At 44.1% G+C, this 575,400-nt stretch overlaps 6 protein-coding genes and 1 long non-coding RNA gene across 27 annotated transcripts in view; 6 read left to right on the top strand and 1 right to left on the bottom strand.

Moving 5' to 3' along the window:
* The window catches only part of LOC146431915 (uncharacterized), a 9,904-nt gene extending 3,087 nt beyond the window's left edge, over positions 1-6,817 (top strand). The window contains exons 9-17 of the mRNA XM_085073101.1: positions 2,343-2,414; positions 2,617-2,688; positions 2,776-2,877; positions 3,327-3,434; positions 4,097-4,168; positions 4,800-4,871; positions 5,190-5,294; positions 5,939-6,104; positions 6,635-6,817. Of these exons, the coding sequence (XP_084929227.1) occupies positions 2,343-2,414; positions 2,617-2,688; positions 2,776-2,877; positions 3,327-3,434; positions 4,097-4,168; positions 4,800-4,871; positions 5,190-5,294; positions 5,939-6,104; positions 6,635-6,725 (860 nt within the window). The 3' untranslated portion in view covers positions 6,726-6,817. The remainder of the gene's footprint in view (positions 1-2,342; positions 2,415-2,616; positions 2,689-2,775; positions 2,878-3,326; positions 3,435-4,096; positions 4,169-4,799; positions 4,872-5,189; positions 5,295-5,938; positions 6,105-6,634) is intronic.
* Positions 6,818-13,649: 6,832 nt separating this feature from the next.
* LOC146431914 (uncharacterized) lies at positions 13,650-15,192 on the top strand. The gene is made up of 4 exons (XR_014854803.1): positions 13,650-13,721; positions 13,809-13,910; positions 14,362-14,436; positions 15,081-15,192. It is a non-coding gene; the product is annotated as an uncharacterized LOC146431914 (long non-coding RNA).
* Positions 15,193-37,512: 22,320 nt separating this feature from the next.
* On the bottom strand, positions 37,513-66,714 carry HDAC11 (histone deacetylase 11). The gene is made up of 10 exons (XM_085073100.1): positions 66,587-66,714; positions 65,046-65,194; positions 61,927-62,027; positions 55,421-55,537; positions 50,888-50,930; positions 49,322-49,398; positions 47,996-48,058; positions 46,014-46,110; positions 42,652-42,830; positions 37,513-39,400 (listed from the first exon to the last, which is right to left on the bottom strand). Coding segments are annotated over exons 1-10 (1,071 nt in total). The 5' UTR covers positions 66,589-66,714; the 3' UTR covers positions 37,513-39,157.
* Positions 66,715-99,631: 32,917 nt separating this feature from the next.
* Positions 99,632-162,237, top strand: NUP210 (nucleoporin 210). Of its 2 annotated transcripts, none has more exons than XM_085073098.1 (40): positions 99,632-99,860; positions 109,097-109,233; positions 110,031-110,162; positions 112,957-113,053; positions 115,612-115,762; positions 117,409-117,541; positions 118,288-118,446; positions 118,915-118,983; positions 119,267-119,373; positions 120,356-120,496; positions 121,685-121,822; positions 125,394-125,549; positions 128,495-128,693; positions 130,307-130,452; positions 132,053-132,274; positions 133,397-133,570; positions 135,482-135,674; positions 135,945-136,051; positions 138,260-138,364; positions 138,495-138,596; positions 141,307-141,435; positions 142,086-142,213; positions 142,761-142,896; positions 143,203-143,265; positions 144,206-144,385; positions 145,724-145,804; positions 146,494-146,625; positions 146,829-146,987; positions 147,482-147,573; positions 149,132-149,306; positions 152,696-152,871; positions 154,123-154,340; positions 154,864-154,997; positions 155,711-155,834; positions 156,764-156,910; positions 158,323-158,573; positions 159,178-159,397; positions 160,116-160,211; positions 160,336-160,419; positions 160,874-162,237. In XM_085073098.1, exons 1-40 carry the CDS (start codon positions 99,709-99,711, stop codon positions 160,972-160,974), a joined length of 5,646 nt encoding a protein of 1,881 aa, XP_084929224.1. In that variant the 5' UTR covers positions 99,632-99,708; the 3' UTR covers positions 160,975-162,237. The 2 variants fall into 2 exon arrangements, with proteins under 2 accessions (XP_084929224.1, XP_084929225.1); XM_085073099.1 differs by lacking the exon at positions 99,632-99,860 and adding an exon at positions 106,940-107,089.
* Positions 162,238-219,532: 57,295 nt separating this feature from the next.
* On the top strand, positions 219,533-541,598 carry IQSEC1 (IQ motif and Sec7 domain ArfGEF 1). Of its 19 annotated transcripts, XM_085073103.1 has the most exons (18): positions 219,533-219,642; positions 220,461-220,788; positions 289,821-289,850; positions 371,262-371,348; positions 394,174-394,218; positions 494,618-494,897; positions 498,007-499,271; positions 512,851-513,012; positions 515,983-516,105; positions 516,841-517,007; positions 519,293-519,432; positions 520,952-520,981; positions 522,268-522,393; positions 524,036-524,135; positions 527,307-527,480; positions 528,419-528,595; positions 535,561-535,610; positions 536,944-541,598. In XM_085073103.1, the coding sequence occupies exons 2-18, from the start codon at positions 220,523-220,525 to the stop codon at positions 537,454-537,456; spliced, it is 3,735 nt and encodes a 1,244-aa protein (XP_084929229.1). In that variant the 5' UTR covers positions 219,533-219,642; positions 220,461-220,522; the 3' UTR covers positions 537,457-541,598. The 19 variants fall into 19 exon arrangements, with proteins under 19 accessions (XP_084929229.1, XP_084929228.1, XP_084929247.1 ...); XM_085073102.1 differs by lacking the exon at positions 219,533-219,642 and having other exon boundaries at positions 220,317-220,788; XM_085073121.1 differs by lacking the exons at positions 219,533-219,642; positions 394,174-394,218 and adding an exon at positions 362,839-362,928 and having other exon boundaries at positions 220,317-220,788.
* A 7,713-nt stretch (positions 541,599-549,311) lies between these two features.
* ACAD9 (acyl-CoA dehydrogenase family member 9) lies at positions 549,312-569,068 on the top strand. The gene is made up of 18 exons (XM_085073097.1): positions 549,312-549,483; positions 551,132-551,225; positions 553,248-553,349; positions 555,832-555,938; positions 556,665-556,765; positions 558,458-558,536; positions 559,143-559,317; positions 559,926-559,999; positions 561,752-561,827; positions 562,522-562,592; positions 562,929-563,048; positions 563,732-563,860; positions 565,150-565,229; positions 565,723-565,849; positions 566,552-566,629; positions 567,397-567,525; positions 568,263-568,335; positions 568,785-569,068. The coding sequence occupies exons 1-18, from the start codon at positions 549,331-549,333 to the stop codon at positions 568,883-568,885; spliced, it is 1,869 nt and encodes a 622-aa protein (XP_084929223.1). The 5' UTR covers positions 549,312-549,330; the 3' UTR covers positions 568,886-569,068.
* A 2,457-nt stretch (positions 569,069-571,525) lies between these two features.
* Positions 571,526-575,400, top strand: part of LOC146431909 (uncharacterized) — a 4,301-nt gene continuing 426 nt past the window's right edge. For both annotated transcript variants that reach the window (XM_085073124.1, XM_085073123.1), the window contains exons 1-8: positions 571,526-571,712; positions 572,072-572,143; positions 572,752-572,850; positions 573,292-573,399; positions 574,029-574,100; positions 574,181-574,252; positions 574,340-574,438; positions 574,883-574,990. In XM_085073124.1, coding sequence (XP_084929250.1) covers positions 571,616-571,712; positions 572,072-572,143; positions 572,752-572,850; positions 573,292-573,399; positions 574,029-574,100; positions 574,181-574,252; positions 574,340-574,438; positions 574,883-574,990 — 727 coding nt within the window. In that variant the 5' untranslated portion in view covers positions 571,526-571,615. The remainder of the gene's footprint in view (positions 571,713-572,071; positions 572,144-572,751; positions 572,851-573,291; positions 573,400-574,028; positions 574,101-574,180; positions 574,253-574,339; positions 574,439-574,882; positions 574,991-575,400) is intronic.

The following is a 575,400-nucleotide window of genomic DNA, read 5'->3' as shown; positions in this document are numbered from 1 at the left end:
AGCCCGGAGCAGACAGGCACAGCACAGATGAGTTATCCTGAGAGGGCTCAGGGGACTCGGCTACTGAGCAGTCCTGCTGGGGTCCCTCTGTGGGAGACTCATCCTGAAACCTGGGAGTGACTGCAAGGGGTGCCCATGGTGGGGAAAAAGCAGAGTGGGACAGCAGGGCTCCAGGGTGTCCTGGGGGGCTCTGACTCCATCCCCTTGGGCTGTGGGAGCTGTCCCAGAGGATGCAGGGAGGGATAGTTGTGCCACTGCCAGCTGCACTTTGCCCATGGTCTATAGAGAGCATTTTCTCTGTGTGTGGGAGAAACAACTGAGGGCACCTGGACTGGTCCAGTTTCCTCTCCAGGGATGTTGCTCAGGGTCTGCAAAGAAGGTGGACCGTGGACAGGAGCCATCCCAGAGCTCCCCAGGCCCTTCTGAACCTTTGGTCATGCCCATTGACATCTGGCTCCCACAGCCTTACCAAAACCCCATTGCAGTGCCCAGTGCCCTAAGGCAGAGGGGGATCCCAGCACGCCGTGGAAATGGTTCTGCTCTGTGCTCCTTTCTAGACTGGGATCCTGACATGGATTTGGTGGAAGACCTGGTGAATGACGATTTGAAGTTCCTGGAGTTTGCTTGAGGCAACTTCCCAATGTCACTTTTTACTGACAGAATGATCTGTGTCAGTGTCTCAGTCATGTGCCACTTTGCATAAGGTCATGTCAGGGTTGAAGGATTATGGAAATCTTGGCCTTTGTCCTGGTTTGAAACACAGGTGTCCTCCAAGGAAGGTGGGAACCACACTCAGAGAATATGACACCCCCTTCCCTCTGAATTGTTGTAACGTTGAAATCAAGGAGCTTTCAGACAAAGGTTTGGGAAAAGGAATACAGTTCTTTACTAGTATTTATAACAAGGCAAACGAGCAGCAACAACGGTAGCAAAACCAAGCAAACCAGAAAGGCAGAACAGGCTGCTCTGGACTGTCAGCCGCCCTCGTCCTTGCTGCAGTTACGGTCGCAGCCGGCAGGGGCGCTGTTGGCTCCGGCCGGGCAGGGCAGTGCAATGATTATCCCGCGGCTGCAGGGGGCGCTGTGGCGCGAGGCCCGTCGCGTCTCTCGCTCCCGCGGTAATGGCGGGCGGGCTGGATGGCGGGACGGGGCGCAGCAGGGAGCTCCGAGCAGCAAGCTGGAGCGGCAGGGCTGGCTCACCTTGGCTAGCAAGCAAGAGATAGCAGGAACAACGCAGCTGTGGCAGGAGCCGCGGTGTGTCCCGGCAGGCACAGGGTGTTGGGCTACAATGAAGCAAAGAAACCGGAGCAGTAGCAGCAAAAGTGCGATGAGCGAGCAGGGAATCGCTCCCCTGGGACGCTCACCGGTGGTCGCTGCTCCCTGGGTCCGCACCGTGCAGAGGGGGCAGCGCCCCGGTGGGACGCAGGGTGTTCCGGGTACCGGCGCCGCACGCACTGACTCTCGGCTGCGAAGCAGCAGAGAAGCAGGGAAACCAAACCAGTGAGCTCTAGTCATGGTGCCACAGGGAAAAGGGGAATAAAACGGGCAAAAACCAAGCAGCAATTATATCTCTCGTCAGAGGGATCGCAGCGCGTGGCTCCCGGGGCCAAATCCTCTACCAGAAGAGAAAACAAATGCACCTTGCCCCATGCAATTCTCGCAGAAAATACCAGGCTGGCTCCCACTTTTCTCGACATTGCCTGGGGAAAAAGGGAGAAAGCGATAGTAGCAACCATCCCAGACACCAAACAAAGGGAAAAAGAAAAGAAAGATGGGATGGGGATGGGGATGGGGATGGGACAGAAAAACGATTCCCAAGACTATTGTCAATTTTCTATTCACAAGCCCTGAGTGATCCCTCAGGATCGCTGTCAGTGGGAGGAAGGAGCATTTAGCTATCAATCTTCTTCCCAAGTCAAATGCCAGTTGCTCCTTCCATGTGCTCTGTGTAGGCACAGGGAAGAGCAGAGAGGGAAGGTTCTGGGCCCAGGGATGTGCCCCGGGGCTCTGTGCCTTGCAAGGCTCCTTTGATGGCCCCAGGGAGCCTGAGGTGTTCCTACTGCTGCTGCCAAGCCCTGGCTCTGGCTGGGGCTGAGTTTAGAGCGGCTGGCAGCTCCCAGGAGTCCTTTGTGCCCTGCCTGCCCTGCAAGGGGCTCCTTCCATCCCAGTGTGGGGCCACTGCAGGCACGTGGTGCCTCTGCTCCTGAGCTCCTGAGTGGAAGGCAGAGGTGAGGGAGTGCCAAGGAGGGATCCCATTGCTGAGTTGCACTCGCTGCCACTCCAGCCTGATGATGAATCTTGACCAGTGTCATGGGAGCTGTTCTGTCATGCCTTTCTTTGCAGCTGAGCCTGTTGGTGAAGGTGATCCAGCTGCCCAAGTCACGTCCAGGACTGAGCCTCTGGGAGATGGTGAGGGTACGTCAAGGCCTTTCCCCCTGGGAGAGCTGCCAGCTCAGAGCCCAAAGTTGGCCAGTGGGGCATCGCTGCAGGTGCCCAGGACAGAGCCCTGCATGTGTGTGCCCTCGCCCTGTGGGATCCCCTCACTGCTCCTGTGGCTCAGTGCTGCCCATGCACATCAGCAGAGCTGACAGAAGCTTCTCTGGCTGTTGAGTTACAGGTGTGTCTGCAGGGAGGACTTTTCCAGCTCCTGGGCTGGATGCTGCGCGCAAGCCTGGCTCCCGTCGCAGGGGTGAGTAGTGTGTCCCTGCTGAGCCCACGGGCTGAGCACTGCTTTGGTGTGATCCATTCCTGTGAAATGGAACTGCTTTGCTCTAAGGTCCTCCAACAGGAATGAACAAAGCTGCAGGACACAAGAAAACCCAGGAGCCATTGAAAATCATGAGGAAATTGCTGAAGGAAATGCTGCAGGGAGGACAAGGTGGGTCTATTTCCCTCAGCCTTCTCCTCAGACTCAGCAGCCAGGGCCTTTTCCTGCACATCTGGACACTCTGTGCCCAGCACAGCAGGAAGTGATCCATTGCAATCTTGCAGTCCTACTGCTGCTTACACGCCCTGCAGGGCTGTTTCCCAGCCTGGCGTGGCTGCAGCTTCTCCCCAGCCTCTGAAGGAAGGCATTTGGCATCAGCTGACAGGGTGTCCAAACCGCAACATGGTCCCTGCAGACCATGAGATCCCCTGCAATTTTCCAGCGTCCTGGTAGATGAGGAAGGGTGGCTGTTTGGAGGAGGAAGGGCCCAAGCCCAGCTCCTAGTGCCTGGGCTTTCTCTTGATTCTTTGCCTGTCACTGAAGTTCTGCTTCCAGAAGAGGCCACCTCCCTGATAGGGAATGGCTACCTCTAATCCAGCTATCCCTCTTCCTTTCTCCAGAGGTGGATGGAGAGGCTGTGCTGAAGGCGGCGTTTCCCGGAGGAAGCAGTGGCTCATTGGCAGCCTCTGCTGAAGGAAGGGAGGCAATGCCAGGCACAGCCACAGGAGGTAATTGCTGTGCCTCTGGGCCTGAGCCCTGCTGAGGCTTGAGCTGCCATCTCTGCTGCTTGGCAGCGCAGGCACAGCCCGGAGCAGACAGGCACAGCACAGATGGATTATCCCGAGAGGGCTCAGGGGACTCAGCTACTGAGCAGTCCTGCTGGGGTCCCTCTGTGGGAGACTCATCCTGAAACCTGGGAGTGAGTGCAAGGGGTGCCCATGGTGGGGAAAAGGCTGAAGGGGACAGCAAGGCTCCAGTGTGGGTCCTGACTTCATCCCCTTGGACTCTAGGGGTTGTCAAGGGAGAGAGAGGCAGGCAGGGAGGGAAGAAGGGAGGCAGGGAGAGAGGCAGGGAAGGATAATTGTGGCACTGCCAGCTGCTGTTTGCACCAGGGCTTCACTGGGGGTTTCCTCAATGGATGTGAGAAACCACTAAGCATCCTGAGGTGGACCAGTTTCCTCTCCAGGGATGTTGCAGAGGGGCTGCAAAGAGGGTGGACAAAGAACAGGAGCCATCGCAGAGCTCCCCAAGCCCCTCTGCAGCTTTGGCCACGTCCATTGACATCTGGCTCCCACAGCCTTCCCCAACCCCCTTGCAGTGCCCAGTGCCCTAAGGCAGAAGGGGATCCCAGTACACCATGGAAACAGTTCTGATCTGTGCTCCTTTCTAGATTGGGATCGTGACATGGATTATCTGGAAGCCCTGCTGGATGATGCCTTGAAGATCTTGGAGCATGCTGGAGGTAAGTTCTCAATGTCCCTTTTATTGAGAGAATAATCCATGTCCATGTATCAAGAGTTCACTCATGTGCCACTTCGCTTAAGGTTGTCTCAGGGTTGATGGATTCTGGATATCTTGCTCTGCTCCCTTCTCGAGCCCTGAGTGATCCCACAGGATCGCTGTCAGTGGGAGGAAGGAGCATTTAGCTGTCAGTCTTCTTCCCATGCCAAATGCCAGTTGCTCCTTCCGCGTGCTCTGTGCAGGCACAGAGGAGAGCAGAGAGGGAAGGTTCTGGGCCCAGGGATGTGCCCCGGGGCTCTGTGCCTTGCATGGCTCCTTTGATGGCCCCAGGGAGCCTGAGGGGTTCCTGCTGCTGCTGCCAAGCCCTGGCTCTGGCTGGGGCGGAGTTTGGAGCTGCTGGCAGCTCCCAGGAGTCCTTTGTGCCCTGCCTGACCTGCAAGGGGCTCCTTCCATCCCAGTGTGGGGCCACTGCAGGCACGTGGTGCCTCTGCCTGTGCTCCTGAGTGGAAGGCAGAGGTGAGGGAGTGCCAAGGAGGGATCCCATTGCTGAGTTGCATTTACTGCCACTCCAGCCTGATGGGGAATCTTGAAAAGCTTCACAGGAGCTCTTTTGTCATGCCTTTTTTTTGCAGATGAGCCTGTTGGTGTAGATGAAGAAGTTTCCCAAGCCCTGTCCATGACTGAGCCTCTGAGAGGTAGTGAGGGTAGGTCAAGGCCTTTCCCCCTGGGAGAGCTGCCAGCTCAGAGCCCGAAGTTGGCCAGTGGGGCATCGCTGCAGGTGCCAGGACAGAGCCCTGCACATGTTTAGAGGATTCCACAGCCTCACCTGTGGAAAGTGCTCCAAGTTTCTGCTCAGGACTTTCAGATGTTTGGATGAGGGAGGGCTGTGGCCCAGCCCCAAAAGCCCTGACCATTTCCTGAGCTTTATCCCTGTTTGTGACAAGCATTACCTTCCTGAAGTTGCCAATACCCAAATGGGGATTACTTCCATCTAATTCAGCCTTCCCTCTTCCTTTCTCAAGTGATGGACCAAAGGGCTGTGCAGAAGTTCTTTTCCAGAGGAAGAAGTGGTTCATTGGCAGCCTCTGCTACAGGAAGGGAGGTGATGCCTGGCACGAGCACTGAAGGTAATTGCTTTGCCAGGCTAAGGCGGGCTCAGTCCTTGGTGGCGCTGTGTTGCAGCAGCTCTTCCCCCAAGGCCTGCCTTTGGACATCTGGAAGCCGCCAAAGCTGGAGATGCATTGGCTTTGAGGCCTCTGGAGCACATTCTGCAGCCCATGGGAAACGGGACTTGTGCACCAACATCCCTCCTGCTGCAGCTGCCTCCCCGAGCTGCTCTGAGTGCCAAGATGTCCAAGGCACTGGAGCTGCCCTGAGCAGGATCGCTAGGGCGAGGTCATGGCCACAGCAATTGCAGGTTCCAACAGTGGGCAGGGGCTGCCCTGTGTCTGGAGAGAACCTGACTCTGTCCCCTTGGGCTGTGGGAGCTGTCCCAGCAGGGCAGGGAGGGTCGGGGCTGGCAGCAGCCACTGCAGGGATGGCTTTGGCTCGTGTCCCTTGAAGGAGCGACTGCCCAAGCAGCTGTGCTCCCCGCAGGCTCTCCTCCCGGCCTTGTGGGCTTTGTTGGGTGCCACAGCCTGTGCCAAGGGGCGGCAAGGTGCCTGCAGGGCGCAGCACTGGGGGAAACAGAGAGCGTCCTGGCCGTAGCCAAGGCGCTGCCAGCTCAGCAGCAGTGCGCAGCTCGGGCTCACGATCCACGTTGCTCCCGCAGATGCAGCTCGGAACACAACACGTGTTCCCAATCCTCAAAAGGTCATCAGAAGAGGTTACTGTAGGGGAACACGTTGTTTGATTTCAGTAATAGCAGGCCTGCTTGCTCTGGAGCTTGTCTTCGTGTTCTGCTTTGTTGGACTCTGGTATCACTGGAAGAGAAAACAGTGAGTGTTTCACCTTTCCCTGAAACAGCTTCTTTCAAAAGTCTATTGTAGAGAGGAAGCATTCCCAGTGGGGTTGCTGTGGAGTTATGGCGAGTATACGCTTCTCCAAGTAACACTCTGGAGAGTTCTGCTGCTGTCCCGTGCTTTATTTGGCCTCTTCATTGCTGGGCCTTGCCCTGGGGAGCCTGCTTGAGCTGAAGCCAGTGCTGTCTCCAGCTGAGGCTGCCTGGCCAAGAGCAGCCCCAGGAGCACTGGGCAGAGGCAAAGCAAGGTGGGGAAGGGAAAGAGTGGAGGAGGATGTGATTGCCCTTGAAAGGCAGATGTGCTCTGGGGTCACTGCTGGCTAGGGACCCTGCCCGGAGCCATCCCCTGCTCGCTGGGGCCTTGAGGGGCAGCTGTCCATCTGGGCCAAGGTGTGCCAGCAGCTCCAGACATGCTGGGGAGCCTTGCAGACTCTGGGCCCTGCTGTGCAGGAGGCTCCCTGTGTCCCAGGTACAGCTGGGGGCCTCAGCCACATCCTCCCTCTACAGGCACCTCCTTGAAGAAAAGCTGAAAGCTGGTGGCTGGTCCAGAGATGTCTACAGCAAGAAGAACTGCAGCACCAGCTATGAGGAGCTCTGAGTCTGACCAGCATTCATTTGCACCTGTGAGCTCTGTGATGCTTTAAGGCTACAAGCCCAGCCCTCCATCCAGAGCTGAAGATGAAACCATCAGGAAAGCTTTTGGAAGCTTTCCTGATGGAAACCATTTGGATGCTTTCAACCAAACCTTGACTGAGAGCTTCAAAAACCAGCTCTTAAGTTGTAATAAATAGATGCAGCTTTCACACCAGTGTCCAGGTGGTACTGCCAGCAAAGCCCACACAGCACCAGCACTGCCTGAGCTCCATGTCTGGGAGCAGCCGTGGATGCCCATGGTGTGGGTGGGCAGGAGCCAGGCATGGGGCTGCTGGGACCAGCAGTGGGGCCCCGAGGGGCTGGGGGAGCCCATGCTGAGGGTGCCTGGGCTCAGGCACATTTCTTTTGGTGGCATCATCTGGGCCTGGACCTCCTCCAATGACATGCCCAGGAAATGAAGGAAGCCACCAAGAACATCTCCAAGGACAGAGCCTGACAAGCAATGTCAGGAGGCAAAACAAAGGTCGTCCCTAATTAACACACCCTTGGATGGGACCTAATTGAGGGGCCATGGGGCTGATGAGCAGTGCCAGGAGGCACAACAATCTAGCTGCAACCCCATGCTTGATTTCCAGATCAAAACACTCCACATCGCTGGACTGGGCTTCCCAGTAAAGCAAGTGGGGACTTTGGAGTCCCCCATATGGTGCACGGGGGGCTGGGGACCCTTATCAGACACATGGGGTTATTTTGGGTTCCTTCTGAGGTATGGAGGGCACTGAGGTCCCCCATAGGTCATGCAAGGGATTTGGAATCCTGTGTGAGTCATGCAGGAGGTTTGAGATCTCCCTGAAGCCTGCAGGGGACTGGGAACCCCTGGAAGGCATGCGGGGGGCAGAGATCGCTCTGAGGCATGTGTGGGGGGCTGGATTTGCCACTGAGGCATACAAGGTGCTTGAGGCTCTTCCTCAAGGCATGCAGGGGCTGACGTCTCAGCTGAGGCACATGAAGGGGTTTTGGGCTCTTGTCTCAGGTGTGCAGGGCCTGGCAGCCCCCATAAGTCATGAGAGTAGTTTGGAGTCATTTGTGAGGTGTACAGGGGCTTTGGGATCTCTCCCGCGGTGTGCAGGGTGCTGGGGTCTCTCGTGATGGGGCTTTGGGGGTCTCCTCTCACATGTGGAGGGGGCTGTGCACTCCCGTAAGCGTGCGGGTGCTTTGGCTCCCTCCTGATGCGCGCAGCGGGCCTGCAGTCTGTTCTGAGGCACGCAGGGCCCCGGGGTCCCTCAGGGGCCTGTCCGGCCCGGGGCTGACGCGGCCCAGGGGCACCCGCCGAGCGGTGAAGCCCGGCGGCGAAGGGCCGAGGCGGCGACGCCCGGCCAGGCTCCTGCTGCAGGGGCACGGCACAGCCGGTGCCGAGCGCCGGGCAAGCGCCACCCCGAGCTCAGGGGCCACGGCCCCCGCCGCTGCCCCCGAGCACAGCCGGCAGCGGGGTGCACATCCCCGCGTCCAGACGGGCGGAACCGGGCACCGCGCCGTGCCTGGCGTGGCGACAGAGCCGCTCCCGGAGGAGCCGTGGGGAGCCCCGGGCACAGCCCTGGCACCGCCCCCGGACTCTCCTGGGCCTGTGGCCATCCCAGGCGGGAGGGTTTAATTGGCCTCTTAATTGCTGGGCCTTGCCCTGGGGAGCTCTCTCCTGCTGGAGCCAGTGCTCGCTCCCACTGAGGCTGCCTGGCCAAGAGCAGCTCCAGGAGCACTGGGCAGAGGCAAAGCAAGGTGGGGAGGAGAAAGAGTGGAGGATGTGATTGCCCTTAAAAGGCAGACATGCTCTGTGACCCACTCCTGGCCAGGGACCCTGCCCGGAGCCATCCCCTGCTCGCTGGGGCCTTGAGGGGCAGCTGTCCACCTGGGCCAAGGTGTGCCAGCAGCTCCAGCCGTGCTGGGGAGCCTTGCCAGCTCTGGGCCCTGCTGTGCAGGAGGCTCCCTGTGTCCCAGGTGCAGTGGGGGCCTCAGCCACATCCTTTCCACAGGTGCCACTCTGCAACTTTAACACAACCTGAGTAACACCTCACTCAGGGAGAATTGGAGCTGTCATCATGCATCTCCCTGTACGTGTCTGTTGGTGCTGCCCACCAGTGTGTCCAGAGGTGATTCTTCGGATGCCATGACCACCCAGACCAACACCAAAGGCTCTGCTCACGGACCCAGAGTGAAGGCGTGCCTCTCCTGCCAGGGCAGGGCTTGAGCCCAGCAACATCTTCGGGCTTCAGCTCTGGTGTCTGGCTGACACCAGCAGCACTGGCTGAGCCGGGCATGGGGCTTCTGAATTCCAGCAGCCAGCAGCTCCAATACTTTTTTTATTTTATAAGATTTCAAAATACTTTTTGTAGGAAGAAAACCCATATATTTCTTCTATTTTCCCCCAATAGTTATATAGTTTTCAAAGTAGTTTTACGATTCTAGAAAACCTAGAACATTTTTACAGTTCTGTAATAAATAATAAATCTGCATTTAATTGTTAATCTTTACTCTAGGAAGAACTAAGATACCCTAAGCCATCCAGCCTGCTGGATAGGCTCTTTTCCCACTGGAGATTTGTACCAAGTCACAATCAGATAACTGAAAACCTTTCCCGAGGTATTTTCAAGTTTTTCAGAGAATCTCACCTCTTTGACTTCAGAGGAAAACTTAGAGCTCAGCAGGCAGTCGCAAGCTCTTGAAATCATGATCTTTGTTTGCTTCTGGAAGAACTCGCTCTGTTCTAGAGCAGGGGCTTGCTCTCAGCTTCCTGCAGCCCTGCTCCATCCCAAGCCTGCCCTGACCCTCCTCCTCCAGCTGATGCAGTCCCATGGAACTGCTGGAAAACACAATAGCTCTGCAAGAGTAGCTCAGCAGCACTGGAGAAGCAGCAGCCCTGTTGGGGTCCCTCAGTGGCACATGCGCCCTGAAACCTGGGAGGGGCTGCAGAGGGTGTCCAATGCTGGGGCAAACGCAGAGGAGGAGAGCAGGGCTGCAGTGTGTCCTGCGAGAGCCTGACTCTGTCCCCTTGGGCTGTGGGAGCTGTCCCAGCAGGGCAGGGAGGGTCGGGGCTGGCAGCAGCCGCTGCAGGGATGGCTTTGGCTCGTGTCCCTCGAAGGAGCGACTGCCCAAGCAGCTGTGCTCCCCGCAGGCTCTCCTCCCGGCCTTGTGGGCTTTGTTGGGTGCCACAGCCTGTGCCAAGGGGCGGCAAGGTGCCTGCAGGGCGCAGCACTGGGGGAAACAGAGAGCGTCCTGGCCGTAGCCAAGGCGCTGCCAGCTCAGCAGCAGTGCGCAGCTCGGGCTCACGATCCACGTTGCTCCCGCAGATGTTATCAGTGATACAGGAGCACATGTCCAGAATCCACCGAGCATCCCAAGGATTCTCTGCCCCCTGGATGGGCTCAAGCAGTGCATGATAGGTACCGTAGTGACAACAGTTCACTGTGCCACTTGCCAGGGCTTGTCTCCACAGGCACATCACTCCCCATTCACAAGGCCAGCCAAACACCTCAGTCTGGGAGAACTGGACCTGTCATCTCACATCTCTGTGCCCATGCCTATTGTCCCTGCCATAGCTTCATTACCAGCTTGTTCCTGTGTAGATGCTGCCACCACCCAAACAAGACCCTGTGCCCCTGAGGGTAGCAGCCCCGCTCTCTGGCAAGGGCTGAAGGTGGCCTCCCTCTGCCAGGGCAGGGGTTGGCCCAGCTCTTAGGTTCCAATAAAGAGATGCAGCTGTCACACCAGTGTCCGGGTGGTACTGCCAGCAAAGCCCACACAGCACCAGCACTGCCTGAGCTCCATGTCCGGGAGCAGCCGTGGATGCCCATGGTGTGGGTGGGCAGGAGCCAGGCACGGGGCTGCTGGGACCAGCAGCAGGGCTCCGAGGGGCTGGGGGAGCCCATGCTGGGGGTGCCTGGGCTAAGACAAATTGGAGGATTGGACAATCACCAAGCATATGAAGATGTACAAGGCGAAGTGCCTGATTCTGCACCTGGGATGGAGCAACCCTGGATGTACAAACAAGCTGGGGAAAGAGGTGCTGTAGAGCAGCACTCTGCAAAGGGATCTAAGAATCCTGGTGCATGGAAAGTTGGATATGAGTCAGCACTGCCGTGGCAGCCAGGGGTGATCTTCTGTGTCCTGGGGAATACCAGGCCCAGCATGGCCGGTTGGCCAGGGAGGGCATTGTCCTGCTCTGATCTGAACTGAACCCTTAAATATTGTTTGTAGTTTTGCTCACTACAATGTGGGACTGCAAAATGTTTGCTACCAAGTCCAGCAGCTGCAGAAGTCTTTTGTTACCAGCTAATGTGAGACATTAAGAGAGATAAGCTGAATAGACCCTGGTAGGGTCTGAGACTGATTGCAAGACCAAGACTGTTTTCCCTATGCGTAAGTGATTAGCAAGAGAAGTTAAGCAGAGATGACGACGATAATCTCGTACATTAAGAAAGTAAAATATGTAACCCTGGAAACTAAGTTCTTGTAATGGCTAAATTAAGTTTGTAACAGTAGAAAAACATGATGTTTTCTGTTCAACAAATGGGACTTTGTATGAACCAGGCTGAGATCCCAATACAATTGCTGACACTACAATATAAGAAAGTGTCCAAAGGAGGGCAGTGAAGATGGTGAAGGGGCTGAGGGGAAGCTGTGTGAGGTGCAGCAGAGGGCACTTCGTCTCTTCTGCCAGGAGAAGGGAAGACTGAGGGGAGACCTCATAGGGGTTTATAGCTTCCTCGTGACGGGGAGAGGAGAGGCAGGAACTGCTCTCTTTCTGTGGCCACCAGTGATAGGGAATGGCCTGAAGTTGTGTCAGGGGAGGCTTAGGTTGGATATTAGAAAAAGATTCTTTATCCAGAGGGTGGTTGGGCACTGAAACAGGCACCCCAGGGCAGCAGCAAGGCTGAGAGAGCTGAAGATGTATTTGGACAATACTCTCAAGCACATGGCGTGACACTTGTGGATGGTCCTGTGCAGCCCAGGAGTTGGACTTGATGATCCTTGTGGGTCCCTTGCAACTCAGCATATTCTGTGATTCTTTGTGTTACAACAGAATATCTGGGCATGGAGCTCCTCAAAGGCGATATCCAGGAAAAGAGGGAAGCCATCAGGAGCATCTCCAGGGACACAGCCTGACAAGCAATGTCAGCAGGCAAAACAAAGGTCTTTGCTAAGCAATGGCCCTTTGATGAAGCAAAAGATTTACAATCAAGGCAGTTCATTAGTACAGATGGGGTTGCACTTTGGGGCTACAAGTAAGGCCATGAGGTCACAGCAGGGCTCTGAGGTCACAGCAGGGCCATGAGGTCACAGAGGTAACAGAGCCCTGTGGTTGCACAGCACCACAAGGACCGACCAGTCAGTCCTTGACCACAACTGTTGCAGCAGCAGCGGCAGCAGCGGTGCTGACATTGATACAGCGGTGTCAGGACAGTGGTGGCAGCAAGAGCTGTGGGACTGGCTGAGGGCAAGGCACCATGGCCCTTGCTCTGCGCCTTGTCCTCCTGCTCCTCCTGGCAGTGGCCCTGCATGCCAGGGCTGCCCAGGCTGCTCTGGTGGGAGCGTGGAGAGCAGGTGAGCCAGTGCCCTAGCTCCCCCTTTCCTGGGACAGAGGCCTCTTGCCCCTGTACAGTATTGGGAATGCTTCTCCCCATGGCCTTAGAGGGGCTTTCCATGGTGGGAGTAAGAGAGCTCCCAGGGTCCCTGGGCTGGTCCAGTTTCCTCTCCATAGATGTTGCACAGGGCTTGCAAAGAGGGTGGACAGGAGCCAGCAGCTAGCCAAGGCATCCTCCAGCCCCTCTGCAGCTTTGGCCATGTCCATTGACCTCTGGCTCCCCCAGCCTTACCCAACCCCTTTGCAGTGCCCAGTGCCCTAAGGCAGAAAGGGATCCAAGCACACCATGCAAATGGCACTGATCTCCGCTCTCTTCTAGGTTGGGATGGCAACTTGGATAATTTGGAAATGCTGTTACAAGACGACTGGATGTTCTTGGAGTTTGCTGGAGGCAAGTTCTCAATGTCCCTTTCCTGACAGAGTAATCAGTGTCAATGTATCAAGAGCTAACTCATGTGACATTTCCATTAAGATGATCCCAAGGTTGAAGGCTTCTGAAAATCTTGCTCTGTTCCCTTCTCGAGCCCTGAGTGATCCCCCAGGACTGCTGTCAGTGGAAGGAAGGAGGATTTAGCTGTCAGTCTTCTTCCCGTGTCAAATGCCAGTTGCTCCTTCCATGTGCTCTGTGCAGGCACAGAGGAGAGCAGAGAGGGAAGGTTCTGGGCCCAGGGATGTGCCCCGGGGCTCTGTGCCTTGCGCGGCTCCTTTGATGGCCCCAGGGAGCCTGAGGTGTTCCTGCTGCTGCTGCCAAGCCCTGGCTCTGGCTGGGGCTGAGTTCAGAGCTGCTGGCAGCTCCCAGGAGTCCTTTGTGCCCTGCCTGCCCTGCAAGGGGCTCCTTCCATCCCAGTGTGGGGCCACTGCAGGCACGTGGTGCCTCTGCCTGAGCTCCTGAGTGGAAGGCAGAGGTGAGGGAGTGCCAAGGAGGGATCCCATTGCTGAGTTGCACTCGCTGCCACTCCAGCCTGATGATGAATCTTGACCAGTGTCATGGGAGCTGTTCTGTCCTGCCTTTCTTTGCAGCTGAGCCTGTTGGTGAAGGTGATCCAGCTGCCCAAGCCACGTCCAGGACTGAGCCTCTGGGAGATGGTGAGGGTACGTCAAGGCCTTTCCCCCTGGGAGAGCTGCCAGCTCAGAGCCCAAAGTTGGCCAGTGGGGCATCGCTGCAGGTGCCAGGACAGAGCCCTGCACGTGTGTGCCCTTGCCCTGCGGGATCCCCTCACTGCTCCTGTGGCTCAGTGCTGCCCATGCACATCAGCAGAGCTGACAGAAGCTTCTCTGGCTGTTGAGTTACACGTGTGTCTGCAGGGAGGACTCTTCAAGCTCCTGGGCTGGATGCTGTGCACAAACCTGGCTCCCGTCGCAGGGGTGAGTAGTGTGTCCCTGCTGAGCCCACGGGCTGCGCACTGCTTTGGTGTGATCCATTCCTGTGACATGGAACTGCTTTGCCCTAAGGTCCTCCAACAGGAATGAACAAAGCTGCAGGACACAAGAAAACCCAGGAGCCATTGAAAATCATGAGGAAATTGCTGAAGGAAATGCTGCAGGGAGGACAAGGTGGGTCTATTTCCCTCAGCCTTCTCCTCAGACTCAGCAGCCAGGGCCTTTTCCTGCACATCTGGACACTCTGTGCCCAGCACAGCAGGAAGTGATCCATTGCAATCTTGCAGTCCTACTGCTGCTTACACGCCCTGCAGGGCTGTTTCCCAGCCTGGCGTGGCTGCAGCTTCTCCCCAGCCTCTGAAGGAAGGCATTTGGCACCAGCTGACAGGGTGTCCAAACTGCAACATGGGCCCTGCAGACCCTGAGATCCCCTGCAATTTCCCGGTCTCTGGGAATATCAGGAGGGGTGGCTGCTTGGAGAAGAGAGAGCTCCAGCCCAGCCCCAGGAGCCTGGTCGTTTCCCTGATCTTTATCCATGTCATTGACAAGTATTGCCTCCTGAAGTGGTAACCTCCCCGATAGGCAATTGTCCATCTGATCCAGCTGTGCCTCTTCCTTTCTCAAGGGATGGACAGAGAGGCTCTGTGGAAGGCAGCATTTCTCAAAGGAAGGGAGGCAATGCCAGGCATGGGCTCAAGAGGTAATTGCTTTGCTGGGCTCAGCTGGGCTTAGCCCTTGGTGGGGCTGTGTGGCAGCAGCTCTTCCCCCAGGGCCTGCCCATGCACATCTGGAAGCAGCCAAAGCTGGAGATGCCTTGGCTTTGAGGCCTCTGGAGCACATTCCGCAGCCCGTGGGAAACGAGACTTGTGCACCAACGTCCCTCCTGCTGCAGCTGCCTCCTCGAGCTGCCCTGAGTGCCCAGAGGCCCAAGGCACAGGAGCAGCCCTGAGCAGGATCCCTAGGGCGAGCCCAGGGCCAGAGCAGTCGCTGGTTCCCACACTGGGCAGGGTCAGCCCTGTGTCCTGCGAGGGCCTGACTCTGTTCCCTTGGGCTGTGGGAGCTGTCCCAGCAGGGCAGGGAGGGTCGGGGCTGGCAGCAGCCGCTGCAGGGATGGCTTTGGCTCGTGTCCCTCGAAGGAGCGACTGCCCAAGCAGCTGTGCTCCCTGCAGGCTCTCCTCCCGGCCTTGTGGGCTTTGTTGGGTGCCACAGCCTGTGCCAAGGGGCGGCAAGGTGCCTGCAGGGCGCAGCACTGGGGGAAACAGAGAGCGTCCTGGCCGTAGCCAAGGCGCTGCCAGCTCAGCAGCAGTGCGCAGCTCAGGCTCACGATCCCCGTTGCTCCCGCAGATGCAGCTGGCAACACAACACGTGTTCCCAATGAAGAAACAGGCAGCAGAAGAGACGTCTGTCAGGGAGCACGTTGTTTCCTAGTATTAACACCAGGCCTGATTTGTTTGGTGCTTCTCATAATTTTGTGGTGTGTTGGATGCTGCTATCACCGGAACTGAAAATAGTGAGTGTTTCATTCGTCTTTCCCTTAAACAGCTTCTTTCCAAAGTCTCTTGTAGGCAGGAAACATTCCCAGTAAGGCTGCTGTGGACTTGTGGCGAGTCAGTAGTTGTCTAAATAATTCTGCTGAGGGTTCTGCTGCTGTCCAGTGCTTTACTTGGCCTCTTCATTGCTGGGGCTTGCCCTGGGGAGCCTGCTCGGGCTGAAGCCAGTGCTGTCTCCAGCTGAGGCTGCCTGGCCAAGAGCAGCCCCAGGAGCACTGGGCAGAGGCAAAGCAAGGTGGAGAGGAGAAAGAGTGGGGGACGAGAATGCCCTTGAAAGGCAGACGTGCTCTGTGACCCACTCCTGGCCAGGGACCCTGCCCGGAGCCATCCCCTGATCGCTGGGGCCTTGAGGGGCAGCTGTCCACCTTGGGCCAAGGTGTGCCAGCAGCTCCAGCCATGCTGGGGAGCCTTGCCAGATCTGGGCCCTGCTGTACAGGAGGCTCTCTGTGTCCCAGATGCAGTGGGGGCCTCAGCCACATCCTTTTCACAGGTGCCACTCTGCAACTTTAACACAACCTGAGTAACACCTCACTCAGGGAGAACTGGATCTCTCATCGTGCACCTCCCTGTACATGTCCGTTGTCCTGCCCACCGCTGTATCACCTGCTTATTGCTGTGCTGCCACCACCCAGGACAAGACCAAAGGCCCTGCTCTCAGGCCAGGACTGAAGGAGTGCCTCTCCTGCCAGGGCAGGGATTGAGCCCAGCAACACCTTCGGGCTTCAGCTCTGGTGTCTCGGTGGTACCAGCAGCACTGGCTGAGCTCCCAGTTGTGGCACATCCAGGTGTGGGCAGGCAGCAGCCGGGCTTGGGGCTTCTGAATCCCAGCAGCTAGGAGCTCCAATCTGGTTTTTCTTATTACAAGATTTAGAAAACATTTTTTGTAGAAAGAAAACCCATAAATTTGTTCCCTTTTCCCACAATAGTTGTATAGTTTTTAAAGTAGTTTTAGCATTTTAGACAATGAGAACAATTTTGCAGTTCTAGAATAAATAATAAATCTGCATTTAATTGTAATCTTTTCTCTAGGAATAACTAAGGCACCCTAAAACACACAGCCTGCTGGAGAGGCTCTTTTCCTACTGGAGATTTGCATCTAGTTTATATCACAGTCCAGTCATAAGCAGACGCATGATGGTTGGTGCCACCTATGATCCCAGAGTGCAATAAGAAAGTAAAGCAAAAGAACTCAACAAGTCAAGGGAGTTAAATTTCAATCCAGACAGGAACTTTATTTATTGTAACCCATAAAGTGGCTTCTGAGAAAGAGAGAAGGAGAAAGAGAATAAAGGAAAAGATAGGGAGAAAGGGAAGAAAATGGGGTTTTTGGTACCATCACAGGTCCACAAACATCTGGCGTCTCTGGGGGTCCCGGTCCAGAAGGCGTTCCTCTGTCTCTGTCTACGACTGACGTGATCTCACGGTGGGGAAGATCTTCGGAGTTCAGCAGTTCCACAGCTGTCTTTTATGCTAGTCAATACACCTGGTCCCTCCTTGCCACCCGCCTTTGCTCCCCCTTAATTCTTGTGGAGATATGCCAAACTCCACCTGGCAGGCCACACATGCCAAGAGAGGAGTGTCCAAGGCGTGGTCAGCTTTGGAGGCAGGGCCAATCTTCTTGTGCATGCGCTTCTCCTAGCGCCTGTAGTCAACTTGGGGTCTTTGAGGCTTTGCACATGCTTTGTTGAGGTATGGCTCTGTGGTAAGTCCCATCATTTTTGCTTCATTGATCTTTCACAAAGGTGGGTGGCAGGGAGACAGGAGCAAAGCCTTCATTCCCTACCAGCTTTGCCAGGCATAGAGCCTTCATTCCCTACCAGCTTTGGCAGGCACAAAGCCGTCATTCCATACCAGCTTTGGCAGGCACAAAGCACTCTTTGCGTACCAGCTTAAGTCCTGCACCTGTGGTTTCTGATGAGAAATGTTGAGAACGAACTCAATTCTTTGACTGACCTGTGCCCTAGTCACAACAAAATAGCCAAAAATCTTCTCCCAGATATTCTCCAGCTTTTCTGAGGATCTTAACACTTAGACAAACTTAGAGGCAAACTTAAAGCACAGCGAGCAGTGGGAAGCTCTTGAAATCACAATCTTTGTTTGCTTCTGGAAGAACTCACTCTGTTCTAGAGCAGGGGCTTGCTCTCAGCTTCCTGCAGCCCTGCTCCATCCCAAGCCTGTCCTGAGCCCCCTCCTTCAGCTGATGCAGTCCCATGGAACTGCTAGAAAACACAATAGCTCTGCAACAGCAGCTCAGCAGCACTGGAGAATGTTTATGTCTGTATTTACATTAGGCTGTTTTCTTCTCTAAACACAAGTTTAGCTTTTGAATGGTGTTTCACCTGCCTGAAGGATTGATGCTTCATTTCATAAGGAGGCTAAACTGCAATTGGCTTTAAAATATTTCTACGCCAGCATAAGGCTTGGAAAAGCATTTAATGGAGCCATTTAGAACTAAAAATGACCCATACCCAATCTGTGTATGAAAAGAAGCTTGTTGAAATGCTGGAGTCCACTAGAGCGTCCCTCTAGGACATATCTTGCTCCCTCCCATCTCTCCGTGCATGACTGCCGGACAGCACTGCTTGACAATTCTTTTCTCCAGAAGCTGAACTGAGCCATTTTATTTGGGGGAGGACAAAAGAAGTCACTGTTTTGTGTTATCATCATCATCATCATCACAATGAGCTGCAAATTAGTTAAATTACATCAAGAACTCAGACTGTGGAGTTATTTCTCAGATTGCAACACTGGCTTTATTATCCTTTCAAACCGCAGAAGTGCTTCAATCTTTAAAATAATTTTGTTGCAGATGTAACTTCGGAGTCAACCACAGCAAAAACTAAAAATATGTGCCTGGAACATTTTCCCTGGTTTGCAAACACTGACAGTGTTGCAGTAATTACTGGAGACTTAAGTCAGGATAGGTGCCCACTGCCCTTACAGCCACTGCCCCTTCACAGCATTCTGCTCCCAGAGAGCAGCCTAAGCCCTGAGCTCAGTGCTGCTGTTTTAGAAACACAAATCCAGGGAATGTAATCTGGCATGAAAGGGGAAACAGAGGGCAGCTTTTTGGTACTCCATCCATCTGCCTTAAAATCCTTAGGTAGTACTTTTGATTTAAAACTCCACGAAGTTTAGGTATTTTTCATCTTGGATGTAAAAGAAGAAAATTCGATGTGATACGTTGGATAGGAAAGGGAAAAGCAATAATGTTGTCCCTACAAAGAGCAAACAAAATGCTTTTGCTGATGAACTTGGGATGTGAAGGGTTGCAGGGTTCAGATTTCCTCTCAGAGTTTCATGTCATGGATTCAGACAGAGTCAAACTATTTCTTTAATAAAAACCAAACCCTGGCCCTCAGATAAAAACCTGGTTTCAGTTGTGACTGAGGTAAATGCAGACATGGAACAGAAAACAGTGTTGTAGTTGGACTCAGCTGTATGGCCAAATCACCTGAAAGCAAAGCCCTCACAGTTATTGTAGGCACTTGAAAACGTGTCTGTTAACTTTGAAATGAATAATGAAAAATGTCTCTTTTCCTAAAAGGACAGTTATATTGGTGAGTAATAAAGAGCAGATGTCAAAAAGGATTTCAAAGACTTGTAAAAAAAAAACCTGAGGAAAACTTCACTGCTCTCACTAACTTTGCCAGAGCTGTTCCAGCCCCCCTTGCAAACATGACATACATGTGTTGTCAGTTTGCTTTAATTTAGGAGCATGGTCCCTGGAAGCTCCAGAATGTCCTGAACAGTGAATCTCTTCCCAGCAGCGGGGAATTTCCTGGAGTGCAACTGGCAGCAAAGGGCCAGTTCTTCTGAGGGGGAATGGCAGGCCAGATGTGAAGAGAAACTCCCTTATCCCAAAGAATAAAGTGTGAGGCACAGCCAAGGCCAGGGGACAGCACTGGACATGCGTGGGCTGCCCCAGCTCTGCTCATCCTCATCCTCATCCTGCAAGGACACTCGGGGCCAGGACAGGAGCCAGCACACTCCCACAGAGAGCCAAGGGCAGGATGCTCAGCAGATGTGGCACAGCAGCCTTGCTTGGTCTTCAAGGAGTGTCCAGTTTACAGTGCTGAGCACCAGCTCATTTCTTAAAGCGTTTAAACCACAACACTGAGTTCAAGTTTCATGTACAGTTTTATTAGAGGACAGAATTGCGGCCAACTGTTTATCTGGTGTCTGGCCTAAGTGCTGATAAAGACTTGGCTGAAGTTTATATAATCTGCCATTAATAAATGCAATTTATGACAGTCTCAAGCAAAGACAGGACCACTGCTGGCTCTGTTAATGGTGTGCTCAGCAGATGCCAGGGATTTGGTCTGAACAGAGACAAGACTTAATTAACTTCTTGTCCCTAAATGCCTGGGATCTAGGTCAGGCCCAAGACAAAAGATAATGTAAATCTAAAAGCTCCATGTCAGAACTGCCAGACTTTGCTGATAGGAGCTCAGTCACTTTAATACAACCCAGTACTGCACTTTACAATCCTAGCGACCCATCTAAAGCAAACCCTGGCCCAGCTGATAAGCCCTGAACGTGACAAGATGTGTGTATTAGCTTCCCTCTACTCACCAGAAGTAGCTCTGAAGTTCAGCAGGACAGAGCACAGCTCATAAACACCTTCTCAGGATTGGAGGCAGCAAGATCAGACACAGACAAAACCTCGTACACCGAGTAGTCCAGCACCTTGCTCTGCTCCTCCCTCACTCTTGTCCTTGTGCTTCCCCTTTGCCCAAAGCCCAGCTCAGGGCCAGCCCCAGCTCCAGATGGGGGGTGGTTGGTGCTGAGCACCCTCCTGCAAACTCTGGAAGGACAACCAACATCTGCCAGCTACAAAAAATAAATATACACAAATAACTTGGGTTTCTATTCATGACGCCTGATCTTAACAGAATTAATTCAAGGAAATCAGTTTATTTGGCAAATTCTGTCATACTTAAGCCCAGCATAATATAAAGATGAGGCCCTGGCACAGGGTGTCCACAGAAGCTGTGGCTGCCCCTGGATCCCTGCAAGTGTCCAAGGCCAGGCTGGACAGGGCTTGGAGCAACCTGGGATAGTGGAAGGTGTCCCTTCCTCTGCCCATGGCAGGGGGTGGAAATGGATGAGCTTTAAGGTCCCTCCAAACCAAACCAAACCAAACCGTTTTGGTATTCTGTTATTCTATAATGCATTGCCTATAATAGATTTTAAATTTACACTTACAATTAATGGAATGTATACAAACCTGATCCTTATGGAAGCTCTGCATATTTGAAGGAACCTATATTTAAATGTACATACACCTTATAGTTCCAATTCATCCTTTGAAAAATTCCATGGCCCTATCTGAAAGCCAAGGGACATTTCTTTCCAAGATTTGTGATGAATGAGATCCAGACCCAGGACTGTTTCATAAAGTATAATCCATGCCAAAATCCTCATCCAAAGAAAAATTCCAAGAACAACTATGAGGATTCTAAATATCAAAGACCTAGTTCTGCTTTATTTAAAGCAAAAGAGAAGTTTATAAATGCATGGATGAATCACTTGAAAAGTATATGTCAAAAGATATTAAAAGGCAGGCATGTAAAATAATTTCTAAAATATTACTAAATAAGTGATTTTTGGATTATCTTTTCAGTGTCTAATATAATGTCACTGTGATTTAGTGCTAAAGGATCCCAATGCATTTACTCATTTTAACATGGAATGTAATAATCAGATTTTAAATCCTCTAGATAATCTGACTCCACAACAGTGTGGAATTCAAAGGAAGCTATGCAAACAACATCAAACACTGCAGCATTCCACTGAAAAACATCTCAAAACTCATCTGGACTCTTTTCTCTCTCTATCCGCACCTTGTTTGTACTTCTTCAATATTCCCAACCAGACAGAACAAAAATTCTTGGCATGAAAGGTTATGCCACTGTTAAAATTTGGCTCCAGGTTGGAAGCTGTCCAGAACAAATCTCTGATAGCTCCTGCCAAGAGAGCCAGCTCACAAGACCCCGAAGACCCCCCTTGACTGGGCTCCTGAACATGGGGATTCCTCAGGCACTGAGGTGTGACTGAGACAACCCTTGGTGGCATCCCAAGCAGAACAGCCCAACTCGTGTACTTCTATGCTTAAAAAAAATCCACAATTGAACTTTGATGCACCTATAACTGTTTTTGTTAAACTGAGGAGCAGAGATCTTGATGAAAACACAGCAAACTGGAACAGGTTGCCCAGGGGGTTGTGCACTCCACATCCCTAAAAGTGCTCAAGGCCAGGTTGGATGGAGCTTGGAGCAACCTGGGCCAGTGGAAGTGGCTGGGAACAGGATGACCTTTGAGGTCTCTTTCAGCTCAAAATATTCTGGGATTCTGGGATTCTGTGAAACCTTACAGGGCTGAGCCAGTGACTCTGTGACAGTGCCTGTTTAAACAACAGAGATGTGTGATGAGAGTTACATGAACCACAGTGCTCATACATCAGATTGTTATCTTTATAACTGTAGTTTTGTTATCTTTATAACTGTAGTTATAGTTTATAACTGTAGTGAATACATTTATAATAAATATTGTTTGTAAACAACACAGTTACTAAATTTGCTTTCTAAGTTTCTGTCACACAAGGCACAGGTGGTTTTCATTCCCAGGCTGCACCTATTGGTTTTCTGGAGGGGCAGCCCTTGGTAACACACAGGAGATATAAGCCAGGACCACGGAGAAGAGAGAGGATCCAAACAATTCCTTGACTCAGAGGAACCAAGAACACATTGGGTTACACAGGACAGAGCACACCATAAAGAACTGAAACTGCTTTGACAGGGAGCAGAATGAGGAAGAGCCTGGTGAAGCCTCAGCCAGCCCTCCCAGGGTCGTCCCTTGTCCCATCTCTCCACTCCAGGGTGGCACATGAGCACTTTGCAGCTCAGTCACTGAACTGAGTCCATCTGGGCAACTCCCCCACTTACTTTTGTGGGGTGATTTTATTTTCTTCTAATTTTGTGAGCATATGCCAATCCTATTGAACATACACAGTTATGGCTGTTTTATCACAGATTTAACTCAAGTTTGCTGCATTCAAGTTGACTCCCCTTGCATTAGCTGAACTTCATGAGACAGAGGCAGCACTAAATATTATTCAAACTGCACAGAGATTGCATTAGCAGCTGGGGAGCTGTGCTAGCTCAGGCTGTGAGCAACATGCCCAGAGAGAGGAGCCAGCCCAAGTTCCAAGACACCAAGAACTGTTTGTGTGTGCAGACAGGCCCGAGAGATACAGCTGGAGGTGAAGCTGCAGTGAATGCAGGCCTCAGCAAAAATCACCTATTGGCTGGCTTGACAGAGAAGAGTTTGCTGCAGTGCTGGAGTAAGTTTGAAAGACAAACACAAATGTTCACCTAACAAAATAAACACAAACAAATTTACCTTTATAATTTATAATTGCGTCTGTAATTGATTTGGGCCTCCAGCTATATTAAACTGATCAAGCTTTCTAGATTTCCATCCACAAACAGCTATCAGTTACTCATTCTTGACTCACTCTTACTTGTTACATTCTCGTTACTCACTCTTTTCCAAGTGGCATTGTGTTCTGAACTCCTCCTGTTTTTACCAGAGGCCTAAGAGCTACAAATCTCAGGCATCTGTCAGTCAAAACTATGTTTCCCATCTGGCTGTCTTTCAGTCGAAATCAAGCTCCAGGAGACCTTTGCACTAACACAGGTATCAAAACACCAGAAAACCTGTTCAGTGCCTAAGAGAGGAAATCACCACAATTACAGCAACAGAAATTAATAAAGCTGTCATGCACTTGTCAGTATAATAGTGCTTGCTGGCAGCATTCAGCATGGGAAGCTGTGTGGATATTTTCTGACTAAAGCACAGAAGTGTTTCCTAGGAGTGAAAAATGTGCCAGTTTAACTTTCCAGGTACAAACCATGCCAGTGGTAGTGACAGGGGTTCAGACTTTTGGACTGACATCCATCTGCCTCAGACAGTTCTATTTTCACTCTTTTAAGTTCCACAAGGTTCTTTACATCTGCATTATTAATAAAACAGTATCAGATCTTCCACATAGGAATACCAGGGATATTTGGAATAGGATGTATTTATGGGGAGCAGCTGAACACTGTGGTCAGCTGACAGCAGCAGCAAATTCCACCCATTTGCCATGAAGCACCTCTATATTCTCCTGTTTGGGTCTGATTGTAGTGAAAAGAAAACAATCCTTTTACGGACTGCCTGCTTCTGAAACAAAGACAGCAAAAGAATGGCACCTTCTGGCTTCTCTTCCCAGGGCAATCCAAGCTCTGCCACTGATGCCCTCCCTGCACTCGAGTCTGGAGCACTGCTCTCATTCTGCCACAGCCAGAGCACAGGAGCACCGTGGGCTGGTACAGCATGAGATCATCACACCAGCTCTGCCATCACCAGCCTGTACTTCTGGGAGAATGCCACACGGGGAGAAAGGCACATGCCTTTCACACTGCCCTCGGCCAGCTGCACACTGCATCCCCACAGATGCTCACAGGACAGGTATGGATCCTCCTTCCTGGAATGCCCTTGTCAGGGTGCTCCAGAGCAAGGGCAAAGCCTAATAAGCCTGAAGAACACTGGAAAAGAAACATGACCATGACCAATTGTTCAGAGATCACAGAATATTCTGGGCTGGAAGGGACCCACAGGGATCACCCAGTGCAGCTCCTGGCCCTACACAGACACCCCAATAATCCCACCCTGTGCATCTCTGAGAGCATTGTTCATATACTCCTGGAGCTCTGGCAGCCTTGGGACCATGAACATTCCCTGGGGCGTCTGTTCAGTGTCTGACCACCCTCGAGGGGAAGAATATTTTCCTGGTATCAAACCTAACCCTCCCTGGCACAGCTCCAGCCATTCCCTGGGTCCTGTCCCTGGTGACAGGGGAGCAGAGATTGGAGATGAAGCCCCTGGTGAGATCTCACAATTCTCAATCTTCCCTTCTCCAGCTGAACAAATCAAGTGCGCTCAGCTGCTCCTTGTGTGGTTTCCCATCCAGACCCTCCACCCAGCAATGCTCAGCTCTGAATTTTGCAGGGTCTTCCAGCGTTGCTCTGCTGCCCTTGAGCACTGAGCAAAGACCTCAGGCGTTCTCTTTCATCTGGGGAAGGGCAGCTCAGCTGCCTTTGGGCACCAATTCAGCTCAAAGCAGAACCTGAGCATATGGCAGCACTGTCATAGTGACAGTGCAAAATAAAAAATCCATCTTTCTAAGTTAGGCAACCCCTGTCATTTGCATTTCACACTTGCAGTGTTTCATTTCCCTAGTAATAATGAGGCAATGTCCTCTGGTGGTTCAAGCCCTGGGCATGGATTGAGGAGCCCCCCAGGCTCTGTAGGTACCTCCTACACAGCCCTTGGCCACTCAGGGCATGTGTGCTCCTGAAAGCCTCCGAGGTGCTTAACATGCACTAAATAAGCCCAATGTGCCCACATATTTATAGAAATTTGGGTCCCAGCCAACATGTTCTGATGCCCCACGTGCAAGGTTAGGACCTTTTCTTTCTTTAAGAAGCCACAAGGACACAGAGATACCTCCCAGTGTCACCACAGCACCGCTGCCAGGACACAATAGGCATGGACAAGTCTTCACCACATGGAGAAGCTGCTGGGAGGTCCATAATGTGAAATGTTCTAACTCGGATTCCCAAATTTCTCTCGAAATAAAAGAACATCAAGCCACTCACTGTGAAGACTGCTGAAACCAGCTCAAATCATGCACATCTAGAATAAGTGAGGTCTAGGGGATCCAGTACATCATTGAGTCATGAATACTGAGTACACTGAGACTCCATGGAACATTAGTGGCATTTTCTACTACAAAATTACTGTATTGTCAATGTCTTTGGGCTGGTAAACAAAGGAAAAGTTTTTGGTTCCACATGCAAATCACACTGTTCTTTCAGCTGAAAATGATTCATCAGACAATTTATTTGACTATCTCTGAACAACTTAACCAAAAGTGCCAAAGCCGAGAAAGGTCTGAGACTTCAGCTGTGCTGTCAGCCAGTTTCAGACCAGAGCACAGGTGCACTGCAGATCTTACCTTGGATAAAGTGAAGCTTTCTGTATTTTCCCCAGAAAAGTTATAGCCCATAATAAGACCAGCTCAACACAGTTCTTCCAAAGGTTTGTTGTACTGAAGTGAGGCTTTACTGAAGTGAGCCATTATCACTGAGTCCCAATCAGCATAGTCACAACAACACTACTAGCTCAGGGATTTTTAAAATCTCCTGTCCACAGTGTTTTGATTTATGCCAAGTACACTTTTGGAAGAGCAGCTCATTTCTGCTTTAGCTCAGATTTAAGTGACTGGATCCTGGACATATTACCCCAGATTAAGTTGGTTAAAAAGACTGCAATTAATAGAGTTAGACTAGATAAATACTCAGTGTAACTAAATTAATCTCACCCAAAGCATGTAACACACAGTAAAACAAGACCCTGTAACACAAATGCTGTCTGAAACCAGAATGGATGGAAGTTGTTTTAATCAGACCTCTCTACTAAGAGAATATCGTTCAGCACATGCAACAAAAACTCTCAGCTCATTGCAAAGTTGGTGGCTTTCCAAGCAGTAAGGATTGTGATACATGGAGACATGTTACTAGGAAACTTGATGAAATGCTAGAGTTGAGAGAAAATTTTTTGACCTAGTGGGAGTCCTGGAATTTCTCAGAGCTTTGCATATTTCAAGCTGCATTTCAGCCAAAAGCAGCAGGCCAGCCTTCAACATTAAATGGTTCTCCAGAGCACTTACAGCCTCCACAATGGAGACAGAAAACCTAATCACATTTTAATTGAGCCAAATCAGACTTCCAAATTCAACACACATTCAAGAGATATTTACTCCAATTATAATATAAACCCACCAGGCCATTCTGCATAAGCAAGGAGCTCAGCAGAGACAGATTGGAGGTTTAAATGTGACCATGCACACAGATGACAACACATCATCTCACAGCATTCCCATGAAGAGGCTCATTGGCATTACCTTCTCTTCAGGGCACTGCATTTCCCACTCCAAGGTTAGGCAACCCACCAAATCAGCTGGGATTCCCATTAGCTGCTTATAAACACTGGTCATCTTTCCCATTGCCATGGTTTTTCCCTCTTTCCTGCAGGCAGAGTCTGAATAAGGATGGTGGTGAGGTTGCCACAGGGCCAGAGAAGAGATTTCCTGGAAACAAGCCTGGCCACACAATTATGTTACATAATGAGGTGGACCAAGAAAGGGCTCATGAAAGGATTTACACAGTAGCTCAACACTTGTTAAACTGAGCACTTGTGGGTTGTTCATTGCAGAGCACTTAATCTGTTGTAAATGCAATAACATTTAAAATAACTTCATTTTAATACCACATCTCTTACATTATTTTACCTGTTCAATAGACCTGCACTGTCTGTGTTACAAGGTGATGCTAATCCAGGACTCCACATTTCTGACAGGATCATCCCATAAACTTCTGCCTGCTCCTGCCATAGCCCACAGAAAGACATTTCTGATTCTCACCACACAGATCACCCCACAGAGCTGAGGAACAAGGAACACTTTGGTGGGAATGGGGTTTAAGTAGGTCACTGGAAATTGTACATCTGCATCAACGTGATGTAACTGAGTCTCCCTGATTCAAAATCAAACTGGACTGAACCATCCCTTGCACAAACCAGGAGGAAACCTGTCTGAAACCAGTCCTGTTGACTCCTGGCAGAGTCCTCATCAGCAGGACTTTCCTGTGGGCTCCAAGACCCAGCTGTTTGATGCAGATGGTGATCCTGAGCAGAGCCCCAGGACTGCTCCAGAAGCTCTGACACTAAGCAGCTCACTGGCCACAAATTCCCTTTGTATCCCACTCAACACTTTTAACACCCCAAGCAGCACCCAAAGATCTTTTTTGCTTCAGGCTTAAGAGACATAAAGGCAGCAGTGATTGTTACTGCTTTAGATGTATGTATTCCAAATCCTGACTGCACCCATGGATGATTCTGCACTATTTTCCTTGACCTAGCAAAGGCTCTTCCCAGTTATATCCATGTTTAGTGCTACACTAAACTCAGGGAACTCAGGATACATTTTATGGTAACAGAAGAACCAAAATGGTCTTCTCCTGCCACATTTCTGTACGAGGTGAGGTTGGAAAGATGTATTACATGCTGAACCTCAAACACTTCAAGGCCAGGTTGGACAGGGCTTGGAACAACCTGGGATAGTGGAAGGTGTCCCTGCCCATGGGAGGGGGTGGGACTGGGTGGACTTTGAGGTCTTTCCAGCCCATTCTGGGATTCTGCGATTTCCAAAATCATATAGTGTCAAACAGCTCAAAAGCAGAAACACTGATGATATTGCCCCTCAATTCTCTCTGTTGCTCAAAGGAAAAAGTGGAGGTTTGTCCAAGACTGTGTCATATTTACAATTGGTCTGACAGAGCAATGACCACAAACACAATTCAGATTCTGATAATTTTTTTATAAATTTGATAAACTTCTCTGTCTCTTATTCTAAGCCTGTTTTAAAAGCCTTTTAAAAAGAGAAAATATGCAATCCTTCACTCAGTGACTAATGGGACCATGTCCCATACACAGCAAGTGGTTTTAAGACACCCAACTTTGCCCTCAGCTGCCTTGACAAAGGGTAAGAAGGAATTTATTTCCCTGATCATCATATGACTACGTTTAAAGGAAATTTATCATTTGGTTCAAGCAGAGCATTGCTATTTCCTCTATGGAAATGGAAACACTAAATCATAAATTTTTCTCACATACCATAATTTGAAAGGTCTGCATTCTTTCAAGTCTCAGGCTCAAATGTTCCCACAACTAAAGCTGAATATGAATGTATTCAACTCTTAAAGCACTCCCACCTCCAGCAACCCAAAAGACACCCCAGTTCTACAGACAGCCTTGTTCATCCAGTATAAATAACTTGGGCTGTTCACTGGAGATTTATTATCTTAATATGCTCATTTCATTGTTGGCCTTGGCAGAGATGTCCAGGTTTAGAATGAAAGATACCAAAAATTGACAAATCTTAAATCCCAGTGATGCAGAATTCTATTAGGTAACACATGGAAAAGATAATTAGCTGACAACTCAACCATCATATGCTTCATTAGAAACCTTATTTCTGTCAGACACATTCTCTCCCAGATTTTATCTTCAGGACAATGAAGGCTATTGTTTGCCTTGAACTGGCAAAAAGTAAGGCAAGCTAAGGAAACCCCAAAGAAGGATCAAGTCTATGTTCTCTAAATTCAGTGCTTTGCTTACATGTTTGGGACTTCCAGCTGTAAATTTGCCTGGGAATGCTGGGTCCTGGTTATTTTGTGGCAAAAAACCCTGAAAGTTTCCTCACCAGCCTGTCTTTGCAGTTAATCCAACCCTTGGCAGCAGGAGAAACTTGTTAAAGCATCACCATGCAGTGCAGAATAAATAGATGTACACATACAGATACCAACAGCAATGGGAGTTTCCTCTTTAACTTCCACACAGTGAAACCCAGAGTTTCACTACCTCTGCTTATGTTTATAAAGAAACACTAAGAGAGACTTGTGCATCTTAGTCATCTGCTGCACAGCTCTGCACTTCATGAGAAAATACTCAAAGCAAATGTAAACAGATGGCTTCTAACACTAAAATGGTTTGGTGAAATGTGTATTTTTTTTATATAGGTCAAATCAATTTTCCTCTGGGAAAAAAAAAAAAATCTAGGATTTGCAGCCTCCCTCTCCCTCCATGAGTTATTTATTGGTAGTTCAAACCCTCTCCAGCTGTCAGACTCCAACTCCTCAGCCCCTGCCATGTCTCTCTCTTCTGTATAATTTTTATGATAGTCTACATGACCAGCCATATTTACAGTCCATTTATAAACAGCTCATGATTAATAATGGCATCTTTTGAAAGCATTGAGCACTGATTTATTCATCTAACAGAGATTATTGCAACAGAGGAACCCAATTAAGGCACAGAATTCCATATAACTAGAAAGATACAGGAACTGTCAAAGATAAAATCCACACACAGTATTCTTTTTTTTGTGTATTAAGGCACCAAAAATGACCTGACTCCTGATTCTGACACAGCCTTTGCATCCTCCCCTCTTCCACTGAGGAGCAGCTTGAAAAGCATCCTTCCAGAGTGTGAAGGATAAGCAAACCACTTCCAGAGAAGCAGGGGAAGGATCATTATGAAAGCAGCACATTTTTTTCAGATCTCCAATTTTATTCTCAATGGAATTCTTCCAAATAGTCAAAGGAAGAACTGAGCCAGCCCTGTGATTTGCAAAAATCTTTTCCACCTCCTTTTCAGGAAATCAACTGCAAAACAGCCAAGAAAGAAAACAGATGAACACCACCAGAGCCCTAAATATTGGATACATCAAGAGCCCAGTTTGGTAAACTACAGCTGCTGCCAGCAATGGAAGGGAAATATTAAAAGCAAACAAAGCATTAAACGTTTTGAAGCATTTGAACAATCAGCTTCAAGTTCAGAACCACAGAATCCCCTGAGCTGAAAGAGACCCACAAGGATCATCCAGTCCAGCTCCTGGCCCTGCACAGACACCCCAACAGTCCCACCATGAATTCCAGAACTACCAATTTCATCATACCCACAGCTCATTTGTTGAGCTGTTTGGTTTCTTTTCTGCCAAGCAACTTGGACAATAGCTCAGTGATGAAAGCTAAATTAAACCTGTCTAAACACTGCTAAACACTGCCCAAAACACAATAAATCAGGCCCAACTTCATTAGTGCTGACCTTGACAACCCTTTATAAGTTTATACTATCCACATCCAAGCTCAAATATTCCTTGTCCTTAGCTGGGAAAGGACTTGTATGAGAACTAAAGCTTACAAATTGAATTTATTAACAATAAATATGATCTCGCACCTCCTCCTCAATTTTTAACCTTTTTAAAAAATAAAATTGACCTTAATAACAAATTGTTCTGATAACAGTGCACCATATGTAGTTATTTGGTTTAGAATACAGGAGGTGGAGCCTAAGTAAGGCCTGGTTATCCCTCTGGACAAATAAAAGGATGGTTTTACCTGCACCCTCAAAAGGTTTCTCTTAAACTTCCTCACACTACTTGTTTAAGAGTATGAAAGGGAGACAGCTTGTGTAGTTCTCTAGTTGTGAACAACACAAAACCAGCCAGGCTACAACATATGAATGTCTGAAATTCATGGCAGCACTGGGCAAAAATCAGCCTTCCAGTTTTCAAGAGGAGGAGTTTATAAAACCAGGTAGCAACTGGAGCAAATGCCATTTATTGCATTCTTCATTTGGTGACTCAGCCTGATTTCTCAGGCTGTGGAGCCATTACAGCAAGAGCCTCAGGTGTTTAAAAATAAGATGCAATTACTTCAGCCATACTGGGAAGACTAGCTCTCTATTACAGCCTGTTAACTTTCAAACATCCACATTTACTTTTCCGAGGTCAAAATCAGGTAAAAAAGGTAATTTAAACCTTTTAAATTCTGAGGATTGTTCTCAGGGATGGGCAGCCAGCTCTGAAAGCCCCTCTGCAGCTCCTCAGGCTCTGCCATCCCCCAGGAATCCCTTAATCCAGCAGCTTGGAGCAGGGCAGGCTCCACACCCACACCCAGCTCTCTCCATCCCAGCCCTGCTTTGCCCTTGCTGCTGGACTGGGCAGACAGAAAGAACAGCACTTGGCACACGTGAAAGCAGCAGCAGGGAAATGAGAAGGCTGACAAGGATTATGTGCCTCCTCAAACCAAGGATTTGTATAAAATCAGGCTACCCAGCCTTTCTTTGGGCAAATCCAACATCTTAGTTGCTAGTTCACACAGGTCACTACTTCTTAAAGTGCTGTTACTGCTCCAGCAGAAATAACCATCGTTTGCATTGAAGTGAACTCAATCATCAATTTGCACTAACTCAGGAGATTACAGTGTGAAAGTAACTACAACACACCAGCTACTCAGGCAGTTGCAGCAGCAACACCATGGCCTGGCCTGAGAGGGAACATCTAGAAATACTGCATAAAACCAGATTTTTTGGTCTGAGAGATGAGGACTGCAGGAGGCAGCTTTAAGGCTGCTGTTCCATTCTGACTCCTTTTTATGGTATTAGAGAGCTCAAATTCCGTGGGTGGCACAACATGAGCACAAATGGATGCAGGACAAACAGATCTGTATGAAAGAGCTGGGGTTTGTGACTTGTTCACAAAGACTCTGCATGCCCAGTGGGGAATCTTTATTTAGACAGCTCCCTCTGCCAAGGATAACTCTTTTCTGAACTAGTTTTTGTAGTTAAACAGAGTAGAAATAGAGTTCACATGAAACCACTGAATACTATATTTAGTAACTTCCTGGATTTTCATGACAATACAGAGAAATTTGTCCCCAGCAGCAGCTAGAACTGCCAAAGCATCAGGAGTTACATGGAGTTGTTCACAAACACAGTAAGATAGATTTTCAAATTAATTTATCAGCATCTGGTCTTGTATTTAATCACAACAAACAGTGTGAAACCCTGATGGACCAGGGAACCTCCTGAGCTCTATCACTCACTAGGTTTGATTCAATATCCTGCTCCCCAGAGAGTAAATGAACACAGGCCAGAGAAAATACAAACCCTCCTGCCTTTTAGTGCAGCCACTGCACATTGTACTGATTTTTCTACCATAATACAGTTTTTACTGGGCTATTTTGTAAAATTTGTGCTTAATTAAGGATTGCATCTACTCTACAGATCAGTGAAAGCGCCAAGTCTGGAACACATAGGTGTTTCCCACTTGCAAATAGCATTAAAAGCAGAACTCTTCACTGGGGTCTCTCAAAGCATCCCAACACTGTCAAGAGTAAATACAAGAACTCACAAGGTAAGTTGGCTTCGGATCCATTGGTTGGCTTCTCTATTAATTATTTGAGCTAGAGGAAGGAGTTACTTCACTGCAATTTGATGTGTTTAGATGTCAGTACACATAGGAAAGAACTGGAGGGAATACCCTATGAAGAAAATCTGGGGTGATCTTCCCTCCAAAAAATCAAAACACATCTGTTTTTCTACAGCTTCCACTCCAAAACTGCACCTTTGTGCCATCAGGAAAAAAAACCCAAAAAAATGCATCATTTGCATACAGGAAAGAATGTAAGAATGAAGTTGATCTCCTTCTCAGACTCCTTTCTTTTTACAAAGTCTCGTCTATTTTATAATCTAAAATAATTCTTTGATTTTTGGTTCTCACTGGTTGCCAACTCTAGTGTTACACCAAGCTCTACCCTGGCTTTCCAGTCCCATCACAGGATATTTCATTGAGCTGAGAGTGTATCTCATTTCTGTTTGTAGAATTTTATTCTCTGATCTTACCATGCTCTCAGTAGCTTAAAGTGCATTATTAAATTGCATGCCTAAATAAAAATCCTTCAAGCAAAGTTCCTGTGATGCATTTAACCCTGCAAATATAAAGATGCCTAGAAGTATGGGTGTTTATTTATTTTTATTAAAACAAGGCTACTTTGCAAAACAGTGGCCAAGATGAAGAAAATTAACGTCAGAATTCATTTTGGAGATAGCATACCATGCAGCTGAAAGAATCCATCCAGAAAAAAGCTGATTTCATCAATATTTCTGTTTGCAACTTCCAGTAGCCTCAGCACTTCCTCCAGCTGTATTTTAGAGAATTGTTATAAACTCAGTTGGGATGACAATAACCAGTGTATGGTGAAATCTCTCATGGCTGCCTGACCACAGAGATGAGGTGTTGCTGAGCTCAGAGCTGCATTCCTGGTGTTCAGAGGTGCTCCCACCCAGCCTTCCCTGGGCAGGGCAGCTGGAGATGCAGCCTGTGCTCAAGCTCTGCTGGATGTCACAGCTCTGGCCAGTGCTTATGATGCCATTTTTAAAACTCTCCTCTGCTTTTAAAGAGCACTTGAATCATAAAGTGTTCAAATAATTACATTTCAACTGTTCTGGAAGAGCTTACGAAATAGGAAGTAGAATCTCTAGATGCACTTGCCTGCTTCAGGACTTCACCCTCTTCCTGATATCCACAGAGCACCAAGCAAGGCTGCTGCCCATCCTGACAGGCCATGACAGATCCTGACAGGTCTCTGCTGAGACAAACAGTGGGATCATGGAACTGGGAATGATCCCAGGAGCTGCACCACAGCACCTGCAGCTCTGCTCTTGCCCCTCTGCTTTCCATTTATCTGCACTTCAATGGTCACCACAGGATGTAGTCTTGGCAAAGACTAACTCACCTCACTTACAGTAATACTACAAGACAATTATAGCATCTTGAAATTAAGAACAATCAGACACATCAGCTTTTGGACAACTCAGACAAAAAAATCCTCACATCTACTTCTGATACTTGTCAGCTTGTTTTATTCACAAAGGAATCAAACTAAAATCTGTTTCCATTCTTGAACAAGCTATTAGGAATTACTGCTGCCAAGGCAGCAATGAAATCAAACAGCTCTTTCTGCCCCACGACCCCACTGAGCAGCTTATCCTTAACTCAAACAACTGGGAACAGGATTTGCTGTGTTCACCTGTCCTCACTGCCACCCTCAGTTCTGAAACCTCCAGTGCTAAACAAGATCCAAGCTGTCAAAAAGCAGGATGTCCTAGGTGACACTTGGCTGCCACAGGAGATCAGCAAAGGCTGGAAGAGCTGGGAGCTGGCAGACAATCCATGAAGCAGCACAGGGATGTGCTGACACCACCCTGCTATGGGGGAAGATTCCACCTGATCCATCCAAAAAGCAGAGAGGCTCTTCCTTGCAGCTTCCATGGGAGGCAGAGCAGGCTGCAGCTTTTTGTTTAGGCAATCTGTAGTTTCCTTGTCTCAAACCTGTTACACATCTAAGTAGATTTTATGTCTGCTTTGCCCTGTTCTGTATCTGTGGCAAATACAAGGGCAAAAATAAATAGTCACAGACCAAGTGACAAGGTTTTGGCTAATAGGATTAGGTAAAATCTAAGTGTCAAAAGTGAAAAGGAAGGGACATCTCTTTGCTCATACAAAGCACTGCAATCTGTTGTAACTCTACTAAGGACTACATTTAAGAGGCTATAAAGACAAAATACATTCTTTTAGGTCAGTCTTTAATACATTTTTTTCTTTTCTTTTTTTTTTTTTTTACACAAATCAAACATGCCTTTCCAGAACAAAGATAATCAGTTCCAGTCAAGCTCAAAGGATATCTACTCTTAACTGCAAAATAAGACAAGAGTTTGGAACTTATTAGTGATATATATATATAACTAGAGCCTTATTCCTGACAGCAAAGAGTTTATTATCTGTACTGTTACTTTTGAAGGAAGAAGTGATTTATGGAAGTGTGCCATGTCTCCACAGACTACAGCACTGGCAAAATACAATACTGCAGGACTGGTGATACAAGATCTGCCTGGCAGCCTTTCTGTGATTTTTGTACTTGGTTCAGCTCCAACCAGAAGTTCCACCTCAGGTGAGCTGTTAAGAGGGAGGCTGTAGCTGCTCAGGCTGCTCAGCCAGAACCACAGTCCCACCACAACCATGTCCTGTGCCTAAGCAATCAAAAGGGCATTTCTGTATTGCCACAAACTCTGAGTTTAGTTTCAGGAGGTCAGTACCATATGCAGGCCACAGCATTACTGCACATTCCAAATGCTGCAGGGAACTAGGGCAGGAATTACTTGCTTTGCCCTAAGGATCATTTACAGGTCAGTACCATACTTGCATTAAGTCAGGCCCTGAGCAAATCCTGTTCTCACTGCCATGGTAAGGCCAGGAAAGAATCCAGCCTAGAACAGTAATTAGTCCTTCATACAGCCTACCAAAACATCATCTCTTTTCAGAAGGAATTAATTCTATTCCTCTTCAGTAACAAGTGATTGGCTATAGCAAAATGTTCTGCTTAGGGGTAAGAAAAAGAAGTTAGATTTCCTACCCAGTGTTAGTCTAAGAGATTGCCAGAAGTCTCAGGATCAAGCCAAGGCTGAAAACCTGACAATCCCACGAGTTTATGATGTCCAAGCTTTCCTTAGGGTGGCTGGGGAATACACAACCTGTGCTAAGTGCAAGTTCATGACACAGCATTGCTTTGGGTCACACCCTTGGTCACCCAGAGAAGCTGTGGCTGCCCCTGGATCCCTGTAAACGTCCAAGGCCAGGTTGGATGGCACTTGGAACAACCTGGGGTAGTGAGAATTGTCCCTGCCCATGGCAGATTGTGGAACTCAATGGGCTTTGAGGTTCCTCCAACTCAAACCATTCTGAGATTCTGAGATTTCTGCTGACTCTGCTTTCTGGAGTCAACCTGGAGTACGGGGAAGATAATCTTCCACTGGGCAAAGACAGCAAATAAAACTTCTTCTTCACCAAGGGACTGCTATTTTCTTGGAAGGCTGTTTTCAATTATTCCAAAACACAGCACACAGCACCAAAGTCCTGGAGCCCACAGCGCCAAGAACTCAGCAAGCTCCTGGCAGCCGTATGAGCAAAGTCTTAGTCCAGGATTACTAACTCCTTAACTTCTGGGTTTGTCAGAGAATGTTCTCCCCAGAGAGCCTGTAGGACGACTGTACATCACCATCTGTAAAGCACAGGAAATTCCTACATGTCCCTGCACAGAGCACAAGAACCCATGTGCAGCCAGCACTTGGGAGAATCATGTCTGGTGTGTGCAAGAGGCACAACCAGCACTGAACTTTGGGGCAGGACCAGAAGGCACCAGGGAATGACTTCAGGGTCACCCAAGCTGTGACAAGCAGAAGGTAGGGAACCCGAGAGCAGAGACATTCATTATTCACCAGATTCAAGCCCTGCCTGCTCCCACACAATAGGCTGTCTACCAATTAATTTTGTACCTCTCGTCTTTTAAAATCACAGCTGTCTGACTCCAGTATTTCTCACATTCTTGTAGTCATGATACAAATCTGGGGCTTGACAGTGTATGGTGTTAAAAAGCAACTCAAGCCAAAGAAACAGGTCATACCTGCAGTGGGAACAAGATGGGTATCACCATCTAAAGCTGAAGTTAGTCAATACAGAACTCTGCCCACAACACCCAGGGGCTTTAGTGCCAAGTTCTGTGCTGAGTGTTGACTGGCAGACAGGCAAGGGGGGGCTGGAGCTCAACATGCCAACTGTGAAATCAAACAGATGAAAACACCCAACTCCTCAGTTTGGTTTGTAAATAAATTTCACAAAAGGGATGCCAAGCAAGATATGCGTGTTTGTACGTTAAATATAAATTATTGAAAATCCTCACTGTTTCTTTCTCAAATAATTTGAGTCAAAACTGGTGTCTTATTATCAAAGACAAGACCTACCAGATGTCTCTTCAAGGCAGTTTTGGTGGTAAGTTAGGGCATCAGTTCTGAAACACTCCTTCCTGTTGCAGGAGGATTTAATCATTACAACTGCAATTTAAAAATAAAACCCAGAAGCTGCATGTTTTTGTGGCTCCATGGCATTCTCCTAGCAGCCTCACACAGGCGCTGGCATTCCACACAAGTTTTTGTCAAAGCTTCACATTTTGATGGTGGTAGGTCACAGGAAGGTTCCCATAATGAAATTTTCAGCAAATTTTGCCTAATGAGACAGTCTGTTAATTACGACACCATATCTGTGGTCTAAATTCAACTTCCAAGGAGTTTCACCACCTCTTTTTGAACAACAGCACACATTTACCTTGGACTAGTCTCTTAACATGTAGAAACCAATCTTTTGGTTTTAGCAACAATGTCAAATATTACCCTAATGAAAATTTTTGAAAAATTTGAAGTAGTGGTGTGTTTTCCAGTTGTAACTTTACAATGAACACTGAAGTGCAGTCAGTGTGTCTGTTGCTTCTCAGAAATTTCACAGGTGAGCCTGAGAGGCAGCAGGCTGTGCTGCAAACATTCAGCTCTCTGAAAAGACATTGATTTATAAAAGGCCTCTAAAACTACTGCAGCCTTATCAGAAGCTTAGTTACCAGTTTAACACCCATAACACAAAAACACTTAGACAAGGACTTACAACATAGGTAATTAAATAGAACTTGGAATGAGAAAGTGACTTTAACCCCTTATAATGACATCTTAAGAAGCTGTTGACGAACCTTGTACTACTCACCCCTGAGACTCACTGTAGTTTCAGCCACATTTTAAATATGACAAATACATCATCTTGTCTTTTCAAGAAACTGTTCCAGTCAAACTTTTTGACAGCCAAGATCCATGTGAAGTGACAAGAAAAGTCAGTCAGCATTGTTCAACATCATTTTAATCTCCACTGAGGGAAAATTATAGAACCATGTTAACACAAACAACAAATGTTTGGGAAAAGACCATATGGTGCTGTGATGGGGGTTTAGTTCATAGAAATGTAATCTAGAATTTTATAAAAATTATATGAAAGAATAACAACATCTTTCATTAACGTCAGACAGTATAGAAAAAATAAATCTCAACATTAGTCGTACTCTGATGGTCCTTCTAGTAAGAAATTTAAAAGTGCTCTTTAATCCCAGTGTAGCAACTCAAGCTTAGTGCAATAGGTCAGATCTGGTTTAAAGCAGGTATTTACAGCAATTGTGCAATTCCTACAAATGACAAACCAAATGATCTAAACATGAGCACTAAATGAGGTAAGTATTATAATTAGAATTAAACATTCATTAAATAGCTTACACAACAACTCTACCACAAGGAAAATGCTGGTACTCCCTCACAGGAAGGCTCCAACCTAAACACGACATAAAACTTGTAGTACAAATCAGTGAATACTTGAAAGTTATAAAAGCTCTTGCAAAATATACAGTTTAGTACATTTACAATCCACTGCTACAAACAGTACCTAATGCAAAATATACCAACTTGAACAAAGCCAAACTTTACAGGTAAAGTAACCGAATACACTATTTTGTTCCCAAATCCTCCTAGAAGTTCCATATAAATTCAGCACATTACCTTAATGCTGAAATGTCACCATATTCCTAGATGAACAATAATAATGATGGAATTGCTTACCAACTATGACTGCACTAAAAGTACCATTACTCTGTGAGCAAATGAAAAACATAGCACTAGTTGGGTAAAAAGAATTTAAATGTACTCTTCACTGTTTTGTACATGACAAGCTGGCAATAATAAGATAGCCTATATTTCTATGTAGATTTTTCTGCAAGGCTACTCAGAACTCTAAGATCAGCTTTCATTTGACTGCAGTTTCTTTATCTGTAAGTTACAATGCATAGGAACTATTACCTGTCACATGCAGAGCTAATTTCAAACACCAGACTGGTAATGGGGAGCCCTTATGGCTCATTTGCATATAGAACCAAAGGTGGTTCATATTGTATTTCACAAGGTGTTTATGAGTAAGATTTAAGTCACTATCAACAACAGGAATAAACTATGACTTTACAAACTTTCCTTCTAACTGTCCATGGCTTCAAAGCCATAAACTAACTGCCCTGGCTTTTACAGTATTGCACTTCCCTTTAGTGTTAAATTGACATTAAGTTGAAGTCTGCACAGAACTTGTTTTATATCAGTATTTCAATTTAAAAAGCAATAAATAAAATGCAGTATTTAAAAAACCCCACAAAACAGTAGCTTTAGTCCGTATTTCTCCCACCTCAGACCACGCCGCACAATCTGAAACAGGTCTGGGACAGTCTTTGGATACCAACTGCATAGTTCTTTCAACAAAACAGACCCCCCCATACCTATCAGAGAAGCAAATAAAGCTTTCTACAGCAATATTAGACACAAAGACAGTACCCTTGAGTGCATATTTCAATTAGCTTTAAAGGATGTGTTGCCTTAGCTTGAGATAAATTCAGGATTCAGACACAGTTGCTCTGTGACTGTTTATCTCTGCGTTACCTCACTAACATTCCGTGTCAGTCATTGCAGGGACAAGTTGCTGAAGTCTTTAGCAGAGTCTCTGATCATCTGATCCACACTGGAGCTCCCAACAGCACAGGCTGCTCGCTCCTTGTCCAGGAGCCCCAGGCTGTGCAGGTTGAGGATGGAGTCGGCGATGATCCGCGCTGTCCTCTTCTGGTAGCCCCCAGATGTCACCATCAGGATGGGGATCCTGCGGCTCCGGGCAGCCTTGAACACCACTTCATCTCTCTTCACAATGCCCTGCAAGGCCACCACAGGGACACAGAAGAAAATAAGGGATATCAACATGATACTTCAGTTCTAACCTGTGGTTTATGGATTTCTAGTAAGGCTTAAACACTTATCAAGCATCCAATTCATTTTACAGCAGCAATTAAAAATTCATTTAGAAGTCCTGTTAGCTGGTTTACATGCATAATCATTTAAAAAAACCAATCACACCCCCCAGCCCATGCCAAAACCTCAGCAAATCAAATATCCTTGACTTGTTTTAAAAAAAAGTCTTTGGTAAAAATTCCTACAAGAATTCCTACTCAAAGGCCATAATGATTGCATACTTTGCAAGTGTTTCCTCACCTGTTTCCCAGGTGAGGAATTGAGACTAGGAACGATTGCCTGAATTCAAAGTGCTTTAGTTTGTGCTCAACTTGCACAGCACCCTCTGACAAAAGCTTAGTAACTTGATCAAGAATTCACATACAGAAGAACTCAAAATTCAAATCAAATCTTACACATTCACAGTCACTGGCTGAATTTTAAGTCCCAGTTTCTTTAGTAAGAGCCTGTACTTAATGCTAGAAGAATCTGTGGCTGAATGGGGGAGTTGCAGAATGTAAGCAATGTTAAATCCATTTAAAAATGAATTCTAAGTAATTTCTTACTAAGAGAAGGGTATGGAACTGAAAAATAAGGATTGCTGACCAAGAGGTGCTGTACTGTCACTGAACCCAGACAACAGCAGAGCGTGAGTCTTCTGCATTTCAAATCAGCACATGTGGGGGAAAAACAACTTCAGAAATGAGTGAGAACAGAATTAAAATCTACTTTTGTAAAAGCAGAGAGATCCAGACATACATAACTCATTACAACTCCTCCAAAAAAAAAAAAAAACAAACCCAAAGCAAAAAAAACAAAATAGCAACCCAATTGACAGGAGCTTACAATGGACAGCTCAAAACTAAAATAACTGTAAAGCTGGAGAAAGAAAAGGCATCACAGAGCAATCAAATACAAAAAATTAAGAAAGCAGCAGCAGAAGTGTTTCAAAATGAACATGCACTGCTCAGGCTGGTTAAAGGAAGAGTGTAAGTACATCAAGAAATAACACCATGCCATTAATTAAACCACAAACAGATGGTAAAGAGAAAGGATAAAATACAAATGTAGCAGAAAAAAAGTATCTTGTAAAACCATACAAGAGTATTGTTCATTGCAGTTTGACACAGCCCTGTGAAAGAACTAGGAATAACAAATGAACAGTAAGACAAAGGAAACTGAAGAATTCTATTAGAAACAGATCCTTAAAGGAAGCAACAGAATTACAGAATGAGCTGTAAGGCCCAGGGGACCCTTCAGTGGATGCATCACTATTATCCCACACAGGAACTGGAAGCAACCACTGCTCACAGGAGCCTCACTGCTCCAGCAGCTCCAGCGGGAGCCTGGAGGAACTGAGGGGAAAACATGGGCTTACTCCCACATTCCTGTGGAAAACAACAGCCTGGCACAGCTCCCACCTCCAAACAATGGGAAGAGGGACTCTGCTGATGCACCACAGGTTCTTCTACAGCCTCCAGCACCAGGAAAGCATCACTTACAGCACTCTGAGGAGCTTAATTCTGAGCAGAACCAACACTGTAGCAGGAGCTTAAAATACAGCAGCTTCAGGTCTAGGACTGAAGACTGGACCGAGGAACTTTGAAGAGCTGGACCATCCAGTCATGATGCCTTTGCAGCACTGGGATTTCAAGCCTTCACACCTACACACCAGAGACAAGAACTCTTCTCTCAGTGCAGATACCAAAGGCATGAGCTGCAGAAACCTCTTCTCCCTCCAGCTACGCAGAGAAATGGCACCCTCTGCCTTTCACCTCTCCTTGTGGCCAGGAAAGCTCCACCTTTCTTCCCCCATCCTTACATTGTCTGTCTCCACAGCACACAGCCAGCTACAGCAACTCATTTTTCTGGGCAGTTAACACTTCTTGTTCTCCAAGTGCAGAAATTCGGATTGTTTTAAAGGCAAATCTCGAAGTATCCTCCACCTATTACGAAGCTGACACTTCCCCTGGTGGCCACTGCTCTCCAGAGGGCTCTGCTTCACCAAACCACACCTTGCACTTCAGGCCATCTCCTCTCCAAAGCCCCAGCCAAGCAAGTCCAAGCCCTTCAGCTCTTCCTTCATATAAGAGAACTAAAGAGAATGAAAACTGAACAGATCAGGTGGTGACTTGATGAGAGTGGAATCAGAGCTCACAATTCAAGAAAGCACTTTTCTAAAGAAAAGTTTCCTTTGAACCCTAAAGCGACCAAAATGTGAAATTGGTGAGAGACATCACACAAGAACTGTCAGAGAAGGAATCACTAAAACCCATTAATGAAGTAAGAGGGCTGTAAATTTTTTATTTTAAGAAAAGCAGACTGTTTACACCTGAAAGGTGAAGCCTTCTATGAAGCTTTACAGAATAAACCAAAATTTGAGTCTGGTACCAAACTAGGGAGAGAAAGCAAATGATATCTGCGACGAAAAGGATCAAAAAAAGGAAAATACCTGTTAATTTGCTAAGAATACATAGCCAGGATGCACAAAACTGTTAGAACCACAAGGGTAGGTTAAAACAGCTGGGAGTGCTACAGAGGAAATTAAGTGTAAGATACACACGGGGGGCAGGTGACAAAAGAAATACATTGCAAAATGGGTCATGTGAGGGGAAAAAAAGAAACAAAGAAAGAACAAACCAAGCAGGGAAAATACAAGTCAGGTGAAGTGTAAAAATATAATAACCTCTCTGGTTACTGGGTGTCGCTGTTGAGCAGCTAGCAGAGTAAAGAAGTCAGTTCTCAGTGGCAAGAAGGAAAGACCTTTATTGTTTTGATTTCATCATATATATAGAGTTTTCAAAAGTCACCCAGATTGGTCAGTCAGAAACCTCCCCCTAGGCCTGACTGGCCAGGCCTGCACCGTCCAAATCTTGGGACACTGTTTTTAATAACATCCAAACTTTATCTTTATTTATAAAACACAAAAAGAATTCTCATGGGAAAAGCCTGTGCTAACCACAACTGGGTGCTGGAAATCAGTGTATTTTAGAGAGAAGATGAATGATACTGAAACAGGCACCAGGAAGAAACAAGAGAAGGGAGGGTAAAGGAGCAAGGGAGATGGATCTCTGTGTGTCACAGGCAAATGCTGAGGCTGAGGGCAGTGTAGCCTCTCCCTCCAGCCCCAGCCTGCACAAGGACCCCAGGCCTGCCTGCTGCTCCATCATACCAACCTGGGGGGAAATGGCCAATCCTCCCAAGGGATCCCCATCCAGAATGTCAGTGCCGGCATTATAAACAATGATGTCAGGCTTGAATTCATTCAAGGCTCCTTCCACGTGAGTGTGGACCTTCTGCAGGTACTCTGTGTCCTCTGTGCCCCACTCCAATTCCACTTTGCGTTTTATGGCACCTGAGGGAAAACAAACCAAGCGCTGCTCGATAAACAAAGCATTGCTTTGAAAGAAAATGCACAATTTAGGTAAGCAAGCAAAAAAATTACATTTCTGGAAGCTCTCTCAATACATTGCATTTTCACAGAACCTTGAATTAAAGAAAATTATTCAGCTACTTGTTTTCCCAGCAAATGTAAAGCACAATGACCTTGAAAAAATTCCATTGACGAGAGAAAATTAGATGCAGGGCAAAAAAAAAAATCTGAGATGCAAATGGAATATGTTATTGAAAAACAGCTGATCTACAAGTCCAGTTACCCATCAGCAGAGAAATAATAAAGAAAATTATTAACTTAAAAGTAACCTAAATAAAGCATAAGGCAAAGAAAACACTGAACTGCTATTGCAGAGGAAACAGCTGGGGGAAAAAACAAGATAAATATCACTGAGAAATTATGAAGATGTTTTATTTTTATCACAACACTCAAAACTTCACAGCAAGGGATCATGAATTTATGTGAACTGCTTTATGAATGTAGAACAAGATTCAGCTTTGCCCCAAGCATTTTCAATTTAATGTTCTTACCCTGTAATCCTAACAGAAGAGCAAATATCAATTCTTAATTTAAATCAAATTATTTCTAATGCTTCTAATAAAGCAATAGAAAAAGAAAATGAAGGCTGAGAAGGTAAAGGAAAGAAACCCAAGGTTATGCAGCTGAGTTTTGGGTGCTTTTATGGAGGGATGTGTGACTCTCCATCTGAATTAATCAAATCCATGTCAGAGCTGTTCCAAGGTATGACTTCTGCCGCACCACACCCTCTGCCTCGAATTAAATGATGTGGAGTCTTACATCTTAAACACATATTCAGCCCTCACCAAGTGTGCAAGAATGCATTCACACAGAATGACACTTAATTACTCCTGTGATTGCTGCCTTTTGTTCTGCTTTCTGTCCTTGTTCAGCATCAGTGAAGCTTTTCTTTTTCATCCTGTTATTTGATATTGCATCAACATTAGTTTCAAAGGTTTTTCGTTATGGTATTTTCCTAAATTCTTTTCCTATTGTTACAGGAATGTTCCTGTAAGTCTGCACAGCTGTGCTGAACAGCACTGAAGCCTCCTCAGGGTAAGGAATCTGCTGAATGGATGGAGCTCTAGAGGAGGGAATACATGGGGACAGACAAATATCGTTGTGATGAAATATGAAGAAGTTGAGAGATTGTTAATAGGCTCCTGTGCCTTCACAGGCCTGTTGCCCTCACCACAAACAAGGAACTGCAGGGATCAGCCCTCACCCAGACCTGGGAGCACTGAGGGACAGAGGGATGGGGCTGTAGAGTGGAATGAACATAGCCTTTGCATGTGCTCGTGGCCTGTGGTCCATCTCCTGCTAATTCGTGAAGGCACTTCCACAGCTCTGTAAAATGCCACTCACACCAAGAGTGAGGCTTTCTAAGGCCTGAACTCAGAGTTTCAGCTGTCAGCTTTTGCTGCTCTCCCTTCACTGAACTAGTCCTATTTCTCATCCATCCTTTCTCCCCCTAAGCTTGTGTAATTCCACACTGCCTCCCCCTAGGGACTCAATATGCTTTTGGCTTAGCATTGGCAAGGTGAGTTGCTCCCTTTTTCCCCTTCCCTAATGAAATGCATGGGGCAAATAATGTGCAGTAGAAGTTCCTGCAATAAAACACAGAAAAAATGGGCAGGAAGTCCAGGAAGACAGTGATCAGTAGGAGTTTACCCTAAGAATTCAAACTCTCATGTTCAAGCCTCTACTCCTCTTCAGAGAGATTCCCTCTGTGATCCCATCTCTGCCTGGTCACCTAGCAGGAAGGGTTTAAAGGATTTAGCCACAAAAATCCTGTTTAGGCATTCTTATGCAAACTGCAAGGAACTGCATATTCACATAGCTCTGGCCCAGCCTTGTGCACCTCATCCTCCATCTGCAGAGAGGGAATGCTGGTATTCAGTGTGGTACTGCAGCTCAGCGGCTCAGATTTGCTAACGACTGGCTCTGGTTTGGCCTTAATCCATCTGCTCAAATATTGCCATGTGATATATGAATAAAGGGATGCTTTTCTTGGGGGAAAAACTCCACATTTGCTTCCTATTTCTCTGCTTTCAGACATGGTGTGCTTTAAATGGTCACTTTTTAGTTTAATACCCTGAAATATTACAAATCTCAAAATCTTTAGTCAAAAGACAGCAATGCAATGCACTGCACCTAATTCTTGTCAAGAATCCAAATGAAGTAGGTTTTTCAGAATGACAGCATCACTGAAGGAATCCAGCAGCAGAACAACTCCCCCAGCAACCCCTGACTCAGTGAACAAATTAAGTCTGTAATAAATGACAGTGTAACAGAATCAAACATCAAATAAACTTGTGGCTTTTGCATTCCAATTTGACCATTATTAAAGCCCACTAATTAATTGTGGCAGGTCAAAAGACACAATAAACACGTCACAGCAGGGATAAACAAACCACAACCCAACCAAATCAAGCACCAGCTCTTAACGTGGGTATGACAGCAAAGGGGCAAGTCCCCATCCCTGCAGCGATTTAACAGAGATGTGGGCACTTGGGGACACAGGTCAGTGGTGGAAGTGCTGGAGGAATGGTTGGACTCAACCTCAGAGGGCTTTTCCAACCTTAAATTCTATGGTTCTGTTCCAGGACTTCCTTTGTTTCCCACCTCGTGTCACATTTAGATGCAGCTTGTTTCCTCCATGCTTATCAAATGAGTTCTACTGGCAAGGCAACACCTGAATATAACTTAACTTTCAAAAGAACATGAAACCTTTTTACACAGTATCAGGTAATCCTCAGTGAGTTCTCTCATAAATGTAATGTAAGGGAAAGATGAAGTTTTAACAACTCTTTTCATATAGAAGGATTATTTAATTCACTGCTCCAAGTGTGTTACAAGCTTTGGAATGGACTGCTAACAGCATCCACTGAACACCTACCCACACCCTGCACTCCAGAAAGTCAGTCCAGAAGTGAGGGAAGTCCAGAAGAAGTGAGTGTTATAGCATTAACACTATTGTGATATATCACCATGATCAGTGAAAATGATGTGAAATAGAAAAAAAAAAAAAAAAAGGAAGCAAGAAACTTCGTAGTAAATAAAGAAATTGTGTAACAACAAAGTAGGTCTTGTACATTTGGGAAGATGAATTTCAGTTATACTCACGTTTAGCAAAACCATCCCCTGGATAAATATATCTATTGTATGCATCCATAATATAAACCCGAGGATCATCCATAAAGTCCCTCTCATGGCCATTTCCCTGAAGGAAATTTACAGTTAGCTATTCCTAGCATGCCAACACACAATTAAAAACACTACAAATTCTAGAGTAATTAACACTATGAAAGGTCTAATACTCAGAACTCCTGCGCCATTCTCGTATTTATAGCCTTGGAGGTTATTTTGAGGTGTGGAGTTTTGGGGGGTTTGACAGTATCAGTCTGAAGACTGCAGGTATAACCACAAACCAAATCCTTGTATCTCTATAAAGGTAATTAGCATAGATCTCATTACACATGTAAGTAAATAAGCAAAAATCACAAGCTAATTGTCCTCTGCAGCACCACAAAAGCAACTGTGACCACCAAACAGATCCATCATCTTCCCACTGTGCGAAAAAAAATCACTTTCAACTGCTGCAGGGATACTGAGTATTCTTATATGAGAATTAATGAATAAATAAAGCAGACTACAGCTCTTCTGGTAACTCAAGCCTTGGTGAGATAAGTAATCCCTGGAAAAATTACAAACACTAAAGACCCAACAGTTTAACACCAGAAATTCCCTACAAAAAATTGTACTGCGTGTAAAGAGGGATGCTCAAGAGAAAATTCAGATTTGAAATAGTTCCCCCTCCTCGTTTCTGAATTTAAATACTGTTCTTTTGGCTCTCACTTAGATATTTTCTTCACTAATATAAAAATCATTCCTCCTCAGCAATCACTAAGATAATTCTGTTTAAATCAGTGTATCATACAGGACCACAGGCCCATCCCCAGAATTTCATTTAAACCACAGATATAAACATTTCCATAGATATATCTGCTATAATTCAGTTTTTATGCTAAAAATGGCAACTCTATTTATTTGTTCAGTATCTTTGGTCCACACATAACCAGTTCATGCACGCAAGCCTAGGAATATGAAACCTCTGGGGGAACCATTTCCTTATGAAAGGTGAAATTCACCACTGCACTAAGAATTGGAACAGTCACGAGATGAGAATATCTGCATCCTTAAACAGGATCTGCTGAGCTACTTCACACACCACTCATCCCCCAAAGAAAGGAAACAAGAGGTGATTTAATGTGCACACTGAGACTACCAGCATATCTGAAAACCAAAATACATTCCAAGAATTTTTCAAAAATGAAACAAACCATCCCCATATAGCACAAAACAAATCCACTCCTTGACAGAGAGACTGGACAGAACAAAAACCGACTTTCTATTGCATAATCTATGCCCTTCTATCATGGTAATTTTAGGACAGAGATAAAGAAATTAAAGAAGATTAAAAACTTGCAGCCATTAGTTCCATGGCACTGAGGAAGCCTATGTAAAAATGGTTTCTTTACACATAATAAATTACCTGAAATGCCTCAGGTTGGACATCACTTTGGTGCATTAACTGCTTTTCTAAAAATACCATCTTCGTCCTTTCAGGACTGATTTTGCAAATCCCACCAAAGCTGAGATTTGATCTCAGTACCAACAGAAAATCACTTCACCAGGTGAAGAGGGATGTATCCTTCACTTCATTAGCCTGAAGCCAGGCTTAAAATTAAACCACTGAAGGTCAAACTGCTCCTCTGCAGAGGCTGCTGCAGTGACCAGGCGTTCTGAACTAGCTGGAATTGTGTCTGGAGAGATCCTTGGTTCTCATCCCTGGAGACCGGGAGTGCAACGCAGCAATGTTTTTACATGCAGCCACATGATGGAGCTGCAACTCAGGTTAACTTTACTGCTGGCTTAAGAGCCTTTTGAACCATAAAATAACTGAAGAATCAACTCTGCACAGTTTTCATCATCCCTGATTAACTTTGTATTCTGTGAGTTTATACTCGTATTAGAAAAAGCATATTATCACACACTCATATTTCAAGCAAAACAACTGCAGCACTGAATACGTGTAAACTACTCACCTGATGGGCATCCAGATCAATAATTGTGGCTCTAGACACTCCTTGTACTCTCTCAAATAAGAACTGGATATATAAGCAAGGAAAAACATGGAGAAATTTATGAAGTCAAGTGACAGACTGAACTGGAGGCTTGAAGATTGCACAGTACATGTAATTCAGATTACATTCAGTAATCTGAATGTGGGGCACATCTATTTGTTTCAGTCACCAAATAAACAGACATAATTCTCATCCATTTAATTACACATCTCATTATCTGACATAAAAAGATAATTTTTGTTAAAATAAAAACTCTATAAATTTCCACCAGATAAAACTGAGAGGCCAGGCCCACCCAGGGATCACAGAGCTGATGGTGGCACTGGTGCTGCCAGAGGCTGGAGTGGAACCAATGACAGCATCCAGCTGCAAAAGCCTAAAATTCATGGTTTAGGAAAAGCTGCTGTAAGAACTGCATGCTTTAGAGCCACTTTTAGTGACAATTTCTTATTCTGTCTAGGAAGAAAAAAATTTTTTTTACTTGTTTGAGTCTCAACTTTGCTAAATTACTATCTTTAATATAGGCCTGGTTAAACAAACCCAAAGATTTTGTACAACCTGTCACCCACTATAATTTCTCAATCTGTATTTTAATGGTAGATGAAAAACAAGCACTGTGGATTAGTTTTCTGCAAATTACCATGTACAGAAATTAGGATGTTATGTCACATGGTGTGCTGCAATCATTAGAGCTCTTTAATGTTTGATTATTACTGATACTTTGGTAAATTTGTATACTAGAATATTTATATAGTTCATTTGATAGAAATAAGCCTTAATTGCAGAAGACTCCTACTTCAGCCATTCAAAGCTAAATACCAAATGTATTCATTTCCATTTGGTGACTATTTTGGAGTCACTCACGTTTTTATTCATGAATCTGAACCAGTCTGAGCTCTGTATGGTGCAGCTTGATTGAGAGAGTGATTTTTGTCTCTGCATTTGTCTTGACTGTAACCACTGAAACTCATAGGGACTGTCCAGGTTCACCTGCAGGGCCAGGAGAATTATCACTGAGGATATTAAAAGTCCATCTGGTTTGATTTGAAGTGGTTTTTGCAAGACAACATTATCAATGCAATTATAGTGGTGCATATTTACATTGATAATTCTGACCCCTGCAGCTCTTCCCTTCCACTTTTCAACTCTGCATATTCCTACTCCTACCCATCTGGAGATGGCTTAGTTTTCTCCTAATAGGATGTAAATTAGTTCTTAGAAATTTACGTGGATTTCTCCTCCATTAGAACAAACAGCAGGAAAGAGTGGTTTAAGGGTAGTTCTTACCTTGATAGCCAGTGTGATGTCAGCATATGCACAAAATCCTCCCCCTTTGTCACTGGAGCAGTGATGAAAACCACCTCCTGAAAAGGAAAATGGTGAAGAGGTGAAAAGTCAGATACTAAAAACATTGATGGGTTTTGCAAAGACAGATCATTTTATGGCAGCCACAAGTAACATTATTATAAGGACCTGGAAAGTTATTTTCTCTGCTGAGCATCAAAAAAATATACTAAAAAACAGAAATCAAACCAAACCAACCAACAAAAAAACCAAAACCAAACAAACAAACCACAAAACCCAAGAAAACAAACAAAACAAAAAAACCAAAACAAGCCAACAAAAAAACCCACCAAAAAAAAAAAAAACCCAACCAAAAAAACCCCAGCCAACCCCCCACACCCCAACAAAAACGACACAAACAAAACAACCAAACCAAAGCAAAACCAAACAACTCCCACCCTCCAACAACACATAAAAACCCAAACCCGAAAATCAACAAAAATCCCCTAAGGATTATGGTGCCATTATCTGCACATGCCTTTGACTTCTCAAAGGCACATGCAAACACTCAGACCAAAAGAAACTTTAAGAGCTCCTCTTGAAAACAGAAATGCACACATTCTTTAAATGACAAAAACGTCTGAAAGCTCCCCTTCCCTAAACATATTTTTAAAGTAATAAATCAGAACCTTTTTACTGAGAAATCCACTAGAAATATCTAAACAAGAAACCTAACAAGTTCATTCTATGTGTCACAATATGACAGGCTTTGGGGTTTGCTTTTAATGCCTATTCAGTTTTAATAATGGATATTCACTTTGTAGGACACAGGTGCAAGAAATAACGGAAAAATCCCAGAAGTGATGAGCTCTATGAAAACAACAGGCTAAGGCTGAAATGACACAAAATCTTGCTTAAATGGTTTACTGGCTCTGCACTGCCATTTGCTATGGGCAGAGGAACACATTTATGTTCACTACATCCTTCATCACTTGGTCATTCAAGTCTTTTTCAGGAAAAACTGCACAGCCAAAAGCAGACACTGCTTGGTCCAGCTCTGCTCTCCCACAGACCAACCCATCCCCTGAGCTGCTATAACATGTGCATTAGCTGAGGGTAAGAACTATGAACACTATTCTATAATCTGAGAGCAAATATTTTATTGAAACACTTACTCCAAACATTTTTCCTCATTCTTCCAATATTTCAATGCACTTTCCCTTATAAGTGATTCATAAATTTCAGTTAACTTTTGCTTCTTTCTAGAAGGATTTTATTATAAAAAAGCAACACTGAATGAGAAAACAAATTTGTTTCGTACTTTGTCCACATAATTTGTCCATTTTTTTATACTTTATATTTTTATACTTTAGAGTATAAATAGTACATATTTTTATATATATATAAATACTATATATTTTTATACTTTAAAGTAGATTTTAGTTAAACACCACCATCACTTACTTATCACATACCCATAATTATCACATACCCATAGTGTAAATGAAAATCAGATGCTTTTACCCACACTGTTGAAGGTATCACTGAATGCCCTAAGTTTGTACTTACCCACGTTGATGGCCCAGCCCCTATCCACGGCAAGTTTTCCTGCCTTAAAAAAAAAATTACAGTTGGAATTCCACAAGTGAATGAGGCAACACTTAACAATGTCTTCTTCCACCCCGAATCACTCCTAGCATTCTGACCTGCCTGTGGAATTTTGGGTCTTCTGCCACTGGGGGGTCATTCTGAACCAGATCCCTGAGTACAACCCTTGCAAAACCACCCTCAGCATAAGGAGTTGAAAGAATATTTGCCATGTCATCTGAATTTCCTTCTCTGGCAACTAAAAAAATGGAAAGTGCAGTGCTGGGAAGAATAAAAAATGAGGAAGAGGTTTCTGTCTCTCCTGTTAATGTACAAATAGGAGGAAGATAAACTCAAAATCCTGGAAACACAGACATAAAAAACATAGTTCCAGCTGGGGATGAGGCCAGACAAGTGCTCCAGTATGAAGTGTCCTGGGACTTCTATTATTTTTTAAAAGACAGAACATGAAGGGTATAGAATATTATAAAGCTTTTCCCCTCCAGTACAGGAAAACTGTGCCTTTATCTCTCCTTTGAATTCAAATGACGTTCAGGGAAGGGAAAGGATTGACAGAGAAGAGATACACAAGGCTTAAATGATGGAATTTTAACTGAAAAACTGATTATTTTGGCCAGGACGATCCAAACAAGTGTTTAAGTGCAGCATTCCTTGACTGCTTTTTTAAATGGTATGAAGATATTCCTAGTTACAAGTAAAAAAAAAAAAAAACAAAACAAAAAAACAAAGCCCAAAAAACCCCAAAACATGTAAAAATAGATTCTTTTTTGTCCATAGGGATGGAAAGAATTTACAAAATGAAGTTTGGATAGTTATGAAGTCTTTATAACCAGTATTTACATTTGAACAGTTTTAATTTAGTATTAGGACAACTATAGGGACAGTAAACATGATCCTGCTATGATCATGCTAACTTACACAAATTAGATGTTGGGGAAAGATTGCAGTTTCTGAACTATAAAACCCATTAAGTCCCAGGGAGAACACATTATCTGCGATTTATCACACTTCCTAGGGATTCTTCACCACAATCCAATCTTCCCATATTGCTAAAACATCATCAGAAAGTAGAGAAACTCAACAGGAATTTTTGTAATAAACTGGCCCATCAGGAATAGCAGAAGATTGCACTTCTGACTTATACTGTACAAATTTTATTGTCTGATGAATCAAAATTGCTTTTAAAGTACATACTTATTTCCCCATAATGAAAAAAAAGGGTCAAAATAACAGCATATGGCATAAAGATGAATCCCAAAGTGCCCAGGAGTGGCACCCATGTTTCAGGAGCCATGAGACAAAACAGACAATTAGTGGCTGCCTCTTCTACCTGACCACATTTCTAACTGGTGAACACACAACTGTGAGTTAAAGGTCACACAAGCACAATGAAAAACACCACAAAACCATATAAAAGTATTGCCTAGCTGGAACCAAGCTGAAAGATTTCACACACACTGAGCTCCTGTCAAGAAATATCCAAGGTAGAGCATCAGGAAGCTCTAAACTCTTCCCAAGTACCTCTTTCTTAGACCATTCCCTTCATTCCTATGACAATCCCACAGAGTGACAGTGTGGCTGTAATGAGAGGAAACTCTGCAGGTCCCTGCTCAGCAGGACTTGCTCTGAGTGACAACCAAATATTCTTAAGCACCTTGAACTGTATGAAATTCTCTTCCTCCCTCCACTTCCCCATCTCTGCTTTTGCCAGTTCACACCCACTAAAGGAAACAGCACTTTTGTTATCTCATCTATCATCATAATCCAGCACATCTAAAGACTTATCCAGAAGCCAGCATGTTTTTTCAGAACTCATATCCTTAAACTGTCCTTGAAAAAAGTTGGTTTAACATTTTAGTACTTTTTCTGGTCCTGACATGCTTAGGCAGACTTTCAGGATTCACCAAAAGCATCAGGCATTGCTACACTGTACAAACACCTTCACATATTTCCTTACCTCAGTATTCTTTGACTTTAAATAACATCCAAGTAGACAGAGCAACACAAGAGAATTGAAGCAGAATTAGGAAATGGGATTTAAGAGGTGAGAAGAGCAATAGCTGGAGAAACAGAGCTCCCCGTGAGCAAGACAGATACAACTTGAATTTTTTTTAAAAAAGTCATTCCTGCGCACAAGCCTGGATTAAAACCAGACTCATCAACCTGCAGAAAGGTACCTAAACAGGGTAAATGTCACAGGGCTCGCTATGGTCCTAATGATTTAGGAAGAAATCACTGGCCATTTTTATTTAACAGCTCAGAGCAACAAGCAGCAATTAACTCACTTCCCACAGACCATTCCAGCACAAGGAGGTGACTCTGACCTTTCTCTCTCCTATCTCCATGTTCAAAAACTTACAGGAAACCTTCCTTTGCTGCTTCTCTGCTGTGATTGCAACTCTCCTCCAACCACGAACAAGAGTTTCCCTAAGAAACGTGTGTTTACATCTGTACATTTTTCAATTACTCTGAGTACTCCACAGCATCATGAGCAGCTGCATGATGGACACACCTCATTCCCCATTATTAATAACAAAAAGCACCAGTCTGCAACACAACTCATGCATGATCATCTACTCCACATCCTTGGAGAGCTCCAGAGTGTTAAATATCTATGACCAGTGTTTTAGACATTACAAAGGGAGTCAGGATGACTGCTCAGAGCAATTGAATCACACAATTAGAAGATGCTTCTCAACCCTGACAGCAGGTATTAAAGTCCAGTTGCAACTTGTCCAGTCCATACTATTCCTTTCTCTGCTACCTTTTGGTAACAACAACTGGCAGAGTTACACACTTGAAATCCAGCAGGTGGACGGGACAGGGGTTTAACAGCAGAGTTCTAACCCACTGAAAGAAACAGCCACTTTTCCCAGTAAAGAGTCAGGCATTGAGTAGAGCTATAATTAAAAACATACCTTTAACAACAGCAACAGAATATTTCGTTTTGCCTTAAAACCTGGTAACAACTGGCTCGATACTTTCATTTCACATAGCAGAACCCAAGAGGCTGAAAGTTAATAGTGCCCAGATCCACTTGTACACACAAATGACAATCTAATGTCAACCCCCACAAAACCAAACAAAACGTGGAGAACTGCTTCACAAACCTTTGGGCTCACTCATCATTCTGCTAGGTCAGACTCACACACAGATCCAAGCTGTTTTCTTGTTTCTGTACTGCACTGCCTTTTATGCACTAGCCAGAGAAGACCTTTTTATATTATTTATGTCTTTAATGAAATCTTGATTCATTCCCAAAGGGAAGCATTTAAAAATTAGAAACCTTGCTTTCAGTTTAGATTACTAAGTACCTGCATTTCTGTTGACAGAAACAGAACCTACCTGTTAATCTATTTCCAAAAGTCCATTAATGGCTTCCCAGCCTCACTCACCCTTGATATTTAGGAGTTGCAAAAAATCCTATTCCTGTATCTGGCACGGCAGCACTGTTGAAGGCTTGCCAAGCCCAGGACAGTGGGGCAATAAGTGGCTTCAAACAGGCAGAGAAAAAGCAATACAGGCTGCAATCCTTTCCACTTGCACCCACTGTCACAGCCACCTTCAGGAAGAGGTGCTGAAAGGTAAAGACCTATTTGTGCCATAGTAGTAATAATTTCAGATTATTTGTCTTCCACTTATGTAACTGTTTCAGCCCAGTGAGACAGGACTGGTCCCATCTCCTCCCAGCATTAAGCTGGAGTTTCTGAACTCCACTAAGACAAGGACTGATAAAAACAGGGCACAAAAGATCCCACTAGGTCCCAGTTTAAAATTGCAAGGGCATCTTTTCCTCCAATACCTGCTTTAAATAACTTGGTTTTGGCTCCAATTATTCACTGTTTCCTTTCCTCCAACCTCCTCAACATCTCTAATGTGAATTCCCAGGAAAAACTAAATGTCTGACGACCCTGACACAGCTCTTCTGAGCAGAGCCCTCCTTTCACTCAATAGAACCCAATGAAAGAGTCTAAATCTCACTTGAGCTCAGCGGGGCTGTTTCTGCAGTATTTACAATAGAAAAAGTAGATAAACTAAAGTCATTAAAAAAGAGCAAGAGGATGCATTTTAAAATTTAGGCACTTACCTATTCCCAAGAACAAGCAAACCATCCATCTCTGCCCTTACAGTTTCAAGGTCATTTGGCAAATACATGCTTTTAAAAAGCTTCTAGATTATTGATTTTGAAACCTTCCATTCCTAGAACTTGCCTGTACTTGAATGTCATTTAAAAGTATCTCAGTTTCTCTGTTTGCCCAAGTGCTGCCACATCTCTCCCTGCTTGCCCAGGCTCCCCCTCACTGTCTCTTCTGCAAATTACAGACCACGAACCCAGTGATGTCCTTTCCTTGCAGGTGCCAACAACAGCAAACTGTGCTCATGTTCAGGACTCACTTCCCTCTACAGGCCTCAACAATCTGAGTTACATAAACAGTACAACTCCCAGGTTTGCAGCGTTTGATCAACAAATAAGTCAAAAGTGGATCACCTTACCATTATTGTTCCTCCTGTCTGGGTTCGTAGAGGTTTCAGAACTTTTCTCTGAACAACAAAATTGGGAAGAAAGGCAACTGGTGGAATTTCTGTGATTGTAGCCACAACAAATGACCACTGCAACGGGGAAAAAGAGAGTTCCAATTAATGTAGTCTGGTTTAATGACGACACTTAGCTCTCTCATTAGTTATCTACTAAAAAAGGTGCTCTTAGGTCCTTAGTGAGATTTTTAGTATTTTTCAGATAAAGTGACCATACCAGCTCTTATTAGTGACCTCCAAATAGGTTCATCCTCAAGTTTTTAACTATAAGAATCATCACTTTCCAGATTTTAGTATCAAACAGTATTAAATCAGCAATTCTTCAAAAGATAGGATTTCAGAAAATCTCATATCCCTCAGATTGGGAGGAAGAATTGTAAAATGTCCTTCAGCTACACTTGATACATTGCTCAAACCTAAAATATCTATTCCTCTGTGGAATCAAAAGGATGTAACAAGGAGAAAGCAAACACAAACAAACAGACAACTGAACTAAGAAGTTCAAATACTTAAGTGAACACACAGTGCAAACCTTAGCATAGAGAACTGATTTAAATGTATTTAGCATATTAAACACTTCTGGAAAATGTTTCAGGGAAACATTTTGTTCAAAAGTCTTCAAGGTTAGAACACAAAAATATCTGCAATATGTAAATGCTTCTTTTGAAAACACATTGATTACTTCAAAGAACTTCCACTAACACTGCTACCAGTGATAACACTGCAAAATATATTTCAAAGCATAAGTCACAAGCAAGAATATACCTGTTCAACCAGCACTGAAACATTGAGGGACCAAGAATTATGACTTGCCACCCTGTACTAAGACTCTGAACAGATCTTATTTTCTGCAACATTAGGAATTTTAACTGGACTGAGGACATTGGCTGCCCCGTTACTGAGCTGCTCATAGCTGGCAGGATGTACAAGTGGGCAATTTGAACCAAATACAATCACAACCCCATCTTAAGGTTCTTTGATGACTTCCCAGTTATCAATAATTCAATTACCAATTACTACTGGGTGGGGTGAAGGGGTGGTATCATTCATGAAGCACCTAAGTCCTAACTATATTTTGCCAACACTTCATTTTAAGCTCTACTTTTATATTTGCAATACATTATTTTTTTATCATATTATCAGCTGTCCATCACAAGGTGCTTTAATTATTTTTTAGTACAGTCAATCTTGATAAAGTCCCTTCACAAGACATTTTAGCTTTTGAACAAGCACATTATTAAAAACTACATTCAATCCTGTTGTTCTAAAAGGGAATTGAAAAGGTCACATCTGGATAAAAACATAAATCTCATCTCAAATGTGAATTATGATCACACACGAAGTTTTAACGAAGTTTAAAATTAAATTAATGTCAACAGGGAGAAGTGAAAGCAATAATGACTCAAACCAACAATTATGTAGCTGCAGGTTTTTAAGTGCAGGTAAAAAATTCAGGTGTGGTAGGAGTAAGGAGCAAGCAAGACTTGATGGTCACACCTGGGCGATTCCATTCCCTCTCACTGCTCCACATTTGGGCCTGTACTGGTGTAATTCCCAGTATTTGGGGGAAGTCACTGACTGTGAGGAAAGTTTTGGGGTTCAAGTAGGCAGCTCCATATGAAGGAAAATGCTTCTCCAAAACCACCACTTAATAACTGAGAAATGTGTGGAATGTTTTATGCTTTTTTCTTCAGCATGCTAGTTTTGTTTTCCAGCATTTCCCATAATAAACTCCCAGACTAGCTATGTATAGACTGAAAAAAGAAAGCAAAAGGAACTGGTTTTATACAATTGTATACTTTTCCATGTTGCAAAAAATAAAGTAATTCATTTGAACAGGTGGGGACTACGGTAATCATGTTTTCCAGGCTGCCAGCTGCCTTCCCCAACACCAGTCTTCACACACATCACTGTCCTTTCATAGAGAACAAATTCCTCAAATATATTTTTAATTACTATTTTTCAGATTCATGTATCATGACTGCACATGTCAGAGATATGCAATACTTTTTCTATACTAATACTCTTTTTTTTATACTCAGCTACTCTTTCTATGTTTCCTCTCTCTCAGCCATCATCAAATTTCTTCCCTGGAAGTGTCCAAGGCCAGGCTGGACAGGGCTTGTAGCAAGCTGGTCTAGGGCAAAGTGTTCCTGGCCATGGCAGGGGAGGAATGAGATGGGCTTTAAGGTCCCTTCCAACTCAAACCAGGTGAGGATTCTATGAAGTTACTGATTCTTCAGTAAACTTTTGTAGAGCTGCAATTATGTGACTTAGAACTTAAAACTTGGTCTGGATTTTGGGAAGAGCAATAACCATAAATAAACACTATAAATAAATACTATGTCTTCACTTAGTCTTCCTAGTTATCAACTCCATTTAACTCTTTACTTTTATTGCTACTACTGTAAGACTTTTAAAATTATTTATCTTTCTATATTTTTAATAAATAATTCAATGTATGAATTTAAGTTCCTATTTTTAAAAAAATTCACTCCTCATTTTCTTAAAAGGAGAAAAGTAGTCAGATTAACCCTTACCCAGGTGTATTTTCCTTTAATAAATGCCACCTACCATATTAACTATTGGGCAGTGTCATTAAATGTAGCTAAATTTGACCAAGATGCTACATCCAAAAAAAAAAGGGGGGGGGTGTAATTAAAAAAAAAATCCTAAAACAACCACAGCTTTTAAGAGTTTTTCATTTTCTTTGCTTAAGCAGAAACTCTTTAATAGAAGATACATTTAATGAGAATATTCTTGTAAGACTTTACTTATAAGGTATTATTACTGTTAACTTTAATTCCTTAACTATAACACTCTTATAAGGTTAAACGTCTTCAAATTATTAGTCTTCAAGGACTGAAAGTTAAACAGGAAAACTAATATGAGGAAGATGTAGATAAATCTGAAGTAATTTCTTTTATGCTGGTATCTCCTGGATTAATACAAATAGATCACCAATGATCAAACCCAACCTCTGATGTACTGCGTTTCATCTTATGCATTCATCCCATTCCAGCATTTTAAAATAGCCAACAATAGACTATTTTTTTAAATGCAATTTTGTCCTTTAATATCTAAATTTAAACTGTGTTTAAATCTTTGCTAAGTTCCTGGAGCTAGTCCCAGCTTCAAGGGAAAATTCACAGATCCAACAGCAAGCAGCTCACGTGATTTATATTTAGAAGCTTGCCTGGGACAAAGCTATCTGCATCCATCTTCAAAAGATAAAGAAAGTATGTTTTCAGCTTGAATTAATGCAAGATAAAATCATAAAGGACAATGCAAAGCTTGCAGTTTTCACAAAGTTTGCAGCCAAGATATGAAGGCACAGTTAGCACCTGGAATCAGGGACTGCTCTGGCAGAAGTGATGACAAGCAAGTGATGCATGCAAGGAAACCAACCAAACAACAGCTTTGGTGCACCAGTCTCCCAACCAATGAGCTGGAAACATTAAAAGGAAGAAAACAAATTGCTGTTACCAAATGCTCCTTGTCCTTAGGAGCTTTGCCAGCTGCTTTAGCTGCACAAAAGGCCCCACAGTGGTATAACACTGAAACCTGTCAGACCTTGCTGCCCAGGACTGGCATTCTTGTTTGGCATTTTCTCCACACATACTTAAACACTATCTACTTTAAAAGTAAGAGTTTTGTATATTCTTACAGACCCTTACCTGACACATTTTTACATGAAAGGGATCAAATTAATTTATCTACTCTCACAACCTTCTTAAATTAACCCTTTACAGCGAAACAGCACTTGCCTTTATAAACTGGTCACCCATGAAGTTTGAAAAATTGAGCAAGGAAGAAGCACAATGGAGGGGGCAAACAGAGACAACAGAAGACAGCACAGGAACTGCATGAACTGAGGAACTGGACGTGGAATTGTCAGCACCTCTGAATGTATCCATTTAATCCAACCCCAACCCACATGTTTGCAGCTGCTGAGCCCCTAAGGCAGCACACACAGCATTCTGTGCTGGTTTATCTGAACACCTGATCCAGCCACAGGTACCACAGGCTGAGCTGGTGACTCCATGAGCCTGTTCTTTCTCCCTTCATTGCTGAGAGTCCTCCTCACTGCCCCTGCTAGGCCCACTGCAAGATGCAGGTACCTGTGGCAGATAAACCCACACATCCTGGGCACACCAACACCTGAGCAGCAGCCAACTCCCACCACAATCACATCCATCTCCTCCTCAATAGGGACGAACATTTACATTTCTAATAGTGATTAACTTCTTATTTTTAAACCCAGATCATTTGCAAATATATAAACCAGACTGAAATTCCTAAGTTCAACGGGTGGCCCAGCTGACTCGGCTCACTTTCAGAAAAGCCCATCTTGTACCCCAGTGGTGCACAAGCTTTATCCTCAGCATTTGCATTTCAGTGTTTGCTGACATATGTTACCATATAACTTCTCATCAATAAAAAGGGAAAGATTTATACAGTCTGAAACTGGCTCTAACCTCATTGCCTACCTCCTTCCAAAAGTTTAGAATGCTGACATGCAGGAAATTCATTATTTTACGTAACATCAGAAAAAGGCAGCAAGTGGAAAAGTACTGCAAGCAAACTACCAACAGTCCAGTCATCACCTTAGAGAGCTAAATTCTTCAAAGGAGTAACTGAGGGGAATCACCTCAATTCAAAAGGCCAAACTTCATTGTAAGGCCTGAGCAGGGAAACAGGGAGTCCTTTCCTGCCAACACAGAACTGATTTCCAGTAGCAGATGTATTTTGTGTACAGCTTTTGTTTTCCTTCATCCAACACTCAGCTGGGCTCTTCAGCTGCTGCTAGGATACCAAACAGCACTTACTCTTGCAAGGGTAGGGAATTTCCTACCAAATTCATACTCAGATTTTAAATGAACACTCAAGTGATCCATTATCTTAGGAGACCTGGGCATTGTGAGATAGGCAAGCAACTTTGTAGTCTTCAGAGGTGACCTAATATAGAACTATACCATTTATAGGCATTTGTCTGGATTTAAATGAAAAATAGCAGAACAGACTTTGGATAAGGCAATAAACAGTTTTCATGTGTCTAGGACATTATTTTTCTTTTGCAACTAAGCACTTTTATCTTTGCTGCTTGGCAAGAATCTGCTGGCATAACCAATATAACATTCTCCAGTTTCTACACTTGCAGGAAATACTCTCTCAAGAAAAGGGGGAAAGGAGATAATCAGTTAATCCCACCTGAACGCACACAACAGTGCTGGTCTTGATCAACAAGACACAAGTTATACAGACAATTCTCTGTGAAGCCATCCCATAGGTACTAAAAATATTATTATGGCGTTCCAAACTGAGCTATGCACATTAAACCCTGAATCAAAGAAGTGATTCAGTAAAAAGAGGTGGGTGGTTCTATGGAATTAAAAGTTCAATATCAAGAATAGCTGCAATAATATCAAATCTAATGATGCATGAAATTGCATGTAACTTCATAGCACAGAATGAAGAAGCGTAAGAAAATTCAGAAAGCAGTAAGAGTGAAAAAGTTCACACAAATAACAGAACATTTATACAGAAAAATAAAATATTCCAGAAATAGCAATCCAAGGACTCTTTCACTGTGGAAGGGCATAGGTGACTCAAAATAACGTCTTCTGAATTATGAAGATTTCTTTTCTTTTACAAATCCCTTCTCTGCCCTCCAAGCTGAGTTGCAAAGTAAAAGCAATGTCACCTGCACTTATCTACTATCCAATTCCACCCACAGATGACTGGATATATTCAGAACCAGAGATCTCACATGTTTATGTTTTAGAGTTACACTGAAGTTTAACAAACGGATGTTTCGTTTAGAAATATCCAAGGAATGCTCTTCATCCTCCCTGCAGTCCTGTATGAGCTGGCTCTGGAAACCTTCACACACAAGTAACATGCTCAGTTATGCCCTTATGCTGCTCTTTCTAGTCTCTCCATATTTCACTGATACAGGCCGTGTCTAAGTATGAAGTCTCCCCCCACTACACTGTGTCAAGATTACATTACCCCAGACCCCGTAAAGCAATCCCTGCATTAGAAAACATCCAATAAAGTACCCCATGTTAGTGGTTTCTATTGTATTTTCAATTTCAGAACTGTATTCTACTAGAGCACAACAAAACTTACACTGCTCGACATTAAAACCCTAGCACTAACAAGAATATTACTGACATCTCAGACATTCCAATTTTCCTTATGATTAACTTCCCTGAAAAATCATTTCAGGTCACCTATTTAACATGGTAAACCCTCTTTCCCCTCCAGCCCTCTGTAGTGTGAATCACCTACTGATTTCTATGGTTTTCTTTCAGTATGCTCAATAACAATGGTATCAGTATTATCAACATACACCATTCTATATTTGTAAAGCTAATTTATAGCAACTCTACAGGATATCCATTGCCTTCGACACTCCCTCTGGACAGTTTGCTGGAAAAACACATGAATGGGTACAGCACCTTTAATTTGTTAAGGTAGCGCCTTGTGTGAACAACCAAGAGATCTTCATCAGTTGCCTCCCGTGCCTGCACAATCAAGTCATCTGCAATTAGTTTTTCTTCTGCAACAGGAGAGAAATAACAATTGGCATTGTACACCACTGCTGAACTCCCCATGTTCCCCCTGCCAAACACACTGCTCTGACCTTGGTGTGATAACTTCCTGTCATGTTTATTGCTCAAACAGCTTTGGGTTGCTCAGTGTTTGCAAGTTTTCCAAGTACACCCCCTCTGTCACAGGTAAGCTATTCAGGCAGGGTGTATATGAGACATATTGTGTATAGGAAGTTTTCAGAGTGTGCTAAGATCATGGTAAGTTGTTGTTTAAACTGAAAGGACAGACAAGTAATGACAGAGAATGAACACACTGGAATCACACAGCTCCTCATAGTTTAGGGCTTAGTACAGTGGGGAAATCTTGGCGTTTGTACCATCAAATATTCATTGTTACTTTATCATGCTTTAAGAAATCCCAAAGTTTGTACTAGTATTTAGCCCCCTAAATCACAGAAGAATAAAATAATAAATCAAAATTCAAAACAAAGTAATGACTTAGATGTTCATGGAAGCAAACAAGCTTAATTAGGATATTTCTGCCACCCCCTACCTCAAATTAATTTCAAGAAAAAACAATGAGCAGCTATTAATTCTTTCCCTCAGAGACCAAGAGATTATTTAAAAACTTAAGTTTTGTAAGAGCAAGTTACTTCAAGACTTCAGTATGAGTGCATATGATCATTACAAACAATTATGAGGAATCCTGCTGATCTTCCCAGGCAAATTTTGATATTTAATTGCTGCACAGCTGCAGCCTTCTAAGCCTGTATATCTCTTCTTTAATTTTATACTTGGTGGATAAAGAAAACAGCTCAGAAATGTGAGAGATTTTGCTCTGAAGTGTTTTACAAGAACAGCACCTGCAGCAACATTTGTTTTGCCAACCCTTGGTTTCTCCTGACTGAGGCTTGAGGAACATTTCATTCATGCACTGGTGTCAAATAGAGCCAAATTGCTGCCAGCTTCCTTCTCCAGGAGGAAGGTGTGCCGGAAAGTTGTTCACTGCTCATTTGCCCAGAGATAAGGCACAGGGGAGGTCAGCTGTTGCCAGGAATTGCTACAGAGCCAGAGCAAACCAAGCGCTCTGGGAATCCTGGGGCTTCTTCCTCCTTTCAAAGCAAGGACAAGAAAACAATTGGGAAAACTAATTTTCTGTGAAAACCTGAGACACTTCAGAGTAGACATGTCACACAGAAAAGAGCTGGAGGAAAAGACTTTACACAGAAGAAACAGAGAGGCAAAGGTTCTGATTAATTAAGCAAACCGTCATAGAACCCAAGACTAAACCATTTAAGATTGTTAGAGGAAAAAACCGTAACTCAGTTACTAAGCTGTAAGAGTGTTAGAATTATTTGACCTCAGTTAGAAGAACACAAGTCAGCCTGCAGAAGGGCAGTCCTGAACTGCGAAGGATCATCAGTTGGAGTCGTCAGGACCACATAAAGGGAAGAGGCCTGGCCTTGGGACAGCCAACAGCCTTTGTCTTGGCAAGAGAAAAAGCCTTTTTTTGTTTTATACCCTAGATGACCAAGCTCATCCTTTAAATGAAGAGATGCCAAGATTTCACAGGCCCAGCTCCTGCCCTTGGTTCTTACATTTGTATTTCCTTAATGCATTTCTACCTTTATCCTCCAATTGGTTTAAACAGCAATAATGAGAAGCCTCATAAAACACACTGCCTGTACCAGAGGGGCCTCAAAGCTCTTTCCAAACATCATCAGAGGAATAGGATAAGGTTGCTAAAGAATGGACTAAAGTGCTAAAGCTGCACTTCTCTCTCAGCCTGAGAAGCCGTGTGCGCAGTCCAAGTTGCGTAAGTTACACCTGCAGCAAACCATCATTAACACCTGCAGTTTCACCAGCCACAGGAATGCCCCAGTTCCTGCCACACCAGGTGTAAAGTCAGGGAAGCACAAGGCTGTGGGAAGCCACCCACTGCAATTCAGGTCTGGTGAGCCCAGCTGTTTGTAAGCTTGCAGCTGACACAGGAAGGATTTTCCTTTCGTTGATATAAAACTGAATTCTGTGTTTTGTTTTAGAGCCAGGCTTGATCCTCAACAGTAAGGACAGACTGGAACTGCAAACAGTAGCTGACCTCAAGAGGGAACCTTACAGAAATATTGTTCTCATATATTCATGTAGACTGAAAGAAAGAGCTTTGAATCCTTACAAACCTGTTGAGTATCTAAACACTCCATGCTAAGCTACATCCACAAGGCTCCAGCATTCTGCACTTAACTCAGGCTGGGCTGAAAGGCAAGATCCTGGTGCTCACCTGAGAGGTGGATGCAATTCTCATATATCCCACATGAACTTTTTTTGTGAAGGCCAAGCAATGGAATTCTGCCCCCTTCAAGAGCAGAAGGCATACTCATGTCTTCATTCCAATTGTAAAGGCAAGGACTATTTTAAGAGGGTCTAAGATACAGCTATGCTCCCATTTCTCTTTCCTCCTTTCCACTCCCACGCTCGCAAAGCTTTGGGTCAGGCTGAAATGAACCAAACTAGCTACTCTGACTAGTATTATTCATGCCTCTAGGGAGAGCAAATAATTTCATGAGCTTCAATTTTCAATCACATTTTAAAAGTTTCTCTCTGTACAGACACCACGACTGAGCTTGAACTAAAACTGTGGGTTTATTCAACGGAGGAGGCTTGAAAATATATTTTCAAAGCACTGTAAAACAAACCTTTGTATTAAAAAGCCATGCTGTAGGATGTTTGCTCTCATGTTACAAATCCATCTTTTGAACACTTCATTGACAAGATCTTCAACACTGACATGCAACCCACCTCAGAAATCCTACAATCAATTCAACTTGCTAAGACTTAAAGCTGCAAAGATATAAAAATATTGAAGCACTTTAAATATAATTAAAGAACACAACTTAAATCTACACAATGACCAATGAAGAAATACAGTCACTATTATATTAATTGTTAACATAAGTCTGCACTAACCACATAAATTGTTTTATGTTTTGTGCAAATGTTGGTCTAAGAGGCATCTTCTGTTATTTTACCTTTCAAGAAATTGATGACTTTCCCCCACTTCCCCGCATCAAAGGGATGCAGTTTCTCAAGTCCCATGAAGGTGATGTTGTAGTCTGGGGAATACACAATGGGCCAACATCCCGACGGAGGGTCGTCGTACAGCTCCGTCCTGTGAGGCCTTGGTGAGCAAACACACACCAGTCACCACTTCAGCAACCACTTACCAGGGACAATGTTTTACACTGAAGGCCAAAATTACAGGTTAGTCCTTACTAATACCATCTTTCTAATTCTTGGAGATGGTATTTCCAACAGAAAAATGGAAACATTTGGTTCTCTCCCCTTGTCTTTCCAAGTGCTCCAATCAGCACCTCTACTTTCAAAGGTGCATTCAGTTTGCAGGCAACATAATCTTCAATGCCTGCACTACTGGACGCCTATTTTGAAGTCTGTATCAAAACACAAACCACGATGCTTCTAACAACACAAGTTTGGAAAGATTTCTAGGATCTTTCCTAGAAAGCAACAAACACTTTTGTGCCCAGCTGAGCAAACTAATGAGGCTCAGGTTTTTATTTGCATAGCATAGAACCACAGGACATGCTCTTAACTCCAGATGTCACACCTGCAACCTTTATCCGATACTTTCCTTCGACCATCCTCCAAACTGTGTTTTCCCAACACCAGGGGAGACAGCACAGGCAGCTCACAGCCCTGCCTCACAAGCCATTCACAAACCCGGCAATGGTGTGCTGTGTTTACAAACACCAACACCAATTGTTTGTGGAAACGTGTGCACATGTGGGTCAGCAGGCCAAGCCAAGGCTGAGAGGGGATTCTGAGCTCACACTCAGCCTGTTCCACCTGCATGGTCCCCTCTGTGCCTCAAACTCCACAGCAGTGAGTCATGTCCAGACCTCCCTTGCTCCCTGAAATTTAAAGTTTGCAAAAGGCTTTGCAACATACTGTGCAAAACACAAGCATCTTTTGTCAGCTGAACAATACAAACAGAAAGCCCCTTATTTCCAGCCTAAACATGCCCAAAAACACCCTTTAAAAACCTAGTTAGAAGCAAACCAAACGGAACACGAGGACAATGAAGGTTTTTCAGCAGAGCCCGCAGCCCGGCGCCCACAGCCACCCACAGAGCGAGCCAGGGCTCCCCGGCCCTTCCCTCCGCCCTGCCCGCAGCACACGGCGCGGTGCGGGGAAGGTGCTGTGACAGCCCCTGCCCTGACAGCGGGGCAAGGGCCTCGGCCCTGCGGGCACTGCCAGACAGGCGCGTTTCCCCAGGGCCCGGGGTGCTCCCGGCACGACATCGCGTTCCCAGCGGGACACCCCGCGCCCAGCGGGGCTCCTCCCGCCGGGGTGGGGCTGGGCCGGGCCGGGCCGGCGGTGTCAGGCCGGGCCCGCGGGGCACTGCGGCAGCCCCAGCCCGGCCCTGCGGCTCCGCGGGCCCCGAGGCCGGGGAGGGCGGCCCGGGCCCTCCCGCCGCCCGCAGAGCCGCCGCCTGTGCCCGGTCCGCTCCCCCTGCCCCGCTGGCAGCCCCCGAGCCCGTGCCCGTACTCACATCCCCGCCTCCAGCGCCGCGCAGCGAAGGCCGGCCCCGGCTCCGCCCGGCACGGGGCGGGTGCACGGCGGGCCCGGGCGGGGCTGAGAGCGAGACCCAAGTGTGCTAACACCGGCTTATGCACGGCAACGCACAGCATCTTCGCCTTGGACGGCGAAGTACAGCCTCGAATAAAGCAGGCGCTTGTAACGGGAACTGAGAAGTCGCAGGGCAAGCCGCTGGTCTGATGCTGGCGGAGTTAGGAAAACTCAGCGTCAAGGGCTTCAAGGTGACTCCACATGAACGGTATCTTTGGATAGGAAAATATGATCCTCGTTATAAAATAAAATGAACAATTGATAGGTCCTAGTAGGTCAGCGGCAAAGTGAGGAAAGCAGAGGTGAAGTAGTCACCTAACAGCAGCAGAACTCTTGCTGATTTTGACAGGTCAGTATTCACCCCAGGGACAGCATCACTAAATTCAGACACACGAAAAATAAGCTAGTCAGAAGTCAAAAGCCGATTTCTTAGCATAATTAACTAATTCTGCTTGAATATATACAAAAAGCATTTCTTACACAGTTGTACAGCTAAATCAATAATATCATGAAAAATGGTCCATCAATAGCAGCAGTATCCATCAACCCCGGGATAATGCCCAGAAGCACTCTTTTCTCTGGAGGAGTAATGTGTCTTTATGAGAGTCCCTGATAAATGTCTTTCTTCTTAAAATATGCTGGCTTTGGCTTGGCATTCAGTTTTGATGGATGCCTGGGCTTCACCTTGGTATTTATTTAGCAGCAGGAGACTGTTATGCCATGAAAACATTCTATCCCTTTGACATTATCTTTTAATTAACATTTCTTTTGTTCTGGCCCTTTGTGTGCTCACCTCAGGATTCTTTCAGCATATCTACCTTTTCTTCCTTGTTCCTGACTGCTTAGTACTTGGGACTTAATTAGAGTTTGAATGTTTGGTTAACAAGCTACAAACATAACATGTTCTTATTTAATTTTCATTTATATTAAATTAAAAATCAACTGCCAGACTAGTTTCCATGTTTCCTGGGTGTCATAAATTGTTTTTCATATGCACTTTCCCATTAACAGGCCCTGGCACAGGGTGCCCAGAGAAGCTGTGGCTGCCCCTGGATGCCTGGAAGTGTCCAAGGCCAAGTTGGACAGGGCTTGGAGCAGCCTGGAATAGTGGAAGGTACCCCTGCTCATGGCAGGGCTGGAATGGGATGAGCTTTAAGGTCCCTCCCAATCCAAACCATTCTGGCATTCTGTGATTCTGTGATTAATCATTTCCACCTGAAGTATGACACCCACACTGCTCCAAGAGGAGAGTTTACTTCGTCATTCCTTTTTTCACAACCAAGAATCAAATGAAAATACCTACTCCTCTGTTCTGTATGGTTGTGACATTCGTGGCTTTCATTTTCCTCCTCTGACACTACCAGCTGGATTCTCATCTGCTGGCTGATTCCCAACAGGCTCCCTAATAATCCCTTTTCCTTTTTGCATCAGTGGCAGAGACATGCTCCATTGGAAGCTCTCTGAGGAAGTGCTCCTATGGAATCATAGAATCATGAGGGTTGGAAAACACCTCTGAGATCATCAAAAGAACACAGAACAAACAGAAACTAGTTACAGACCATGCAGAACCCAGCCATCTCTACATTTCTTAGAATCCTTCAAAATTAGGCCCCAAATACACCATAAAAGTGAGAATAGATGAACTACAGCCTAACTCATGCAGTGTACTGATGTTATTGCTAAACTGATGGCTCTGTTTTCCCAAAACAAAGGAAATGTTTTCTGCTTGGACCAATGTGCTTCTGTGGAGACAAATGCAACTTGCATGGTTTTGACAATACTGCGACTAAGGCTGGGTGCTGTGCTAAGGGAATTTATTAATTGCTGCACACCTGAAAGCACAGGCATAGCATTGTTCTAATAAATACCCAGCAACTATTAACTCTCAAGGTCTGGCCTGTTTAATGTGCTCTTTATCATCCAGGAGATCATTCATCTCATGTTGACAATCATGAAAAGGAATGCCTGCCTTCCAGAGAAATGGTTTCTTATAATGGGACTCCAGTTCAAAATTGATTCTGATAATGGCCCTGTCCTTCCCAAGAACTTTTTTCAGGCTGTTTATGTGATTGATCTCCTTAAAGTTCAGGGATCCACTTGTGCAGATCCAGGTGAAGATGGCTCCCAGAGCCTGAATTGCTGGCAAAACCAACTTTCAGCCAATATTAAACTGACTCCTGTCTCCTATGAAAGGGACTGGCCAGTCAGGACTGCCAGGAATTGCGCCAGTCAAGTACTTGTTCAAGTAATTTCTTCTTTAGTAGAATGGGGGAATTCAGCAAAACTCCTTCCTCAGCTTCTCAGCCTCTCTTACAATAGAAAATGACTTCTTAGTTTCATAGAGTCATATAATTACGGAATTGTTAAGGATGGAAAAGACCTCTGAGATCATCAAGACAAATCATTGATCCAGCACCACCACCATGCTCACCAGGAAATCGTGTTTTCAAGTGCCACATCCACATCTGTTTTGGAACACTTCCAGGGATGGGGACTCCACTACTGCCCTGAGCAGCCCATTCCAATGTTTGCCAACTCTTTCCATGAAGAAATTCTTCTTAATATCTATCCTAAACTTCCCGTTGCACAACTTAAGGCCGTTTCCTCTAATCCTGTCCTTTGTTCCCTGAGAGCAGAACCTGACCCCACCCCGCTCCTCACTGGCTGCCCCCTCCTGTCAAGGAGTTGTGCAGAGCCAGAATGTCCCTCCTGAGCCTCCTTTTCTCCAGGCTGAGCCCCACCAGCTCCCTCAGCTGCTCCTGGTGCTCCAGACCCTTCCCCAGCTCTGTTCCCTTCCCTGGACATGCTCCAGGTCTTCAAGGTCTTTCTTGTCCTGAGGGCCCACTGCAAGAAATTCTGTAGTTCTGTGATGAAATTACTTAAACATGATGAATGGTGAAACAGGATAAGGGATTTTCCCTATCAAGAAACAGTGAAATTATGGACAAAAGTCAGTGGTAGCAAATTCATGACACAAAGAAAGTTGGGACTGTGGATCACTGATATAACCTCTGGGTTACCTGCCTACAGCTGAAGTAGTGTGATGCCAAATTAAGAGTTGATGCAGCGTACAGTATTACTTTAACTTCCTTGAAAATTTCCACTTAGTGCCTGGAGCTGGAATACTGCAGGAGTTGGGATAACCCCAGTAGATCTGATCAGGCCTGAAAAGTGCAGCTCTCCTCCTCCACTGCACAGAGGCAGCTCAGCTACCTCCAAAGTCTCACTCCTCTCTTGTCACGACAGCCTGTCCTCTGTAGAGGAAAAAAGCAGTGTGTGAATCAACTCATTTTGTTTCGGCTGTGAGATGCCACATACACATCATTAAAAGGCAAAGCATCTTCAAGACTGACATAAAAGCCATGTCACAAATAGTTTGCCTTCAAACCTCTTTGGGTTGAAGCTTTTGAAACAGGTACATCAAGAAATCTGTCAATAAAATCAGGTATGAAACCCTTGTAAAGGAACATATAGAAAAGAGATTTTTTTTTTTTATTTACATTGGGACTTGCTTTTCCTATTAAAAAATTGAATAGTAACTCATTACATGAATTTCTACAGTAATATAATTGGTGTTTTTCAAACAGGAAATAATATTGTGAGAGCCTGTACTACTTTAATCTGTTTGATCCTGGGGGCTTTGATCTACCATGGGGTGACATGACTGAGATCAGGCATTTCCTTTGGTGATATGTTGAAAATGTGAAATTACTGATTCCTGTAATCCAGCAGAGTAGAAAAAGGTCTGTGCTTTTTATAGCTCTGAAACTGATACAGCTTTCTTCCCTTGCTCGGAGCCACTGGAAATGTAAGGCCTGAATATTCCTTAAAGATAAGATTATTTTCCTTACAGTGTTATCTTCACTCTAATTAGCGTAAGGCACTCTCGCTCTCAGAACTGCACCTCACTGAAATCCTCACTTTTTAACAACTTGGCATGTTAAATGATCCACACACCACTGCTCTGTACCTTTGGTGTCATGCAATTCTCAAAATGAGAGATGTAGGCTATTGCAACAGAATTCAGATGATACAAACCCCAGCTAGGGTTTCTCCAAAACAGTCTTTAAATATCCATTTCAGATTCACTGGAGGGACTCGGCTCAGTGCCTTGAGCTGATGGCCAGTGGAGGAAGCCATGAGGCTTGATTCACTCTCATACACTGTAAGCATCTGCAAGTCAGTACCAAACTGGAGAAAATTGTGTTTAATACAATGAGGTGCTTTCTGATGGAAAAAAGTTTTCAAACAAGTGATTCATTTGCAGGTCCCTTCAGAGGTACAGTCTGCTATTCTCTTGTTGAACACGAGCACCGGGGCGGGGGGAACACAAGTTAATTACTAACACATTCTCTGCTACATCAGATTAATCTGCAAATTAATTTGTAGCCATTCTCCCAGAGCATACTTATAAATGTAGGTATGGTATGTAATGTTTGCAATGTTATTGCAAATTACAGACACAGCCTGAAGTCTAGTACTGTTATCTATCCAAACAAACAGGAATGTGCGTAACACGCACAGTTTTCAGTCCTAAGAACAACCAGATACACAGAAACTATTTTTACCTAATAATCAGCATGGTCAGCTGAGAACATTTAATTGATATCTGACCTGTTCTGATTTTTAAGTGCTTTGATAATCTGAGTGATATTTAATCTGTTCATAATATGCAACTGGTGAAGTACAACGCACATTTCTGCCCCACCTTTTCCAAGTACATTCAAAAGAAACATGTTCAGACACCTGGTACTCAGGTGGTGGGAAAAGTGTAATAAACACTGGCAGAATGGTTAAAAGCACAGTATTGTACTACTTAGACCACCAGGAAAAGGTTAAATCTCAGATTTTAGGATATTTTTTGTTTCTGATGGCCTCCTGCACCTTCCCCATTACCAAAGTAACAATTGCTACATGGGTATTGAAAGTTAAATCTAAGTGGGGCTGGGGAAGGAAATGCAGTTTTACGTTCTGAAGATATCACAGAATCCCAGACTGGTTTGGTTTGGAAGGGACCTTAAAGATTATCTCATTCCAACCCCCTGCCATGGACAGGGATGTCACTCACTAGATCAGGTTGGTCAGGTCCTCATCCACCCTGGTGTTGGCAACTTACTACCAAGAGCATGGACTTTCTGCTGCTAGAAGCACAGTCATCATTTGCGATGACTTGGAACACTTCTGCTGTACCAAGAGAAGCCCAGGGTTCAGGAAATGAGGTGTGGCTCGTGGGAAAAATCATCATGACTCAAGACATTTCCAAATCTATTATTGCTTTTCATTATCTTCTTATCTCTGTGCTAGTTTTAGATTCATAAATTGCAGTGTAACAATGCCTCCAGAGATATCCTGGAGGAACTTCAATCTCAGTGTTCACCTGAGCACAACAGAAAAACAAGGGAACCACAGCAATGTGAACCGTTACTAAAGAACCTGGATTTATTCCAAGCTTTGGAGGTTTTCTAAGCTCAGAACTATTCAGAAACTCCTTCAGAGTCACAGGCCTTCAGCTGAAATTCCTCACTGGCGCCTGCGAGGTGTTCACAGGTTTAGATAGGGATGTCTTCTGATAACCAGATGGGACATTTTATTTGTTCTCAACTATCACGGCACAATTTCGATGCTAATTATCAGATAATTGGCATTCAAACTGTATTAGGCAATACGAATAAATATGACTGTTTTGTTTGTTTTAGCAAATAGGCAGCTGGTACAATCCAGTGCCTTATGTCTGACATCCCTAAACCAATATTTCCTTTACTGAATGGCAGTAATATGATGATGATAAGACACCATAGTAAAATGGAGTTGAATGAGGCCACACAGCTTCCCAGATAATAATCCTACACTGCATTGAGCCAAACTGTGGACATGGAAGGGAAGAATTGAACTACTACATGAAGCATTTCAAAAGAAAAGCTCTACACCTGGGGGATGTTAGGGATATTCAGTGTTTATTTTTAAAGACTGAAGAACACTCCTCAAGTCATGGTGATCAAATTCCCTAAGAAACTTCCCAATGGTATTTTTAAATCCATTTTTTGGTCACTTTAAACAACATTTAAAAAAATGTGACTTTATTACTATTGATCCAGAACTGGATGTACTACTCACAGAAATTAGAGGGAAGAGACAAGATTCTGCCACAGTGCTTGCTCTGCTTTGTGCCCAGGAAACTCTTCAGGAAGCCAGGGATCTGTGAAGTGAAGGTAAACCCCAGCAGCAAGAAAAGAAAGTGCCAGAGAAGAGCCTGCATTGGCTCTGAGTAGCTACAGCAGGACTCTGGGGTGTTCTGGTGCATGGCCAGAAGAGCCATCAGAATCCACCCACAATCTGGTTGTGACACATATTGCTGCATCACACTCCCACATGTGATTTGTGTTTATTTTCCTGAGAACAAGATAACATTTCTTAGTTGTAGTGCAATAAAAATTCCTACTGGTGAAGAACCATGATATATATAGATATATGAATATATTTATGTATAAAAATAGTATAGGTGATATGGAGCAAAGATACACACAGTGCACCATTATGCAGTCAAGAAATAGTTGTTTTTTAGAAAGTCTGACAGCCAGAGATCCTTCATAAATTTCAAAGAAAGATGACCCCTTCTGTTTTCCTCACCATCTTCCATATGACTAATAAATGCAAACAAAACAAAAGAAAAACACGTTTTTCAAGTATTTCAGGAAAACTCCTCTTAATGTGCAAGGAGCAGCTTATTTGTCGGTTTTTTTCCACGGCAGTTTTTTTGACAAAGAGGTTCTGATCACACAGCACCAGTACTAAAACCCTTTCTCAGGCTAATAGGCTGCTCATCAGCTGAAGGATGCCAACGACCAGCAATTAGCACCCTACAACTTCACCTTCTCACTTAGGAACCCTGATTACACCAATTCTTGTGTTAGTGCTGCATGAAGGATAATTTATACCATCGTGATTCGGGGTGTGAGGTGATTTAAAGCAGCAGCAAGGAGCAGAGACTTTTCTTCTCTCAGTGCCAGAAAAATCACCAAAATAACAGGTAAAAGCAATTCATCTCTCTGCCTGCTCACCTGCCGAGTGTCCCAGGCTTCCATTTCTGCTTTCCACTCAGCCTTTCATTCTAATCAGGAAAACTCAAGAGAGTATTTGTTGCTCTCTCCAGTTTAATAATTATTTTCTATTATGAAGGGATTAATGTCAAAGTTAAGTTCTGTTGTGACAGTGTGGTCTTTTCTACTGTGCCATTTAGAATTATTCACCTCTATAAAATCCACACTGTAATGCCCCAGCCTGCTCCATGGCTTTAGGAGAAGGTTGATGGATTCACTCTCTCCTGATGGTTAGGGGAATAGGTGCAGGTCCATGGACCTTATTTTCCACCTGGCTTTAAACCACAACTGTGATACATCCAGGGAAGGGGTAATTATTAACAAAAATAAAAATATATGAAACATTAATAAAAATAGAGGGAATGCCCAAAATATAAAAATGCACTGAAAATTATGAAAGCAAATTCAGATGCTTTGCATTTCAAAAGATGGAAAGTGCCTTTTTGTGTGGCAGTGTCTGTCATACAGTATACCTGGTTAGGTTTTATAGTGCCAGAGAGGCAAAACCAGATGGTCACTTAAATACCTTGCAGTCACTAACTGAAAGAGTTTATGGGGGTTTATTGTCTGTGGGTAAAAGTCATACATTTCTCTGGGACATGAACCAGGTCAGAGAGTGGCACTGTAGCAACTCTGCATAAGCACTCAGAGACATCACCTGTAACTGTCAGTGTAGATGGAAATGAGAGTTTCTACAGATGTGTTTTGAAGTTCAGTGAGGAAGGGAACTGTTTTTCTTGCTTTCTGAGGCACCATTTGACCAAGAGTTTCTTCATCAAACTCATGACCCAGTTCAGGTTCTTTCAGTGTCAGTGTCTTCTGTCACTGGCTAAACTTGAGGCGCATCTTGACTTATCATTGTTCTTGAACAGCATCCAGTACTGTGAGTTCATGTGCTTTCTCTGATGTCTCTTTAAGTGATGGGACAAGTGCTCCACTGTGATGCCATCATTGATTTCATTCCTGGCATCCAAATGGTATCCACTGATAAGGACAGCAGAACAGAACAGCATTTCACTCTGAAAAGGACAGTAGAACAGAACAGCATAGACCTGGAGAAATAGATAAAGGTGTAACTTAGGCAAACAGAAGTCATGCAAAACAAAGCAGGATGCCAGCTCAGCTCTGCAAGGCTGACCAAGCAGAAGTTATGCAAAACAATGACAGTGTGCCTTCTCAAAAGGGGGGTAAAGGAACAGCCACATAAAAGTGACGTTGAAGACAGACCCCAAAGAACCATATAAAAACTTCCAAGAAGGGGCGTGACTGTGTAAAATAAAGTAATACATATGCATCAAATAAGCAAGGAGAGCTAATGAATATGTAATCATTGTGTGTGATAAAAACTCTTTACTTAATGTTTGGGGCACTCAATTAGAGGAGGAATCCTCCGAGTGACCACTGCTGCACTAAACAATGCCTGCTTTCTAATACTCAATCTGTGTTAGAAAGTTTCTATCTGGTTGGTTTCGGTATCATCACAATGAGTGAGCTCTATCTGGAGGATTTACAACTGCAGCTCAAAATTCAGGCATTGTGTTCTGAAGAGATTTACCAATAGGAGCTAAACTTGTATTATAAGTTCTAACTGTCTGATATGTGCTCTAGCTTTATTTGTGACACAGTTGATTGTTTGAAGCCAAATGGAGTCACGCTGCTAGTTTGGGGAAGGCCATAGATCAGTCCATTATTTTGGGGCAGGCCATGGGTCAGGTACAATCCGACCTCTAAATGCATGTCCCAAGTAAACTGTTTGGGTGTATTTTAAGGCAGACCTCTGATCTCTGTGCAGTAGTAGCAGAAATCCTGCTGACATAACCCCACAACCCCATGGGTCCTCCACACAGGAGGAGGTTGTGAGCATGGAGCCATTGGGGCAGGACGAATGCTGTCAAGGCATGAGGCGAGAATGGGGTGAATTTTAGGGTCCTTCCAACCCAAACCTTTTGTGATTCTCTGCTACTAAATCAGAATTCGAAACAAGTTTACCTTCTGTACCAGCTTTTTGGAAATTCAGGCTCTACTGAAGAAGCATCCTTTAATCTGGAGAAGGCTTCTCTCATCTTCATTCTCTTTGCAATGGAGGCTTCTTTCCTTTGTGTGCTGACAGCCTCCAGTATGTCCGTTTTACCCAGAACAACAGATACTGCCATTACAGCAATGTCTCTCTCTGCTCATTAAAGTAAGCCCCAGGCCTGCTGTGAGTCTCTGTGTGCCTCTTCTGAGGCAGAACTGCGGAAGGACAATCTCTGCCCATCTCATGCTTTTTGGTCAAGTGGCTCAGATTTCTCTCCTGGTTCCTGTTACCTGATCACAGTTACCAGAAGGATGCTCACCTGTGGAAGCAGACATAGAGTGCTGAGGAAAATGGGATTAGTTAGAACTTCACATTCTGTTTATGTTTTCCCTGTGAGCTGATGTAGGGGTTAGTGATTCCAGCTCATTGATCTCAGGTGAATGAACTGCTTTGATGACTCAAAATAAGACATTGAAAATGCTTGTGTTGGGTGTTTGTAGAGCAAGTGCTAAATGAGAAGGAATCAGAACTGACTTTTGACAAGTTGGGGGTTGACTGTTCTCTGATGTGATGATGCATCCTTGCAGCATACACAGCAGCCAAACCATTTTCTTCATAAGAGACTACATCTCTTGATCAGTCAATTTGAAATTTAATTTTCTCTGCTTGGTGTTTGGTTTGCATGCTGGCCCTACGTAAGCAGGCTGGTTTCTCTCTTTCCAGATGCCAGTTTATGTCATGGGCATCACCAGCAGTCAGACTCCTTTCTCCTTTGGCAGTGCTGTGCCGGGGTTAACGTTCCACTGGTCTGTCACCAAGAGGGACACTCTGGATGTCAGGACAAGGCACAGCGAGGTGAAGTGTCTGTGTGTGTAGTGCATGTGTGTGCAGCTCGGGAAAAAGAAAAGGCCACATCAGGGCAATGCAGAGAATATTGTTGCCTGCACTGCCTCAGAATCCAGGATCAGTTGTCAGCAGTGGGTGTGGTATTTCCTCTGTGCCAATGTCCAGGCTTTCCAGGAGTCAAACTTTGCTCTCTTTTTTCTCCTGTCCAAGGCTGGTTTTCAGCTTCCTGCAAACTACAATTTTGCAGTGGATGTTTATGGCAGAGCAAAGGGAAGAACAGGCCTGAAAGTTGTAGTGAAGGTCCTTGACCTTGCAGCCAACCAGTTCTACAACATGGCAAGAGAACTGTCTGATGAAATCCACATTCAGGCAAGATGATGTTCTTCACTGTTCATGTTTAAATAACTATTTCAGAGCTGGATTGAAGTCTGTATTTGAAGTCAGGAATTTGTAATGGAGGAGTAGCTCCAGATTTGGTTTATCTTTAAACCCTTGCGCTTGTTTGTGTAATGTTCCACATTTTGGCTCATTTAGTTCATGGGGGCAGGGGGCCTTGGGGATGTAAGTTTTTCTGAGCATGATTCTGGCAAATGTAAAGGTAATTTTAAAAAAAAATCATTAAAATTAGACTGGGGGGGAGGGGCGATTTGCATTTAACGCTGAATTCTCTCCTGTTCACTTACTGCTTGTTCTTGAGTGTTTGCTCCCCTGAGGGGGAGAAGGGCTGCCGGGAATGTGTTTGTTCCAAGATCCAGGACTTCTGTGAGTTGAAATGTCTTTCTGAGTTTCTCAGAATGAAACAGTGCCAGCTCAGACCCAAAGCTCAGTCCCTTCCCATCCAGCAGGATTTGGTGTGTGCCAGCAACAGCAGGTCCATCTCATCATGCTGGTACATGGGGGAAAGGTTTTCGTTTTAAAAAATGAAGGAAACCGCGCAGTGAGTGGTGAAATCACTGAGCCCATGCCCTGGGCTCTCCTCGCAGCCCTGGTTTGCTGTCCCTGAGCACCCAGCCCCGAGGGCTCCGCGGCAGAGCCCGTGTTCCTGAAGTGCCCGTGTTGGACACTGCGGGATCTGCTCAGGGCAGAGGCTGCCCCTTGGCAGTTGCAATACTTGGCCAGAGAATGCACTCGCAGGAAGCTTTTCCCTAAGGAGCTGGAAGCAAAGCCTGGCACTGAGGTGCTGTCTCGGCCCAGCCGCTTCGGTGCACAGCGCGGGAGCTCGGGGGCGCTGAGCTCTGCCCTCGGAGCTGCGCTGCTTGGCCTCGGCTCTGGGAACCGCTGCCGTTTCTAACAACGTCCAGGCTTTATCTTTGTTGTGCTTCTGGACAAGTGTGTTTTCTGTCCCAGAACAGTATGTATGTTGTAAATCTCCTGTGTTGCGGGAATTGCCCTCAGAGCGGCTGAGGGGAGGCAGCCGCCATGCCGGGGAGAGAAGCTCGGCCGGGCAGAGCAGTGTGGGCTGTACGGAACCTTCCCCACCTCCTCCTAACGTCTCATTTCTCTTTAAAATGCTCTTGTACAGGACAGGAAAACCCAAAAAGTCTTACCGTGTAATTTCGGGGTTTTTTTCAGCTATCATACTTGAAGTGTGGCAGACGGGAATGAGGAGTCATTTAAAAGGCTCAGCTGTGATCAGCAATTTGTGTCCGTGAGGGTTAAGGATGAAAATGAAACTTAATCTTTAAAACAACATACTTGAAATCCTGGGCAAGTTGTGTAATCTGTGTGGACAGAGGCGATTGATCCCTGAGGGGGCAGGAGATGTCACCTCACAAACTGGCTGCAGACAGTCGGGGACTGGGAAGGAGGAAAACGTTTAATAACAACGTTATTACACTGAATCATACTAAATATTGTTATCTTGAAATGTAATAGAAAAAATAAAACCATAGAAACTGAGTACTCGCTAGAATTGCAGAGTGCTATTGCTATTGTTGAAATGTCTCTCTCAGCTCATTAAAGTGAGCCCCAGGCCTGCTGTGTCTCTCAGGCAGAACTATGGAAGGACAATCTCTGCCCATCTCATGCTTTTTAGTCAAGTGGCTCAGATTTCTCTCCTGGTTCCTGTACTAATCACAGTTACCAGGAGGATGCTCACCTGTGGCAGAGGACAGAGTTCAGAGGAAAATGGGATCAGCTGGAACTGCACATTCCCTTTATGTTTTCCCTGTGAGCTGATGCAGAGGGCAATGGGGAAAGGGATGTCTTCCCTGAGCTCCAGGAGCAGTTTTGTTGCCAGAGGCTGCAGAAGAGCAGCGAGTGCATGTGAGTCTCCACACAGAGTGGCTGCTGCTGAGGCCACACAGGCCATGGACAGTGCCTGTGTGGGGACAGGGACACGGAGCCTGTCTGCTGTGCCAGGCTGTCCTCTGCAGCCAGAAAATCCCTGCCTGCCAGCAGCTGATCAACAGCCATGTTCCAAGGAAGCATTCCATTAGACTGGCAATGTTAATATCGGTCTTCTACTCCAAATTGCTCCCTAATACAACATCCCAAAATCAGCCTCATCTTTCTTTTGCCATCTCCCCGCTTAAAAAGCAAGGCATATGATGAATGAAACCTTGCACACACCTTTTCAGGGAAGAGCTCTTTCTGATAAGCAGCCAGGACTATGGAGTGGTCCTTCAGGGGAAGGTTTTCCTGGCAGCATGTTAGCTGACTTTCATACTTTATATGAAGGATTAAAGTTTTACAGGTGTCAATCCAGCCTCCTGGCTAATCCCTGCATTTACTTGCAGATAAAGGTATTCTTATCTTCCCTATTTGGTTGTTGATTTTGGCTTTCATGAGGACATATCAGTCATTCATGAACATCCTCTGATGATTCCCCAGTACAGGGCTCCCCAGGAAGCTTGGGGAATTTCCCATTCCAGCTTCCCCAGTTAAGGATACAGCTGGAGGACACGAGGTGCAGTCAGAGTGTGTTGCTGTAGCTCTTGTCTGAGGCAGAGGTTTTCCTGAAAGAAAGCGGCCAGGTAATATCCACTGAAATTGTCTTTAATTCTGTAGGCAGAGCCAGGGTGTACAGGTCAGCTTTGGCAATTTCCTAGCCAGTTCTGTTAATGTAAATAGATTTTTGTCAATGCAGCTGCATCTGACTCCTCTTGAGGGGTCAACTGCTCTGTATTTCTGTGGAATAAGCTATTTCTGACACCTGGCCTGGAAGATGGATATGTGCTGTGCTGTCCCAAGGACTTTGTTTCAGGTAATTTTGTATATAATATAAAATAATATATAATAAAATTCATGGCATCCAAATTGTGTCCACAAGGAGAGAACTGTATCTTGAAGATTCACCACTGGAGCTTAAGATCCAGGCTTTGTATTCTGGAGATAAGAGATTTACTTATAGAGATAAGAGGTAAGGAGATTAAATATATATTGTAAATTCTAATTATCTAATATGTGTATTGCCTTTATTTGAAATGCAGTTGATTGTTTGAAGCCAAATGGAGTCACTCTGCCAGTTTTGGGAAGGCCATGGGTCAGCCACAGTCCCACCTCTAAATGCATGTCCCAAGTAAACTGTTTGGTTGTATTTTAAGGCAGACCTTTGATCTCTGTGCAGTAGTAGCAGAAATCCTGCTGACACAGCCCAACAACCCCATGGGTCCTCCACACAGCTGGACGCTGCAAGCATTGAGCCATTGGGGCAGGATGAATGGCCCCAAGACAGCGGTGAAATGAGGGGAACTTCAAGGTCCCTTCCATCCTAAATTTGTGGTTCCCTGTTAGAGGGAAATAGAATTCTAAATCAGAATTCGAAACAAGTTTACCTTCTGTACCAGATTTTTGGAAATTCAGGCTCTACTGAAGAAGCATCCTTTAATCTGGAGAAGGCTTCTCTCATCTTCATTCTCTTTGCAATGGAGGCTTCTTTCCTTTGTGTGCTGACAGCCTCCAGTATGTCCGTTTTACCCAGAACAACAGATACTGCCATTACAGCAATGTCTCTCTCTGCTCATTAAAGTAAGCCCCAGGCCTGCTGTGAGTCTCTGTGTGCCTCTTCTGAGGCAGAACTGCGGAAGGACAATCTCTGCCCATCTCATGCTTTTTGGTCAAGTGGCTCAGATTTCTCTCCTGGTTCCTGTTACCTGATCACAGTTACCAGAAGGATGCTCACCTGTGGAAGCAGACATAGAGTGCTGAGGAAAATGGGATTAGTTAGAACTTCACATTCTGTTTATGTTTTCCCTGTGAGCTGATGTAGGGGTTAGTGATTCCAGCTCATTGATCTCAGGTGAATGAATTGCTTTGGTGATTCAAAATAAGACAGTGAAAATGCTTGTGTTGGGTGTTTGTAGAGCAAGTGCTAAATGAGAAGGAATCAGAACTGACTTTTGACAAGTTGGGGGTTGTTGCTGTGGCCTTGGTGCAGTTGAGCTCCCCTAACTCTGGGTGCAGTGGTGATGGCCCGAACGAGTCTTGGGAGTGAGGCTGCTCTTCGGTTGCGGTGACTCAGAAGAGCACTCCCAGTGGGCATTGGGGCAAGAGTTATTAATATGTGCCAGTGTGTTAAGCTATTGGCCCGGCTCCTCTCCCCTACCCTCTTCCCTATAATGTTTTCTTCTAGAAGTTTCCCTGTGGAGGTTTTACCTCCAAATTGCCAGCTAGAGGGCCGGCCATGGGGGCAGGGACAGCCTGTGCTGTCTCACTCATGGTGACAGTGAGATCAGCCCATGAGCCCCTGCGGCAATGTATGCGCCAGCTAAGAGGATCATTGGCCCAGACGCCTCCCCCGCCCCTTTCCCATATATAGCTTGGTTTCCAGATTGTTCCTCTTTGTTCTCCCCCTTGAGTTGTACCCCATTGGTTGGTTTGGATTATGTATCCTCCCCTCCCCTGTAATGATTGGTTGATACCCCTGTCTCTCTTCCCTATGGCTTTCCCGGTTGGCCTGCGTGCCAAACCACTCCCTCTCTCCTCCCCCTTAAAACCCTATGCCATGAGGTGCTCAACGGCCATCTTGTCCTGCTGCTTGGGGCCATTTTGTCCTGCTCACCGGGACATCTTGCTGCCTGACACCAACTGCCGCTGACAGCTTGCAGCCTCTGGAGCTCCAGACCCCGTGCCCGTCCCTGCTTCTCCGCCCCGTCTCTCCTTCCCCGGGCCTTCCCTGCTGAGCCTTTCAATAAACCACTGGAGAACCGCAGACTGCTTGCTGTGCGTCCTTCTGCCGCCGCGCCTTCCCAGCCTAACCGTCTGTGTTTCCTACTACAACATTTCCCCTTTGTTCCCCTAATGGAATTGTATGTCATTGGTTCCTTCGAATTTTGTACCCTCCCCTCCTGTGTCCCCATTGAACCTAGCCACCGCCACTCCAAAAACCTGCGTACCCCATTGGTCTTCCTGAGTTTTCTCCTCCCCTTTTCCCTTGCCTTAAAAACTACTGCACAACGCAGAACTGTGCTTTTCCGAGCACCTCCCAAACTGTTCCAGACCTCCCTGCCCGACCTCCAATAAACCCTTTCATGACCCCACTCGGATTTGCCTACCTTTCTTGCTGCCGCCTTCGATCTCCAGACTGTGTTGCTCCCGCAGGAGCACAGCTTTCCCCTGCTTCCCTTCCGCTGCCCCGGAGGGCGAGCTGCTGCTGCCCAAGTGAGCCATGAGGACTGGTCACCCCAATCCTGAACTGAGACCTTGGGGTCAGGGACCCCGTCAGGGGGTTGACTCTTCTCTGTGATCCATCTTTTCACCATACGTAGCAGCCAAACCATTTTCTTCATAAGAGACAACATCTCTTGATCAGTCAATTTGAAGTTTAATTTTCTCTGCTTGGTGTTTGGTTTGCATGCTGGCCCTACATAAGCAGGCTGGTTTCTCTCTTTCCAGATGCCAGTTTATGTCATGGGCATCACCAGCAGTCAGACTCCTTTCTCCTTTGGCAGTGCTGTGCCGGGGTTAACGTTCCACTGGTCTGTCACCAAGAGGGACACTCTGGATGTCAGGACAAGGCACAGCGAGGTGAAGTGTCTGTGTGTGTGTAGTGCATGTGTGTGCAGCTCGGGAAAAGGAAAAGGCCACATCAGGGCAATGCAGAGAATATTGTTGCCTGCACTGCCTCAGAATCCAGGATCAGTTGTCAGCAGTGGGTGTGGTATTTCCTCTGTGCCAATGTCCAGGCTTTCCAGGAGTCAAACTTCGCTCTCTTTCTTCTCCTGTCCAAGGCTGGTTTTCAGCTTCCTGCAAACTACAACTTTGCAGTGGATGTTTATGGCAGAGTAAAGGGAAGAACAGGCCTGAAAGTTGTAGTGAAGGTCCTTGACCCTGCAGCCAACCAGTTCTACAACATGGCAAGAGAACTGTCTGATGAAATCCACATTCAGGCAAGATGATGTTCTTCACTGTTCATGTTTAAATAACTATTTCAGAGCTGGATTGAAGTCTGTATTTGAAGTCAGGAATTTGTAATGGAGGAGTAGCTCCAGATTTGGTTTATCTTTAAACCCTTGCGCTTGTTTGTGTAATGTTCCACATTTTGGCTCATTCAGTTCATGGGGGCAGGGGGCCTTGGGGATGTAAGTTTTTCTGAGCATGATTCTGGCAAATGTAAAGGTAATTTTCAAAAAAAATTCATTGCAATTTGGGGGATTGCATTTAACGCTGAATTCTCTCCTGTTCACTTACTGCTTGTTCTTGAGTGTTTGCTCCCCTGAGGGGGAGAAGGGCTGCCGGGAATGTGTTTGTTCCAAGATCCAGGACTTCTGTGAGTTGAAATGTCTTTCTGAGTTTCTCAGAATGAAACAGTGCCAGCTCAGACCCAAAGCTCAGTCCCTTCCCATCCAGCAGGATTTGGTGTGTGCCAGCAACAGCAGGTCCATCTCATCATGCTGGTACATGGGGGAAAGGTTTTCGTTTTAAAAAATGAAGGAAACTGCGCAGTGAGTGGTGAAATCACTGAGCCCATGCCCTGGGCTCTCCTCGCAGCCCTGGTTTGCTGTCCCTGAGCACCCAGCCCAGAGGGCTCCGCAGCAGAGCCCGTGTTCCTGAAGTGCCCGTGTTGGACACTGCGGGATCTGCTCAGGGCAGAGGCTGCCCCTTGGCAGTTGCAATACTTGGCCAGAGAATGCACTCGCAGGAAGCTTTTCCCTAAGGAGCTGGAAGCAAAGCCTGGCACTGAGGTGCTGTCTCGGCCCAGCCGCTCCTGTGCACAGCGCGGGAGCTCGGGGGCGCTGAGCTCTGCCCTCAGAGCTGCGCTGCTTGGCCTCGGCTCTGGGAACAGTCACCGCTGCCGTTTCTAACAACGTCCAGGCTTTATCTTTGTTGTGCTTCTGGACAAGTGTGTTTTCTGTCATAGCAAAATTCGTATGTTGCAAAACAACAGTCTTTGGGCAAGCTCTCTGTGACCAGAAGCCTGAAACAGAATTCTTCCCTGTGACTGAATTTGAACGTATTTTTCTGTAGGGTCAATGGCTAAATTTGAGGTGCATCTTGTCTTGTTGCTTTTCTTGTTGAGCATGTGCAAGTGTTGTGATTTCATGTGTTCTTTCCGTTGTCTGTTCAAGTGACTGTACATCACTCTGACGCTGTATTTCATAAAATTTGTGGCATACAAATTGTGTCTGCAATGAGAGAGCTCTGTCTTGAGGATTCACCACTGGACCACAAAATTCTGGCCTTGTCTTCATAAGATAAGAGGTTTACGAATCAGAGATGAAATATATATTGATAGTTCTGATTATCTGATTTGGGCACTGGCTTTATTTGCAGCACGGTTGATTGTTTGAAGCCTAGCGGATTCGGTTTTTCAGTTTGGGGCAGGCCATGGGGTCACTCTGCCATTTTGGGGCAAGCCCTTAGATCACTTTGCCAGTTTGGAGTAGACGATGCAGTCCATTTTGGGGCAGACCACATGGTCACTCTTATTTTCGGGCACACAATGGGTCACTCCACTGTTTTCAGGGAGGCTATGGGTCTGTCTGCCATTTTAGCATAGGCCGTGTTGTCACCCATTGTGGGGCAGGTCATGGGTTGGTTGCCACCTTTTCACTGTAGAGAGGAGTCTAAGGCTCAAGCGGTTGAGGTGTGGAGCAGTGGCAATCCCACAGACACAGAGCTCACCCTGTCCTGCCCCACCACTTCCCACCCGGTTGTTTCGGGGCAGTCAGTCATTCCTCCGGCCTCCTACACATACATCCTTGGGTTATATGGCTACTGTGAGAGAGACAAAATCTCCCTTTTGGAGCTTGGCATAGCCCCAAGAGTTTGCAACTTCACATCTATGTAAAAATTGTTCTGGCAGAGTACGGTGAACCAAAATATGCGGTCTCATTTACTTTTTTTGGACTCTGCCATTTGAGAGTACTATCAACCTTGTCTCTGAAACTGAGCATAATTAGGACCAAAGCTTTTCATCAAATTGCTTACTAATAGTATTTTGTTTAGGGGGTGCCTGAGGTTGGCACTCTGTGGTTGCCATTTCACAGCTGCTCATATGTAAGATTAATGAAAGTTAAATTTAAATGGATGCATGTCAGACATCCTTGAGTGTGCCCTAAACCAGGGCACCTTGAATGAGCACTTGTGAACTGTGCATCTCTGGCTCTGTTATGGTTAAACCATCCTCTCTTTTGTACAGTCATTGTGTTTATTGTGATTTCTTCTGTAAATTGTGATTCCAATTTATAATCATGGTGTTTTTTTCCTCCACTGTTTAAAAGGGGTGGCTTGAATGGTCTTACTTTCCCTGCTCAGTTTTAAAACCGGCACAGGATCCATTGTCCACCAGTGCATTTGGTAGTATTAACATTATTACTCCTAGAACTATGACTACTACAACTTTTCTGGCTCACAGAAATGTTGAGATCTGTTCATTAGTGGGGGGTCTTGGATGGGTAGATGTGACAGAAAAAGAAGTTAATTATTCTTCAACAGACCATGGTTTGAATTACATACAGTAGATAATGTTTCAGGGCACAGTCTTGAATAATGAGGAGAAAATAATCTCTATGTTTTCTAACAGTCTGTCTTCTGGCAAGCTTTTATTGGTTTTTTTGAATATTTGCATGACTGAACAGTGGCATTTAGTCAAAAAGAAGACAACCTATCTAGTGTTTTGGTTTGTTGTTTTTTTTTCTTCTGAATGGATTTATAAGGAGATAAAATCCAGTATTTCCCCCTCTACAGTGCCAAATTAACCCAAATTGGAAGCCACCTTCACATAATCCCATATAAACACTTGCACTATGCTTCATTCATTTAAATTACCAAGACAACTAAGCCTTTGGGGAGGCACCTTCCTCACAATTTCAAATGTGTTTCAGCTGAAGGCCAGAGGCACGAAATCAGTCATCACAGATTACTTTTATTCCACTGTAAATGCTCCATTCATTTGGTGTGATGCCAGTGTCCTCCAGAGAGTTCCATAAAACCTCTGCATGCTTTGGACTCGAGGTGAACTAACAGATACCTGAAGTTATAGATCGTTAGAAACAAACTCCCTAGCAAATATCTCCAGAAATGGAGGATTCTGAGTTACCCTGTCTGGGTTTGAAAGTAGCTGCAGGTAACATTTACAGAGATTGATGCTGTCCCCTGGCAGTGCAATATGCTTTGGGTTTCACTGTCCTTCCTCTTTCCCTCTTCCTGGAGTGCTTGGACAGGGCTGACTGCCTGCCAGTGATGCAGTCAAGGATAGGGACTCTTTGGCCCTGGCAGCACACATGCTAATTTGACCTCTCCAGAGTGTGTTCCTCCTTCCTGGTGCCTGAGTAGTTTACCCTCTTGGTTAATTATTAGACAATTACATTTGCCTCCTCTTTCCATAAACTAGGACACAAGCTATAGGAGGGATAAAGGGAAGAAGGAAAAGGGATGAAGGGCAGTTGCATATAAACACACAACTTTGGGAACCTCAGGTATATAAGCTTTTGGTTTATTAATCAAAAAGTAAAGCCTTACACTTTACAAAAAGCTACATTTCAGCAGTTTGCAGAAGTATATCTGTTTATTTCAACTGGATTGGGTTTGCACGGCCTGGTTTTGCTAGTGAGGGGCTTCAGGGGTGGCTTTTGTGAGAAGCTGCCAGAAGCTTCCACCATGTGCAGCAGAGCCAATCACTGGTGGTTCCAAAGATGGACGTGCTTCTGGCAGAGCCTGGCCCAGTTAAAAATGGTGGTAACACCTGCAGGATAACAGATTTACGAAGTAAGAAAATGAAGGTTATTGCACAGTTGTAATTGTGGCCAGAGAAGAGCAGGGTGAGAACATGTGAGAGGAGGGGGAGGGGAGGTGCTCTAGGGACTGGAGCTGAGATTCCTCTGCAGTCTGTGGTGAAGCCCATGGTGAGGCAGCTGTGCCCCTGCAGCCCATGGAGATCCACCCACAGCCCCTGGAGGAGCCCCATGGTGAAGCACGCAGGTGCCTGAGAGGAGGCTGTGACCCCATGGGGGACCCGTGGAGAGAGATGCCCTGTTCCCAGGCTGAAGCAACCTGTCCTTGAAGGACTGACCCCATGGAAAAGTGACCCAGACTGCAGCAGTTTGGGGAGGAGTGTTGCCCGTGGGATGGACTCATGTTGCAGCAGGTTTCAGGGAGCTGTTGCTTGTGAGATGGACACATGTTGGAGAAGTCCTGGAGAACCAGAGAGACCCCAGGGTGCAGCAAGGGGTCTCCTGTCCCTGAGCAGTGGGAGAAGCCACGGGGGATGAACTGACCATGGCCTCCATTCTGTGTCTCCTCGTGCCGCTGGGGTAGGAGGTGGAGCTGGCAAGGAGGGAGGTGTGGGGGGAAGGTCTGTAAGGAGTTATTTTGCTTCTCATTATCCTGCTCTGATCTTGTTAGCAATAACGTCATTTCATATCATTAGTGCCTGTGACAGTATTTGGTGAGGGATCTCTCCTGGTCCTTATCTCAGCCCATGAACCCTTCATTGTATTTTCTCTGCCCTGTCTGGCTGTGGAGGGGAGTGAGAGAGTGGCTTTGGTGGGTGCCTGGAGTCAGCCAGGGTCACTTACTACAACTACTGAGCCAAGTCCACAATACCCACTTGTAATGCTATAAATGTGATTAGCATTGTTCATTCATTATTGATGTAGGCTGCTGTGCTGGGGATCCCCTCTGGTATCAGGCAAAAACAACACAGATGAAGAGTAAATGATAAACCGCAGCAAGATACAAGCACATGATGTATGCAAGTACATAACTGGATACAATCAATAACTAGATATAAATTCAGGCCGCCACTTGAACAAGTCCTGTCTAGCAGGGCAGGTAAGCTCTGCATTGGAAATAATGTGCTGTCCCATTGTCTCCAATGTGTTAAAAGATAGACTTTCAAAAAACAAACAAACCACTTTTCACTTAAGTAGAAAAAACATTTAAAAGAATCTATATTCTGCTTGTTGATACATTACAGTCTCCTCTGACAGAAAAGTAGATTTATCTGCTCAAAAGCTACTTTGCTCAGCCTTCTAAGGCATTCAAATTTTTCTTTAACTTTGGTCTCTACCCACAGCAACCCAGTGCCAGTGGAAGGCAGTGAGGAGTCTATGGCAGGATTCAGGACAGTATTTCTAAAATACCAATACTTTACTGTTTAAAATGCAAGCTGAGGCAAGCTGATGTGCACTGCAGGCAATGCATCCACTTCAGATACACTCATCTTACAAATCTGGATCAATTTACAGTAAAAGAGGGCGTGCAGTGTCCAAGGATAAGGACATGCATAAATGTGCTGATGGGCAGAGCACCTGTAATTAATTAAAAAGATGCATTTTAAAGATAATTGGGAAAGTTAAAATTTTTGGATACTTACAGCCGGTTTTTGCACTGAAGGAGTATCTTATGCTTTACCAAATTGTTTTTTTTAATTAAAATACATCCTTTACAAGAAGATGTAGGCTTAAAAAAAGAGCATACTTAAATGACTGAGATACTGCTTAACATTTGAATTATGAAGCAGATACTGTTTCTTGCAAGTATTGTTCTGAAAACACACACAGTCCTGCAGTATAACTCATCTGTTTTGTTCCTTGCATGAAGAAAATTAGGAATAAGCTGGAAGGAAAAACCCTTTATGAAGCTTTCAGCATAAATTTTTTTAGTGGAATAGAATTACAGTCCCTAAAGCTATGTAGGTGCAACATCAGATCTGAAAGACAACTCCAGGAAGGTCTGAGTTACAGAATGGGTTCTGAACTCAGAAAAAACTAGTACATCTTCTTGCAAAGCTATAGAATGGATAGTGTAGGGTGGGAGATTTTTTCTTGGTTTGTTTACTTGTTTGTTTGTTCAATTTGGGATTTAAATTTAAAAAACAGGGCTATTCATTATTTATGCAGAAAAATCTCATTTGTCTGCTGCTTTTCACCAAGTGCTTTCCAATTTAGAAAGGGTCATTTGATTGTAATTAAACCAAATGTTAGTCAATAATTCAGTGCCTTTTTTCTTCATCCATCCTATTCATTAGTTAGAGCCAAAAGGCCCCAACTTTCAAATAACAACAAATCTTTAGTCAATAATTAGTAATAATTAAAGACTCAAAGGAACAAAGAAGATTCTGTTTGTGAAATGAGAACTAATAAGGAAAAAATTAATTTCTCATCAACTTAAATATTTCTAAAAATGTAAGCTTTCATACAGTGTACTCCTGGGGATCTCTTTGTAATTTCATTTGATAAACACAGAGCTAAAATTGGCATCCTTGTAATTAATTTACACTATTACATAAAAATATGAGGAGAATAATTCACAGAGAGAAACTGCATGCTGCAGAGTTGCTTTAAAGCTTTTTTCCTCTTTCTATGAATTATGTCAGATACCTAGTTACATAAATCAGAATGGCATTTTGGGAGCTCTTACAGTCTGAAGTGCTTAAAGGATTTACAGATTTTACGTAGAACTCAGTGACTTTTAAGTTAGCCAATATGGGACTATATGGAGATTCTTCTGTTTTTATTCCTGTGTTTCACACAACTCTCCACAAACCTCTAACATGAAAAAAAGTAAGAAAAAAATAGACATTCTAAAGTAAAATTAAACTATAATAAGCAAAAAAAATTTACAAATTTCATGAAAACCTATTGACAAACACTGTTCTGTGGTTTTGGGTCTGGGTTACTACCAGAACTGTAAAGGACTGTTTGGCAATTCTACTGGAGGAAAAGTTAAAATTGCAATTTTCTGCTGGAGTTGAGTTCATCTGACAAGAATCTTTAGTCTTTTGGGATTCCTGTGCTTCCAGTTTAACTGACCCTGTCTCCAGCCACAGCATGTGTGATGTGAATGAGCTTCCGAGTGGATCCTCCTGTCCTTTATCCCCTCCCAGATAGCTCTATGGAGAGAACTCATCTGAGGTGGTGAGAACTTACTCAAAAGGACCTAAAACCAACGAGAAAGGCAAATGGGGGAGAAAGGAGAATATAAATATGTTCCCAGGATTCCAAGAGGAAACATTTTTCAATAACATAAAACTTGTTATGGCCAAGATGTCGGCTAGTGAGGAGAAATAAAATGGCAGCTGGGTGTTGATGTGCTCAGGGAGCTCATAAGTGAATAAAAGCAGACTGATGACATCTTGCAGGGAGCAGCTCTTCTCTGGTGAGTGGACAGAACAGTCACCCCAATACCACTGAATGCACTGAGCTCAAGAATGGAAAAACCAAGGGAGGCAAACAACCTTCACAGGTTCCACACAAGCCAGCATGAGTTCTAACAATGGGCTTCCAGACTCCTGCCTCAGCAACAAAATACACTTGACAATTGATCTAGGAATTGTTGGAGACATGGCCCTCTCCTAAGATAGATCTCAGGTGAAATGGAATGACCCTGGCTTATTGTAAAGTTCAAAGTAAAACAGGAATGGATGTTTTCCTTGTATTTTGGGTCTTTTCTAGGCTATTTCTTTTTGTATTCCACCACCTTATTTGGCTTTTGAGAGCTGCTGGGCATTGAGAAGAGTCTATAATTGTGCTGGGTGTTCTTTTTCCCTTAGCAGTTAGTGAGAAGTTAGAACAGGGCCCTGAGTACAAGCAGTTCAGATTTGCCATTCTCCCATGTTCTCCCCTGCATTTGTCAATGTCTGAGTTTCATCAGCCATTATGCTGCCAATTTGTCTAGTTCTGTTCCCATGAAGTTCATCACAGCCTTTTCTTAGGAAGATAAATAATTTTGTCATCTGCAAATCCTGCTGACCTAATTTTTCTGTTCTACACCTCATTTCTGCCTTTCTGGATAATTAATGAGTGTATTAAATGCTAACTACAGTCCAGATCCTTGGGACATACTAATATTAACCCCCTACTGAATTGAAAACTGACAGCCTAATGAATTAAACTCTTTGCATGAGAACAACAGTGTTGACAGTGAAAATCAGGATGACTTGTGATTTACTCCTAAGCTGAAGAAATAAACGAACCAAAACCCAACACAAAACTTCACAAGTACAAGTACCTGCAATTTCCACTGAATTTAATTATGGGTCTTGTGAAAAAAAAAACAGGCTACACGAGGAAAAACCAAATCCAATTAAAAAAAGGAAACACTACGTCTGTATTCCTGTTTCCTTTGCTGTTTATGGAATCATTGAACTATCAGACAGTACCTGAAGCATTTTCCCCCTTAGGAAATGCCTGAAAGTGCCTTGGCTATAATATCCTTGGAACATCAAAGCCTGCTTAGGTATTTGATTCAGAGGGGACAAGGGAAAGAATTTATAGCTAATCAAGCCTTAAGTAAAAGATCAACAAAATGAACCAAACTGATGACTACTATAGCTATAATCATGTTGGCAGGACATGCTGCCTTGTGAAAGTCATTTAGATTTTTCTAGACACCAGAAAATTTTCCACATTTCTCTGACACTTTGGTATAGTATTTGTAGTGAACATTTCTGAAAGCAAAAAATATATTTGGAACAAACATCACCAAGCCACATAAAAAGGGGCAGTTTCTTAAGGGTTCTGCCAATGTTATAAAAATTAATATATTAAAACTTACATGTGTTACAAACATCAGCAGAATGTCTAAAGTTATTCCTCAGCATCTAAAAAGTGTGTAATTTATACAGCAGGTGTAAATACTCTAATTAGTGTCTTTCAAGTACAAATCTTGTTGTTTGAACTTTGTACCAAAGAAGAGGTAGAAAAATACAAAAAATGCTAATGAATATTCACATGCTCTCAATATGAACCTCTTTCATGCATGAACGTTTTGAGAGATCAAATTTTCTTAGCACATATCTTCACAGACTGAACAGGTGTAATAATGCATTTAATGAATAATTTATTAAACTAAACCTGTATTGCTGAGATAATAGACCTTTCCATAGGAAACCATAAAAATCATTGGGAAAGGTGCCTTGTCTAAAGTTTTCAATAGGTTATATCAAAGCAGATTCTGTTACTCAGGTTAGAAGAGTTCGCAAAATGCCTGAAAGCAGATAGAGGTTTCGAATGAGCAAATTCTGATAAAGTTGTTTATCAAACGGAGCATTCCATGTTTTAAGTCCCATTGGATGCTGTCTGTGACATTGGTTACACACATGTAATCATCTGAATCACCAACTGTAGAAACTAAGACCTCCAAGATAAATTAGGAGTCTAAAGCTAAGTGAACGCCATTGTAACAGAACTGGTCTGTGCTTGCAGGGTTTTTCACTCAGTGGGACAGGGAGGTTCCCTGTGCTCACAGCTGTACAGGACATTTCAGCACGTTCAGGACATTCATGGGCCCAGCCAGCGCCCTGTGTGAGCACAGGCCTGGGCAGCCTCCACGTGTCCCCCAAAGCACACTTCCAGATGGGACACTGGCACCTGGGAAACCAAAACATGGGAGACTGGCAAAGTGATTGCTATGTTACACAGGGATATTACATGTTAAGAATGGAATTTCTAGCATAATCTCAGGTTTCTTTCATGGATTTTGGCTGCATGTCTGCAAAATGGGGATAATGGGCAGTGTTGCAACCACAGTCATTAAATCCTCCTGGAGAACATTGGGCCTGTGGTAACGCAGCAGTGGAAGGTGCAGGGCAGGAAGGGCAAAAGGGAATGCAGGGTGTTCATGAGGATGAGTCAGAGTCAACACAGAAACAACAAGCAAACCAAGGAAGGAGATGTGTGTATGCAGAGATGGCCACAGGCAGCAACATCCACACCTTGGTTTCCCAAGCCGTGGAGTTCAGCTTGCTGCGTCAGACTTTGCTACCCGTACACAGTTTTACTCAGACAAGCTGTGTCTTTGTTGCTGGGACCCTGAGTTGCCAAGATTCCAAAGTTATTTTTAAAAACCAAGAGACCTTAAAAATCTTTGTCCTTTGCCTCACTATCTGCAATGAATTTCTCACAGTGACTTTGTATTTAACATTTTCATTTGTTACAAATCTGCAGTTGCAAATTCACATCAAAGACAACTTTTCTGCTTCATAAATTAATATAATCTTTCAGTATTGAATATTCCATTCCCCATGGTAACTTGATTGGTAGGTGGCCAAAAGTGACCCTGAAAGGAATTTAGGAGACACAACAGAAATCAAGTCACTTGAGTGCAATGTGTTCGTGATCTGTTATATTCTGTGGTGTACTGCAGCACCTCCTGCATGTCCACTAACATTCTACTGCAGGGAGTGATACCTCCTTTGAAGGACTCACTGTGCACATAATAGAATTTGTGTTGGTTTCCTCAAGGTTGACAGGAGAGGTTGAATATTTTGTACTTATGTATACATTAGAATAAAAAAAAATATTTTGAATGAAGACATGTATTTTACAGTTGAAAGGCACACTTTCTAGTGCCAGTGTAGGTGGAGAAGTCTGAGAACCTTACTGTGTAGGTACAGAACCCTCTGGATCACTGCCAATGCTGACAGAAATGAGATCATAAGACTTCTACATTAAGAGAATGGGAAAAATAGAAAAGATGATGGGATTTTATACATTGTCCCATGTTGGTGTTTAATGCATAAAAAATAGCAAACCAATTCAGAAGAGTGTTAATGTTTCAAACAAGACTCAATTATTGTGCTTGACTGCCCACTTAAGATTTGTGAGGTGTACATAGCATAATTTGCAACCAAGTAACCTTGGAAAAACCAAATTCACTTTTGTTAGTACTATTAACTAAGTCATTAAACATATTCACATGCCTAGTCATAAATTATATTCATTATTTTCAAGATTTAAGACTACTGTGTTCTCCTAAATTTCCCTGATGTATTTAAAGCAGAAACAAAGGTTGGGATTTTTGTTTGTTGCTTGTCTCATCTTATGAATTCTCCTCACTCCTGCATTCATTGAGTTGTTGGGTGAATAGCTCATTAATGTGATTTCTATCTGTGTCTAAAGGCACAGGGCAGAAGCACTGTTATGTAACAGCTTGAAAAGACACCTATAAATAACCTCCTTTAATAACCATAAATTTACATTAGAAAGGTAGATAAACTCTGAAGTGAAAACCGTTTATTTTTATCTGATGCTGCTATTTCATAATCTCAATGTTATCATCCTGAATAATTTAGTGAGGTCTTGGGGTTTTATACTATCTGGGAAAGTCTTGCATATCGAATGGATTTATCCGATAGGAACAGGGATCTAAAGAGCTGCGTTTCTCGCTGGGGACTCAGTTGTACCTGGTGCACATTGGAAAACTCCCAGCAGCATCCCTGGCAGATGACACTATGCAAAGAAACACAGGTTTGGCTCTTATTTTACTCATTTTCTAAACACAAGTGCTTTTGTCTCAGTAATCTGAAGGAACTCAATCTCGATCAATTTAAAATATTTCTTCCTTGATACCATTAATTGCCTGCCTTAATTTTGGACATTTTCTGAATTTATGCCTTCCTTTGGCCTAACACCTTGGAAGGAAAATCCTGGCAGGCATAACCAAAATGTTCAGTTTTATAGTTGCTGTCAATCCATCACTACCCCTGTAGAAAGGAGTAGTAAAGCTAGGAGGATGTTCTCATAAAACCTTCAACAGGTATATGAAGATACAGAAAGTCCAATACGGAAAATTGAATGTGATTACTGGTGCGAAAGTGATACAGAAATAACTGAAAAATGACTGTTTATGTACTCTGTTAAGTCTCCAATACCTATTGTGAAGTGCTGCAGTGTAATGCCTCCTCTTACAGTTCCATTTCTGTAGGTAGCAGGAGCAGCTGACCCAGAGGCAGAACCTCTCCTGCCTGCTCCTGGTGGCAGGATCGTTGGACTGCCCTTGGAGCAGCCTGGGATAGTGAGAAGTGTCCCTGCCCATGGCAGGGGTGGGATGGGATGGGATGGGATGGGATGGGATGGGATGGGATGGGATGAGATGGGATAGGATGGACTTTAAGGTTCCTCCCAACACAAACCATTCTGGGATTCTCTGAGCCTTTTGCTGGCACTAAGGGACACCAGTTGTAATATTGTTCCTCTGATGTTTTTTAGGTACCTTTTCGTACACTGAACTACTTTAACTGCTTCTTTGACTGATGTTCCTTTGGTGGGGATACTGTACCAGGCTCTGCAGCTATGGGGGTGGCACCAGAAAGCAAATTAAGCAGGAAAAAAGTCCAGCAATGACAGCCATTGAGCTGGTCAGTCAGGAAATACATGTAAAGTACTTTGAGCTCAGCAATGGGTGAGACAGACATGAGGGGAGCAGCAGCCTGACAGGGAGGAAGGAAGCTGACCACCTTTCCCAGTGACTTTTGCAGCATACTGTTTTGCTCTGCAGTGCAAACACAGACAGCATCAGTCAAAAAAAGAGGCCCATCACTGTTATTCTCCTCTAAAGTTACTATTCCCAGACCACCTTCTTTGTCAAGTCTATTGACCTGCCCTTTTCATCTCCTCCTCAGCATGGTGTAGGCAACTCCCCATTCTCTTCCCAGCCAGAGCTTCATCCCTACAGGAACAGGCTTTTCATTAAATGTATAACTAGTGCTTGTCAGTCATTCTTCAGCCTTTAAATCAATTATTATTTTATTTGAGAGGTTCAAGAGTGTGATAATGGAGAATATTTTTCATCAATCTACTGTGCAAGCCCTGATTCTTTTAGCTTAATGAAACTGTACTTACAGGTAAATTGTACATAATGTATTCAGCTGCTGAAGCTTCACAGAGCTGGCCCTGTACTGTTAACACACAAGTACAGAGATACCTGCCAGGGTTATGATTGGAGGTGGTTTGAGTCAGCCTCACCCAGTACACTTTAAAATAGCCCTCCACACTTCATTGCCTTAGCATTTTGCTGAAGTTTCATCTTCTAAATTGCATTTATTCAGAGGTGGTTTTTTGTTTGTTGGGTTTTTTTGGGTGGTGGTGGTGCTCTTTTGTTTTGCAGATGAGTGTTTTAAAATATTTTAAATTACTCAGAAATTTAAAAATAGGAAATGCCTGAAAACGAAGCCAGGTGTTTCTTGTTCAGATGGTCCTTCATCACTGTGCCATTCAAATATTTCCTTTTCTTGAACGAGGATTTAAAAGTATTTCATCACCAACAGATCACCTCATAATATACTAATACAGGTTTTTTCTAGCTTTATGAAAAATATATTTCCCCCAGAAATTGATAGATTTTAAAGGTTTGATCTGAGTTATGTCTCTTTAGTTCCTTGGCAGTGTTTTCAGATCTTCAGACCAACCAAGTGAGTTTGCAAAATCTTTCAGTAATTCTCCCCCTTTTATTTTTATATTTCAGTAGCAATTATCAGCACCTGGTGTTTTTTTATTTACTGCCTGTATTTTGGTTGCCTCTTACATCTCTTGAAATTCTTCCACAAAAGGCTCAGCTTCTTAGGGAGCAACCATTTATTGTTTGCCTATCTCCCTCTTTAAGCAGCTCATTAAAGCACTCCCTCTATGGCGCTGTAATTGCATTCTTTGTGACCAAGACATTTGCATTTGTGCTCTTTATCAGACTTACCACGGTGTACACTGATAATGTCAGTAAAATCATCTCATATTGCTGGTCTGTCTAGTCTATCCTGTTCCTATTCTCCACACCAGGTAACCCTGAGTGTAGGTGTTTGCACTGTGCTGTAGTGTGAGGAGGGATGTGCTGACCCCATATGGATCTCATCACAACAGTGTGGAAAAGGAAAGCACAGCAGTGCAGCAATGATGCTAAGCCAGCCCATGATGTTTGTTAGTGACTCCTACCCCTGATGTTTGGGACTCCTCACAGAGCACACACTGCACTGTCTGCCTCCCAGCTCACCCTCCTCTGTCCAAAATAGATGCTAACACAGTGCTGTGATGCATGACTTCCAATTTAAATGGGCAGAAAATTCACTTTGTAATTTTACCAAATAATGGAAACTGCAGATTTGCTCATCAATGTCTCCTGCCTTATTCTGCCCTTAAAACTGCTCAGGATGCTCTGAAAGATGAGTTAGATGTTTACTTGCAGTACTTTACTGACATGTTTCATCAAAAAGCTTTAAGGTCCTAACTGCACTTTGAAAATAACTCAAGTCTAAGAAGTATTTGTTACTGGAAAATTATTGTTCTCACATTGAAAACTCATCACCACACACTGATGATGAGAGAAAGGAAGTAAGTTCAGAGATTGCACACCCTGCTTTTAAAGCTAGGAAGTACTGGGATACAGACATTTCCTCACTTCATTCACAACACAGGATGCAAGGTACTCACTATCTACCTCTTATCTACTCAGTTGTAGTTGTACTAACTGTAAACACATCGTACTGTTTAGTCACGGGCTATTTTATCACATTCCTCCCTAATATCCCAGTCTTTACTGAACTTATGTTCCTAACATGCCTATGAGGAAAGGTTCCAGCTTGACTGAGAGAAAAAATAAAGAAAATAAACAACCCTCAGTATTTTGGAGAGCAATTTAATGTGCAAGGGCTTGATTTGCCAGTACTTCTAACAGCACACATCCTTCTAGGCTCAACTCCCACTGGCTTAAATTGCAGCTGCAAAGTTCAGCTCTTCTCTGAATCAGACCCCCCAATTTCAGGATGTGCAATCAGAAAATGAGTAACACACAGACAGAAGCTGCAGAGAGAAGTGAACTGTCCAGCAGCACACATTCCTCTGGGATAGAAAGTGGGACAGGATTGCTGAGGTACTGATAAATAAGACACTAGCTGAATAAATAGTGCAAAATGTGCTCCTAGGTAAAGAAAAAGTCCTGTATAAGTTTACTTGCTTAGAATAGATGAGAACTGGTTAACTTCTGTAATATCACCTAAATTAGATCTGGATGAATTCTTAGGAGGTATCCATGGACAGTAGCTGCTCTTCTGGCCAGGATTTAACTGCCTTTATTCCAAGATGCCAGTCCCTTCCTGAAATCCATTCTCCTGATGCATATATGTACCATCCCTCTGTGGTAGGTAAGGACAGGCAGAGCCTCCACACAATAACTTCATTCACTAAATAATGTCTATATTAATTCCAGGTGTGTGCAGTTTGCCAGGAATGGTATAAAGATCCTACCATTAAAACATCTGTTGACATGATACATATGAACAAGAACAAATTAATATTGCCCTACCAGCCTGACTTTGGACTTTAAAAGTGTAATGGTCTTTTGAGAATAGTTGCAGGTGTATTCAAAGTTTCTAAAAAACAAATTGTTAAATCCATAGAAATGTCATCCTACAAAATCATGTTTATCTCTACATAAATCAACAGTTTTAAATCTTCAGCAAATACATCTCTAACAAACTGAACTGTAAAGTACATCTGTACTGCATAGTACCATCCACTACAAAGTCCAATCAACTACCAGAAGGTGAAATACACATTTTGCAACAAGATTTCAAAATAGAAGGTTAAAAATGGAGAGTTGTGATTCACAAAATTCCATTCCAGGCTCTGAACACAGTTAAACTACCATGGATCTACCAGTGATGGTTAAAACTTCCCTACTTTTTAAACTTCTTCCTAATTTTCCTACTTTTCTTGTTCCACCACACTTTTGAGCAATACACAGGAAAAGGTCAAGCCTACATCAGTCAAGAAGTGTGGCTCCTTAATGTGCTCTTTGGAGGAGTTCCAAGTGCCTCAGACCAAGGTTGCTTCTGCAGAGTTCATGTACCACCAAAATTCTCATCTCAACATCTTCACCTTTTTATGAACTTTGGTCTGACTACTAATTTTTTTTTCTCTAGGACACAAAGAGGACAGGAAAATAAGCCTTACTTGATATGGAAAATTGTTGTTTTTATAACCAAGAATCAAGGGCCACAAAGATGATCAGAGGGCTGGGGCACCTCTCATACAACAAAAGGCTGGGACAATTGGGATTGTTCAGCCTGGAGAAGAGAAGCTTTGGGGTGACCTAATTCTGGCCTTCCAGTACCTCAAGGGGCTAACAAAAAGGATGGAGAGAGACTATCTACAAGGGCCTGGGGTGACAGGACAAGGAGGGATAGCTTCATCTGAAAGAGAGGTGTTTGAGATTAGATATAAAGAAGAAATTCTTCTCGGTGAGGGTGGTAAGGGCCTGGCACAGGGTGCCCATAGCAGCTGTGGCTGTGCCATCCCTGGCAGTGTCCAAGGCCAAGCTGGGCAGGGCTTGGAGCAACTGGGCACAGAGGAAGGTGTCCCTGCCCATGGCAGGGGGTGGGAGCTGGGTGATTTAAGGCCCCTTCCAACCCAAGCCACTGGGAGATGCTATGGTACCAAATGAACTGTTGCTTAGCTTAGTTGTTAGCACCAGTGTACCCAGGGAACATGAGTCCAGGTGGGCCCAGGTGGCCCGGAAGGCCAATGGCACCTGGCTTGTTCCAGCACTGGGGTGACAGCAGGACCAGGGCAGTGACCGTCCCTGTGCTGGGCTCTGGTGAAGCCACACTTCGAATCCTGTGTTCAGTTATGGTCCCCTCACAACAAGACAGACATTGAGGTGCTGGAGTCTGTCCCGGGAAAGGTCCGGAGCACAAGTCTTGTGACATGCTGGGGTTACGGCCCGGGGAAAAGGAGGTTTTTCTGAAAACCGCCACCTCGCTGTAGGCGCCAGCGGCGTTCCCCTGCGGGAGGGCGGTGCGGCCCCGGGGGGCGGGGGGCGGGGGGAGGCGCTGCCCCGCCGTGCCGTGCCGCCCTGCCCCGCCGTGCCCGCCGCCCTGGGCGCGCAGCTCCCGCCGCACTTTCGCGCCCCGCAGTCCCGCCCGCGCGCAGCATGGCTCCCCCCGCTCCCCGGGCGCTGCCTCTCCTCCTCCTCCTGCACCTCGCCGCCTCCTCCAAGCTCAACACCCCCAAGGTGCTGCTCCCCTTCACCCGCGGCACCCGCGTCAACTTCACGCTCGAGGCCAGCGAGGGTTGCTACCGATGGTGAGTGCAGGTGCCGCCGCCCTTTGTCCGCTGCTCCCCCCCCGCCGGCACCTGCGGCGGCTCCTCGGCCCGCGGCGGGGCCTGAGGGCTCCAGAGGCAGCCGGGCCCTCCCTCGCCGCTTGCACCTCGCTGCGGGTGGGTTTGGGAGGCCCAGCAGTGCGGGAGCAGACATGGAGATAATCCCTGAGGGGAAAGGTTGTTATTTTGTGCAGTGGGGGTTAAACCCGCTGGAGAGGGGCAGTGTCTGCAGGCCGGGCCCTGAAGGGAAGGTCCCTGCTTGTGAAGGCAGCTTCCCGCCATGGCTCCGTGCCCGACATGTGCCTGGCACTCCGTGTGCACCCACCCACACACCCCACTCGTGGCCACCTGCTTCTCCCACTACCCTGTCTACTCCCACCTGCTTCTCTCTGAACCCCACACACACATCCCCCCTGCTTTTCCACCGACCGTGCCCACTGTGCCTGCACACACACCTCCTGTGCCCACCCTGCTGCCCCACACACAGCCACAGCCCCACATAGGTGGGGACAGCACCCAGAACTCGTGCTTGTGCTGCTGGTGGGGAAATGCCCCTTCTCTTGCTGTAGTCAGTAACGAAGGTCCTGACAGCTTTGAGCTCACAGTATGGACATAAAGGAGTCCTCGGTAGGTCGGGAGCCCCTCACTGATGCTGTAAGTGTAGGTAACAGCACCCTTAGTACATCACCTGGGCACAGTGAAGTGGAGTTTTACGAGTGAAAGCTTTCCCGGTTTTGTCAGTGTTGGGCACGTGGGATGTGCTCCAGGCACTTCTGGCCGGGAGCCCCTTCCTGCCTCGCACAGGGGGAGCACCGGGTAGTGCTGAGCACGGGGGGGAAGGCAAACCCCACAGCGTGTGCAAATTTAGAAAGCTCACGGTAGTCTTCATGTTAAACAAATGTTGCCAACTCCTTGTGCTTTCGGAAGCACTCCAGAATGGTAACTTAATCAGTAATAAGCAGGAGGTACCCACCTGAAAAAAGCGGCAGTCGAGATATGTTTAGGATGATAGTTCCGTGTGTGCCAGATGGATGTGTGTAGCAGTTTTCGGTTGTTGCTGTGTGTCTGGCAGTTACTGAAATACATCTTACAGGGCTATATTTTCATTCCCTGTCAGTTTATTTGCTTGGTGGTTGTACGTTTCTCATCTCTGAGCTGGGTACAAACCCTTCATCTGTGACAATTTACATATTTGAGGGTGCTTATGCAGAAGAGCAGTAACTAATTCTATCCAAAAGTTGACTAAACAAAGGTTACTAGATAAGCTGCTTGTGGTCATGTAATTCAATTTTTAATGGACCATTTTAGTGAAAATCTCAAAAGTGTGGGTTTTTTCTCTTTCCTTACTCTAACCTTAGAAGGCTACTGAGTCTTTCAAAGGATTTGGTTTGTGGGGTAAAGTACATTGTATAAGCTAAAACCCAAAACTCAGCACTAGTAAAATCTGGAAGTGTAGACTCTGTCCTGTTCTGCCAGTGTGCTGTTCAGTGATGCTGGGCTGGCTGCAGCCATTTGTGCATGTGCCAGGTGCTATCCAGCTGGCAGAGGTATGGAGATCTTTGCTAATCTCACTGAAATCTGCAGATGAAAAGATGTGAGATTGCACTCTAGAGAAATGCCAGATTTGATCCATATTCATATCTCTAATGGAGGTGATTTTTGTGCACTTCAGAGCATGTTCTTTTGGTGCCGTTTGCCAGCAATGACTCATCTCCCTCATGCAGACAGGCTTCAACATCCTTTTTCATCCTCTCCCTCTGCCCTTCAGAGATGAAGTTTGGTTCAGAATTAAGGAAACTATACCTAATTCACCTTCTGTGTGTGGTGATTTTCTGTGGCAGGATTGTTAACGGGTATTTATTCACTTCTGCTTTGCAAGGCTTGGCAGGATGTGGGTGTAAAACTCACTGTGTGCTTAGCAAGCCCTCGGGAGGAAGCAGGAGCTGTGTGTACTGAGCAGAAGCAGCAGTTGCATCTGAGGCTCTCTCTTTCTACATCCCCGCAGGCCTTGAACTGTGGGGCATTAGAAAAAAGGGTACCTGGAGGAGCAGCTCCACAGCCACTTGCTGACATGTCCTCTACATTCCCATTAGAGATGTCTGAAGGAGCTACTATTGGAGAGGGGCTGTTGAAGGGAACAAATTAGGAAGTACCAAATGCAGTGACTTGAGAAGGAGTGACTCTTACATTTGCAAAATGATGGATGTGTGTGCATGCATGAAAGCAGGGATTTGAATGAAAGGGGTCAGATTCAGGCCCTCTTTGTCTGGAGAGGGGACTGAGGGTGTGCAATATGGGAGATGGTGAGGTTAGAGGTAGCCTATGAGAGCTCTTCTGGTTGTGCAGCAGCATCTGATACCAAATGACACCTTTTGAAGGCCTGTATTACTCATCTCAAACATTCAGAATTCATACAGAAGTGTCCAATTTCCTGAAAAATCAGTCTAGGATGTTGTGACCTTACTTCTTCCAGTTTCCCTTTGAGCCTTCAAGTTTACCTCTGAAATTGGGAGATTTTCAAAGTGATTGTAGTGGTGTCTGAGAATTCCAGTGATTCAGAGGGAAAAGGTCAAGTTCTGTTGTCATCCCATCAGATTGGGAGCAGTGATAAAATTATAAGCATTGCTCTAAAGTATTTTCTGATTTTCAAGATGCTTGTGCCTTCTGGAGTTTGGGTTGCCTTTATGTTAAAATTATTTTTTGGGAAAAGCTTTGTTTTCAAAGCATACGGTGTTTTCATCTGTAAATACTGTACAGTATCTTCAGGGATAAAACACAGTCTGTGCAGATATATTTAGCATTTGTATTACATTTGTATTTATCTCTTAATTACCTTAATCCAGAAATTACACCTGAAAGAATGAAAGCATTCAAGAAGCAGAATTCTCTCCTTGGAACCTGCCTTACCATAATAACATTTTGAGGGGGAGGAAGGGAACACACACACAAAAGACCCATTTTCCCCTGAGGTACACAGTATGGCTGGGTATTTACAGCAGAAATTATCTGCAGTGTACAAATATGTTTACATACTTTATTTCATACAGTGTAGAATAGAGATACACGGTAAGAGCTGGTGGAAATTAAGAGGAGTTTATTGCCACCTTAAATAGAAGTTTGTGTGTGCTACTGAAGCCCTCGCTGAGGAGGTTGTATCAAGGTAATTTCCATGGGAGAGGAGCTGGTGGTAGAGGGAGAGATCCAGTGGCTGAGTGGTGTTGGAGCTATGGGATGCACAGGTACTTCCAGAGAGCCCAAATCCACTGTGCAGTGCTGCTGTCGTTGTATTTGGCTGCCAAAGCTCATTTTCTAGCTCCTTATCTTGTCATGCTTTCGTTGTAATTTGATCTTACTGCTCCACGGGATATATGTGGTGGCTTATGTGTTTTTAAAAACATGTATCTGTAGTGTCATTCATTGAGATCTGTTGCTTTGTTTTAAGACCAACAGTCTCACCTCTAGTAGTATGGGAGTTGGGTTGTTTCCTGTTTCACCATAGGTCTGAAAAGTCCTGTCTGACTCTCACTGAAAGTATCTCTTTCGTGTGAGATACTGTTTACTTCCATATGATGAAATGACATCTTAAATAATGTTTGTTATTCCCTTCTTTGGTTCTCACCTGCTCTGCATTTCCCTCTTGTAAGGCATTGCAGTCAGCAGCAGGATGCCCTCCCTCTCCCTGACCTAGCGTGGCTGTGTTTTCCCAGCAGGCCTTCAAGCTTTTCAAGTGTCAGGACGAGCTTAGAATTGGTTGAGATATCCTTGCTGGTAAAATGAGAGGGGCTGTGCTGCTGTGGCTCAGGTGTGTGTTACCTGAGTGTGTTGGCTCAGAACCAGAGCAGGAGGTGTGAGTCTGCAGCAGAAATGTGCTGCTGGAGCCCAGGAAGCACAAAATATAATGCTGTCTCTTAGCTGATGTGTCAACATCAGTGCAGGTCTACTGTTGAAAAAACTTTCCCTCTATCTGAGCATCACTTACCTGGAAAGGCAGACAGAAGTAATAGTGACTTGTTGATTTTGGGCAGCTTCCCATTGCTGCCTGTTCCCATGAAATAAATGTTTTAAGACTTTTGCACTTTTTGAGTGCAGATCTTACCTTAGTAATTGAAGCCTTATGGGTTGTCTACATGTGAGAGGTTTTAAGGGGGGTTAATTTCAAATAATGCAAAATACGACATTTGTGTTTGACAGTAAACTGCAATTTTCTAGTTTTATTTTCTTATCTGCAATCAGGCTAAACTAATTTTAGAATAACTTGTGTAGACCAACTGTTATTTATTGCATTTTCTTAGTTGGAAGTTGCCTATCACTGGTGTGCATGCTGTTTTCCTTCATACATGCAGAAATGGGGTGAAAAGAAGCACTTGGGGTAAAATGATTCTGGGCACTGGTTGCTTTGACAAAATGTCCAAGTTACAGTTGGGCATCTATGCTGAATTTTGGGAACAATCAGCACTGGCTTAACTCTGCTTCCTTTGAAGTTAAATGAGCAAGCCAGATGATCACCAGTGTAAAATCCTTGGGAGCAAAGCCCCCATCCTTGTCTCACTCTGTGGTGTGTCATGTTTCCATTTGCTTTTAAAGCAGAGCTGGATGGAGGAATTTCTTTCTTGCTTTTTGTTTTTCCAATACAGTAAGAAACATCCTAAGAGAAGACTGAGTGAAGAACAGAGACATAATCTGCCACTGGGTTGTTAAAAATCCTTAAGTGTTGAGGGAATCTCTGCCAGGCTCCCTCTCTGCATTTTCTTTGGAATGGGTTCAGTTCCCATATCCTTGATTCTCTGGGAATCTATTTTTTATCATACCACAGTTACCCAAATGCCCTTTTGGCTCTCTTGTGTCTGTTCATTTTTGTTTTAGTCCCAAGAGTGACTGTATTAGGTCCCTGGTGTATTGGTCTGTCCAGTATTCCCAAACTCTTGTAACTTTTACTACCCAGTTTCTCTCTGACTACGTATCTGCTCAAATACCTGATAAAATTCTAAAGAATCAGATCGACTGACAGTCATGGTGAAGCTCCATAAAGGTGGATTTTTGCTGACTCAGTCAGCTGAGTTTAGTTTGAAGAGCTGGCAGAGCAGTATAAAACACTGGAGCAGTAAGAATCAACAGAGAATGCCTAGGGTGAGAAACAGTAATCGGTGCCTGATATTTGAACCAGCTGATAAATTAGGTATAATCTTGTGAGGTATTGACATGTGGTATTACAGAACAGTTGATTAAAGAATGCAGGCCTGGGTTTGGGTAATCTGTAGATACAATCTTGGCACATGGCTCAGTGTCTGGGGCCGTGGAGGGGGGATGGAAATCACGACTGAAACAGAAATCAGCAAAAGAACTGGCAGCCTCTTGGCAAGTGCCATTCCTTCCTCAGCAAGTAGGATTTTATTCTGAGGGAAAAAAGCTTTGGGGACTTCTGTGAGCTTTTTTCCTCTCACTCCTCACTTGTCTTTCTAGTGCTTCCTCCCTGCCTTGCTGTTTCTTATAGGCGCTGGCATGAGAACCAGAGCTAGTGCCAGAAATGCTTCCCATTGCTGGCTTCTCAGGATCTAATTTTGCCCTCTGACAAGCCTGGCTCTCAATGTCACACTCTGACACGCTGCTGAAGAGCTGCTGTAATTGGCAGAGGATATAAATTGCAGTTTTTGTCATTTAAAGCTGAAGTTTCTTTTCTTGCCCATCTAGGACCCAGCAATGATCCCAGAGTTGTGCCTCAGTAATTCCCAGCCTGGTTGATTAATGCCTTTGCCTCTCTGTGCTTGCTCCTGAGCCCAGGTAGCTCTAAACAGGATGTGCTCTTGATATTGCTGAATGACAGAGGGGTCGTCAAATATGTGATTTGTTCTGCTGTAAGAAGCACTAGTCATGCAGATTGTTTTTAAGTATAGGAAACCAAGCCTCAGAAAGCCCACTTGAATAAAATTTGTATTAAAAAGAGACATTCAGCTGATCCTCTACCTCTTAAACTACTACTAGAAACCAAATAGTGTCTAATCTCAGGTTCTCTACTGCAGTGACAACTAAGAGTTAAGTGGCTTTCAGCTGTAAAAGCTTGAAAGTTCCTTTAAAATTGTGGAGTGTATGTAAGTTTACAGTTAAAATTTAATTTTTGTTGATCTTTGTTCTTCCCGTCTTCTAGTCTGAAAAGTATCCTGTAATTAGATTCAGTTTTACAACATTGCTATTAGTGCAAACTGCAGTGGTTTTGTATTACATTTCATAGCCAGATATTAAAAGAACAAATACAAACCACAGTGAAACCCCTGTTGTGTTGTAAACACAATCAATTCCAGACTGCAAGAATGCAAAACCCTCAAATTAATAACAAAAAAAAATCTAATGGCAGAGAATATTAAGCAGTGTAAAGACCTAAATAAAAGTCTATTTCATAACTATAATACTTACTTTAAAATACCTGTATACAGACTAAGTCAAATCGACATGGTCAGCTTCAAAAGCCAACCAGCCAAGTATGGGAAAAGCCTTACTGGTTGTGAATGCTAATGTTGTTTAAAGAAACTTGCTAAGTGTTGGAAAACTGTTTCATGGTTGCCTGAGAACAGCAGAACAACAGGAAAATAACTAATTACTCACTTTTAATCTCTGTAGAGTGAGGTTAAGTGTGCTACTAATACAGAAAATATTAGTACAGAAAGTATTAATACAGAAAATATTCTTTTAGAAACAGTATAAACCGGCCTATAAAAAATATGCACATATTTGTGTACACTGTTTAGGTATATAGAATAGATAAACAATTTTCAGGTTTAAGCATCTAATTGGTGTTTAAATTGCCCTTCGCATACTGCTGTGGGCTGTTTTTTCCTTGATCAGATAAAACACTTTGAAATTCTGGGTCAGCAGTTGGTACTGTTGTTTCAAAATCCTCTAAAACTACTCCTTATGTAAGCAAAATACTGTTGGGAGCTTAAGGTTAGAAACGGGTTTGCAGTTTTATTGCAGTGGCTACAAGCAGAGGTCCATGCTCACCTGGGCTGCAGCTGTTAACTCTCAGATAACTGAATGTGGTGTGATGTGTTATTTTTTGAATAGATACCATTTTAGTTAAGGAGAAATTTAGTTTTTCACCGGTGTGGATTTGTTGGTTGTGGAAGTAAGAGGGATTCAGGCATGTGTGACACTGCTGTTTGTTTGGAGCTTCCATCCCACTCCTTGCTGGGTTCGTGGATTTTTCCCATACATCACAGGTAGGTATTTTGTACATCGTCCAGAGAAAAGGTCTAAACCAATCCAGCTTCCCCATCTTTACTAGGAGGGGATCCAGTGCCCGGTGTAGATTGCATTTACCATATAGTGCAGTGTTTTCATCAGAGCCTGCTCTAATCATCCGGAGAAGCAATTCCCGAGCAGCTTTGTCCCCCGCCAGTGCTTGCTGTCATTGTTTTAATCCTTCAAAGGGCCCTTGTGAGCGAGCTGTGACCCCGGCTCCCCGAGCACACAGCGGCGGCTATTTCGGGCGCTGATTCCCGAGCGGCTCCCGGTGCTGGCTCTGAGCAGCAGGCCGGGCTGCCCCTGCCTCTCACCGTGCCCAGCTGCGGGCTGTGTGAGCCCGGCTGGGGAGGAGCAGCAGGGAGCCACCCACTCCTCCAGCACGGCCCGGCCACAGGGCTGACGGTCCGCAGCGGTTAGCAGGGGCCGCTGGAATATTTCACCGGCTCTGCATTTAGTCATCGGATGTATATTGCTGCTATCTCAAATTTAATTTCAAGAGGTTTGGTTTTATAATAATAACTCTTCCAACTTTTTGGTTTTGTTGTTTTATCTTGACGTTTTTGGCACAGGGGAAGGGGGAGCTGGGCTCCACTCTGTAATGCCCTGGCCCAGTCCATGGGTTTAGGGGGAAGGCTCTTGGATTCACTCTGGGCACTGAGCAGGAGAAGCAACAAAATTCTCAGGGGGGTCGATTTAAACTTTTACTTGCAAACTTCAGAACATTAAGGTAGAATAAGGTACTTGGCAAACTTTAAAACAACACCCAAAGTAAGGCACTTAACAAACTTTAATTTATCCAGACACCACAAGGCACTTAACAAGGCACTGACTGGAATTTTTTAGTGTGGCTTACAACGTATTTCGAGAACAAAAACTTAAGAAAGAGAAAGGTATGTAGTCACCCCCGCTGCGATGCAGCGTGGTCTCAGCTCCGTGTCAGCCCCGGGCAGCAGGCGGCCCCTGACCACACGTGTCGCTGTCTTTTTCCCTGCTCGTCTGTGCTTTACTGTGTCCCGGGCTCACGCCTGTTGCACGGCGCCGTTTCGGGGCTCCCAGCCCGCCATGGGTCACTCGGATATTTCGGGTCACCCCCACCGTGCCAGTGTGGAGCAGAGGCTGAGCAAGGCTCAGGGGGTTGGGGGGTGGAGCAGTGACTGTCCCACCTACACAGAGCTCTCCCTGTTCCCGTCCCGCCCCCCCATCCCACCTCCCCATCCCACCTGGCTGTTCTGAGCCAGTCAGTCGTTCCGGCAGTGTCGTGCCCACATCCCTGGTGAGCTTCCCACCAGCCCATATCTGGAGAACGTGTGTGCAGAGAAGCCATGCGAGTCAGAGCAGGAAGTAACAGACTCATAAATTTTAGGTCAAAATTCCATATAGGCTTACATTGCACCAAACTTGATAATACAACATTGCATATTTTACACAGTGTTACATGCTTCAGCTAACCAGATTAAATAGTTTTTGTCCTTAAATTTCTTGGTTAAAAAATGTCTCTTCGTGTTGTTCAGAGATGCTGGCACAGCAAGTGTACCTAATTGTGATGGTCTGCCATCAGGGAAAGGTTCCAGTTTTTTCAAAATTGTGTATCAAACTTGTTTTGAAAATGCAATTACAAGTGGTGAATGGAACTTTAGGTAAAAGTGTTTCACCTTTATTTCAGTATTCTGTATGTGTTTTCACTTGTTCCACACCTCAGAGCTAATCAACAGTCAGGCCAAAGGCTTTGCAGGTCTGCTGGGTACAGGACTAGAGTGACTGAATTACCTTCAGCAGTGACCTTGCCATGGTGAGAATACTGTGGTTGTCTGGCCTGGGCTTTCCCCTTCCTCAGTCCACACTCATCTTGGCTGGAGTCCTCGAGGAGCTGCTGCCATCCAGCTCTTCCCAGCTCCTGACCACACTGTGTGTCCCGAGTGAGTTGTTTGGGTGTGTTTTAAGGCAGAGCTTTGACTGTGTGCTGACACAACCCAACCCCGCAGGTCATCCACGCGGCCGGAGGTGGCGAGCATCGAGCCGCTGGGGCAGGACGGCTGCCGCTGCTCGCAGAGGGCTCTGGTCCAGGCGCGCTCCTCGCAGCCCACGCGCCTCACCACCATCATCTCTGCGGAGGATACGTGTAAGTTTGGGCTTGGCTGAGCAAACCTCTGCTTCTGATGGGCATCCTGGTGTCCCCTGGAAACAAAGCAGAGATGTAGGAGTGCACAGACAATTTCCGTTGCTATGCACAGTCATTTTAGACTTTCCGTGGGCGTGGGTTTTAACTTCTGTTTACCTCAGATAAGTGTTAATGATTTTAATCATACATCCAGGAAAAAAGGTAATTCTTAAAAAAAACCCAACCCAAAAGTCCACAAATAGAGGGCGTGACTGAAATATAAAAAAGTATTTACTAAAAAATTACTAATGCAAATTCAGATGTTTTGCATTTGAGAAAGCTGGAAGTTGCCTTTGTGTTTGTCATACAATATACCTGGTTAGGTTTTATAGTGCCAGAGAGGCAAAACCAGATGGTCAATTAAATACCTTGCAGTTACTAACAGAAGGAGTTTATGGGGGTTTATTGTCTGTGGGTAAAAGTCATACATTTCTCTGGGACATGAACCAGGTCAGAGAGTGGCACTGTAGCAACTCTGCATAAGCACTCAGAGACAACGCCTGTAACTGTCAGTGTAGATGGAAATGAGAGTTTCTACAGATGTGTTCTGAAGTTCAGTGAGGAAGGGAACGGTATTTCTTGCTTTCTGAGGCACCATTTGACCCGGAGTTTCTTCATCGAGGTCATGACCAAGTTTCAGTTCCTTCAGTGTCTTCTGTCACTGGCTAAATTTGAGGTGCATCATGGTTGCTGCTTTTGATGAGCACATCGAGTGTTGTGATTTCTTGTGTTGTGCTCTATTCTGATGTCTTTTCAAGTGACTGGACAAGTGCTCCGCTGTGATGCCATCGTTGATTTAATTCATGGCATTCAAGTTGTGTCCACAACGAGGGAGCTCTATCTAGAGGATTCACCACTGGAGCTCAAAATTCATGCTTTGGATTCAGAAGGTAAGAGATTTGTTCATAAGAGCTTAAATCTATATTGAAAGTTCTAACTGTCTGATATATGCACTGGTTTTATTTGTGACACCAAGAAACCAAGTGGAGAATTTTAAAGGCGTTCTCTGGATTATACATTGTGAAGTTGTCTGTTTTTTGTTTTTTTTCTTTTCTTTTGAGCTGAGGTAATCTAAAGAATTTTGGAAAAGGACATTTTTTTGTGAGATCAGTCAGGTATCACCAACAGCAAGTTCAGAGGCGATGTTGGAGATCAATCACCTATCTGTTAATTGCTAGACAAACATTCACTTTTGAGTGGCACCATTTAGGCTCTTAAGAGTCAGTGCCTTTGGACTGAATGCATCATTAATTAATAGGAGCAGAAAACTTCAGCTTTTTGTACTGTCTGTAGCATCAGAAAAAGAACCATGATCTCGTAAGTATTCCATGCTTTTGACAGCCAAGTTTTGTGCACACATAACACACCAAGAAAGAAATTTTTAAGACAACTACTGAAAGGAAATAATGTGTCAAGCAGCTATAAAAGGTTAATTGTTTAGGGTACTCACTAAGCCCATCCTACCTGTGTTTGTAAACCATGAATGCCAGGTGAAGTATGGTGATATGTTAATAATGAAAAGTAAATTTGTTTTTGTACTATGTGTGATGCTGGATTCTTGGCTTGGTGTTTGTGCAGACTCAAGGGTGCTGCTTGGGCAGTTTGCCTTGGAAGCCACCCAGGCCAGAGTGAACAGGAGCAGTGCTTCAAAACTCACAAAGAGAGTTTCATTGGTGTGAATTAAATCAGGTGCTGGTTAGAGGCTCTAATTTTCCTAATCTAGGTTTAGGGGCCCATGAGACATTCAAGAACTTTGAAAATCTGTTCCTTTTGACCCAAATAGCCATGGGATCCATCCTTGGGAGACTTTTGGACACATTGGACTCTCCGTGGACTTTCTTGGCACACTTTTAATAGCAGTGGCAAGTTTATTGAAGGACATCATTGTTCAGGAAAAATGAGAAACTTGAATGAGGCACTTTTGAATGCCTTTTTTGATATTTGGAAGGTGAAAAAATCAATGTAATTATCCAGCTCAGTGAATATTGGCAGAAAATGTGCTTAGATTTGCTGCAAAGTTGCACCAAGAACAGGTGTCAAGGCTGTGCTGCAGCCTGTGTGAGAGGGAGAGTGGGTGCTGTGGATGAGCCTTGTGTGTCTGTGGTGCAGGGACACAGCTTGTCCCCTGCTTTGTAAAGGTATTAATTGGGCCCTAGGGGTGTACCAAGGAGCATTTGTTTAGGGCTCATGACAATTACTGCATCTTGTGTTGCACATTATTGCAACCGGAATGGGTCAGACCATTCATTAATATTGATGATTCTACTCCTGTGTGTTTTGATACATCTTCAAGAATAGTTGCTTTCCTTATTTTTTATGTATATGTACACACATATATTCCAATTATTTTTTCTTAAGCTGTATTTTTTTATCAGTTACATTACCACAGATTCATTTTGTACATGTTTTTAATAATCCACTCCAAACACAAACTTGATCCTCAAATGCTACTTCTCAAAGATTACTAATGCAAGAGATAAACATGATCATGGAGCACTTTGGCCAAATTATGTACAGAATGTAGAAGGGGAGAAAAACCATATTGTTTTCTTTTATCTGCTGAACTTTTGCTCAGGTTATTTTATTATGACTTAACTAGACGTGAGTTAAATGAAAGATTTAAAAATGTGCATTTGCATTTCTTTGGCTAAGAGTCTAAAGGTAAAACATTCATCATTAAAGAAAGACTGCAAAGCATGTTAAATCATTGGGTCTCAATTTTAATTACTATGCCTTGTATGTTTGGAGTTTTGTGTGTGTATTCCTATCTGGGATTTGGAACTACCTGCAGCAAGCTGTATAGCGATGGGAGAAATAACATAGCCTGTGCATTATGTTGACTTGCTTAAAATATTTTTGTGGCTTAAAAATGTCATCACCTTTAAGCATAAGAATTCAATAATAGTTTTGCATTGATTCTTTATTAATACAGGTTTAAATGTCCAAGCAAGTAACACAAGTTAAAATATACCTTAAGATACTGGGATTTCTGTTTCATATTTGTTTGTGCCAGTGGACACTGAAATTCAGAGCAAGACTCATCTTAAAGATTGAAAGATCCTTCAGATTAGCAGCTCATTACACCTTAATGAAATTGTGGCAAATCTTTGTTTTCAGCCGGTTTATTCCTTTCTGTTCCTTTTTAAAATTTACACTTTTTCCTGTTCTGGTGTTTCAGAGTTTATAGAAATTAAGTGCTCAGTCTGAGTCATTTGAGTAAAGATTTACCACTGTTATGGACAAATCATGGTTGCACTCAAACCCAAAATGATGTGTATGTAAAGTGCAGTTCATTGTTGCTGTGAGCTCAAGTCATACAAATGGGATCTCAGATCTGCATTGTTTCAAAATGAAAGGCTGTTTGGCAGCATTTTTCATGTCTTGCTCATATCCAAGAAATAGTAAAGGTGTTTGTAATCAAAAAGGAAGGGAGATGGTGGGGGCTGACAAATGGAAGAGAGGTGGGGACAGCTGCTCCCATCTCATGGGCTCTGTGGAGAACACTGTGGAATGAAAAGAAGATAGAAAAGCAAGCTAGGTGGTGGTTTTTGACTAAATACCAATTGTTCTTCTTGTAGGGATAAGAAAGAGAAACTTCTTAGAGAAATAAGTGATGGTTTATGTTCCAGGAAGACACTATGCTTGTTCTCTGTTTTTGTTTTAAGCTGGTTATTTGATTTGCAGGAAACACTTTCAGCACCTTGGCAGGGTTGGTGTTTGACTGGACAGTAGTGAAGGACCCAGAGGCCGATGGCTTCTCAGACTCCCACAACGCGCTGCGGTAAAGTCATTTCATTGGGTCTCTAAAGTGTCATGTCTGTTCAGTTGGATTATTTCCCCACATCTAGGCAGCTCACTGAACTGATGCCTAAACTAATAATGCTTAAGGGTTAGTTGTTTCAGATTGGGTTTTTTTAAGTGTCTACCTACTCGACAGCCTGGGCACTTTCATCTCAATTTAATTTAATTGATAGTGTTAATGACCAGCTCTGGTAGTTCTAATGCAATAATTGGAAATAAATAGATGCAGTTGTTGATCTTGCAGAAACATCTCATGCAAAAGGAAGGTTTATCGATAAGATTGGTATCTCAGGATTTCAGCAGAGTTTTATTTTTAGCTTTTTTTGTAAGGAAAAAAAGAGTCCCATTTCAGAAAGAAGCTTTCTGAACTTGAAGAATGTCAGGTGTCAGTGGACACTTAGTTCTGGGGTAGAAATAGTTTTGAAGGTAACTAACCTTCAAATTGGCATGGGCCAAGTGCCTGCCTGTGAGCCAGATACAGCTTGCAGGGCTGGGTGAAATAATTGAATTAAAGATATTCAATATATTGTCTTTCAGACAGAGCAGTGAGTGTTTAAGCACTTGCTTAAAAATTAGGTTCTGGGTTCATAATCTGTATTGACTCACAGACTTAAGTTAACTGGAATTTAGAAGTGCTGTGTTTTGTGGAAAATTCTATCCAAAGATCTTGGAAGTGCTTTTCAACTCACCCATGATAGTGTTTTTCAAAAGCATTTCTGGATAATAAGGAAATATTTTCTTCATTAATGGAGGTGGGGTTCATGCCCAAAAGTCAGAAAGCTTGCTTGTGGCAGGGATAAAATTCAGACTCTTACGATTATTTCTTTTAAAGTTTATTTTCCTTCCTATATTTGACACCAGACCATCTTTGGCCTGTGTTTTGATGATATTGTTTTTTCAATTATTATTTATTAGGCATGTGCCTAATAAAAATGTAGTTTTACAGTGGTGACTTCATTGTTCTGACCCCCTGTGGCTTCAGACAGAAATTTGAGTTTCCACCCTTACCAAGCTAACCAGAATTGAAGGCTGCTTATCAGTGGCTTAATGGGATATTTTTCAATTTGGACTCCAAGAGTTCTATCTTTGCACTGTCACCATTTGGTCTCAGCACACCAGGATCCTGTTATTTAGCAGCAATATGTTAGTATTAACTGTGTTTTATGCCGTGGTGAATTTTGACTTTGCTCACCATGAATGTTGGTAGAAAAAATGTGTCCCTGATATAAAGGAATTTGACCAGTCTGCAAACATAGAAAACATGTTTTTTTCTCACAAAACAGTTTACAGACACTTGTTGAGTACAACTTCAGCCAAAAATTCCCTTACATGAAATAGATTCAAACTCATGCAGCAGAGGCTTACGTTTTGTCCAGAAAACAGGTTCTGTAGGTAAATTGAGAGGCATAAAATAATCTAGGAAATGATACCTGCCTGTGAAGGATTTGGCTTTGTTCATATGATGATTCCCTATGGGGAAACCAGTTCTCCTACAGAGCAGAAAGGTTAACAGGCAACTTCCACCCTCAAACCTAGATTCCAAATACACTGCAAATAGGGTGGGGGGGGGCAAACAAGACTTCACTACTGCATAAACTCAAATTCTAATGTTGTGGCCTTTGAGAAGAAAGCCCCCAGCATTAGGTGGGGAAAGCCTGTTGAGCCCATTATACACCTGAAGCTGCAGGTATGAGCGAGAGCCAGAATGAATGGCTTAGTGGGATGGCTATGAAATTCCTAGTCCATATGGAGCGAGCTTTTTCTTTCAGTATTACTATTTGCTGATGTGATTTTTACCAAACTAATATTGATATATGCTCTACTGTTAGCCCAACTATGATAACATAAAAATATTCTAATGGTGGTACAGCTTTGCAAAATAAATTATAAATTGTCATAAATATGTGAATATCCATAGCTGTTCTCCATATGGCTTTACTGATTCGCTGTGAAAGTGCACATAAAGCCAAGCAGACGGTGTGCATACAGAAGGTGGCACCCAGTTAACACATGTCCCTCTTTCCACTTCCTGTCAATTACCCATTCATGACCAATTCCTTCCCTCTATTGTCACTTCTTATTGAAATGTATAACATTTACTACAAGTGTTGTGCTTGTAGATTATTTTCATAGTCATTAAATGCATCCTGGCTTTTTAAGAGAGGGGTCAAAGTTGCATTCTGGGTTTGTTGGGCTGTTGCTTTCATAAACATAAGCTTGGGGTCTGGCACATCAGTTGTTCTACAATATAGAGAATTTTTGCAGTCTCACTTCCTGTACAAACTGGAGGGGTCATTGTAGACAACATGTGCAGTCTTCTGATAGCTCACAAGGAGGCTTCAAACAAACTTTATCTGTCACAGAAATTAGCTGCAGATACCTCAGAGAATGAGTAAAATTTGGATATCTGGGCCCAAGCAAACATCTTAAATTGGCTTAAAAATGGAAGTGGCTGGGAATAGATGCTGGTGGTGTTTCTCTGTGGGTTTGCAAAGGTTGGTTAACAATTTTCTGTGCACTTCTTGATTCACCTTTCAGTATACTCAAGTTCTTAGAATCCACTTACATCCCACCTTCCTATATATTGGAGATGGAAAAAGTTGCCAAGCAAGGAGATACCATTCTGGTGTCTGGAATGAAAACAGGGAGTTCTAAATTAAAAGCAAGACTACAGGAAAGCATCTATAAGGTAAGAAACTTTAATTCATCCCTTTTTTTTTTTTTAAATATTTAATCTTATAGCCTGGTGTTTCAGGAATGCTGCGTGTTTGCATTGTGGATGTTGGTGCTGCACCTCTGTCGTACTGGGTTGACTCTGTAGCTCACATCACAAGAAATGACACCCTGGGAAGGCTGGAGTTTGGTGCAGTGATCCAGGCCAGGACAGAGCATGGGCCAGAGATAATTTCTAAACCTGTGACAGAAGGTGGCAGAGGAATGCACTCCCAGTGCTTTTGTACAATTTAAGTTTTCCTGTTATTCATACTGTACATGCAACTAGAATCATTGCATTGGCCCTTTAGACCTTTTAAAAAAGGAACCAACAAGAGCAGTTCTTTTTTCTCAATAAATAAATATCTAGAACAAGGTTTTCTCTGTTAGAAATATTTTTATTTCCTATTGTGCTTGAAATGAGTGTCATATGAATACTTCCTTAGATTCAGTTCTACCTCATGAGGTTCTAGCTTCCAGGGAAGAGCTTTGAGGTTTGAATGTCAGAGCTACCAGAGTGTTCAGGTTCAATGCTGGGTGGTCTTCCCAGCTGCTGTGGAGATCTGGAATGGTTCTGTCTTTGTAACTTGGCCTCACTGAGATTTACGTTTCATTCTGCAAACAGAGTTGCTTTTTCTCTTAATAGCTTTTACAAACACCTGTGTTTATTATATTTTATTTATCAGCTTGCTACTGCACCTTAAAAAAGGCCCTCTATAAAATGGGGGTTTTCTGAAGTTCATCTCATGTCTTCAGTCTGGTTTTGCAGATTTGTGTTGCTATATTTTGTATTGTGTGTTTCTGCTTAAAGCAGAATGGCCTTTGGTTATCTGAACCTTAGTGTTAGAAAGTGTTCTACTAAAATATTAGCTTCACGTATGGAGCACTGATAAGGTGCCACAGGTAGTGGTGGATATTAAGAATTGTGATTTTGTTACAAAATCTAGTTTAGTTCTGTTTAATTGTACTGAATACATGTACATACTCTATATCAGTCTGACTTTTTCTTTTTTGAATGCTTGTAGCTAGGTTAGTTTTCTGGTTTAATGTTTATATTTCTCAGTTAGTTTTGAGTGGATACTGTGAGAGAAATTGAAATAATATTGTTCTGTTTGCAATTTTTTCTGGTTAGTAGTTCCTTTCAATCTTTCACTGCTGCCAGGCTGCACATTTTCAGTGAACATCCCTCAAACAATTGTGAGAGAATTCATACAATTACCTGTTGTATTCCTGATTTAATAGACCAGTGAGCTGGATGCAGATTCCTCAGTGAAGTTAAAATGGAGATGCTGTCTGGAGGTGCCATGTTTTACAGTGGGTGGGGAAGATGGATTTCTGAATGTCTGAATGATCATTGAGCATCTGTCTTAAGTTTTTCTGTGTTCTCAAAAATGATCTTCATACAGATATGATATTTTCTTCTTTATGGAAAAATCTCTTTATCTTTCACTGTCCCTTACATTGCCCTGTTGTGACAAAATTCAAGAGGAAAATAAATAGCCAATAGCAGCAAGTAATGTTTTTCACTTCTAGATTCTAAGTTCCTGCTGCATGGTCTGTTTCAAACTAATGAGCTGCTTTAAATGTGGTTACTTTTCCTTTTTTTTCCTGCTCCATCAATAGGATGTGCACCCTGCAGAAGTCAGATTGCTTATTTTGGAAAACATCCTTTTAGATCCTGTATATGACATCTATCTTCTGGTAGGAACATCAATTCAGTACAGAGTTCAGAAACAGAGGCAAGGGAAGATCACAGGTTTGTTCTGTTCTCTCTTACTTTTATTTTTTAATGCTTCGTGTGAATTTTTAACTGCTGAGAAATTTTTAATTGTGTTTAAACTACTTCATTAATATTTAATACTGTTTTCCTTAGGCATACAATGATACAGCTGTTTAGTTCTTTCAGTCAAAAAAAATTGTGACTGTTAAGAATATACTCTTGCAGATTTGTCAAGGATGTAAAGACAAGGGTAACTTAAAATTGGAGCTAACACTGTCATTTTAGATGTTCACAGTCACTAAGGAACTGACTGACTTTCTTACTTAAATTTAGATTTGTAACTTTTCTAACAGAAAATGTTTTATTGGCAAATGGATTTGCTCCATGAAGTGAAGCCTTTATGAATGTGGGTTAGCTGGCTTTATGCCCATTTAAAAGTGCAGTACCTTGAGTTTTCTCTCCTCTCTCCTTTTTTCGGTTTTTTCCCTTTTGTCTTTTATTCTTCTTTTGAAGCTGGAAATCAGTTGGATATGAGGTCTAAATAGTGAGATGATATTAGCTGGGAATTGCAGTTTCAAAGATATTAAAGTTTGCTAAGGAGCTGATTTTGTGTGTGTGTGTGTTGATATGATGACAGAAATGCTGTTTTTACAAGACATTAAAAATACTGATTTAATATGTGCATTAGGCATCAATAAAAAATAATCAGCCATAATTAGCAGCAGCCAAACACTGCCACACCTGCTTTTATTGTTTAATCCATTGCCTTGTTTTACCTGCAGAAATCACGATGCCATCAGATCAGTACGAGCTGCAGCTCCAGAACAACATCCTTCATCCCAAGGGAGATTCTTCCCGGCCAGTTGCCAAGCTGGACCAGGCAACATCCACTGTAACTGCATTGCAGCAGGGGCAAACCAACCTCGTCCTGGTGCACAAGAGTATCCTTCCTGGGCAATGCTTTTCCAGCCACGACTTGGTGGCAGGAGACAAGCTTTCCACCCTTTGCAACCCAAAAAGATAAAGTTATCCTCATTTGTACCAAGAATTTGGAAATCAGGAGCACTGGTGGAGCCATGGAAAAGCAGCACTGCTGTGAATTGAGTCTCAGCAGAGCTGTTTGATGCCTTGAAAGGTTTTAACAAATTAGGTTGGCAGAAGATCACTTAAATCATGTCTGTTCCCCTCAGTCACTGTAGAAATGTGATGGGGCTTTCTTTAATTTTAATATTTCAATCATTATATCCTCTATTGAAATCTTTTCAAAGTGCTCACTGTCTTGCAGTGAAATGGGGGTAATGTTTATTTGCAGTGCACTATTAGCTTTAAAATAGCCAAGGAGTCCTAGGAAAATGCTGATCTTGACTTGACTTTTACTAAACTTTTCTGTTCCTTTACTGAGACCTCAGGTATCCGCATGCAGGGGGTGTCCAGGCTGCCCAACAGCACTGTTTATGTGGTACAACCTGCATATTTGGGTTGGTATCGATTGCTTAATGCAATTTCTTGCCTTGTTTCTGTGATTTTCATGGTGTATAGCCACGCTTCCTTTTCTTGTGTTAGTTTTCACAGAAAAGTAATTTTATTCATAAAAGGAGCTCAATGTGAAATTGGTTCTATGTATTTTCTTTTATCTCTGTAGTCAGCAGTTTAAAATAATGAATGTTCATCTGCAGAGTGTGGGCACCAGAAGCAAAATGCTTTTCTCCATTACATAAAGAGGCTGTTGGTTTGTGTTGTTCAATATTTCCTGTTTTGCAGGATTTACAGTTCATCCAGGTGACAGATGGGTCCTGGAAACGGGCAGGCTTTATGAAATTACAATTGACGTGTATGATAAATCAAGCAATAAAGTGTATTTATCTGATGTAAGTTGAAATGTTTATATACTTTTCAGTGACTGTCTCCTAAATCCTGAGTTGCTTTGAAATTATTTGAGTGGTGTCTTATTTACATTGAGACAGGACAGTGAAAAGCATGTTGTTTCTTGCCTTTTCCTTATTTCCATTTGTTCTGTTGTTGTTACTTTTTGAAAATGAAGCACTCTGGGTGATTCATTGGAAATTATTGGAGTCTTAAGTGCTGTGGGAAGAAACAGAAGGAGTTTGATGGGGCTTGGAGCAACCTTAAATCATCCACTCCGACCCCCTGCCATGCCCAGGGACTCCTCCCACTGTCCCAGGTTGCACCAAGCCCTGTCCAGCCTGGCCTTGGACACTGCCAGGGATCCAGGGGAAGCCGCAGCTTCTCTGGGCAACCTGTGCCAGGGCCTCACCACCCTCACAGGGGAGAACTTTGTCCTAAGTTCTATATACTAGGTACCAAATGTACACAGTTCTTAAAAAACCATAAAGAAAACTAAATAGTTCATGTGCAAGAAAAATTTTATTAAACTATTGCTTTTCAGAATATCGCAGATATGGGAATGTTAATTTATTTGCTCACACTTGCTTTTTGGGGTACAGATCTCAGTTTGAGGTAGAGCTCAGCAGTGTGCCGTTTTTAAACACGCATTTATGTGTTCTTTTGTGTTTAAGAAGGACAAAATTAAGAAATTAGTGGTATAAATATTTAGTGGTATGAATATTGGTACTTTCATGTTAAGTTACATGTTGCTGATAATTTAAAAAAGAAAACTTTCTGTGGAGTTAATGCTGTGTCTAAAGGTAAAGTCTTACTGAAAGACAAACTTTTCATAGGGAAAATTCTAATCAGTTTCAGCAATGTTTCTTGTAACTATGTTATTAAATAATGGTTTACTCATTGATTTGTTGTTGTATGCTTATGGCTTTCTGTCCAGTATTGATGTCAGTTACCTGGGGCAATTTCTATTTCATATTCTGGTTTTAGAACATCAGAATTACTACAGAGCTGTCCAAAGAATACTTTGAGGTGCTGCAGTCATCTCTGAATGGATCCTATCACTATGTGAAGGCAGTAAAGGCGGGTCTGACCACGATTGATGCTGCACTGACATCAGTAGTTGATCAGGTGTGTCTTTGTGAAAACTCTTCTTCACTGGTAGGCCTGAAAGTAATTGAGCTGTGCAGTAGTGACTTCATAGCAAAAGGAAGCCTAAGAATTACGTGGGTCTGAGCTGTCTTTGTTTGAACAGATAAAGAACCAAGTTCTAAAATCCTTTCTTCATGAAAACTGTCAATTGAGTCAACAGAGGATTTGCTTAAATAAAGACTGTGGGATTTTGCTCCCGAGCATGTGGCAAACTCCTGTTAAGGCAGTGGTGCACAGCACTGATTTCTTTTCTCGTGGCAGATCCTTGTGCTGGGCAAGGGGCCTCTCACAGGCTGAGGGAATTTTACACTTTATTGTGGTAGGATCATCACTCTCATACCCTGGCCTTGTTCTGCAGTCAGTTACATTGGGGAAGTTTGCTATCAATTGGTAAGTGACTTTAAACGCTGGAATGACAATCTGCCAAATGTATCAGCCTGCACATCTCTCCAAATTAATAATCATTAACTTTCTGCTGGTTGGGCAGGTTGCTGAATGTGTGGCTAACTAGGGCACGTGGTGTGGAAGTGAGTTGCTTTTGCTTGAAACTTCAACACTTCAACCCATTTGCTGTGAAATCATTTTAGTGATTCCTTGAGTAAGATTTAGCAGATCCTTGAATTTAATAAGCCATGGTCATTCTCTGTGTCAGAGAAATTCTCTTCAATGGAATGGGATCCACTGAGAGCTGTTTTCTTTCAGAACTACAGTGACAGTGTGTTGTGCCAGAGGGTTATGGCAGTACAGTGACAGCAGATCTGTAAAGGCCAGTGTTTGGGGGGGTTGAGGAATGGGTTTTTCAGGCTGAATTTTGTTCTCATCTGCTGCAGAGTGGGATGAGCAAAGAGTAAATGCAGGTGTCAGCTCTCCAGATTGGTTCTCCAGATGAGGTCTCAAAAAAGGGGTAGTGAAAGAGTGTATTTCTTCTCGCAGTTAGCCTTTTAAATTAATATGGGCTCCTATATCTCCATAGCTATAGCACTCATTTAAGACTGTAGCACACCTTGCTGCCAGGATCTGGTTGCTCACAAGTAACTGTTCACAAGTGATCCTAAATAGTTTTCCCTCCTGAGATGTTTTCAAGGACTTTTCTGTACAAAAGGACTAAGATTAACTCTGGGAAGCTCTGTGGTGCTATTTTTAACACTGTGCTCTTGCATTTTGCAGGATGGAGGTGTTCATACCTTACCAGTTCCAGTGCGAAATCAGCAGGATGTGGAGATCTACGTTCCCATAGTCCTTTTACCCAGCATTTTGATGTTTCCTTGGCAGCCAAAAGCAGGAGTCTACCAGGACACCATCCAGGTATGCCAGAGAAGTATCCAGCTGCAGGGAGTATTGCTCAGGCAGGCACAGTGAGGCCTGAAAACACTGAGTTAGGGTTGACTTTGGATACTTCAGACAAGGTGGCATCCAAAACGTAATTTGGAGGAACTTTCTAGGATGTTAATTACAGGAATTATTATGTAGTTTAAAAAAAAGCACCAAGAAACGAAAACCATAAAAACCCCAATGACTTTTACCTCCTGTCTTTCCTTCCCTTCTTCTCCCCCTCATGCATGCACCATGCACCTATGGCTGGAGTGGTTTGGAATTCCCAGAAGCATCCTATATACAAAGTTCCACAGCAATCATTAGAGGCTGCTCTTTGCTGGCAGGGATTGGAAGTGTGAATGGGAGTGTGAAGTGACTGCAGAAAGGTCGTGACAAGATTAATTAGCAGCGCTCTGTCAGCCTTGGACATCAGTATTCTTCACTGGCCACACGCCTCCTGCTTCTAATACACAGCTCCAGTGAGGCAAAGGCCACAGCTCATTTACAGAGGGGATGTTCTCCATGTTTCTTAGGTGTGTCTTTGCTCCCAAGCGGTCAGTTATTCCATGTGCTTCATGAAGCAAATGGTTTGCCTTCCAGTATCCAGTATGTCCAGTCTAACTAAGGAAAAGAAGGTTGTGCTTTCCCAGCCCAGACTCTTACCCCAGGCCAGTGATACCCAGGCCCTGCATTCAGGTGTTGGATGCAAAGCTCCTGCCTCTCCCTTTAAGCATAATGTAGTGCTCAGTTTTGGACCTGCCTTAAGTAAACCATATCCAGAGGCAGCAGGACACTTGGTGCCAGGCTCTTCTCCCAGGTAAAGGGGGACTGGATAGAGGAAATGGCCTCACATTTAGATTAGATATTGGAAAAAATTTCTTCACTGAAAGGGTTGTCAAGCACTGGCACAGGCTGCCCAAGGCAGTGGTGGAGTCACCATCCCTGGAAGTGCTCAAGAAACATGGGCATGTGGCACTTGAGGAGGTGGATTAGTGGTGAACTTGTTGATCTCAGAGGTCTTTTTCAGCCTTACTGATTCAGTGATTCCATGAAGAGAATCAACCTCATAGGGATTAGGCTGCATTCTACAGTGTAAATCTAAAGACAACTCCATTGACTTAAGCACTGCATCTCTACTTGTCTGTTCTGTGGGATTAGTTTGGTTTACTTCATGCTGTTCCTGACCACGCCAGCAGAGTGTGGTAAAAATTTCTTAGTACAAATCTGCATTTTCAGTACTTCATCATAATTCTGCTGGAGTTTTCCCAGTAAGGGAGAGTAAATGCGGTTTTGTTTCCTACCTCTTTCACAGTTCTATTCTTACCTCACCTTACCTTGCATATATAATGAAGTATCTCACTAGAGAACATTCCTCATGATACTGCGATAATTGTGTCAGTATTCTTACTTTACTGGGAGTTTTTCAATAAAAACATAGAAGCCTTTTTCTACCAACATTTAAATTTTGCTGAAACCAAGACCTTTTTTCCAGTTTCTCCATTCCACCCTACCAGTGGTTGTTGTCAGCAGCACACACAGAGCTCAGCTGTTGTTCCTGCCTGTACATCAGTGTTTGCCTCCCACTCCAGAGCTTCAGTCAGCCTGTTTCAAATGGGTGAATGGACTTTTTCTGAAAATGAGTTGAAAGGGATTTTTGGATCTAGCCAAATTCTGTTTATAGCTAAAGTAACTCCCTCCAGATGGTATCAGAATGCCTGGCAGGTTTTACTTTGTCAGCTGTCTGGTTTGTTGGGGGTTGCTTTGTTCATATTTGTGCTAATGAGATAGTTTCTGTTGCCTTCCTTCAGTCCATGCACAGGATGGGTGCAGTGCCGGCTGTGGGAAGTTGAGCACGTGGAGGTTTCTGTTTTCTGGGGAGGGCATCACTGTCACAGGGAGCAGAGTGGGGACCTCCCCTGATCAGGCTGCAGGGGAAGCTGGTTCACCCTTCTCTCCTCAGAGCAGACTGACTGCTAGAGAGAGGAAATGTAGAGAGGTGTCTGGGGTTTATGGCAAGGAGATGTGACTTCATACAATTATTAAGAGTTGGCTATTTCTGTTTTATGTTTCCTGCTCATCTCCATGTTTTAACTAAAATACCTTTACAAATATGCTGAACTCTTGCATTCCTTTAGCTTTTCTCAGCACATCACATGCATCTCCTGTCACACACCACTACCTATTTATTCATTTGTCTGTGTCCTTCTGTAATCAGGTTGTGCACGTGCCCAAAGGAAGGAAGAAGGGAAATGACCCTCCTCTTTATTTTTTTTATTCTCTTTTACTGGTAAAAGTTACTAGCTAAGCTCTTGCATAATTTAGATTTGTTTGTTTTCCACACAGTCCTTCTAGACAAGATCTATCACTTTGTTAATTTTTAATTATGAAACAGGTTAAAGGAAAGGCTGAGGAAGCTAAAGAAATGAAAACAATATATGTATAAAAATTGCTCTGGTGTTCATCCTTGTTTTACTCTGAACTTTTGACATTTATTTTGGAGTGTGAAAATCATCTCATTTTTTAACTCACTTTAAAAATCTCAGTAAACCTTCCTGCACAGCATTTGTCCCAACAGGCACTTCCTAGAGCTCACAGTACTGATGTTTAGAACCTATACATTTGCAGCATTGTTCTGGTTCTCCAGTGGCTGGGATTGCACGTCCTGGAGGGCTATACTGTGCTGGCAAATGTTCATGGCCCTTCACTTCATGCAGTAGGAGCCTGCAGGAGGTGCTGCCCTGGTCTGGGGCCGTGCTTGTGCAGGGGGTGTGATGATTTGTCTCTGATGTGGGCCGTAATATCGAGTAACTGGTTCCTAACTCTGCAGAAAAATTCTACTCCTTTAGGGAATGATCAGCTTGACTGATCTGTTGCTGGAGCAGCAAGTTTGTTGAGTGGCTCCAGGTAGACCTCCTGATTTTCAGTTTAAAAATAAAGAAGTAATGCTAAGAAGAAAGGGACTTTCCCCCCCGCCACTTCCTTTTTCCGTCTTCTTTCTTCCCCTCTTGCTTCTTTGCCTCCCTGCATCCCACCTCCTTTTCTCTCCCCTTTAAATCCCTTAACAATTCCTATTGGGACAAGCTGGTAGGTGCAGAGTGCCAGCTCTGAGACCCCAGAGCAGCACTCTGGCTGTGAACAGCAGAGAATCAGTGGGAGATTCAGGAACATGTTTATGCCCATGCCAGACCTCCTGTGTGCTGGTCTGGGCAGTGCTGTGCTGGCTGGGAGCACAGGCAGTCACTGGCAGCTGGAGTATCCCATCAGTCCCTGCAGCTGGAGGAGAGATTGGGGTTGGCAGCACTGGTGAGCACAGAGGAGATGTGCATGAAGGAAGCTGAAAATAAAATGAATGAAGGGCAATCTTCTCACCTCTCTCTTATTTCACCTTGCTTATTGAAAATTCTGAGGTGTTACTTTATTTGTATTTTCCATTCTCAGTGCATTCCTGGTTATCATGCAAGATATTCAAAGGCACGATCCAAAGGCAAGATATCCAAAGCTAAGAAATGTGAGAACCATACACTTGATTAAATGTTTGAAAGATTTTCCCTCTGTATTCCAGGCTCAGGGTGGAAGTGGCAACTTCAGCTGGTCCTCTTCTAACCAGGCAGTAGCTACAGTGACAGTCAAAGGAGTGATAACAACTGGAAGTGACACTGGGGTTAGTGTTATTCAGGCAACTGATGTTCGGAATCCATTGCATTATGGAGAAATGAAGGTAAGAGATTTATTTTTCACTGATGTTTTTTTAATATGGCCTTTGAAAACAGTGAAGGAGCTGAGAATGCCATGGGTATTCCCCTTCCAAAATGTTCCCAGGAGGTTTCCCTGCCTGCCCCTTGGCAGATTAAATGATTAATTTCAGTTTGCGCTTTAGGGAATCAAACTCTGTGTAGTGCATTAACTTCACTCCCATTTTTGCCCCTTCTTTGGCAAGTCTTTTTCCTTGCTGGAAGTTCTAGGAAGGAAGGTGATTGACTCCTGGCCTGGCCATCTAAGCAGACAAGTCAAACTAAAAATTCATTCTGCAGGGTGAGAGGTGGGTGTTCTCCCTTGAAATAAAAGGGTGACAGTTGTTATCAGGATGTGCAAGGAAACTTCAGTCTGGTGGAGTAACTGAAGTGAGCACAGTGCCACAAACTGAATCCAGATACCTAAGCTGGCCAAGAAAAAACATGTTCGGAAAATTAGGAGAAAATGGCAATGAGAAAAACAGCTCCCGAGGGGGATTTTGTGGTCTCCCTGCACACCATCCCCTGTTTTAGGCCATGATGATAAGTGTGTGGAGTGAAGCAAATCCAGGATCAGCACATGTAATGGCTGCACAGGGAGGGGTGTGCTGAGGAACGTGAAAAAGCTGCTCTGGTTAGCACTGACAATCCACATGTTAAATATTCTTCTCCAGAATGTTACTGATTTGGAGATGTTATTCTGTCCTTTGGACACAAATAAATTACATTAATGAAACTGTCAGTGCATGCTCTCTCTATCAGGCTGTTAAGATCAGTTAGATCTGTACTGTGATAGAATAGAAACTACAAGGAAACTCTACTGTGGGGTGTGTATTGGTTACTGTGAAGTAGCACCACTCTGCTGCCTTCACAAATGGAGGCATTTTAATTTCTGCTTGAACTCTGTGCCCTTTGCAAAGAGCTACACATTGGAGTGGAAAGCTGATGGAGCAAAGGAAACCTGCTCCTGCCCTCAGAGAAACTGAGTGTGCTGCGCACGTGTGAGTACAGGGCTGCAGGGGCTCTGTGTGTGTGACTGCATGGCCAGAAACAAAATGGGTTTGTTACTGAGGCTGGCAGGCAACCTCCAGCTGCCCAAGGCTTCTCAGAGGAGGTGAGGAGTGTGGAAGTGGGTTTAGGAAGCACATCTGGCAAGCCCTAGGGCAGTGCACCTTCCTTGGGTACTTAGCAGCTGGTGAGGAGCAGGCTGGGTCCATCACACATCCGTACGTCAGCCATATGGAGCACCTCCAGTTGGAAGTATTCCACGTGCAGGACTGCTGGGACTGTACTGCACTCCTCTTGAACCAAAGTCCCTTTGGACAGAGGGGTTAAAAACATGTTTGGCCAACACTGCCAAGTCTCTCCTATAATGGAGATGGAGCTGTGGAAACAGATTTTTCCAATTTTATTTTTCTTCCTTTCTTTTTTTTCAGTGTTTTTAGTCTGTGCATTTTGAGAAATATTTCTGACCAAATTTCACTTGTAACAGCTGCCTCTACTAGTGCTGGGTTTTAAGGGAAAAGTTAGCTTGGGGTTTTGCTCAGATTATTTATGTGAATTTTACAAAATGAATTTCAGAGGTACTAAACTTTATGCTTAAAATAACTACCGAAATTCTTAAAATAGTGACACAAATTAAAATCTGTTCAGAATTTAGCTTAACCCACTTGCTCTGAAATAATTCTCTGAATAACCCAGGATGCTGCTTTTTAGCAGTGCAACAGTTACCAGCAGGAGACACAGGAATGATGATTTTTTTCAGATAAAACTTCTTATCCTCAAACATAAGTTAAAGCCTGAAGACAGAAAAAAACCTTCTGTCCATGTGAGCTTTCAGAGCAGTGTATTGCACAATCTCAATAGGTTATTTTTGAACGCTTTTGTTCTTATGTTAGGAACTGCTTTCTTTGTGGAATAGCTCTTCAGAGTTCTGTTTACTGACCTCAGTGAACAAGTTTTTAGTAGTTTTAGGAGCAGTTAATCCACACAGATTACGGTTTTAACTCTGTACCATATGGTTTGGTATCTTGACGCCACTTGCAGAAGATTAAGTAGTTAAGATACTGCAAATAAAGGCTTTGATTATAGTGATTGTTATGAAATCTGTGGTCTGTGGTGGATTCTTTAATGGAAAAAAAAAGTCAGAATAAGAAACAATACTGTTAGGGCTTGTGTAGCAACATACCAACTATAGAATCACAGAATGGTTTGGGTTGGAAGGGACTTTAAAAGCTCATCCAGTCCTATCCCCTGCCATGGCAGAGGCTTCTTCCACTGTCCCAGGCTGCTCCAAACCCTGTTGAACCTGGCCTTGGACACTGCCAGGGATCCAAGGGCAGCCAAAGCTTCTATGGCGCCCTGTTCCAGGGCCTCACCACCCTCTGTAATAGCATGGAAGATTTATTTCTGCCAGTCTTATTTGTGAAAGTAATCACATAAAGATTACTTGTTGAAGCAGAAGGTTGTTAGATTAGGCAGTAAATACTTCTTCACTTCTAGATTTCTACAAACTTACTGTGTGAAAATGTTGAGCCCTGGCCACCTATAAAAGGTTTTGCCCACAGAAATGCAAGAAAGAAGGTAAAAAAGCCATTGAGGAAATATTTGGGTCATTAGTTCCTTTAATTTCTATATCCCTGCTGCTGTGAGTAATGGATGCTGGGGAGCCTTGCTAACCTTGCTGACTGTGGAAGGTCTAGCTCAAATATTTACCCTGTGAAGGTCAAGGTTGGGTGCTAAATCTGTCCCAGCTGGTGATGTTATCTCCTGGAGACACCACACAACTTAGTCTGCACTTTGAAGTCTACAAAGCAGAAGAGAGAATTACAGGAGTAGCAATAAAAGGAAGGCTCACCAAGCTGCTGTGGTGTTGGCTGGCCTAGGAAAACAGCACTGAGATACATCTGTCCTTGTTCCTTCCCTCCTTCAGGTGTATGTAAGTGAACCCAGTGGGATGCAGTTCACACCCTGCCAGGTGGAGACACACGTTGGGCAGATCCTGGAGCTGCCGCTGAGCATCACTGGCCTCACAGGCGTGGAGAGGGGCGAGCTGATCCCGCTGAGCGACTGCTCACACCTGGAGCTCCTGGTGGAAGTGGAGAACCCCGGCGTGTTCAGCCCACTTGAAGGTGCTCCGACCCCCTGCCTGGTTTGAAAGTGAAATGAAGATGTTACCAAGTCACACCTCTCTCTTAAGTCACTGTTTCTTTCATTCCTCTGCACAGTATCCCCACAGAAGTGCCTAATTTCAGAGGGGTGGGGATCAGAGTAGTTCTAATGTGAGAATATATTTACTTTTTTTATGCAGAACTTCCTTTTGATATTTTTGATGTTTTGGGTGACTCTGAAAGCATTTGGCAGTCATTTTATTGCATAATGTGTAGTCTCCCTTCTGTCTTTCTACTGTTTCAGTATTTTTTACCTGCTTTTGTAACAAAGCTGGTGGGCTTTCTCGTGAGAGGGGTCCACATATGTTATGTTTTGAGGTAGCATCAGAAGACTCACAAGAACATTGATTAATCGCAGCTTTGCTCAGTGTCCATCAGTACTTTCAGTTTTGTACTGACACTGCTCATGGTTTGCTCACAAGGGATGAAAACAATGAGCTGCTTAACTTTGCTGAAGCTCTGTCATTGTTAAGCTTATTTCCTAAGAAATGCCTCTTGTCAGGTATGTGTATTATTTTGAAAGATTGACATTCATGTTGCTGGGCCAGCTGTACACTGAGCACTGTGCCTGTTCTTGTGACTACTGGATTCAGGATGTTATTCAGGTTGACCACTATTTTTTTCCAGGTGACTCTTGTATGGAAGCTCTTTCCTGTGCTGCTGAACTGGCAAAACCAGTATGCAGAGTAGCATCTCTCTGTCTGAGAGGCAGCTGGTTTACATGTCACTGTGTTGTGTGCTGCTATACTGTTAATTTCAACAAAATTAAAAATAGACCCTTCTCAAACTTAGTGTCCTCCAAATAAGCAGAGAGTTTTCATGAAAATACCTTACCTTGAGCCAGAGAAACGGTGTATTGCTGGCAGTTCAGGAGGCTCTGTGCAGGAAAGTTTGTCTAAGCAGTGTGACTTTTTCTGTACTTAATTACAAGCCAGTTTCATCTTGGAACAGCAAGGTGAAAGTGTTCAGTAAGAGACAGAAGCTGTATTAGTTTCTACCAGAGTAAAGAGTCATGTCCTGACTAGGACAGTGTGAAACTAAGGACTTTGAAAGACCTAGACACTTGGGCAAGTATTAAGTTTGATATAAAAGACAGTAGTGAACATTTTTACCGATTTCATTGGAGAGCACATCTCTACTTATTTCTGGTGGAGATGTTTGTATTGAGAAAAATCATCATAGAACCATCAAACCCAGAATTCCAGAATGGTTTGGGTTGGAAGGATCTTAAAACCCATCCAGTTCCACCCCCTGCCACGGGCAGGGGGACGCCTTCCACCATCCCAGGCTGCTCCAAGCCCTGTCCAGCCTGGCCTTGGACACTTGCAGGGATCCAGGGGCAGCCACAGCTTCTCTGGCAGCCTGTGCTTCACCTCCCCACCCTTACACCCAAGAATTCTTTCCCAGTATCCCATCTAAACCTTCTCTCAGTTTGAAGCCATTCCCCCTTGTCTTGTCCTTTCATGCTCCATCTTTCTTGCAGACTCCCTTCAAAAAGCCATGTTGAATTTTATCAACATGCCTGGGCATTTTTCTCTGAATAAATTTTTGTGTGTTTTTAATTTATCTGACAGGAAGACTTAAGCCAGCTGCTGATTTTTGTAGTGGAGTGAGAGTGAAGGCTGATGCTCAGGGATACACCAGGCTGGTTGTTGTGTACACCCATGGGCATGTGCGGCTCAGCGCCAGCATCACCATCGCCGCTTACCTCCCGCTGAAAGTGAGTCTGTTTCCTCTGCTTCTGGAGCAATCCACCACTTAAACACATTTATGTGACAGATAGCAGGTTTTGGAAGGAATGGGTTTAAAAAACTGAGGTGGGTGGGTTTATGTTTCATTGTTGGCTGGTTCAGTGAAGAGAATAAGGAAGAAGCTGAGTACAGGGTCAATACATGGAAATACAGAAGAGGCTGCTTTGTTTCCTCATCTGCAGAGGCCGAGCACTGACTCTGCAGAGCTGAAGTCTGGATGTTTGACCATAGCTTTCCTTCCAAATCTGGAAAACATGTTAATGCAAATCCTACAAATATGTGACTATAATGACTGTATGTTTTAAATACGCTTTTCTTTCAGATATCTTCAAATAATTGTGATCAACTATTTAGAATGCTGAGACAACCTAAGCAGAGTGTGTAAACTGGTGTTCTGTTACCAAGAGAGAGCATAGTCCCTCTCATTAGGAATTTTTCATGTCTATGGTCTCATTCACATTTGATTGCAAAGCCCCTGGAGGTGTTGTAAAGCTGCTTTTCATGTATAAAGTTAAATGATTCTGGGATATCTAAGAGCCAGGTCATGGTGACAAGGAGGGTGGTTAAAAAAATATCTGTGCTAAGATATCTCAGTGAAGAACTTAACTTTCTTTGAAGTGTGGAACAGTGATTTCTACACTCTTTTCCATCCTGTCTGAAGAATGAAATATTTATGATGCCCAGAAGGGAAAAGCAGCATTTTTCTGACAGACATATATTGGAAAAAAATTACAGCATTAAAATGTGGGAGAAAGGTAAACAGTCCGAGGGCAAGCAGACACTTTGGACTAAATCTCATCATTTTCTAATGGGTTTTTAACTTTGTATTAGAAATACAACCAGGGAGTAAATGGAAGGAAAGAAGACGTGATGCCAACATCTGTGTTCTCTCTCTTCCTACCAAAACACACCTGTGGAAAGAATTGAGCTGTCTTTTATGTTGACTGCTCTTCTTCCTTGCTATACACCCAAGTAATATGTTGAGAAATGCAAGCTACAAATGGCTTTTGTGTACTAAATGTCAGGTTAATTGCTGTGGTGATGAACTGCATGGGCTGTTTCAGGGGCACACATCAGTGCAGAATTTGTTAGAGAGGTTTGAAGTAAAAGTTGTGTAGGAGAAAAATTACATACACAGAACAGTTCTGGAGAGAGCGGAGAGAGCACTGTCAAGTGAAAGTACAATTTGACATTCTTTCATTCATTTAAAATACTTTCTTTGAAAGTGTAGCAGAATACTATCTCTCTGTGCTCAGAAGAATATATTAAGGGTCTCCCTTTTGCTGTAATTCTTCATGAAAGAGATGTGATTAGAATGCAGCTAAAACTTTTCTGTGGATCCATGGCTTCTTTTGAATGTAATCCAGCTGGACAGAATCCTTCTGGGTTTTGGTGCAGCTCTGTTCTTCACTAAGTGTGCTGACAAACCACTGCGTGGGAGAAATCACAGCCTCATCCAAGGAACCAATACAGCTGTTCCATTAAGGAGGAAGTTTATTTTGCAAAACACAACCAAGCTATGTGTAAATAGAATTATTAGTTGGTAATTAATTATTTAATTAATTGCAGGCTGTCGACCCACCGTTAGTCGCTTTAGTGACTCTGGGTTCCTCTAAGGATATGTTGTTTGAAGGAGGACCCAGGCCATGGGTCCAGGAACCTTCCAAGTTCTTCAGGAACGTCGCTGCTGAGGATGCAGAAAGCATTGTCCTGTCCTTACTTGAACCTCCCACACCTCGAAATAACAACCAGCACTGGGTTAGGGTGCTGTGCAGGAGCCTGGGAGAGCAGGTAAGTGCCAGAAGGGATCTGTGTTGCACTCCATCAGGCACTGAGAACTGGCTTCAGACAGATTTATGGTGCCATATACCTGCTATAGAGCAAGATGCTTTTATAATAAGCCAGTAAAGAACTTGGGTAAGTACCTTGTTTATGCACTGTGATTCAGGTTTTAGAGTGAGCATTTCACAACATTATGTTAAAAAGTGGTTTATGATGGGTTTATTGCAGTATAAACCCAAGTCATGGAAACCTTATGTTGTGGGATGCATTGAACATCCTGATCAGTGCAGGTTCAGTTTGCATGGACAGGATCAGAGCAGTTACTGCAGCAGGCTGACTCCTGTGTCTGACCTGCTCCTCCTAACCACGTTACCTTCCAGTGTAATTCTGTTTATTCTAACAAATGGCAGCCACAGGAATTGACTGCTTTATTCACCCTCCCCTCAGTCCATGAAGCTTTTACCTTTGATTTCATGTTTTCCTCCTGCAATTCTGCAAGGCCTGAGCATTTTGGTGGGGCTGTCAAGTTCCACTGATTCCCTCTGTTGCCAAGGGGAGCTGTTCCTGTAAGTGTAGGTTCAAAAGCATCAGGCCTTGTTGTTGATGTCCAGGGCTGTGCATGGCTGGCTGTCCCCAGCACATCACACCTGCATGGCTCTGCCCAGCAGCAGTGCAGGAAGGGACGAGGCAGATAACCAGAGCTGCTTCAGCCTTCTCTGGCTTTATATCCACTTTGTTTTGCTGAAGGCTAAAAGAGGAATGTAAAATAGAAGATGAGATGTTTTTAAACACACTGAAGTGACTATAAATGTTGCCTTTGGGCTGTTCTGTTCTCACTCTGCAAGAACACCTGCTGTTTCCTTTTTCAGTTACAAGTGATTTGTTGTTTGAATCAAGTTTGATAGTAATGAACATGAACACCTAGGAAGAGTTCCTAGCAATAGTACTTTCATAGTGATAAAGAACTGTTCTTGAAATATGTTCCCCCTTTTACATCTTCCTGTGTCTTAATAGTGCTGTAAATCCCCAAGAATTGTAATCTTGCTTTTCATTCTGATATCGCAGTGTAACTGAGACCTGTGGAAATACAACATGCCTGAACTCAACTCTTTCCTCATTTGCTGTTTTCAGGTTATTACCTTAACAGTTGGGAACAGCCCCACAGTCACCAACCCTTTCCCGGTGGTTGAACCTGCTGTGGTGAAGTTCATCTGTGCTGTCCCTTCCCGAATGACTTTGATTCCTGTTTATGGCAGCCCTCAGCTTGATCTCTCCTGTCCTTTGCTCCAACAGAACAAGCAAGTGGTAAGCCTGGGAAGTGACAGGAAAAGAAAGTGTTCTTACAGCTGAAAAATCAGTGTTTGGAGCTGCAGGAGGAGCAGGAACTGGAGCTGTGGCCACAGTGGTGTCCTTGGGAGCTCCTGCACAGAGCAGGCTGTGGTTGGTCCTGCAGAATGTGGTCAGGGGAGGGGATTCTGCTCCTCTGTTCTGCCCTGGTAAGAGCCCAGCTTGGAGCACAGCATCCAGCTCTGATGGATGTGCTCTTCCCAGCTCAAGGAAGATGTGGAACTGTTGGAGTAAGTCCAGAGGGAGGGACACAAAAGTGATCTGAGGGATGGACTCCTCATCTCTGGAGCCAGGTTGGGAGAGCTGAGGGTACAGGAGAAGAGAAGGGTACAGGGAGACCTCAGAACCCCTTCCAGTGCCTAAAGGGGCTCCAGGAGAGCTGGAGAGGGACTTTGGACAAGGACCCAGAGTGACAGGACAGTGGGGAATGGCTTCTCAGTGCCAGAGGGCGGGGATGGATGGGATATTGCGAAGAAATTCCTCCCTGTGAGGGTGGGGAGGCCCTGGTACAGGTTGCCAGAGAAGCTGTGGCTGCTCTGTCCCTGGATGTGTGGAAGGCCAGGTTGGATGGGGCTTGGAGCACCCTGGGATAGTGGAAGGTGTCTCTGCCTATGGCAGAGAATGGGATGAGATGAGCTTTGAGGTCCCTTCCCTCTCAAGCCAGTGACCATTCAAACAGGTTTATAAGGAGACCTACCGAAAATAGGAATACACCTAAATGTGTCTGGACTGTGGCTTCTCAGATAAGTGTCACACTAAGGAAGTCATTCTGACTTGTGAGATAAAATTATTTAAAAAAAGAGGGATGAGAAATTTCAAGCAGCTGTTTCTGAAGAATATGCTCTGCACCACTTCATTCTTACCTAACTATTCTCTTGAGTACAAAGAGAAATATTTTACCATCCATGTATTACTGTATGAGTGTGCATTTGTGTGTGTTTTACCAGTAAGGGCACAAACTGTGGCTCACATACACTAAGTACTGGTCAGTGACAACAGAGGTGTCCAGCTGTGCACCCCTGAGTTACAGTAAATGCACAATGTATATATGTAGATTATCAAGCATAAAGAACTTCGTTATTCTGTTTTTATTCCATATTTCTTCTCTATATTAATGAGTGTTGTCACATGTTAGCTGCTGAGTATGCCACATTTTGTCATGTTAATATTCCCAGGCAAATGTAAAAGTCATCCTCCTTCCCTAAAACTGCAGTGCCTGTTGAGTTGATGAATCATTGAAAAGGGTTTCTATGTAATAACAAGAGGAGAAGGAGATCTTTGTGTATTGTTAGCTACTTCACCCGCTTTCCTGGCTCCATTATGAGTCAGTTAAGCCTGCCTTGGTGCACTGCTGTTGCTAATGCACTTCACAAGAACAACACCAGAATTTTGAGCTCCTGACAAACAGCAGTGTTTGTCATTATTTGTTTGAATTCTAAAAGCAATTTTGTTGAGCTGTGGTTCAATTTTGTTGTTGTTGGTTTGGGTTGTTTTTTTTTTTTTGTTCGTTTGTTTTAAGATAATTCACTAGCAAAAATACCCCCCATCCTCCAGGAAAACCCTCTTAGAATTGACAGATTCACAGAATGTTCTGAGTTGGAAGTGCCCCACAAGGATCATCGAGTCCAGCACTAAATGGCCCATTGAACCCACATGGTGTTTTTTATCAGCACCAAGCTCTGACCATCTGAGATAATGTCAGGGTTGTTGGAGTACCGCTTGATGATTTTCACTGATGCCTCATTTTAATGAACATTCCTCATGTAATGATACTGTAACAAATCTCATGGAACTCAGTATACATTTTCTTCTAATGATAAAAAAAATCCTCTTGTGTCTGTTCAGTTTAGAATAGTCCTTCTTTTTCAGGTTCCTGTTTCCAATTACCGTAATCCAGTACTGGATCTGGCTGTTTATGACCCGCAAGGCAGGAAATTTGATAACTTCAGCTCTCTGAGTGTGATGTGGGAATCGACAAAAAATGCCATCGCTCGTATTGAGCCAGATCTGCCAATGGAGATGACTCTGAAGGAAGAGGGGAATGGTCAGAAGAAAATGCATGGTATGAGTTGGTTTAAATGAGCGTTTCATTGTTTGAAGGTCAGGGTTAAATCTGTTTGGTAATGTCGGAGCTTCATTAAAGAAATTACTGTAATCTGCAGTCACACTTCAGCTTTTATGTGCATTTTTTAGTGTATGCTATTAAGGAGGATGGAGGAGAAAAAAGGAACCAAGTGCAATGTCTAGAACCTGTCTGGAGAGAGAAAGTTCTTGTTTGATGAGAATGATAGGAGAGGAACTAAGTGTATTTTTCATCTTTGTTGCATTCTAGGCTTACAAACTGTTGTAGTTGATCGTGAGTTTGGAACTGCTGCCATCTCTGCCACTGCCACTGGATACCAGCAGTCCCACCTGAAAGCAGCCAGAGCCAAATTACCGGTAACAGCACTCGGGGGTGTGGTGCCATCTCCCTGTGATCAATGCCCAGTGTTCCCGGGATGGATTTATTCCCTCCATGCATAGTATTGTAAAATAAGGCAGCTCCATGGTGGAGTCTGGAGACAGGTTCATACAGCAGTGGTTTTATACTGGTTTGTGGCTTCTCCTGCTTTCCTCTGCACTAGGTGCTGCTATCCATATCAAATATATCCAAGTCCTTGGATGTTTTTTAGCTGTGTAGGCATTGCAGAGAAGTGTTTCAGTTGGTTTTGTTTCAGTTTAGGGTTTTTTAATGACTTGGTGAATCTCTGCTGCTTGTCCTTCACCAAGGCAGCCATGTGCTTCGTGCAGCTGTCACTTGGGAAAGCAAATGGATTAATGCCACTGTGAAGCTGGGTGGGAAAGTTCTGCATGAGCAAAGCAAAAGCTGACTGATTCCTCATATGGACCATATGTTAGTCTTGGCTCTGACTAATGCTCTCATTTTTTTTTCCTGAGAGACTTCTGTTTTACAAAGCCAGCCATAAGTCGAGGCTCTCATTTTACAAATCATTAGTCACTCTCTGAAATATTTAGTTGGTCGATACTCAGCATAGGGAAGAAAAATGGCAAAAGGTAGTGATGATGAGCAAAGAGGGCAGGTGTAAACAGATGGCAGTTTTCCTGTTTATATCACTATTTAAAACTGAATATAAGGTCAGATTTCAGCCTTTGGAATAACCTGGCATATGCAGTAACTGACTCTTAAAATATCCTGCTTCCTAAGTGGAATTTGTGTTTAACTTTGTTAAGGAAGATTTAAGTGGGCTTGGACTGTATGCAGTACCTTGGAAACAGAGTTCAGGCAAAGAAAGAAATACGCAGTGAGAGGTTACACTATTTAACTCAAGGCAGGTACCAGATGGGCACCAGTAATGTGAAATACCCTGTGGGCCAGGTGCCTCTCAGCATGGCCCAGGTTTGGCATCTGCTTAGTAAATTCTTTGAGATGATCTGTTTTGCCACTTGCTTCTTGACTTCTCCATGAGGTTTCCACTCTTCTCCTGTTGGGAAGCATGGTGTAGATGCATTTTCCCTGGAGAGTTTGACTACAGTTTAGTCAGAATTACAGAAGAGACACAGTTACTTTTGAGATGTTTAGTTGTATTTCTTCTTTTTTCCTCTTAAAAAAATGAGTTGTAATATGGACACTTGACATTCTCCAATCATTTTGTAATTCACTGTGCTCTGCTTTGTTAGACCCATATTCAGTATTCTTTCTTACCTTTAGAAATAGTTCAAAAAGTGAATGCTCTAAACTTTGCCTTGAGTTCAGAAAAGTTTGTTGTATTTGAGAGTGGGGTACATATATGTAAAATGGCACTGGAGCTCTCTTAAGTTCTATTCTCTGTGTTTAAGTTTGGGAGGACTCTTTGGAAGTTGTAGATGCCAGTTCTGCTACACTTTGTAGATTCATGTTGTTTCTTTAAATGAGGGAACTAGGCTGCTTTCTTCAAGTAGCAATGGCCTGCTTTATTCTGCTTTCAGACCTGCCTATTCTCCTTTCTTGCAGCCAGAAACACAAACAAAAATCTAGTAGATGGGATATTAAGATGTCTTGATCATTGTTCCATGTTTAAGTGGAACACCCTGTTATGTCATTAAGGAAAGATGACATCCTTTCTACATCAAGGAAATAATTCTACTAATTAGGTGAAATGGGTACAGAATAGTAACTTCCTCTAAAAACCTTTTTCCTTTTCTCATCTAATGTTGTTATGAGGCAGTGATTAAACCTGCATGTGGTCCAGTGTTCGTGTACTTACATTTAAAGAAGAATTTCTCTTGGTGGCCTGCCAAGAAAAATCACGAAAAGATGAGTTAGAGGTAGAAGAAAACTTTGTGTTTGCCTTATCATTCTGTGTGAATTTAGGTCGTGTCTCAGAGCTAATAACCTGGCTGTGCTTGTCAAACACGATTCACTGTTCCTGCAGTGCCTGCCTAGGCCCTTATCCTTTGGCATGGCCAGGGGTGCAGAACAGACCATGTCTTGAGGGTGTACTTCCCTGTGCAGTGCTCACTGACTGAGCCATCTGTATCTTGTGGCCATCTGGTAACCTCAGCTTCTGCTCTGGATTTTTGGCCACCTGCTTTAAACATCCTCCCTGCACACACAGGAGACTTGCAGATTTCTGCCTCTGCTGTAACTGCTCAAATTGTTCCTTGCAGTATGAAGCTGTGCTCCCAGGGCCTGTCACCATTGAGCTGATGCTCGTGGAAGATGTGAAAGTGAGCCCTGCTGGGGTCTCCCTTTACAATCACCCTGGCGTGCAGGTAAGGTGTTCCTTTGCTCTGCTCTTTAACTGCAGGGAGGAAAACATCACACATCATAGAAGATGTGTAAGGAGACCAGTTTTACTAGAAAGATACAATCTTAATTTTGGATGCTTTTCTGGTTTTGCAGGCAGAGCTTCTCATCCAACAAGGTTCTGGATATTTTTTTATTAATACCAGTGTGCCAAATATTGTAAGAGTGACACATGAGGACACTCAAGGCATTGCTTTGGTGAGTGCAGTATTTTGTGATTTTATGCCATTTTGGTGACCTGGTTATTGTTCTGCAGCTTCAGCACTCCTGCTCATTTTCCAGCACATGTGGATAGAGAGGCAGTAGCTGCATTTTGGATGTGTTTCCTGTCACAGTCATGCTTCAGGCAGGGGATCTTTGCACTGGCACTTTCAGGTATGGTTTCAGGTACAGGAAATTGTTTCATTACAGTTGTGATGCACACATGTTCTCTGTACAAGATAAAAGCCAGTACCAAGTACTTCACCCATTATATCTTTGCAGGAAAATGTTCTTGATTTCACAAATACAAAATGTAAAAAAAAGTGACAGAATTATTCAGAAGTGTTACATGTAAGATTAATTGGTTTTCAAAGTAATATTGGAATATTTGCTGTGGGCCAGTACTTTTGAAAGCTTCGAAGTTCTTCTATCCTGTAGTGCTGTTTCAGGGTATTTTTAATTCACAGTATTGCATCCTGATTTTTGTGAATGAATATCTATTAAAGAGTTTATTTCTGATCTCCATATTAAGTTTCTAATGCAGTTTTCCACTAGAAGATGCAAGTAAAGTGCAGGTGGGCTTGACTTCATCAGGCCCGGGGTATGAAATGCATTCTGCAGTGAACAACAATAAAACTGTATGTTTGCATTGCTGCTTTCAGTAGGCAAGAATTGGAAATCAAACAAGTTGCTTTGAGGAGTAGTTTTTATAAATTTATAATTTACAGATTTGTCTTATGAGAAGTCATGCCAATAAAGTTGTGAAATTATGATAATTAAGGCGGAAATTAGAATATCAAAAAAATTTGTGAAACATTTTGATTGTCTCTAGCTGTTGCAAGTGTGAGGTGGGAATATTTTTTCCATCTAGGCACAGAGGTGAAGAAATAGAAGAAGAGATGAGGGGTTTTTTTGCATATGGTACACTGTTTAAACTCTTAATAGTTTTTAGTCAGGTCTCCCTGGTGGGTTTAACGGATGTACACGAGATAACTTCAGTGCTCTCGTCTGAAATTCAGGAGTGGAGCAGAGACAGTGAGATAGGCTTTGTGAAGTGTAGAAAGAAATTTAACTGCCTGTCAGATTAAAGGAGAGAAAAGTCCACCTTTAACACATTTTAAAGAAATGCAACCCCACACACATGAATTTGGCAGGTTTGTTAGCCCCATGTGCTGTGTTTGGGTTAAATCCCAGTACCACCCCTGGATTTTTCCATGGAAGCAGCAGAATGGCCTGGGAAATGAGCAGGCTCTGTCAGGCTGCTGCCATGGCAGGTACCAGTGCAGCCAAGTTGACAGAGGATGCGTTGGCAGTAAACTCTTCTGAGAAACTAAATTCAACTTATCTGGAGCAGTGATTCCCAGGCTCTTCACTGGGGCTGCCACGGATCAGTTCTGTACCTCTCCCTCTGGTTTTGACACAGCAGCTTTTCTGGGCATGGGCAGTAGCAGGGGAGGAGTGAAGAATGTTCACCAGTGCAGTAACCCTGGATACTGGGAGCCGCTGGACACCTAATTGGAGAGGAGAACAGCAGCGGTAGAGTTTTAAAAGTTGCAGTAGCCTTGCTTGCCCTCCCTCTCCTCGTTTCCTTTTTCTGGTTTTCCAGCCCAGCTGAGCTCCATTCCAGCTCCCTCCTCTGGCCACATCCCCTGCACTGCTGCCCAGCCCTTGTATTAGCCACCCTCTCTGGGAACTGCTGCTGTTCTGCAAGCTGACCTTTATTAAAACTTCACATTGCTTTCTATTTTGAGGCACAAGTAAGAGTGGTGCCCTCAAAGAACAAAATGTCAGCTCTTCCCACTGCTCTGCCTGCTGACTCCCTTAGTGCTGCCGAGCAGTGCTGAGAGTTCATTGAGTTCCTTTGCACTGGGGGGCCTGGCCATCTCCCCTTGTTCAGAGCAGCCTGGTGAGTGCACAGAACAGGACACCCAACTTCAGTGCTGTCCCTGGCCAAAGGGAAGAGAGCAGCTGGGATTGTCCCCGAGGTCTGTGGCAAGGTCAGGCATTTGCAGGAGAACTGCAGAACTGGTGTGAGGAAGGTGTGGGTGCATGGCCTTGGGAAAGGGGACTTTGGAACGGGTGCTTAGTTCTGAGGGCTTGTGTTTGTGAGCAGAGGTCTCTTTCTTCATTGTTTTATTCTCTTTATCTGGTAAGCAGTTGTAACATTATTTTTCTTAAAAGTTAATGGAATAATAGTTGTATTAAAGAAATACCTGATTTGTCAATCGTCCTCTTACTTGCCAGGATCTACCACTAGGTTTCGGCTGCTCAGATGAAAAGCAGTAATAGTAGAGTAGGAATCTTGCAGGAAACAATACCAATGCTTTATAGGCATAATCTTTGTCCTTGATTATTTTTTTCCTTATCACTTTGTTTTTCACTCTACTAAGAAAAGTTTTGTTACTCTAAATGATTTGTGTGTTTTTTTCTCCTGATGGCAGGAGAATAACAGGATGCCAGACTGTTCCAGATGAAGAGCTGTTAATTCACTTGGTGCCTGGGGTCTGTTTGTATTAGCTCAGTAGCATGACACTTCTTACATACGTTTTACAGCTTGGTTTTTGTTTTGGTGGAAGAATTCTCTGTGTCTAAGCTTGGAGATTTCTGCATCCAACTGCTTCTGTGCTGGAAGTGATACAGATTTTATCCTGGGAACAACAGACAATGAAAATAAATGCTATAATGCAGTTTTCTTTTGGCATTGCAGGTGCAGCCTCTGCTTCCAGGATCAGTGACTGTAATGATTCATGACTTGTGTCTGGCTTTCCCTGCCCCAGCTGAAGCTGAAATTTATGTATCTGATATCCAGGAACTGTATGTGCGAGTTGTTGACAAGGTCAGTGCCTTTGATGCAGCATTAGGAGATGATCCAACCTGCCCTGACTCCCTGTGCTGATCCTGAATGCTGAGATGAGACAAGATACTACAATAGAGAAAACACTGATCTCCCTGTGTCTCTGTTTCTGCCTCCCAAATGTATCCCTTTGGGTTATAAGTGTCTCAGAGTATCAGGTATCTGTTCATGTTCTGCGTGGCAGCAGCCTCAACTTTTTGCACTTACACAGCAATGTTAATCCATAATTTATAGGGACACTCTCATTTACATTTCCTCCTGTTAAAGTGCATGTGAGCAATTCTTTTAGGAGTAGGTTTTGCCCCAAGGTCATTTTCCGTATGTCAGGTTTTAAAACTGAACAAAAAAAGTCCAGCTCATTCCACTTGCCAGCTTAGGTGCACCTTAAAATAAGTGTTGATATTTCTGGATGTTTTAATTATGCCCTTGCCAGCTGAAGGACCTGAATTCATTCATTTCATTTGACACTAACTCTATCTGGCAGGGATTAGTCTTTAAAATCAGTGCTAATCTAACCATGGGGCTCTATCTCCACTACCCTACTACAAGTGTAATACAAAATCAAATGAAAACGTTTATGCTAATAAATAAGAGTGGTTTGAATGCAAAATGACTGGATGTGTGTGTTTCAGGTGGAGATTGGAAAAACAGTTAAGGCTTATGTCAGAGTTCTGGATGACTCAAAAAAACCTTTTCTGGCAAAATACTTTCCTGTCATGGATCTCAGTCTAAGAGCAGCATCTCAGATAGTCTCACTTGTGTAAGTTAATGATTTTTTAAATTAATCTGTGAATAAGCAAAAAATTAATAAAGGTATTAGGTTGGAGACATGGTAATATAAAATGACTGAAGTTTTATTTCTTTAATATTTGTGAAGTCTTAATTATCTGTTAAAAGGTAAAAAATTATTATTTATGAGGGAAATTGCCTGAACTAACAGCCTGAATGTTTCTGGCTGATGAATGAGACTGCGTTTCTACAGTGCAATGTTTGATGAAGCTTTGCGCATCTTGGAAGCAGTGACTTGGCAAATAATGTCAGGTGAAGAGTTCTGTGTGAAGGTGTATCTGATGTTGTCAAACTCATTGTCAGTCACTTGTTTCATTTTAATTTCAGGTATTTAATATTACCATCAAATACAAGTTGCAAAGAGCTATGATGTGTAATGTGATGGTTCCCTTAACTTTGCCTCAGACATAGTCACTTAGCCTTGTGATAAAACTGCAGTGCACCAAATAAGTCCTTTGCATTTGTTATTTGTAATTTACTCAGTGAATGTCTCTATTTAATGTATGTCTTTGCTGCAGCCCCCTGAGGGAGGCTCTGGATGACCACACTGCTGTTTTCCTGGTGCGTGGGATGGCCAATGGGCAGACGAGTCTTACGGCAACTGTGGCTGACAGAAGAGGACAGAGAATCAACTCTGCTCCACAGCAGATTGAAGTAAATAATTTCAGATAAAATATATGCATAAGCAAAGCCTGTGCTACAGTGGAACAGCAATATATAAATGATAGTTACAGTATAGTAATCAATTTGCCAGAAAATTCATTCTGTCTGGAAGTTGACCTACTGCCAGTCTGTTTCAGATTTCAGCGTTGTTTAACTGCAGATGATGAGTTAAATTTCTGTGCGCTCAATTTACTGTAATTAAGCAACTGAAGACTCGGTTTTACACTTGTACTGTTTTGTGACATAATTTAGCTCATTGAAGGATCCTGAACACAGGTGTTCATATTTCTGTTTTAGGTGTTTCCCCCATTTAGACTATTGCCAAGGAAAGTGACCTTAATTATTGGAGCCATTATTCAGGTGAGGCATCTTCTTACATATTTTCTTTATTTTGTAACTTCTATTGTAAAATGAGTATTCATAACTGGATTTTCAGCAGTAGATCCTCAACTTGACATTTAGCTGCATTCACACAGAATGGACTGATAGGATTGATGGAGAGGAACTTAGGGCAATGGCCTGGAGTGACAGGACAGGAAAAGGGGAATGACTTTAAACCTGACACAGGGCGTAGGGTTAGATGGGATATTGGGAAGAAATTGTTCCCTGGCAGGCTGGTGAGGCCCTGGCACAGGGTGCCCAGAGAAGCTGTGGCTGCCCCTGGATCCCTGGCAGTGCCCAAGGCCAGGCTGGACGGGGCTTGGAGCAACCTGGGACGCTGGAAGGTATCCCTGCCCATGGCAGGGGGTGAAACTGGATGGATTTTGAGGTCCTTCCAACCCAGCCCATTCTGTGTGTTTATGATGAATACTCCTCCGAGCAAGAATAGTGTCACTCTTGAGCCAGCTTCTGTTTTGCTGTATTGCTGGATCAAAGGATTTGTGGTTGTTTTTGTCAATGGAGTGTCAGCTTTGCTGGTGTTAGAGACCAGCACAGCATGAATAAATCTGTCAGCTCCGTGAAGTTAGGCATAGTGGGCTGGTTGTGCAAACAAACACAGAGCAGAGCTCTGCACCAGGATGGTGAGGTAAAGTTTTCTGAAATTTTCTGGAATGGAGATAGCATCACCTTATGACACTCTGTGGGGCACAGAGTCCACTTCTGTGCACAGCTCACACATTTCCCAGGCTGACATCCTGCAAGGACCAGTGTGCAGGAGGAATAATCCTGGAGCTGCCCTGGGAAGGTGCAGGTGGAACTGAAGTCACTGTGGTGCTGAGCTGGGGGGGTGTGCCCTGTAATGTAAACCAGAAGAACTATCTGAAGGGTTAATTAATTGTTGTGTGTGCTATTCTGACAGATCACCGCTGAAGGAGGCCCCCAGCCTCTGTCCAACATCATCTTCTCCATCGACAACGAGCGCATTGCATCAGTGAACACCTCTGGGCTGGTCAGAGGAGTGGCCATTGGCAACGGGGTGGTGACAGGAGTGCTGCAGGCTGTTGATGCTGAGACAGAGAAACTCGTGGTGGTGTCTCAGGTAATGTTTATGGTACTGTTGGGGGCGGAAAGGAGCTCTCTGACTCATGGCTTTGGCTCTGGAAGGGGTCAGATAGTCTTTCTGCATTAGCAGTGTTATCTTGTGCGCTGCTCTGGTTTCCTAAAGATGAAAGCTCAGTGTTTTTTAGTTCCTGTGAGCTTACACACATGCTGGCACAGGTGGTACTTTGAACAGGGAGGTGAATCTTGCTGTGCCTTAAACCAGAGTTTTACCGATAACTGAGGAGGCTTTATGATTAGTCTGGTATCTTCAGGATTGGTTAGTGCAGCTAGAAAAGCCCCTCTAAAGAAGGCTTCCTAGCACAGCAGAAGGTTGTCCTTGTCTGCATTGCCTCTTAGGTCAGTAATGACAACTGTTGCTCAAAAACTGCACACTGTCTCTGAAGCTCCAGCAGTCTGTATAGAGCACTGCCATCCCTTGTTGTGGTCTCAAGCCATCTATGAGGTGCAAGCAATGAATCCCTGATACTCCATCAGAATCTGTGTCCTTAGATTTTCCTGCAGCTGAGGGAGCTGAGCAGGCCTGCAAGGAGCACAAGTCCCTGAGACTTGCATGATACTCAGAGCAACAGAACTTGGGCCAAATCTTATGACTTCTTCCTTTGAGGTCAAGGCAGCACAGCTGCTGTGAGCCACAAAGCTCTGCTCTTTGAAAGGTGTCAGCACAGGCCCAGAGGACACAAAGTGATTAAAAAAAAAAAAAAAAAGAAATCTGTGCTTTTTAATGCATGGGCAGCAGTCTGCCCTAATGGTGTGACAGGAGGTAAAGTGAACTTGAAAAGTAAGTCTGCTGCCCAGTGAGGTCCAGGTCTGACCTTTCCTCCTCAGTATATAGCAGGAGTCAAAACTATCAGCAATGTCTGGGTATATGAAGAGGAGATACCAGAGTCACACATCATCCTTTTATTCTCACTTGTCCCATTTGGTGCTCTACAATCCTTGTTTCCTTCTAACTCTCTCCATGTCTTCCTTCACCTCCTGGGTTTCTTCATCCCTCTTCTGCTGGGGACCCCTGTGATCTTGTCCTCTGCTGTCTCTGACCTCTCAGCTCCATCATTCATGTCATCAGTAATTTTGAGCAGAGATTTGTTTTTTCAATTTGGGGGGCATTTTTAAATGCCTATCAATCAACAGTTAATGCTTTTGTAGTTTTTTACGGTCCTACTGAATTTGTCCATCTGTATTTTCTCTGACAAGTCATGCAAATTACACAGCAGCAGTTATTAGGTAATGGCACAACAGTGGCTATAGAGCCTGAAAGTGAAATCTAGTTCCTGTTTGACAAGTGCTTAGAGTGTCTTCCCTTCCTCCTTCCCAGGACAAGGTGGAAGTTGAGGTGGTACAGCTGACAGGTGTCAGAATTCGTGCACCCATTACACGAATGAAAACTGGTACTCAGGTGAGTTGGTTTGGGATTGGCTTTTGTTACTTTCATGTGTTGAGCTGCAGGTTGTGACCATTCATGTCAGACCATCTGGTGACAGCACTGCAGCTCTGGGAGGTGCCACTGCTGCTGGTGCAGGGATTGTGCTCTCAGTGGAGAAGCTTCCCTGGGAGGGTGGGGAGGCCCTGGCACAGGGTGCCCAGAGAAGCTGAGGCTGCCCCTGGATCCCTGGAAGTGTCCAAGGCCAGGTTGGATGGGGCTTGTAGCAACCTGGGGTAGTGGAAGATGTCCCTGCCCGTGGCAGGGGGATGGAACAAGATGAAATTTAAGGTCCCTTCACACTCAAACCATTCTGGGATTCTGTGATACTAAAACAGAATTCAAAACAAGTTTTGACTTCTGTACCAGATTTTTGAAAATTCAGGCTCTCCTGAAGCAGCATCCTTTAATCTGGAGAAGGCTTCTCTCATCTTCATTCTGTTTGCAATGGAGGCTTCTTTCCTTTGTGTGCTGACAGCCTCCAGTATGTCCATTCTATCCAGAACAGATACTGCTTAAATGATCCCATAATAAGCCTGTTTTTCAAGAATCTCTGTTACCCTGTTAGTTACTGATTCCAAAATGAGTTTAATTCTCTGTGCTGTGGGTAGGTATTTGGTTTGCATGCTGGCCCTACATAAGCAGGCTGGTTTCTCTCTTTCCAGATGCCAGTTTATGTCATGGGCATCACCAGCAGTCAGACTCCTTTCTCCTTTGGCAGTGCTGTGCCGGGGTTAACGTTCCACTGGTCTGTCACCAAGAGGGACACTCTGGATGTCAGGACAAGGCACAGCGAGGTGAAGTGTCTGTGTGTGTGTAGTGCATGTGTGTGCAGCTCGGGAAAAGGAAAAGGCCACATCAGGGCAATGCAGAGAATATTGTTGCCTGCACTGCCTCAGAATCCAGGATCAGTTGTCAGCAGTGGGTGTGGTATTTCCTCTGTGCCAATGTCCAGGCTTTCCAGGAGTCAAACTTCGCTCTCTTTCTTCTCCTGTCCAAGGCTGGTTTTCAGCTTCCTGCAAACTACAACTTTGCAGTGGATGTTTATGGCAGAGTAAAGGGAAGAACAGGCCTGAAAGTTGTAGTGAAGGTCCTTGACCCTGCAGCCAACCAGTTCTACAACATGGCAAGAGAACTGTCTGATGAAATCCAAATTCAGGTGAGACTATTTTCTTCACTGTTCATGTTTAAATAACTATTTCAGAACTGGATTGAAGTCAGGAATTTGAAATGCAGAGGAGGAGCTGCAGCTTTGGTTTATCTTTGAGCCTTTACACTTGATTATGTAATGTTCCCCATTTTGGCTCATTCAGCTCATGGGAGCAGGGGACCAGGCGAGTCTAAAGTAACTCAGGTGAATGTGGGGTTCCCAACATCATTTCCCCTAAGAAATCTTCTGTTTTCATGCTGCTTCTTAGTTTAGCCATAGTGCTGGAAATAAATGCTCTTCAGAATAATTTGTAGAAGATAACTGGCTATCCCATTCTGAAATATTCATGTTCAGTTGTCTTTTTTTACTGTATGTATTATACAAGGGCAAAAACGAAAGTTACAGTTCTGTTTGGTTTTGTTTGTTTGCTTTGAAGAGTAAATAAATAGAAGTAAACTATTTTCTGCACACAACATTAGGCTAAAATGCCTCTTACTTTCCAGGTGTTTGAAAAACTTCGTCTAGTCACACCAGAGGCAGCAGCAGAGCAGATCATAATGTCACCAAATTCCTGTATTAAACTTCAGACCAACAGGTCAGTGCTGACTTTCCATACTGTGACTTGTGTCAACCCTTTATCCAAACCATAGGGTAGTTCTGTTTGAAGGGAGCTGTTTCAGTCTTTAAGTATCACTGTACATCCATTTAATAAACATCTTATCTGGTGGTTCACAGCATTTCATGTGTTCTCTCAGGCTTTGTCAAATCTTGTATTAGATTGTAGCTGGAAAATTCATTCAATTTTGGGAACTTTCAGATCCTTATTTTAAAAGCTGCTGAGCCAGTTAAAGCAGTATCCTGCTGCCTGCTTCCAGTAAAGGTTTTGATGGGGTGATTGAGGCTTTGTGGAATGTATTCTATGTATTTCTTACACAGAGCCTATCGCTGGATTTTCAGGTTAAAATGTCATTTCCAAATGAGAAATTCTTTTTACATAATCTGTTTTCAAAGACTGACATTTTGGACTCATATCAGGCTTGAATTGTAGTTCTCCCAGCATGATAATGGACAGATAGAGACAGTAGGACACACACTGAGGGCAAAGCTTTGGAGTTATTTACTTTTTAAGGGGAGAACCCTTAGTTTCATAGAATCACAGGATGGGTTGTGTTGGAAGAAACCCTAAAGCTCATCCAGTGCCACCTCTGCCGTGGGTAGGGAAGCCTTCCACCATCCCAGGTCACTCCAAGCCCTGTCCAACCTGGCCTTGAGCTGGAGGTCCAGTGACTTTGGTCATTCAGCACCTGTGTTTGGAACACTTAGACAGGAGCACTTGCATTTGTAGCCACTGATGTTGTTCTGCTATCTCTTCTGAGGAATTTCTTCTCATTAATTAGTCATTTAGTTGATAGGTACCAGTTTGTACATGTCTTTGTCCCAGTATCTTCCTTATGCAGTGCTGGAGCCCCTGTGTCTGAACTCCACCAAAACCAGTTACACTATTGCCAACAAAAGGACAACAGAAGTCCAGCTTTCATGCTTTTTTCCTAGGATAGAGTATTTTTGTCTTTTTTCCATATGGAAGAGATTGGGAGGGGGGAAAAAAAATCATTTACAGATGTTTTAGAAGATGTGATAAGTGGTACTTCAAAGCAGCCATTATCTCAGAATGCCCACTAATGGCAGTTGATGTATTGGCTGTCTGTGTTAATATGCAAATACCATGGGCTATTCAAAAAAATTCACCTTGTCTACAAAACCACTTCCAGGAAGCTGAGGAGTTACCACTTACTCCAGTCCCTGGCTTCATCTCTAATACCAGCACTGGCCCTGGCAGACTGAGCTCCCTGAGTATCGTTTGCAGAAAACGATGGCAGAGGCTGCCTTGTGTGTTCTCCAGTGTAAATACCAGGAGTCACACTTACCTCAGTGCACGGAAACTAAATTTCAATACATGCCTAACCCCCAGTGGGTCTTCCAAGGGAGCTTGAATCTGAACTTAAACTTTTTCTTAGACTGGAACCCAGCATTTGCATTTTTTGTTGCAGACATGTGGAAAAACCACAATTCTAGTGTTCCAGATTCCTGTTATATATTGGTATAAATGCAGTTTTACACGTTTAAAGGGTTCCCTACTTTTTGTTTTTCTTCAGGGACCGAGTGGCTTCCCTGAGTTACCGTGTCCTGGATGGACCAGATAAAGTCCCTGTTGTGAAAATCGATGAGAGAGGTTTCCTTATCTCCGGGTCTGTGATTGGATCATCAACGATTGAAGTGATTTCACAGGAGCTGTTTGGCATCAACCAGACTATCATAGCTGCTGTTAAGGTACTGTCAGCTCTCTTCCTTTCCAGTTTCCTCAAGTACATCTTCACTACTGTAACTGGGATTGTGGGCTGCACTACTTGAACTTCACTTCTGAAAAATGAGTAGTTGTGGGAATTAATAGTTCTGAGCTTTGAAAAAAGTTCAGTAGACTAAACTTAAATGGATAAACACTTAATCCCAGCTAATTCTTAAATCTGGTACATTTTGCAAAAAAAACCTTTTCTGTACATGTGCCTTAAAAAATATTTTTAAAATTGTCTTAAAAATCTCTTAAGAGGCTGATAATTACAAAAGTCCAAATAGAGAAAAAAGGATGTCAACTTCATAAATATGCATTTTGCAGTGGGCAAAAAGGTAAATATCATCTGGACTCATGAATAGAAATGCAACATCTGTTGCGAGGTGCCTAAGTGATACCTAGATTTTCAAGATACCAGTCATGCAAACTGTAGAGTGCCCCAGAATGTGATTTTCTCTGCTGTTCCCCAGCAGTTCAGCCTGTGCATGGAATAAGTGGCTCTGTATGAGAACCTCTCTTACCAGGGGCATAGTTCAGCTGCTGCTGCCTGTGTTTGGTGAGCAGGCAAGGAGCATGTCCAAGGCTGCCCTGTTGACCTGAGCCACCCTGAAAAGTGGGTGCCACAGGACATGGCAAATCAGTCACAAAACTCAGTGGTTTGTTTTAGCTAATGAAACATTTTTCTCTCCCAAAACTTCCTCTCTTGATTGAATGCTGTCATGGGAAGTCTGATGTATCCTACTGGGCAGGCACTTGGCACACCAGGGAATGCATGCCCATCATCTCTATTCAAAAAATCCTTGAGCCAAAAACTTCTGCATCTGGCAACATGAGCCTTGAGATACCTGCTACTCCCCTTCCCCTATCCCTTTTTACTGTCAGCATCTTTCCTCTGTCATAGCTGAAGGAGAAAGATGTACAATTGACAGCTTTAAGTTATTTCTAAGTTTACCTCCTGTAATCACTGTGAAGTGGCTTGGTGGATTTTTTTTTTTTAATTTGAATTCTGGTATTTCCCATAATGTTCAGCTTTGCCTGTAGGACAGGTGTAGGTCTGTCCTCCTGGGTGGGGAATGAAACAAGAAATGGGGGCTCAGTGTCACTAAAGCCCCTCCTGCTGTGAGGCGGTGGCAGTGAATCTTCCAGCTCTGTTACAGATGACCTTGTTTCTTCCCTCTGCTGCTGGATCTGGCAAGTGAAAGGTGTTCTGATGAGTTTGGGGGTGGCTCAAATGCCATTTAGTCAGCACACAGTGGGACTGCAGTCAAATCCCCCTGTGTGAGTTTGTCCTGTACACAGGATATAGCAGAATGGTGATAAGAAACCCTTTGTGGTAGGACCCATCTCAGTTCAGCATCTTGTACAGCTCATTTGTTTTCCTGTACTTACTACAACTGTAGTGCCTTTATGGAAATGATATTTTTAACCTCATGAGGTAATACAGTGCTGCTGGTTCATTTTATGGCTTAAGAGCTGAGAGAGCTTGAGAGGTTTTGCTGAAGGTCATGTCAAAGAACTTGTGACAGAGCTGGAGATGAGCTTGAGTGTGTTGTGTCATTGTAAGGTAAAGCTCTCTCCTTCACACTGTCCTTCTTTCATAAGGTCTTGTGTTGTCTGTTCACAAGTGTACAAAATTAAGAACCAAACTGCTGCAGCAGCATCACTTAACATTTAGACCTTCAGCTTGGCTCAAAGGAGGACTCTTACATAAGCCAGGGAGGATGGGGGAAGAAGGAGCGACAGTGTGCATAGTGTGGGACCAAGCTCAGCACTTGTCTGGACCAGCTGTACTCAGTATTTTATTTTTATAATTAAAAAATTACTTCAAAACCTGAGATGCTTTAACAGTAAATGGGTGTTTTCATCAATATTAAATGTAGCAGTTGTCCCTTGTGGGACAGTTGCTGAGATTTTAAAGTAAAGGAAGCTTGATAATCTGTCAGGGAAATAGGGTTTTTGTTGGCTTCTAACCACAGCTTGCTGGGTAGAGCTCTGTATGCATGGAGATTTTAGCTGATGATACCAGCCCATGGAGCAGACAGTGGTGTATACTGATATTCTAGACACATTTTTTTTTTTTATTCACCAAAGATGTATTTTGCTTGAGGCCAAATTTGTCCTTTTCTTTTTATGTTCTGACATGCACATTTTCAGATTGCAGAGTTTTACATTTTAGCTGACCCTCTTAGGTCAGGAAAAAAAGGGATTTTACTACAAGATAAGCTTTAGGGCTTCTTTTAAAATAGTTTTCTCAATATATTTGAGGGTTTTTGATCCTCTGTCCTTCCATTATTTATTTTCCAACAGCTGTAACAAAAACAGCAGATACAGTTATTTTTGTTGGGTAATTTTGCTCATTAACTTAGGTAAGTTAATCAAGAATAGTAATATGCTGTTTAAAAGAATAGATTGTCAAGTCTTTGTCTTCAGAAAAACTTTCTTCATTGGAGTGTTACTGCAGAAATATGGGGATGTGCACTATGGTTAATGGAGCAGACTCTTCAAAGGAATTTGGAGCCGTTCCCGACTTCTGTCTTGGCTGAGGACAGGCACTCAGGGAACAGAGCACAGCCTGCTGACCCTTTAGGGTCTGTCAGCTGCCAGCTCTGCCTGGAACATCTTGGCTTTGTCACCTGGTGCAAGGGAGCTGGGCAGCAGTGACCATTCCATCCCCTTACTCACATACATTGGGAGTTACTCTTCTAATAACTGGGGAATGAATTGCACCTTTTATTTTGGATATTACTAGCAGAGAGGTCATGGGGCCGCTTGTTCTCTTGTATATCCAGAGAATTTTAAGTTTGAATTTATGAGATAGTAATCTGTTCTCTGAAGTCTGTGTGTGATGTGTGTTTCTACATCATTATTTCTTGTTTCAGTTCCCAGTGGTATTAGAAAAAAAGGCTAAGAAATACCAGCTGTGAGGGTACAAAGCAGACAGAGCCAGGCTTTTCTCAGCCATAACAGGCAAGGGGAACAAGCAGTGCTGGAATGCAGGAAATGCTGTCTGAACATAGGAACTGTTTACTGTGGTGGCTGTTGAACACAGAGTCCAAGAGGCAGTGGAGTCTCCATCCGAGGAGATGCCCTAGAGCTGCCTGCACATGATCTTGGCTGAGTGACTCTGGGTGACCCAGCCTGAGCAGGGAGCTGGACTAGCTCAGACTAACCAGTGTCCAGAGGCCCCTTTCAGCCTGTGAAATGTAGATACTGATAACAGCTCCTCACGTTAGTCCTGGCATGTGGCTGAATGCAAATGGTTCATAAAAGAAACACTATATGTGCATAATAAGAACCCTTTTAGGATAATTTTTATAGAGGCATCGTAAAAAGCAATTTAACTTTTCTTCTCACTGCTCATGTTTTCCAGGTCTGCCCCATCTCCTACCTCAGGATCTCCATGAAGCCTGTTCTGCTCACCCAGAACAAAGAGGCACTGCTGGCACTGCCCCTGGGTGTGACACTGACATTTACAGTCGATTTCCATGATAACTCTGGAGATACTTTCCACTCACATAACGTTATGCTCAACTTTGCCACCAACAGGTGGGTATCAGTCGCTGGTGGTAATTACAGAGAACAAAAAAAGGCTAAACCCACATAGAACAAAGATTGTTCCAAAGGTATCAGGTGAAGATACAGCTTGGGCTGGAATTAGCAAAGCAAGGGTTTTGTCTCTCTGGCCTTCAGAGGCAGTAGCAGGAAGAAGAGTTCCAGTTAGCAATCGATATTCCTTGGCCATGGAAAGCTGCCCAGATAAGCATGATCCCACTGGGGCCTGCTGAAGTTGTGCTCTGCTTTAAGTGACTCTGAATCATCCCCCTGCACCCAGCAGTGGCCTATAGAAACAATTGACCCATCAGCATCTGCCTCTCCCAGTGCTGTGTTACACTGACTCACTGAAGGCTTATGTAAGGTGGGGAACATTCTGGATCAGAGGCTGTCTCTTAAGATGTGCTTGTACAGCCTTTCTTTGCACAGCAGAGACAAGCCTCAAAAGGCCTTTTGGTTTCTGCCTCACAGAGTAAGTGTTGTAAACCAGCCTTCTGTGGTCTTTAGTAAAATACCACTGATGCTGTCACTGTAATATGGCTTGTTTTCTGCAGAGCACCTTGTACTTACAGCACACTGATCATGATGAAAAAGGGGTTGAATCCAAGATTTTTTCTTCTCTTACTTCAGTTAATAAATTTCTGTAGCATGCAGATACCTCTGAGCTAACCAGAGCTGCTCCAGCACAGAGCTCATTGTGGCCCTAGAGAGGCACTGCTGTCAGCCTGGGGTGCAGCACTGTGGGGACCCAGCTGTGCTGCTGCCAGGACCTGCAGTGTCCCTGCATGGTGATGGTCTCTGTGCTGGGTGCTCCGTGTGTCACTGTGCTTGGGAGTCTGGAATTTGGGTAAATACCAGAACTCAAAATCCAGTGGGATTTGGCTCTGTAAAGCTACATCTGAGAAGTTGCATATTGGTGTTCAAATTTCTTGGCTTCTTAACTCCCTTGAGAAAAGGGAAAAGAGACAGGTTATGTCATTCTAAAGCTCTACAATTCTTAAAATTAAGAAGTAGTTCTTCTACTTAGTTACAGTCTCTATTTCCTCAGCATAGTGATGAACTGAAATTTGCCTCAGTGGCACCTAAATAATTTTTATAATTTCCTTACTTTGTTGGGTTTCATTAGATGACTGGTGCTGGAAACAAGCAGTCAGCCATCTGAAAAGGGTTTGCTAGCCCTCCTGTTGGAGAGCTAATGACACAGGGAACTTGCCTTCATAGAGCAGCACTTCTGTTTGTGTGCAGAGATGACTTTGTGCAGATCGCCAAGGGAGCCACCAACAACACCTTTGTGATCCGGACTGTGAACGTGGGGCTGACCCTGCTCAGAGTGTGGGATGCAGAGCACAGTGGCACTGCCGACTACGTCCCTCTGCCAGTCCAACATGCCATCTTCCCAGAGCTCCCAGACCTGGTGGTGGGGGATGTCCTCTGCCTGAGGACCTCGCTGACAGCCCAGGAAGGTGAGTGGCCTCCAGCTGTGCGGGTTAGCAGCTATTCTGTGGGACACCAGCGTGACTCTGGCTCATTCTCAGCAGAACTAAATGCATCATTTATCACGTTTGTTCAGAATCAAATGTCACTGTTCTTGTTAATGATAAAAATAGGTTTGATCAACTCCTCTCATTTTAATTGTACCGTGCAGTATGTCTCTTGTATTGAATTCCTGAGTATCACACTCCATACATTTCTATTCCATTAGCTGGAAAGGCTTGTTTTTATGGGACTCCTGCAGAGTCAGGACTGCCTTCACTCGCTGTGTTTGATTGTTGGTATTAATGGGCTTTTGTCAGAATTACCTGCAGGTTGGTTTGGTGTTGTGCTGCCAGCCTTCCACCACGAGCATCCCCTGTGCTGCCTGGGCAGTGGGGTTCACAGACAACAGAGTGTTTTCTGGGCACTGTGGCACACACAGACACCAGAGTGCCCAGGAAATGCTGCAGCTGGCAGCAGGCTGTTGAGCATTGCCCCCATGGTGTCTTCCAGGCCTGCCAGGTGTGTGGAGCTCCTCCTCAAGTGCTCTTCTCGTGGACTCCAAGACTGGCGTGGCCCTGGCAAGGGACTCTGGGGTGGTCACTGTCTACTATGAGATCTCTGGGTTATTGAAAAGCTACAGAGAGGTGAGGCACTGTTCAGGTCCTGCTGAGGCTGGTTTGTTTTGGGTGAACCCTCACCAAACTATTCTGTGGGGGTTCTTTTGTTATAAATATTTAGAAGTGTTCTTTTAGAAATCTGAATGATTGGAAAGTATTTGCTATGTGTCCAAAAACATATATATTTTTTTTAATCGTCTGGCAAAGGAGGAAAATGTAGGATAACAATTTTGATTTTTCACCTATACTGTTCTTCTGTTGTACATTTTGATTCCTTTGTTGGCTAAGTTGTTTCCAGGTGCTAACCAACTTTTGAGTATGGCTGCTTTTATGAATGAAGCTTCACTGCAGGATGAGATGCCAGCAAGAACTTTCTCAAGTGTTGTGCCATGCATCACTGATCAGAAGTACTCCATTAAATTATTTTGTTTATCTGCAATGCAATTGTACTGTTGACACAATTCACTGCATCAGCCAGCATAAGCACTAGACATTCTTTTTAAATTAAATTTAGATATAGAGCTTTATGCATATTAACTTCTGGGGGTTGGGTAGGAAGACAAAATGTTTTTGCTAGCTTTAATTGCTTGGAAAGGCAGTTTCTAGTATTAGAGAAACGTGGGATTTCAAAGAAAAACATGACCTCGTGGAGTCTTTGAAAACCAATCCAGTCTGGTTTTGCCTTAATTTTTATCTGTTTAAACAGTTTTTGGTAAAAATGTGCTTTATCCTTTTTTCAGATTGTGATTAATGCACCTCAGAGGACCACAACAATGCATGTCAGTGGCACGCAGACAAGCTTACAGGGAGTGGCAGCCTCAAAAGTCATAGTTTCAATTGGCGAAACAAATAAAAATTTAAAAGGTATGAGAAAAAATATTAATGCTGATGGTTATGTGTTTATGTATTCATGATACAGCTTTGGTTTGTGTTACGGGGTTTTTGTTTGTTCTTTAAGGGTCTGTGAAACTGGGGTAACAAGAGCCCCAGGAGCCTCCAGTGCCTTTCCAGAGTCCCAGGGGCTGTGGAAGAAACTTGGGCTATGGGACAGAATTTGGAAGATCTTCTGGGGCACTATTAATATTTCACAACTAATAAATTCAGTGGATTTCAACAGAAGTACCATTTTTGATCATAAAAAGCAGTTAATGGGCAATCAGCTAATTGCTTATATGTTTAATTGCAGTTGCCTTCTTGGAGTTGTTATATTTTCTTACTGAACATGTCTAAAGTAGTTGCTATTCATTAAATTTTTTACAGAGCTTATCACCAATATGAATCAATACAATGATTAAGCATCATATCGTGTCCTCTATTTAAGAAGCTGTATTTTATGTGATTATAGATTCTTATAGATTCTAGCTTAACTGTCAGCACTTGTTCCAACAGTACTTTATTTTGTCATATGTAAATTATTAGCCTACCAAAAAATCATCTTGCCAGATACTAAAATATAAATCGAGGCTCCCAGGATCATATAAGTTATTCAAGAGACATCTGAGCTGAAAATTCTCTCCAGCTTATTCTTTCCTGTAAATAAATTATTCCTGTCAAGAAAACCCCACAACATATAAAATTTTCATCACTGTCTCTTTGGGATTAGACCTGAGCAAGGACAGCCTCCTGTGATTCCCAACTATTTTAAGATCTTCATAACCTTGTGAAACTATTTCAGAAGGTGGTAGAATAACCCAATACTACAAGCCATGATTCTGCTTTTAACTAATTAAAATTAACTAGTTACAATTTTATTTTGTAATTAATTAGAGATTAATGTTTTTCCTTCCCCCTAGGGGAATGTTTGCCTGCTCAGACTGAAGCCATTGCTGAGTTACAGCCCCAGTCCATTATCAGTTGCCATCTCGAGTTCAGCAATGATGTCTTTGACTTCCCAGCACAGGATATTTTTGTAGCAGAACCTGGATTTGATGCAGTTTCAGGTAAGATGTAACAAGATGCCACACTGCAGATAAACACAACCTCTTTGATCCAGTAGATGTCACAGAATTCCCAGCATCATGGGTTAGGTTGGAAGGACCATAAAGCTCATCCAGTTCCACCCCCTGCCATGGGCAGGGACACCTTCCACTATCCCAGGATGTTCCAAGCCCCATGCAGCCTGGCCTTGGACACTTGCAGGGATCCAGGGGCAGCCACAGCTTCTCTGGGCACCCTGTGCCAGGGCCTCACCCTCACAGGCAAGAATTGCTTCCTAATATCCTTTATAAACCTTCTCTGTTTCCTTCTGAAGCCTCTGAGCTTTGCTGTGTAGGACCTCAGGCCTCAGTCAGTTGTTAACATGGACACTTCTTGTTTCAGGAGGGTTTTCTGCCTGTGACAGAAACTTGTGTTGGTTTTCAGAGGGAGTCAGAAGCCAGAAGTCAGTGGCAGCCCATTTCATGTTTTTCAGAGTTTTTGTAGTAAGTCAAAGAGATACAGGAGCACTCAGGTGATAAATATTCCAAAAGTCAAATTTATCCCCAAAACATCATGAACTGTGACTTAAAAGGGGGGCAAAATTGCCAGACACTGTGGAGGTGGTAATAAAATTGTTAATGTTTTGGAAGTATAACTTGTTCTAAAACAGAACCAAACCACCATGGACTTTAGGCAAAGAACATTAATTATCTGTTAGATTCATCTCTGCACCCATTGTGTAAACCCCTGTTCAGCCTTGCATATGTCTCTGTTACTTTGTTAGGGGAAGAAAATAGAGGGAAAACATGTACCTGGCAAGTTCTGCTTGTTACTGATGCTTTTTATCTTCCATTCTCAGCGAAGTTTTTACTACCTTTACTGCTAATAACAGATTAATTGGTCCCATATGAGACTAGAAACATGGTGAATATATAACATTTAAAGGAGCTTTTATAAATAAACTACACCTTCACAGACTTGATGATAGTGATGGTAGCTGGCTAAAATTTCAACTAGAAAAGAATATGAAAAGAATTTTCATTTTCTTTTCTAGTTGAAAAGAATATGAAATAGCATGTTAAATCTTGTTTTCAGTAAAGCCTTTCAATATTAGCATAAATGTTATGTTCAAAGTGGAGCCAAGTCTCACTGGAGTATTAAAATAAAATGAGACTGGAAGTTACCAGCTTAGTGGTTTTTTTCATGATGTTCAGTTTGGGACAAGGAGTAATTCTGTAGTTGTAGTTCTGGGGTTGTGATGTTTGACCCAATAGACACACTGTCCCGATCATCTAGGCACTCCTTACCTTGCTGCTGGTTGAATTTTGTTACCACTTTTAGCTTTTCTCTGAAGATGTCCCAGAAATCTCGCTATGCATGGAGACAAACTCTCAAAGGTGAGCAATCAACAGCCCAAGCTGTCTCCTTCCTGCAGGACACTACACGTGCTCCATCAAGATGCACAGCCTCACTGACAAGCAGCTGAAGCACCTGAGCAGGGGCAAGGCCATGCTGAGGGTCACAGCCTCAGTGAGAGGCAGCGCCCTGGCTGGAGAGCAGCTGGGCACTGAGGTGCCCTTCAATCGCTGGTTCTACGCTGACCAGACTGAGATGCTGCTCAGCAACCAGGACATGAGCTCCGTCCTAAAAATATTTGGTGCCAGTGAAATCCTGGATACCCTGGAGGTGAGTGCACTGCCAGGAGGTATCTCAGCAGGGCTGAAAGCATTTCGAACTGTCACCTGCAGCTTTCTAATGCAAGGCACTCTGTGCCATCTTTACCATGTCAGGGTTTGTTCCTGAGATGATTTGGAAATACACATCTTGGAATGTGTTCTTCCTCAGTTTTCCCTTTCCACAGAGTCCCAAAATGGTTTGGGTTGGAAGGGACCCTAAAGCTCATCCTGTTCCAGCACCTTGCCATGGGCAGAGACACCACTCACTGGGTCAGGTTGCTCAGGGGCCCATCCAAGCTGGCCCTGAGGTTTTGGGGTAGTACAGGTGTGTTAGGCTCACCTGGGTGTGAAGCCTGACATGTGTGAACCAGCTCATGGCTCAGGAAGCAGAAACCTGCCTGACCCCTGTGGCAGGGGGTGGTTCTTGCCCAGACACCTTGGCAATTACCCGGAGAAATGTTGCTGGTGTCCCTGTAAAGGTGCACCTGATTCCTCTTGAGGGGTGAATTGCTCTGTGCTTCTGTGGAATCACTCATTTCTGACACCTGGCCTGGAGGTTGGAGATGTGCTGTGCTGTCCCAGGCAGTGTTTCAGCTTGGTTGTTTCCTCTTCAGGTGAAATGCGAGTCCCCGGCAGTGAAGGTGCTGGAGAAGGAGACATCCTATGGGGTGCCCAGTTATGTGGTGTACACTGTGAGCCTGGCTGATCCCAGAGTTCCCAGCCAGGGCTCCCTGTCCACCTCTCTGACTGTCTCCAGTCCCCTGACAGACCAGTCCATCACTATCCCAGTGACAGTGATCTACCTGACTGACAGAACCACTGCACCAATGAGATGTAAGTTTATCTCTGCACTCCTATGCCAGACATCACCTTTAGTTTCTACTGATGTTTGTGAGGTTATAAACTTGGCTGTGTTAAAATGGAGCTGGCAGCTGACATTATCCGTGACATGAGCTGCTCTCTATGGCCAGAAGCCTGGAATGTAGTTGTTCATTATGACTGAAGTTGAACATATTTTTCTTGGGGTCAGCCTAGAATACTCCCAAGTTTACACAACTATACCAGTGCTGTAGTGTCTGAAAGGAATTTTTTTTGTTGTTTAGTCCCAAGCGCTCCTTGTTATTTTGAAAACAGGTCAGTATTTTGGGGCTGAAAAAGTAAAGAACACACTTAACACATTGTAAATATAATCACAGAATTCCAGAAGGGTCCAGTTTGGAAGGGACCTTAAAGTTCACCTTGTTTAACCCCCTGCCATGGGCAGGAACACCTTCCACTATTCCAGGTTGCTCCAAGCCCCGTCCTTGGACACTTCCAGGGATGGAACAGCTACAACCTCAATCAACATCTTAAGCTGTTATGGCCAATTTTGAACACTGTATCGGATATAGTCACTAGAATCAAAGTTGTATTATTTAAGTTGATTGCACTTACTTGCTATAAATGAAACTTGGTTTTGGGTATTTCAGTTTAAGAACTGTTAACTCTTAAAGCAGGTTAGAGAACATCTTCCTTTTAACTCAATATTGTGTCTTCTTAATCAATTCTACAGATGAAGCCAGTCTCTTCCAGCAGTTTATTGAGTCTTATCAGGTGATGATCTTCACACTTTTTGCACTCCTGGCAGGGACAGCTGTTATGATCATAGGTAAGAGAAGGAAAGATTGCACAAGTGTTTTTTTCCATAGCTTCTTACAATGTGTTAGCTGTAAGATAAAAAGGAGTAATTGCCATGTGAAATGATTTTGGTTTGTTTTTCAATTGTCTTGCAGCCTACCATGCATTTTTCTCAGCGAATGTACAGCACCATCAGCCAGTATTTCGCCCAAGGATAAGTCCTCAGCACACCACTAACAGTAAGCAGCTGTCACCCAGTTAGAAGTGAATTAATTGATTAGTCTGGCCATTGCACTGGAATTGAATGTAGGAAGGTCTGTAACAAAACCTAGCTATGGAAAATAATTCATATTTTTACAGGTGTGTTTAAGTTACAGTGAGCTGCAGGCCTGTTTGTGAACACCAGTGCGTGGTGTTTCAGGTAAAATAAGGCAAATTCAAATGAATGTCATTTGCTGAGGTGAAATGTATTGTGCCTCCCTCAGACTTAAAAAGTCCTGAATTGGAAGACCTACTAACTTTTGATACTTGTAAAGGTACCTTTTCAAGAGGCAAAAAGGATTATTTCACTTTGAATGGATCATCAGATTCCCTGCTAGTGTTCAGCAGATGATCAACAGCAGTTACTTGTTTCTTCCTTCTCACACTCCCCCCCCCCAGTCTGATTGTTGTTCTCTCCTTGCCATGTTTTAGGTACCCTTGTGTCACCTGCACATTCCCTCAGTCCCCAGTCCCCGAGCAGGCAGACGAGCCACTCGGCCACGCTCTGGAGCACGGGTTATGCCTATCGGTAGAGGCAGCAGGACTCCTCCTCATGCTGGAAAATAAAAATAAAACAACTCAGTGCCTTAGCAAGTTCAACAGCTTCAGCAGTTGTGATGTAATTCAAGTTTTTTCTTAAATATAACTAGTTTCTTAATTTATTTTTTTTTTATATTTAGGGTTCTTTGAATTTATTTTTTTATGTCAGTGCTTCAGTTCTCAAAAGCTTGTTTTATCTGTTGTTTTTTGCTGCCTGCATAAAAAGCAGTGTTTATGCTAATCTGGCTTTCTTGCACTCTTCAAGCATATAGAAGTTATATCTAACTTAAGAGTGATAACAATTTTTGTTTACTTTCTGTAAAAATTAGATCTCTTTTTAATGAACTTTTTAAAAAAGGGAGATTATAAAAACAGGTGAAATATGAGCCAAAAAATTTGAAGGATTGTATATTTCAAAGAACTAGTTTTTATTTTGTGTTCCAAATACTCAGGAATGTATTGCACTGATAAGTGTTCTTATGTTTAGCCTTACACTGGGATTCATCAGCACAATGTGCTGGTTTAGCATTAGGAATGCTACAACTGTGAATAATTTGGAGTTTTTTTACAACAAAAAATAAAACAACAAAAAAAAAAACTTAGTGTGGCTTCCTTTGGATACAACTGCAGTATTCCTTGGTACTGTAAGCACTTTCTTGAACTGGGAATGTGAAAGCATGTGCCTTCTAAGTGGACATTTCTTCTGGCAGGAATCCTTTCTTTTGAGGATATAATCACCATCCCAGTCACTTTTAATTGTAAGCAGGGTTTTGCAGCTATCAGAAAAAGGGTTTGTTTACATATAACAAGGATCCCAGTTTTAACTGTGAATAATATCCTGGCTGTCTGAACTCTCCTAAGGACCATAAGGAAAGTGAAATATCAAAATACTTAATGCAAAATACTTTGTACAGAACTATGCAGGCAAATGTATGAATGGAATGCAGACCCAGTGCATGGCATAGAGCTTTGGTTTCACACAGTGTTAAAAAAAAAAAAAAGGATTGTTACATGTAATTGTATTGACGCTTGTTTAACTTACTGGCTAGTTTTGGAGAAGTTGTGCCTTAAGTGCTGGTACTACTTGAAATGGTCAGTTTGGATGTAGATAATAATTTGAAACTGTATTAAATCCTTTTAAGATTCCTTTATTTTGCCATTGATGAATTTTTTTGTGGTTTGGCTGTTCAGAATCTACTACTGGACTGTATTATTTCAATCTGTATTATTTAATAAAGCTTTTTAAGATTCCTTTATGTTGCTGTTGATGAATTTTCTTGTGGTTTGGCTGTTTGGAATTTAGCACTGGGCTGTTATTTGTACTTCACTTCCTACAGCCCCTCAGTGTTTGCAGTCATGGTTTTTCAATCTTAATTGTCACTTTTCTTGACAATGTAATGTTTTTAAATACTTTGACCATTTTTCAACTAGTATTTGTTGTCTGGGACTTCTCCCAGTTTTCACTAAGCATCTTCAATTCCTCCTGAAGTCAGTGATGGTTGTGAAAGCAGCTCATAATTTTCTAGGTTTGTTCAAACTTCCCATTTTGTTTGTTTGGGTTTTTAAGAAAAGATGTGATTTTTTCCATTTCCATTCAGGGAGAAATGAAAGGGCTGTGAATATCTCAGTGCTACTGTGATAAGCACTTCAGAAATGCTTAAAGGGGAGTTTTTACTCTCCCGTTGGTTCTCCTTCCCATTCAGCAGTCTGGCACTGAATGTTCTGAAAAACAAACTGCTCCAAGTGGTGGGAGTACTTTGGCAAATACTCACTGTTTAGGCAAGTGAAATACTCATTTCTTTAGGCAAGTAGTTGCAGTCTCCTGGAAAAAAAAAAGTAGAAAGTATGAAGTAGGGAGCTGGCATGACTAAGGAGCCAACCTCTCCTGCAAGCAACAACCAGACTTTTGCCTTGAAGAGCTCATGTGATCTGTGGGATCATTCCTGGTGCCAGGGGGCTGTGGGGATATAAATTTATCTGAGCATGTTGCTGCCAATGTAAAGATATTTTTTTTTTAATAGAATTAAATGAGTTTGCATTTTAATGCTTAGTTTTTCCCCTGTTCACTTACTGCTTGTTCTTGAGTGTTTGCTCCCCTGAGGGGGAGAAGGGCTGCCGGGCATGTGTTTGTTCCAAGATCCAGGACTTCTGTGAGTTGAAATGTCTTTCTGAGTTTCTCAGAATGAAACAGTGCCAGCTCAGACCCAAAGCTCGGTCCCTTCCCATCCAGCAGGATTTGGTGTGTGCCAGCAACAGCAGGTCCATCTCATCATGCTGGTACATGGGGGAAAGGTTTTCGCGCAGTGAGTGGTGAAATCACTGAGCCCATGCCCTGGGCTCTCCTCGCAGCCCTGGTTTGCTGTCCCTGAGCACCCAGCCCAGAGGGCTCCGCGGCAGAGCCCGTGTTCCTGAAGTGCCCGTGTTGGACACTGCGGGATCTGCTCAGGGCAGAGGCTGCCCCTTGGCAGTTGCAATACTTGGCCAGAGAATGCACTCGCAGGAAGCTTTTCCCTCAGGAGCTGGAAGCAAAGCCTGGCACTGAGGTGCTGTCTCGGCCCAGCCGCTCCTGTGCACAGCGCGGGAGCTCGGGGGCGCTGAGCTCTGCCCTCGGAGCTGCGCTGCTTGGCCTCGGCTCTGGGAACAGTCACCGCTGCCGTTTCTAACAACGTCCAGGCTTTATCTTTGTTGTGCTTCTGTACAAATGTGTTTTCTGTCCCAGAACAGTATGTATGTTGTAAATCTCCTGTGTTGCGGGAATTGTCCTCAGAGCGGCTGAGGGGAGGCAGCCGCCATGCCGGGGAGAGAAGCTCGGCCGGGCAGAGCAGTGTGGGCTGTACGGAACCTTCCCCACCTCCTCCTAACGTCTCGTTTCTCTTTAAAATGTTCTAGTACAAAATGAAGAAACAAACAAAAAAAAAGTCTTATTGTGCCCTTTCGTTGGTTTGGTTTTTTTTTTAAATCTCTCAGATTGGGAGTGTGGCAGACGGGAATGAGGAGCCATTTAAAAGGCTCAGCTGTGATCAGCAATTTGTGTCCGTGAGGGTTAAGGATGAAGAGGAAACTTAATCTTTAAAACAACATACTTGAAATCCTGGGCAAGTTGTGTGATCTGTGTGGACAGAGGCGATTGATCCCTGAGGGGGCAGGAGATGTCACCTCACAAACTGGCTGCAGACAGTCGGGGACTGGGAAGGAGGAAAATGTTTAATAACAATGTTTTATACTGAATAATACTAAATATTGTTATCTTGAAATGTAATAGAAAAAATAAAACCATAGAAACTGAGTACTCGCTAGAATTGCAGAGTGCTATTGCTATTGTTGAAATGTCTCTCTCAGCTCATTAAAGTGAGCCCCAGGCCTGCTGTGTGTCTCTGAGGCAGAACTATGGAAGGACAATCTCTGCCCATCTCATGCTTTTTAGTCAAGTGGCTCAGATTTCTCTCCTGGTTCCTGTACTAATCCTGGTTCCTGTACACTTACCAGGAGGATGCTCACCTGTGGCAGAGGACAGAGTTCAGAGGAAAATGGGATCAGCTGGAACTGCACATTCCCTTTATGTTTTCCCTGTGAGCTGATGCAGAGGGCAATGGGGAAAGGGATGTCTTCCCTGAGCTCCAGGAGCAGTTTTGTTGCCAGAGGCTGCAGAAGAGCAGCGAGTGCATGTGAGTCTCCACACAGAGTGGCTGCTGCTGAGGCCACACAGGCCATGGACAGTGCCTGTGTGGGGACAGGGACACGGAGCCTGTCTGCTGTGCCAGGCTGTCATCTGCAGCCAGAAAATCCCTGCCTGCCAGCATCTGATCAACAGCCATGTTCCAAGGAAGCATTCCATTAGACTGGCAAGGTTAGGTTAATATCGGTCTTCTACTCCAAATTGCTCCCTAATACAACATCCCAAAATCAGCCTCATCTTTCTTTTGCCATCTCCCCCCTTAAAAAGTGAGGCCTATGATGAATGAAACCTTGCACACACCTTTTCAGGGAAGAGCTCTTTCTGATAAGCAGCCAGGACTATGGAGTGGTGCTACAGGGGAAGGTTTTCCTGGCAGCATGTTAGCTGACTTTCATACTTTATATGAAGGATTAAAGTTTTACAGGTGTCAATCCAGCCTCCTGGCTAATCCCTGCATTTACTTGCAGATAAAGGTATTCTTATCTTCCCTATTTGGTTGTTGATTTTGGCTTTCATGAGGACATATCAGTCATTCATGAACATCCTCTGATGATTCCCCAGTACAGGGCTCCCCAGGAAGCTTGGGGAATTTCCCATTCCAGCTTCCCCAGTTAAGGATACAGCTGGAGGACACAAGGTCCAGTCAGAGTGTGTTGCTGTAGCTCTTGTCTGAGGCAGAGGTTTTCCTGAAAGAAGGTATCCAGGTAATATCCACTGAAATTGTCTTTAGTTCTGTGGGCAAAGTCAGGGCAACTTCATAGCTGGTTCTCTTAATGTACATACATTTTTGTCAGAAATTTCTGGCTGAGCATTGTGTTTGTAACAACCCAAGCACAACAGAGGTTCTGGAATGAATGGCTGGGGAAGGTTCTTGAAGAAAAATAATTTTTAAAAAGTAAATTCTGAAGGTAAGATGCTTACTTTTGAGGAAGCCATAATAGTAGAGAAGCACAGGGTACCTTCCAGTGCAGAAGTGCAAGAACTAGGTGTTTTTAGCTGCTCACAGGTACTTACAAGTCCCGGAGGCTTCATTGTTTGTGTAATAGTGTGTGAGCTGGTGGCTCAGTTTAAACACCGAGATGGTGTATGGAGATTCATGTCTTTGAGTAAGTTACTGGAAACAGACTTGTTTGTAAACCATTGCTCCCTGAGTTGAGGCTGCTGGCTTAGACCCATTACACAGGTACAGCACTGGGACACCAGTTCACAGGTACAGCCAGCAGTCTGCAGTGCCAGAGGGCACCAGGCAGTTCCTTCCAACAGAAGCAGGGAAGTGTGTGTGTGTGTGTGTGTGTGTGTAACTTCATTTTTTCCTAACCATCTTGTCCTTTCCTTGCAGGATGTCCCTGGAGATGCTGTGCCGAGGATCCCGTGTGTAGCAGCCTGTTCAAGAGAGATTTTGTACCTGTGTCCCACAGCACCTTTCCTGGCTCTTCCTGTGGTGTGCTGCCTGCATCTGTGTTAGGCCGTGTCTCATCATGTCCCAGCAATTGCAGGGACACTCCCTGATGCAGGAGCTCTCCTTGGAGAAGCCCTGGAGATAGTGTTGGATTAACAGGCAAGGTACATGCTCTCCAATGAATTCTTCTTCTTTTAAATGTTTTTTTCTGGTAAAGCAACTAGAGGTATTGTTCATGTATTTAGCTTTATGATTCTGGGTTAGTCTGTGTTTTATTGGTGATTTGATTAAAACCATTCCTTTTCAGCTGTTTCTTCCTCGGATCAGTTTCAAGTTTATAGCTGGCCTTAAACTCCAGCCTGTCTTCTCCACAATACAGCCCTTCTACTCTCATAGGAAATGCATCAAGTTCTAAGCTGGAAAAAAAGGCATTTAGCAAGTGGTGACTATCTGATATAATGTCTTCAGGTGACAATAAATATTCCATTTTTTATTTGTTTCACTTGCAAAACTATAAAACCTCTGCTTTATTTTTAGTTTGAATGAAGCTGGGTTCACTTTTCATCTAACTTCAATGAGACAACTTCTCTATGTAAATTAGGTGCACAGTTTCTCAGCACCTTCTCTCGAAGCTTGCAAAATTAAAAGAAGAATGGGAAACTCATTTTTCTCCTTGATTCATATTTATCACCATTGCATTGAACTGTACCAAGAGCAAGCCGTTTTCCATATTTTCCCTCGTACTACTTGTCTTTTCCATCTCCTGAGCTATTTTTATCCCAGGTACTGTGTTTACTTCTGCAGGTGGCCTGCTCAAGAGCTTTGTGTGTTAAAGCTCTTGAGCAGGCCACCTATTTGGCCTGCAATTTGTGCCATCTTCACCCCTCAGCACAGCCTCGTGTTGCTCTGCTCTGTGTGCTGCCTCCCTTTCAGTGCTTGGGCTCTGCGTTGCCATAATTCCTAAACAGATTGGGAGCTGCAGTTGCTGTTTTCCATGGAGCAGACGTTGTGTACATGTTTATGATTCACCCAGTCATTCATTTTTCCCAGTTCTCACTTCTTACTTGCCATGTTATGTTTTAAAGTGCTGTTTCCATTCTGCTTAGTTCAAAGCTTCATCTTAGGCCTTAGTTTTCCATTTAGCATAAATAAATTTATTTCAAGCTGTTGTATTTAGGGATATGTCAGGGTCTCTTTTGTGACCTTTTATTAATTTTTTAATTCCATTTCCCATAAGGGAGTGGTCTCCAGAGCAAATATGAGGCAATGTGAAGCTGTAGTGACAAACATTCACCTTTTGTGTTACAACTCTGTCACTTGTAGTTGTTGTTCTCATTGCTGACAACCATCTTCCAGTGCAGACAGGGCAAAAATCCCTAAGCATGTTAATGTGACATAGCTTTATTTCTAAATATGGGCTGCACCAATCCAGATGTTGTAGTGGGTGCAGCAGTTGCATGGTACCTGTATGTAGCTCTGTGTTAAGAATCCTCTAATAACCAATCTGATATCAAATGAGAGGCTGGTTTACTTCTGCTGATTGTCTTTTTATGGCCAGCCTCAAGTAGGTGGCTGCTTCCCACATATCAGATATTTTGTTATCATCCCAAGGAAAGGCCTGGGAGTTCTGAGCTATTTCTGTTTCCATCAAGGCTGATTTTTGACTTAAGAATAGGAGAAAAAGAGAAGCTAAAAGCATTAAAACACATTGAAAGGAAATGTAATGAACAATCAAATGAAGACATTTATTCTCTGTAAACATAAGAATAGGCCAGAAGGAATAAGTTTGATGGGATTAAAGAAGAAAAGGCTTTAAAACCTGGATTATAATGGGTCTTATATATATTCAGAGAACAGTTCTCTGAATGTTGCTTTTGGCAGAGAGTCCATGTGAGAGAAGGCAGTGTGTGGCCTAGACCTAGAGCTCAGTGATTCTTCCCTGAACTGCAGCACTTTCCAAAGGAGTATCCCAATGTGGAAGATGCTTGAGCCAAGGAGCAGCTCATTTGCGTTCTAAACCTCCTGATCCATGTATGGAAGGCAGTGTAGGGTTAGCTGGCAATGCCTAGAACACACAGGGCAAAGGGTCCTGCTAGGATCCATCTTTCCTCTTTACCCAGGAAATATAAGGATGCCTCTATCTACGTTTCTGAAGATCAGAGAATAAAGGCGACATTTCTGCCCTCAGAAGAAATGTGCCTCCCCTGGGGAATGGTATTTATAAGAGATATGGACAGAGGCAGAATATTCTAGGAACAGGAAATATTAACCTTAGTTACAAATTCTCTTCCCTAGTATTAGGGAGTCCACGTGTAGGCATCCTCTGGATCTTGCCATCATGGATCTTGCAGACAAGGATGGATAAGAAAGAGCTTCCAGAGAGGCTTTCTCTTGCAACTTTAACCACTCCTAGCAGCAGATAATTAGTGAGGATGTCCTCCAGTGACCCACCAGGAGGGAGGGAAGGAGTCAAAGGGAGATGGGCAGGGGGAAACAGCATTTAATAAAAGGATGCTCCCCTGATGATCTCCACTGAAATAGGCACAAGCCAGACAATACTGGGCCTCATCTGGTAGAGTAATTAGAGGAAATCATCAGGATGCAACAGCTTCCTCACACGAAAGGGAGACAGCTGAGCTTTCAGGGCCTGGCCTTTCAGGACTACTGCAATCACTAGGCTGCAGTGGCAAAAGGGTAAGGCACTACAGAATGGACAGGAGCGCAGGAATTAATTAGATTTTTTTCTGTGTGGAAGGTTCTGCTTTCATAATGGAAAAACTTAAGAGCTAAGTGGGTCTGTGTGTGTGTGTGTGTGTGTGTGTGTGTGTGTGTGTTTGCAAAGAAGGTGGCTGGAGGGACTGTCTAAGCTCTCAGGGAACAAGCAGCTTCACAGTGTTCTCTGACCCAGGAAATATTCCCTTCCCAGCTGTGCAAGCTAATTCCCACCTAGGGACATCCTTTCACACTTTGGATGGGAAAGCACCACAGAATATCACTGCAGAGTCAGACCAGAAATTCCTGCAAAGGAGTACTTGAGGCTGCCTGTGCCAAGGGTATCCCTAGTAAATAATTTTAGGCCAACATGTGCTAATGGTTTACAATGACCATCTTTAAATAAAACAAAAGTGGTATTGTCTAGATAAAATCTGGTGATTGAAATTCAGTTTACTGATCAACAAGCTCTGAAGTTCTGGAACTAGTTTTAAATATTTGTTCTACTTCACATGTATTCATCTGTGAGAGAGACAAGAGGTGGGAGATGTCTTTTGTGGCATATGCTTTACTTAGAAAATAAAGTTCTGAGAATCTTAAGTAGTAAGAAACTGCCCTGAGTAAGAAAATAGTGAAAATTGCCATATTTTACCCACAAGGAAGGGGAAAAAATAATTTTCTAAATAGCTTGTAATTGGACAGCATGAGTCACTTGTGTTATTATGAGTGAGTCATAAATAGAAGAGGCATCAAAAGAGTTATTTTTCAAAATATATTAAGATAACAAAGAAACTACGTCTCCCAAAATGTCGCTAATAAGGCACCAGGCCATCAAACAGGCTAAGCTTGTTTGAAATACTAACTCACTAAAACTGCTTTTTTTTCTTTTTCTTCTTCTTTTTTTTTTTTTTTGTAAAAGTAAAGGAAAAGGCTGTTTTCAATTATCTTTTTCTATAAAAGCCAATTAGCCTGTCTTTAGTGGAAGTTGGGTCAAACCTCTCATTAGAAGGATATTAAGAAGCCTGAAGTTTCAGTGTTATGATCCAGCCTTTACCAGCAGTGATCTGCTCCTGAGCTCTCCTGCCACACAGAGTTTGGTCAAGTCATCAAACAGCCAACAAAGCTGATTTAGCCTCAATACTTTGTCATTGTTCCTATGTATGTTTATATTTTCCCTGATGTGGGGATAAATTGAATGTAGGAGGAACTTCAGAATAATGGTAGTGGAATTTTCTAGCCTGATTCTCTTGCGAGAGGAGGCACGGTCAGCCACGCTGTCCCTGTGTGGGGGTGCGGCGACCCGATGCTGCGGATCCCGAGTCCCCGAGGCCGGCGGTCAGCGTAATCCACGGGGACGCTGCCGAGGATGCCATCGCCTGGGACTCGGAGGAGGCCGGGCCGTAAACCGCTCTCTCCCTCCCCTGGAAAGTTTTTCCTAAGTTTATTGGTTTAAAGTTCGCTTCCCCGCCCCTAGCACCGCCCCTGCTGCTTGCCCTCACTAGAATGTTCTGTTGCCGGGCTTTCCCCATGAGTTGCTTGTAATCCCCTCCCTACTTATATTTCATTTGCTCCCCCGCTTGTCCCTCATGTTGTCCCGGAGCCCCGTTGGCTCCGCCCCTGCTGTTCCTCCCCGGGAAACCCCGTATTTCCCCCTAAAAACCCCCTCCCTTTGTTCTCTCGGTGTGGTGTGGCCGCGACCCCAGCCCCGCCGGGTTCTGCGCCCGGCAGCTGCGTGGACCGCCCCACCCGAGAGCCCCCAGTGTGCCTCCCCCGCGCCGCTTCTCCTTTAATAAACTGCACACTGCTGACTCTCAGCTCGCACTTTCTTTATCACGGGAAGCGACCAGCGACTCCACGGCGTTCCTGCCCGGCAGGCACCCGCCTCCGCCGCGTGGTCCCTGCCGCTCCAAGGAGCGAGCCTGGGAACACTGAGGCTGACCGCAGCCGCCTCTGGGACAGAGCTGAACAGCCGGGAGGGCTGAGAGCTTGGGCCCAGGTGAGGCCCCCGAGGTCTCCCGAAGCTCCTGCAGCCCATTGGGGCCAGGCGGCCGGACCCCTCCGGACCTTACAACTTCATCCCTGTGTGTGTGCTTCCACTTGCTGTTCTAACTTTGAGCCTGATCCCAGCCAATTTAGGTAATAGAAAGAGTATCCATAGCATAATTAAGTTGACCTGTGTTTTGCAAAACTTAATTGTGTAAAGCAAACTTAAAAATTTTATTTTTAGTGTTGTGCACGCCCATCCTTTGTCAGCTTGCAGGTAACCCCCAAAGACACAGGGCTTTACAAATGCCTTGTCTGGATAAAAACTTCAGTGAGAGTTTGCAGGCCCTCATGAGGATCAAATGTGGCCAGCAGGCACCAATAGAGCTTCTCTTCCCCCGGGCAGAGAAGGTGGAATTTCATTCCAATATATTTTGTGAACAGAAAAAGACAGCAGAATAAGTAGCAATATCCAGTGCAAAAGCTACAATGCAGCCTATAAAAAGAATCAGCTGTGGAAAACTGGAGAGTTAATGAGACAAAGTGTCATGAAGGGTCCAAGTTAAACCAGTTATACTAAAGTCAGTAATTTACATCTTTCAGTGTTCTGCATCACTAAATGTTACTCATAGTGTTTGCTCATTAGTAACAATAAAACCTGCGACAATGGCAGGCACAAAACCAATATGAAGTGGAAAATAGCAAACTTGAACAAAAGAAGCAGAACAAAAAGGAATGAAGAAAATTGAAAGCAAGTTTGAGCTAGAGGAAAAAAGAGCAATTCTTTGTGTAAGGAAACATGATGTTACACAGTAAAAAAAGCATTTGAGTTGGTCTTGCTGCTTAGCCATGGCTAACACAGGGCAGCAGAGCTGGACTGAGGCCTTTTAGCTCCGTGTCTTCTCTGTATTCACACACACATTTATTTAATGAAAATTCCTTGGATTTCCCTGCTGGAAGCAGCAAACCAGTCCATCCTCTCGTGCTGCACTTGGAGAACAGTCATTTGCAGATCTGTTTCCAGAGGCTCTGGCAGGGTGGCAGCAGCATAGCTGTAACTGAGGAGCTTGTTACAGAAGCAGAGACTGGAGCACTGCGTCAGCCTTTATTGCTGATTTCCTGGCTGCAGCACGTGCCAACACCCAATTGTCTATTGTCCTTTAGTGATTCCAGCCCTTGCCTGGTGTTCTCTCCATTCCTGTGTCTGCACAGGACTGGGCTCTGCAGGGTGAGGGAGAAGTGGGTTGGTCCCTGACAAGGGGCTGTGTGTGCTCTCGTCGTCCCTGCAGCCTCACGCTGCCGTTGCTTGCCTCTGGTACTCGCAGTATCCTTCAAAATTCACACACAGGCTCATCCAGCTTACATTTGGTTGTAAACAGGGCCTTCTTACTTTTTTATGAAAACTGTTTTGAAATAATTGCGCTGGGTTATATATTCGTTCTTTATTCAGTGGCACTTTTCACTGAAGTTTATAGGAGAATTATCAGAAACACTGGGGTTTTTTTGGTGGGTTTTTTTGTGAGGGTTTTTTTTGTTAGTTTTTTCTTTTTGTTGTTGTTGTTTGTTGTTGTTCTTCTTCTTCTTCTTCTTCTTCACTGTGCAGCAACAGCATGGTGGCTGTAATGTGCGAAATACTGATCTCTCTCCTATCTGACTTAAGATGTGTTCTGAAGGGCCTTAGATCACAGAATTCCAGAGTAAGTAGTAATACCCTAAAACCCATCCAATTCCAAATCCCTGCCATGGGCAGGGACACCTTCCACTGTCCCAGGCTGCTCCAAGCTGTGTCCAACCTGGCCTTGAACACTTTCCAGGGATCCAGGGGCAGACACAGGTGCTCTGGGCACCCTGTGCCAGAGCTTCCCCACCCTCACAGTGAACAATTTCTTCCTAACATACAGTGTAAGCCTTCTGTCTTTCAGTTTAAAGCCATTCCCCGTTGTTCTATCACTCCATACCCTTGTAGATCCAGCTTTTTTGGCTGAACCAGGGGAATTGCCACAGACAAGGTGGGATTTTTCTATTCTTTGCATTCTGGAGAATAATAGAAGACTTGGGAACTGCTGTCAGCTCTTATAAACCAAGGAGCAAGGGTGTGAATCTGACCACACTGAGGTACAAGTCAACAGTCAAAGCTGTGACATGAGTTCCCTAAAAAGTCCCGACAATTGCTATTAGAGATAACTGTGTGCAAACCTCCTCACCTTTCAGTCACAACAAAAGGTCTGCAGTATTAAAAGCCAAATAGTGAGGGAATGAATGTATGTTATTCCCATATAATATTATTTAAAATATTCCACATAATTTTCTCTTCAAAACTTTATTTCCTCATGCCTCACTAGTCATCTTTGGATCTGAAGCTCTGGCCCTGTCCTGGTGGATATCTGGGGGCTTGTTCATTTGCTGGGTTAATATTTTATTTCATGCTGGCTTAAGACTGGCCAATAGAAATAAATAGCCTTCGATTCTAGCACAATTAAGTATCTCTTGTGAAGAAAAAAGAACTCTGTTGTCTTGAGCATCTGACCCCAGCTGGTGCTTTCTCTCTGCCAGCTGGTTCTCACATGGGAGGAAAATTAATAAAATTGCCAAACAAAGCAATATTTTCAGCAAGTACCCAAACACTGAAGGCTAAACATCCTCCTTGGAATGCCAGAAGTGGATTCCAAATAAGCAGCTAACTGAAGGATTATTTTGATAGTGTTGTAGAAATATTGGTCTACTGGAGAAGTTTAAAGGTCAGCTGAAGTGTTTTGTGGGGGTTTTGTTGGTGTTATTGGGGTTTTTTGGTGCCTGACTCCTTAGTTCTGGGCATGCTGTTTTTATAGAGCATCATTGACACACTGGGGTCTCAGAATCTGTGTTACACTTACTACCTTTGCTGTAGTTTCCATGTTCCTCCCCTACTAAAAAAATGTCACTTTTGTGTGATTTTTTTGCATCTCTGCTATGAGATCCCACCTCCTTCAGCAGGAAGAGATTGATGAATTGAGATAATTGCAGAATTAGATAGTAGTTGCTACCATTCTCAAATTATTTCATTTAATTATTAACAATTTGCCCAGAGCTATCTTGGGGGTGCTGGGATAGCAGAATGTAGTTTAGGCATAAAACATGATACAGCAATTTCATTTTAATTCCAGCTTTACTGAATGTACTTTTCAAAGCAGACAGGTACAGATCACACTTCTGTCTGATACAGTGACAGTGCAGAATGCTAGAATTATGAGTAAGTTAAAGCAGTGCTGAGTTGTAAGGTCACAGAACCCTGTTAGTTCTCACTCCAGATTGAACTGAGCAGTCTTTGTGACCTCCACTGTGATAAACAATAACTTGGATATCAAAACTATTTCCTCACATTCTTTCCTCATATTTTTTTTGAACAAGTGGCAGTAACAATGCTGTTCAAAGAGGAAAACAGTCATGCAAACCCTAGGATTTTTTATCTGCTAGGTTCATCTATTCCTTCTATATCACAAACCACAAGGGTCTGTATCTGAACATAGATTTTAAATTTTCTGTTCTCCAAGGAGGTACTGTAGTTCTGTGGCCATAAATCTCATACATTTTTGTCTCAGCAATAGTTGCACAGCTGAGTGCAGGAACCTTACCATCTAAATCATTGGTTTGCTTGAGCCTCTGCAAGTGTTGCAGCATTTGACTTTGCCAACCACGTGCAGAATTGTTGGGGTTTTTTTAAATGTTGACAATTTTTTTTCCATTTTCAAAAAGAAATTTTGCAAAATCTGAACTTGGCATTTATCAAGTCTGTTTCTTTGTTTGTTGATCTATTGCTGGACAACTTAATGTGGAGAGAATCCTCTCCAAGGCAAACTAATAACATTCCTAGAGGGGTCCATCCATTCAGGGGAGCACTGGCAAAGTGCCTGGCCTAGCCCATGGGATTAGACATCTCCCATTTGCTCCTGAAAGTCTCAATAAGGGCAAAACTGTAAAAAAATCAAGTTCTTCACCTGCCTTTTCGTTAGGTCAGAAGAATGGTGAAAGATAAATGTGGATCTGTCTCCCAGCTGAGTCACTGAAAGGGCCTGTTCCTGCTGATTTCTCTAAGAGTACTACATTCCCTCTTGGGCACAGAAGTAGAGAGCACTGATATTTCCCCTCTAGCTTTTGTTAAACAGGCAGGTATTTTAAGTAGGTTTTGGTATAGCATCAGCTTTTCCCTGTGACCAAAATGCCTCATTCTTCTGGAGAATCTGAATCCCAGTTTGCACTGGTTTTTTATCATCAACTTCCTGACACAAAAACTTTGGTTTCCCATCCTGGAGTGCCTTTCACTACACATGTACAGCATGTTCTCCAAGAGGAATTGTTTCATTTGCTGGTTGCCAGGTTATTGCTTGGTGTTATAGCATGGTGTTGCCCTGATGAAATTCCATGATTTCTCACCCAAAGTTGTTTTGGGTGGTGTGTTCTCAGTTCAAAGGAGTAACACTTAGCAATCCAAAGTGGATCACAAAAATAGAGGAACTGGCCTGTGTAACTTGCTTGATCTTCTTGGTGCTTTTCTTTTTGTTTTTTAATGTGTGGATGGAACTGGAAGTCGAGGTCTGTCAAAAGAAGCAGTTTCCCCAGCTGTTCCCCAGCTGTGTCCCTTACAGAATGTGTATATATTGTTTAAGAACAGACTAGAGAAGATACAACATCAGAAAAGGTAATTCAGCTACTTTGCTTTGCTGAAATCTAATGTCCCAGATGTACCAAGGTGTGTGTAAATGAGCCTTCTGTTCCTTATGTGTTCTGTTCCATGTATCTAAGAAGTTCTGTGTCCATTAAAAAAAACCACAACCAAACTCCAACAAAACCATAATAAAAGTAAAGCTGAGTTATTACTGAACTTTCATTTTAAAAAATTTGAATTTGATTTTTTAGGAAGTAGCACAACTCATAATCTGAAATCCTCCTTTGCCATCAACACTGCAGCAAATGCATTAAGCTTGGGTAAGAAAATATAAGTGATAGGCTTGACATGAGATCTGAGAGTCCATACTCTTTTCAGCTGGTGGGTTCTTTTTCCCAATTTTAATGAGTAACCATATTTTTAATGTGCTTATTTTATAGTCCATCTATTTATTAATGACTGTGGTTACTTGGGAGTTTATTAGAAACCATGTTAAAGTGTTGTGTGGTTCAAGTGTAGGTAACAATTCTGCTAATGATGTGGGAAATGGTGTCTAAGAGCACTGGCTTTATTGTGTCTGTGAAGTTAGTGATGGTAGTAATAATAATATTAACCATTAAATTAAATACCCTCTATAGTAAAATAAACAGAAATGCCAGTTTAGTATGAAAATTACTGGCTTACCTTTTTAATAGTCACTAAATATATCTTATCTGCTTGGAATTGTGTTTTCTCATTTTTTTTAAAATCCAGAATTTTGTAACTTTCGGTAAATTATCTCCATCTTAAGATTTTTCCTTCCAATTTCAACTGCCTGAAATTCTTCTCAGGATTCTTTCCAGCACTTTATTTTTTCAGTTGAACATATGGCTACAAATAACATTCATGTGAAAAGCACACAGTGCATTCAGTTCTCCTGAACACAATATATTTTCCACCCAGGAAGAAGCTTTAATTTAATTTCTTATGCCTGCTGAGGTAATTAAGAGTAAGAGCCATGTTGAGCTGGGGAAATGGGAGGCTTGGGTGGAGACACAGCTCCCAAGGGTCTCTGATAGTTCATGGTTGAGGTGTGTGACAGACACATAGGGAGGTACTTGCATGGCTGGAACAATGTGATTAATACAGTGAAGGAAACAACAGTGAAAAACATATGTGAAAACAGCAATTTTGCCTGTTGGCACAGCTTCTGTCTGTTCTTATCAAAGGTCCTGTTTCCCACGGAATTCTCTGACAGTCAATCTGTTTTGAGACATAACTTTCGACAAATAAAATGTATATTTCTGTGGTCCTTACTTGGAATTAAAACAAATTAAAAATTGCCCAACAGTGTGCCTTTCCTCCTGCCATTGCAGTCAGCCCCCTGGAAGAACAGCTCTCTTTCATGTAACAGTGATGGGCAGGGAGCTTTGCTGCTGGGCTTTTATTTTGTAGTGTCAATTTATTTGTTACTGTAATAGTGGTTTGATCCTTTCCTGCAAATCAGTCCTTCAATTTTAATGTGAAAGTTTTGCATTGTAAAACAGAAAGCTGCTTCTTTTTTTCTCCTTTATTTTTTCAGCTGTCATAATGCTGAATGTTTCTTGGAACAATTGTTAGTTCTAAACACACTTAAAGCCAATTCTGAGGCTTGTGGCTCATCTGTAATTAGAGCTTGTATGAGCCACACTTGAGTACCTAATCAATGAGGTGAGTTTATAGCACATAATTTAAAGTACAACATTTTCCTGAATTTCTTAAATTTGATTTACAACATTGTTAAAATAACAATCTTAGACAATAAGAGGAATTTCATATTCTGTGTCATTTCATCCTATTTCTTCCATCAAGCAAGAGATGACCCTCCCATAACATTGCCATACACTTATTTTACTTTGCCATAAAATTGTCTAAGGCTGTCAAAACTGTGATGTGATTATTGTCATGCAGTGAAGTCTGTGATAATGTTTCTGTCCTGTGTTCAAATGAAAACCCATGTGCAGGAAGGAATTTATTCTCCCCTAATGGGGTCAGAGGAGGTTGAACAAGCTGTTCAACCTGTTATTAAAGTAACAGCTTGATTTTGAAATCAGTATGTTATCTCTTCCACATTCTTAAAAATAGAATAGAATGCCCTGAGTTGGAAGGGAGCCACAAGGATCATCAAGTGCTGCTCTTGGCTCTCTACAGGACAATCCTAAAAATCACATCATGTGCCTCTTGTACATCTTGGCTATCACACTGCTCTTGTCTAAAATATTCTTTTGGTTTTGTTTTCTTTTTTTTTCTCCCTCCCACATGATCTGACTCAGAAAATCACAGCTTCATATTCCCAGTAGTGACGGCATAAATCACTCCCTCTGGTTGATAATATTCTCCCCTTTTATCCTGACTCTTGTAGTTGCTGTTTAGCAAGGGTTGGAACTGCTTTGTGTCCTTGACCCAGGTGACTTACCCAGCTTGCAGGGTTGGGAGAGCTGGGTACAAGTGAAAATATACCTTCAATGGAGTGACTTATCAAGTAGTAGGATTGACACAAGAGAAACTATTGTTCCATGAAACACAGTAGAATTAGGGTGGGAATACATCAGGTGTTTTCAAAGGAGTAATTCCCCAGGGGAATCCTGGTTCCAGCAGTGAATCATGGCAGTAGAAAGCACTGGACAGTGAAGTTTCCCTCCTAAATGGAGGAGGGCAGGGAAAGGCAGTGTGTTTATGCATTTGGAAATTACACTAAGAGTTTTAACTGTGGAATATTCGATATCTGTGAAATTTAGATACATGACTTAAATAAAAAATTATATTCACACAACCATAGATTATCTTGAGCTGGAAGGGACCCCTAAGGATCATCGAATGCAGCTCTGGCCCTGCACTGACACCCTGACAATCCCACCTGTGCATCCCTGGGAGCATTGGCCAAACACTCCTGCAGCTCTGGCAGCCTCAGGGCTGTGATCATTCTCTGGGGAGCCTGGGCAGTGCCCAGCACCCTTTGGGAGAAGAAGGGCACAACCCTTCCCTGATATCCAGCCAACCCTCCCCTGCCACAGCTCCAGCCATTCCCTCAGGTCCTGTCCCTGGTCAGAGAGCAGAGATCAGTGCCTGCCCCAACCTGTTCTTTCAGGAAACCCTTAGAGTGAGCTATTTTCCTTCCAAACCATGCAAGACTTTTGTATCAGTTATACCTGTGTCTGGCCTCCTGCCCGAACTCAGCATCTTTGTGTACACAAATACACATCCTCTGGGCATTGCTCCTAATGCACCTGCCAGCAGCACTCTTCCCTCTGCCTTAGCAGGTGAGCTGATCTAATGATGTAGGAGCACCTGGTTCCCAACCCTGTAAATTCAGGGCTTTCTGGCAAATAGCACTTAATTTGGGTAATAATACCCTTACAGCCCAACAATGATGGCTTCACGCCCTTCAGACTTATTCAAATATCCCTGCAACCTTATTCAACAACTGCACCTTGTCATTCAGACCCCAATAAAGGAGTTGAACATTTTGCCAAAGGAAGCTTTCCCTGTGCTTTGGTTGATTTGCCCAGGAGGTGTAAGTGCAGCTATTTTGATAGAGTTGGACTGTGTACTGGGATGAACACATATTTTCATGAAATCTGTCAAATGTCATTTTAAAAGTCATTCAGTGTGCTCTGCAACAAAGCAGGGAGAATTACAGAGCAGAATGCCTTTTGTGAATGCTATTGTAAATGTGTCACAGCTCATTCTGGCTTTTGCATGTGGGCTTATCTTCAAATAGCATCCTGCTGTTATGATTAGTGATTGCTATCGTGAATAAAATCTCTTTGGTTTCAGCAACAAAATAAACCACTTTATATATAGAACCCACTGTTGAATAGGACCTTAAATATTTATTTTCCCACTCTTCTTGCCAAATAATCTTCAAGGTGAAGCCTTTCTTTTACTGAAACAATGTCAGCAGTAAAACCAGATCTTGAGACAGGCATGGTTTTACAAAGGGAGTCAGCAGCAGAAAGCAAACTGTTAATGTTACTTGTCTAAATGAAACCCTTGGAACCCTATGAGCTTGGAATTAGGTAATTGTGTCTTACTGGGATGAGTTTGTGGTGATCCCAGTGTCCACCAGCATCCACCCCTGTTCCAGGCAATTGGTAACCCCATGGGAAGTACCTTGACTCCATGCATTACACACATCACCTGCAGTGTTTTCACAGAACTTTCAGTCTTGCCACTTTTAAAATTAATAATGTCAACTTTGAGGTTTTTTAAATACATTTCTTTGTATGATTTGACAAACCATTGCATCATACAAACCATTATATTGTTATTATATATTATATGCTGTATGGCAGGGATCTGGATTAGGTGACTTTTGAAGGTCCTTTCCAACCCAAACTCTTCTCTGTTTCTATGATTCTATAAAATCTGAATATGTAGTTGTACAGTTCACATTTTTCCACATTAAATTCTGTGAGAGAAAGCAGGCTTTTTGCCTCTTAGGCTCACTATATGAAGACTTTCAGGCTTGTGGAGGATTGGAATAGTTCCAGTTAGAGACTAACAACCCAAAATTTAGAAATAGTTGAAAATAATCTTTGATGAGAGAGGGAAGAAAGAGTCTCCTCAAGCGAGTTCCTAAAGAATTCTCATTTAGGTAAAAGTACATAAGAAGGCAAAGATCATTGAAAGTTAAATAAATTCAGGGCTTCTGAGAAGAAGCCCCAGAAGCACAGCACTGAAGGCATTGGGCAATGCATGAAAATGAGATACAGAGAAGCAGAAGACAACTTTCACTACATCAGTAGGTTTGCATAACATACTGAGACTGGCAAAGGAATTAATTGTCTTCCTCTCCCAGTTTTATGAGAGCCTGGATGTGTGGAATTAAGTTCTGGGAGAAGACAGCAAGAGGGAGAGAAAGGTTTCCTGTGAGTAATCTAACTTAAAAATTGGAAATTGTCTTAAATTCATCTTTCTTTCAGGTTAAATGGTGAGTCTCTGTGTGAGCCAGTTTGTTTTGCTGCTGGAATCTGACCATAAAGTTCTTTGACACCAAGTCTGAAGTACTGCATGTTCAGTTGTGCTTCAGGAGTTCTCTTATCATTATAAATGTCTCTCATTCCATCTGCATGAACAGATAGGGCTGTGCTAAGTCTGTTATTAATTTTTTAGGTTGTTTCATTCCAGATAAATAAAATATTTAAAGTGAATATTTTTCCCAGCACCTGCAGCTGCTCAAAACCACAGCATATTATGCAGCTGAATTCAAGCAATGAAGACTACTAACTTAAAATATTTTCAGTGTCAATGAGCTTTAGGAATGTTGTCTCTGAGAACAGGTAATTGCTAAGTCACTGTTCTTTGAATACTTCAGATACACAGATATACTGGTGTACTTGTACCTCTTGTGAGTGACTAGATGATCTATTTATATGAATTTATTTATCATCTTGATTAGCCCATTGTTCAGGCTTCTGGTTGAGCAGACTTTCCATTGGTTTAATGTCTGCACTCTCAGATAAGCTCTCAGCATGGTCTCAGTCACTGCTGCTGTCCACAGCCAGGCTGGACAGGGCTTGGAGCAGCCTGGGCTAGGGGAAGCTCTCCCTGCCCATGGAACAGGATGAGCTTTGAGGTCTCTTCCAACCCAAACCATTCTGGTATTCCATTATTCCACTTGCTAATTGAAAGTTTTAGCATCAGGAATTCAAGTGTTACACTCCCAAACTAACAAAGCCCATGCAGAAACCTGTACTGATTTTTCAGTGATGGATTTGTGGGAAGCTCCATCTCTGGAGCAGCTGTTAGACTTGTGGCTCCAAGAAGAGTGTGTCCTCCCTCAGAGCCTGTATCCTGGAATTTTCCAACTCTGCAACTGCTTATATGCATGTTCTCCTGAATAACAGCTTCAATCTGTTGGGTTTTTGTTTGTTTTTTTTAAATCAGCATATCTTGATTAGTGTGACTGTGCAAATCTGTGGGTACGTTTGGTGACTCAGTGTCATATGGATTTTCATGTGCAAAAAGACAAGTTTGCTGCTGGCATGGTGGTGCCTTGATTGCCTGCAGCTGTGGAATTTGCATGTGCCTTGGATGCTGGTCACTGGTAAAATGCAGAAGCATTTATTCAAAGTTCATAAATAGCTTCTAATTTTCAATTTAATGGAAATTCAAACATGAAACCATGAGAATTCATTTCACAAGTGTCCAAAGAGAACTAAGAGCCTCGTCTTAGGCATTAAAGCAGGTTTTGTTTGCGCCTGATATCCTTTCACTTGGCTTACCAAGCTTGTAACACAGTTTATGTTGCACTATTGCATTTGATTAGGTTTTCAGAAATGTATTCCCAAGAAGAATAATTAGATTTAACTCATGATCTCTCCTGGAACTGGTTCTTTCTGCCTTCTTTTTCACTACATTTTACTTTATAGACCATCATCTCCCAACTGTTTTGTACTATTATTTGCCCTCCCCATTAAATAAATGTTAACATTTTCATATTCAGTACATATTACGTTTCATGAAATATTAAAACCTATAAAACTTACCAGCTGAGGACTATTTGTTTGGATTTTTGTGGGGAGCAGAAAGTAGAAGGAAGGAGAGAAAGAGAGGTTGTTTTGGAGCCCACAGCACTATTTCAGTGCTTGATATAGAACAGTATTTTGAACTCTATTGTTGAGAATCTACGTGTGATATAAATCAGAATTATTATCCTTATCTCATCATTGGGAAGGTTGCAGCACACAGAGAGATGATTTGTCCAAGGCCCCTGTCAGAGCACTGGCAGAGCTGAAAATAGAACCTGTGTTTGAGCAGAGTTCAGTGCTGGGTCTGTGACACAATTGCACCGAGGAGAAGGAGTGCATATAGAAAATGCTGCCAGAGGTGGAAGTCACACAGGGATACAGCTCTTATCAGCTCCCTGAGGTACACTGCTAGCTTTCCATGGAAAATAATTCACCTACAATGTTAAAAGGCTAAAGCTACTGAGCAAACTTGTTGCAACTCAGTGATCAATAACCACTTTTAAACTTTGATAATAATACTACCTACTTTTGCTTTCTAGCCCACCTGAACACTCAAGTACACTTCCAGGAGTCAGGCAAAGTTCTCTTTTCCTAATGATGAGTGGCGCAGGAGAAGAGCCATGCAGGGCTGAGGAAGAGGAGAAAGCTGCTGGGGTTTGAGTGTGCTCTGCCCTGTGTCAGCACAGCCCTGCTGAGCATCTTGCAGCTTGAGGGTTCCATTTACTGCAGCTCAGCCAGGCAGGGCAATGCCACAACTCCAGTGCTGCTGTTCCTGAAGCTGAACTCTTGGAGTTCCATGTGAAAGTTGGTGTTTTATCCTTTCTTATTTGTATTACATTTACAAGTGTGTTACTGTTAATACAGTATAGTTCATTACCCATGGAAATGGGAATCTGATTCTACTGGGTACACTGCAGCAGCATTATGTATTTCAAGTGAAAATATGTTTGTGAATCTGATGTTTGACAGCCTTTCACAGTGGTATTTAAGTATTGAGCCATTTAAGCATCAAAACTTGTTATCTGAGATAAACTGGTATATGTGTTTACTTTCTGCTGACTTCTTCCCCATTTATTTAGATTTAGAAACCGAAAATGTTGTGCCTGAGTCATCCAAGAACTTAAATATGTATCTAAAATTATGCCTAGTTAATTAGCTCCATTTAAAGTTTTTAGGCTCAAATGCATAAACTTTTCAGCATACTGCTGTTATATACTAGATCAGGGCTTTGGGAAGAGAAGGAGATCCATAAAAAATTATTTAATTGCCTAAAATTCTACTCTGTAATTCAAAAGCCTCCTGCTATGTTCAAAGCCCAAACAACAAATCTTTTTTTCTAATAATTAGTTGATGTGTACATATTCCTGAAGGATATTGAGATGCTTAATCCAGCAGAAAATTGCTTTCTGGTGGACTACAGGGAAATAGCACGACCAAATTTTCCTATTATTATTTTTAAAAATGTAGGCAATTATAATTAGACAAGAATAAAGCAATACAGTTAAGTAATGAGAGAAGCAGAGCTACACAAAGCTTAGTGTGTATCTAGTACTGAAGTCATCACTGAAAACAGAGCATTTCTCCTGTTGGTAATAAAATAATTTATTGAAATGGCAGTTTTTATGATTTTATTCCTGCTGTAAGCAGCGAAAAGTTGTTTGTGGGATGGTGGGCAGGTTCTCCAGGTTGGCAGGGATCCACACCGGGGTCTGCAGGGAATTCCGGAGCAGTGGAGCTGGGATGGAACGAGATGAGCTTTAAGGTTCCTGCCAGCCCAAACCTTCTTGAGCAGCGCGTGAAGAACTCCCTGCTAAGGGCTGTTTCTCCAGTGGTCCTGCAGGATGACATGTGGAAGGGAGAGATGGCAGTGCTGGTCCTTGCTGAGCGTGTTCCCTCGCAGGGTGATGTCTCTGTTGACCCACAGTGAGCTCAGGTCTCTGAGTGAGTGAGCACACAGGGACAGGGGAGCAGGAGGTGCCTTCCAGATGGAGATCACTGCAGGCCAGGCACGGCCCAGAAAATCACAAGCGCCACTTACATAACAGCTCTCTGACCTAACATCGTTTCACTGCTGCAGTGAGCCAGGGAGGAGGAGGAGGTGGAGTTTGTGTTTTGTCTGTGCGTTTTTTTCCCCATTTGGATGAAAGGACAACACTAGAGCAGTTAAGAGAAGAAAAACCAAAAACATAGATAAGTCCTGGAATGGTAACAATGTACAGATTTCGTTGTCTGCAGATTAAAGTGTCTGCCTGGAGGGGAGAGAAAGAAATTAAAAGGATTCCCAGTGTGTAGTGGACTAGGGTTAATGTTAGCAATAAATCTAATGAGGAGGTAATTGGAGTGTTTTCCCCAGTTTGGTTTATTTAAAAAGGGAGATGAAGGCTGATGCTGGAAGTGCCCAGTGCTCCCAACAGAACGAGGGTGACAGTGGCAAGGACGAGGAGGAGGGAGGGTTACACAAGTTGGGCTCTGATTTTGCTGCTCTGAACTACAATGTTTCCTATCAGATAATAAACCCACTTTAGATATCCTGTGGTAAAATTCATGTGGAGGTTAATCTGCCTGGAAGTGCAGAATTCTTTCCTGAACAAGGCTGGTTATTGATGTCCCACCTGAACTGCCTGCCCAAAGGTAAAGAGCTGCTGGCTTAGCTGTCCCTCTTGGATTGAGCAGTGTCACCTGCACGTGCTGCTTTCATGGATGTGGTGCTGGGGTGATTCTGTGCTGGGCCTGTGAATTCCTCAGTTTGGATGGCAGCTCTGGTACCTGGGGGTCTGTGGGACACCTGGATCTGACCCAGTGTGACACCAAATGACATCCTTGGAGCTCTTGCAATTCTTGCTGACAAATCCCCAGCAGGAGTGTGGGTGTCTGATTGTGCAGACACAGTGTGACACAGTGTGACCCAGCAGACTTCTTATCATCTTTACAAATAAATCTGTGTCACACAGAGCAATCTGCAGGCAGCAGGGGACATGGTGCAAACACATGAGCAAAACTGAGCTCTAAAGCCTGACTTTGCCCTGCAGACACTTCCAGCAGTTCCAGCCTGGGCTGTTATTGTTAGATTGTGAGTTGTTATCTCTGCTAACCTTGGAAATAATTCCAGCAGTGGGGAGAGCTGCTGAAAAGGACCCTGACAGAAAATATTTGCTTCCCACATGGATGTTGTAAATACAATGCACAGATAAAGTAACCTTAAATGAAGGGTAAAAGTCTGGCTCATTGTAAGTCAGTGATAAAACCTCCAGGTTGGAATCTCACAAAATAAGTTTTAGAGCATTGCATAAGAATGATAATATGAAGAGAAAATAAATAAAAAAATATGTATAATTCTGGAGCAGTTGGTGAAAATTGTTGCAAAATAAATGCTGTGACTTTGAGACATGAAATAGTCAAATATTCAATTTCCAGAAATACTCTTAGAGGTCAGTCTTAGGCTTTAGGGATATAGACCATGTCCTTTGTTCTAGAAGGCATGGCATAATTGTATATTGAATTTGGCAAACTGAGGAGGTGCAAAATGACATCACAGAACCCAAGAGTAGAATTCATGTGGACGGAGGTATTGCTACTCAGGCCCTGGCAGTGATGCAGAGGAAGCTGATTAGCCCATCCTGTTCCCCCAGTAGAGAGAAGGGATCCTCCTTGGGAAGAGGGAAGAGCTGGTGTTGTCCAGCTTTATTCACAGGCAGCGTCTGAATGGCTGGAGAGAACTTTTGTTTGGGAGGCACAGCCTGGTGTGATCTAGAGGAAGATCTCCTCTGCTCCCCCATCCAGCTGGGCTTAGCAAGACAGAACACAGGTGACTGCTTTGTAAACACCATCACCTGAGGGGTGTTGAACTCCAGTTTAACTTTGGGGGTTTTATTTTGCTCTGCTGGCAAATGTACAAGCCTTTGGGGAGAACTTGCTTTAGCTTTCTGGTAAGTGATTTGCACTGAGGACATTTCCCTGTGTGCCACTCAAGCCCACAGTGACAGTCCCACTGTCAGGAATGTTCATTACTGCTGTGGTTTGGCCTGTGCCACTAAAACCTGGTGCTGTGTTAATGAGCCCTTAATATTACAGGGAAAGTATCCCCTGCCTATTCCTGATCACTGCTCAGAGCTGCTCTGTAAGCATGCAAGGAACAAATAATCTTAATTATAAGGTATTTAGAAAGCTAGTAGAATGAATTGGTATTTGTTGTTCTTTGAACTTTAGAATTATTCTGCTAATAAGTGTATTGAATCTTTTTTAAGGTTAGAGAAAGTTCAGACTGTGCAGATGCATCTGGAGTGCCAATACCCTGCCTACAGAGTGCCAGCACCCTCAGTGAGACTTCATGTACTCTGCTGAAAGCTTTCAGACCTGGGCTAGAGCCCTGCAAAAGAACCAGGTGGTGTTTAATGCATGAGGGCTCTATTTATATGAAAGCTTTTCATTACAGGGGAGAAGGACTTGTGTCCTCTTCAGAATGTTAAAGCCAAAGGACATGTCAGCACTCCCTGATCTCCATAGTGCTGCTACATCAAGCTCTTTTGTGAATGGCTTTTTCTCTCCTTAATTTGGATTAATGTCGTATAACCTTCATTAATTTTCCTGTTTGATTTGCATTTATCTTCCTTTTCATCAATGATGAATTTCTGTAGGGGTTCTGGAATCATCATTTTGGTTAATCTACGTTGGACTATATCTGGAGCTGGCAGTGCTGGGCTCATGGTTGGACTCAATGATCTTAGAGGGCTTTTCCAATCTTAATGATTCTGTGAGTCTGAAAAACTAGGGCTATAGAGACCATGAATAATAATTTCTTTCTCCTTGCCATGCCGAGGAGGAGAAGGTAAAGCTAGACTGCTCCTGATAGATGCTTTATTTAAGCTCACTCTTAAAAGCTGTGGAAAAGGAGTGTCCTGGGTTACCCATTAGCTGGAGCACTCCCGGACAGCAGCACATCCGATGGATGTCCCAGATTTCCTGGAACCTTGAAGTATCCCTGGCTCTGTTTGGATCATGGTTAGACAGGTGGGGAAGAGTGGTGAATTTTCTGGTTTTGGAGAGGAGGCTGTTGGCCTAGAATTCACCTTGTTCTTCTACTATTTAAAACTGCCATGTACAACAGTCAATATTTTCTTTACAGCAATGCTTGGAAAACTTGACTGTCATGTTCTTTCCTCTTCCAGCCTACCCCAACCTCTTTCCTCTGGTTAAAGCTCTAAGCAGTGCATGTTTTCTGCCACAGCCAAACCCGAGATGTAGCACTCCCCATGACGCCCTACCTCCACAAAGTAAACATGGAATAATTGCTTCCTATTTCTTGTGTACAAATCTCCTCTTAACACAGTCTGCCATCAGATGCTGTACTCTGAGCTGCCAGAAACTCCGGATCTATTTTTCCCCACAGTGTTCTGTGAACAGTTACTCATAATTTGGTATTTCCCATTTGCAGTATTTTTTTTTCTGTGGAGAGTTTTATTTTAGTAACATTAAAACATCTATAAAGCATGAAATAAAATGTAGTTTTCTCATTAGCATCTCAGTAAAAAGGGCTAGAAAGGAGTATGATAAGGGTAGTTGACTAGAAATCAAGGTATTTCTCAGACAAAGCATATTTATTTTGGGAATGAGTGAGGGAATTCCTCAACAGCGTGGAGCTGCCAATCCACAAGCTTTTTTCCTCTGCTCCTGTCCTGCCATGGTGCCACACAGCTCAGGCAGAGCCTTAAAAGAGCTGGGTTTTTGTTGAGTGGAGCACCCTCACCACAGAGTCACAGACTGGTTTGGGTTGGGAGGCACCTTAAAGCTCCTTGAGTTCCACCCCTGTCATGAACAGGGACACCTTCCACCATCCCAGGTTGCTCCAAGCCCTGTCCAGCCTGGCCTTGGACACTGCCAGGGATCCAGGGGCAGCCACAGCTTCTCTGGGCACCCTGTGCCAAGGCCTCCCCACCCTCCCAGAGAAGGATTTTCCTGCCCTCTGGCATTGGGAAGCCATTCTCCCCTGTTCAGCCACTCCAGGCCCTTGTCCAAAGTCCCACTCCAGCCTCTTCTCCAGCAATTCTTTGCTCTACATTTGTTAATTAAATGGCAGCACATTTATTAACTGGAGCTAGCACCATCTTTGATTAGCAAACAGAGCTGTGGTTTTGTCTCCATGAATTTCTCCTTTCCCCACAGACTGCAGTTCAAAGGGCTGCAGTGAAGATAAACCTTCTCCACATCCCAGTTCTTGCAGGATGTGTCCCTTGCCACCTCAGAGAAAAGAGAGAAGGAAATGAATGTATTAACTGAGAGCCATTTGTGCTATCAGTGTGTGTGTGGTGCTCCCTTTTGTTCTAACCACTGAAAGCAGCCACAGGTTGGGATCAAAGCCATGAGTAGAGCTGGAGTGGGAAATTTTAACACTCTGCTGTTGGAGTGACCTGGAAGCACAGAATCATTTACTTTCTTTATAGAAGTATAACTCTGGAGTTACAGCTCCAAAAATGCAAGTCCTAAGCCCAGGAATTCTTTTCTGCTTTGTACCTGAAAATATAGTGAAGATAACATGACACAAAACCAGCCCATGGCAGGGATTGGAAATGGATGAGCTTTAAGATCCCTTCTAACCCAAACTGTTCTGGGATTCTGTGAACCAAATAAAACCTTAATGGCACACAGAAAATGCTAAAGGCTTAGAAAAGCTGCAGGGAGATGGGGGACTGAGGGAAGAACGGCAAACCTGACCCAAAAGTGTGACACATCAGTTTCACATGTCTGTTTTGCACTATTAATAGACAATATATTTGTAATATCTGAGTGCAGAGAGAGTGAAACATTTGTCCCATCTTTTGTAAAGCAGGACTGGCAGGTACTACTGGGGTCACTATAACAACAACACTTCATGGAGTTCCTTTCCAGAAGGGAACAGAAATGTGAGGACAGTTACAAAGGAATTGCCAGTTATAACAAAAATGTATTATTTCAATAACTTAGTTGTAAAATCCTACTTAGGATTGGACTATTTCTTTGCATCAAGGAAATAAAAAGTCATAGCTATCAGTAATAATTTTTACTGCATGTATATACATATTTTTCTTCCTTTAAATTTCTCTGACAATCTAAGTCGATAAATCATAGCAAGTGTAGAAACAAATGTTACTCCTGAGGGGTAATCCTGTGGATAGAAAAACTTTGAAAGACAGCTCAGGGCTACAGATGCTGTGTCTTTTCATACAAAAAAAAAAAAAAAATTACATAGTGAGATTGCTTGGGTGCTTAAATTCATCAGCAGGCTATTGGATGACTCTTGTTTCCACAGGCTTAAACAACATGATTTATAGCGTATAATCTTTAAGTTATTTGAGGAGGAGAAATTTATGTGGGATCCAAAAGAAGAGATGTTTACTTACTAAATATGGAGCTGAAGCTTAAATCCTGGTCCTGCTCCTCTTTTCAACAGATTCAGAATGATATGTGGACAGCCGGAAAATGGCTTTTTACCAGTAATAAAATAGGAATTAAATTTCCTGTCACATTTTATTTATTCTTTCTTTTGCCTCTTTTCTCTTTCCTTTTGTAAAAGGAGTCTTCTTAACAGTAAGAAAATCACAGAGAGTTGAGTCCTGATTGTTTCTTTTAATGTCCAGCTCTTCGTGTTGTTACCTTCTCAGCACTTCCATTGTAGGGGTTTTCTCTGCCCATCACTGTGGATCCCTATTGGTTTTAGTTGCCACTGGTTCATTTTGTTTAGAGTTTTAACCTCCATCCTTCAGAAAACTCCCTTCACATTTTAATTTTATTGTAGTTAAGAGCACATCCCTGACATTTCCGGAACAACGTCTGGACTTGTCGCAGAAAAACCCAGTGGCTATGAGAAGATCCTGGATGCCTCCTTCCTTCAGGTGCCATAAACATAAACACTGTTCATGCACTGAAACATTTCCTATAAATTATTAACCTTTCATGGCTCTTACCTTTGTGCTCTTAGAGAAGAATGTTTCTGAGCTTTGGAACCAAGAGCTTGGAATTTGTTTTCACAGTTAAGATTTGGAAAATGAGAGAGCCACGCTCTCCTGCCCACTGTGAAGAAGTGAACAGAAGAGAATAAACAGTTTTTCTGAGGTAGAAGTAGGTTTCATGTTCTGATCTGCACCCTGATATTGATTATGTCATTATACATAATAATCTATATTTTACATGCATATAATAATAATGATATATTTGTAACACAGAATTCTACATAGGTCAGCACACAACATCATCCTTTGGTCTGAGTTTGCTGTAGTCCTGTCCAAAGCTGCTGGAATCCTAATTAATTTCTCACTGAAATCAATGGAAATGTTTTCATTGATTCAGATTGAACTGTTTCAAATGAAAGCATCATCCTGTCCATGCTCATTTGCAGATGTTTATCCAGACATTTCCTTAACGTAGTTTTGTGGGGTCTTATATTTCCTATGTTTTGATTTTGGGTGTAAATGTTGTGTGCTTTGGTTTTGATTAATTTTTTGGTATGTGTCAGAATTGTGGAAGTTTCTTCCTAAGCTCACTTTCCTAATGATAAACATTGGAAGGAGATCAAACCAGCCCTGTATCTTCAGAAATGTATGGCCTGCCTTGATAGCAGCCTATCAGAGAATGTCAAGAACATAAAAAATTACAGCACTGCTCTCCTGCACGTCAAGCAGCTTACTGGGATATAAAGAGCCAAGGGGAATTTAAATACAATCCCTCACTGCAGCAGCTGAGACAGAGAGCGTTGGGAGAGAGGAAAATCCACTCTGACTGGGAGAATCCTCCTTAATGAAAATTGCTGATTCACATGCAGTGAGCAGACAGATGCCAGGGTTTAAGACACTAAATCTGCCAGCTGTTAATCACTCCCCAGCTGGCACTTGCCTGTGGATTCTCTGGAGCTGGCAAAATGCAGTGGATGCCTGGGCTGCAGACACTCACTGCTGGCATTTCCCAGCACATCCACCACTGCTGCTGCTTTGGCTGAGTATTCAGCACCCACACGAGTCTGTCTTCCACTCTGCTGGGAGAAATCAGCACGGGCCAAAGAGCAGCAATGACCAGCAGGGCCTGGGAGCATTTAAAGTGCTGCAGCAACACCAGTGAAAACTCATTTCTGGACCATGGTCTTGTATTGGGTTTCTTTTAGGTAAACACGACTGTATCTGAATTGGGAAGTCAGGGGCTGCAGTGCAGGGACCAGTGGTGCTCTCTTGCCATCCCCACTTCAGTGCTGGGAATGACACCCAGCACAATGTTTTTCATTTCCACTCTTGCTATAAAAAGGTAGTAAAATCAATGCTGGATGCCAAAAGGGAACTTCTGTGTTCCTTGGGTGTTTAATTTTTTTTTAATTTTTTTTTTTTTTTGGTGGGGCTTAAAACTGAATACAAACACTCCACTTTTGCTTACTACATTTATATTTGATTCCATAGTTCTTAATTTTCTTTAGAAGCAGAACTAGGGAGAAAGGGCAAACCCCCATCCCTGAAAAAAAAAGCGGATCAGTTTTAGTATTGGTCTCAAATGAGAGTCAGTCAGACACTGAAGAAAAGGCAAAAAGGTGTCAGTAGTATTTCAAAAACAAGTGCCAAAATCCACAGCAGCTGCAAACTTTAGTTGATTCAAATTGTTTCAGTGAGGCTGTGCCTCTTGCTACCTGGTCATCTGCTTCCTAGCACAGCTGACTGACTTCATGTACAGAGTGAAATTAATGTTACTTATCATTAGGAATTAACAAATTGTGCTAGGAAATGTCTATAATGTTTTGGCTTGCATCCTTCCTAGATTCAGGGAGGCTTTTAATGTAGCCCTACAGCATGGAAGAGCAAAAGAGACACTTTCCAAAAGCAGGACCTCTAGCCAAAGGTCAGTTTTTCAAATGATGGACTCATACCAAAAATATCTAATCCCAAAAGCATCAGTGAGTGGAAGGTCATGACAGTGACATCCAGGTGACAGGCAGGATTCTTTCAAATGAAATAGAATAACAGAGAAAGGTGGTAAACTGTTCTGTCTTCAGATGGGAATTTTGGTAGAAGTTTTAATAAAACAAGTTTACCATGAGAAACTCAAGTTCTTCTTTAGGCATTGAGTCTTAAGGAGCAAATTGAAGAAAAGATTCCTGTTACAAAGGAGAATATTCTGGCTGAATGACATGGAAAACTGACCTGCTCTGCAGTCCTGCTAACATCAGAAGGGCCAGGAACACTTGGAAATGATGGTCGAAGTTATAAATATTCCACCTGCTTCCCTGAGTCTTCTAAAACTGTAATTCCTGTCTTGGGCTGCTCATCTGCTTCAGAAAATAGGAGTCAGTAAATAGGAGTCAGTAGTAAACACCAGCCGCTTGCCAAAAAGCATCTTGACTGTGGGAGGAACAAATGAGACTTAGATTTTAGCAGCTATTGTCCCTGGGTTTTTTTTGTCTGCCACTGTGACACTTGATTTGCAGTTTGGGAACTTTGCTGTGCTGACAAAAGTCTGCCTGTAATGAGGAGGAGTTGGGAGTTTTTCATCTGTTATTCTCTGCTGAGAGCTGGCAGCTGGTCATGCTGCTCCCTTGCTGTGCAGAGCCAAGGCAGAGCTGAAACAATGCCAGTTCCTGGCTTTGTTTTGTGGTGCCTTTTCTTCCCTGCAGGTACTGTGCTGAGCTCATTTTAAACTATCTTTTGTATTATATTCAAAATACGCTGGAGTTGTGGAGATTCTTCCAAACGTCATCTTCTGAGTGCCAGATTTCAATACAGTTGTGTTTTATGTAGAAAAGATCCAAAGCAAACTCAAAAACAAACTGGGAAGTTGTTCCCAAATCCTTAATCCCATGAGCATTCAATGTGGAACCTGCTCTTCTCCCTTCCCCGGGATCTTCAGTGGGACTGAGGTTTCTGTTTGTCCTGAATAAGAGCAAACACATGTTTATGTAGGATGTGCCTGTGCCTTATGACAAAATGAATTTGTATTTAAAACATTTAAAACATGCCACCTTTGTACTCCTTGGCTTGCCTCAAAGGGAGGTTTTCAACCACAGAAGGAGGCAGTACCTTCAAATTATTGTGGGCCAAGTAGAAAATTCTCTCAGTTTGGGAGAATTTGCACCTGTTTTTTTATGCTATCTCTCTGAAGATAACAGTGCTCTGCTTTCAGACAGCTGCATGGGTGATTCTAGATGAGAGGAGCCCTCAGCCCTGGGTGTCCCTGTGTGCAGGGAGGTCACAGCAGGGCCAGGCTCTGCTCCAGGGGCAGCAGTAGCACCAGAAGAACAGCAGGGACTGAGCCCAGGGAGCTCCCCCTGCACAGGAGGCACAACTTCTGCTCTGGGCAGTGCCCAGCCCTGAGCAGAGCCCAGAGAGTCTGTGGAGTCTCCTCACTGGGGATATTCTAGAACTGCCTGGACACAATCCTGTGCTCTGGGATGGCTCTGCTGGATCAGGGAGGGATGTGGCACCAGATGTGGTCCCTTACAGCCTGACCCAGTCTGTGATTCTGTGATTGAAGTAAATATTGAAGTGTTATAGAGAAAAATGCACATTCTATAGGTACAGTGTGTATTGGCCATTTGTGAAGGTCGTTACAAGGCAGACAGAGGGTAAAACTGCAGGAATAGTTTTTCAGAGCTTTGTTGATGATAGAATCACGGACTGGTTTGGGTTGGGAGGGACCTTAATGATCCCCTAGTTCCAATGCCCCTGCCATAGGCAGGGATAATTGCTTCTCCAACCACTGCTGCCTTGAGAATTTTTCAGAAGTGTTCATTCTTTAGATAGAGCTCTCTATCAAGGGTTGGCAGAAGTGGAAGGTATGAAACAGGGATTTCAAACAATGTCACCTTCTCTTCCCAGTCTAGTTTCTGCAGAGGTTACAATGCCTGTAACCTGTGTGCATTGCACTGCTGTGATTGCAAGTTGTGATAGAGTGGTGTCAGGGGAGGATTGGTTTTTTAAAAAAATACTGTGAATAACAACTGGAGTTAAAAATGGATCCAGGCACCGTGATACTGAGTGTTGCACTGTCTCAACAGTTTGTGGCTCCTCTTTGTCTCTACAAACCAAAATGTTGGCAGGTCTGCTGCTGGTACAGGGACAGCTGTAAGCTGTACTTCAGCCAATGGTAAGAGAAAGGCAAACAACAGGACATGGCAGTAATGTCAAATCCTGCCTGTCACTTCATGCCAGGATTTTCAGTGCCCATCCAGGTTTCATAGACCTTCCCCTCAAAGAGAAAGAGGCCTGGTTATAACCCAAGAGGTAGTAGACAGACAGGAAATTGATAGGAAAATTCCCTCTGCAAGGGGCCTTAGCAGGCTGTCTTGCCAAGGAGAGACAGCATAACCTTTCTGGAATACCTCATCCATCCTTGGTGTCCCCGTGGTGACAAAGCTGTTTCTGAGCTCTCTTGAGCTGATGCCCATCACCTCTCACCTTCCCACCATGAATGGCTGCAAGGTCTGACTCCCCCTTTTCAGTGACCTCCTCACAGGTACTGGAAAGCTGCTCTTAAGCTCTTCAAATTCCATCTCCCTTGGGCTGGCCAAGTCCAATTCCCTCAGGTCGTTACTGACCACCTTGGTTGGCCCTTGCTTCACTCACTCATTCCCATTGGAAATCTTTTTTCTGCGTAGGATCATCTGCCCTTGATCATATCAGCAGGTTTTCCCCCTCTGGTGTCATGTACAGCCCCATCACTTCTCATTGTCTCCTGAAGGATGTGAAACAGGACCACTGTTGGCTCAGACCCTGAGGAACTGGACTGGCATCAGCCTGCAGGTAGAACATTGTCACCCTCTCAGCCTCACCAGTCTAACAGGGTTTTATTCACCCAGTTGTCCAGCCATCCAGTCCAACTCAGAAACAAGGCTGTGCTGGGTCACCATGGTGAAAGCCTTGCTAGAGGCAAGCAAAATGACATCTACTGCTCTTTTCTTGCCCATTGAATGCTTATTAACTAAACAAAGATGTAGTGATTTTGCAGATTCAGAAGGGTATGGTTTGTAATTACAAGTATTTCAGTGAATCACTGACAGCTCCAGAGATGCAGGGTTTGACTCTCCTGGCCTAGTGGGGACTAACCTAGCAAAAGGAAAAATCAGTCAACTTAAAAGAGAATTTTAAAAAGACACTCATTTCATAGAGGATTGCCTCTTATGAACCACAGCATGAGTAATTCTGGCACAAAGCTCACACTTAGGACTCGATTTAAGGCAGTCTTAAGAGGTCTGGAAGGTCTGTTTTGAGAAAAATTGAGTGTTTTACTCTATCACCCATTCTTTTTTCCATCAAGGAATTCAAGTTCAGTTGGCTGAGGGAGGGGATGATGTTGAATCACTGGTGTAGGAGTCAGAGCAGTGACTTGGGCTCTGCTCCCTGCTTCAAGGACTGGCTGAACTGCTGGTGAATACAGTGCAATGCTCAGTTTTTAGTGCCAGCAGGCATTAGAGTTGTACAGTACTGTCGGATTAGGATTTTTCTGGGGCCACAGTAGAGGCAGAATTTTGAGAGAATGTTACTGTCAAAAAACAAAAGAACAGTTGTATGTGTGAGAAAAAGTTTGAGGATATATTCTTGGAATGATGCATTTAAATTAAGCCTAAATTATCTTTTTTTTTGGCCTAGGACCAGTTAATTCCAGAAGCTGTGTTCCCCTTGGACTTTCCCAGGGATGGAAAAAGAGGAACCTTAACAAGAAATTAGGGTATGCAGGAGCTGTGTAATTGCAAGCAATAAGGCATGGGGAGCCCAAGGAAGGGAAAGCTGTATAAAGAGAACACAGACAGAAACCCTGTTGTCCTTTGTTTTCACTCATAATGGAAAAAGAAAAATGGCAGGATGGAAATGAGAGACCAAAAAAATCTTTAATAGGAATATAGGAATTTGTGTTCAGGATGTATAAGCATAAATTCATTTAGTGCCAGTGATTATATAGGAAATGGAGGATCACTTAACTATTTTAAAGTTCAGGATGTTGTTAAAGGGAGGAAAAGGAAAGTTCTCTCCTCTCTTTGGAGCTTCTATGAGGTGGGAGGACAGCAGTGTAAATAGAGGTTTGATCTGAGAGACTCTTTAGTCAGGTGCTTTATGTTAAACTGATTTTCATTTAGTAACTTCAGGTATATAAAGTAATATAAAATATAAATGGAGCATTAAGGTAACAGGCTTTTGCCACCAGAGGTTTTGCACCATAAAAAGTGCAAAGGTTAATGGCATGAGAAACAAAGGGCTTCACATCCTGATTAAACCAAACCCTCTCCAGTCTGTTTCCTGTTCTCCATGGGGCACCATCACTTGTGCTGGGATCTGCCAAGGTTATGGCCTTTGTTCTTTATTACCCTTTGTGATAAAAATATTCCACTGTTCTCGTGGATGCCAAGCTCCTGGTGAAGGCTCTGGGGCTGTTTGGCACATGAGGAATGGAGAATTCAGGTTTTGGCCTTAAAGCTGCAGAGTCCAGCTGGTATTTTTACCAGAGCAGTTGCTAATGGTGTCACCCATGATCAAAGGCTTTAGAAAGAAAGATGTATTCAAGCATTTTTCATCTCAAAATATGAAGCCTCACTCTGCTCTCCCTAATTCCAGTAGGAGTGTGAGAAATTTTTTGTTCTGATCCAGTTAGATGACAAACTGTAATGAGTTTATAATAACAGCAGGTCCTGTACCACACTCTCCTCAGTCCATTGCTATACATTGATTAATCTACTTCTCCCACTGTTGCTTCTTTTCAAGTCATAATTTGGTTGTTCACTGTATTCTGTTGGACAGGAATTAAAATCCAAAATATCTGAAGCAAACTACTGTGGAGTCATAACACAACTAGTCAGGAATCATGAACAAAAAAATAATACAATTGAGTAAGTTGAGCACTCTGGGTGATTTTTTAAAAAAAGTCAGGTTCTACTTCACTGCCAAAGCAGGGAGATTAACCTTCATGGTACAACAAGGCTTTAGTTAACTATATTAATTTCTTTTGTGTTTCTACATGAATAGCATTAATCACTGATGGTAAAAAATATATTCTGAGCTAACTTCTCTTTTGTTTTCTCCTATAATTCATTACATAATGCCATAAATCAATGTGAAAAATTTGAAGACATCTGATTTATGTTTAAAGAACAAAAAGTTTCCTAAGTCTATTCAGAAAAGGGTGGAAACTAAGGGTACTTGTGTGAAGTAATAGTTAGCTTTTGTCAAGCACTTTTCTCTTGAAGGATTTACAATTTCCCAGAAGAAGTGGAGTCAGGGAAATGAAGTGTGCCAGATATTTCAATCACTGAGTGACAAAATCAAAGCCTCTCTTAGCATGTAATACCTGAGAGTAGGGCTGCAAATGATTATAAATATATTGATAAGTTGTCAAAATAATCTTTTAACTACTACACTTGACTATTCAAGCATATTTTATTAATTCTCTATAAACCAGTAATTAAATTGATTCTTCTTTATTACTTCTTCAAGGTATTCAGTTCTTTAAAGCACCCTTGGGCTCCTGAAGTGCCTGTGGATAACCCTTTGATCTGCCCAATAGAAATCTGAATGCTGCTAAGTGTTCCTGTGCTAGAGAGCCACATGTTTTGGGAGACAGCTCCAAACACAGGGGGTGTGGTTGTGCATTGAAAGCTTTTCCAGATGAGTTTGTGCTGCAGTGAGGAATAAACACATTCGCAGTGTTCCTCTGCATGAAAACAGTCAGTTGTCAGTTTTTCACGATCTTCTGTGTGAAGCACATAGAGACAGGTAAAAACCACAGCATTTTCAGTGCTTCCACAAGATGACAGAGTAAGAGAAAGAAGAGATGCTGGTGCAAAGCATTCTCAGTGTCTGCAGCTATTGGGCCCAAAAGAAAGGATTTGAGGTGATTTTCCTTCCCCTTTCCCCTCTGAGGTTTGCACACTCTTAAACTGTGGGGTTTTGATGTTTCAATAATTTTCTCTGACAGATTTCTTTCTGGAGGGCACCACTCTGTCTCTTCCATTTTCTCTGAGCTTATTGCAGCTCTCCATGACAGAAACTCTTCCTTTTGTCCTGTCGGACACTGCAGCATCTGGCCTGCTAGGAAGATTCCCAGGAAGGTGGCTGTATGGATATGGGAAAATAACGGGAGTAAAGCTGTCTGGGTTGAATAAAGATCCAGTCACTGCCCATTTGCTGGTGGCTTTGCTGATATCCTGGGGTAAGAGCTGTGGACTCCTGCTCAGCATGCAGGGGATGCCAGGCAGCAGGCAGCACTCCTCAGGCAGGAGGGCAGCTGGGAAGTTGTCTGTGAAACAGTGCTCCTAATTGAAACAGACCTTTGAAAGGTTCTTCCAGGCTTCCAGAAGAGGAAGGAGATCCACTGTGGGGACAGGTGGAACAGATGCTGAGCTCAGGTACAAACCGGGGCAGCACTGACCAACTCCTGAAAGCTCCACCAGCACAAATCTGTTCCCACCCGACCTCTGCATCCCTTCGCCTTCCTAGCACTGCTCTGTTCCTTCACAAAAATATTACTGCATCGAAGGCAGTACAAGGCAGAGCACAGAAGTGCCTTGGCTCCAGCACAGAGACAACAGATTTGTTCTACAAGCTTTGTCACCTGGAAAAATTTGCAGTTTTCTTTGATAACAAATAACACATGAAGCAACAGGAAATCTGCCAAGCGTGGCAGAGGCTGTAAGTCACCACTAACAGGGGCACTTTATCAGTGACAAGTCATGAAGGGAAGGAAGCACAACCACTGTGGCCCCACTGCATGTGAGCTCAAAGCTTGAGAGACATCTAGAACCCACGTAATTCATAAAGATTGTAAACAATGTGTTAAACCCAGAACAACAGAAGTGATAAACTCCAGGCTTATTCTAATGCAGGGCACTAGAGAGCCTGAACCAGAATGGACTAGGTGCAAACCACTCAGGTATTGCTGCTCTATTTTGGAGAAATACTTCCCAGTCCTTGCCAATCCATAATTTTATGCCATCAGAGCTGGGCTTTCTTTGCAGGGAATGAAGAGTACTGGACAGCAGATAAAGTGTTTGTGCAAAGGAAGCTTATGAAATGGAGGAGCAAAAGACATTTTCATTAAGAATTGCATTCCTAAAAAGCATCCTGAACTCAGGCTGGGAGTGGCTGAATGTGGGGAGCAGCTCTGTTGTAGTGCACTGAGTAGTTAAACCCCTTAATTTCATGAGAAGCTTGTTCAAGTGAAGTCCAAGTCAGAGTGTGAGGAACCTTGCACCAGGACTGAGGCAGCACATAAAAGTCTTGCCCCTTAGTGGCATATAAAAATGGAATGTAAAAATATGTTCAGTATGTGTTGAACTTACAGAGAACATGCACTGAGTGCTGTTTGTTGTGCTCAGGTGCAAATCCTTCTTCCTGTTCTGTAACAGTTGTGAGTGGAACAGGGAGCACTGGGAAATGCAGGTCATGACCATCAGGGACATCTCATCAGACATCAAAGAGGGAACCCCAATGTCAAGGCAGTGCGAGTAAACAAGTAGAGGTGCCTCAAATTCCTCATTGTGGAGGAAGGAAAATTATGTGTCTGCTGGGGTGAAGAGCTGCAGCAGCATTACTTCTGGTGATTTGGTGAGTAAGGTCAGTTAAAATCCGAGGAAGAAGCATTTCAAGCCTCTATCCAGCATTGACAAACTGGGAATTTCTTGACTCTGCCTTGCAGCCAGAAGAGTTGACTGATTACTGGGGCTTAGAAATGCATTGATATCAGAATGGAGTGGCTACATTAGACCCATTTAGAGAGAGTCACTAGGCAGTTCTTTAAGTTGGAAAGAACTGGAAATTCATAATTACTTTGGCTTTATCCAGAAGTGTAATGTATTTAATTCTTTCCCAATGCCAGACCAGGCGGTCAGTAATTACACTAATAGTGTTATCTCCCTTATTAAAGAATGTCTTATCTAAGTAATGTTACTCATTTATATGCATCTGGTATAATTTGAGCTTTCAGGACTCATATATATGGTTTTGTCTTTCTTTTGATTCTTCCTGACTCCTTAGACATAATGTCTTTCTTGGCTGACAAAATGCCATTTTTATCTCTAGGTTTAAACTGGTTTTTAGCAACAAGGGTGAGTTATAATTCTAAGCAAGAGTGTGAGTCTGACCCAAGGGTTCTAGCCCTCCCCAGATCTCTGCTGGCAAGTGAGGCTGCTCCAGTGGTGCAATATCATCATGCATCACATGGTGCTCCCAATATTCCACTTCAGGCATGTTAGCAAGGTTTTCATATAAGCTGTTCCAAGTTTGCTTGGAATCTTCATATTTCTTAGATTATTTTTTAAATAAAGGAACTGTTGTGACAGCTTGTACTAAGCTATCTACAAAAAGCTATTTCTCTTTCACTTGAGTTTGCACTTGGATTTTCTTGTTGTGCTGATTTGTGACATGTTTGGGTTTAATGATGACACTTACCGTGAACTTGTCACCTTTTATCCAAGAGTTTTTCCTTTGTACCTCTCCAGGCTTTTTGAGTGCATTTGCTGAGATTGTGAGATTGAAATTCAAATTACTTCAATGCCTTTTATAACCCTTGGAAGTATTAATTATATTTCTTAATTATCTTTTCAGTATTTAGGCATTGCACAGATTGGGAAAGAGATTTTTCAAAAAGAAAGTCTTGCTTGTACAATACAGCTTGTTGTATCTTTCTCCATAGGAATTTGATTTTATTAAAGTCATTAAAACCATTAATTTTTGATTGAAAGAGCTACACTTGGACCTTTCAGAAATGCACCTGCCCTGTCTTGTGGGAATTACAGATCACACCTCTCATTTGCCTGTTTTCCCACAGGCTCTGGGCACCCTTAGGGTACCAGGGGACACTGGCACACCCTAATCCCAACACCTTTTAAGTTATTACTCTAAACAATGATTGTATCCATTCAAAATTCCTCTTAATCTGCCTGATTCTCTACAGGAGTGAAGCTGTGTAGTCAAAATGCTGTAACACATCCCCCTTCCCACGGCACCCTGCTTGCTCTGGCTCAATTATTATTTACAGACAGCTCTTAGAGAAGTGTGCTACTCCAGTGAGTATCTTCAGTTCTCAAGTGAGATCTCTTTTACTGTGAGAATTTAGATAAACATTCACTGTGTAATGAAATATCCACAATTTTCACTGGAGCAAAAGGACTACATTTAGTCATAATTATGCTGTACTTCGGGCCATGTGCAAGATCCTCATTCAATTCAGAGTGTGAATTAAAGAGGAATCTTTTTGCTTTAGAAAGAATGACCCAAATTCCAAATCTTTCCTTGGGAATGCCCCCATTCCCTCCCACCTCATTCACCATGAAAAATATCTAAAGTTTCAGTTTCATCCTGCTGAAGGGAAGAAAAAGGGAAAGGTTTAGGACTAGAGGAAAAGGATTAGATTTGGAGCCAGAGTAGGGGGTCATTTCCCATCAGCTCAACAGGAAATTCCAGTAGAAATTGCTGAAATAAAAAATTTAAGGGACCTTTGGGGCAAGCCAAGACCAGCAATCAGAGAAAGGGCAGCAAGTGCAGCACCTCAGATGTGGAAGATTTCCACAATTTCTAATCCCATCTTTGTTCAAATAGTTTTGATGAAGAACTTCCGTGTGGAGTCCCCAGGGACAGCTCTCCAGGAGCCTCATCCTTGTGCAGCAGGGAGCAGGACAACCATGGGGACATTGTGGAGAGCTGGCCCTACCTGAGCATCTCTGCTCAGCTCCAGCTCTGCCCCCTCCAGAAGGGAAATAACAGTTGGATTCATTTACTCATCACTCAGGAAGCCGTGGGGACTTGACCCCAGGCACCCTGAGACTCAGCACATCCTTCCTCTGCAGATACTGTGGTTCAAACGTGGTGCCAGAGATGAGTGAGAAAGCAAAATTCCAAGATCATCTTTAAAAAACAGGAAAAGTGGGCTTGCCTGTGTCGTACCAAGTGTTTCTTGTCCTGAGGGGAGGAATTAGCTTTTCTGTGTTGGTTTGACTTTGCCTTGTCATCAAACTGGAAATCCTGGGAAGGCTGAGTTACATCTATAGAGAAAAGACTAATAAAAACGTGGGTTTACTTTTAACAGATAGCAGTAGTTTCACTTTTCCTGGGATACTGATAGCCTGTCAGTGGAAAATGTAGGCTTGGACAGTCTGGGTGTGATTTATCTTCCTATAAAACCTGGCATGAATTTCCCAAACACTTCTAGTTCATGATAACACATCTTTTATTTCACTTCCTTCCATTGTTAGACAGAAAACATCACCTGATGAGTGGCCACAAAACACAGCATGAAAGGTTCTCCAACCCAACTTTTACTATGCACAAGTAAAACCAAAAAAGTTTTAGGAGTTGGGCCATGTTGGAAATATTCATTTTACATGTGTTCATCAAATAAATGGTACTGAAGCCACCAACTTCAGCCATGAAATATTTCTTAGGGCTCTTTAGGATCAGCAATCACCAAGTGTTCTTTCAGCTCTGACATCTAAGTTTTAAACTAGAGAATAATAACAGTTGAAGAATTAATTAATTGTTTTAATTATTAAGAGAGTACTACTATATTAAAAAATACAAAAATCAAATCCCAAGTATCTGAATTCTCAGCATTTTAATTGCCACAAGGATGATTATGATGACCCAGAAGCTTTAAACTCTTGAGGACAGAGCAGTAGGGTATCCTTCAAAACCATTTCCTACCTGCAGTGGTGGTAGTTCCTACAGACTACACAAAAAAGTCTTCAAACACCAACCAACCAAAGAGTATAAATTGATCTGTATAAATCTAGAAATGGAAAGAAATTCAGTGATGCCTTATCCATACCAAGTTATTGGGTGTAACAAAACTTTTCCCACATTTGCACAGCTCAAACCTTTTTTTATCTATCTTACTTTCATTCAGCCAAACATAAAAGCTATGGGATGACACAAGAAAATAAAGTGTACAAGCAGCTAGGAAGTCAGGCATTCCCTGAGCTTACAGTTTGGAGATTTTGACTGAAGTGGGCTGCAGGACCAGGGTATGTCTCTATCTTAACAAAGGAAGTTGGTTTTGGCAGCAGCTGCTGAACTCTGAGGAGGTTGATGATGATATTCTGCTCTTGAATAGAAAAAACATACAGAACCAGCAGGTCAAACTACCCTATTTCTCTTAAAAGGAAGGTTATAGAAATATTCCTGTTACAGCATTTCCAGTGGCCACCCCTGTAGGATAGGAGCAAAGCTGGTTTACAGTGTGTGGAGAGAGGAGCTGAGGAGCCCAGAGCAGCTGCAGTGCCTGACTGGGATCCATTCACAGAAACACCAGTCCAGTCACTGAGCCCTGGCTCAAGCTGAGCTCTTTCTGCAGCCACAGGCATTGGAATTTGGTAAAAATGGGTAATTGTAATGCCAGGTCTAATAGTGCTTGTTATATTATCTACTACAAGAAATCCCTGACAAATATTTAATGGGATTAAATCTGTCTTCTGCTCTAGATTTATATAGCACTGTGAGGGCATAAACTTCATTAAAGCTCTGTGTAACAGATATTTGAATCCTAACTAGGAAGTCTCATTTTCCAACATTGCATCAGTTTTACCTTCTCTATTTCATCCCTATTCAATCATCACTTCCCATTAATTTATATTTTTACTCACTTCCCTTGGCTTTAGCAACTTCTCGGGTACCTATTTCAGCAGCTCTGTACTCTGTATTCTGTACAATCCCATGCTTTATGTACAGGACTCACTCTGTGCCTAGCAAGGAGCTGTATTTCCTCAGTAACTGTTAAAATCAATGAGACTTGACAGATTCAGTGCAAAAGGGAACTATGTTTCTTATGGGATTAGATTCACAGAACATAGAACTCTGTGTATGAGTTTATGGCTAAGTACTGACAGATTTTCCTGTAAAAATCAGAAACGAAGGAAAACTTATCTCCCCTTATTTCCTGCTCTAGGCAGCAAAATCCAGCATTAACTTCTGAAAAGACACATATTTCCCCTCTCTCCATTTTGTTCTACTAAATTAATACATGCACCTATTATGATTCTTGCCTAATTGCAAACAGACAAAGCTTCTTCCCTCCCTTGGGCTTTGCTGGAACCCAACATCCTTTTAAGGTACAATGTGATTGTGTGGCTTTTTGCAAACAGCTGTTCCCTTCTCTGCCTGTGCCTCGAGCCAAAAAGGAGCCACTGAGCTTATGTTCAGAAGTTGGATGGAAATATTCAACAGATGCTTCAGAACTCCAGAGCCAAATTCGCAGTTGTGCACTACTGGAACAAACATGCCTGGTAAAATCAATGCATAATTAATTGATCTGCTCACTCCAGCTTTCAGTGCTGATTGGAACAGCCCCCAGTTATGGAGATTTTTTGCTACCAGCTGTGGCTTAAAGGAAATGAGTTTGGCCCATGTGAATATATATTATTTGCAGTCAGGTCAGGTGCTGTGCTGTGGATTCATCTCCTGTAAACCACTCATTATCTGTGCATTGTTTGCACTCCAAACTGAAGGAGATGATAAGTTTTTCTTTCTAATGGTAAATTTTTAGTTTCTGTCGCCCAGACCTCTCTCAGCTCCTTTTATCTTCCAATTTCATTTGTACCTTTAGATAAATTTTTGCTGTTGCTCCTTCAGTGGCTGGAATTTACCTGCAGATGTAAAAGCATAGTAGAAGCTCAGTGATGACCCTGAGATATGGACACATGGGAACCCAGTCTGTATCCACTATATAATCACTGCAACTACATATATCAATGTATGGCAATAGAAATATGACATTGCCATCTTCTTCCATGGTTCATAGCATCTTTTTTTTAAAGTGCAGAGCATAAGCTTCAAACACACCAGGCTTCACAACATTTGTACTAATGCTGCCAAGCCACCCTCTAAAATATTTGATGAACCATGAGAACATTTTAATCTGTTGGCATTTCCTTAATTAAGACAGTTTTACTGCTGCCTGAAACAGAGGTGTTACATTAGCTGAGTATCTCTGCACTGTGTAAATTATGGCATCTGTCTTCTAAATAGAAGTTTGCATTATGCATTGAGGAATGAACTGGTGTGCATTTAATTTAAATGGATGATCAGGGTTTTTTGAAAATTAATATCTACCTTTCTAGGAGATTTCCATTATGTTAAATTACGTTTTAAAAAGCACATTACATGAGTAATGTTAGTGCATATCGATTCATAACATTAGCATTTCCTGCCACAATGGAGCCCTTGAAAACATCCACTGAAAAAACACGGATTGTTTAAGATTTACTGCTTTGTTGAAATTCTAAGAAATGCTGCTCAGGTGGAAATATTTTTTACGTTACTGTGTCAAACTGCACAGTACAACAAATTCATTTGCTGTGATTGTATATACCAGTCGTGAGTTAGGTCAAATTATTCATACATATCATAAATATAAAATTTAATGACTTTCAGGATCTTGCATTTTCCCCTAATAACACACATAAATATTACATATTCCCACCCTAAGACATTTACTGCTTTCAGCAGGTAGAGGAACTATTCTGCAGAAAGCCAAGGTTTCCTGCTTTTAAAAAGGTGTAAGAGCTCTTATATAGATGGTTGTTTTTAATTTTAAAATAAGAATTAAGAGGTGATTTCCAGTCCCTTGGAATTGCTATGGATATAGCAGTGCATCCATACAGCAAATGCAGGGGTGGAGGAAGGATCATCTTTTGAACTATTTACAGCAGAACTGAGGTCCCTTAGCTGAAAGACACCCTATGAAGGCCAATAATTTATTGTTTTAGCACTGATAGGAGTGTGAGTGTGTCCTGAAGCAACTCCTGCATCACAAGATCAGGGACTCTTCCCAGGACCAGCAGCTCTGGGGGCTGAAGGGACACAGCCACAATGTCACGTTAAAAAACCAGCAGTTCCATCACAGAAAAGGTCAGATTGGAGATTTTCAGATCCTGAGCACAAGCAGAGGCAGCAGAAGAGAAAAGCACTGAGATGGCTTTAATCAGCACTTGGGAGGTACCAGCACAGCTGGGGCTGTTAAACTCTGCATCAACAGTCGTGCTCTGTGCTTGGAGAGCTCCTAGGGAGCCACTTGGAGGGAATTGATGTGGTGTCCCTCCTAAGAGCATGGGAGAGCTGGGAAACAGCTGCACAGCTGGGCTCTGCACTCAGGTGCTGCAAGGTAGCTCCTTGGCTCCCTGCTCCTCACAGGCACCAGGAAGGGCAGGTGAAGGTGTTGCAGCCAGGGAATTCTCTCTCCAGAGGAATAGTTTAATGTCTCTGTGATCTGATAGGATTACAGGCCTGAAGCTCCTGATTCTCACCTTGGGAAATCTTTCAAAACTTTCTGGATAAAGCCTCAGTGGCATATGTTGGAATTTCCTTGTGTTGTCCTAATCCTTATACCTTATCTTTTTTCTGGCATGGGGATTTCACCCCTTCCTGCTCTGTCCCTCAATATTAGTGCTGGTGCTCATTGTCCGTGGGCATTCTCATCAGTGCTCTGCAAATCCTGTGTTTCCTTTCTCCTGCAGCATTTTGACTTTCTCAGCTATAATGCTCAGAAAATGAGCACAAGACTGCCCATGGCTTTACCTCATTATTGGAATGGACCAAAGCCATCGTATGGTTGGACACAGTGATCCTTGTGGGTCCCTTCCAACTCAGGGTATTCTATGGTGTTGTGGTTCTGTGGTTATTACTAAACAGGAAAACCAAAATATTGGAGAAATGGGAGAACTAGAAGAATTAAAAGTTACTTCCAGGTTATTTATATATATTTTTTCTTTTATTCTTAATTTAATTCCTAATCTAAACTTGGGTTAATTTTGTAAAGTATTTTGCTAAATGCTTCTGATGTAGTTTTGTTTTATTGTTATCATCCATGGAAAACATATTTGTTACTTTGACATTTTTGCAGCTCTGCCATGAAAAGCTCTGTCAGCTTCCTGTTCCACGACACTGTTTTCCTCAGACAGATTTTTCTGTTCATGCCCATATCACAGAAATACAGATAGTGATGGCAGCAGTGGATGTTTCCTCATCCTGCTAGTAATGAGTGTGTCAATTCTTTTCCATCTTTTTAATGCTTCTCTTCCAAATCCCTCTCTTCCAAATCCTTGCCATTTCTCCATGGAATTATTTTGTTCAGTGGCCATCCTGGAGAGACTCCTGGATCCCAGTCTCAGAGCTGTGGCTGCACACAGCCAGTTGTTCCAATCCTACTTCTCCTCAGCCTCCAGCCCACATGGGATTACATGTGGGAAAGTTCATGGCTATAGGAATGAAGACATCAAGTTGGATATTAGGGAAAAATTTATTCAGTGAAAGAATGGTTAAGCATTGGCACAGGCTGTGATGGAGTCCCAAAGGAGCAGACGTGGTACTTCATGACATGGTTTAGTGGGCATGTAGATATTCAAAGGTTGGACTTGGTGATCTTGGAGGTTCTTTCCAGCCTTACTGACTCTGGGATTCCATGATTGGTTTTTCAGTGGGGGAAGCTGTAACCAGGCACCGAGAGAGCCAAGGCTCTGTTTGGGATGGATTCCAGTGCCACGGGTCACCTCCCAGCTCCTTCCCTGCCCCAGGCATGTTTCCAGCCATGGGATGTTGCCCTTGGAGCAGCCTGCTTGGAGCCTGGCTGCCCCCTGAGGGTGTGCCCTGTTTGACCCAGTCAGGGTGCCCAGGGACAGGGAATTGAGCCGAGAGCACTCAAGGATGTTTTCTGTGCCAGCTACCCCCAAGAAGACCCTCCCCAAACCCAGCACTGCTGCGGGGCTGTTGACTCATGTTCTTTGCCCACGACAGTACCTGTTGGCACTTACGTCCGTGAGTGATTCAACTCACGGTGCTCTCCTCCCTCTCACTTGTCACTGCATTGAAATGGGACATTCTGCATGTGGAAATTACAGGTTCCTGCGAGCTGTGTTTCGAGGGTGAATCACAGCACCACACAACAGGCACTTGTTGAGGCATCGAGGGATGACTTCATCCCTTGCTGTTGTTTCAGCAAAAGAAAGAGGCTTTATCTAGGATGGGCTTCTGATCCTTTACATAGATTATTATTTTTTATCCTTTACACCACACTTGTCCATGATCATCCTTTTTTGGTTGTTTTGAATCCATAAAAGCATGAGATTAAGAAATAGTTTGCACCTTCAATTTTCCAACAAATGCTGGAGGTAACTTCTATTTCCTTTGATGTTCTTGGGCCAAACACAAATGTTGTGAGCCATTTTTGCTTTGTATGACAGTGTGGAAAGCTGGGAGTTTACATCACCTAGGGATGGGGTCAGGCACACAGCTGACACAGGGATACAACTGCACATTGTCTTGAGCAGGCAGGAACAGAATCCCAGGATGGGCACAGCTGGAAGGGATCCTCTGGTCACCCCAGGCTGCCCAGGCAGGGCCAGGTGAGCAGCAGGGACAGATTGGTGGCATGGGATGGATGGATCTCTGTTGTGGCACGTGTTGAGTCAGCACTTGTGACCCAGGTGGCTTCAGGGGAGCAAAGCCACGGCAGTGCAGGGACAGACACAGGGCAGGTGAGACACCCTGTGCAGGACAGGGACAGACACAGGGCAGGTGAGACACCCTGTGCAGGGCAGGGACACACACAGGGCAGGTGAGACACCCTGTGCAGGGCAGGGACACTCACAGGGCAGGTGAGACACCCTGTGCAGGGCAGGGACACTCACAGGGCAGGTGAGACACCCTGTGCAGGGCAGGGACACTCACAGGGCAGGTGAGACACCCTGTGCAGGGCAGGTGACACAGCTTGATGTGACCACAGCAGCCACTCTGGCTGAGCAAAAGCTGCTTGATGAAATATGCTTCATGGTGACTATGCAGACCGAAATTTTCAATTCAAAATGAGGTTAACTTCTTAATGGGGCGTTAATTAGTGACCCGAAGTGCTTTGCCGGGGTGATTTGTGGGGATGTTTATGTATCAACAGAGCTTTTCAGAGGCACTCAGGCAGCTCCTTTGGAGAGCTGTAACCCAACACCAAGCACTGCTCCTTAGTCAGCAACTCTGCCTCGAGAACTGACATACAGAGACAAGGGGAGAAAGCAAATCCACCTTAGTATTCAGTGCTCTCCTCCTGCAAGGATTTCATAACAGATGAAAAGCTGCCACACAGCATCTGTCTGCCCCAGCCTGAGCTTCTCCTTGTGTGCTAAGAAAAGAATGTGGAACTTGTGTCTGAGATCCATCTGAGTGATACTACCCCAAATTTACATTGCTGCAGGAAACTCTATTGCCAGATATGCAATGACACAGACCAAAATATCACAGGAAAACATTCCCAGGGGAAAAAAAGTCTTAAATTTACCTTGAGAGGCTGAATCTCAAATAGTTCTCCCAAAGGATTTTTCACCTTTTTTGTAAATGTAATAGTAATGATGGTTCAAGCATGAAATTTACTAAAATCTTGGCTCCAAAACCTGAAGGTTTGGGGTATCTGTAGTAAGTTGTGGGTACCAAATGAGCCTCTCTACAGCACTGACCAGTGCAATGCAGTCCTGGGTTTTTTCCCTTCAGTAAGGAAAAGATGTCCCTCCCTACAAGAAGGCATCGAAGAGTCCATTAGCAAAAATTCCTGAATGGGGACAGCTCAGGGACAGAGACAGGAAGGGAAACAATTTTAATTTTTAATATGAAATAGAAAAGTATTACATTCCAATATCCATACTGACATTTATCTTGCGCTGACAGTCAGCCTTGGAACAAGTTCTATTTTCCCTCCAAGCTGTCCTGTCTTTGTGGGAATTTTTCCAGCCTAGAGTGTGTTATATCACATATCTCCTTAAGGGAAGTGCGGGGTTAGATCCCTTTGCATTCTGCTGGAAATTGACCCCTCGAACATTCCCCAGCATGTTTTGTGCAGATTCAATGTGCTGCTGCCACCAGATGGCCCTTGTGGTGGCTTCTGTTGGGAAAATCAGTGCAGGAGCTCTCCAAGGCAAAGCATTAAAATCAATTTCAAGGCAGAACACTGTTTACAAACAAGGATTTTGCATAACAAGGGCCTGCTTGCTTTGCCAGTTGGATTCTGTGAGAGCTGATATGCAGTGTTTCACCGAGCAGCACATTCACTGAGGCAGCTGAGAAGGGATGCTGTGGACATGCAGACCTTTTCAAGAATTGTTCCTAATTTTGCACCAAACAGAGCAGGATGAGGAGCAGAGTGTCTGAATTACAGTTTTGCTGACCTTGAGTTCACAAGATTCCGTAACTGCTCTGAAGTGCAATCTTGATGAATAATAGCATCAGCACCTTTCTGACGCAAAATAAAAAGCAAAATTAAAAGTAAAAATAGGGGAAGAGGGAAGGGAAGAAGAAGAGAAAGATGAAGGAAGGGAAGAGGGAGAGGGAAGGGGGAGAAAAGGAAGGAAAAAAGAAAAAAAAAAGAGAAAAAGGTCTCTTGTCAGGTTACAGCTGTGGTTGCAGAAAGCAGAACAAGGGCTTTGTCTGCTTCACTTTAAAATTTGAATATGACAGAGATACATCCCTTTTTGTCTGAAATGGGAACGAACACCCAGGCAAAGGCCTGTGTGATTTCCTGAGCTCTGTTTTTGCTTTGGAGCCTGTTTGTTTTGGGTAAATGCTCCACGCTTGCCCTTGTAGCAAGTGTGACAGAGGCAGTGGCAGAAATTCGGGGAGTTTAAAGGGGGAAAAAACCAACAGACAGTAACAGAAGCCAAAAAGGAATGAGTTGAAACCTACTCACAGTCGTAGCTGCACCTTTTTGAAAGCCCTTTTTGTTCCCAAGGATACATTTATTTCATTCTACATCAGAAATTCCTCGAGATCTATTTCAACTGTCAACTTATAGCCAGCATCAAACACAGAAGTGACACGGGGATGACTTTTTGACAGCCAGCTTTTGAAAAAACGTAGCTGCAAAGTGAATTTTTTGCAATGCGAAGGAGTCTTTCCAGGCCACACATTAAAGTAATGACAGAACGATGTTCCTCAACAGAAATGAGCAATACAAACACAATTATGAGATCTTTTCTTTACATTCCTTTTTGGAAAATGTCTTTTTCAGGTGAAAGACAGACCCAAACATTAATAATGCATCTTTTTCCTGTAGTAACTCAGCAAGTAAATGCAGTGAGAGACTTTTAAATGCTGGATCACTGACAGGCAAAACCAAGCTCACCATTCCAAGCCCTGTCATAGTATTCCTCATAGATTGGTTTCAAGATCACTCACCCCAAAGGATTTGATTAGTGCCACTTGTGTGCTTCAGTAAAGAGCTACTCACATGAATTAATTCAAGATACAGAGGATACTTCTTGATTACATGGGGCAGTGAAATACAGAGCTCAGTACAATAAAAGGCTTTATACAGGGATCAGGATTAGCTTTTCCATGTGGGAATGGATCAGGTTTATCACATAATTTAAACTACACTTTCTCTGCTAAGAAGGCATTTCTGAAGATAGAAATTCACTTTGTTGTCAATACAGAGAACAGAAAGTGTCCTGAACAGGTTAAGGATCAAAACACTTCTGATGAAAAGTGAATTAACTCCTGTGTCCATTCCAGAAGAGTGGGGCAGAGGTTTTAAAAGCTAAAACACTTCTTCAGTCCAAGTCCTCCCTTTGGGGTTTAGCCCTGGAGTGTTGCAAACAGGGAGGGAGGAATCTACCACAGATCAGATCCTCCAGATTTTGCTGGGATTTGGTCCTGGCTAAAAACACAGATTGATACCATTTGATACCATTTCCTTCTTCCCTGATATCTGGGTCCTTATAAAGCTTTTGATTTTGTAAACAGACATTTTCATAGCTCTTGCCTGACTTGGATGAAGGACAATTCCAAGGAGCCTCAGTAATACCCAGGCCCTGCAATGCTGTGCACCCTTCCCACGTTGTTTGGCCTCTCAGGGATCCTCCAAGGCTGCCAGAGCAGCACAAACCCCACAGCACCCTGCAGCTGAGGAGCCTGAGCATGGCACTTGATCTTTGTGGGATTGCTGTTCCTTGGGAAATCTCCTGCAGCATGTCACCCCAGAAAGCTGGAGTTCAGAAGAACCCTCAGCAGTTTGTCATGAGCTCCCAGTTAGCCCATTCCATACTTTTAACAAGTCTAAAATCTCAGTTCCTGCTGAGGGACTGGGAATAAGCTACATTTGTCATTTGCACTAAGGACTTACTTGATATGGAGTTTCTCCTTGTGTTCTAAGAGCTGCCCAAAGGGAAACCTCTAAACAGCTGATTTACACTTTGCTGCTCTCAGAGCTGGTTCAGATCATTACTCTCCTCTGGATAAACAACCCGGTTTAATTGTGACAAAGTAACAAGCACAGAGAGACTTATGAAAAATATAGCTCCTTCATTTTGTATTGCATTTCCACAATTTACATCTTCATCCCTTCTTTGTAGCAGCAGCACTTTCCCTTTTTACTTTTCCTTTCAAGTTGCGTTCCAATTCATCTTTAGAGCGAATCGAGTTCCTTTTGCCCCCAGCTACTCATTGACAGGGTCAGTTCTGGAAGTTCCTTTGTCTTAGAAAAGCTGTTCTCTCTGCCAGTCTGTAATCCCCACATCACTGTTCGCTGAGCAGTTTGCTGCCACAGGATTTTGTAATTCCCTATGACAAATTTTCAGGCTGTGATGGAGCCTCCTCTTGAGAGAGCCCCAAAGCTTTCAAAAGCAAGTACATGTCTTCTTTTTTTTTTTTTTTTTTTTTAACATTTCAACTGAAAAAGCTTCTAGAAGTTCCTGTATTTCTCTCAGATCTCTAAAGAGAGTGCAATCAATGCTTTTTAAGAGTCCTGATCCAGGTGAAACCTTGACTCACCAGCACACCAGAAGCCCTGTTTGTATGACCAACCACCAAGAGACTGGGGCTGCACCACATTCATGTGGAGCATTTGAAATGTGAGTTTTTAATAGTAACAGGAAATGTGCAACAAAAGCCACCTACGCTGTAAGGACAACATCCCCTTGGACTGGATTCCCCTGCTGTTCAGTGTTTCACAGTCCTTGCTTATGCAAGACCTGAAAAAGGGAAATATTTGGCAATCATGAAGAAGCAAATACATTTTTCCATGTAAGCTTGGACAGAAAGAACTGTGTCACCTTTAAACCATCCCAGAGTTGAACAGAGCTTAACTCCATGGCTCTGGGGCTTCCCGGTGCAGCTGCAGCTCAGAGGGAGGGAGCTGGAGTTACACACAGCACATCAGCTGCTGAAGGACCTGCTGTGGCCCCCAGGCTGAAATTGTCAATACAGACTGTTCCTAAGGACAGCCCAGCAGCAGCACCTTTCATCCCCTCGGTGTGCTTCCCAACAGCATGAAAGGGAAGGGATAAGAACGGGGATAGAAAAGGTTGATCCTGCCTGACCTCAGCATTTTCTTGTTCAGCTTTTCATTTCCTGATTTGGAATCTTTACCTAAGACACCTTGAGGTTTAGTGCTGTTTCTTTGGACAAGCAGCAATTGGAATTGATTTGTCCATTTCGTGATGCGCTTTTCTTTTTTGGAAAAGGATAGAAGAGTTTCCAGTCTGAATTTGCAAATCTATTTTTAAGTCTTGCTGCAAATAAAATGAAAGAACTTAAATTTCCCTCAGCTGTTGTCAGCGATAAAGCTGGGGGGTGATTTTTCCTCCTTTTGTACAAATGAAATGTTATTTCTCCTTCCCTTCACACGTGTATATTTATATACAGAGTGATATATTACCAGTTTCTCTCAAGGAAAAAAAGGATATGGTAGAAGTCTGAACAACTGCAGAGTAATGAGAGTGAAATGCAGTGAGTCAGAGCAAACCTAGGCTCTTCTAATTTCACTGGTACAAATATACCTTAATGACCACAGGATCAAAAATACATCCCTTTAATCACAGCAGTTTTATTTGCTCATGCCCTGTTTTAGTTAATGACTGCCTGAATTACCATTGACCTTTTCTACCTGCTATGATACATTGAAATGTTATATTTTTGTGTGCTGATCTTATCAGCAGATAGTGCAGCTGTCCTGGAGGTGCTGCACAATTCAAAAAAGCAGTGAAATGCTCCACAGCACCACTAAAACCATAGGAATATATCTATTAAAAGGGGGTCTGGATGCATGGAAGGTGGGGAACCCAAGCCTGCAGGATTTATGTGTTGCTGCAATTCATATGAAATGAGTAAGTAGGTTTTTTCCTTCAAGTTTTGTTGATGACAAAGACATACACAGTGTGGTATGCCCTGCTTTCAAATTGTTTGTGGTTTTATCCATTGGATTCAGACGGAATGAACAGGATACATACTGGAAATATGATTAGGTACTGATTTTTCAGGATGTCCCTATACCTCTCCCTTTTTTAAAATTTTTTTTTTAATTTAAACTTCTTTTGGAAGGCAGAATTATTTTCCTAGTGTAAAAAATATTATTGTGCCATCCAGGTGAGTTTCTGTTCCTGGCATTCTTGGAAGCAACATGCCAGTCACAGATGTGAAAAGAGAACAAGAAATTAATGATAAAAATCCTTGATTTTCATCAATGGAGGTGCCCATCTTAAAATGCCATGGCAAGAGAATTTGGGCAATGCTCCCAGGTACAGGGGGGATTTTTGGGGTGTCTGTGCTGAGCCAGGACTGAATGATCACTGTGGAAAATCCCTTCCAACTCAGGATTTTCTATCAAATATCCTATGGTTCTATGAAAAGAAATCCATATTTCTGAGGACTTTGTACTTTATCACAGTTGCTTAGTCTGACCTTTCTTTAATTTCTGTTCCCATGGATGTTTAAAAAAGAACAGAATATGATCTGATTTTCATGTTTCCTCGTAATGTTATTCTGAAAAGCAGAGTTTAGTGAAATTTGCCAAGATAATTCAGTCTGAGCATGGATATGGTAAGCATGGAAAAACTGACTCTGACCAATTAAAGCATAGAAAAATATTAGAATGGAAATGTACGGAATCAAAATGGAATAAAATGTCTTAAAATGGAAAATAGTGGGTGAATTTGACTCTGGCAGCATAGGTAATTATTCACTTAAGTGATGTTTTAAAAAAAAAAACCAAAGAAACACACAAAAAACTCCAACAGTTTTCCAAGAGCAAGTTTGCTTAATAAATTTTTATCCAGAAATGTCTTGATGAAAACTTTGGTTTGGCTTTTTATTTTCTACTGAAATGCTGGTATTTGATATTTCATTGCTTTCTAAGCTCACAAAAGCAGCACATTGCAATGAAATCATGGAATCACAAGGAATGGTGATGAAACATGGAATCGCCTATTTTAGCACTGTTATTTCTCCTTGTTTTCAGGGGATTTCTGAAGCTGTCATTTTGGGAGAGGTTTATTTGTTTACTTTCCTCTTTCACTATTGAGCTTCCCCAGCTGATGCCAAGGCTGTGGTTTTGTCCCTGTGATTTTCATCTTTCTGTAATGGGAAGTATGTTCCTCTGGCACTTTTCTGCTCTTGCCCCAGCTACTGCAGCATGAATTCTTCTCCTTCAGTCACAGTTTATTCCACGACTTAAAATATGATGTGTTAATAAAAGGTGGCCTTAATTCCAACTCTGATTTGGCTCAGCTGAAGCACCAAGAAATGATTTTCTGCACCATTTACAAAATAACTTCTTTAATTAATGAAGAACAATTACAGCTGTACTCCAAATTTCATTATATTTATTGTTGGAGTTATAAGTTCAATCTAGTCACTTTTTAAAAATTACTTCCCACTTTCACAGCAAAATTCTTTCTGTTCTTGTTTGATTTCTCTCTGGAGAGTCCCACAGCCCCGAATATCAGGCAGGTGCCCAGCCCAGTGTGAGCCCTGCCTTGGTGGCACTGCCACCCTGGCACTCCCCAGGGACAGCTGGCAGCCAGCTCTGTGAGCAGCACACTCATTCCTTTAGAACCCAGCACTGAACCTGCCTCTTTCCCCAAAGAAGCAAAGGATTCCTTGCTAATTTATCCCTTTTATGGTAGGGATATATTTATATCATTATTATTTATCCCTATTAATTGATCACTTTTGTGTTTGAGTTTCATAATACCTTACATGAGCAGTGCTTTTTGTTTTACAGGAAACAAGGACACAGTCCTTGCCCAAGGACTTTGCACAAGAGGACACTTTTTTTCCCTGCTAACATTCCCTGATATCACTTACCAAAATAAGATAACAACAAAACACAAAACAAAACAACAAAAGCACAAAAGAAATATTTTATGAAAGGCTCATTAGAGTGAAAGACTTGGTTGAAGTTGGGTACTTAGATGGATTAGTTCTGGACCACACTTTGCAGGCAAACCTCCAGATTAAGCTACAGGACCTGGAGGAGCCAATTTATCATTTCTTTCATAAATCAAAAGGCAATTCCTACAAACAGTAATGATCGGTCCACTCAGGATCAGACTCATAAAATTAAAATTGAACTTTCTGCTGCCTTGTGGAGATGCCTTAAAATATGGGCTGTACTTTTATCATGCTTAGCTTGGGATATTTCAAATACTTTAGGAGCTGGTCAGGGTAAGAACAGCTTAATTGTCCAAGTGCCATCAAAACCAGACAGGCACCGTGGGGTGGAGCAAGCCAGGAAGCTCTAACCCTTTTTAGAAAAGGGGTTGAGGTACACAAGTGAAGTCTAAATTAATTCCATTTAACTAAGAAAAATGTCTAATATGACCATATTTTATAAGAGATTATCATGATAAAGATTTGTGGTGAGAAAAGGCATGAGAAAGTTTCATGCCTTTCAGTAGAAATAAACTGTTAAAAGAAATAAGAGTCAGGTCTTAAAAGTGGGTTATGGTTAACTGGGAAGGTTATGGTTGCCCAGAGAAGCTGTGGCTGCCCCTGGATCCCTGGAAGTGCCCAAGGCCAGGTTGGACAGGGCTTGGAGCAGCCTGGGACAGTGGAAGTTGTTCCTGCCCACAGCAGGGTGGCACTGGATGGGCTTTAAGGTTCCTTCCCACCCAAACCATTCTGGGATTCTGTGACCTACATATATACTCTGGCAACAGGATAAACTTGAGTAGCAGGATAAAATTCCTTAGTGTCTAAACACAGCAGCAGAACCAAGAAGTGAGGGGGAGAATTAAGGGCGCAGGGGGGAGACTAAGAGAGAAATGCAACCAAGAAAGAAGTGGCTTCGAAGAGAATTTTGAAAGAGAGAGATGGAGGGCAGAGTTAAGATTGAGCACAAATCACTGCATGACTTCTGGATTCTTGTTTTTTTATATTACACTGACCTAATTAATTTTACATAGAAAAATATGTATCAAAAGCTTTTTCCTGGTCTTATCTTCCTTTGAAAAAAATTATTTCAGGTGTTTGCTCAGCCATGGCATTATTAGCCACACCAAACCACTTTTGAAACAGTGACATTCTGTGCTCAGCTTCTACACAGAACTATAAACTTAACTCTGACAAGCCACCCAAGTTAGGCAGCAAGTGCAAGGCTCTCAGCAGGACAGGCAAACACAGAACAGCAAGGGACCCTCAGGGATTATTGAGTCCAACTCCCGGCGCTGCAGAGACACCCCAGCAATCCCACCCTGTGCCCGAGAGCATTGTCCAAACACTCCTGGAGTCCTTGCAGGCTCAAGGACCAGGACTGTGCCTGCTCTCTGTTGGGCATCAAACAGCACATGAGCCTGGGAGCACCTGGGATGGGACTCTGAGTCTCGACCAGACACTGAACACTCAAAAAGGGTATTGATTTGCCAGAAAATACCAAAACTTGAGACAGTCTAAGGTTTTTCCAAAGTGATGGGGTATTTTAGCAGGGAAGTTGGACTAGATGACCTCCAGAGGTCCCTTCAAACTCCAAGCTCTCTGTGATTTATCTCTTGCCAATAATAAATGAGTAAGAGAATCCTACTTACTGAATGAGCAACATTCCCTTTCATATTTAAATCTTCCCTGGCACTTTCCCAGGCAAGAATTAACCATGTGCTGCATAGCTCATGGAAAGGGACAGTCTGAGGTAGGATGTTAGCAAGTAATAAGAATGCTATTTTGATGATTTTCATATTTTAAAAGGTTAGGCTTGATGTCACTTAATTTTCTGACTGAGCAAATCTGAACAAGCTGGGTCTGCTTTTACAATCTGTGTCTTCACAGATAGAGATTGAATACATTATTGATTCTATGAATATGCTTATCTTCTAAGTTTACCTCTCCTTGTTAATTCATGGAGCGTGGCGGAGCATACAGGCTTTTGGAGGGGCAGAGACAATCCCTGAGACTCAGAGTCCTCCTTCCTCTTTCAGTGCTGAGGAGCAGCAACATCAGAACACACTAACAACACGGTGCAGGCTCCAGGTGCCAACGCCTGGCTGTTTCTGAGGGTTTAATGTATTTTTCAGACTAATTCATGCTTTCCTGTGACGAGGGTTCCCAGTAGGTTCGATGTGCTCCGTGTCCTCTGTGGGAAAGCACAAGGAGCTGGGCAGGTCAAGTTCACAATCTCGCTCCTGGGATCCTCTCAGATCCTCCTGGGATCCTCTCAGATCCTCCTGGGATGCTCTCAGATCCTCCTGGGATCCTCCCAACCCAGGCAGAAAGGAGCAGCCATTTCTCCCTGGTTAGCTCATCTACTGTGGCTGGGAGCTGAACGAGATACAACTCTCCATGTGGGAATGAAGGCATTTTCCTGCAATCTGGAAAAGAAAGCAGGAAATTGTCACCTTTAACGCGGCTCCTGCCTCCCTCAGCAGTGCTCATGGATCCTGTGAATTCAGGCATTTCTGTCTAAAAAGGGTGTTTCAAACCAAACCTTGCTGTACGAACTGTGCTGCTCCACTTCCACTGTCCTTGCTGGGAAGTGCTTAATAAGCTTTTATTGTCTGCATATACTTTAATGAGTTTTGAATGTCTTACTTTGCATTTCATTTTGCATATAAGAAGCAAGTTCACTTGCTTTATTTATTAATTTAACCCCTGACAAATATTCTGGCTGCCTACTACTATGCAGGTTGCTTCAGTGAGATATTGTGATAAGCATTTCTTTCCACGCAGAGCAAACTGCACTTTAGCAAATACATTCTGAGCTAAGAGTATTTTCAAGACTTCCAATGAAAAATTCTAATCAAGTTAGTGGGAAGGAGGCTTGGTCTCTTCAGAAAGCAGCTAAAGATGTGTCTGTGAAGTCAGGATCCCCACTAGGACTGGAAAATAGTCTTTTATGCTTCAGTCATTTTATGCTTTTTATGCTTCACCTCGACGGTCACAACAGCCCTTCGCTGCACTTGGGTCAGAGCAAAAGTAACAGTTTTGCCAATAACTTCTTTCCACCTAAAGCCAGGATACCCCTGGAAGCTGCCAGACGAGCCTCCCCTCATGCCCCTCATGCCCCTTTTCTCCCTGGTGACTGCGAGAGGCAGAGGGGAGAAGCTGGGCCAGACACCCTGTGCTCGGGAGCTCTGTTCCCAAACCTGCCGGGCACAGATGGGGCCAAGGCGGAGCCTGCAGCCTCTCCAGCTGCTGATCCCCCTCTGCCTCGCTCTGCTGCAGCCGCCGCGCTCCTGAAGCGGCGCATCCTGGCAAAGGGGAGAAAGAGTTGACTCTTTCCCCACGAAGGGTCGGGGCTTCAGTGACAGCAGAACAACCGCTCTGAGAAAAAATTATTAATTGGAAACTTGGAGAGTGGAAAGTGGAGAGAAGAGGTAGAAAAATGAGGAAAAAAATTAAGGAGACATAAAGAGGAAGGGAGGAGAAAAGCACGTCTCCACGTTCCTATCTTCTTCCTGCAGTATCTCCCCGTTTCCCTTTCCTACTCCCGGTTCTCACAAGCATTCCCAACACACTCTTGGGATGATACAGGACCCAAAACCTCAGCAACTTTTCTTGGCTTGATGCAGCCTTAGCGGGAAGCAGCGCTTCACCAACAGAGGTTCTGATGCCAGGGATGCTGACGGGAGAGGCGGAGGGCTCTGCTACCTGACTCGGGGCTGCCGGGGAGCCCGGCTGGGGGCCTCCCCCGCCGCCACCCCCGCCACGGGAGCCCGCTCCCCACATATGCCAGGGAGAGCTGCGGTCCCGCAGGCCGGCTCCCCGCCCGCCTCCGCGCACAGCGCGCTGCTCCCCGCGCCGCCCCGGGGCCCCGCTCCCGAGAGCGCTCCCCGCGCCTCTCCCGGGGCTCGCCCGGCGGGGGGAAAGGGGCGCCGGGATGGGATGGGAGGATGCGAGGCGAAGATGGGATGCGGAGCCGGGAGCGCGCTGCGCGGCTGGGGCGCGGGGATGGGGCGCTCGCGGAGCCCCCGCCGGCCCCCCGGAGGAGCGGCCGCCGTTACTTAAGCGCATCCCGGCGGCGGCGGCCGCGGCGGGGGAGGCGGGGAGCGGCGGGCCCGGCGCAGGGACAGCCCGCGCCCCTGCCCCTGCCCCTGCCCATGCCCGGCTCCGAGCGCGGCGGGGGCGCGGGCGCTGCCAGGCGACGGGAGAGCCCGGCTGCGGCGCGGGCAGGGCGGGACGGCAGCGGGGACAGCGCCGTGCGCCAGCGCGGCGGGGCCCGGGCGGCTCCGGGCGGCTCCGGCGGCGGCTCCGGCTCCCCCGGCCGGCGGCCCTGCCCTCGCTCGGCGGCGGGGGCCGAGCGGCAGCAATGGCGGCGCGGGGCCGCCGCCCGCCCGGCCAGCCGCGGCTCTAGGAGGGGACGCGCGGGGCCGCGGGGCGCCGCTTTCCGCCGGGGTATTTATTCCTTGCCTCTCGCTTAAGTTGCCAGCGGAGCGCGCTGGCCGGCGCTTGCCCCCCCCGCGCCGCGGAGGTGCGGGGCGGCCATGGAGAGCCCCGGCGAGAACCCCAGCAAGGCGGCCGAGTACCTGAAGGAGCTGAACAAGATTATCGAGACGCAGCAGGAGCTGCTGGAGAAGCAGAAGCGGAGGATAGACGAGCTGGAGCAGCAAGTGGCCAAGTTGTACCACGAAAATGCCTGCCTGCAGGACGAGCATCACCGGCACCTGGCCACATGCCGGCTCCAGCAGGGCGTCCCCCCCGCGCCCCCGGGGGTGCTGAGCGCCATCCAGGAGAACGCCAGGCACGAGAAGTAAGCGCTGCCCGCGTTTCTTTGCCCCTTTTTCGCGGAGCGGGTTTCCCTAGCGGGGTTTCCCTTCCCTTTCCCCTCCTGCCTTCGGGTGCCCGAAGCCGCCCCGCGTAGCCGCGCTGGAAGCAGCGGGACTCCCTGCGGGCTGTGTTCCGGGGAGAGCCCCGGGCGGCTGGGGGGACAGCGATGGGGTGCGGAGGGATGGCCCTGGCCTCGGTCCCCCAGCCCGTCCGGGTGTCCGTGGCTCACCCCTTCCCCTGCCGGGGTCCCGGGGGGTTTCGAGCAGCGGTGGCACGGCCGGGGCTCCCCGGCTGCCCCTCCCGCCGTGCCCACGTCTGTCCCCGCGGCCACCGCTGTCCCCGGGCCGCACCGCCCGCGGCGCTCGGGGGATGCCCTGGGCAGAGCTGCGGTGCCGGGGCGCCGGGAGCAGCGGGGCGAGCCCCGCCCTTCTCCCCGTAGCGTGTTCGCTGCCGGTCCGAGCGCCGTGGGGACCAGGGCCACCCAGCTAGGGCAGCAGCTCGCCCCCGGGAGATGCCCCGCGGCGCTCCGAGGAGCGGCCCTTGGCTCCGGCCGCTATCGAAAGTGACCCGGCCAGGGGTCAGTAAACATTGGCCGCTCGCCACCGGCGGGCTGGCCCGGGCCAGCGCCAGCTCGCCCCGTTCGGGCCGCCTTCGCTGCCGGCCGCCGCATCTATTCCAGCCTCTCTAAGCTGTAATTAATCGTCTGCGTCTCTCCCGCGCTGGGAAAGCCGCTTAGTTGCGCGGTTCCGAAGCGGCAGGGACTCGGGAATAGCAAGAACTGTGGTCGGCGCTTTCCCGGCGTGTTTTTACTTCTGGAAAAGTATTTAAGGCTTGGCTTTCCCGGAGCGGAGTGGGAAAAGCATGCATGGGATTACGAGCCCACTTCGCTGTTTGACACAGCACAATGGGCTGTTTGTGATCCGCTGCGCTCGAATTCCTTAGGTTTATAAATACAGACGCGGCAGCTCCCGGCCGTCACCAGCCCGCGGGATGCGGGATGCGGGATGCGGGATGCGGGGTGCGGGATGCGGGATCACCCGCTCCGTGCAGGCGGGAGGGAGCGAGGGCGAGCCCCGGGCCGTGCTCCGGCCGCGGGATGCCCGGGCTGCCCGTCCCGCTGGTCCCGCTGCGGGAGGCACGGCCGGCTCGGTCCTGTCCCGCCGGGGACAGCGGCTCGGGCAGCCCTCGCTGGGCTCGGCCGCACCTCCGCCCGGAGCGCGGTGTCGGGCAGGGATATCCCGGGGAGCTGCCCCGGATCCCGGGAGCTCCAGCCGGCGGGGTGGGAAGTGCTGCTGCTGCTGCACTCGGAGTCGGGGGTGCTGGCGCTCCCGAGGCAGTGTTTTCTCAACGTGCTGCTGTGGAGGCTTCAGAAGGGTCGCTGGTCACTCCGTGTCCCCTTTGCCTGCTCCTGTTCCCAACCTTGCACCTGGCATGGGGAGCAGAGTGGGAAAGGAGGTGGCTCTGCCTCCCCAGCGCCCTTCTCGCTGTCGGTGTTGGCAAAGGATTTTTTTTCTGTGATGCTGGGGTAATCACTTTAGGCTTTTTGATAAACAGAGATGTCTCCATGAAAGTAAATAGCTCCTTTAATAAACTGGAGAGCATGCTGTCATTTATCAGTCAATCAATCAATCAATCCCTTATGGAGAAAGAGCTGTTTCCAGAAAACATGGAATATTTACACAAATCCCACCCCATGCATCCATGTCCAGTACCCGAGGATTTTTGTGGCAGTGCTTGTAGTACAAGATGTCAACTCAGCTATCTTGTCCCATTTGTCTCTTGCAAACGACATTACCAAAAATTGTACAAATGGCTTGCCTTGTTTGATAATATTTCTCCTCTGCAGCCCAAGACTCATTTGCAGAGCCCTCCTTGGGCAGGCAGCTCTGGGGACTCGGAGGCTTTTAAGTCTCTTAAGTGGATTTGATGCTGGGATCAGAATTAATCTGGGATATTTATGGCAGAGTTGTATTGCTTTGAGGCATAGCCTGGGGGCTTAGTGGGGAAGCTGGGAGCCAGCCCTGTGCATCTGGCTGGGCCCTTGGCCCACGTGTGTGCTTGGGGAGGCACAGCTTTGGGGCCACCTTCATCTGAGCAGTGTTGTTGTCCTCTCTGCTCCCCCAAAATCATCCTGTGTCACCCCTCTCCCTTGGGAGGGAGTCCCTTCTCTGCAGGGGTCCCTGCCTGGCTGGGTGGGTGGATCACACCTGTGGGGGTGGCACAGGGGCTGTGGCAGTGGCTGCTGAGGCCCCAGGCTGTCCAGGAGCAGGGACAGCAGCCACCCATGGCATCAGTTTATTCTCTGGCTGGATACGAAAGCTGGAGGAAGTCTCCAACTTGGAAAATAGAGACTAATACTCTTGTTTTAAAGACTTCTCTGAGTCCCACAGTTCCCTCCTCTTCCAGACAGCCCAACCTGCAGGTTCCAAGGATCTGTAGCTTCCCTCTCAGAAGCTCAGCCTCAGTTTTCTCAGACCTAAATGTCCCATTGTCCTTGAGTAAATTTGGGTGGCGAATACAGTTCCCTTGTTTGCTGAAGTTGGGTGTCAGGTGCCAGTGATGCTGAAATGGGGTCTCTGGTGCTGGGGAGAAGTGCTGTGTTCACCTTGTTCCCTCCTGGCCCTGTGCACAGAGCTCCCCATCCCACTCTCTCCAGAGGCAGCTCCATGCCCTGCCACCATCACTGACCACTGCTCTTCCTCACCCTTCAGCACTTCCAAGCTAAAGGGACTGGAATCCTTTTTAAAGGAAACCAGGGTTCTCTTAGATCAATACATTGAGAAATCAGTGCTTTTAGAAGTTGTCTCATACCTTGACTTGAGCAGTTTTTCTAAACTGCTCAGACAGTCGTGCAGCAGTTCCACCTGAGTGAAGTGGCTGTGGCTCACTGACAGGGGTTCCATATTGCCAGATGTGGCTAACTTGTGTAAAAGGAAGTATGGAAATGTTATACAAGATAATATGGTTATCATTAGTTCTTATACTTAATAAAAGATAGCAAAATCCCCCCACAAACAGACAACAAAACCCCCACAAGCCCTAAATGTGTTTACTTCTTATAATAGAAAGAAAATACAGGAGAAGACTGCTTAAATAATTTGGAAAAGCTGGTGTAGTTGTAAAAATTCTTTAGCTTGTGAGGGGGGAACTGTTAATGAGCTCTGTTAATGAGACTTCTGGAAGGAAAAGCCCCAGTCCAGTAATATATGTATGTAAATATATAAAAATAATCTGGTTTATGTACTTCCAGAAAATCCCAGAGTGGAAAGAAAGTTTCTTTTGTTCCAGTTACTGAGGAGGAGCACAGGGCTGGGTGAGCAGGTGCAGTTGTGCTCCTTATCCTGCAAGAAGGACAGACCAAAAAGGTTTGGGGGCTGTCTCACTAATTTTGCAATAGTTTGCTGAGAGCAAATCAACTTTAAAATGCACCGGTGGCATTGAGAATAGTTGATTACAAGGCTGTGCTAGATGTGATGAATCAGCATATGGAAGATGACGATAGGTGTTTAACTCATTAAGGTGTTTAATTCTGAGTTGTGTAAGATTAATTTTCAGTGAATCCACTACATTTAACGTTTGAGAAGCAGCAAGAGCTTCTAGAACTCAGCTCCTCTGTGTAATTCAATAATGCACTTCTTTTTCTGTGTGAACCCAAATGTACTGCATTGTCTCAAATCTATACAAGGATAGTTTTCCGTCTCTGAGAATTCAACACTGGCCCCTTACAGCTTAGGGAGTGATGTTTGTGCTTATCCTAATCAAGTTAAAAACTGTGCTGCTTTTCCACAGAGAAAGTGCCTGATAAGAGGCTGAGGAGGAGGGAGAGAAGCGTTGTCTGCTAAGACAGAACAATCTGAAGGAGCTGCTGTTTGGAGCTCGGTCTGAATTCTGCACCTGGCCTGCCTGATTTATTTTTAAATGAATCTAGGGCTGGTTTAGTTCTCTGGGGCAAGACAGCCCCGGGTTGGAGCTGTAGGACACCCTCAGCATGTTTGGGAGATGCTGTGGGTCTGGCCGAGGTGTGCTGGAGCAGCAGAGTCGCTGAAGTTGTTGCTCTGGTGACAGTCACATGTGAAGGCTGCGTTGTGCCCTACATAAACCGAGCTTGTGACTTTGCCTGTCGCTGCCGGCGCTGGGAGCTGCCCCTGCACACAGCCTCAGCAGCAAGCCAAAGATTGCATTAGTGTAGAGACCAGCCGGGCTTTTTTTCCCTCCAGAGATGTCCTTTGCTAAGACAGACTGTTCAAATGACGTAAATCCTATTTCACTGCCTGCGCCGCACTTGAACAGCAGCTTATTTTTGTTTGTTGTGCTGGAGTGGAGGTACCCAGCATCTGCTGAAGGAGGCTCGTGTTAGGGCAAGCCTGTGCTTTCTCTGCCTCCAGGGCTGCAGGGATGGAGATGAAGTGCTGCTGTTGGGTCCTGTTTGTCCATCAGCTGCGTGGGGAAGTGGGATTTGTGGCTGGAAGTCTGCAGTGCCAGGGCAGTTATTCCCAGAAGATGCACCTCTGCTTGTTTAGCTTGTTCAGCTCGTGAGGAGTGCATTCATGTGGGGAGCACAGTTTGTGTCCAGGATGAGCAGGTCACTCCCCCAGGGTGCTGTGTGCTCTGTCCCTGGAGCAGGCAGGGATGGAGTAATTCCAGCCTTGGGCAAAAACTTCCATCTTCAAATAACTTAAAAGAACCCTGTTCACTTCATTTTTGATCTGTAAACAGAATGATGTGCCTGCCGAGCCTTGAGAGTGAGGGTTGGACACTGAAGGGAGTGCTTTTGCTTTTGAAGCCCTCATTTTGGTGTCATTAGTGTGATTTGTACAGCAGCACAGGGGTGAGCATCCCTTAGAACAGGCATTTGTGGTTCTGGCAGGCTGCAGGAAATCAATAGTGTGAGGGTGTGTAATAAGATGTGAACTTGCTAACTAAACTCAGCTAAATTATTTTGGATCTCTGAAATATTGGCAAATTCTTGTACTTAATATCTGCTAAATGTTAAGCTAAATGATAACACGTAAAGACAAATTCATTAGAAAACTGATGTGTACTGTATAATCAATAAAACAAGGCAGGGTGGGGGTGCCAAGAGCACAGTGATGACAGAGCAATGTGTTGGTATCAATAAAGTTCCTAGGAAGTGAGAGCAGGGAGAGAAAATATGGTCCTGGAAGAGAACTGCAAAAATACCTGCTGTTTTGGGAGAGAACCAGTGTAGCAGAAAGTAACCCATCCTGTAACATAATAGCTTCAAGGATGGTTTCAAAACTTGAGGTAAATATATCCCATTTAGAGCAGACCTGTCCTAAAGAATGCCCAGGACTTGCTGGATCTGGGATCCTCCTCTGAGGAAACCTTTTATTGTGCTGCCACAGAACACATCTTTTGAGCTTCCCAACTTTGGAGTTGTGCTCTGAACTTAAAGAACAAAGTACATTTTTGTGCTGGTTGGTGCTTTGATGGCTCTCCTTGCGAATTCACTGTCGAGGAAACTGAAAAGCACTTCCAAAGGTCTGCTTTTGGAAGAGATGTGGCAATGTGCATGGGTCCTGGGACTGGGGGAGCAAAGGAGAGCTGCTGTTGGCACTGTGAGTCAGGGCAGTGTGGGAACATCACCTTCCCTCTCCCAAACCCCTGACTGCAAGCAAGCCCCGATCTGATGCTCTGTGCACACACATGTAGGTCACAGCAGAACACTGATTGCTGCCCTTTCCCATCCAAGCTGGGCAAGGCAAGGCCCTTCCCTGGTCCTTAGTGCCAGTCTCAGTCTGCTGCTGGGAACCAAAACCCACAGCAGTGAGAGGGGCAGGATGTGAGCTCTCACTGGGGCAGCTCTGTCTGCCCTTGGCTCCTCAGAAGTTCCTAAGTTTGCAATGGTGCATCAGGCAATGGCTTTGGGGTCAACCCTAAAAGTCAGTGTTGCTTCTGAAGAACTGAGCTTCCTGTTGGGTGAGGGATGCTGAGCTTTGTCCACCTCAAGTGACAAAACCTTTGGGAGAAGGTGAAGTACAGACATACGCATTTCTGAACCTTGCAGCCTTCTTGTCCTGCTTATTTGCTTGGGAGGACAAGTTTCCATCAGTCCTTTGGGAAGCTGTCTTCTGGCAGAAATAAACTGCAGCTTTTTTGAAAACCTGGAGCAAAATACAGCACACCCAAAGAAGTATCTGTAGGCAGAGCTGATTTGAGAGCAGATCACAGAAGCTCTGAAAGAAAAAGAGCAAGGCATTTCAAGGTGTTTTCCTACAGCATACTGATGGGGGAGTAAATTATTAACACTGAAATAGTAAATTCTTAAATCTTTCTAGCAAGTAGCATCTCAAAGAGCTTTATTTTACTTTTTGCACCCAGCAGCACTAGATGACTGCTCCTGGGCTGGTCAGTGGTGCTGAATTCACCTGTGCTGAGCTCAGTGTCTCATGCCCGGAGTGTGGCCTTCAGACACAGAATTGTGCAAAGTGGTTACAGAGTCTGTGGGTTCCTGCAGGGCTCCCTTAGGGCTCAGAGGAGCAGCCCTGTGCTGACCCTGCCCACTTTGGTGTCCCCTGCATGGTGCAGACCCACAGAGCCTGGCAGGGCATGGAATTTCCCTGGAGATCATGGTTCAGCTGGGGCTACAGTGCCCACTCTGGGAGAGCTCAGGGTTTGCTGCTGGGAGCTGGGCTGTGTCTGAGGCTCCTGCGTGCAGGTGCTGGGAGGTCATCCCGTGCCAGGCACAGGAGATGTGTGGGAAGCTGCTTAGGTAAGTGGATTTTGCAGGTCAGAAGTAATTCCTGATGTGCAGCCCACACTTGCATTATTCTAATTTGATCCCATCATTCCGACTCAGACCCTCTCTATTATGTTAATTGCACCTTTTTTTTGTGTGTTTTGCAGCCTGCAGATACTTTTAGGCTGTACCTGCCAGCACTCCTGCCTTTCATCTTAGCTCAGCGAGCCTGTGAATGAGGTTGTCATAATTCCCTTCTGCTCGTATCCTTGCCTAATTGCACTGTTTTTCTCAGCAGAATTGTTGAATTGGAAATGGAGACAGTGTGAGCAGGCTGGGGTACAGCAGAGCAGTGTGGTTTGAAGAGATGGATGTGATGGTGCATTCTGCTGGGTGCTGGGTAGCTGTCCCTGGGCTGCTCTTTTTCCACCTCCTTTGCTCTGCAGATCCTTCACTGTATTTCCTTGAAATACAACATTTCTCAGCTCTTGTAGCTACTGTGCTACAACGGGAGAGATGCTGGTTTTGCTGACTAGAAGTGTGGATTTGGATTGTTACTGTTAATGGTCATTGTCCTGGTCTGTGGTTGAGGACAGGAGCAGGAGGAGTTTCCTCAGTCCCTCCTGCCCTGTGCTCTGCCCTTGGCACAGCTGAGCCCTGGGAATGATGGCTCTTTTACAGCTGGGCAAGTCAGAGTTAGTGATCTTCTCTTAATAGGCTGCTCAGACCTCACTGAGGTGAGAAATGATGATGTTAAATGGCACTTGAGACAAATAGGCCTCTTAAAATCGTGGGTGCCTTTGTAGCTATAAACCAACTTGTTTGAGTTTAATAATGGTGCTTATATGGTTGGTGGCTGGAAAAACTAATAATATTGGAATCTGAGAGGAAATCCCAGAATGGTTTGGGCTGGAAGGACTTTAAAGCCCATCCAGTTCCACCTTCCAGTCATGGCAGGGACACCTTCTGCTATCCCAGGTTGCTCCAAGCTCTGTCCAGCCTGGCCTTGGACACTTCCAGGGATCCAGGGTTAGCCACAGCTAATTTGGGCACCCTGTGCCAGGGCCTCCTCACCCTCACAGGGAACAATTCCTTTCTCACACCCTGCCCTCTGGCAGCAGGAACCCATCCTCTGTGTCCTGTCCCTCCATCCCTTGTCCCAAGCCCTCTCCAGCTCTCCTGGAGCCCCTTTAGGCTCTGACAGAGGCTTGAAGGTCTCCCTGGATCCTTCTCTGCTCCACGCTGAACACCCCCAGCTCCCCCAGCTTGGCTCCAGAGCAGAGGTTGCTGCAAAGTGGCCAACATATTTCAAGGGTGTGAACGCTGCAGAGCAGAGCAGTTTCCACACGAGAATCTGCAAACCTGACTCGTGGGTTTTTGTGTCCTGCTGTGTGCTGCTGTGCAGGGCTGAGGTTCCAGGGAGTCTCATCCCTCTGGTCCCGGAGCAGCGCCCTGGGCTCGGGCTGTGCTCCCTCTGCTGGCTCTGCTCTCCGCTGCTCGGTAGCGAATCACAGCTGGAGTGTGGAACCTGTTTCTAATGGCAACATCTCCGCTCCCCCTGCATCTCTTCAGACGTTAGAAAGGCTACTGTGAATGCAGCTGAAGCTTCCTCATGAGCTAAGTTTTCTCTTAAAGTGCAGAGGGAAACTTTCTTTTCAAGTGGTACCATTTTAAAATATTCACAGGAAAGAAATTATTCTGCTGCAAGGCATCTGTGTAGACTGAGTGAGTCCTACTGCTGTGCTACATAAGAAAAATGCTGCTACTGAGTAGCTCTCTATAGCAACTGATTGAAATATAATATACATTATTTGCATGTTAATAAGATTTCTAGTCAGACTTCCCCGACAAACGCAAGTGGAGACAAAGACATACATGTAATACATCTCTAACTGCACCACAGAAATTCAGATTTGCTAAGTGTGAATTCACTTCATTCCGTAATGAGGCAAAGAAAGCAGCAGAGGAAGGTTGGGGAAGCAATCTCCTGGCCTTCTTCAGGGTTTGGGATGCAGCTGGGAGTTGATGTTTGTCAGGGTTTCTCCATCTTTGCTGGATTTCTCCTGGCTTACAATGACTGCAGGTGACTTGGGAGCTTTTGATTGCTCTTTTTGGGCACAGAGTGTGGAGCTGTAGGGGGAGCAGGCTGAAGTTTGGTTCCCAAGCCAAGGCTGAGATGTGCTGTGCTGAGCACATCTCACTTCTCCCAGGCTGCAGGAACTGGTTGTGGCCATCTCTGTGGACTGGTTTGTACCCTCAGGGGTGCTTCACTGACCAGCTGGACTGTCAGGTGCTACTGGACAATCATCCAGAAGGGACAGGCTCTGGGCTGTGCAGGCTCTGGGACTGGAACCCTTTGGAAACATTTTAGGCTAATGAAACCTCTTCCCTGCAGAGTGCAGCCATGGCTTCACCGATGTGTTTTCAAGGAAAAGAGAACCTGACCATTTCATGGTTTTGCTCTATGAGTTTTCTGAAAACTTGAGCAGGCTTGTCTCTGTGTGGCAGTGGCTTGTTAGTCCTGCAGCTTAATTTCTGCAGCTGGGCCTCTGGGTTGTTTTTATTTAGCATATCTCAAATTGAGTTGTAAACTTGAGTAGCATGAGGTCTGTATGTCCTGAAAAGACTTTTGATCAAGGTGAAATAACAACCTGCTACTTGAGCTTTGGGCTGGTGTGCCTTTGCAGTGGCACTTAAAACAACCATTTCAGGATCTTACGTGGAGTTTCTAACATGCCATGTTTTGGTGTTGGCAGCCTCTGTTTGGCATGTGCTGTCCTGTTTCTGCTGTGTGGATGGAGTTGTGTAGCAGTTCAGAGCCACGGAATGCTTTAAGTTGGAAGGGACTTTACAGATCTTCCCATCCCACCCCTGCCCTGGCAAGGACACCTCCCACTGTCCCAGGCTGCTCCAAGCCCTGTCCAGCCTGGCCTTGGACACTGCCAATAATCATCAGCCAGTTCTCCTGAAGTGATGCTGCCACAGCAAACAATCCCCAGCAAACCTCTGGCTGCCAGTGTCAAACCAGCCAGCACCAAGCTGTGTGGGTGGAGCAGTTGGAGTTACTGGCAACCCAATGAGCTAGTTTTAACTTAACATCCTTCTTGTTTGAGAATGATCCTAAAATTCTATTTGTGGTAACCTCTGTTCATTTTCTCTCATTTTCAGGCTTTTTAAATTCTGTAGAATAGATCTTCCATTTTGCTGTGTTCGTGGACCTCTGATCAAATTCTAGCTCCTGGGAGGAATTTTAGTGTTCTTCTGTACTTTTCCCTTGTGGAGTGCTGTGGGAATCATTGGAGGGCCCAGGATGTGTGAAAGCTGTTTCATGGAGTTATTTACAGGTGACCCAGTTTTGTTATGGCTGGATTGGCTCTAAGTTGAGTTAAGAGAGTTGATCACTGTCTACTGCTTTTCCTCAATCAGCTGGTGACCTGAGGGGACCAATGTGCTGCCTTTCCTCAAAAGCTCTCATGTGCTCTCCAGAATTTGGGAAGGCAGGAGGAAGAACCCAGCTTGGGTCTTCTAAATAGTATGAACAACTTGCTAGTCCTTAAGATTATTGCCTCTGACAATTTACTGTTAAAATTGTCTTTAAAACTCACAGGAAGAAAATTCCATCAGCCTTAAGTGGACTCTCTTAAGAATTCCAGTTGTTTGGGAGCTACAGTGAGAAGGGGCTGTCTCCAGGTTGGGGTTAATCAGGGACAGCCTCAGGGATCTGCTTGGTGGAGTCCCATGGGATGAAGCTCTGCAGGGAAGAGGAGCCCAGGAAATCTGGTGGATATTTAGGGATCAGCTCCTCCAAGCTCAGGAGTGATGCATCCCAATAAAGGCAAAAATCCCAGGTGTCCTGTGTGGATGAACAAACTGTGCAAACTCAGGCACAAAAAGGAAACCTCTGGAGGGGGAGCAGGGGCAGGTAGCCTGGGGGGAGTATGGGGAGATGGAGCAGCCAGGGATCATGATAAGAAACCTGAAGCCCTGGTAGAACTCAGTCTGGCCAGGGACATCAAGGGCAGCAAGAAAAGCTTCTGCAGAAATGTCAGTGATAAAGGGAAGAGCTGGGAAAATGGAGGCACTCTCCAGAAGGAAACAGACCTGGTTACCTGGGACAAGGAGGAGGCTGAGGCTACAAAGCTCTTTTGTAATCAAAGAAGAATCTCTTTGAAGCTCTGACTGCATTTCAATTAGCAGGGCAGTGGTTGATTATCCCTGAATCAGTAAGACAAGGCTCTGGAGTGGTACCTTCTGTAAGGAGGTGTAAATGGAGAGCATCAGCCTGAGGTCTGCAGGTCTCCTGTCCCAGGGGGAAGCTGGTGGAATCCCTGCCCATGGCCAGAGGGGGCTCAGGGGGAAATTTGGGATGTGGTAGGCTTGAGCAGTGGCTCTGGGGTCAGCCCTCCTTGGGGCTGGTCACAGATAAGGAATGGGAACTTTGATATGAGGTGGGCATGACCTCTCTTTGCCTGACTAGTCCAGGTTACCTCAATTTCAGAGGTTCACTGCAGCATCATTTTGTTTTTCTATGACTGTAATGGCTCTCTGCTCACGCGTGGGGAATATAAAATCTTGTTTGGTTGTCTTCTGTGTGCTATTAATGGTCCTGAAAATACAGCAAAATGTCAAGGATGCATGTGAGTCATTCCAGACAAATGATTGTCTTCCAGTTGAGGTCCCATCAATCTGCAACGTTGATCTCTTAGTATGGTTTCCTGCATTTAGAAAGTTATATTTCACTAGAATGAAGATTTATTTGTTGTTTTTTTGACAAACCAAAATAAAGCAAACCCACTTTATTCATCTATTGTAGTAGATAACAATACTCTTTGTTCATGGTTTTTTGGTAGGACAGACACAGCAGTGACCCTCCAGGGGCAGCCAGAGCTGTGCAGGGTTGGTTGCCAGGTGTGCCCTGGGCTGCTCTCCTTGGCACAGTGCTGGCAGCTCTGTGTCCCTCTGAAGGGAAAATCCCTGTCAGTGCTGTGGCTGCCCCAGGGCTGTGCCCTCCCTGTGCCCCATGCCCTGTGCCCTCCCTGTGCCCAGGGCAGGCTGCAGGCAGGGATTTCCCTCCTGCAGTGCAGCAGGGCTGGTGGGATGGTTTGGGTTCAGAGGGTGATTCTGGTCACGGCCGATTGCAGAGCCCTGAGCCATCATTCTTCTCCATCCTTGCTGCTTACCTCACTACAGCCACTTCATCTTCCTTTCACCACGGAATTCAGAGCAGGAGCTGCTTCAGATCCATTCTGCTTGATAGGCCTTTGTTCCCCTAATGGTTTCCTTGTGAGGCAGGCAGATACTCCTCTGGAAATTTAAGCACTGTTATTCAAATCCAAAGCAACCTGATACATCATTATTTTAAATTCTTGCCTAGAGTGCCAGGATCCAGTGGCACCAAGGGCCCAAGGTGTGTGTGCTGTGTGTCCCTGTGTTTTAGGCTGCCTTTCTCCAGTGCTGTCCTTTGTGAGCAGATTGGGATGTTTATGTGGAAGCTCCTTGTAGGGACAGGAAAGAAGGAATTCACAGCTGTAGGAGTATCCCCTGGGGGTTTTATTGCTACTAGGAGTTACAATTAATGGCTCTGTGCTGTGGAGAACAGGTGTATTTTGACTTTTCCTTGCATTCCATCTTTATGTGTAGCCCCATGGCAGAAGCATGTGATCATGGTTTCCTGTTGGAGAAGCTTCAAAGCACATTTCCCTCAGTCTGTTCATTCTGCTTGGCTTTCTGCTTGGCCTAGGCAGGATTGTGGGTGAGGATTATTAAATCCTCAGTGTAACTCTTGGTAAATTCACTGCTGAAACCAAACGCTCTGTCCTGATCTTTTTAAAGGCAGAAATGGCCTTTATCATCTTATATCTTAATTCATGCACATAACTTGGATAACTGGATAGTGCCCCAGAGGTGAGCAGGCTCTAATTACAGGAGAGTAAAGTGGTGATGTCTGACCCTTCCTGTTGTTCCTTCCTGGAGGATTTTCCTCTTCATTTAGCACAGCCTTTCCTGGTGTTGATCTCCCTGATTGAGACCCAAAGGGTGAGGCAGTGCTGTGCAGGGGGAGGGCTGTGATCTAATGCAAATGAACCAGCTAGATTTGAATAAGGTAAAAATCTATATTCAGCTTGCAGGCTTGATTCTATTTTAAGCTTTTAATTGAGTCCACCACTTCTTGAGGGCTTGAGGTTGTCAAGGGTTGAGAGAATGACTTTGTCTTGCAGGAAAGGAGAAAGCTGACTTTATTTTGGGTTTGCTGAGGTTGTGACACCAGTGCTAGTACAGTGTCAGTGCTGACATGGAGCACTCCCCCTGCCTGGTGGGCTGTGTTTGTGGCTGTGCCAGTCAAGTGTTTGGAGATAAAAGTGGAAGGGAGGAGAATCAGTAGTGAAAGAACTTACCTGTGACCTTTTTTCCAAATGGCTTGGGAGGAAAACTTTGAAGGCAGTGATCTGAGACTGTGGATGTAATTCAATAGCTACTCCTGGCTTGCATTGCAAGGAAACTCTAAAAGGATGAGAAAAACTACCTCAGGTAATGTAGGAGAGACCTCTTGAATCAAAGGTCAAGAGTTCCTGCTCATATTTATTTCTAGTGACATGAAGCTTGCCAGGCCCATGCCAGGCTCCTGTGACCATGTCCTGCTCTGGATGGAGCACACCTCAGTGCTGGTTCAGTATTTAATCAGAGCCTGATGTGCAGGTAACTGGGCACTGAAGGAGGAGAGGCATGGAAATTAATTTCTGCTCCTGCTTTCACCAGTTGCCAATGTTGTGCTTTATAAATTTCCTGGCCTTTGGTGCTTAAAAAAGAGAATAGTTGGACTTGGATCTGGATTCTCTGTTGAGCAGCACAGGTTGCTTTTAATCCTAAAAAGGAGATTTTCTGAAATCTCTTCAGAGCAATATGATTAAAGGGAGTTTTAGTTGTGCCCAAGTGTTCCAGATCTGTGCAGCATTACCGTGGGTGATGCTGGCAGCATTCAGGGGATCACCAAAAGCTGTGCTCTCCACTGGTGTCCCAGGACTGTGCTCCCCTTGGACCTGCACACATTGCCAGGGCAGGGCTGGGAGCTCTGGGAGCTGAGCCTGGGGCAGCAGGGAGCTCAGTGTGTGTGAGCACACACATCCCTCAGGGGCTGTGCTGCAGTCTCACCAGGGCTCAGGGCTGTTCAAGGGGCTCAGTAGCACTTCAGCATCTCCAGTGGGACTTCACACCTTAGAGGAAGCCAGCAATCCTTAGAAAAGCTGAGAAAACATCATGGTTTGGATGTTTTTTCCTACCCTCTCTACTCCTCTTCAATAAAGTGACAACTTTGAGATGGTAGAAATGTGCCTGTCTTGGAGCTCATCACTGAGACACTGCTGGTGCTGCTATTGGTGCTCTGAAATAGATATCAGGCTCTCATCTCATGATGGGTTTTTGTGTGCTGGGAGTGATTCTATTTCCTCACCTGCCTTTTTTTCACCCGTCTGACAACTTCCTACAGTGATCTTATCTCCATCCAAATGTATCTGATCAGAGCAACTCCTCGTCTGGGGACTGAGGGTGCTCTGTCCTCTCGCCTGCTCACTCTGGAAGCAAGAGAGGATAATTTTTTTAAACACATTGCAGAGTTATGTAACTTCTTGAGGAAAGTGCTTTCCAGCACTGAGTTTCCCTTATTATGTAATGTGATACATCACCAGAACTTGCTGACATAAGCCATGATCTTCACCTCCACTTGCTCATGAAAAACGTATTATTTCCTTGACCTCACTTGGCTCTGGGGACTGTGGGCACTATTAGAAACTCGTCTGAGTATTTTACTCTGGAGTAGGGAACACTGCTGGTAAATCAAGTGCCAGTCTGAGCTGTCTGCTGAGGGAGTGTCGTGAGTGATCTGAGTGTCGTAGCTTTACTCCTGTGAGAATGTCATTGTTTAAAGTGACTTTTTGCTGTGGGAACATCTTTAAATTGGTGCTTCCCAGACTTGTAAGAAAGGAGCAGGAGTGGTTTCTGTGTGGCATGGCCTGACCCTCTTAAGCTGTTTCATGAGTCATCTTGCTGCAAGTGAAGGGAATCATTAAACATCTCAAAACGAGTTGAAGGGTCTCTTTTTAGCTGATTTAACTGAGAATATACTTCCCTTATACTAACAGTGCAATGAACCTTGACATCCCCAACACACTTAACTAACTTTGCAAAGGTAACTGGCAAAGGTCAGCAGAGCTTTGCTCACTAATGCAGCTTGTGCAAATCTGTAATGTTGTCGGTCTTCGTGCATTATGTTGATTTATGCTCTGGTGTTCTGTCTGTATGAATAGATTGTGTAAAGTGGCTGTTCAGCAGCCTGCTGGTGTAGTATTAAAGGCCATAGAACTGCTGTGATAGGCTCTGTAATTGTGGGGGTGATTCCAGTCCACAGAAGACTGACCAGTAATCACAACTGGTTCCATTTTCCCCCAGGATCAGTTATGAACTGGAACAAGCTTAACTCTCAAAGCCTTTCGAACCAAACCCTCCAAGCTTTCTGTTAAAGCTCTTACAAAAGGACCTAGAGAGACCATTTAGAGACAAATAGCCAATTTGTAAGCCATCATGCTCCTTGCTAGCTGAAATGCCAACAAAATATCTCAAATCTATGTCACCTGCTCAGCTGAGCACAGGATTTCCACTTTGCTGGCTGTGTTGAGTGGTTGTTTGGGCTGGTGGAGAGTTAACTGGGCAAGATTCCCACTCAGGCAGAAACTCATGCTGGTAGTGGTCTCCTAACTATTAGAGATCTCCTCTTTCCCAAACAATGGGATTCTGTCAAGAAGTCTGCATTAATAACTGATGTCCACTCTACAATATTACCTTCACCAATTAGAATACTTTCTTTTCTCTAGGACAGAGAAAGTAACAGAAAAGACTCAACTGTGCTGCTCGGGACTTCCTGCCAGCTGATCAGAGAGTGATTTTACTTGAATTCTTTGTCAGAATCATCAATATCTTTTTCTCCTTTAACCTTAAGCTGGTTGCTTCTGTTTCCAAGGAGCAATGTCAGTGTGGCTTGATCTCCATGGGTTTGATTCCTGAGTGATGGAGGAGCTTAAAGCTCTGATTAGCTTTCTGTTTCAAAGGAGTCAGACATGAAAGTTGCAATAAGTAGTCTGGGATGTGGTAATAGCCAAAATAAACAGCGGTGCCTGGGGACTGGGAAGCTTGGGATGCTGTCAGAGCTGATAAGTTCTCTTCCTCTTGGCTAATTTAGTGTTTAATATGAAGTGTGGAGGTGCTGGTGCTCTGCCTGTGCACTGGAGAAGGTGTGAACAAAGAGAGGCTGAATGCATGAGCTGCTGCTCTGCAGCTCGAGATCCCCTGGGGGATCATTGCTCTTTCAACCAGAAGCCTTCTGATAAAGAATACAGGCTGGGAGAGCTGGGGATGCTCACCTGGAGGAGACAAGGCTGTGGGAGAGATCTGAGAGCAACTTCCAGGGCCTAAAGGGGCTCCAGGAGAGCTGGAGAGGGACTTGGGACAAGGGCTGGAGGGACAGGACACAGGGAATGGCTTCCCACTGCCAGAGGGCAGGGAGAGATGGGATACTGGGGAGAAATCCTTCCCTGTGAGGGTGGGCAGGCCCTGGCACACACTGCCCAGAGAAGCTGTGGCTGCCCCTGGATCCCTGGCAGTGTCCAAGGCCAGGTTGGACAGGGCTTGGAGCAGCCTGGGACAGTGGAAGGTGTCCCTGGACATGGCAGAGGTGGCACTGGATGAGCTTTGAGGTCCTTTTCAACCCAAACCATTCTGGAATTCTGTGATTATTTTCCAGACATGGATGAATGGATTGAGCTGAAGCATCTTTGCAAGCAGGTGTTTAATGTCAGAGGTCCTGGCTCCTGGTCCAGATGAAATGTATCTGAAACCCAACATCCTTTTCTCAAAGTGGGTAAGGTGGCAGCAGAGAAACCTCTGCTCAGTGGGGGCAAAGTCCTGGTGAGTGCTGATCAAGTGGGCAGGGAGACCTCAAAGAGTGAGTCTGAAACCAGTGGAAGAGAGAGAGGTGAAATAAAAGAGGATTCAAACCAGGAGAATCACTCAGATGTACCTTTGATCAAATTCTGGTCCCAGTACAGGGTTATCAGCATAGATCATAAAATCCCAGACTGGTGTGGATTGGAAGAGACCTTAAAGCCCATCCAGTCCCACCCCTTGCCATGGGCAGGGACACCTTCCACTGTCCCAGGCTGCTCCAAGCCCTGTCCAGCCTGGCCTTGGACACTGCCAGGGATCCAGGGGCAGCCACAGCTTCTCTGGGCAGTGTGTCCCTGGCCCTCAAACCCTCCCAGGGAAGAATTTCTTCCAAATATCCAATCTAAATCTATCCCCCTTTTGCTTGAAGCCATTCCCCCAACTCTGACAAGTTTCACTGACTGCTAAAATAAATAAATCCCTGTTGTTGGCTAACTCAGGGGTGAAAGCTGAGGGAGAGCATTCCCTAGTCTGGAGTTTGCTGCTGCTTGGTCTGTTCTAGGTGTGCTGGGACTGCTCTGTGCTCCAGTGAGGCTGTGGTGTGTTTGCTGCAGTTCTCACAAACATTTCCCAGCTAATCAAGTCTGTCATTTTATCCATGTTACTCTGGTAGGATGGGATGGAGTGGCCAAGCTGGCCTTTGTGGGGTCATCCCCTGCCATGTGGGTCCCTGTTCTGACAGGAGGAACAGTTTGGCTCCTTGCTGATGTGGCAATTGAACAGCTTTGGCATGTGTGTACAGAGCAAAAGGAAGTTGTTCTGTTATTCCTTGGTGTTTAAGAAATTCCTGTCTGAAAATACCACATCCCCAAGCAGTGCAGGTAGAAGACTAAATTATTTACCTGTTTCATTTATGATCTCCCCTGGCACTGCAGCATTTGGAGAGCAAATGACTTTGGTTTTGTTGTGAATTTTTCTTCCTAGTGGCCAATCCCTTTCTCTGATAGGAAGGCAAAGGCTCTTGCTGTAAATCCTGGTGCTCTTGAGGCATTTCCTCATTTTAGAGCAGAGCCCTTTCCCGTTCAGTTGGAGTTGGAAAGCAGAGCTTTGGGAAGCTTCCTGCCATCCTTGCTCTGCTGAGCTCCTAAAAAGCACTAGAGATATCCCTCCCAGATTTAACTTTGTCTTTGCTTAGCTCTCCTAACCTGCCAGGAGTTTATATTTGGGGTCCATCTGTTAGCTTGGCCTCACATGACAGTTTTGTATGGGCTTTTCACTTCCTTCATGGGGATGGGAGTTCTTTCCATTTATTTTCAAACTTAACACCAATGTCTAATTCTTTCATGTCTCACTACCCACAGAGCTGCAGATATTTTTATTTACATGTGACCAGTAATCCACTGTTGAGCATCAAAGTCCACGTTGAAGGCTTCCTGTTGGTAGGACAGGATTACACACAGCAGAATTCAGCTGCACAGCTCACGCTTATTAATTATTAATTATGGTATTTCTGTGTAAAGGAGTTGCTTTAGGGTTTGCTGCTTTGGTAGCTCTGGGAAAAGGGCTGCTACTGAGGTGGCTGGGTTGTGTTCTGCACCTCTGACAATATGATTTTTCATGCTTCAGACTGAGCTGAAGGAATACAGCAGCCTTACTTAAGGCAACTGAAAAACCTAGCCCTGCTCACTCACTTGATTTGATAGCAAGGAAAAAAATCCTGTTTCCCTTCATAAAAGTTGTGTGGACAACAATTTATACTTTAGAAAACTTCCCTTTACATGCTAGTTTTTCTTACAAAACCCCAATAAACACAATGAAAAAACCAATAAAACCAAACCAACCAACCAACCAACCAAAATCCCCCCCAAAAAACAGAAACAAAAAACCTCCACCCCAACCCAACAAAAAAATCTCAGATTCTAGTGGCTTTCACAACTTGTGCTTTATTTTACCTCAATCAACCAAATGTGGCAAAACAGCCACTGATACCCTTTTGTGCTTCCTCATCCAACAAAATATTCCTTGGTGGTTGCACAATTGGAGTGTGAGCTAAATATAGCACAGATAGTGCTGAAGGAAGACATCAGGGATGTGCAGCACAGCTCTCCCTGCTGCCAGTTTTCCAGGATCATTCCTTTCCCCATCTCATCCCCCTGGGCACTCCCTGCTGCTGTCACCCTGCTGAGGAAGCTCAAGGTGAGGTTGAGAAATGAGTTTAAAGTGTTTTCGCTCCCTCTTACCATGGGCCTGGAAGCATCATCATTGTAATTCTCAATGTTTGTCACTGTGCAGGAGGAAAAGGTGTCATTTCTCTCCTGCCTGGATCAGCAGCCTCAAGGGCTGGAGCAGCCTGGCTGCTCTTGGAATAGGCACTTGGATGCTCATTGGAATGCTCTTGGAATGAGTTTTCCCTCATGAAAATAGACTTTTAGAGCTTTGCAAACAAGGGTGATATGGCACAGCTTATGAGTGGAGGCAGTGAGAATCAGCTACAGAGAGATTTTGTGCTGATATTCGTGTTTTTGTGAAAAAAAAAAACATTTTAATGTAGTATCTGTAGTGTATTTGTCTAAGGAGTCCATTGGACCTTGGGTTTTCCATCAAATATCCAAATACAGTTTTACCATAGAAAGCCTTATCAGTCCTCCTGCACAGCAGCCACATCCTGTTTATGTGTTGGATTTTCCAGCTGGATTTTCCTTTGCTTTTGGGTATTTAAATACTTAAAGTTAAACGTGGTTTTTTTCATCAGAGAACATTTTGGTATTTACAGTGATTTCAGGTACTCTGGCAGGTCTCTCTTCTTAGATTTGTGTTTCCTTGATGTTTCTTTTATTTTGATAATACATATTTTGAAATCTAGTAAGATCCAGCAAGTGGACAGACTTCCTTGGGCTGGAGCTACTTGTAGTTGTGAGTAACTTCTGTTCTAGTTCAGAAGTTTTTTGCTACTATACAACATTTAATGCACATGATGAACCTACTGAAAATTCACACCTAGATTATTCTGAGAAAGAAATCTTAGCACTGAAGTAGAAAAGGGCATAGTAGAAAGTTTGCTGTTACTGGGACTTAATGACTTAAAAAAATAAATAAAAAATCCCCACCTCCCAGCAAAGCAAAAAGAATTGCTGTCTGATCTCTTATTTATAATTAAGTAAATGTCTTAACCTGAAGCACTAGGAAGTGTGGCAGGTTTACCCAGGACTCCCAGTAGCCAGTGCTGCTGACAAAGCATCAGTATCTTTATTAAATTGCTGAGTCTGTATTTCCTTTGTTGCTTGAGCTGCCAGTAGAATTCCTGAGTAGCCACAAGTGGCATCAATAGGCTTTTTTGACTTTCTGTGCTGAGCTCTCCTCCCCACTGTTTCTAGGAGTGTTGGAGATGCAAGAGATTCAGTCCTGATCCATGTAGTGGAGCTGGGAGGGTTTGTACCACAGCTCTGGGGGAGTTCTGCCATTCACATGTCGAGAGTGTTGCTGAAATTCGAGTTCCATGAAGTAGGTGTAGAAAACCTACTTATAGCAGCAGTGCTTTTTGCTGGAACCATCTGGTGTTGGATCCTTGGCATTAATGAAAAACTTGTGCTTTATGTAAGAAAGGGTAGAAAATCCTTCCAGAAAAGTCAGCCTGGAAAACATGAGACTTCCCCCTCTTTCCTCTCCTCCCTCCAGAAAAGGGATTCAGAGAACCCAACTGTAAATGCCACGTGAAATGCAATTAAAAGGTGTCTGTGACTAAATGTCTCGTCTTGCTTAGAAAACATTCACTGGTATTTTTAATCCCAAGTCAGAAACTACTACTGTGTTCCTGTGTTCTCACCAGTGTTCTCACCAGTGCTGAGAAGTGCTCCAAGGAGAGGAGCAGGAGGCTCCTGAGCTTTGCACATTCCAGGGCTTGCACATCTCCTTTTGTGTCCACCTCAGTGAAAGATGAGGGTGTTGGAAAACTTGCTGAATTTCTGAGAGGTGGGGTCAGCTGGTCTAGAAATGCTTTTATTTGCTGACCAGCTGGTGTCTAGCTGACCCTCAGTGGTCATCTGGTCACTGTAATGTGTAACTGAAGGGTCTCAAGGTGGACACTTAGAATGAAAAACAGTTTAGTACTTATAAACTGGAAGGGTAGGGTTTGTCAGGGAGAAGATTCCATTCCCAGTGAATTGAAAGATTTCAAATACTGGGGGAAGATCAGGGTGGAGATCATGGTTAAGGGACAAGGGACAGTAAGATTTAAGGGCAAAGAGCATACTCTGTAGGAGTGTGTTTATTCCACTGTTATGGGAACCTTCAGTGATGGAAAATGGGTGCAGAAGGTTTGAGTAAACATAGCCAGTGTGTCTCGAAATCCTGGCTGGGGGCAGTTCTGTCCCTTCCTGGCACTGCTTGCTCAGGTGGATGTTCAGAGCTGCTCTGGCTGTGCCTGGAGCTCACAGGGTCTGTAACAGAGGGAGGAACACAGCCTTTCCAGGGGGAGGAACAAGGTGGAATTCTGGCTGGAACTCAAGCACTGCCTGGCAATGCAGGCAGCTCCAATGGCTTTCCAAATGTGATCACACCATTTTGATAGCTCTGTGCCTAGTTTGGAGATAAGTGGGCAGTTACCTCAGAAGCTTTTCAGGATCCTTAAATACATTTTTTCTGGATGGTTTGTTGGGGTTATTTTGTCCCACTCACAGGAGCACTGGCAAAATGATCCAAACAAGTCATGTAAGCACTAGAGCAGTGGTCTGGGGTGTTAATCTGTGCTTTGCAATATGGAATCACAGAAAGGCTTGGATTGGAAAGGATTTAAAACCACCCAGCTCCAGCTTCCAGAGCTCTTGGTTTCCGAGGATGGGTCCTGAGGAAGAGCTCAGTGCTTGGTGGTTTTATCACACCTTTAGTGTGATTTTTCTTCTCTAGAGGATGATTGTGTTACCAACACTTCTGGTTTACCTGCCTCTAAACAATCCCCATTGCCATTTGTTACTTCTGTGATTGCAATCAAATTAACAGGATGTAGCCTATAGGGTTTTGGAAAAGAAGGAAATGATCCCTGCGAATTAATTGGCTATTAACAGTCACAAGCTGGCATGGTAAATTTTAAACTTCTTTGCCTGGGTGGATGTGGGCAACTGCCATCCTGCTGCCCTCTCCATCTCTGCATGGAGTCCTCTTGTCTTTGCTTTCACTTTGCATTCAGAGCAAATAAAATAAGCTGCTTCTCCAGGTGCTTTTGCTATCCCAGGGCATGAAGCTGTGAAGATATTGGGCAGCTCTGCCTTCAGCTAAGGGCTGGCTGTAAATGGCAATAATTAACCAGGGTTCTTGCTCCTGTTTTCGTTGCCATTCCCTCCCTCAGACACTTGGAGCACACAAACAGGTGTTCTTGTTATTTCTACCTGCTAGGAAGGGATCATCTTGCTGTATTGAAATTATGGGCTTGTTTTATAGACTCTCAGTTACTGATACAAGACACTGGGCCAAATAACATCTGTTTGTCCAACCAAATAAAGTGAGGACACTTTTTGTTCTAATTTTTAATTTCTTCTGACTCTGTTAGATGTGAACTTGGTTTTCAAAGGTTACCATCACGTTCTTTGTGTCATCCTTTTTTGACCTTTTTGAAATTGTCATGCACTGATGCATCTTCTCAGCTCTGGCTGTATTCTTACAGGTGTAACATATTATAAAATCCAGGTAGAGTAGATCAAGAGAATAAATATGATATAAAATAAATATAGCAGCTTCTATTTGTAGATGTTGACTTAGATTTGGAAGAGATTGCAGTTCTCTTACCCCAGTAAATTCAAAATACAGTGTTGATATTGAAATAATGATTCTTATCTTGTGTGTGTTCTGGTAGATTATGAGCTGCTTTTATGTGCCTTTTTATAGACTCTCCTCCTGTTTCCAGATCGTGTGTTTCAGGGCCATGAAGTGTAACCTGACATGGTAAATCAGCTTAGCTGTGGTCTGGCTTGCACAACACGAGATGAGGATGGATTTCAAATTTAATAATGCTGAATGACATCAAGTCCTAGCAAGCTCCTGACTGTCACTCCTTGCAAGTGGCTTTATTGGGCTTGTAATTGATGCTTGAGGTAATTAGTGCACACTGTAGGGTGTTCTCTGAATTCTCTGGGCTCATCAGCAGGCTGAGTGTCAGCAGTGGAAGCACTGCTTGGAGGATTCAGCAGCATGACAAGGACATTGTGGAGCCTGGCAATAACCTGCATGGTTTTGCTTGGAATTTTAGGAGTAGTGTCATGATTTACTTTTCTGGCCCTTACAAGAGCTGCAGCTGGGAAGTGGGGAGCTGTTTTTAACACCAGAGCAGGAGTTTATCCTTGATGTAGAGGGAGGTGTAGCTGTGCTGGAATCTCACAATGGCTGTTTGCAAACCATCCAGCATTAACACTTGCATGGGAAATGTGTTTAGGAACCCACTTTGTCTTTGAAATTGGGATGATGTTTGAATAATTGAGTACACTCTGAAATGGAAAGCTGAGAGCTGCTCTGCTCTGCTGGAGGGGGTTTTCTGGGGAGTAAAATGCTCAAAAGGTGGGGCTGACCTCACAACTCTTCTGTATTTATTTTAAGATAACTGCTTTGGGCTTTAAAGCAGCTGAGGCTTACGAATTGCAGGCTGTAAGTTCAAGTGTGGTTGTTAGGAATAAATGCTCCTGTGCAGTTACTTTAACAGTTTGATTCTAACTGTTCAGTTTCTGTCTTGCCAAATTCATTTGAAGCTCAGCATCAGGCAGGGCTAAGCTTTGCTAATCCTTCAGAAACATTTAAACTCCACACAGGTAGTTAATGAAGTCAGTGGGACTACTGTAGCACTGCATTTAAGGGTTCTGCTGAATTAGGATGTGTTTTTTCTGGGGAAAACCAAGAAATGCTGGCACTGCCCCTGTTCATCTGCCTGAGGGCTCTGCACCATTATTTTCCTTCCCATGCAGAGCATTCAGCAGACAAGAAGCATGCTGGTGCACTCTAGAACTGAAGGGGAAAAGATAATAAACCAATTGTAAAGAGCTTTAAATCTCTGCATTCTGTTCCAAATGCATCTCTCCAGCCTCTGGCTGAATCTTCTGTGGAGGAAAGCCAGGCTGTGGCCAGGAGGGAGCCAGGGCCAGCTGTCAGGAGGAGAAGCTGGCAGCTGGGGAAGTGTTTTAAAATAATTGTGGGGGGAGTGTGCAGGAGAAGCTCTCCCAGACTTCCCTGTCCATAGCTGTCATTCCAATACATCATGGAATTAATAAAATAAGAAATATCTACAGAATGGGGATAGGGAACTGGAGAGTTCAGTCACCTTCCAAAGCACAGGATAAGGACTGGGGAAAAAAGAGGTTAAAGACTGCTATACAGAGGGGATGGTAATGTTTGACAATTCTCACAATATTTAATATCTGAACTCCCTCCTGCTGCAGTCACGGTTTAGAATCCCAGCCTTATTGAGACAGGATATTTTCAGGCTGTGTTTCTGATATATTTTGCTATGGCACACACTGGCTTTTCATGCTCTCTGGGGAAAAATGTTTGGCCAGAAGTGAGAGACAGAATTGCTGGGTTTTTTGGGGGTTTTTTTGGTGGTTTTTTTTTTTTTTTTTTTTGTGGGGAGAAAAAAAAGGGTTTTATTTGTGAAGGAGAATGTTTTGCTGAAGTCTTTGCCAAAACCCTGCCACGTTCAGGGCAGGAGTGTGAGGAAAGGGGCTCAGTTTAATCAATTTCCAGGGAAGCTACTGATTTCCTCAGTGCAAAGCTCAGCTTTAACAGATAGGGCTCTTAAATTTCAGCACAATAGATCTGTTCTGCAGAAGCATTGGGTTAGTGCAGTTTTTAAAAATCAGTAAATCCTCAACAGCAGCATGAGCAACAGCAGCATTTACAGCTGAAATACAAATAACTCCTTAATGGGACAGCATTGAATTTTCATTTTTTATTTGCTGAGATAGACTTCTATTAAGTAGTCAGCTTAATAAAGTGAGTTCATCTGTTCTTTATCAGATGCAAATGTTCAGCTTGAAGCCTCTTTTCCTCATCTCTCTTCCCTGCACACCCCCAGGATAGAAATCACACATTAAAACCCCACAGGCTTTGGAGCAGCCCTGGAATGCCCTGTTCAGGTGATCTCCAAGCAGGTTAAGACCTCAGCATTATCCAGGTTGCAGCAGTGGATGCTTCTCGGGGCTCCCAGGGTCGTGTTAGCTCTGCTGTTATGTCATGGTGACCCATTTCTCGTGTTCCCTCTGCTCACCAGCAGCTCCTGGGGCACCCATGGAAAGTTATTTAAATACCATCATTTTCACCCTATGCAAAGCTCTCAAGTGAAGGCTTTGCATTAGGTGAGAATAATTAAATCACTATAACTTTGCTTTAAGTGGAACCAGGGCCATTTCAATTGATTTGGTTGCTGTCAAGAGTGAACTCTCCGTGGCACTTGGGGCACTCCTGCTGTAACTACACTTGGAAGGGGCTGTGTTTGTCCATCCCCACCCGTGACTTGTCACAGGCTGTGTCCAAATGAGGTGTGACAGATCCCATTTGCCAGGCTCAGGGCTGGGGAGGCTCCTTGGTTGCCCCACAGAGCTCACCTGGGGTGTAGCTGTGCTGTACAACGTGAGGCTGAGCCAGGGAAGGGCTTTGGCTGTGCTTAAGCTGTGCCTTAAGGAACAGGATGAACAGGAATGGAGCCTTGGAAGCGTGGGAGGGTGGGGTAGAAGCCTTCCCAGTAGCTGATCTACTGGATAACAAACCTACCTTCTTTTTTAAAAAAGTAAGAGTTATTATTTTTAATTATCTTTTTTTTTTTTTTTGGTGGTAGTGGGAGATTAAAGAAACTGAAGAGAGGGAAACCAAAAAGCAATCTTGTCAGAACCTTTCCTTAAACCAGGCTCTCATTTCTCAGCTTGTACATTAACTCCTCAGCTGTCCTCAGAAAAACACCAGCTTTGAGTGTGTTTGTGCTTGTAGCCTGTCCAAAGTTGAAGATGAGCTGGAGAGGACAGGAACTGTGGCCCTGGGACCTCTGCAGTGCCATGGGATGCTCGGGATACTCCTTGCCTCTGGAGCAGAGCTGTGCTGCCTTTGGGTGCTGAATTCCAAGAGCCAGGTGGAGATCAGGCTCTGCTCCCAGGGAACGTGGGACAGGCAAGAGGAAATGGCCTCAAGCTGTGCCAGGGGAGTTCTGGCTGGACATTCAGGAAAAATTCTTCCTAGAAGGGATTGCTGAGCACTGGCCCAGGCTGCCCAGGGCAGGACTGGAGTCCATGTGGTGCTGTGGTTTCATGGTGGACCTGGCAGTGCTGGGGTAATGGTTGGACTCGATGGTCTCAAGGGCTTTTCCAACCTTAATGATTCTACAGCTCTTTTTTTCCTCCTCACTTATTAAAATAAAAAAGGAAAACATAACCCAAAGAGTCTCTCAACATAAAATTCTGTTTAATCTTAAAACCCCTGCATGAATTGTTTTTCTTTGTAAGAAATCCCTGCTAATACCAGATTAGCAGGGCTGTATCCCTGCTTTGTTCCTCCACCTGTTCCATAGGACACACTGGTATTCCCAGCAGATCCAAGCTCCTTGTTAACCAAGCCAAACTACTGCCACCATATGGATTCTTAAAGTGATGGAGGGAAGAAGAAATTAATCTTGTGTTACAAATTACTGTGATTTGTCTATATCTTCATATAATTATAGCTAAAGTTGTTGTATAAAGTGGGATTTGATTTTTAAGCTGAAAATTGGATGCATTTGGAAACAATTTGAATTTTCTTAATATAATCCAATTTTATTAATACAGGTATAGTTTAAATGGCACTTGGAGTAACAGTAGGTGCTGTAACTCCTGTATTTCTTTGTAGCAGGAAAAATTAACCTCACTGAGGATTTGTATATGAACAAATGGAAAAGATTTGGATCCAGAGTGTGCTTTTATATCCCTTTCAGTCATGATGCTGTGTGGAAGTCCCTCAGGTGCTGCTTTTCCTCATCTGGGTAGGACCTCATCACCATAGGAGCAAAGTGCCTTTGGAATATTCTTCTGGGAGGGAGAGACACTTTACAGCAATTCTGTTTCTGCCTTAGCACATGGGAGAAACACCTCGATTTGTTTGTGTTTCCCTGTGTGTGAATAATGCCTGGGAGCAGGTGATGTGGGGAAGGGAATTGGGAAGGCAGCTCAGGATGAGAGATTGGGTCAGTTTAGAATCCTCTGGTTCTGTGGCTCATTCTTATCCCCGAGTGCATTCGGTGCCTTGGCTCAGGGGTTTGGAACTGTGTGTGCTGGGTGAGAGCTCAGCTGCTCCCTGCAGCTCCTGCGTGGGAGCATTTCCTGCAGAGCAGCCTGGGGATAGCCTGCCAGGAGGGATCCTTCCCTGGATCCTTCCCGAGCTCTGCCTTCAGCAGGGAAACTGGAGTTACACCGAGAAACTCCTGACCTGGGCTGAGAGGAGCAACCACAGGGACACAAACCATCGTGTGTTTGGTTGGCACCAGTGCTGGGTTCACCCTCAGCAAAAGCAGGAGAAAATTTTGGTGCTGGGGGATGAGGAAGCCCCAGCCTGCACACCGAGTTCAGCTCTGGGACAGCACTGTGAACACCAGGAGATGTTGGAGCTGCTGATGTTTGGGCAGCTCTGGTGCCTCTTCAGCAGCTGCAGCTGGAACTGCAGCTTCAGGTCAGTTCGGAGTAATCCTGTGGATTTACAAGCAAGGACTCCAGTCATGGATGTGTCCTGCATGCCTGAGTGCTGAGCTGTGGTGCCCCAGATGGGCCAGGGCAGTACCCAGTGCTGGGTGTGTGGAACAGTGCAGGCTTCCATCCCTGCTCCTGCAGCAGCATCCCCACAGCCTCTGTGGCTTTTTCTGAAGCAGGAAGTGAAATCCTGTAGGATTATGGTTATGAAACTCATGCAAAGCCATATGTGTGTACTTGTTCAGCACAAAAATGCTATGGAAGCAGCCTGGGTTAACTTCAGACATTGCCTTAGGGTTCATCTGCCGTCTCTCTCATGCCTTTCCTCTGGTGCTCCTGGGGTGAACAGAATGTAACATAGAATCAAAATCGTGGGAAGGTTTGGTATGGAAGGACCTAAAAGATGATCCAGGTACAACCCACTCTCCACTGCCCCAGGCTGCTCCAAGCCCCTGTCCAGCCTGGCCTTGGACACTTCCAGAGATCCAGGGGCAGCCACAGCTTCTCTGCGCCAGGGCCTCACCACCCTCACAGGGAACAATTTCTTCCTAATATCCAGTCTAAACCTACTTTTTCAGTTCAGTTCATTCCCCTTGTTCTAGCACTCCATGCCCTTGTAACACACCACTGGCCTGGCTGCCTCACCATATGCTTTTACTTACAAAGCAGCTTCTGGGAATCCTGCCTTTTTACCTGGTACCTGGAGTTCTCTCTTGCAGTGTGTACTTTGCATCTTCATTCTCCTTAAAACCAGAGGAAAAATTAACCTGCTTCATCCCTTCTTTGAGGAATCCTCATTTGCCTGCTGGTACCAGCTTTGTGCTCTGCCGGGTCATTTAGCAATTCCCAGTGGATGAGGCATGAAACAATCCATTCCCTCTAGCAGACTCTCTTTTGAAAGGCTTGCCTGTGTCTTTAGCAGCACAAGCTTTGTGCTTTGAGCTTGTCCTCACAGCTCTGCCTGGTCCTGGAATATCACAGTCAAACTCCAGATTGGAGCTCTTCACTGGGATGGGAATTTAGGGGACAAAAATTGCCGCCCTGAACTGAAAACTCTTCCCTGGGGGAGAGCATTGCACTCCCTGTGAGCAGACACCTGTGCCATCAATACCTGGGTGGGCACAGAGGCAATTAAGCAGTCTCACTCGTTAAAAGCCTTGGTTTGGTTTTCCATGCTGCCTAGAGAGAGTTTTCCCTGCGGCAGCGTCTGGAGTTCCTGTGCGGAGGCTGAGGAGCTGTCGCTGCTGGAGCAGCTCAGAGCTGGATTAACTTCAAACCCAAAAATAGCCCACAACCACCACAAGCAAAACCGCCTTTTCCTCCACTGAATCATGGATTCTGAAGGGAGGGCAGGTGAAAATTCAGCTGTGCTGCCTCCTCTGGAGTCCTGGCAGAACACAATGGAGCAGTGTCCAGAGCACCTTGAGCAGGTGGGATTCCTGCAGCTGTCACTGCAAACACACAGCAAATGGGCTCTTAATCTGATTATACTGACATTAAATACGACACAAAATTCTTCTGCTTCTCGTTTTGGTTTTTTTTCCTCAGCCTTCTAAGGTTGCATTTGAGACATATGCATTTGAGACAGTTATGTCCCAATATTTTATCATTTGGATGATTATGAATTATTATTTTTTCTCAATCCTTCTACTCCATGTCAGCATTTGTAAAAATGCCATTTGTTCAGCTGCTCTCTGGCATTGATGAGGTGATGTTCAGGAGCTGAGCAGGCTGTTCCTTCTTACATGTAGTAAGAAGCAGCAGGGATAACCTGCTCAAATGCAGCCTGTTGACTCTTTCTCTTTTTATTCTGAAGTGATAAAGCAACTCTAACTTGGGTTTTTTTGACACTACAACAACTTTTCAGCAGTAATTCTGTTGATTGCCTGTGGAAATAAAACCTTTCATTCTTTTTGAGCAGTCTTACCCTTCTTGCTCTTGCCAGAAGAGCAGCAGTGATGTGTAAGTAGTTTGTACAGGTAGTCCTTACCCTAATAATGTTTGCAGTTTCTTGTTAGGTTATACCATAATCCGTGAATGTGATTAGCTGGCAATTCACACTCTAGAGTCCTGGCTTTGACTTATAAAAGCTACAGAGAAATAAACTAGAGAAACAAATTGGGAGCTAACTGTGCAATCAAAGATATAAATGTGCCTCTGCAGTCTGAATGCTGCTGCTTTGCTGGCTCGAAGGACTGAGACTTACTCAGAGTAGAAGTGGAATTGCTGTCTAAGACAGTTTTTAGTGACATGATGAACAGCAGAGGTGCTTAAGAGCATGTAAAGCATGTTTAGTCTTTATGGGCAGCATTAGTTAATCTTGTGGGCAGAGTTAAACTGAATATTCCCACCTATGTGTAATTTATAATGTCCTGATTTGCAAAAATGCAGTTTAGAACAGTTCAGCCAGTGCCCTTCTCAGCAGTGGTGTGAAAGGCAGCGTTGGCTGCATGTTTTAAAGATAAAACAAATGTTACTGTTAGTGGGTTGGAAAGTCCTTGTTGTGTCTGAGCTGGTTAAGAACCCAATTACTGCAGGGCAGATCCTTTTACAGCTGCCAGCAGTGAGCAAATGGGAATTGCCAGCACGAAGAAGGATCTGCTCATAAACACATTTTCATTTAGTGGGGCTTGGAGGAGGTGGTGACTTGTTGGGAGAAGTGCTATTAAAACACCTGCTGTCTGCTGGAACAAAGGTTGAAAAAATTCTAAAAAATCAATTTTAGCAATGGTTACTGCAACTTCTTTAGGCAGAGAACTCCAAGCCTTGATCAGAACTACTGTGTGTGGTACCTCCTCAATTTTAGCTTAAAGCACTTCAAATACTTCCATGTCTCATCCTTAGCACCATTTGGTTGTCAGCACCAAGTGAAATGATTCTCTCCTCTGTGCTGTCAAAAGTGATGGGATGGAAGAGGAATTCTCTTCTCTCTCAACATAAATGGATAGATATGTTAACCCAGCAATCCTATTTTCATGGTGGATTTAATCCAATAAAACCTTCTGTTATAGTCATGGAGGTTTTCTGGTTTGTTTTTTCTGAGGGTTTATTTTTCTGTCTGTTTTATGCACTGTTCTCTGCTCCCACAAAGTTTTCATTTCTGTACCCGAGACACACTACAAACAGAAGTGGTTGCTGCTGCATTTCCTACCTGTCTGAAGCTGGAAAGTTTCCTGACTTAAAACAAAGCAAAGTTAAAGGACACAGATTTTTCAGCCCACCTTGGTGGTTGAAATTCATTGCATCAGTTTTTAATAAAAGAATGCACATCATGCATTGACAGTACTGTGAAGAGGCTTAAACTCTTCTTCCTTTTCTCTTGAAGAGGGTATTTGACTTGTAGAGAGTGGGGGGGGGATGGACCATCAGTTTTGAGTAAAACATAACCAGTTGTAGAACCAAATAGACAATATTTGTGTACTTGTGGCTTTGAGGCTTTCCTTGGATAAGCTCTGTAAAGCTCACTCAGTGTTGTCTCCTTTTGGAGGATGTTGATCAACTTGTGATGTTTTGCATCTTCCTCCCAGAAGCTTTCAAAGCCTGAGTGCTGACTATTTATAAACACAGAGTTCTCTCATTTGTGTTTCAAAATTTAAACTTCTTGGAACTTTATTGAAAAGTAAATATTTTAAAAGCAGTGAAGAAATTGCTTCTCAGATGAAGCTGTGTTTTCTGCCCTATTCTTCTGCTAATGAGCAGCAATTGTTGTTCACCCTGCAAATCCAAATGTTTTTCTCCAAATAGCTGTTTTTTACCAAACCCTGCCTGTCAGTGTAAGAGCAGTTGGTTTCTGTAGGAGGAACTGACTCCCTTGGAGCTGTTCTCATCCCACTCCTCCATTGCTTTTTCCCCAGCCCTTTATCTGACCTTACACATCTTTGGGAGGTGTGGCAGCAGGAGGGACAGCAGTAACTGGAGCTTGGTGACACCAATGTGAGAAGCAAGATAACACCAATTAATTGTTAATATTGACCTAACTGTGAGCTGCTGGCCTGTTTACCTGCTCGGTGTGCCCCTTGTGGGCAGAGCCAGTGAGAACCTGGGCTGTTTGGAGGGTTTATTCCTTACAGCTCTATGGAAGTTGCAGTGTGTCTGAAATGGAGAGCACCAGAAATTCACTTACTTGATGCTGAGCTCTCACATATTGCAAATCCCACTTTTAGTTTCTGTATTATAATATTGGTTTAGTTATGATGTATAAGGGTGTGGAAAAGCCATCCTGTTCTGTGGTTTACAGGATCCCACCCACATTTCCACCTGTGGGCTCTCAGCTGAGGCCATTCCTGGTTCTTGCCCATCCCTTTTCCTGCTGGATGAGCAGAGGGGATGCAGGAGACATGCCCACGTTGTCTGCATGGTGCATCACTCCACTGAAATAGGGCAATTATCCAGCACTTGCAGGTTTGTTATCACACTGGAGCTGCTCCATCTTTGTGAGGAGTGCAGGGTGGAGCATTCAAGACTTGCCAGCTCAGTTGAATTGGGTTAAGTTTCCAGTTTGTGTCTGCTGAGCTGCTGGAAAGTGTTCCCAGGGTGCTCTTCCTGCAGCATCTCTGCAGGGTGTGTTCCTTCTGTGTTTGTAGTCAATTCATAAGTAACCAAGACAGATTGATGAACAAAAGTTGCTAAAAGTAACTCTGGAGGAAGAGGGATAGGAAGGGAAGTGCAGAGCCATTAATGGGGTTTTTGAAGAAGATGTGAAGTAGGAGGAAGTTAGGTCTGTGTTAGCCATAATCAGCAGCTCTGAGACTTTATTTAGCCATGGGTAAAAGTGGAACAAGAAGTGTTAAACAAAGGCTTCTGATCACCCCCCAGGGGCAGCCACCTGGTGGCAGTGACATGGGGACAAATACTGCTTTATGTAGTTGGTGTTAGTTTACACTGCACTAGAAATTACATCATTTATAGAATAGTTTTTATAATTAGTAGCTCTTTGTGTAATTAATATCATATGAAAGTAATTGGGCAAAAATTAGATGCTTAATAACACAGCGATAAGAAGCACTGTAAACATAATCGCAGAGAATTGTCCTTTAGGATTTGGTAGAAGTTGTCTGCAGTCTGACTTTTTATATGCATCACAGACATGCAAGAACTTGGGATTTCTGGCCTTTTTTGGAAAGCCTTGTTCCTTTAGCCTCATTTGTTTATCTACCAAAGCACCAACAATTTGAGGATTTTGTGTTTGAACTCTTGAATGAATTACTTAGTGTTGTTTTAATTGTGATGAGGAAAGATATGTCAAATTAGAAATAAATCAGACAAACCAAAGAGCCCCACATCCACCTCAGAGGGCTGATAAATTAATTCATGCATGTTCTATCACCAAGTTATGACAGGATCTCTGCAGTAATTGAGCAAATATCTATAAAATGTCTCAAACTCAGCAAAAGGTGTAGGTGTTTGATTGCAGCATCAAACTGTTGATTGTGGCTGTCCTGTTTTATTTGCTCTGTGGTTTGGTGCTCGGTTAATAGTCTGACTGAAGAATGTTTGTTTGCAAAGTGCCTTGAGCAGTGACACCAAGAATCACAATCACACTCTTTGTGGAGTGCAGAGCCCTGGCTGAAATGGTCTTTGGCAGATTTGTAGGTGGGCAGAGTCAGGAAGATGAAAAACAAATGTGGTGGAAATTCAAGTTATTGTTGGATAATTTGTGAAAAGAAATGTTGCAACAATCTTCCCAAGGTAATTTAAGAAGTACTTTACGAGTAAGACTTAGATGAATGCTATAAGCAGCTCCTGGTTGGCACAGTAAAAATTAAGTGAATGAATGAATACAGAATATTTTATTTCTTTGTACCTTTCCAAGACACTTCAGTAAAACAGGCTGAAGTGAGAGTTCCCTTCATTAAGTGGGGTCAGCCACTCCTACAGTTCTGTCAAACCACATCTGGAATGTGCTTTAGAGCCCCAACTCTGTTTTCATAGCATGAAAATGGAGCTGTTAGGGCTTTTGGGAGCTGGCTTGGGATCCTCAAAGGAGTTCACTTGATGTTGTTTACTAGAAGGATGTGGTTTGAGGGGTTTTAAGTACCAAATTACTCTGAAGTCGATTATTTCAGCTCAGTGGTGACTTCACTGCTGGCCAGATGAAGGGCCAGGTAAATCTCTATTTAATTACACTCTGCTTTCCCATGGGGCAGATTCCAGAGTGCTGACAGTGATTGTGCTGGTTGTAGTTGGATTTTGTGCTGTAAATTCTACCTGAAAACATGCACTGGAGGACTTCTGGTGCTTTCCTGCACGAATATAATGCAATAGCTATAAATGTATAATGCAGTGTAGCTGTAAGTGTAATAAAGATGAAAAGAAGGAGAGAAAAAAAGGTCTGAGCAGTGTAAGAGATGAGGACATGGGAAAGTTTGTAGGTTTTGTTTTTCTGAGAAACGTCAGATATTCATTGCCTGTGAGTGCTGGATAAATATGGATTTGTCTTTCAATTTGGCATTTTGTGTGTAGGGTTTGAGGAGCCTGTGCTGATCACCTGAAATTAAGCTTGGTCACCCTGGTAATGATGAGTGTCATGTGGAAACATGGAGTGATATCATGTGGGAAAGAAAAAGCTTCTTGGCTCCATGGGTGAAATATCTGATGTTCAATATTGGGTGTAAAATGTCCTTAATCCATTCCATAACTTTTTTGGTAACAGTTGTTTTTCATCCATGTGCCATATTCTCCCAAAATAATTTCTCAGCTGGGACAGATTGCTGTTAAATCCTTCCTGGAATACATTTCTCTTGCTGTTTTTCCAGGAGGAGATGTCACATTTGGAACAGACAGATGTAAATCCAATCCATCTCACACAGAACTCTGTCATGTGTCTGCCTTGGATGGAGCAATTTATGAACAGACATTCTGGCTGGTGAATTAAATCACAAAATGGCCATCCAGTGGCACTTCTGGTGTGGCAGGAGAGCAGTTTTCATTCTTGCTCTTGATGTTCAATTGTCTCTACAATTGCTGTCCCACAAAGGGCTCTCCTTGGTCCTGGGCTGGGGATGTGGGGATTGTCTGCTCTCTCCAGACCCTGCTCTGCTTCCTCACAAGTCAGCTTTCCTCCTGGGTTAAAATGGAGATGAAATCATGGATCATGGATTTTGAGATTAACTCTAATGGTATTCACTGCCTGCTCGAAATTAATTTACTGCTCATTTGAAATAATATCTCTTTATCATGTTAATTAACTCTGTTGAAGAAATAATAATGGAATGTGGTTTTTTCCCCATCCCTTTCTTGAGCAGTGAGGAGGACAGCTTTTTTGTTTCCCAAGCAATACAAGTTTCTAATGAAATCACAGAATAACTCCTTGAAACTCTGCTTTGGGAGAAATATTCGGCTTTTCCACTTGTTCCTTTTGTAAAATGGACAATAGGGACTTGCAGTAATTAAAATATATTTTGAAAAAATCTGGAATTCACAAGTGACTTTTTAAAATTTTGTTTTGATGGGAATGCAAAACACACATTATATCCAGAGACTCGATGTAAAATGCTGCTGCATCTTTCTTTCCCCTCAGAAACAGAGGTTTATTCCCTTAATGATATGCCAAGCAGCCCTGTCTGCTCCTGTGGGCTCCCCAAGGCTGTTCAGCTGAAGGACTGGAAGCTGGATCAGCCTGTTCTGCACATCTCTGAATTGAAATCATGGCATCAGAAGCTGCTGCTGTCCCTCTGATGGATCATTGCCGTGATGAGCTGTGGGACTGTTCACTGTTTATGGCTCTTCTTGCTCAATCCAGTGTTTTCCCAGCACACAGGGGAAGCACTCCAGGATTTCTGCTGGTGTGGTGATGGATTTTGCTCCTCATTAACTCTGCCAGCTCATTCTCTGCTTCTGGAGAGCTCCTGCAGCTCAGGGGGTCCATCTGGGCTGGGCTCCTGTTTTTCCATCTAGTGCTGCTCCCCAAAGGCTGATGTTTTAATCCATCAGGATACTCTGAGCTGGAAGGGACCCCAGGGATCTGAGCAGCTCTGTGTCTCTGCAGGACTCACCTGAAGTACTCAGCTTCAAGTACTGGAAAACTGTGTAGGGAAAAGTTGGTTCCATTTGATTTTTCAGAAGAAAACGGCTGTGGTTTTGCTTGTGCTGTTGGGATTGTTTATCCTGTTTCTGGGGGATGCTAGATCAGAGCAAATGGGTTTTTGGCAGTGTTGGGTTAATGCTTGGACTCAGTCTTAAAGGCTTTTTCCCAGCTAAATGATTCCATGATTTCCTTGCAGCCCAATACAGTCTAATGAACCATGTGGGCCCTGGTGTGATGCAGCAGTGAATCTCCTCAGCAGATGAGTGAGAGAAGCTCCTGTGGAGTTCAGCTCTGCCTCTCACTGGCAGCACAGCAGAGCTGGCCTGGCTGGGGAGGAGACAATTCCAATTCCCAGCTGCTTCCTTGCCTGCAGTGAATTCCCAATGCCAGCAGACAGGGAGAGCTGCCAAAGCCTCCCTTGGAAGATCCAGATCCTCTTCAGCCCAGGATCCTTCTGGGGTGTCTGGGCTGTTGGGCTCTGGAGTCAGACCTGGGGTTAATTGGGAAGAAACTTGGATGTTAAGTATTATAATATGTATTTATTTACTTATTCCTCCTGAAAATTCCATAGGCAGCCAGCAGATTATTCCAAAAGCCTGACTATTGAATAAGACCCCATTAATCTGAGGCTCTGCTGCAGCCATTGCATCCCTGAAAGATCCCCTTGAGGGAAGGCTCAGTCTTTCTGCCTCAGGAATGTATTAAAAACCTGGGTAACAAGGGGACCAGAACTTGGGTGTCTTTCCTCTTTCTGTACAGGTCTGAGGTACAATTTTTAGTGTTTCACAGAAAACATTCTGCAGCAGCAGTGTTTAGTGAGGACTCAACCCCACTGCATAACTGGGGTATAAATCACAATATTCCTTTACAGCAGTAATTTGCACTAAGCCATACAAGGCTATTTACTGCCCATCAGTGTTCAATAGAAAGCTCATTTTTATAACAGATCAGTGATTAATACCTGATCAGAGGGCAAGTGCTGCTCTTGTCATCTGAATTGTCAAGAGAAAATGAGGAGTCTTGATGGGGTCAATGGTTACCATAAGCCTGTGCCTTTTGTGTAATGATCATTTTCTGGGAGGGTAATTAATGAAGTGTTTAAGTTATGGAGGACATTGATAGTATTGGCACTGATGTATGAGCTGGAGTTTTAATGGAGTAGATGTGCTGACTGTGGGAAAAGTGTTGATAAATCAGACTTTAATTTTATGCATTCAGCTTGTGCTTAGAACTATACAGGTATTTTTAGAAACCTGGGATGATTTACATATTCATTTTCAAATGTCTTTGTCAAACTAACACGTGGTGTTTGTGTTCACACATTGCACTTCCAGCTTCTCCTGTCCCTGCAGGTGCACAGACACTGTCCTGCCCTCCTGTCACAGAGGCATGGAATTTGGGTTGGAAAACACCTTTAGGGTCAGCAGGTCCAGCCATGAACTCAGCACCACCACCCTGTTCACCACCAAACCATGGCCCAGGTGCCACATCCCTGTTCTGGAACACTTCCAGGGATGGTGACTCCACCACTGCCCTGGGGGGAAGTGAATATTTATGGGGAAGTGAATATTATGGGGAAGGGGAAGTGCAGAAAGGCAGCCAGAGCCTGGGGATGCAGAGCCAAGAAATACCTTGGCAAAGGTAATGGAATGCAGCTTCTCTTGTCCTTGAACTCCTTGTACTCTGTCAGGTGAGCAGGATAGGCAGCATCTTCTGGTTTTTAAAGCTGTGCTCTGCTTAGAGAACTTGTTTTACATTTCCCTACTTCTGAAAAAAAAAGCAAACCAAACCCAAACATAAAAAAAAGTAACAAAATCAAATTAGCTCTTCTCTGCCTCAAAAAAAAATTTCCTTTTGCTACTTCAAATAAAAAAATTGTTTAAACTTTGAGTGTAAATCGAAACGGGTGTTTTATTTGATATGTGCTATGTGTGATAAATAACTTCTGTGCTTCTTTATTGCTGGGTTTAGTTATGGTGTTGAGATAAACCAAAACAGAAAATTAGTCTGCTGCCGGCACTGAGAGAACATTACTCATAGTTGTAGCAAAACTCTCCTAAGTACTTCTCAAAAATAGCCACCAACCTTTTTGGATCTGAACCCCTGGAAGTTGAGTGAGTTATGCAGACAAGAGACACAGATTACAGGTGAAAAATCACATGCAAAGCTGCTGCTGCCTTGGAAATAATGACTGTGGCCAGTCTGTTTCAGTAGGAAATGAATCAGCCTGAAGGTGCTGTATTTTATTTCCTAATTACATCAAATGATGGAGGAGTATAAGACAAAATGGCCAGTGAAGGACATTTAACCTTCTCCCCAACAGACAGGTTTGGTTCTCTTGCTCTACTGTAGAGTGACTTTATTCTAAGGCTTTTTTTGCACTGAATATGGGTGATTAAATTATGAGTTTGAGCAGCCAGATTGGAACCATTTTGCTTGCAAATTCAGGTTAGAATTGTGCTGTCTGGCTTTGGGGTATGATTTGGTTTTTATTTGTGAGAAATTGCTCTCTGGGTGTTTATGGACATACCATATATGATAGTATAGAATGGGTTATTTTTAGGGGGGATAATAGCACATGGTTTTAAGGTGCAGCCAGCTAGTAGAAGTTTTGTGTGAGGGATCAGATTTATGATTAAATTCACATGGACCTCAGATTAAATGATACAGGAGGGTGTAGCCCTCGGAGCAGGAACAGGAGAATATCCCTGTTCCAGGCTGGTGGAAATCAGGAGCTGCTAGGACCCTGCTATGAACAGAACAATTTTCCTAAAGATTTGGTAACAGCTTTGCTCCATGAAATGCATTTTTGAAATGCAGAATAGAAAGAAATAGAGTATGAAGTAGAAACAGAGAGAAGTCACCAAGAAGATTCACCTCATCAGTGTAACTCTCAGGTTCTAAACAGAACTTCTATAAGTCAAGAAGTTCTAGAACTTCCATGAACTTCATTGTATAAACTCCAGTGTTACTCAGTGCATCTGGAATTTTTTCCATCAATCAAATGTACCTCAAGGCTGCATCGGATGACACCAGCAGGCAAACCTGGGACTTTCCACCTGAGATGGGAATTTATTTCTGTAGCTTTAGTTAAATCTGACCTTCAGGCTGAGTGTTTTCACAACTTCTTGCTGTCTGTGGGTCAGGTGAGAATTTAACCTGTTCTTATCAACAGCTTTATCTGAAAGGGACAAGTCAGCATTTGCACCAGTCTGAGTTGTGTTTGGGCTGACTGATCCAGGCCAACCCTGGAAAATCCAATTACCTCCTGCCCAGCTCCTCCACTTCCCTTTCTAGATCTGCCCCTCACTACCTGCATGGCCAGAACTGGGGGAAAATCCTACAGAACAAACCAATATTTCCCAACAATTTCTCTGCTTTATGTTCATTGATGGCATCGACTTGGGATGCAAACCCAAGAGGGGCTGATGTGCTCCAGTCTCTGCCAGTTCAGCTCCAACCCCAGGAGGCTCTGCAGAACTCTGCAGGGTGAAAAGCTGTCCTGGCTGTGCAGGTGAGGCCTGGGGATGGATCAGATGGATTCCAGGAGCTCACAGCATTCCCTGGACTGTGAGTGACAAGCACTCCTGATGAAAGAGATCATGGAGCAGTGAAGATTTGTGTAGCACATGTGGAGCACTGCTCTGGCTCCCTGCTTGGAAGGGGGAAATGCTCCTATGTTTTAAACTTGCACGATATTAGGAATGCTTTTTCCTTGTGTTGAGTATCTTGACTGATGTCTAGTATCAAAAATAACTGTTTCTGTTCATGCTTTGAGAATGAAAAGTCTTACTGTGCCAGACATGTGTGGTTGCTGTAAAGTTTATTTTTAACCATGTTAGTTTAGCTCCTGTGGAGGGTTTTCTCCTGGGTTTTGCCACTCAGACTAAGACTTGACTTTGCTTAAAACTGACTTTTTTCCATGGGTGTGAAGGAAGATATTGCAACTTCACATTTTTAGCAGTTCAATTATTGTAAATGAACATTTCTGTCAGGGTGAGGAGGCAGATGGTGGTGCCATGTGCCCCCCTTCACCCTCTAGGCCTATAAAATGGGACAGACCTGGAGTCTTTTGCATTCAAAGAGAACTTCTTGAATTTTATGGTGTCCAGAATACATGCTGCTTCTGCCTTGTTGTGGAGAGAAGCTTCATTGATAAATAAAACTCTAGCAGAAAATACTTTATGGTGGTTTTTGGAGAGTGAGACTGAAGGGAACATCTGGCTTGGTGCAACTTCTAAGACATCCAGATTAACTGTGTGGGTTGATTTGTCTTTATTTTCTGTCATCTAAGCAGGCAGCCTTGAAGTATTTTATATTAAAATTTGCTTTTAATAAAAATTAAAGAAGCCAGCCCCAGACTTTTCCCATGCACAGAGCAAGGCTAGGAGAGATTGACACAAGCTGTGGTTTGTGGCAGTGGGAAGCACTTTGAGTTAGAGTAGATGAATTTTTGGTCACATAACTGACTAACAGCAGTAGCATTATTGACTGGTCTGAGTATTCATTTGAGGAGGTTTTTCTGGTGCTGGTGGAGGTTTTTCAGCTGCAGTGCCTCTGCTTTAGCCAGAGACCAGCTCTGGGCATTGTGTGCTGCAGCTGCCCAAGAGCCATTTCCAAATGCAAATGGATTCAAATACCTGAAGCTTTTAGCCCATGACAAAAACTAGTTCTAAGAACACCAATGTGATGGCATTTTCTGTGAAACCACTCATAAATGCCCTCAAATAAGGCAATTTTCCTGATGTATAACTTACACACTGCAAATGGAAAATTTGGCTCCTGTGTTTCAGTTCGTGACTCATCTCAGGGAACGTCAAGACCTGGGATAAATCCTGCTGCAATAAATTGTCCTCATCAGTTGGGATCACTTCAGTCTTGGCTGGGAGGTAAATTTCCATGGCTGATGGGAGGAAAATTGGTAGGATCTGATTCAGTAGCTGAGCATCTCTCTCTGCCCTCAGTCATTGAGCTCCTGGGTTGGAGGAACCCTGGCTGGACCAGCACTGGGTCAGCTCCACAAGGAGCCCCAGAGGGAAAATCACTCTTTGACAAAAATTTAACTCACTGAGCTCTGCTGCCCTGAGTATCAAATTGATGATTAAGGTAGAATTACTGTGGGCAGTGAGTTTTGTTTTTTTATTTTCTGCAAGTTTGTAGAATCGTGCCTTAATCCTTTCACTGAAGTGGATGTTTATTAGGAGTAGAGAAATACTGGTCTGTTTGACATGCCCATGGCAAGGGGGTCAGATTGTTAAGGTCCTTTCCAACCCAAACCATCCTGTGATTCCATGAAGGAATGAAGTTCTGGCAGTGCTGTCACGTTAATTACTCTTTGAACTGTTGTGTTCCCCTTTCCATCGCACAGACCTAAGCAAAGGTCTCAGCGAGCCATGGAAGTGTGGGGGGAGACAGTTTCTGAGGTTCAGAACCTCTTTTTCCTTTTGTAGGGGAAGCAATTTGCAGCAAACTTCAGTTCAACTTCCCCTCTCTCCTGTCTCCACCACAATAGCAAAGCTGGGTGTGAGTGGAGCTGTCCTGCCCTTTGCTGAGAGCCTTCTGGGGCTTACCAAGTGTGGCAAGGATTTATCCAAATACTCAAGACAAAATCATCTCTGCTCCTAGGTGATATTTATTGCATTTTACATCCTTGTCTTTAGCAGCAGCACAGGCCTTGTCTGGCTTGTGGCTCCAGAAGGAACTGTGGTCTGGAGCAGTGGTACCTGGCAGCATTCTTAAATATCCTGAGGTATTTCTCACTTCTTCTGGCTCCTTACTTTCCTGTATCCTGGGCTGATGGCAGCAGCTGTTGCTCACCTGAAGAGACATTTCCAGCTCAGGCAGCAGCACAGAGAAGGTGCCATGTGGCATCTGCTGCTAAATCCTGGTTTGGAGTGCTGGATCCTGAATGTGCCATGAGGTACTCCTGCCCTGAGCAGTGCTGCAGCAGCCCTGGCATGGCCATGCTGGTGCCTCTGCCCATCAGCCTCTCCCTGCTGGGGCACAGATGCTCTGCCTGCTGGGGCTGCAGAGAGGGAAGAGACCTGAGCACATTTCCTTGGATTAAATCACCAAGGCAGGAGCTGAGTGCCTGGGCTTGTCCCCCAAAGCTGCTCCTGCTGCAGGACAGGGCTGGGGAGGGAAATGCTGCCTTGGCTCAGCACTGCACTCGCCATGGGTTTGGCCAGCTTTGCATCACTGATGAGCAAGGGCTTAGCAGAGGGTGGGAGCATCCTGTGGCAGCATCTGTCACCCGTGGATCCAACACCTGCCAAACCAAGGTGTTCTGGCAGCTTGGACAGCAGTCTGAGAGGAGAGCCAGGGCCTGAGGTGCTTGTGGGGGAGACGTGATGACAGGAGCACAAGGATGGGGATAAAGCTGCTCGATAGGAAACCTCTCCAATCCCTGCTCCTGGTGAGAACCAGGACTGGCTGCTCCCAGGAGCTGCTCACTTGCATCATTCAGATCAGCCTTGTGTGCCAGAGAGTTCCATAAATTCCTTGAATTGCCTAATGGGGAAACCCAAACCTCACCACAGGACTCAGAGTGTTCTGTGCCAGCTGGGGGTCACAGCACGAGCTGTTCGTCAGGGTCCCAGTGCTTTGGGCAGCAGCTACAAAGGTCAAGGCCTGGAGGTTCCCTTTGCTGCCAGAAGGGTTTTTTCTGTTCAGGATCTCTTGTTTGGTAATTCTGTTGAAGCTTCCTGCGCTGTGTTTGAGTTTCATTTCGGTGTTTTTGTCCTGAGGAATGGCCTGGTTTAGGATTTAGTAGCTGGAGCAGTCCCTCTTCAGTTGGGTGCATTCAGCCTCATAAAATCTGCTTTTGTTGATTGACTCTCAGTCAGGAATAGCTGAGGAGGGGCTGGTGCTGACCAGGGTTTCACTGCCTTTACTACCCCATTGGGCATTTTAGAAACAAGGTCCAAAAAATTTAGTGTAATCTTTGGAGAGATCCTCCTTTTTCTGCCCACAAACCTGGATGCAGAAGAGTGGGGGGATTTTCCCCCCATTTTTTCCTTTTCTATCCTTAATCTATGCAAAGTGATGAGTCTTACAGTTCTTTTAAGCTGCAAAGGAGCACAGACTGAGGTGTGGGGGAAATGAGGCACTAGAAATGGTTAGAGGAATTGAGGATTGCCCTGACACTGCAGACAGGGGCTCAGAGATTTCCAAGGGGAGCTGCTGCACACAGAAGATTCCTTCCTTGTACTCTGGAAGTTGCAGGTCTGGTTTAAGTTTAGGCTGCTGTAGAACTTAAACAACTCCTGGGGTGTTTAAGCCCTGGGTCAGTGTTACTCCTTTCTAGAGCCTGATCTCAGTAGAGCTTAGTGTGTTTTTAACCTATTCAAGGTTAAAACATCAAGGTAGCAGCCCTGACTTTGGAAGAGTATGTATATTTTATGTATATATATACACACACACATATATATACACATATATGTATGTGAACCCTACCTTTTACTCCAATCCTGAACTAAATGGTCTAAAGGAGTCATAGAATATTCTTAACCAAGCTCTAATTTTGCTTGTGTTTTTACAGCCTGTTCAAAGTGCTTTTATTGCTTAATCTGATCTGCTTGTGTTGCATCTCTTCTATTAGTTACACTGATGGAAATGAAATTAGTTACACTGCCCAGGCAGGGAATGTTACATGGATTTCAGGTATTCCCTATTGCACCAACAGTTTTGTGAAGGACATGGCTCAATTTTTCTGATACTAGAATTATTTGACATGGGTAGATAATAAAAGATTGGCTTTGATGTGAATGCTCCTGAAAACCACAATAAACTCTGCCTTTTGCACCCCAATGGCCACAGCAATTATTGCTGCATCTCAGCTTAGGCTCTTTCCAAATGTCAGAGGCTGTGGAATATCCCATTGCTGGGACCTTTTGCTGTATAAATGTATTAAGTGATGTATGAAACTGTTAGAGCAAAGGATACAAAAGCTCTCTTGTCACAGACAACGTGTAAGTTCATATATCCCAGCTTGATTGTTAAAAGATATAGGTTTGGATAGATATTAAAAATATACAGTGTGTTGAAAATACGTTTCTCCCACTTTTTAATCTTCTTCTTGCACTGGGAATTCTTCAGGAAGACAAATTCTTTGCTGAAGAAAAACTTATCTTGCAGTTCAAGTTGCCTGAAGATTTCCTATATGAAAACTTGTTCTAGATTGGGTAATCTCCTGCACACAACTAGCTTTGTACAAGTTAATTTCCTTAAAGAAACTGCCTTCTGGATATAGAGTGTTTTCACTCTTATCTGCCATTGTACAACTCCAGGTTATAAAGAATAATCTGTGCATCACCAGACTCTTAAAAATTTAGGTACTGTGTGAAAAAGTCCAATAAACTTCCATTCACACAGTATTTTTGACAGAATTGAGGTGTCCCAAGAGATGAATTTCCTTGTGGAGATGCAAGGACCAACACAGTCTGTTGGACAAGATACAGAATATTTTATTTGCACATCTCTCAGGTGATGCTCTCCAAGGGCTCCTGGGAGGGTGCAAATAGAAAGAATTATTTTAAGGAGTTACTGAGGGCAAGAGGTGGAACAGTTTCCTTTTGATTTCTGTTTTGGAACTGATGCAAAACGGTGGGGATTACTTTAGAAAATAATAAGCTCAAGGATAGCTTGTGACTGATCTCAAAACTCACTGTTAAAAATCCTTCTGGGTGCTCTGAAATTCTTCTAACCACTTTTATTAATTCCCATTCCTGACAGGGAATGTGCTTTACTGGCCACGAAGCAAAGCTGTGCTGCTGGGACACAAACCCAGCTGAGAGGCTCAGTCTGAGCAGAGGCTCTGCTCACTCTGCACTGGTGCTGGAGGCCAGCAGAGCTTGGCAAAATTAATCCCATGGAAATTTCCAGCTCTTCCAGGAACGCTGTGAGTCCTGAGCTGCTTCAGATGGATGTTTTATGGAGTTTTTTGCCTCTCCAGTGGCAGTATTTTGCCATTACTGTGTTTGTGTTCAGGATGTGTCTGCCTTGGGTCTGTTCTGCCCATCCCTCCTGCCAGCCCCTGGCTGGTGCAGCTGATATTTCTCAGTTTAATTTCAGCAGAGGTAATTTATAACTCTCACCAGCTCAGGATTTTGACTGTCTGGATTGGCTCTTTCACTAGGACAATTCTTTCAAATGAGTTTCTGCACTTGGGGAGATGGTCAGGGGTGGCCTTGGCAGTGCTGGGTCAGCAACTGGACTCAGTGGTCTCAGAGTGCTTTTCCAACCTGGACAGTTCTATGGAATTAAATCTCATTCTTCCTTCCTCTTGTCATAATTCATTGTTTTGCTAATGACAGTTTTACTGGCAGTTTTCCTGTTGGCTGTCCTTAACATTTTGTGTTGTACAGGTATAAACATAACCTGAATAAATGTATATTTAGGCACTTGAAAGTTGTTCTTCCTTCCTGCTGGTATCACCACAGTGTAGGTATTCAGATTTATTAAATTGTCTTGGCTTCTAAATTTCACCTGCATTTGATCAATTTTGCCCAGGTAGCCTGGGGATTCTGTGGGCTCAGGGGCTGAGTAAAATGTCATGAACTGCTGGAAAATGAGATATTAATATTTGCCTTATTGTAAGGGTAGTGTGGTGGGTGATAAATGGTGTTTCTTTATGTTCATTTGATATCAAGAACACTTCTATCCTTTAGTTCCAACTGTCTTCCATTTAAAATTATTTTAAAAGAAGTGTATTTCAATAATTAGAGCTGGTAGAATAAACAAGGATTTACATTCTCATTATTTATTGCCTCTGCTGCTCACCAGCCTTTGTGTGCTGGTTTGATGCCTTTGGCACTTGCCTGGGGAAGGAGCTGTGGGACAGAGAATTTCTGGTGCCTTGGAGTTGAGAGTAAGAGCCCTGGATGTGCCACCTCAGTGGGAGCCAGCCAGAGGGATTTGGGGGCATTTTACAAAGGTTCTTCCAAATCCCTTCGGTGCAGATTCCAGCTAGAGGTGGACTTGGAAAGAACCCAGGCTCTGACTTTTGCTGAATTTGAAAATGTGAGTTGGAGGGCTCAGTTTGGTGCTCTTGGCTCATGTGGGAATGGCAGCCCAATGTGAACTCTGACTCCTTTCAGTGCAGCTACAACAAAGACTATTGTAATATCAGGAGCCTTGTCTGAAACTATCCCAAAGAAGCTGATGATCTGAGCTTCCTCTCTGAAACAAGCTTCCTCGAGGAAGCTCCTGGGAATACATTCAAATACATGCTGGGTTCTTTTTCGACTGGTACTTTCAGCTCCAAGTGCCCAGAAGAATAGGTTTCCTTTCCTCCTGAAGGAACAGCTTTCATCAGCTTTGTGCTGGCAGAAGGGATAGTCTTGTGGCACAGGAATCCCCACACTTGTATTTCAGCTGGATGGTCTGCCCTGTAGAATACTTGATTAAAATCAAAAATGATTCTACTGCCCTGTTTTTTTCCTGAGCTGTGAGTAAATAACTGTTTCCATCCAAACCCCACTGTCAGCCCAGTTTAACCCCCCGTTTGGGGCAGGGATGCTCTGTGGTGTCTCACAGAACACATCTGAAGCACCCAAACACACCCTGATGGTGTTCAGCACGTCCAGGTGAGATTTTTTGTGTTCAGTGTTTTCACAGCACAGATTTTCACAGGACAGACAGAAACCAGGAGAGTTTCTGCCTGTGACACTTGCCATGTTTTCCTGGAGGCACTTGCCTTGGGGCATGTGTTGAGCAGGAATTTTTGGCAGCATTTCTCCAGCCTTTTGTGTCAGATTTCCAGTTTGGATCATTTCTCTGTGGTTTGCAGCCTGGTGTGCTGCCATGTGAACAGGTGTGGCAGCAGAAATCCTTAGGATGGAGTGTTCACCATGGTTTGAGGCACAAGGATGAGCCCAGGATGAGCATTTAAAGAGTGAGATGCAGCTGGTTCCAAATGTGTTTCCAAATTGCACAGAAAATCGTGGATTGACAGCTCCTGGGAGTGGAAAAAGGGAATGGGATGAGAAAGGAGCAGAATTGAGTTTAAAAGGTGATATTTTGCCACAGTGTTTGAGGCTGTCATTTCTGTAATTTGTAGAATAATGCAGATTTTTGCTGTCCTTACACACACAATGCAGCTGCTCTGTAGGTTATAATGTCCTACCTCAAAATAAACTCTTTGTATTGGGGAATGGAGAAGTAAGTACAGCATAACTTATGTAACTCCTGTACATAAAATATTGGAAGTCTTTCCCCTATTAAGTGACAGATTTCTGTGGAACTGTCTTTGCTAATGCTGCCTTTTAGCTAATGCCATAATTTGAGTTATCCCCAACATCTTCAAGATGCTTCATTTTCTAAGTACTGAAGTTTCTTCTTGAGGCTTTTCACTTTTGCAGATGTGGCTGCAGAAAAGCACAACTGACTGAGCTGTCTGGAAGCATCTGGAACAAAACCTTTTGGTTTGGTATCTTTTGGAAGTGTCTGAGCTGAAGAAGTGTCCCTGAATCTTCCTGTGCTGTCTGTGCAATCCAATGGGATCCTGAGCTGCTCCTGACAACATCCACCTTGCACGAATCCCACAGAGAAAATACATTCCAGCTCAGTCAGTTGTTTTCAGCATAACAGAATCTGTGACTTTTTATTTAGAATTGGGAAATCAGAAAGGCAGAAGTGTGGCTTAACCCCTTCCATGCCCCCCTGGAGTCTTTGGATTTGTGGGCACAGGGAGATCTGCAGGCCCTGCTGCCTCTACAAGGCTTTTTTCTTGATTTTCTTTTCCTCTGAGCTCTCTGCAGTGGTTTCAATGTGGCAGCTGAACAGCAGATAGAAGATAAATACAAGGAGGTTTTGAGAGGAATGAAAATCACTGGCTAGGTACTCATTTGTTCAGATTATTGTTTGCATAGATAAAAAAAATGAACCTTTAAATACTGTAAATTCAAGATCAACACTTAATAGAATATCTTGTCTCTTTCTTTAAAATGAATTCTATAGTATTATTGACTGCCTGACAAACAGTGATGAATGCAGTCCCTCTGCTGCTTTCTCTTCAGGGCAAGGGCAATTAAGCACTATTATACGTTAGAATTTCAAATTGCTGCACGTGGGATTCATTTCTGCACGTTGAAATGGAAGCAGGAATGATCAACAAACATCAATGTAATGATGTGTTCTAACCTTGCCATGGCTGATGAGGAAATGATGCCTTGTCTTTAATGATCTGTGGGGATTTCATGGAGTTATTTGCTTGTGAATAATCTTACTCAGAGCATCTGAAAGCAGTGCCATGCAGTCATCTCCTCACACATCCTCAGCCATCACCTGCAGCTCTGAATTAACTTATGAGGCACAAACAAAAGTGTTTTGAGTCTTTCACAAGCTTGATTTTTAAGTTTAAATGTCAAGAATGAAATCATCCAACTTAATAATATTGTAAGTGTGTGTGACAAGGCATCTTTCATAAAGAGCATGGAAAACAAGCTCTCAAACTGTTCCTGTTCCATTCTGTGGAAGTGACAAAAATTGTGCATCCTGCTTTTTCAGTTGTTTACAGGAACCTACCACAGCCTTTGTGTTTGCTGTAAGTACCTGGAACAACTGTTGGAAGCAGGGGAAGAAAGTCATAATGGAGATTTTTGGAACTGAATTGGAGTTGGAATGACTTGGAATTGCTTTTGAAATGTTACAACTTTGAAAAGGGAGTATGAAGGAGTATCTGTACTGAAGTCATTGGGACATATTTCAAAATCCAACAGTATCTTTTCATAAGCTTCTCGTTAAATGGTCTCATCTCTGTACAAATCTGAAGTCAGTAAACATAACTCAGGCTCAGTAAGCACTTTCTCCAGGCTCTATCAGTCCATTAAAATCCCAGTTCTGGTAAACACTTGCTGGTCTCTTCTCCCAGTCTGAACTGGGGGTCCCTGCTGTACACCTGACCTGGAGAAAGAGGCAGATTTTCCTGGGATGAGACCTTCCCTTGGTGTTTGCTCAGGCCAAGCTCTGGGTTGTTTTTCTTGGCTTTTCAAGTTGCTGTCATCATTTGAGGAAGCAGGATAAAAATACCCCAGTGCTTCAGCATTTCTGTAATTTTCTCCAGCAGTTAATAGTGATGTTGGTGTTATTTTCCCAGCTTAGAGTTACATTCAGTGAAATATAAAACCAACCTGTGTTAGAATGTTTGGCTGTGAGGGAAAAAGTGAAGACAAACCTTCCCACTCTGTGAACATTTTTATACCATATTACTTCATAAAATTTTTTGTGAAGAGTCCTCTTTGTCTTAGTCTGAGTTATCTAAAACTGGGTATGGTCTGAGAAATGGAATTTATCTGTAATGATGCCAGTTTATTCAATTTACAGGGAATTTTTATTCTCTTAGAACCTGAAACAGGGACCAATTACATCCAGCAACAGCCTTTTAACTTTCCACAAATTACCAGGAAGAAGATGAACAGGTTCAAAGCTTCCCCATGGAAATTTCCATGTATAATATCCCAGAAAGTAAACAATCCCTTGTAAGTGATACAAAAGGTATTATCTGTCACTACCTTCAAAACTTGTGGGTTTAGCTGTGTGAATTTATTGATTTTAATGGTAACATTCTTGTTCCTGATCCCTCTGTCCTGTTGAAATGAGTGAAAAGGAGTGAATTTGCTCTCTATCTGCAGTGCTCTGGGAAAGGACAGAGCCAGTGGGCAAAGAAAAGCAAACAGGCTGAGCTATTCAAGAGAAATACAAGCTATGCCTGGCATGGAAAAAATAATTGGTGTCAAAATTAGTATCTGCCATCTAATTAAACTTCATCAAAACTTAATTACACTTGTAAATAAAATTCATCACAGTCCAACTCTGTATTCTTGTGGTTTATAACATAAACACTGCCCAGGTCTTTCGTGGCCTTCTATTTGCATTGAAATATTAAGTAATGACAGGAAGCTTGCTGTCGAAAGGTTTTCAGCTTGCTGATGTAAACTAGAACACTGATGTGAGTGGAAAGACTCCCATCTTGCTGGAAAAAGACGTACATTTACTGTGGTCTCTCCACATCAGGAAGAAAAAAGTTTGGAAAACTTCCTGTGTTGCAGTTCAGAGCTGTGGGAGTTGAGCTGGTTTGGATTGGTAGGGGCTGTGCACTTGGAGGCACTAAAATAAAGCTTTTTATAGGAGTTTACCTTCAGTGTCAGCTTTGGTGTTACTGCCAAAGATTTAATGTTCTCATTTTAAATTATAGGGTTGATTAGAGTTCTTCTAGGAGGGTTTTGAACAATGGTTAACATAGGTAGGAGAGTGTTTTAGGGCCTGCCCTGTGCTGACTCTTGCCTTCTGAAAACCTGCATAGGATTGTAAAAAAGTAGACGAGAAATTGGTATTTCCTCCTTGAATGCAGAGGCTGAGCTAAATGGGCCTTAGAAAGCAACAAATGGATCTGGTTCACATAAAAATGCAATAGCAAAGCACCTGTAGCAGTCCAGCTTTCCTAGTGATGTTTGTTTAAGAGAAGGACTCCTAAACATTATTGCCCTACCAATGTTCAGAGGAGCAGAATTGAGAGGATTTTGTTCTTCTAGTAATTGCTCCTTTTTTTGAGGGAATACAAAGAATCACTAGTTCTGGTGACAACAGTGTGAGTTTCGGTGAGCTGAATTTATGTTGCATTACCATCTTTGGACAAGGTCAGTGCTGAATTTTCAGGTGCATTGCTCCATTCTCTGTGAGCTGACCCTGAGGATATCAAACCCAGAATCAGAAGCTGGATAAAAGTGCCACAATGGCCAATGTGAGGAGGAAAAATAATCAGTGTAACCTAAGAGTGAAAGAAGCAGAATGCATGGGAGTTCCAGCTCTGAAGTTTGGTGCAAAGGGCTGAAATAGAAACAGCTTCAGCCTTCCCACCAGAAGGAAACAGAGTTCGTGAGCTGCAAATCAGTCCTAAAGAGGAGTCAATCTGTCCAATGTGCACTCTCCTGTGCAAAAATAACACAGTCCATATATTCTCCAACTCCTATATTGTGGGATTTATTATGCTGTTAAGTTTAATTATATTGGGATATTTGTAATTCTTTTGAAGAAACTTATATGCTTCACTGTTTCAGGTTAAAAAAACCCCAAGCCACCAGTAATGGGCATGTTCCTAACTCTTCAGTACAGCTCAAATAATTGTAATGATGAGGGAGCAGCAGAAAAAGCTTCAGTTGCCCCAGGAAAGACCAAGTGTTTGCAGCAGAACTGGTACATTTTGTGCTGATGTTGCCATGGGAATCACCATGTCCTTGCTGCTCTTGTTTTTTTACCCCAGTGAGGTTTAAGTTAAAATTGCTGGTTTTGTGTAGGAATTGCACCTTTTGATTGTGGCCTAATGTTTATACCCTTCTAGGGAGCAGGACAGGTTCCCAACACACAGACACATCCTGCCCCCTGCCCTCCCCAGCCCTCTGCTCCTGCACAGGGCTTTGCTGCCATGCCATGTGTGGCTGCCTAAGCCCTGGGAAGCTGAGCCTTGCCTGAGGAAGGAATTGTACTGAAGGTGCTGCTCTGGAGTGGATCTGGAGCTGCATATGTGGCTCTGAGCAGCCATTTGGGGAGCACAAACTTCGTACAGCTTGCAAACACAGAGATGTTTCCAAGCACGATGTGCTTATCCTGTCAGCTCTGTCCTTGGCCTCTGGTCAGCAGGGATCCAATTTCACATTTGCAGGGTCCAGGCTGAGGCTCTGGAGTCATTATCCACAAGAGCTGCCTTCCAGGAGGAGAGATTTGTTTGGGAACTCATTGCTTCAGGTAGCAGTGATCCATCAAAATCACTTCACAAACTAAAGTGGCTATTCAGGTGGGGACAGTTGATTTATTGTAAAAGGAAAGGAATCTTAAATTTCAATATCTATGGAAAGAAGCCTCTGGAGTATCATCAATGTTTGATCTTTGAGCTCAGCTATTTCCATGAGTGGAATGTTATTGCTTTTGTAATGTCAGAGTGCTATAAAAATAGGCTCTTGATGGATGAGCATCCAAAAGGATGCTCTTCCCCCAGCTCTGCACCTATTGAATATAAACTCGTGTTGTTTTACAGAGTGGAAGGAAATTGGATACCTTTTATATATCTACAGGCTTCAAGTGTTGACCCCTGAGAAGGCAAAACGTGCTTAAGCAATTAATATATTGAGTGCCAGATAAATGTTATCATCATTTATTTGCTTGTGCCAGTACCACTCATTGGGTGTTGTTTAAATTTCACTGGCAGCTCAAGCACAGCTAAAAATAAATTCATTTGTTTATAGACTTCTTTGACAACAGCCAAATAAACCCACATTGTGGTGTTTTGAACAGAAGGCACAAGGCCAAGTGAGTGCTCCCTTTGAATTTGGCTGAAACATGCTGTGACATGGCTCAGGTTGGTTCTACACCTGCTCTTTCCCCTCCCACCCCTATTTTGTTTCCATTGAAACCTTTTTCATACCAGTGTGCTCTTACCTAAATATAGGAGTTGTTTTGCAGAGTAAACAGCAGGCCCTGTTTTGTGCTAATGGGGCAGAGTACAGAGCAAAAAGAGACAAAAAAGTGGCAGCAGAGGAACTGTTAATCCTTGGGGCTGGAAATGCAGGGCAGAGCTCCTGAGTCCCTGTGTGCATGTGCATAAATCAAAGGCAAGGAGCTGCACGTGCTGGAATGCAGGCACAGTGAGCTTGGAGAAGTTCAGCAATGTTCCAGAGGTCACCTGGACTTTCTGGCAGGGGAGCAGGGAGAATATTCCCATTATTTCAGCTCAAGGGCAGGAGGAGGTGAAGGAAGATAACCAGGCGGCCAAATGACATCAGCTGTGATATCTCCAGTTGTGAGATACTGGGGTTTGGATGTCCTGGAGCTGCAGAGCTCTGGAATGAACAAATGCTTCTTATAAGAAGGGGAAATGCTGAGACAAAATGTCTTGGCAGTAAAAATAATTCTGAGAAGGTCACTGTGGGAATAGCCTGACTTGCTGTAGGAACTGGGCTTCTGTGCCTCTGTCTCTGAGGAATAGATGGAAAAGTTCCTGCACAGACCAACAGCTGACTCTGTTCCCTGCTCAGTCCTGCCCTCTGCTCGCTGTGCCAGGGGAAAAAACAAGGATGCAAATCACCCTCTCAGTGGGAATTAGGGTTTGGATGCTCTGAGTTAGGCTGTTGTAGCTGTGCTGGAGCAGATGGACCAATATCCAGTGAATCAGCTTGATGAGATAATGCTTAATGAAGTCATAGAATCCCAGAGTGGTTTGGGTTGGAAAGGACCTTGAAGCCCATCTTATTCCACCCCTGCCATGGCAGAGACACCTTTCACTGTTCCAGGCTGCTCCAAGCCCTGTCCAACCTGGCCTTGCACACTTCCAGGTTTGGGGCAGCAATCCTGATGTCCCTTGTGTTTTGGGGGTTTTTTTGAGGAGGAGTGTAAAAGGGTATGAAGTGGTTTGGAGCAGAAAGAGCTCACCTCAAAGGTACAGAACTCTGATTGTTTTCTTGCTTGTGGCAAATGGAGATAGACATGAACTGTTTTCACTTAAAGTAGTTATGGTACCAAAACCCAGGAGTGTTTTTATTACTGTGAACAGTGATACAAAATTTATTTTTGCAATGCTCTGAGGATTAAAAAAAAACCCAACCAAACAACAAAACACAAAACCCCCTCATCCAACAGTGAAACCTCTGAAGACTCATTGGTTGTGTCCAGATCAGTGTGAGCTGCATGAGAGTTCTTTGACCTGAAGGACAAAAATAAGATGTGGCAATGTCAAGAGGCAATTGAAAATACCAAACTGTGAATTGAGGGAAAACCAGGCAGAGCTGATGGTGCAGGGATCTCTCAGGGAGTGTTTGAGTAACACTTATGGGGGATAAAGAAGATACTTGAAGTAAAGCTTCTAAAAGCTGAATGGATTAGTGGTTAAAACTCTCCCTGAAAGTTGTGATAGTACTGAAGCTTGTGTTTGGGGACTGATTTTAAGAAAGGAAAAAAGCCAGTCCACAAATCATGTTAAACACTGCCTCTCCCCACTCAGCACCCTAAAAAAAAAAAAATCAAAACACCTCACTGAAAGAAATCCCAAAAATCAAACAAACCAAACAAAAAAATCCCCACAAAAAACCTTCTAAGGCATTTTTCAGTAATGAAGAACTGGGCTGTGTTGCTCCATTCAGTGCCAACATAATTTCAAAAACCTGTAACCTCCAGATTCTCCAAGGAAGGACATTTTCTATGGGGGTGGCTGTGCCAGTCACCACTGCAGGTTGTGGGACAGATGGAAGCTGACTAATAGCAGGGAAACCATTAGCTGTAAGTACAGCCATTATAATTGAAACTGAGGCCTCCAGGCATCGAGAGAGAAGCCAAGAATCCTGGCTATGGCATTGTCTCGTGGAGCAGAGTGTTTTTGTAGCTTCTGCATGCAAAGACTTAATAGTTACAAATTACAGTGTTTCTACAGATTTAACTGAGAGTTGAAATAAAACAAGTTGAAGACTCAAATCCCATTCTTTATGCCGTCTGTCTGGTGATTTATAGTAGTAGAAAACACACTTGGTTTTGTCTTAATCTCTTCAGGTTTTCTAATTTGGTCTTAATTGGAGAAAAGGGTTACATCAATGGCAGCAGAACTTGTGTGGCATTTGGAATTTCCGTGTGGCCACTGAAATCAGGTTGGCTTCAGGGGCAGATAACACAGTCATCAAAGAGGGATGGGATTTAAACATCATTTAGGAAGAAATTGTTCCCTGTGAGGGTGGGGAGGTCATGGGCCAGAGAAGCTGTGGCTGTCCCTGGATCCCTGGCAGTGTCCAAGGCCAGGTTAGATGGGGCTTGGAGCAACCTGGGACAGTGGAAGGTGTCCCTGCCATGGCAGGGGTGGCACTGGATGGGCAGCAACCTGGGACAGTGGAAGGTGTCCCTGCCATGGCAGGGGTGGCACTGGATGGGCTTTGAGGTTCTGTCCCACCCAAACCATTCTGTGACTCTGATCTACCAGAAATGATCTCTGGGGTCCAGCAGCTCCTGTCTAGAGTGGTGACCTGGCTCTTCCCAGTGAAGGTCACAACAAGCCCACTGAGAGCAGGTTTTGTCACTCCAAATGTTTCAGTTCTCTGTGTTTGGCACCATCCCAAACCCTGCCAGTGCAGGCAGTGAGGTTAATCCAGAGGCTGAGTTTGTTGAGGCTTTGATACTTTTCTTATATCTTAGTGTTTAACTTAGTTTGTTCTCTAGATGCACCATCAATTTTTTCTAAAACATAACTTTGCCATTTTGATGACATTTCTCATAATCTGTGTGTGGAATTTAACGAGCAGATGCCTCTGGAAATAGGACTTGGGTGTAATCTACCCTTCAAATTTAATCCATAAAATACCTCAGCTTAAATTGCACAGGGAGGTTTCCAGTGCTGGGGTTTGTGATTATTGGTGGGTCAGTGGATGAATTCCTGGGGTGCAGGGTTGATGCCACTGTCCCCATCAGTGTTACTGTTTGTTCTTTCTCCTTACAGAATAAACTGGCCTTATATTAATAGATATTACTAGAATATCTTGTCTTATATGAAAGATAAGGGGAGAGCTGGAATGGGCTCTGAAGCCTGAGGATTAAGGACATAAATTTCATGTGCAGAAAATGTCTCATTCTTGTTGAAGGTTCTTGGCCTTTAAATCTCTGATTCCCACATATGTCTAAAGTACATTTTGACAACAACCCTCTGCAGGCAGAGGATTTTATTAAGGAAAATAGAAATACTCGATACAAATGAAAGATGAAACTTGATTTGATCATTTTCTAAATGTTTATGGCTGATGATTGCACGTTGAGAGGCTAAATTGATGATAAAGTGTTCTGCTGTGAGTATCTTCAGAGTCTGAGAACCATTTAGCTGCCATGGAGGCAGGAAGAGTCTCTGAAAGGGACCAGAACTGGAGCCATGATTGTTGAAAATCTGGACTTGAATCTTCACTATTATTCTGAATGTAAGATAAAAGGATGAGCTTCTTGTTTAAATCCCAGTTTTAGAGACATTTTTTTCTTTCTTCATAAAGCCTTACCTGGAAATGGAAGGAGACCTGAAATAATCCTGTCTTTCCACTTCTGATCACACTTAGTTTAAGTTAAAAGAATGCTTTCCATATTCAATATTCCACATTCAATACAGGTGATCACCAAATGCTGATGCTGCTTAATACTACCTTGTTCTTCTGCAGAAAAATAGGTGGGCACAAGAATTTTGAACTTGGAGAGAGATTTCTGATGTGCAGTTGGATATTAAAAATTTTCTGTAGAGCTCTTCAGTACTTCTGGGGATAAGCTCTCTTCCTCAGCCCTTAAAAAATCACTCCACACCTCTGTTAATTAACTGAGCTGGAAAGACACAGCTTAAAGGAGTTTTGGTTGTGAAGTTGCTGTCCCTGAGCTGGGGTAGGGACAGACAAGGCTGCAGGTCAAAGGTGCAGAAATAACTCGATTGGAAAGTTTCCGCTGCAGGGGAAAATAAAGAATTGACTCATTTGTAAAATGATAAATGTAATGAGATGTTTTTCAAATAGAATGGAGGCAGCCTTTCTGTTTTCTGTAATTTTTTTCTTGAAAGCTCTTACAAATTATAAACAATTGAAGGGGAGGTAAGGAAAAGAGGTAAAATGGTTTTGAGAGCTCATAAATCCAGGATATTTTGCTCATATTTTACCACTTGAGACACAAGTCTTCATTCTGATGCTGACTTTAAGATCACTCCTCGCTAGTTGAAGCGAAATATTTGCTTCCCTCCCATATGGCTGTTTGGCAGTGCTTGAACTGAGCTCATCAGTTGGCTGCACTGTGCAGTCTAATGGCTTCATCTCGTGGGGCAGGTGAGGAGTGAGGCTGCAGAGCCTGGTGCTGCAGGATGGATTATCCTGGAGGCTCTCACTGCTCCACACCCTCCATGCCCCAAATGCCCCACCTGCTGTGGGAAGGGGAGTGGAGAATTGTGGGGAGCAAAGCTTCCTCCTGTGTGCTCTGCTTGGCAGTTTCCATCCCATGGAGCATCCTCTGTGCTTCTCAGAGCACAGGAAGGGATTGTGGCCTGAACTGTGCAGGGCAGAGCTGGCCAGAGCTTGTGATGGTGGTGACACATGCCAGGCCACTCGGGGGCTCAGTGCAGAGTGGCTGCTGGGCTCCTGCCCCACCTTCCAGAGGTGACACCAAACACTGCACAGAAGCAAAATCAGCTTGTCTGTGTTGGGAGCACTGCTGCCCTGGGCTGCCCCAGCCGTGTCAGTGCCATGGCACATCCCTTCCTGCCCAGATCACCAGCACCACCGGGCACAGGCATGGCAGCCTCTCTCCACTTAGGTACCAGCAGCACCATTTGAATGCTGAGTTTGCCGTGTGCTTGGCTGGCTGTGCTGGCTGCCCTGGGATGGGAGGCTGCTCCAGGCTGCCCGGGTGGTGCTGGGATGGAGCACCTGCCGTAACATGGAGCAACATGTCCGTGTTGCCTGCTGGGGGAGGCTGCTCTGCCCCTGCTCTGCTCCTGCTCCTGCTCCGCTCCTGCTCTGCTCCTGCTCCTGCTCCTGCTCTGCTCCTGCTGAGCACACAGATGGTCCCATAACCTTGATGGGAAGCACAGGCTGCCTGCTTTGGAGCCTGCCCGTTGCTCCAAACTATTTTCAGGCATGAGGAGAGCCCAGGTTAGTCAAAAAGCCGTACTGCTGAAGGAGGTGGCTGTGGGGAGGGCTGTGTTCTGCCCGAGTGCAGCCAGCCTGGAGCTCGGAGCATATGGCACAGCGCGGTGGCTGGGCAGTGACATCAGGCTGGGCTTCTGCAAATCCCTCCTCAGAGATCACTGAGAGTTTGGAAGGGACATTTCTTGGACAGTAGTGGCTGTGAGCAGTCCAGGAATAGATATAACAAGCTTGTTATGGAGACCATATGCCAGGAGCTGCATTTCCATGGTATTTATCATAGGATCACAGGATGGCTCGAGCTGGAAGGGACGCTGGAGGTCATCCAGTCCAACCTCCCCACTCGAGCAGGGCTCCCTAGAGCTCAGTGCTCAGGACTTGTGCAGATGGCCAGGCTGGAGTACAGAATACAGTGACTTATCTGTGGGAGATCAGTGTTTGCTGCCTCTCATGGGTTGAGACGTGGCTGCATTGGCTTAAAATAGAATCGTTGCAAGTGGCTCTTTTCAGTGGTCCTGTCCAGGCTCACAGTTAGAACTCACTTAAAAGGTTACAAACAAACAAACAAATAAGGCTATTTTTTCACCATGGTCTGTGTGTAACACCTTTGTAAGGACTAAAGAGCTTTTGGTTTCTAAATTTTCTAAAAATGAAAATTCAGAATTTGAAAATGAAAATTTTCTAAAAATGAATATTGAGACAAATGAACCAGAAGGCTTTCAATATATTCACCATGACATCCAACCAGTCATTCCCAGAGCTGGGATGGGCAGAGTCTTCTGAGGCTGGAGGTGCTCTGCACAAATTGGAGTGCATGCAAACTGCAGAGTAAATCTGTGTTAAAAAAGGGGCATCTGCAATATTATGCTGTCACTTAAGATGGCTAAAAAGTCAGTTTCTTTAATAGGAGTTGAGAAAATAAGGACAAAAAGAATGTGATTAACGATGTTCTTGGTGAAATACTGTGCTGTCTCAGTGAACATGGTTAATTGGTGGTTGTAGGTCTCAAATGCAGTCTATTTAGTGAACTTAGCAAGCAGATCCTTTTTAAGCAGTCAGTCTTGTGTTGTGCTTTAGCACAGAGCTCACCCCACACCTTGCTCCCCAGCCCAGCAGAGCTGCTTGCCCTGTGTGGGTGTTCCTGGGGAGAGTGGCCATCCCTGGCAATTGTCTGTTCTCAGGGGAAGCTCTGGGTGTCTCCCAGAGCAGCAGTTCCAGCAGCACCTGGTGATTATCCCCAGCACACAGCAGGAACTGGGCACACACTGTCTGGCTTTTGTTTCAAAATGGTATCTGAAAATGCTTCTTATATAACTGCCCTGGGATTTTGCAGCGGGTGATTCACAGGTTTAGCTCACATTAACTTGTCTGCATGATGCCATTCCATGTGGGAGGTGGTGTCCTTTCATGCTTGAGCTGCCACCAGATCATGGTCCAAGTAGCAGCCCAAATTTAGCTTGTATGTATTTCTGATATGACTTTTAAATCTCATACTGCTTGGGTCTTGCTTGAAACTTCTTTTTCGGCTTGGTGGTGGGAAATCACATCTAAACTCTTGCTGCTCTCTGCACTCAGAGTGTATTTATGGCTTTTTTTGAGGGTGTGAGCAGTGGACTGGTGCCCAGTGAGCTGAAGTGTGTGACAAATGAACCAGAAGGCTTTCAGTATATTCATCATGACATCCAACCAGTGTTTAAAAATAAGGAATATGGTCAGAGATGCTGTTTTCATGTGTCTTGATGTGACCAAGAGTCCTGGGACTTTAGTGTGAGGTTGGTACCATTGTAACTTAGTTGGAATTCCGTGGGAGGCTGTGGTGAGCTTGTTTGATTGTGTTGATGGAAAGGTGTAGCAAAACTGCAATAAACCAAGAAACTGATGCATTTTGTTGGAAAAGAGCTGCTCCCTTGGAGATAGGACAAAGCTGTGCACCTGCTCAGAATATTATGAGTAAAATATAAACTGACACTACTGCCAGTGCCAACATAAATGTATTTATAAACTTCTGAGTTACAGTTTCATCAAATGATGTGGGATGTCAGCTTTTACTAGTACCTCTTTGTTTCCCTCCTGTGACAGAATAGACTGTCCTGTTGTAAGTCCTGGCCTGGAGTGACCATGAGCCAGAACAGAAGATATTTGGTAATTAGAGGGGCAGTTCTGCATTATTCACCTGTTGCTGCTGGCACAGTAGAATTCAGGATTTGTATCTCATGTGGATTAAAAGAATTCATCCTTGCTAGAAACTAGCTGAAAAGGAGCAAAATAAAGATTTCTGGTACTAGAAATTGTAGAGGGCATTAAACTAGAAAAGTGGAACTGCCAATCAGGTTCAAATTTATTCTGTTTGCTGCATAATGTGAGAAGTGCACTCAGTTTTATTGTTGGTTATATACAACAAAACTTGTGTGTTTAACAATTTTTTGGAATTACACAGATTAGGAGCACTGACTCATCCCGTAGGAAGGTTTAAGAGCAAATGTTTTTCCTGGGACCTTAGCTGGCCCTCTCTGTGAGAGGCCTTTTCTGGGGTGTTCCATGGGGCCATTTTTCACTGACTGCCTTGGAGAGACACACGTTCAGTTTTTTCCTGCCAGGGGAAGAGCTGGGGGTGGACCTGGGACACTGCTGGTCCTGGGACAGCATTCCAGAGGAGCTCCTGCCTGGTGTGATCCTGCTGTCAGCAAGTGGAGGCAGCCAGACTCAAACCTACCAATTACATGAGGGACTTGGTATTTTACCACACTGCAATTTTGTTCCATTACCCATTTTATTCTCCCTGAAAGGGATTTCTCAGACTCAGCTGTTAATGGGGCAGCAGTGCCAGTCTGAAGGGGATCAGGCAGCAAACTGCAAAGGGTTTCTGCAGTGCTTGAGGTGAAGCATCACAGCTCTCAGTCCCCCTGGGAATGAAAAAGGGAAATCTCTCATCAATGTTGACCCTGTGCTGTGTGTCAAATGGAGCTGGTGGTGTGGGCTGGGGGAATCTCTTCATTCCAGTCTCATGGGTGCTCCCAGGGATGGGGCAGCAGCTCCTGGCTGTGCTGCAGGCTGGCTGCGTGCTCCACACTGCTCTCGGGGCTGCAGGGACACTGCTGGGGCTGGGGACAGGATGTGCCTCCAGGGCAGGACCTGCTGGCCCTGGGCTGCTGGCTCTGCTGGGCAGGTCTGGGTTGGCTTTCACTGGGTGGCTTCAGCTGCTTCCTTGGCATGGCCAGTTTGGGTTTGTGAGTGAGGGGAAGTTGGGGGTACAAGAATTCCTGGATTATCTTTGCCACTCCCCCTTTGTAAGAGGTACAGCTCTCCCTGTTCCCTTCCTAAGCCCTGTATGCTGCAAGGAGTCACTGCAATGGCCAGACTTCCAAAGGCAGGGATGCTGCAGAGAAGGGATCTGCTGTATTTCTAAATGCATGGAATAAAACCATCACAAGGATTATTTGGCACATCATGTCCGTGGTGCAGAAGCAGCTGTGATATTAAAAAGCTGCTGTGCCTTTGCAGCACCACATTTTGCTCTCATTTCTCCTGTCTGTGTTGTTACACTTTGTTTCAGCAGCAGGGGATGTCTGTAAGCCGATCCCTCCAGAGCTGCCTTCGGAGAAAGCTGGATCAAAGCAGAGCTGGATGGTGCAGGTTCACAGGGAGAGGGACTGGCAAGGGAGCAGTTCCTGCCCTCAGGCTGACCTGCACCTTCCCTGGGGTGAAGCTTCTGAGCTGTGACCCAGTGAGAGCAGTGGGTGCAGAGGATACACAGTCCAGCAGCCACTGGAGCCTGCTGGGGTGTCCAGTGCTCACCATGGCACTGCTGCTCACCATGGCACTGCCATCCTGCTCACCATGGCACTGCTATCCTGTTCACCACAGCACTGCCATCCTGTTCATCATGGCACTGCCATCCTGCTCACCATGGCACTGCCATCCTGCTCACCATGGCACTGCCATCCTGCTCACCATGGCACTGCCATCCTGCTCACCCTGGCACTGCCATCCTGCTCCTGCTCCTGGGCTCTGGATGGTGGGAATTGCTGCTCTCCATTCCTGGCCAGCTCCTCCAGGCTGGAGGGTGGAAGAGGTGGATGCAGGCTTGCATGAACAACTTCAGTTAGCATGTATTAAAAGATTCCCCTGGTGATGTGTCCTGTTGTTCTTTGGGAGGTGAAGGAATGTTGGCAGAGATGTGGTGCCAGCTTGGAAGGCTCTTCATTCCATCTCAGTCCTTAGGTTTGCTGAATGCCACAAGGTCAGATGCTTTATGTTCACTAAAATCAAGCCCCACATCTTTATCATCTGCTAGGTGAATACTTTCTGGTTTGTGACATTGGGACACTCTATAGGAATTACAACTTTCTGTGGTTCTCTTTCTGTTATCATTCTTCTTTTTCAAGGAAAACCTTTGGTATTCTTTTCCCAATTTTCAGCATGCAGAAGGTTTGATTTAACAAGAACACCTCTGGAGAGTGAGGTTGTGAGAAACTCTTGATTGCCATTGCAGTAGAAAAGTTGAGTTTAAATTGGTTTTTCTTTTGAAATCTTTGAGCTTACGTTTATTCTGCCTTCACACTCCTCTTCCCAGAGAGTGCTTGTTACTGGCAGCATCTCCTTTGTTCCTCCCCTAATGTGCACCATGTGGGACTGTCAGATGGAACCTCCTGAAGGCAACTTCTTGTTCATATAAAGTTGTCTGAGATCCTGTCCAGCAAGCTGCTGAATCAGAAGGAGGTGGCATGTATGTGGCCTTTAGACTTTCGCAAATTATTTGGAGAATAAAAAAAAGACTTTTAGGATGTTGCTGTTCTCAAATAATCCATGAAAACACCATTTTTCCTACTGTGCAATATAGGTTTTATCTCAGTATTAAATCAAAATGCTGGGGTGGGCAGGCCAAGAGCTGGTTTTTGCAGTGAGTGCTCATTCCTTCACCCTGTTGTGCATAATGACAGAATCTCGCTGAAGGGGCTTAATTAGTGCTGAAATTAATCATTTTTCTCATCCCAAAACTTACCTTGTTCAAAAGCTACTGACTGGACAAGACTTATTAGGCTTTTTATCACTTCTTTCAAGTCTTCAGCCCAGCAGAATCTTTTGACTCCATCTAATACACAGAGTCTTGCAGAACATACGAGTTTTTGGAAAGGAGAATGTCAGTGTGAGATGAGTCTCTTGGATGTAGGCTGGGTTGGATCAAACTTGGAGAAACTTGGTTTGGGAGATAGTGTCCCTGTCTATGGCAGGAGTGAAATGAGATGGGCTTTAGGGTCCCTTCCAACCCAAACCATGTTTTTTCATTGCTGGCAGTGCTGTGAGGCTGCTCAGACCCTTTAAGGAGCAGGATAAGGGCAAGACAGGGAGTGTGTCTGAGCTGGGCAGGGTTTATTCCAGCTTAACTCTGTGCAGTTCATGAGGCTGCTCTTCCCACACTCCTGGGAGGAGAGTGTTGCTTTCCTTGGCAGAGCTTTGCACATCTGCTGGGATCCACAGGGGCACAGAACACCATTCACACACAGCAGACTGAAATAAATGTCCTGGAAAGCTCTAATAGCCTTTAGATGGGGCTGGAGGTTTCCTGGCAACATCTGCCTTGTTTTGAATTGCTGCTCAGAACATTCACCTACAGGAACCTCACGCTATTCCCTACTCCTCATACAAGGAGTGTAATTTCTGTAGCCATCAGTGAGTTCTCCCTGAAGCTCTCTCCCTTGAAGGAAATCTGTTCCTCTGCATTACAGATGCTGAAAGATTTAATACACTACAAAAGAACAACCTGTGCCGGGTGCAGCTTTGTTTTTGAGGCACGTTCTGTGCTCAAAGCAAGGCTTAATCAAATGCATTGATCCTTGTATTGCAGTGTAAAGATTTAGTTCAATCTTTTCCTTTTGTAAAAACCAGAATTATAATGCTCTTTAATACATGGTTACTATATTCTCTACTGATGTGCTTAGGCCTGAGCAGCATCCATTACAGGATGGATCCTGGGCACACTGTAACTCACACAATCAGTATTATTTAGCTAAAAATAGATGCCAAAGACACTTTATAAAAAGACTAGCTTTTTATAACCTTGTGTAGTTATCTGCAAGAAATGTATCATTTTAAGAAACTTTCCCAGCTGACATGAATAGAGGTTTGTTTGTTGGGTATTTTAGGGGAAAACCCTCCCAGCCAAGGCCTGGCCCTAGCTGGTTGGGAAGTGTGCCATCAGATCCAGGTGTTTCTGGGCTAAAAATAGAATCTACTCACTTTGACTTGCTGGTTTGGACCTATAAAAGCTGAGCCCACTTTTGGGGAGAATTTGGAGACCTCACCTCTGGGTGGACACACCGCGTGGGATTTTCCCAATTGCTGGGAAGCGGCAAAACAGGACTTAGGGACTGCAGACTCTGGATGATGGTAAAGTATTGAGGCATTGGTGATGGATCTTTCTCAGTCACTATCCTTTCCCTTGTATAGTAATGATTAGGTGCATTACCATGCTTATTTTTGCTTGCTGCTAAAGCCACACGCATAGTTTTTTTGTTAGATGTATCATTTTGCTTTTGTGTTGCCTTAATATTCATAGCAAAGTATGACCATTCTTTCTACTGCTGTCTGTGTTCTTTAATTGCCCCTGTCAGCTGGCAGAACATCTACCTGTAGAGTCTCCCACAATAACATCCCTGCTGGTGGCTTGTGAGAAGGTGCATTTCAGTGGAGTCTGATTATTTAGTGTGGATGGTTGACATGCTGTTAGAAACCTTGGCTTTTCCCCAGTTCTATTTGTTCTGATGGAAGTGACAGCTCTAAGGAGGTGAGATCTGAGTGGGATTCCTACCACAGGGGTGGCTCTGTGAACTACTTAAAGCCCCGTCCACTTGTGGGTTCTTACAGCAAGATTTCAGTTCTATTTTTGGCTGGTTTTGTACCACATTTTGTATCCCCAAACATGAATCCTAGACAAACCATTTTAAAACTGTTGTTTCTGCTTGCTGTATAATTTTATAGGACATTGCCATAACTCTACTCACCAAAGAAATACCAAATAAAGTATCTGCTCAGCTGGGAATTGTTGCAGGGGTAGTTGTGTATCTCAGGCTTTATCATACACCTTCGTGGCTCTGAGCAGTGTTTTTTTTGAAAATTATTACTTTAACGAGCAAGAGGGAAAGCTGGTCCTGAAGCTGCCTTTGGAAGCAGCTTTACATTGTAATGTTCCACTTCTAGGAGCAGCTTTAGGTGTAAACAACAAATCAGATGCTGTAAGACTTTCAGCTAGTTTAGTATGGCTCTTAGGGGGAATAACGAGAATTGAACATTTCCTGTGGGGTGAGGCAGAGACCTGCAAAAGTCTTTGGAATGAGGAAAAGTTACTGAATGAGTTCTGCTGCTGCTGGGATTTAAAGACCTGCTGTCACCTCAGTGAACAAGGGACCTGGGAATGGGAACCTCTTGCATTCCCAGTCTGAAGGGTTTTCCGTCTTGTGCTTTTCTCAATATTTTCTATGAAATTGTGTTATTCCTGTAAATGGCTTCCAATTTTTAGGAGCTGACACCTCCCACCAAGGATGGTTTGTTGAAAAATCACCAACCAAGTCAGCGACTGGAAGCCAAGAGAGTTGGTTTGTTGTTCTCCTGCACAGGGTGTTTGTAGGAGGATAGAGGTGACAAAGATAAATCACCTTGGTAGCATGAGTGGAGATACTTTCTGAAATATCCATATTTTGGCTGTAGACTGACAGAGTGATGGCAGCACTTAGTTAAACTCAAAAATCATTCAGGATTTTAATGGTCGCTTTGGTTTGCAGCTTCCTGTAAATCTCAGGTACTGGAGTTTTTTGTTTTTCTTTACATTTGGTTTTTGGTTCAAGCTTTGCTGTGATGGTACCTGGTGTCTGCTTGCAATGAAATTACAATAATTACTACTGCTAGGAAAATAATTTCTGCTTCTCTTGGCTGTAACAATCTCAAAAAGGATGTAATTTGCTGTATTTCCTACTGAGAATGAAATTCCTGGGGTCAGGAAGAAGACAAACTTGTACTTGGAGAGGAGTGTAATATTGTAATATTTAGTTCTACTCAACATGAAATCTTGGAAACCATCCAGGGCCGAGAGGAGAAATCTTGGGAATGTTGCCTGACATTTATCTCATCACTGTTAGATATCTAGTTAGATATCTAAATGGAATACGTCTGTTCCAAGTACTACAGTACAGAAAATATTCTCTATATTGTGGGCTTTTTTTTTTCCTGTAAGGTCTACCTTGAAATAAATAATTCAAGATACTGCCAGAAGTCTTTTCACCTTTCTCCTTGTGTCAGCAGTGCCAGTATAATTTCTTTTGTCTGGGTCAAAAAGAAAAAAACTAACCCAGAGCCCAGCACATGCTTCCCATGTAAGCAGAAACATTAAATATCGATCCCCAATCCTGCCTTTTAAAGAATGCTTAAAGAAAATCGAATGCTTTATTTCAAACCACAAGTAGTGGGTTCTTTCAGTGCTGTGTTCATTCAGCTCTGCTCATCAATTACTCATTCCCTGAGCCAAATTGACCAGCTCTGAACAACTGTTTGGGATTTACTCCAGTAAATCCTAGCCTTGAAAGTACAGATTTAGCAGTTGCAAAATTTCTCAGCTTTTCTGGGAATCCTGAAAATTAAGAAGGGGTGGTGAGCCCCCTTTGCTGTGCTGTGCTGGGAGGTGATCAGCTGGAGATCACCCTCAGCTCACCCCATTGAAAATACTTCCTGAATTCTAGTGAGAGGGAAGATGTGTTGCTGGAAGGGTGGTTTGGGATGGCTGGTGCTGCTTGCAGAGACACCAGAATGCTTTGAGCACTTGGAGACATTTCCCCTGTTGGATGGGTTTGTTATTCCAGTCAAGAGGCAAGGCAGGAAATTAAGACATTAACAATGCAGTTGTCTGCTCTGTGTTTGAAAACTTGAAAGCACAAGTAATTACATGAACATCTTTTCCAACGTAAGGTGTGTGTGCTGCCAGATGGAATTTGCTGAGAGGAGTGTGGGAAGGTGTCACTTAAACACTCAATTCGTTAATTTTTTTCATTCCTCCTGGGGGTGTAGGGGTGAGCTCAGCTTCATGGGACTTTCCTGTTGAGAAAACTGCTTTGAAGTTGCTCTGTGTGTGTTAAACAACTGTGTTTGTATCTGGAAACTGAGCAGCTCAAAATGACCAGGCAGGTTTTCCAAAGGGAGAAAGGGAGCAAAAGAGACTCAGGAATTATCGCTGGGTCAGCTTTGGGAGAGCTGGGGCTGCTCAGCCTGGGGCAGGAAAGCTCTGGGGAGACCTTGGAGCCCCTTCCAGTGGGCTGTGCATCAGAGGCACTTTTTATATGGGCAGTGACAGGACAAAGGGGAATGGCTTTAAGTGAAAAGAGGAGAGATTTAGATGGGATGTTAGGAGGAAGTTTTTCCCTGTGAGGGTGGTCAGGCCCTGGCACAGGGTGCCCAGAGAAGCTGTGGTTACCCCATCCCTGGCAGTGTCCAAGGCCAGTTTGGACGAGGCTTGGAGCAGCCTGGGATACTGGAAGGTGTCCCTGCCCATGGCAGGGGTGGAACAGGATGGGCTTTAAGGTCCCTTCCAACCCAAACCATTCTGGGATTCTGTGACTTCATGAAGCCAGAATTTAGCCCTGTTCTAGTCCTTTCCTCAGCCCTGCTCTTGTCCCCCTGGATGGTGTTAGGAGGTGTGTAGGACATAGGGTGTTAGGGTCCCTGTGTCACTGGGGCAGGGGGCAGTGCAGACACTTCAGAAGTTTTCTGCATCTTTATATCTTAAAATATTTCTAATAACCTGAATAAGACTGAATAAACTGAATGGAAATAAATCCATTTGATATCAGATCCTCTCTTCATTAACAAGAACAGACAAAGTGTGTTCTCTTAAATGTTTGTGGAAGCGCTGTCTGGGTGTGGATTTGGGGGGTTGGTTTCCCATTCCATGTTGATGTATGAAATCTTTCCAGTGTGCAGTAGAACTGAGGATTCTCTGTGGCTGGGGCTGTGTTGGGTACACACAATGCCCTGAGCTCCCCAGGGGCACAGGTGCTATCAAATGAAAATGATTGTTCTTCTTTAAATCAAGGCAGTGATGATTCCTCATCCCCCCAAGGAAAAGACAATGGTGACTGTAGCTAGCGCAGGTCTTTCCCATGAGAATTCTTTTTGTGTTTTATAAATAAAGATAAAGTTTGGATGTTATTAAAAACAGTGTCCCAAGAGCTGGACGGTGCAGGCCTGGCCAATCAGGCCTAGGGGGAGGTTTCTGACTGACCAATCTGGGTGACTTTTGAAAACTCTATATATATGATGAAATCAAAACAATAAAGGTCTTTCCTTCTTGCCACTGAGAACTGAGTTCTTTACTCTGCTAGCTGCTCAACAGCGACAGGTGACAATTTCAGAAGAGTGCTTTGAACCCCAGTGAAGCTCTCCAGCCACCCCTGTGAGCTCTCTGTGTGCTGAGGGTTCCAGGCTGGGCTTTTTCTGCTTTCCAGGCAGGAGTTGGTCCACTTTGCTCTGGGCAGCAGAATTTTCCATTGTGCTGATTCCTCTCCTGTTTTAAAATATTCCAGCATGTTATCTGTCCAGAAAATTCCTCTTGGAGGTGTTCCTGGCCACCTTCTTGTACCCTCCACCCAGCCTGCTGAGCCTCCAGCACCCTTCCCACTGCCTAAGCATGCCCTGCATCCTCTTAGATCATTTTTCCTTCTGTCCTCTTAGTCTGTGCTTTCAAAGTCATCAAGACTTCTCTGAGCTTGAAGAAAATAAAGATAATAGAACATGCAGTGAAGGGGGGCAGGGAAAAAAAATCAAATTTTGGTACCTGTTTCTATAGTAATTCTGAAAATTAGGGTTTAGTACCATTTGCTTTCTGGCATTAGATTTATGTAACTTCCAGTGGCCATAGCTTTTTCTGCTGCCTGAAGCATAATGTGCAAGTTGTCATTGGAGATGGAAGTTGATCTGCTAAGAAATTCTTCTTTTTTGAGGTATTTATCTGTTTTTTAAACTAAGGAAGATTCTTTAGTTGCTAAAGAACTACCCTTGTCTTTGAGGAGGCAACTTTGGTGCCAGCTTGTTGTCACTGTAGTGCCAGCGTTTGCAAGTTCATACTGGTGACTGTTTTATTTAAAGGATGCCATGGAAAAGGGGTTTTGAGGCTTTGTTTTGCTGTGGAATCTCCTGCTTTGCTTTGTGTGTCTGATTCCTGGTTTGGCAGAGCCTCCTGATGTATCCAAAATTTCTGTGCCACTGAGGCTGGATTGATGGGAGTGAGGGAGGAAAGGAATTGGCAAATGGTTCAATGTTTCCTTCTGGATTTTTTTTGTTTGTGAAAACTGAATATTGTGCTCCCATTTCTCCTTGGAGGTGAAATCCTTTTTAGTGTGAATGATCCTAGTTAAGTTTCTTTGCTTAAAAATTAGTGGGGAAAGAGGAGAGGCTTTGTTCCAAGTTTGATTGATGAAATTATCTCACCTTAAGAAAAATTCCCCTTCAGGAACTGCTGTAACTTACTATTTCTTATCCCTCCTTTTTGCACAATTTTGCAATTCAGACAAGCTTGAGGCTTTAAATGTTTTAAATTACCTCTCTTTGCCAACGTTGGCTCTTTCTGAGTAGTGCCTGATAAGGCTGGGCATTGGGTTCTAGAGCTATTTGCCTGTAATCTTTTCAGCTAAAGAATGAAGAGAAGATAAAAAAAAGGTACAAGCTAATCTGCCTCAAGAATAACATCAGTGTTGCTTTTCACTTGCAAGGATGGAGCAGAAATCTCTGTGCATGTTTGCAGAAGATCTTTATTGAGGGTTCACAGGGTGTCATGTTTTAATATTGCAATTATTGACTTCAGCTGTTAACTGGTTTTTAACTTCTAATAGATTTCCTCGAAGCACAAGTAGATGTGTTTCTTTTTTAAATGTCTTATTAGCAGAAAAAGTACAGCAAGCCCTAGAGAAACTTACTGAGGTATAGAGGGAGAGAATGCTTGAGAAGGTGCATGGCTTTTTGAATTATAAATGCTGAAAATAACTATGTCCTAAGTATTTGTGTATTACTTTACAGGTCTGAAGGTGACAGCTCAAGAAGCCTCAGGTATGTGTACATCATCTTGATGTCTTTGTTCTAAGAAAATAATTTATTTAAAAGTATTAAATAGAAATAGATTTTTTTTAAATGTGGGCATTATTGGTTGTGCTTAGCATGCCATTGGTATTTTGAGTAAAGGATCTTGGATAAGCTACTGAATGATTCTATCTCCAGGGTGGTTTAAGGGTGATGTATTCATTTGGATCATTGCAAAAGATTTATAGTTAGTTCCTGGTGCTCCAAATCAAAGTTCCTGCTTGGCCCCTGTGCACTGGGGAAGCTGAGAGCCAGCTGCCTGCCAGTTTTTGGGGCAGCATCTGTGTTGGGGGAAGTTCATGGACTTGTTCTGGCTTTCTTAGCAGTCTCCTTGTTCCCTTGACAGGGAGAACCTTCATCAACTCATTATTACAATGCTCATTATGCACTTGGAAGGTTGAGATAATGTGCAGAATTTAATGTAATTATCAGATACTTTACTTCCAGCTTACTCATTTGGTATTTTATACTTGTTACCTCAGGGGTGGTTTTGATTCCTTCCTCTCTGCAAACATGGCTGAGTCAAACTTGCAGAGCTGGTAAAAGTGCTCTCAACAGGACTGAGGTATTAAAATTCCACCCTTGAATCCCAAAGTGTTCCATATTCATTAGACCATGGCCATTAAGCAGATGCCTTGATTCTCAAGCAGTGTGACTATTGATCAGTGATAATAAGGTTCACAGTATTGACTGTGGCTTCACCGTAATACCCTGGAGTTTGTTTTGGGGACTGTCAGGACTTTGCATTTAAAAGCATTGTATTTATTAAAAGCATTGTAAAACCCCAAAACAAAGGCAGGACCTTCCTTTGCAGAATTAAAATCCAGTTCTTACCCACAGGTGTGCAGACCATCCCCAAGAACAGGTGAGTTGCAGAACAGTCAGCTATCAGAAAACCAGAAATGTGTAGGAAGGGATTAAAGATCCTCTGAAATGCTTTTTTCTTGTGATGGAATTCAAGATCACTGTGCTGTGGACCTGAGCTCGAGGCTGTGCAGGGCAAGCTGGGAATCTGTTTAATGCACAGCAACTGAGCTGGATCAAATCACAAGGCTGTAGTGGGATGCCTTTGGGCATCACTACATTCATTCCTTGGGTTTTTAGCTGCTGGCAGAGTTGCCAATGTGCTGGCAAGCTGTGGAAGGACTATTGCTGGTCAGCTGTTGCAAACTGAAAATAACGCCCCTGGCATGTGGATTTACACCAGTGTGGTCATGGTTCTGCCTCAGTGAACATTCTTGTTTGTCCCTGAGCCTCCTGTGGGATTTGGCTGCTCCATGGATGTGTGTGTGTGGCATCACTGGATGCAGCTGGTGAGAGTGGAGCTCTTCTCTTGGAGAGGTGTTTTGAGGTGTTGAAGTGGTGTTTAGGCGCAGCTGAAAGCCACTTCAGATCTGATTTGATACTTCCTGAAAGCTGACCCTTGCTGGGACTCCTGCCAGGCCTCAGCATGGACTGGGATGTTTCAGTCTGGGTGTGCTGTGGGACTGCCAGGTAAGGCAGGGATGGAGTGTGTCTGGCCAGCTCCATTCCCACCCTGCAGGAAGGCTCTGCTCGGCCCTGGTGCCCCTTTGGAGCCTGGCAGTGCCATGTGGGGCACTTTGCACCTTGGCTGGGCTGTGGGGATGGGAATCAGCACCACTGATCCTACAGAGCCCTGTGGGCAGGCAGGGTGAGCCCTGGGGTGCTGATACCATTCTGTGCTTTGAGGCTGTCCAGTGGATCAGTTCTGTTCTTCAGGGTGAGCTTGAGCCACTCCAAGACAGTTCCAGACTTCTCTGACAGCCTGATTTGAACCAGACTGCTGCAGAGCAGGCAAGGCAAGCAGGAGGCAGAGCCACACTCCTGAAATGCCTTTTCACAGTAACTCCTCTATCCTCCCTCTTAAACTGCATTTTCTGCAAGGTGAGATGTCACTGAGGATGTGCTTTTGTGTTTCTGCCTGCACAACATCCCAGTCAGCTTTGTCTTGTCTTGGGCAAAAGCTCCCTTAGCTCTTTATCAAGGTCTAGGCAGCATCTTTATGTTGTGGTTAATTTGCTTCCTACTGTTTTCCTTTCTTTCTGGCAAATGAAGATGAAATGTAATTATCTCAAATGAAATGATCAGGGCAGTCTGGGGAATAGTGCTTGATCTCTGAAGAGATCATCATTCCACCTCTCAGGGATATCAGCAAAGTAGCAGCAGATCCAAATGCTGACCTGCCAAACAGTTCCATGGAGTTCCATGAAATAACTGCACAGACACCACGAGGAGTGAAAGTAGAAGGGCTTGTGTTTGTGGGCAGTAAAGGAAAGTATTGGTTGGGGTTGACTGACTCTGAGCCATTGGCGCTGCAGATAAAAGGATCACTCCAAAGAAACTGAGATTCAGCCATTCCTTTTCCCCTCCTGAAGCCTGATTGAGGTCAGAGGGGTGACAGCTTGGCATGCCTGCCTAGGTCACAGCAAGCCTCTGTCCTGGGCCAGTTCAGAGCCTGCTTAGCCAGGAGTGAGGTGTTTCTGTGGTGTGCAGTGGTGCAGCAGCAGCAGTGCAGCAATGAACCTTTATCCTGGAGTTTTCAGCAGCTGCAGAATGAGGAACAGCTCAGTCTCCTGGCAGAGCTGCAGGGACACTGTGGGCACTGAGTCACAGAGTGGAGCTGCTCTGAGTCACACCTGTCCTTCCCTTCCCTCCACCTTGACAAACTCACACCATGAGATTTGTGTAACAAACTCACACCACTCCTTCAACTTTTTAACTCTTCAGAAGGGTCTCTTCAGAAGTTTTCTCTGAGCAGTAAGTAGAAAAAATGGGACTGGAAAGAGCAAGGAAATGTATCTTGTGGTTTTTGGGATCTTTTTTTGCTTGTTTTGTCTTTCCACCACCCCTTCCCATCCCTAGGCTTGGATACACAGCAGGGTTTGGGCTGTGGGAGAGGAACACCAAACACACCCCTGAGACTGAGACTGGGAATCCTTGGCTGCCCTTTGGTCTCTCCCAGCTGGGTGTGGGAAATCAGACTCTTGACCAAAAGGTTGTTTTGGAATAGCTGATGTTTTTCATGCTGGGATGGAATATCCAGTAAGAGTGATGCCCTGGATTTTTACACTGTTGCTCAGTTGCAAAGGATATTGCCCTGGTGGACTTGTTTTCAGTAGCTTTATAGCTAGCTGCTTGTAGAGAGGAAATTGCATGCACAAGATCTGCTGTGAAATGCAGAAAACACTGGCTTTGTGCAGAGACAAGGTTGACACAGCAAAGCAATGTGATTCCAAATAATACACTAAAACTATTAAAAATCAGCTTGACCTTTTTTTTTTTTAATTTGGTTTTCTCATTTTGACAAAAAATCATGATTCTCATTGAACAAGCCCTTCAAATTCTTTCTGCTTATGATAGAGTTGTAGTGTAATAAACTCACTTCGGTTTCCTTTTGGTGAATGCCATGTGATTTCCAAGCCAAGGTATTTGTTAAATCTATTAAAATGGGAAGATTGCCTTGCACACTTTGCATTCTGAGGTGTAATGCACACACACAATGTGGAGCTGTCAGTGTGACGGGCTGGTTTAATGAGCTGTCTTTGTTCACATGTTTTCCAAAGAAAATGTAATTTGTTTTACAAGGCATTTTGATATTTAGCAGTGTGACATGCCAGCCCGGATGAAGATGTCTGTGTGCAGTACATCCCATCAAAGTTTGCAAAGACTGTCTCAAGGTTTAGTGGTAGAAATTCCTTTTCCCTCTGCACAGAGCTTGTGTGTTTAAAGATCACCAGAATGGAGGATTTGAGTGTTAAAGGAGTTTGAGGTGCAGAGGGGTTCAGGGAGCAGCTCTGATGAGCAAACCTGTGAAACCTGCCCAGAAACAACACCTTTAGGGTTTTTTTTTGTTTCTTTCTAGCTGTTCCTTCCTAGTTGTGTGTTTTTAAAGGAGAAACAAAGCGCAAAATGAGGGAAGCTGTTACAAAACTGCATAAAAGGAGAGGCTTTCGTGGCTCCTGAGCTGAGAGGTGCCAAGGCTATTTTCAAAAGAGTGTGGTGTCCTGGGAACAGCCAATTGATGAAATAGCAAAGAAAAAGTGAAGAGCCTGAAGGTTAATTTAAAAAGAAGAAAACAGTAGGGCAGTTGAAGTACTCATTATAGGGAAAGCATCAGCTACGTTATTTAGCTGAACTAAAAGAGAAGTGTGATTTTTCCCAGTCTGTAAGAGATGGAGGATGTGGAGAGTTGTGTCTGTTGTGACTCATGCAGAAAGGCTGATTTCTTGTAAAGGTGCACATTAGATGAAGTGGAAACGTAATTGTGTAATTTACTTTAAAGCAGGAGAGAATTGTGGAATATCAGCCTCGTTGTGTGCTGGGTGGAGTGGGAGGATTGGCTGTGAAACAGACCCTGACAAACTGCAGGGATGGAGCAGCAGAGGAAGTCCAGCTGGAAGCAAAGTTTTGGGAACTTTTTGTTTTGTTTTACTCCAGGAAAATCTACTTGAACTGCGTGAGAATCTCCTCTCTGAGAACCTGCAAAGTACAGGTTTGGGCAATTAAAGGCAGAGAGAATTGTAAAATTAATTTTCAAGTGGGAATGCATTGCTGTGCTATCTAAGTGACTCAGTGACTATATGTAAAGATGGCCTTTCCTGGCTGGTTTTAATCATTCCATAAAGACTCTCCTACAGTTTTATAACCAGTCCTTAAAATGTGCAAAATCATCACTTGTTAGTAGCTTGAAACCCCCCAAAATTTTCCTCCAGTAGATCTTTACATAAATGTCAGGCTGACCCTCTCCAGCAGAGTGGAATCTGATGAGTCTCCTGATGTTAGTTTAAATTAGTTTTATTGCTGCTAACAGAAATAAAACATATGGAAACAGCTTCTGGTAGTTGAGATGGCTGTGGAGCTGCCAATGGCTTTCAAATGATGAAGCTTTAATCTGAATTTCAGAATGACAGTGATGCATTCATCAAATTGTCAGAACTGCTTCTATGTCATCTTTAACAGTGATGATGCACTTGTGATGTTAAGATACTTTTTTCCCCAAAAAAATTGTATGAAACATTGAGCCAATCATATTTTTTATTTCAGTCCCAATGTCTTGCCTGTGGAACTTCAGCTTCATCCCTACATTTAACTGTGTGCCTTAACAACACTTCTGGAAAGAATGGGATGATATTTAGAACAGAGGAATGTTAAATTTCAGCCCTAAATAAAATCCCAGAAGTGGTGAAGGATAGAGATTCAAGGCCAGGGGTGGTGTTTGCAAACACTTGCCAGGCTGGCAGAGGAGGAGCTGATGCTACCTCACACAGCCAGGTTAGACAGAGGCTTGCAGCACTGTCTCTAAAAATACTGATATTCCTGAAACCAGCACATCCTGCACGCTCCTTCCTGCTCCTCCTGCTGCACTGAGCTGCTTTCATCCAAGATTTTGAATGGTTGCAGCAGCAGAATGTGGCCATGGATGTGCTTTGTTGGCAGTGAGTCATTCTTTGAGCTCTTTTAATGCAATTTTCACAGATTTTTCACTTTGTGTCCATTTTGCCTGTAAGTGGAATGAGCTCAGGGAGGCAAAGCCTTTCCCCAAGTGTAATTGCACCCTGTGGAACAGAATTACTTGGCACTGTCAGCAGTGGTGTTTTAAGCACTTGATTTTTGGGAAAGAGGTTATGGAAATTGATTGTAAGTGGAACTAGACTTAGAGATTTCATGGTGTTACTGATATTTGGAGTGCCTTATATTTTGTGTGTACCAAATTTCAGGTGTTTCCAAACTCTGTGATTTTCAAAAAGGGTTGAGAGTGCACCTCAGCAATGGGTCTAATTGTTTCAAATGACATATCTGACTTGCCATGCAGAATTACTAATACATTTCAAAGGAATGGTGCCGGTTTTGATGGTTAATCAGTGACATTTCACCACTGAGCAGCTGTAATAATGGATGGTCTGCAAGTAAAATTTTGGAAGGTTAACAGTGTTAATGGGAGCAGCATGGACCTTGTATTGCTTTAACACATGCTTTGCTGGAAAAGGAAAACAGGGGAGAAGTGTTGTGCTTTTTTGAGGCAAGAACTGAGCGCTAGGTCTTAAGGCAATGCAGCCAAAATCTTTGTTGCCTCAAAATTCAATGTGTAGCTGCATGTGCTGGTGAGCAGGAGGGATGTGTTTGTGGATTGGTGGTTTCCAAATGGTGTCCATAATTCTGTCCTTCACATGGATTTGTATTTTTCTGGATTTCTTACCAAGAATCTTCAGGCATCTCATGATGTCTCATGACTTTGGCTTCAGGTGCTGCAAATGATTCTAAGTATCACAGCCACACCACCATCAATGTTTTGTACAAAAACATCCTGCATGAACTCAAACTATTTTCCCCCCTTAATACTATTCCTTTAGACTCAGTCTTCAAGGAAGTCCAACAGCATTGTGCTGACAGGTGAATTAAAGGGAAAAGGGGATGGATTTCTTTGTGCAGGAGTTGTGTAAACACAGGTAGGAGCCTGTTTGCCAGCAGATGAAGTTTTTGCATCAGGCAATGTATTATATTAATAGTTTGACTTCTGAATTACTGCAATTCTGATTTTTCTACTGAAAAGTAGAATCAAGTCTTGCAAAATCTTGGATGCCATCCAGGTGGATAAAGCAGCATAGGCAAGCGTTTTGCCCACAATGGTTTCCCCTGGAAATAGCCAGCTGTAATTTATGGATCCGAGCACTGATTGTGCTCCATAGAACTCTCCCGACAGGCCGGCAGTTGTTGAATTTGCAATCTCAGAAAGACAAAGCCTTGTCAGTGGTTTCACATTAATTCAGTGCAGCTCATTTTCATACCCAGCTCTTGAAGGAGCTGCTCTGGTCCCACTGGCTATCTGGGAGATAAGGCTGTTTAATGAGCAACATGTGTGCACAACTCAATTCAGGAGCGGAGGGCTTGCAGTGCCAGAGGATTTGTCTTTTGAATATATAAAGCAGTTTGAATTTCCTCATTATCTTGCCATTCTCTTTAGGTTGCTTTTGTTCTTTTCTATTAGAATTCATAGGAAAAGCTGGCTGAATCTTGGGGATGGAATGAAAGTATAAAGAAGGGGAAAATGTGGGGTGTTTTATACTTTCTGTGTGCTCTGTAATGTTCTTCAAGGGCTTTCCCCCGGTCTGTGCTGTGGGCAAGAGAAATGTGCATTTCTCAATTCCTTCAGCTGCCTGAGGAGTCCTGGAAAGCAGAACTGAGACACAGCGAGTCCAACAGAACCACTGGGACTCACACAATATCCTGAGCTGGAAAGGACCAACAAGGATCTCACAGTCCAACTCCATTCCTGCTGTAGCTGTGGCAGAGTTCCAGAGAAGGACAGGATTTGGTCTGTCTTATGGATTTAAAGTAGTTATTCTGTTTATTTATATGTAATGGAGATGCAGGGTTATTCACAGAGCCCTCTGAGGACAGGAATAGAACCTGACTTAGGAACAGAATTAACCAGCATCATTTTCTCTGCAGACCATTGAAAGCAGTCTGCACCAACTATTGGAAATCCATGTGCAAACTGCTGGGATCATGAGTAGGAGACAGGCACTTTTGTTGAGGAGTTGCCTCTGTACACTGGTGAAAAAAAAAAAAATCTCTGCTTCCTGGCACATAATTTGTTTCTTTGAAAAGAATTCATATATGAGACATTTATAGATAGGACTTGAAGCTAAAGCAATTTTCCTGTAGTATCCTGCACACTGACAACTTAAATAAAAGGCAGAACTTCCCCAGTTTTTCTTCCTGCTCTCATAGCTTTATGTAGGGGGTCATGGTTAGAATCATTCCATCCAACAGGAAAATATGCAGCAAAAAATAGATCTGTGAAAATCATCTGATAACTTTCAAGGCCCTTGTTTATTTTTTCCTTTTCTAATCTATATCTTAGCTAGTTTTATGCCTCCATGTAATTTGAGAATGATCCTTGGATTAGGAATTAACCACAATTCAGGTATCTGGTTCCTTCTCTGAGCTGTCTTAATGATGCTTTTGGAAGTGTTCCAGTAAGTGGAATTGTCAGCAAATGGAAGATGAAGTGAGCAAATTGTGTGTTGGGGAAGCTGAGAACAGAATGTGTTAATAAAAACATAAAGACAAAAAGAAAATTTCAGGTTACAACAAATATGCCTTATAAATACTTGGAGTCAAAACTAAAGCTTCATTTGTATTTGTAACTGGAGCAGCCAAATACTGTATTGATTTCAAATCATGCTGATGTTGTTGTAACTTGGTTTATAACTGGTTTTGCCTCTTCTCAAAGATGGACAAAAGGCAGTAAAAGAAAGGCTTTGCTGCAGATCCTGGTTACTAAAGCTTAGGGAAAGCTGTAAAATGTGACTTCTTTAGTAAAACTTGCTGGGTGGAAGCTGGAACCTTTAGTGGCCATTAGAGCTGTCTTGTGTTGAGGAGAGGAGCAGAAAGTGAAGCTTCTCCCTTGTCTCCATAATGGATGCCCTCACTTCTCAAATTCCATATTGATTCTACAGTCTCAGGAGCTGAACAGATCTTTAAATCCCTGTCAGCTTAGTCTTGCCTAACTTCTGTATCAATTTGGCCTCATTAACTTTTCGTTGATTAAATCAAACACATTACTTGGGATAGCCCTGTAATTTATTTATAATAATTAACTGTACCAGGGGAATAAGATTTCCTCCTCTGAATTTTAATGCAAGAAGCAGTATCTGTACACAAAAATAGAGATTGGAGCTAAGATTCATAGAGCTGCACTAAATGTTATGTACATTTACCATACAACAAGTAGGAAAAGTTTAGAAGGTAAGTAGGAGCTGACTTGCTCCTAGTCAAGTTTTATTTCACCTGTCTTGTGTCTGGTGCAGTAATGATGAATCACACACTCAAGAGTCATGTTTTGAAGTGTTCCAAGAGCACAGTTAGCAAATGTTCTCTGGGTATCTTCAGGCTTTCCATTTCTTCCCCTATTTTTGTTTATTGTACAGTCAAAGTAAATTTGATCTTTAAAACTTTAGAAATGGTAAGGATTGGAGCGTATTGCTCGTTAAAATGAACCTTGAACTCAAATCAATCACATCCTTCCTTTCTGGATACTGCAAACCCATTATGTGCATGAATTAAGATGACTGACCATTATTCTGTTTTGGGTAAAAACCATCCCTTTGTGCTCAAGCAAATATCAGAAATCCAGCAAGAATTCATTTCAGCCGCTGGCCATCTCATAACCCTTCTGCTTTGATGCATAAATTGAGGGAAGTTTCCACTCTGCAATGAAGATGAGGATTGCAGCTCACCCATTGTCATTTATTATGTGCTCAGAGTGTACTGCGATAAGCTTGGCTCGCCTGCGATGTTACAGCTCTTGATTTTTTGTCATTATCTCTTTCTGCTGCCTTTGGTTTTGAAAGGAGCTGCTTTGGAAAGCTCTGCTGGTAAATCACCCTCTGCCCAAGGTGTGAGGGGAGCAGCAGCCTTTCAGAGGCACAGCTACCAGGGGCTAAGGAGCACCCAGGAAATGACAGGAGGGTGTTTGAGCCTTGCTTTGATGGTGCACTTCGTCTGTTGGAAATAAGCCTTTGTCTTGCAGGAACTGGGGCTATGCACTGAGGTGGAATTTGTAATCCTGTGCCTCTCAAACGTGCTGCACTTGACAAAAAATTGTGAGCTAGTTGGTACTGCTGGATTTAGGGATCAGAACCATTTCACTGCCTGGCTTGCAGGGCTCAGAGAAACACAGAAAAGTATCTGGAAAAAGATGTCCTCACTGAGGGGTGTGCACAATGTAGGGGAGGGAAATCCTGTGTGGGTTGCTTTGGGATGCTGAAGAGGAACCTGGCAAAGGGCACTAAAAACTCAGAGCACAAATAGAGCTCCCTTTATAAACCAACCCATTCCTGCTTTTTGAGATTCACCTTCATTTGAAGTCAAAGCAAAAGTCACTTTTTCAAATCCTGACCATAAAAAATAGTTTACTTCTGTCCTAGAGGTTGTCTTGGACTCTCTTAGGAAGGAGTAGTTTTGCTCTCTGAGGCTCAGCATAGTGAAGTTCATGTGGAAGGAGCTTATTCCAACCAAAAGCAGAGCTGCTGAATGATTTAACAGCTCAGAGCCACTTGGTCTTTGGTTGTAGCTGCTTTTTTTTTTTTTTCTTCTTAATGAATAAAGAAATCTTTCTTTCAGGGAGCTGAACAAACCAACTGAAGATGCTCATGGTTACTTGATGGAGCTTGTAAACATGACTGAGTCACCCATGAACCAGTTGCCAGCTTTTTCTATTATTCTTGCATGCTGTTTGGAAAAACAAGGAATGCTCTGCCCAAGTTTTTTAAATGAATGCAAAATGGACTCTGAAATTCGAAGGCTGAGAGACTGAACACTTCAGTAACTTCTGGCTTCACTACCAGCCTAAATTGCTTCATGATAGTATTAAGTGCCAGAGGGCAGGGTTAGATGGGATATTGGGAAGGAATTCCTCCCTGTGAGGGTGGGGAGACCCTAGCACAGGGTGCCCAGAGAAGCTGTGGCTGCCCCTGGATCCCTTGGACACTGGGAACTGTCCAAGTTCAGGTTGGACAGGGCTTGGAGCAGCCTGGGATAGTAGAATGTGTCCCTGCCCATGGCAGGTGGTTGCACGGGATGGGCTTTGAGGTCCCTCCCAACCTAATCAATTTTGGAATCTCATGATACTCCTTTTTCTGTGGAGCTAGAGGAGTTTTTCTTGGACATGTTCATAAACTGTTTAAAAAGAGGAGCTTTGCAGGGGTTAAGCTGCTGCTGTGATTTCAGACACCACAACTCATTCTGCATTACATTGTAGAAGAAAAAAGTTGAGGGATCATTTCAGGGCCACCCAAGGTGTTCTGTGCCCTTGTTTGCCACTGAGCTACTGCTAAAACCTCTGGCATCTCCCACCGTGACCAGATTGTGTCTGGAAGGTTTATGGAGAGTGGAAGTGACTCCCTGGAGCAGCTGTGTCCCTGGAAGCACTGGCTGTCCCCTGGGGTGCTGTGTGGGACAGAGGCTCTGCTGGGAGGGAGCAGCTCTCATGCTGTGTGGGGCTGAGTGCCTTGGGTGCAGCTCCAGCCCCACCGTGAGCAGGATCCCTCTGCCCCTGCCTGCCCTTTGTGCAGAAGACCCTTATTTTGTGTCACTCCTTTCTCTGTCTGTGAAGCCTGAGCGTGTGGGAGGGAATTCTTTCCCATCTCCAGCAGAGGAGTCGTTTCTCAGTGCTGCAGGGCAGGGAAAGCTCTGTGCTTGTGGTACAACCCCTGCAGTGCCTGAGCAGGGTTAGTGTGAGGCCTGTGCCATTTCCATCTGTCTGTCAGTCTCTGCAGCTCATTGGCAATAATGCTGGGCACGTTTTTGGAAGTCTGGGTGTTCAGAGGCAGGGCATGTGCTCTTCTGATAGCACAAACCAGGCTGTGTGTGCTCAGGATCTGCCCTCTGCCTCTGCACTGCTGCTTCGTTATTCTAAAGGATTTGCATGATCACGGCTTTTGTCCTTGTTCCCTCCTAGGAAATGCTTGATAATGACTATATATTTTCCTAAAAGATCCTAAGGTAAATCACAATAGCATTCATTTTTCCTCTATAGAATATATGGTTTCTACTCTCTGAGGACCAAACTCTTCTTTGGGTGTCGTGAAAGCACATTCCAATAATATGGATGTTCTGAGACAACAAAATGTGCTACTTAGGGCTGAGTGTTAAACATTCAGGATTTCAGCTGATTTGAAGAAAATGGAATTTGAATTTGTGTGTATGTGTATCTGAATGCAGATTGCAACTAGTCTGTGACAAGCAGTCCTGTTCTATGGCAGTGTAAATACAGGTAATAACTGAAGGATTTAAAGGACTCCAAGAAGTTTTTGAGAATTCTTGAGGCATTCAAATACATATTACTCCATGTATCTTAATCACACTGAAAAGAGTATTTTTCTAATTTCCTGTCTCAGCTCCACAGCAGATGCAGACATATGTATGTGTTTGTTGGTGGAACTGTGTTGGCAGAAAGGGTGGGAGCTTCAGGTATTTTTCTTTCCTTTCTATTTGAATTCATTTTGCAGTAAAAGCATTGTCAACATATGCTGGGCAAGGAAGGCTGGACAAGCCAGAAGTGAAGTTCAGGGGTTATTCTTCACCCCACTCTGTCTGTGTTTTGGAGAGGTTGTAGACAGACAGGCTTACAAACCTAATGTGAGAGGTGCAGGATTGTCCTTCTCACCTTTGGCCTCTCGGATGGCAGTGTTTGAATGCAGATATTTCCTCCATGTGTTCACATTGTAGTGCTGCTGAGCCCTGAACACTTTCCTCAGACCCTGCTCAGTGAGTCCTTCTTTACCTCATGCCCTCTAAGAGTGACCCCACTTCTAATTGACATGAGACCATTGAACTATAACCTGAAACAAACCCCCAAACCCCACAGCCCATCCTGCAAGGCTGGGTGGGATCAGCTTCCTCATTTACACAAATAACTAGGGCAGTGCTCCCCCAAACACAAGTGGCAGTCAGCCCTTGAGTCCTCCCCAGCCCTGCCCACCTCTCACCACTCACCTCAGCCATTCCCAGGGTGAGGCTTTTATGGGGGTCTTGAATGGGCTTCAGTAATGAGCTTTTTAATTTTCACTTGGAGGCCAAACATCCTGGCACTCTTTCTCACCCAGAGCAGGTCAATCCTAAAGGTGTAGGATTAGATGAGAATCATAAAAGCTGGTTATTTCTTAATTTTTTTTGCACTTAGCCAGTGGCAAAATTGATATCTACTCCTTGAAAGGATGTAGGAGGCTATTAGGCAGTGGATAATTAACAATAAAAGGAGGGTGGAAAGGTACAATAGCACTGTAAATTAATTACTGGTTCTTTATTCTGGAAGGACAATGTGATTCCTGAAGCTTGTCTGTTCTCAGTGCCAGTTACAAGTGGGCAATATTAGTGAATAAAATTATGCAAGTAGAAAATAAGTGCTCTTAACCAGATCTGCAAAAGAAGAGTTTTAATTTCTGTCTCCTACCAGATAAACCCTGAGCTCTTGCCTTGTCTTCCTTTCTCCTAACACTAGTGCAGAGTGTGATGGGTAGGAAATGTCCTCTTAAATGTCAGAACTAAGCAGTGGACAGTCAGCACTGACCTCCATGGGCTATTTCCAAGTAAATTCATCCTTCCTTCTGTAAATTCTCCAAGTGATGTGGGATCTCTGGCAGGAACATCTTTGTTTTCCTGTAGGACTAAAAAGCAAATTAACTCCTGCCTGTCTGATGAAGGTCAAACATCTAAGCCACATGCATCCCATGCAGCTGTAAATAATTCTCATTAGGAAACAGAAGCTTGTCATTTATGTTCATTTTTGGGGAGGTACAAGTTTAAGAAGTTGGAGTTGTAGAGCTATTACCCTTCAGCTGCTGTGCAGCAGATGGAGCACACACAGCACCTTTCACGTTAAAACTTAATGTGCACTTAAGTGATGCTGAAATGAACTGCTGGTAAAACTCCAGATGAAAATGGGTGTTGAAAGATGGTGTAATGTGGATTTGCTTTTTGGAACACGAGGAAACAAAAGCAGAAGAGTTTGAATGGTTGAGCCTTTTTAGAGCGGAGAGATATTTTTAGGTTTCCAGATTTAGAATATTTCTTTAAAGTGTCGTTGTACCACCTTGTTCAGTAATTTCTTTTGAAAACAGAATGGTTTTTCTATTGGACTTTGTTCATTTTGTCTTGCAAGCACTTGCAAATGTGCTTCTTGTGAGTCAGAGGGAAAATCAGCCAAACAGAAATGCTCTGTTCAAGAGAACCAACTCACAGGCAGACAGAGCTGAACATTCACACTTTTAACAGCTGTTTTCCTTGAGAGAAAGTATTGATTCTAAAAGTTGTAGAAATGGAAAGAGGGAAAAAAAAACCCAGCCCAAGAAATTGGTTTTCTGTGTCTTTATTATTGCGAAAAGCTTAAGGAAGAACTTGGAGTAGCAGTAATGGAGTTGGAATTATCTGCTTGGTGTCCCAGGGGCTGTAGGGTGACTCATGGAGACGGTCTGGATTAGAAATGGCTTGTACCATCTTGAGGTGAGACAGTTAGAAAGGTAGAAAAGCAACAGTATTAACCCAGGGAGTCCATAATAGCTGGAAATATCAGTTATTTGGGTTTCTCTTGGTCCTGCAGCTCCCTGGAGGTGGGAGCATTATGTCAGGGGAGGACTCTCTCTGGAGATCTGTTAGGGCAGATTTGTGCTTCTTGTTTGGGGGTTGATTTGTCACTGGTTTCAGGGTTTTTTTTTAATTAGAAAAAAAGCTTTAGCACCATAAATGGCATAATGTCTTGCTATCAGAACCAAAGAATCTTGAGGCTCCTTATTTCTTTGGGCAGTTGGGATGAACTGGCTGTGTGAAAGGAGTGGAGGTTTTTAGGACAGCGATTTTGAAACAGTAGGTGATTGTAGCGTTCCCTCTCTCCTCCTCCCAAGTGTAATTGCTTCAAAGTCACAGAATTGCCAATAATCTGAAAACATTTTTCCATATCCTCTGGGCTTTGATAGGTTAGAGAGAGTGGGGTTGCAAATTGAGTACAAAAAAGAGGTGGCAGAGCAGTGTGAAGGGCAGGGAGGGAAAAGCTCTTCCACACCTCCACCAGAACAGCAATGGGCAAGAATTCCAATATTCTTTCCAATTTATTTTTTCTCTGTCCCTGAACTCATAGCTGAATCCAAAAAGCTATTAACAAATCACTTGAAGATTTGCTCTGCCCTGGAGTACTGGGAATATTCTGGTGGAGAGTCCTGTGCTGCAAAATATCTGTGATTCAGCTGATTGATCAATAATTGAACCAAGTGATTGAACTGAGTCCATAGTAAGCAGAAAAGCTGATTGGACAAAACAGAAAATGTTTTGAATCAGGAATAAAAGGTGAACACTGATCTTTTTTGTGTGTGTGCACATTAAATTAATGGGATTTTAAAACTATGCCTCTAGAACAGGTATTTTACTGGGCTAATATTTGAAAAGAAGATATCAAGGTAATAGAATGCTGATATTCTGTGCTACCTATGGTAATGAAAGATGCCTGTACTTACAGGGATAAGTAGAGCGTGAAATAGTGCAGGGTGTCCATGGTGGGAAGATGGAAAAATGTTTAGAAAAAAGCAAATTGGCAGGAAATTATAAACTTGGCATTGATGGCTATTGATAACCAGATGACCTCAGGTAACTTCCACATCACCTCCATCACACTCAGGACCACAAAATATGTTTAGGACAAGGGGGGGTGGGTGGCTTGAAGCCGAAAGAGGAGAGATTTAGATGGGATATTGGGAAGGAATTCTCCCTGTGAGGGTGGGGAGGTTCCCAGAGAAGCTGTGGCTGTCCCTGGATCCCTGGCAGTGTCCAAGGCCAGGTTGGACAGGGACTGGAGAAACCTGTGACAGTGGAAGGTGTCCCTGCCCATGGAACAAAATGAGCTTTAAGGTCCCTCCCAACCCAAACCACTATGTGATCCAAAGTTTTGGTAAGCTGGTTTTAACTAAGCTTGCCTGATCTTACTGGGAATTCTGTCCTGGGATTGCTGAGGACACAGGGGCTCTGTGTGTCTCTGACCCAGGCTCTGCTCAGGGCAGGAGGTGCTGCAGGTAACCAAGCCCAGGGAGGGGGAGAGGGAAAGTGGGATTTAACCTGTCACTTGTTGGGGTGAGAGCTGTGGCCTCACAGAGCTCTGGTTCAGCTGCAGTCCCTTTGGGTCTCTCCCCTGGAAGCTGCCTGGGAGCCAATTAACTGCAAACAGTAATTAAAAAGAAGAGACGGTGACTTCAAACAGCCTCCTAAGTGCCATTTTCTGTACAAAACAATGACAAATACCTTGAGATAAGAGAAGGCATAGTGCATTTTAATATCTTTATGATGAATAAATCATCCCCTTTGTAAGGTTAATGAAAGCAGATGGATGTGAAAGCTGGAATGCAGTTGCTCATTAGGAATTCCCTTCCAATGTGTGTCCCTCGACAGTCCTGACCAAAGAGTCTCTGAGGAGCTGTGGTGTGAAGTGATGATGTTTAATGCATCTCACAGCCTCACTCCCTAGGAAATGCAGCCTGGTGCCAAATACTTACTGAACTGCACTTAAGTCCCATTCACATCTCACCTTTCTCCTCATTACAGGAAGGATAGGCTGCCGTGTCAAAAATATTGAAAAAGAGCACACAATTAAGAGATTTTGCTATTAGTGAGACTTGCCATTGAAATAAGGGCAAGTGTTCCTAACACAGAGCAACATTCTGCTTTTGTAGACACTTTTATGTGTAATGCTGACACTAAGTGGGTATTTTGATATGTCAAGTGATGAGATAAACACAGCACAGTTTGCTATTGCTGCTTTTTTTAGTTTCATAATGGATGTTCTTCACTCTTAAAAAGGCACTGTGCAGCAAAAATTCATTCACTACCACTTCATGTGCTTTAAACTGGCTTAGAAACAACTTCAGAAACTCTCTAAAAACCAAGCCAGAATTTATTTCTTTGAAGTACCTTATTCTTTCTATTCCCACTTTTCCCTGTTTCTCATTAGATATAAATATTAAGTAAAAATTATGCAATTTCCAAGTGTCTGTGGAGGCTCAGATGGCCTCTTAAAAGCAGCAGGCAGCTCTGTGTGTCTGCAGCCAGGAGGGAGTTGGCATTAGCCTAAAAATGAAGGGATTTGTAGGTCCCTAAGGAAATCTCTTCAAAAACAAATCCCTGGGATCTTCATACAAATACCTAGGAGTGTACGGCTTTAGCTGGGTTAAATATGCTTAACAGATATATGTTAAGTATGTTCTATATGTTATTAGATAACAGAGTAACCTCTATTTATTACTGAAATGTAATACAATTTTATAAAAATGCCTCTTCCCCCTTGCTGGCCCTTGGCTGGAAGCTCATTGTCCCTTTTCAGTCCCTGTTCCTGTGATTAGTTATGAACGATCATCTGATGTCCAGGCTGAAAAGCTGCCCTGACTGCTCCTCCCTGGGTTTGAAATGCTCTCTGATTTTTCTGATGGTTTGTTATTCAAACATCCAGCACCTGTGCTTGTCCTCGTTCACCAGGCCTTGTCACGTCTGGCTGTTTAGGACTCTTGTGTTAAAACCCCTCCTGGCTGCTCTCTGGGGGTTCTCCTTGGGTGGTTTTTTGGGAAGCAGCAATGCTTTGGAAGTACAGCAGGATGATTTATCAGCAGTATTGTGCTGGGTTTTCTATTTATTTTGAGAAATAAGCTGGCGTACGATGTAAGCCCACCTTCTTCTCTGACTTGGCTTGAGTTACTGTGTTAATATTGCTTTGAGGATTTCAGAAACCTGTCCTGGAGGTCTGTAAGTGTTGCTGGCAGACAATAGATCTGTCCTGGTCACTGCCTGATTTCCTTCAGGTTTTACTTAAGGCTGGAGGTGCAAGTTTTCCACCTCTTTTCCACCTCTTTTCCACCTCTTTTCCACCTCTTTTCCACCTCTTTTCCACCTCTTTTCCACCTCTTTTCCACGCCTTCAGTGTTGCCTTTGCTCAGGAATCAATTTCTCTCGTGTGCTTTCACTAAGTGGCATCCCAAAGTGCTGTCACAAAACACACAACAGTGACTCTTCAGACTCCTAATTAGATTAAAATATTTCCAGAAATGAATGCAGTCCTTTTCAGCCTGCCAGCTCCCATTTTCAAAGTGCTGCTTGAGAAGAGGCTCAGCCCAGGCCATCAAGTGCCCCTATTGATCTGCTGGGAGGAAGTTGTGGCTTAAGTTTATCCTGGTGTTGAACTAATGTCCTAATTAGTGGTGGGGCTCTTGGGATGGGCTGTGCAGGGCCAGGAGTTGGGCTCAGTGATCCCTGTGGGTTCTTTCCAGGGTATCTATGTTCCATAATTCCATCCTTTTGTTGGGGTTGGGCCTTCCAGGGCCTGCTGAGCCGAGGGAAGGGAGAACATCCATGAGGGTTGTGGTAGGAACAGATGGGGAAGGGCAGGGAATCTCACTTTATTCTTTTCCAATGGAATATGTTTGAATAAAGAGTTCCTTTCCCTGATTAAGGGATTTCTGCAACATAAATGATTGCTCTGAGCTTTCCCTTCCTTGGAACATTTATGACACTGGCTGCAGGCTTGTGTTGCACCTTGCCATGCAAGTGGTTTATGCAGAGGAAAAAATAGAAGCAAGTTCCCAATAAATAGAAGTGGAAATATTTTTAGAAGCTTGCTGTTTGATCAAATATCACACCCTGTGCTCTTCAGCACCTTCTGATGAATAATGAAACAATGCTGGCTCTCTGTGGAAAGGGAGTTATCCAAGCCTGGAATCTGTCCCTGTTTCTGCATGCTTTGTGGAATAGTTGCTAATTAATAACAACAAATTTTGAAGCTGGCATTTGTGAGATATTGGAGATTTAGAATTACTATTAACCACTTGTATTCAGAAATCATAAAATAAGCATTTCTTGCTGAGGAACTATTTCCTGGGTCATAATCCCAGACTGGTTTGGGTTTGAAGGGACCTCAAAGCTCATCTCATGCCAGCACCTTCCCTAGACCAGGCTGGGCAGGGCACAAAGGTGCATTGAAGAGCTTTGTAAATTATTGTTAATGATAAGAGCTCGTTCTGATTTTCCATTGAGGGAGAAATCTTTGTGGTGTGGGTTTGGAAAAACCTCCCTTAATGTGTCCTGCCAGGAGCTGGGCTGGGCTGGTTCTGGAAGCAGCTCTCAGAGTTGAGCTGTCTCAGAGTAAATTTCCACTTGCATTGCTACACTGCTTATTAAACCACAGCTCTCCAGTGGAAGTGGGTAATAATGGCTTTAGTTAATAAGGACTTGTTGGTGAATAATTAATTCTCCTCCAAATCCCAGAGATCTCCGTTAAGTCGGTAAGACTGACGATGCTGCTGGGAGGTGTCCTGTTACATAACTGGATTTGGGAGGGGGAAATGTATTTATACCTTGGTAAAGAACCTCATTCATTTACAAGCTGTGCGAGCTCCAGCTTGTAAAAACACTGCTCTGGTGCTTTGAAAAGTGCAGTCTGAAAACATCAGAGCAGAGCAGCTCCTGCTTTGAAATGCTGAGATGGTGTAAGGCTGATGCTGGAATATGTGAAGTGGCTTTTTGGTGTCATTGTGCACAGGGGCTGTACCAGCCCTTTCCCACTGCTTTGTCCCATTTTCTGCAGAAGGGAAGGAACTGCTGCTGTAGCCATAGGAGGGAATGATCTGGGAATGATCATTTGGGAATGGTCTGGGTGGGATGTCCTGTCAGCAGAGGGTCGGGTGGTTTTGGTACTTTAGGCAGTTCCTCACAGAACAGGATGAATAACATCATATTTTTATTTCAACTCATTAAGATTCCTAATCTGTCTCAAGTTCTTTTTTTCTTTAATATTCACATGGTGGGAATAATGATGGGTTGGGTCTTTTTTTCTTTTTTTTTTTCGAGCACCATTTATTGTATTTTTCTTTCCAAGAAATCATGTTCATGATACTGAAGCTGAGCTTTGTGCATGAAAAGCCCAAAAGTTGCTGTGCTTTACGTAGAAAATAGAATAGGAGCTATTAGTCATTTACAGCTAGTAAACAGTAGAATGAAAATTTAAAATCTTAATGTTACCAATTTCATTATTAATAAAATAAGGCTAGTTACAATCTTTTAAATTATATCTAAAGACCCTATTTTTGAAGCGAAGGAACAGCTGTAATTCCATAGGAAAAGCTGTTATCTGAAATGTGTTTACTGTACTTACTTTCAATAAGATTAAGAAAATGAAAGTATGCCAGGAATTGTGTAAGAAAACTAATACTCAAGACTCAGATGTCTTCAATGACCTTTCAATTTTCTCTGTAGCTTTTGTTTAAATCATATTTTTAAGCAATAAAGCCTGGGTAAACACTTCCAATATGGTTTGCAGGAGTCTTTTCATAGTGCATAACAGTAAAAAATGTGCCCACCACCTAAATCTGCACTCTGTTTAAGAAATAAGCTTAGAAGTCATTTTCTTTCTGATGTGGATGCAGTTTCCAGGTACGTTCACAGGCTGCTGTCTGCTGAAATTCCCTTTTCCTTCTGGGAATACGAGAAAATCAGAGTTGCCCTTAGCGAATGTCTCCATTGTTGGCTGTTTTTTTCCCTGTCCAGGTGACTCAGGTGGGCCTGCTCTACCTCTGCTTTTTACAGAGCTGGTCAGACATGTGCAGTGAACTTGAATTTACAGCAAAATACTCAGTAGCTTGTGTTGACTTTCCATGTAGACATTCTGCAAACAAACTGAGCTGTGGATTTGCCCCCAGGCCTTGCAGAGGTGGTCAGAGATCACTTGGGTGGGTTTCTGTCCAGTTTGGAGGAGCTCCTGGGGTCTGGAGGAGCTGATTGAACTGTTCCAGATCCTCCTCACAGTCCTGGCTGGGATGATCTCTCCTACAAGGATGAAGCTGCTCCCTTGAGGAATCTTGGGAGACTGTGGGGATGTGAGGCTGATAGATAACTCCATTTAATGCAGCCCTGATTAGCTGAGATGCATTTATCTTTAAAAACACTGTATCATCATGGAAGTGAGCTCGATGAAATATCTGGGCCTGGAGCTGGGTTTGTGAGGTGGATATAGCTGAGAGATGGTGGGGAGGACTTGTTGCTTCATTTTGGAAATGAGGAGTTAATTGCTAGCGTGGCATAAACTTCACTTGCTTTCAGTCAAGCCATGAGGCAAAAAGGGTTTCATCTTCCACTTTAATACACAAATTAATATGTGAAACACTGCGTATCTTTTGCTTTGATGGAATTTTTCAAGCACTGCTGAGAGCTTGTGCAAATGAGATGTGGGATGGAATGGTATAAAAGTGGAATTAGGCCAAGCATCTCCTCCTGCTTCACAAGACATATGCTGGAGCAGGGCAGAGCTGACATGCTCCTGAAGGATTTGATTCCCTTAGGCTTCTGAGAAACCCAAATCCAAGGAGGTATTGAAATATTTGAGGGGTCTGAGGGCTGATTTGCTCGAGCAGCTGTGGTCTGACACTGAGATTACTCCACAGACAGATAGAAGTCTCCTTGTGAAAGAAGTCCCAACCTTAAGTGGTTCTTAAAAGCAAGAACCTGAGAGTCCCTGCCAGTGAAGCAGGGCTGGTGTCCCCAGCAAGGAAAGTGGCATAAGTGGCATTTTCTCCTTCTGAGCCTTTAAAAGATGTTATCAAAGCTGTCTGCTCTGCAGGAAGCCTGCTCTGTCAAACTGGCTGAGTCCTGGCCAATGTTAGAGGTCAAGGCAGGATCTGAGAGTGCAGGGGCAGCACTGGGCTCTGCACTGGGAAGGCAGAATTTTGCTTGGCAGAAAAGATCCCCTTTAGAGGTTCTTGCGCTGGCTTAAAACAAAAGGGAGCTCAAACTTAACTTCCTCATCCCTGTAAGTGTCCAAAGCCAGGTTGGACAGGGCTTGGAACAACCTGCGATAGTGGAAGGTGTCCCTGCCCATGGCAGGGGGTGGGACAGCAGGAGTTTCAAGGTCTCTCCCCACCCAAACTATTCTGGGATTCTGTGAACTGCAAACTAAAATGTTTTAAAAGCATAATTCGATTTTGTAGCATATGAGTGCAACTGGCAGGAGAGAGCACCAGGGGCAAGACATGAAGGAATTTGTGACTGAGATCCATGGAACACAAAACAGCCCTACCTGGAAAGGTTCATGCCCTGAGTTTTGCTGGGTTTTGGAAATTTCCTTATTTATCCCATATCACCCACACTGCTATTAGTACCCAATAGCCACAGAACTGGGATCTTTCTGGTACAGAACCTTCCTGCTGACTTACCCAAGATCTGTGGATGTGCTCAGCTGCTGGGAACTGCACTGCCCTCTGGGCCAGTGTCAAACTCAGGAAGCCCTGGCTGGGGCTAAATATTCTATTCATGATAGTGTGACATTTTCAGCTTCATGAAAACACTTTGTGCCTTGCTCTCCATTTTCTAGTTCTTTACCTATTTAAGTTATAACTTTTTGAGTTCTTATCACCCCACAAATGGCCTTGACTGCACAGTTTTGGCAGGTGCTTCAAATATGTGCCAGGAAATTGTTCTGCTCCCCTTCCTCCTTCTTCTCCTCCTTGAAATTAAGACTGTAACTGGGATAAAGCTTCTAACTTAGGTTTTCTTTTTGCTCTTTTTTTTTCTTGGTTGGTGGGTTGGTCTTGTTTTTTCTTAAATTAAAAAAAAAGCAACCAAACCTTGATGGCTGAGGCTGTGTTTGGTGTGATCTGGGTGGCACAAGCAACTCTGCCTTTTTGACAGTTTCCCTGGAGCAGCTCAGTCCTGTGCCAGCAGCATCCCTGCACTGAGCATCCCTACTCAGCTGTGCCACTGCTGCCCTCCACTAGTCCTGCAATGTCCTAAAAACCCCTTCAGTCACTTAAAACACAAAACTATCATCCTTGGAAGTAGTTTTTCTGTTTACTCTACAGAATGATTTGGTTTAAGTTTTATTTTTTGCTCTTTTGCTTTAACTGTGCAGCTCAGGTGCTCAGCTCCCCTTGCCAGGCTCCTCTTGCCCCCAGCACCAGCTGCTCCCTGTGGCACCATTCACCTGACATTAAGGTTTGCAGGAGATTTCTCACTGACTTACTGGAAACAGGATGAGACTCTTAAATGATGCATGAGCAGTCTGCTGCCTGCCTGAATTCTTCACCTGCCAGGGATTCTTCACCTGGTGAGGATGGAAGGGATGTTTGAAAGGCTCTCATTGCAGTTTGCAGCCAGGCACCACAAATGGTTCCTATTCCTGTGGGGCTGCACAGATTCCATCAGGGCATTGGAGTTTGCTGTGCCCACAGTGACTGGCAGCAGACTCAGGGCTGGGCAGGCAGTTCCCGTGGTCATGGCAAGGATGCCCTGGCATGGAACCCTAATAAAGCCCCTGAGAAGGGGAAATGATCCTTCAGCCATGTGGTTCCCAAGTCATGTCTCCCAACACCCTGCAGTCATACTCCAGCTGTTCCACCCACGTGCACTTCTGGAGAGGGGCTAAGCCTCAGGAAGGATCATTTTGGCATCACTTCTCTTGGAATCACTGCAAAACTCCATCAGCTTTGTAGGGTTTGTGCCTGAGGCAGAGACATGGTGTAGGATGTGAGCCAGAATTTCCCAGGATTGAAGGGTAGCTCAGGAGCTCTCCTCACATGGTGCTCTGTCCCTTGCAGCAAACCTCCTCTCCTGGATGTTCCCATCCTCCTCAGTGTTGTCTCAGCTGGTTTTGCAGATGCCCAGTCTCTCAGAACAGGACTCCTGGCCCATTCTGAGCTCCCCTGGGATGTGTCTTGGATGATGGGGTTTGGTTGGTGTGGCAGCTCCCAGAGCAGTGTTCTCCAGAGGAAAGCCATGGGCTGGGCTGGCTGGGCTGCAGAGCTAGGGCAGTGAGTTCTGACCCTGGGCTGAGGTGCAGGGGAGAGATGCCCATTAAAGGGGTTCATCTCCCATGGGGATTGGGCTAAACCCAGCTGAAGAGCAGGAACTGCAAGCTGGGACAGTGTGCATGGAATGGTCTGGGAGTGAAGGGACCTTAAATTCCATCCAGTGCCACCCCCTGCCATGAACAGGGACACCTTCCACTGTCCCAGGCTGCTCCAAGCCCTGTCCAACCCAGCCTTGGATACTACCAGGGATCCAGGGGCAGCCACAGCTTCCCTGGGAATGTGTTCCAGGGCCTCCCCACCCTTGGAGTGGTGCATTCATGGCTGCAGATCCTGCAAGAGCAGTAATAATAAACCATGTGTTGTTGTTGGTTGGTTTCTGGGTTTTTTTCAAATTGGCAGAATGAATTAAAAACTTGTCAGCTACACAAGGCTACAGAATCTCTGTAAAGGAGCAGGAGCTGATTGCAGCAATGCTGGGTTTGTACCCTGTGGTTTGTAGCACTGTTCCCTGCTCTGCTCAAAATGATGATTATAAACTACAGCTCTTGAAATTACACCATTCTGTTCTGTTAGTCATCATTTTTTGCACTGAGTATCATTCAAATATTTGCTCTCTTCGGCTGAGACTTTCCTCTGAGAAGTTTAATTGTCTAGAAAACAACCTAAGTACATATTTAAGGAAAACAGTCTGTATTTATGTGTTAAGGTTTCAGCTGCTGCAGCACTATTTCTCACATTTAGGCATGTTAGGAGGAAAAATGGTCTCTAAATCTAAAAAAAATCTACAGCAAATTAACTCAGTGATGTTGAATGGTGGCACCAGTGCAATTTTTTTGTCTTAAATGAACCACTGCACACTGAGCTATTCCACGTGCAGTTAGTGGGGCACGTGCTCCAGGAGCTGTTTCAGACACAATTAATGCCTCAGGCTGGTGCTGTTAGCACAGGGCTGAGGGCTGGGGGATGTTCATGAGTGACCTGCAGTGTGTGGAGCACAATGTGGACATTACCACATGCTCATGGCATTCAAATGAGGCTTGACCTTTATTATAATACAGATTTTAATAGTGTAACATTGAACCTGTTCTGAGCTCCAAGTAATTCTGCAGAGAACACGTTCCCCCTCCCTGAAACACAGCTTTAATAGGCTTCAGAACTCCAGCAAGAGAGAGACTTTGCAACCAAATTATTTCCCTGTCTCACATCCAGCCACGGGGAAGGTTGTGCAGAATAACCCAGCAGCCCTGGAAGCTGCTGTAGCACAGCTGAGAATGTAAAGGATGTGACTGAAAGAAGTTGTTGGAAAAAGCAGCCAAGGTGAAGGTTTTATGGAGATGGTATTTAGATGTAGGCAGGGCAAAACCACGGGCAGGGGTCAGTAGGATGTGGCTTTTGTTGGCTCTCCTGTGCAAAATAGGTTTCATTCCTGGGTAGCTCAATCTTAATGCACAAAAATAATGTTCCTGTAATTCCTATAACTATATAAAATGGATAACACTTGGGACTGAATGTAGAAATTATTTTAAAAATCACTATTTTTCTCACCTATGTTAAATTTAACTATTCCTGCTCTTTGCAAAGGCCACGTTGTTCTGCACAGGAGATGAGATAAAAAATTCACCGCTGATCTCCTGGCATTGTGCAATTCTCAACTGCCTGGATGGTTCTTAATTAAATACAGAAATTGTCTTTAATTCTCTTAAATGGTTCTCTGCTGCTACTGTCAGGTGTTGAGCAGCTCCTAAATGTCTCTCATGGTGAATAAATGGCCTGATATCAAGGAGCCAAGAGTTGTAAATCCCAGTGCCATAAATCCTCCATCCATCCAGAGCAGGAGCTGCCGAGCTCAGAGGTTCTGAAGGATTTTGAGAAGCTCTGGCACTGGGAATGAGTCATTTTAAGATTGCAGGGGCTTGGAGCTCTAGAGTCCTTCAGTGTTACTGCTTTTCTTCAGTCCCATGCACCACTGCCCAAACTCAGGACACTGAAATAGTCATTTTGAAGCTGAAAAAAAAAGGGTAGACAAAAGCCCTGCAATCTAAATTATGATACAAAGAAATTAGTAGGGTAATTTTAGGGATGAAGAAGAACATTTAGATTCCAAACTCCTGCAAGGTAGGAGAAGCATTCTTCACTATGTTTTTGGCTGATAGCCAACAACATGCTATATTTGCTATATTTTATTTATATTTATATTTTATTTTTATTTTATATTATATTATATTATATTTTATTTTATTTTATATTGCTATATTTGCTATATTTTAGCAAATATAGCAAAATCTCTAAGGATTTTTCCTGCAGCTCTTGTCCAGCAACATGTAGTCTCATCTACCTGCTGCTTGTAACTGGGATTAGCTTTGCAGTAACCTGGCATGTTACTGGGAGGAGTCTCCCTCTCTCCCATCCTTCCCCAAAGGCAAAACAAGTAAAAGAATTTATATCTAATTTTTTTCTTGCTGTCGTAACATATGGATGAAAAGAAAAATTATGTAAAAAATCAGTGAAGTTTTCCCAAGAATGATTTTTTTACAAATTCACACACATTTGAAATATGAGGTTTCAAGTTTTGTGAGTGGGAAATGTTCCAGGTGTTGGTGGGGAAAAACTGTGTTTCTCCTGTCTCTGTCTTATCATCCTGTGTATTCTCAGAGCCACCTGAGCACTGTGAACCTGAGTCTGTAGACAGTCTAGCACTGCACTAAGAAAAACATTCCTCCCTCTGGATCCAGCAATCTGTAGTGCTGGGAAGGGGAAGCCTTGTGCTGGAGAAAGCAGCCAGGATATTTTCCTTAGTGAGTGAGGATGGTTTCTGAGTCCCTGTGCCCCGGAGGGTCTGTGTTCAATTAGAGGATGTTCATTTGCACTTTTGCCACTGTTAGGTAGGATCAGCTTTGTGGACATTGCCACATCTATCAAAATATGGTGTGGGGGGCTTGAGTGGCTTTGCTGAATTAGTTCTGCTTTCATGGAAGCAATTCCTGAGCCCCTGGGACCAGGATGTGGCCTCTGTGCTAAACACTTCATGGCTTTGTGACAGCAGCTTGATGCTCCTCTGCCTGGATGAGATTTTGAGATTGCTGCCAAGGGAGTGAGACTTGCTCAGGTGTTCTGAGACCATTGGAAGCCACAGGGATCACCTGGATATGTTTTGGTGTACTCTGAGTAGTATTAACAGCTAACATTGGTCATGGGCCAGGTAAAGCCTTGGACCTTCTCCTTTTCAGCTTCAAAATTGTTATTTCAATGTATTAAGTCTGGGCAATGGTGCCACAGCTTGCCTGTGCATGAGGCAGAAGTGGAGCTGTGATTCCAAGTGACTTCCTGCATTCCTGGTGGGATTCCTGGTGCTGTGAAATCCCTGGGGAGCCTGGACTCCTAGGATCATACCAGACTCCTTGGATCTGCCTGGACTCCTTGGATCAGCTGATGGGGATCAGGGTTGGTGTTCAAGGAGCACTGAGCCCTGCAGGTGTCTGAACTGTTTGTGAAAGGCTGCTGAGAAAAACCTTGAGCTTGGAACAAAATATTTGTTTCTCTGGGATACAACAGAAGCTCTCGTGGGGAAGCACAACAAACAACAGCAATCTTATTCCCAAGGAATGCTCCCTCCCAGCCGAGGGATGTGTGGAAGAGCATGCCTGATGGGAGAGTGTCTGTGGGAAGCTGGGGAGACAGAGCTGGGATTGCTGCAGGATGGTAAGGGGATTCCCTCAGCAATGTTGTGCCCGAGTGTCCCCAGGACAGGGCAGGACCTGCTGCACCTCTGGTGCTTCCAGGGCTTTTGCTTCCCTGTGTCAGGAGGATTTGAGGTTGGATGTGGCACTGGGATGGTTCAGCCTTATAACCTGCTGCCCCAGCTCTGAGGGGCTTTAAACCCTTCTCTCTTCATTTAGCTCAAAGAGGAAGCTGCAGTTCCCATGTTTTGCCTGGATTAACCCAAAAAGCCACATCCCCTTTCCCAGGTTGCCTGTTGTGAGTGTCTCATGAACACTTCCCACTGGTGACCAAACCCTTGGCTCCTGGGAATGTGCTGAAGTTGGAATGGCCTTTGCTTCACTGGCAGAGAGCTGTCTGATGATCACCTCTGCCACCTGCGTCCTCCCAATCCCTCTGAAAAGCCCTTTTGCCAGGAGTCCCTTCAGTGCTGCTCTCTAATAAAGCTCCCAAAAGGAGGTGTCTCCTCCCAGCCTGGCTTTCTGCTGGCAAAAATGGGAACAACTTGGCCTCTGAGGGAGGAAGGCCAGCTCTTCTTCAGTGAAACCCATGAGGAATATTTGGTCTTCCTGAGAGAGAACAGAAGCAATACTTGGTCTCCCTGGTCTGGGTTCCCTGGGCAGTGGATCAGCCATGCTCAGTGGGGTCTGGGGGAACCCTGCCCATCTCCCCTCTTGGTCAAGCCTTGGGTATCTTTGCCCAAGCCCTGCTCTCAAGCCAGTTGAGCTGGGAATTTAGGGAATCCTGTTGGCAACACCTGCCAAATTCTCTGGTTCAGAAAATTCAAGATGTTGCACTTAGAACTGGTTCAGTTTAAAAAAAAAAACAAAACAGTTCCATATTTTAAAAATACATCAAGTCTGTGTATGTAATTGAATTAAAACCCATGTATGTAGTTGTATTTCATCCCATTGTTATTCCCTTTTAGGTATTAAGGAGGTTTTTCTCCAAACAGAGCTTTCTATAGTGATAGCTTCAAATGTTCCCTAAATGTAATTCTTCACTGAGCAGTTTCAGAACTAGATTTTTCATATTTAAGACTTAAGTATTATTTTGGGGAGGTTAAAAATCAGTATTTTCTGTAAAGCTGTCTTCAAAAGGTTATACAAAAATGTTAGGAACCATTGAAGAGGTAAGAAATATTCACTGAAATCCTTGGAAGAAGTTTTCCTTCCCTCTTTCCACCACAGGCAGAGACAAAGACATGAGAGCAAGAAGAGAAGGAATAAAGAGAACTGATGTTGTGATTTCAGCTGGTACATTGCTAAACACTTCTGGCTTGGGAAACTGGGGTTGGAATTTCTCTGTTGTTCCACTGCTGATGGATACAGTTTTTTCTGGCAACATGCTCTATTATTTTTTTCCATTTTTCTGTAAGACATTTCTTGTGTTCTGCCTGTTCTTTGGTCAGAGGCCAGGTGTGCATCATGTACCAGACATGGTTAGGAGCCATAAATATGCATATAGGATTCCTCAAGTTATTTTGGGGCAGGGGGAAATGCTCAATTTAAGGAGATGCTCCATCCCTGAAAGTGTCCAAGGCCAGGTTGGACAGGGCTTGGAGCACCCTGGGACAGTGGAAGGTGTCCCTGCCCACGACAGTGGTGACACTGGATGAGTTTTAAGGTCCTTCCAACCCAAGCCAGTCTAGGATTCTATGATTTGTAGATTTAACAAGTGGTTGTAAAGTCAGTTAATCTTCAGTAACAAAAGTCCAAGGCTTCAATACATTATTTTACCTCTTTTTAGACCACAAAGTGATTATTGAAACTGGATTATGACTAGGTTTGAAATTTTTCAATGGCTCTAAAATCCTACAAAAACTTACATTGCAACAGTGGGAAGAGTGAGTGAGGTTTCCATGTGCTCACAGCCATTCCTTCTGAGAAGCAGCAGCAGCAGCAGCCTGGTGTTTATCAGGGTGAAAATGGTCAGGGAGCAGGGACACAGCAGTCCCTTCAACCTGTATGTGCTTCTCTGAAAGGAGAAATTCATGGTGGGTGAAGAAAAGATGAGTTGCTCTGATTTAGTGCCTGGAATTCTCTCCCTCACTCAGCTTCCAGCACGGAGAGGCTAAAGGAGTGTGGGGAAGTTTTTAGAAATGATGGCTGTGTAGGAGCTGCAGAAGTTGCACTCAGCCTTCACAAACACCAAAGCTTTGTTAATTGGTTTCTTACTCCTGGTGGTTTCAATCCCCAAAAGCAGGAAGGGCAGCTGGGGGTTGCACGGGCAGGGAGCTGAGCCAGGCTGGATCTCCTGCCCCTCATCACCCTGTGCTTCCCTCTCTGAATCCCAGCTCCCCCCAGTCCTGTGCCCTCGTGCTGGAAATAGGGATCTGGTTTTACAGCCTGGAGATGAGATCTAGGATCAAGCTTCATAATCGGCTTGTCCTTGACAAAGGGAAAAGGGATGGAGTTGACAGCAGTTCAGTGCACTTCGTGCTTTCCAGCTATTTCTATTGTTATCATTATTTCTATTGCTGCTCCTTAAAAATGAGTGAGCCAGTTGCAACAGCAGGACTGCTGGGTATTGATTTCTCTTTTTTTTTTTCTTCCCTTCTGCCTGTTGAGTTTAAAGGGGGAATAAAAAGACAACTCAAGAAAATTAAATCATAGAACCATAAAATACACTGAGCTGAAGGGACCCACAGAGATCACTCAGCCCAACTCCTGCCCTGCACAGACACCAATCCCAACAATCCCACCTGTGCATCCCTGGCAGTGCTGTCCAAACACTCCTGGAGCTCTGGCAGCCTCAGGCTGTGCCCATTCTCTGGAGAGCCTGGGCAGTGCCAGCACCCTCTGGGGGAAGAAGTTTTCCTGATATCCACGCTAACCCTCCTGGCCCAGCTCCAGCCCTTCCCTGGGTCCTGTCCCTGTCACAGAGAGAGAGATCAGCACTAACTCTTTGTGCAGTTTGCGGTTGTGGAAACATTTCTGCTGCATTTTTACGTGAAGGGTCAATTAAAATCACCCAGGCTTAAAGCTTCCTAAAATGATGAGGACTCAGAGGAATGTTTCAGAGGAATGTTATCCCATGGTAGTTGTATATTTGTAGTAGGAGGTCCATGCAATGTCAGCTTTTCCTGGTTATCTGACCCAGAGATGTGTTGTCATCTTTTTAAAGGACTGAAGATAAAGTACCATGTTGAATTCCTGGGTGGGAAAAGCAGTGCCACTCCAAACCAGGCTGTTATTGTAGAGAGGGGAGGGAATGTGACCCAAATCCCACAGGTGGACCCCTGGAAACTGTGGGAGAATCTGTGCAGGGGAAAGCTGCTAGAACATTTCTGTTCCATTGGGTACCTGTGCAGGGCTGGTTCTACCCCTTTGCCCACAGCTTCTGTGCAAGGAATTTCAGTTTTCAGCAGTGGAAAACACCAGTCTGTGTGGTGTTGCTGGTTTGTGTTAACTCTGCCCAGAGCAGCTGGGAGGCTCTGGGGTGAGTTCCCCCAGTCCTGAGGAGTTTTCCAAGGAGCTGCAGTGGTTCCTGCACTGGGCTGAGCTCCCAGGGCAGAGGTTCCTGGGCATTAATTTCCAGCTTTAGGAATGACAGAGAGCAGATTGAGAAGAGTCATTAGACTCTAAGCACAAGTTTGTGGGAGGCTTAATGGATTAAGGGTGTGCAGGAGGAAGAGCTCAGTGAGCTGAATCCAACAGGGGGATGAGAGTTGGCCCTGGGGGACTTGGGATCAGCAGAGCTGCCCCTGGGCTGGGTCTGGGCTGGCAGCACCCGGAGCTGGGGGCAGCCTGGGACAATGGGCTGAGTCCTGCTGCCATCATGGTGCCATCATGGTGCCATCATGGTGTCCAGTGCAGCAGGTGCTTTAATGATGCTGGCTTGGATTCTTCACCATTGAGGATTCTTCACTGGACGTTAAATATCACAGAATTACAGAATATCCTGAGTTGGAAGGGACCCTCAAGGATCATCAGTCCAACCCCTAGCCCTGCACAGACACCCCAACAACCCCTGAGGGCATTGTGCAAACCCTCCTTGAGCTCTGGCAGCTTTGGGGCTGTGACTGTGCCCTATATTTATTTATACGTATGTGTGTATTTCTTTGCTAATACGATAAAGCTCTCTCTAAAGAGCTAAGAAACAGCCTAATTCTCAGAAGATTTCCGCCTCTGCTTTGTTGGTGGTGTCAGTGCTGTCCTGTCTGTATCTGTACCTGCTGCTGATCATGCATAACAGAGCACTGGTGTCACTGAATTCAGTTTTAAAAAAATAAGTTAAAAAGCCCAGGGGCAGAATTGGAGGATTCTGTGTTTAAATACTTGTTTTATTTCAGCCCTGTGATGCTTATGCTGATTACTTCAAGCAGCATATTTATCTCTCTGTGTAATTTTTTTCATGTATAACTGTTGTTCCCCTGCAGTTTGTGGGGAGAGTTTCTTACAAAGCAGATACTAAGGGTGTCTAATGCCCCTGGGGGTTCTCATTTGCCATTTTGCTTTTGATTGGCATCACAGAAGCCAGGTATGATATTTTGTCTGTCCCCTAAAGACACCTCCCTTCTTGTGCAGTGCTGAATTTGGGGGATAATCCTCGTTTGAGGTGAGCTGGGGGAGCTGCAGAGCACAGCAAAGAGAGCAGAGGGGCTGAGGGCACATTGAGAGGTGTGGCAGTGTTTGTCCTGTGTGCTTGTAGCTCCAGGCACTCACCCCTGCGGGGTCAGAGCTACAGCAGGTGCAAACCCATGGAAATTTTATCTTGGCTTCAAAGAAGTGGGACAGCTCCCCCAGGGAATTCTGTTCACAGTGTGTTTTTCACATTGCAGCTGAAGCTCCTTGGCCCAGGAACTTCGTGTTTCTGCAAGGCCAATGTCCTTGATGTGATCCAGCAGGAAGGACTGGTTTGGAGCTGCTGGGCTTTCAGTTTCTAGCACTGAACCCCCAGGAAAGGGAAGTGTATTGGTGCAGTGTCCTGGCAAGGATTGTCCTGGATTAGGTGACCCTGCAGCAGGGGGCACTTGGTTAGAGCTGCCAATGAAAACCCAAACTACAGGGAAAGCAGAATCACAGAGCTTTCCCAGCCTTAATGGCTCTGAGATCATTGAGCCCAACCATTCCCCCAGCGCTGCCAAGGCCACCACTGACCCTTGTCCCCAAGTGCCACATCCAGGTGGCTTTGGACACTCCCAGAGACACAGATCCCACCCCTGCCCTGGGCAGCCAGCTCCAGCAAAGTGCTGAGTGCTGAGCCTGGAGCTGCCTTTGCAGCCTGGTGTCACCACACCTGTGTCACCTGTGCCACCTGTGTCAGCTGCTGCACCCATGGCCACTTGTCCCCTGCCACCAGGGCTGCACCTCAGCCCATCCTCCTGGCTTTCAGAGATGTTTTAATAGGGTCACTCTGTTTCTTTGCTGCAGGATATGTCTGCACACATTTCTGCCTCTTTGCCAAGCAGTTTTAGCTGTAGAGGCCAGAAAATGGGTCAGCTCACAGCTGTACCACCAAGTATCTAAAGCCTCTGGTATTACAGGATGGTCACAGTATTTATTTACTTTTCAGCAATGCTGGCAAAAATGCAGATATTTTCTGCAAAATTAGGTACATGAAGATTTAATGCAAACACATAATTCCTGTACATGTTTGAATCACCTGGGGGGCTGGGACCTGGCTAGGTCCTGCTCAGGGGGATGCCACAGTCCCAAATTCTGCAGCTCATTTCAAAACCAGAAGGGATTTAGGACAGTGGAATGAGACATTCCCTGGCTGCATGGTCCATTGCATAAACCAGGCCTTGGAGATGGTTCAGCAAAGACCCAGATCCACTGAGCTGAAATTGTCTGAGAATTTCCATCCAGGGGACAGCGAATATTGTTAAAAATGTTTTCTTTAAGATAACTCCTTAAAATAACCCTGCAAGTCATTTGCTGCCAGCACTGTGGGACCTCTTTCCATGCATTGTGCATGCCTTTATAAACACTGCCTGTCAGCTCAGGAGGCTTTTCCCCACCTGAGCAAGGAGCAGGAATCTCTAGGGAATGTCCCTGGGATCCTCTGTGGCACACAGGGAAGCAGATGTCAGTTCAGGATGCCCAATTTCCAACCTAGGAAAAAAGTGCTTGGCTCTGGAAGCTCTCTTGCTCCCTGAGTCTTCCTGCCTGGTTTTCTTTGCTAAACCTCTGTTTAATCTCCAAGTCACAGCAATCTGCATTTTTCCCTCTCAAGACCTGTGCCAAAACATCTCCTCCAGATAAGGATAAGGAGCCCAGGTTACACTGCAAAGTGCAGTTTTACCTAAAAGCAGCATAAATGGAAATACCTCAATTTAGACTTTTAAAACTGTGGCCCAGCATCATCCTCACCTCTTTTTACTTGCAAAAGTAAGTTTGGAAAGAAGGAGATTTTGAGCACTGCTGGATAAGTTTTGTCTGAAATAAACTGCTTCAAATAAAGCTGTTGTCCTTTTGCAGAAGGATCAGTTCTCTTTTGATAGAGACAAAAACCTGCCCCTGATTCATTTTATTCCATCACCAGTGTGTTTGTTAACCCTGCTCACCTCCATCTCTCTCATGGCATGAAATGCTGTTGTTTCTCAGAAAACAGGAGGTATTGAATGTTCCTCGGTTTACAAGAAACTGCAAACAAGTTCAAAGAAAACGTCTTGCCTGGTGTTCAGGAGGAAGGATTTTTATCCCATAAATAGCTAAATCAGAGAGAGGGTGATGCAGTGGTGGCAGGTTGGAAATGAAGGTTTGATTTCCACTTTAATGAGACATGCCTAGGTAACCTCCCATAAAGGCAAAGCTTATAATAGCTCAGCATGCAGTGATTTAAAAGCATATTAATTAGAGCATTTATTAATTTGCAGATGTTGCAGTTTTGATTATACTTTGGAAACAAAGACTTTTCTTTACAACACTGAAGGCAATGTTCTCCTTACGCTGCCAGGAGAATGCAGCATGGGGGAATTTGCCCATGGATCTGCCTGGATAAAGATAATCACATTTTTTAGGTAGAATTCAGCAAGTTTACGTGATTGAGTCTTGCAGATCATACATTGGAGGCAAAGGAAGTGATGGTGGCTTTCAGCTGCTGAGAAGCAGAAACGTGTAAACATCAGCCTGGTGTTGAAAGGGGAAGGAAGCAACACGAATCTGAGCTTTGAAGTGGAAGTGACAGAGCAAAAATATGTGTATTGAATTTCTTTAAAAAAAAAAAAGCCAAAACACAACTTTCTGTAGGCTCTAAGAGGCAGAAAAGCCTTTTAGGAATATTTCTGTAGCAGTTGCAGTGTTTGATACCAATGCTGGAAGTTAAATACCTTTCCTAAGCTATTCCTGGTTATATATTCAGTAAGTGGCTTTGGTTTTGGAGCATATATTCTTATAAATACTTTTATATGTGCTTAAATTGGGCTGTGATGAGGACATAAGTATTTATTTTTTTTATGTATCATTTCTTTTTAAAAAATGCATAATAATTTACCAGGGGCAGGGTAATGCTCTGTAGGGAAACACAGCCCTTGTGGGGATGTTTCACTGCATTTAGGTAAACATTTCAGCAGGTTTTCTGTGGCAGTGTTTGAAAAAAAAAAAGGTAAAAAATTCAGCTGCTGAAAAATACGTGGCTATTTTGACCTGTACTTTTGAAATGTTCTCAATACCCTGTGGCTGGTTTGTGTTAAATACCTCCCTCTTTAGAGGAGGTTCTCTTTGGAAGCTGAATGAAATAATTTCCTATCAGAAAATCAGAAAGTTTCTGTTCCCCTGCAAACCCTTCAACATCTTTCAGCCAACAGTTTTTAATAAAACATGTTCAGCCCAAGGGCTCAGCTCCTCAGAGGGGTCTGCACTGGGGCAGAACTTTTACCTTGAAAGCCTGCCCAGAACTCTGGGAGTTGCACAGATTGACATCAACACACAGTGATGGCTTTCTGGAGCTGAACTTTGTTGCTGCTTTTTAGTTATCTAAATCTTGCTCATCCGACTGCTCAACTCCAGGTGTGAGCACAAACAGTGCTCAAAACTCCAACATTTCCAATGGAATCCAGAATTTCCCAGTAATCCAGCATTAATTCTGTGAGGAATGACATATTTCTGAGATTGCTCAAATATAAAAGAATCTGTTCTGGGTAGATTAGAAAATGTGACACTTCGGGAATATCCACACTAAGTCCTGCTTGTATGGAAAAGTTGTGATGAAATTCCTTGGCATTATACCTTCTATATGGAATTTTTTGTGATTAAGGCCAGTAAATGCTTTTAGTTGTGATGGTTGTAAAAGCAAAACCCAAACAAACCCCACTCCCCAACAGAAAATTTGGATTGTTATCAGTAGAGCTAAGGATAAAAAGGCAAATGGGAGCAAAGTGGTTAAAAATGAATCATGAGTATTCCAGTACCCTGGGTGGAAATAGAGGAATTGCTCCCTTTCAATAGAACACTGCCATTGTGCTGATTATAATACCAATGATAATTTAGGGCATCAGCTGCCTTAGAACCTGCTTTGCCCCCATCCACCTTTTCTCTTTTTCTGAAGAAGTAATTTGGCTACAAAGCATTTTCATTGCCTGCCTTTATGGGTTTCTTTTCCTGCAGCTCTCTTTCAACTCTTCTGGTCTCCAGGAGAATCAACTTGTAGTTTTAGTGATTAATGAAAACTTGCTCATCCAAAATACGGAAACTGCAGAAAAATGTGGAAGATGGGGGAGGGCTGAAATGTGAGTGATGGAAGGAGGGGCAGGGAATATCCCAGCTCTGCACTTTGTTTCAGTTAAAATGCTAAGTTTACTCAGTGCCAAGCCCTGAATGGGCGAAAGTGGCGAGAACCTCTGGTAAAACACTTGGTATTTTACATCAGAAAGACTTTGCCAGTGCAGTGTGCCCATGAATCCAAGGCTGGCAGCCCAGGACTGGGTGGATTGGTCTCACCCTGGGTGTCCCTGTGTGCAGGGAGGGTCAGAGCAGGGCCAGGCTCTGCTCCAGGGGCACAACAATGGCACCAGAGGAGCGGCAGGGACTGAGCCCAGGGAGCTCCCCCTGCACAGGAGGCACAACTTCTGCCCTGGGCAGTGCCCAGCCCTGAACAGAGCCCAGAGAGGCTGTGGACTGTCCTCACTGGGGATATTCCAGAACTGCCTAGACACAATCCTGTGCTCTGGGATGGCCCTGCTGGATCAGGGAGGGATGTGGCACCAGATGCCCCACTGTGGTCACTTCCAGCCTGACCCATGCTGGGATTCTGTGAAGTGGCTTATCTGTGAAATCCCTTTGTTCCAGGTGCCCTGGGGAGGAGCAGGAAACCTTTCAGCTCCCCAGGAAGATCCCCAGAGCTGGAACCAAGCTTAGGAGTGTGTGCACACTGACCACCCAGCTCATGTCATCTGCTCAGGACAGCATGGGCTGCTAAATTGAGCTAAAGCCTTGCCATGCCAAATCCCTTGTTGCAAATCCTGTACCAATTATCAGCAGTGTTTCTCACTCCTGTCCTTGTCACATGCTGATATTTTGGATGGAAAAAACAAAACAGAGGAAGATTTGCATGTTCATCATTATGGGTGTCAAGCATGACAAGTTCAACAGCTGCTTTGGAATGTGCTGCTCAAAAAAAGAGGGGTTTGTAGTGTCAGATATTTTGGGTTTTCATTTACCAAAGTAGGTGAGGTAGGGGCTGAGCACAATAAATAATTAAGCTTTTCTCATATAAATACAACAGCTCTGAGTATTTGTTTGGAATATCATAGAGAGCTACAGAATATATATCAGAGGGAGAGAATCCTCAGTGGGATTAATCAAAATTCTGTTTATAGAGTAGTGACTTAGGCTGGAAATGTGTGTAAGTGGGACAAGTATCATGCACTAAGTCTGTCTTAAGTGTTTAATACAATTATACTTTGACTGTGCTTTGTGTTATTACTGTATTATCCAGATTCCTCTGCCTCTGGGATACCAGAGAGCATCCTTGCTGTGCCCTGGACAATTCCAGCTGCACCAGGGCAGCAGGTGAGGCTGGAGACCCTGCTGTCCCCTGGGCCAGGGCCAGGGGACTGTGCAGCCTTAGACGAGTCGAGCATGGCAAGTGCTTGCTGTTGGAAGTAGGCTGAGCTCCCCCACTCAGACCCACTTATTTATTGCTTTGTATTGCAAATTAGTGCAAGTCTTCTCTGCTTGGCTCTAATTGGAAGGTGCCTGAGGCTATGGAAGCTGAAACCATGTCAGTTTAGTCTGACACCAGCTGTAACAATTTCCTCAGGAATAACCCCAAATTTCAGGTAGCTGCTGCCTACCATGAAAGCAGCAGGTAATAGCTGTCATCACAGAAGGATTCAGAGCAAGGCATAGTTTAGGCTCCATAGATCTGTTATTTGAATTAAATAACATTCATATTTTTGACAGCTCTTTGAAATACAATTAGATTAGAGAACATCTGTGGAATAGTTGGACAACAGCCTGCAGACTAATAAAACAATCTTACTGTATTACTTATCTCTGAAAGGCTCCAAAGAAGAAAAGAAGGAGTGTTTAGCTATTAGAATTAAAATTTTCTCTTGTATAAAAGCCACATACGGAGTGCATGGAGGATTTTCAGCGAGTGTGGTTTTGAAGCAGAATTGCCATTTGCAGTGGCTGATGCCTTGAAGACCTTCAGCTCGTGGCAGAGACACTCAGCTTGTGTTCCTTCTGCCCAGAGAGCCAGTTCCATCCCAAATGCCATTGCTGGTCTCTTCTGCCTGCAGTTCCAGGATGGGAATTGCTGCTGGAATTGCCACCCCACAGGTTTTACCTAACCCTACAGCACCCAGGTAGATTGTTTTTCATCTGCCAAGCACATTGAGGTTACTGACAGCTGGGGTGGAGGTACAGAAATGGTTTTAAAATGCCAAATTCTGTCAGGCTGGAACATATCCCAGCTCTGGATCACAAAGCAACATGGATTTATTGGTGGTCAAAAAGAGGTGGAACTAAAATTAGAATTAATTACCATGGATGCAGTTCAATAGTGAGCTTTGGCGTCAGTGCTGGAGAAGTTACTGGGAGAGAAGTGCTGGGATGAAAACTGGGCACAGACACCTCCTCAGCTCCAAAACATGTAGAGTCCAGTCCTGTGCTGGTTGCCAAGGCAAGAGAGTGACCTGCCATACTCAGTGACAGAACCAATTCCATAAAAGTGAGGGAAATAAGTAAGAAAATAACATGTTAAAAAAAAAGAAAAAGAAAATTAAACTGCACTGTTCTAGTGATGTGATAGATCTGAAAAAAATCAGCCATCCAAGAAACCTGAATAAATTTGAAACAGCCTTTCAAATCCAGCTCAATTCAGCCCATCTTCTTTCCTAGAAGTATTTCTCTAATGGAGAAAGTTTTCCTGCCGTTAGACTAATTTTCGCTTTCGGGTTGGCCTGTGTCTCTTCTCTTCAGAGAATAATGGGCTCCTCTATTATGGGAATTCCAGCACTGATCTTTAGCCCTGCCCAAGACAAATCTGCTTTGGGAATCTGCTCTCTATCTGTTCCTTGGCAGTAGTGAGATGGACTCAAGAAGCAGGAGGCATAAATGGGTAGCATCTCATGTTTCCAGTATAAAATCCTCCCTCAGACAGAGCCCCAGACTGCTCTGTGCTGCCCAAAGCCACCTGAGCTCCAGGACCCTTCCCATGGGGAGCCCTGCCCTGGCTGCCACCAGTACAGTGCACCTCATGAAAACTTATTCCCAGATTTAATTCTGTCACACATTTGCTAAAAATATGTGTGTTGGTGTCAGAGAAGTTGAGTTTTTTTTATTACAGACTTCACAGCTTGCTGATCCTGTGCTCTCAGGGCTGTCCTGGTGGGAGGAGGGACTGCTGGAGTTGTAATGTCCCACCATTCCCACTGCCAGGGATCCTGGGGCAGTGAATGGAGCCATGTCTGGCACAGTGATGTGAACTGAGGTAGAGCACATTGCAGCTGAGATCCCTGTCCTCTGTGTCACCTGCACAGGTTGACACCCACCCCTGCTGGCACTCCTCCAGTCTCTAAGGACATGTGCACAGGGACCCCTTGGAAGGGAGGAGGTGGCTGCTGCTGCACTTCCTGCAGCCAAGGGAAACGAAACCAAGGACAGAAGCTGCTCAGAGAGAGGAGTGTCAGTGTGCCTGAGATTGCAGCAGGAATCTGGCAATTCCAGACCTGGCCATGTTCTGGGGCTGAGCCACATCTCAGAGCTGAGGCTTGGGGTGTTTGGATGGGTTACTCCACTCCATTCATGCTTCAAAGGGTCATTGCACTGAACTCTACCCTTTTGTGATGGATCATTGCTGTTTCTCCTTCCTCATGGCTCAGTTTGAGAATTGGGGACCTCACCTTGACACACCATCATTCCTTTGTCTCTGACTCTTCCTGTCACCTCCAAAGTGGTACCTGCACTGCTCCCTGACATCCAGGGGTGCTTCCCACAGGGCACATCATACCTTGGCCCTGCAAAACTAAGTGATCAAAGCCTTTTTCCCTTTGGTTTTCAGTATCTACCCAAGAATTGTCCCTGTGAAGTCTGATTTTCACATGGTGGCAGCATTGCTGGGTTTACAAGGCCAGATGAGCCTCCTCCCTGTGCAGTGATTCCATGGGAGGAATACAGGGATGGAGACAGGGATGCCAGTGCAGCCCTGATCCTGAATCAAAATAACCCTGCTGCTTGTGTCCCAGATAGAGTCCTGCCTGTTTCAGGAGCTGCAGGTGTGGTGAGGCTGGGTTTCTCACTTGCTGGAAAAGCTGACAGGCTTCCCTACGAGGGGGGACTGTGTCAGTCTTTCATGGGGTCACTGAAGTTCCTCAGTTCTGCTACTGATGCCTTCGTAGAAAGGGCTAAGTTTAAAGTAACCTGCTATAAAGACACACAACACATGAAAGATCTGCTCCTTTTGACACAAAATTGCTTCCCCCTCATTCACAGAAGCTTATTTTCCAGTGAATCTCTTCTGCTGATCTTTTTTCTCTTCTTCTTCTTCTTAGGGCTGCTGTAGTCAGTGATTTTATTCTAAAGCTTAGATTACTTCTGAGAGTAGCTCAGGAACAGTGTGATTCACCACATTAGAATATAGAAAGGCTGGAAGCCTCTCCTACTGTGTATAATATGACAAGTACAAGTTTTAGATATGAAAAGGCCCTGGTAAACTCTGAATTTTGCTTTAGTGTTATCAATGTAGTGATTAAAACATGCAGGGTTTTGCCTTCCTGTTGATGCCATGGTGAATGTGCAGCTGCCAAAGGCAAAGGGCTCTTTGGAGCTGTGGAGGAGCAACAGCAAATGCTGATCCCAGGCTGCCCCACTGGTGGATAGTCCAACTGGGCAGACTGGTTTTAGTCTGCACTGCTGGAGTCAGTGTGGAGACCCTGTGTGCCACTAAATAATGGCATGAGACTGAGGCAGCAGTGTCCGAGTGACCTGGCTTCCCTCTGAGACCTGCTTTGCCTGCCCTGGATTTGGCAAAATGGATGAACCAGAGCTTCCAAACCAGCTGGGTAATCCCTGCCTGGCACCAGGGGATGTATCAGTTGCACTGTGTGACTGTAATTCAGTGTGACACAGCAGTGGTGGCAGCTGACACCTGTCCCCTGTGTCACTGTCCCAGGCAAATCCCTGCTTTCCCTAAGCACTGCCTTGCAGCATTTCAGGGCAAACATTGATTGTGCTGCTTTTTTTCACTCCCTCCTCCTAAAGATCCAAGGCACCAGGTAGAAATCCAAAGATCCTCCTAAAGACCCAAACCACCAGCTATGGTTCTGGGTTTCATGTGGGGATGGGCAAGGAAGAAGACATCAAACTTACTTTATAAGAACTGATGTGGTTTTGCCTCTCAGAGGCTTGAACAAATACATTTGAACATAAGAGCAAACTTCACTTTCCTGGAATACTTTAAAAGACATTTTGTCTGTATAAAAATAGTATTCTTTGAAAACATCATGGTTTTTAACTTTATAAAAGGTCAGGGGAAACTCACTGCAGTTTGACCTATACCATCTCTTTAAATTCCCTTGAGTATTTTCAGATTTCTAAAGGTGTCTGTTAGCCTCTGAAGCCTTCCAGGGATGCAAACTTCTGCTTGTCCCTTTTGCTGTCTCTTAATCAAAGATGATGTGCTTCTAATTTCTTGTCTGCTATGGTAACAAGCAGCTCTGACTTTTTTTCCTTTCCTCAGAAAATACTTGCTTCTCTTTTCCTCTTACTAATTTGTGTGCAGTGGTTTTATCTGCCTGGTCTCTTCTCACCATGGCTTTCCCTGGGCAGGATCTGCCTTTCTCTATCTTCAGGCTGCATTCTTGTCTCTTCTGGAGATGGTGTAAGCACAAAGCACTGCTCACCACTTTGCTCTTTTCCTGCCCTTTTCCACCCTGCCTGACATCTTGCTGTTTCACTGACTCTGCATAAGGTTAGGCAGAGATGACTCCACTTAAACTTGCCTCTGGAGATCAGTGGGGCCTTACAGTGTATATGTCTGAGTGCAAATCCATGAATAAATCATGTCAGATCACTGCTACTTGTATTTTTTTTCTGCTTTCCTCAAGAATGCAGTTTTTTGAGCCCTGTAGTTAATGCTTTAGGTGAGTAGCAGAACTCAATAAATAGTTTGTGCCAGCTGTGCATCAAATTAATGAAAATACTGCACTCACAGATATCTCAAACTAATCAATGATTGTAAGATTGCCATTTTCTGAAAAGCAATCAACATTTGAAAATGCTCTAAACTGGAAATGGGTGGCAGCTGGCAGGGAGGGACGCCTGGATGTTGTTACCACAAATTGCTCAAAGACTCTTCAGCAGTGGGATGTGTTGTGGAAAACACACCTTGGTCATGTTCACCTGCCTTCATTCATCACTATTGACAGGACACAGATAACAACAAATGATTCAACTTCCAGCAGCTTTCCATTGATTATTTCCCATCTCAAGCCTTCCTGCTACGTGCTCCTCAGTTAATTTTCAGTGTAACTCTGAGATAAACACTCATGTGGTTGTTTCTCCTGTGCCTGTGAAAATGGAAGGAATTATTGTACTGCTTCCAGGATTTTCTAAGGCTGTTGAAAGAGAAGTTGATGGCAGAAAAAATTGACTGGAGGAAGTTATAGATCCCCTTAATGGAGAGCTGATAACACTGATGGAAAGCAGAGAGGGAGGTAGGAAAAAAGAGACTTACAGTCTCTTTCCACAGAGGCGATGGGGCACTGAGATTTATATTGCTTTGTGCACTTCAGGGAGAGTTTATTAAAGCTGAATTATTCAATTACAACAGACTCGATTGAATGAACTGCTTTTTAAAGTGCAAATAACACCTTTGTTTTACATGGAGTATAAAATCAACAGCATTAATATTTATAGGAACTTGTTTTGTCTGAACGAAACTGGTTCAAGTACCACTGGTTGACTACTTTTAAAATTAAGAAAAATCAACTCACCAGCATCACTTGAGGAGGAAAAAATTTAGCTACCTGTGCAAGTGAGGTAACCTGGTTTAGGGCTGATGGGAACAGTTCCCACCTACCTTCTGTTTTGGGGTGTCTGCAATGGGGTTGGTCAATATTGTCTCTTAAATTAATAAATGCTTGTTCTTGACATTGATGAGTTCAATAACTGAATGTTGTAGCTGAGCATAAGAATCTGTTTTTATTACAAATTCCTGGAGTTGGGGTGATTGGGAATGAATACATAATAGTAGCAGGGAGCTCTTGATCAATATCCAGCTGGTCACAACCAGTGAGTGGGGTTTCCTTGCTTGGATTAGAAGAGATATTTGGAAATCAAGAATATTGTTAGAACTTGACTTTCCCTTTGCATGGTTTTCAGTTGATTTTGTGTTTATAGGCGGAATTTTAATCTATATGCCTTTATCTGTAATTAATTAATTGCAAATGTATTTAGCCAAAAGTTCTGTGAGTGTGCAGTGCCTAAGGGGCTGACTCAGCAGTGTCAGCTTTGTCTCATGGTGTGGAAAACTCCAGAGGGTTTGAAGAATATCAAGCCAGTGACCAGGGATTGTAGCTGTCCCACCCCAGAGGGATTCCCCCTCCTGATTTCCAGCTGCCCTGGGAAGCTGTATCCTCCAGGCTTTGTTAGAGTTCTGAGTTTCCATCACTGCCTGGCTGCTTTCCCTCGGAGATCAGGGAGAAACTGCCCTCCAGTCCTGCCACTCCTGTGGCTGCTTTGGGTTTTTAAAATGTGCTTTTACTTTTACAGCAGATGTTGGATTTTGTAGAGCACCTAGGATGTTTGCCCAGCAATTTTATCTTCAGTTTTGACTTGTAAATTTTCTGAGTTTTCCCAGCCAGAATGGAAAATGAGCCATTTTGGTTGGTTCTGGGCAGAGCTGATCTAATTTTGTGAAGTTTTGAAAATCTTGCAGTTTTGGAGCAGCTGCAAAGCAACTTGTTGCTGTTGTGATTGCAGAGTCATGGAATGGTTTGGGTGGGAAGGAACCTTAAAGCTTATCCAGTGCCACCCCTGCCATAGGCAGAGGAAGGGACACCTTCCACTATCCCCAGTTGCTCCAAGCCCTGTCCAGCCTGGCCTTGGACACTTCCAGGGATCCAGGGGCAGCCACAGCTTCTCTGGGCACCTTGTGCCAGAGCCTGACCATCCTCACAGGAAGGAATTTCTCCCGAATATCCAAACAAACCCTGCTCTCTGTCACTTGAAAGCCATTCCCCCTTGTCCTTTCCCTCCAGGCTCTTGTCCCAATGGCTTCTGTCCATCCTTCTTGTTGGCTCCTTCAGGTCCCAGAAGGCCACAATGAGGTCACCCCTAACAAACCGAACCAGCCCCTTCCAGGCCCTCAGTCAGCAGTGCAAAGGCATTTCTGAACCCCGGATTTGCAGACCTCTCTGCACTGACCTGTGAAAGAAATGTCTTTCCCAGCTCCTTTCCTAGGCCATGCACTCCAGGGCTGCCAGAAGGACCTGAGCATTTCCACCCAGCTTAGCTCATGAGGGACAAACTTCCGTCTCATTTCCCACAGAGCTCCCCATCTCCACCACTGCCTGTCTTTCCCATGGATGTTTCCCTCTGCTATGTGTCAGGGGAGGATTAAGAGCTAAAGAAACCTGCTAATTACTTAGTGGGATCAGCATCTGCTAATGAGCTGGGGTGCAACAGTCCAGCACTGGTCTGTAACAAATCTGCCTGCAGATAATTTGCTCAGAGCAGATTTTTGTCTGGGTGAGCTGGATCCATGTTTCACTTGAAGCAGTTACCTAATTAATGGCATTAACAGGGAGGGGTTTCACTTCCAGCAGGGAAAGCCCCTCAGCCAGTGGCTCCTGTTCCCTGGCACAGGGCAGTGACTGCAGCCCTTCCCTGGACCAGTCTTACAAGGGTTTGGGGCTTATCAGGAGAGACAAGCTAATAAAAGGTGATCATTTGAACATTTTGTTGGTACCTTGTCCCACTGACTGCAGGTGGAGTGTGGGTCAACAGCTTCCAGTTCTAGACCTTGATCATGCCAATATTGGCCAAAGAAAGAAAGTGGAAAAATGTTTCTCTCATGTTGATTTTAAAAATTGGCTTGTCACCTTGATGCTTAAATATCAGCTTCTTAATGGTATGGCAAAAACCTGATGGGGGGGGGGGGAGTCATGTCTGCCACACCCCCTGAGCACTGCTGGATTCCCAGTCCACCTGGATGATGGAAACTGGGCTGAAAGAGAAGTAGGAGGCCCCCATGCTGTCCAGGTATTGTGAGAGCTATTATCCAACTAGCTCGTTACCAGCCAGCTCCAGAGAGAAGGCAGTAAAACCCCTATTTATAAGGAATATTCCTGGAGAAAAGTGTAATTTGTCGCACTACATGAGCTAATTATAGTCATTGAAAATCCAAACAATGCAGGAACACTTGGCTTAAGAAAAGAAGCATTAAGAGCTTAACACTTCCAAGCTGTCAGAGTAGTGACCCAGGCTAAGCAGGGAAGACAGTTGGAGTTTGGTCCATATGGATTGTGAGCCACAGGCCATGAAGTGGTGCTGCCTTAGCCATCTGCAGCAGCGAGGATTTCTGTCCCATGAAGAAATGTGTGGATAATAAAGGAACCCATCATGGCTCTTTAGTGAGTCTGAAAATCTGACTTCAGTGCTTTCTCAAATGTGTGTGTGTGGGGAAATCACTTTATAACAGAATTACAGTCCCTGAGGCTATTTATGCCTTGTGTTCAGTGCTGTGGGGTGCAGAGGTGCTGTCGTGGCAGGGGACAGGGGGACACTCGGTGTGAAACAGATGTGAGGGTTGTGATGTTTGTGATTGCTTTGGAATTTTAGTATAAAACACAGTAACAGCAGAAGTTTCCTTCCCAAGTACCTGCTTTTTTGGGACAACAGGAAAAGGAGCATTCTGCCCCTCTGCCCTTGTGCTCAGGTGAGAGCTCACCTGCAGAGCTGCCCCAGCCCTGGCCCAGCACAGGGAGGAGCTGGAGCTGCTGGAAGAGTCCAGAGGAGGCACCGGGATGAGCAGAGGATGGAACAGCTCTGCTGGGAGGAAAGGCTGGGAGAGCTGGGATTGTTCAGCCTGGAGAAGAGAAGTTTTGGTCTGACTGAACTGTGGCCTTGCAGGGCCTGAAGGGAGCTGACAAAAAACATGGAGAGGGACTATTTGTGAGGGCCTGGAGTGACAGGACAAGGGGAATGGCTTCAAACTAACAGGGAGTAGGTTTAGATTGGATATTTGGAAGAAGTTGTTCCCTGTGAGGGTGGTCAGACCCTGGCACAAGGTGCCCAGAGAAGCTGTGGCTGCCCTTGGATCCCTGGCAATATCCAAGGCCAGGCTGGACAGGGCTTGGAGCAGCCTGGGACAGTGGAAGGTGTCCCTGCCATGGCAGGGAATGGGATGAGCTTTGAGGTCCTTCCCAACCCAACCCTTTCCAGGATTCTATGTTACTCTTTCTGCTTTAGGTTCATTTACTTGTGGAATAGTTAAAGAAGCTCATGGAGAATACCCTTTGCTTTCAGAGCTTCCTTCCAGCTTTACTACAACTTTAGGGCTTTAAACTTTACAAATTGCTTTGTCCCCAGCTACCAAATAATTTCTCTTGGTGGCAGAGATCAACATTCTCCTCAAAGGAGTGGGTAACACTGGTTGATTTAGGGCAGCAGTGGTGTTCTGCTGGTTGGTCCCACAGGAATGGCCATGGCCTTGCAGTGTGTTGGTAAAACAGGGATGATCAAGGCCAAACAAAACTGTGGCTGCTCCTTCACCTCCCAAGGACAATCCCCTGTGGAGCAGCTGCACAGGGAGAAGAGAAACCCAAACTGCTGGAGCAGGAAGCAAAATGGGTTGGGAAAGGGATTTAGCAACGAGGAGGTGAAGGCTTGGAGAGCAAATAGGAAGGCAGGACAGCAAGGATTGAAGAAGAGCTCATGTTAATGAAGATTGAGGGGGAATTGCTGCCAAGAACAGAATTCAGCTACACTCGGGAGAAGATGAGAAACCTGAAAGATGGGCTTTGACAGGTGTGTTAGAGATGAGGCCTGGGAGGAAGGACAATCATTCCTCTGGAGAATGGCAGCTTCCACCATGCACGGGGGAGAGAATAACAAGATGTGGGCCATTTATTGGCCTTTAATTGAAGTAAATCTAAGAGCTTGATAACTGTGAATGTGAAATTTTCACATATTAGTGAAAAACTGGAGCTTCATGGCTCTGCTTAGAGTCTCTGCCCTTCATTCTCAGCCACATGCCACCAGTTTTCTACCTGGCACACCCAGGGCTTGATGCTTTAAAGGTCGTCTAGTAACAATATTTTAGTTATTACTTTCCATATTCAAGGCAGTCAGAATGTCAGGAGAATTGTAAACCACTTGTATTTATCTTTATAAAAATAGTTCTGGAGGATTTATGGTGCTGCTTGTATGACTAAGATTAAATCTGTTGCTAAGAATTTAGTTCCTGCCTTGCTAGATCTGAAGAATGGGTCCTGGGTGATAGAAAATGAGAGGAGATAGGAAAGGGAATTCAATTCAAAAGCAATTCAATTTGCCTTTTGTTTTTTTCCCTTTTCCCTGCCCTGGGTCTGTTGGTAGCTTTGCTTATTTCCAAATGTAAAGTGTCAGTCTCATCAAGGATTTTTGCCTGGACAAAGATGGAGAAAAGTCTCGCCTGGGGAAAAGTCACTTTATTTCCCTTTACACATCTGTTTCTTATAGGTTGTTGGGTTGTTTCAGGCTGGATGAAAAGGACAGTGGAGTTTGGCTGCCTTAGCCCAGGCTGCCCGTTTTCCTCAGTGCCCTGCTTCTGCACAAGCAGTGGGGCTGGGTGTCCATGGTCTTCCTTTAACCATGAGACAGGGAATAAAGGAAAAAAGCTCTTTTGAAAGTCAAAAATATTGCTCTGACAGTATCAGACTTGTTTTGATTCTTCACAAAGTGCTCAGATTTCCAGAGATTTTTGTTTTCATAATATTCTTAAGGAGGAAAAAAATCCTAATGCTTTCTCTTCCCTCTGTGTATATTTATTCTCCATTTCCTGCTCTATCTTTTTTCCATTTCCAATCTTCCTCCCCTAGTTTTACTCTTCATGGATTTATTTCAGTGTTCATTCATCTACTTTTAAGTCATAAATCCAAATGGATTTGCCAGGATCCTGATGCTTTCTTTCATGCTCCTCACACATTGTGCCTCAGCAAACACAACAGTTGATTGCCCATTTCCCACATCTGTAACTTTTATGCCAGGTGATACATAAAAAATAGATGTTATCCAGACTTCATAAGGATAAAAGTTAACTTGGAAAGATGTTTGGATCTTAAAGTTTAATTGCTGTAACAACTGGAGAACTCACTGCAAAGCCTTGTGAAGGCAGCAAAAATTAGCACATATGAAAAGAACATGATGTAAATAATTAAAACATAAAATTAAACACCTCTGATGCTTTGTTATTTTGTGCTTAGTTAGGCTGAACTTGTCATAACCTCTAAGAAAGCTTCTGATTTCTAATGCTAAATAGAAATTCAGGTACTTATATAGCCATTATTTCTCCTATGGTAGCTTTTGTATGTAGTTCACTGTTATATAAATTGGTATAAAAAACTGATAATACAAGAGGTGGGTAATTAAAAGCTCAGATCTGTACTTTTCTTACCCACAGAAATTTTTGCCAGAGGGAGCATTAGTATTTCAAGTCATTCACCTGTCCCAGCAGCTGAGGATGCACTGAGCTGAGCCCTTCTATTTCTCAGTACAGGGAGATGGCCACACTCCAAAGGAATTGGCTGGAAAAAAGGCAGGATAAAAGAACTTCTTCCTATTTTTAGGTGAATTTTTCTCCCAGTAAGCTATATCCAGCATGGTTTGGGGAAAAACTTAAAATTGGAGAAGAACCTTGTGATATCAGCCATGCTTCTCCCAGCACTTCACAGTATGTGATGTAAGAACATGAAGGTCAGCAATCCCACACCTCTCAGATCTTTTCCAAGCAATTTGTAATCTCGTGTATAAAACATATTTCTTTCTGGGCAGGAACACTTTTTACTGGCAGGTTCACAGTGCCTTTGAAAGGTTCTGTGGGAGCAGTGATCCTGTCTTGCTCACACGCTGCTATCTCTTTTTTCCCCTTGTGTATCAGCTGGTGAGATGAAATTCTGAGGTCCTAGAGGGGAGTAAAACCAGCAAACCCCAGATATGGCTGGGAGGGGCTTTGAGGCACTGTGATGCTTTTGGTAAAAGATTATATAAAATCCCTTTCTTTTTGATGTTAATTTATCTTTTGCTGTCTCATTGTGATAGATGTTGAGCTGGGTCAAAAGCCCAAACTTCCAACAACTGTACCCAATGGAGTGTTGAAGATTTCTATCAAATTAAATTCCTTGTTCTTTCCCTTTGTTTATTGCTCCTCTAAATGTCACTCCAGGAAACTCTGCATACTTGAGGCATGTCAAAAACACATGTTCAAGTTATGTGCACCATAGGCCTGTTCTTGTTCAGTTTGCTCTCAATCTTTTATCTCCCTGCACAGAAAGCCCTCTAAGGAATATTCATATTGTCTAACTTGGCATTAAAGTAAACACTTCATCTTCATTACTTTCACACAGTTGATTTAAATACTTGAAGTGACTGATAAATTCCAAATTATGTTCAGTTGCATGAAAGCTTAACTGAAATTTTATCAAGTGGAGTTTAGGCCAATGGCACTAAACTAAAGCCATTTATTGTTCAAGAAATGGTGTTTTATGCAAAACATTAATGTAAAAAGGAACTGATATCTTTACATGATCCAGCACCTTTGGCTGGCTGCCCTGACTTGCTGTGCATATGATAAAAAGATTATTTATATTTTTAGATTGCAGCCTAGGTCATGAGTGTGAGCAGGACAAATGGGATGCAGGATTTTGTGTGCCTTCCAGGATTCTCTTCAATCCATCAATGTTTGGGACCCCAAACCCTGAGATAAAGACATCTTGTAGAGGCTCAAATGTATGGTTTGGTGCTCCTTGAGCTGGATTTTGTGTCTCGTGTTAAACTCCTCAGATGCGCAAATGTTACCTGAAGTGATCTGGAGACATCCCACAACCCTCTGGACACAATGCTGTGCCCTGTGCTCTGGGGTGACCCTGCTGGAGCAGGGAGGTGGCACCAGATGAGCCCTGAGGTGCCTTGCAGCTTCCCCCATTCCATGGCTGTGTCCTCCTGCCTGTTCTCCTGCCTGCAGGGTGTCTGTGGCCAGCAGCCCCTGGGTGAGCTCTCCATGGACACTCCATGGCTGCTGGGGCCACACAGCCTCCATTCCCTTCTCCTGCCTCACCTCAGACACTCCTGCTGCTCAGGCAGACCTGTCCAGCTGATCTGTGGCACAGGGGAGGAGGATGCTGCAAGGTTTGTCTGAAATGGGATGGATTTCTGTCCACAACCACGAGGAAGGTTATTCTCTGTATTGAGTTTCAGGTGCTCACATCCCCCTCTGTGTTAATGTAATGTGCAGTAATCCTGCTGGAGCTCAATCCCAAATCCAGGAAGGTGCACAGACCTGCCTAAACCAACTGAGAAAGAGCCAACCCAAGCTCTAGATCTGGAGGTGTGATAATCCCAATTTAGGTGATAGGAAAGTGGTACCTTCAGAACTGCTGATATAATTTACTATAAGAGAGCAACCCTACAAGTGTCCAAGGCGAGGTTGGACAGGGCTTGGAGCAGCCTGGGACAGTGGAAGGTGTCCCTGCCCATGGCAGGGGGTGGCACTGGCTGACCTTTGAGTTCCCTCCCACCCAAACCACTCTGGAATTCAGTGACCCCAGTGCTCCCATGTAGTCAAGGCCAGCAGGGCTGTCTGGAGCACAGACCATGGCTGTGGTGTGGGACCACCAGGGTGGAATAAGGATATGGATCCAGAGCTGTCCAAGGTCAAACCCCTACACAGGCACATGGGTTCGCTTCTGTTTATAAATTCCAAATCCAGGTGTGATCTTTCTGATCTATTTTTGCTTTTAGAAATTTGTAAAGTGTTAAGAAAGCACTGGCTAAGTGAAACTTTAAATGGTGTGAACTTACATAAAAAGAGAGTAGTCCCCAGTGTGCTGCTGGTTCAGCTCTGATCCAGCCCTGGATTGGGATGTTCCCCAGGAATTCACAGGCTGGGTAGTGGAGAGCCTGGTGTGTGCTGCCTGGGAGAAAGGGAGTGCAGGCTGCTGTCTGTCAGTCTGCCTTCATCTCCAAATCCTGTTCTTGGAGTCTTTGCCACATCAGTTGTACACACGTTGGTGAAGGCAGAATTGGAGATAGGATCAGATTTCCCCAGATTTCGGTCACTGCCATCAGCCAAGCAATTACGAGAGGATATTTATGGAAGAGATGTGTCTCCCAAACACTGCTAGCAGGCAGCATGTAGGTTAATAAGGAATCACAGAAGGGTCTGGGCAGGAGGGACCTTATACCTCATCTCATGCCACAGGGAAGGACACCTTCCACCAGAGCAGTTGCTCAGATTTCCAGCCCTATGGCTTAAAGCAGAAAGGAAAACAGCATCCTGTTTTTCTTTGCATGAGTAGAAAATCTGATCAGGCCCAATAAAATGGTAAAGACCCAATAAAATCCCACTATCCTTGTGAAACCTGAATGGTGTCACACACGTTCCCATGGAGGTCCTGCTGCCAAAACATGAGTGAACACTCCTTATCAATGTCAGTGCATGAGAGTTTTCTGCTGGGGTCAGGAACTGCTGCTCACCACAGCTGCAGAGTATCTGCAGGCTGTTCTGGGGCGGGTCATGGATTAAGGCTCCTTTTCCAAAGAAAGGAAACAAGGTATGGTTCACTCAGATTGGTTCATATGCATTAACTCAGGCTAAGGATGAAGTGTGAAGTCCCATTTCCCTTTCCCTGCTCCTGGCTGGAGCTCACAAGGATTGTTCCCTGTGCCAAGGCTGTCTTAGAACTTCAAACTGCTCCATTTCCATCCAGTCCTTACTTACCTTTGCCAATTCATACCTATTTTTTCTAATGCAATGATGCTTTTCCACTGCAATAGCTTTTTCTCTGTCCTGGGAAACAAATTTTTAAGAATAACACTGATACATTTTATGTCATTACAAATAAGTGAGTGAAAATGAAGATGGACACTTCATATATGTGTAGCTGACACATTTGAAACATGACGTTTTGCTGCATTTTAGGACATTGTAGCTGCATTCAACAACTTATTACCTCAAGGAGTTGAAGTTCATCACTCTTTACAACACTTTTTTCAGCCTCTGAAATGCATCAAGGGCACCACAGTGGTGGTTTATTGTGCTGTGAAAAGGGATCGATTTTTATAATGCGGTTACAGCAATTGGGGTGTCTCAAGGCAGCTCTCAGCACTCTATTGCAGTCACACCTCGGAGAGTTTGGGTTTCTGATGCTTTAAAAAACAAAACGAAATAACCAAACCCAACAGCAACCAAAAAAACCCTACAAAAGAATAAAAAAAACACCCCAACCCAAACAAGACCACCAAACAAACCATCCTAGCTGACAAAATCTGGTGGTCTCATAAGGAAAAGGCAGCATAAGGGTTGATTTGCAGAGCTTAATCAGGAATTGGACCAACACTGCAGCTTTTGGCATCTACCAGGTCCAAACTGAGTCCACTGCTCTTCTTTATTTGAATAAAAGTTTGGAAAGCTTCCTTTGGATCTCCCACAGCTGGTTCTGACCTTATGTTTACTGATGGAGTTCTGTAGTTGTGTGAATTTTGAAATTATATTCATCTTTGAACCTCAGAAACCTCTTAAATATCTAGATTTTTTCATAAATACTTGAGTTTTCCTTAATTTCCTCAGTGTTTTTTTTTTTCTCATGGCACTTTCAAGCAGAATTTTCTGAATGGACTTAAAAGTTTCCCAGCTCTAGTTAATAAAATCATCATTCAGATCTTACTGTTTCTTAAACAAATGTTTCTATGTACCCACTTTTGCCATGCTAAAAACATTTCTGGGTGTCTCAGAAGGCCCAAATTGGTCCTGGGAAATGGTGAGAGAGGAATGAATGTGCTTAATTCACCTGTGGGGAATTTCTGGGTCTGTCCTACGTGACCATGAGGAGCTTAAAAGATGTGCTGCTTAAAAAGATTTGAGTTTTAAAGCAGATGCTGCTGATCATTCCCTGCTGCTCTCTGATGAACAGGAAGAATCATTTCCCTGTATTTCTCGGGGCATTGGTGAGAGCTTCAAACTTCCAGAAGGGCTCACTGGAGTGCTGGGATAGCGACTTGGGATAACTTCCAGAAGGTTCTGGCACCAAGTTCACTAATATTTGGGTTTGGAATTGCTGGTAGATGGTCTCTGGTCATCAGGTCAGGGGAGATGAAGAGGTGCTGCCGTGCTGGGTGACTTCTGTCATTTGTCCCGTGCCATGGGATGTTCCAATGCCCTGAGTGCGGCTCGCTCCGGTGCGGCTGGAAATGAGCAGAAGGAGCTGAATGAATCTCCCCCAGCTTCCGCTGGGAGGGATGGCTTGTGATTTGCCTAATAGCGCTGCTATTTATTCCCACCGCACACAGCTCCCGCGGCGAGCAGCAATCTCTTCGGCAGGCAGACATTGCCCTCTCCTGGATCCTGCTCGAACCGTGGAAACCTCCATCCCCGGCACGGGCAGTGCCAGCCTCCCGAAATCCAGCCCTTTGTCTGCTATGCCTTCGTCACCTTTAAGCTGTGATGAACTACAGAAATTTAATGGAACGTGTCTGGTGAGAAAAGTGGCGTTTTGGGGTGACAAAATGATTTAATTCAAAGCGTTGTCTTAGCAAAACTCCTCAAACGAGGGACTCATCTGCTGATTCACCAGCAGGGTTATTTATAATGGAGTGGTGCTCCGAGCAACATTGTTTTTAGCAGAAAACAATCTGTTCATCTGCCTCCCTTCAGCAGATGCTCCGTGTGAGAGAATACTCAACTTATAAAAAGTTTAATAGGATCCTTGGGATCGTGGAGCATATGCACACTATAAATACCCTTCAGTTAAACAGGCTAGGCTTTGAAACTTCACATTTGGATGTTTTGCTGAATATTTAGCTTTCTTTTTTAGAATGACCTTTAACGGACTAAAATATTTGCTATAGACTGTGTTAAGATCTCTTTCTGTAGGGGGAAAGAAAACCTGCTATAGGTAAGAGTAGCGTTTAAAAGATGATGACAGTATTCCTCTGAAACATCTATTGTTGAAACCTGCTAGGTTGTTTAACTTCTGAAGAACATGGGCTTGGTGAAGAGCCTTCAATCAGCAGCTGAACAAAATAACTGCTTTAACAGCAGCTTTTCATACTGAAAAGGGGAAAAATAGCACTTCAGCAGTTCCCTGACTCTCCTGAGAAGCTGCGTCTGTTTTGTTCAGGATTGCTGGCAGCAGGGATAGAAGTTTCTTCTGATACAGTGGGATTTCACTGGTTTGCTCCGTTCTGGTTTGAAAATATCTGACATTTTCATACTCAAGCAGTGCAAAGTAAGTACTTGTAAAAACCTCCACAGGCACTTTGGTACGGGAATTGCTTCTGTTAGAACAAAATGCTTCCACATCTGATCCTGTTCCAAGCAGCAGGAGAAGGGAGGGTGGGAGCAGAGTGGAAGAAAAAACCCCTTCATAACCACAAAAATAATTCTGAGACCACCACACGGAGCACATAGGAAGACAACCTTTGTACTGAACATCTCTAAGCTATTTTGAAAAAAAAGCAACACAGAAAACAACAAAACCAAGCAAACCCAAAGCTGAACTCCAAAACCTGCTCCCTTTGCATCCAGACATATTTTATGTGTTTATTTGCTGCAGATCTCTCTCCTTGCACCATCCATCTGCAGGGACTGCACTTCTTCAAAGCAGTATTTTTGGCCAGCCAGTTGCAGGATCACCATGCTGAATTTCTCTTTCTCTAGACAGCTAGTTCACCTCTTAATCTCTAAGGTTTCACAGTTTTATGTATAGCAATTCATTCTAAAATGGAGTCATAGATTTTTATTAACCTCTTGCAGAAAGGATCATCATGAATGAATGCTCCTGCATTATATGAGCTGAGTTATTGCCACTGAAAACTTTGAAACCTTGCCCTAAATTCTAAGTTTAAGTTATCTAATACATTAGCTGAACACTTCAGATTTAGACAGACACACATTATTTTTATTTAGGAGCAAAATTTAAAACTGCATTTTTGCCATTTACAGGTGTTACTTTAATCTAGAAAGTGATCCCAAAGAAGTTATAACAGGTTCCACTTTTTGCTTGTTGGTTTATCAAAATGCTTTGTAACCCTGTGCAGGGAAATACTGTGTTACCATCAGTAATCAGTCTGGGCTGGGATATTTCAGGGTAGAAAACTCCGAAAGAACGATCAGCTCCTGCCTAAGGCTTCTGCTTCTCATCCTTTTATATTTGTTTAAAAAATCCCATTTTATTCATTTTGGTTTTTCACCTTTCCTGCCTCCAAGAAGATAGGATAGGGGTTGATCCTAAACCGGGTCTGGTGTTAACTGTATTCCTATAATAAAGCTTCCAGGCAATAGCTGGTTGAAGAGTAATGAAAAATAGCGAAAACTCTTAGGTTTTATCTAAAGTCATCCAAACACACATCAAAAGACGTAGCCTTGAGGAAGGAAAGCCACATCTCATTACTGAGAAGTGCTGAATAAGTTCTGTGTCATGTGTGTGCACTGGGATGTGACAGAGCAGCTCGCAGTGCCTGTGGAGCACCGAGCTGGAATCCTGAGCACGGCCTTCATCGCAAGTGTTTAATCTGAGCAAGGCAGCTCTCATTAGGCAGTGAGTCAGGCTGCTATAAATAAATAGCCCTCAGATCAGGCAGACTTGTGCCATATTGTATCAGTGTCTGAGCAGCGAGCGGGTGAGAACTGACTCATTGGGTGACTCACGGCAGAGCTGGCGCTGCGCTGGCACTGCCACATCTGCTGGGCATGGCGATGGCCATGGCGATGGGGATGGGCAGGCGGGCACAGGGCACGGGCCAGGGGATGCTGTGGTGGGGCAGGAGCAGGGGATGCTGTGATTTGTCAGGAGCAGGGGATGCTGTGGTTTGTTGGGAGCAGGGAATGCTGTGGTTTATAGGGAGCAGGGGATGCTGTGGTTTGTCAGGAGCAGAGGTCATTTCTGAGCCCATTTTTATCCTCTTTGGAGTCGCCGGCATTCCATGGCCATCTGGCCCTTCCTGAGGCACTGAGCTCAGCCCTTCACCTGCCCCAGGACAAATTCAGGATGAAATCCATCCCCCAAGAGGAGAAAGCTGGGCTTCCCTGGGCTGTGGCAGTGCTCATGGTGCCCCAATGCTGCCCAGCCCAGCATGGCCAGAGCCAGGCCAGAGGGGTTTTCCCACCGAGGCAGTTCCTGTTGGTACGGCAACGAGGTGATCCCTCTTTGATTGCGACAAAGCAGAGCCATTGCACTTGGAATCATTTTGCATTTTGTGCAGACCTGTTCCCTCCACAGATACATGTTACTGCAACATGACTATTCCTGGAACACACGTTGTCCTGGATTAAAATGCAGCCCTGTGTTTTTCCCGCTTTATTGTCATGGAATAACAATAGCACTTCAAGGAGTTCCAAGACTTATTATTTCACATACACTAACCTTCAGTTTGAATTAAAGACTAAAGTCTGAACCACCTACATTAATAACTTGCCATCCTTCTATTTTTATTTTTAAAGCCTCTCTTCTCTCCATGCCTCTAATTATACCTTCTGGAGAAGCTCCCCAGACTGGTAATGAAGTGTTCACCAGACACTGAGAAAGTAGAGATCAGCCCAGAGCTGCTGGCAAGTCTGTTGTGCTCTGCTTACGAGGGATGACTCACTCTTGGCATTTCAGTTTCCTCATTTGCCAAAAGCATCCTTGCCCAAGCTCAAGCAGGCAGAACGTTCAGTAGCTCCTTCAGGTTTCATGGCACTGCCTTTGCCTCTCCTTTAGCCTTTCTTCCCCAAACCGACCAGGTTGTATCATCTCCTAGAGTGGAATGGCTGTGCTTCAGACAACATTCAGCTCCCCTCTTGGTCTCACAGAGGAAGACCTGGGATGACTTATGGATGGATTGCTTGTAAATTCAGTCCCAACCCCAGCGAGACTTTTCCCATGAAAGACAGAAAACATCTGATCACAGAACACTAAGAAAATCACAGTATCACTAAGGTTGGAAAAAACCTCTAGGATCAAGTCCAACCATTAATCCAAAATACTTACACTTAGCCAGGGTTTGAGCACTGAGGCATTGGACTCTATGCCAACCACTCAAGAAAGCTTTTCTTGCCTGCAACAACTTGGGTTTGAGTCTGTAGGTTTAGATATACAACTGTTTGCTTAAAAAATAAAAACCGCCCTTTTTGCCCATGTCTATGAAACTCCAAACTGGGAGTTTTTCAGATGTAAAGCATTTCTCGTGCCTAAGCTGACCCCCTGAGCCTTGGCTGGTGAAACTTTCTTTCCATGTTTACTTTAGACTGTGTCCCAGTTTGTGCAGCCCCCTCAGAGGAAGGGCATGCAGTGCTGATTAAAAAGAGAAACCCCACCTCTCTTTCTTTGCTATCCCTCTCAAGGCATGACCTTCATCCCTCTCCCCTCTGCTGGAGCACTAAATGGGGCTTTTTGTAGGATGTCTCAGCTGCTCAGCTGCCTCGGGAGCTGCCGCCTTTGTTCTGCCCATGGATTTCTCCCAGCAGCCTTAGGAAATGCTGATTTTGTCCTATATAAGCAATCCACATGTATCTTTGTAATCTTCCTCAGCACCGAAAGATTTAGACTGTCTTGCAGACATGAAAAGTCCTTTGAGTTGAACATTCCCCTGCTAAGTGTGTCAGCTCTCAGTTTGGGCCCATCCAAAGGCACAGCAATGTGCTCCTCTGACAAAGTCTGCAGCCTAGAATGCCACAGCTCCACTTTCGTTTCGGAAATATAAGGCTAAATATGAGGAATTCTTTTGTTGTTGTTGTTGTTTTCTCCATTAGTTTTTAGTCAGCATCAGATGTAGCATAAAGGAAAACTTATCACAAAGAAATAGCTTTTTGATGAGGCTGAGGGGTCACATGCCTAGGAACCAGCTGGATAGTCCATCAAAATTGTATTAGTATTGTCACAAAACTACTGCTGGTCTGACATATTTGCAGTTAACTCTAGATTTTAATTTTGATAGCATTTTAAGCTAGGCTAAAATTAATATTTTTCTGGAGCAAATGTGAAAATAAGTATCTAGTTTATTATTTAGTAAATTGGAAGCCAATTAGTACTTTTTCCAGCAGGAAAACTATTCTTTGAAACATCTTTGAACATATTTTTGCAAAGAAAAAGCCCTGTCCTACTCTGGCTGGCAAAGCTGGGTTGAATAGGGATGATTTTTTGAAGTTCAGCTGAAATCCCACAGCCTGCACAGCTCTGCAAACAGAACAGATTTACCTACTGGAGCTTTGCTGCTGCCTCCAGTGCCATCTGTGTCCCTCCTGAGTGGTGACAGTGGCACATTGCCCTGCTCTCTGTGCCCAGGGGAGCACTGAGAGCCCCAAAGGCATTTATGGCTGCAAGTTGCATCCCAATAATCTGCTTGGTAAAGTTCCTTTCAGCATTTTTATTAATAGGCCTTCAATCATCTTGCTCCTATAAGGAAAAAATACATTGAACTTGCCATGAAAAACTATTTTTGGGTCTTTTCTTGCAGAAGGGCAACTGTGTAGGGCAAAGCTCTCAAAAGAATTGAGGATTTTAGAGGAAGAATGAGAAGTCATTCACTTTCTCCTGGAATCACAGCTACTGAGCTCCAAGTGAGGCTGCTTAAGAAAATAGAAATCTTTTTTCCTGTAAAGCTTAATGGAACTTTGCAATGCTCTGTCCCAGAAAGTGGTTGATACTGAGGCCATTCAGATTTAAAAGACAGACATGAATGAAAGGTTCACCCAGGTTTTTTAACTTCTAAAATGCTCCTGTGGTTAAGGACTCACTGAACTCTAAGTTCTTGCAAGTGGGGAAGTATCAGAATATGATGAAATTGCAGAATTGTTCAGTGTAAGTGACCTTGGACAGCATCTACTCCAGCCTCGTGCCCAAAGTAGGATCAACCTGGAACTGGACCAGTTTGCTCAGGGTTTGTCCAGGCAGAGCTTGAGAACTCCCCAAGCTGAAGGTTTTATAATTACCCTGGGGCTCTGTTCAAGTGCTTTGTCATCCTCAGAGGGAAAAAAGGACTTTTTAGTCAGGAATTCCCTGTCCCAGTTTGGCTTCTGTCCCATTCTCCATTGTCAGTCGCCTCTCAGGTACCCCAAAGCTGCTGCTGCCTCCAGGCCAAACAGCCCAATTTCCTTCCTTTCTGTCCCATTCCCTGGTGGGGTCTGGGAGAGGTGAAGGTCTGCTGGACAAAACTGGCCTTGCCAAGCATGGGATCTCCTGTGGCATTGCTGTCTTATCGAGACTTTTATTCTGATAGCCCATGTCAGAAACAAAGGGCAAGAACTTTGTATTTTCATTGCTTTTTTTTTTTCTTAATCTTTAAAATCCTTGCTAGGATTTTTGGTGAGGTTTTTTGTTTGTTTGGGTGTTTTTCTTTGTGGTTTTTTTGGGTTTTTTTCCCGGTTGGTTGTTGATTTTTTTTAATACACTTAGATGGTGAAGTTAAGTGCCCTTCTGATATTTTGTGTGTAGATTCTCAAAACACTGAACTGACGTGTGTCCCTGTGGTGTGGCTCAGGCTAAGGGTGATCCACAAAACAAATATACAACAAATTGTTTCATAACCTGCTGTTCTATTTTCAGATATTTGCATGGGAAAGAGACTAATTGTTTTAGACAAATTCCTGTTCAAGAAGCTTATGCTTAGAATTCATTATAATATTTCTGTGGTTTCTACTCCTATAGAATTGTGGATTCTATATAAAAATTGCTTTGAAAGTGGTTTTATTTTGAATTTTGTGACAAGTAGAATAAACATCCCAGTAATATATTCTAATTGTGTTATTAATTATGCCCTAAAAAGTTCTGATGTGTACACAAAACTCAAAATATGGTACTTTCTTTATTTTCCAAAATCACTTATTGTAGTATCAGTAAAGAAACCTTTGTATAATTCATGGAATCCCAGAATGATTTGGGTTGGAAGGAAGTTCAGAGATCATCCAGCCCCATCCCTGCCATGGGCAGGGACACCTCCCACTGTCCCAGGGTGCTCCAAACCCTGTCCAACCTGGCCTTGGACACTTAGAAACAATAAAATCACTTTTTTCCCATGGGATAAACACTGCTGGCAAATGTCTCTCTGTACTTCTGGTTCAGTGCTCAGTTCTCTGCCAGCATCAGCACAAACTTCAGAGCCATTTACCTGGGCAGAGTTCAGCTGCTATGTGTGATCTTGGCTCAAGGATTCAAGGCAGGTCCTGCTTCAGAATATTGAGTTGTCCTTTGTTTTCCTTTAAGGAACACACACAGTCTGTGAGGATCTATAGCCACAGCTCCCATGTATCTTTGCAAATGGAAGCTGGTTGTAGGGGTTTGGTTTCGTCAGCACGAAAGAGGATCCTGCTCCTCTGCTTGCTGTGTGTATCCATGCCAAGGAGGCTGTATGGCAGCAGGTTTTATATTTTAGCATTATATTATATTCTCCCTGCTCCCAGCCTGTCCCACGAGCCACAGCAGTGGGAGTTCATCCTTGGGCCCCAGGCTGGAACAGCAGCATGAACACTTTCCTCTCACAGGTCTGAAACTCAGTCCTCAGCCAGTGACAGAGGATCCATCACATCCCCTGCCTGGAGTGGGACTGCAGCCTGGCTTTGGGAATGGCAACTATTGCTGGAAATGCACCTGGCTTTGAAGTACATGGACATTCAGAGGGCTAGAAATATGCCTTCTCTGCTGTAGCTTGGTGTGGTTGACATTTTACCTGTAATGAAAATAAAAGTGGGGAGAAAAAATTAATTATTTTGGCATTTTTTTTCATATCTGGAAGTGTTCCAGGCCAGGTTGGATGAGGCCCTGAGCAACCTGATCTAGTGGGTGGCATCCCTGCCCATGGTGGGGGTTTGAACTGGGTGAGCGTAAAGGTCCCTTCCAACCCAAACCATTCTGTGATTCTGTGACGTTTTTTAATCTGGTCTAACTAATTAGCAACTACAAGAGGTGCAGCATTTTGTTCTTCTATTACTTCTACTGTTGGTAGCTGCTGTCTGTGGAAGAGAATTGAAATGGGATAAACACACAGGATTGCTCCTGTATTAATTGGTCTGACATAGTATCAGAATTTCTGACATTGTTTCAAACCATTTCTGCATATAAAACATGCAGATAATAACAAAAGTTCCATGGCTTGACCCTGCACCTGCAAACTTTCCAAGATGTTGCCCTAGGTTGAACTGCTCAATATCTCAAATTTCAATTTGAAATGGGAAAGTCTGCTGCAGCCATCCCATTTCTGGGGATTTAACAACTGAGGCTTGCTAGGAGCTGTCCTAATTGCTTGTGTTGGTCTGAAAGGTCATTTAAATTGCTTAAATATGCTTTTAATATTCATAACCGAAGAGGGCTGTGCAATGATGAATAAAAAAGAGATGCAGTAGATGATGTCTTAAAAAACCCCATGTGTAGAGGTTTTTAGGATTCTTCTGGCAGAGCCCACCTTGCATTGCCAAGGTCATAAGTCCCCAGAGTGCTGCTGTGCATGAAGCCTGGGCTGTGGCTCCTTCCAGAGCTCTGGATGAGGGGCTGCCTGGGAGCAGCTGCTCGGCCAGCCAGAGCCGCCGCACTGCGGAGCTGCTGCCAACCAGAGCTGCTGCCAGCAGCACGAGCTGCAAATGGCACTCGAGGGCTTCTTTGTGTCCCTGAGTGTGTGCTGTGCAGTCCTTGTGAGCAAAGAGTGTTCTGTCTGCAGGCTTGAGTGCTGCTGCCTTTCATGCTCTGAACTCAGACTGCACAAGGCTTCATTTGTCGAGGCTTTTGTGGAAGGACCTGGAGAGGATGGAGACTTGATTTTTTATTTGCTCTTAATTTGCCAGAATTATCTGCCTGGGCACACTGGGGTTGTTCAGCCTGGAGAAAAGGAGGCTCAGGGGGATCTTCTGGCTCTGCACAGCTCCCTGACAGGAGGGGCAGCCAGGGGGGTCAGGCTGTGCTCCCAGGGGACAGGGACAGGACAAGGGGAAATGGCCTCAGGTTGCACCAGCAGGAGTTGAGGTTGGATACCAGGAAACATTTCTTCACTGAACGAGGAGTTAAACATTGGAACAGGCTGCCCTGGGCAGTGCTGGCATCCCCATCCCTGGAAGTGCTCAAGAAATGAGTACATGTGGCACTGGGGGATGTGGCTTAGTGGGCATGGGGGCATCTGGTCACAGGTTGGACTTGATCTTGGAGGTGTTTGTTAACCTTCCTGATTCTGTATTAGAAGTTCCAGAGAACCAGCACTGACATCTACATGCTCAGTTTAGAACTAAACTTATTATAAAACTTCCATTAAAATTATTATTGAACAGACGAATTGTGGTGGAAAAATGAACTGTGTTTTGGGCAGTGCTGGGACTTGTGGCTTGCCTGGAGACTTTATCCCAATCATAACTTGTACTATAAAAATGAACAGAAGCTGGGGAAGAGGAAGAGGGTTGGCAAAGGGAATCCTCTACCAGAGTGTGAAAATCCAGAATATTCCAACAGGTACCACTGTCCATAGTTCTGAATAATTTGATCCAATTTGGAGCCAAAAGGCTGTTAGAGAATTTAAATAAATATTAAAAAATGTTTATTAGTGTGTACTGGAGAAATGCTTGTGGAAAGAAACGTTGAGACCTGACTGCCTTTAGATTGGAGCTCCTGTGTTAAGCATTGGCTGTAGCTGTCTCCTCACTCCCTCAGAAGTGCAGAACAAGTTCTGTGTGCAGAGTGGGTCTGTATGAACCCAAAAAGCTGGGTGGGGAGGGATGGGAGGCAGCCCAGCTTGCCGGGTGCCGTGGGCTGTGGGATTGGCTCCTGGGGGAGGTGTTTTGATGGATGTCTCCAAGTGCTGTGGGTTTGTTGTTGAGCTCTGAGCACACGTGCTGAGGCACATGGTGTTTGGATTCTCATGTTGAGCTGACTCATCTCAAACCACTCTGGCTGCAGGAGAACGCAAGGGATAAGAACATCTTGAATATTGGTGCTTTTGAATGTTTTGGGCTATACAAGTGGTTTTTTTTTAACTCCCATTGTCTTAAAACTGTCAAAAAACTCCTGTCTTAAATTTGCCATAATTCTGCAGATTCAGCTGTGAAATGTCTGTCCCCTGCTTTTTCTGATGATAACAGATAAGGACAATATTCCCGATGCTTTGCCATGTGCAGTTGCTTCAGAGGTCTCCTTGCCCATCACACAGTTTCTCTGTGCAAGTCATGTATTGTCTGACAGGGCTTTTTCTCCCCAGAAATCCCCTTTGGGTATCCCCTTGCTCTCTTTCCGTAAGTTACAATTTCAAGCACAGCCTTGCTCTGAGCTGTTCTCTTCCTGCATTCCTTCAGGATTGAAATTCATTCCTCATTGCCCAGAGAAGCTGTGGCTGCCCCTTGATCCCTGGAAGTGTCCAAGGCCAGGTTGGACAGGGTTGGAGCAGCCTGGGATAGTGGGAGGTGTCCCTCAGGAACAGGATGGGCTTTAAGGTCCTTCCAACCCAAACCATCCTGTGACTCCATGAGCATTTCACTGAAAAGTTCTTATTTGGAATTACTGCCTTGATGACCCTACAGGAGCAAACAGCACCAAACTGGTGTCACTCCATGTTCTCAGAACTGCTGAACATTTCAGCAAACCCCTTTGCTGACCTTCCTCTAAGTTTAAAATACATTTTAAAACCAAATATATAAAATGCGTGACTTATAGGTGTCACCTGGGGCATGGGAACCAGGTGCCAGACCTGACCCAGACCACTTGAGAGCTCCAAAAAATTCATCCCTGACCCCATGCCAGGTCAGGGCTCCTTGGCAGCTCCCAAATTTCAGCTATGGGCTGTTGTGTCCTTGTGTCAGGTTCTGCTATAAGCTTGTGGGGAATTTCAATTCCATGCTTGCTGTTGTAAATGGGATAACTTCCTGCTCCAGTCAGCGCTGCGTCCATGGAATGTGCAGCTAGGGTTTGGTTTATATTTACCCTGGGGAGAGAGGTGGCATTGGTGTCTGTATTAACATATTGACAGATTTATTGACATCAGTTGTCTTCAGTCTTGCCTGTTTAATTAATATAATTGATCTCCTGAACATCTAGCTAATAATTCTGGGGCAAATATTCCAGCTAGGCTTGTTACTAAAATGGAGTTTCAGCCTCTTATTGTGGAATCTGCCATGGGTCTGGTTGCCAAAATAATTTAATGATCGTTAATTTGTCGTTTTTCCCTCATCTAAAATGCTTAAACTGAATTTTTATTGCAACAATTAAGGACAAAATACTTAAAATGCCTTCACAGAAAATAAATGCAAAGGAATAATCATAAAACCCCAGCTTATTTTTATGGAGAAAAGATGAAACAAATAAATTTAATGTCAGTGTGTTATATAAGATCCATTGAATAGCAGCTGCAGTCAGAGTTTAAAGCTAGGAATAAAACACATGATTAATACACACAAAGGATGTAGGAAACACTTCTGAACTTTTTTTTGTCCATTTGTAGCCCAGTTGACTGCTTTTCTGGCTTAGCTAATTGTTGGATAAATGACTTTGCAATTCTGGGTTAGGTCAGAAATACATATTAAAGAATAAAAAGCTCTGCAGTCTCAGTGACTCGCGGTACCCTGGGCTGGAGACAGGAACTTCCCTTATCTCTTCAGTGATTCATGATTACACTGCCCATTAGCTTGCTAATGTTTGTAAAACATCTTCTGGTGGCAGATATGGCTTCCCTTAGAGCCCAGACGATAAGCAGGCGTTAATTACATTGTGCTCATTAGGATTTCTCTGCTGCTGGCCCTTGTTTAGGGCTGTACCTGCATCACCTCACAGCTGAAAGGTCCACACAGGAGGATCTGCCCTGGATTTTGCATTTTCAGCTCCATTGTCCAGAGGATGAAGGAATGAGTCTCAATAAATATTTTGTGCTAATGTGATGAACAGGGGAAGAAATATAGATCAAATCAAACCCAGCAATTAAAAACCTTTCCCAGCCCTGAAGAAGCAGAATTGCCTCCCAAGTCCTATTTCAGTGAGGTTCCCCAGCAGTGGGGTTTTCTTACAGCAGCTGGGAGCCCTCTGCTCCCCCAGGCCCAAGCCCTGTCCTGGCTCCTGGTCCATGCTGTTCCCAGGCTGTGTTCCAGGGATTCCTGCTGCTGCTGGGGCTGCCTCTCTCTGGAATAGTCCAGTCCTGGATTTTTCCTCAATATTTTGTTCTTCAGTCATGTTCAAGCTGTAACTTTATAGACTTTCTTCTGTATTTGTTCTCTTTTCTTGGCATTTTCCTGGAATCCCAGACTGGTTTGGGGGAAAGGACCTTAAAGCCCATCTTGTTCCACCTCCTCCCATTGGCAGGGAACCAAATAATTTGGAGAAAACAAATATATGGGATGTCTTACAGTTTAGGACAGTTAGGGTATTACCCAGTGAAGGGTCAGGAGTGAGTATTTGCACACTCACAGAGGACTATTACAAACACCTTGTAGGCTCTGATGTTTTCTCAGCGATGAAGAGAGGAGACAAAACCAGAAACTTTGTCAGAAATTTAACCTCAAGTAAAATATTGAAGAATGGCTTGAGAACACTTTGTTTTACTTTTAAAGCAGTAATTCTGGCTGGCATGCACAGCTGTAGAATGACTGGCAATGTCTGTTGTGTCTCCAAGTTGCTTCTCATCCTGAGAATTCTCATTCTGGATAATAATTCTCATTATGGGCAATCAAGTAGAGTCGAAATCTGATTTTTGGAAAAGACTTTGTTGTGGCTGAAAAATAAGTTAAGCCCTCAGTTGGTGTAGTTCTTGCCCTGTGTTCCAGAAATATATACAACATAAAAGTCTGGATGGGTAAGCAGAAGAGGTCTAGTGACATGAGGCTGAAATTGTGGGATTATATAATCTGATTTATAAATATTCACCAAACTATTCTAATTCTTCCTGGCTAAAATGTAATTTCAGCACTGAAAATATCAGCCAGCTCTTGTGCTCTCTGAGTTGTGTTCTGGACGTGGTCCAAAGGCTGTGGAGTAGTTTTGAGAATATTCAAAATAATATTGATATTTGCTAATACTCAAAATTCAAATAGTTTTGAATGTAAAATTGTGTAAACCCAACATTAATCTTATATTCTATGTTCTGGGAGTCATCACATATGCAGGATGGCACAAAATGCTCCTTAATGGCATTTTAGTGATTTAATTTTGCAGAGTAATTTGTCTTCACTAATTTGTCACAGAAATACTCTCCGTGGGATATTCCCTAGCTATGAAAAATCACCACTCTAAAGTTTGGATTTTTCTGCCAGCCACCATTGGGTTTCTGGTAATTAAATGATGTTCAAAGATGTGTTAAACTTTAGATCCCAAAACTTTAGCTACCCCAAAGCACAGAGGTGCTAAGTGAATGAAATGTGCACCACTGGGAGGACTGGGCTGCAGTGGGGAGGACTGGGGCTGAGTTCGTGTTTCATGGGCTGAAAACCAGATATGGATATCAGATATCCAGCTGATCCAGGGGGATCATTGATATTTAAAATAGGGGTGTTCCCTGAATTAGCTGATTTAGGATCTCTCACATGAAGACCAAGGAGAGCTGTACCTATGCTCAGGGTACACACATCTCCTACTGGAGATAAAAGCATTTCTGGTAGCAGATTTAAGAATATCTAAATCAGAATTCCTTCATGACAAATTTGTGCCAGTGCAGGATTACAAACCTGCAAACCAATTTCCCAGTCGAATGGATCTGTTGCCAAGACCACCACGATGGCATTTCCATAGATTCCACTTGTAAAAGGAAATGTTCTAATGGAAAATAGGTAGGCACAGGTAGCCAGTGAGGTTTCTTAGGCTTCTGTAGCTTTTAACACATCTTTTTCTTTGTCATTTTTTCTGGAAGTACCCCTGTTTGTTGTGAGTGGACAGGAGCAGTGCAGAGGCTGTTGGCTGCTCATCCTCTGCCCTGTTCCTGGCTGATTGTGGATTGCAGCTCCTGTGCTTCTCTGGCTCCTTAGCAGGCACCGTTCCGTGTCCCCTGAGCTGGGAATGCAGCTGCTGACTGCAGTGAGGCTGAGCCTTCTCACCTTGGTTAGGACAAGGCCTTGGGGATTTCTACTCTGCCAGGGCTGGATCTGAGGGGAGGATATTTCCAATTCCCTTGGCTTCTTCTGCAGCACAGCAGTTCTTTCATGCTTCATAGGATCCCAGAATGGTTTGGGTTGGAGGGACCTTAAAGCTCATCCAGTGCCACCCCTGCCCTGGCAGGGACACCTCCCACTGTCCCAGGCTGCTCCAGGCTCTGTTCAACCTGGCCTTGGACACTTAATTGTGTTATCTCCAGGCAGAGGAATGGAATCATAGAATTGAAATGCAAATGCATACAAAGTGTGTATGTACACAGGAAAAATCAGGTATTCACAAACCTCCGCTTGTCTTTATGAGCAAACTGACAAAATCCTTGGAAAATGTAGGCAGGAAAAAAAAGTGCCGTGAATGACTGATAAAACATTGTTTGTGATCCCTTGTGGGTGTGCTGAGGGCCCAGAGAACTTGAGGGTTTAATACGTTAACTTTAAATGTACCAAGTTATTAATTGAGCATTCAGGCTACTTTAAAGAGGGGATCCTTTCTCCAGAGTCACATGCAGTGCAAAGGAGCACGAGGAGCTTGGATAACAGGGAACAGGGAAAATTGGCACAAACCCGAGATTCCAAAAGGGGAAAGAGAATATAAGGGTCTGGAGAGCTGTCACATAAAGTCTAAACAGAGACATTTTTTAAGGTGATCAATTTAATACAAAGCATTTTAGCATTTTCAGTGGAAGTTTTTTTTAGGGCTGACTGAAGGCTGCAAAATTATTTGAATTTGGATTGGGAAAATTTTATTTTTTAAAGGCTTCCTTTTAAAAGCAGTTGTTTGCGTAGTGGGAGGGAATATAAATACTTGTTTAGATCCTTGTTTTAGCAGAGTTCTTCAGTGGAGCTTAAAAGGAAGCTGTTGATTACTTGGGGCTCAAGTTGTTTAGCAGAAAACAAAGGATGCTTTCAATACCAATGTCAGGGTACAAGTTGAAAAAGGATTTATTGTGGGTGATAACACACGGATTTTTCCACAACTTTAACTGCTGCCAGTATTGTTTAATACTTACAAGGGTTGGGGTTTTTGTTGTTGTTGTTTTTTGGTTGGTTTTTTTTTTTTGTGATGAGAGACAGTAAAATTAATTCAGCAGTTACTGGAATGATGTTTAGCTGAGGCCTTATTTTGGTGAAGAAGTAGATTTAATAACTACTTCTAACTATATTAAGGGTAAATGGAAAGTAAGATGTAAGATATAATAGATAAATGCATTTAGCATCCATATAAAGCTCAGAGCATACAGGGATAAAATTAGTATTGCAGAGGAAATTCAACACAAGCAAATGTGTATCAACTCATCAGTAACAACCAAACTGAAAATCAGAAGCAGCTTCCAGTGAAAGCTTTGGGGCATCTTGCTAAAATAAACAGTAGGAAAAAATCATTCAGAGGCTTCAGACAGAACTACAAACGTTCTTGAAAAAGATTACAAAATATGATTGAAAATGAAAATATTGTACTCTGACCTGAGACATTTTTGGCAGTTCTTCTACAACTGTTTATTTTCGCTTTGAGCTTCAATATTTTATCAGTGCAGTAATAGTGAATGTTTCATGGAGGGCCACACATGCCTGCAGGGAAGAGAGCATGGAGCTGGATCCTTCCCATCATATTCCAAGCATCAGCATCTCTAGTGCAGCCGTGGGGATCCTCACCATTATTTTGAGACACATTTTGTGCATTAAAATTACAAGTGCCCAGAGAAATCAGCAGTGTGTAATGACATTGTTGTGGTGGCCCAGCCTCCCCGAGGGGCTCGAGGGGCTGGAAGCAGCCTTGCTGAGGAGGGCCATGGATGGGATTTGGATCCCTGTCCCAGCCTTGCTCCTCAGGAGCTGATGGAGCCTCCACAGGAACAGGCCAAGCCCAGGATTCCAGATGTGGAATCACAGAGTGGTTTGGTTGGGGAGGGACATCAAAGCCCATCCAGTTCTGATCCCTGCCATGGGCAGGGACAGCTTTCACTAGATCACATTGCTCCACGGCATAGCTCAGTCTCAAGTGGGAGAGGGAATGTGTGGGAGTTTTCAGCCTGTGATGGAAGTTTTTTCCATAAATGGTCTCGCAGGTTCCAAGGTGCTTGTATGTCCAGCATGGTGGGCAGCTTTGTGTCCTGTGTGTGTCCCCAGGTGTGAGGGTAATGCTCATTGAACCACTTTGGCCTCCTAAGCTCAAAGTCTGGGCTCTGTGTCAGGACCAGGCAGGGTAAAATTTTATTTTGGGATGAGTGAAGCAGGAGCAGGGAGGAGGAGCTGAGCATTCATCTCATGTTTGAGTAGATGCTCTGAGACCTCCTGGGCAGGGATGTGTCCTTTGTCCCCTGTGACCTCACACAGAACTTCAGCCACAAACTGGCTTTGCTCTGGTTTTCTAGAATGAATCAACAGCCTCTTAATCCTGCAGAGACCAACATGTTAATAACAAACAGGAGAATACAATAAGGGGTAACAAATGGCTTTGCTTCATTGTATATCTCAGACCCTTCAAGATGAATTCAGGCCTTCATTCAAAACAATATACCATGTTTGATATTGTTCAGGTGATCTGTTTATTCCTCATAGCTGCGGACAGGACAGGAATCTGAGCAGAGAAAACTGGGTTTTGGGGACAGATAGTTCTGTGGCTGTGCAGGTCATTGATGCTGGCAGCTTATCAGTGTTCAGAGCCCTCAGTACAACTGGGCATTTATTGTTACTGTCCATGCTGAAGCCTGTGGGAGTTCTTCCCGGGCACTTCAGTGGGATCAGAGTCCTTGTCTTTAATACTTTTAGGTTGTACAGTGGTTAGGATAATGACTTGGGCATTTTATGTCCAGTTCTTTTCACACAGTGACATCAAGTGACTGTATAAGTGTCTTGCTGAGCTGACTTTGTAGTGCTGGGGAGGACTCAGCCCTGGTGTCCCCAGTTCTGCCCTACTTACTGTATTTTTCTGATAAAGAAAAGCCTCTTTTTAAGTTAAAAGCTAAGGCTAAACAGCCTGTGCAGTTACTAACTTCTCCCTTTGTAGTATTCAATCAATTGTAAAACATTTGAGTTCATTCTGCTAAGACACAGCCGTGGGCAGACTTAATCCCACACTTACTCATCAGCCCAACTCCCATTGTTCTAGGGGAGAGCTGAGGGAGACTGAACTGAAAATCTGTTGGCTAAACTGTGTTTAACAGAAATTATGCAAATGAGTCCGTTATCTTCAATAAAACTGTAGAGCTCAGGTGAGTTTAGAGCCAGATCGCTGTTTCCTCAGTTATTTTAACTGACACATCAAACCAAAAACTAGAACTGAACTGAAAGCTTGTCCCAAATGCAGAAAACAATGCCATGCACTTCTTTTATCGTGTCCTCCTTGATTTGGATTGATTCTCATCCAGGGAGCACCTTTCTAAATACCTGTGGAAGTCATTCCTCACTCTTCACTCAGCCTGTGCCCTGTCAGCCACCTGCAGAAACTGGAATTAAAGCCAGTAAAATGGCCCAAGCTGCCAGGCCTGGATATTCTCTTCCTCATACACCACTGGTGATTGAGCTACTTGACCTTGCAATAGCTTAGAAAGCTGTTTTATGGGATTCTTTATGGAATGGTGTTGTTTCCTTAGCAGGCATTTATCATTTCTGTGCTGTACTGATGGCTGTGAGAGGGTTTGGGCTGTGATGTGCAAATTCACAACACACAAGCACCTTTTGACATTGTGCTTTTCCAGTGCTCTGTGCTTGGTATCTGCTAAAAATTAGGCAGATTTTAAATCATTATAAAGCTTCCCTGGAAGACAAGTTACCTTTAGGCTGTGCAACAGAAAAAAACCACTCATCTAAACCTGTATTTCTCTGAATTATCTTAATTGGTGCAAAAGATAATTCAACTTCTAGAGCTGGCAGAGAGCTGTGATCATGTCAGTGCCTTGCAGGTTTGCATACTGGTGTTCAATCCAGGCTTCGGCGTGGGGTGGGAGGCTGCTCAGGTGCCTGACCCGTGCCAGCAGCCCCTGAGAGCTGGAGTTACAGGATGAAGCTCCCAGAGCAGGTTTTGGGAACGAGCTGGGATGGACTGCTTCCCAAAACGATGGTGGGCAAGGCCACACCGGGCCGGATTGTGTGGAGCTCACCCTGCTGGGTGGGCCAGCACCACATCCAGTGGATATTCAGATGTGGTTTTCTCCAGGTGAATTCTGCTGGAGCACTTGAGGATGCTGGATCCAAGCCCTCCAGGCCTGGTATGTGGGGGATTGGGGAATTTTGGGGCCTTTGCTTCCCCACAAGTTTCTTACTGCACTGCCACAGCACCAGCACGTGGTGATGTGACTTGGGGGCTGTAGCTGCTGTGAGAATTCTACAAATTACCATCAATTCACCTTTGGGAACCAAAGTGCACCCCTGCTAGACAGAATCATGGAATCAGGGAGTGGTTTGGGTTGGAAAAGACCTTAAAAATCATCTCTGTCCCACCCCTGCCATGGCAGAGACACCTTCCACTGTCCCAAGCTGCTCCGTTCAGCCTGGCCTTGGACACTGCCAGGGATCCAGGGGCAGCCACAGCTTCTCTGGGCACCCTGTGCCAGGGCCCCAGCACCCTCACAGGGAACAATTCCTTCCCAATATCCCATCTAATCCTACCCTCTATCTGTCTGAAGCCATTCCCCCTTGTCCTGTCACTCCAGGCCCTTGTAAATAGTCTCTCTCCATCGTCCTTGTTGGCTCCTTCAGGTACTGGAAGGCCGCAGTTAGGTCACCCTGACTCATTTGCAAATCAGTTTGGACCAAAGATCTCCTGCCCCACCCATTTTTTTGTTTAGTTTTGCAGCATCTTTGGCAGCTCCTGCTCCCCTTGAGCCCCAGGAGCTGTGTAGGTGCATCAGGAGGATTTGGCTGCCCACTGCCCCCTGTCCCTCTGGAAATGGGAGAAGTGGCCATGGAGGTGATCACTTGACCATGGCAGATGAGCTGCCCTCATCAGTGTGTTCTGCTGTATATTTAACTTCACAATGTGAGCAGATGGTCATTATATTGATTCTTGAAGGAAGGGAGGAAGCTTGGCTTGGGAATGTCAGGGCTGAGTGCTGAGCATCGGAGCAGGGCAGGATGCAGGGACAGGGAGGAAAAAAGCACGTTATTGTATTCTGTGGGGTTTGGGGTTTTCGTTTGGCTTTCTTTTTTACAAAGTACCACCGAGGACAGGAATAAAATCAAGTTGAGGTGACTCATCAGGCCTGTACAAATGATCATTTCCCTGGAGAGGAGGCTCTAAGAACACAGGCAGGATGGTGCTGAAGTGTTTGCACCACTGGTGGTGCTAAAAAGAGGGGAGACGGGGAGGCAGCAGCCTGTAGAGTTGTGAAACTTCTCACTCTGCTGTTGCTATTAAAGATGACAGCCCTTTTGCAAGAAAAGGTAACACTGAAGTAATAATTCTGCAGTAATTTTTTTGCAAAGAGCAACTTTGTTTAAATCTCTTCCCATTTAGTAGGATATAACTAGAGATTTAAACAAGAAGCTGATTGTATAAAATATTCAGCCACTCTCCTTGTTAGCTAAACTGGGAAGTTCACAAATCCCCAGCCTGCATCAGCTCGCAGGAACAGCTTGGTTTGGTTCTTAATTCTGCTATTTTCCTAGGAGAAATGCTGTATACAGAAGAATATTCTCCTGAGCAAGAGCTTAATCTCATGTTTAGGTTCCTGTTTCTCCTAGTTGCTGATTAGCTTTGCTGTCTTATCAGTTTATGTCATAGTATGTGACTATAAATTGACTTTGCAGGGAAGAGGGAATACGTTCGTCTTCACAGATGCTGCTGTTTCCATGGAGATAAAAGGACCAATGGCCTTTTCTTGGTTTGGACTGTACTACAGTGAGCAGGCAGAGATGGTGCATTCGAAAATGCAACATTTGGTGCTTTGATATTTCCGTCTAAATAGCAAATGAGAAAGCATATTGTTTTTTCTTGGTGATGAAGTTGAATAATAAATACAGCTTTGGGACTTTTTCTGGAAGCAGAAAGCAAGCCCACCAGGAATGTGAGAACAGCGTGGCTGGTTTGTGCTTGCTAAACCTCCTCTCTGGGAAAAACCTTTTGGCTTTGCAAAATATAACCCTGTAGAGCCTTTGGGTTTATCTGATGCAGTGTTTGATGCTGGTTACATCACCAGCTTACTTATCCGTGATGTTCCACCGTGGCTGAGCCTGAATGAGCGTGCAAAAGCTGTGAATGTGATTTTTTTTTTTTTACATTTTTTTTCCTTAAGAGAGAGCTTTTCTACCTCAGATTGCGTGAAAGAAAATATAAATACCAAACCCACCCCCCATTCAAGGATGGCTTGCAGAAGGTGTTATTTGTGAGTACCTTTTCCTTCTTCATCTGTCGTCACGTCTCTGATATCTGTGTTGAGGATTCCAGAAGTGGGAGTAGTGATCAGTTTATTGTTGGGTAGGTTTCTTTCCACGAACCATTTTTAGGGTGTTACCTTTTTTGGCAGATGAATGCTCTGTATGTTAAACATGTTTAGATGATGATGATGGTGATGATGGTGATAATTGTGTTTGTGCATGTGGGTATTTAAAAACACAACGCAGTAAAGTGTGTAGCCTGTGTTTAGCAGGGGAAAAAATGAGAAAACCCTCCACTTTCCATCCAAGCAGCAATGCAGGGTGCTAGGAATTCTGTCTGTGATGAGTCAAGGATCTCTCTTCCATTTTGTTCGAATGCTTTGTCATATTAAAGTGCAATCTGTCTTTGCAATACAGAAATGCAAACAGAAGGACGTGCAGTGCAGTCTGGAGCAGTGTGGTATTGAGAAGGCAAAACATTGCTGTGATTTTGTTGTCATGTTTATGCTGATCAGAACCTGAAGGTGCATTAATTGATTATCATTACTGGAGCAGTTTCTGGAGGGCTGTGGTCAGACACAGGAGTTGATTCTGCCATGGGCTGGAGGCTCCTGGTGGGAGCTGAGCCCTTGGCTTGGGGCTCAGGGCTCAGCCACTCTGGGGGGCAATGCCGAAATTCTTGTCCCGTAGGCACTGCCGGCACCAGGCAGGGCTGGATGGAACACACAGGTGGTTTGCTCCAAATCAGGAACAAACCAGGCAGGACTGGGCCCTTGGATTTGTCCTCACTCCCAGTCCAGGGGCTTGGAATGGCTGTACCTCTGTTTGCAGTTCTGAGCCCTGGCTAACCATCTGCTGCTCCCTTTAGGGTAGATTTGGGGTTTACAGAGGATCCTGCATGAAACACATCCCATTGCCATCCCGAGCCTTCTGCAGTTACTCTAACAGTGCCTCAGAGTGCCCTGACTTGAGTAAATCTGCTCCATGTTCAGCAGCTTCATCCACACACAGGCAGAGTAAATTCAACCATTCAAGAACAAACTCCTCGAATAGAATAACAAAAGAATATTGAAATCTGTCTTAAAGTTTTCTTTAGCCTTTTGTGTTGTGCTGAAGGTATGAATGGTTAAGTAGAAATGTTTTAAAACCAAAATAAATGTGGAGCCTTTTGTAGGAAGCTGAAATAAGAAAAGTAAACTTGGCAAACATGTTGCAGCCTTCCAGGTATGCATGGATCAGCTTTAAATCTCCTGCTGTGTGTTCATCCATGGGAGAATAGTTCTGTTTATGTTGTACTCCATTTTAATTTGGGTCCTGGGATTTGGGGAATCTGTATCTCTCAGCAGGGAATGGATTTCATACAGTGCTTATCATGTGGTGTTAAGGGATATTTAATCCCTGTCTGTTGCTGTCTTTAACAGTGAGGTTGCAGTCTTATTTATAGACCCATCTTGTGCAGTGTTTTCCTGTTTTATTGCTTACACCTTTGACATCTTGTACCCACCTCAGCATGTTGCTGTTGAAAACAAGACATGGACTCTGCCTCCTACTATAATTCTGTGTTTTAACTCCTGTGTAAGAGAGTTGATGCTGGTTGTTGAAAAGGGGAAAATGTAAACTGGGATTTTTTTAAAGAACTAACACTTAAGATCACACATATATAGAAAATCTTCATGTTCTTTATAACTAATGGTTTCTCAATACTGAAAATGTATGTTAGACTGTTATGCATCAATTCTTCAATGAATGCATGAGTAAGTTTTGGGATAAAAAAATCTAATAACTCTGTCAGTGTTCTTGTAATATATATATGCTGAAGACTTTCGCCATTAAAAATGTCTTTTTTAATATAAAAATACTTTTTTACATCTTCAAGTATAGAAAGCCTGGTTGTTGCTGTTCTAAAAAAAGCTGAACAAGAGTGTCACACTATTTGGATTAGTGAAAGCATTTTTTCAGCTGCTGCACTGAATAGAACATATGTCACTGAAGCATTGTTTTAAGTAACAGGATTTGCCTTGCTGTAAATCTCTCACACTGTATCTGGGTAATTTCATTCTTTGTACTTTGCTATTTTGCCTCTTTCATCAGCTGCAAATCCAATATGTATAACTGGCACTGCTCAGATTTGGCTTTACTACGGTTATTGCTCTGTGAGATTATAAATGTGGCTGTGTTTTGTAATGGGAGTTGTAGTTTCTTGAGGATTTCTGGGACCTGATTTAATGATGTGGGAAATACAGAAAAGATGTGGTGAATATGTCCATTTTCTGATTTAATCTAAAAGAGATTTTCCTTCTTTCATGCACAGTTTCATGTCTCTTTCTGGTTCATGTTCCTTATTTCTGGTTTTGGACTGTGTGCAGTTTTTTCTACAGATTTAGACAGCTCCCAGTAAGCACAACTGATCCAAGTGCATCTTATGAATTCTGTGAATTATTGTACATCACCCTGCATCATGGATTGGGTTCTAGTAAGACTTAAAAGGAAATGTTTCTAATTACACATTAATAGTCTTAATTAAATTCACCCCAGTTCCAGCTAACCCAGGACTGGAGGCTGCCTGCAAACTGTGCAGGGATGCAAAAGGATCCCTCTTGCCTGTTTGTGTAGGCTGGTACTGCATTTTCATGAAACCAAAAAAAAGTTGATAATAATTATTTCTAATTCTCTGTAGTGCTAATAAGCGCTGTGTTCTAGGATGGGACAAAATAATGGCTGTTCCTTGTTTAGTATGCTGGGGCTGTAGTGGTTTCATTCTCCCAGGAGATGATAATTATTTGCAGGCCCTTTGATGGAGGAGAGGTCAGTGAGTGTGCCTGATGATTCCATTGAAAAATCCAGCTGTGGGCACTTGAGCTGGGAATACACAAAGGGAAGGATTATTCCAAACAAGAACTCCCAGTCTGCATTTATGCTGCGCCGTGTACAAATGCTGCTATTAAATCATTTTGATGACAACCAAATTTTGTGAATTCTGGAACAAAATTCATTGGCCTGTACTGTGGACTGTGTGTGCTGCCTGTTTAGAATGGCAGCACACATTGAGCATCCTTGTAGCTCGTGAAAATATCTTTCATTTCTGTGAAGAGAAAATGGTATTCTAGAATGTTTTTAAACTGGCTTATGACTATTGCACGGAAAGGGAGGCAGAAATGGAAGGAGGGAGATGCCAACAGAGCAGCTCTGCAACATATGGCTGTGCTGTTTGTGATATGTGGGTGAGTTTTTAGCCTCTCAAACTCCATGCAGAGTAATGACACTGGTGTTTACCTGCCAGGAGCTGTCCTGTTGCCTTCCTGGGAGTTGGTGTCCAAAAAGCTGTGCTCAAAGAGCCATCTTGCGCCCAGGGAATGAGAGGAATCAAGGGAAGAGTTGTGGTCTCCTGCAGTGTGTGATGGTCTCTGCTGGGAGCTGAAAAGGTTTTATGTATGCAACCAAAAAGCAATAGCAGCATTTGATTCTGCAGAGTTGCCATTCAGAAGAGTGTTGTCAGGAAATTAATTAATACTAACAGTGTGAAAAAAACAGAATATTTTCTGGGTGCCACCAGAGCCTCTCCTTGACACACTTGGCTGCAAAGGGCTGGATGTACAGTGGGGTGAAATGAATAGGAAAAAAGAAAAGTTTTTTCAGTACTACTTCAAAAGCCAAAATCATACTGCCCTGTGTATTTTAGGTAGAGATCTTTTGTGTCACAACAGTAGGAATTTGTCCTTGGAAATGGGAGTGTGTCATGTGCTAAGTCCCCTTGAAGTGGGTATGGCCACAGACAGCTGCAGTCACACCTGGCCTGGGACAATGGGAGCTGCCATGGGAAGCTTCCTGCTGCTTTCTCTGCTTTCCAAAAAGCTGCCTGTGGGCTGGGTCAGGGTGTTCATTCTAAAAGCCCTTCTAGCAGGTTAATAAACTTGTTAATTAGCAAGCAGTTAGCTGGAGTCAATGTGAGTCTGTATTATTATGACTTTTACTATTCATCACCTATTTGGATACCCTTTTGATTATATTTCAAATTTTGTTCATCATGAAAAAAATGGTTGGATTTATTAAACAAGAACAGGAAAGACTTTACTAGTTTTTAACTACAGTCTTTTCAAATCTCAGCTGTTGCCATAACTCCGGATTGACATGAGAAAGGAAATTTCAATTTATAAACTAATGTTATTCTTCAACAGGATAAAATACTGGGAAATGCAAATATTCCTTTTAATAGTTCCAATCAAACAAACCATTCTTAGCTCCCTCAGGTGCCATGGAGTGAAAGGGCTTGAACAGGGGATGACCTTGGCTGCCCCTCCTGCTGTGTCCAAGCTGATTTTAGAAGGATGGCTGCACTCAGGTACCTGGGCTGCCTGGGGCAGGACAGGAGCCTGGGCTGGGATGATTATTTCCATATACTCATTACTACATGCACCTGATGGAAAAATGTCCCAGAAGAAAGGGAAGAATCCTGGCAGATGGAGGGGAACAGATTGTTGTTTCAGGCAAGATGAGGAAGGGGGGATGAAGAGGAGGAATGGGGGAGAGGGGCAGCAGTTCAGAGCAGGGAATGTCCCAAGCAGGCTCCTGGCATCAGTCACATCATAAATTTCAGAGAGGCTCCTTCAGGTGAGCTCCTGCACCAGTTTCACTCAGTCCCTGGGAGACAGCAGGCTCAGGCTGTTTGGAAGCTCTTGCAGGAAGAAGCTCTCCAACAGTGCTGGTTTAATAATTCTGAGCCACTCACAGGTTTACAGCGGCTTAAAATTCAACAGCAGCAGAACAACCAAGGGCTGGGGAGATGTCCCCCTGTGTGTCCTGATGTGCTCACTGTGGTGTCCTGTGCAGGGAGAGGGGACAAGCTGTCCCCAGGCTCCCAGTCCTGCCAGGAGCACCTGCCAGCTCACAGCACATTGGGAAAGCACAGGATAGCCTTTTAGAGTGAAAGTAATTCCAGCTTAATGGCCTCATGTTCTCTTCTCCCAGGTTGTTTAAAAACCAATATTGAGAAAATTGTCTGCTGAGTTTTGGAGGCTTGTTGGGGATTGCAAGACAAAATGAAAAAAAAAAAAAAAGCTGCAGCTTTCTGTCATGAGCAGAAATCGAGTTCTTTTTATTTGTACATCTGAGCAAGGCTTTAAAACTGAAAGATTAAAAAGAATGGTCATTTCTGTTTGCTGATGGGCAGGGAAGAGCTGTTCAAATGAGAGGTTTCTAATGGATAACAGAATGGGATTTATACAGGGGAGGCACAGTCACACCTGCTGGGTTTCTCCTGTTCTCTTGGGGGATGAGCTATAGAGGTTTGGGGCCAGGTTTGGCTCTGGTTTTCCTGGCTGACCTGTCTGCTCTCACAAGAACTTCATGTAGGAATTCACAAGTGGTTGCCTGTCCTTGAGCACTTGGGGAGAGCTGGAAGGACCTTGGCCTGGAAGTGGGAAGTTGCCAAGCTTCCATGTGCACTGGGATGTTGCAGTCATGTTCAGAAAGTGAAATGACCAGAAGCAGCATTTGTAGATTCAGTCATTTGTCTTGTGTTGGTGCTGAAGTACCTGTGCTCTATTTATAATCCTAAATCATCCTTTGAAGAACATCAACTACAGCTATGGAAACTAATCTTCACAGGGCTGAGAATCTGTGAGACTGTGAACAGGAGAAGTGATTAATTCTCCTCCAAATGATTGAAATGTATTTCTTCTGATGTCTTTAGGTGTTAAAAATTAGTAAATGAATTCTAGCTTGAATGCAAACTTGTGTTGAAGGCTGATTACAAAATCTAGTTACAAAGTTTAAAAAATAATTAAAACTCAAGCCAAACCAAATCAAGTCATTGGAACCTTAAACATTTTCTGGTATATTGCAGAGAAGTAAATGATAGCAAGTGCTGTTTTGGCAGATGATTGAAGGCACAAAATGCCACATATGAATCTTAAGTTGCATCAGCAGATTTACCCCAATGCTTTGGGTAAAATCAGGATTAGTCAGAGGCTGTAAAGCCTGAGCCTCATCATTGTCAGGCTGACATTAGTCAGTGAGATCTGGAGGAACCCAAACACTGAGTCAAGCTATTCCTGAATTTTAAAATTCGGAGCAGAGTCCAGACCTCATGTTTCCTCTGTGGGACAAAGATCCTGTCTGAGGAGCAGCTGAAATGCAGCCTGGTGTGTTGGACAGAAGTGCCCTAGGGGTACCCCAGCCCCAGCCTGCAGCTGAACCCTGTCTCCTGTGTCACCTCTGCACCCCTGGCGCAGTGGAGGGACCTCCTCCAAACCTCTGGCACTTCCCATCTGCCCCAAGGGGACATTTGTTGTGTTTCTGCTGCACCTTGGAACAGAAACTCTGAGCCCCTGACCCCAATCCTGTGCCATGGCTGAGTCCAAACCTTAACAAGGCCAGAGAGAGAATTTCTTTCTTTGTTGTTCAGGTCTTTTTGGAACCTAGGAAGGTCAGAGTAGGACAGATTCATGGAGCCTTGTGGGCAGAATCGTTTTGGAAGAGCCAGGAGCAAGATATGTTCAAAAAGCTTTGTTGAGCAGAACTGAATTCTTTCATATTCTTTCATATTCTTTCATATTTCATTGGTTTTTTCTCTGAAGAAAGATCTGTGTGGAAAAAAAAGAGTGGTGGGAATGGAATCTGGGACACTCTCCTACTAATTTCCTCCATTTCCTTCTTTTGTTTCCACTGGAAAAAATCAGTTCTCCCGAGGCAGGAGGCAGTGGCTCTGCCTGTGTGAGCAGCTCAGTGTGATCTCATGCCCTGCACTCCCAACCTGCTGCCCCAGCTCTGGGGATTGTGTGAAGCAACTTGGGTGGATATTGTGTGTTTTGCCTGTCAGAAAATCCAGCTTTGGCATGTTCTGGCTGCTTTGCTCATGGCCCATCAATGTTTTCAGTGATGTTCTCCATCTTTCTTTTGAATTGTTCTTCTTCCCCACTGGTTTGAAGGTGGTCCCAGGAGTTTTTGTGCCCTGGGAGGTGTTAGCAGGGCACCTTCTGCTCTGGTGAGGTGCCTTGTGTCTGCATTGAGTTGTAATTCCAAAAGCTCAAGTACTTTTCAGGAGTTACCATCTTTAAACAGAAAATCCAACTCATCCTGGCCATGCAGTTGCTGACACAGTGTTGGCAGCAGGAATCAGAACAGGCTGACCTTGTCTTTTTTTCCAAAGGATTAGTAACTTGCTCCTTCCTGAACAAAGCCTGACTTCTTTTTGCTTAACCACTCTGTTTGATCTTGTAAGAAAGTGACCTCACAGGATCCAGTTTAAGCCTCAGGGATGCAGAATAATCAAAACCAATCTTCTGAGACCTCTGTCAAGACACCAAGAGGAAGATGGGGGGGTAAAAAGCGCATTTGTGTGCACAAACACACACACACAATCTCTGTTAACTGTCAGGTTGGATGCTCACAAGTTAAAGGAAGATTTTCAATTTAATGGCTCCTTCTTCCATAGGTGCCCACTCAAGGAGCTAGGAGATATTGATTCTTTTTTTATGATTTCCTAGAAGAATGCTGTGTCCTACAAAATTTGATTAGGTGGATTAATCGTGGAGGATTTGCTGTGCTGACCCTTGTTTAATGTTTCCTGGCACAAACACCAGGAATGCAGCGACGTGTGTTGTGTGGTGCTGAAGGATTTCCCAAGCTTTCCTTCAGATGCCACCCCTTGTCTGGTTTTGCAACTCCTCTTTGTTTTAGTGAAACAATGCCAATCTAGTGATCTGGGGTGGAGAATATCTTTGTGCTGTAAAGCTTTTTCTTTTTGTTTTCTTTCTACACTTTGAACAAATGACAGCAATGAAACTGCAGTTGCACAGTTCTGAATTTTGCTTCAAACATGGGTGAAACTTGGATTCTTTCACATTTTCAAATGGTGTATTTTGCAATATGTTTGTAATTGCTGGGCTTGAAGAAAGCTTTATGTCCATGTCCATTGCATTCTCCCTCCTCATTCAGAGCACTGTGCTTTAATTCCATGAACAGAGAACAGCCTGACTGGTGCAGAGTAAGATGCAAGCCTAAAGCTTCATTTCCATAGGAATTTTAACCCTCAATGTGTAGCTTTTGCCTTCGTTCCGCGTGGCAAGGCAACACCCAAGCCTTAAATTGGCATTTTCTCCTAATCCTGCAACAAACCTTTGATTCTTCATTGCGACAGCTCATCACCGTCATTTTGATGTGTGCATTTAAACCGTGGGACTATTCCCCTCTATTCCCTGGGATCCAGAACTGACAGCTGTACCTCAAATTTCATTCACCGCTCTCGTGAGTTTCCAATATTCCTGTCAGCACCTGCCTTCCCCTCAAAAGCCCATTTCTAAACACCTGGTGGTTTGACTTTGTGTTTTTCCTTGTGTCGTAGGTCTTTAAATACTCTGCACCAGTTTTGCTGTCCAGCTCCATTGTACCATTCCCAGCTAGCTGTCCCTGCCACACACTCAGAGTACAGGTAAGAGTAGCCATGCTCCACCCACTGCTGGTTTTTGGAGAGAGATCTGACGTTGCCATTTGACATGAGAGACAAGCAACAGCTTAAGTTTTAAAAGAAAAAAGAATTGGAATAAATATCCAATATTTTTGATGTCTGGTAGGGTAGTTGTGAATAGAACCATCGCTGCAGTGAGTCCCTCTCTCAGGCACTCTGGAATTACTCAGTAAAAGGAGTGTCATGTGCTTTTAGAGGCACATCCCCCTGGACTTGCAAAGGTAGGGAGAAGGGAGGTGCAGGTTTAGTTCCCACATAACAAATATGCTGAAATATTGATATCATTTATGGAGGACATTAATGTTGTTCTGAGCAACACTTTTTTTGAACCCCTGCCTATTCCATGCCAGTAGCCAAGGAATCCATGTGTTTAACCCTCTGAAGGTTAAAGACATGGACCTGCACAGGGCTCAGCACTGCCTTGGCTGTGAATGAAATAAGGGGGTTTGAAACACACCCAGGCCCTTGATGCCAAGCAGAGCCTGCCCTGAATAGATCAAAAATATCTGTTTTCCAGCTCATAATGCTTCTTTTAACATAGATGCCTTTACTATCTATGTGTTCTCTTTGATCCAATGTGGAGAGCAGCAATTACATCCCATAGTACAATTCATTGTCAGTGCCAGTGTTTATTGTAACATCTTAGAGAAGCATCAAAGGGCAGCTAATCGAAGTCATTGGAAATGTGAAAACTGTTCAGAAGTTGTGCATGCCATGGAAAATATTGTCTTTAATTTTTACTTCTGCTAGTAGTGATCGACTTAGTGATAATTGCCAGCTCATGAATAATATTAATATCAAAATATTGGAAGCCTGGTGCTAAAAATCAAAATCACTTTGCACTGATAATAAGGAAAGACAAAAGCAAACAATGAATCCTAAATCTGTAAATGCATAAACATATTTCTGGTTTGAATATTTCATCCCGTAGTTATCTCTAACCATGCATGCTTGGATTCACCCTGTTGGTTTATGTTGCAGCATCTGTTTGTGTGTTTGATTTTTTTCTCCCATCACAGCTCTTCGTTTATTTGGTGGCAGTGAGTCCATAGTTGAGTTGTAAGACAGCTCAATATTCCTTTGGTGAGGAGCAGGGCTTGAACACTGTAAGATTCCCTGCTTGCTTTTTAGTGAGGCATTTAGTTCTTCCTTTGTCCTTAGTTGAGAGTGCTTTGATTTTAAGGATCTTCCTATTGGGATGTTGATGGGAAAACCAGCTGTTCCTTGAATGTCTGAATCTTGTGCTCCATGTAGGGCATTGCTTTTATCAGTAATATTTCTTCTGGAATTAAAGCTTAGAGCAGCACAACTTCATGCTTGAAAACTCCTGAACTTCTCCAGCTTTTTTTGTCTTCCTGTCTTTGAGCAGTGCAAACAGCAATTCCCTGCTCTGGATCTGAAAAGCCTGGGCAGCTTTCAGAGTGCCCAGCTGTGTGCTGTGGGAGCTTCAGGGATGGCTCAGGACTGGGGGGTGGCAAGGAGCTCATCCTCAGCCTCATTTGCTCCCAAGGAGGTTTAGGCTCAGGGGGACCTTCTGGCTGCCCACAGCTCCCTGACAGGAGGGCTCTGCTCCCAGGGAACAGCAACAGGACAAGGGGAAATGGCCCCAGGCTGTGCCAGGGGAGGTCTAGGTTGGGCATCAGGGGAAAATTCTTCCCTGAAAGGGCTGTCAGACCCTGGCACAGGGTGCCCAGAGAAGCTGTGGCTGCCCCTGGATCCCTGGCAGTGTCCAAGGCCAGCCTGGGACAGTGGAAGGTGTCCCTGCCAAAGCTTTAAGGTCCTTCCCACCCAAACCAGTCTGGGATTTTTTGAAAAGGAGAATATGGAGAAGGCACAGCAAATCCCTTCCAGGGACAAGAGGCAACGAAAACTAATTGCAGTAAGGAAAATTCTGGTTAGATACATGGCAGGGAGAGAGGGAATTTCACCATGAGCATAGGCAAATGTTGGAATGGAGGCCAGGAGAGGAAGGGGTGTCTGTCTTCAGCCATGCTCAGTTCACCTGGGCACAGCTGGCTGTAGCTGGCCCTGCTCTGAGCAGGGACTGGACTATCCATTCCTCCAGAAGTCCCTTCTTAACACGAATTATCCTTCATCCCACAGCACTCTTTTCTTGGGAAGATAAAAAAGAGCTGCAAGTTCATTCTCTAGAATTTAATTTCAAATTACACAGCGATGTTACTGCTGTCCCAGCAGTGTCCTGCTCACAGATGTGCTGCTGTGCTAGAGCCAGGCTGTTGCAGTCATCCCCATGGCAGGAATTGATTTGGTTCACCCACAATTTCCATTTCTGAAGTTATTATATCCAAACTGCCATCCCTCCAACTGGAATCTCTGAGTCAAGTGCAAATGATGCACCTGTTTCTGCACAGGACCTGTACATGGCAGTGCCATTGCTGTGAATGAAAATGAGCTACTAGAGCCCTAACAGGATTGGGCTTTGCATTTCTACATACACTTAATAGTATTAAATGGAGCTTTTAGTCTTCCCATTTATCAGTTTATAAATAGAAATCATTAGAAACAAAACTAACAGACGTGCATGCTTTGGTCTAGCTTCAGTTTTGAGGCTTTATTTAGAAAATATGCAGAGGGATTAATTTTGTAGCCCAGAATTAAAAATTAAATTTGCTCTGAAAGAAGCAATTAATGAATGCACTACAGTGAAATCTGGAGCATCTCTGATTTGCTGTTAGCTAATTGCTGGATGTTTTATTCACTCCAGCAGTTTTATTTCTAGTCGAGACAATCTTTGGCATCTGTTTTGAATTGTTAATAGGGAAATAATGCATTTTTAATAACTGCAGCTATTGCAGTAATCCCTCGCTCATTTTACAATGTTGAAAATAGACAGAAATAATATAAGTTATCTTGCATTCTCCCATTACAAGAGAAGTCTTGGGAAGCCTGAGCATGTAGTGTATTTCCAGCTCAGTATTTGTCTGGCTTCCAGTTAGCCCATATGCCTCCTCTGCTTGCTCTTTTTGGGTTATTTCTGCTTGGAAATTAAAAAATAGACCAGAAATATCTGTAACTTGGCTTCTCTGACTCCCTTCCCCTTCCTGCCTCCCGAGCAGAGCCTTAAAAACAACGTGCTCTGTGGAAGCTGCAGGTTCCACGAGCTGCTCTGCATTTGTTAGAGACCACTGGAATGAAGATTTTATAACTGGTGCGAAGGGCAAAGTAAAGAAAACGTGCTCCACCCCAGAGAGGCTTCCAAAAGTAGAAATCCATGTAGTGCTGTACTTCAGTGGCTGAGCCTCTGGCTTGATCCAGCTGCATCATCATCTCAGGCCTCGCAGCTGGAATGTGAGCAGAGATAAAATGGCATCCGGGGAAAGGGAATTTAATCAACTCTGTGTCTTGTCTAAAGAACAGTTTGTTCCTAGCATTTTCTAAACACATCTTCCGTGGCTTTAAACTGATAAAGGGTAGGCTTAGAATAGATATTATGAAGGAATTGTTCTCTGTGAGGGTGATGAGGCCCTGGCACAGGTTGCCCAGAGAAGCTGTGGCTGCCCCTGGATCCCTGGCAGTGCCGAAGGCCAGGCTGGACAGGGCTTGAAGCAACCTGGGACAGTGGAAGGTGTCCCTGCCATGGCAGGGTGGCACTGGATGGGGTTTAAGGTCCCTTCCAGTCTTGGATTCTGTGACACATCTTTAGGCAAACTTCAGGCAGAACCTCAGCCCATCTGTGCAGGTGGGAGGTTCCTCACACACTGCAAAATTTCATGTACAGAAGTGCCCATGCTGGGGATATCCAGTCATATCCATATATGCATTCCCTGGGGATATGGAATAGGCTGATATATGCAAACTCCAACTGTGGACAGATTTGCTTACCACTAATGTCTGAGCATCTTTCCATCTGATGTGTTTCTTCATAACTGTGATTTCCTTGTCCTGATTTGCATGGAATGTTGGCTGTCACTCATTCCTGTCTCCATCCACTCTTGCCTTCCATCCTTCTAATCTCAAATTAGATGCCCTTATCATGTCCAAAGACACTTTTTTAAATCGTGAAGCTAGAGATTTTTCTTTTCTTTTTTTTTTCCCCAGTGAGACCTGTGAAAACAAAATGATAATGCAAAGGATGTTATAGTACCAAAGAAATCCCATCATTTTCTTGCAGTCTCTGCCTGCTTAATGTTTAATCAGCACCTCTGGGAGGTAAAACCATCATTCTGAAAATACTGTACTTGTGTGAAATTTTAATGTGGAATCTTTGTTTCACCAGGTAATGTTGGCTTACATGCAACAAACCACTGTGTGGACGATGATAGAAGGATTGATTGTGCTATTTCTTTCTGTCTGAGCCCCTGGGAGGCTTTGGAGCTGTTTTGCCACCATAACTGGTTAACACAGAGGCTCCCCCTGCAACCATGCCGAGCATTCAGATGCTTCTATCATGTGTTAGAGTGGTTTGGTTTCCCTTAACTCTTCTCAAGAGCACAGTGGGAATCCTTGCACACTAGGTACAGCCAGGGAAAACTGGCAAAAGGTTTTGCTTATATCCCTAAAATGAAAAATACCTCTTTATAGGTAAATGTACTTTGCACATTCATCTCTCAGTTTATTTTTTTCCCACTGCTGGGCACTGTACTTTTCCCTCAGACACAAAGCAAATACTTCACATGTCCTACAAACATCCCTAAGGACATCCCACACCATGCAGCAGAATCCCTGGGCCTGTGGTAGCTTCCTAGCCAATGATCAGACATATCTGTAAGAGCTGCACTTCAGAGTTCTTTCTAGTGCTGATATGACTCTTCACTGACATTTTCTACCAAAAAAACTTAGAATAGGAACCTAATTCCTAACTGCAATTGCCTAGCTATATACCTTAGCATGTTTAAGCACTCGAGCCTCCCTAGAATATGCAGAGATTTAAAAGCTTGATGATACTTTTATTTTCAAACCGAGCAAAGGAGTGAGAGCAGCACTGCCCAGACCAGCAGCACGTCGCCCAGAGAGGCAGGATGCAGATGGACAGAGCAAACCAGATCCAAACTGTGACCAAATCCTACCCTAAGTCAGTGTGAGGTTCAGCTGATTACATAAGGCATCTGTGCTCACACCCCATGGCAAAGGAAAGCTGGCATAATTATAGTAATACTTGTAATTTTCCACTTGATGCCTACGTGATCCAGGGAGTGCAAATGGTGGATTGTGTTCCTGCCCAGCAACGCCGAACACAGGCGGGAGAACTGGCAGAATAGCATGAAATTTGGTTTGGGATTTTCTTGTTTTTCTTCCTTCATTGTGTTCCTTTCCATCCTCCTCCTTAGCCTGGTCTTTAGTTGAAGGGCAGTGGCCCCTCGTGGTTGTGTCACTGGTCCAGAAGTGGCCTCGCTGGAGCCTCCTGCTACGCCAGCATCTCTCCTTCCCCGCCATAAAGCACTCACAGCATTACAGATGTGGGTATTCCGAACTGCTCCTGCCTTGGGGCTCCATTCATGAAGCTGGCAACTCCTCATGGAGACAGAGCTCTTCCCTGGACCTGGAGAGGGTGGGGGAGCGAAGGGCAGACCTGGTCCTCACCAGGATTTCTGTGTGTGAACCACCCACAGAAGGGGGATGCATCTGTTCTGCATTTCCAGTGGAATGTGAGCAGTGAAAATACCTGTGGAAAGTTTTAAGCCTGTTAAAAAGAAAGGAGCCATGGCCACAGTAGGCTGGGTATTTATATGGCTACTTAATGTAATTTTTCTGATGGGAAAAACAGAAATGGTCTTTCAAAGCAGTGTTTTTCTCAGAGTTTAACTCTTCAGCATTGGCCTTGGCTCATTGGGCTGGTCTTCCCCATGTGGAGAGTCCTGTCTCTGAGATGGAAATGGGTGAACTGGGTGGTGCTAACAAACAACTCGCAGTATTTGTGGATTTAAAAACAAAAGCAAACCAATTTCAAGCTGAATTTTCCTAATGCTGTTCCCTGTGATTCTCTTCCTCTGTCTCTTTTCTTTCTTGCCCCCCTCCCTTCCTCGGCAGGGAAGATAATGTCCTGCACCAGTTCTGCTGTCCACCTTCGGGGTCTAGTAGCCCATCCTCAAGATAACCACAGCTGGGGTCGCTGGCTGCAGGCAGTGCTCCACCTCTCAGCCCACCTCTCCTCTCCTCCCTTTCTGGTGTGTCTGCACTGGCACTGCACGGCTGCCGTGGGATCCCCGTGCTGCCAGTTTGACTAAAGCCTCCTCTCCAGGCCTTCCCACAGCTCTCTCCTCCTGCCCAGTGCTGAGAACACACGCCAGCTGTATACAGATTCCTCAAATGCACAGTTGATTTTGAACTCAAATAAACAGTACCATAAGTCCTGAGGTGTACTGTGAGTTTTGTTCCTGTCTGTCCGTGGCTGTGTGGTTTGGAGGGCACAGCCGAACGGGATTTCTGCTCCCCTAATGTGGGGTGGGAGGGCAGCTGCTCCTGAAAATCTGTTTTAACTTTATTTCAAGGTTGGGCAAACACCAACAGGTGACATTTTATGGATGTTACTGCACAGAGATTAACCCTTCTTCCTCTCCTTTGGGATTGTTCTGACGAAGCAGCACATTTCTATGGTGGCAGCAGATCCTCTCTCCATGTCTGCTTCTATCCTAAGCTGCTTTGAGCTCTTCCTTCTCCTTTCCTTGGCCTTCGTGCAAGTCTTGTATGGAGCATTTGCAGAAGTACCAGAGCATTGCTTGTGTGCTTCTGTTGCCTCATCAGTGAAAATACTTCTCTCAAAGCTGTGTACGAGGCTGTCACTGAAGGAAAGAACTTGTGGCTTAACAGCCCCATGACTGCAGCTGGATAAATGGCAGTGTGGCTGTGGTGTCCATGTCCCCACTGCCCAGAAGGCTCTTTGCTGATTACACCTTTCCAGACACATCTTGGGGCTTTAAAATAACCAGAGAATTTCTGCTGGTTGGATCTTCCAAACGTAACCAGTCTGAGCAGATAGAGCAGGGAACAGAATTTCTCTGCAGTGGTATTTACTGCCCTGAAGATAGCAAGAAAGAAAGATTGAGATGGGGGAAAAAAGGGTTCTTAAATCTGTAGCTGCTATCATGAGGTAAAATACTGCTCTCCACTGTCTGTAAAGGCAGAGGTGGCTTGATGTAGGGTGAAAAGCAGGTATTTATTTGTATTTGTAGGTGGCTTTGAGGCTGGGATAAAAGGAGAATCACCAGCATCAAGGAGGGAAGAGCTGGGAAGGCTTGAGGCTCACTCTCATCTTTACAATGTGCTTCTTTTCCCCCCAGAGGAATCCATATAAAACCAGAATACAGGTTATTAGCTTTTCTGGCAGGTTTGATCTGCTGTCTCTATCCTTGCTGTGAAATGTTTCCTTGTGCTTGCCTTGGCTGTGACTGTGCAGTGTCCCAGGCCTGGGGAGGGATTTGCTGGCACAAGAATAATCTGCCTTCATGAATTTGCAAGTTTTTCTGTATCATTTCTGCTCGCTGCTCACACTCTATGGCTGCTGCTGTTCTTTGGTATTGAATGTTCTTAATTTCACACGTTTCTTAATCCCTTTTCATTACAATATAGAGAAAGAGCATTTATTCCCACTGTAAAATTTCAAAATAATGTATGCAAACCATTGTGTAGTGGATGACTGCAGTTTATGATATCCCTGGAAGTGCCCTAATGTTTACTGGGCAGGGCAAAACATTGAAATGTTTGAACACTGCTCATCATTTGGGTCTTTTACTCTATAATTAGGAGTTTCTCAGAGTTGCTTCCCAGTGTTAGAACAGTAGGAATTTCAGATATTTTGACTTGCTTATCTCCCTCCCAGATGTAAGCAGTGATTACCACTCTCTCCTCAGTGCACTGAACTCTAGAGCACTGTAATTATTCCCTTCCAGAGGGGAAGGTTTGTCCAATCTTCCAATGAGTACCTTTTATCTATTTGTGCAAAGGGAAACAAAGAAGCAACCCTCAGATTTAACCACACAAATTAAACCCCCCAGCCAGAGAAGCCAGCAGGTGATTATCCTGAAATCAGCTGCAGTTAATGATGAGTCTCAGGAGAAAATGAAGGCAAAGCCTGACCAGTGCTACTGGCTGCCACAGGACACTGGCATGGGGTGTTTCTATCCAGTAGTTTTCCAATTAAGGGGAAATAGGGTCATTAGGGGCTGCTGGGATTTGGAACAGTTTGAGTTTGTAGCTATGGTGTCACAGAATGGTGGCATTTTCTCTCCGTGGAGCACACAGAGAATTGACCTTCCCCGGTGCAGTGGAAGCCAGAAATGCAGGAGTAAACATTTCCCTCTTTGAATAAATCATGGCTGGCTAAATAAAACATGCTGTGCATCTCAGGCTTTGGCAGCAGAGCCTGGTAGGGACTCTCTTAGTTAACCAGAGTTAGATGACCTAAAATGCTGTGTGTTATAAAACAGAGAAAGGTACCAGCAGAAAAATTTCCTTTTTATTCCTAGATGAATTCGAGTTTTTGTGAGGAATGAAGACTGTTTTATTGTGAATTTTGGGATGGAGGGTGAAGTAGAAATGACATTTTTCTCATTTTTTCTTATTTTCTTCTTCCATCAACTTAGAGGGCTGAATAAAAGCTGCTGCTTTGGGAGAATTCAGATAGGGAATTTCTCCTTCGCCACCTTTAGGCACTTGCACTGTCTAGGATCAGACTGGTTTGGTTTTCTTCTTCTGCAGTGTTTTCTTCTGCAGTCCTTTGCAAACATATTCAGCTCTTACGTGGTTTTGCCTGAAATAGGTGGGTGAAACTCCAGCTTTGCAGAGCAACCACTGCCTTGCTGTTATTTTCTACACTTGTATTATTTTCTCTCCATTACCAAGTGTGGGAAGTCACTAAAACAGCTCAGAGCAGTGTGTGGACACTCTGGGCTGGAATGGGATGGATTTTTATGCACCACTAGATGGAGCAAAAAAAACCCCAAACCAGTTCAACTGAGATAAATTAAAATACTCATCTCTCAAAGTAGATTTTAACTAGCTGAAGGAAAATTCTGTGTAATGTAGGAGAAGCAATAATCCCCTGAAAAATGCAGCAGGGTTTAGGTCTCAAGCACAGCTGCAATTAAGGTTTGGAGATGCTCCCTTAGCCCAGGCACCAGCTGAGCCATGGAATATAGATTGCAACTCAGGATTCACGAGGAGTTGGAATTATGAAGTAATTGATGGCTGAGGAGCTCCTTCCTTCAGCAGGTGCCCAGGGATGGCAGTGCTGGGGAACGAAGCAGCACTGGAACAGCATTGAGGTCCCTGGCAAGAGGTGAGGACTTGGCTGCTTGGGATTCCCTCCTGGAAAGGCTGAGCCCCTGTGGAGCCCCCGGAGCCACAGTTCTGCACGGGGACATTTGTATGCTGGAATAGTGATTTGCCCAATGCACCATTTCGAAGTGCAGCACTAATGCCTTTTTCACCTCAAACACTGAAGTGGAGCAGGGAGTTCTCAGAAGATACAACCCCCAAAAATGCCCATCCAGACATCTGAGGGAGTGCTCGCTGTCTTTGCACTGTGCCAGGATCGCGTGCGAGCGGTGGTGGAGTTTTTTGAGGGAATTTTTTGCAGTAATTGACTATTTCCTGGCATGGGGGCTAGAGGGAGCTCCAATGCAGCCTTCCCAAAGCTTTCCCAGTAAATCCCTCCTGCCAAACGGCCTGGCTTAGTCCATGGAGCTGCAGAGGAAAGGAGGGAGGAAGGCAGCTCGATGGACTTCTGCACTCTGAGCACTGGAGATGGGATATATGGATATATGTGGATATAAATGTCTGGATGCCCTACAGTCAGTGTTGTTTATATCACTATTATCATAAAAGTTGTCTATAAATTTTATAATTCTTCCCCTAAACACACAGTTTGTTTGTGCCCCAACCTCTCTGGAGTGTGGTGCAGGATGTGTTCTGGGGAAGGTTTGTGTTTAACAGCACAGGAAAAGTCCCAGGGGTGTTTCCCATCCCACTGTCCCTGGTGGTTATCTAGGAAGGGGTAAGGAACAAGACAAACATACAGCAATACCTCTCCTAGGCAGTAGGCTTTCAGATAAAGAAATTGATAATGGAAAGGTATGAAACAATATGATTCTGTAGGTTTTATTTCTGCTAGTAGACATTTCTGCTGCTAAAGCAGCAGAAAATTCAGTTTTATTATTCTACCTCTACCAAAGTAATTTATAATAGTTAATGGTATTGCACCTGTATTTACAAGGTGTTTGGCATTCTGAACCTTTCCTCTCATTTTTCATGACATGGTTTAGTGGCATGGGGCTGTTCAATCAAAGGTTGGACTTGATGATCCTGGAGGTCTTTTCCAACCTCAATGATTCTGTGCTTCAGGTGGGTTTCCCTTTTTCTTTTAACTCCCCAAGCTGTGCAGCAGCTGCTCAAGGCTGGGAGGGCCTTGTCCAGGAGGGGCTGAATCCAGTGTGACTGGGCTGAATAGCACCAGGGGTTTATCCCCCTTCCCTGGGTACTTATCCCCCTTCCCTGGGTGTTTTTCCCCACTTCCCTGAGTGTTTCTCCCCTTCCCTCCTCTCCTCCTGGCAGAGGGAAGGGGCTCTGGGTGTTCAGGATGAGCTCAGGGCTGCCAGGGAAAGCTGCCACAAGTGGATGGATGAGGAGAGACAGAACTGCACCAAGTCCATCCGTGAGAGAAATGCCATTAATGAGTTCAGGGAGAGTTTTTCTGGCTGTGTCTGGAGCCACTCCAGCCTCCTGCTCCTGGCTACAAGCTGACCTTTTGTGCCTCAGCCCCGCTGCCATCTGGCTCCCTCCCTGCAACCCAAGATGTCCAGTCCCTGACCCTCCAAAGAGACCTTGGGGACCTTCCTGGGGATGGGAGGGACTCAGGGCGAGTCAGTTTGGGTTTTGGCAGCAGAATGCTGCAGGGTCAGGAGGAGAGAGGAGCTGTGCAGCCAACACAGAGGGAAACACAGCAGCACAGGGTGGGCTGGGCTGGAAGGGACCTTCGAAATCATCCAGTGCCACCCCCTGCCTTGGGCAGGGACAGCTCCCCCAGACCAGGGTGCTCAGGCCCCATCCAACATGTTTTGGTTACACAGGAAGTGCAGAGCAAACATTTGGTATTAAAGCTTTTCTGCAATAAAGGTGCTCACATGGGGAGGGCTCCACAGACCCTAATGAACAAGGCTCCCTTCCTTGTGCCCAGATAACTTCTTTATCTGCCATTACAGTTTTAGCTCAGCCATTTCTGTAAAATGCAGGTGTTGCTGTTTTCCCTTTAGACCTGAGATTCGAGAAAATTTTAAAATAATTATCTGTATTTGCTAAACAAGCTGGGAAGCTGGAATTTCAAACAACCAAAAGCCATCTCTTTGATTTTTGTTTACTTCCCATGTTCAAGTGAAAATTTGTAAACAATATAATGAAAAATACGTCCCTTCCTAATTTCTAGTGTTTCAAGCAAGTCCTTCCTGTTCCACACCCATTCAAGTATTTAGCCTTTTTTTAATGTTATTTGTGTACTCTTTGGCCTTTAATGGTCTTTGGCTGATGCATTCCCAGAACAAATGCATAAAATCAACCCAGTTTATGACCCGTTAATGTAAGCATTTTTTCCTAAAGAAATTATGTCACATCTCATTCACCTCTGAATTTTTTTTTCCAAGCCAATCACTGAAGCATTGCACACCTGAAAATGAGGTAGCATTGAAATCCATCTTGCTCTCTTCAATTAAATTCATTTTTACAGAGAATTCAATTAGTTGTAATTGCTGCTTTATGACAAGCTTTCGCCAGGGGCTGGGGTGGTAAGATAATTAATCTCGATCAGGAAATGTTGCTCCAATCATTTTCCTTTGTCACCCAACGAGGAGTGTTATTAATCAGGAGCTGTCTGTGACACTGGGAGCGCGGGTGGCTCTGCCAGTGTTGTCCCTCAGCCATGGCAGGTGGCTCTGAAAAACCAGCTTGTTTGTGGGGTCACTGGGGGCTGATTAAAGCCACCTCAGTGTTTCCTTGGTTAGGGTGACTCTCAGTGTGCTCACTACTCTCAGTGTGCTCCCCACCCTCAGCTCCCAGAGTGCTGGTGATGTCTTAGGATTTTAGCTTCTACATTTTTCCATGTATCTGTAATCCTGCAGTGTGTAACTCTAGGCTCCATACAGGGTGCTGAGCTGCTGTTCTCTCATTTTTAGACAAAACAATTCCTCTCTAAGCTCCAAACCCAAGGACACCTCACTGTCTCAGAGCTCCAAGATATGTAAACAAGAGTGAATTGGGGGAGCAAATTTGGGGTAATTGAAATCATTACCTGAAGCTGTAATTGGAGGATTAAACCTTGATATGCAAATGGACAAATCTTATAAAGTATGAAAAACTCATGACCTGCTGTCCATTTTGGGTGTAGCTCCTGGGTGGGTTTTGTCTGCCCTAAATGCACCTGAAAGCCTTCAAAAAATACAACTGCTCTTCATTCTCTTAACTTTGTGTAGCCTCTGTTTTAGATAAGCCCCTTAAGGCATCTCTGGGGGTGTCTCCAGCATCCAGCCTGGAGTTGAGGTGCTCTCCATGTGCTTGGAGCTCTTCAGAAGCCCACCAGGGCAGTCTTCTGCTTTGTAACTTTAGTATTGGATCATCTTTTAAAACTGTTCTTTTTGATTTTAGGGACCTCAATTTTATATTTAATTTTATGCTGGATTCCAAGGGAGACATGGACAGGAGTAGTCCTTGGGTCTGTTGCTTCAGTGCTTCAAGGGAAGGAAATTGCCAGGGCTAAGGCAAGGAAACAGGCAGTGCTTTTAAAAGGAAAACTGAAAATAATAAATATCAACTCATTTGATCTTTTTCATCATAGACTGAAGGATGATTACAGATTCAAGAAGGAAGGCAGAAATTCAGGTGTGTCATGGAGCATCAGGAAGTCTGTGATTTTATTCCAGATGAGGCATAATGAATTCTGAGCTTGGCTTTCAAGTTTCATTTAGGGACCTGTCTTGGCCACAACACTCAGTACCCCTGCAGAAAGCCCACAGTTACCTTGGGCAGGAGCAGGAACATCTGGGAGGCAGTTTTTGTTAGTGTCCATGTAAGGTGCTTTACCTATCAAAGCTTGGAGTGGTAAAACATGGGGTTGTGGAGGCTGAGACTGGAGATGAAGCACTGCCTCCTCCAGCCAGATGTGCAAGTTTCTGCCAGCTGTTTGTTCCATCTGACTCTCTGGTGTGGAAAAGTTAAATTGTGAGATAGTCTTTCCGTAAAATTGAGGAATGGGGAAGACTCACTTAAAGCTTACTTTGACATTTTCCATCCACATCCTTTGTGTTTTGAGGGCTTTTCTGAAGCATTTCAGTGTTGTGTGTATATATATTGTGTGTGTATTATGTACATACAGAGAGCACTTTCCAGATGTGGTTGGTCTCCAGACACATCCAGAGGGCACTCAGAACCTTTGGATGCAGCTGGACTGCATGTCCTGATTTCTGGATTTACACTGAAGCTGCACAAGTCCTCATGGGTACAAAGGCACCCTGAACTGTTCTACTGTAAATACTGTCTGGAATTTAGGATGAGTATGGGAAGCTCTTGTGAGCTCTTGAATTGTGTAAAGCACATGATCATCTTACTGTGGTTTCAACTGGCTCCTTTAGTAGGAAAATCCAGGGCAGTGAAAATCATTATTACAGCAAATTGATAAAAGTAAACTGCCAGTTAGCTGAAAAATCCTGTTTCCTTTCAGTTGGGGAGACTGCTCTGTAGCTCCCCATCCCTTTCCCAGCACACACACCACTAACCCCACGTTTTGTTGTTTGGCCACAGACCTGCTGACGTAGCTCCAGTTGGGTTTGGGTTTGGATTCTGTGCTAGTTTGCTAATTGTATGTTATTTAACTTCAGTTTGTAAGCCTTTGCTTCCAGAAAACAATGATGCTTTTTAAAAAATCCAACCCTGTTCTCAGTCTGTAGGTTTGAGCCTGCAGAGGAGCAGGATCACTGAAACATTGACTGTGAATGTGGAGTGATAAAAGGGTTGTTTTCTGTCTTTAAAAAGAAGCATCATAACCTCTGACAGACTGATAGAGTGCACTAGAATTTAAGTCATTGAATCTGCTTATCTGAAATATCTCTGTCAATTTTGCTTTTGAGAAATGATGGGATTAAGATAATAGATGCAGCTTTGCTGAATAATAGGGAGGCAGCATATGGATTGTAGGTCTTTGAATCCACTTAACAGCGTGTGTAATTCTGTACATTTCCTGGGAAACAAAAGAGGGATGCTCATTGATCCATAGTATCTTGTAATGTGCTGCTTCTGTGAAATGCTGGGTGATCACAGAAAAACACCACTTGCATGCAGGGAATATTCATTGATTGCAAGTGGAGGTATTGAAATGAGCTGAAAGTCATATGAATTCTGCAATGGCAATGCTGATGGTTCTGGAGAGCTGCAGGAATGAATGGCTTTGTCATGGCAGGTGATAAATGAGCCCTGGCAGTGCAGGCTGAGCTCCTGCTGCCTGTGGATCTGGGAGGGGGAATGAGCTCCTCTCCAGCCCTGCTGCTCTCCTGGCTGTGGGGAGCTCCTGCAAGGTGCAGAGTGCAGGAGCTGCTCCAGCTGCAGACGTGTGCCAGCTCTGAATAGGGCATGTAGGGGCTGCTGATGGGAAGGTGAGAAACAAACCTTCAGCCTAGAAAGCAGTGGCAAAGGGGAGTGGGACCTGTCCCTGAGCCACCCCGAGGTGCCAGCAGGAGCTGTCACAGTGTCCTTAAATCCACCTGCAGCACTGACATCCAGCAGGAACAGTCCCAGTTTCAGGTGATGCTGCTGTAAGTCTGTCTGAGGAATGTGATGTCATGTGGCCACTTTGGGGTGTGTTCATTTTGGATTCAACTCAGTGAGGTTTTTCTCCTCCACTCCATCACTTGCACAGAGCTGCTGGAAGCTGTTTTGGGAGGACAGTGATAGAGCTGGCAAAAGGACATGTGAGATTCAAGCATTTGAAATGACACATCCGTTTCAGGTTTACTCTCCAGCCTTTGTTTGCTGTTGTTTTTCAGTGGGATGATCTCAAATGCCATGGGAGGCTCCTTGGAGGGTTGGGATGTCTGTGGGCCCTGGGTGGGTCCTGCTCTGGGGAGCTGTGCAGGTGTCCCTCTGTCTGTGCTGAGCCTGCTGGGCTGTTTGCTGTGATTCTGCTCTCCCTGTGGGAGCAATCCTAGGGCAGAGCAGTTCACCTCATTCAGGTGCTCTCAGTGCTCCATTCACAAGGAACCTTTCTCATAATGTGACAGCGTTTGGAGATTTGTGGCTCTCATGAACATCACTTTCTGCGCAGACAATACACAAATGAAAAGGGAAAGCTGCTGCTGGCCAGGGACACCAGGGAGGACTTTTGGTGGAGAGAAAGTTTGTCCAACCCTGTTGTTGAACAAGACATTTTCAAACACTTCAGATCTCAGATTACATCAGCAGGCTGGACCTTGGCCTCACAGGGGATTAAACATAGATCTGGAAGCTTTAATGCCTTCAAATTGAGTTATATACAATTGGCTGCTGCTATCACAACGCTCCTTCTCTTCCTTCTTTGGAAAACCTCAATTCCCACGTCTCATGTATGGGTTGGTTTTGTTTTCAAGGTTCTAAATTTGAGCTGCAAATAGTAGTGAGGCTTGTTAATAAACATCTGATCTCTGTGTAACTCTGGGAATAAGTGCAATTTAAATGATGGGCTTCACTTCTAACAAAGCCAAAACCACATCACTGCAATATTTTAATATGAAATCAGTTCCTCTGGCAAGATATCACCTTGAAAAACAATGCTGAGTGGATAATGCTCAGCAGATAATGAATTCTAAACTGTTTCTTGTCATTGGGGTAGGTCCTTGATAAAGATTTTTTTTTCTCAGAGTTCAAGGCTTGGGGACTTGCAGCTCCTTTGGAAAACCCAGCAGAAGGCTAGGCTGCCTGAATGCAAGGCAGACACAGCAGTGAAATCCTAAACAACAGGGCCATTGACCTCTAGATGTTGTTGTTGGAATTAGTTTTGCTCATGGCAGTTTTTGGGAGTTAATCTTTCAAGTAACATTTTCACTGTACAGCGTGTGTTACCACAAAACAGAAATTAGAGCACTTCTACTAAAAGGAACTCCTCCAAGTGCCCCTGTTGTTACTCCTGCAGACTGCTTGTGGAATGCAGCCCCAAGTCTGCAAGCCCAAAATGGCTTTTATTTAATGTAATTCTATTGTCTCTGCACAGAAATTCAATTTTAGTTTTGCACAGTGTTCTGAAATTAATGAAGCCAGCTGAGCCTTGCTAGTCTGGATATTTCCTCCTGGCTTGCAGGGTCATGCTAGTCTTTGTTTCCTAGACATTGCTTTTCTTACAGATCTAAAATCTCTTTGAGATACTGCGATTATATTTTGATTTGGAGAGCATGTTGTGAAAATGAGTGTTTGGGCACACTCCTGGGTGAGTGACCTGGGGAAACAAGCTGTGCTCTGAGGACAGGTAACAGGAATTTCCAACTTGGAGCTGAGTTCCATTCCCAGTGCTGGGAGCACTTTAACACAACAAGAGCTCCAGCACATCCCCAGCCTTGGGAATGCAAGTCACTCAAAGCCCAAGCAAGGAAAGCTTTTTATTTGTAAGAGCAGCATAAAACATGTGTTTAAATACTTCTTGTCTAAATGGTTCATGAAAATATTTGGAACAAAATGTATGAGAAGAGAAAATTTGAAGCAGGAATTTCCATGGTATTGTTTTAGGTTCCCAGTCCTTCCCTCTGAAAGCTGCCTTTCCATAGCTGAGCAGTGCCAATTCTTTAAGCACAGCCACTAAATTGCCTGTGCAACAGAAAGGGTTAATTTGAAGAGTATTTTCAGGTTGTGTTCCAATGACTGATACCAGCTGAGTGCTGTTTCACTCTGCCCTACTTCCCCACGCAATCCTGGGAATCCTCTGGAGTGGGGCTGTTCCACTTTTAGATCTACAGTGAGACAGGTTTGCTGAATTGGATCTGCTGAATGCAGCTGCCAGAGGCATTCCAGCTTCCCTGGGAGCTGCTGCCTGTGCTCCATCCCTGCTTTGTCACTGCAGCATGTCCCAGGGAGTGGGATGATGGCATGGCAGGGAGGGCATGGGAGCATCAGAGCATCCATGAAGGCCACCATGCTGGCAGTGTCCATGGCAGTGGCAGTGCCAGGGGACAGCAGGAAGGCAGGCACTGCCCTCCTTGGGGGCTGGGCAGAGCCTGGATTCCCTCGCAGGGCACTGATGAATGCAGGCCAGGGCTGTGTGTCTGATAAACGAGGCTGCAGGCAGGGTGACAGCACTGCAGGGCTCCCAGCCACACATCCATGGCACTGCTCCGAGTCCTGGGAGAGACCAAGCCCTTCTCAGTGTCTGCTCCATGACACTCAAATCAGCATTTCCCATACCTTCTGTCCTCAGGGCCATTTGTTTGGCAGATCAGGCAAAGGAGAGTGGCAGGAGCTGCACTGCCACTCCCTGGGTCCCTGGAGCTCGTGGCACTTTGGGGTTTTTTGGGAATGTGTCCTCCCTGCTGGCTTGGCAGATCTCTGCCAAGGAATATGGAGGGCTGATTTTCTGTGAATGGCTGGATTATAATTTCCTGTTTTGTTTCTGAGGGATGGGGTGTCCTGGCTAAGCAGGATTCTTCCATCACCACCTTTTCCCTGTTGGGATCAGGTGCATTGGGCTTTCCTTCCAAATGGAGCACTGAGACTGGGATCCATGGTGTGTCAGACCATCCTCAAGCAAGGGAAAGATTTCCATTTAGTGAATAGAATATAAAGAATTATACTTTGGAATATAAAGAAATAGTTTGGTTCTCCTTTGTGTGTGAACATGTGGAGTATCACAGCACCAGCCTGCAGTGAGCAGCTTTCCCTTTCTTCCGTATGCTGCCAGTTCCTGGGAAGAAACTGTGCCAAGCAGCAGCAATTATTCGCTGAGCAACACCCCAGACAGGGTCTTAAATATTTAATGTATTATTCTGCATTCCTTCCCTCAGCGTGAGAAGGATGCAGTGCCACAGTGCTGCGAGCACCGAGGGGCTGACAGAGCTCTGAGCTGCCTTTTCCCCTCACACACCCAGGGAGCTGCTGTCTGCAGCTTTGTACTCCAATGCTCCAAGTGAATCTCCCTCCTTAGCCAAAAGATGATCTATTTAAGCAGTCTTTATTTGGGATCAAGCTGGGGGTTTGCTTCAACAGCGATTATTTCATCTGTCACCACTGTGCGTTTTCATGCCAGAAGAATATCTTGGCTTTTCTCAAATTGGATATTTTTCTGGCTGCTTGCACGATGTGTGCTTGTGCTGTGTGGTTATTTGTAGCCTCTGCCAGCAGTAAGAGAAGTGGTGCTGGGGTCTCCTCTGTCCTCTTGAGCAGCTAATGAAGCAGTTGCAGCCATCTGCACTGATGGGAAGGGACTTTCCTAGCCCAGCTCAGCATTATCCTGGCAAATTGAGCCCGGAGGGTTGGAGCTGCCCAGGGGAGCCTGAGGAGGGGAGGCAGCTGGGCTGAGCCATCACAGTGTGGGAATTCCTGCAGGATTTGCCACTCAGCCCAGCAAGAGCCTCCTCAGAACTCTGCCCTCCATCACGAGGTAAACCCAAAGCTGCTCCGTGGGGTGGGCTGTCGAGTGCCTGTCCTGTTCATCCACCTCAGCCAGAGCTCAGTCCTGGGTGCCTCTGTCACCCTGGGCCTCTCTGCAGTCACAGGGACATCTCCCAGATGCCTCTGTGACTGCCACTGTCACTGCTCCCCACGGAGACACACGAGCTGAAGGGCTCTGTGACAGTCCCAGGTCACCAACACCCCTCCTGGGTGGTCACAGCTGAGCAAAGCACCCCTGCAGGCTCTCAGTGCTCCAGTGCTCATTCCCTAGCCTCTGTGCCACAGGAGAAGGAACTCCATCTTAGACTATTCCCAAAAGAATCTCCAGTTTTTGTATTTATGGAAAACAGTTTCTTTCATCACAAAAAAAAGCAAACTAAACCAGAGCTTTGTATGAAGGCTCAAGGTGCCAAGAGCTAATTGTGTGTTTCACTTCAATCTGCTAAATCGTTGTGGAATAAGACCTTTTGGATAACCAATTGCTGGGAATGCTCTCTGCTGACCACACAGTGCCAGTAACAAGAGTCAGAGCCTGTGGCCTTGTTTTGTGCTCCAGGACAGAACTCTTGACAGAACTGTGTTTATTATTTTTGTCTGTGGATACAGAAAGTCTACTGAATAAGCCAGCAACTGTCTGAATTTTAGACCAATGATTTCTTGGAAATATTTGTATTTTCTCCTGCATGATGCACTGCAGGAGTGGGCTGGTCATGATTCCTGTGCTGATGGATACAAATGGAAGCTCTAGGAAAGCTCCTCATCCAGGACTTGTGGATAGCCACACTTTGGATAATCCTTTTAGCCTGGAGAGCAGTTGTTATTGCCAACAATTACACACATTCTTCAGGTTTCATGCTGACCACGTTAGCAGTCAATAATCCCACTGTGTGCCCAGTTTAGTTACACTTCATGCCACCATTCCTCTGCCTTTCCCCTGAAATGTCAGGAATTTGCATGACGAGGAGATGTCGTTCAACTGAGTCACGAGTGGAACTGGGGCAGATTTCCTCCACTGCCCACCTCGAAGGACCTTATAAACTCCATGGAAACAAACTGGGGATACAAAACATGGAGTGGTTTGGAGCATTCCCTGATAATGCCAGACAGTCCTACAGTTTGTGCTCTGTCTGAGCTCAATTTTCACTCAAAGCCTTGGGCATAGTTCTGCAGTTAATGGTGCTTTGGGGATTTTTTAAAATATCTTTATTAATACCAATGGAAATTGTATATATATAGATAAGTCTATTATATTTTAATAGTATCTTTTGAATGGCTTTATCATTAGATAGTGGATGTGGTTCTTTCTGGGCTACAGATGTCCTGAGCCAGTGCCCATTAGGAACAAACAGGATTGTCAGACCTTCCTGCTCACTTCCTTCAGAGCAGTGCAAGATTTTATTTTCCTGTCCTGTTTTAATTTGTTAAAAAGAAAAACAAAACAAACCAACCTTATTTTGAAGTAACCTAAATGAGGTCTATTTTTATTATTCCTGAAGTGACCCTGTGTGCAATGAGATGTTTGGTTTGCTGTAGCTTTAATGACATTGTGTTTGGAATCTGGGTTAGTTTCATGTTTTAAATTAACTTTCCATCTTTGAGCAGTTTGGAAAGAAACCAAAAGACTTAAATGGAATTTTAGCTGGAAAGAAAGAAGGGAAGTGATGATGTGATTATACTAAAGTTATTTTCTAAATTCAATAAGAATTAACTACATTTCTGTACCCCAAATCCAGATCTTTTGGTAGAATTTAAACTTGATTTCTCCTGTCTCTACTGGATTTTTTGGCTAGGTTTTCATGTTTTCAGACTGCTCCTGAGGTTTTCCACAATGGCAAGTTGAGTCTGTGGATGGCTGGCCAGGTAGAAAGGCTGGCCTATAACAATTCTGGGTGTGTAGCCCTCCTTTGTAGGGCTTGTTTTCCATCTTCCTCCCCACAGTGGCCTGTGTGGGGATCTATCTCATCCTGGGGATTTCTCCATATCAGCTCCACAGGCTTTTCCTGTCTCTGACAGTTTCTGTATCTGATCTTCACTGAAAAACAACATACACAAGTTGTACCAGGGGAGGTTTAGGTTGGGTATTAGGGCAAATTTCTTCACAGAAAGGGTTGACAAGCACTGGCACAGGCTGCCCAAGGCAGTGGTGGAATCACCATCCCTGGGAGTGCTCAGAGAACATTTGGATGTGGTGAGGGGAGGTGGTTGGATGGAGCTGGCAGGTTGGACTCCTCGTGGAGGTCTTTCCCAAGCTCAACGAGCCTGTGATTTCTGACTGTGAGAGGCATTTTTGGAGACAGCTGAGCCTTTCCTAGGTGTATTTATATATCCAAATAAAGGTGCCTCTCCTGACTGAGAGTTTGGGTGCTGGGGAGCTCCCTGGGATGCCTGACTCCAGGAAGGAAAGGCAGAATTCCTAATGAAGCTGTACTGCTGCTCCTTGGGATTGTGCAAGGAGTCCCTGAGCTCAGGAGGGCTCAGTGTCAGTCGGTATCACAATCAAGAGGTGGGGGCTAATCACTGCTCATTAGCATCTCATCTGCATGCACAGCACATCCCTGCTGCACGCAGACTGTGTCTGAGAAATATTTATTTCTAGCACTGAGAGCCAAAACTGGGCAGAGCAGATTTTTTTGCAAGTCTGGGTGAAAAGCGAGGCAAAAAGCCCTGCTGAGTGAGCAGGCTGGCACCTCCACAGCACCCTGGGTGAAGCAGGAAACTGAATTATAAGTAAATGAAGTTCACCCTTTTCAGCTGTTAAACGAACACCCAGCCACAAAGCTGACATATGTGAGCCACCCCCTCGAAATTCATCGCTATTCACAAATCTTCAGCTGGGGAAGCAAATAAATTACAGGGTGGCATAAGCTCCCCAAAGCTATTTTAAAGCTTTCGTGCTTTAGTTAAAAGCTGTTTGGACAGTATGGTTTGTTTCTGTTCCTGTATAGCTAATTCTCACTGCTTTTATGGCCTCCTCCCTTCACACCACCCTGTTTATTTTTGTAAACAAATTAGGAATCTTGGGACTCCAAGTTAAGATTTGCCATTGATTTATGAATGCCCACTGTAAATATAATTAATGCAACTCTAATGTGAATTTTATGAACCTCCACAGACCATACATGTTTATGGCTATGTGAGCAAAGGTGATCTATGGCCATTTGTGCAAGGGATATAAATGGATAAGTGCAAGTAACCATTTTAAAATAATGGGGCTTTGCCTAATGTTTTATTACAGCCTATTGGAAAACTGGCTTCACCCTAAAAATATAACTCATATATATGAGTATATATGATTATATGAGTATATATATATATATGAGTATATATATATGTATAAAATAAACCTGGAGTCACACTCAGTGAGAGCAAGGTTAATTACACCACACTGCACATTAAAATATTGCTGCTCAAAAAACAGCACTTAGAGAACTTCCTCAGTGCTTACAATACCTCAGCTGAGCTTTGTGCTGTGATAATTCTGCAGGACACCTCCCCAGTTGGATTTCTGGGTGGAGAGCACCAAGCCCCAGGCTGTGAAGGTGGCTGCTGGGCTGGTGGGCAGAGGAGGGGAGGTGATGCCCAGGGTGAGCTGAGCTCCAGGAGGATTCCACTGCAGGAGGCACAATTCTGCCCAGCTCCCCATGCAGCTGTGGTGGATGTGCTGAGGATGAATGTGGCCAGGATTGTGTCCCTGGAATAGCACAGGGCTGTTCTCCCAGGATCATGGCTGGGTTTGTGGCACTGCCAGCCCTGGAGAGGCACTGTGGCAGGTATTTACCAGTGTCCTGCACCAAAATGGGAACTGAGCTGGGATTGTCCTGCTGAGTGCACCCAGAGCAGGGCTGCAAGCAGGAGAGCTTCTGGAAATGTTCAATATAAAGGTGTCCACTGTGTCAGTCATTCCCAAACCAAAATATTGTCTCTCACTGAAACACAGAGGAATGGAGTGCTTTCAGAACATTGAAAATTGATCACTTTGTGACTAATTCAGACAAACATTTCTCAATTCCCCTTTCTCTAATCAAGGAAAGGGTTGTTGGGTTTTTTGTTTGGGTATTTTTATTTACACTCATGTTTAATGGCATGCTAAGTACTCTGTAATGTCAATAAGAAGGAAGAAAATGTAACGCTGTTGATATTTAAGCACATAGGAGTTTTGAATAGTTTATGCTTTAATTAGGTTTATACTTTACTACTTTATAATTTTATTCTTTTGCTGTCACCTCAGGACTTCACTGGAAACAGGAAGCAGCGTCTCAACTGACCCACTCAGGTACTGTAGCAACAATAGATGGTAGTTGTAGGTTTGAACTGACAGAAATGCCCTGTTCTGTATCAGCTGCACATCACACAACTTTATCTGGCAATGCACAGCCAGCAAAGGCATAGCTGGATTTTCCTAAGAGTGTGTAATCCACTCTTTTCCAGGATTTCCAACTTGAAATTCAGTTCTGCCTTCAAACCCCATGTTTGTTCTCAGAGCAGCACGAAGGGGAGGGACAGGAGGTGTGTTTGTGCACAAACCATCTCTCTCTCCGATTTTTCTACCTTTGGTGCTGACAGTATCTGACCTGTCCCCCTGTCCTGGCAGCTCTGTGCTGCTTTGGGGGAACAATTGTGTGGAGATGTCACTCCTGTTTCTGTTGCTCAGCATTTTGATAAAAGCCCCAGTCCCAGCTTCAGAGAGCTCAGTCACAGGAGGCACTGCCATATCTGGGATTTTACTTTGATCACTCCATTTAGAAAGAAATGCTTAGCCCTGTTAACACTGCATATCAAATGGGTACCTTGCATCTTTTATTCTCATCCCTGCACATTGAAAAGTGCATCAAAGGCACAGACTTCCTTTGATAAAGCTGGGGCAGAGTCCCTCCCTCTCGAATTGACAGTTGTTTTGGTACAAGTCTTCCTTTGGAGATGTTCTGGGTTGAAGATGTGACTTTTTCCCACATGATGTCATTTTAACCTTGCTTGAACAAAACGGTGGGAGCTGTTCTGTTTAACCTTATTCAAATTAAGGGCCCTCTGTAATTAATCTTCCATTATTACCCAGTGTAAAGTCTTCTGAAAGTGAAGCATTTGCCTTGTTGCCATTCCCTGAGCAGCCACCCCCTGAGCTGTGATATTCCCTTTGTCCTCAGCACAGCCACACTGCACCACGTTCAGTCCCCACTGTACTTTTGTTCACTCCCAGTGTGCTGAGAACACTGTGCCTTTGTCTGCGAGGACAATGCAGGAGACAAGCCCAACTTCCCCCAGCCCTGCTCCTCTGCAAATTTATTTTAGCACCAGCATCATGGTGCTGGTGGGTGATTTAGCAGAGCCAGGTATTGCTGCTACCTTTATTGCATGTTGGAAATAGATTTTATCACAATGGTTTTCCTCCCATTAGATATTTTTCCATGGGAGGGCATCAGTGAGGAATATGGAAGAAGTAGATGCATGCAGTAAGTCCTTCTGAATGTTGAGAACTGGGCTGAAATAATATCTATAACACAATATAATATCATTACCAGACGAGGATGTAAAAATGCCCCTCTTTAACTACAAATTAAATAATTTTGTGAAGTTTAAAAACTCTGGAGGGAAATAGTCATAGAGGAGACACTGAAGAAAAATGTTCAGATCTTATCAGATAAAACTGTGGATTTTTCCTAGTGTTAAACAGTTACTGAGGGCAGAGCATGTGCATTCTAGACCATTTCAGCAGGTCAAATAAGCCTGCTCTGGAGCTGTAATTACACAGAATTAAGGCCATTATTTTTAAGTACAATGAAAGAGAACAGATTTCTTATTAGTGAATGTGTTCTTGTGAACCTGTTTAGCAAACTGGCCTTTGAAAAACCCAGAAAATGGGATGTCCCAATTAATATGGCTCCACTCAGCATTCTCTCAAGTATTTCAGGGTACTCTTTTAGCATTTTGCTCACAAATTTCTCATCTCCATCACAAGGTATTTGCCCTCAGTGAACCACTCAGTGCTGGAAAGAGTAAAGGTTAATATGAAAAATTTGCTTTTGTCCATTATAAAGAGGAAAATATGTAAAAACTGGCATATTTTATGTGTACATGTACTGGTTGGCACAATTTCTCTCCTAGCCTGCACATATTTATTCTGGACATTTGGAGCTGGCCTCTGTCAGCTTTCAGCTGGCATCCAAAAATATTTTGTTTCCTAATATCTAAATCTTAATGTGGACCTTCTGGAGGGTCGAATTGCAAGCCCTGTTCCAAACGAGCTAGAAATTTAAATGTTGGAGCTTTGCAGATATTTGGGGTGGATTTGTCATCTTCTGTCACTGATCAGCCAGTGGCTGTGTGAGCTCAGGGAACAGATGTGCAGAAAGGACAGTCAGGATGAAGAGAACTGCAACTTTCTTCCTGCCCTTCTCCATGGATACTTTGGCAGCTGAGTGGCTTAATAACCACAAATAAAGGATAGTATCAAATGATGATTAGAATCACTCTGGGGGAGTACATAACTGAGAGCTGTCTGAGGCCAAAGAACTTTGTTTTGAGTTACTGGAGGGTTTCTAGGCAGCAGAGCTGCTCTTCAAGTCAGCATGGAGCGGAAAGACCTTGATTTCTGTCCCTGGCTCTCTGGGTATCTCTGTCCTGGGCAGAGGATGTCACCAGAACCTCGGGGTGTCCCCAAGGTGTCCCTGAGCCCGAGGGCTCCGAGTGAACTCAGCTCTTCCAGCTGCCCTGAGGGACAGGGATGCTCCAGGGCTGCTACCCCGGAGTGCCTGCGAGGGGCAGGGAGGGACATGTGGTTAGCCAGAGCTTCCAACACCAACATTTGCCTTCTTCTTGAGCAGCCCGGGAATTTTCCCCAACTTTGATGTGGAGAACGCTTCCTGCACTTGCAGTGCCCACCCAGCCCCAGGGCATGGAGCTTTGTGTGCTGCTGTATCCTGGGAGCACTGAGGCCTTTAACCCTCCCAGGAGGAAGTTCAGCATCTCTTTGCTTGCCCAAACCCTTGGTTTGTACAACACTCTGCATTCCCCCACTTTTTATCGTGGTGTTTGCAAGGTGTCATGGATGAATATGGGATCCTCACTGCTGGTCCCATGAAATTCCTGAGCTCCACAATGCACAGCTTTTTACCAGGAGGTTTTGGCGTGTGGCCAGTGAAGTATTTCACCCTGGAGGCTTGAAAAACCTCCAGGAAAACAATTTCCTTACTACAATTTCTGTGCTCCACCTAAGGAGGGGGATACACTGTTTTTCTGGGGAAGTGAAATATTTTCCAGGAATGGTCCTGGCGTATCACTGTAAAGTTTAACTAAATGAATCACAGTAGTTCAATAAATGTATTTTGTGAAGGGTTAAAGACTGTCACCAGACAAGTCAATTGTCCTGATCTGCCCAACTTTTGAAACCAGTGAGTACACCAGGAACTCCAGCAGGCACTGGCTTCATGCTGGGGTTAATTTATCCCTCAGTGGATTGTTTCCCTTCAGCCTCAGAGCTCCAGGGGTTGGCAAAAAAAGCACCCCTAAAAAAGGAGATGGCGCAATGTTCGATTTCCACTTGGCCCTTCTGTTAGTGGCTGTTTTTGAAATCCTTGTCAGAGGCTGAACTCTGACTGACTGCAGGAATTCTCAGCAAACTGCTCACGGCTCCAGTGCTGGAGCTGCAGCACATCCAGAAATCCCTGCTTCTATTAGGCCTGGGAATTCCAAGTCAAAGGTTTTGGTAAATGCCTTTCTGAAAGAACCAGTTCTATATCCCGGGTGAGCGTGAGATGAAGCTTAATTTCCTTTGTTGTTTTCTTCGGGAAGACAAGTGAAAATGAAGAACGTGTTGAGAGCATGGGGCTTTTCATTTGCAAAAGTCCTAATTAGCATTTTCTCTGCATGCAGGGTGGGATAATCAGGGTTGGATGCTGTCAGGAAATCCGTGGGTACATGGCTTCTATGCTCTGAGAGCCCACTGCTTAGAAATACATCATTAAGGTGATAAATAGGATTTTTTTTTCTGGAAAGGATATGATGGTGAGAAAGAAATTGCTTTGCAATGTGAACAGACAAAGGATAAGTTTCCTGAAAAGTCTCATTTCAGGATCAAGTCTTTGGCTGGCGTCTCCTGAGCTTACTTGTCTCAGGCTGGCTTCCCCCTTTTTCCTTGATCCTGGGAATAGCTGTCCTTGGTTACGGGATGTAACCAGTTTTTTTCTTTCATTTTTTCTTCCTTTTTTTCAAGGAATGTAAAAAAATTAAGACCCAAAAATGTGACAACTGGGAAAACTCAATTTCTTTCTTTTTTCTTTTTTTTTCCTTCTTTTTCTGGTTTTTTTTTTCTTTCTTTTCTTGTGCTGTCTGTTCTTGGAAACAAAGGAAAAAGGATTTCCCATTACCCTATTGGCACCACCAAACCCAAGGCAGGAGGCAGTGCCAGGAGACTGGGGCTCTCCAGCAGCCACTGGGTCTCCAGGGCCTTTCCTCAGTTCCTCTTTAGATAAAACTACCCTGGAGAACAGAGATGAAAAGCAGGGATCAAAGATTTTTGATAAGAAAATCTAAATATCCTTACCATGATGGCATCAGTGATTTGAAAATGCCAAGCTAACGATGCCCAAGGGAATATCAATACAGGAAGAAAAACAGGCTGGAATTTGGACAGGGTTGGATATTGTTGGGGGGTGATACCAGTTGTGTTGGCTTAGGAATCACCAGCTCTGGTGCTGGTTTGAAAGAAATCCCGGCAAAGAAGTGCAGGCAGCACAAGGAAAGGGAATAATGATCTATTTCAAAGAGCATCTTCACAAGAAATAACTTTTTTGAAGGCCCAAATCAAACCCATTTTTTCTCTGCAAGTTGCTGTTCTCATGATCTGTTTGCTGCCACCACCTGCCCTGTCCTGTACAAGGGGTTTTTAGGGAAATACCATACCAAGTGTGACACTGTGTAAGCATAACCCACTGATTTTTCACTTCACTAAAGAAACTGCCAATCTTACTCAAATATATTTATAATTTCATTTAATTAAACTTACACAAAGCAGTTTTATAAGAAGATCCAAGGCACTTCTGCAACTTCAACGTGACAATGAGTAAAACCAGAACCCCTTAATATAGCTTCTATAGATCCCTAAATATAGCTTATTATCCAGGCACTTGGGGAAATAGATAGGTCTACATGGAAAAGAGCCTCAGGTTAAGACTTAGAGGTTTGGTTTGCTTTTCATTGTTTTTAAACAGTGTTAAAATTCTTGTGGCTTTTTGGGGAGGGCATTGTGGGGGGTGTTTAGTGGTTTATTTGTTTGGCTGATTTTTTTGTTTGGTTGATTGTTTAGGATTTTTGGTTTGGTTTAAACACTTGTCCAAGTTCCAGGATGGTTTTGAAGTATTTCTTCAGATTCTGCTTTTGGTTTTGTTGTCGTAACTGTTGAACTCTTTAAGTTCCTCTATACCTGTTTGACAGTATTGCAAGCTGTAGCCTAAATGTTTACTATGAGTGATTTTCAGAAGGGAAACAGAATGAAAAATTGTTATTTCTGGAAAAGTGAACTTGCAGCAAACTGGACACAAGCATTGGTCTCCACTAAGACACTTCTTATTTAGCAAGAGCAACAAAAATGTTAAAAATTGATAAACTGCTGTTGAAGTTCTCCCATGCCAGTCATGTTCCAATAGAGCAGTTCTGTGCCGTTGTTAACTCTGAGTATCTGTGAGACTGGAGAGGGGCAGGGATGGACACTGATCTCTGCTCTCAGACAGGGACAGGAACCAGGGGTGGCTGGAGCTGGGCCAGGGGAGGGTTGGGGTGGATTTTAGGGAAAGGTTCTCCCCCCAGAGGGTGCTGGCACTGCCCAGGCTCCCCAGAGAATGATCACAGCCTGAGGCTGCCAGAGCTCCAGGAGTGTTTGGACGGCACTGCTAGGGATGCACAGGTGGGCTTGTTGGGGTGTCTGTGCAGGACCAGGAGTTGGGCTGGATGATTCTTGTGGATACTTCCAACTCAGGATATTCACAGAATCCCAGACTGATCTGGGTTTGGAGGGACCTCAAAGCCCATCCAGTCCCACCCCTGACATGCCCAGGGACACCTTCTACCATCCCAGGTTGCTCCAAGCCCTGTCCAACCTGGCCTGGGACACTGCCACGGATCCAGGGGCAGCCACAGCTTCTCTGAGCACCCTGTGCCAGGGTCTGACGATCCTCACAGGCAGGAATTCCCACCTAATCGCTGATCTAACCCTGCCCTGCGTGATTCGTTCCAGGATTCTCACCCTTGGCAGCTCAGGTTGGGATAGACAGGAAAGAAGGGGGAGGGGAGGGAGGAGCTAGAATTGGGCCATGGTAAAAGATAGAAATTTTTTTAAAAATTGTGCTCCTGTCTTCTCAGAACAAAAGCAATGCGCTTTTATCGTGCCTAGCAGAGGTTTGCGTGGCAAACGCTGCTAATCCTGCCATCCCCCAGCCCTCCTCCTGCGGCTCGGGGATGGCTCCGGAGCGGCTGCGGCTGCCGGCATCCCCCGGGATGCTCCGCCGGGATTCCCCGCAGGGGCTGTCCGTCCGCCCGGCAGTCCGGCTGTCTGTCCGGCTGCCCGTTTGTCTGTCTCGCTGTCCGTCCGTCCGTCCGTCCGTCCGTGCCCCGGGGGCTGTCCCGCTGCCGCCCGCCGTTCGGGGTTGGCTCATCCTCCCCCCTGCGCTCCCTGGCAAAGCGCGTTGGGAACAAGATAAGCACAATCTGGTGTGGGAGCGGGAGGGTCTGAGCTCCTGCCTGCCTGCCTTTTTTTTTTTTTTTTTCCTTCCTTTTTTCCGCTCTTTTCCCCTCCCCGTCACAAGAAGCCCCCAGTTCCCGAGGTGCCGCAGACAATGAAGCTGATGCGCTGGTACTGAAAGAGCTGATTAATAGGGGGAAAAGGGAAAAGGGCAAACGCCTGCAGCCCCATGTGCTGAGATCCCAGCTCTGCTGGGGGTACCAGGCAGTGGTGTCAGAGCCCACCGAGATCACTGCCTGCCTTTTCCGAAGTTCTGGGAGCTCTGAGGATGCTTTCCAAAGATCCATCCAAGCCCCTAGCTGGAATTTATCCACGCTGCCTATCCAGAGGGCTTTCCGAGTGGCCTAAAGCAGCCGAAAGGAGAAGTGGGGTCTGTGTGTAGTAGCAGTGCTCCCGGTAGGGCTGGGGACTTTGGGAGAGCTAAGCGGCGAGCAGGATCAAAGAGCATTGGTGTCCTTTGTGCGCCGCCTCTTTGTACGAGCGCGGGGCACTGGGGCTGCAGGTGCTGAGCCCAGCCCGGGGATGCAGCCACGGGGACACGAGGCTGCTGCTGCTCCGGCTTTGACTCATCCCAGTCACAACAAAAAAGTCTTGTCTTGCTAAAAGCCCGCTGCAGACCGCGGTCGCGGCGGCAGGAGCGCTGGAAAATGCTGAAGTTGAAGGCCTTCTGCTTGGATTACTGGCAGTTTTTATGTCTCCAGCCTCTCCATGGTTTCTATAAAAGGTAAGAAAATGTTAACTCTGAAATGCTCTCCGGCACGGGGTGGCTGCACACGATGCCAACAGTGTTTTTCCTCCCTTGCAGGAGGGAGAAGGGAGTGTTGGGCAATTAATGAGAACTTGTGACAAAGATTGCTGCTTTTTTTTTTTTGCTTAATTGCATTCATTATCAGCTGCCGCTGTCTCTGTGCATGCAGATGTGAAGGTGAGGGTGCTGTTTGGTTTTAACATGTGCTTTAGGTCACATCAGCTCAGCTCAGACTCGGTACTTTCTCTTCCCTGGTGTTTTATCCTTAGGCACAGTGCCTCGTGCTGTGGTGTCCACGCTGTACCCAGCCCTGGCAGATTAATTGAAATGTCATGGAAATTTATGTAATGAAGAGAAGACCCTTAATTTCCCCGAGATATTTAGCAGTATAACAGTTCATCTTCCCTCTCCCTCGCAGCACAAAGTGCACATCAGAGTCATTCAGAGCAGTGGGCACTTCACTTAGGCAGCTCTGACACCCAGCTGGAATGATTGATGGTGAATGGTGATCGTAAAGAATAGGTCTGGGTGTCAGATGCATTGAGCTTGCCTATTTAATGGAACAGCAAAATAAGCAATTCCATTTAACATGTCCCTGAACTTACCCTGATGCTTTTTAATCTAAACTTCGTTTTCCTTGCTCTTGATTTATGCTGCTAAGCAGAGGGAATTGGGTGGATTTGAATTTTCTGGGGGGAAAGTGGGGATCCCTTCATTGTGAAGAAAACCCATGCGATTCTCTAAAATAGGATTCCATTCTTGTTATGTACACTTTCTGCTCTGGCTACCTATTGTCAGCCTACAGAAAGTGCTTTGTACTAAATGCTAATTGCAGTTGAATTTTTCATGCAGTGACTGAAGGCTGGAAAAGGGAACTGTTCCAATCTTTTTCAAGGTTTAAGGGGTGCCCCGCACTTTCTGGCATTGAGTAACACAGGACCCTCATCTGTGACCATTGCCTTGTGAAGTTTCAAAAGATAGCTTTATTCTCCTCTTCTTGCAGCTTTGCACAGATTCCATTGCCAAGCCAAAAAATTTCCAACCTAGTCCCAGCCTATTGTGATGTTTTCCTTGCTGAGAAACCATATCAAATAATAGAAATGTAGCCAGACTGTTTTGACACAAATAAATACAACTGAACTCCAGCTCTCTGTCTTGGATTCCTGGCCAAATCCCAGCTTTGGGGCAAACGAATTGCTGGGGAGTTATTCTACATCTCCTAATGGAAAGCTCTGCAATAGGGCTGCCCATTTATGTCCTTCCAGATAATTAATTTACTTGCCATCAAAACCTGGTGCTTGAATCTTCTGTCTGCAGTGTGTTTGCATGAACAGAGCTAAAACCAGGCCTGAAGTACTTCAATATCAGAGAGAGGCACTTTGTTCTCATCTTTTTAAAAAGAAAAGAAAATTGAAGGAAAGTTGCAACTTCCTCATGATTGAAACAAAATAATGTCTTGGTTAAAGCACAAATACATGTGAAAAGCAGGTGCTGCAGAATAACAAACCTTAAATGCAAGGAAGTTCATCTGAAAAGTAAAGAAAAAACTTTTTGGAGACTTTCAGTTATGTTTTATTAGTGATTGTAAATTGTTTAAAATGCTCTTGGAAAAGAGCCCGGAGGCAGTGGGGAGGTTTTGTGTGCACCCTGTGTATATATTTCCTATTTTTATGTATAAAATGAGATAACAAATAGCCAAAACAGGACTTGGGTTACATTTCCATTCAATGACTGTGCTCTTTCCTTCTGCGCACTGCCTGACTCCGATTTTCAGTTGCAGTCAGTGCTCAGAGCCGTGAGGAAGTCCAGGAAAATGTTCCTGGTTGCTTTGGAAGCTGTGACTTGCTGCTCCATGGTGAGATGTCCAGCTGTGTTTTCCAGCATTTGTTACTCAGGGAATGCTTGTGGGTTCATGCTCAGGGAAGGGAATGAAGCTGGACAAGGGTCTGGAGGAGAGGCTGAGGGAGCTGGGAAAGGAGCTCAGCCTGGAGCAAAGGAGGCTCAGGGGGAACCCTGTGGCTCTGCACAGCTCCTGACAGGAGGGGACAGCCGGGAAACAGGGACAGGAGGAGAGGGAACTGCGTCAGGCTGGGCCAGGGGAGGCTCAGGTTGGATATTGGAAAAATTTCTTCATGGAAGGGGTTGTCAAGCACTGGGACACACTGCCCAGGGCTGAGGTGGAGTCTCCATCCCTGGAAATGTTCACAAAGCACATGGATGTGGCACCTGGGGACACAGGTCAGTGGTGGCCTTGGCAGTGCTGGGGGAATGGCTGAGCTCGATGATCTCAGAGGACATTTCCAGCCTTAATGATTCCATGATTCTGTGTCTGCTGCCTGGCCTAGACAGCTCTGGTGTTTGGTACAGCTTCCTCTTGCTCTGGAAGTGAAATCCATGGGCTTGAGGAGAAGGTGTGTTGGCTCTTGAGGTGGCTTGGCCCCTCTGCCCTGAGCTGTGGGGCTGTGAGAGGAGGAGGACAAGGACAAGGAGCCATTGCCCCTCCCTGGCTGTGGCTGCAGTGCCAGGTGGGACACTGTGAGAAAACTGAGTCACAGGGATGGGACAAAGGAGAACTAGGACAGGTTTGCAAGTTTATTTATGTATACAGGGTAAAAATCCAGTTCCAAAATAGCAGGCTGGGCATGTGGCATTGCTGAAGAAATGCCAGGTAAGGGCAAACACCCAGGGTATGGAGAGAGCTTCTCCAGTTTGTTCTCTCAACACAGCAAGTGGAAAGAGGGAAAAACCCACCAACCACACTTTTAGTCCATTCCTCAAATTTGGCAGTACCTTCAGTAAGCAGGGCTTTGCCCATCCCATGTACATTCACAGAACAAAGTCACTGCAAGGTAATGATGCTGGTGCCTCCAGTGATGTGTTTATAGACCAGCAGCCTGGTTTAGCCAAGTGTCAGCAAGCTGCATAAAGCAGACTGGGGGGGCTGGATTTGGTACCCTCCTGATACAAACACTGAGGTGCTGAGATGTGCTTCTGTGACAGATTAAAGGGTAAGATGAGCAAATCACTGTAGGGCTTCTGTGGGCTTTGCAGGATGAACGCCTCACGCTTTCCTTCCAGGATTATTATAAACCCATGTGACTTCAGGTTTAGCATGTGAAAGTGAAGATTTTCCTTAGCTAGGGGGGAAAGCTTCGTGCTGTGCTGCTGCCAGCTGGTGTGTAATAGCCCAGGCAAGAAATTGGTACCATTAGCATTGCATTAAAGATCAAGCAGAAGGTGAGGAAATGTGTGACTGGCACTCAGGGCAGCTGTAAGCTGCAGATTTTTCCTCCCAGAATGCCTTCTCTCTTCTGGCTAAAACAAGAGAATTTCAAAAAACATAAAGGAAGTGCCAAGTTCATAAAGGCTGCTTTATTGGAATATCTTGTTTGGCAAACAAAACAGTTTCTAAATGATTTCTTGTCATTTTCAATTTTTCTTTCATGAGTTTGGGCTCTCTAAAGGAGGCATGAATCCCTTGCAGAACAATTATGGCCATAAATAATGAGCAACCCCAATGGAATAAGCAAAGTGAGAGGTGACTGACTCTTTGAAGCCAGGAATTAGTTGGAATTATTTCTGCCAGCCTTCAGCTGATTCACAGTTCCAGCACGGTGCTTCAGGATAGCTTGGATCATGTGCTTAAGCCCATCTCTGGGCAAAACAGGTCTGCATTTTGGTATATGATTCATTCCCATGAGGATGTTTCAGTGTTGATTAAAAATGGAAATGCCTTCATGAATTGGCTCATGAGGATCAGCTTAGTGCTGCCATACTGGAATATCAGAGTATCTGAGTGTCAGGAGCTACTTAAAGCCACTCTGAGATTGCACTCTGCAGGGCACCTGCAGCTCTCTGCTCATCCTCTTTCCCACTCTCTTATCCTAGAAAAATGTGTAGCATTTGAAGCCATGAAAGGAATTGCCAGCCTTAATTTAGATGCTGTTTCAAAGACAGCACACGGGCTTGAAATGATCCATGTCAGGGCTGTCCTTTAGGTTAACTCTTTGTTAAAGAGAATGTGCTTTGAGGGGCTTTGTTCCTCATTCCTGGTGTTCCCAGCACGGCTCTGCTCCGGGGTGATGTCAGGTGGGGTCAGATGTGTTGGGTACCTGGCACAGAGCAGTGCTGCTGCTTCCTCTGAGGGAAAGGCAGCAGAAAAAAGATGTTAAAAACTCACTGGTCGTGTGTCACAGCCTAATTAAACTCATCATTTAGAAACAGATTTAATAAAGGGGAGAAAACTTACATAGAGTTCTATAATCCCATATTCCTGGAGGCAATGGCTGTATACTGATTACCTCACTAACAGGGAGTAGGGGGAAAATTCCTTAAATTCTGGTTCATGAGGGCAGGGAGCTGGTTCTGCACACTGCTGGACAGTGATGTCAGTGTGTCTGTGGATCTTCTTGCTGCCAGTTAAACTCGGAGCTCCTTTGCAGCATCTTAAACAAAACAAGAGCAGAGCGGGTGGGGAAAATTACTGGAGCTTTGCCTTGAACTTGCATTTGGAGTTCACCATATATGTTGTTAGAAACAAATGGTTTGCTTTCACTTGACAGTGACTTCATCCCGAGCAGGGCTGAGTCATGTGCCATGGAGCAGCTCCCTCTCCAGAGGATGCTTTGGCAAAGCTCCTGCAGCTGCAGAGCAGCTGAGAGCTTCCCCCACCTCCCAAACCCACCTCCCAGACCCACCCCCCTTGGAAGCACAGCCTGCAAACAGCACACGCTGCAGTATTCCCACACTCAGCAGAAAAACAGTTCAGAGCAAACCCTCAAATAAATGCACAAAGTAGCAAAATGCCTTAAAAGCCGTCAGAGGATTTCTCTGTGCTCGGGAAAGTGATTCCAAGTTGAGAAATCCAAATGAAAATACACCAAATCCCTGCTAATCTGGCGGGAGCCTTCCCTGTAATGCCATTAATGGTTCCCTGTGTCTGCAGGAGCCTTTGTGCAGGTGTTCCTTGCTCACTGCCTGAAATTCCTACTCCTGCTTTGCCTTCCCAGGCTGCTCTTCCTCCCTGCCTGGGGACACACATCCCATGGCATCCCTTCATTTCCCATGCCCTGGTTTCCCTGAGGTGTGCAGTGGGATTTGGGCATGGCTGAGTGAAGCCTTGTGTGAATCTGTTGGGCTGGGATGGCTCTCCTGCACCAGGGCTGGAACTGGGCTGAGCTGCCTTTCAGGCCAGACACAGTTCTTTGTGTGTGTGCCTGCCTTTTCCCACCTTTCCCCTGCCTTTTCCCACCTTTCCCCTGCCTTTTCCTGCCTTCCCCTTGCCTCTCCCCTGCCTTTCCCCCTGCCGCCCTTCCCCCTGCCACCTTTTCCCCTTGACTCCCCACTGCCTTTTCCCTGCCTTTTTCCACCTCTGCCTTTTCCTACCTCTGCCTTTCCCCTCCCTACCTTTGCCCTGCCTTTTCCTGCCTTCCCCTTGCCTCTCCCCTGCTTTTTTCCTGCCTTTTTCTACCTTTCCTCTCCTTGCCTTTCCCCTCCCTGCCTTTTTCCCCTGCCTTTTCCCTTGCTGTCTTTCCCCCTTGCTGCCTTTTCCTACCTTCCCCTTGCCTCTCCACTGTTTTTCCCCTGCCTTTTCCCACCTCTGCCTTTCCCCTCCCTGCCTTTTCCCCCTGCCTTTTCCCTGGTTTCCCCCTGCCTTTTCCCCCTGCCTTTTCCCCCTGCCTTTTCCCCCTGCCTTTTCCCCCTGCCTTTTCCCCCTGCCTTTTCCCCCTGCCTTTTCCCCCTGCCTTTTCCCCCTGCCTTTTCCCCCTGCCTTTTCCCCCTGCCTTTTCCCCCTGCCTTTTTCTGCCTTCCCATGCCTCTTCCCCTGCCTGCCTTTTTCCCTGCCTGCCTTTTCCCCTTGATGCCCTTTCCCACCTTTTCCCCCTGCCTCTCCACTGCTTTTTCCCTGCCTTTTCCCACCTCTGCCTTTTCCCACCTCTGCCTTTCCTCTCCTGCCTTTTCCCCTGCCTTTTCCCACCTTTCCCCTGCCTTTCTCCTGCCTCTCTGCAGTCTTCATTACATCAATTCTTCAGGCTTCCTGAAACTTTTCTCCACCCCCTTCCCTCTCGCCCAGGAACCATCTGTGAGCCTTCAGGTTCCCCTTCTCCGCAGTCACACAGATTTTAACCTTCCACAGACAGCTCTGAAGGCTGCTGCTGGGGTTTTTTGGAGCTGGGGTGCCTGTGCTGGGGGTTCCTGCCCTTTAGCTGCATCCCTGGAGCACACAGTGTCTGCCAGGCTTTTCTTCCCCTCTCCAGTCTCTCCTGGAGTTGGATGCAGCCGATGGGCAGCCCCTGGAGCAGTCACATTTTAATTGTGCCTCTGGCTCCGTGCCTTGCAGAGGGGAATTGGAAGCTGTCTGAGTTCCCTTTGATCGCTGTCCAAGCCTGAGTCACAGCAAGGGAGCCTGGCAGCCCCGTGGTGGCCTGGGGACATCGAGGAGGCTCTCAGAAGCTGCAGCTGGGAGGGTGCTGGAGGGGCCTCTGCTAAGGATCCCAAACTCTCCAGCCTTTTGGGGTGAGGGGGGATGCCCTTTATCGAAATGCCAAGAGCAGGCTGGCTTTGTTCCCCAGAAGGACTGGCATGTGCATGTCACTGCTGTCAGCTCCCAGGAAACACCAGCGTTTGCATTTCTTTAGGAATGTTTGTGAAAAATCAGCCAAGGAAGTTTCAAAGGGAATGGAAGAGAATACAGTGAGGGCTGAGGAGAAAATACGTGGTGAAGGTATTTTATTTAAACCTCCCAAATCAAAATGTTGGCTTGTTGCAGGTTGAAGGTTTATAGATGCCCCGAGTTGTCCAAAAAGCCAGAATGCTTTTCCAGCTGAAAATTTTAACTCCATCTATTTGTACAACTCCTTGCAATCCTTAATTGGTAATAGCTGTTGTATAAGGGGAGTGCTACCTAAGTTAAAAATAGGCCTGGGACTGCACTGACAACCCAAACCAGGCTGGCTCCAGCAGCCACATTTTCCTTTTGTCAAATGACCTACAAATGCAACATCCATCAGAACAGAAATGCTGTGAAATCCTGCTTTGGGACCATTTCATTGGCGTAGAAACTCCAGAAAAGGAGACAGACTGTGTTCCTCACCCTTGAAGGCTGCAGCAGGGCAGGCTCCCTGTGACAGGGGTGTCGTGCTGAGCTCAGCTCATCCCCCATGCCATGTGTGAGGGGATGCAGCCACCCAGAGCACGCAGATTTATCCAAAATCACAGCAGATCTGTGCCCTGGGTGCTGCTTTTCTCTGGGCTCCTCTCCCCACTCTCCTTACCATCCTGCAGGCTCTGCTGCCAAATGGGAATGAATCTCCAGAGGGGGGAGAGTAATGGAGTGTGAGACTCCAAATTAAGCCCTGCCTTTCTATTAATAGCATTTAAAAAGTAACACACCACCTACAACTTGTAAAGGAACCTCAGCTCCAGCGTTTTGAAATACGTAGAGTGATTTATGTCCCTCGTGGTAGCTTTGCCTGCAGCAGCTTTGTTTCCAGTGTGAAAATTAGAAAATAGATTAAAAGCCTCCAATTCCTTCAGAAATGGCCTCAAGCTGTGCCAGGGGAGGTTTAGGTTGGATATTAGGAAGAATTTCCTCACTGAAGGGGTGGTCAGGCATGGGAACAGTCTGTGAAGGCAGTGGTGGGGTCACCATCCCTGGAGGGATTTAGAAGAGGTCTGGATGTGGCATTTGGGGACATGGATCAATGGTGGCCTTGGCAGCACTGGGGAGTGGTTAGACTCAATGATCTTTGAGGGCTTTTCCACCCTAAATTATTTCAGTGATTCTTTTCTGCCTTTACTTCCCTACCCTCCCCCCCAACACTGGGTTTTTAAGGATTCCTAAGTGCTCCCCATCACACAGTGTTGCTCTGAGTTCCCTTAGGAATCCAAAACACTGGGAGAATCCCATTGTTTTTCCTAAAATGGGTGGCATGTGCTCGGCAGTGGCCAGAATGAGGGCTTTGACAAACTTGGTTTTTTCCCAGCGTTTTTGTGATATTGATTGTTCCAGTTGTTTTCCCTGCTCCTGTGTCCAGTCAGCAGAACACAACCTGGGTGTCTGCCTTGGCTGCCTCGGTACAACCTCTCCTTCATCAGCATTTGCAGCCAGAGCTGCCCTGCAGCCCCAGCAGCTGAGCAGAGCCTTCCTGCTGACCCTGCAGTTCAGGGATACCAACCTGCACTGACTCCCGGTCTGCTCAGCTCCCAGCAGCCACAGCACCACCTCTGAATTAGTGCTTGTGGCTGTTTGCACTAAACATTTCTCCTAGAAGAGATGCAAAATGTTTTGTGAAGTTGAGAGTCGCTTTCCCTGTTTTACAGGCAGTGAAATGTAGGTCCAAGGTGTCTGGTGTGGTCACTTAATGTAGAAAAGTGGGAATAAATAGGAGAAACCTAAGAAAAATGTTACTTTCTGGTGCAGGGGCAGCACCCCATGATGGTGCTATTAATACATCCAATGGAGATAAAACTGTCACTTGGTGTCACAGAATCCCAGAGGGATTTGGGTTGGAAGGGACCTCAAAGCTCATCCAGTGGCAGCCTGCCACGGGCAGGGACACCTTCTGCTGTCCCAGGTTGCTCCAGCCTGGCCTTGGACACTGCCAGGGATCCAGGGGCAGCCCCAGCTTCTCTGGGTTTGTGCCAGGGCATCTCCACCCTCAGTGTCACCACCCTGCTGTCCTGGAGAGTCACAGTGCTGCTGGGTTTGGAACAGTGTCCTGAGGTGGGAAGAAATTTTGGAAGGAGGCAGAACTCCTCCTTGCACCTTCCTGTTGCTAGTTGGGAGGACTCAAGAGCTTTGTTTATGTGGGGCACTGCTGTGGGTCTGGACACCCTTGGCTGCAGAGGAGGAGAGCTGCTGGAGGTGCTTGCAAGCAGGACAGAGCTAATAAAGGTTTCCAGGGAGAAAAACTATCAGCAAATAAGTAAATCTGTGCGGGGAGTTGAGCAGGGCGGCTGGGTGGGTGCAGTGATGTGCTGTGAATGGAATCTGGTGTTTCATTGTGAAGGGAAGAGATAACTGCAGCTCTGCTCCACACCCAGAGCGGAGGAACAAGGCAGGCAGGCAGGCAGGCAGGCAGCAGAGCTCCAGAGCCCTCCTGAGCCCCCGGGCTGTGTGAGGGTGGGAGAGCGCTGGGGACTAGAGGTTGTGATCGATGGGAAAAAATGGAAAATGCACGTCCAAGGCAGACACGGCACCGAGTGGCCCCGCGGTGCTGGGGCTCATCCCGATTGTCCTGCAGGGAAAGCAAACAAGGCTTCAAAACAGTGAAATCACTTGATATGCAAATGCGAGCCTTGTTTGGGGCACGGTGATGTCACTGGGAGCACAGGGCAGGGCAGTAAACAGCCCAGACAAAAGGACCTCACTGTCTCACTGCTCCTGGAGAAGCTCCTCTGGTCCTGAATAGGGTTTTTCTGGCTACTCACGAATAGCTGATGTGCCCAGTTTCCCTTGGCCATCCCTTCTGTCCTCTCCTTGGTGGTGATACTCCAGAGGAGCTGTTTCTAGAGGAGGCAGCCCAGCGTGAGAGACAGAATCAGGTTTGATTGATCACAGGAATCAGCAGCTATTCCCTGGTGCTGCTGGCACATCCAGCCAGGCCCTGCCCTCCCCAGGCTTGAACATTCCCCTCAAACACCATCCCAAGGAGCTTTTCACAGCCATCCCTTCTTCGTATTTGCAGCAGAACAAACAGCACTTATTTACAGTGGAGACGTAATCACAGAACTGAGATAGGAGTCATATTAGCTCCTGATGTGATTGGCATAGTGTGCAGCAGTTTCTGGATGGGTATTAAATGAGATGTATTTCCCGCAGAATAACAATAATAATATAATGATGTAGTATTCCCTGCTTGCTTGGAGGAGAGCTACCTTGATTTGTCCAGGTCTCTTAGGGAATCTGTGGACAAACTCAGCTCAGGAGCTGAAATCCTCTCTAGGCTATTTAATAGTCTGGTTTTCGTGGGAAATTCAGCAGCAATGATTTAAAAACCAAAACAAATCAAAACCCAACCCCCCTGCAGCATCTCACCTCTGCCCCATGATGTGATCACATTATTTTAATTCCTTTGGTCACTGCTTGTGCAGAGTTTAGAAACGTGGATGAAGGTGGTGAAGAAAACACTGCTCTCTTGTAGATCTCATCCACTGAATCTATCTTTAGAGACAGATAAAAACACTATTCCTGCAGATGTTGGTGCTGTCAAAATATTGGGACTGCAGGGGAATCAAGGAGGGTTTAATCTAAATACATCAATTCCAGCGAAGCCTCAGGTCTGAGCTCAAAGAGAGGGAGCTGACACAGCTGAGGGTGCTGTTTGATACCTCAGTGCTGCACAGAAGAGAAACTACTACTTTTACACTCTTTATATAATGGGTTTATTTATGCCAAATGAAATTTTGCAAGTGCACAGGATACAAAAACCAGAAAATCTCTCCTGTAGGCACTTCATCTCTCAAATCAGGGAGTGAAGGAGAGGGACTGGGTTCTGCTGGGCTGCCTGAACTTACGTAGCTTTTTCCAGCAATGAAATGTATTTCAGTGATTATGTTAGGAACAGATGTATAAAAGTTTTCTAATATCATTTTCCTTCATGAAGCCAACTGATTTAAATGTGCAGTGTGCTGTGGAACTTGGTGTGACTTTTCCTAATGAGCCATCAATAGCTTGCTGCAGGAGCAATTATCAGAAACTCCCAAAGCAGAATATATTTCAAATAGTGGGAACAGTCACGAGATCCTGGCCAAAATGGCCTTAGAGAAAATGGAGTTATGCAACAGCAAATAGACAGTTAATCACAAAATTATTCTGCTCTGTGAAGAAACAACGTGAACTTGGTTTCTTGCTTAATTAAGTTTTATAATATAAACATGTATCTGATGTCTGTGGTGCAGAAGGGCTCCTGATAATGGTGCTGTTGACCTCTGCAGGGAAGGCAGTGTGGGCTGAGCAAAGGCTCAGGGAACTGCAATCTGTCAGAGCAACAAGCCTGACTTTCAGGGTGGTCTGGAGATGCCAGGGCAGCATTTCAAGGGCTCCTCTCTACAACAGCAGTAATACTCCTTTTCTCTGAGGTTGATGCCATGTGAGTGTGTGCTGGGGTTTAAATTCTGCTGAAACTTTTGGCAGTAAATGCTGTGTGTTTAAACTTATTCAGCACAGCAAAAGAATTCCATATGCATAATCCATAAGTTGGGGTTGGTTTGGGTTTTTGGTTTTGGCTTTTTTTTTTTTAGTTTTGGGTTTCTTTTTAAGCAGATCTTGCATTTTATTGTTGCCGTCATTTCCAGGCTGAGTGTCACAGCTGATACTCACCATTGAAAGCCAGGACTTCTTCGTAAGCCTTCAAATACAGCTTTGGAAAATGACTCATTACTTTTTTTGGCACCAAAAAGTTTATTACAGTACACAAAAAATTTTGCAAACAGCTGAGGACTCCTCCAGCCCGAGCCATTTGATGGAGTGTGTGCTGGGGGAGCATGTAGAGCTCTTGTAAGGGATTTTCTAGGGCAGTGTTACTGGGCTGGCAGGTTTTTTGGAAGTGAAATAAATGGGAATAACTTTCTGCAGGTGCTGCCTAGGTAGGGTTTTCTGACTTGGCAGCTTGGAGCAGTGAGTGTAACACGGAGCTTTCTGAACAGCCTCTAATAATCTCTTCTGGCTCGCAAATAATGTAAACACCGAATCTTATAAATCATGAAGAAAGGAGTAACCCGAGACTTCAGATGGGAAAGCTGCCTTCCCTCGGAGTTCACTTGAGTGGAGGTCGGAGGAATCACTTGGAAATCGTGAATCAGAGCTGGGCTGCTGCCTGAACCTGGGACTGCCTGTGCCTGTGCCGCTGAGCTGCCTTGTCCTGAGCTCCTCTGGAATCTTGTCCCTCTGCAGACGGCCAGGGGAGGTCATGAAGGGGGATGGCAGTGCCATGTGGAACCTGATGTGGAAGTACTGCATTTCTGTCAGGACGATCAGGTACGGGGGAATTTCTCAAACTCGGTTTCGTGGCTGAGGCTGAAGCTGCCTGTCCTGCTGTGGGATTCTGCTCCCGGCAGAGTTAATTCCCAGCAGCCTGGCAGTGTTGGGAGCTTGGATTCTTCCTCAGCCGTATACTGAACAAGCAAAAAAAACTTCAGGGTTTAACTACAGGCAAAAAATCTTCAAGGGAAGTGGAGTTTTCATGGTTTCAGAGTCTTGCAAATGCCTCTGTGTCATTTACAAGCAGGAGAAAGTAGGAATTTAGTGAATGAAAATTCAAAAATTCTTTTTTTTTTTCTGAGTACTTGCCTGTCATAATTTTCAGTTTGTCCTATCTGCCAAATCCAGAGGCTGAGCAGCTGTTCTTGGCATTCTGCAAGCATCACTTGCTTCAAACGGCGGGGAAAGGGGGTGAAAAGAAGGTGGCTTTTGGGGCAGGATCAAACTCTGGACTCAGTGCCTGCTGTCTCCAGGCTGCTGTGGAGCTGTGGTGCCACCTGGCAAACGCAGGGAGTGCAGGGCCAGGTGGGCTGTGGGTGCTGAGCGTGGCTGGGCACAGCCCGGGGGTGTTGGACACTGCTCTCTGCCAGGATTCCAGCAGAGCTCATTCCACGAGAGGAGCTGGTGAGAGAGACACTCGGGGGTTGTGCATCCTCACAGCGAATTTAAATGTATTTTAAATAGTTAGCCAGTGCCAGGCCGTGGTTTCTTGGTGGGACACGCTTGTGTGGGTTAAGTGGTGCCTTGGCTGTGCCAGCTCCCCCGGAGAGGTCATGTAATCGAAGTAATTACTGCATTTCACACTGCATAATTATTCTGGGCTGAGGAAATGGTTTAGAGAGCCTGAATTCCTGCATGGACTTGCATTACAAGCAGAGTGAGACTGTGGAAAGGTTTTTATCATCAGGGCACCTAAAGAAAGCTAAGAAGTCCCTTAATTCCCAGCAGAGCCAATATAATAGAAACTGGAAATAATCCCCAAGAGAGGATTCGATTAAGATAAAAGTAATTTTATTTATTCTGAGAGTTTAGAACCAGAAGCAGAGGGAAAGCCTGAAAGAACCACATTAGTGCAGGCTTTGCAGCCCAGATGTTCATCTCAACCTCAGTGCTGCTGGAACTGGCTGAGAAAAGTGCTGTGCAAAGCCCTCAGTCCTGAGAGTGGATGATCCTTCTAAGACTGAACTCTAAGTGTTCCTCAGAGGCCTTGGGTGGGGTGATTTTTCTGAAGTTTGACGTGCAAATGGTGATGTCCTGTAAACAGGCAGTTCTTTATTTCATCAGTGCCCTTACTGCTGTGCAGGGTAGGTTGAATATGAGCTGAGTTATTCACAGCAGGGCTTATTTATAGAGCTGGTGGTGGCTCTCACAGCCAGCGAAATGCAGAGTAACAAGAGGACTTTCAATGAATGTTTTTGGTTGTTTTGACAGATCCTATCTTTCTTTGGCAGTGACACCAATAAGCTAAAGCATATAAAAACCCCAAGTTTTCCTTTGTGGAAAAAGTTGTCTACCACCTTGGGTTGCTTTTCTGACACAATTCAGAGACCCTGAAGCTCTCCCCGTGTTTTGGGAGGCTCCAGCAACCACTGGGGCTCACATTTGTATACACCCAGTCCTTGTCCCTCTCTGCGTCTCCCCCCCTTCCTGGTAGACTCTGGAGCCCTTGCTGGAGGGTTCAGTCAGCCTAAACCTCCATGTGCTCCTGTCCCAGCAGTGAGGTTGGTGCTGCCCTGCCCTGCCCTGGTGGGAGCCTCTCTGCCCAGCCCAGTGCCACCACCCTGGGCACACCAGAGCCTCAGCCACACTGGCTGCTTGTCCTGCAGCCCTGATGAATGAGGGGATTTGTGCCTCGCTGAGAAAACAGCCCTGCTCCAAAAGGAAAATTGGGCCTTAGGGTTGATCTTGTTTCCATTGGACCGCAGCAGCTTTAAAAAAACATATTTGACTGAGTCTTTCATGCCTGCTGGAATTGGACTGCGTGGCTTGTGGGCAGAGCTGGTCCACATCCGTGTGTGTGTTTGAGTCTGCACCAGCAGACCCCAAACCTGGGGGGTCAGGGCTGTCTGCAGGGGGAAATCCGAGTGGAGAGGAGAATGCAGCAGTTTGTTTTTAGCCTAGGGGAGGTGTAGGTGCTGCTGGAATAAGCTCAGGAGAGAGCAGGACGCTGTGGTGTGGAAATACATTGCACTGCCTAAAAATAATGGTGCTTTTTTTCCTGCCGGGGGCTGTTGGCCAGCTCCTAAAGCACAATTGCAAAAGTTATAAAGATGAAGGGATTTCTTCACTGTTGTGCCAAAGCTGAGCTTGTTGCACTTAACATGAAACTTGTGTCCTTCCAGCGCTCCTTTCCCTGAGCCAGGGAAGCCTTGCTGGTGCCAGGGTTTTTCCCAAGGCACAGCAGGGGAGAATCCCAGAATGGTTTGGGTTGGAAGTGACCCTTAAAGCTCATCCCATTCTATCTTCTGCCACGGGCAGGGACACCTTCCATTATCCCAGGCTGCTCCAAGCCCTGTCCAGCCTGGCCTTGGACACTTCCAGGGATCCAGCTTCTCGGGGCAAGGTCACCGTGAGGGGCTGTGGCACTGAAAAGCAGTGCTCTCCTCTGCTGGGGAGTCTCCACTTGTGATATTTGCAGGTGGAAAACTTCCCCAAAATCAGTCAGCAAAGCCCGGAGGCAGAACTGGAGAAAGCATCAATCGTCACTTATTTCTGCTAAAGTTCCATTTCAGTGACGCACCATGAATGGGGGATAAGCAAATGCACCGTTAGGAAATTGTTTGTCAATATGTTCAGGCTGGCCATTGTATTGATAGAGTCTGGCAGTTTTCAGGCAGAGGAGCTCGTGTTGGAGAAGGCTGGGAGCAGATCCTGGAGGGGAAGGACTTGTCCCTTGGGGATGTCCCTGTGCCAGCCAGCTCCAAGCTGGGGTTGGTGGCTGGAGCCTGGAGCCATCTGAATCAGCACATCTCAGCCCGCAGAGGGTAAATTACGGGGTTTACAGCCATGTCACACATAGTTTTCAGCTTGCATCTGAAAGTTCCAGTGGAGGAAAACAGTCAATGGTTACTTCTTAGTGTTCCACACATCTGGAAAAAAGTAAGAATTAGTCCTCAGTCTGAGCTCTCGGGGAGTTTCTTCCCTTATTTTCCTTCTGCTACAAACATTTTCCATTTTGGTTCGGTCATACTTTATTTTTAGTTGTCAGCTTTGGCTTTTTTTTTTTTTTTTTCTGAAGACTGATGGAACAATGCAGTGATTTCATCGAGGAAAACCAACCCACTGGGCAGTGAAAGGGCTTTGGTGGCATTTGGTGCAGCTGCTGGAGCTGGGCTGGTCGGGATGGAGGGATGGGCGTGGAAGCTTGGGGCACAGAAGGGCAGTTTGGTGGGCAGACTGTTCATCAATGCTCTGAGCACCCAGACTGCTCTCAATTCCCTGGGGATCAGTGCAGTAGGGTGGGCTGGGCATGGTTTGCTCTGGAGTTCATGGGCAAAGAGCAGCAGCCAACATGGGACCAGAGGTAATGGGGTAGAGAATCAGATATTCCATTTATGCCTGCCAGTTTTCACCTGAAATGGCAACTGCAACACCCACCTCAGCTGCTCCTTCTGGCACCTCCAGGGTTAATGTTCGTGCAGCTTATCTGGATAAGGAGAATATCTGTTAGGTATTGTTACAGTGGGAAGCAATAGAGCAGAGTGGGCATTTCATTAAGATCAGACATTAACAACGTGATTTTGCTATAGCTATTTCGTGCCTTTAACACTAATGAGAATTACTAAAAATTCACTTCTAGGATTAAAAAGAAAAAAAAACCAACCAAAACCAGATATATCCATATTTATCTCCACAATATTTTTGTATTCTGTGTGGGTTTCTTTGTCATCTGCACTTGAGAAGCTACGAGACAAAGCCAAATGCAAGTCATTGTTACTCATCCCAGGGCTTTAATCCTCACACTTGCATGGCTTTCTGGAGGCTTTATTCCTGTGTTTGAATGTGGTAGAGCTGTGAGGATCCCCGAGCTGTTCCTCTGGCTGGGAGCTGGGCTCAGAGTGGCAGTGCCAGCAGCCCCACACTGCTCCAGGAATGTCCAGTGCACTCTCAGTGCCAGTGGAACACATCATGGCGAGGCTGGGATGAACTTGGTGCCCTCAGTTCTGTGAGTGTGTCCTGTGCATTTTGCACGCCAGAGTGAGTTATTTGAGTGTCTCCCCGCTGTGCCTGCTCTGTGCACAGGAAGGTGGACAGGGAATCACCGTGGCATTAATCCATCTGAGCTCGCTCTACCTGGAGCAGCTTGTTCAATGGGGAATTACATTGCTTGGTTCTGCTTTGAATTGTTATTTTTAAAAAGTCGTTTAGCTGCCTTTAAATGCTGCTAGTGTTCAGCTGGGGCGGGTTGGTGCTTCCACGGCTGGCTTATTTCAATCTGATTGCTCATGGAAATGAGGGGGTTGTGGTTGGAGTTCAGTGAGCTTTGACTGGTGAAGGTTACAGCCCTCTCAGAGCAGAGGGCCACGGCCTCATCAGCTCCTTCTGCCTTTTTTTTGTTAGGAGCACTCATTAAAATGCTCCTACTTAGTACTTCTGTGTGCTCTTTCTGTCCTGCACTCTGTGTTATGGATAAAAGCTCCAAGTGCACAGGCAGGGGCTATGAGAGCCAGCAGGTGATCACAGTGTAATCCTGGCTGGAGGGCTGGTGTGAAGAACCAGAGTTTGCAATATTTGCAGATATTGAGCTGTTTCTCCACACAGAACACTGGAGGTGAGGGTGGCTGCCCTGCAGTGCTCAGGGACTGTCAGCACAGCAGTGCTGCTGCTCCTGTGGACTCTCCTGGGGGTTTTGGACAGGTCAGGTAATTGCAGGAGATGTTCTGCAGCAGGGAGGTTGGGCTGGACGACCCTCCGTGGTCCATAGTCAATCCATGGCTCTGGGAATGTGGCAGGGATGCAGCAGGGTGAGGGCTGGAGCTGCCTTTAGTCACTGCCCACAGCAGCTTCATTTTCAGTTTCGTTGTTTCATTGAAAGGCTGAGTGTGCTGAGCCGTTCAGGTATGACAGGACCTGAAGCCAGCTTAGAGAAGTAGCTAAAAATTGAATCAACTTCCAGCACCCTTTTGAGTTTTAATGTCTTTGCATTCAAATTATTGCATCGATGGTTTGCTCAAAGTTTGTTTGGGCTGAGAGCAGCCCTGGCTCAGACCCTGCTGAGGATCTGTCCTTGCAGGCTGCAGGGTCTGATGACATGAACTGAAACCTTAGAACTCAGAAACCTAATCCAGGGCGGTCCAGAGAAGTTAACAGCCTGTTTTATTATTTATTTACACAGACCTTTCAAAAGAGCTTGCTGGAGCAGAACCATGGGTTGCTGAGCTGGTAGAGTTGTTTGTCTGGTGGCAGAAGAGTTTCATTATATTCAAGGGAGCATTTTGTACTTTAATGCTTGCTGGAGGTGAGGCATATGATAAAAATATATGTGGCAGCTTTTTGAGCAGAATTAGTCTGAGGTTTGTGCTGCTTCCACTGCTGCTGCTGCTGTGCCTTGTCCCCTGAGACAGACCTGGAAATTGGCATTCAGGCTTTGCTCTGAAAGGGTGCTGATGTTGCTCTTCAATTACTCAATTGTTTGTATTTTTGATATTTTTTAACTCCTGAAGTAGCCTTTCAGCCTGGGTCTTTTTATCCAAAGAAATAAATTATATGAGAGCATTCCCTGCTTGTCGGTTTGAACAGAATTATCTTCTAGTGGACTGTAAAGTAAATTAGGTGGGGAGAACATAAAGCTCTGAGCTTATCTGGTTTTAACAAGATCATGCATTTTCCAGAAGGAGTCAGATGACGTTTTAGGAATTGGTAAGTACTGATCAATGCAAAGCTTGTGAATCATGTCATTAACATCTGTGCTGGGGATTGATCATAGTATGAAAATGGGGGGTGTGAAATGATTTTAAGGAAAAAGGCTTCTGCTTAAACGCCTGGTGTTTTATTCCTTTCCTAATAGGAATTAATTTTGCTATACAAGTATAAATTCTAATTCTTGCCGTGTTTTTGCTGTCCTCCATGCAATATCTGCCTATTAATAATTTTCTTTGACAGTAATCATAAAACCAGCAGGAATTCATGCAGTAAGCAAAGTGTCACACGTTCAGTCATCTTTAGCAGAGACAATAATTCATGGCTATAATTAACTGCCTGACAGGTATCGAGTGACTGAGGCGTTTGAAGTGGGATTGGGTTGTTGGGGGTTTCCTGTGCTCACCATGCTGGGGGGTGGCAGAGCTCTTTAATTAGGCTCTCGTGACAACTGCAGGGACAAATAAATTCAAATCAAATCAAAGCTCATCACGTTTGTATTTTCTGGCTGGTTAATGAAACTTCAGCGGAGCTGGAGGTGGGCAAGGCACAGCCTGAGCTGCTGCACTGGTGCAGCATTTCCATGTTGAGTGTGCTTGGTGCAGAGCTGCAGGCTGATCAATTAGCAATTAAATATGCTCCTGAGTTAGTCACACCTGCCTTGGCCTTCTGGAAAAGTCTCAGCAACGTGCATGGCATTTTGCATTCAATGAATTCTCATTAGCTTGTGATATCAGAGCAGGGAATGAGATTCCTGCAGGGCATCAGGGGCTGCTTTCATGGTCTAATGGGGCCAGTTCTGTGCAGGGGAGCAGCATGGCTGGGAATTCCACAGGGGAATTACACCCTGACATGGAGCATTCTGGTTCAGCTCACCCAAAAGCCATTTATTTTCACATAAATTGGTTTCCTAACAGGGGAGTCCTCTTGGACTTTCCCACACGATCTGGAGAACTGGATCCCAGCCACACTTTTGTCACCACTCGCTTTCCTGAGTGCCACTGCCCTGTGTTTGGATGTCAAGAAAAGCCATCCTTCCCAGCAGATCTTGGAAATCAGGATTCCCTAGGATTTAAGGTTTAAGAAATTAGGATTTAAGAAATTGGAACGCTTAGGTTGAGCTGAGGCAGCATGTGGCCCTGCAGGAGCTGTGACAGCCTGAGTGCTGAGGTACAGCCTGGGCTTCTTGAGCTTCTGTGACAGGGCAGGGGCTGATGCTGCCCTCCCACCTGCAGCCTGAAGCCTTCTGGTGCTGGAGCAAGAGGCATTCCCAGAGCTCTGGGCAGGACCTGTGAGAAGGGCAGAGCACAGAGCCAGTGTGGGCTGGGGTGGAGGGAAATGTGACCTTTGTGCTGCTCAGGACCCTCTGGAATGTGTTCCAAGCCTTGTGGATAACCTGTTTCCCTGTTCAAAGGACTCTGTGGTTGCAGTCTCTCTGCTGCCCACAGCCCTGGACGAGGATCTCTTTGTCTCCTGTGTTTTGAAGGTTTGTCCCAGCTCTGACCATGGAATGATTCCCTGGCTCCCTTTCCTCTGGTCAGGTCAGTGCTGCACAGGCAGGAGGTGTTTCTGAACAACCTCTCCTTGCAAGGTGTCCCTGCCCAGGGCAGGGGCTGAACGAGATGAGACTGAAGGTCCTTCCAGCCCAGCCCTTGTGGCTCTGTGAGGCTGGGAAATGATTCCCTGATTATCTCTGAGTCCAGCTGGGCTCCCGTGGCCAAGGCAGTGCTGGGCTGCATCCAGGCAGCTTCAGAGGGAGCTGTGGGAAGGAGCTGCTGAGCTTCTCATGCCTCTGGGAGGATAAAAGGCACCTTTGTGCTTTGCCTTGGATGCTCTTATCTAAGAGCAAGCCCTGCTTGCCTTTGGGAAGAAGGGCACAGAAGCAATAGCTATTGGCAGATCCAGTTCTAAAAAAGCCTTTATAAAAGCCTTCAAAACAGCCCCCATGCTGCCATTGTGGGGGTTTATTATGCTCCTAAGAAATGGGAGCTGATTTAACAGAAGTTTCACAATGAAAGTAGGAGATAATATTTGTTACATTGCATATTTTTAGTCTTGCGTGTTCAGCTTAGGGTTAAAGCTCAATTCCAATTTGCCTGGAGCTGTTGGGTGTCCACAAAAGCCCTGCAGATCTGGAACTGCTGCAGGGATTCTGCACAGGTACTTCTGTACTTTTATCAGCAGGTGTTTGTGTGGCTTAATCCTCTTCCATGTTTAAATCAGCAAGAATGAACTGTTCCACCAAATCGATGAGATTGGGGCAGATGAATCCATTCAGTAGCTTATTATCTGTTTGAAATTATCTCCTGATATTTCAAAATGAGTGAAAACTAGGCACACTTCTTAATCTGGCTATTGAGGAGAGCTTAACCCTGCTGCTGTAGTAGGCACAGAGCCCTGAATTTAAGCACTTTTCCACCAAGAGCCTTGGAGTGCTCAGCTGTGGGGCTTTCCTGGCCATCTGCACAAAGGCCTGATGATTGAATTTCACTGTCTGTCGATTTTCAAGTTAATGTAACAAACACTTGTGGAGGAAAGGGGCCATCGAATGGAGATAAATACTTGACTTCTTTCCCGACGTCCAGCGTTAATTCCTTAAAAACAAACACATGGAAAAGAGCACAGACTTTAAAGCCAACCTCTTGAAAAACTTCTGAGTTCTTTATCCTTTTTCCAGGCTCTGGAACCACTGCATTTTGTAGGTTATTCCACCTGCACGTTGTAAGTACTTGAGCAGATTTGTTACTCAGATGATTGAGTCTTGCACAGTAGCTCAAATCCAGCTCTAAAGGGAGACTAATCCCTTTAATGCCTATCTTGTGGGGACAGGCACAGTGTTGGTGTTCCCTGGGATAACAAAGGGGTGGGGAGTGGAAAATGATGCTAGAAAGGCTGGAAATGACACTTGGTGAGTGCCTTTTGTGCTCCTGCTGTGCTGCCCTGCATCCTCTCATCCAGCTGCCCAACACTTGGGTTTGTGACTGTAACAATCCATTTCAGAGATAACGAAAAGAATCCCCAGAAGAATCCATGGTGAACACGAGCTGGCAGGGCCATTTCCTCCAAAACAGGGAAACAGTGGGGCTTTGATAGAAATTGGGAGGGGAATCCATTAAATGTGCTGTGTGTGCCCTTTGAAACAACAATGGAGAGAGGTGTTCATCTCTCAAATATCGCAAAGATATCCAGAATTAAAATCCTACATCTGCAGTGCTCCAGGCCAGGTTGGACAGGGTTTGGAGCAACCTGGCCCAGTGGAAGGTGTCCCTTCCCATGGCAGGGGGTTGGAATGAGTTGGGCTTTCAGGTTCTTTCCCACCCAAAGCAGTCTGGGATTCTGTGGTTCCTTATTAACACAAGCCCCAGTGCTGTTCAGAGAGGACTCAAACATTAAATAGCAGCAGGCATGTGGCAATTCATCTGCTTCTTTAAACAAAAAATACCCAAAAAAGAACAAAAAACCCAAGCAAAGAAAAACCACATACAAAACCCCCCTTTTGCAAGTTATTTCTATATCTGATACTCTATATTTCATAGTATCTATTCAGCTGTTAAAGGAGCTTTACAGGCTTAAAGTGTTTTGTATCAATATTTGATCATTTCCTCTGACTTTAAAGAAAAGTTAGTGTATTTCAGGCACTTAAGAGCCTTAGGGGAAAGCTCTGAGCACCCCGGGACAGCTACTTGAGTGGTCAATGTTGTGAAGCTGCTTTGAGGAGGAGAAATCCCCCTGGTTTGTGTTTTAAGTACACTGAGGGGTCAGTGGTTTGGTGGTGGGGTTTGTTAATTGAGTAGTTCACATAATCACAGCAGGAAACCTGGAGATGAGGGCTGACAAAGCCTTTAACACATGGAGCCTTGAAGCCTTAGGACAGTAATTTTATAGACATTTTCATCTGATTGCTGGTGGCTGCAAAGCACCTGAATTCAGGGTCTGAGGGTGTGGAGTCTCCTGGACTCTCTGGTTTGCCACAGTAATTCTGGGGCAGTGTGAAGATGAGCTTTCCGCAATGCAAACAAGTAAGTTCAGCAGAGGAGAAGACAACCTTTCATGACTTTGTGACTCTTTTAGGAGATGACAGAGCACTGCTCCCACTCTCCTTCCCTCCTGTCCCACCCTGCAGGCTGTGAGGTGCTGCCCTGCTCTGTCCTGCTGCCTGCTCAGAGCCATTAACTCCCAGGGCTCTCTGGCTCTCATTTTTTGAGAGCTGAGGTCAGGCATGTGCTCCTTGCTCCTCCATGCCACTGCCTAATGATGCCATTAATAAGAGAATGTGCCCCTAATTTTTCAGGGAAGAGCAGGAAAGAAGCTGCTGATGTCCTTGGGGTTCTGATGTCCAAACGTGTCTCAAACAGATGGACTGCTAAGAAAACAGGAGCCCTGCAAGGAAGTCTCAGCCTTTTCCACCACTGTCCCTAATTTGTCATGTCTATCAAAGCCCAGAAGATGAATTTCACTGTGTCTAACTCTGCTGAGAGGGAAGGGAGGGAAACATTTTGTCCAAGCAGTCGGTGTTCATTAAAAAGGGAGATGAACTTTGCTCAGTGCTTTAAAAAATGGCCTTAAAATCTGGTCCCAGTCTGTGCTAGTCATGCATTCTTCATAACTTTCCTTTCAAAAAGCTTTTAAAACTCCTCAGCACAGGGCTAGGGTGTGCTCAGGGTTGTGAAATTATCTTTGCAGACCTTGGGATTTTTTTCCAATGGTAATTTCAGAGCTCATATGTCAACAAAGCCGTGTACGAAATTATCATTTCCCTCTGGACTTTTCAAATCTGTATCTCCAGGGAAAATCTAGGGACCACATGACATCAGCTCTGAATATATGAATAAGAATGAAATGTGGCATTTGTTAAAATCCTTTTGTCGCAGAAACATCCTATTTTTCTGACTAAGTGCTGTGTCGACGTTACATCACACTGACTAGAGATGTTTCTGGGTATCAGCTGGGCTGACAAGCTTTAAAAATACCTGGAATCCTCCTCTTGGCATTAAAATCCACCAACATTTGCTAAAGTAATTACTTCTGTTGAATGAATCTGTGGCGTGCCTGGGGAATTTGCTGCTGCTGAAGCTTTTTCCCCTCCAACCTACGTGTCACAAAATAATGCCTTGCAGAGGCTGCAAAAGGCTTAATATAATCAGCTCACATGCAAATAAATATAACTGTGCTGATTCTTGACTGGCAGACAGGCTCTGGAAGAGTCTCAAACTAAGGCGTGTGGTTCTTTGGCAAATATTTTTCAAGTGTTTCCTCCTCCTTAAGCTGGAGATCCTTCTAATTAAGCAGCTAAGGCAACAAATGCTGTTCAGCTGAGGGTCAGCTGAGGGGTGCAGATCCCAGATGGTTGATATCAGGACATGACTTATCTACCAGAGAGCTTCAAATGGTCCTGGGATTTTTTTTTATCCTTTCCCTTCACCCTTCCGGTATTAAGGCAATTTGTTATATTCCTATCAAATATTTATCTGGTTTGTCTATTGACTTTTCCTAAGGATTACTGAGCTGGGAGGGAGGTTTGCCCAGAGCATGGGTTCTGCTGCTTGTGAGCTGCTTTGTTCAGCCTCCCCTTCCTATCAGTTCCTATAACTGGAGTTTCCAAGGGTGCCTTGGAAAAGAACAGGACTAAAAGGCACACGATGAGGAGAAAGAGGGATGATGTTAATATTTACTTTTACAGTTTCTCTGGGTAGTTAAAGCCTGTGTGTTTTTAGAGGCTGATCAATATAAATTTGAAACAGTTTTGATGTTCACAGCCTGGCTGTGAAGTTTATAATCACTGGTAGCTACATAAAAATACAGCAATGTAGCCTCTGGTTTGGGGTTATTGTTTTGTTATATGCTACAGTTAAACAGCCTGGGAATGTTCCAGGCCAGGTCAGACAGGGCTTGGAACACCCTGGGATAGTGGGAGGTGTCCCTGCCATGGCAGGGGGGGAACAAGATGACTTTTAAGGTCCCTTCAACCCAAACCAGTCTGGAATTCTGTGACTGTGATCATGGATGTGGTGATGTGTTGGTTTAATTGTGTATTTTTTAAGTAGTCTTCACTACTGGTGAGTGAATTTTTTCCTGGAGATGAGGACTTGGATTTCTAATTGCTGGTCTTTAGAGCCTTTCTGAGTTTTGGAATGGCAGGAGTTTCCCTTGGTTCCATTTCCCCACACTCTGTTGTTCAGGCATTGACATACAAGCAGTAAGCAAGTCAGATTCTGAACTCTGCCAAGTCTGGCAAGAAGGTCTGGACAGAAGTTGGGTGTTGCATTATTGCTCCTCTGCAATCTATGTCACATTGTATAAAAAATACCATCAGAGGTCAAACTGAAGGTATTCCCAAACTGGGATGAGTATTCAAAATACCTCCAAAACTTCAGATTCAAACTCGAAGTTAGTTTAGAAATTGAGTTAATGTTTTGGAGAAGTGCTGGTTTAGATGTTTTGTGGGTTTGTGTTGGAAAGGTGCAATATTCTGCTTTGGCACGGAGAAAAAATGTCAAACACAAAAAAGGGGAAAAAAATCTCAACCAAAAAAAAAAAAAAATCAACCAATCCACACTTTCAAAGCTGCAACTTGCATAAACCTGCATGAATTTCCTTGGCTTGAAGATTTCTGCCAAGGCTGGAAGGTTCTGCTGGGACATTTGCAGAGGCTCTGTGACAGTCTGTCTATGCTGTTTGTATCTGCACATGGAATTAGGAGCAGGGAGGAGTTTTCCTCCTGACAGCTGCTGGGATCACTCTTCTGTTGGATCCATCTCTAAATAAATCTGCAACTGACATGAGATTTATATGAACAAAAATGCAATATATAAGGGACTGCTTTGGTGCCATTGGCAGTCAGTGGGGAGACTCTCACTAACTCAACAAGGATTTCACATTTGCCCTCAGGAGACAACCAATGAACCTGGAAAAGTATACAAAGTGTTCCCTTAAACTGATGGCTTTAGGAATAATTCAGCTTCTTACAGTTTTCAGTTATCTTTATTTTCAAAAATAAAGCAATAAAATATTTCTTCTATGAGGCTGTGAGTTGGTGAGATGGTCTGTTCTGAGTGCAGAACTGGGCAGGGACCACCAGAAACAAACTGGGCTGCCCAAAGCTGAAGGAATTGGTTTAACAGGATGTGTAGAAAATCCTCTTTATTGTCTGCAGGTAACAATTTCTACTCATTTGGCTACTTTTGTGGTGTTGCTTTTCTGCTGGTTTTGCCATGTCTCTTTCAGCTTTACACTCCCCAGGTTTGGCTTCAGTGAAATGTGTGCTGCAGCAGGGTGCTAACCCAGAGAAGCATTCCTTGGGTGATCATTCCAAGGGAAAGCTTTTCCAGCTTTTTCTCTGCACCCTCTCATTGTGTCTGTGTGGCTCAGGGCAGGAGCACAGCAGACCAGATCCCTCGGAAAGCTGCTTAAGCAATTGGATTTGGGATGTGCTGAATGCCTCGGCAAACCTCAAAGCTGGAGGCTCTAATGGAGAGAAAACCTCATTTTGTGCAGTATTGCTTAACTCCCCTAAGGAGGTTTAGGAGCAGATCCTCAGCCCCTGAAAGCTCTGTGCCCTGGAGATCTCCCAGACCTGGGCTGGGAGGGGAAAGGTGGCTCTGAGGAAACTCCTTGGCCTGGCAAAAAACTGTATGTTCAAAGAGATGATAACTCCAAGGATGGGGTAGCACAAATGCATAGACCTATATAAAAATACATGCAAATATATAATATATGTACTCTGTATTATATATAAAAATAAATATATATACCTGTATAAGGTAGGCCACAAAAATAGATGTTCTGTTGCATATTTAAGGAGTTCACTGCCTGTGAAGAGCTGTTCAGCAGTGAGGCTGATGAGCTCTGTGTCTGGGTGAAGAGCACTGGGCTGTGTTTTTCCTCCCAAGTACATCCTCAGCTTTATAAAATCAGCACCCTGTGCAATTCCAGGTGCTGCCAGCTGAGTTCCCTCTCCCTCCACAGCTTCCTGAGGCTGTGGGGTCACTCCTCTGCCTAATGGAATGGTGCCCTGGCCAAGCACCTTGCTAAAGCCCTCAGCACAGGTGGCTGATAATCTGTTTTAATTATAGTTAACGTGCTTAATTTCTGGAGTGATGTTTAAAGCTGCCAGGCAGCTCCAAAGAGCTTCCCAGCTCTGCCTTCCTAGCCTGTCTGCAGTCACACAGCCTCCAGCTTGCAGGCTTTTAAATTATTTACCTAAAATTGGCTTTGAAGGAAGAATTAAAAATAAAAAAAATAAAAGAAATTGAAGTTTGAATGTGTTAAGAACTCGATAGAGGAATGGACTGGAAATAAGAGCTCTCGTAGGAGCAGTTTGGCTTCTGCTGATCTGCAGGGTGAGTTTTGGAAATCTTGTTGGTTTTTATTCCCCCCCTCAGTTTCTCCCTGTCCCCCATCCCTGTTTTCCCTTTCAAAAACCAGGCAACTCCATTTATTTGGCATTTTCAGTGCCTTTTGCAGTGATCAGCCCTGGCAGCAGGTGAGCAGAGTGCTGTGAATTGATAAAACCCTTCCCAGAAGGGTCCTGCTGCATGGGGTCAGCTGCTCTGCACACCATGCCTCCTGCTTTGGCCTGGGTTTGCTGTTTGGGGTTTTTAATTTGGCTGTAGAAACAAAAGCCGTGCATGTGTTTAACCCTGTGATTGCTGTGGTAGCAGGGGAGCTGCCTGGGCAGCTGCTGAAGCACTCCATCATTTTCATATCAGCCAAACCCTGCTCCCCTCACAGCAATCTGTCTTCCAGCCGAAATTAAAGCCAGTTTGAGCCCCAGATGAGCTGTGTGAGGCAGCAGTGCAGGGGGTGTGGGGAATAAAGGCAGAGGGGAGGCAGGAGGATGTGTGTCCATCCCCTTGATTTGGTGCTCTGCAGCTCAGGACAATCGTTTGCTGGAAATGACACCCATTCGGCAGGAAATGTTCTCAGCCAGGATCAACACTGAGCAGCAGAAGGTGCTAAAGCTTCCCCTTTCAGCTCTGGTGCTGGACAGGATTTGGGTTCTCTGTGGCTCCAGAGCCCCATGGCTGCTCTCGCTGGGAGAGGGGCTGGCAGCCCAGAGAGCCTGGAGATAGCCCTGCAAGAGACATTTCTTTCCTGCCTCTGCTTTAATTTTCCTGCTATTTAATAGTGTTCGTTTTTAACCCATGCAGTGCTTAAGTGCTTTCCTGCTGACAAAATGATTCCTGGGACTTCAGAACTGAGGCATTGAGATAATGACTTTTCCCAGCCCTTGCCCTGTGAACTTGCATAGCTTTTATATCTGTTTCCCTCTTCAAAGTGTCCCTCCTTCCTCCCCCAGTATTCCCAGGCACAGCTGCAGAGTCCAAAGAACAGTTTGGAAATTCTATCACGGCAGTATTTAAATGTCAGATCCTGTAACCACGTGGTTTTTCAGTTCCTTAGTCCCACAGCTACAGATGTTATATGAAAACAATCATCCAAATGCACAAACCACAGCTAGAGACTGTAGGATCTATAAAATTCATGTTTATCCTTAACAATAGAGCAGTAATTTTATATCTTATGTGATTTCTATGCTATTAAATTCTTTATGTTATGGTGAGCAAGCTTTCAAAACCTTCATGTGATAAAGCTGCAGATGTTTCAGCAGCAATGGAAATTTGGGATTCTGCTACTGCCTCATCAGCTACTGCTCTCTGTTGGATTTGGGGTGGGTTTTAACAGTTTGGGGCTGAAATAAAACCCAAAGTGTATCTGATAGAGCAATAAACCACATGGTGGGGCAGGGCAGGGAAGTTTTGCTGCTGAAGAGATTTGTGGAAATTCAGAGCTGTGGTTTCTCCAGGATCAGCCCCAGTGCCGCCAGCAGTGCATTAACTCAGGGCTGTTGTGTGTCGTGCCAGGTGTCATTTGAGAGGTTCCTGGGAGCTTTGTGTGATCCCAGAGGCCATAAAATGGGTGAGATGGTCTGGCTGGGGTTGTGCCCAAAGCTCCCAACATCCAGGGTGTTCCTGAGGGGAACTCGGGGCTGCCAGGTGGGTCTGGTCCTTGCTGAGGAGCACAGGGAAATCCACCTGCTTCTTTACTCTGCACCTCTTCTTTAACAGCTTTTCTAGAAATCTTATCTGAAAAGTTTTCTCAATATTTTCTGGTGGAACGAAAGCAAATCAAGGGGTTGCCTGGAAATTTGGGTGATCACATTGCTTTCAGCCATGGGATTCAGGTCATTGTTCCTCCACTGTGGTTTAACAGTGAATGGAAGGGTGAAAAAGAAAAGAAGATCAAATATTGGAAGAGGCAATGCAAGCTTGGAGCAAAGCTCTGGAAGAAATGGGGAGCTAGAGCTGGAAGGAAAGAGGTGTTTGGGGAGAGCTCAAATCTCCTGAGGGACTGAAGTGAATCATTTGAGTCCTCAGTCTTTCCTATTGAGCCAAACTGCCCTCCTTGCCATTAACTGCTTTGCTAAAGGTCATTTTCCTCTGTGCCTCATTGCAGTGACACATCACAGGGATATTTGGGTGGTTTGCAGGTAAACAGTGTGTTTTCAGATGGAAGATAGCTGCACCTCTGCAACAGGAGCCACAAGCAATTACACTGCTTTACAGAGGTAAAAATTATCAGTTACAGGTATTCAGGCAATTACATATCTGTGGAGTGGAATTTGTGCTGGAGATACAAAAAAAAAAGTAGGAAGATCTGAAAGATGTTCACAATTTAAATATTTCATACAACCTGTAGTACAAAACTTTGCCTGCCCAGGTAAGAGAGAACAGTGCTATATGTATGTATCCATGTGTATTTACAGATAAAACAATAGCTACAAGACTCCAAAGGGAAGTTTTACTCTTTCAAGGTGGGATCAAATGCATTCAGTTCAGTACTGGACTCCTCAGCAAAGCCTGTCTGTCCTGCCTGCTCTCAGGGCTGGATATTTGATAATTATCCTCATGTATGAATTAGGCTGAAATTCCTGAGGCAAAGAAAAATCTTGGAAAACTTTCAAGGGCCAAAACTGACACCCAGGTGTGAATTTTGCAAGGTTTGAGGAGAGCTGAGTGTGGGTTCAGGGCTGGTTTTAGTTAAAAATACAGTGAGTGTCTCAGCTGTACCATTAAAGGAAGATGCTGTAGCATCTAAAGGGAAATTCTTTATTTAGCAGGAATATTAAGTGTGAAATGCCAGAGCTGAACAGATAATTGAAGGAGACATTCAGCACTGTTCAGACAGCTCAGCACCCCCAGTGTCCCTGGCTGGGGGAATTCCTCAGGCTTTTAAACTCCCAGCCAAGTGCTCTGCTGGCCTGATGTAAAACCTTCCCTTCTGTGCTCACTCTCACTCAGGAGACCATGAGAACCTGCAAATGTAGTACTAAAAAATAGGCTTAATTCTTGCAGAAGGTTCCATTTAGTGTCGATGTACTTGTAAAATTAGAAAAGCTCGAATGGCACTGCTGTGTCATGCATTCAGGAGGTTGTGTGCAAGGCAAAGATAATTTTTTGGAATGTATATGCAAAAAAATTGATGAAAATTTGAACAGTAAAATATGTGTCCTGATAAGCAGTGCATATGTTTTCTAGTGAAAAAGGGAATTTCTGTTCCAGTGGAAATAAAAGCGATAAAATAATAATAATTTTGGGAGGTCTGTGCCTGGGAACAGCAGTGGCTCAGTCACAGCTGCCCTGCAGTGGGACTGAAGGTGGTGCCATTCCCCAGGAAACCCTGCAGATTCCAGGGAACCCCCTCAGCTGCTCTGCTCCTAACCAGGGATGAAGGTTATAATGACCTTAAACCAGAACAAACTTCATTATTGCTTAATTTGCTTAAAATTTAACATGTGATCCTTTTTTCATCTGATCTGGAATAGTAACAAAATAAATCTCGATTTATTGGGGTGAGGAGTGCTTAATTTCCTCTGCCACAAGTCAGTCCTGCAGCCTTGATGCATCTGAGCAGCCCCATGTTTAAAGTTGCTGCAGAATACTCTGAGCTGGAAGAAACCCACAGGGATCAAGAGCTTTATGACCTGTACTGCTGTGGTTAGCATTTAACCTGGGCTGGGGAATGGTAATTATTAATTTCTGAGCAGCAGTGGCTCTGTTCTGATCAAACCCCAGCCTGGGCTGCTGTGTTATCTGATGGCCCAGGGTGATGCAAGCACCTCTAGAAATCCGAGTGCTCACGTGGGGAGAGGCAGGTGACTCTGGGGAATGCATTACCCAAGAGCTGCTCTGGATGATAAGCAAAGCGCTGCAAATTCATGCCACCACAGTCACAGGGCAGTGCTTGCATTATTAATGCCAAAAGAATTGGAATGGCATGAATTGCAGCTGGTGGGTTTGTCAATAAAGGCAGAAAAAGGGAATTGGGCTCATTTATTGTCCTCTGGAAGGCAGGTGAGGAAATGTTTGCACATCTTACAGAGTAAGAACAGTTAAGTTAACAGTTAAGACAAGGAACACCTGCCTAAGCAGCACATCTGCATAAACTGAATCCAAATGCTTTTAGGACAGTGGGCCAAGGAATTCTCTCCAACATGTAGTTAATTGTTTTGTGGGGATGGGGAAAACAGAAGCCAGAGCAGTGCAAGTTAATGTAATTTTCATCTGGGAGGAGAAAGGAATGATTTAGACAATTGATAATACGTGGGAGTCTGCTACTGATTTTTGACAGAATTGTGGAACAGCCAGAATGCAACTTCATTCTGCTGGCCTGGGCCTGTAATTGATGGGGCATTTATTGACTTGAATTAAAACAGACCTGACTTCTGGCTGTGGGTTTGTGAAAGGTGCCAGGTGTCCAAGGCAGTGGGCTCCAAACTCTTTGTTGTAATTCTGATGGTTCTCCAAACATGGCTGTAAATTAGAATTACTGCAGAGCAGCCGAGTTTAAGTGGAGTCATAAGGAGGCTGCACTACATAAATTTTAATATTCTGTTACAAAAATTGTGGTTAAATCTGTAGATAACACACAAGGCTAGAGGGGACTTCTCTGAGATAGTTTGGTCAGGAGAGTCCAAGCAAACAATGTGCAGATTTAATAGATAATAGGTGGTTTTAATAGGTAGCATTAATAGGTAATTTTAACAGGGAATAGGTGAATGTAAAGCAGAGTCTGTAACTGGGGTTGGAGCCACTCTGAGTGGCAATTCTGTCCCAAGGAATTGGTTCTGTAAAGCTCAGCAAACTGGTGAGAGGCAGGTGGAGCTGTGGTGGAGACAAGCTGACCTGCTCTGAGTCTTTCCAGCTTTTGGGAAGGCTGAGAGGATTTTGGTGGCTTCTTCCTTTGGAAGCTGCTGCTCCAGGATATGTGTTCAGGTATCAAGACAAATCCCTGACGAGATTCCTGTTCTGTTCTCTCCAGACAGTTCCATTAATAACTCCCTGCACTCAGGCTGGGATGTTTTAGAGGCAATTGCAGCTTTGACAGGATGAGCTCAGGCTTGGGAAGCACCACACCATGGGCTGCTGCCGGAAACAAAGGGCTCAGGGCTTGGTGTTGCTCTTAGAATTGACACTTCCACTGCACCACAAGCCCTGGTGGAGGTTTTGAGGATGTTTTTTCTGTTTCCTTATCATTACCTCCAATGGCAAATCGAATTCTCCCTCACTATTGCCTGAGGCCAGGGTTTACCAGCTGTCAGACTGAAATTAGTGTGTCTTTAAATAAATAAAGCATTTCCAGCTGTAATGAAGATGTGTAAATGCCTTCAGAATTCCAGCTCTCGGGGAAGGACCTCCTGACACTGCAGGGCTGTGGAAGTTTGTACATTCCTGGGTTGCTTTAGTCCCTCTGAGCACAGACCTGCACCTCACACTTTGCTGGGAAGGATGAGGTGCTGGGCAGACCCTGCAAGGCTTTGACCTCTGTGTTCTGGGTATTTGTGTAAATGGATGTTTTGCCCCACCATGACATAACTTGGCTGGGATTTGGGCAGAGTGTGCCCCTGCTTTGCAGAACTACAGACTAATCCCATTTGGGGCTAAAAACAGCCCAGTCTGTGGGCAGAGGTCTGATTGGGAGCCTCCCATTGCATTGCTGTGTTCCCCAGAGGATTTCCTCCAGCATTACCTCAGCCTTTGGTGCCATGGGGCTCCAGCACTGAAAACAGGCTCTGTACTTCTCATACCTCATCATTCATTCTGAATACCTTCATTGCAAAAAAAATAATTGTTTTACTTTGACACTGAGCTTAAGCACTGCTGACTTTTGTTGTTTACATCAGGGAGTCATTGTAAAAAAGAGGAAAAAACAATCCCCCTGGGAGGTCCTGGGAAGTTTGGTGCCACTTGGAGTGCTGAGCACTGCTGCTGGTGGCAGCAGACACTCAAAATGCACCAAGTGTGATGTGTCCTTGGTGGTGACCTCAGCTCCTCCTGCCATGACAAAACTTAAAGCTGATTGCCTCTCAGTGTATCCAACAGAACAGCTCCTTCCTGGGAAAACATTTCCAAGGTGCTGCTTTTGCCAATTCATTCCCCAGAGGAAAAGCTTTCTGAAGAGCACGAAGGGAAGATGAATGCTGCTCATTTGCTGGAGATGGGGACAGGCTGCAGATTGTGCCAGCTCATCACAGAACTGTGCTCAATAATATTTTTTAATGCAGCCATTTCCCTTTTCTCCACTTCTTGCAGTGCTGGTCTGGTTCTGTTTGCTGCTGCCACGCTTCACATCTTCTGTAAGAAATGAAGGTACAGGTCAGGGAGAGTTAATTGGGAGCTGAGTTCTTCCCACAAGCCATAGAAAGGTCACCATTTGGGAACAGAAATAGCAAAGCTGCCCTAATGTTCCTTCAGCCCTGGCCTTTTGGAATGGCTTTGACTCATGTCCTTCACAGGCTGGGGATGGAGCTGAAGGATCCCTTGTGGGATTTGGGATGGAGCTCTGAGGCAAAGTGCACTGAGCTGACATCAGGAGAGCACACCAGAGCAACCTCACCTTCATCTCCACATAAATTCCCATTTAAAGATACATCTGTTTTTAGGAACTGTGAATTAGCACCGTTCTTTCTGTATTTCCACCCTTCAGCTGAGCACTTGGCATTTTAGCAGGAGGGGTTTTAAAAGCTGACCTGGTTCCAAACCAAAGGATAAATTCCTGCTTGCTGTGTATCCCAAGCATTTGTCATGATCCAGCTCTTTTACTTCATTTATCAAAGTAAACTGATAAATCTGAGCAGTCATACAACTAAACACACACCAATGAGTAGTACATGGAAAGTTATATCAAATATTGATTCTTCCTATGGATTTCTTTAGCTCTATTTCCCCAGCTTTTCCTGTTTGTAAAGGGGGAAAGAGACCACCTCTTCTTTACTTAGTAGGAGGAGAAAAAGAGTTCTTTAAAGTCACTTAAAGTGAATAAAAGTTAATTATTGTATCCAAGATCGAAAGTCAAGAGTTCTGTTTCCAGCTCTCTTTAGTAGCTTCCTGAGTTTGTATATCACACCAGGTTTCTTTCATTTTAGGAAGAAAGGGCTGGTAAAACAATAAACCATTTTTTTCCTAACAAATCAATTTAAAGAATTGATCTTTTTAATCAGTATTACAACTGGGAAGAGCTGTGCATATGCTGGATTGACAGATTGTAAAGCACACTCATCAAGAGGAAAATGGAAAAATGTTGTTTTCCTGTCCCACTTGTCACACTGGTATTTATTTCCAAAGAGCAGCTACTCCTTTGGAAAATTGCAGCAGATTGAAAGTCAGCTGTGCCTACATTTTCTTTTCAAAATATATTGATTTTTAGGTTTTTTTTAGCAGCAGCTCCATGTCTGCCCTCTGTCAGAGCTGATGCTGGGTGGTTCGTGGTGCAGATCCCCCTGGGGAAGTCCTGCCTGCAGCAGAGGTGGTGCTGTGACACAGCAGTTATGGGAAAAGGGCACATCCAGAGCTCTGGGAATCTGAACAGCCCCTGAGCCCCACGTGCAGCCCTTCCACACATGGGCAGGAGGCTGAAGGGTGCTGTTGGGTGATGGATAAACACTGGGAACAGCAGCAGTTCCACGGGAGACTGAAGTGGGAATTTCTGGGCTGTCAGTGCTAATCCCTTCCACTTCAAGCAAGCATGTTGTATGGGGTTTTTTTCTCATAATTCAGTCATTTTGACAGTTTGCTGTTCATAGAACTACAAATCTTTTAATTTCTGTCTTAATTCACTTCCAACTCGTGCTCTTGTGGCAATGCTAATTTGAATTTCTGGCCCACATTCTCAGCCCAGTTTGCACTGAAAAGGCAATGCTGACCCTTCCCCAGGCTCTGGGGGACACAGTGACCACATCCTTAGCAGCCCACAGGGCCAGGGAAGCTCCCACTGCTCAGGCAGCCCAGGAGGCTCTGGCTGCACCCAGGACAAGTGGGATCTGCTTTTCCTTAGGTTTGGGTTGTCCCAGAGCTCTCACCTCTGGCTCACAGCAGGGCAGCTGTGGGGATGAAGCTGAAATCAGCAGCAGGAGCTGCAGCATTCCCAGAGGGAAGCCTTGGAGCAAGGAGCTTACTGGAGAGCCTTGGGCAGCTGCTGAGGGGCTGAGGGGCTCCCAGAGCAGAGATCCTTGCCAGGCTGCCCTTGGGCACTCCAGCATTGAGATCTTCAGGGGTTTTCAATGCCTGATTCCCTGGCTTTTCCTCATATCCCTGAGCTTGGATTGACAGTTCTGCTGAAAAAAGAAACAAAAGCTTCCCCACAACACATAATTTTTACAACTTCTGGTTTGATGCTTCCAGCAAAGGAATCGAATAACGCACCTGAAAATCCCCACAGTAGCATTATCCTGCCTTCTGTGTTTCTCCTGGATTTTCATTGCTGTGGGATGACTGCCAGAGAACTACAATAAACTCTTAAAGAACTGTAGGAACTGTGCAGAGGTACCTCTACATAGATACACTTAGGGAATCTTTCTATGTCTTCACTTTAAAGACATTTAAGGAGTAAAGTCCTAACATGACAAAAGAAAAGAAGAAGAGCTTTGGAAATAAATTTGATCTTTTGCCCCAAAACATCTCATTTTCTCTACAGAGATGTGGCAGAGCAGTAGCACAGGAGATCCACAGTTGTGATGCTGCACTCTGTTCTTGAAGGAGTTTCTGCTGAGACCCTTGGGAGAGTTTTCTCGGAGAGGAGAGGAGAGGAGAGGAGAGGAGAGGAGAGGAGAGGAGAGGAGAGGAGAGGAGAGGAACATTTCAGTGAGATGCTGACACTGAGGGTGGGGAGGCCCTGGCATTGCTGAATTTGTCTAACAAGCCATCACAGACTCAAAATAAAGAGCTTTTTGGGTGCTCTTCCCTGCAAGGCACAACTGGAGTGGTTTCAGAGAAGGAAATGGCTCTTTTTAATGGTTTTTTCTTTACTATGGTCTCTGTGTTTGGAATGACAGACTGTTCAAAAACCCATGTGATTGCATTTGCTATACAATCTCTGATTTTGTAGATCAAATCGTTTAACACATTATCTGAAAAATTAATCATGTGGTTGTCTTCAGCTTTTGGGAGGAAAAGAGAAAAGGAGCCTGCAGGTAAAAGCAGACAGAAAACACAGAGGAGGCAGGTGAAGTCAGGAGCATTTTACCTGCTTAATGTCTCCTTTAGGCAATGTTGGCATTGAGGGAAATGGTCTTTGTAATGTGATTTTTCTAATAATTTTTAATTATAAGGCACTGAAACTCACAGGTTTCTAAAAATAAGTTTCACATCATAACTTGTGATTTTTTTGGACATGTGGAGGTCTGTCTCTGAAAGGAGGGGAGAACAGCTCAGGAGAGAAGTTTGGGCAAGTGTGGGAGACAGGAAGTAGAACTATAAATATTATTCCAGTATTTCAAATATTTCCAGTACTTTTCTAATATAACAAATACTTTCCAGTACCTTCCTACAGATTTCTTTAGCCCTATTTCCCTCGCTCTTCCTTTCTGTAAAGATGGAAAGAGACCATCTCTTCTTTACTCAGGAGGAGGAGAAGAAGGGTTATTTAAAGTGAATAAAAATTAATCATTACATCCAGATTGAAAGTCAAGGGTTCTATTTCCAGCTCTGTGGCTCCTGATTGCTCCTTGGCGAGCAGTGGCACCTCGTGACTCCCATTTCAATGCTCTGCAAGGAGCAGCTCCTGGGCATGGCTGAGCTGCTCCAGCTTTGTGGGGCAGGGCCAGGCACCACGTGGGGAACTCCCAAAAAACCCCCAACCAAAAACCTAAAAAACAGCCCTCAAAACCAGGAAAGTGTGGGGATGGATGAGGGGTTTGGGTTTTTCCAGTCCAAAATCTGCCTGGTCCTTGTCATTGTGCAACAGCTGAGGGTAAGGTCAAACTCTTAACCTCACCCAGCTCATGTGTCTTATCTGCAAAAAGGGGAAGAAAATATTTGAAATTATTGTCTTCAAAATATTTATCTTTTAGATCATGTGGTTTCCTTGAGCTATACAAGACTCTGGTCCAGTCAAACAATCCCAAGAATTGTCCAGCAAAGCAAAAGCTGCCTACAGAGTTTGAATCCTGAGTCCACATAAAGTCTGCAGCTCTCAATTGATCCCTTGGTGGGATTAGAACTTCTCTGTAGAGGACAGAAATGTCCTGCTTGAAAAATGCCCATAATGAAACCCCAGCCCTCATAAAGGCACTGTCAGACAGCTCCTCCCAGCTGCCTGCACTGCTCTCTGCCCAGCTGTGCTGAAATACAACATTTTTGTTGTGTCAGATGGACTTTGGCTCTGTTCAAAGCACTGGAGCTTGTCAAAGAATCTCAGAATGGTTTGGGTTGGAGGACCTTAAACCCCATCCAGTTCCACTCCCTGCCATGGGCAGAGACACCTTCCACCATCCCAGGCTGCTCCAAGCCCTGTCCAACCTTGAACACTTCCAGGGATCCAGGGGCACCACAGCTTCTCTGGGCACCCTGTGCCAGGGCCTCACCACCCTCACAGAGAACAATTCCTTCCCAATATCCCATCCAACCCTGCCCTCTGGCAGTGGGAAGCCATTCCCTGTTTCCTGTCCCTCCATCCCTTGTCCCCAGTCCCTCTCCAGCTCTCCTGGAGCCCCTTTAGGCACTGGCAGGAGCTCTGAGCTCTCCCTGGAGCTTCTCCTCTCCAGCTGAACACCCCCAGCTCTCCCAGCCTGGCTCCAGAGGGGCTCAGAGCATCTCCATGGCCTCCTCTGGACTCTCTCCAGCAGCTCCTGGTCCTTCCTGTGCTGGAGCTCACCTGAGCAGAGTCCAGTTCCCCCAGAACCTGTGTTCCAATTGTTGCTCTTTGTCATAACAGAGAAAAATTTCTATTGAACTTCAATTTTTAATTTTTTTTTAATTTTAGGCCAATATTTTCCTTGCATGTTTCTTCCTTTGGGCTATTCTGCATCTGAGCCTCCTTTTTCTGAAAAAATTAGTTAAAAACAAAAAAAGGCTGAAAATCTCACAACAAAGAAGGCAAATCCCAATGATTCAGATTCAAAAGCTTTTTTTCAAGTCCAAGTGCTGTTGCCTGTGTGAAAGAGATGAGCTACTCTTTGCAAAATGGACCTTGGAAAATGAATTTTATTATGAGCTTCTTTCTTTGTAATATGCTTATCTCATTTAGTCACAGTCAAGTATTAAAATTTTCTATCAATCACGACTGTATATTCATGGGTTACAGGTCCTACAGATGATTTTCTGTGACTTGAATTTTGGACCAGTTCTGAGGAGAGACAAATGAACAGTCTGTGCTGGGGAGCCTTAACAAACTGGAGTTAGATATGGAGAAGTCTTAAAAATTAAATTGAGATTTTGCTCTTTTGTCGCCATAAGTGTAGAAGAGAAAAAAGGCAAACATGAAATAACTGGAAATTGGGGAAAAAGATCAAATTCACTTTGTTTTCTGGAGGGAACAGTTGTGTGGAAGTGGCCTCTTTATCTAAGCAAGGCATGGGAGGCTTTGCCTGACTTACCTGCTGGTGGGAGCACCTCGTGGTGCAGCTAAACCAGAGCCTCTGCTTCAATAAGAAAATAAAGCATAACCACAATCAGGATATTCCAAACGCTCTGCCAAGTCTGAGTGGAGGGAAAATGCAGAGGAAATTAGGAACAGCAGGAGTAACTTAATTTTGGGAAGCACTTCAGGTGTGGTAGCTGAGAGAAGGGTTGGTGAGAGCTTCCCAAAGCCCTGGGGAGGAGAGACGAGGAGCCAGGAGCAATGCAGTGTGACAGGGAAGTGTCCAGGGGGAGCAGGGGTGGGAAAGGCTGCCTGGGAAGTGAGAGTGGAAAATCGCCCAGGGTTTGGGTGTAAATGAGCTCTGTGGCACAGCAAGGGGGACATGGGGGGCTGGGATCTGCCAGAGGGAAGTGTTAGGTCAGGGGCTGGGAAACACCAAACACTGACAGAGGTGGAAAGGGGGTCCATGGAACTGCCCAAATCCATGGAACTGCCCAGATCCATGGAACTGCCCATCTTTGGGGGGATGTAGAGCATGGATAAGTGAGGAAGAAGGAAGGGTTTTCTGAGAGTGATCAGCTTCAATAAGAAAGAACTAAGTAGAATCAACCAAATAACAGAGGTTAAACCTTGCAAAAGATTTGTACATTTAGAAACAATTTCTGCTTGCACTAAGCCTGATGCAAGTACCTAATTCACAGAACATGGAATGGTTTGGGTTGGGAGGGACCCTACAGCCCATCCAGTGCCACCTCTGCCATGGGCAGGGACACCTTTCACTGTCCCAGGGTGCTCCAAGCCCCAGTGTCCAGCCTGGCCTTGGACACTGCCAGGGATCCAAAGGCAGCCACAGCTTCTCTGGGCACCCTGTTCCCATGTTTTACCACACTCATTGTAAAAAACTTCTTACTTCCATTAAATCCCAGTTTACACTGCATGGAGAATGTTATCAGCCAATTCTTTGATGCATTTCTTTAAATATATTTGTGTCAACCTGTTTCAGCTTTCCCAAGCTGTTATTTCCTCCAGCTGTGGCAGTGCTGTGTGGCTCCCTGGAGGGTTGCTTTGGTTATGATTACTCTGATTTTGGTGTACAGTGACTGCAGTCAGGCTCATCCTCATCATCTCCATCCCCCCTCAATGTGTGCCCTGCCAGCAATTAAACTTCCAATTGGGAAATAAGGAGAACATGGATGAGGCTGCCTCACTGAAGGAAGGAACATATATCAAATAAACTACAGCCAAGTGACAAAAGGAATCTCTGCAAAGCCAGTGATGGGGATGTTACAGGAGCCTGTGACAGCCTCTGACTGAAGGGAGCTGATGGCTTTACCCACACATGGACAAATTGATCTCTTCTCTGGAACAAACATCAAACCAAGGAGGTAGGGATCATTGTCATCCCTGGGAAATGCCCCACGTCACCCTCAGCACAGGCTGCAGGCAGAAGGTGAATTTAAAGTGTAGTTATTAACCTGAGGGAGGAGAGCAGGCTACAGACTCCACCAGCCTCAGAAACACTCACTGTCACTGCCAAGGTTGTTCAGCATTTCAATACCACTTCTTCGGGTTTTATTTTTAATGAATTCATGGGGTGTGCAGTGACGCTCCATTTTTAACCCAAATTCTTGTCTCTGTTTTTTGCCTCAGTTTCCCCATCTGTGAAGCACAGCCAGTGCTAAGGGCTGTTCCCCTCCCTCAGTCAGTGCTGATGGCTGGCAGCTCGTTCTCTGCAGTGTGGGGTGTTTTACACCATTTCAGGTGTTGCAGCACCACAGAGTCCTTGTCTGCAGAGCAGGTTTCTCTGAAGTTTTTCACTGAAGTAAAGCCTCAAACCTCAGGAGGGGCAAGCAAGGTGCAAAGGATCCCCAGCAACCTCAGTGTGGAGCTTCCCCCCTCAGCCCCTGTCACTCACTGCTGTTCTGCAGCTCAAACAGCCAAGATGAAAATTAAAACATACACAAGGAACACATTTCTCTGTTTCCCAAAGACATGGGTTTTCATGGAGCCCAGCAGTGGCTGAGCTCTGTTCCAGTCCCCAGCAGTCTCTCCTCTTGCAGTCAAGCTGGAAGGTGTCAACTCCAGGATTCATCTCTGTTTCCACAGACAGCAGCAATGAAATCATCTGGCTTGATGTTCTTGCATGTCTCCATTGCTGGTGCTAAATTATTGCCAGCAATAGAGCTGAAGCTGCTATCTGTCCTCTAATTCCCAGCCTTCTGTGCTGTGATTTCTTACCACTTGCCTGGGCATTATTCTGAAGGTGACTGAAAAGGCACTGTGTGTGACAGCACAGACATGTTACCTTCAGCTCTGTTTGGGCAGGCAGTAGTCCAGAATGAAAAGATTTAATCTGAATTCATCTTGAAAACCAAATCCTGTGAGATTATGGTGAAAAAATCGTAGTGAAAATAAATTACTCAAGAGTGAATTCATTTCAACCCCTATAACTCTCAGAGGCCATAATTGGTGCACCCAGCAGGTAACATTTGCTTGAGTTCATCTGCTTTCATTAATATGCTTATGGAATATATAGGGAAGGTGTTCTGGATTCATGAAGGTGCCAAGACCTTTTGCAGTTGTATTTATAGGCTAGAGAAACATCCTGGTCAGGCACTGGAGCCAGGACACCTCACACTTCACCTCAGGGCATTGAATCCATCCCAGCCCAGGTATCTCCAGTCCAGGCACTGCAATGCTGAATTGGACAGGCTCAGCCAGAGTGGTTTTGCTCTGGGTTGCAATCAGTAGTGCTGGAGAACCAAGGCAATGCGTGGCCATGATCCAACGTCCAAGACTAAGGTTTGCCAAGGAAACAAGTGGGAATGGCTTGGTCTCTTCTTGGTTGTGTAGAGGCAGTGATGGTCACTGGTGGCAGAGCAGGAGCCTTGGCTCTCCAGCTGCTTGGAGACAAGGCAGAGCTGGTACAGAACATGTTCTTGTCAGGGAAGAGCTTGGAATTGTTTCCTTAGGCTGTGTTAAAACATCAAATCCCCAGGCCGTGGGCTCTGTCTGTGCCTGTGCCTGAGGCAGGGTCAGGAGGGCTCCAGTGGGGATTGGTTCAGTGGTTATGATGCCTTAGGATTTTGGCTTCTGTATTTTCCATGTATCTGTAATCCTGCAGTGTGTAACTCTAGGCTCCATACAGGGTGCTGAGCTACTGTTCTCAGCATTTTTAGACAAAACAATTTCTCTAAGCTCAAAATTCAAGGACACCTCACTGTCTCAGAGCCCCAAGATATGTAAACAGCACTGAATTGGGGGAGCAAATTTGGGGTAATTGACTTCATCACCTGAAGCTGTAATTGGAGGATTAACTCCTGATATGCAAATGGACAAATCTTATAAAGTATGAAAAACTCATGACCTGCTGTCCATTTTGGGTGTAGCCCCTGGGGAGGCTTTGTCTGCTCTGAATGCACCTGAAGGCCTTCAATGAATTTAACTGTTATTTTTTTCTCTTAACTTTGTTTAGCCTCTGTTTAGCCTCTGTTTTCAGTAAGCCTATTTAGGCATCAGTTACACAGGACCAAGCTGGCTCCTCTGTCTCATTGCACACTGCTGGAGATGTCAGGCACAGGCTGGGAGCTGTGCACAGGAGCTGGTGAGCCCAGGGGCAGGAAGAAAGCACCTTTCAGATTGGTGACCTTTTAGCTGCAATTTGCAATCTGCAGCCAGTCAAGGCAAAGCTTTTGGCACTTTTAACTTGTCTGTGGGTCTGGTTTAGGACCAGGATAATTCTGATAAATGCTTGGTAGCATTTCCCTGCGTTTACAGAGGTAAATAAAAGTGAGCTCAGAATTACATGGTGTTGAGCTTTGTCTGCTTTGACTTTGAGGGAGAACTCCCCTGAGAAAGTGCTAGACTTTTAGCTGATGTAAATGGTGCAAATGACACTTTTAGAGCAAACCAGCCACTCCAGTGTCATTCCACAACTTTAATCAGGATTTCTGCAAACACTCCCTTTCCTGGGACCACAAAGCCCTTTTGGACTCATGCTCTGACTAGTTTTCCCTGATGGAAATCCTAATCCTGCCTAATCCCAGGTGTCTGAGCTCCACACTGTGAGGTTTTCTGCCTCTGAAGGTCAAAATCCTCGTAGTGACATCACAGCCAATGTGCTTCCAAACAGGCTGAGGCCACAGAATTACTGCGAGGCTTCAGGATGAAAACATAAGGAGAAGTGAATCAGCTCTTACGAAACAATGACCTCCTCCATCTCCCCAAACAAATTCAGCAGTGCAGTAAAAATAACACAGAGCAGCCAAGCTGTTCCCAGAGTGAAAAAGGGATCAGGTTTGCAGCTTGGGGGTCTGAGGGAGCAGGAGGATGGATGACTCCTCCAGCCAGCTCATTACACAGCCTCACTCCACTCCAGTTGCTCTGGAACTTGCAGCCTTGACACTCTTGGGTTTTATTCTAATTATTGCAACAGTGATAGACAATGTGTATTTCAATAACATTTTTGCACTTATTCAGCATCTTTGCATTGAAAATCTCAGAAGTGCTTAACAGAAGGGAGTAAAAATCATCTCCAGTTTTTCCTCAGGGGAAGCTGAAGTAGGCTTGTAAGGACCTCTGGTGTGGATTGATAGTTCTCAGATTGTGGAGAGGCAGCACACTCCGATTTTTTAGGGATTTTTTCCTGCTCTTTTTTCCTTTCTTTGCTGGAAATCCATTCCAGAGGCAGTGCAGGAGGATGCAGGAAGTGCCTCAGCCACTGGGAAGATGTGTGAGATTTTGGGTTGGGTGTGTTTTGACCTTGAACTCTGGAAGGGAGAGCATCCTGCTGTTCAGTGACAGATGACATGGCAAAGATGGAGAAGGAAACCTGTCCCAGGTCACGTCTGTGCAGAAGTGTCTCTCTGTCATCTCAGTGAGATCTCACGCAGGGAGACAGGAAAGGATCCTGGCTGCACTGGAGAGCTTGGGCTTGTGCCAAAGGAGTACCTGAGAAGGATGAGGATTCAGGAGCTCAGCACACAGGGGTGCTCCTGCATCCTTTGTGGTTCTGTGTTTCCCATCCCAGCGATCTTCCTGCTGGTTTTGTGTGGCCACATTTCCCTGTTGGAGGGCACAGGCTGCTCATGGCCATGGCCCTGCAGGGAGCTCACCTGGCTGCATGGGGCTTTGTCCCAAACACACCTCAGCTCCCAGGCCCTTGGAACACTATATTTCTCCTAAAAGGGGATATATTTCTTCCTAAAGGGATGAAAAATGCCTAAAAGCACCTGCTCTATGTGTCCCTGCAGAGGAGAACTGAGAGCTTGGGGTGATAGGAAGGAGCTGTGGGAAGGAGCAAAGCCTGAGACAGCAAAGCAGAAAGATTTCCTGTCCATGTGGAGGGGCCAGGACAAAAAACAGGGAAGGAAAGGGAACAGCCAACCCATGACATGAGTTTGGTACAGGGAGTTTGGGACTGACAGCCTGGTGCAGCCCCTGGTTATCAGGGACCTGGGGAGGGTTTGTCACAAGGGGAACACCTCATCTGGCAATCCTGAGTCACACTCTGCTGTGCTTCCCAGGCCTTGGAAGAGCTTCCAGCCCTCCTCAGTTCCTTTGAAAGTCACCACTGGTAACGTCAGCCCAGAAAACTAACAGAGCTGTATGAAATACAGTGATTATATCAGAGGAGTAAGAACTGAATCAGTACACAGAAACCCTTTCTGTGATTTGAGAAAAGGGCTGTAAAAGCCTTGGGCTCCGAGTTCAGCTCAGCTGAACTTGTGGTATTTCTGTCCCAGACAGGGACAGGGCACTTCCCTACCTCTGGCTAAGTGCAGTCAGTAGGATTATGCAGTCAGATACCATCGCAGCACGTGCTGCACAGATGGCTGACAGGTAGCAGAGGCTGCACAAAGTGCTTCAGATACTGTTTCTGTGGATTATACTCCTGATAGCAAATTCCTGACCTGCACCCACATTTGCAAAACTCCAGAAAAGTAACAGAAAAATTTTGTTCAGAAAGTTCCCTTTTCAAGGGATTGCTCTGTGAAAGTGGAAGAGATCTGGTAGTTGGTTGGACAGATCCTGATTTACTGTTTTCCTTACATGTCTGTGATTTGCTGCTGTTTGAATTTCAACCATGACAACTGGTGAGCATCACTGGAAGAGTCTGTGCTGAGACTGTGCTGAAGAGCACATGGACTTCAGTGAAAGCTCAGCTCAACTTTCACCAGAAACAGCATAAACAGAGTGGTTTTTTCATGTAATCCATTACTTTAAAGCCTAAACTACTTTGGGCTGCCCTACACCCAGAAACATCAGTGATCTGACCTGTGCTCTGGGGTTTAGTTTAAGCTGCACTGAAATGCCCCAAAAACACAAACACAGAACGTGCATTTCAGTGGTGAAGGAGATGGTTCTGCAGAAAAGGAGAGAGGGAGGGAAAGTTGTTTTCTCTGGGAGCAGGAGCAGCTTGACCATACATTTTTGACTCAGAGGTGCTGAGCTGTTCCCAGAGTGTAAAACAGATCAGCCTTTGGGGTTTTGGGGTCTAACAGGGAGGATGATGGGTGCCTTCCTCCAGTGAGCCCCAGCCAGCTCATTGCACAACCTCAGCCTTTCCTGTGCCATGCAAAAAGCTGCCAAAGGCCAGGGCAGGTCCAGGGAATACTGTGGATATCAGAGGGGCTGATATATGTTCTGTCTGGTTTAGTGGTGTTTAAGAGGATAATCCAGAGGAAAAATAATCACGAATAAAATTACAATTGGAAGACAAAACACTTTCTGCTCGGGCGTGAAAGTTACACTACAGCGTTTTGCTGCTTCCGCATCGCCAGTATCGTTCCAAATTCCGAGTTGCTAATAATAATACTCCATTTTGGGCTGAGCAGTGCAGGAGGCGACTATTACCTGGGAATTAGCATGGAAATGAGGAAGCGGCTGAGCGGTGGGGAAGCTCGGGCAGCAGCAGCATCTCGGGAGAGCTCCCGTCGGCTGCCGGGGCGCTGCAGGGCTGGCGGGGCGCTGACCTTGCAGTGCGGCTGTTCGCGCACAGCTGCACGGGGCTGTGCCTCGCAGCCGGGCTGGGGCTGCCCGTGGGGCCACCCCTCGCACCATGCTCGGCAAATGTGCTGAGCAGCACGGCAGCCCGGCCAGCCCCCAGCCCTGCGCTGCCCGGCTCCCAGCCCGGCTCCCAGCCCGGCAGCGCCCGCCGGAGCTTTCGCCGCTCTCGCCGCACATCTTCCGCAAAGGGAAACTGTGACAGCTCCACCTGGGTGTTCGGTTTTATTTCTTCGCGGCCCGCGGAACAATGAAGTCAGAGGTAGGTGAATGATGCAGTGCAGAAGTTGCTGCAGCAGGAGCTTCGCTACGGAGATGATTTAATGTGTCGGGCTAGCGGTGGGGGGAAATATCAGTAAATTCTGTTTGTGCATGCATTGGGCTGGGGAAGGCAATCCCGGGCGTTCTGGGTGCAGAAAATGACATTGGCTAATTATACTGCTTTCTGTTATGCCTGAAGTAGTCATGTACAAAGGTTTTGCTTCCCTGGTAAAGATAGAGCGCCAGGCTTTTCGAGGCAGAGCTATCCATTTAACTTGCTGGAATTAACGGAATGTCGTGTTTCATCCTTATAAATGCATATCAAGTTCTCAGCAGAAAAATAAGGGTGTTAATCATCGCAGCTGATGTGCTCTGTTATGTAGATTGCTCGCATTGATTCCGGGCTGGAGGTTCAGATTTCTTATTTGCATTTAGTCAATCAAGCCCGTGCCCACCCTGAATCCCTTCGGGTGAATTTCTGTTGATTTTGTTGCTGGATGTATTTATCCCTCTTTGTGTATCTGCTTTAAAATAAATCATCAGAACAATAAACAATCCTACAGCAGAGGGAGCAGAATGTTTCGGTTCCATCGCTGCATCTATGCAGTTGCTGAAGGAGGGGTTTATGCAAACCATGAGTGTGGCTCAGGTTTATAAAAATCGATCTGCTGGCTGTGGTGTCCATAGGAAGGTGTGGATTCGTGGGACAGCCATGGGAATGGATTCTCAGCAGAGTTCCCCAGGCAGTGCCCTGGCACTGGGCTGTGTCCATAGGTGATGTGTCCTTATGTAAGGGCTGCCTGGGGCATCTCTGGGGAAGGGCTTGGCACTTTGGGGGCTTAGCTCATTTTTTTATAGCTCGTAGTATATGTCATACATTTCTTGGGCTTAATATATTTTTACAACAATTTTGTTAATTCCAGTCAGGGTCATTGGATTTAAGAGAGATTAATGATAGTAGATTAATATGTTTTTATTTTAATGAGGTATTAATAGTTGCTGGGTTTGCCAAGTACCAGTTACTTGAAAGTGCTTTGGGTTTGGTTTGACCGTGTTCCCTGAAAGCTGCAGAATGGTCAGAACAAGGGAAGCAGCAATCAGAGCTCAGCACCGGGGCAGGAAGTTGCAAGATTCCCATTTTAAAACCCAAGGTCTCGAGGAGCTGCTTGTCAAAAAGTCATGGAGTCACAGTCGATGCTGTCAGGCTTTCCACAGCAGTTTGATTTGGAGCTGGTGCTCTTCTGGAGCTCTGAATTTCCACATGCAGCTGGAAGTGAAGGGAGGAAAAATCCCCTGAACTCATAAGCTAAGTTAAAGTTAAAATTCCTAGCCAGAGTGCTGTTTTATGGGAATCTTCAGTGACAGAATGAGAAACACCTTGAGCTGTCATAGATATGTCACAGACAGAAATGCCAGCAGTGTCTCTGTGCTGTGGCACAGGGCTGGGGATGAGCCCCATGGATTTGGCCCCAAGTTGTGTGCACAGTGAGGATTCCTTGGGCAGCAGGTTTGGGGTGGAATGGCAGTGGCACCGAAATGCAAAGGTCTTTAAGCAGCCTGAGAGGTGCCAGGTGGGTTGGAGGGGTTTGGGCTGAGGCACAGGTGCTCAGGGAAGGTCACAGAGACACTCAGCTTCCTGCAGCTCCAAACCCTCCCCTTCTCCTGTGTTTTCCCAGGCCTCATGTAGCCCAGGAATGTGGGCACTGCTCTTCCCTGCCAGTGCAGGGCTTTAGGAAGTGTCTGCCAGGGTGTTTGCTGGGCTCCTGAGGGATGGCTCACTCACCTCACCCATGTGCAGCACCCATGGGTCCAGCCAGCAAGAGAAACTCTGCTTTGTGCTTTTTGAAGTGTTTGAGGAAGAGAAAAATACTCATAAACACCACTAAAAATTGCTTTTTTTCCCACTAAATTATCAATTGGTACCATTTCAAAGCAATAATCTAGGGGCTTTTTCTCTATTTTTTTTTAATAACTAAGTTAAAAAAGGGGGGTTTCTCAACTAAATGGGACTAAAAGATACTGGTCTGCAGCTTAAGAAAAAAATTGAGGTCTTGTATTTATAAATAATTAGAATATAATTCGATACTAGAATAATATTCTAATTAATATTAGTGCAGGGAGGGGAAGGGTGTTTCTGGTGTTTCTTTGCTGGGGCAGATTCCATGGACAGCCATCATTTTTTAAACTCTTGCCTGTGAATGGCAATGCTGTCACAGCAAGAAATGCATCCTCAGCAAGGACAGCCAGGAGCTCAGTGACATGGAGGCAGCTGGAGGTTTAAATAGGTGAATTGGGCAGTTGTAGTGTTGAGCTCACAACGTTTGGACATCACTCCCTCCCCAGTGCTTGCTCTGCAGGGAACTGAAAAGCTACGGAAAGAAATTCACCTTTCCCAGGAGAGAATTTTTATTTAGGAATAATTGCAGGCAGGTTGGATCTTGTTCTGAGACTTCTCCCAGGCAGAAGCCTCTGGATTTGTTAGACGAGACTCCTTCAGAAGCAAGAACTCGAGATTTGTCAAAGGTTGCCAGGCTGCTGTGCTGTGCCCTTTGGAAAATGAAGTCACCTCCTGAAGCATGAGAAGGGAGATGACAAGGAAAAAAACAACTTAAAAAAAAAAATTGCTTTTCAGCAAGGCAAAACTGTATGTCTGTGCCTCTTGCAAGAAACAGCTTAGCTTGCTGCTTCCTCCAGCAGCTGCATTCACCAACGTGAAAAATCCTGCTGAAATTCAGTTTAATCCAGGCTCCTCATTCCTTTAGGTCCTGGAAAAAAAATCCCAGACCTTGTACATGTGAGGACTGAGCAGCCTGGAGTTTAGGAAGTGTTTTTGCCACTCAGTCAGAAGTTTTCTAGAGTGGGCAGTGGGATCATGCACCGAGCTGGTGCTGCCAGGGGTGCAGCAGCCTTTTCCAGCACGAGGTGCTGATGTGGCTGCTGACAGTCCCAGCTCAGGGCAGTGGTATTCAGAGGCACAGCACTGGGTGTGGTTTGGAGGAGGGGGAGGAGAGTTAAATCTGCTGCCCGTTATCATTTGATCTGTTGTGATAGCTGGTAGATGCTCATCTGGAGCTGCAATAAGAACTCCTTCAGATTTAATATCAGGCCTGAGGTGCTTGTGCCATAACCTTAAGGAAAATTAATTCCATGCACTCTGGATTAGATCCTTGATGAATGATCCTAGGTTTGTGGGCTTTGCTGGGTTTTGTTTTGCTTTACAAAAATACAAATGAATGTATTAAATAAGAACTATGTAGCTTTTGCTCCTGAAATGATTTTTATGGACATTTGCTGATTGAAATGCACAGCACAGGCACCCACAGCACAGATGCAAATGTCTTCATTTTCCAGATGGAAAGACTGAGGAGAGGAAAGGAGAGAATGGTTTGTTCAGCTGCAGAGGAAAGTTGATATCAGAGGAAGAGTTGGATTTTAGAGATCCTAATTTCAGTTCTGTGCTCTCCCAACAGCCTGGAAGCACTAGGCAGGATCAGTTTCACAGGCTAGATCAGTGAGATAGAGAAATGGATTTTTCCAGGTGTGATTTTTGTGTGTGCAGTGAGAGCTGCAGAACACGGCGTCTGGCAAACATTTTTAGCTCTTTTGGGTGCAAGCAGCTCTCGCAGTGAGATGCCCTCAGTGTCTTGCAGGCAGTGCTGAGCTGCCAGGATGACAGAAGTGGGTGTAATCACGTGTTCCACATTACAGCATTGCCTGCATCCTGCTCCTTCTGGGTGTTGTTAAAATCCAGGGGAAGCACAGCTGCACTGCCTTGAACTCTCCAGAACGAGCACAGCAATTGAAAGAGTGGAAAATGCCAATATCTCCAGACACACAGAGGAAGGACACTCAGCAAAAGGATTTTTCCCAGTCCTCCCAGTTTTGTCCAGCATTAGTGCAGTGCTGTGTCCAGTCTGCAGAGGCAGAAAGCAGCAGCAGCACAGCTGTGGTGGGATCACCCTGAAGGACAAACCCCAACAGCCTCCCAGGGGTCAGTTGTGATGACCTCGAGGCAGATACTTTCATACTCACGTTGTGCACTTCAGCAGTATTTTCCTAAGATTTCAGCCAAGAATTGAATCAATGGAGACAGTCTTCAAGGCAGCAATCAGCAGAGGAGAAGGCAGGGATCAAAGAGTGTGGCTGGAGAAAGTGGCCTGTTGTATGTTTATTATGTTACTCAGAGTGTGCAGTAAAAGCTGTTGGTTCAGCTGTTTGCCCCTTCCACGGGGCTTCACCCAGAGAATATTCTTGGATTCAGTTCCAAAAGGGAAAAAAATTGTATTTCCTTTCAGACACTGCTCTCTTTTTCCTTGTTTGATAGCTGCTGCCAAGGAGGGGTGGCCTCAGATGTGTTTCTTTCCAGCAAAGAGCCATAGGAAAATATTTCCTGGTAACCAGACCTTACTGGCTGGATACTCTTTATGGGGCACTTTTTGTACAACCATGATGTTTTGCATCTCTTGATTAACATGATGAATAGACCAATGGAAAAGTAAACCACCATTGCATTATCAGTAACAGAAGTGATGAGATGGGAAATGGGGAGGGCAGAGCAACACCCTGGTGTGTCTGAGCATAAGGTATTTGTGTGCCAGAAAGGAGCTTATCTGGGCTATTATGCTCTTAAATCAGTGGCACACATGAATTTCTAAAGCATTGCTGGGGATCAGTGATGGTAACATTAACCTGCTGGTACGAGTGTGGAAGGCTGGGTGGAAAGGAAGGGAGCCAAAGAAAATAATTGCAGGGTTAAATTTCACTCTGCTCTCCTTCCTTCTTCCTATCCTTCCTGTTTGTGTGTTGCTGTGATCGCTGTTGTCATGGGACTCCTCAGTAGTGCCATTTGTTTTGTCACTTCATCCCACCCTGGACTTTGTCTCTTCCCAGTGCTCCTGCCTGGCTGCTCCATTAATCTCCTCTCTGCACGGTTCAGGAATTGTGGTTGTGTTGGCTCAGCACCACGCAGAGCCCCAGCTCACCCTGCTCAGCCTCTGAGGGCCCAGGAACATGTCCTGTGGGATGGCCCAGCATCCCAGGGAGGACAAGCAGCCTTTGGAGCACACAGTGCTGCAGGCCCCCAAGTCTGTGATTCCAGCAGGATCTGCTGCTCTGGAGTGTGGAACTCCCCAGGGTGACTGAGCAGGACTGACCTGGCCATGTCCAGCATTCTCAGCAAGCCCTGTCAGCACAGAACTCACATTCCAGACATTTCTGGAGTAGACAGTGGGATGGACAGGGCACAGAAAGGCAGAGGACTTTGTCCCCTCCCAAGTGCTGGCTCAGGCACTCTGCAGTTGGACAAGGGCTGGAATTCTGTATTCCCCCAGAAGTTAGAGCCCAGAAGTTCCAGTCCAGTTCTGACCAGCAGCAGTCCCTGACTGGATGCCTGCACCCCTCTGCCTCCAGCCTTTTCAGATCCAGAAGTGTTGGTTTTGCTCTTGTCCCCCTTCCTGCAGAGGACTGAACAAAAGCCCAGCTCCAGCTCTCCAGTTCAGCCTTCACACCCACTCTTTTTGTCAAAAGATAAGGAAAACCACAGAGGAGATTTATGTGCAACTTCTGTTTGGCTCCAGAGCTCAGCCATCAGTGGAAGTGAATGAAGGAGCTATCAGCTGTAGGAGAATACAAAGTGTTAGTATGCAAAAGGAGCAAAACTCAAGCAGTTCACATGGCTGAGCTCTCTGCATCCTGGTACAAGCTGTTTGCTACGGCAGTGTCAGGTCTGGGAAGGCTGGAATAAAGCAAATGCCTGGTGTGCATGTTTGCATATCAATAGCAGAAGTGTTTGCTGGCTTGCTTTGAGGCAGAACAGCACAGAATTGGTGCTCGAGGTCAGGAGCAGTATCAGGGCTGAGACCCTGAGCCTGCAGTGTTTGCTGTGTTTGCTTCCTTCCCTGGCAAGCTGTGGTTATTTGTCTGAATGATCCAACCTCCTACAGCACTCTGGGTATGGTGACATCATCCTCTTGCATGTCCTTCTGCTCACAATACCTCATCTCAATTGCTTTGCCCACTGAGAAAAGATTCCAGCACTCAGCAAAGCAGATCCCAGCTGCTCCTGCCTGGATAAAATGGGTCCCGGAAGCCAAACAGAGCTTCTTCAGGAAATCAGGAAACCAGTTTGTGCACCAGGCCAGCAAATGTGTAGAATTGTTTTGTTTCTGTAGCCTTAGATTTGAATTGTATGGTGAACAAGCAGGTCTGTGCCTCTGTCCAGCCTCCCTGGCACACTGGTGCCAATGCTCTGCCACTGTCATTATTAAACTGTTCTGGCAGCTTGAACAGAGAGCCTGTGTCACTGCTTACAGTACAAACTGCAGCTTACAGTGCAAGTGTGGTGCTGGAGATACGGAGGAAGTTGACTTTTATTAATTTGTTTCAGTTTGAAAACGATTTGTCTGTAAATGGGAAAGCAGCATTCAAACCCAAGGTTAACACAACATTGAGATATATATATTTCTGAAGGATATCCTTTGGTAGGATCCTTCAGGTCTCCAGTTTGGTATTGGAGTTGGGCAATCCATGATGAGATCATTCATTCATTCCTTCCTTCTCTGAAGGAAAACTGGAGAACTGTGTACCTTGATTTATCATTGTGGTGCTGCTCTGTCTCCCTTATCTGTTGCTGAGAATTCAACAGATAAAGCTGTATATAATGTTTACTGCCTGGATTGACTAATATCCTGGCTGAAGCAGAGACGATTGGCTCTCTGCTAAATCACCCTTTCAGCTGGCTGATGTTCTGGGGAGCACAAAGCAGCCAGTGGGTGCTGCACAGGCCATGGTAAGAACATGGTGACAGAACAGGAATCCAGCTCTGGGGAAAAGAAACTCTGTCTGCTGGGAGCCTAACGTGATCTTGGGCACAGGCTGCATTCCTTTGTTTGCTTGTGATCACAGTGGAATTGTGCCATGGAAGAGATTCTGTTTCCAGTTGATATTTTTGTATGAAAAAAGTGTGGGTGTTTGAACATTCTAGGAAAAGTGAGCCACCCTCGCAGGGTATGTTTACCCAATCTTTTAAAATGTTCACTTCCTCTGACATTTTTATTTATCTTGGCACATAAATACTAAGTCAAGCTGTTTCCCCTTTCCTGAGCTCAGTGTTTTTGAGGGAAGCTGATGTTCAGCCTAGCTCAAGAATTCCAGAACCCTTGAGAGGAGGACCTGGACAAGGAGAACGATGCCATCTTGCAAAAATGTCCTCCCAGATCTTCTGCTTCTCATAGCAAACTAAAAAAAAATCTCCACTCAGAAGGCCCATGTGATGCCAGTGCTGCAGTTCTTCTCCCATTCTGGATAATATGATTACAGCAAGTTTAAAGGTTAACCTGTGTGCTGTAAATATATCATCTTATTATATGAATTTTCTTATCCTAAACCCGTCTAGAAGGGATGAAACAGCATTTCTTAAGCACTTCACAAGGCCTGTCATTATAGTGGAGGTTTCTTAGCAGTCTTGAAAGCATTTGAATTACTGTATAATGATATTCTGTCATCTCTTAGCAAGGCTCACACTCTAAACACTTTTACACACAATAGAAATTAAAATGGAATTGAGTAAATTCTGTCTCTCAAATTCATGGGCTGTGTAGGGATTGTCTGGGTGCTCTGGATTTAATACAGGCTCGTGTCTAATGGAGCTGGGTTACTTGGAGTAACAAATTGTAAAATGTGAAATAGTAGGTCAGATGTGGAAAATCAAATATTAACGCTTTCTGTACACTTTTTTTTAATGTCTGTGCATTACTGGCACAGGTTGGGCTTTATTCTTTTCCCATGCTTTAGAATTTTGAAAAAGGAAGGGGGGGTTTACTGGAAATACATAGTTTATTGGGTGAAAAAATATATGCCATGTAAGACATTTTTTCTAAGAAATTACAAATATAGTAGATATGATTGTGTTGGAGTCCCCTGCACACATGCAGTTTTCATGGTCTCATGATCCTTTGTTGATCTCAGGTCTCCAGGAGCTTTCCTGGAGCTGTTGGTCTGCTCTCTCCAGCATTGCACCTGAGGAAGATTCATTGGGGTCATACCAGGAAATGCAGGCAAAAGCAACCACTTCTCAGGGGGCAGTGATGAGGTTACTGAGGGACATGAGAGAAAATACATATTTTAATATGCAGCTCCTATGCAGGCCCAGTTTTGTTTGCAGTTGCCTCCATGGAGACCCCAGTGTGATGCTCTCAAATTTATTCCTGGGCTGAAAGATGTTTTCTCCTCCCCAGGTTTGTTCTGCTCCTTCACCCCCTTCATGACTTCTCTCACCTCAGACTTTCAGGATCGTGTTCAGTGTGTCTGATCCTTCCTTTAGGATGTTTTCTGGCTGGTTTTGGTATCGAGGGTGATCTCAAGCAACCACAGATGGCAACTGAGGGAGACAAGTGGTTGCTGCAGCACCCTGGTGGGAGGGTCAGTGTTCTGCTGACCTCTCTGTTCAAAACATCACCTCAGGGCATACTTGTTTCTCACCCAACAGTGTTGAATTCGAGGTGTGGAGATGCAATGTGAGGCAGCTGAGAGCAGAACAGGAAACAGGGACATGTATCAAGGGGAGAAATGTTCAGACTTTCCAAGCACAGGAAGATACAGGAGGATTTTCGGGCATGATTTCTGGTAGCCAGCCTGCAACCCTGATTTGTGGCTTTACACCAAGAGCTGAGAAGCAGAGTGCAGACAAATTGGGTGGTGGGTGCTGAGATGTGCTGGACAAAGGTTTCTGTCTGCTCAGCAGGTGCAGAGAACCTCCCCTGCTGCGACACACCTCAGTGGGAAAAGGGGGCTTTTGGGAAGAGGAGGAGGAACTGGGGGTGGGTTTGGCCTGGAGCAGGGGTCCCTCTACAAATAATGGTCAAATAATGAGCTAATCTAAGTCCTAAAGCCACCAGGCAGAGTCTACCAGGAAATGCAGAAGTAGCCATTTCTGAGGAAGGGAACTTACACTGGCTGTGTGATACTTTGTGCTTTGTACCTCTCAATCTATTTTGTGAGCGGCCAGAATATCAACAAAAACAGTGAAATTCTGAGGAGATGTTGTGGGCATCTCCCATACTTACCTGGAGCTCTTAAATGTGCATATGTGATCTTTCACAGCTAAAATTGGTGTGTTTTAATTCCTGCAGTCCCTAGAGAAAAAAATGCCTGGCTGTTTTCATGCATCTGAACATTTAATGAGAGAGCTTGCCTTGCCTGATTGTACTTGTCACAGCACTGTTTCACCGACGATAGAGACACTAATTTGTGACTTTCCTGACAGCACAGAGCAGAGACTGCCTCGTACTGGAATGTAAAAGAAATAAAGGCTTGTGGGCATGAAGTGAAATGAAAATTCTTGAGACTTCATCCCAAGCTATTCAGCCCTTCCTGAGCATTTTGCTGGCTGTGCTCTGGTTCTGGCAGGTACTCTGTCTGCAAGTGTTCTAGGGAACCAGAACTAATGGAAATGAATATTTTAATTGATCCCTTCAGTTGTGCAGAAATAACTACATGGTCTCAGTTCCCTAAATAAGAATAGAAAAATGTGTGACCAAAGCTGGTCACACAGCAGTCGTGTTCCAAATGATTGGATCACTGCAAAGAGCCTTCTTTCTTTAAATAGCCACCCTATTAGCTGAAGAATGGTAGAACAGCTCTGGAAGGCATTTCTGTGACACTAAATTATGCCTGTGCAGGATCTAACTCCCTTCTCAGAGTCTGACCTTCATCTGCCCAATTCCAACAGTCCCAACGTGTGACACCCTCGCTGAGCCTCAGTGAGGTCAGGCCTGGCCAGCTGAGGTACTTTATATAATGGCTGTGTGACAGGGCCTTTCTGGGGCAGAAATAGCAGGTTTCTGTCCCTGGACACTGCTGGGATGGTGCCTGACATGAGGCAGCTCAGCTCAGCCCTGCAGCTCTGGAATAAAGGCACGTTTTGATGGCATTGTGGCCCCAGTTGTGTGCAAAAACCACAGAGGCTTCCTGCTGTTGGACAGGGGCTTGAACTGAATGAGCATTTTGTGTTCCAGGTTGAAACACCTCCGTGGTGTCCCTGCAAAGACAGCAGCCCTGAGCTGTGCCCAGGGAGCCACAGCTGGCCCTGGTCAGCAGGCCTTGGGGGATGTTCCACACCAGGGCACATCCTCTCACTGCCCCTGCAGGGCTGACTCCCACGCTGGACAATCAATTCCAAACCTGCCTCTGCCTTCCACCCCCATGGCACAGTTGCCTTGTCAGCGTGGAGCCACCAGGCAGTTTCCCTTCAGTGCAATACCAATTTTAGCTCCTGATGAGTGCTCTGCTACAGATTCATGCCAAGGCTCTTCCTACAAAACAATCAAGAAGGGTTTCTTTGTGTGAAAATACCTGTTTTGTTTGGCTGCCAGAGTGCTGCACATTTATGGAACTTTAAATTTAGAGGGAGGAATTTTTGGTTAGAGTAACATATATTTATTTCTCAATATAGAGTTCTGAAGCAGGACTTTACAAAAGCAGGTTTGATCCCTCTCAGTAAGGTTCCAGAAACATCCTTAGAGGACTTGAAATGCATTTTTCTAATAACTGAAGCTCTTTTTCTATTCATTTTTGTCACAAAAAAAGAAAATAACTGTTTAGCCAGACTATGAGGAAATAAATTTTCAATATTCATAAAATGCTCCAAACAACTCCTTCCTTTTATTTGCCAAAACAGGGCGGAGTAGTGAGTTTTGCTGTTGAGATCACCATCACCAAGAGGGATGAGGTGTTGGCTGGGTGGTGATGTAATCCTAATTTAACATTCAGCATTTTTTAAAATTCTATAAATTTAGTTTAAATTAGAACAGAATTCTCAGGGTGTTTTTTCCTTGCAGCCTCAGCACGCAGATCCCTCGTTACCTTGTGCAAAACATCTGCAATTAAAATTCCCTCCTGAGCATGAACATTTTTGTCCTGGTCTGGTTGCATCTGTAAGCTCTGAACCTCTCCCAGCCATCCTGATGATGAATACAAATCATTTCATGCTTTTATTTGTCAGCACATTAAAGGGCAGGAACAAGAGAGGGAGTTTAATTTGGAACATAATTGGTTCTTTTGTGGATCTGCAATAATTAAATGTGCCTACATGGACAGGCAGCCAAGACAACACCGTCCTTACTCGCTGACAGCATAACTGTTGCTTCACTTCAGAGTAAACTGCGAGTAAAATTTGAGGCAGAGCCCTTTTTAGTGGCAGCATGGAGAGCTTCTCGTCTCACAGCTCCCTTCAGCTGTGGCCTGCTGCTGACCCTGAACTGTCATTTGCAATAGGACTAAAATGCCACCTTCCATGCTTTTCCTCGAGCGAGCTGGCGCTCCGTGACAGCCGGATGGGAAGTTGCCTGATGTGATTACTGTGAGGGGTAATAGAGAATGGCCGGTTTTAGTGTCTGAGGAAATGCTGCTTTTTGAAAGCTTACATATTTGGTTGGCTTCTGGCCGCAGATTCTTCCTGTCAGCAAATCCGAGGAATGCCTTGCCACACTCTGTTGCTTGGCCAGGATTAAGCTCCAAGTGTCCAGCTGAACCAGACTAATCCTCAGACTGTGCTGAATGAACTATTTGTGGGCCTGTTGCATAACAAGTTCAGGGAGAGCGCCTGGCTGGGAGGAGTCCTTTCCAAAGGCTGCTGGAAAGCTGCTCCCAAGCCCTGTGGCACAGGAGCCTCCTGGGACAGGTCAAGGAGTCCTTTCCAATGGCTGCTGGAAAGCTGCTCCCAAGCCCTGTGGCACAGGAGCCTCCTGGGACAGGTCAAACCAGCAAGCCCAAAGCACCCATGTGTCCTCCAGGAGTGACCTGCAGAGGGCTTGGTTGTGCTCGGGTTTGCTTTGGACACCCAGAGCATCTTCCAGGCCACAGGCCTTTGTTTGGGTCAGACATCAAGGCAGAAAAGGGTCAAATTGTTGTTCTGATTCCTGAAATTACTGCAGGCTCTAATGGCTGGAGATAAAGTTGTGCTTTCTCAATGGAGGAGCCTGAAGCTGTCCCACCTGGCCAGACACTGTCCTGCTGAGGAAGTGGCCACTGTTCCTCACAGAAACCTGGCTCAGGATTCCCAGATTCCCACAGAATATTCTGAGCTGGAAGGGCCCCACAAGGAGCAGCGAGTGGAGCTCTGAAGGGAATGGCTCCTCCATGGGTTGAGCCCACAGCTGGTGTCACCAGCACCCTGCTCTGACCAGCTCAGGGGAGGCCTGAGCTCTCCCTTCCCTCCTTAGGCAGAGGAAAATACCAGCGTGTGTACAGAAGAGGTTCAGAAAAGGCCTTTGAAGCACAGATGTGACCTTTTCTTCCCCTGCATCATGAATTGGCTCCCACAGAATTTATTTCGTGCAGGTGGGAGGGAGGGTCAGGGCAGAGAATAGGATATATTTCAGTTTTACTGAAATTGGCTCTTTTGTGAATGGGTTGACATGTGGCAATGCCCATATCCAAAATCATCTGGTCCTCACTGTGCTGGGCTGTAAAAACAGGAGTACCTTCTAGACAGAGGATCATAAAGAAAACCTAATCTCACTCTGGGGACTGGGCAGTTTTATTGTTCCTTCCAGAAAGTCAGATGAGATCTTGCTCAGTTTCTATTCCAGTATATATCCACACTGTGTAAATAAATTTGAGGCGAGGGCTTTTAAATGCACTTTTACAGCTTGTTTTGAAGGTAATGGAAGCAGATTAACAATATAAAGCTGCTGCAGAAAGTGCTGCTTATTATCATAGACTTGACCTGAAGATAAACACGACCTGGAGTAACGACAGGCACAGGGGCTGTGGGAATTGATGCAGGTGAAGAGCTGTTGAGAGCTGGGAGATGCTTGTGTCTGTGCACATGGGGTAAAGGAGAATATGTGAGCAGAAGAACAGTTCTAAAAATAGCCAAGCAGTCCCTGCAGTGTGTGATATACGGCAGGCATTGTGCAGCTTGGTTATCTTGTAATGATTTCTCTCTATTATCATTCACAGGACAGAGCTGTTTGCAGCGTGCACAGCAGCATTTTGGGCACCTGCTTAACTGAAAATTCAGAAGTAAATGTTTTTCCTTTGGAATTCATTAAAGCCCTTTCAGCTGCTGTAAGGACACTACTTCACATGCTGCTCTCAAGTCAATTGTAGCATAATTTTAAAATGCTGTTGCATCCTACCTACACTGCTGTCTCATTGCCCTCACCCTTGGGGTTTGAGAGCAAGTACATTCTGCAGAGATAAAAAAAACCCCAAGCATATTGTGTCTGTCTGAAAATTACATGTACACACGTAAAATCAAGGGACTAAAACACTGGGTTTAAAAGCAATTTAATCAATAAAGGGTTATTTACTCCTAAAAGATTTTAGCATAACACCATGGGTAATTCAGGGCCGAGAGAATTCTGTAATTCCAGCAGTTTCTAGACCCTACTACAGCATTTTGTGCTGTGGTGAAATGACTGGAGCCAAAGAGCCAGCTGGATTCTGGGCATCCATCATCTCACAAATGCAGTCCTGATAGTCTACAGTGTTTGTTAGAACACCACATTTTAGTTCTTCTGTTTGGGAGCTAAGTCTAAGCTGCCTTTTGGACCTGGAAAAGGACTGCAAGGCCTCCTGGATGGTATTTTGTAATTACCATGGTGCACCAGAATTTAATGAGGGACAGAAGTTATGAGGCTTTCCCTCCCTGCAACTCTTGGCCTACAGCAAAGCACTAAAACTGCACATTTCTGCTGAGCTGCCCCTGTTGAATGTGCTGCTGGAGACTCTTGTTAGCCTCCCATCCCAGTCTGAGCAGGCAATTAAAGCCTGGGGAAGCTGGATAAAAAATAAAGCATGGAGCTGGTTGGGGAGGGATGGGTTTTCCCCACTGTGAGAAGCAATTAGCTGTAAATTGTACTTAAAGAGTTTAATAGCACAATATGCAGCTCATCTTCCCTTTGCCTGGGTGTTTATACCTGAGAAATAGGTTGTGATGTTGTTGTTTATTTACTGCTCTGGAAAATACCTTCATCAACAAATTCTCTTCAGAGATGATATGACAGTCGGGTGATGTGTCAAATCAGCAGGTATTTACTGCTGATGGTGCAGGAGTTGGCCTAGGCAGAGTGGCAGGTTGATTGCATGGAAGAATTTTCTTTTTCCTTCCCATTTCTTATTGAGTGCTTTGCTTTTCATGATGCTTGCTCTGTGTCACAGCCTGTGGGGACTCTTTTATGCTGCATTCTTCTTTCCATGCTGTTATTTCCTAACTTACATGTTAAGTGACAGATGCAAGGGAATAAAACCATCCCCACACCTCACTCTAGTCGGAGTGAAGAAATAAATAGTGGTTTTTGCAATGATTATGAAGTCCTTCCATTATCCTTTTGTCATTCTGGAAGTATTCCTCATCAGAAGTCTAGGTTTTAGTAGGTGATGGCATAACTTCCCATTTAGCTGTTCAAAATGTTGACTTTGAGTGACCACTGACCTGACAACCTGCCTCAACTGTACCTGTCCATCACTAGAGGGATGCTTCTCCCAATCAATCATCTTTCCATTGACGCTGCTGTGGCAGGAAAGTGTAGAATTCTGGTTTGTGCAATGTACAGACAGACAAGTTCTGTTTATAACCGACAGACTCTTTACTTCTGTTAATATCCTGTTGATATCTTTGGCTGGATGTTAGAATTGAAAACAGCAAAACTGCAACGGCTCATTCTGAATGTTTATTACCCTGTTTCTTTGTGTATTAATCTGGTATTTGGTATATGAAATGTGGGGACTTGGGTGCTGCATATGTAAATAAAATTAAATAGAAAGCCAGGTCTGCATTCCTCAAATACAAGTGTCTCGCTCCAGTAACTGTGGGCAGGAGGAAGAGTGTTCTGGGTGAGGCTGTGAGCTGTGTAGAAATCTGACCCCTGGGAGTTTTCTCATTTTCTATTCATTCTTTTTCCAAATGTTTTGGTGATCCTAGAACTAAGGAATTAATCTAGTCAAGTTATTTCCTGATCACTCTCCCCAAGAGGGAGTTGAGGTCTTTGCCTTCATTGGCCTTGAAGGGATAGGAGAGTTCAAGCTCCTGGTTCAGGGATGAGAAAATGCAAAATGCTGCTGTAATGCTTTCGTTTCATCCCCTACTCCATCCAGGGGATTCTCTGGGGGGAAAAGGTTGTAAATAGGATAATTCAGTTCTGGTTTGGTGATGGAAAAAGTTCAATCGTTGTGACTACTCACTTTAAAAGAAAAGTCATGTAGACTGAGGCACCACGGCTGAGGTTGTCCCGAGCACAGGACTGTGCTGGCAGCATCAGGCACCTCTTTTCAGGAGCACAAACAGACCTTGGGGCTCCCAGCCCCTCTGCTGTCACACTGCCCAAGTGCCTTGAAAATCCACATCCTCAGTCCTGGACCTGGATTTTTGTCTTGTCTCAGAAGCTCTGGACTTGGTTTCTAAGGTGACAGCTCCATTTTTTTTTAAAGGCAACTCCCTAATTTGTGGGTTTAAGGTAATTTCTGAAGATGTTGGTGCACTGCTCATGTACAAAGCTGTGAGTGCTGTGACCCTCCATCAGGTGGATTACTGAACTGACAAACTTCCATTGGCTATTCATGGCAAGGGTCTGACCTGAGCATGAGCAGTAATATTTATGAACTCCCCCAGGAAGAGGATATTGAATTAATAAATCTAATATTATCATCTGGCCTTCTACTTCCCAGATTGCTACCAATATCAAGCAGATTTTTGGAACCTAAAAGTCATATACTGAGCTAAGGCTAGAAAGAGTAGCAGGAAAAACTTTGAATCACCTCTGATCAGTACTGGCAAAGTGCTATTTTAACACTTTGTACATCAGCATTCTTCTAATATAGCTCATGACTTGCATGAAGATGAAAATGTTTTTCCTGTTCCCTCAGAATGAAACATTTACAGCTGCAAATGGTGTCTTTTGCATTTGTAAATTTTATCTTGTTAATATTTATAAATCCTTCAACAAAATAGACTTGCACATAAGGCATTAATGTAGATTTTATATTTCCTTACAGAGGGCCTTAATATAACGAATCCAAAATCTGAGTTAGAACATGCAGTAAAAAAAATCATTAGCTTTTACTGCACACAGAAGGAACAAAATAATTACAACGTGATATGTTTATTAATCTTCTGAAATTCACTCTTTTCTTTCTGTTGTTTGGAAAATATGAACAAAATAACACTGTGGTTCTGACTCTCATCAGTTGGAATTCCCAGCTGGTGGCTGATAACAGCCATTGCAGTTTCAGTGGAACTATGAAGGTTTTTTAAAGTGTTGGACATTGCTGAATGCATTTACTGTGGTTTTGTCTCAATCTCCAGTGTTTCTCCCTTCATTTCATTGGCTTTTGCTTCAGCAGGATCACACCTGTTTCATTATTCATCTGTTTATCAGGAGCAACTCTGAAACAAGCCATATTGGAAAAAACCAGCTGAATAATACTGCTAATAAGGATCTTCTTGGGGTCTCATGCCCTAAAAATCTTGTTTATCCACCTGTGTATTTGTACAGTCAGAATATTCTCTTCATCTTAGGGTAAGGCAAAGTCCCTAAAGATGCTTAAACCTTTTGTACAGGAAAAGCTCTTTGAAAGCTGCTGTGTGTTTCCCCACACTGCAGCAGGATGACTCCTGCAGATTTGTCTGTGAACATGAAGGAATCTCATTTCATCATTCTGGCAGTGACTGTACTGTGCTCTCTTGCCAGCAGGAGGAAGGTCTAGCAAGCTGCATCTGAGAGATTTGGGGAGAAACGTTTCCCAAAGCAAATATTGATAGACTTTTAATTTGCTAAACCAGCACAACTTCAGCAAAATGCATGGTTTATCACCTGATCTCCCAGGTGGGAAAATGACAGCTTCATCAGAGGGCAGCACGAGACCCTTCAAAGGCTGACAGGGCTGGGAAACTGGCATCAGGAAAGATCTGGCTTTTTGTGCAGACTGACCTAAATGCTCTTCAGCAGTGTCAGGTGAAATAATAACCAGTCTGCTTGGCTGCAGGATTGTAATACAAAGTGCCAGGTTTATACAAACAGAAAGAAGCAGAGGTAGACATGCCTCTCAAAGGTAAATTGTTTCCTCTTTCGTCAAGCCAAGGTGGTTAAGTTTTATCTCTTGGAGTATTCTTATAGGAGCTGGCTATAAATGTTGAGCTATTTCAGTTGAGTCTTTGTTCCAGCATCTGTCTCAAACCTCCCAGGTTATTCTGCTTACTGTCAGCTCCGTGGTGGTTTTATCCTGCATGAGGAATTACAGCATTGTGTTGCTTGGTTCAGCCTGAAAGGTCACTTGGATCATTTATACAGCAGCCTTTCCATGCTTCAAACCAAAATTGTATATCCATGTTGAGCCTTTTATTGGAATCATAATCTTTATCAATTTTAATATAATTAATTGGAAAATCCATATTATTTTGTACCATTTAAATAGAATCAGGTGAAGCTAAAAGGTTGTTACCCCCAGCAAACTTTCACTCATTTTTGAGATTGCTTTCTACTTACAGAGCTTTAGATTTACAGCTTTTTAGGAACAGTTGCCAAGAGCTGCATACAGATTTAGGCTTTATACCTGATGTATGTTCTGCTTGAACCATAAGCAGAGCAATAATGGTAAAGATCAGCATCCTCACCCCTTCCCATGCCAGAAGCATGAGCTGTAGCAGCTGCTGAGCAGGCTGCTCCCTCGGAGCTGATGTGCCTATTGTTTGAGCCCATGGAATATTAGTATTGTTTCCAAACTGACTGCAGTAGCTGGGGTTTGAGCACAACAAATTAACTGGATCAGGTTTATATAACTGCTGTGTTGACAACATGGCACAGAGAGTCTGGGTGGCTTAGTTCTAATAAACCCACTGGAGTCCCAACAGAGAGAATGATGCTGAGAAAAACAACTTTCAAAACATGGCTAATGCACCAGCTAACAGTATGCTTAAAATAAAAATTACATCTTCAATTCTCTTACTCGAGCAGCCAGGAAGATTTAATTTCAGCCTCATGCTCATTTCTGTCTGGCCTTTTGATGTGAGTATGTCTGACCACACTTTACAGAAATGTGCCAAGAGGAGATGCTTTTTGGGCCTTTGTTTTTCACCCGGAGGGAAACGTTCTAATGGCTTTGGTAAATTGATTAAATTGTGTTTTGAATGGTGCAGACTTGGAACATTCAGTGTGTTTCCGGGTGCTTCCCTCGCAGAGCCCGACTTGCTCCAGGCATTTGTTCCCCATCTGGGATTTTGCCAAAATCCTCTCCTCTAGCAGAGCTTTTCAGAGCTCTGACTGTGGCTACCACACATCCACAAAGCCTGGTTAGCTGCTTTTAGCTCCAAATTCTGCTGCTTTTCCTTTCATGCAAAGTCAGATCTTCTCTGCTTCCTTCTCAAACGCAGAGGGAATTGTCACCTCCGAGGGAGATGCTGTTCTGCCAACTCCTGCTGTACACGTGAGTCAGCCTGTTCTGGGAGCATAAATGCAGGGATACCTTCTCCAGAATAAAACTCCCGGCATTTTTTGGAAAGCTTATTGCCTCCCTATTGCTGTTCATACCTTCTACTTGTAGATGTGCTTGTGTAATCCTTTCTGTGGAATTCAAGAGTGTGAGGACATGAGCATGTGGAGCCCTCTTAATGCAGAGCTCAGTATTCTAAGGAAAATTGTGTTCTGGATAGAGAAAATCTGGCATGCAATTGGAATTAGTCTGAGTAAAGAATGAATCCCTGAGATTTTTATGTCGTGATTTTCTTAGTATGATAAAACTCATCACAGACAAGAAGTTATTTTTATTTGAAAACTTTGCAGAAATGTCTAGGCTTTATCGGGTTTAAAATAATTAATCCTTCATTTCTAGAAGTGAATTAATTGAAGAGTGTGTGTGCTATTAGAATTCCCTGCAGGACCATGGGCAGCATATGCAGGGATTTTCACCAGATTTCTGCTCAAAAGTGTACCTTTGCCTTAAATGAGATAGTAATTTGTGACAGAGCATTTAACTTGTGTTTGTGTAGTGGAGGAAGAAGAGGAGAGAAGGAACTGGGGTGGTATAAGTAAAATAACATTGGAGAATTTGGGAGAAACAATGAATGATGATTTTTTTATGAGCATGGATGTTCTGTGGCCTGTCTGTGTGCAGGGTGGGAACTTGTACCATCATTGCCATCTGAAAGAGAAATGTTATTTCTGAGCATCCAGACAGAGGCAGCATTTGCACTAAATCCCAGTTTCTGCATGGACTACTGTTGCAGCGAGTGCTTGTGAGGCTTGAACTCAGCATGCTTGATTTGGAATGTTTGGGGTTCTTTTTTGCTTTGGTTACATTTGTTTGCATTGTAGGGAGAGTAAATCCAGGACTGTTTTTGACCTTAACAGGCAGGTTTTTGTCAGAGCTCTCCAGGTTATGTTCTAGGCAAGGTGTAGCTGAAGGGCAGCCTTGAATATTCTGTCACGGTGTGGAAGGCATCACCTTTCTTTAGTGAAGGTGTCTGTTCCTTCAGCAATCCTAAACTGGAACTTGTTCTCAGCAATGCTGACACCCAGAACTGTGCTGGCACTCTGGGGTGTGTTTGGTTAGGTCAGACCTAACCAAACCCCAAATCCCAGCTCTCAGCTCCGTGTCACTGAATGATAATAGCAGGAGTTTAAACTCCTTCTCTCTTGGGAAAGGCTCCATTGGTGCCATTGGCAGTATCCATTCCAGGGAAAATAATCAGAGTTTTGGATTGTCTGGCCAGTGATCTTTCTCCATTGCTCAAAATGTACTTGTTTCCTGTGAATTTCAAAAAGAATCCATTTGAAATAACTCCAGCTTGGACTGTTTGGCTGTTTCATTCCTTCTGGGTTATGGGGGAGGTTTGGGGACAGTAGAAAAAGGGGTGCTTTGAGTGGTCCATTAGTGAAAGCTAATTTGAAGAATAAAAAACCCGAAATCACAACAAATTCCTTCCTGCTATCAATACCTTCATCCTCAATAGCTAGAGTATGCTGTAAGTAGATATTTAATATAAAATAAATGTAAGAAAACATCACTAAAGAACATCAGGACAGGCTCTGCTGGCTTTGTAAGCAAGGTGAAAGCAAAATGAATGATCTTATTTATGTTGAGCACAGGCAGATTCTTTGTCTATGATATGTGGAAAGAGAACCATGTAAATAAAGGTGCATCTTTGCTGCCAGTTTTAAGTTACTTGTTGAAACTCATTGTGGTGGCTAACAAAAGACTGTGGAGTGATGTGAGAGAGAAGCTTCTGGAATGGCTGTAGAGCAAACAACCAATACAGTTTGGACACACTCAGCTGCTTGGGCAATTATTTTTGTGCTCTTGTACCTATAAAAACTAGAGGATTTTGTGTTGTCAGTTGAGAGTGTCAGATGTGGAGTAGCAAGATTAGAAGTTCTTAATTCCTCTGATTTTGGGGGGGGTTTTGATAGGGAGAAAAATAACGCTAAATCAAGCATGTCTGAATTTCTTGAGATTAAATTTTAAACTGATTGAGCAATACTTCACATTTCAATTACTTTGCAATTCATAATTTAAACGAAAGATGGCATAATATCCAAGCTGGTGAGCCAATCAAGGAAATGGAACAGGTTTCTAACACTTCTTGTTGAGCTACAGTTATCTTCATTTTTCTTCTGTCTCTAGTAAGTCAGAATTCTCTTCCTATGATTAAACCGCAGGGTTTTTAGTTGATAACTAAACATGTAAGTGCTTGTCCTGCACTATTTCCTTCTTTGCAGTGGGGCTGCAAATCTCATTATGCCACAGGTTTTATGTCACAGCAGAGCAATGCTCTGCTCATGGTGACTGTGATGGGGGGTTGATGCTATAAATTATAAATATGTCCCTCTGGGACTGTAAAGGGATTACAGGGGGCTGCTGCCTGCACAGCACATTTGGGTGATGTTCTCAGACACTGCTGGAGAATTAATAGGGGACAATTAGAAGAGTAAAATTTATCCTCGTGGTTCAAGAACAAAGTATCTGCAGCATCTGAGCAGAGGTTGGTCAAATGGTCTTTGGTTTCCCCTGCTGTGATCCCTCATCCACAGAAGGTTTGCACCTTAAGCTTAGCTTAAACTTTGCTTTGGGATAGGAGCTCAGATCCACAGCCCATAAAATGTTGTTCATACTAGAAACCTTCTGAGGCTTCTAGATGGCTCCCCTTCTCTGAAATAGCCTATTCCATCTTCAGCTGTGCTGTCAGCCCCTGTCAGGCTCGTGAGGATGGAAAGCTTTCCAGTGTGGTTTCCATAGGATAACCCTGACTGGAACTGCATCCCTGCACTCCATCATCCTCTCTCTGTGGTGGCTGATAGCAGGAACTGGCTGTGCTCTGCCCACAGTCACCCCCCTGCATTCCCATCGACAAAATAAAGTGTTTCTTGTAATTCAGTTTTCTAGCTGCTCGGCAAACAGAGCTTTGAGCACACCAGGATGAATTCTACCCTAGAGAAGGAGGAAATCTCTCTGGTCAGATAACACGAAATACAAATTGATTAAATTGCCAGTGCTCTTGCAGTTTTGTGTGTGTTGAAGAGGACAAGGAGGAGGAGGAGGAGAGATTGGAGTCCCTTTGAGTCCAGAGTATGTTTCCTGCACGTTGATGAAGATAAGTAACATTAATATAAACTGATTCACTGAGTAACCTTACAATGGGTGCCAAAGATCATCCATTTACAATGCATTCTTTGTCTCCTTTATTGCCTCAGGGTAATTTTATTTGCCAAGATACAAACTGTGAGTTTGTAGCATGGGTAGCTAGATTGAAGCAGGGAAAGAATGTGTGATGGTAAAGCAAATTAATTCACATTTCAAATTACTTCCTGTTCCTGATCTCCAGATTGGTTACCAGCTTTTCCTAAGACACCTGGGGTGGTTCTAGTTGTAAATTAACTGTTTGCATTTGCAAGGATACCTGCTCTTAATTGTACCATGTAATTAATTAACATAATGGAATTGAATTTTCTTTTTGTCTAAGAATTAGATGAGACTTAATTTATTAACGGTTTTCTGTGACAGGACAAAAGTCAATCAAAAGGTAAAAGTGCCTTCAGTGCTTATTTAATTACAAAGTAACCTTTTTGGTTTGGGTGACAGAAATGTGATTTCTTTTGCCCTTTTTGCCGTTTGAAGGCAGTGATTTAAGATCTGCTTTGGTTTATATATAGGTCCCTTATTACTCACCTTGTGGGGCAGATGACTGTGTGGAAATATCCCTTGAGAGAGCTGCTGAAAGGAGGGTGGCTTGGGGCAGACTGCCCTGTCTGTGTGCCATCCAGAGAAACCATTCTGTTCTCCCCTTAGGGCAAGAGAGGCCCATCCTTTGCTTTTCTTTTTTATCCAGATTCAAAACAAGGACTGCAATAAGTACTAATTTTAAAATATGAAAATTCAGCACCCTCACATCTTCCTGCTCTCCTTAGTCAGTGTGCAGTTGTGCCAAAATATAACCCTTGTTATAAAATTCAGGGGTTATGCATTTGAAAAAGGAAACAAAATATATCCTGTTCATCTGTGAACAAATATCTACTGTGCATAGTCATGTGCAGATAGTTTCTTCTGTTGGTATTTTGCTAATGGTGCCTAAGAGAATTTTAAGGCAAATCTGGGTGTTCCTCATGGATCTAACACTGGGAACACACAGTTTTTCTTCCATTTAACAAATTGGCAAATGTAATAAGTTCTCGGCACCAAAGAGTTTCAAAGAGGGCTTTTCCTGGTCCTTTTTTACCTTCTCATGCCTGTGCAGGTCGGTGTGATAGAGAAGGCAATGTGAAGGTGCCATGTGAACATCTCTGTGCTCTGTACATCCACATGGCTGGTGCCAAACAACAAATATCGAAGTCTCCTTAGCTTGGATTGATCACTCTTGAATAAATGACCTGCCTCTCAATTCCTGGTGCATTGCATGTAAAATGCAGTACTGCCATTTTGATTTGGTATTTTCTGATCGCTTCTTCCCTCTGGTTTAGGTGGAAAAGTAACGTAATGTTATCCTACCCTTTTACACCTTGCTGTTTTTCCAAGCTTAGGGGGCAGTAGGTGTATTTTCAGGTGTCTGATTGGGACTGGGAGCTGGCTGGAGCTGCCTGGAGCAGCCAGTGGCACCATGGGCACACACTGGTGCCCTGTCTCAGCCCTGCTGTGCCCAGAGCTCGGGCAGGATGGACAGAGGTGCTCTGTCTCCTTGTGAAAACAGCCGAGCTGCCTGGCTTTTTTCTGAGAGTTCAGCGTATTCCATACAGAGGGCACTACACCATGCTGTGCTACCCTCCAGACTGCAGTCAAGGCACAGGAACAAAAATACTCTTGTGCTCTTTGTTCCACATTGGTGTGGAGCATTTCTCCAAGGTGTGTTGTTATTGCTTCCACTCCAGTTTTTGTTTACACCACTCAAAGTTTCTACTCCCTATAAAGATTACCATGGAAAAAGTCAACATTTGTCACATACTTTAGGCTGGGATTGAGTTTTTATAGCTCCTGAATGTGGTCCATGGACTTAAGTCAATTAGTGGAGGCTGAGCTGTGCTAGCACAGAGTGGTGTCACACACACACAGCTGTTCCCTGGTTATGTGTCTGTAGAGGGTGACCTTAGCCCAGAGCTCATTCTGCTCCATGATCACTGCTGGGAATGTGGGTTTGTTGGTTTGGTTCTCCATGGGGACAACCCTTTGCCTCTGCTGAATTCTGTGGAAAGGGACACTGGTGGCAGCACAGTCACCTGTGGAATCAGCTGTAGGATGTGAATCTGCCAAAGAGAAATGTCTATTAAAATTCCTGCATTTCTATCAAGTCTTCTGAGTTATACAGTGCATCTCAGTGCTAATGGATTTGACAGAATGGGATAGTAGATAACTATCCTTTTGGATTTAAAAGTAGTTGCATTGCAGGGCCATGCACAAATACAGAACCCATGAAAATAATTTCATTACATACCTTTAACTTTAATAGGTAAATAATAAGCTCTCCCTTATAACCTTCTTCTTACCCATGTGTTTAAATATGCAGTTAGTGACAAAGTGACTTCTTTACCTTTAAAATGGATTTTGGTCAAATAATTTATTATTATTATTTATATATGGGAATTTCAGTGATGCTTGTCATTTTAGTAACCATTTAAACTTGGTGGTTGCTATCAAAATAAACACCTGTAACACAATCTGAGCTTCAAGTAGAAAAATTCCTTGGTTTCAAATGGTGCTTGCAGAAAGGCACTCATGGAAAATATGTCCTACTGCATGGCATGCACTGTACACGTGATCTCTCAGAGCAGCACATTATACTGAGCCAGATGTCACAAATGCTGCTGGAAAGACAGTTCTGTACAGAATATAAAGTAGCAACATTCCAGTATTTACTTTAATGCTAAATAGTAATTGTGTTCCCAAGGTTTCAGCCACTATCTGTGGGGTTTATAATTCTTTACAAGTATTTGTTCAAAGAAACGTAATTGTGTGGTTTTTAGAAGTTAAAATGTTAAAATTGGTCATGTATTTTTCTACTTGATTTTAGTGTGTGCATAAAACCCACTGTACACACTGAAGCTCATTTATCTCACTAAATGTATGAATTGTTCAAACAGGAAAAAAACCCCAAAACATTAAATAGCGAGTAAGCAAAACTGTGCTTTTCTTGGGGATGGAGAGCTTTTGAGATGTTGATGACATGAAGCATAACTAAGCATTGTTAATCTCGGCTGCCATTAATCCAAAAGAAATGCTTTCATTATTACTGCCACGAAATGCAAGCAGGAAAAAAGAGGAGGCTGTGGGGAACCTTCTGGTATGGTATATTTTTCAAGGATGATTGGGGTTCAGTCGGTTTACACAGGGTGTTCAAGAGCATTAACCTGCTTTTTATTAGCCACCTGTACTATTTGTATCTCAATGTGTGTCTTCTGTCCAGCTTCATTGAAATATATTTTATTCAGTGACAATTACTTTTTCAGTCTTTTATGATGGCTAAGTAACATTCTGGAAGGGGGAGCCCATGGTTTCAGCTTTCCCTCTGTGAGGTCTGCTGGTTTAGAGCATCAGGATATGTTCCTTACACCCTGAGTTTCTCTATCCTGACTCCCATGGGCACCACCCTTGCTCAGCAGTGGCACCAAACACGCAGCCACAGGAACCCTGGAATGCAGTGACCTGGTGCTGCCAATGTTTAGGTGTGTCCTAAGCTGTGGGAAGCCTGGATTCCTCAGAGAAGGTGCCACTCCACGTGAGGGAAATGAAGGAGCCACCCTTGGACTTATTTCACTCGGAAGGGACAAAAGAGTTTTATATGTACAATGGTATCAGCAGAGTTCTAATTGCTGTCACCTTGTATTCCTGGTACAGAGTCCTCCCTTTATTGCCCCAGGAAAGCAAATTACAGATTTCCCTTTCCCTTTTACTCCATCTACAATTTCTGGTGAACAGAGTGGCTTTCTTTGCTTCCACATGAACTACTTTCTAAGGGGGCTCTCTGGCTCCTTGTCAGCCTCTGTACTGCCCTTGGGGGATTTCCAAGCATCCACTATCCTTCTGTCCATGGATTTATGAAAAGAAAATGTTTCCTCTTGAAGAGCCACCTCTCAGTGCTGACTGACCTTTCTTGCAGCTTCTGCTCCTCAGGTATCGTTTCACTGCTAGGGTGAGTGGCAGCAACACTGACAGCTGCAGAAAGGCCTCTGCTAAATTCTTTTCAAAGGGAGGTATTTGGTATTTGCACGAGAAAAAAAATTGTTCAGTGTGCCTGTGCATCTGTCAAGAGAAATTTTAAGTATCTCGATAGTGTTATAATGAAATGTAGTTATCTAGTAACTGATTCATTTTGTGGAAACCAAAACTATGTCTTGTTGTGAGCTGCGCTATGGGGAGCAGAGGCAGGGCCAGAGGATGAACACATCAGCTCAGAAGCAGCATGAGCAAAATTTCAGAGCTGTCTGAGAGACAAACCCAAATTGTGCTCTAAAAAGCTGTGCCTAATGTTACTCTTCTCAGTGTTGTTGCCGTGGATGTAAATAGTCAGGCAGCGTTATAGTGCACCACTAATACAGTTTACAATAGCTTCTAGCACCAGGGAGGGTTTGTAGGATCAACTACTTACTCTGAGGGACAAAACCAGGTCACAGTAGTGACAGCAGCAAATTTTGAGTTAGGAATCCTGGCTCTGGTCTGGTGGTTTGACTGCAATCTAAGCCTCTTTAGGCATTGTTTCTCTCACTGCTGAGATTTTATAAATGTGCTTCATAACTTGCTGTAGTTTTCAGGGTTGCCTGGTTTGCATGCTCCAGCCTTGGATAAATCAGTGTATTTTAGCATTTTGAAACCTTGTTATGATGTAGAATTTCCTTTTTAGTTCCAAAATTCCTGCTCTTTTCCCCATCTTCTAGCCAGGGTACAGAGAGACTTTGCTGGAGAGCACAGCCTGTCTCTGGCAAGGTTTCTTCTGAGGGCCAACAACAGACACTGATGTTTCCTCCCTCTGAAGAGTGGAGCATCTTGTTTTGTGGGAGGGAATAAAGAAGCAGAACATGTAGATAGATCTGTTTCATTTCTCCCAAGGCCACTGAGAAAAGTTATTCTAATTTTCCTCTGCTATGGTTTGTAATCTTTCTGCTTTAGTATTCCCATCCTTCATATAGCAATAATCCTGTTTATGTTTTGTAAAGGTGGGGGACTTTGAGACAGGTAGGTGAAAAGTACCACTCTGAGTCTCCAAACTGTCAAAATCAGTGAAGACTTCCTTTGCCTTAAAAAGACTTGGGATCTGTTCTCAGGAAAGCAGAAAAGGCTACAAAGATTCATTGTTTTGCCTACTCCGTAGCAACTGACAACATAAAGCCTTTTCCCAAATGTGTTTGTTTAAAGGCTTTGTAAGTTCAGTTTAAAAAACGAACTGAAGTTGCAGTTATTGGTTTGATGCTGATTTTTGTGTATTGGCAATAAAAATTGAAATATTCTAGCACACAGCCATAGGAAATGAAGAAATGTGTATGAGAGAAGATAAGAAATCCACTTTGGGGGACACAAACCTGGAATAAGTACAGTAGCATGTTAACTTTTGAAGAATTACCTGGCATGCTTGAGAATTCCCATATAATTCCAGGTAATGTGGGAACATTATGATGTTTTATATGGTTAGAGGATCAATTACTGTTCACTGATAATTCTCATTGTGCACCAAAAGAGAATACTGTGAAAGAGCATTGTGCTGCACATCCTTGAAACTGATACATCCCAATCTTTTTTTAAGGAATACTTGGTTTACATTAGGTGTAGAGGTAAGCGTGGGTGGAGGGAGAGCATGGGAAACAGAACTCACCACAAGAGGGAGGAGGTGGAGGATCCACATGGGTTAGAATACTTTTTTCAAGGGAGGAATTGGGTTAATATCCCCCCCAAATCCCACTGTGAGAGGAATAACATGTGTTTTGGCCTGTATATCCATTTTATTGTACAATGCTGCGTGGCTGTATTTATACTCTGCAGGAAGAAAACTACTCCCTAGTAGTTTCTTCTGGTTTTTTAGACTGTGTAACCCTTTGCTTTTATTCAAGCAAAATGCAAGACAAATGCCTATTTTTCAGCCTTTTTAGATCTTGGGAATAATGGTGTATTAAATGTGATTAAGTTAGGAATTACCCTTTAAGCAGGGTCATAATTACTGTAGATTTAGATGGCATGTTGTACAAATTGCTGTGTGCTCATAATTACAAATTGAGTTTGTTGCACTCTGGGGGTTTATAAACTTTGTTTTAGCCATCAACACATTAAATAGCAGTGATTTATGTAAATTATGGGATAAACCAAAATTTCAGTGTTGTGCTTAATCTAAGGTTTAATTATATTTCTGCTTTAGAAACAAAATAGGGTTAGCTTTAGGAGGGAAGATTGAATGGTCTGAGCAAGTCATTCACTGCTGAGATATTGCAGTTGAGAGTGCTGTTTGTTGGGCAACTGGCTGGAAACCACAGTGGCCCAAAGTGAATGAAGCAGCAGCTGCAGCGAGTGAGCTGGTTGTCACAATAAGCTCTTCCCATGATCCACCAGCCCAATTGCTTCACAATTATTTCCCAGAGACTTCTGGGTGGATCTAGTGAGTGCAAGTTCATGCTTTGAAATTTTTGTTTACTTCCTCTTGCACAGAGATTTCCCAGTTCCTTCATTTTTTCTTAGGTCAAGTTGATCTAAAAGGGCAAAGGTAATTTTGTGTTGTGCTATTCGTTGTGCTCCAAGAAATTGCCAGGAATAAAGATAGTAGGATGTGAAAAGTTACTTTTTGACCTCCTTATGCTGCACTACATATTTCTACAATATCTTGGTGGCAATTCTTATGCCAGTTAGGTGTCAAACTAGCAGTAGGGAGACAACAGGGAATATAAATCCTACTGGTCCTGCCAAAGCTTCTTATGCAAAGTGCAGATCAATAAAGTGGGATGTAAGCCCATCCTGGTTCTGTGTTGGTAGAAGAGCCTCTCCTGCCCCTGTCTTCTGAGGCCTGAAACATCAGCTCTGTATGTTGAGCACCTCTGTCATCCAGATGGCAAAAAAATTTAGCTACGTGCCACCAAAAAATTTCCTAAAAAGTCAAATATCTAAATCACCACCTGAAAGAGGGTGGGTTGCGGTGCAGATTAGCTATTATTACCTGAGGGAAACTAGATTGTACACTATGCATTATGGTTGAATGAAAATGGTTTTGGAAGTGTTGAAACTTTCACAAAAAATCCCTCCAAAAATAACTGCATCAGGCTGCATCAACTCGGAAACCACACTGTAGGCTGCATAGTGCAGCAAGAATTTGTTTTTCTGTGTTTAATTCCCTCCATTGGAATTAATGCAAAGTCTTAAATGCGTAGATGATTTGGGCATTTAATCTCTACTTAAAATTTTAACGACATATTCAAGCAAGAAGTGATCTAACAAAAACTTTGTACCAGAATGGTCGAAACTAAATTGGGAATTCTGGATGCTTGACACTGATGGGGGGAAAGCCATCTGTAACAATTATCCATGCAGTGTTTGCAATGGGATGTGTTTGTATGGCTGGGTTATTTGCTGATCTAGAGGGATCGTATCTGTAGAAGGAGGATTGTGTTTGAAGTGGCTTCAGAAAAGCACATTCTTCAGAAAATTCTGTGACTGCTTTTGAGGTCAGAGCTTCCCAGCCACCCTTCCCAATATGTCTCCTCCTTCACAGTCCACGCTAAAACTGTCTGCACTTGGTTCCTAAATGGAAACTGGTTTCCGAAGGAGAAACTGACTCTTGGGAACTGCTTGTGTCTGCTTTGGATTTGTCTTTGTTTACAAGCAGAGATGAAGCTTGATGCAGGAGGGCATTGAGTCAGGACCAGAAAAATGTGGGGTTGCTGTGGATCCCAGACCTTCAGCGGGGAAGAGGCTGTCTGGATAACCATGAGATGTTGAAAGTAGGCATCGCAGTGTAAATAGTCTCTGGTTAGAGTCTCGCAGTGACATTCCCATGAAAACAGCTGGTGTAGGTGTGTCCTTCCTTAACGTGTTTGAGTTTCACTGCAAGCTAGTTAAACCCAGGCTTATTGGAATCTATGCCTAATGCTTCCTTAGGAAACTATGCAAAACACACGCTCCATCCAAATGTTTAAGGGGGGTTTTGGTAAAGGTGCCTCGATTCTTCTTACCACCCAGAAAGACGCGATCAGCCCTCATGGGATGTATAAACACGAGGTATGTGGTGCACACAGCCCTGCGCCGTGCTCCTTCTTGCACCCGGTTCGCCTGAGCGACATCTTTAACTCCCGACTAAAGTTTCCCCAAGCTACAGAGATCAGCCAGCGGTGCTTTGTTCTTATTACAGGGTACGGAGCTGTGGGGAGCGTGTTGCTGTTTCGTTGTCGGGGGGCCCGGCCATGGTGAGGGGTGGGAGAGCTGCTGGTGTGAGGAAAACCCTTGGAGAACGGTGCCTGCTGGAGCTGCCCCCGGCCACGGTGAAGGGTGTGAGGGCGGCTGGTGTCAGGGAAACCCTTGCCCGCTGAAGCCGGCCGAAGCACCCACCTATGGTGTGAGGGGAGCGCCTGAAGAACGGTGCCCGCCGGAGCCGCACCGAGAAGCCCCCGGCCCCAGTGAGGGGTGTGAGGGCAGCTGGCGTGAGGAGAGCCCTCGGAGCCGCGCTTTTCCCGGGAATCCCGCCCTCCACGCGTGCGCTCTGCCCGCTTCCCTGCCCCGCCGCCGGCTGAGGGGAGCGGGCGCGGGGCGGGGCGGCCCGAGGGGCGGCTATGGTGGCGCGGAGCTCCCCGCCCGACACTCCGGCCCGGCCATGTGGTGCCTGCACTGCAGCTCGGAGCGGACCCAGTCGCTGCTGGAGCTGGAGCTGGACAGCTGGTGAGCGCTGCCGAGGGGTGCGGGGCTGTTCCCCGCTGCCGCACAAAGGGCTCCGCGTCGCCGACGCCGCCGCTGCCCGGGCTGGCTGAGGGGCGCTAGGGGAGGACGGGATGAGAGCGTCCGGCTGGTGCTGGCGACACCCGTTTGTCCCTGGGGTTATTCGTGGGGATTGTCCCTGGGGTCACCCCTGTTGTCCCTGGGGGGTGTCTCTGGGGGTTATCCCTGGGATCGCCCCCTTTGTCCCCAGGGGTTGTGTCTGGGATCACCCCCCTTATCCCGGGCTGTCTCCGGGTCCGGCTCGTTCCAGGTGTCCCGGGCCGGGAGCGGGGACAGGCAGAGGCTCCGTGTGCCCTGCAGGAGCCCAGGGTTAAATCACCAGCCCGGTTTGACCGCGGTGTCCCAAGCGGCCCCGCTCGGCTGTGGGTGTCAGCAGAGCCGTGAGCCGCCGGGAGCTGTGGCACAGGGTGTGAGCTGAGCTGGCGTGTGCCGCTCCACACACCGGTGTGTAAACACTGCTTTTGGGGAGCTCGGGACACTGCCAGCAATCACATGATTTGTGTCAAAGCAGCCGTGAGCTCTGCTGCAGAGCTCTGGTACAGGCTGTTCCCGGTGCCTGGGACCGGCCGGAGACCTGGCCTTGTCCTGGGAACGTGTGTCACACTCCGAGGGGTAAGTCAGCATCTGCCACTCGTGCCCTCAGCTAGAACAGAAAGTAAGAGGAAAAAAAAGTTTATTTCAAAGGCCTTTAAAGTACAGATAATTGAATAACTGGCACAGGAGAAACAGCGAGTGGGATTTGTCATGTTAATGGATGCAATCCCTATTGTTATGATGTTGTTAACTACCAAAATATTGTGTGTCAAAAGTACAGAAACACAGAACTCTATTCATGAGCTGCCTGAAGACTCAATGCACAAACGAGTTCTTCTGGTGCGATGCTGTGTGTGGATTTATGATAAACTAAAATAGTTATCCTGCACTTGCAGTGCACTTGCAAAATGAATTTATCTCCGATGCATTGTGGTAGTTTATTCCACCAAGTAATTCAGCCAAATGCTGAGCTGTTCGACTGCTAAAGGAATTTTCAACTTAGCTAAAGATAGAAAACATCTTAAATTGGGTGTGGGCATGTGTGGAAAAATATAAAAGGAGGAAGTGACTGGATTCAGTTAACTATGTATGAATTCAACAGTTGCTTTTCTAGAAAAGAAAGGAAAAAAGTTTTTTGATAAAGAAAGTGTTTCATAGTACAGTTTAGTCATGCATTTAATGATCTTTCTGCCCATTTTTTACCCTTATGGAAAAGAATAATGTAGGTTTCCTGTGTGGCGTTGGTAATGTTTGCATAAATGATGTTACCTTTGCATGGCTTGCTACAAAACATAATTCATAACTGTTGCTTTAGTGACAGATTTGCCTATTACACAGTTACATTCTGTTATTCATCATTGTTTCAGACTTTTTTCCTCCATTTGCACATTGCTATGCACTTCCTTTCAGTTAAACTTGATTATTCTGCCTGATGTGCTAAAAGAGGAATTGCTGAGTACTTAGTTTGGATGGTTGTATTTAACTGTGTCTATTCTGGTGGCAGATATCCTTCATACACAGAATTCATTACATCTATCGAGTGCTTTGGGAGAACTATGGCCATGCTGAATAAAATGACCCATTTTCCATTTTACTTCTGCTTTTGTACCAGATTTGGTTTTGCAGTTGTGATGTCCTGTTCTAGTTCCTGAAAGATATCGAGAGTACTGTTACAAAGTAGTCAGCTGGGCTTTTTTTGTCTTGGTTAAATAGAAGCACAATGTTCAGGGCTCCCATGTAAAGTCATCTATCATCCATTATTTTTCCTGTTTGTACTAATCTGAAATAATTCATTATCGTCAAAGATTCAGTAATCCAAGATCTGGAGCTAACCAGTGAAAACCACAGCGCTCTGTGTATCAACAGCATTCAGTTGTTTCTTTGCCCCTTTAGAAGCTCTCTGGGAATCTTGGTGCAGTTAATAAGCAACCTGCAGTTCAGTTTCATTAAATAATTTGCAGCTTTCAGGTAAGGAAACCCAAGGATTCAGTTTTTCACCTGAAAAGTGCAAATACCAAGTTGAACAGTAACTCTGATTTGTTGCTCCTGCTGCAGACTTGTATTGCAAGGTTGCAAGGACTGGATCCAGGCAGTGACAGCTGGAGAAGAGTCTTCACCACTGGTTTGCAGGGTGTTCCTCTGGAGAAATGGGGAGTGATTTCTTAGGATTTCTTGGCCTTAAGTGGTTTTTCTCATCCTGTGAATTTCACGTTTGCAAATGAAAAATCTTCCAAGAGAATCTATTCATACGGTTATAGAAAGTATTTCTCTCAATATTGGGACTTTGTGAGGAGAGTACTCTTCCATCTTTTGCAGCCTGGGATTATTTCATGCCTTTGAGGGCCTCAAGGGTAGAGTGAGGACTTTGGGTGGAGCAACTCCTTTGAAACAGCCGTTTACCTTTATACTGACAATGTTTTCTGTGGAGTCTAAAGATGGCAATTCTAGGCTCAAACTCTCTGAAGAGGCGAATCTCCTAATGGTGTAACAGATTAGCACACTTAGGTGATTTCCTAATGATGCCTGCAAACTGTGCTTGCCCTGAACACCAGTGAGAAGGAGCTGAATAATAAAAACCTGGCCTAAAGGTAGTCAGTGCCCTGGTGGTGGATGCCAGGTGTCATTCCAGCACTGGGGGATGTTACCTGGAGGTATTTAACAGCTGCTTTCATATTTCAGTTGTGTTCCTTGGTGTTTAACTCCACTGATGTTCAGACTTCAGGGGTCTTCAGCAGAACCGTGGGACACAAGCACTGGAAGTGAGGTGTTGCCTTCCAAGTGAAACGTGTCCTTTTGCCCACTGTGGTGTTCCCATTGAAATCCAAGACACTGGCTTGCCTTAACTTTATAGCCTCAGCTGTATGACTCTCTAGGAGAAAAACGGGATTTAGCCTTCTACCAGAGCATTGTGGAAAAACTAATGCCATAGAGATGGTCTGGAAATTATCCACTAGTCCTTCATGGGATTTCAGCACCCAAACTAATGCACCCTTTTTGCTGTAGACCCATAAGGCTTCCAGTTTCTGCAGGATTCTGAGAGATGCAAAGGAGGGTTTCAGGTACTGTATTTTTGAATATTGATTGTTGGTTTTTTTTTAATTGTAAAGCACCACAGTCTGTTGTTGTACCTTTTCACTGCAAGGATTTGCCACAATTCATAAAGGACTTTCAGGATGCAATTTTTTTGCTCTTTCAGCATTTATGTAGTTCTTCCTCTGTCAGACCCGATGGTAATTTTATCATTAATTTCAGAGTCAGGCATATTTTAATCACAGCAGCTGTCAATCAATTATTTCTTTTTATGTTTATTTAATAACAGAACTGCAGGAGACCTTAGAAACTGTAACCAAGATGGAGCCCTGATTGCTCTGTTTGTCACATTAAATATGTGAGGATGTGCCCTAACCCAGACCCTGTCTGACCCACAGAGCAACTGGAATTAGGAGGAGGTGGCTCGTGGGTTAAGGGAGAAAGTGTGTTGGTGCATTGCTTTTGCTAACCATGCTTTGTTTAGATGTCATTTGTGTTTAAACAGGGGATGGGCCACAAGCCAGATTCATATTCCTGAGTTTGCTGCTTTATTTCTGTTGTCTAGGAAGACTGTAGTTACAAGAGCAGAATCACGCTATGTGTTTGGAAGTTCACTTTTAGTGTCTTGTATATTGCCTTTTTATGTCAAAAATTATGTAAATACAAGTTTTGTTTAATTCATGCCTCTTTGTTATGCAAAACCAGTTACTGATCATTGACTTTTTTAGCAAGACTTACTAATCAAAAATATTTTACTTACGTAGCCCTTCTAGTGTCTTTTGGGAATCCATTTGAATTTTATTTAGGTTCCATTTAGGGTACAGACAGAGATGGCAACTTCACTGCACTGCTGTGATTTGACTCCAGGTTTCCAGAGAAGAACAGATGCTGCTTTAATCCACTGTAGCACAAAGCCCCAGTATTACGTTAAAGGGGAATGCAAATTTAGCTAAATAAATCCTTTTGCTTCCTTACAATAGACAAAAGACTAGAATCATTCTCATGAAATAATTGTAGAGATGTCTTTAATAAAAATAAAGTAAAAAAGACAAGCTTTGGTATGATTAAAAAAAAATCAAGTCCTTTCGTCCCTGTGAGAGATGCAGAAAATTAGAATGATGGCTTTGATAGCCTTTAATACAGGAAATTGATGTATTATATCTGTTAATCAGATTCTTTCAGTAGTTCAGTGTTATCCCAGTTAAACTTGTGCTTATAAACAAAGGACACAATTCCCTGTTGCCTTCTGCTGTGCAAGCACAATCAAAATGCAGCAGTTGTGATCTGGCTTCCGTTTACATCAGTGGCTACATACAGGGCATGGCAATAGAAAAAGAATCCTAAGCTTGATTTCAGGGGTTCTTGCATTGTTTAGTCAAAAAAATTTTCAGTTGCCCCTAAAATTTACCGGATTAACAAGGATGGATGTGTCATGAACACAGAAAAAGAAAATGAAGTTCCTTCTGTTTGTTAATATATTCATGACCTTTCCAGTCGTCTTCACACAGGGCAAAGGCAGCAAGGGTGCAACCCTGATGGGTTTTCTGTCACAGCGAATGTTTGCAGCCAGCCCTGACTCTGCACTACAGGAGCAGAGTTCACAATTTGTCTTGAATAGAATTTTCACTCCCCACCTTTATGGCACAATGGACCCAAGTCACTCTCAGATCACACAAGTTAGGTATGGCAGTGGCAGCTGTACCCTGAACTGGATTTAGCTTGAGTGCAGTGATGCATTTTAGTAACGTGGGGCAGGAATGGTTATAGGAAAGATCCTTCAGTTTTCATGGCCAGGCTGGCATAGGCCATGTCAGTGCTTGCACACAACTCCAAGGGTACATCTACGGGAAGGAATGGATGATTTGGAAGCTGCCCTGCCTTTAAAGATAGGACCAGAGACAGGGTTTGGGGGTTTGTGCTCATTGTTTGGGGGATGTGCTGAGGAAGTCATCCTTCACATGCAAGGGACAGTGGTGTTCCTGATCCAGCTGCAGTTCCCAGGGCTCTGAGTATGGAGAACAGGCCTGTGTAAATCACTGACTTTCTGGTCATGTTGCAGCCTAAGAATAGGTTTTCTCTCAATCTAACATCACTCTGCATTCTCAATCAGGAATAAAATGATCTTTATTTTTCTTTCTACGCTGGTTCTTCATTACTGTAATGTGAAATGGCTGTTGAATTTCCATTCTAGAGGTGTTTGCAGTGATTCAAAGTTAACTTTTCACAAGATGTGAAATACTAGATAATACTGTCGGCTGTTCTTGGATTTGTGAAAGAAAGACAATTAATTTTTTTGTTCATATATTCTTGTATTTTACTCTGAGTCTTGTTTAGAAGATGCCAATGATACTGAGCATTTAGTAGAAACTAATTTCAAGAAGGAGCTGATTGTAATACTTTTAGATTTCAGAGAATGGGGCTTTACAGCTAATAGTTTCCTGTTGATACTACTCATTAATGCCTTGTGAAGTGAAAGAACAGAAGATTACCTGGACTAAATGGAAATTGTCCCAGATGGTGACAACATGATGCAAATTTGGATTCTTTTTTTGTTAAAACATGATTAAGATATTTTTGATTAGGTTAGCCCAGAAGAAAAGTATTTCAGGTTTTCCTACCTTAGTGCAGATTGTTACACAAGACCATTCCTCTCTGTCTTTGAAATTTTCAAGATCTATCTTTTCACAATATCACATTTTCATTTCACAAAATGGTGACCCTTGTTTTCAGGAACTGGCTTGTCCCCCTGTCCTAAAAGACTACTTTCTGTAGTGGAAAGATGTGTGAACTATGTCGTGATAAAGAGCCTGTAGATGTCTAAGAGCTACCCAAGTTCTGTATTTTAGCCTCACGTTCTTTTGTGGTTGAGCTGCCTCACGTGCAGCCCCAGCTAAGCCAAGCTGCATCCCTGTCACAGACACTGACACAGAATGTTCCTGAGCTGGGAGGCACACACAGGGATCACCTAGTCCAGCTCTGAAGGGAAAGGCAGTGCAAGGTGTTGATGATTCTGGGAGCCAGCAGTGCTGGGCAGCTGTGCTGCACCCAAAGGAAGCTGCAACATGCCCTGCACAGCCCAAAAACTGCTGCTCTTCTCTGTGTGTGCAATGAAAGATTTCCAAGGAAGGAGTTGCTACCTGTGTTACTCTTTTATTGTCATCAGTGATGTGAGTCAGAAGTTCTATTGAAAGCCTACACTTAATTCCTCTCTGACAGAGAAAGAACTATAAAATGTATAGACTCAGCATAATGGGGAGGAAATGTAAAAGGAAGGAAGTTTGTGAATGAGAAAAAGCATCTGTCAGCTCTTTAGCTGATTTAGAGATTATGAGCAATCTTTTGAGGTCTCGTTTCTACAAGAGTGAAGATTTATGTGTAGTATCTTTGTGAGAATGTCTGCAAATAGATTCATTGCCTTGAATCTAAGTATCACCTACAACACTGTCTTTTCCACCAAGCCCCATACCTCCAACAAAAAAATCTCCTATTATTTGGTTTCCTTAAACACTGTGTTCTGTACACTCTGGTATAAACCTTGGGTGTGCTGCAGAGGATAAAATCTCCCTTTTACAAGGATGCCTGTGATTACAGAGAGGTGAGCAGTGGTTCTGTTCCAGTGAGTTACAACACCTCTCCCTTGGTGTGTGCAGAGCGCTCAAGACCAGTCCCTGATCTCACTGGCTCAGTAACAACACCCTGAGCTTCCCTGGAAGCACTAACAAGTGCCATGTTCTCATCCTTTTCTTCCCTACCTGCTGACACTTTCCCATGCCCATTTGCACTTAAACGTTTCGAAATGACACTGTTTTCCCACAGAGGAAACTGGTAGGGTTTCATTCTCTTTTGGGGTTGTTTTTTTTTAGACTTGGCATGGTGAAGTTGGGAGTCAAAGTGGAGGGTTTGTGCAGTGATTAAAATTGAGTGGTACTTTCATATTATATATATACTTCCAGATTCAGTTAGATCAGTAAAGGGTTTCTCTGATCAGACTTTTAACAGCCCATGCTCCTTTTGCATTGGCTTTTTTAAGTATGTTGCTCTGTAATTTTGTGAGTTTTGTCTGTAACTTCAGAGGGAAGTCAACCAACCACTAGAAGCTGAGCAGTCCCTTTCTTTCTGATTTTGAAAGTAGATAATTTTGGCCAACTATTTCTTAAATCCAAGAGAGACAGCAGAGTGTCTCATGTTCATCAGTGACATTCTTTGAAAGCACAAGTCATCAGATAATACCAATATGTTAAAACTAGTTGAAATGAAATCCCTTGATTTTTTTTTAATGGGTCTTCTTGTACAACATTCATTTGCTACAGAAGTTAAAATGTGGTCTAAATTAATACAGTGGTTTAGGGGTCTGAGACTTTACCCAATGCCGTGTTCATACAGAAAGATGGTTTTGTTGTCATTTCTGCTGCATGGACCCTCTGCATGCTCTTTGTTTATGACGATTGTTAATTTCCCTCACAAATGTACTGTGAAAGGCTGCTCTGCCAAAAGTTCTTCCTAGCTCTCTGTACTGTGTCATATTTGTAAGCATTTTGATTAGTCTAGGGGCAGAACCTTAAAATGAGTCAAATGATGGGCTTTATCAGGTATATTTGATCTAAGATGAGATAGTTTTTTCTAGATATGAAATTTCTGGGCCTGAAACATTGATTCAGTAAACACAATTTTGTTAAGCATCTTCAAACTAATTTGTGTTTCCATCATATATGGTATATGAGGGGAAAGAAGAGTATTATCAACCAAAATCTCTCTGGAAAGAGGAAACTAGAGCTAAGTCTTTTGTTGAACCTAATTGCCAGCAAGCTGATTTCACAGCAGCAGTGCCATTCTCTCAGCCCTTCCTCGAGTGAGCTTGACACAACAGCTGAAGAGGTGAAAGAGGAGGATGGCTGGCACAGGACACCAAGGATTCTTGCATTGTATCAAATGCTGCTTCAGCTGTGCATGCAAATCAGGGTTTTTTCAGCTGCAGACACTAAATCTTCCCTTTTAAAATTAGCTGTGTATAAAGGGCATGTCATGATATAAACAGTAGAATGCATACTAGTATCTCCCTGTGTTCAGTACTTGTCATATATAGTGTAGGTTTGCTAAATTAAGAGGATTCCTGCTGCTGAATGGTGTTTCTAAATAAATGATAAATAGCTGAGGTCAAATTCTACTTCAGCTGCATTGAGAAACTCCACAAATTTCTAAAGCTTATCATACTGTGTAAAAGTTTACCTAGCAGGGACAGGACAAAGTCTGCAGCAGTAGGCAGACCTCCACAAATTTTGTGAAGTGATCCATCCCTCAGACACCACAGTTACATTAAAATTATTAGCTTTAGTCCTTGTAAGAAACAAAGCATCCTTTTGAAGCATGAAGGACATTATGTGATGTTAATATGTTTTATGCTGACACATCTAAAGGAAAAACTGGCCATAAAAACCTAAAATTCTAAAACTTGGGCTGGTTTGAGTCACACACCTCAAATAACATGCATCTTTTAATAATATCCACTTTTTAAAGAGCTGTTGCTGAATAAACATATATTGGGTGATGATTAACACAGTTTGGCAGAGAGTGATGCTGGCTGACTTCACCTGAGATAGAAGTGAGCCTTTGTAAGCTGTCCCCAAGTTCTGTTGGTGCTGCCAGTACCGTTATTTTGCTAAATAATGACAATAAAATACAGCTTTGCCTTTAGCAGACAGGCTTCACAAGGCATTGGGTGGTACTGGGGAGGCTTGGTTGGTTTGATCCTTCTGTACATGCTTGTGTCTGATGGCCACTGTGCTGCCACTGTTTTGACAAAGGTGACCTGGGAGCTGATGAACTTTCCTTCTGCTCCTTGGAAGCTGAAGAGAGTCTCAACTAAGCTCTTCCCACGTGGATATTCTTAGTTCTTAACCCTATTGTAAGTGTTATTCCCTAAAATGGGTGGATTGTTTCACTCTATTTCCATCTCACTGCTGTCCATCTCCATTTCAGAAGAGACAGTGCAGTCATTCCTGAATTCTCCTTTGGTGAGGAGAAAATAACCTCTCATCTTTCACTCCTTGCTCTCTGCTGCTACTGACGGTGTCTAGGACTGCGGGTCAAAATGCCCTTTTTTGAAAAGCATTTTTGTAAATGCCTTTTATGGGGTTACTTAGAATCAAGGTTTGGCAGTGTCCATGGGATGGGTGTTGGGGTAGTTTCTGTGATTTCGGAGTCAGGACTTGGAGCAGGGAGCAGCTGCAGGTTTGCAGGGCACTCAGGGGTACCTGCCAGTGGAGCTCTGCTCTCCCCCAGTGCCTCTCAGACTGTTAAAGTCAGGCTGCTTTTATTGGCACTCTCACCACCCAGAATATTACAGAATGAGTGACTGCTTTGTTAGGGTTTGCTTCTGAGACACATGCAAATGTTGTCTGGATTTTTCTTGCAATGATATTTAGCTTCAGTCAGATGAATTACCTGGGACATTACTTTGATGTGCATTCAAAGGTTTCGTTTGTTTTTAACAGAAACAGCTGAATGGAGAGTGCATTGGAAGTAAAACATGTTGGTCAATATTTCTTTCCTGGATCAAAGCTTTTGTCACTGCCTGTGAATGCTGTTGTCCATCATAATGGCTTTGAACTCTTGGCAGGGTGTATTTGAAGGTAGATTGGTTTGTTAATGTTATTGTGCTTATTGAATTTGGGGATTTGTGTAAGTTCTTAATATAATTGACTTTTGTTTACTAGACAGCACAAACCAGACATGGCAATAAGGACTAGGTTCTTCTAGTTGTGAACTGTGCTAATAATAAAGTTCTGCTCAAACCTTCTCACTCCAGTGGGGAATATTGTAATGGGGGGGTTGGGGAAAAAAGCTGAACCGTGGCTTCGGTGAAGTACATATGGCCAGCTCTGCATTTTGAGGAGTTACATTGAGAACGTTTTGTGGGGGGTAATTTGAGATAATACAGTGCACACACCAGAGCTTTAATTAAATGCACCTCCTCCTTTGTAGCAGGGAGCAGCACAGGTACTGAAGCACAAGGCAGCTTTGAAGCAGTGGGGTGTACCCTGTGCCAAATGAATGCTTATGTGAGGTGAAGTTTTGTGGGGAGGCACAGTTCTGGAGAGCAGTGTTCTGCTTGCAACTGTCTCTTCAAATTACCCATTCAAATCAGGGCTTCATTGCACTTGTAAAGACAAAGTTATATGCAATAAATTAACTTTTGGAGAGGTTTGTTGCCATGTGGAATGTCCACATTTGGCCTAAACATTTTTGCTATTTGTGTGGTTTGTTTCAGCCTTCATGTTGGAAATGTCTGACCATACCAGCTGCTGTAGCAGCTGCCATCCTGCTTCTCTCTGTTACCCACTTAGTTCCACGGGCGACTTCTGGTCTGCATTCTCTGGGCTAGGTAGAGAATTTGGATCTATTTCAAGTGGAAATCTATAATTAGGAGCTAAGATCACAGTTTGACTGGTTTTAACCCCCACGTTTTAAGAGGAGATGGTTGGTGTAAAACACATGTGTAGCAATTCTTCCTCCCTGGGCATTTGGACCTGTTTATAGAGAATATTTATTTTTTGAGTGAGGCAGAAGTTTTACTGGAAATGATGTTTACAAAATGAGATTTTAATGCAAAAAGCTTCACTATGTGGTTTGCATTTAAATCCTTCTCATAAATCACAAGGCAGGGTCCCAAGAAGGTATCTTGATACTTCAGCTGTATTTATGTTTGTGTTCACGGGCAGAAAAGTTTCTGGGACAAAGAAAGAAGATAAAGTTTGCTGAATTGTTCTGTCAGTAGATGCAACTTAAAGGGAAGCAGCTTTACGTGCATTTTTCCTGAAGAGGGGAATAAATTATATAGATTCAGGGAAAAGCAGGCAAGTTAGAGAAGGGATGAATTTGACTGAATTTGAATTTTATGAAGAACCACTCATGCAAATGCTTCACTGTTCCAACAAATAAAATAAAGTACCGATCCTTCATTAAGCTCAATTTGAATTCAGGCTGTGCTGACTACCTGGAGTTTTACTGCTGCTCTACCACAGCCCTGCTTTAAAACCTGCCTCCTTCCCCAAGAACAGAGCCCTTGGATAGTCATGGCCAAGCTGAGTGGTTTTATTACCTTGTGCTGACTAGAATTTTAAGCTGGGCATGTTTTTGTTGCTGTATTTGTAATACTTGTGCTGCCTTTCCACAATGTAGAAAAAAAAGAAATTTATTCTGTTTATCCTTGAACTGTTTATGCTTCTAAAGATCTAAAATGCTATGGAAAAATCTTTAAAGATGTAACAGCATAAACTTATTATATTGTCATACTTCTCTTTGTGTCCAAAACAGATTTTTTACAGGATTAATATAATGCTGATTGGTTCTCATGTGTGTACTATCCAGTTGTTAGGGCCTGTTTTCAATTTCATGTCTTTATATTACACTGTTGAAAGTCCATTCTAAAAGAGTGATGAAAATAATACTGATTTCAGAGGATGCTTATTGGTAAAACTGCTTCTCAAGCATTTGCTCTGTTCTGCTGGGAGGATCTTTTTGGTTCTATTTTAAAATGTTGCATGCAGTTTGGGTTTGGCATTTGCATTATTTAGAAACATGTTTAATTTCTTTGTTCCAAACTGAATCTGCAACAAACTGGTTTGAACATTTGGATGATTTCTGTGAGCATATGTTCCCATTATCTTCATATTTTGGTTCTAAAAATGCACAGGGACACTTGACTGCTCGCAAACTGGGGTTTCTGGGGTGAAAGGCAGCACTGAATCATTCCTTGCATCTGATGTTATTGTTATATTAAAGTATACGCCCTTTTTATATGCATGTAGTTCTAAAGATAAGGTTCTGGGCCTCAGGAGAAAAAGGACTTTCTGCTTTTCTGGTTATCAAATGTCTGTCTTTCATAGCATAATTTCTCTGACAGATAAATTCTTGTGCCTCTGCATCCAAACCAGCAGCTCCTCTGGTCATTTTGCCATTAGTCAGTGGAACAGATAAGTCTGTACTCATGGAAAGCTTGGGGTTTGCTCCTTACTGGAATTCAGATATTTTAAAAGATTTCCATTTTAAGCTCAAATGTTGAAGTTCTCTTGGTTTCAAAATTTTGTCTTTATCGTGCTTATTTTTAATTTTGCTAATAGTTTGGCAAGATTTGAAGGAAAAGGAAGGTGAGAATATAAAAATGAAAAATAAATCAAAGAATAACAGTAGATAGTCAAACATCCTGAATCATATGTTATTGTTTTAGAATATGACAGTGGATATAGTGCACTGGTGCTAATTACAACCTTTGTGATTAGAAGTAATTATTGAAAGTGTAAAAGGAGAGCCAGGGAAGAAAATCCCTGCCAGGTTTGTGCTGCTGAAGTGCCTGGAGAGGAAATGTTTTTCTTTGGTCGTGGCTAACCACACGACTGTAGAGTGAAAAAGGAGACAGAGCTTCTTCTTATTAGGTAGTTCTTGAAATGAACTCATCCCCTGAATTGTGGGAAATGACTGTAAATTCAGGACCTTTTCCTAGCAACAGCAGCTCCTTCCCTCTTTGTCAGCCTGGCTCTGTTGTTGCTGGTTTGGTGCAGAGCTCCAGCCCTGCACCATCACTCAGCTTTGACATCTGGGCAAATGAGTCACAGGAGCAGCTTTTGGCATCGCTGCCCAGCCCTTGGAGCTGTGCTGGGCTCCGGAGCAGGAGCTGTGCTGTGCTGGGAGAGCAAAGTGCAGCAGGGTGAGGAAATGCAGGCTGGGCAGCTCTGCAGCTCTCTCTCTCTGCTCGGCTCCTGAACCAGCACATCCCACCTTCTCACACATCTGTCACTTCAGCCCGTGGATTCTCATTTCAAAAGCTTGCAGCTCCTGCAGGAAGTCAGAGCCAGTCCCACACTAAATGGGAGAAAATGCCTCAGTCCAGCTGGGGAATACTGGTTTGTCATCATTAAAGTCACCTGATTTTCACAAGGGTGTTACATCGCTATTGCGATATGATAAAAGTACTGTACATAGCCTGTTCCTGTTTTTCTCTAAGCCTTTCTTCTTCCCTATTCTTCCTTGGGACAGTGGTGTTTGGGGATTTTTTAGAAGTAATACAAGCTGAGATTTATGCAGGAAGAAAAGTTCAGTTTCAATTTCTGATGAAATGTTGATTCAGTCACTGCTGGTCACTGTTTCAAAAAGTAATTTAGTTGTTTAAAGTTTTTCAATGGCTCTATTTTTTGTTCATGCAGAGTCATATTAGTAATACTAATTATTTTTAAATATTTCATTTTCATTCTTTAGCTGTTCCATTCTCCACTTCTTTGTAAAATACTTGCAAGCAACCTTTCACTTTTTCTGGCTTGGCAGATAATGAATGTCTATTTTCTGCTGAAGCAGGAGTGTAATAAAACAGTTGGAATTCTAGGTTAATTTCAACTGGTTTGCATTCTCCAAATATTATAAAATTAGAATATTCAACAGATTGCTGGGCTCACTGGTAATATGCAGTTGCACATTGCAGGGAGATGAACCAAATTAATGCACTAGATTTTCTTTTAAACATGGAAATTATCAGTAATTGTACTGGACATGTATGGTAGGTAGCAGATGCCTCAAATTGGAGTCTTTTATTAAGAAGCTGTTTCTAATTCCAGTTGGGACTTTTAATTAACATCAACATTTATTTAATACTATGTATAAAAGCATAAATAATAATAATAATTAACAGCATTACATTGCCCATTTTTGTAGTGTGCTTAATATACTTAATTTCTCACCCATCTGAGAGAGACAGTGTGTGCAGGGTGTGGAGGTGAAGCACTGCTAGAGAGGTGTCTCAGTTACTCCCTTAGTCACAGGGAGACTTCTAGTTCCTGTTGGAAGCCTGGAGCAGAATCCTTGACATTTTTGTGTGTTGGCAGTTTTAATAAGTGGATAGATAAAAACCACCCTTGTAACCCTGCAGTGACTGGCTCGTGTTGTGAGTCTGTGTAGGAGTCACAGAATTGTTGGGTTGGAGAAGCCCTCTCAGGCCACTGAGTCCAGCTGTTCCCCAGCACTGCCAAGGCCACCCCTGACCCATGTCCCCAGGTGCCACATCCACATGGCTTTTAAACCCCTCCAGGGATGGGGACTCCAGCACTGCCCTGAGCAGCTGTGCCAGGACTGGACAACCCCTTCCATAAAGAAATTTTCGCCACTAGCCGACTTGAACTTCCCCTGGCACAGCTTGAGGCCATTTCCTCTCACCCCATCTGTTGTTCCCTGAGAGCAGAGCCCAAGCCCCCTGGCTGCCCCCTCCTGTCAGGAGTTGTGGAGACCCAGAAGGTTCCCCCTGAGCTTCCTTTTCATCAGGCTGAGCCCCACCAGGTCCCTCAGCCTTTCCTGGTGCTCCAGACCCTTCTCCAGCTCCATTCCTCCATTCCCTTCTCTGAACGCTCTCCAGCCCCTCATGGTCTGTCTTGGAACAAAGGGCCCAGAACTGACCCCAGGATCTGAGGTGTGGCCTCAGCAGTGCCCAGCACAGGGGACAGTGACTGCTCTGGTCCTGCTGCCACACCGTGGCTAGCACAGCCCAGGGGCCATTGGCCTCTTGCCCACCTGGGCACACCTGGGCTCATGTCCAGCTGCTGTCACCAGCACTCCCAGGGCCTTTTCCAGCTTTTCCAGCTGTTCTCCCCCAGCCTGGAGCGGCAGGGGTTGGTGTGACCCCCACGCAGGACCTGGCACTTGGCCTTGTTGTCCCTCACACTGTTGGCCTGGGCCTGTGGATCCAGCCTGTCCCGATCCTTCTGTGGGACTTCCTGCGCTCCAGCAGATCCACACCCAGCCCAACTTGGTGTCATCTGCAAACTGACTGAGGGTGCCCTCGATTCTCACCAAGGTTTTTGATAAAGATATTGAACAGAGAAGGTGGCAACACTGAGACCCAGCTGGATGTCACATTCCCCACCCCTCCCTGGGCCCAGCCATCAGCCAGATCTCCACCCAGGGGACAGCACACCCATCCAAGCCACAAGCAGCCAGTTCCTCCAGAAGGCTGTGGGGAACAGTGCCAAAGGCTTTACTGTAGTCCCAGTAGGTGACATCCAGAGCCTTTCCCTCACCACTAAAGCAGGTCACCTTGGCACAGGAGGAGAGCAGGCTGGTCAGGCAGGACCTGCCTTTCCCAAGCCTTGACTGGCTGGGCCTGATCCCCCAGTTGTGTTGTGGTGGCACTCAGATGACCTGCTCCGTGACCTGCCCCAGCACTGAGGTCAGGCTGGCATGCCTGGAGTTCCCTCAATCTCCCTTCCTACCCTTTTGGAGATGGGTGTTTTATGTTTGATAACCTCCAGTTACCCAGGACTGCTGTGAAATGATGGAAGTTGGCTTGTGAGCACTTCTGCCAGCTCTGTGCTGCTCCCCCTCAGTGGAGCAATCCAACTTGTCATCCTTACAGCTTCACACAAGTCGTATTTGTTGACATATTTTTCTTCTCCAAACATATGTAAAGCAGAAGAAGTAGAAAGCAAGCTGCTTTTCTTTGCCAGTGAAGTTTCACTTTAATGAAATAATTCATATGGAGCTTCAGCTGCTCCTGGGAGGCCGGGAAGAGCTGAATGGGGGAGAGCCTTAAAGGCTGTGCACGCGTGTGCTTTGAAGGGCTGTTGTTGTGCCCATTGTAAAAGGTAATTACTTCCATGCTTCAAAGGTCAGGTGGCAGGGAATAGGCCCATGAGCAAAATTAGATCATTACAGTCAGTCAAGCATCACATTTATATCTGGAAAAAGTACAAAAGGCAAACTAAAAATTAAAAAGAAACCCTTAAGTTTAGTTGGGCAGATGTCCTTCCAACTTCTTCTGATTAGGGCAGTACCGTTTTTGTTGAGGAAAATGTTAAGTGATCCATCGAAGGTAGCATTATTAAAATGTCAACAGGAGGTTATAATCAGCATGGAAAGGTTATTAAATAGTTTACAATGCAAGGGTGAGGAAGGCAAAAAATGTCAACAGAATCTAAGAAGATAATTCCAGCCTTCCTGTTAAAAACAAATTTGCCATGCTTGTATGGAAAGTACTTACAAATAAACTTGCAGCTAGGATGTGATGTCCAAAATAGCACAGCCTTACAGTTGGCAGGACAGAGGAAGGAATTCCAGTGTTTAAAGAGAGAACGTGAAGCAGCTCAGTATCATACCCTGTCTTTAATGGATGCTTCAGAGACAATGATTTGTTTGTTTTTAACGGGTGGTTACACAGTTTCAATGTCACCAGCAGAACTCTCGATAGTTTATCATTTTTAAGTTGAAAGCCAGCTGTATCACGGAGGGAAAGGGATTAGTTTCCTGTCAGCTTCCTTTTTGGAAAAAGCAGTGTGTGCACACTGCAAATATTTCCAGCTTGTGTTAAGTATGTTTGAAAATACCTTTTGGTTAGAGTCATATTTTGATGGGCAAAGAGAGAGGACTTGCTTTCAGTTTTACGTGTTTATAGAAGCATTTTAAGAAATCTAAGGGGCTTTTTTTTCCCCTTCCCTTTAAAAAGTACGCACTGTTCAAGCTGGGAGAGTTTGGCCGGGGTTAACCCTCAGCTCTTCAGTCGGTGGAGAACATTCTTTCAGAAATTGCTCTGTACTTTTTGAAGGGACAGCTGAGAGACAACAGGAGGGCTTTGTTTTTTAAGTACATATGAATGAAGGTAAAAAATACAGGGCGTGGTGGGAATGTGGAATTTTACTTTTTTGGAGTTTGGGTGTACCTTTTCATAAAACAAAAGATAGGAGAAATGCTGTAAATGCTTATATTCGTGCATGTGTGAAGTGTTTACTGAGTCTTTTGAGGGATGAAAAAGAAGTACAATTTCATTTTTCTATCAATGCTCTGTGTGCACAGGATGAGGCAGACAGTAAACACTGCTGTGAAACATGAAAAGATGGAAGAGTGAAAGTGCACATAGTGCAATGTGAGAGTGCCCTCCAGTAAATACAACCCAAGTACAAATTACTATTAGTCATCAGTACTTCAGGATACACCTAGGGCTCAGTTTTAAAATGTTTCCTACTGTGTGCAACTCTTTGAGTATAAAGGGGTTTTTTCCTTTCCATTATTCCTTAGCAATAACCGCATTTATGTGAAAACAAAGTCGTTTCTTTGCCAGATAGGTGCTATTGTGCTTTCTTCACCTGAAACCATGTTGCTTTCATTAGCTAGAAGCACTGTCCCTTGGGATGCTTTACTCCAAAACCTGCCAAAAGTATCCCATGGGAGCAGCCTTTCACTAGCAGAAAAATAAATGAGATTTCTCCTCTAAGTACTTTTCCCCAACTTTAGTTTCTAGAAACATCGTGGCTCTCAAGATCCATTAAATCCCAATCTCCACTGAGTAATCTCCATTTATGTCAAATGGTAATATAAGGGTAAGAAAACATTGCTTTAATTTGTCAAAGCCAAGAATGACACAAATAAGCATCTGTCATTTTGAATTGAACAACTTGGAAATGATCAGTCTTACAAGAAATTAGAAGTTTTCTTTCATTTTACAGAGTAGTTGCTGAGTGACTTACTCAGGATGTTACTAGTAATTACTGTATATAGTTAAATAATGCTTGAACTTCCATTCTCCTGCTTGACTCACACTGTAAAGATGACATGGGCACGGCAGATTGAGACTTGCAAAAATTGCAGCCAAAACTGTGGTGTTTGACATGAAAGCCATGTTACCTGTAATACCTGCATGTGAACTACAAAATGTGCTGAATGCCTACACGAAACGATACTGAAGCAAAACTGTGCTGTTTGTTGTTGAGAACTGTGGTGTGCTGGACTCACCCGAGGCTTTTTTGCTGTGTGTCGTTGTGCAGCGTTGAGGGGGAAGCTCCCAGCAGCGAGACCGGCACGTCCCTGGATAGCCCCTCTGCCTACCCGCAGGGCCCTATAACGCACAGCTCCGCCCTGAGCCCCGAGCACTACGAGCACCCCTACGGGCTCTACTCCATCGCGCCGGGCCAGCAGAGAGCCCGCCGGCCCAAGCTCCAGCACTCCACCTCCATCCTGCGCAAACAGGCCGAGGAAGAAGCCATCAAAAGGTCACGATCGCTTTCGGAGAGCTATGAACTCTCTTCAGATCTACAGGATAAGCAGGTATGGGAGTTTTGTTACCTCGTTTGTGTCTGTGCGCTGGGAGAAGTCTTTCCTAGCACCACTTCACTTCTGACTTTTAACTCTTGTTATTCTTTGTCCCATACACCTTCCCCACTTCCTGGAGAAAGGTGTAAAAGATATGTTAAAACTGTTAAAAGTAAAAACACTTCTAGGAATTGTGATTTTATGCTCCAGCAGAGCACTAGAATGTACTAATGCAAAATATTTTTCTAAGAAATTGAGTCATTTTGAAACCTGGGTGTTCTTGTTGTTGCAGAAAGGAAGTAAGAGCTTATTGTAACTGATATTCTCTTATATCTGTGAGGTGATTTCAAGCTTTAATTAGGCTTTACTCAAGTAGGCAAAACTCTCATATGCTTTACAAAGAACTGGGTGGAAGCTATATAGGTGTTCAAAGCCTTTGTCCCTAAAAAGGCACTTCTGTAAGACAGCCAGTCACAGCTTTCCTTTTAAGCTTTGCTTTGAAGGTAGTCCTGTTTGAAAGACCTTTATTGCCATGTAAGTTCAGATTTGTAATTTTAAAATAATGCTGTAAAATCATAAGGTCAGTAAATATGCAGGATGCACTGGATTTCACTGGTAGGTGAGCAGTAGCATTTTTTTTTTGGTTAGAGCTCTTGTCACAGAATATTTTTTTTGCTGTGACTCATTGTGGTATTTTCCATAGTCACTCCAACTTGTAGGTTAGTATGGCAAAAGTGGCAAAATTCCACAGACAGGAAGCAAACTACACCTGATTTCGACCAAACATTGATAGTCAGTGAAATTTATTAGGGCTAAGTCTCATTTTCAGGTGAGGGGGATCATATAATGTTGTTCCAGAGGGAGCTGGAAGAACAGACCTTGAGCTCTGATCAAAGCCAAAGCCAAATTTGGGATAACAAGGATGAGTTCAGTTTGGCCTCTGAGCTCACCAAATTCTGCCTTGGGGTGGGGACATAGTGAGTTCCTGATGCCAGCTCTGCTCAATTGGACCTCCTTGGGAGATCTCAACTGTTCCTTCCTTTGCCTTTGGCAGTTGATTTTGCTGGATGTCTCATCAGGGATGGATGCAGAGGATAAGAGATCTCCTGCGCTGCAGATACTCCTCAGAGCCTGATTTCATCAGCCCTTTTATGCCAGTGAGATAGAGAATGAGGACTGCGGATGTTATTTTGTATTTGGTCAAGGAGTCTTGCACAATAAAAAGTGACAATGATACTTAAAGGAAGCTTGATACTGAAGAGTTACTTACTGTTCTTGAAAAGCTCTCACTGAAAAGCTCTCATTGAAAGAACTGAAGATATTTGAAAACTATGTAGGAAAATGTCCAAGGCTTTACCTAAAGGCAGTGGGCATTAAATATGCATTGAAAAGGTGCATGAAATAGGCATTACATTTATTAGAAGTATTAATCACATGTCTAACTCATCTAGAAAAGTTGGAAAATACGCTCAATTTAAATTCTCACCTAAACCCCCTAATTTATGATAATCAATGATTGTGTTATTTTTTATTGAAACCTGAAGGCCGACAGCCTGTTTGCATGAATAAGGTCCAGGTAATTTATTTTATAGAATTATTAGAGTTGATTTTATTCTTTCTCACCAGTTATGCTAGTTTACTTTTCATTAGGTTTGACATTTAATTTTAAGAGGAGAACTAAATGGACAATTAGTTTTGAGATTAGTCCAGCTAATAATCCCATATGATTTATTTAAATACACATTATATATATATACACACTATATATATATATATCTCTCTAAGAAAATACACCTGTCTGCTACAAATAGAAATAGGAGTAATTGTGTGGTAGCAGTGGCAGGCCTGTGATAAAAGTTCTTAATAATTTTTTGAATATTCAGGATACCCTACATATTCTCTTTGACATGTGCAAATGTGGGGGTAATATAACCCCCATTTGGGGCTGAAAGGCTAAACAGTTGTTTTAAAGAGAAATTACAGAAAATTATGCAGAGATTTACATACTTCTAGCTCAGAGATCAGTTACAGTTTTTGGAGCCTTGTCAAAAGAATTTTAAAGATACAGTCAAAAGAACAATTCCTTAGCAGTATCCTGATCTGAGCCCATCTGAGAGGTTGGCCTCCTCAGTTTATGCCAGTAACTGTGCACAATACTATTTGCATCTATACTTAAAAAAAATAATTAAAAAACAGTCATTAACATTTAAAGAGGGAAAAAAAAGAAATAATCTTTATTGTGGAAGGAGAATGGGAGGTGTGGCTGCCCCTGGATCCCTGGCAGTGTCCAAGGTCAGGCTGGACAGGGCTTGGAGCAAGCTGGGAGAGTGGAAGGTGTTCCTGCCCACAGCAGGGGGTGGGACTGAATGAGCTTTAAGGTTACTTCCAACCTAAACCATTCCAGGATTCTGTGATGCTTTTCATGTTTTGAAAGAAAAGATCTGAAAATATAGTGAATATTACAAAAGTATTGACATGTCATTTTTACTACTTTAAATTGATAGCATTCAAAATTATTTATTTTGCATATTCATTCTGTTAATTGGAAACACTGGCAATTTTGAGTGCAATTACAAGGATGTAAATAGATTGGAATTTGTATTTAGGAACTTATGTTCTTGGTTTGAGGAAAAATGTATGTGTGGATATTCTATCTTCTCTGCAAGAAGATCAGTTTTGCTTTGACCCCAGGCCTGGGTGAAGCTTTGCTATTTTATCCATGTAGAATGCAATGCTTTCCTGGAAAGGTAGTGGCCACTTTTAGGCTCCCAGAATATGGCCATTTGCACTGTCAGAAGGATACAGAGTGAGGGCATTATGCTGCACTAGACTTTGGCATGAGCACACCAATGCTAATATGTGAAACCCAAAATTTAAACACATATTAAATACAAATTGCCTACATACACCTTAATTTTATCTGACAGTATTCATATATATATTTGTATTTTATGCTGGAATTTGCAAACAGCTTTTCAATTCACTATCTGAGTTTCTGGTTTTTGAAAACCACTATATACTCTGAAAATGAAAGTTGGTATGAGAATTTTATTTCTTTTGGTGAGACTTTAACCTTGTGCTAAGCTGCATGCAGTGACCAGAGGTGCCTGTGTTCCCCGTGCAGGTGGAGATGCTAGAACGGAAGTATGGGGGCCGTCTGATCACCAGACATGCTGCCCGCACCATCCAGACCGCCTTCCGCCAGTATCAGATGAACAAGAACTTCGAGCGCCTGCGCAGTTCTATGTCCGAGAATCGCATGTCAAGGCGCATCGTCCTGTCCAATATGAGAATGCAGTTTTCCTTTGAAGGACCTGAGAAAGTCCACAGCTCCTACTTCGAGGGGAAGCAAGTTTCTGTTACAAACGATGGGTCAAAGCTGGGCTCCCTGGTGCCGTCGGAGTGCGATGACCTCGGGGAGACGGCTACCATGAAGTCCCCGGCGGCATCCACTGATTTCACTGATGCTATAACAGAACTGGAGGATGCTTTTTCCAGGCAGGTGAAATCCCTGGCGGAATCCATCGACGATGCGCTGAACTGCCGCAGTCTGCATTCGGATGAGATCCAGAGTGCGGAGCAGGTCAGGAGCCGGGAAATGGAGAGGGAGAGCTGCGCTCCAAGCAAACCGGCGATCCACAATGTGGATCACAGGAAGCTGGACGAGATGACGGCGTCCTACAGCGATGTCACGTTGTACATCGACGAGGAGGAGTTGTCCCCACCCCTGCCGCTCTCCCAGTCCGTGGACAGACCGTCCAGCACGGAGTCGGACTTGAGGCTCCGCTCCGTGAACTCTTCCCAAGAGTACTGGTCCATGACCCACAAAGACGATAAGATAGACACTGATACGAGCTGCAGGAGTACCCCATCACTGGAATGTCAGGAGCAGAGGATGAGGATGGATCACCTCCCTCTGCTCACTATCGAGCCACCCAGTGACAGCTCTGTGGACTTGAGCGATCGCTCAGAGAGGGGCTCCTTAAAGAGACAGAATGCGTATGACCGAGGCATCACCAGCCAGCAAGGCAGCCCCAAACATATCCCTCACAGCATTCCTGCCAAGATCATCACTAGGGAGGAGCAAGAGGCCAGGCACAGGGCTAGGCCCATAGACAGTCACTTGGCCATCAATGGCACAGCAAACAGGCAGAGCAAATCAGAGTCTGATTACTCTGATGGAGACAACGACAGCATCAACAGCACTTCCAACTCTAATGATACAATAAATTGCAGCTCAGAATCCTCTTCTAGAGACAGCCTAAGGGAGCAAACCTTGAGCAAACAAACCTACCACAAAGAGACTCGCAACAGCTGGGATTCCCCTGCCTTCAGTAATGATGTTATCAGGAAACGCCATTATAGGATTGGGCTGAACCTTTTTAACAAGTAAGTACAGCAGTTCCTGCCTTTCCCTCTGTGTCACTGGGAATCAACCAGGAATATTTTCCTCGTAGCAGGTAAGGTAGGACTGGTGTCTGGTACTGACCTTTCAGTGAACAAACAAGATGCTTGTGGTGACCGTTCATGTTCAATTTGAAGTTGACATCTTCATAGTTAAACAGCTTCAGGAGAAAAGAAAAAATGTAGTTATGTGTGTAGAAATGGTAGTAAATTCTTGAAGATTAATCCAATTCCATTCTTATGGAAAAATACTGTGGCTTGATCCTGATTCATTTTTTGGTGTTATAACAAATTCCGATTTCTTCCTGCCCTAATCATGTAGGTGGTGTAAAACTTGTCCTATGGGAATTGGAAACTACAAGCAGCATATGATAAGTTTCCTGTTTAACACTGGCAGGGCCTGGAATTCATTCAGTAGATTTCACTAAAACTTTGATGCTAAAGATCAGTGCACATAATATTTTTTACACTAAATGAATGTTTATTATTTATCATAAAACTATCACAAATTTTGTATTTCTGCCTATGACTGATAGTTTTCCCTACGATTTGAGTGAGTTGAGGCCTCCTTTTCAGGTAGCAGTGCTTTGATGTGTTTGGATTGATAGCTTGGTGGTTCTTCATATATTTGATGTAACATTGCAGACAATTAAAGCTTCTTGGTGCTGTGCATTGCAGTCCCAAGTTTGGCTGTAAACACTTTCAGGTTTAGTTTTTAACCTTTGTGAAAATGCCTTTATGGCAGCTTCCAACCAATTGGAATTAGGCAGATTGTAGGATCTCTGCTTGTGAAGTTGAATGGGTAGGAAAATACATCAATTAGCTCCTTTTTAGAAGATTTGAAAATATCCTTGGCAGGGCGGGTGGGGAGGAAGGTGACGGTGCTGTTGGCTGACATTTAAGGCTTGGTGTTTGCTTGGGTTTTGCACAGTAATTAAGCCTCGAGCAGTCAGTGCTCAGTGAGTGCAGGCTTGATAAGAGTTTTGAGTCAGCTGCAGAGGGGTGTAGGGAAAAAGTGAATGGAAAAAGTGCTCAGGCAGCATGCAGGGATGAATGAGAGCACTGGAAACTGTCAGGTGCTGCTAGTGACACATCAGGAGGAGGCTGAAAGTGAAAAATAAACATCAGGAATAGACAAGAATAGAGACAGTTGTTTGAAACAGACCTAAGTGATCTTGCTGCTTGGACTAGCACAGAGATAAACCTTTTTTGTGTGTTGTTGTAAGATGATGTGCAGTGAGTGCTGCAGGACAGGACTGTGCAGAACTCCAGGCAGCACCTCTGTGTGGGATCTTCTGCTCTTTTCCCCACTGTATTTTACCTCCGGTATTGAAAGAGAACTGAAAATTGTCATTACTTTCTGCTGAGTCAGTGTGATTGTATTGATACCTCAGACAGTCTCTGAGTATCCCACGTATCTTGGGTTTGGATTGTGGCCCTTTAAGTCTGTGGATTGTGACATTTTCATTATGTGCAGTGTCAGGTATTGAACCATCAGAGAGTGTGATGGTGCATAAGTCTGGAAATTCTTTTGAAAAGCAAGCTGGGAAGCCTTCAAAGCCTTATTCTTTTGAAAGCTGAAGAGTCTTTGAGGAGTGGATCAGGTGGGATTGCAAATTGCATCTTGAGGTGAGTGGTCAGTCCAGTGGTCAGGTCAGTGCAGCAGAGTCACTTTACTCTCTTATCACCACATTATCTTCACAACACATTTATGATCATAAAATGAGAGAGCAGTGGGAGTGTTGGCAGCAGCTCCTGGGAGGATGTGTGCTCCACCCAGGAGGAAGCACTGAAAGAAGTGGCTTTGAACTTACCTAGTACAAGAAAGCAAGTTTTTTTCCAAATGTCTGCATCTACCAGAGGAAACTTCAGGGACGTCTTTTACAAGTTCAGGTTAATTTCACTGTGTCTTTGAAATCTTCCTTGCAAATTAAGATCCCAAGCCTTAATTAACAAATGTCATTTCTTTGTGGTACATGAAGCTTGGATGAACTGCAGAGAATTAAGAACCTTAAAGAGGTGCATAAATTGTAGTAAATACTGCTTTGTTCAGTAGAAGTGCTGAAAGGATAAAGTTTTTTAAAGGATATAAAGTCACTATCATCACAGTTGAAATTTCGATTTCTAACTTTTCTGGCTTTCCTATTTTAATAACAATTTTCAGAAGCCAGAGTGCACTTTTCTTATCAGATGCTCTTTGTAAGGATAGACAGTTATGGGTGGGGTAAAAGTTGAACACAGCTGGTGGTCTAGTTCACTTAATCCCTGAAAGATGCAAAACATCAGTAACACAAAGGTCCCTGGAGAATGGAGAACACAGGACATTGGGGGAAAAAACAGAGGTAATTGAAAATAATTTTTCCAGGAGTTCTAGTGGAAGGTGTCCCTGCCCATGGCAGGGGGATTGGAATAGATGATCTTTAAGGTCTCTCCTAACCCAAACCATTCCATGATCATCACTTGATCACAGAAGTTTTTTCAAACTGTAACTTGGCATTCAATTTGGAACCTTAGTGTTGATTAAATAAGTGTATTTTTAAAAGATGTTTTGTAGCAGCCACTAAGGTAGAAGGTAAAGTATCCCCCAAATGGAACGATTTCTGCCAAAGAAATTGCAACTGAGTCCCAGCTTCTGTCCATGGCTCTGAATGGCAGCAGTGATTCCCCCATCAATGTGCTGGCAGTGTGTGTCCCCATTCATTGCCTTCCCAAAGGAAGGATTGCAGGTGCATGCCCAGAGTGCAGCAGCTCCCAGGGAGCCTTGGTCAGGCCAGCTGTGTTGAATTAGGCATTTTCTTCAGTGGAATTGGAAAGGGATGTAGACTGGGAGAATTTACGTTAAAAACCATTCCTCCTCGCAGGCAGAAGGCAAACACTACCTAGAAAGGTTTATTTTCAGGCTGAAAACCCTGCCAATGCAAATCCAGCCTTTTAGACTGGTTTGCTTATAAACAAGGATTCAAGAGGCCTTTTGACTGCTGCTTTAAAAAGAAAAACAAGGAGAAAAAAAAGAAGAAGGTCTGTGATTTCATTCTCCTGTTTGTTTTGACTTCAGGCTTGAAATACCAGGTTTACCAGTTATTGCATCCCAATCTGGTAGGATTTTCAGGTTCCATCCTGCTACTGATGCACTGATGGTTCTGAGAGATTAACTAGGACTGAGTATTTAACCTCAGCACTGTGAGGAGACATGTTCTGCCCCTGGGTCAGCAGTGCAGGGCTGGCATTGTGTGCACGTGGAGGGACAAGTGCATTGCCACAGAGCCTTGTGTCACCGGGAGGGTGCCAGCAGCTCTGGCTCCCTGCCAAGCGTTCGTGGCTGCCAGGTGTGTTTGTTGCTAACTCTGCCTGGGGTTGCTGTGTCCCCTGCCCGCGGTGACACCCGGCAGGGCCAGGGCAGGCCTGCTCAGCACTCCTGGGCACAAACACCTTCTGTGTTCTCACAGCAGTGTCAGCAAAACAGGGACGACATTCAAATGGTGTGAAAACTTGTTGCGACTGTGCCTGGTGTTATAAAAGATGAGAGATAAAGGTTGGCATTGCTCAGACTCATTTTTCAGTCTAGCAGAGCCTGGAGCCATGGTTAGTATCTCCTTTGGGATATCAGCTGTTGGAAGGCACTGTAAATTGTCCTCCCATCTGGCAGGGTTCCTGTGGCATTGTGTTTCTTGCCATGGGAGCCAGTTTTGCTGGTGCTAATTTCTGATGTTTCTGAAGCAGAGATGCTGGGAAGTGCAGCTTGGGGGGCTCTTTCCCCCACACTGCTCTGAGTTTTATGCTGGGGTATAGTTTAGTCTTTACATCCTAATCCTACATGTAAATCCAGGGGGTACATGGATGTGACACCAGTATACACTGCTAGAACAGAGGCAGGGCTAGCAATAATTTTACAATAAATTTTCCCAGATGCCTTTCACCTCCCACCTCCCTTCTTTTGTCCTCTTTTCCTCTCTGGAAAGGGCAGTGACAGATGGAGAACTGTTCCCCACGTGTCCTCAGTGCATTACAATGCTCTGTGCTGAAGAGTTTGCTGTAGCTTCCTTAATAACAGGCTATTATCAAGGCTCCTGCTATTCCAAAGTTCTCCCAAAGGATTTATTGACAGAGAGAAAAAGGCAGGAGTATTTGCAATATGCAATGATGTATCATCTTTAGCCCTGAAAGCCCTGCTGGCCTCCTTTATTGCACGATGGGGATGATTTTATTCCAAATTTAAAACCCACTGTTGATATGAATTGGATAATAATTCCAGGAGCAGACTTTTTTTAACATTTCTAGATTCCCTGGAATGTTAATTTAAGGGTTTTTATTTTACTAAGCAGATATAAGAGGAATTTGCTGCGTGCTGGTGGGATTGTACCAAAGACAAAATTGCAAAATTGCAAATTACAGTTTCTAGACAAATTCTTTTTGGAAATCTGAGGCACACAATAATAATTTGTGAGAAGGCACATTTTTCATTTTCCATGAAAGCAGCTTTAACTGTTCAACAGAGGTATAATGTTTCTGTCATTTACATGTAGGTAGAGACTGAAGGTAATTTGGATTCCTCTGTACTGTTACTCTCAGAAAGTACTGCAAGCTTGGTCTATATTTGAAATCCTTAAAAGTTGCCAAATGTTACTTACTTTGTTTAAGAAAAAAGTTTTACAAGTAGTTATTAATTTAACTTTTGTAATAAGGGCACTAATCTGATGTTATCACTTTGCACCCATCATACACATAATGAATTTCAATTTAGTTGCTGAACGTATTTTCTGTATTGCTTAGAGTCAGTCTCATGACATCCATTCAGCATTCTAATATCTGGTCTGAAAACATGTGATTTTACAGTGACACCTTAGAATTTGAATTTGAAAGCTTATTGGAAACATTTCTGATGATTTTAGACATTGTAAGTGCAGATTGAGTGGGAGGGAGAAGGTGTAAATCAAACTGAGGTGGTTCTCTCTACCTTTGGACTAATGGTATTTTGCCAGCTGATCTCTAATGTCTTCAATGATTTTTTTGAATGATTTGATAGCAAGAGGAAGGGGGAGAGGAGAAGCTTGTCCAGAATTTCACAACAGAGCCATTTGCTGTCCTCGTGTGTGTGCTGAGAGGGACTTTAACTGTTGTTGCAACATCTGGACTGCAGATTATTGAGGCACAGACGGTTCCAACAAAAATTAAAATCAAAGCACTCCATGTAACTTGTCCTCTAACATGCCGAGGAGTTAGTAAGAGGAGAAGAATGTTCTTAGTATGACTCTCATTATTTCTAAAAACATTTAGCCCTAAGTGAGAATACCCAAAGAAAAAACAAAAGAGCTTTGTGTGTTTTGCTTTGTTCTGTGCGTGTTTTATCTTTTCTCCCGGAGGAGCCATTTTTCCTCCCTTTTTTTTCCAAAACAAGTGCTTTGATTAGCATAAATTATATCCTGCCCGTACAAACCAGCTGAAATGTATACCCAATAGTATATTGAAGCACTGGGTTCAAATACAGGCACAGGGATTCCTTTTATTGCCATTAAAAGGCAATATAAGCTTTCCCAAATGTTGGAAGCAAATGTGGCTGTGGAAAGGCTCTGCTGGAAGCTGCAATAGCTGTGTGAGTGTCCCTGGATCCCTGCAAGAGCCATTACCTCATCCCTGCCCTTAAACATTCCGGGCACACTCCTGCCTCCCACCGCGACGTGCCAGGAATGGGGAGCTGAGCTCCGGCAATGCCTGCGCGCTGCTCGCTGCAAAACGATCCCGTCAATGGAGGAATGGCACCGCCTGAGCAGCTCCAGCCACAGGCTAGGATGGCTCCGGATGCCGGAATTGTAATTCCTTCTCCTGTCCGAAAATCTCCAGTGGTTAAATTTTGAGGGTGACAAACGTGACCAGCTGCCTTTGCAGGAGTACAGGGGGCAGTTGGAATAGGGACTTGAGAAGGCTGGGTAGGAGGAAGAGCTGAAGAAAAGCAAAGGGTACACCAGCTCTTTCTTGTGTAACAATTCCCATCTACTGACTGAGCTGGGCTTTGGTGGGTCGTGAGTGGTAAATCGGGAGATCTTTAAACTGTACTGGCACAAAAGGTGTTCCTTTCAAGGGGAATGTGACTGTCAGTTTCCCATTTGCAAGCAGCATAGTTGCAGAACTTGAAGCTGAAGTGCTTCTGTTTGGTGTAACTGCGGTGAGGGTGTGGAAAGAGGATTTAGGGCAGGGACACCAAAAGCCAAAAAGACAGGGACTGTTCCGTAATTTAAAGGACACAGTCATCTGAATGTGTTATTCCTGACAACAGCTGCATAAACATGAGGGCAATACTCAGCCCTGGCACACAGTTCTGAGAGAGGCAGCCAGTTTTCCATATGTCTTGCCCCAAAGTGGAGTGTGTTTTGCTCTGCTGGCAACTACAAACTCCTTTCCCTGCTGTGAGAAATGCAGAGTGCAGTGGGGTCAGAGGAGGTGAGAACAACCTCATAGAGTGTTTTGGTCCGTTTATTTAACTCAAATATTTCCCTCTTATTGCCTTCTTTCTTGTAAGGAAGGAAGGAGTGGGGGGACAGCAAGAGCAGGCTGCCCATTGCCAAGGGAGGGAATAATGAGGAGGTAGGAAATGCTGTAGCAGGATGACTCAGGGCTGTTTTCACTAGCAAGGACATGTCCAGCTACTGCATTGCAAGGGCTTGGGGTGTGCCTTGGGTGCCTCTTCACTGTGCTCGCTGCTTTGTTCCTAAAGAATGGTGCTTCTGACACCTGAAAATCCATTTTCACAAGTAGCTTTAAACTCTATTTCCCCTCCTTTATTAGAATAAGCCAGACTTTCTGCTTGGGCCCTCTAGGTGCCTTTTATACACTTTTTACTCTTTTATACATTTTTAACCCTTTTATAATCAGGCAGTACTTTTCAGACTAACCTAAACATTCAGTAGCTGTAGTAATGTTCAATGTGTAACTTTCTAGCACCTTAGTAGGAAATGATGACATAAAGAAACTGGTTGGTCAGGCAGAAAGTAATGGTAGAACCACATAGATCAGTCATCCAATTTTATGAAAATACACATCTACAGAGTTTCCTCTCTTTATTTTGCTCCCCCACCAAACAGAACTGGGCACTGAGATCACTTCCTGGTGAATTCTTTGCTTAGTGGCATGAGTAGAAATTAAGTTTTTGTGAACAGAGGTTACTCCAGGTAATTTGGTGTGATTGCAAGTGTGCCCTGACCTTCCTATCTGTGGTGGTAAGTCTTGAATGAACCTAAAAAAATCATCGTATCATAATCTAGGAGAAATCATCCCCACTGGGGGCTAACTGTAGTGCTCATGCCCAAATAATGGGAATAACTATCTCCCTGTTTCCATGAGATGCAGAGAAGCTCAGAGAAATGTGCTGTATCTTGGCTCATTTTCCTGACCCAGGGATTTTTTTCTTCTAATTACCAGAAGTTGCAATTTACACACGGGTTTTCTTTGTCTCCATGAAACAGTGTTGCAACTGAGAAGAGCACAGCTCAGATTTCACATTCAGTTTCTCTCATCTTCATCCTCTCAATCCTCTTCTGCCTTGCTGTAGAGCAGAGTGAACTCTGACAAGTTGTTTTGGCACTAGTTTTGGTAGTATTTTAAGGAGATTGGTTTTTTCCTTCTTAGCCAGAAGGTTTAAAATAGACAGGGATTCTCTTGGCTTCACTGCAGCAGCAGTGGGCTCTTCAGCAAAAGCAAAGGAAAAGTACAACCACAGAAACAAAACTGAGCTGTGTGCCAGACTAAGGAGAATGCTCTACTAGCTTGTTATTACCAGCTTAGTTGTTTAGGAATAGTTAACTTCTTAAATGACTATGAGTCTTAGATTCTTGCTTTTAAAAAGCCATCCCTGTTTTTTAATGTTGAAGTAATGCTTATTTTTGTGACAACTGTAAATATTTTCAAAATGAGATCGCTGGTATCAAAGGCAAGGGAGATTATTATTTATTTATTTTTATACAGAGGGCTGGCATTATAGTTGCATTAAACTCTCCACCCCTAACATAAAAAGATTTCTTTGGCAGCTGCATGTTTGTGAAATGTTCCTGTTTGCAGTGGGTTTCTAACAGCCTCTAAGAAATGTTTGTACTTCTGATTTGCTTATTTTCCAGATTGTCTCAGCTCACCTTCCCTGCAGTACATGTGTGCCTGAACAGAGGCAAGGACCCAAAAAACATAGGTGTGCCTCCAGAAATCCTGGAATCCTTAGAAGTTTCACCCTTTTAGTCAGGCTGGCTTTGCCCCTGGCCTCAGTCAGCTGTAAGAGCAGTGTGTTTGTGGTTATTTACACTGTTCATAAATCCCTGGTTTAATTCAAATGATACTTTTGGCATTGCTGGGTATTGGAAATCTCCATGCTCGTTTGTTAATTAATGCTCCAGTTTTACAGCTCTCTTATTGTCTGAGCTCTAAAGGGAAATAAAGAGATTTAATGTGGTTTGGGGTGCTTGTAAGCTTTGCATGTTTAGCAAGTCAGGGATGGGGAACCACACCTTTGTGCTGTGGTTTTGTGGCAGCTTTCCTTTTGGGTAATGTTTGTTATGCAGTCTCTCCTCTTGGCTGCTGTGGACACAGACACTTTATCCATACTGTGGTTTGGATACTACAAATGATGGTGCAGATCTGGGGAGAGCTTGACTGGATTCAAAAAAATGGTAATAAAAACCAAGACAAATCAAACCACCAAACCAACACCACACAAAAGTCCCCCCCAAAAAAACCCCACCAAAACCAACAAACAAAACAAAACAAACAAAAAAAAACCCAAAAACAAAACCACAAATCCTGAAACAACCCAAATAATAAAAAACCCACACACATACCAGCAAAACACCTTTTTGTCCTAGTTCAGTGTGTCAGGAAGTCCCAAAGCAGCAATAGAATGGGAGAAGAGACTGCTGCCAGCTCAGCACTGGGGTTTGCTGGCTTTGACTTGCACCAGAACTGGCTGTGCTGGTAAGCCCAGGAGATAACAGGGCATACTAAGCCTGTGCTGATCCCTCTTACCATCCAGAATCCAGCTAAAAGCTTTTCCTCTACCAAATTCACTTTTCAGATTCACAGCAGTGTTTTTCCAAAAGTAATATTTCCTAAAAGTTTAAAGATAACAGTTGGAATATCTTTGGGAAGTCAATCTGCTTTTATCCTTCCCCTCTTCAAAGGAGGAGGTTTTTCCAAGTGGCTTTCCTGCCTTCTCAAACTCTGGCAGGTCTTGAGCACTTCTGAAAACAGAAGTGTCAAAGCAGGGACTGGAATGATGTCGTTTGGACAGTCCATGGTCAGGAATTTGTGGAGTTTAGGGCTGGTTTTTGGCCGTGGTAGTCCAGGTTTTCTGCAGCAGCTGATGGTGATTTTCTCTGCAGGTAGATGAGAGTCTCATGTGGTGGAAAGTATTGTAATAACCTGGATCTTAAATCTGGCTGTCAGTGCTTCCTCTGACCAGGTGAAAGTTAATGGAGACAAATAACGACATATTCAGAATTACAGATACCTGATCGCTGCTCTCCTTACTAATTTGTTCATGGCCACAGAAGATGAGGAATGCAGTGTTTTTCTAAAGATACTGTGCTGTTTGTATCTATGCAGGTTTTAGTCTCATTTCTTTTCCTTTATATATTCCTGACTTGGGTAAGGGACCCTTCTCTCAGGAATGTACCAACTTTGATGTCATTACCCCATTTATTGGGTTTTTTTTTCTCTTCTATACCACACTCAGGAGAGCTCATTCTTAGGAGAGCCTCATACATCACTTACATTAACAAAACTCCCAAACATACTAAGTTTTTTGTGACCATTTGGGATTCAACCTGAATAGCTCTTGAAAGGAAATTAAACCCAACTCGACTTCTAAGCTGTAAACCCAAACAAACCACCACTCTAATGAGATCTACACAGATGTCAGCAACTTTTATGAACTCACACTGAATTTACACTTTCAGTACTCCATGTGGAACTTGAAGATGTGAATAAGCCATCTCCTGGTTTTACACCTAGGAGGGAAAGATGTAATAGTGACTAGAGGAGACAGCAGGGATGTGCAGGGATTTATTTTCTTGGATTTGGAGGGAATTTTTTTTAGGGAGGTTTGAGGGGGAGTTATTCTGTGGTTTTTAACTGTTTTCTGTGCGTGCTTTTGTACTTGTTACTCCTGGAATATGCTTCCTCTTGAAGCTGCTGGTTTCCAAAAATTCCTGCAGAATCCAGCCTGTCTTCAGGAGCACACAAAGACAAGATTTTTACTGAATGTGGCCAGTACTCTTTAACGATTTTATTAAAATGTACTGGTTTGATCTGTAATTTTGAAGTTTCTCTCCATCAATTTTTTCCCTTAAAAGTCACGTTAAACCACCCTAAAGGTCTTGCTGTTAATCAGTTTCTGGCAAGATCCTTAGCCCATTAATCAACCTCTGAGAATCTTATGTAAATAATTTTGCACATCTTTTAGTGTTGATTTTTTCTTCTTCTTTGAGTAGATCCTTGTGATTTTTTTTGTTGTTGCTTTTTTGCAGTTTTTTTGAGACAAGACATTTTGAAGCTTTATTTTGGAAGCAACCTTGTAAATATCAAAAGTTCTCTAAATAAGTACCTCATCAGCTATGCAAGGTGCTAACGTTAGAGGGTTTATTTTGATATTAGTTAATGTATTCAAATCTGAAAATAACTGCTCTGCTTCTGCTGCTTCCTCCATTGCTATTTATAGCCTTCTCATCTTGCCTGTTATTGGTCTGTGTAATTAACAAGCCATCACTGGGAATTTTCCTAATCACAAAAGACTCTTAGTTGTAAGTATCAAATGGTCTGTGCCCAACTCTGAGCAGCCAGAAATGAGGAGAACTTATCCAGGTGTCCTGTCCCATGCTCAGTCATGATCCTTGCTGTCCCACTGCCTTCTGCATTCAGTCAGACACTTAGGAAAAGTTTGGTTTTGGTGAAAAGGAAAGTTTGTTCAGTTTCAAACAGCTGGGTTTACCAGCAGAGAATCCCTGGTTGCTTGTGTTGTTCAAAGCTGCCCTCCCCAAAGCCTGTCATAAACCTGGGGTAAAAAAACACCTTGGGAAGGAGCACGAGTTGCTCCTCCACGTGCTCTTGGTGCATTTAAGGAGCAATTCATTCAGACTTGGTGGTATTCGAAATTTCTGATGTTGGGGATGACTTGAATTTCCATTATCCTGTTTAGTTCTTCACTTTCAAAGGAGACAAAATACTGCTTATTTTAAAGGCAGAAAGGGAAGTCCCCCTTAAGTACATTTTTCTCTGAACCCTTTGTTAGCTTCACTTTTGAAGTGAAATTTCCTTGGAAATACAGCACTTCACAACACCCTTACTGAGGCATCATTTTCTGCTAAGTACTTTTCCTGGTGAATAAGATAATGTTTCACCAGCTGTGAGGTGGGAAGGAGCTTAAAACAGCAATAAACCCCTGAACCTCCCTAACTTTCCAGGTGATTGATCAAACAGGGAAAGAGCAGTCTTCATTCTTACAGATCAGGAGGTTCAGGTGTTATTTTCATATTATTGCTGCCAGGTTACAACTTTTGTGACAAACTGGACTGCTTTCCAATAATGCTACACTGCTTTCCAATAATCCCAGACTGCAAAACTCCCTGATATTTCACTCCAGCATGAGGAGAGTATCAATGGGAAAAGAACTCTTGGCTTCCAGTGTTTTGCTAAATGGGTTTTTAACTCTGTTTTGGACACTCACCTAGCCTGGTTTGAAGGGTATTTGAATCAAGTGACTTCATATTACTGAACTGGAGCAAAGCTTCTTATGGGAAAGAGAAGACCCTAACTGAGGCAAAATTATACAACCACGTAGAAGCTGATGAAAAATAAATTATGGGTCGTTTTTGTGATGATTTTATATGTTCAGGCTTGTGCAGGTGGTAAGAATGCAGGTTGATTTTTGGTACAGTAAGTAATGGTCCTAAGCATTTTCTATATGTCAAGTAAAGATGATCTTTGGATCAAGCTGTGGCTTTTAAGTGTTATTTTCTCCTTTGACAGTCACTGGAGAGGAACTCTGCTGGTTTTGTATCACAGAATTTTCTGGACAAATGTAGCTCACTAACAAGGGGGATGGAGAAAACTATTCCTGTTTTTGTTGGATGCTGTTAATTTAAATTTAGAAAGATTAAGAATTCTGAAATACAGTTAAAAAGCATTAGAACGCAGCAATTACATTACTTACAAAAAAGGTTACTTTTTAGTATGAAGGAGATTAGTTTTAGAATATGACCATGTGTGTAATCTTATTTCACATGAAAAGAGCCACAAAGCCTGATGCAAGAAATTGAGATTTGAGAACTCCCTTTTGATTAAATTATATATATTTCTCTGATCTGTCTAATTCTTAATAGGGTATTAAGTGTATAATAAAGGAATGTAAAAGAGTAGGAGAACAGAATGATGTATTTAGCAATGTTGTTTGCAATTAAAACCCTGAGGAAGGGTTATGGTTGTGTGATCAACCTTGTATAAAAATAGCACGGTCACCTTGTCCTCTCAGATTGATTTTGCTTGCTTTAAAGGAAATATCTTTTAGGTCATCCAGCAGGCTTCAAATTGCCCACTCTTACAGGTGGATATTATATTATATTATATTATATTTCCTTACAAAATAAAGCTGATGATGGAATTACTGGTTGTGTAAAGATTTCCCTTCAATAATTTTAAAAGGAATTATGGTTTCCTGCTGTGTTGCAGTGCTGGATGATGCAGTGCACAGTGTGTGCTGTAAAGGGGATTTTGCAGCACTTGAAAATAGAAGCAGCATTTGTCTTTATATGCAATATCCTTTATTGCCAGAAACCAACTCTGTCCCAACCCTCCTCCCCAGCACACACTTCTTAATATGTTAAAATGAGTGGCTTTGGTTTGAGATGTGAAAGTGGTTCCAGCTAAATCTGGAGCTGTATAAAAAGATGTAAAATACTGCAGGGACTCGGAAGGTGCTTGGCTGAGGGAAGGAAATCTGGGGCAGTGGGTGTGTTAAAAGACAAGGAACCAAAAATCTCAATTAGATGGGAGCTGCACCATTTTTAATTGCTTCTTTTGACTGACTTTACTTTTTCTCCCTTATTTTTTGTACTCTCAGCTTGCAAGTTACACCATTTCAGATGTTTGTGTTCATTAAGTTTAACTTTTGACAGCAAGAGGAGGGGAGGTCAGGGGAGCTTTTTGTTTCTTGTTTTTCAGCAGCAGCTTTTCAGTCCAGTTTCTGGAAGTACCTCTGTCCTAGCAACAGGAGCTTTTAGTAGTTGGTGTTGGGCTTTTTTTCATTGGCAAGGGAAGCTGCTTGCATACAGAGCTTCTCTTTGGGAGGGTTATGGAGCAGGGAAATGTGTAATAACAGGCAAAGATGTGTCTCAGAGCTGTCAGCTCTTAGCAGTGAGCAATGTATGCAACTGCATTTATCCTGCAACTACACCAGCCCATACTGCTGGGACATTGGTTAAAAGTGATTGAATATATTGGCCAGAATTGGCAGAATTCTTGTCAGAATTTTAATCAGATGTGATTAGGTGGAATGGAAGAAAGTTAATCCTTTTGTATTGTCATTTCTCCTCAGAAAACCTGAAAAAGGAGTCCAGTACCTGATAGAGCGAGGATTCGTACCGGACACTCCCGTTGGGGTTGCTCACTTCCTCCTGCAGAGGAAAGGGCTCAGCAGGCAGATGATCGGAGAATTCCTGGGAAATCGGCAAAAGCAGTTCAACAGGGACGTGTTAGAGTGAGTACTGTGTGGGGAGGAGGTGCCAGGGGTTTCATGGTCAAAACAAATGCTGCAGCAAGCTCAAGGTATTCATGATCTCTGGGTGCTCCTCTGGTGGAGGGAGAAACCACAGTCCAAAGATGCATATGAGCAAATATTTACTTCTTTGCTTTCCAGTTGAGTTACTGGTTTTGTTCTTGATCCAGCAAAACACTTACAAGGATTTATACTGCCTGTGGTCATGGACATTTACTGTAAATTTATGTTTTAATTTCACTGGCCTGAGAGTATGTTATCTCAAAGGTTTCTTTCTTTCCTCAGACTCTAATAATTTACTGAGTGAAACAAAATAATATTGTATGCAACAGAAGGCTTAACCAGTAACAGAACTTGAAAATAATCATTACAGCCAAATGGCTCCAGTGTTGGATAAACAGGGATTTCTGTGTGTGCAAGCACATGCTGACAAGGTCTATACAAACTGTTATTTTCTAAAAGATCAGATAAGCAGAAACTGTTTTAAAACCCAGAGGAATTAAAAGCAGAAAATTTGACTTTTAGCAGCTCAGTCATAAATATCTGAACCTTATATACAGAGTAGACCAAAATAGAAGTTGCTTTAAGAGAGTGTTAATTTAAAGCACTTCTTCTTCAGGGCTTTTTTGTGTGTGTATCTGGCATACTGACCTGCAAACATTAATACATCTTAGTCCAGTTTTTTTCAATATATTGTATAAAATTTTAGTTAGCTGTTTAGCAAAACTGCTGAGAATGAAAGCAAAAACCACGACTTTCTTCCCGTTAGGGAAGCTTAGGAAAAAAATCTGCCTATCAGTGTTTTAACTGTTTTATTTAACAATACCATGAAAGCTGTAGTGAAATCTGCCTCGGGCTAGAGGTGCAGCATTTGCTGAGGACTGAACAGGTAGCAGGAAGTGAAGGAAGCACCTCTGCTGCAAAGCTGCAGCCAGGCTGGCACTGCAGAGCCCTGGAGCGTGACTGCCTTGGATGCAATCCCTGCTCAGCCTGAGTCACTGGCAGCCACTCACGGGGAGAGCTGGGCTTTGCAATCGTGACTCAGATGAGAGAGAAGGCTTTCCAAAGATTGTGTATTTTTATGGGTTTTTTTAAAGAAAACATCACAGGTTCAGGATAAGTGATCTTAGATGATCTTTAAGATCCAACCCAGACCATTTTGCAATTCTGTGATGCATTTTGCTATCCTGAACAAATCATTAACCCTCAACCATCTCAGACATAAATTGAGGTGTGTCTCTGCTAAACCAGGTGCTGTATCTGTGATGAGTTAAATTGGTAAGAACAAGGTCATAATCACCTACCTACAACCCCCCAGCAATCCTTTTATTGAAATTAGTTTGTCCTTAACTAAGATGTTCCAGCTACACTTTGGGTTGAGGAACACCCTGCAGGCAGTGCAGTTCTCTTGACAGTGCTCTGAACCTTGCCTGCCAATGGGTACAAGGTTTATTTTGTTAAAAAGAAACAGCAGAATAGCATTTCATCTTAAATACCACATTTGCAGATTGGGAGGAGATTTTATCAAACTGATAAAAATCTTTTTTATGTACCAATTTAGAGGTTTAAAAAAAGATCCTTTTTCTGTTACACAATTAAATTTCAAATTACCTGCTTTGATTTGTGATCAAGTTTCCCAGGTCCTGTAGATTCGGGTGTTTTAGCTGCTTGAAATCTTTTCACTGGAGCTTAGAAAATACTCATGAAGAGCTGCATTCTGGGCCAGCTGTAGGTGCTGCCTGGTGGTGGTGAACACTGCCCATGGTGGTAAATCTGCTCTCTCCATAGTTCATAGAAATGTTGCTTAATCCCCCTCCCCATTCTGTTGTTGGCCAGAAAATTCCTGGGGGTCCTTAATTGTGCTAATTACTTCATTTTGACTCCAGCTTCTCTGCACATGTGCTTTACACCTTGGAATGGGAAAAGAGCTTTTGAAATTGTAACAGAACTTGCAATAATGGGAAGACTGTGAGTATTATTGCAGAGCTGATAGTAAAGTTTAGGTGAGGATTGGAAAGGCTCTTCGTTTCACTGTGCTTTTGCATAAAAGGAAAAATATTAAAAGCAAGGGGAATAAATTACTTGCTGTTAATCTACATTAGCTACAGTGTTACTGGAAGAAAAATATGAGCTACTGTAATTTGTTATTGTATATCTATACATTTAAGAAAAAGCTTTTAAAAGTGGAGAGTGGCTTTCTGTGGTTTCTGTATTACCGTGCTGTTACTTGCAGTGATTCATGTCTGGTTATTTCAAAACTAAAAGCTAAGTTTAAGGGAAATTTATAAGCCTCTGATTTTAAAGCAGTCTTTAAACAAAGCGTTAGAATGCCATAGTTCACGTCGCTGATTATATTAAAATGGTTGCCTTTTATTTTTTGTCAGCACTGTATTTTCAGAGCAAGAAAGTAATTATTTCTCCATAAATGTTAACTGAAAGTCATGGCAAATGATGGGCAGATGAGGATTACAGTAATAATAAAAGAGTATCCACACAAGGTTATTTTTCTTCTCTGCATTTAAGAATGTTCCTCGACACAGAGCCATTTGGTAGATTATTGTGCCTGCTGCAGGCTGTCTGAGATATGGTATTTTGAGCAGGATAAACTATTTATTATTGTGGTAGGCATTGTGGTAGTTGATTGGCCTGGAAGCACAAAACCAATAATTATTCTTGGCAGTGGAACATCACTTACAATGGTCAGACATTTGTCATTCCAGCAGCTCTTCTGTTAAAAAAGTGTAAGGGTCTGCTTACATGTACACATTTTCATTGATCTGTTATTTTCCACCTTCCTTCACAGCTTACCTGCAATTATTGCAATTGCTGCTGAAAGTTTAAAAAACAATTCCATGAGATGAAAATTGAAGGAGTTTTTTGGTTTCAAAATCTTACCTTTGTATTGTGTTGTGATAAATGAAGAGACTAAGTGTGAATGTGTTTTTATCCTAGCTGTGTGGTGGATGAGATGGACTTCTCCACAATGGAGCTGGATGAAGCACTCAGGAAATTTCAGGCCCATATCCGTGTCCAGGGAGAAGCCCAGAAAGTGGAGCGGCTCATTGAAGCTTTTAGGTATGATGTGAAAGAAATCCCTCAGTCACCAGAAACCTGCTGCTTTACAGTTTCACTGCAGAGCTGGGGAACTTGGGCATATCCAAGTTACTTTCCTGATTATTTTCAGTGTTCTCATGAGCTACAGTTTCAAGTACACATTGTTTAGGAGGGGTTGCTAAGTGTGCAGTAGGAAGTTTCATTTGCTGGTGCTGTTCACGTGTGGCGTTTGTATTAATGTAAAGAGTTGTCTCAAAAGTTCTTTCTGACATCTGTTGGAAAGATACTCAAGGATTTTTGAATGTCTTTAACAGTATATTTGGATTTAGTAGTTTATATGAGTGGAATTATAAGACCATGCACTTTTTAGGCTGTGCATACTGCTAACTTTTCATTAAACGCTTCAACAGCAGTGTAAGAAAGAGGAGTAACTTACCCGTACTGACACAGTGTATCCAGGGCAGGATAAGGTGGAAACCATGTGGCAGTAAGCCAGAATCAATGCTGTGTTCTTAGGGTGTTAATCACTGAAAAAGTGGAATATTGAAGTTGTTGTAGTAAGTGAAGTTCCAGTGGAAGTAGACACAAACTCCTTGCACGTTCAAGGACTGGCTTATGAAAACGTGCATGGAAAGCTAAATCTGTGTATGGAAAGTGACTAACAGCTTGCTGAGGCTCTGGAGCACAGCAGTTGGGTTATTTGTTGGGATTTGAGCAGTGCTCTCAGCCCTGACAGCCTCCCTCGGTGTTCCCCAGCCAGCGTTACTGCATCTGCAACCCGGGCGTGGTGCGGCAGTTCCGCAACCCCGACACCATCTTCATCCTGGCCTTCGCCATCATCCTGCTCAACACCGACATGTACAGCCCCAACGTCAAACCCGAGCGCAAGATGAAGCTCGAGGACTTCATCAAGAACCTCAGGGGTAAGGAATCCTAAGGACAAAGCTCCTGAGAGCTTTACCCTGTCACTGTCCTTGGAGGGGCACTCTGTGTCTTCTGGAAACAGCTTCATGCTACTTTCACCTGGCTGCCATTTGCACAGATTTTAGTCATTTCTGTAACAGCAAAACCAAAATTAATTGTGTTACACTTTGTCATTTTTACCTTGTCTTTCTTGGGTGAATGTATGTATTGCCAGGACCTTTTATTCCCATATACATTTATATACTAAGGAACAGAAATCATTATGTTCTGATGAGAAATAAATCAGAGATTTAAATTATCATTGAAGAAACAAAAATTCCAACTCCAAAACCTTCCTGAAAGGTAAATAGCCCAGAAATTTCATTTTTATTTCCTTGTTGGTATATTTTCTGATCAAGAAACAATTTGCCAGGCTATGGCACACTTAAGCTTGCAGCTAGACAAAAAATGCAGGTATTTTTTCAAATCTGTATCTCTAATCTTTCTATCCTGATTCTTTCTGATGAAAGAATTTTTGTGAGGCATCAGTTCAACTCTGCCCACCAGGAAGGAGTCACTGAGTAGAGCTGAGGAGGAAGCCCATGGGTGAGGAGATGATCCCTGCTGTTGTTCCTGGGCACTCAGGGAGGAATTGCTCAGACAGCATTTCCCTTTTGGCACAGAAGAGCACTCTGGTGTTAGAGAAATAATATGAGGCTCTAGTTCCCATCCCCTTTTTTTCTCCTTATGATGTTTTTGCCCATAGAGAGAAGGCAGCTTTTACTGGACACCTACTAGTATGTGTTTGTGCAAAGGCCAGGACAATTGTCAGTTATTGCAACCTCCTCCTTTCTCCAGCTGACTTAGCAGAAAAAAAAAGAATCAAGTTGCTTAATATATAAAATTATATATATATGCACATCTGAGATGCATGGCAGTTTCTGTTCCTATGTGCTTGCTGCACTTTCATTTTAGGACCAGTAAAACCAAAATCCTTGTGGTGTCCTGGAATTTCAGATCTTGAAAATGAAAGTCCTGTTTGGTGATCTTATTCCCTGAAATTTATATAAGGCAGCAATGAATGACCTGTGCTTAGCAGATGTTTCAGCTTAGCAAAGTTTAAGTTAGTGCTGAGATTTTATTGTAAAATCCACAAATACTCCAAAAGGCCTGGTATGCATTTCTTGGCATGATGCTGCAGTTATATTTGTGGAATTAGACACAGCACATTCTCTCTGAGCTCCAGCATGCATGCCAGCAATTCTTCTTGTTGCAGGCATTTTTGTACCTTGCTGCAGCTTTAAATCCCTGGATCACAAAGGGTGTTCTGTGGAAGGCTTGGCCATGTGGGACAGAACAGAACAGAGGTGGTTTTGCTTGCTTCTGTCTGCAAACAAACTGTAGTTTATCACTGTATTTTTTATGGGAGCAGCTGTTCACTGGGTGGAAATATATTCTCTTTGCTTCTGAATAGGAGATAAGAGTTTATTGCTTTAAAACCTGTTTTAAAAAGAGCCATGCATCTCCCTATCCCCAGAAAATCCAGCTTTAAGTCACTTAGTGAAATTGGACTCCTTCCACTGCCATTAAAAATTCAGGATCAAGCATTCAAGACAGTGTGGCATTTGTTAGAATGCCATGCCAGAGATAATTACACAGTGCTAAACAATAATATTGGGTCTGGGTTGTTTTGTTGATTTGTTTTTCCAGAGTAAATTAGTTCTTTTTGAAATCTTATAGGAAATATTGGTTAAATTAATTTTACTGTATGTTCATAACGTTCTCACATAGGAAATTAGTTCATGAGCAGCATTGAATAATATTGAGACAGAGGCAAAATGAAATGCTTCTTGTGATTCATCCCAGTGGTGTATTCCAAGGAGGATGTCATATGGAGGTTTTAGTGTTTAAAAAGGAATTTAATTCACTGCAGCTTTAATACCAAACAGGAAATGTGAAAGAAAAAAAAATCATAGGAACTTAGCCTTTGTATCTTAGTTTTAGATTAGAGTTTTAAAACAAAACAACCCCAAAACTGTGTGACTTCCATCAATGTCCTGGCATATGGGCAGTGAGCTTCTGGGCCAAAATCAGTGCTGCAATCATGTTCACACCACTTGTGCCTGGGTAAGGCAGCACAAGGACACACAGCAGGTGCTGGCTGGCAGCTGGGAAAAAAGAGCACAAACATCCACAGTCAGGCAACGCTGGCACTGCTGGGAGCAGAGGAAAACAGAGCCTGGCCAGGTTTTTATCCTCTCCTTGCCTCTGTCAGATCCCTGCTAACAGCCCCTTGGCTCTGCAGGGGTGGACGATGGCGAGGACATCCCGCGGGAGATGCTGATCGGGATTTACGAGCGCATCCGCAAGCGCGAGCTGAAGACCAACGAGGACCATGTGTCCCAGGTGCAGAAGGTGGAGAAGCTCATCGTGGGCAAGAAACCGGTGAGTGCCCTCTGCTCCATGATGGGGACACTGGCAGGACACAGCAACAGAGCTGTGCTGCTCACCTGTGTGGAAATGGCAAAGGGCAAAAACTGTCAAAATAATTCCCTAGAAGGTTGACTTAAATTCTGGAGTGTCCATGCAGATAAATTTTGTTCTTTCAGTCAAGGGTGATGATGTTAGGAGTCTTAAAATTCTTTATGGGAAGCTTTACGATTCTGAAATTATACTGAAATTCCTGCATTTTAAGCAGTTCTCTTGTTTATTTCTAAAGAATCGAAGTGTTTTGTTAATGGGATGTTGTAGAGAACCATATTTCAAAATTTGCACTGTCAGTGATGGCTCCATAATTTACAAGAGTAACAGAGAACTTCTGTTCACATCAGCATCTTTGTCACCTCCACAGCTGTGTCCATCACCTGGGATTTGTAAGGAGACATGGGGTCATTTTATCTCAGGACATATCTAGAAATCAGGTCTCAGGGATTCTGCTGCTGGGTTTGAGTACCCAGAGATGGCTCTTTCTTTGATGTGGGAAAAATCCTCAAATACTTTGCTATATAAATAAACCTTCAAAGTATCTGTTGGAAAAGGAGAGAAAAGAGAAGGGCAAGGTCACACCATTTTACCTCTGATTAAGGAGCACAGAGGTTTTAAGATCAGCATTTTCTGTGCTAACAAAGGTATCTAATGTGAAGAAGGACAGTGTATGCTTAGCCTTCCTGAATTCAAATCTTCATGTCAGTAGTCATAAAGGCAGCCCAGAACAAAGCCAAAAAACCCTAGACTTGCATGGTTTTGAAGTCATATATCTAGGTTTTATCAGAACTTCACTGCAGCAGGGTCTGATGGGCTGGGGGATTTGTTCTTAAGGAAAAGAGCATGGATCTCATAGATTCTTCCTATTACTGTTAAAGGGCTTTGAATTGTAATCTCTTTTCAGACAAGCCTCAGTGCAGGGGATGGGGGAGGGAATGAGGGACCACCAAACATGTCATTTAGGTCTGTTTGCCAGTAAAGAACGTACTGAGGAGATCTCTTTGGAGAAGCAGAGGCAAGAAAGCAAAATTTTAATAAAAGCTTGTAACTGTTTTTGAGAAGAAGGGAAATAAATATTCTAAAGTCAGTATTCAGGCACTTACACTTTCATATGAAACTTTGTTTCTGTAATTGGGGATTTAGGTTTATATATAGGCTTCTGTGGGAGATGGATTTTTTCCATGGTTCTTTTTTTTATTCAGACATGTGGCAATTCAAATCCTAAAACTAGGATTAAGTCAATTAAATGGGATTAAGAAAACAATGCCCTTGGTGGAGTTTGAAGGATTCTTCTTGTGGGAGACTTTTTAACTGTGTGCAAGAAAATTTAGGAAACAGGCAACAGTCTTTATTGATAGCTCTATTTGTTTTTACTTTATAGGCATTTAGTCATAGTCAGAGCGTGCCGTATTTACTTGCTATGATACAGTTCTGTGTTTCTCTGAAGTTTAATGAACTTGTATGTGTCTTTCTACTGTAGATTGGATCTCTGCACCATGGACTTGGTTGTGTAGGTATTTCTCTCCTACTCCTTCAAAATGTATGGGCATTGTAACTGGCAGCATTTTCCTAAACTGGCAATAAGCTGTTCTGTTATATTTTAGAATTTTTAGTTACTGGTGTTCTTTCAAGTAAAATTTGCTCAGTGTTATAGTAAAAAATCTCCAAAGTATAAAGATTTTCTTAAAAATGTATTTCCCAGAGGCTGCTTAATTTATTGCCAAGGGTCTTCTAAATCTTTTTATTTATTACACTATGCACTTATTATTTATTTCAAATGTTATCATCACAGTAGAAATTAGCCAGTAAAGAATAAACAAATAACAATAAAAACAAAAAACAAATAAAAAACCCCCAAGAAACAAACAAAAAACCAAACAAAACCAAAAGAAACCCAAATAAACAAATCACAGTTGCACCTCACCTTTCCACCTGAGCTGTGGTGTGTTTATTCTTTCTGGTCCATTTGAGAATTGAATGATACTCTGGAAAGATACTGCCAGTTACTTTTAAAGTTCACTTCTGAATGGTAAAATGAACATTGAAAATATTGATTCCAGATTTAAATTATAAGCATGGTCAGTAATAAACCTAACCCATTCTTAAAATGCACCAGTTTATGGATTTCTTTTGGTGTATGGTTAATGAGATCTCATCATTTGCATTTGAAAGAAATTAAATCTCACTCAGCAGCTTCAGAGGGACCTTCAGCAGACATTTCAGATAAGAAAATGGAAAAATCAGTCTTGATTTTCTTGCTGGCTTGAGAAAGTAAGACATTTAAAATGCATTTACTTGGTCCTGATGTCACCATTTCCTTGGGATTGGGGAATGAACAAATTGAATTAACTCAGTGGCTGACAAAAATTAACCTATAGCATCTCACAAAAGCTAAAGTTGCTTTTCATCCTTTCTTCTAATGGTAACAAAAATGCTCATGGAAGCAACCATCCCTTGCCTTGAGCTTTCACTCAGGTTAATCTCAAGTTCTTTCAAGTTTTTATCATTTCACAAAGTAAAACTCTATCCCCAGTAGAAAACTTCCACTGGCATCCCTGTACAGGGCTGCAGGCTGTTAAGAGAGCATTTGATAGGAGAACTTTGATGAAGTCTGAATGTCATGCAAGTTTGTGGCTTAAAATCTTTATGTTCCTGTTGTTGGTCCGTTGATGAAAAAGTCTAATGGGCACAGAGGTAAAAATACTTGAAATATTAAAAAAAAAAAATTGTGTATGAAAAATGTTCTTTCTTGGCTAAATGTTGTTATATGAACCATGAATTTTTGTATTATTGCAGGTGCTCTCCCTCCCCCACCGGAGGCTTGTTTGCTACTGTAGGCTGTTTGAAGTTCCAGATCCAAATAAACCTCAGAAGCTTGGATTGCACCAACGAGAAATATTTTTATTTAATGATCTTCTCGTGGTATGTATTTTCAGGCAGAGAGACTTAGAGGGAGGCATTCAGAAATCCTGTCTCCATGAAATCACTGGCAATTACGTTCGTGAGCATTCCTAAAAATGAATATATGTTACCCTGTATTCCAACAATCTTGGGATGATTAAGAGATATGTATCTTAATTCTATATAATTTGCTTTTAAACTGAAACCTTTTATTGATTGCTACACTCTTTTGTAAGAAGGTATTTGAGGCAGTAGCTTTTACTATAGAGAAAAAACCTCACCTCCAGTTCACCCATTTCCCTAATGGATAAACAGAGACATCCTTTATTCCATGAATAATGAATTCAAGGTACTTGTGAAAAACCAAAATTACATCCTACTTTGTATTCCCCAGATGTTCTCTAAGCCAGATCTGTTTATGCATTTAAATAGGAATAGGATCTGTTAAAATAGATTTTACAGTTGACTTTGCTTTTTAGTGTGTACTTACCCTCACAGACTTTAACCTGACCCAGTCTTTTGAAAAGCAGACACACAGAACTACGGACAGCTTGGAATTATTTGCTTGATTTACTCTTAAAAACAGGAAAATTTGTTGCACTCTATTTGGAATGCACTTGGCTGTTACCTGAGAACTAAGAACTAAATACTGAATATTTTGTTGTGAAAAAGGCACACCTCACACACACGTTATTGTGTGTCATTTTTTACATACCTGCAGACCTTAAAACCAGGAAGTAAATAAAAGAAATGAATCCTTTTTCTTCTGAGTATAACCTCCCAAGTTGTAAATGTGAGCATGAGAAACTGGTGGAACATTGTCCTCTTCAGTTGCAACTTTCGTGCCATTTTTTATTACTTACTCAGATGTCAGTAGTTTTATCAAACTGTTTGGGGAATAATATAGACCAAATTTATCAGTTCTACTAAAATGCCATCATTGAAAGTTAAAATGCGGAAGAACTGGTAAAAACAAACCTCTGGGTCATAAAGAGCCAGAGCAGTTGCACTCACAGTTTATAACCCCACCATGGATGGTCAGTAGGAATATGTTACTTCTGTGGTAGCAAAAAATAAAAACCAAGGTTTGCACAGAGTCAGAGCTTTTTTCTGTGTCAGGGACTGTAAAAGGCAGAGGGAAAGCAGGGCACCATTGGAGGTGTCAGGCACTGCTTGGAAGTGCAGCAGGTTTGGGAGAAGAGAATAAAGGCTAAGAATGGAGAGGTCCTGCCTGGAATCAGACTGAGAAAAGAGGGATGAAGGGAAATATGGTAGCACCTAAATTTGGAGGGGGTTAAGGGTAATTTGAACACATTTTCATTTTTTGCTAGCACAGGAAGGATGCATGGTTTTTTTGGTTGGGTTTTTTTTGGATTTTCAAGAAGTAGAGTTCTGAAGAAGAGAGAACACAAAGGCTTTGTGTCTTCATAAAATATTAACCTTTCTGCTTTAGAGAGATGATGCTGCAGAGCTTTGCTTTTTTCAGTAGTAGTACATTAAATACAGCAGTTGCAGAAAAGATTACAAGTGCATGTTTTCTGACAGATTTATAGCTTTCTTGTGAATAAAATGTTTTCTCTTACGCTAATTCTTCAGAGCAAGAATTTTCCACAGACACATTTGGTAGGAGGAATATTTCACTTTGTTTTTTGGTACCTTTCAGGTGACCAAGATCTTTCAGAAGAAGAAGAACTCTGTTACATACAGTTTTCGACAGTCCTTTTCCCTCTATGGAATGCAAGTTCTTCTCTTTGAGAACCAGTGTAAGTATTTCCTCTCTTTTTAGAGGACCACTTTGTTCATAAATAAAACAAAAATGGTGTATGTGAAAAGGATGGACAGGACGTGATTCTGAATGTAGGAGTACAATTACTCTGAATTTAAGTTAGGCCTAAAGTTTAAAACAAGATGCTGTCAGCATATAAAACAGCAAGACTGCTGTTAGAGTTTTTTGGTTTAGGCAAAGATCTCCCCAAATGTGTTTGTGATTACTTGTAAAGAATAAGATGATTGTCAAGAAACAAACATATCTGTTGCTGAGTCAATCATTAGTTAGCTGGAACTGAGTGATGATAAAAAATGACCAATTTAATGAAATCTGTAATTCAAAACACTCTTTAATTTATTTTCCTGATTTATGGCTTAACTTTGCCTAGATAATGTATGCTACCTCAAATTCAAATACAAAGCACAGACTCTGCATTCAAGCTTTTATTTTTTGACACCTTTTGTTTATGTCTGTTGCAATCTGCATCAGTCCAATATTCTTTTTATCTTTAATTCTTCTTAGCAGACAAAACCCCAAATAATTTGTTAAAATCCTGCTTCTAAGCCCAAATATGGCATCAGTAGTGACAGCAGAGCAGAGTTATTTATATAGTACATAGAGAGACAGCCTGACCTGACTTCATGGCTTGTAAATCAAACCTTCACCCCCTGATAAACTAGCAACAGCCCAGTGTGACCTGCAGTAGTCCTGTGTTTTTCTGTCATGCAAAGTTCTTAGTTTTGCCTTGTCCTTGAGAATGTGCTCCCTAAAAAGCTATTGCTCTTACTGAGTCAAAGCCTCTGGAGATTTCCAAAGGGAAGATTCTGCAGAGCTCACAACAGCTCTGGAGCCCATAGATTATTTCTATGCTTACACATGCATTTTCTCTCTCTTGTGCGCACATTACGTGATATAAAATTCAGTTTTGGAGAGGGAGGCCAAATACATCTATCCTGGATTCTACTAAAAATAGAAGGATTTATAATTCTCTGATGCCATGTTAAGTAAAAGATATTAAAATGCAAGCATGCTAAGTAGAAACACTAATCAAATAAAAATAGTGAAACAAAGAGTAAGGGCTTGGATTCCTCCCAGTGAACTGGAGGCATTTTAACTGAGACACTTTGGCAGACACAGTTGGGCTTCTGAGTTGAATTCACTGCAGTGAATCAGTGAACAGACTGTACTCTAATATTGGTGTCTGTTAGGTGGGATGCACTGTTTTCCACCTGGGAAAGAGAAGTATTTGTCCCCTCTGGTTTGTAAAATTAGATACTCCTGGTCTCCCCTGTCCCCAGCAAGCTTTGGGCTGTTTTGACCAGAGCCATCAGGAACTCTGTGTGGAGCAGCTGTCAGAGTCAGCTGGTTTCAAGGGAATAAAAGTCAGTGTTGTTAAAGCAGAAGCAACAGAAATACTGGTTTGGCTGCTGGTGAGGTTGAACAACATGACTGGGACTGGTGATAGAAGAATTGACTTTTAATGATAGAAGGAAATTATGTTGAGGGATGGATGAGCTCCAAAAAGGAAAACAGTGTCATATATGTCTAGTAAATAAATAGGCCATAAGGGAAGTATATTTTACATTTTCAGTCAAAATCACTAAGAAAATATAAAGGGGAAGCAGATCACCTCAGAGCATGTCTGAAACCAGTAAACACTGATGTGAGTGTTTCCTGATGCTTGACCAATACAGTGTGGAGAAGTATCTCTGGTAATAAAATATTTGTGAATATTATCTGAAAATTCCTTCTTGGTTGATAACTGGGGGCAGCCCAGGTGACCTTGGGGTTGCCAGGTTTCCTTGTTTGGTTTTGTAAGCATTTTTATTTTATCCCTGGAGTGGTGCAGAGCTGTTTGCTGCATTCCCTATGCCAGTGTTGCCAACACTCCACCTGAACCTTCCCAGCACTGGGGCCCTTTGGCTGTGTGAGATACTGACAGCAGATCCCAGCAGAATCCCCAAATCCTGCCTCTTTCCTTCCCCTCTGGACCCCTTGAGCCTCCTGGCAGTTGCTCTATTTTCCCTGAGGATTGTAAATGCACTTCCTTCACTTTTAGTTGCAGCTCTGATCTGGGAGTTAAGGTACCCTAAAACCAAAGTTGAGGTATCCTAAAAAGCCAAGCACATACACTGGTTTCTCAATAGTTGAAGTCTTTTTGGAACCTGATGGCTTTGAGGGACCAGAATGCCTTACATCATCTGCTGGCTCTTGAGAAGGCAGGTTTTAGCACATGGCAGCCCTTGAACTTGGGCTCAAATACTTGAGTAAATATTCGAGAGCTTTAGCAAACCAAGAAGGGAAGGCAGCTGAGTTAAAGAAAACATTTATGAGTTAAAATGCACATGTTGAGATTTGCTGACACCCCATTGCTCCAGGCCTGTGCTTCAAGCAAAGACAGGTTCTGTTTCCTGCAGCAGAATGTATCTTCATTCTGAGTATCTTTCTGTAAATGCACCTTCTGTCTCAACCAGGAGATAATTTTGACCAGCTGTTTAAATTTCAGATGTCCAGCTAGAAAAGAAGCAGACAGTTTGCTGAAATTCTGCCTTTTATTATGAAAATGTCCATAATATGGGTCAAAAGATGGGTGAAAAAACCAAACCAGTCCTTTCACTTCTTCAATATGTGATTTCACAGATCATTTTAACTTTACTTAAAGAAAACAAGGAAAGCAGGATGTACAGGGAACACAACTCAATAAGTAGTACTAAATCTGTACCTGCTTGTGTGTTTGTCTTCCTGCAAATGATGAGTTAAAGACAATTTGCAGCATTTGAAGTGCTTCAAGTAGCCTTTAAACTCAGCAAAACTTTGGCCACAAGTGGGTAAGGTAGGTCATGGGATCAGTTCCATGAAATAAAAATTATCCCTTTAGTTTTTTGCTTTTTTCCTGGTATTTTTCATATATAATGTATATTGTACCTTACGGGTAGCAGCTGCATAAAGATATCTTTCAATATTTGTTCAGTATTTGACAGTTAAGCTGTTCCAATGTACCTTAGGGATTTTTATTCTAATTCTGTGCCTTCAGACTTTTATTTCTCTGACTTTGTATCCTCAGTGGTAATATAAGTAAAAAGCCTTCAGTTTTCGTGGGTATTTTTACTAAAAGAAAAGCAATTGGAATAATCAGAGCTTAGTTTGTCTTGACTTTTTCTTCCAGATTATCCCAATGGCATTCGGCTCACGTCAGCTGTTCCAGGAGCAGATATCAAAGTACTCATAAATTTCAATGCACCAAATCCTCAGGACAGGAAGAAGTTTACAGATGACTTGAGGGAGTCAATTGCAGAAGTTCAAGAAATGGAAAAGCACAGAATAGAGTGTAAGTACAAAGGTACATATAATAGAGCATTTTCCAGCTACTCAAAATAAGAAAATTCTCAATATGTGTATAACATATTAGAAACTCCTTAAACTCCTTAGAACTCCATAAAAGTTAAAACTAATGTGTTGTTCTCCATGACTTTGACTGAAGAAGGAGGAAAAAAGACAGTAATACCTTAAGCCCCAGCTGAGTTCATTGACTCCTGTTTACTGCAGTGTAGCTGCAGTGGAAGTTCAGCCAGGACAAACTGCAAATAACAATGGACAGAGGAGAGCTGGATCTGGGATCTGTGGCATAAATTACAGCAAGAATTTTAGGGATACTTTGGACAGAGGAGAGCTGGATCTGGGATTTGTAGCATAAATTACAGAAAGAATTTTAAGAGTAATTTGGACAGAGAGCTGGATCTGTGATTTGTAGCATAAATTACAGTAAGAATTTTGGGGGTAATTTACATCCCACTGAAATTCTCAGTGATGGCCCTTCCAAGAAGTTCCATTGAATTTTTCTTCATTTCCCTGTTGCTATTCCTGTACTCAATAAGGAGTGATCCATATAAATGATCAATAATGATCCATAGAAAAGCAAAGAAATCTCTTTCAGTTAGGAAGATACTGCACCCCTGTGATTATCCCATATTAAATTGCTTCTCTAAAACAGGACTGAGTTAGGTTGCTTCAAATCTTTCTGTGGATGAAACACAGGATCAACAAGAGTGTGTGGGCCTGTAGGAAAGTGGATTCAAACCAATACATTTTGCAGGTAGTTCCATGAGTGTCTAAACATGACATTTTACCCCATTTTTCCCAAAGAGGCCCTGTGATCAAGGTAGAGGGGTGAAGCTCCTCCCTGGCATTGCTTCCCCCAATCCCCTCCAAACCCGGGGATGTTCCCGCTCATTTCACGGCCAGCAAACACCAACTGCAGAATCGCTGTGTGTGTTGCAGCCGAGCTGGAGAAGCAGAAGGGGGTGGTGCGTCCCAGCATGTCGCAGTGCTCCAGCCTGAAGAAGGACTCTGGCAATGGGACGCTGCCCAGGGCCTGCCTGGATGACAGCTACGCCGGCGGCGAGGGGCTGAAGCGCAGCGCGCTGAGCAGCTCCCTGCGGGACCTGTCCGAAGCAGGTAAGCGCTGCCTCTCCTCCCTGGCTCTCTGCATGCAAAGCTGCCTCCACCATGCCCACAGAGCCCAGCTCGCTCTGGGCCTCCAGAAATAGCACTGCTGGAATCTCACACTTCCAAATAGCTCCCCTGACACAGCTCGTGGTTAATTTCTGTTTGGTTTTTTTCACCCTTTGTTCTATTAAGCTGCCACTGTTTGAAAGCATTTAAGGTGTTGTAGGTTGCTATAGAAACTTTTAAAGGACAGTGAAGACAGAGGAAAAATTGTAAGTTTTTAATGAAAAAGAAATTATTGAGTTGTGCTAGGAGTAATTCACTTAGTTTTCCTTTCTTTTTTTTCACCTCCTTTGCTTCTTTCTCCTCCTAGAGTAGATCTAGAAAGGAAAGGAAAGCTCCTGGTCTCTGTGTAATGAGCGCTTTCTGTGTATTCTGTGCTCAAGTGTACCTGTGTTACCACCTGGATGAATGAAATTGAGTGAAGCCCTACTAAATTCTGTCTAGAGCTGTGTAACTCAGTGTGTCCCTGATGCTCTTGTTTTGTAATTCAGACATAGTTCCTAATTCTTGCAAAAGAGGTTGTTGTGAAGTACTCTTGACAGTATAACCAAAGAAGCCCTAGTGGACAAGAATACTGATATCCCACAAAGCCACTGATGTGTCTTAAGTTTTATTAACTGATTAAAACAGCTAAAGACTGGAAAGCAGTGGTGGTGTGATTTTTTAGCCAACGCAAGCCAGGGGAAGTTTGGCATGTTTTTATCTGATGGTTTGCCTCACACCTGGCATAGCCATGTAATCTTGCAGTGTTAAAGATTCCTGTCACTGACAAGAACTTGTATCTCAACACCATGTCCACTCTTCAGAAAGTACTTCTAGGGATAGTAGAAAATCTATTTTTTTAAATTTGTTTGGTTTTTAGTTCATAGGCTGTGTTCCATACTCTAATCTGTTCTTTTAATTGCAGTGGTGATGTACAGTGTAGTCATAATTTCAATATTCTGTATAGCTTTAGTACTAGACACTACTTAACTATTTCCTTTTTTTAACTAAAGAAGAGATTTTAGCTATGTTGCAATAAATAAAATTGTTGTAAACTGAAATGATAGCCTGTGTTTTGTGGGTATATGTATGTGCATACAAATATGTAGAGAGTGAGCTCTTTCAATTCTTTTCTTCTCTGTTTAGGCTTCCATACTCATATCTCCATTTGCTTCATTAAAAAGACTCAGGCACTTGATCCAAAATCAGGCTGAAGTTGAATATTGGTGCTTGTTTGGCTCCAGTGGATTTTAGATCAAGCCCTAGTCTTCACCACTCTTATCTCTCAGATTTGAGGATATCTCTTCATCCTTTTCTGTTGTTTTGGTTTTATTTCATTAGAATGAGAACTACCATATTGTTAATATGTGAGTTCAGTGGGTATCTGTACCCCTAAATGTGATTTCTGATTGATTTTTTCATTCCATCAGAATTACTCATCCCTCTCTTTCAAACACTGCCATGTATTTGAATTCATATTATGGGTTTAATTCAACAAACAAGCATTTGTAATCACAAACACATTTCACATGGCATGCCTACAACTGGCATGCTTATTACTGAAAATAACCTTTTTCCATGATAAAAAGTAGAAATCACTCACAGACTGTAGGGTTTATCAAAGAGTTTGTTAAACCCAACTAAACTTAATTTTAACTTGAAATAGCTGAGAATTATGGAGAGTTTCTGTTTGGTCTTGTGCAGTGCAACTGACTTAAGAAATGACCTGCCTGTTATTTGCTTTGTTGTTTGGTGGAATGACTTCAGGGAGATGATCCATGTCTTTCCTGCCTTTTCTCAGGGAGTAGCTTGCATGTGAGGCTAATTTTATTTTCAATATGGGAGAGATGATCCATAGAAAAGCAAAGAAATCTCTTTTAAGTTAGGAAAATACTGCACCCCTGTGATTATCCCATATTAAATTGCTTCTCTAAAACAGGACTGAGTTAGGCTGCCTCAAATTTTTTTGTGGATGAAACACAGGATCAACAAGGAGGAGGAACAAGAGTGTGTGGGCCTGTAGGAAAGTGGATATTTAGAGAGGCCCATTCTACATTTAATCAGAAATAAATCTAACCAACATGAGAGGATGGCCTGGTTGCATATTTATGCAGTAAGGCAGACAAATGTCCAACAAACATTGCAAACCCAAATTTTTATCTTTATTCAATGAAGGGAAATATGACTGAACAGCATTTGGCTGCACAGGTACATGACAGAACTATTTGAAAACAAACAATCAATTGCTGTCCCCCAGGCATCCCAGTAAATGGTGGCTGTGGAAAGTGACTTTAAATTTCTCTGAGTGATGATTCAGAAGCTTCTGGGATCTGACAAATGCTGATAACCTGACTGATTGTCCCTCCTGTGCTGGAAAGGCACAGAAAAGCAGAATTTGTCCATGAGGAATCATTTCCTGTGGGTGGTTCTGCTGTGTGTTTGACACAACAGCTCAACTCACAACTGTGGAAGGGTGTGCTGAGGGTCTCTTCATTTAAGAGATGCTGTTGTTCCCTGTGGATTGACAGTTCTTTCCATGGAATATAAAACAGAATATGGCAACCAAGTGTTCCAAGATGGGAATATGTCAAAAATATTTAGTGCTTTATTTTTCTCAGAAGACAAATGTGTCATTTTTATTTCATTTTTCCTGAGCTATAGTCAAGGAAGAACTGAATTAGTTTGTTCCAGACTTAGAAATTCTTAATTTATATAAAAATGGTAGAAGCCAGACAAATTTTAATGCATCTAAAGCTGAGTTTTATGAGTTTACAGAAATATGGGCAAAGTATGATGTCCACTCATGGCCACTATTCCACAGGAGGAGTGATTTGGTCACTAAAGCACAGCAGGAAGGATTGGACCGGTTGTGTTTCCCATTTTGTATCTCTCCCACTTTTATGGACTGATTTTAGGTTATTTAATTTAAATTCCAGCCACTTTGAGTTCCTGGGGGACCCAGTGCTTTCACATTGAGTTTACAGTGGAAATCCAGCTTTATTCCCACATCCCTAACGTGTAAGGTGGGAATAATATTTCCACACTGAACTGGTTTAATAACTGCAATTTCATTGATTGCCCCAGTATTACACAACTGGCATACCTAGGCAGTACTGCCCAAGTGCAGGGTGGTACAGTGGTTCTGTTATTGGGAGCTGGCCTTGTCTCAAAACAGCCACAGGCCAATAAAGACTACTTAAAAACCAAAACAAACCAAAACCATAAAATAGTTCCAGAATTAAAATAATTCTGTTTCTCTATTCGCTTATAAAATCAGTGAACTTCTAAATTTTTTATGTTTCTCCCTTCCAAAAAGGACTTGTTTTTTAAGGAAGCAATATCAGAATGTATTTTGTTTAAATTTGCTATATTCCAAAATGTAACGGAAAAGACTGTGGAACTTCCCAGCATTGCAATCCCCTCAAAAAGACACTGAATTTGTGGAATTGCAGAGTCCCTTAATCTGTTGAGTCAATCTGTGCTGGGATGGTGCTGTGCCCTGCCCCTTTCTCCTCCCCTGCAGGGTCACTGGGTTATTCCCTCCCTCATCCCTGTGGGTTTTGCACAGAGGATCCCAGCAGTCTTTTACTCCTTTTTTAGAAGAGCTTTCCAAACAGGGAGAGCCTTTTCCTGTCTCTTCCCTTGTGACTGTTGTAACATTTCCTGTTCCTCAGTGGAATAGCAACAGAACAGGGCTTGATAGAATTTACTGGGTTCTTTAAATCAAACAGATTTGTGTAACACAAATCTTGGGTGTGATGACACCCAACTATTTTACCGGACACCCTCTACTGTACCTCAGCACTTTTCTATCACCAATTTTTGTGTCTTATGGAAAAGACACTGTTTGCTTTGCCAGGAGGAGGAGTTTGGCAGGCTGAAGTGTGGTTTCCACATCTCCTGGCCTTTATCAGGATTCTGAGAATAATCTAAAGATGCCCAGAAACTATTTTCACCATCAGCGTGTGATCTTGAGACTGGACTTGTTTCACACAGAAATCAAGATGAAAATCCGAAGGTCACAAGAGTCCTTTTCCTCCTGGAAAGTGTTCTCTCTAATGATTAGAGGATATTGTAATTCAAAACCTTTTTTCATATTTTCCCCCCCATACAAAGCCAGATCATAATACATTGTTTAGCTATCAGTTATCTCACTGGCCCGGGAGAGAGTTTCAAAAACTACAGAGTAGCAGTGAGAAATATGTCCATGTTCTGAACTGATCTGCAGCCTGAGCTGTGAGATCATCACACATCCTGTGATGTGTGTCCTGCACACATCCATTCTGCAAGGTGCAATGGATTTTATTAATGAAGTTCAATTTTCTTTTGGCATGGTTAAGTTTGTAAAAATATTGTAATCACGTCATATTTCTGCTATAAATTTGAAATATTCTTGGCCCCATATAATGCATGCTCATATATGGGACATACACTTATGTAAGTTAAAGATATTTCTTACAAGGAATATTCATATCTAGCATCAATGAATTGTTGGAATTAATCAGAAAAGGTTAAATTAATTGAAATTTAATTTTATAAAATAAATTAAAGCCTGCACTAACAGCCTTAAAAAATTAAAGTAAGCATAACACATTAAGCAAAACTAATCATCAGATTTTGATAAATACCACCTTGCTTTATACCACAGCTGCTAATTATCCTGCCAGTACATGCTTAGATGCAATTTCAGTCGAGAGTCACCATTTTCCTGCCATGCATGTGAAGGCTGGAGCTCTAGGGAGAGATTTCTGAGATGGGATGGCATCCCAAAGAGCAGGGAACAGTCTGGAATAAACACACATTGGCAGGGGGAATGCTCATGGGGATTTACTGAATAGCCTTCACATCACACTGCATGTCAGTACAGAATTGGGTTCAATTTGTTTTTAAGAAAATGAACAAAGCCTCTGTAGGGTGATAGTGCCTATCTGAGGGAAATTACAGGCATTTTAAGTAGGATTTTTCTGTTTGTTCTTGGCTTTGCAAGTACTACTTTGCCCTGAAGTTATTCTGAGCAAAATTCCATCTGTCGCTCTCTGTCCGTATTTACTGTGTCTGTGGTTATTTGATCAGACTGTGACTCCTGCCATATGCAAAAGGCATTGGACTGTTGTGTTTTCCTTCATTTTTGGCCACGTTTAATGCCCCGTGTCAGCTCTCAGTCTTATTTGCAACCCTGACTGCTAAGATCCAAGGTGGCTGTCGCAGTGTGTTTGCATCAGCAAGCAAGAGTGATTGGAGTGTTAATCAGTACTAATCCTGTTATCAGAGCAGAAAAATATCAAAGCCTGACTAGAAGTCAAAATAAGGGATTTTCAAAACCAGTTTTTCTCGGGGGACTCATAAGATAGTACAGCTATGGTTTGGCTGAGGCTAAAACTGCAGCCAGAGATGAAGTGATGAGCTTTTGACAAAGAGCCCATCCAGGGGAATTGTTCCAAATCCCAACAAATCTAACAAGTCAAACAAAACACCTTGACCACAAACACCTTCCCCTCAGTTTAATGTCATTGCAGAGGGGTTTGTACCGGGGAGCAAACTCTCCATGATGATGAGAGGGGGAAATGTTCCAGCAGCCTGGAACTGTAGCTCTTAAGAGAAACTTGTGTTTCAGGGCAGTGACCAACCAGGTCAAAGTTATGCTTACAAATCCATCAGGAGGTATTTTTTGATCATACTGATCCTTTAGGTAGTCTGAATTGTCCTCTGACCAATTCCAATGTTCCTTATTTCTGATCCCAGGTGGTTTTGGGGTGTCTGAGATGAGGGGATGTCGCTCATTGGTTCAGTGATGCTGAAATCTTCACATTCTCGCCCAAAACCACCTCTTACAGTAGAAGATTCTGAAGGCAGCAAAGTGCCAATGCAGGGTGGAGATTGTCTTTGATATTTGGCCTTGCAGGAAAGCAAGGAGGGAGCACTGAGAAAACTTTGGTTTCTAAAACCATGCAGATTTTAGGGAAGCTCTGAGCTCCTGAGGACTCCTCAAAGCTTAGCTTTGTTTCTGCACCCTGCCAGGAAAGCGTTTTGAAACTTTGCAAAGCAATGCCCCACAAGCTATCTTCTAAAAATCTCTATTTCCACTGCAGCCAGATGCCATTTTCTCTGCTGTGAAATGAGAAAGAAAATCTGAGATCCTGTGTCCTACAAGGGCCACTGAGGTCTTCTGGCTCTTTAGGCTAACAGTCTGGAGTTTCAAGTGTGGGTTTAGGCAAATGTCGTTGCAATTTGAAACTGTTGGAGGACAAATCCAACATACTTAGAGATAAAGCACTGCACAGCTAAACAAACAAAATCTAGCCATAATGTCAAGACAGATTCCAGATTTGCTGATCAAAAATTAAGTTTAGTTTTTTTTAAACCTCATTAAAGAAGATTGTATGAAATCCACTGAGGTTCAAAGCTGAAATTGAAATGATAAAACCAATGAAATGATAAAACTGATGAAGTGATAAAACCGATGCCTCTCACAGTGCCTCACTCTGAAGTTCTGAGTATTTCAACATTAAATATTGCATTTAAATTAATGCCACCCCACAAGTATATCTCAATGTTTAAAGAAAAAGAACTTCATAGCCAATTAGATCCTGGGAAACCAAACCATTTTAAACTGTTGCTGCTCAGCATCACAACCCCAGCACTAAATCCAGCTGCTAAAACACACGTACTTTAAGACTTGTGCAAATCTAAAAAACAAAAAAATCACACCCCGCTCATGCTAGTTGATTCACAACAACAACAGCCCTCCAAATTCCGATCCAACCCCTTCAAACCCAGCCAGGTCCAGCAAGCTGCTGTGGCTGATGGCCCTAAAGCTGTGAGGTTGTGCCCCGAGCCGCTGTCCCCGGGCAGAGGCAGCGTGGGGCCGCAGCTCTTCGGCGCCGGTCGTGTCGCAGTCTCTAATCTCTGCTGTTGCATGTCCTGGGCAGGCAAGCGTGGGCGACGCAGCAGTGCAGGATCGCTAGACAGCAATATGGAAGTAAGTAGGAAGTTCCTGATGTCTAGCTGGATGTGATGATGTGCATTTCAAACCTTTCTTTTATATACATATATTTTTTTGCTCTTTTTTCTTCTAACATATATATATATATATAACCTGCCTGCCACAAATAAAATGCATGCCTAGGCTACTCACTCCGTATTCTTCCGGCTTACAAAGCACTGACAGCTTGTTTTAGAGCAATGCCATTTTTGGTTTGAGCTAACCTTGTTCCCTTTGTTCCTGCAAGCATGGTTAAATGGATATGATGTGTCCTTTTGCCACCATTTCAGTCTGGTCCCAGCTTAAAAGCCCACTCGCTCTTTGTTACCAAGTACACTGTTCTTGCTGTTTGATATTTAGCTACAACTATTGACTGTCATGCTCAACCATCCCCATTGCTTATTTTCGAGTTCAATTGCTAAATGTATGCAGTCATGACACCATGGAATTGCACAGATAGGGCATGGGAGGATAAAAAATTCTTAAGATAGGTGAATTCAATGTGGATTTCATGAGATTTCATTCATCTTCAAACCATTTATATATACTGTTCATGTCTCTGAATTCAGCTTGCAGATTTTTTTTCTTTTTTTTCTCTTTTATTTTTTTTTGTGTTCGCTTTAGGTAGATTGCAGTTTAAATCTAGCACACTTTGCCTAACTACTGTTGTGTCCAGTAACTCTTTAAAAATACAACCACCAAACTTCCAGTAACTAAATTCCAGGCTAAATAATAAAGAATGTTGGACCACAGGTCAGAATAGTAAAATCACCTAGAAATCTTAGTGGCAAAAATGGTATGGTTCCATTTAACACAAAATGCACAGGTAGGCCTGAGAAGCAGCACCATCACATAGTAGTGGAAAACTACTATAAATAAAGTTTTAAATACTGTTTTAAAATCTGAACTGTAACTGTAATGTTTGCTGCTGTATGTTTAACTATTTAGGTTGAATTTAATGGAGCTTTTTTTTTGTGGTTAGAAAGCAAGTATGGTACTTTTTACAGTATTTTAAAATGTATTTTTCCTTTAAAAACACACTCGTAGATCTTATATTACTCTTCCGTGACTTTTTTTTTAAATTCTAAGTCATATCTTTTGATGTCAAAGTACCAAGAGAAAATCACTCAATGCTTAACATCCCCAAGAAGGGCACGAGTGCCCCATTGGCAACTTAGGGAAGGTGGAGATAAGACTTTTCCTAGAACTCTTAACATAATCCACCCATGTGACCACTGAAGGACGAATTTGTGGGTCAGTGTGAACTTTTTTTTCTTTCGAACATTTTAAGATTTTTTTTTAATTTTGATTTCTATTAATTTCTTTTTAGGGGTCCATCATTAGCAGTCCTCACATGCGCCGAAGAGCTACATCAACCCGAGAGTGTCCATCTCGCCCTCACCAGACTATGCCTAACTCCTCCTCACTGCTAGGCTCCCTGTTCGGGAGCAAGAGGGGCAAAGCCCCTTCCCAAGGGCACCCGCAGCCCGCGGCGCACGCGGAGGGCGCGGCAGGGCCACACCCGCACCACGCCCAGTACTGCCACGTGCAGAACCCCCCGCCCTACCACCACCACCACCACTACCACCCTCCTCCTCACCTGCCCCACCCGCACCAGTACCACCAGCACGGCCACGGCCACGCCCCGCACGCCCCGTACCTGCAGCACGCCCACGCCCACCCGCCACACCCACCGCCCCACCACGCCCACGCCCCCCACTCCTCCCACTCCCAGCATTCCCAGCACTCCCAGCACTCCCAGCACCACCACGGGCCGCCTGCGCCTCCCTCCACCTCCGCCAGCACCAAGCCCAAACACAGTGGCATCAGCACAATAGTCTAGGCCTAAAGCCCCTCCTTGTAACTCTAGTTTTAAACCGAGGCACTTAGAGGAAGCAACAAATCACACTGTCAGTTTTTACCTAGGCCGTTTAATGAGCTTAAAGGCTTGCTGTTACTAAATAAAATAATTCCGGTTAGCCCAGGCCATACTGGTTTTACTTATCTACTGGATAGATGTTCACCACCATCTGGTTAGTTCTTATTTCCAAACTTGCCTTGAAAACATGCTGCTTGCTGAATCTGAGGAAAGCTACCTTTTACACCAAATCCCTGGACAATTTTACACGCATAATGAAAAGTTAGTCTATGGAAAAAAAAAAAGGAAAAAAAGTGAGACAGAACCAAGTGTTGCATTCTTGCTCTTTTATTCTCAATGGGCAAAAAAAATAAGTAGACCTGATATGGTTGATGAAAGTACGTAAGTAAACTTTATATAATATAAATATATACATATAAATATATATATATACTGTATAGTTAACATTTGTGCTTGGAAAGAAATTTTTTCAGTCCACAAAACTAGCAATATAGACTTTACAAGGAATTCCACTTACTTGATGGACAGTATAATAGATGAATAGCATATGAAAGAGTAGACCAAAAACATTAAACGTTAGAAACCAATTTCAGACATTTCAGTATTTTCATCACAAGTCCCCTGGACTTGTTAAGATTTCTAAGCAATCATTACTAAATGTGCCAAGTAACATAGCATTTAAATGTTGTAGTCCAATACTGCTTTGTATAAATCCTTATTTTATTAACACGATGATATCATACGTAATCAGTATTAGAACTGCTCTGCTATTTCAGGTAAGCAAACTCGTTAAGATGCAGTAATTATACCGTAGCAATGGAGGAGGCCCACTTACCTGGGGGCACCTCCAAGCATTGGTCACACAAGTTCTTAGACACTTTAAAGGCTGTGATAACTGTGAATTTACATGATCCACATTTCTTTTGTAAGCATATGGATTGAATGACCACACGGGAAGAGTTCCGCCAGGTGCATGTAAACACTGCAAAAACATTCATCTCAAACATGAAAATGGCAAACCTCCATCCTTCTCAGCTCCTTTGGTTCCTGTTCACCATAATTTCTCATTTTTACCCCCAATGAAGCTGAATTCTAGTCCAGAGTGTTTCCAGTGGAAGTGCTCTAAAACTTGAAGGTTTGTTTTAGAATTTAGTATAGGGTTTTTATATATATATATATATATTAAAAAAACAAAATCTGTAATTCCATGTAGCCATGTGCTAGCAACAAAGTGGCTTTACCATTTTTACTCATCACATTTGTTAGTTTGAAGCACCCAGCACTCAGCAGGCTGAGTTTATGCTCAAATCCTCACTTCCATAGTCCAGTTAGTTGCAAGACATCACATAAAAATAGGCTGTGCTGCTGTTGCTTATGTGTTGTAACCAAACCATTTGCAAATTTCTATCCAATTTGTATCCTGAAATCCTGTACAAAGTTATCCATGGCGCCTACTTTGTAGTTTCAGCACTTTGAGCCACTGCAAGGACTTAACACCTAAACAGTAGAGACAAAAGGAATCCCAACTGCAAAACTGTACCAGCCTAAAAGCAAACCTTGAAGAGGATGAGCAAAAGGTTCCTGTAAGAGATGGGTAAAAGCAATCCCAGCTACAACCATTCGGGTTTCTATGTAACAGTACTAATAAGGTCTGAAATTAGGAGGACATGAGAGCAGCAGAGTGACTTGTCATGTTGGCTTGCTCATGGCATCTCTGGCGTGGGGAGGATGGGAGAGGTTCAGTCATTTTGTCCCTTTCATACCATGGATACCACAATACCAGCAAAACTGCAAACTGAGCACTTTGTTAACCTCCACAGAGAGCAAATGCAGCAATCTAGAGTTTAGCCTTTTGTTTCCAGCAGTCCACGTTTGTTTCACACATGTGCAATATATATTTCCCCTTCTGCTCCTTCTCCTCTGAATTATCTCCATGGAAAGAAAACAAGTAATTTTTATTTTTCTGTATCATTCATTCTATTCTAAATTCTGCGGCTTACCTTAAGAGGGCTCGCCTGGGTCCCCTGAGGCTCTGTTCCTTGCAGTTTAAAAAATATATACTGTTCTTATAAGGGAAAGTAGAACTGTCTGCATGTCATCTAATGTTATTAGTGTGAGGCTACACTCTACATATTGTATAATTGCAAAATATATCAGTGTTACCGTTGATATTAGTTGAAGTAAAGTGATAACATATTTCAATATGTAGACTTTTCTTCATACATCTGTACCAATAGTAGAGTCTAACTGTAATTTATAGGTTGTTCCAGAAAAGATAAATAACCATTCGGGTACAAACATCTCTCAAACTGCATCTTTTAATTAGAACAGAGGTGAGAAAGCTCCTCTTCACTGAGTGACGGAGTCTGTACTTGTTTCAGATGCAGAGGCATAATGTAAGTAAAATTCTGTACATGGAATCAAGGCAGAATGTGCAGTAGCAGTGGAGAGGAAAGTCTGACTCACTCTGTTGATTAACACTGAAGATGTTGAATCTCCCCAGATCTGCATTTGCTTTATGTTTAAAAAAAAAAACCTTTCATTCATTTAAATTAGAGTTATATATAAATATTCTGTACTTAAACAGTAAGCCACAGTATAATGCATGACCACTGATTTTCCATGTGCAATCAATGTATTTGTGAGCCAAAGTGTTCAGGAGATGTCACAACTGTGCATGCACAGAAACATTCACACATGGCTTCATGGACACTGGGGAAGGAGTCTGTGCCTGCCCTGGGGGTGCAGGGAGTTGCTCTGTGAAATCACTGATCATTTGGAGGGTTTTTAAAAACCAAAACTGGTCATGTGAGAGTGCAGAATTTGGAAACTTCTTTCAAGCCCATGAGGAGAAACAGTGGACTTGACTTTTTCTTTCCCCTAGTTTTGTTCTGTTTTGTTTCTTAGACTATGTGTTTATCTGTACTTCAACCAAACAAACTGTCTTGGTGTCAGCACAAGTCTCCAGCCCTTTGCTGCTAGTTTAGGGTTGTAGTAAAACCTCTCTGACTCCGTCCTTGATTAACAGTTGCCTAGAGCAGTGTGGGTCATGCTTAGAATAGGAAAATTCCAGTACTTAACACTGCGTGGGGTTAAGAAAATGAATGAAAATTAATTCTTCAGCCTGCAGGCAGGAGTAGAATTGAGAGGGTTTTTTCTCAGATGCCACTGTCAATTAAAAACTGGTACAGAACTGCATAGAGTCACCATGGTTCTCTCTTCCCAAAACGATGTGACAAAGCAGTAATGCTGATTTGAACAAATGAAAGGGCAACGTAAAGAATGGAGGTGTGGCAACAAAAAAAATCTTTTCTGGGACAACAATCAAATATGTATTTGGGGGTTTTTATTTTTTTAAGTTAAGAATGAAATGTAAAACAATGTAAAAACAAAAAACAAAGTTCATCCTAATATAATGTGCGTCTTGTATTGCTAAAAAAAAAAGTCTAACATACAGTGTAGAATGATTTTCCCATCATGTACTGCATGCAGCAGAAGCCTCTTGTTTCTTGATAAAATGAGCTGAAAGACAGTCAGCAGATATTTAAACACTGAATCTCTAGATGTTGACTTGCTGTTCCATATGAAGCTGTGTGTTTTCTGCAGTTAAGCATGCATTTTGCTGTTCCCTTGTAAAATACCATCGCACTTCTTGCCTGCAAAATGGATTCTTGTGTATATATTTAAAAGAAAAGTGGAACCAATAATAAGATTCAATTTGGAAAAGAGAAAAGGGGGTGGTGAAAATGGGACCAGTAGGGGGAATAGAGAATTCTCTAAATTGTACATAGTGTGTAAATTAGCATTACTATAAGTCTGCAGTCACTTTGAGGTTGCCTATCTCCTGCTAGGAACTTAAATCAGCTTTCAGTTGTATTAAACTGTTAGAATTAGGTCTTGAATGCAGACTGTTAAAGACTTCAAAAATCATTATGCTTACAAGAAGCTTCTGTTCTGGGGAGGCTCGAGACCCCTTTTGTAACTCTGGGGAAGAAAGGAGTGCTTTCATTTTAATATGCATTCTGTTTGTAAGTAGTAACAGACCCTATTGATGTAAAACTATAACTGTGATCATGTGGAGAAATCAAATAAATCATATAAAACTCTTTGTTTCTCATTTCGTGCAATCCAAGAGCTTCAACTCTTCATATTTGAAATGAAGGGAATTCTCTCTGATGGAATCCTGGCCTCACTGAGGCAATGGGATTTCTGCTGCTCCCTTCAGAGAGGCCATGAATTAAAGATCAGGTGGTGGAGGTGGTGAGTGCAGTCTGGGATCCCTTCTCAGTAGGCTTGGGTTGCTGTGGTGCTGTAAATACATTTTGTTCTAGAGTTGCTGAAGAGCAGTGAATCCAACACCCAGGTGTGCAGACAGACAGGGAGACAATGACTGCAGCACCCAGATGTGCAGAGAGACAGGGAGACAATCCAACACCCAGGTGTGCAGACAGACAGGGAGACCCTGCAGAGGCCCTGGATTCCCCAAATTCCCCAATTCCCCAAACCCCTGGAGCGCTGGGCAGTGCTAACAGGGTTGAGCCCCTCTGCCCTGTGTCTCCAGCTGACCCCACTGCCCCTGTGGCCTCAGGAGCTCCTGTCCAGGGCTCCTCTGCCCAGTTTGTCCTTGCCAGGGACACACTCCTAGGATGCTCGGTGGGACCAACACCCTGGGAGCTCACAGGGAGCCCTCAGAGCCCTCAGAGCTCCAGCACATCACTGGTAAGTACTGCCCTGTCCCTGCTTATCCTCCATTTGTTGTGTGTCTCAGTTTACAGCCCAGGAGGATTCTTTGCCTCCCCAGTGTTCCAGGTTACACTCCTGCAGTTACACTTGGATAAAAGCCTATGGGATATTCCATTTTGTTCTGACTTGGGTGCATTTCCTGCATGTCCAGGAGATTGTAGTGTGCCTGTAAAGCCTGTCCAAGCTAAAGCTTAGCTAGTAGTTTAAACTAAATACTGTGTTTGCTTCTGTTTCCTGTGAATTTCAGGAGATTCTTGAATTATTTTGTGGAAATAGTTGACTATGGCTATTTCTGAAGGGCTGTAATTTCAGGATGTGCATCTTGAGCAGAGATTTTTTTTTAATAGGTAAGTACATGCTCATCACTAGATATGTCCATTGTGCCACTCCTCTGAGCTGTGGGACGCATTAGAAGGTGCCTCTGTCCCATAGAAACATTCTCTAGTGGAAGTAGAAGAATTTGCAGAGCTGTTCTTCACTGGTATTTCTATTCCTGGTTCAGAAATTACGATTTGTAGAATTTTGATACATTTTGAGAAGACAAGGGGTCTTTCTTCTCTAATTCATCTTGGGGAGTCTGGAAATGCTGTTATAAATCTAGGCATTTTTTTTCCTGATCCATTTTAAAAGTAGGACCTAAATAATTTGTCTCAATTCTTCTGCTTCCTACCTAAACCAAGACTAGGCTGAAATCTTGAATGATCTGGCACATGTTCCTGTGCATGGCAGGGGTGGGGATGGGATGATCTTTAAGGTCCCTTCCAACCCAAGCCATCCTGTGATTCTGTGATGCTGAAAAAAAAAATAACCAAAGGAACCTCAGCAGCAGTTCTGGTTTGGGTGGCAGATTTGTAGTAATGCCAAGTGACTTAATTAAAAAAATTCAATATAGGTTAAACGTGTTTAATAAGTCCCAGTTGTTGATTTTATATTTTTATTATAATATTCTTATTATAATATTCTTTTTTATTATAATGTTCTCATTTTAATGGAATTGCTTTCCTTAAGTCTAATGACCTTGTCTGCACATACCTGGTGAAAAATGTCTTCACTTAAGAAGTTACATTGTCTTCTAATTGAGGGAAAGCAGTTTTGCCCTAAGATAAAGGTCAAAGCTCTATGTCACAAATTTTAACTGAAAGTCACACCTTTAACAAGTCAGAAATCTAATGTTTGAAAACTTTTCCTAAATTCTCACCTATGTTTGTGCATTTTAGGTGTTTGTGTGCACTTCAGTACACACACATTGCATGAATGAGTTGTCATGCAATAAACAATTTTTCAATTTTTCTAGATAGCAACTCTTTAACAAGAGCTTCTTTTCCAGGTATTATTTTGTATTCTTTTGGGTGAAATAAAGAAATGCAAGATTAAAATGACAGAAAAACAAAGTAAAGAACTTTAAATGTCTTATCTGTGTCTTTCTTCAGTTTTTTGTTGACTTAACAATCAATGAATTTTACTTAGCTTTTTTTTTCCAGTTGGCCTTAATGATTGATTTTCATTCAGAGTTTAATAAAAACAGGGGTGGTATTTTCCCATATATTTATTTTTACTGTACACAATAGTTGTGCAGTGTTTTATTCATCTACACCCTGTGCACAGGTGAGATTTGGGAGCCCAAATGATTTCTGAATTGGTTGCATTGGTCACAAAGAGCCCAGAGTATCTTCCCTATACAATTGCTTATTCCACAGCATTTTAGGTGGAGCTTGAAGCATTGCACCAACTTCCAGGGGTTATTTCCTGCAGTCATTCAAACAGCTGTAACAAGGTTTCAGAATTATGAAGCCTTTTGAATTGGGTGATTAAATCAAATTTCAGTTCATCTATGTACTGAGAAATGTATTTGCATAAGAAGAAAAATGTACTTAGAGTAAGATGACATAATAAACTTTATTGGTGTTACAGCTGCACTAAATACCTTTTCCAAAGGAATATTTCTGGATTTTTACCCTACTTACTGATTTCTGCTGCCATATTTTGTTGACATAAAATTCCTGGAAGAGAACATAGAACAGCTAATCTAATAGAAATATCTAAACCACACAAATGCTTCATTTTAGGTGTATTGTTTAGTAGACTTTCTTTCTGGTTCCTGTTATTTCAAGAATTAAAGATAAATCCTGTATTACTCAGCAAAACTAATTCAACTGCAGGATGAGGTTGGTCATGAAAGTCAGGAAATGCTGAAATTAATATCTCTCCTGGAAGTACTTCCTCAGCTAAATGACTTCAATGAAAGTTGTGTGGGTGATGCTGACATGAAGCCATCACATTTTTCAAATGTTTAGATTTATCATTTTTGCCATGTGAATAAATGCATATTTTTTGGGATAAAATTAAAAAAAAAATCCCTTTTATTTAGCATTTTTGCAGTAACTGAGATGTGAAATTAGCAGCATGGTTCACAAGCCACAGCAGCTGAAAGCAACCACAGGAGTGTACAATTCATCATCTCTGCTGGGAAATGACACAACTGGAGCTTTCATTTATTTTTCATACTTGGACACAGTGCTTTAGACAGGTCTGTGTAATGAGCAAAGCAAAAATAATCTGTCTTTAATAAGATGAGCAGGGGAAATTCATTCTAAGGGAAGTGAAATGTTGTGCATGCATGGTGGAAAATGTCTTTTCTCTCCAGCTTCTCAGCCCTGCTACAAAACAAAGCCTCATTTTTGCCAGAGAAATGGGTCCTGGCTTTGTGTCCAGGGAAGGGGCAAAGGCAAGGACTGCACAGGTGTTCTGTGACTCAGCTGATATTCCTTTCCATCCATCCCCAACAACAAAGACCATTTTTATTTAATGATTCATCCTGTATATTGTCCTTGCCATCTTTCTGGTAGCCCCATAGTGCTGCTTCTGCCTCAGCCCTTACACCAGGCTCCAAAAATGCCTCTGCTGTAATTAAAAATAACATCTAAAAAACCTCAACCAAACCCCAAAAAATCAACCAGCCAAATACACCCCTGCAATTGCCATAGTTTGAGATACTTCTGTTGTCCTTCAACACTTGAGTTTGGAAAAGCAGCAACATTTTCCAGCCCAGTGACAAATATGTGCTGAATGTTCTAATTCAGACTTTAAGCTTCCCAGTTTTTAAGCATCCAGTTTTTAAAAATGCCTTTGATTATGTGCTAACTCCTCTGCTTTACCAGTCTGTAAATTTTCAAAATCATTTGCATGTGTATTTTATACCTAGAGGTGGAGGAAACTTTGTTTCTGCTCTTCCTAATTTTTTTCTACTCCTGCAACATGAAGCTTTCTGGGCTGTTGCAATATTCAGTGACCCTGCTCACATACTTGCAGACTGCCAGCATAGCTTCATGCAAAAAATAAATATATATATATATATACCTGTCTGTATATTAGCAGTGAACCACAGGGGATGTGTTCTGAACAATTCCTCTGACTGCAGGAATTTGAAATGACTGGAAGAAAAAGCTGCTGAAAAACCACTTGCATTTGGGATAATCTGTTTCTCATTCCAGACATAAAAAGGGAGAAACAGATGCCTCATTTGGGCTGGAGCAAGTTATTGGACTAATACATTATTGATTAAATGTTCCTGAGCTCATGGTGCTCCTTCCTTCTCTCCAGCATTAAAGTGTAATAAAGTTTATTTTGGCAAAGAGGTTCCTGACCCATCTCCCTTCAGTATTCATTAATAGTGCCAAGATGTGCTTTATCCAGTTACTGCAAGGCCTTTTTACATCCCCCCTTGTCCTGTCACTCATCACTGTCACTTGAGTGTGACACAAAGCCAGCACTCTCCAGGCTGCCCTGCTGCTCCTTGGGTGCAATCCCACAGTGGCAGCTTCTTTCCTGCACTGAGAGTTCAGGTTATCTCCCTTCCCTGAGCAAGAAACTTGATTTCAATACAGTGTTCGGCCTATTTTCCCTTGCTTGAAAAATTAAATCTTATTTGGCTGTTAAAAAAATTTACAAATTTATAATTTGAAATAAAATAAAAAATACTTCAAAACATGAGGCAATCAGTGTTTCCTTTTACTCTAACATGACAGAGCTAAAGGACAATTTGCCTGTGAGTGCCACCTGAAGTTGTGAGGAATCCCTTTCACTAACAGAATGCATTCATTTGTTTTTCAGGTGGTTTCTGAGATGGCCACGGTACAGTCAGTGTGGATGGACAACAGCTTGGACAAATGTATTTATCTATTTATACAGCCACCATGTTAACATCTGTGTTTCAAACACATCCCATCACTTCCACAGCACGTAACCAGGAGCAAAAGTGGAAATACCAGTTCTGCTCTCACCTTTCCCAGGGTTTCATTCGTGAGCCAGCTTTTTTAAAAAATATTCCGAGACAGGAGGTGATGCAATGAGCCCATCATCACATGCCTGTGGGAAAGACAATTACCAATGTCAAGTGCAAAACTCTCATACCATCTGTCAGGTTGAAAAGGAGCAAACAGGGATTGCATAAAGAGAGGAGGAATTTTATGTATTTTCCTGGAAGTGCTACAAAGCTTGGTGAATATTTTTATAAAATAATTTAGTGACACTTTTTCAGTAAGTAAAATATCCATGTCTCAAAGAGCTAAATGTTATCAGGTCATTATGTTATTCAATACCAGTTTTTACGCAGCTGCTGGAAAAATATGGAAGAATAAAAAGGGAAACTGAAGGGTAATTTTATGGTAGTCATTTACTAATCTGTGTCTCTCTTGCTTTAATTCCTTCTCAAGAAGGAATTCTTCCACATCTGATGGAAAGGACATCACTGTGGGAGTCGTGGTTGTTCACAAAATGTGAGTTATGAGGAGCTGTAACAGCTGAGGGATTAGCTGGCCCAGGAAGGGAATCTGAAATGATGGAATCATGTAGATGAATAGCTGAGTGGCAGAGACAGCAGAGAGGAGTCATAAATAAAAGTGGGGAAAGGAAAAGGATAGGCATGTTGCTGAAGCAGAAGGCAAAAATACTGATTTTTTTTCAGTAGATTGTGCAGGTCTGTGCAAGGCAGTTTGGAGATGTATCAGGTCAGAATGCTGGCATTCTGTAGAGAACTGCAGCTGCCAGGAACATGATTTCAGCTGTGTTTGCATACAGCACTGGGAAGTGTGGCAGGGATGAGACAGAATCTGTGGTGTGGCACTGTTTGTGTGGATTCTCTGTGCCAGTGAGGGTCTGCCTGTAGTTTCATGCTGAGGGTGTGATATTCCCCCCTGTGACTGGGAAAACCTCAGGTGTTTATTTAGGATATGTTCTCAGTCCCACTCTCGTGCTTAGTGAATGAACACACAGGGTGGGGTGTGCTGGCTGCTGCTTCAGCTCTTCTGAACTTCCTGATGAGGCATCTTTTCCCAGTGTTTCCCAACTGCCAAGCCTCGTTTTCACTGTTTGGATCATTTTCTTCCAGCAGTTTTTGCCATGCCCTGTTTATCCTTTCTTTCAAGCTGCCACATCACCCCTTTGCACAGAGCAGAACCTGCCTGACCTGGCTCAGGACAGGGTGGCCTCAATTTAGCCCTTTTATCGGACACACACCCCTCTCCTGTCCCCCAGCACCGTGTCCTCTGCCCGGAGCTGGGCTGTGGCACTGGTGTGGCATCCCCTCTTCAGCACTGCAGTGCCAGCCAGGCCCTCTCAGTGACACCGTGTGGCCTGTGCCCCATTAACCCCTGTGCCATCAAGCTGAGCAGCCTTTTCCTCTTCTATCCATACCATCATGGATAGAAGCACTCTATGGATACCAGCACTCTATAGAGACACTGACACTTTATCACTCCATCCCCAAGACTGCTGGAGCCAGCTCTGTGTTCCCCATCCATTGTTTCCTGGTAGGATTACACTTCACCTCTTGCTTTTCCACCTTTCAAAACGAAAAGAAGTAAGATAATGCTACTTCACCAGAGCTGAACACACCCTTACCTCTTCCCATCCCCTCACCCTCAGTCCTTCATGTTCCCTAGTTGCAGCATAGTCGAGAGGCAACCAACATGGCAATTTATTTGGACTACGAGATTAAAGGATTTACATTCTACAAGTCATATGTGTAGTAAGCAAAATAAATGAGTTCATTAAGCCTGTGTTACCTTTAGCACTGTTCTTTTTGTAAATGCTCATTTGTTACAGTCTGCCGTTTCTCACAAACCAAAGCAAAATGAGGGCAGATGGACCAGGAGATGCTTAAAATGAGAAGCAGTGGAGTAGCAGAAGCCTTTAAAGGACTTGAAAGAACTATTTCCAATAAGTGAATTCTGCCCTTGAGTAAATGAAGCTTAGCATTCAGAAAGCCCTTCTGTGCCGGTGAGCAGTCACACCCATGTGCAGGTGAGAGCAGCAGCTGTGGGTGGTGATACAACAACCACCACTGTGCACATCTCTTGTATCGAAGGGAAGCACTGAGAGTTTCTCAGCCAGATTTCAGTGCCAGGTAACCGGCTCAATAATTTCACACGGGATTGGCACTTGGGAATTTAGGAAAGGCAAACCCTGCTGCCCAAGGGATGGCAGGGGAAAGCAAAGGAGGAAAGGGACTCCTCGGCGCAGGGCAGCGCTCACCGCAGGGCACAGTGGTTTGTCTTTGGCATCCATTTCCGTGTGGAAAGGGCTGCAGCAGTGCGGGGCCGTTCGGGCGAGGGCTGGAGCTGCCAACACCATGCTGCTCCGGCTCCTGACACACGGCCAGGGGCAGCTGGGCTTTGATGGAATTTCCATCTCAGCACATCCACCAGCCCAGCGGGGGATGCAGCCATCCCTCTCCGGCGGGCTCTCCTGTTCCCCGGCTGGGTTGCCCCGCTGCTTTTGCTTCACGCAAACTGTTCAAAGCCACACCGTGTGCACCAAGAGTTATTTTTCGGTGGGACCGTGCGGCTCACGCAGGAGCTGCCGGGAGGAGCTGGGCTGGGGGGAACATCGCTGCCCCTCGCCTGCGGCCCTGCGGGCTCTGCCGCGCCCCAAGCCGGACGCGGGCCGGATGATCGCACCCCGAAGGGGCTCCGCCGCCGTGCCGCGCTCCGTGCGAGCGAAGCGCCGCCCGCCGAGGCCGTGAGGCGGTGAGGTTAGAGCTCCGCCCCGGGCCGGGCCGGGCGCGCTGCTGCCGTCAGCGGAGCGCCGAGCGCGGCCATGAGCGCGCTGCTGCTGCGGGCCCTGCGCGCCGCCCGGCCCCAGCTCCAGCTCCAGCCCCGGCCCCGGCCCGGGCACACCGCCCGCGCCCTGCGCACCGCCGCGCCCCGCCGCGCCTTCGCCAAGGAGCTGTTCCTCGGCACCCTGCGCAAGGTGGGTCCGCGGGGAGCGGGGCGGCCGTGGGGGCCCGAGGGGCGGTGCGCCCTGCCCGGCCCGGTGCGCCTTCCCCTGACAGCGCGGAGGGGCCGCGGGGCGGGGCTGCGCTGCCCGGGGCTGGGGCTGCGCTGCCCGGGGTTGGAGCCACAGGGGGACTGCACTGCCCGGGGGCCATCGCCCGCCTGGGTTCCTGTCCAGCGCTGTCTGGCACCCCCAGGGCCTTTTGCAGCTGCTCATCCCCGGCCTGGGGCTGCAGGGCTCGGTGCGACCCCCCTGCAGGGCCCGGGTCTCTGCCTGGCTGTCCCTCAGCCCCTGATCAGCTGTCCCGATCCCTGCTGGGCTCCCTGCCCTCACCCGGAGGGGAGAAGAGGCGGCTCTGTGTCCCCTGAGCTGGAGCCGGGCTAACCAAAGGTATCTGTTCGCAGCCCTGCACACCAAACACGCAGTGTGGTTCAGAATTACCCAAACAGCGCCTGAAAAGCTGTGCTGAGCCACAGCCCTGTGCTGCCAGCCCGGCAAATTCCCTCTGCAAACACAGGTGTCTGTGTGCACCCGGCTCTGGGCATCCCACAGCACTTGGGGCATTCCAGTCTCTGTTTTTACCTAAAGGATCGAGACTTCATGCAAACTTCTGCCTATAGATTGAGATGGGAAAGGTTGAAATTCTTCTTGTGCTTTGAGATGCCACTGGGCAAAGAAGTTAAAATCTGATCTAGAACACGCTATTAACCAGAGTTTGTTAATGCAAGGTTTAAAGTATGCATTTATCAGAGATCGCAGGGTGAAGTAAATTGAAAGAAGGAATAACTCAATCCACTGAAATGAGATGAGCAATAAAGTCTCCTGCAGGAGACCTTGTCAGGTAAAGTGTTAGAACAGGCAGCAGCCAGGCTGCATTCAGATATGTCTGAGCTTTTTTCTCTCAAATTTCAATACAACAGCTTTCTGAAAACCTTTTAACATTTCCTAGGTCCTGAATTTTTGATGCCAACATTATTGCTCAGAGTATCAGAGCATTAATAACAGATTTTTGTGGGCAGAGATAAACTCCTCTGTTTAAAAGGGGAAAGGCAGTAAAAATTAGGTGTGCTTCTCATGTAGTCTCCCACTTGTTGTGTTCCTTGCTTGGATTTTTATCAATTCAGACCTGTCAGGTCGTGCTGCTCCCAGTTTATGACCAGAGCACCATGGGTGATAAGGAGTGACTCACTCACCTTTGTACCTGTGGCATTAGCAGGTGAAATGTGCTGCGTGTTTGTGCATGGGCTGAACTTGAAACATGGAAACATTGTAACAGTACATTGTATGTAATAGTATGTAATTTGTATCCAAATGAAAGTTCACTCATGTTTTATAAATCCCTAAATAGGGTTACATTGACAGAATTCATGGGTAAGGAAGGATTTTTGCATCCTCATAGTTCTTGAAAATCTCTTAGTTTCTCCCTAATGTTTTTGTTGTTGACACCTTCTGGTCTGGTTTTGGTGTGTGATGAAGTCCTGTGGCTCTCTGTTTCTGTACATCTTTCACAAGTCTTGATTTGCAGAGTGTTTTGGAGTCTTTGGAACGTGTATGTCCCTGAATTTTTATTTCAACTGCATCATTCATGTATTAAAAATTATTAAATAATTGTCTCTTATTTTAGGAAGAAGTTTTCCCTTACCCAGAAATTACCAATGAAGAACTGGCAGAGATCAACCAGTTTGTGGGACCTGTTGAAAAATTCTTCAATGAAGAAGGTATATTATTATTTACTTTTCTTAGTTATTTTAGTTATTATTTCGGTTTTTTATTCATGGAAGTGATTTAGTGATTACAGAGTGATTTAGCTCTAGCAGTTGAATAATATTGTTATACTTAAAACATTTAATTTATTTTATGCATTTATTGCTGCTCATACAGTGATGCTGATTCTATAGCATGTCCATTTATGGCATTTTATGGGCTGTGTTTGGATGTTGGTGAGAAGACATAAATCTCCAAATCAGAAGAAAACAGAAAGTAAGAGCATTCTGGGATAGAAATAGGATTTGAAATTTGTGCTTTTTACCCCTTCATATATTGTGATTTTTCTTTTCTAGAACTTTTTAACTGTCCTGCTCTGCTAAACCTGATTGCAGCAAAATACAGCAGAGATAACTCCTCAATGAGTCATCATTTATGATTATGAAAAATCAAAAGCATTTATGTTTTTTCATTATTAGAGTAATAATTCTATTTGGGAAAGGTCTTATTACCCGTCTGCATTCCAGGCAGTGTTGCAGGATGTTCCTTCTATTAGTGCTGCCATAGATAAGGCAATTCCAGAACAATTGCAGAATATTGGTTTTCACAGACAGCAATTTCTGAGGCAGTTAAACAGTATTGTCTCAGACTTCCCACTGGCACAGATACCAGCTCTGGTTTTCCAAACACTGTGGGAGTTTGGTGAAGCCAGTGATTGTCACACATCACAATTGGTGAGATCCAGGTATTTTAACTCTAAAATTGTAGTGTTGCTCACTGACAGTAAATAAAGAATTTATTCAAATTATAATTTTCTATTCTTTGCTCTGCTGGGGAACATTATTTATGGAGTAAACAACCAGATGTTTAGGGGAGGAATAGAAGGGTCAAACCATGGAGTCTTAACTGCAGGTGAAAATTGCTCAACTTTGAATTCCCAATTATTTCTGTTTAGTTCTTCAGGGTAACTGAGGGGTGTGGTAAAAATAGGTCAGTAGGGCAGCCTGAAACAGCAGCTTGGTGTGATTGGCACGGGGGAGGAGACTCCTTAGCAGAGTCACTTGGGGCTGTCAGTGAGTGACACCACGGGTGGGGCTGTGTGGGAATCATGGAGCAAGAGGGAAAAAACCTCCTCTCTCCCTGGAGCAGCTGAGGCCGCACCACAGACAGGGATCTGCTGCCCAGGAGCTGAAAAGTTAGCAGGAGGAACACAAAGCCTTTTTCAAAATGAGGGTTTTTTCTGAGTAACTCCTCCCAGAAGAGCATCAGAATGCCTGGGTGCCTCTTTGTTGTGCTCTCAGAGGGGTTCCAGAGCTGTTTCACTGGGGTGAATGTGAGCTTTTCCTCAGGATGCTCCATTGCTTCTGCAGAGCTACCTCCTATGTACTTTTTGGAAGGATGGCTGTGCTCCCTCTGCTGCAGCTTACAGCTTTCCTGAGCTGCTTAATGGGATTCCTGTTTGTTTTCACTGCCATGGTACAGAACAGCTCTTTTAATCCCCCAAGAATTTGCAAAACTCTGAAGAACAAGATTTTCTAATTAATTCATTTATGTACTTTTTTTTCTTGTATTCACAACCTAAGCTGGGTTCAGATAGAAAATCCTGGAAATACTTCGCTTATTCCAGTCTTAGAATCTTCTGGTATGCGCAACCACTACACAGAGCAGTGTTTGAGAGAATGAAATAAAGCCTGGGTTTTTCCCACCTCCAAGTCCTTTTCCTGAATATGTCATGAGGACAAACAGGACAGTCAGGCTGAAGGTAGAAAGGAGTCATTCTTGTGAAACTGGGGATGAGAAGTCTGTCTCTATCTGGTGCCATGAGCTCTGTGGCTTCTCTAAAGCTGCTTCAGAAGACTGGAGGAAAATTCCAGTGCAGGGAATTCAGTTCCCCAGGTCTGGGCTGTCACACAGGTTAGAGATCCCACTGCTGCTGACTCAGTGACCTTGGTCCTGCCAAGGGAACCCTCAGTCTCCCAGCTGCTCTGGGCACTAAGAAACACAGTGTTAAATGATGAAACCTTCTGTGTTTGTAGTGGACTCGAAGAAAATCGATCAAGATGCAAAAATCCCGCCTGAAACCTTACAAGGACTGAAGGACTTGGGGCTCTTTGGCATGCAGATTCCAGAGGAATATGGTGAGTAAATGTGACAGAAGAAGAACCCAGTGTATTTAGTGGTACATTTTGGGGTCTGGCAGAATGTGAGCATGAGTGGTCATTTGGCCAAACGAGGAGCTGAGGCTTTGTCCCTGGTTAGTGAAGGGACACAGCAGCAGGAATGTGGCTCTGCCTGCTCTCACCTTGGCTGCCACAGTGAGGGAACTCAGTTTAGCTGGTGTGAATTCCTCTTGGCATAGCGTTCTCCTTTTTGTTCATTTCTTTGGATGCAGGAGGATAGTTTGACATTCTGGGGCCTTGCAGTTCTTGCTGGTGATGCCTAAAATTGTCCTGGGCTCAAAGTGCAGTGACCTCTCAAAGCTGTCATTGGCAGATAGGAATGTGTCTGAGCATGTGGAAGTGTGAAAGTATAATGTCCATTTTTTAAAACAGTATCTTTTGTATAAAATCTCTCCAGTGGAAAACTGAACAGTTCATGTCCTAAAGGACATTATGGTACCAGCTGAGATCAGAGGCTCTAGATCAGATATTCCTCACTGCAATGACCCTTAGAATTGAAAAGAAACTTTCAAGAAAATGTTGCTTTCATTCTTACACATAAATTAAAAATTGGGATTGAAACTAATATTTTCCATGAAATTTATAAAGTGAACATTGCATTGTCTGTTTTCTGTTACAAAAGAAGGAGACTTCAAGGAGAAAACTCCAAGGAAGACAGACCTGTGTGTGACCATCTGCATAACCCACTTTCAGTGGGGAAAATACCTCATTTTCAAACAGAATAGGCTGAAACAAAATATTTTTTCAGTGTTCACAATAATATTGTATATAGCTGGAGACATTCCTTAGCATTTACTCGATATTGAAGTAATACCCAATTTTGGTAGCATTTCGTTACGGTATGAGGCAATATAACAAGTTTAGCTATGCTGCACTGGTTTCAATTTAAGTCCTTACATGCAAATTCATTAAGGTATATTGCTCAACTGGCATGCACTGTAACATGATGTGGCCTCTGGTTAATTAGTTGTTAATTAATGCACATGAAATGCATTAAAAATATTAATAAATGTTTTCATGTGTATTCAGGGCTAGGCAGGGTGGTGTGAGTGTGAGCTGGAGAAGTTCAAGTTCTTCTCTTGAGGATAGTGTCTTGGGAGGAGAAAGATCTGGACAGAGCACCTTAACCCAAATGGGGAGAGAGGTGCTTAGGAGCTAAGACAGATATTGGAAGGTGGAAAGGAGGTGTTGGAAGCAGAAAACAAAGGACAGAGCTCAAAGCAGAGCATTAGAAAGCATCATGACACTGAAAGTGTAACTTGTTATTGATTAACTAGAAATAAGCTTCCTGCTCTTAATTTTTTTCAAGACTCTCAAAGGCAATGTGTTTGACTTTGAAGTCACACTTTAACGTAATAATGTGTTATTGTTGTTTTGATGCTTGTGAAATAATATTCTCTCAGCTTCCAGTTTGTACAAGTGCAGTCCATCCAGCATGCTTGTGGACAATCCAAGTCCTGTGGTGTTGTAATGCTGTGTGCTCAATAAAATCAGAAGGCAGACAGCAGCCATCCTGCTTAAGCAGCTCTCTTAGTCTGCACCATAATTAATATCATTCTAATGAGGTTATTCCCCATTTTCTGGATTTTTGGTGGTGCTTGTCATATTTTAAAGCCATACCTGATCAGTGCTTCATGTGCTGCACAGTTTTTCATTATGGTTTGTAATAGTGACCTCTTCGAATCAAAGTGCAGAACTTTAGTGGGGAAGGTGAAGCTCATGGAATATTGGCTCTGACATGGGCACCACAGGAATTACTGTGCACATCACCTGTAATTTCCAGGCTGGATCCTGAACCCAACACTGCTGGGAAAGGGGAGAAGAAGGAAGAGTTTAGAGAGAAGTGTAAGTTTGGATCCATGTGCTCTGAAGGGAAAGGGTGTAGGAGGCCCTGGTGTGAGTTAGTGGTGTCAAGGGAGACTGCTCTTGCATTTATTCAGGTACACACAGTAGTGGAGCTGTTGGGACATCTGCAGAAATGAGCTCTGGGTTACGCTGACTTGTGCCACTGTTCCAAGGAGAAAATTATTAACCTGGACAAAAGCCTATCTTGATTAATTTTTTTATTCACCAGTATTGTGTAAAATAGTCTTAAATTACATGGAGCAGGACTTGTGGTCCTGACAACATAAGATTCTTGAGTATTAGACTCATATAGGTGCAGCTTTGATTTGTCCTGCTTCATCCAGAAAGCATGTGCTGGGGCCAAGTTTGCTGCTCGGTGTATTCACATTTTTTATTAAAGACATTTTGGAAGGGGTTGCATTTTATCCTTCTCCAGTACCAGTTTGGAAGCCTGCCCAGGGACTATTTTGTGTCACTTCAGTAGCTCTCTCCAATTAAAGGTGTTACATTCCTGTACTTCTGTACTTGAAACGGATTTTTTTGGGGGAAAGGGGCAAGTTATATGTACTAAAATAAAACGTGGTGCTTGTTCCAGGTGGACTGGGTCTGTCAAATACCATGTATGCACGTCTGGGAGAAATCACATCCCTGGATGGCTCCATTGCAGTGACCCTGGCAGCTCATCAGGCCATTGGGCTGAAGGTAATGCTGCTGCTGTAGGTCCAGTAGTTCTGCACAGCTTGTGTGGAAAAGGTGAAGTGAAAAATGTGTGGCCTGGGTGGAACAAATCAGAATTACTGGGGAAGCAGAAATCAGGTTGTTGGTGTCCCCAGCATCCCCTGGTTCAGTGTAAGCCTCTCATGCAGCAGAAAGACAGGAGGTACACAGGAAAATTACTAGTCCAGGGAATATTAAGATAATTGTTATTAAAAAACTACTTTAAATTATCCCCATTTTTTTAAATTGAGCAAACTCATTTAAAGTAGCTAGAATAAATAGAACTGAAATGAATAGAATCTCAGATGGTGAGGAGGGGAGAGAATTCAGAAGAGTGCAGCTTTGTCTAGCTGGGTGAGGCTGCATGTTGGGGAGCTTAGAGGAGAAAACTCATCCAAGAGCAAATGTGAATTTTGAACTTTAATACAACCACAGGTGTGTACCTTTTAGTGGTTGATGGATGTTGGAGTGAAACTTGTTGTACTGTAGTTTTGTTATAACAAGAGAAAATCCCTCATGGAATTGAGCAGACAGTGCTAATGAAAAATATTTTCATGTCTGATAAATAACACAATCCGCTGTTTATTAAACTGTCTCGTGCTATGCCATAAAATTTGCAAATGAAGCTTTCTGAATGTGGTGAAGCTTGTCAGCTCCATTTCATTTTCCACAGGGTGATGCTGCAGTGTTTTCTGTTGCTTGTTTCTGCAGGGGATCCTCATTGCTGGCACTGAGGAGCAGAAGGCCAAGTACCTTCCCCGCCTGGCGTCAGGGGAGCACATCGCTGCCTTCTGCCTCACCGAGCCTGGCAGGTGAGGCACAGCAGCCCCACCCAGCACTCAGGGGTTATTGCTTCCATCTGTACTGCAGGCATTGCTGCACAGCTTAAAGCTTCGTCATTCGGGGCCTATGGCTTCAGAATATAAGTCCATTTTTAATTTTTAATTTTTATTTTTTAAAGGTACAGTTCAGACTGTGTAATTACTCTTTCCCTAGCGTGCTGCTTTTGGCAGTTTCCATGAAATCCCAGACTCTTCTTGTTCCCATCCCAGGAATTAATTTACTTAATTTCTTCAATTAGTTGAAAGGGTACTTTGTGCTATGTCAGAAATAATGTGCTGTGACTGTTCTGGGATGCTTTCAGATCTTGTTCAAAATATAAAAGCCTGTAGTGAAGGAGCTACCCAAAATAAAAGGAAGAATTTTGGTCTTACTTAGAATTTAGAAGAGAGATCTTTGTAGCAGCAACTTCATTTCAAATATAGCTATATTTATTAGTTACTCATTGGCTGGTGCTAATGCTGCAAGTTGAGTTAGTGCAGAAGAGTCTTCTGAAAAGCACACAGGAGATGGTTTGCTGTGTGGCTGTGGAGGAAACTGAGACCAGCTCAGTGTTTGAAGCTGAATCTTGCTTGTCCATGCAGAAGAGTTTCCAGCTGCAGTTTGAACTCATGTCTGCTCAAGTGCCTTGCAATCAGCCTTTGATTTACTTGCTGATTTTCATGTTGCTGTGGCACAGGTACCTCCCAGACATCAGTGATGCTTTTATTCAAGGTCCTAAGCTGGGCTTTGTCCCTCTAAAAGCTGTCCCACTTGCAGGTGAAAGTTAAACCAGCACAGAGATTTTAACCAAGTGGTCATTGAAAGGATTCAGGAGTGACACACAGGAAAAAACAAGGGCTAAGCAAGTTCTGAAATTACTCTTACATCTGTCTTATCCCAGTGTTTTTTGTAAAGGTTGCTGGTCTTAATAACTTTGCCTTCAGTCTTCTGAGAGACTGCAGTTCTAGTGCACAGAGGTAATCATCTTTAGACCTGAATTTTAGAAACCTGTTCCCATTAAGATAGCAGCTTCTTGAATTAAGATAGCTGTTCTGAAAACTTAACATTGACTCCAGTGAGCCCTTGAGACATTTGAATTTGTTGGGGAGGAGACTTCTTTCAAGGGGGAGATTGAGCTGCTTGTTCCATTATGGAGTAAGGTGGTGATTCCGGAAGGCTGTGCACAGAATGGAAACTTGTGACTGTGGTGTGGTCATTCACCTGCTGATTTCCTCCTTGATGTGCCCAAGTGCTCATTAACAGGGACTGTCACCTATTTATTTTTCATTTCTGTTGAGCCTCTCTTCACCTGGGATGTAGAACAGGGTGTGAATTTTTGAGGAGCAGCTTAGATGCTTTAAACTTGATGTGTTTTAGAATGACAGTCTCTTTGTGTGTTCACACAGCCAAAGAGTAGCTCCAGAAAGTTGCTTTTGTGGCATTCTGCACATTCTGGTCAGGTCACAGCCCTGATAGCATGGTAATGAGCAGAAATATCCCCTCAGGTAACTTTTAGAGCTGCTCAATCTAGTGAGCTTCCTTGTTAGTTTAAAAACTAAAATTTATAAGCTGCTATTTAATAGAACTGTAACCCCTCCTTTTCAAAAGATGGAAAGAGGAAAAATGTATTTTTTTAAAGCATGTTTATATCTTTAAACATTAATAACTTGTTTGTTTTTCAGTGGGAGTGATGCTGCATCCATCCAGACAAGAGCAACCCTGAGTGAAGATGGGAAATACTTCCTATTAAATGGCTCCAAGGTACCACTCACAGATTGGAAATAGGAAAGGATTTTGTTAAAAGTGTGTAGGAAGTGTTCTTGTCTTTTGCAGCATTGCCATCATTCTGGAATTAGGAGGTTTCCAAGCTAGAGGAGAATTGCTGTGTCAGAAAGATAACCCTTGTTGGTTTAGGGGCAAAGGGAATAGATAATCAATGTAAGGGAATCGTTGCCTTAAACTCCTGGTAAGAAAAACAGAAAACCACCCTGGGTTCCTTCTCTGTCACCCACTTGTGGGTTCAGCTTCAGGGAGGGTTCGTTAGTTAGTTAATCATCCCGCTCCATGACAGCTTAAGGAAAAAGAAACCTAACCCCATGTTTTCCCATCTCTTCATTCTTCAGGACAGATTTTATGGGTGTTTTTAAAAGGAAACTTGACAATGAGTTAGAAATAGGGCTGCTTGGAACCTTTCTGCTAACAGAAACAATGACAAAATCCAGTATTGAAGAAATGTGGAGGTGTTTTTGTACAGCAGGTTTTTTCAGCATTCTGTTCTTTGCCCAGTCTCTTACAGAACCCTTTGAAACTCTGCTCACAGAATCAGCACAGTTACTTTTCTTACACATCTTCCCTCTCTCAAAACAGGTCTGGATCTCCAATGGTGGCCTTGCAAGTATTTTCACAGTGTTTGCCAGGACAGAAGTTGTGGACAAGGATGGGCAGGTGAAGGATAAAATCACTGCATTCATCGTGGAGCGAGACTTTGGGGGTGTCACTCATGGCAAGCCTGAGGATAAATTGGGCATTCGAGGCTCTAACAGTAAGAATCACTTCAAATTGTTAGCAGAAGTTGGTTAATAGTTTAATGGTTTGTTTTGGTTAGATCATTGAATTCAGAGGCAAATCAGTATCTATTCCATGTTACAGTATGTTTCATGTTTCTTTAGCTGGCTTTTCCTGGGAGTCCTTTCTAATGCAGGGTCTGAAATAAGAACTCCATATTGTGGAGTTCATTCACTGTGCAGTGAAAGAAATCACTCAGGAGATTCAGTTGCCAATAGGTTTAATCTGGAAGTCCATTTTCATCAGCTCTTCTTAAGCTTATTGATGATTGCAGCTTTTCACCATCTGTCTTTTGGACTTGACTGCTCTATCAGTTCATTAGAATTAAAACAAAATAAAGACAGAACTGTAGTTCTCTGTTTACACAATGTACATGCATTAAATTTTTAATATTTTGCATCAGTAATTGATACAACATTAAAAATTTTCCCAAATTCTCACTTCTTTGGCAAAGGAAGTGTAGTTCTGTCATAAACAATGAATTAGGAAAACTTCATTTCATGTTACAAACAGTGACTTATGATCCTGAACGTCTTTTAAATACCTCTATGTCATATTTGATCAAGTGTTAATTCTGTGTTTCAGCCTGTGAAGTACATTTTGAAAACACCAAAGTGCCTATAGAGAATGTAATTGGAGAAGTTGGAGGGGGATTTAAGGTAAGCAGTGGAGAATAACTACTGGTGATTGTTAAAAGCCTGAAGGAGACTGTGCTTCCCTCTATATTGAGGTTTCCTCCTGGGTAATTTGAGCACTGCCACACTGCAGGCTACTGGAGACTCCCCCACTGAGCTGTAAATTGGTTTCACTGGACAGTGCAGTGTGCCATAACCTCAGATTTCTGTGCATTTCTTCTCAGTGCAGTCACAGAGCTGGCTCTGCTCCTTGCTGGGCTTTGGACTGGTTTTTGTGGTGTCCCTTGAGAAAAGGGAGTGAGTGCAGTTGCCCTTCTGACCAGGATCAGGGACATGTCCTCTGCTGGTTCCTATAGCCAGAACATGGAAAGGGAGAGAGAGGAGTGAGTGTCCCAGGGAGTGGTTGGAGGAAAGCCCAGATCCTGCACAAGCTGTCCTGGCTGTCAGGTGGTTTTCCAGGGCTGGATTGTTACACAGGGAAATGCTGGCAGGATACCAGGAAAGGTACCACTGCTCTCTTTGCTGGTGTAACCTTTCTCTGAGAGTCTGACCTGGGAATTTGCAAAACTGCTCTTATTCCTCACTTTCTTACTCCTGCTTTAGCAGGCAAGCCCAGGCCTAACTGCTAAATGAAAGAATGTTCTTTATTGTAGTAGAGAGTAAAAGACGATTTTTTTTGTTTTTTCCTGAGATAGGATACCACAGGTTAAAATGTAGGACAGTGACTTCTTTTTTAACAGACTTTGACCTGAGTCACCCCTGTTGAGAAACACCACCACCAGATTCCAAAATCTATTTTTGTACATTATTGATCTGTATTTCATTTCTACACCTTCATTCTTGTTCCATTCTGTGGTAAGTTGCTGAAAGGAATCTGAAGCAGGGAGCAGCCATCACAGGTCAGCTGGCAGGAAGAAATACTGTGTTTTCTCCTTCATCTCATAAAGTAGAGAAGTGCTGTCCAGCTGGAATGTTTGTGTTGGTTTGAAAACAAACCAGTGGGAGATCACAAGTCAAGATTGAAATTAAAAATAAGTGAAATAATACAAGGAAAAGCACTGACAAAGTCAGATACAACCCAACACCCTGTTAGGGTGGTAGTAGCAGTCCAACTGAAGTAGTCCAGTTGAAGCGGTGATCCTGTGACGGTCTAGTCTCCAGCTGAAGATCCAGTGGTAGCTCTAGTCCTCTGGGAACCCAGTAGACAGGGCTAACTCAGGCAGTTCCAAGGCCAGGTTATATCCAGGTGGGAACACCTGGCTCCTCCCTCCTCGGCAGAGCATCTCACAATGGGATGAGATAAGTCCATGAGTCACATGGTGGGTCCCTGATGGCCCATTGCCTGTCATCCGGAGTGGGTCATTAGCAGGTGATAGCAGCTAACGGCCCACAGCTGGTGGTAACAGAATACTTAACTACATCTATATTGCAACCTAGGACAATGTTGTTGCAGAATGTTGGTGCAGATTAATACTTTTTTATCTACATTTTACCTTCATGTAGTTAGGACAGAGATTAATTCCAGATTTCTGGATCATCAGTCTCTGGAAACTGTTTCAGATATAAAATGGGATGTAGTAGGTGGCAGGGATAGCCCAGTTTTGAAGCACTTTCCTTGGGAATGCTGAGTGCTGTGGTGGCTGATGTGAGGACAGGTGTCCAGGACTGGAGGTGTGTCCAGTGAGGAATGAAATCCAGGGAAGCACTCGAGCAGGAAGCAGTAACCAGCATGGCCAAAGGAAAACGTAGCCTAAACCCTATCCATTTCCTTCACAGGTTGCCATGAATATCCTCAACAGTGGAAGATTTAGCATGGGCAGTGCATCTGCTGGAATGATTAAAAAATTGATAGGTGAGTGATTTGGGTGCTCTGCATTGCTGAGTGCCAGCAGAAACTGATAATGAGGCAGATAATGCAGGACATTCAGAATGGGAACTTGAGTCTTGGTCTTGTCATAATATGCCTTGACATCTTTGAAACACTAAAATATGCTTATTTTAAATAGTTGTTAAAAGCCTGTTTACAGAGGTTTTAAAGTAAAGATTTTTTGCAGTTCATGTAGTGTAGGTTCAGTTCATAGAGTGGGAGGTTATTGCCTCTGTTGGACTTCGGAAGTAAAATGTTCTTTCCAAGAAAAAACCTCTGTACCATTGCTTTTAGAAAGTGTAATCTCCCCTAGAACCTCCCACTGAATAATTGACTCAAAGCTACACACAGTAATTAGTAATAAAACTGATTTCTGTCAATAATTAGCCAAAATTAGAATGGAAATCTCTCTAAAGTAATCAATTAGCACCAAAAGTGATTACCTCTCCAAGAGTACAGGTTCACGCCTCAGGCTGTGGACCAAAAGCCTTTGGCAGGCTGATCCCAGACTTGATCAACACTGACACTGTGAGGTTGTTTTTCACCAAGTGGTGCTCCTGGAGCAGCCAGGGCATTACTGGGCACAGACTGGAGTATCACCATCCAGGGAAAGACACCGGCAGCAGGAATGGTCTGTCACAGCTCTTCTGAGATGGATTTGTTTCTTCTTTCTTTAAAGAAATGACGTCAGAGTATGCTTGTACCAGGAAACAATTCAATAAGAAGCTCAGCCAATTTGGATTAATTCAGGTAATAAAAAATGAAACACCTAAATCTCTGTGCTAAGTGCAAGGGCATAGATTACATTGGGGGTATTTTGGCTGTACTTGTTTAAAGGATTTGCTAGAAATTTGTGTGAACTTAATGCTGACTTCCGTACTGATCTTGTACTGACATCTTTTAAATGTCCAGAATGATAAATGTATAAAAATAGCTTTTATTTCATGATTGTTTTGAAATGGTACTTCTTATTAATTAGCATTTGATAGTAAAACATATGAAAACTGCAGTTGTTTTTAAGCTTGAGGCTTGACTGTGGGCTTTTGCATCTGAATTTCTGTGTGATTCCTCATGCTGCTCTGCCAGGAGAAGTTTTGTTTGATGGCAGTGAAAGCCTACGTGATGGAGAGCATGGCTTACCTGACTGCAGGGATGATGGACAGGCCTGGCTTCCCAGACTGCTCTGTGGAAGCTGCCATGGTCAAGGTGAGCAGGGCTGGGGAAGGGCTCTGTGCTTCATCCTGCTCTGCAGAGTGCTGAGAGCTCAGGGTGCTTTTGGGCAGGTGTTAGAAACACCTCAGCCAGATGGAATTAGGGACATTGCTCTGTCTGGATCCCCCAGCCTCAGACCCGGGGTTTTGTCCCCATGAGAAGTAAAACCTGCAGGGAACAGGTTGGGAATATCACAGCTCTCCTGGGCTGGGCTCTGATGAGGTCTCACATGAGCACAGAGACACTCAGTTGCAGCTCCAGCTGCCAGCCCGGCCAAGCTGCTGCTGCCCCAGCTTTCCCAGGGAACTGGTGGCAGAAGAAACCCTGTGGAATATCCAGGCTGTGGCTGCCAGGGAGTCCCTCATGGTGTGGTCAGTGCAGAAAACTCCTGCTCTGAGCCCCAACCAAGCAGCTACAGCTGCTCTGCCAGCATGGCTGCCCCTTTCCCTGCAATATGCCCTTCTGGAGACTGCCCTGTGCACTGCAAAGGCACGGTTTGAGTTTGCCCAAACACCCTGAGCTGGAGGGACACTGCTTCAGGCAGGTTAGCAGCACTGGTGTAACACAGTAGGAAATACTGCAGCAGTGTCCTGTAGCTACAACCCCAGAGCAGGGTATGCTGTGTTTATTGCTGATTTATTGATTATTCACTGCTGATCCAACCCTGTTCATGGCAGGTGTTCAGCTCTGAGGGTGCCTGGGCATGTGTGAGTGAGGCGCTGCAGATCCTTGGAGGCCTTGGCTACATGAAGGATTATCCCTACGAGCGTTACCTCCGGGACACCAGGATACTGCTCATCTTTGAGGCAAGTACCAGGAGACCACTGTTACTGTCAACTGCAGCTCACACATTCTGTAAAGGTGGGCAGAAACCTGAGGCTTTGGTTGACCAGGGATTCTTCCTTCAGCTGCAAAGTCTGTAACAGAGTAAGGCTGTAGAACTAACCTTGTGTTCTTTGGAATATCAATAGTTGTTTCCTATAATAAAATAAGCTATGACAGCTTTTATAGACTGACCACAGTGTAAGTTACAGCAGGAACTGGCACCAGTTCTCTGCAAAGAGCAGAGTGGTTATACAGAGATAAATACCTGTAGGATATATACAGTGATATGTACACACTGGTAGTGGATTTACAGTTTCTTAGAGACTTGCTGGATGATTAAACAAACATACACAGCTATTTTAAATACACTGAGAAAAAAGCATCCCAGTTCACAGCTTGGGTTGTTGCTTCTTTGATCAGACTAAAGGGCTCTAAATTAGATAAAAGTCCAAAACTATGTGGGTGACAAAAGTTCCTCCTCAGTTTATGGTCAGTAAATTGCTGTAACTGCACATGCTGACTCACAGTGGAATCAAAGAACTGCAGCTGCCAAAGCAAGAGCCTCAGGAGAATGCAGTTGGCTTTGTATCAAGCATATTTTGAAACCTTTTTACTGCCTTATCTGTTCTAGTGTAAGCAATAGGATTTGGATAAGAGTTATGGGCAAAACTTTAATTTTTAAACAGATTTCTCTAATAGGATTTTCTATTTTTATTGTGGCTAAGCTGCTCTGTTGGTGCCTATGCTTTCCTCTTGTGTGCTTCTCCCTAGTGAAGTAAGGAAATTCATGAAAGATCAGCTTATAAGTTTAATTAACTTATTGATGGGCATTTATATTTAAAGTTCTGAAGTTTGGTCTTTTTCCAAGTGGAATTGTCAGTGCCCATTGTGTCTGCAGTGATCAGTAAAATCACTGAGAGACTTGATTTTAACTGAGCTGATTTTGATCACTTCTACGAGTATTTAAATGTTCCTTCCCTAGAATAGTGCAGAGCCCTTTTCACTCAAAATGCATTTAGTCTGATTTCTTTTTCAGTGGGATGCATTTGTGTGTTTAATAACGAGGGGCTCAACTTCAGCAGAACCATGTGAAATCAGAATTAAAATTGAGATAAAGCAAAAGCAAGCAGTTTATGGGTGGAGGGAGTCGTTTTGTGATACTGGAACAGAGGGAAGGGCACAGGGGCACAACAAACCTGCTTGGAAAACACTCAGTATTGCAAATGTTGTAGATACCCACCTGTCTCACTTTCCATTCTGTTTTTTCCAGGGAACCAATGAAATCCTGAGAATGTACATTGCACTGACAGGGATGCAGCATGCAGGCAAGATCCTAACTGACAAAATTAAGTATGTTCTTGTTTATTGGTAATAGTTTTTAATAAACTAAACAGAACCTGGTAACTTTATAGATAAGAGAGGAAACTGTAGGAATACCTGCAGAATTTTCAATGTATTGCTTGTAAAAGGTAGTTCAGTGTTACAGGGTCTATGTCTTTTTAATGGGATGGTTCACAGATTTAGGAGTCTTGGCATTTAATGCATTTTATCTTAGACTTTGGCACAAGCTGTAATTATTTCTTCCAAGACCAGTAATGAAAATTTTGTATCTGAATAAAGTTTCAGTATCTGAATAAAGTTTTGTTGTGTATTGACACAAGAGCTGCATTGTGCAAATTGGAGTACTGGTCTCTCGAATTCCTCGTGCATCTCTTGGAGAGCAGCTGATGCCTTGGTAATTCACTGACAAACTGCAGGTGTTTTGCTAAAGCATTTAGAATTTCAAATGGTTATGTCTGGACCTCCTGGAGTGTCTTTAACAGCTGTTCTTCCTCCATTTCAGAGCAATCAAGAAAGGAAATGTGGGAGTGGCCCTGGAGGAGTTCCTGACCAGGTTACAGGACACCTTGGGCAAGAAGGTGGATTTTGGGCTTGTGGGTGATGGTGGAGTGGTGCATCCCAGCCTCCAGGTAAGGACCTCAGTGCTGAGCATTCATGCTGTTTGTCACAATTTGATCTCTGTTTTTGCAAATCAAAATGTGTTTAGGAACAGTGAGATTTTCCAGTGTAAGCAGATGTTGACACTATGTCAGGATAAGAAGTTAGCTATTGTACAGGTATCAAGGGAGAAGGAAGCCTACTCCAATTCTGTATTTATACCAAATCCAGGTTTACATCCTGGATTTGGGCAATTTGTATAAATTGAGCCTTCACCATACTAAAGTCTCTGTTGTAATGCTCTGTGGCTGTCCTTCATAGTAAGATCAGTCACAAAACACAGGAGTTTCTCCTGTTTAATTGTAACAGAGTTTCAGGTAAGAATTTCTGGGAGCTATACATACACATATTCGCTTTACCACTTAGGAAAGGGTTTTTATGACTAAGAATGAATGTTCTGTTAATAGCAAAAAGACAAGGTATGTTTTTTGTAGGATGTTCTGTTAGTTACTTTTGTAAGCATAAGCCTATAATGAGAGTTACCAAGAGTAAAGTCTTAAGAAATTTTACTGCATGTTTGAGAGAAAGAATAGTGCCTGTCTGGCTTTCAGCAGCAAAGTGGATGAATGTTAAAAAAGAGAAAATCCAGTGTCCTGTTTAAAGGGGATGAGGGTGTGCTGCTTTATCTGTTATAAAACTACACAGATCATTGTATTTTCTCTTTTGTTGTATAGGAGAGTGCCAAGAAACTTGAAGAAAACATTTATTATTTTGGAACTACGGTCAGGGGCCTGCTAAGTAGGTTTGGCAAGGTAACTTTATCTGTTGTCTTCGTGACTGAATAGTTTATCCTCTGCAGAGAATTGTGTATGGTAGGAGCCAGAACTTCCTTCACATGGCACCTTCTCACTGAGTGGGAGGAAATACACTGACATTCTGTACTCAGTGTAATGGACAAGTTACATTTTTAAAACCAAAACCAAAGCATCAGCAATCTCAGTGAATTAGTTGTTGTCTTCTCCTGTGTAAGCACAAATCCTGCTGCTGCTGCAGCAGCTCTGAGTCCTTGCTGTGAGCAGCCACTGGAATCCACTTCCCATTCCCAACTGAATAACTATTCCAACAGGTCCTGAATTTATGCTGTTCATCCCTATTGTGCAGCAAACAAATCCATTATTCTGCCATGCACAGTGCTGGAGTTCCAGCAGGGGAGGCTGAAGGTGGAATACTCTGGATTTCCCATGTTGTGGCAGTTAATCTGATGTGTGCTAAGAGCTCTGCCCTGTTCTCTCAGCTCAGTACATTTTTTGAACAGGCCTAATATATTTGATACTAAAATTTCAATGATTTTTGGCATTTAGCAAAGTGGTTTAAGATGCACAGCAATTTTACGGTATTTCAAGAAAACTGTTAAAAGGTGCATTTTAGTTAATCCAAAATGACCTATGATAACTTCTAATAGGGTAGAACCTCTATATGCGAAGTAAAGCTGGACATAAATGTAAAGTATGAATGCTAATATTTGGTTAAAGTTTTAAACTGACAAACTAGAAGCTAATAATGATTTTCACTCTCCCAGACAATAGTGGAGGAGCAGCTGGTGCTGAAGAGAGTGGCAGATGTGGTGATTAATTTGTATGCAATGACTGCAGCCATCTCCCGGGCGAGCCGCTCCATCAGCATCGGGCTCAGGAACCACGACCACGAGGTGAGTGTCCTTCAGTGTCATTCCCACTCAGTCTGTGCTCCTGGGAGCAGGCAGCCTGCATTTGTGGGGAATTCACAGCAAACTTGCCCAGAAAAGTGCAGCAGAACGTGGCTAAACCACTTGGGTGTTGTGGGTGTGCAGCAGCCTCTCAGGGGCTCTGCTCGTTGAGCTGCACACTATCAATGTGTTTCAAATACTTGTTTAACACATATAGAGCCATTTAGAACCTGATTACAAATCTGCACATTCTCTCCAATCTCTAAATGCCGTGCAGTTCTTCCCAAACTCTTTCCATGTGATCATAAATAATAACACATAGTCACAGTGGTATTTTGGCAATAGATTTGGGGACAGCAAAGAGGTTATTCAGTAGCTCACATAAAGTTTCATGGTTACAGTTATGCTAGAGGAGAAGCACATTCGCTGCCGTTCAGTGTTAAATCCAAACTGATGAAGCTTTGGGTTTGGCCTTGAGGCTTTGCTCTGTGTGTGTGAGTTGTGTTCTGGATTGATTCCCAATCACTCCTGGAGCCAGTTTTGGGTGCAGGCTCATCCCAGCCCTGACCCTGGGCAGCTCTGGGGTCAAAGGCACAGCTAAGGCTGCGCTGCTCATGACTGGGCTGTAGGGCTTCGTTATCAAAGGGCTTGGAGAAGTTTCAATTACTGTGTTTTAACTACATGATTTTGTTTATAAAATTCATTCACTAGCTTTTAACTCAGTTTTACTCCTTTTCCAGGTGCTACTTACAAATATCTTCTGCACAGAAGCCTATTTCAAGAATAATTATGCCATGGCTCAATTAGAAAAATGTAAGTACTATAGAATAATTTTTACATACTCATGTTTTTCACTGACTGTGATCAAAAGTAGGTGGGTTTGATGTGACCAAGAGAATAATTTTGTTCTGCTTTCAATTCGAACAAGGAGCAGAGCTGGAACTTGTTGAACAGTCTCTTCACTTCGTAGCTAAAGCAAACTGCCAGGGTTCTTTTTCTGGGGAGTATAAAATCTATCAGCAGCAAATACTCCTGTAAAGTAACTGATGATAGAAATTAGGCATCAGGACCGTTTGGGAAGTGCTGACCAGTTGAACAGTCTGTAATAAACTCAGTCTGTAATAATCAATCTTTTCAGAAGAGAATGTTCAGTTTCTTTGTGGCACTCCCATACTTGCATTTGTATTCAAAAATACTTTCTGAAAGAAATTTAGAACAGCTCTTTATGGTACCTTAGTTGATTTTTCTCTGTTTCTCTATAGATGCTGATGAAAACCTGGATGATTCCATTAAAAAAGCTGCAAAGCAGATCTTGGAGAAGAGGGCCTACATCTGCTCCCACCCCCTGGACAGGACCTTCTGATCCCTCCCTCCCTGACAGCAGATGCTGCTGAATGTAAATCAGGAAGGAATTTGCTGCAGTTCAAGTATTTGACACCTCAAAAGTACCTGTTATTTAATGACTTTCCTAAATGTAACTGTATAGAATAAAACTTTCTAACTACAACTTCATATAAAAAGTATAAGTAAAGAGATTTTATCTAGAGCTCAAGTTACTTTATTAGATGTATATATGTCTGTTTCCCTTGGAGCTGGATGGGGACATGTCTTCCCAGTGAAGGGATTGTATTTCTTTTATTTCTCAGTATTTTTTGCACTACAATGAGCTGCTTATTGACTGAGCAAGTGGTGAAAGACTTGGGGAATCAGAAGAGTTCTGTTTGGGTGGCACCTCCAGTGCTCATCTTGTCCAGGACATGGGAGTTCCCAGTGTCTGGGGATGGCTTTGCTGTCACCCTGAGCTCCCATTGAAGGGTTTTACCTTGGATTCCAGCAGTGTCCCCATGTTCTGTTCTTGGCCTTGGTCCCTGGCCTCACCCAGACTCCTTTGCTGTGCTTTGGCTTTGAAAACAATAAATAGGGGGTTTATTTCAATGCAAGCTGTCATCTTGTTAGAGAAGCCTCATAAGAAAAAATTTTAATGGGCAATATAAAAACACTACTTTTAATATTCAGACATACTGGCAGCATACACACTTCTGCCAACCCTGGACAGAATTTGGCCATCTCTGAACTGTCCTTGCAGAGTCAGTTTTATCCCATGACATGTAACAGATCAGGTGCTAGTTGTAATGGATGAGTGACAGCACTTCCCCTTAGCATTCATGTGGCCAAAGCAATTTATTGCAAAAGTCCAGGGTTTTTAAACTGTTAACTTGTTATGAGTTTACATTCTTGTGAGGCACAACAAACGTGTTAAACCAACCACCCTAAACCACAATAGGAACAGGCATCAAGTGTAACCAACCACCAGCAGCATGGTGTGTGCATTTATTGGTTCTATCAATAATTTTCCAATTAGGTAACTTGTTTTTCACCACTATTTAACTGAGTCCTTCCCACAATGCTTTCTGGTTAGCTGGAGTAACAGCAGACACCAAGAGTTTTACAAGGCAAACAAGACCCCCATTTTGTAAGGTTTTTCTTATCTGCAACAGTGACCCATTTCAAGAGTATCCCCATACTTGCCTTTGGGAATTTATTGCTGAACAGGTGACAGTAGGAAGGCAGCAGGGAAAAAAGAGGGGGAATGACCTTTGAAAATTCAGGAAGTGTTTAAGGATGTGATTAGGTAATGTTGAAAGGAAATTAGGCAAAAGCTCAGGATTTAATTTGGCCACTAGTGTAAAAAATAAACAAAATACTGTTTTTATAAATACATTAATAACAAAAGGAAGGCTATGGAAAACGTCCATTCTTTATTGCCTATGGGGGAATACAGTCACCAGAGATGAGGAAAAGGCTGAGTGAATTAAGGTGCTGCCTTTGCCTGAATCTTTACCAGCAAGACCACGGCCTGTGTCTCTTGGTATTTCCTGTAACCATTTCTTGATGGAAGGCAGAGTTGGACTGAGTAGGAAGGAGGAAACATTTTGTTGTTAAAGAAATCATGGTGGCTATCTAAGATCATGAAGCTCAGAGAGATTCCTGTGGGTCACTTCTCGAGCTTGTCTTCTGGACGGCCCTGTCCTTCAGGAATGTCAGTGGCCCCTCAGCTCAGTGTCACCTGCAAACCTGCTGAGGGTGCCCTCCATCCCTTTGTCCTTGGCATTAATGAAGGTATTAAATCCCATTGGTCCCAGTTTGGAGCCCTGAGGGACACCGCTGGTCACTGATGTCCATCGGGACTCTGAGCCATTGACCACAACCCTCTGGATGTGACCACCCAGCCAGTTCCTCAGCTTCCAGCAGATCTGGAGCTCTCCAAATGAAGGAGAAGGGTGCTGGATGGGGGGACTGAGTCCAGGGCATTACAGAAGCCCCGAGCAGTGGCCTCTGTAGCTCTTGCCTTGTCCACTGACAGTCACTCCACCATGGAAGGCCACAGGCTTGGTCAGGCAGCACAGACCCACTGTGTGCTTCTCAAGGTTTCCTTCAAAGCATTCAAGAGGTTGAGTGGTTCTCCCTCTGTTTTATTGACTGACTTTGTTCTTTGAGTCCCTTAAATTTCCCACAAAGAGGAAATGGTGAAGTAAAGGCTTCAGCTCGCCCATGGAACAAAAGGGCTGCGTTAGCCTTGGCCCCCCACAAGGTGCCAAACGGAGCTCCAGCCGGGAAGCTGCCAACAGGAGGGAATCGCGCATTGTCTCCAGACACAGATCACTCCCTCCTCAGCCTCGTGGGCTGTGGCTGACAGCGCCTGAGGAGCTCAGAAATCCTTGGCTGTGTTCTCCTGTTCTGAGGGCACATGAGCTCTCGCTGCCCCTGTGCCACTGCCCAGAGCACAGGGCAGACCTTGGTGGGGACTGTCCCAGTCCTTGCACAGAGCTGCCTTGCAGGACGAGCTCCCTCCCCAGGAAGGAAACTTCCGAAGCTGCGGTCCATCCGCACCCAGGCCGTGAGGTCACAGCAGGGCCATGAGGTCACAGAGGTCACGGAGCCCTGTGGTTGCACAGCACCACAATGACCAACCAGTCAGTCCTTGACCACAACTGTTGCAGCAGCAGCGGCAGCAGCGGTGCTGACATTGATACAGCAGTGTCAGGACAGTGGTGGCAGCAAGAGCTGTGGGACTGGCTGAGGGCAAGGCACCATGGCCCTTGCTCTGCGCCTTTTCCTCCTGCTCCTCCTGGCAGTGGCCCTGCATGCCAGGGCTGCCCAGGCTGCTCCGGTGGGAGCGCGGAGAGCAGGTGAGCCAGCAGCCTGCCTCCCCCTTTCCTGGGACAGAGGCCTCTTCTCCCTGGAACGTGTTGGGAATGCTTTTCCCCAGGGGTTTACAGGGGGTTTCCTTTGTGGGACTGAGAGAGCCCCGAGGGGCCCTGGGCTGGTCCAGTTTCTTCCCCAGGGATGTTGCACAGGGCCTGCAAAGAGGGTGGACAGTGGACAGGAGCCATCCCAGAGCACCCCAGGCCCTTCTGTAGCTTTGGCCTTGTCCATTGACATCTGGCTCCCACCGCATTACGCAACCGCCTTGCAGTGCCCAGGGGCCTAAGAGAGAAGGGGATCTCAGCACCCCACGGAAATGGTTGCAATCTGTGCTCTCTTCCAGATTGGGATCGTGAGATGGATTATGTGGAAAAACTGGTGAATGACAGGCTGAATATCTTGGAGCTTGGTGGAGGTAAGTTCACAGCATCCCTTTCCTGACAGAATAATCAATCAGTGTCAACATGGCAAGATCTCACTCATGTGCCATTTCCCTTACAATCCTCTGAAGGTTGAAAGAATCTGGAAATCTTGCCCTGCTCCCTTCTCGAGCCCTGAGTGATCCCGCAGGATCGCTGTCAGTGGGAGGAAGGAGCATTTAGCTGTCAGTCTTCTTCCCGTGCGAAATGCCAGCTGCTCCTTCCGCGTGCTCTGTGCAGGCACAGAGAAGAGCAGAGAGGGAAGGTTCTGGGCCCAGGGATGTGCCCCCGGGGCTCTGTGCCTTGCGCGGCTCCTTTGATGGCCCCAGGGAGCCTGAGGGGTTCCTGCTGCTGCTGCCAAGCCCTGGCTCTGGCTGGGGCGGAGTTTGGAGCGGCTGGCAGCTCCCGGCAGTCCTTTGTGCCCTGCCTGCCCTGCAAGGGGCTCCTTCCATCCCAGTGTGGGGCCACTGCAGGCACGTGGCGCCTCTGCCTGTGCTCCTGAGTGGAAGGCAGGGGTGAGGGAGTGCCAAGGAGGGATCCCATTGCCAAGGTGCACTCACTGACACTCTGGCCTGAAAGAGACATGGAATTGCTTTCCGTTAAGGTCCTCCTAGAGGGAAGAGTAAAGATATGGAAGACAGGAAATCCCTGGAGGCAGCCAAACATCTGGACCAAATGCTGACTGATCTGGAGAAACGCCGTGGTGGGTGCATTTCCCTCAGCCTTCTCCTGAGACGCAGCAGCAGGGCCTTTTGCTGCACATCTGGGCACTCTGTGCCCGGCAGAGCCTTGGAGCCTTGCTGCACCGCTGCTGCCTTCACACCCTGCAGGGCTGTTTCCCAGCCTGGCCTGGCTGCAGCTTCTCCCCAGCCTCTGCAGGGAGGCATTTGGCACCAGCTGACAGGGTGTCCAAACTGCCCCATGGGCCCTGCAGACCCTGAGATCCCCTGTAATTTCCCAGGCTCTGGGTGGAAAAGGCATGGCAGCTGTTTGGAGGAGGGAGGGTCCTGCTGGAGTCCCCAGAAACCCATCCAATTTTCTGAACCGTATCCATTTCTTGGAAAAGTATTGCCTTCTGAAGATTCCACCTTTCAAAATGTTGAATGCTTCCATCTAATCTGGCTGTGCCCCTTCCTTTCTCAAGTGATAAACGGAATGAATGTGCTGATGGCGAAGTTTCCCGGAGGAAGCAGTGGCTCATTGGCAGCCTCTGCTGAAGGAAGGGAGGCGATGCCAGGCACAGCCACAGGAGGTAATTGCTGGGCCTCTGGGCCTGAGCCCTGCTGAGGCTTGAGCTGCCATCTCTGCTGCTTGGCAGCGCAGGCACAGCCCGGAGCAGACAGGCACAGCACAGACGAATTATCTCGAGAGGGCTCAGGGGACTCGGCTACTGAGCAGTCCTGCTGGGGTCCCTCTGTGGGAGACTCATCCTGAAACCTGAGAGTGACTGCAAGGGGTGCCCATGGTGGGGAAAAGGCAGAGGGGGAGAGCAGGGCTGCAGTGTGTCCTCAGGGGCCTGACTCCATCTCCCTGGGCTGTGGGAGCTGTCCCAGCAGGGCAGGGAGGGATAGCTGTGGCATTGCCAGCTGCACTTTCCCCCAGTGCCTTAGTGAGTGTTTCCTTTTTGTTCGGGAGAGTGACCTGAGGGGCCCTGGGCTTATCCCATTTCCTCTCCAGGGATGTTGCACAGGGCCTGCAAAGAAGGTGGACAGTGGACAGGAGCCAACCCAGAGCACCCCAGGCCCCTCCGCAGCTTTGGCCATGTCCATTGACATCTGGCTCCCGCAGCCTTACCCAACCCCCTTGCAGTGCCCAGTGCCCTAAGGCAGAAGGGGATCCCAGCACACCATGGAAATAGTTCTCATCTGTGCTCTCTTCTAGATGAGGGTGCTGGGAAGGCTTCTCCAGCAGCAGGGATACAAGAGGGTTTGGAACGCTTGGGATCTTCTGCAGGTAAGTTCTCAACGTCCCCTCAGAATATAATCATTGGCCACCTGGCAAGAACCAGGTTGTCAGGAGCTTCTGTGTTACAGGTGCGTCTGCAGGGAGGGCTCTTCCAGCTCCTGGGCTGGATGCTGCGCGCAAGCCTGGCTCCCGTCGCAGGGGTGAGTAGTGTGTCCCTGCTGAGCCCACGGGCTGAGCACTGCTTTGGTGTGATCCATTCCTGTGACATGGAACTGCTTTGCTCTAAGGTCCTCCTAGAAGGAAGAACAAACTTACGGAAGAGAAGGAATCCCTGGAGGCATCTGAACAAGCAGACCGAATTCTGGCTGAACAGGAGACAGAGCACGGTGGGTGCATTTCCCTCAACCTTGTCCTGACACTCAGCAGCCAGGGCCTTTTGCTGCACATCTGGGCACTCTGTGCCTAACCCAAACCCACTGCAGTCTCACTGCCCTGCTGCTGCTTTGACACCCTGCAGGGCTGTTTCCCGGCCTGGTCTGGCTGCAGCTTCTCCCCAGCCTCTGCAGGAAGGCATTTGGCATCAGCTGACAGGGTGTCCAAACTGCACCAAGGGCAATGCTGACCCTGAGATCCCCTGCAATTACCCAGTCTCCGGGGGAGATCAGGAGGGGTAGATGTTGGGAGGAGGGAGGTCCCTGGCCCAGCCTGAAGAGCCTGGGCTTTTTCCTGAACTTTATCTACGTCTTTGACAAGTATTACCTCTTTAACATGCTGCCTCCCTGATGGGTAATGCTTCCATCTGATCCAGCTGGGCCTCTTCCTTTCTCCAGAGATGGACCAAAAGGCTTTGCTGAAGACAGCACACCCAGGAGAGAGCAATGTCTCTGAGCCAGCCGCTGATGCTCGAAGGGAGGAGATCCCAGACAGTGCCACAGAAGGTAATTGCTGTGCAGGGCTCAGGCAGGCTCAGCCCTTGGTGGGGCTGTGTGGCAGCAGCTCTTCCCCCAGCAGCAGCCAAAGCTGGAGATGCCTTGGCTTTGAGGCCTCTGGAGCACATTCCACAACCCATGGCAAACGGGACTTGTGCACCAACATCCCTCCTGCTGCAGCTGCCTACTCGAGCTGCCCTGAGTGCCCAGAGGCCCAAGGCACAGGAGCAGCCCTGAGCAGGATCCCTAGGGCGAGCCCAGGGCCAGAGCAGTCGCTGGTTCCCACACTGGGCAGGGTCAGCCCTGTGTCCTGCGAGAGCCTGACTCTGTCCCCTTGGGCTGTGGGAGCTGTCCCAGCAGGGCAGGGAGGGTCGGGGCTGGCAGCAGCCGCTGCAGGGATGGCTTTGGCTCGTGTCCCT

Source organism: Lichenostomus cassidix, chromosome 12 (assembly GCF_008360975.1).
Source record: "Lichenostomus cassidix isolate B80296 chromosome 12, HeHo_3.0, whole genome shotgun sequence".
Lineage (NCBI taxonomy): Eukaryota > Metazoa > Chordata > Aves > Passeriformes > Meliphagidae > Lichenostomus > Lichenostomus cassidix.
Note: the sequence above shows the minus strand (reverse complement) of the source record. Positions and strands in the feature narration are given on the sequence as shown.

What these genes read in the sequence shown, in the direction of transcription:
- HDAC11 (XM_085073100.1), bottom strand. An exon ending in ACATCACACTGGCTATCAAG is followed by an intron (nt 48,059 to 49,321) that starts GTAAGAACTACC and finishes TTATATATCCAG; the next exon opens with TTCTTATTTGAGAGAGTACA. An exon ending in TTGATCTGGATGCCCATCAG is followed by an intron (nt 46,111 to 47,995) that starts GTGAGTAGTTTA and finishes AATTTCCTTCAG; the next exon opens with GGAAATGGCCATGAGAGGGA.
- NUP210 (XM_085073098.1), top strand. Translation starts at nt 99,709, where the DNA reads ATGGCTCCCCCCGCTCCCCGGGCGCTGCCTCTCCTCCTCCTCCTGCAC. An exon ending in TGCATTATGGAGAAATGAAG is followed by an intron (nt 125,550 to 128,494) that starts GTAAGAGATTTA and finishes TCCCTCCTTCAG; the next exon opens with GTGTATGTAAGTGAACCCAG. An exon ending in AACAAATAAAAATTTAAAAG is followed by an intron (nt 155,835 to 156,763) that starts GTATGAGAAAAA and finishes CCTTCCCCCTAG; the next exon opens with GGGAATGTTTGCCTGCTCAG.
- IQSEC1 (XM_085073121.1), top strand. Translation starts at nt 220,523, where the DNA reads ATGGAGAGCCCCGGCGAGAACCCCAGCAAGGCGGCCGAGTACCTGAAG. An exon ending in GCTTGCAGAAGGTGTTATTT is followed by an intron (nt 362,929 to 371,261) that starts GTGAGTACCTTT and finishes CTTGTGTCGTAG; the next exon opens with GTCTTTAAATACTCTGCACC. An exon ending in TATTTAATGATCTTCTCGTG is followed by an intron (nt 522,394 to 524,035) that starts GTATGTATTTTC and finishes GGTACCTTTCAG; the next exon opens with GTGACCAAGATCTTTCAGAA.
- ACAD9 (XM_085073097.1), top strand. Translation starts at nt 549,331, where the DNA reads ATGAGCGCGCTGCTGCTGCGGGCCCTGCGCGCCGCCCGGCCCCAGCTC. An exon ending in TGCCTCACCGAGCCTGGCAG is followed by an intron (nt 556,766 to 558,457) that starts GTGAGGCACAGC and finishes TTTGTTTTTCAG; the next exon opens with TGGGAGTGATGCTGCATCCA. An exon ending in GGGCATTCGAGGCTCTAACA is followed by an intron (nt 559,318 to 559,925) that starts GTAAGAATCACT and finishes TCTGTGTTTCAG; the next exon opens with CCTGTGAAGTACATTTTGAA.